The sequence below is a fragment of the Ambystoma mexicanum genome, chromosome 3p (assembly GCF_040938575.1).
Source record: "Ambystoma mexicanum isolate Mex_15411 chromosome 3p, UKY_AmexF1_1, whole genome shotgun sequence".
NCBI classification, from domain to species: domain Eukaryota; kingdom Metazoa; phylum Chordata; class Amphibia; order Caudata; family Ambystomatidae; genus Ambystoma; species Ambystoma mexicanum.
The window spans coordinates 756,069,839-756,646,554 of record NC_090925.1 but is presented as its reverse complement, the minus strand read 5'-3'; the positions used below and the strand labels follow the sequence as shown (position 1 = coordinate 756,646,554).

General features: G+C 47.0%; 1 protein-coding gene across 1 annotated transcript; it reads left to right on the top strand.

Moving 5' to 3' along the window:
- The first annotated feature begins 183,420 nt into the window (after window positions 1-183,420).
- LOC138580811 (active breakpoint cluster region-related protein-like) lies at window positions 183,421-576,349 on the top strand. Its single transcript, XM_069651664.1, has 23 exons — window positions 183,421-183,881; window positions 243,394-243,536; window positions 264,395-264,499; window positions 266,630-266,818; window positions 279,688-279,795; window positions 280,311-280,365; window positions 282,233-282,285; window positions 282,625-282,765; window positions 318,071-318,183; window positions 340,464-340,632; window positions 374,032-374,157; window positions 380,595-380,670; window positions 390,974-391,078; window positions 393,289-393,366; window positions 443,740-443,837; window positions 482,216-482,326; window positions 484,515-484,574; window positions 485,032-485,141; window positions 485,827-485,966; window positions 488,947-489,081; window positions 495,117-495,222; window positions 534,478-534,619; window positions 572,269-576,349. The coding sequence occupies exons 1-23, from the start codon at window positions 183,830-183,832 to the stop codon at window positions 572,419-572,421; spliced, it is 2,568 nt and encodes an 855-aa protein (XP_069507765.1). The 5' UTR covers window positions 183,421-183,829; the 3' UTR covers window positions 572,422-576,349.
- Window positions 576,350-576,716: the final 367 nt, after the last annotated feature.

Here is a 576,716-nt window from a genome sequence, read left to right as displayed (position 1 = left end):
TGCTTGGACAATGCAAGAAGAGAAATGAGTGGGCACCACTTGACAATAGATCAGCGAGTATCAATTTTCAAAAATCGTAAACCAAATGGTCGATTAGTTCAAATATTTCTTATCCTATTTTTCAAAAAGGAGCTGGCTGTGATGAATTCGGAGACACCCAAATCCAAAATACATGTGCAGCAGAAGAAGACCAAGTGAGATACGAGGTCACACAGCCGCTCTCACAGGAACCCAATCCGGGTTTATAAGTAGACGAAAATAATTTCAAGTTCAATTAGTTAGTAAAAATGATATATTGTTGATTGAAGAATGACAACGTTCAGGTTCAGTTGTGTTTCAACATCATTTTATCAAAGAAAGGAATCTTTTATGCGAGAAGTCACTAATACACTCTTAGTGAGGAAGAAATTGCCACATCAAGTTTTTCAATCAGACCAAAAAATTGCCAATGCATTTCGGAAATAACATTTCCTTCATCAGGGCAGGTCTATAAATAATGTATACCAAATCATCAAATAAAGTTAACCATCATCATGTGACAAAACACATTAACACATGTTAGTGTCATATATATATATATATATGAGAATGTAAAGAACATACTATTTGGTTGAAGTAACAGTAGTAGATGGTAAAGATGAGGAAGCAAATTTGAGAAAAAGAAAATAGAAAATGATGAGACTCTATACGATATGAGTTAAGGACAGTGAGATAAAGAAAATGTTTTACCTGAAATAGCAAAATGCGTGTGCTGTGTGTGGCGTTGTCAGCTATTTAGAATTCAAAACTGCCTGATGTAAAATCAGCGCAGAAGAACATCCTTCAGCAGTATGTCTGTAATCAGAAAGCATGTGTGTTGGTAAGCGGGTGAAATCCATGTATCGGAAAAAAAATGTAAGCGTTAAGACAAGCTTACCGTGCTGGACACGGGGAACTGTGGTGCTCCCGTTGCCTGCTCGTGAAACACTGCGCTGTAGCATCGAGGCGTCGCTAGGGCAACGCTTCCTTTGAAAGACACGTGACCGCAAGACAGCCCAAATTGGCGCGCGGTCGAAAATGTGAGGCTGCATTCAAACCCATGGGTTTGTTTAGGACAAATATTAATATTTGTCTGGCCTCATGGCTATTAATGAAGAATAGTGGAGTGTTAAAAAATGGAAAACCAAAATTGAAATGATAGAAATAAAAGAAATACTATGCTAAAGTCATGAATGTAAATGTCAGTCTGGCCGTGCCAAGGGCTGATGACCCCTGGTGAGTGGTGTGCAGTAAAAACATTAGTGACATATAGAGGGCAACTCTTGAGTTCACACATAAGCATATATATACTGTGTTATCGGTGGGGAAGTCCAAGGGGGACCCCTTTTGGTCCAAACATGATACAGTGACATTTGTCGTACATAGAAGAAAACCTGATCACATGGTTATATATTGTAATGCTTTCAATTTACATATCTAGACCCCTGCTACAGTTGGTGTCGTCAAAGGCGGCACCTTGGGTCCCAGACAATTTGTCCAGGAAATGCAGCAGGGTAACTTATAGGTCCACATTCATAGGGTACAAAGAACATATCAATCAAAACAGATAAAATTACGGATCATAAGAAGCAGTGGTAATTGATTTCTTCATTAATTCCATTTGGGACCAGACTACCAAGTTTGTCGATCCAAAACGTCTCTCTGCGGTTCAACCGCTGGTTCAAGTCCTCGTGTGGATTGATCCTCGCGATTGCTTCCAAAATCACAAATCTTATTTGGGTCAGATTGTGTCCATTTTCAATCCAATGTCGTGCTACAGCTGAGTTCATGTTTGCATTCCGGATGCAAGACCGGTGTTCGTTGCATCTCGTTTTAGCCATTCTTGTGGATTGGCCCACATAGAACTTTCCGCATGGGCCTTTGATGCTGTAAATAATGTTTGTGCTGTCACAGGTTCCGTATGTTTTTAGGAGAATCTTTCTTCCTGTTCTTGGGTGGTTGATGACATTCCCCTTGATTATTGAGTTACAGTTACTGCAATGAAGACAAGGGAATGTACCAGTTCTCTGAGTTATGGGTTCTTTGAGAGGCGGTCTGGTGTGTACGAGTTCGTCCCTGAGATTCTTGCTGCGCTGGTATGCAAACACCGGTAATTCACTAAATAAATTCTGTACCCTGGTGTCGTTTTTCAAGATCCCCCAGTGTTTGCTGATGGTTTTCTTAATCTTATTGCTTTGGATTGAGAATTTGGAAACATACACAGGTGACTTAAGTTCTCTTTTGGTTTTAGGATTTTGGGTTGATACCAGAGTTTCGCGTGCCATGGCGCTCACCCTGGCAGACGCCAAGTCGAGTTCCTTCTGTTTATAACCACGTGCCAAAAACTTTTCTTTCATCACAAGCTGTTGAGCTGTGCAGTCCTCTGGGTCACTTACAATTTTCTTTACCCGTAACAGTTGGCTATATGTAAGATTTCTGAGCAAACTAGGCTGATGAAAACTCAAACGATGTAGAAGATTATTGCGGTCAGTTGGTTTGCGGAACAGAGAGGTGCTGTAGCCGGTGGTTTGCTTTTTGATGAGGACGTCCAGAAAAGTAATAGTGTCATGTGAGATTTCCCTCGTGAACTGAATACGTTGATCGATGTTATTAAGGTATTCAAAAAAAGAGTCAAAATCAGCCCTCGTGCCTCTCCACACGCCGAAAATGTCATCTATATAACGTGTCCATAAGTGGATGTCTTTATTCCACATCTGTTTGTTGAGTACATTGAACCTGAACGTTGTCATTATACCATATTATGCCATAATACCAAAGAGTCGTCTGAGGTTTAGGGCTGTAGATCGAGTAGGGACAAACCTGTTCTGGTCGGGATGAACTAGGGTTGGGATTGCTGGCAGAAGGCGATTCGCCAGGACCTTTGCAAAGATTTTAGCATCCGTGTTGATGAGTGACAAGGGCCTGTAGGACGAAACGTCCTGTGGTGGTCGCCTGGGCTTATGGAGTACCATTATTAAGGCCTCTCTCTTATTTGAGGGTAACCTGCCGGATTCGAGCGCCTCCTCCCACACTTGTAATAGTATCGGCACGAGTTCCTCACGGAACTCCTTGTAAAATTCAGCGCCCAACCCGTCCGACCCCGGTGCCCTGCCTGTTGACAGATCCTTGATTGCTTCCCCAATCTCTTCCGTCGTTACCGGCTGATCCATCGCCAGGCGCACTTTGTCAGGGAGCCTAGGGAGGGAGAGGGCTTCAAGATAGGTCTTGATTATTGCAGATGTTTTCTTAGCTTGGTTTGAATATATCCTCTTATAAAATTCCATAAATTCCCCCTTAATGTCCTCATCCGCAAGGAGAACTCTTCCCTGTTGCGTGCGTATACTTGTGATCTGTGTGGGTTGTTTATCGTGTTTAATTAGGTGGGAGAGCGCCCTGCCAGCCTTGTTGCCCTCCCCGTATCGGGGCCGCCACATATCGGACCTCCATCAGTGCAAGCTTGTCAAACTCCTGGAGATGTGTGTGTATATCAGCTAGTACTGTCTTGTCTTGCGTATTTGAATATGTTTTCTCAAGTGCATCCAACTTTCCTTCAACAGACGACAGTTCGGACCTCACAGCCTTCAACATACCCGCAGTTCTAGACATCAACAAACCCCTCATCCAAACCTTGAATGATTCCCACACTGTCGAGAGTCTGTCGACCGACCCGATATTATTGGACAGAAACTCCAAAATTTCAGCATGTAGTGACTCCACTACCTCGGAGTCACACAACATTCCACCAGACATCCTCCACCTCCTGAAGGGACGTGGGGTGTTCCGGAATAGTAGTTCCAACAATACTGGGGAATGATCTGAGAGAGTGCGGGGCAGGATTTCACATCGCTCAACCGAGGGCGTCATGGGCGTGGAGACCAACCAGTAATCAATCCTGGACTCGAAATCATGTACTGAGGAATAAAACGTGTATCTTCTACTGCCCGGGTGGACCTCCCTCCATGCATCAACCAGTGAGAGCTGTGCAATGACATGTCTAAAATTCAGTGCTGTCCTGCTTGGGGGTCTTACCACCGTAGAGGATCTATCAAGAACCGGATCAATGGCCAAGTTGAAATCCCCCCTCCCCCCACAAGACACTCAAAACATCCAGTGATATAACCATCTGATATATATCCAAGTAAAAGGCCGGGTCATCGATGTTGGGGCCGTATGTATTGACCAGGAGAAGCTGTTGGTTAGCCACCTCCCCCCAAACCATGACAAATCACCCCCAACTTGACGATGTACCCTATCAAACTTATGGAACATTCCACGGGTAGTCATGTTGCTTCACATGGCCGCCAATCAGGTCCAACAATTCCACCAACCAAAGTGCCTGGTGTGCCTTAATCAGTTACCCATCTAGGCCCCAAGTGTTTCTCATTCCACTTGTCTGGGCCTGTTGTTTTGTGCTGGTCTGCCCCCTCTGGGAGGAAAGGGTATGGAAGTTTCAATATAATGCATGGCCTCCGCTGGGGACTCAAAGAAATGGGCCCTGCCCGCATGGTGAAGCCTCATTTTCGCCAGGAACATTAAAGCGTATGGAATCTGGCGCTCTCTTAGGAGCTTCTTAACTGGCTCATAGGACCTTATGCTCACTTGAACTCCAGAGGAGAAATCAGGATAGAAATGTATGCGACTTTCCTCATAATGAAGGGTGCCCGCCTCTCTCGCTTTTCGTAGGATTGTGTCTCTGTCTCTATAGTTGAGGAGCCGAGCAATTATAGTGCGTGGTGGCGCGCCCGGCTTAGGTGCAGGAGCCAGCGTACGATGTGCTCGTTCCACCAGAAATTGTTCAGAGAAAGCCTCCGGTCCGAATAGGGTTTTAAGCAGTGTCTCAAGATGTTTCTCCATTTGGCCCTTTCCAAATGATTCCGCTACGCCCACAAAACGAATGTTATTGCGCCTGGAGCGCGATTCTAGGTCCTCGCACTTGTTCTGTAGCTTCGTCATGCTTTCCTTAATGTGGATATCACGGCTGTGGTGCGAGATAGTGGCCCTCATTACGACCCTGGCGGTAAGTAATCTATATTACCGCCATGGCGTAATCATCGTTTACGCCATGGACCGATGGCGTAAAGAGCGCCATATTCCGACCCATTGCGCACGAGCATTACGCCATGGCGGTAATGTAAACTACGCCATGGCGTAAACAGCCCTTACCGGCATTGAATGCCGCGCTGGGTGACCTACCGCCACCCATCATTGCGCCGACCTTAATCAGAGGGCCCCGTAATCAGCGGGCACTGTAATTAGCGAGCACCGTAATTAGCGGTCACCGCAAATAAGCGGAACCGGAAGTAGCGTCATCGCGGCGGAACAGGAAAGAGCACAGCGGCCATCTTTAAAAACACAATCCATTGCCATCCTACCCAACCACACTACATACGACCCTGAAACCCTGTGAATCCCATTACCCACCCATTTCCTCACCCAACCATGCCAAAAGTTGTCAAAAAAGCCTGCGACAGGCAGCGGCAGGACCGCTTCAGTCGCGAAGAGTTAACCATGCTTGCAGAAACGCTGCAGGAGAAGGCAGACGTCGTCTTCTCATCAGAGATGACGAGACCAGCCATAGCCCGGAAAAAAGCAGCATGGGAACTCGTGGCACAACGCGTCAGTGCCGTAGGTACCACCCCACGCACCACCAGACAGTGCCGCAAAAGGTGGGATGACCTCCGGCTCCGAGTAAGGGGCATACTGTCAGCAAACCGCAACCTGGGACTGGCAACTGGCGGTGGAGCAGACTCCCCACTGAAGATGCAGCCATGGGAGGAGACATGTGCCTCATTGATCGGCATAGAGTGCATTGAGGGCGTCGGCGGAATGGAGAGAGGAGCCCCGACATCAGGAGACACAGGTAGGTGCCTCCAATGCAGCCTTGCAAAACACCCTGAATCACACTTACATGGGAATCACAATGTCGCCCCATATGGCAAACGCAACACATCAGCAGAAGACCCACACCCTGCACACATGCAGCATGTACACTCTACAGCAGGCACACACATTCCTGCATGCTCAACCCACCCAAAAGTGAGACAACATGAATGTCACGGCCTACCATCTATCCATCTGAACCATGGCACTCATCACAATGCCTGCTCAATGTCCGCTGAACCATCAATAACACTTTCCCTCCTCTGCTCCACCACAGGCTCACACTCGGACACCGGCAGAGTGGCACCACCCCAGCCAAGAAGACCAGGACAGAGGGAAGAGGCCACCAACCATCCACCTCTGCTGGACCCATGGCCAACCCACAGCAGGCCAAAATTCCTGTTGCCGAACAGCGCAGGGCAGCAATTCCCCCCGAGGAAAGGGACATGATGGCCCCCACGGCAGACCCACAACCACTGCCGCCCACTGAGGGGATCGTGTCTGCGGGGAGCAGTACAGTCGGGGAGACTGCAGCCATCGCAGCCTGTTCTGACATCGATGTGGCGAATGGGGATGATGACATGGAAGGTCCCCCCAACACCCAACTTACCTCCCCAGTCTGCTGCTAGCATTATTTCACTCAAAGGCACTCCCGCTCTTGCGGCTGACGATGCCATTGCTCCTCTCACTGAATGAGCTCCATACATGTCCACATTCACACCTGCTGCCTGCATGACCTCTTTGACCCGTCTAGCTATGGTAGCTGATGCCACTGCGTGGTAAGGCTTTCTGCGTGCTATTAATAACTGAGAAGTACTCATTGCTCTATTCTCTGCTGTTCTATTCTTGTATTCTTTAATACACCGTGCAACACACCATTTCAAATTGTTCGGAAAATACGGATAATGCACTGTGGAGGTGCCTGTCTTGGTCCTCCTGGCTATGGAGAATGTAACTCCTTCCGGACCGAAGGACCGTCTGTTAATTTCTAGCACTCTAACGTCTGACACTCGTTTGCATGAAATCAGACATAATAACATAGCTAGTTTACCTGATAGCTGTCTAAGAGAAAGGTATTTATCTGATGGCCAATCTGATAATAATCGCAATACCGTCGTCACGTCCCATGTTGTACTATATTTGGGCCCTGGCGGCACTCTGAATCTTGCTCCTCTAATGAGCCTCACTACCGCGGGATGCTCCCCTGCTGGTACCCCTTCTATTGGCATATGCCCTGCTGATATGGCTGATCTGTATACTCCTATTGTCCGGAAAGCTTTCCCGTTCTGCAATAAGTGCGCCAGGAAATTCAGTATTTCCACTACAGGTGCTGAAACGGGATGAACACTTCTGTTCTTGCACCAGCTTGTCCACTTTGCCCAAGCTGCGTCGTAGCTCCTCCTAGTGGATGGAGCCCAGTACTCCGCGATAAGCTGAGCAGCCTGCGCCGAAATTCCTGACAGCGCCCAGCGTCTCCTGACATCCTGCACGCGACTAGCGGGAGTGTCCCTCTCACTCTCAGAGGATGACACGACCCAACTGGGTCCGTGAGCAGTCGCTCTCCTTCGGGGAGGACTCTGGGAACGTCCGCTACTAGTTCCATTAGTGTTGGAAACCACACTTGTGACTTCCACAAAGGTGCTACTAATACCAGTTCCGCTTTCTCCCTCCGACACTTCGCTAGCGCTCTGCTCAATATCGCAAAGGGAGGGAAAGCGTAATGCGGGCCTCCTGCCCATTCCTGCAGGAAAGCATCCGTTCCTTGCACTCCCAGGTCCAGCCTCCAGCTGAAATAGAGGCTTGTCTGTTTATTGAGCCGAGAGGCGAAGAGGTCCATATGTAACGGTCCCCATCTCCTGTCCAGCTTCTGAAACACTGCTGGATCCAGCTTCCTATCGCTGGAGTCCGTCAGTTAACGAGAGTTCCAGTCTGCTACCACATTCAGCGAGCCTGGTAGGTACTCTGCAGTCACTAACGTTTCTGTCCGTAGGCAAAAGTGCCAGAAGTCCTTCGCTAGCTCTGCTAGCATCTTGGACCTTGTACCGCCTAGGTGGTTTATGTAGCTTACTGCTGATATGTTGTCCATCTTCAGCAGTACACAAGATTTCACCCTTCCTCTTGTGAAGGCTTTGATTGCAAATGATCCTGCCAGGAGCTCTAGACAGTTTATGTGGAGACGGAGCTCCTCCTCGCTCCACTTGCCTCCGGTCTGTAGGGTCCCACATCTGGCTCCCCAGCCCTTCCGGCTGGCATCGATTCTATTATCAGATCTGGCTTGTCTCCGAATATGGCTCGCCCATTCCAAGCTTCCATATTCTTTAACCACCACTCTAGTTCTGTAATGGAGTCCTGATCTAGCGGCACCTGTTGGTGATACTTCAGACCCTGTTGTAGATGTTTTATCTTCAACCTCTGTAAAGCCCGGTAGTGCAGGGGCCCTGGGAATATGGCCTGAATAGATGATGCTAACAGCCCAACTATCCTCGCTAATGTCCTGAGGGATATTCATTGTTTCTCTAAACATAACCTGATCTCCCTCTTTATATCTTTGAGCTTTCGAACTGGCAGCTCCAGAGTCACTTTCTTTGTGTCTAGTACGAACCCCAGAAAGTCTAATCTCTGTGCTGGAATGGTATCTGACTTCTCTGTGTTCACCAGAAATCCTAGTGAGACTAGAAGTTCGTGTACCCATCCCGTTTGGTATACTAACACCTCTCGATCTTCTGCCAGGAGTAAGAGGTCGTCCAGATAGATGATAGGTATGACGCCCTTCTCTCTGATTGCCACTGCTACTGGCTTCATCAGCTTCGTGAATGCCCAGGGTGCTGAAGCAAGCCCGAATGGCATTGTCTTGAATTGCCAGAATTGTCCTCGCCAGCGGAATGCTAGGTATGGTCTGTACTCTCTGAGGACCCGGACTGTGAGGTAGGCGTCCTTCAGATCTAAACGCGTTAGCCAGTCTCCTTCTCTTAGAGAGTCCCTGAGCTGATGTATGCCCTCCATTTTGAAGTGGCGGTATACTATCCATCCGTTCAGCTCTTTGAGATTTATGACTGGACGCACCTTTTCCTTCCTGTGCACTAGGAACATATTGCTCACAAATTTGGGGGCCGTCTCGCATCTCTCTATCGCCTGTTTGCAGGCAACCTGCGCTATCTCGCTGTCTAAGCATGCTTTTTCCACCTGCGCTAGCCTCTGACTCTGTGGTTTGCTCCGCTGAACTGGTCTCTCTATGAAATCTAGCTGCAGCCCTCTGACGGTCTGCAATATCCAGGAATCGCTTGAAAGCTTGCGCCAATTTTCTAAAAACATGCGCTTCCCCCCCCCCCTACAGGAGGATACTGAATCGCTCTCACCTGGCGTAAATCCTTGACCTCGTCCTGATCCCCTGGATCTGCAGCCTCTCGGGAATCTCTCTCTGGACGGAAAGAATGTATCCTGGCTCTTGTTCTCCCAGTATTGCGCTCTGGGGTTCTGAGGTCTTCTGCCTCCTTGACTGCGACCAGCTGCACGACCTCTGGAGCGGCCGGTCCCTCCAAAAACTCTACTTGGGAATATTTTCCGAATCGATGCCTGAGCCTTTTCGAGGGAAGCGAATGTCCCGACAAACCGGCCCATCTCCTTCCCAAAGGTCTCTCCGAACAGGAGGCCCTGGGCTCCTTCTCCCGCTTCATATGAGGAGAGGTTGCTAAGTTTCGAATCTATCTTGAGCAAAAGGCCCTTCCTCCTCTCCGAAGCGATGGCGCAATTGGCGTTCCCAAGAGGACATACTGCTCTCTGGGCCCATCCCGCGAGAGCTTCGGGGTCCACTTCTTCTCCTGTGTCCCTAGCTCTCTCTGCGAGGTCCATGATTTTCGCGAGAGGGCCTGCCAAATCTAAAACCTTTTCCTGGCAACTTTTCCAGGACCTATCAATACCCTTACGGGGGTCTTTATTGGTTTTTGACACAAAGGTCAGCATCTTCGGATCGAGCTCTGGGGCTTCCGCTACTTTCCCTGGGAGATCTGGACGCGGGCATTCTGCTCGCAGTCGTTGTCTCACCTCTTTGTCCAAAGGTTTGCGTAGTCTATCTGTCATATACTGTGCCACTCGGGGGGGATGGCTGCCATTCAGTGGACCTCGGGTTCCGGATGCTCTCCGGGTCAAACATATAATCCTGAGGTTCCAGAAGGTGCTTCTCCTTCCGTGCTCTCTTGCCCACACTGGGTTTCGGCCAGTCTTGTTCCTCAACCTCTTCGTCTTCCTGCGAAGTCTGATCGTCAGCCTGCTCATCTTCCGAGCCGGGGTCATCTCCTGTATTTTCATCCCCTGGAGAGGGAGTCATGAGGTTCGGCACCGCCTGCCATTGCAGATAAGCTTCCTTCAGCTTAGCAAACGCGTGAGGCACCTCTGGGGCCCTATTCGCTGCCCCTTCCAAAGCGCCCTGGGGGTCGTCCGAGGCTTTCCTCTTGAAGGCTGTTTTACTCCCCTTGAGTTAACCTTTTAAGGGGTCTGTGGGCATGCGCTTCCAGTCCTTGGTGCTTCTACTAGGCTGCAAAAACATAACCTCAAGTGTCTCCAGCCTCTCATGTAGGGGCCTAACGCCCTCTGCCACTGCATCAACCAGAGAGCTCCCCAGCACTTGCTTAAAGCTGGCAGTGAGGTCCTGCGACTGCTCCCCCTCGCTCCACTCGAACATTTTCATGCCCACTGCTCCCGATTGATAAATCAGAGTCAGTAAAAGTCCTTTTTACTTCTTAACTGTTTTTTTTTTTTTTTAGTGGCTGCACCTATGTCCTTAGCTCTGAGGCTCTAGTAAGCCTTTGTCTCTAAGGCGCCAATCTTCTGTTGAGTAACAGTATAGGGATCTGCAGTGTCTTAGCTCAGCAGCTCTCTCCACATGGACCTGCAGTCTCCTAATATGCTCTCCTGGAGCCACGGCGCTCACGATCGTAAGATCGCTGGTATCAGGGCCTTGATCAAGCCAATGTAAGCTATTCGCTCTTCCGAGCGCTCTGCTGCTGGTGTCTAAGGAAAACTCTCACGTCGCACAAATGCGGCGTCCTGATGCGCACGTAATGCGCCTAACTCCTCCCACCCGCGGGTGGGGGCTAACGCTTCAGAGCGTAGAGCCTACACACGGTTCACGGTAGCCCCGCCCACCCGCGGGCAGGGGCTGCCTGCTCGCGAGCTCTCCGGCCGCGCACTGAGCCTCGCTGGCGCTGGCTCCGCCTCCCCGAGGGTGGGAGCCGGCTCGCGGATGCCAGCGCGGCCGGTGCTGTGTGTCTTCGCGAGGCTGACTAAACCCCTGGAGTGCCGGTCTTACGACACGGGCCGTCAGCCTCGCGAACAAAATCTCTGCCTCACGAAAACTTTGCGGAATCTACTCCGATGCATAGCTGCGATAAAACACTCAATCTCGCAAGAGCACGCGTCCGTGTTACTAGACTACGCGCCTATAACACTCTGGATAAATTATTACAGAAATTATTATATTTCTTTTTTTTAATTTTTTTTTTATATGCTACCCAAACACATCTTCTCTTTCACACACATACTGTGCTAGTCATAATCTTAATCTTCCACTCAAACCCAGTCATTCCAACCTTGACATGCGGAGAGGGAAGAAATGATACTTATCTGCTTGAAGAGCAGTAAAAGAAGAGGAGGAGCCCAAGCACAGGAAGACGGTTGTGACTGGTGGAAAGGGCATGGACTACAGAGACTCATGGATATTGTAGTTTTGAAAAGAGAAAAGTTCTGTTCTACACTTTTCATGGTTTTATGTATGTTTTGTTGAACTGCTGAAGAGTAGAAATAAATGAAGATGGAGCACAATGCTCGCCTCCAGTCTTGTCATAGAATGCGGGTTTCAGTTTCCGTTATGCCTAGGCTTTCCTTCTCCACTCTAGCCTTTAAGGAGCCGATGGTAGATACTATGTCATCCAATTTTGTGTTTATTGAGCGAAACCCATTTTGGACTATAGCAGTTAGGTTGTCCAAATTCTCACTGGATTCAGCAGCAGGGTTCTCGGTGTTGGCCGCGTGGGCATCAGCCGACGCGGCCTGACCCTCCCTGACCACTCGTGTAGGCGTCCATGGGGCCCTTCTTCAGCTTTCCCGGAGTCTTGGAGCCTTTTGCCGGCCTCTGTGGTTCCCCCATGATGAATGGCGTTCCAGGTGGTGCAGTATACTGTATCCCAAACGTTCTACAGTTTTCCAGGAGGGGTCCCGAGCCACCGCCAGCACCGGGGCCTACACCCAGCCCAGTGACCCGCCCAGGGTGTGCTCCGCCGGCCCGGCGACCCACCCTTCGGGTACTGGAGCCTACCGCCTCAACAAGGGTGATTGCGGGTCCGATTTAGCCGCTACCCCGGCCGACCATGTGGAACCCCGCGGGGTCCCCCTCTCCGCCCAGCCTCGCCTCCTTACCGGCCGACAGCGTGGGTATTACCGCCACAGAGTTCCTCAGGCCGCGTACTGCGACTTCCACCGGATGCCTCGCCCCGCACCGCACTGTAGGGTTCGTAAGGAGTTCTCTGGGTCTCATCAACTGCAACAACCACTACCGGGGCTGGGTCGGGCCGCGGGCAGGTACGGACCGGAGAGTCGTCCGCGCCACGGTAGTCCAGAGGCCGTAACATGTCACCAGAAGAGTGTCGGGGCCGAGCCGGCACCAAGCTCCTCCCACCTTACGCCCAGCCGTTTCAGCCGCGCCGCGGCTCTGTAGTAGACTGCTCTGGAGCTCGCCTCCGGATTTCTGTCCCTCCGTGCACCGGTCAATCTGAATCGCGCCGTATCTCTGGCATCCCTGGACCTCGAGCCTCAGGATTTCGTCTGGTCAGCCACGGGCGGCCGGGCTAGCCCCCCAGATCGTCCGAGCTGAAACAGGCAGTGCTGGACAGATAAACTAGCTCAGGATTTCTCGGTGGAGCAGGAGCTCTTAGATCAGGCGGCCATTTCCAACGGGTGCAACAGCGCCCCCCAAAATGTCCTTATTTTTTAGTAGCTTCTTTTGCCCGGATATGCAGATCATTTTGTCATTCAAAATGTCATTCCTTCTTGAAAAGGCCTGCGCTTAGATTGAAGCCAGTGATCAATAGGTGCCTCTAACGAATGAGCAGGAAGCAATATTTTAGGGGGGGTGAGAGGACAAGATGGAGGGGTCTGCAGAAACCATGCCTCCCACATCGAACCCTGATAAAAACTGCAATTTGGATTACTGCTCGAGTGGCTCTCTGCCTGCAAATTTTGTTCTATGTGATATTTCTGCATTTTAAAGGCCGAACACAAAAAAATACTTTTTATTCGGCCATCTTTGTGTGCCCCTCGAAATTCTAAAATATTGCATCCTGATCCCTGCCACCCCCCTTAAAGTCGTATCTGCACGACCAACACCCTCTCCGGTTGGATTTATAGAAAATTGGCAGGTTTTATCCTGAAACTCCCTCTTTCATCACCCACCACCCACCTCAGCCCTACACATTCCCCCTCGTATCCCACACAGTCATGTAAACACACATTTACCCCCGCCCTCTCTCGTCCCCACCACAAACATTGCCCCACCTCTCCCACACAGAAATGCAAGCACTCACTCACCAACACACCCATACTAACAACACTGACAATACACATACCTCACTCCCGCAACTCCCCTCGTCTGGCCGTGCCTGTGAGCCCCTGCGCGCACTCGTGTGCAGCAGGGGCATGAACTTTTTATTTAGAAAGACCACTAGGAGCGGTCTACAAACAGCCTTTCTAAAAAAGGTATTTTTTTCGTTTCAAAAAATGGAAAGTCACTCCATATGCACATTTCCTCCAGTAATGGGGTGAAAGAATAGTGAACCTCCACATATTAAATTCAAGTCACTGCAATAAAGCTTTAATGGCATGGCTTGCAGTTTTACATTCAGATGACCTCGGTTAGCATTCCAAATTATGTGGTCAATGACAAAGTTATACAATTACAACCTACTGACCATCCTACCACTAACCTGCACCCATCGCTACTGAAGGCTAGTCTTATTTTAGTGGTGACAGCTGCTGTGAAATGGTAGTCTGTGACCACAAAAGTGAAGGGTGGAAGGTTTTGATGAATCTGTATCACTGGCGTTGCTCTGGGCAACCTTCCACACCACCATTTTTTAGCCCGTCTGCTCCATTGCAAAAGGGGTCCAGCCATATGCAAATCAGTCTGGCACTGCCACCAATGGTAGCAGCCCAGCCCGAACTGCTAGGCCAGGTCCCCTCTGCCCGAAAACACAAGCAACCCCAGACATGTTTCGGTCTTGTTGGGCCTCCTCAGTGAGGTGCAGCTTGGTCCCCTATGGCGCAGCGAGCAAGGGACCCACGTCTGGGCATACCCTCTCTCACATAGTTAGTGAGACAAACTGTGACCACAAAAGTGATGGGTGGAAGGTTTTGAATGAATCTGTACCACTGGTGTTGCTCTGTGAAATGGTAGTCCTACATTTATGTTGTTGGCCTGTCCCAATTTCTGTTTTTGAAAATCAGTCTCCCCTTTAAAGCCCGCTATTCCAAATGTCAACAAGGTTCCTTATCTCCCCTCCCACACCACAAATGATCACTAAAACACAGCAAGTCTCTCTGGACAGCTACATCCCCACTCATCCCCTTCTTCCCTCACATTCCAGGATGCCTTCAGGGAGAGGTTGGGAGGGTATGAGGTCAGCAGGGCTCTCAAATTAAGGCAAAGACATAGGAATAGGAACACATGAGGAGAGTGAGAGGGAATGAACTAGAGAGAGAGAGCAGAGCGAGAGAGAGAGAATGCTAGATGGTGCATACAATACATTGGGCACAGCTAGCTTAAAATGTATTTTTACTTTGATTTGAAGAATATATAATGCACATAACCCATGGGGAACCGGGCAAGAGAACTTGCATCTAGGTGTAGTTCACATTAAATTTGGAAAGTAAGGATGTCAGTGAGAAATGGCTACTGATAGAGAAAGGCTTTTATTTTTTAATGAAAGACCCAGAGGGATCCAATTTGTCAAAGTTCTATGGGGTAATGGTTCGAGAGTAGAGGACCCACAACTGAGAACCTTCTGTCACTTACCGTTTTGCAGTGTGTATTGAGAATGATCAATGGATGTTTTTTCCCAGATCAATGGACTCTTGTAGGCTGGTTAAGTGAATCTTGGAGTTGAGGTAATGTCCAACATCAAAGGAAATACACCTCCCCCCCTAGGTTATTTTACAGGTGTTCAAATGTATCTCCTGAAATGTAAATATTTATTTATGGGGGCTTAGAAAAATCTCCCACGTTCACCAATTCCCCCCATGCCCTTAAATGGTGGGATCGCATAGTTAAGAATTTCCATTTCCAGGATTGTTTGCAAGCAGGGTGCTTGAGCAAACAGCAGTATGCTACACCAGGTGTAAATGGCCCCCAATGCCACCACTAATGACAGGCTTTGTCTGCTCCAGGAATAAAATCAATGATTGTCCAAAGCAAAAGTAATAATCACCTTACTGCTGGTTGCTAAGAGTGCAGCCATCACCACACAATTCATGTCTTTGGGTTTGGCGTTGAGGGATTCGTTCAGAAAAGGCATTGACACAGAAAACAGTCTGCCTGACCCAAGCAAGCTATAGCAAAACTAATAATAGGAAATGACTGACCCTAAAAGGGCTGCTCAGCAAGACATTTGCCAGTGCAGCCAAACTACACTCAGTATCAACATCTTCCTCCCACATGCCAACCCTCATCAGTTCCGTTTAGCAATGATTTTATCCACATATACATGGCACTTTCCATCACCAAAGTGAGCCAAAACTAAAAATGAATGAGGCACTATCCCAATTCATGGGGCACCTTTAAACTATGAGGGAAAAGCCGCTCATAGATTAGGATTGAAATGAAAGAGACAGTTCTTCACCCACATTCAAGCAAGATATTGGCAAGTGCCCAAAACCCACGGGAGCCCATGTCACACCTTTCTCGACAGAACTCACACAGCTGAGAGACAAAAAATACCATCACAGTTGAGCAGCCCCATGTTCACCTTGACAAAGCGTGTGCTGCACCTCAATGGATTATAGGAAAGCCCCTCAAGGCTCACACCAGAAAAAATACAACCCACTAGGGAATAAGGCCCATGACACCTCTTGCAAGGATAATCAATATTTTATTCCCATAAAATAGGAGTGCACCAGCAAAGAACTCTGCTGCTGGTGCCAGATCTGCACCCTGGGCAACGCGCGGCTTATGTGTGCTGTGGGAATGACAGGTGACCACAATGTTTAAGGTTTACAGAAAGACTGCTTTAGTTTCAGTGCACGCCATCGTGTCACCTGATATGGTGTACGAACAACGCTACACCTCCCCCAAAATAATCTAGTCCTACCCCATCTCTTCAATCCATCGTCTCGGTCTTAGGATGGTCCGGCATGATCTGCCTTCGGCACAGGGATGTCTTAGTTCATCGTTCTGTCCAAACCTGTGTACCACTTGCTCGCAGTCATCAGATTTGCCTTTGTCCCCTGTAAATCAAACTCCTCTCAGACCCGGGCTTCCTTTTCACTTCAGTCCTGATCCACTTGGGGCTGGTTATTGTGTGCTTTCCTGAGGAATTAGCTGTTTCTGACCAGTGTCCTACCAGCTCTGTCTGCTGTGACCATGGATCTGTTCATGTCGATGATAGTTAAGGGCTGCAGACAAAAAGGTGGTGTGTCCTCGTGAGACTGCGTTTGTTGAGGGCATGGTCTTCGACCTTCAAATTGTTCTCCCGAATTCGGCGCCTCTGTTCAGCATAGTCTTTCATTTTGTCTTTTGCCTCGCTATCCCTTTTTCTCATCTCTGGGTGGATCCGCTTTATTGAGCAGGTCCATGTGGAGTATTCTGGGGCGACCAAACATCTGTTCTGCCGGGCATACACCTGTGGAGTCATGTGGAGTGTTTGGTAATCCCTCAGGAGTTGGAATAGGGATTGTTCTATAGGCATATACACGATGTTGGCTGTCCTGACAGCCCTCTTGACATTTGCCATGAATCGCTCTACAGCCCTTTTTGCCTGCAGCCACAGCAGGGTTATCTTCCTGTGATGGAACCCCATGTGTTTGGCAAAATTGTGGAAGTCACTGCTGGTGAAAGGAGGGCCATTATCAGATTTCACTACCTTCGGGATGCCATAGGCAAAGAATATTTGGTCCAATGCGGGGACCTGTTAGGACACTCACCTGGCCTTCTCGTCGCATCCGTTCCCGGACGTGGCGCTTATACCCTTGTTACCGGCTTGGGAAGCGTGTCTGTGGGCAGCGGGCCGGCGCTCGCTTGCGTGCGCGAGCCCCGCGGGTAACCAGGAACGGGCAGGCAAGCTTGTGTTCCAAGCCTCGTTCTGGTGCCCGCTCGGCCGTCGCGCATGCGCAGTCCCGCTAGCGTTCCACGCCTCGCTTTCGTGCTGGACGCTGTAAATAGCGTCCAGCCCTCCACTGATCGCGTCTTAACGCGGTTTGTCCCCACTTACCGTCGCTTGGTGCCTCGCATCAGGTCCCTGCTCCTTGGTTCCTGTTTCCTTGTCCCTTCCTACGGGCTGCCTTTTCTCTTATTGCTCTCCAGTTCCTCTCCCCTTCCCGGGTCCAATTCTATTGGGATTAGCTCCCTTGGCTCTGTGGTTCTTAGGGGGGTTGGGGGGTTCCCATCTTGGCCTTCTCCCTCTCCTTGGGCCTCCTTGTTCCCTGGGTCCATTCTCTCCTCCTGACCTCCTTGTTTGCCTGGAACTTCTTGTCCCATTGGCTCTGGGTACCAGCCCTCCGGATCATCAACTGCCTTAGTGGATCGTGCCTGGACATCTTCGAAGACCTCCTGTCCTCCGGTTGTGGCTCTCTACCGGACCGCACCAGCTCAACACCTAGTCACCTCCCTGTCAGTGCTTGCACTGTCCCGACGTCACTTTAATCCGCAGGGAGGTGAGCCAGTGGCGTTGGGAGGTGATTCCAATCCATCCCTGTCCCATTACGGTTGGGTCGGGGTCGCTTCCTAGCGTTGCGATATCTACATTCGGTTTGGAGTTTACCAGTCTGGCGTCACCAGCGAGACCAGCAACTGAAACCCCAGGTACGCAGCGCTCCAGAGACGCACAGCTTAACAGATTAAGACGCCTAAAAACCAGTTCCGGTTCTGTAATGGAAGATTCCGAAGAATTGAGGAATGAGATCAGGGCCCTACGCGCCGAGATGACCGTATTGCATCAGGAGAATGTGGCCTTACGTCAGCTGGTAGCTCAAGGGACTAACCCCAGTACCTCCGCAGAGTCTGTGATGGCTCAGACCACCCCAATAAAGTTTGACGGAGACCCCAGACGGGTGGCTGAATTCTGCAATCATTGTAGAATACATTTTTTGTGCCGTCCTACGCATTTCAACCAGGATAAGGCTAAGATTGGGTATATTTTGGGAAATCTCACCGGAAACGCATTGGCCTGGGCCACTCCTTTGGTGGCTGCCAAGAGTCCAGTCCTGGAAGATTTTGTGGCCTTTGAGAAGGCTTTTCTGGAAGTATTCCGATCTCCCAACCTTGCCGCTGCTGCACAAAACCAGCTCATGGACCTGAAGCAAGGATCCAGTGATATAATCGCCTACATCAGCCGTTTTCGTCAGCTGGCCACCGATTCACTATGGCCTGAGATTACTCAAAAGACCCTTTTTCGTAGGGGGTTGAGAGATGAATATAAGGATGAACTCCTTCATATACCAGAACCTGAAACCCTGCAAGCATTACAAGAACAGGTGATGCGGATTGATCACAGGTTGTCGGAGAGAAGGGGTGAGAGGCGCCGTTTAGAAAGGTCGGTATCAAGATTCGTCCCAGTACCAGCCAAAGCTTCTACCTCGTCTGAACCTACTCCCGAACCGATGCAACTAGGAGCGGTTAGAGGCCCCCTATCTGATGCCGAGAAGAAACGTAGGCGTGACCTACGGTTGTGCCTGTACTGTGGGGCCTCCGGTCATTATCTCAGTACTTGTCCATCAAGACCGCTTCGAAGGTCGGAAAACTGAATGGCCTATCGTCTAGGGGTAAGGCGACGATGGGCCCCTCTTCTTCTACAGTCCTTCCCGATTCGGTACAGGTCCGGCAACCCATGCAATCAGTCGTGCTTATGGTCTTAACGCTCAGGGTCTCTTGGTCAGGAAGAGAACCCATAAGGGTGCTAGGATTATTGGATTGTGGAGCCTCTGGAAATTATATGGACGCAGATTTTGCCATCAGGAATGGTATTACTTTGATCGAAAAGAACTGTGCTTCCGTGGTGGAAGTTATTGACGGTACCCCGTTGTCTTCGGGTCCGGTCCATCAACATTCCGAGGCACTAAGTTTGTGGATTGAAGAACATCATGAACAGATCTCTTTGGATATTATCAAGACTCCTTCTTATCCGATCATTTTAGGGTTGCCGTGGTTGTTACATCATAACCCCAACATCAACTGGCAGACTCGGACCTTGGTTTTCAGCTCTGAGCGTTGTGTGCAGGACTGTTGCCATGTCGGTTCTTCTCCAACGCAATCATCAGTTGCCACCCAGACCGAAGGGGTTGGGGTGCCACGCTTACTCTCTGTTTCTTCAGTTCCCTCTGTATATGCTGAATTTCATGAGGTCTTTTCTGACCCCAAGGACATACCCTTACCTCCTCACAGATCTTTCGATTGTGCCATCGACCAGTTGCCCGACGCTGTGATTCCACACGGCAAGGTGTACTCCTTGACCGCTCAAGAAAAGGAGGTTTTGCAGGAGTATCTTGATGAATGTCTTCAGAAAGGGTATGTTGCCCCTTCTAATTCACCGGCAGGATTCCCGCTGTTTTTTGTAAAGAAAAAGGAGGGCACCCTGCGCCCGTGTGTTGATTATCGCCAACTAAATGACATTACCCGAAAGGACAGATATCCGCTTCCCTTGATCCGATCCATCTTGGAATCTTTACGTGAGTCAAGGATGTTTTCCAAGTTTGACCTCCGTGGAGCCTACCATTTGGTACGAATAAAGGGCGGGGACGAATGGAAGACGGCCTTCAAGACCCCAAGCGGGCACTACGAATACAGAGTTATGCCTTTCGGGCTATGTAATGCCCCTGCCGTCTTTCAGCGTTTAATGGATCATATATTCTCCGACTTAATCGGGACCTCAGTCTGGGTATACTTGGATGACATATTGGTGTTTTCAAGGAATCTCGAAGAGCACATTGTCCAAGTAAGGGAGGTACTCCGGCGACTACATGTGAATAACCTTTACGCTAAGCTCGAGAAATGTCATTTCCATCAGGACCATATCGAATTTCTTGGGTATGTGATCAGTGCATCGGGTATACACATGGATCCAGCCAAGGTCCGTGCTATCCTAGAATGGAAGGTTCCCAGCGACAGACGTTCTCTTCAACGATTTCTTGGATTCATTAATTTCTATCGGAGATTCATTCCGTCCTTCTCGCTACTATCTGCACCTTTAACCTGTTTGACCAGCAGTAAGAGAACCTTTGTTTGGGGGCACGATGCTGCCGCCTCTTTTGAGCAATTAAGGAAGGCCTTTAGCTCCGCGCCTATCTTACACCATCCTCAAGAAGACCAGCCATTCATCGTGGAAGCCGACTCTTCGGATTTTGCCGTGGGAGCCGTTCTGCTTCAGATGGATCCGAGCGTTGGAATGGAGTTTCCTGTGGCCTACTATTCCAGAAAACTCACGGCTAGTGAACGGAACTATCCTATTATTGAAAAGGAACTACTGGCCATCAAGACCGCCTTTGAGGAATGGCGCCATCATCTTCTCGGAGGACGCTTTCCAGTGGAGGTACGCACTGACCATCGTAACCTGCAATTTCTACGCTCCCTGCAGTGTCGGACCTCCCGCCAAGCTCGATGGGCCTTTTTCTTCTCACAGTATGATTTCCGTGTCACCTATGTACCCAGTAACTGTAATGTGAAGGCGGATGCTCTTTCCCGTTCTTTGGCTGCTGACGTGCTACATGAGGGACGGGACCTGCCTGTGATCGCCCCCAAGCATTTCCTACTGGCCTTGCCATCGTTCTTACAGAGGGTGGTACAAGCTACTTTGTCTGACTCTTCTCGGGATACGTTGGTGAGGCGTCGCCAGTTTAGGGAGAAGGACGGATTGCTTTTTTTCCAGAACAAGTTGTACCTACCCACGGATGAGCTTCGCAAGACAATCCTACAGAGTTTTCACGATTCCAAGATAGGGGGTCACCGTGGTATTCGGTCTACGCAAGAACTCATTTCTCGACATTTCTGGTGGCCTAAATGGACCTTGCAAGTCAGACGATATGTGGAATGCTGTCCCATCTGTGCCCAGGTCAAGGTTCCGTTCATGAAGGCTGTGGGTCTTTTACATCCCGTGGAAACACCGCCTTTTCCTTGGCATACAATTGCCACTGATTTCATTGTCGATCTTCCGCCCTCCGAAGGTCATACCTGCATCATGGTTGTTGTTGACTGTTTCACCAAGATGGCCCACTTCATTCCCTTCCCTGGACTTCCCACGGCTGCCCTAGTGGCGCGTGCCTTTTTACACTGTGTATATCGCCTGCACGGACTGCCTGTTAAGATTATATCCGACCGTGGTTCCCAGTTCGTCTCTTTCTTTTGGGGTCGGTTGTGCCAGCATTTGGGCATCAGGAGGGCTCTCAGTTCTGGATACCATCCCCAGACCAACGGACAGACAGAAAGGACGAACCAAACATTAGAGCAGTACCTCCGTTGTTTTGCCAATGCCTCCCAGACTAATTGGATGTCGCATCTCGATATGGCCGAAGTTGCGTACAACAATGCAGCTCATTCTGCAACCGGACTAAGTCCTTTTTTTTGTACTTTTGGCCTTCATCCCAGACTGCTGCCTTTCACTCCAGTACAACCAAGTAATGTTCCTTCGGCGGATCACCTTTTTACCGAGATCCAGGATCTGCAGCGTCGAGCGGCTGGTACCCTGGCCAAGGCACGTGAGGCCATGAAGAGACAGGCCGATAAACACCGGAGCCCTGAGCCACCGTTCCGGGTGGGTGATCTTGTGTGGTTATCTTCCAGACATCTGCCCGCACGGAACGTACCCTTGAAACTAGCCCCCAAGTTTTTGGGTCCCTTTCCGATTGTCAGGAGGCTTTCTTCAGTGGCTTTTGAACTTAAGTTGCCAGATTCCTGGAGGGTCCACCCTGTTTTTCATGTGTCTCTTTTGAAAGCTTGTCTTTCGGATCCCTTCCATCGTGCCTGCCCCCGACCCGCTGCTATTGATGTGGGTGGTCTCCCTGAATTTGAGGTGCGGGAGATATGTGATTCCCGTCTCTTTAGGGGTAAATTGCAGTATTTGATTGACTGGAAGGGCTATCCTGCCAGTGATCGCACTTGGGAACCTGTTGAGAGCGTTCATGCCCCTCGTTTGGTTAGGGAGTTCTATGCCCGTTTTCCATGGAAGCCGGGTTCTTCCGGTCTTTCCGGAGGGGGGTATGGTGTTAGGACACTCACCTGGCCTTCTCGTCGCATCCGTTCCCGGACGTGGCGGTTATACCCTTGTTACCGGCTTGGGAAGCGTGTCTGTGGGCAGCGGGCCGGCGCTCGCTTGCGTGCGCGAGCCCCGCGGGTAACCAGGAACGGGCAGGCAAGCTTGTGTTCCAAGCCTCGTTCTGGTGCCCGCTCGGCCGTCGCGCATGCGCAGTCCCGCTAGCGTTCCACGCCTCGCTTTCGTGCTGGACGCTGTAAATAGCGTCCAGCCCTCCACTGATCGCGTCTTAACGCGGTTTGTCCCCACTTACCGTCGCTTGGTGCCTCGCATCAGGTCCCTGCTCCTTGGTTCCTGTTTCCTTGTCCCTTCCTACGGGCTGCCTTTTCTCTTGTTGCTCTCCAGTTCCTCTCCCCTTCCCGGGTCCAATTCTATTGGGATTAGCTCCCTTGGCTCTGTGGTTCTTAGGGGGGTTGGGGGGTTCCCATCTTGGCCTTCTCCCTCTCCTTGGGCCTCCTTGTTCCCTGGGTCCATTCTCTCCTCCTGACCTCCTTGTTTGCCTGGAACTTCTTGTCCCATTGGCTCTGGGTACCAGCCCTCCGGATCATCAACTGCCTTAGTGGATCGTGCCTGGACATCTTCGAAGACCTCCTGTCCTCCGGTTGTGGCTCTCTACCGGACCGCACCAGCTCAACACCTAGTCACCTCCCTGTCAGTGCTTGCACTGTCCCGACGTCACTTTAATCCGCAGGGAGGTGAGCCAGTGGCGTTGGGAGGTGATTCCAATCCATCCCTGTCCCATTAGGGTTGGGTCGGGGTCGCTTCCTAGCGTTGCGATATCTACATTCGGTTTGGAGTTTACCAGTCTGGCGTCACCAGCGAGACCAGCAACTGAAACCCCAGGTACGCAGCGCTCCAGAGACGCACAGCTTAACAGGACCTTGGTGGTGGCAGCTGTGGATGGTAGTATTTCGATCTCAGGGTATTGTGGGGTGCAATTAAAGGCCCCAACAGAAGTCCCTTTCACATGAACAGCAGCCATTTAAACACTGCAACCAAAAATGGCCTGGCTTTTGCTTTTATTTTCACATGAGTGGCAAGAATTTAAACACTGTAACAGAAATGGCATGGCTTTTTCTTTGTTGTTCATGTAAAATTAATGAACCATGGGGAAAGGGGCCTACCTGTCATTATCAATGGACCAGCAGCAATGTAATTCACCCGAGAAGGAGGAATCAAAGAATCCTGTCACATGGAAAACTGGATTTTTTTAACGTTAAAAGCAAAAACGGCCTGCACATGTATTTGCAAATAAAAACGGTTTTAAAAAGCCACGATGGAAAAAGATTTCACTACTCACAGAAAAATGGCAGGAAAGCAAAACCTGATGTGGGGGGCAGGGGCGACCAAAGCCAATGTATAGGATGTTTCACCCACAGAACTGCAGTGACAGTTGGAGAGACACTTACTTCAGGAAAAACCTGTTCTGGCTGGGGGAGATAATGCATAATGAAAAATCCCACTCCAGCTGGATGTTGCACTTCCCAGCTAACAACCTCGCAATAAATTTGATGCTGCTGGAGGCGTCAAACTTTCCTATTCTGCATACTGGCTGCCATGAAAGCAGGGATTTCAAAGAAGGCAATCCTTGGCTAAAGCATGACAAAAAGGTGTGAGCCCTTGTTGCACACACTTCAAAAGAACCCACACTGACTTCAAAGGGACTCATAAAAAAACTCTAGTCACAGGCGAGCCCAGGCAGACAGATGGCTGTGGGGATGATGCAGCCCTCCCATATATTGAACAGACACTTCCAATTAATATTAAAAGACTATTTACGGGGTTGTGGCCAAGTAGCAACAAAGATGGCTGCATAGGTGAGGAGCTGCGAGAGACGAGATGTGACTATATAAGCATGAATGCATAATTGCCAATATATGCACTTAACCTCTTCATATTTCAACTTTACCTGATGTGAAGCGATACTAGTGATGTCGACGAACAGATTTCTTCGACTAAAGAATATGTCCACCTCCTGTCAGCTTACACGGCCGCAACGTTCGATGGTAAACGCATCTTTGGAAAATATTCGCCGCTCATATATGTGGCTCCGTTTTATCACGGGTATGCTGCGAGAATAGCGGAAGTGCTTTTTGGGTGCCTACTTCTCCTGTCCATTTGGGATTTTAAGTGACTCTTATGGTGAAACTTGTGCTGCCTGCTCAGCAGATGTAGGGGCCGAGGCCTGGAGCACCGGCATCAAGTGACAGGCTTCGCCGAAAGTCTAGACAGCTGATGCAGTTTTCACGTCCGTGTTATCCTGCTCGCCTAAGGACACCTGAATTCAGCACAACAAAGGTTGTAAATTAATAATAGACAATCATACTGGAATCCTGAATTTTCTACACATGCGGGCAACATAATGAATGTAATGCCATCATGCTAAACACTTTATGATACTAATTCTGGAACTCCCCTACATGGTCAAACTGCCAACACCTTTTTGGATACTGAGTTATGTTATATTAATATACAAAGTCTCTTTAAAGTGAAAAACTTTGTTTGTGTTCGAACATTCACTCTGAGATCAAAAGAAATATTGCTATATATGGCTTTTGCTAGTCTAACTAATATAACTCTCATAGAGAAACATTTGGGAAGGTCTCATATAGTACTGCTTGTATGCAATATATTATTATTGCTTAATGGTACGAATGGAATTCCTGATACCATGCTACAATTTGTGTAGGCTTCCTTAAACCTGCTTTCATTTACTGTCTGACTGTATCATCTAAAGCCTTCTATCACTGTGCACCATTTGCACCATGATGTATCAGTATTTTTGGTACATTACTGCAGCCAAAAATCACCTAATTTCATTACTTGGTTTTGATAGATGCTGCAAAGATGTCCATGTCTTCTGATAATACTCCTCTCAATGCGTGCATGGAAAGAATTCTTGAAGAATTAGGTAATATTCGTTCATCTATTTCCTCACTTGATTCTCGCTCATCCTACATACAAGAAGAGATGAAAGGTTCCAAGAATTATATTAAAACATTCTCAAGTAGACTTGACAAAGTGGAAGAAAGAATAGGTTTTGTGGAGGATAGAGTAGAAGACTTGGAGAGCACGCAAGTAAAACTAGTGCAATTATAAAATTAAGTTACAGAGTTGGAAGATAGAAACAGAAGAGACAATCTCTGCTTCTACGGAATTCCAGAAAAGATAGAAGGTGATGACCCGGTCAACTTTCTTACAAATTGTATCCCCTCTGTTGTAGGAATAACCTTTATACCTCCTCTGGAACTGCAACGCGCACATAGGATCCGTCCACATTCATCTAACAGCAACAATTTGCCAAGACCTTTTATTGCATGCCTTCTTCGTCATCAACAAGCTTGCCAAATTCTAAACTTTGCCAAGAAGAACTCCCCCATAATCTTCCAGAACAACAGAATTTTCATATCACTGGACTTTTCCAAGAATACCCCAATAAAAAGGAAGAGATTCTTAGATATGAGACCCCTTTTAAAATCAATGAACATAAGATATGGCTTGTGTGACCCAGCAAGGATGATTATTACCATCACAGATGGACCAACTGAAGAATTTACAGAATCAATCGAGCTTCAAAATCTACTCCAAGAGCTTCTATCTTCTCCGATGGATGGGTCTACTCCGAGTCAGCCTTCTGGTCAGCAATCCAAAACCTGATATTCCATGCCATTCGTTATCCTACAAATTACCCAGAAACCAGCATATCAAATATACTCTCAAACGCAGCAGATCAACTTCATCCATTCCACTTAAAATTCTGTCCACCTCAACCCATCTAAGAGACAAATCTAAATCTCCTATCAAAGCATTTGGATCTCGCTCTTTCAAACATGCAAACTTGACTAAAACCTTTAGATTTTATAGCTACATAACCTTTTCTTCAGATAAACAAATTCCTCTTTCTTACTTAAAATTCAACTCCTCATTAATACCCGTAATGATTATCTACTTACATCATGATGCTTTAAACTTAATTGTTACTTAATTTTCCAGCTCCTGTCCTTCTTCTCCTGTGCTCGTTACATCTCTGTACTTTGGTATCCCTCATGTCTTTCTTGCTTGTTTGCTTTCTAACCTTCCTCATAGGTACCTCTTTTTTATCACTTGCTTCTCCTTATTCTTCTAAATCCTATGTTTTTATATCTCTTTAACATTTTCTAATTTGTTGTCTTCCCTCCCTGATGTTATTCCCCCAGTTTTCCGAGATTACTGTTAGATTTAGCAATTGTTACTCCTTTGATGTTGTTATATTATTAAAAATGTACATATGGCGACATGTTCATGTTTTCTCACGCCTTGCTACATACCTTTCTGTTGTTAGTATTTTTTCTCTAATACTCTAATGGCAATAAAACTTCTCACTTGGAATATTAGAGGTGGTGGCCACCCCATCAAATGTTCTAAGGTTATTACGCAACTTGCCAAACAAAAACCTGACATAATTTGCCTCCAGGAAACTCATTTAAGTACTGACAATGAAAATTGCACAATTAGAGCTCCCTGGATAAGCCACATACTTTATTCCAATGTGCTTGACAAGAAAGGAGGAGTTTCCATTCTAATAAGTAAAAGATTGAATTTCACTCTAGTTAATGAAGAAAAGGACCCAGAAGGCTGGTGAATTATCATAGACGCTATTATAAATAATCTAGCAGCCTCCATTATCAATGTCTATGGGCCAAATGCCCCTTTTCCAATGTTTTGGTCCAACTTATTAATTAAACTATCTCACAAGAATCCTGATAAGTTTAGCTTCTGTGGAGATATGGACCAGATTCATGACTTTGCTCTTGATCGAAAATCCTCATCAAATTTCAATAATTCCTTATCTCGAAATAATTTCCGAAATTTGATACAAAACCTTAACTTAATTGATTCTTTCACTTTTGTCACCATGAGACTAAAGATTGCACATTTTATTCCTCACCCCATCAATCCTTCTCTAGATTAGATTATATTTTTATTAATTCTTCTATCTTAAACTCTGAAATCGGCCCAATAACCATATCAGATCATTCACACATGTCCAGCACTATTGAATCGACCCCCTCCTCTAATCTCTCCCCTAGATGGAAATTTGATTTGTACTTTCTTAAAGATCAATCCTTTATTGATAAAAACCAATTTGTTTATCAAAGAATTTTTCTTTAATAGTCGTCCCAAACATACCTCCTTACATAATAACTGGGATGCCTTCAAAGCATCCCTTTGGGGTTTTATTATTCAATTTGTTGCTATAAAAAAGACAATTAGAATCCATACACAATACCCTATTAACTTCTATCAAAAGCCTTGAACAATCATATTACACAAATCCACATGTGGTGTCCCCCAGGGATCTATCCTCTCGCCCTGGCTTTTCAACCAATACCTAGCAACTCTTGCTTACTGCCTCTCAATGTTCTGCTCAACTTTCCAGTGCTATGCTGATGACACCCAACTCATTTTCAGGCTTCCTTCAGCCTTCTCATCTCTGATTGTCTAATCGCCATTCAAAATTGGTTTGCCGCAAATGATCTATGTCTAAATGCCAACAAGACTGAGATCCTCCTTATTGGTGCACCATCTCCATCCTTTCCTCTCACTCTCTGGCCGGCCTCCCTTGACCCTCCTCCCACCCCCGCCTGCACAGCTAAGAACCATGGGGTTCTCTTTGACTCTACACTTTCCTTCTCCTCACACATCTCTGATGTCTCCAAAAAATAAAACTTTTTACTTCACCTCCTTAGGGGTACTCTGCCTTTCCTCTTGTTCCCTCAAAAGCTCACTGTCTCTCAAGCTCTGGTTCTTTCCAGACTGGATTACTGTAACAGCCTCTTTCTAAATTTACCTGCCTCCACTCTCGCCCTCTACAACTAATCCAGAACAGGACTGCAAGGCTTGTCCTTGGCTTCAAGCCCCGGGGTCGTATCTCTCCAGCCTTGAAATCCCTTCATTGGCTCACAGTGGATGCAAGGATTCAATTTAAAACCCTCTGCATTGTCCACAAGGCCTTCTTGGGCCTGGGTCCAAAATACCTTCAACTATCCCTCCCTAAATACCTCCCCTCTCTGGCCCTTCGCTCCTCTACTTTTAACTCCCTCAGGGTTAGTCGTTTTGCAAAGAAACAAGCTGGGAGTAGATCTCTGTCTTCTGCTGGTGCTTCCCTTTGGAACAGCCTCCCGGCCACCTTAAAACTTGAGGAAAAACATCTTTGGTTCCAGAAGCATCTCAAGAGCTACCTCTTTGCCTCTGCCTTTGCCCCTTCCCCCCTGTTCCTCTGTTTCTTGTCTTGGCATTGTGCACCTGCCACCCTCTGTTCATTCGGTCCCAGGTAACTGCTCACCCTGCCACCCTCCTCCACTGCCTCCAGGCCACCATCTGCACTAGGGTTCTGTATCTGTACCCATACAGTCCCCCTCCCACTTTTCTTCTGCACTTATCAGATATACCTTACTGACTAACTTTCACCTGGCACTTGCTTGCTGCACTCCCATGGTTTATCGCCCTTATTTATTTTTTATTCTATTTACTATTTATTATGTTTAATCTCCTCTGCCTCGCACTTTCCACTCCCCCCTTCCATGCACTTTTCCCCCGTTTTCCTTTTCCATGCATTTGCGCTTTCTTAGATGTCACTTGGCCTAATAAGATCGCTGTTTTTCTGTTTTTTCTCCCTTGTTCCCCTCCTTTTTGCCTCACTTGTGTATGAGCGTGATATAAATAAAATATCATTTAATTTCATCCCATTATCATGAAAGAGCTATTAATTAAACGTATTGAATTTAATAAAATATACACTGACAAAGCAGCTAACTCCATTCTTAGGTCCAGAACTAAACTACATTATGAATCCAACAAAGCAGGCAAAAATGTTAGCTTCTTATTTGAAAAAGAAGAAAGAAAAATCATCCCTCATAACTCATATAATTTCCCCCGAAGGTAACAGATTACACCGAAAGACATCAATGACGCTTTTCTTGATTCTACTCTAAACTATATTCCTCTGATCCCTCCCTCAATTCCGAAGAAATCAATTCCTTTTTCAAATCTAATTCTAAGAAAAATCCAGTTACTCAGTCAGATTTATCTTATCTTAACAATCCCATCACTCTTGATGAAATTAAACAAGCCAATTCAGACCTCAAACCCAATAAAGCTCCTGGCCCGATGGATTTACTTCTGATTTCTATAAAACTTTTATGGACTCCATAGCATTGACATTTTTATAACTGTATGCTTATTTTAATGAAATTGGACAAAGCCCCGGCTCATTTAGTAAAGCTTTCTTAATTCTATTCCCCAAGCCTGATAAAGATCCTTCCATAATTAAAACTTACAGACCCATTTTCCTCATTCATTCACATTCTAAGATCCTAGCTAAAATACTTGCTAAACGTTTAGAGTTACTCCTCCCTAAACTTATACACCCTGATCAATCTGTATTTATCAAAGGTCGCTTTGCCTCGTCCAAGTCTAGACTTCTATTTAATTCTCTAGCTTATTCTCAAAACTCACATGAACCCCTCACCCTTCTTGCCCTGGATGCTGAAAAAGCTTTTGATTGGGTGTCGTGGTTGTTTATGTTTCACTCTAACTTGGCATGGCATTCCCCCATACTTTATTGATTTAAAAATTCTCTACTCTTCATCTAATACTCGTATCCTCATCAATAACTCTCTCTCCTCTTCTTTTCTTATAGTAAGAGGTACTCGACAAGGAAGTCCTCTGTCTCCCTTACTATTCAATCTAGCTGTAGAGCCCCTTAAAATTAATGTTGATAAAGGTATTTTATAAATTATATTGAAATTTAGCTATCAGCATATGTGGATGATTTCTGATATATCTTTCTGAACTGACCCTATCAATTCACCACTTACTTAACATGATAAATCATTTCTCTACTGTTTCCGGTTACAAATTAAATCTCGATAAATCAGAAATCATGCCTCTAACCAATTTTTGTAATCTTAGCAATACCCCTCTTTCCGGCCTTTCTTGGCAACCCTCCTACATTAAATATCTCAGGCTTTTCATAGGTAACACACCCATACCACTATCAACCTCTACACTAATTATCTTATTGAGAAAGTTACAGAAATTACTGAAAGATGGTCACCTCTTTTTCTTTCCAGTTGGGGATGGCTGGACACTATCAAAATGATGATCAGTCCCAATATTTTATACTCACTTTCCATGATTCCCACCGTAATTCATACCTCTTTCAATAAAAAAAACTTGACTCCCTCCTTGTTAAATTTCTTTGGAACCAAAAAGTCCCACGCATAGCCGTCAACAAATGAAGACTTGGCAAATCCTTAGGAGGTGTAAAATTCCCTAACTTCCAACTACATCACAAAGCCTTTTTCCTAAAACAATTAGTCTTATTAAAACAGTATGAGCTCCACCCTGATAATGCCCCATATAGATAAAAGTTGAAATTGGTCATATTTTTCCCCTCTCCCTTTCTCACTTCTTAATTACCTCCTCCTGGTCTAACATCTCCTATTTTCCCTCATTACATTTCTTTAAAATTATATAGAACAAACTTCCTGATAACTATTTTTCTAAAACTGATCCTGAGGACATCTTTCTTTGGTTCAATAAGCAAAACGCTACCAAACCCAATCGTACTGTTATACATAGATGGTACTCTTCAGGCATTGAATTTGTCAAACAGTTAGGCCACAACTCAACTTTTGTTCCTTTTTTGGATATCACAGTGTAATATTCCCACATCTGACCTCTCCTTCTACATATCTTTAATCAAAATAATCTCTAAATCTGTATGTACCTTTCATCAAAAATGTCCCAGTCCTCTCTTTAATATAATAATTAACATTTCTTCCACTAAGGCTGACAAATTGTATTTGATTTTAAACGAATACCCATCGTCCAAACCTCCAAACCTCAATATTATGAGATAATGGCCCTCATTACGATAGCGGTGCTAAACCATGGCGCTATTAGCAAAGTGGTTGGTACAGGTATCGTAACGTTTCCGCCATGGTGAAATGGGGAAATACCGCCCCATTCCAAGGTTGGAGGGACGGTATTTCCCCATTTCCCCATGGCCCTTTCCCATTCCCATTTTTGCCCCATAAGGCATAATGGGAATGGCGAAGGCGCTAAGTACGGTACCGCAAATTGGGGTACCGTACTTACCATGATGGTCCCTTTGCAGGTCCCTACTTTAACGGCCGGTCTAGACCAGCCATTAAGGTCGGGTCGCGCAAAGGGACCTTGTAATTAGGCGCTAATGGGTTAACGGCGCCACAGCCTTTTACGGAGCCGTTAACCCATTAGCGCCAGGGTCCTAATGAGGCCCAATGTGAAATAGATTGGGATTTGCAGATTTCCTCCGATCAATGGACCAAAATCTTGAAGATTTGTCAGTCCACATCTCCTGCTGCCAACCTTACACAAACTTACCTTTTCATACATCACCGGCCCTTCCTAACTCCCATGCGCATCACCAAAAATATGGATAGTTATTCTAATAAATGCTGGTCTTGTTATGAACCTAACGCAGATTTTGTTCACTTAATATATAATTGTAAATGTGTTCATGTTTTTTGGTCAAAGGTCTGGTCATGCTTGCAATTAATTTTTCATTTAACAGAACCATTAACTTTGGCCAACTTTATGACTGGCATTGTTGCCAATTCAGCTATAAGACAAATAGATTTGCCAAGTTTGTTTAACCTGTTGATTAATATTGCATTTCAAAACATTACTTTCAATTGGAAGAATACTACCAATTTATCATTTAATATTTGGTGGAGTTCTATTTGTTCAATACATCGTATAGAAAAATGTCATGCTGTTACTTTTGATTGTTTACATAAATTTGACAAAAAATTGAATGTATACTTGGAATATCTCAATTCTTATGTGTAACTGGCCATATCCCTTGCCCTTTCCCCCTCCTTCCCTATTGTTCTGTGTCCTGTATTTTTGTCTTTACACCCCTAATGTCTTATTGATATTTTGTTTCATTTGATTAATTATCAACATTGTCTTGATGGATTATATATTTAGCTTTTCAACACATTCTAAGTTTGTTATATAAGTTTTGGTACACCAAACCTTTACAGTTTAAAATGATTAACAGTTTTTTCTACATTATCTGCCTCTTCAATACTCTAATAAAAATCTTTAGGCATTTTGCGCAGCCATCAGACTGAGGATTGATTTCAATTTTATGCAATTTTTCATGTAATTTCCAGGCGGTTTTACCGGCATAAAATGCATCTACTTGTGACTTTGGGAACTGTAATGGCCAGTTAGATTAGGTTTCTGGCTGATCTGTGACAAGTATGAAAGTTGATGAAAAGGTGGAAAATGAAATTAGGAACTTGCTTGATAACTTACATATTCATAGCTGTTGTACATTTTAGGAAAACGACAAAAATGTGACACATGACCATGCTACATCGTACAGATTTAGCGATTGTCTTATCTAATTCCCCATGATCAGCTCAAACAGAATATATGTTGTATATGGAAGTGGCTAGTACAATTGTGAATTATGATACATAACTCGTTTTTACCAAAAAGTTGTAAGGAGAACAAGAGGATGATGACAAATGGAAAAAGACAGATGGTGCTCTACTCCCCTGAACTAATCCTGACTGGGGGTGGAGAGAGGGATGGTAACTGTCCAATCCGATTGGCAAGGATAATTACAGGGTACTCCCCCTAGATTGTAAAATTAGTGATGTCATTTCTGCTATATAAGGGGGACTGTACTAGGACTCAGGACACACAACAACCGGGGATCAGGGTTGGTTAAATTCAAAACCAACGATCTTGCTCTTAGTGTTTTTATTTAATTGTTATAGTCCTTAAAGTGTTGCACCAAAAGAATTATTCCCATTGTGAGCTGAAAACCGAATTTGTATGTGTATTGTGTGCATTACCAAACAAAGCCCTATTTGAATCTGTCAGTTTAAAACCCAACTGGTTTCATTAGTGCGAGAAATCCATTTTGCCTAGACGTCTACCTGTTATGTGCCTCTGTCATTGTCACTTAAAGCTGATTTTCCTATTGTAAGCTAAACCCCTTCCCTAGGCTGCCTGTCATTATAAGCCTCTGTGCAAAGGAATTTCCATTTGCCACCGTACTTTCCCTTTGCATTTGCCTTCTCCCAAAAAACGATTTTCCTACTTCATTTCTATTTTGCCCTGGTGTGATAATTAGTATTCTCTAAACATTTGCCTATCTTCTAAGTGTAAGCAATAGGAAGTTTCTTCTATTCTGTCCCCTAGCAGTTGGGAGAAATAATCAAAACCCAATTCTTCCATTTTGGTCCAAAAACAGGTTTTTCCTTTCTTTGCTGTGTTCGCATTTTGTGGTGGTGGGCTTCACCCCACATCCGATTTCCCCCCTATAGTCCTACTCCTTGCCACTGCCTTCCATTCAAAGGAATCAAGTCCAATTGATGTTTGGGGGTAAGTGTGCAGGGGGAGTGCTTAACTGTCAGTGCTATCACTTTGTGGTAAATTGTTCTTTTCTGTTCTGCCATTGAAAAAACGGAATTAACTGTAATAGTATATCTTAACCTGTTTGTTTTGTAGAGATTATTGTATTTTGTGTTGCCACAACATTGGTGTCTGTGTAATTGGTTGATTTTCCATTTTCATTAAATAATAAATTAATAAATATCTTATTGATACACACCAGCCTGGTTCCTGGTCTTTTGGGACAAAGGGTGCTGGTGGAGGTTGGGTGTGGGACGGGTTGGAGGCATCCTTAAAAGAATTTGTTTGTAATACTAAAAAGCTTTATCTTGTGCGCCACCTTCATTTACAAGGGGAGAGATCCTTGACTTGCTGGTGCTGCATAATATACCGCGACAATATCTGGAAAGTACCACCAGTATATATTCCCCTGATCTTAATGGACCATAAAAGTCATTTGCAATTTCTTCGCACACGCCCTTCTGGAGGCTTGTCATGGGCAATGGATCCGGGAACAAAGGTAGTTGCAGGCTGATGCATATGTGTCATGTGTTCAGTTTGTTCTCAATTAGTTTGTCCATGCCTGGGAACCACACTTTTCTTTGGAGCATGCGTTTCGTAGACGCCATGCCTCTGTGGCTTTCATGTGCAATATTGATTGCCCTTTGATGCAGGGAGGCTGGTAGCACGATTCAATCCCCTTTGAGTATCAGGGACGAGGGGGACAGAGACAGTTCATCCTTTGATAGTGCTAGGGCTCACAAGAGCTGTGTGTGTCATGTGCCTGGTTGTTTTGAATTGAGGCTTCAGTGGACTTCCATCGCCCGTTTTGGATGCAGGAGGCGGCAAGAGTCAGGGTGGCATTCTCTGTAGTGTGGCTGATCAATTGTGCCACGTAGATGGCTTGTGGCACACCATGGTGGATGATGTAATTGAAGTACCCATTGACACGGTTTTCTGATGCATGGGCACCAGGCAGCGGGTGATGGTATAGGAAGTCTGACAGGTTCTCATCTTTTCCGGGTTTGTGCACTCCTGCAGGTGGAGTCTCCACCTTGGTATGCAGGGGGCATTTTGGCAGTCGGTTGCCCATATATGGTAACAAGGGTCTGGTGTTCCGTGATGATGGTGAATGGCTTTCCGTATAAAAACAAATGGAAATGTTCACATGCCCAGACCACTTCCAGGGCTTTCTTTTCGACCTGTAATTACCGCTGCTCCTCTTTCGTGAGACTTTTGCTGGCGTCTGACACCATCTTCCTGTTTGCATGTTCACTGCCAGTGTTGGGCTGGGCCCATGCCCAATCCCACAGGGCTTGCATCTACCGTCACTTCAGTGTGTAGGTTTGGGTCAAAGTATGACATGCAGATGGCTGCTGTGATGTCCTTACGAATCCAGTTAAAAGCCGTCTGTTGGGTGGTTCCCCATACAAAACGGTGGTCCTCTTTGGTCAAGGTACAAAGTGTGGTGCTTCTGGAGGCAAAATCAGGCAGGTATCATGTGCACTAGCTCGCCAGCCAGAGGAACAACCTCACCTGTGTGACATTTGTCAGGCGAGAGGTTTCTGTCATGGGCCGGATCTTGTCGGGATCCGGTTGGATGCATTTTTCTGAGAAAATGCGTCCATAAAAATGTGTGCGTTGTCTTGTTGAATGCGCACTTGTCCTGATTCAGTTTCAGGTTAGCATTGTTGAGGGTGGCGCAAACCTTCAGTAGTGTCGCGTCTTGGGTTTCCTGTGACTGGCCAAAGATGAGACTATTGTCGCTGTAATTAATAAAGTGTGGTATGTGGCAGATGATCTTGTGTATTTCCTCCAGGAATAGCTCTGCTGCCGAAGATATTCGAAAGTTCAGCTGTTTATAATGGAAAAGCCCTAGGTGGGTGGTGAAGGCTGTGATGGTCACTTAACTCTATCAGATGGTGCCCCTTGTTCAGGTCCAAGCAAGAAAAGACTTTGGATCCATTGAGTAGGTGCAAAATATCTGTGATATGCGGAGACTGGTGTTGTTCACGCAGTATGGCTTGGATCGGTGCGCGCATGTCCACGCATAGCCTTATGTGCCCTTCTGGACCCTTTTTTTGGCACTGGTAAGACTGGGGAGACCCGCAGGGTTGGGCCTGATGCCGGTTCTGTAATATCAGCTTCAACCAGTGAAGTAGTTCCCTGTCCACTTGGTGTTGGATGCTAAATTGTATTCCCCGATAATGTTGTGCTATTGACTTCAACATCTTGTCAATGTGCAAGTGAATTCTGCGTCCTTTCGATTTTCCAATTCCCTTGAAGAGGTTGCAGAAGCTTGTTGCAATTTTTGTGGCTGTTGAGACGTATTTGTCTGCCATGATTTGGTATAATATGTGGATGAGCCTCATCTGGATTGCTGACTTGAAGCTCAGTACCCATCTGCTTGAGACTTTGGTGGCGAGGACATGTATGAGTGTACAGTCTTGTTTATTTTTGTTTCGACATGTAGTCATGAAGGCTCCTAGGCACAGGAGTGGCTGCTTCTCTCGATATGTATAGATGTTCATGCAGGCTTTCTTCAGTCTCAGGGCTCATGCAAGTTTGCGGTACTCACACTCCAGCATTGCATTGATCGTGACATAGAGTCAATGAGGAATTCTAATTCTTTACCCAGGATGGTTAATGATAATGTGGGGTTGTGTTCTGAGGTGGTCGGATTTCCTGGGGCATACAGATACCCCACCTTCCTCCGTTCTGTGCTTGATTGGGATTCTGATTCACTCATGGATGGCGTGCTCGTGAGCAGCTGATGAATTTGTCTCCTCCGTACTCAACAACACTCCGGAGAAGGGGAGTCTTTCGTTCTGGCATGGCGCCTTTCTTTGTTGTGTCTCTTTTCTAAGTACCTGGGTCTCTCTTTGTGGTGTTGCCGAGGAGGAGTTTTGTGACGATAAGTTCTCTGCTCTGCTTGGCTTGGTCTGGAGACTTTGGGGTTGCGACACATCACACAGTAGTGGTGCTCTCACCCACAGGCGGAGCATATCTGGCCAATAGCCGGAAACGGCTCGTCGTGTGAGAGGTCGTAACTGCAGCAGAAGCACTGTCGTTTTTCCATCCTAGTGTCTTGCGCTGAGGGTGGTTGATTCACAAGTTTATTTATGGTTTCCTATTTTACTGAGACTGCTGGTGAGATGTGGCTCTTACTGAGGGTGGATATTTGGAGATCTAGCGCTGAGTTTGTCCACGCCAGGATGAGGATCCCGGCCAGGGCGTAGAGGAGCAGCCGAATGCCACTACAGGAAGTCCCGCCCCTATTTTGCTATATGTTGGAAACCGGAAATTGCGACATGTGCAACCCCAGTAAGGATACCTATACCAGGAAGAGTCTTTGAGACAAGGTATCCGTGGAGAAGACCCTACATGAAGTATCCCTGAAAGACTGGTGGTCTTCTGAGGGAAGTGCCTGAAGAAGTGTGAAGATGTGAAAAGAAAAAGCTGTTGATGTCACAAGGAATGTGTGACGCACTGAAAAGGATGAGCAGAGAAGATAATGCATCGACGATACAGAATTTGATGGCGAAGTAGAGAATCAAGAAGACTTTTATGTGCGGAATGAAGATTGCATGTGTGAAGAACACTGCAGAAAACACAAGCCATTTTATAAACTGTACAGATGCTGCAACACAAGTAGACTAAGTATTCATAAGCCTAGCTATACATAGCATATAGGCTGCAAGCAGTGCCGCCAAAAGATATATATATAGAATTCTGGACAGTCGATGATACAATTCTTAGTAAGCAAGTCCCCATGAAGGAAGATGGATTGAGAGCTATGCATGTGTCGCAGCAAGGAATAGGCTCGAATTTACAGCAAGACCAAAGAGGCTGTCTGGCTTGATGTCAAAGACTGGAAGGAGCCAAGAACTGGTTATCAGCCTGCGAAGAACAGTATACTTGAGAAGCCAAGGCATCCCTTGTTAAGCTGCAAAGAGAGAACGCCATGAGTGCCAAGTTTCCTTATTAAAGACAATTAAATGCTATAACACAGGCCGATTCACGGTCTCTGATCACGTGAACTGAGGGTGAAAATAGATGAAGAGCATGGTGCACCAGATTGAAGATAGCGAGTACACGCACTCCCTTATATTCCCAGAGACGAGAAGCTACTACAAGGCCGAGTTCAAAGACAATATGAATGCCAGATGACATGAGTGATGAGAGATGATGGGCTAATTGGGTGGGAAGACAGGGTCAAGTTCACCCACCAGCACCTGGGGACCAGCTCACGTGCTGCTACAGAATTGAATGTTCCAGAAGGGTACAAGCATGCCAAACAATTGTAGAAAACCGTATAACGAAGGACCTTATAGTTCAAGAACCAATAGTATTCTGTGTACTTCATAAGTGTTGAGGATGACTTGCACTAAAGGCAGGCTTAAGTTGTCCACCAGACCGAAGTGACCCAATCACAATCCTATCCCATATAAAAAGTATACTTAGGTAGTACCCTTAGTCGAACCACAATCTCCTGTAGGTTTAGCTTAGTTTGCCTCGTAGTATAATGTTACATATGACACATTATTTGTATATAAATGTGATTTTTTTATGAAATGTGTTGAGATTATGCTGTGCAATGTTCATTGATGTCCGTTGTACTCCCTGTTTTAGACAATTGCAAATAAAACAGTGTTATTTGCCAACTTCATGAGTCAGTCTTATTGCTTAATTTGAGAAGATATTCTCCATCCCATCCATAGTATGATGTGTTACCTTGATTAAAAGGGCCTCTAGGGTTCATGGGTGTGTGGCATTTGTAGCAATTTCTTTTTCAGGGGCATTGATTCACATCCTGTGATGACTTGTGACTTGATTGCTTCCTTGTCTTGTAGAGGTGGAAGTCACAGAGTTTCACTTTGGATCTGAGGCACTTCACAAATGTGTCCATGCTTTCACTTGGGAGTTGCATCGTGGTGTGGAACACATGTCTCTCGTAGTCCACGCTTTTGTGTATTGCGAAGTGTGGCAGGGCTCTGATCATCAGGGTCCAGGTCACTGGTGAGACCCGAATAATCCACAATATGGATTTAATCCTTCATAAAAGAGAGTTACTTTCTCCGATACATCGTCAGATGTAGCGGATCATACCCCATCAAGAACCATCGAGGAAATAGGGGCCGGAATTGGAACAGAGGCTATAATATGGGCAAGGCAGGCCATATTGGCAGTACCAAAATTATACTCGGCAGGCAAATTTTGCCCCGCAAGGGCCGCATATTCTTTTTCCCCCACTGAATGTCCCTTTTCCTCCTCCAGAACAAGTGGTTCCTCCGTTACCAAGCTATTTCGAAACCAGGAGATGGGCATACCGCAGGTAGTTCAACCTTCGGCAGTATATAACATCTCAAAACGACATTTAAATGAACAAGAGACTCGAGTCTTGGAAAAGGGGTTCTCTTTTGAACCCTTGAAAAACCCCTCTAAAATGGAGGTAGAGATAGAGTTACACAGTTTATTCCGGAAAACACGTCTGCAAGATTATTTTGGGAAACATGCACCGGACAATAACGATGACGACTTCCATACACCCCTGAAATGCAAATTTACATTTACACCCACTCTCCAAATGGTCTCAGACGAGACAGCGGCCTTTGAAAAGGCAGTCCTCAGGGACTTTAATTTTATTTACAGTACATCTAAAGAAAATAGCCGGTGTCCTTGCTTTAATTTTAGCAAACAAGATTGGGCCAGCCTCCAAGAACTTAAGTCTGACATGGCTATTATAATCAAACAAGCAGACAAGGGAGGCGGGGTTGTTGTCATGGATTCTGATCAATATGACAACGAAGTCTTGCGCCAGTTGGACAATCCAGCATTGTACCGGAAACTGCAGGGCAACCCCACTGATAGTATCAGAGCCCAAATTCTGGCAGTTGCGCAAAGAGCGCAAGATGAGGGAGCAATTAATGATAAGGAGTTCTCGTTCCTTATCATCAAGGGGACTAGGACTCCCCTCATTTATATACTCACCAAAATACACAAAGACTTACTGAATCTGCTGGGACACCCTATTGTGTCCCTGTGTGGTTCTATACTAGACCCATTGGGCAATTTTTGGATTATTTTCTCAAACCTTTGGCAGCTTCCACAGTAACATATCTCTCTGACACCACTGATGCTATTAAGCATCTAGCGGGTTTTCGTTTTGATTCTAATACAATGACCCTAGATGTAGAATCATTATATTCCAATATACCTCGAATGGAATCTTTACAGGTCATGAAAGATTTCCTGGTATTACGTCCAGGGGTCCAACTTGTTCACAGTGAAATTTTAATAGACCTGTTGGAAATAGACCTATCATGAAACTACTTCCGTTTCAAGTCCACCTACTATCTGCAAGTGAAAGGCAAGGCGATGGGGGTAGCTTTTGCCCCCAATTACGCCACTCTGTTTATGTGGAACTTAGAGAAAGTGTACTTTGTCAGACACTAATCCCTTTAAACCCGCTATTAAAATCTATAAGCACTACATCGATGATATTATCATCATATGGGATAAAACCAAAGTGGGTCACTTGTTGTTTCTCCCCTGGATTAATACCAGGGATGCTAACCTTAAATTCACCATGTCAGGCAACAGTTTGTCCCTGCCATTTTTGGACTTGTTAATCAAAGATGGTGGAGGACAGATTATTGTGGATCTGTACCGTAAGGAAACCGATTGTAATACCATCTTGAGATTCGACAGTTTTCATCCTGAATCATTACATAAGAGTATACCTTATGGCTAGTTCCTCAGGGCCAGGCGGAATTGTTCAAAAGTTGAGGATTACAAAACACAGGCTAATATCATCCAAGATAGACTCCAGCAAAGAGGCTATCCTACTCACTTGCTTAGACAGTCCCGCAAAAGGCCCAGATTTCAACATCGTGAGATCCTATTGGATAATCCCGTCCGCAAAAACATCACCAAAGAACGGATAGTTTGTGCCATGACATTTAATACACACCATCACAAGATTAAACAAAGTATTACAAAACACTGGCACCTCCTTCAATTGAATAATCCAGATCTTGCAAGCCCTATATATGCCTTTAAGAAAGGGAAAAATGTGAAAAGTTGGCTGACTAAAGCTGACAGGTCTTACATTGAAATAAAACAGAATACACTGTTGAGTCTGTGGGGCGCCAAACCGATTCGAGGTCATTTTCCTTGTGGCTTTTGTAGCCAGTGCGCATCCTCTATGACAGTTACAACAGTTATGATTAATGGGAAAAGTTGATTCCTTAATCATCACACTACATGCAATACCAAAAATGCCATCTATGTAATATTCTGTCCATGCGCCAAATCATACATTGGAAAAACATCTAGGCCCATGAAAATGAGAATCAGCCAACACAAATCCAAAATACGTAATAAAACTATTACTGCTCTGTTGGTCTCTCATTTCTTGGAAAATAACCACAATTGCAATGACCTTAAATGGTGCATCCTGGAAAAAGTCCTGGGCACCGATTCCAACAATATAGCAGCCCGTTTGTCACAAAGAGAACAATGGTGGATGTACAACACCACTAGTTACAAGACAGGCCTTAACCGTCAAGAAGAATGGCTCCATTGCGTGCCCTAATTCTTATTTTGAGGGTTTGGTTCAGTATATCTTTTTTCACCACTTTATCATTCTCTATTTAATTTGTTTACAGTTTGACATTTCTATATTTGTTATAGTTTGTTTCTTCTCTTTACTTTTTAGGTTGCCATTGTGTATGGGTTAAAACCTATGGATTTATATACATCCCTGGCATCACCATATCTTATGTATACTGGCTTTGTTCCGGTAAGTGAAATTGCACTCAGTGGGACAGCCTGTAGTCCTTTTTCAGTGTTGGTGGGACGTGAGGTCCCGCGCATGATTTCTTTCCACTTTTTGTGCTTGCGCGGTTTTGCCAGCATTGCCCGGTCTAGGCCTGCTGCTGTTTACGTTTTCGCTCTGCCACTCCATATTTCAATATAGTGATAGGCTTATTTATAGTCCTCTTTTTAGTTCCTATGGGTCAAGACGCCTTACGCGCAGTCCGTTTCTCTTTCTAACCTTGCGTGGTTTATAAACAACTGGCTGGCTCTTCTTGATTCAGTTTGCATCCGCGATTTCTGAATGCAGACGACCCGACGCGATAAGAGACTTTGTGTGGTAAGTACATCAGGGCTTATGTATGTTGGGACCACTTCGTTTGGATTTAACTTTGGGAACTAAATTCCCCTTGATTGATGGGCTACGCTTTATTACCAGGCATCCTGATAAATCATCTCGGCTGTTACTCACGGCTTTACACAAACATGTTAACTCTGTCTTAAAACCTATTGCCTGGCATTTTAATGACGTATCAGCTTTAAAACTTGTTGGGAAGTCCGAATCCCGGCCAGCAATATGGCCAACTACATTGATCCAGAATCCGTATTGAGTTCTGCTAAATGCAACATCATTTTGGGGCAAATACGGGCCCTTTTTGATATGAACATGCACTATCTTTGATGCCCTTGTGCTGCGCACATTTTATAATGTTTACGTCGTTATTTCTTGGCACATTCGATGCAGACTTTGGGGCAACAGCATGCTCGCTTCATTTCATTGGTTTAAATAGGGTTCTGTGCTTAATGCTTCACGCTGTGGCTATTCGCATCCATTTGATACACACATTTTTTTTATTTTCTTGTTTCTTTACATCAGGCTACCTAAACAAAGGATCAGCCATGTATTACTTACCTTCATTGAAAGGTTCCCACATCTTGGACTCTACCCAGTTCCACTTCTCTCCAGTTGACCATCTGCCTTTAAAGTTTGGATATACTCGAAAATTAGAGGTCAGTGCGATTGCAGTAATTTAGTGGTGTATTTTCCTTGGGCTAGGTTTTGCTGTGCGTTAGTGTAGAAGTTTGAGATAATCTATCGATATCTCCAACTCCACTTTCTTCTTCTTTTTTGCCTCCTCAGATGTAAATTGGTTTTCATCTTTTTCTCTGTTGGGCTGCGTCTACAAAATAAGGATTTTCCGTGCCACATGCGGACCAGTCTAGGTGAACATGCTTTATATTGATAGGCTGTTTTTCATGGTTTAGATGTGTTAATTTGTTGGAGGTTCGGTCAGTGTTTTTATTTTAATCTTTGTCATGTTTCTTTTTTCCTCTTTTTCTTCATTTCATTTGTTGTTTTAATATATGGTTTTATCATGGGCTGATGCTTCCATTAGATTTGACACCTACAATCAAGTTGGAACCCACTCAACATTTCATCTATGAGAGTTACTGTGTTAGCTATTAACTATGTGTACATTTTTGTACCAGTATGCTTCCAATGTGATTTGTACTTCACAGTGCTCCCTGATGAAAGCGACTACCAGTTCATGTGTATGAACTAGATAGAATCTTGTCGCCGAAACTGTAATTTGTATGATACTACAACAAGTATCTAGAGCTTGTATTTACAGTTGGCATTTAGCACTTTGGCACTTGACACTTTATTTGCCTATAGTACTGTTTGCAATAGCATCTCCATCACCTAATGAAATGTATTAATATTGAGATAGACTTGCATGATTTTCATTAGCACTGGTCTAGAAATGTATTACCTTATAAACTTTTTATCAATGTTTTTGATACAAATATTTTGTAGTATTATTAAATCAAATGATTCTTAATGTTGATATTTTGTGAATGTATTATGTGCATTTTTATAATGTTTAGATTAATAATAATATATGAAGTGATCATTGTTTACCTGACTGAACCTCTTCTCTTCTCACCTCTATTCTATGATATGAGTACTTAAATAATTCCAGTGCTTATCCATCTGACTTCTTTTCTTTGGTTCTTAGGGTTCTGATCTTATGCTGGTGCACTCAAGTTGCTGGGCGGTTTCAGTCTCCCCTGGATGGCCCTTATGGAATGCGCACTATGGATACTGTGAGCCTGTTGGGGTTCTGGGTCCAGACGACCCCCTTTGTGGTATCACTATGCTGGCTGTTGTGCATAGCGGGCCCCCCCATTATCTGGGTGAGGCAGGCTGTCCTGGTCATGGTACTTACTTCTGGTGCAAGTTTGCTGGTCATCAGGAGGCAGCTGTATAGGTCCAGAAGTGCCCATGGACACTTTCAGCTGTCTCCGGTGAGCAGGCCGCCCCTTTTGAGCTCCCTCAGGAAGCAGCTGGGGACAGTCCAGCACGGATGGTCCTTGTGCGCAGCTAGCGCACACTGTAGTACTGGCGTGCTGGCGTGAGGGCGGGCAGTGGCAGTGGGCTCTACCGACTCGTCGCCATTGTCGGATCTGCACCCAGGGTAACGCGCGGCCTACGGGCGCAGTGGGAACGACAGGCGACCACACTGTTTAAGGTTTACAGTAAGACTGCTTTATTCCCGTGCCTCGCACTCTCACATTAACTGCGGTCAGGTTACCGTTTCAGTGCACGCCGTCATGTCACCTGATATGATGGCACATACGATGCTGCAAGCAGCACTTTAAGTAGGTACATTGCATCATCAGTGGCATCATTAGATATAGTAGAACCCTGCATGGCTGGTTGGTGAGACCCTATACATAGGTTGCCTGCTCCATAAGGGATGCCAAGCCATTGGTCCCAGCCTTCCGTTCATCTTCTTCCACGTGGGTGATGCTGCAGTGGTCATCGGCCATGAGGTGGCGGCTAATTGGAAATTTTGTGGAAAATAAACAATGCATCTCTATCTATGAAGCAGTGCACCTAGTATAAGCAGACAGGGGCCGTAGGAAAAAGCTGAGGTCATACTAGCTCACAAACTTCACTCGATCCCAGACAGGCCGGCATCTCTCCCAACCTCGTTCTGGGCTATAATGTTCTCCCTCCCTGCACCTTGTAACACAAATCACATGACCCAGAAGTGAAGGCAAGAAAGCCCTGCTTTTTGATCTTTCTTGATTGATTGAGGGTCTAATAGTTTTATGATCAGTGGTCTGAGGATGCCTGGTACCTTGGAATTCAGGCGTCTTAAGGCTATGGCATTTGGGTACTGTAACTTAGAAATCTGACTGGTGGGGGTCAGAGGCCTGTGCCCTCCTTCTAGTGGGATTGTATTGTACAGAGACGCTGAGCCCTCTTCCCGTGGCCTTGCGGAGCACATTCTTCCCAGAGCATGAAGGCTGGCAACTTTTAGAACAATGAAGTGTTTATGGATCGCTGTGGCTCTCGTCTTTCCCATCAGTGCCCGGTATACAACCTATTACTTTCCCCACGTTTGCGGCATAGACCTGTCATACTGCCTGCTGCGCCACATTTATACCTTGTGTTCCAATATTTATGCTAATATCTAAGATGCTGTTTGTTCGCACATGTGCACTATGTCTACGAAGCATGCAATAATATGGTTGTGTAAGGGACTTTAAGAGCACCCGCCTCCCTCTGGTGTCTTATATTACATCTCACTGCCGTTGCCTTATTCTAAGCTGCCTGGGGGTGTGGGATGATTGTCTCCCCTTGCCAACCGGATCCCCCCAGAGACCCCAACCACCTCCCGTCCTGTGAAGGAAAGGAAGGAGAAATGGAAGAAAGCTGTCAGACTGTCTGAGGGCGGAATTGCCTCGCTGTGAAACCACAGATATGAAAATGTTCCATCAGTCTGCCATGATAGCAGACATGGGTATTTCTGGCCTATCGTTTCGCCCGCCAGTAACGGTTAAGTTGGGCGTCGATAATGACTTAAGATTTTCTTAGACATGGAAGTGGTTGTTGCGGACACGCAGTAGCAATGCCGTGGTGTGACATGCGTGATCATAGAAGCTGCATTCCTACACACATTATTCAAACACAGCAAAAACCCCAAAACCTAAGAATGAAGTTACCACGCACCACCCAAACTAAATGGTAGAAGTAAAAACCGTGTCCACGCACTGCTTAATTTGTGGGGTCGGGGGGTTGCCAGGGCTCAGTCCTAGCACTCATTTCTGAGCCCCATCACTTATTGTCTCAGACTCAGTTTGATTAGGATGCAGTGTTTTGGCAACTTTATTATTTTAACTGCCAGACACATAATAAACAGCTATAGAGTCAGAGCAAAATGTAAATGATGATTGTGTTTAAATACACAATTTAACATGTGTCTCATGTGAAGACACAACGAGTACCTTATTTATTGTGCATGTTGATTGGCATTTGTAAATCACACATCTGCCGTAGTGAGTACACCCATCAACCACACTAAGCCGGTGGGAGTTGCAGCTTTAACCCTATATATGTTGGCAGCATGGGGAGCAGCTGTGGGTGGTGGCAACAGTGGGCAGGAAGCTGCCAATTCTGACGTGTCATGGACGTGTTCGAAAATATGTGAGCCCCCAGCACTTCATTTTTTACAAATTAAGCACTGCATCCACGTCACCAGCTGAAGGTAGTAATCTAAAAATGAGCAGGGGGTTGCTTCCCTAAAGTTCTATCACACTTCTGAAAAAGGAAGCCAGCACCTTTTAATTCTAAAAGCACCAAGGCAAGTGAGAAATGACCTTGGGGGTCATTACAACCCTGGCGGTAGGGGGTTAACAGGCCGGTATAGCTGCCTGCCCCGTTTACCCCCTACAGCCTCTTTATGAGGTCTGCTCGCGGGACCCGCTAAGGACGCCGGGTAAACCAGGCGTCCTTAGCGGGTCCTGCTAGCGGTCCAGCATGCTAACAACGGGCCACTCATTGACAGGCCCGTTGTTAGCATGCTCCCCATTCCCATTGAGCCCTATGGGGGCTCTAATGGGAATGGGGATGCACAGGGTCTGGGTTCCCTGAATGGGGAAATATGGGGCCCTCCAAGGTCGGAATGGCACGGTATTTCCCCATTCAGGGATCCCAGATTCGGTACCCGGTATGGGGGTAGCCCTGCCGCTAAAAGCAGCATGACTACCTCCATACTCAGAATGACCTCTTTTATTCAAAGCATCTATTTTGGCAGCCACTGAGATGTGTGCAAAACAAGTGCTCATTTTGCCCAGCTCATTCATTCTCATATTAACCACCTCTGCTGGAATCCACCTGATTCAAATGAAAGTTATGAACAGATTTCTGCAGCAGGTGCATTATCCTTTCAAGCCAAACTGAAGTGTTCGAGCATGCAACTGAGGGCTCTATTATGGGTAGTTGGCCGCTGCCCAAGTAAGTGGTTCCAAGACAAAAGCGAGGGCCTTTAATGAGGAGGTTGGTCACGTGGCACTCAATAGAGCCGATGGTAATGGCTCTAACGCTATCAGAGCGTTGGCAGAGGAACAAACAGGGAAGCCTCACCTTGGGCTTCCTGTAACAGAGCTTCTTCATGTCTCTTGCCTAATGCCCAGTGTGATCGCCTCCATTCCAAGCTGATTGGGTAGAATGCAGGCTTCTACTGGTGCAGAGAGCCAGGATGCCACACTTTCTGATTGCCTACAGCAGAGGTGTTGCTGGGAGGGGAGGGGGCTTTAGTTTTGTTTGTAGCACTGGATAGAAGCTCAGGGGAGGGACCACAAGGCTAGCTAGCCCCAAGCCCCGACAGTCCCGACATTAGCGTAGCCCTGGATCTTTTACAGACCTAGCAACACCACTGGCCTACAGCGGAGAAGAAACCAACCTGCAGCTAAAGCACATATCTCTACAGCTAGAGCTGTCTTGCTGGCAATCAACCTCTACTCGAGGCTCTTCCATTTGACTAGCCATGCCCTCTCGACAAAAACTCTCCCGACATCTTCAGATGAGCTGCTAGGGGGAACTTGCCATGCAGGTCCCAGCTGACCAGAGCGAGCCATTCCTGGGGCTGCTGGAGACTTGGCTCGTGCTCCATGGGAGAATCGACCAATGGTGAGCAAAGTAAAGACATTTTTAACTACAGTCTCATTTCCCCGCGTGAACACTCTGGGCTAGTGCTGCAGGGAAATGAGCGTGCCATCTGCTTCTGAAGCGGATGCCCATGGAATTTGTATGGGCAAGTGCTTTATGGCCCTGATGTCTGGGTAGACTTGCTTTGCAAGTGGGGTGATAAAAGGTTATATGCAGGTGATGTGTAAGCAGGGTTTGATACCGGTGCCCAGGGAATTTAATTCATTCTCAACAAGGTTTCTTTTGATTGCAGAGTTTAATTCTCTTAGGGTTGTCCAACTCCAGGCCTCAAGGGCCGGGATCCTGACGGGTTTTCGCGATGTCCCTCATTAATATGCATGAGTAAAAATGTGCATGCGTTTAGAATCATTGTATTTAAATGTATCTCATGAATATTAAGGGATATCCTGAAAACCCGACATGGATCCAGCCCTCGAAGCATTGGGCGACCCTATCTTAAGGGAACCGTGTTCACAAATTCCTCTGCTTTGGGAATACCTAAAGTACTTCTCTCTGGGATTGGGGAGAGCACGGTATTACTGATTCCTCAATGTGTCAGCTCCCCAGGTGTAGGCGCTGTCTTACTTAAGAGGACAGCTCCCTTAAATGGCCTGACGTGAAGGTCGTCTGCCTAATGTGAGGGTGGACCAGGGATCTTCCCTAGACCACCCAGGGCAGGTCCTTTGCTATCCCGTCGGGTATGCTCCCAGCCACCTTCGTTACCCACCTACATGACCGCAGAAATGGGCCCGGGGAGTTGTAAAGTTCTGATCCCTAAACCCAGATGGCTAGGCAGGGCTAGGGACCAAGCACGGTGATGCCCAAAGGGAATATTGCATATCATCCACGTATTGGAGAAATAAAATCAATATCAAGCATTTTGCTGACTCTGAAAACCCCAAATACCATCCACTGCTTACATTGTCCATGTGGCATTTAATATGTAAACTCAGGTGGAAGGAACACCAGTACAATTCATGAACATATAACTTAACTTAATCTGTTACTAGGCATTTGATCGAACAAGGTCATTTACGCAGATAAGAGTTCATCTTTTGAAAGGGGTGCAATCTACTCTGCGCATCCCTATTTGGGTCGCTAGGTGGCACTCTGTTGGGCATCACTGGCAGAATGGTGCAGACAGCTTGCAACTGCGTGGCGCTGTTCAACTATTTCTGGACACCCTTCTGATTTGTGGACCAAACATTGGCTTTGGACAAGGAATGCTAGCGCCCCATTTTTCAATATATAAATGATTATGAAATTCACATAGCCTCTTATAAAATTGAAAACGTCAATTTTGTTGTTCTTTGTTGTTTTTGGACGTTGGACCTTATTGACACTTTGCAAGATCAATCCCTGCTCAGGTGTATATGATTTGTGCAGGTTTCATCTTTCTGAAACTGAAGCATGGAGTATATAAAGTCTCGGGAGGATAGCTCAGCGGCAACGTGTTCGCGTTAGAAACAAGATGACACAAACATCACTGGTTCGATCACCGGGTCTGCACTTAGAAACTTCATATCAAATAATGCCAAACAATTGCACATAGATTTGTGTCTTATTTTGTTATTTATATGAATGTTTTCGATATCACGTCTGAACGGTCCCACTGACTTCCATCTTATAATAATTACTTTTTGAAAGAAGGTAAACCTTTTTGAAGCAAGACAGCGGTTGACTCCCATCTCCCTGATGAAGGATGCCTTAGCAGAAATGCTCTTGATGTTCTAGTTGGCTGTTCTTTTGAAAATTGAATGAAGGAATATGACATCCTCATGTTCCAGGAGACCTGGGCACACCAATCACCTTCTATTGATGGTGTGACCACATGTGAAGTCGTGGCTCTCGCCAACATCCATGGCCGTCCTTCAGGAGGGATAAGTGGCCTATGTTACTACAGCCATAGGAAAGGGCAGAGCGAAAATAATCGTCCCAACCAAAGATATTTTGTCGTATACATGCCATTGTGGAGGGTCTCCTTGTGCTAATTAAATGTTATAATGCCCATGAGAGGTTAAATAAATGGTTACCCATCAGACCTTCTGAAAATTATGTAGCCAGCATTTTAGATCAGAACCCACCTGCCATACTGATTAGAGGGGGGATTGTAATGCTAAAATGGGGAAGGGATACATCAGGGATGACCCTGAGGAAGATAGCGTTTGCGGCATAGCACCCTTTGTTATGGCCATACGGCTGTCCTAGTGGGAGAAACTTGAATCTATTCTTGAATGAATATGGGTTGCGGGTAGTGGATTGGGGGGTGCCTTAGGATTCTCCAGCGAGGGTGCCCTTTAATGGCCATCAGGTACCTCGCTTATCTACTACTTCATAAGCACTAACCATCATTGGTATATGGAGGTGCTGGTCCGTGAGGATAGCGCTCGTCATCCCGTGTTACTAGTGTATCACCTCGTAGCTAAAGGAAGCCTAGGCACCTCCGACTATGTAGATCTGTCATCGAGCCGCAAAAGGATCCTTTGGGACAATGTGAATATTCATCACTTCTATGACTCAGATCTGAGGGAATCCTCCGCAGTATTGTTGCGGTGCCTAGATGATAAAATGCACGCAAATCACTTTGAGTCAGCATACAAGGAGTTAACTGGTGTTGTTTCCCAAAAATGTACATAAAAGGTCTCACGCCAAAGGGTTAATAGGTGCATAGCTTGGTTTGATGAGACGGGTAAGGAGTCAAAGAAACAATTATGGGAGGCCCTTCATGTCAAATCAAGAGTTAATCTGTCGATCATAGATAAAAGGAGGAAGTATGAAAGCATGGGATCATTAAGGATCCTATTAATGGCTATGGCATCCTGGGACGAACTAGCCGAGATGGTGAGAAACAAGACTTTTGGAAGGTGGTGGCCAAGGTGGTGTCAAACGCATCTAGGAACCATTCGATTGGCATTAATGTCAATGTAGCCAATTGGGTATCCCAGTATAGTTCAAAAGTTCAGGACCAAGACTTTTTACCCCAAACCCCTGGCCCAACAAAGTAATCGGGTGACCAGGTGCTCTTTTGTTCCTATGCTGATGTTATCAAAGCCATCACAACCCAAAGCCCAAACAGGTCCCCATGGCCAGATGTTGTCCCATCTAACCTTTATAGATCAAATATGGCCGAAGGGCAATACTTCCGATTTTTGAAAAGGGAGATACATCAGAGCTTAAATCCTGCCAATTTCTCTTTTGGGTGGACCTTGAAAGGTATTAGGCTTGGTGCTGATAGCACACCTGGTGGATTGGCCGACCTCCTTTAATATTATGGGGATGCCCAACTTTGGTTCAGGGAAGGGCTGCGAACGGCTAATCAGTCCTTACATTTTATGCTGATAGCCTTCAAATATACCGCAAACAATGAGGGCATTATGTACTTATGATCTGTCAGCAGGGTTGGACCTGGCAGACAAGGAAAAGCTGTGATGTGGAGACTCCAAGAGGGCTACTAAAGCTGATCATATTATTGCACACTGACACGGAATGCATTGTGTTCAATGATTCCGGAGGAAGATGTACATCTCCACCTGAGACACAAGGGGCCTACGTCAGGGGTGTGCGTTAGCACCAATTTTAGTTCATCTTTACACTAACGTGCTTCAATTTGTTTTGAGAACTGCAACCCCTCAGGTACCGCAAATAGGTACAAAGAGACTGGCCCTACTATCATATGCAGATGTGGTAGTTCTCCTTGCACGGACACCTAAGGTCCTACAAATGTTGTTGAATTCATATGTTAATATTATGGCCATCAGGAAATTGAAAAACAATGTTGAAAATTCATAACTTATGCTGATAGGAAAGGCTTGTAAGGCATCTAGAGCCTCCCTGGTAAATGGGTGTCCCCTGGAAATAGTTCATTATTTCGATTATCCAGCTGTATGCTTTTCTGGCTATGGCCTAGGTGAGACAAATATAGAGAAACAAACCACCAGGATGACCCATGGACTAGACGGCACACTCTGTTTTGCTAAAGGTATAGGAACCCCGTTGGTGAATGTAACGAAGCAAGTCTACAATGCCAAAGCTGAAGCCACTAGCCTCAATGATGAGGATATTAGGTGGACGGAGTCTGCCATTGCCTTGCAATGCATAGCTAATCGCTTCTGTCGAACCGTATTATTGCTTCCACAGGGGGCCCCAACTTTTGTCCCTCATTGAGAATTAGAGGGCTGCTCTACATTGAGGATAGTCACTGCATGATATGATATGATTGGTCGCTTAATACCAAGGGGTTTCTAAGCACGGAACCGGAGATCGAACCTGTGCTGCTCTGTGTTGTCTTGCTTCCAAGGCGAGCACCTTGCCCCTGAGACATATGTGAAAAAAACCTGTTGTTACCAACAGGTAACCCAATTGCACTCAATTCAGACAATGGAGGTCATTACGACCCAGGCGGTAAGTACACCAACTTTACCACCATGGTGTAAACTACATTTACACCATGGTGGATGGCGGATTTACCGCCCCATTCCAAGGTGAGTGGGGCGGTAAATCCCCATTTCCCATTTACCCTTCCCCATTCCCATTTTTGCCCCATAGGGCATAATGGGAGTGGGGAAGGCGCTAATTACGGCACCGTAAATTACGGTGCCGTAATTAGCACCAAGGCGGTTTAGCGCCATGGATTTTAACGCCTGCTAAAAGCAGCCGTTAAAATTGGAATCAGGCGTTAAGGGTTAACGATGGCGTTAACCCTTACCGCCTGGGTCGTAATGACCTCCAATGTCCCTTTATGTCATTCATGCAGGTAATATATTAAGCAGATATTAACATTTTACATAGCTGCGTCCGTGATGTGGTTATCCACGTGGGCAAATCCGAACACCAGACTGTTGAGGCACATAATTAGGGATGGAATGGGCCACGACTCTGTGAAAAAACATTAGATGGTTATAACATCTCAGTAGTATACTATGATACCTTTCCGCGTCAAACTAGCCTTGACAGCTTTCCACGCCCTTTTAGGGAGGGATATCCGGTCCCTATGATGTCATATCCTGGACGTGACCCCTTCGGGTTTCCCCCGGAAGTTCTGTCTGGGCAAAATCCCACCCCGGAAGTGATGTAGGTGTGTTTAATAGGCCCTAGGTCCTTAGCGGGGGTGTCCCACCGGATGTGACATCATGGGGGCTATCAGGAAGGACCCCCCAAGGGGTCTTCCCCCGGATGCCCCCACAAAGAACCGGAAGTGTGGAGCGGATGTTTGAGCGGTGGCCATCTTTAGGGGGTGGAGTGTGTAGGGTGTATATATACGGCCATGTTTTTGGCTGTAGGTACAAGCCAATCCTGAGGACCAGGGTGAAACTCTGATTAAACAGCATCAGCGCGAACGGGCAGGTGCGGTAAGGTATACATAAGATTGAAACTTTGGATGTTGACCAGGGGTGGTTGTGTTAAAGAATGAGTGCACTATTAGCATGAGCATCCCAACACAAACACCCCCAAGGCCTGATAGTCTTTTAAATGTAAATTATGGGGGGCTGCTCTTATGCAGCCTTTTATTTTGTTTTTTTTATGGGCCTTTGAATGTGCGGGCATTATGGGCACTAATGCCTCTCTGGTGGGATTTATTACCCGCCTATTAAATGTTCAGCAGGCCCTCTGGCCCTAATTTACATTTTAAAAGAGTAGCAGGCCAGGGGGGTTGTGTGCCCCCTGGCCTGCTACTCTTTTAACTGTAAATTAGGGCAAGGGAGTCTACTGACCATTTAATAAGCGTGTAATGAGCTCCCCGGCTGATGGCGTCTGGGAGCGCATTAACAGGCCAAACACCCTGAGGTCCCCAGGGTGTCTTAAGCATCTCACTGTCTTTTAAATGGCTATTACAACACTGGAAGCGTTCGTGTTGTAATAGTCATTTTAAATCCAAACCGTGTGCATTTGTAATAAGGATTGGCTTTTAAATGACTATTCCAACATGAACGATTCCAGTGTTGTAATAGCCATTTAAAAGACAGTCGGATGCAAAGTATTACAAAAGCTGCCCGCACTTTCAGCTAGTGCGGGCAGCTTTTGTAATACTTTGCATCCGGCTGGCTTTTAAATGACTATTACAACACTGTAAGCGTTTGGGTTGTAAAATGCATTTTAAAGCCAAACAGTGTGCATTTGTAATACGGCTTGACTTTTAAATGCATTTTGCAGCCCGAGCATCTCCCGGGTTGTTAAGGGCCACGCCCATGAGCTCACAGGCTGTAGTCTGTGAACTCATCAGCATAGCCATTAACAGAGCCTCGCATGCAGGGCTGAGCTGCCAGACAGAGGGACAGACCATAGCAATTAAATAGACACAGCCTGTCCCTCTGGTTTCGGGTTGCTCAGCCTTTGCTCAGAGTGCTGGGCCCTGCAGGGGGGAGCATCTGCCCATCCCTGCATGGGCCATTAAAAAAATAAAAATTAAAAATTAAATTAAGAAAAGGTCTTCCGTGTGGAGACCCCCAGGGGAATGCACCCCCAACCCCTCACCCTCTTCTAAGGGGTGGCCCTGTGTGCCACAAGGGCTCCGGTAAGGGTGACCAGATTTCCAAAGTGAAAATCCGGGACGACCAACAACATAAAAGAGGGACTACTGCATTGCATCCCCCCAATTACCACCCGACCCCACAACCAGCACCCAATCATATTTCCAGCACTTCTCTTTTCTATAAACTGTATATGATCTCATTTGTGCAGTTTTGTCTATGAATCTTGGCCTGTCAATTCAAAACAAGAGTTTGCTCTAATTGAGATTACATGGTTTGTTGTACAATGATTTCCAAGCCAGCCTCTGTGTCACAGACAGTTAGTAAGTGTTGTGACTTGTACCTGAAAGGTTGAGGGTTCGAGCCAATCCTCCAACTTCATAAGTCTGAAAGTGTAGTGTCCCCATATGTATATGGTATTTTATGCCTTTTGTGACACTGCTTGAATAGTATCCCTGGGGGTGGGGATTATGATAAAATGTGATGGTGTGCATTTTAAAAACAATATTTAACAATGATGGTCAAAACTACTAGCCCCAGTCCCCAAGGGGTCCCAAGTTAATAAGGACAGGGTTGGGCATTTGCAGTATGGCCGGACAGAAGCTTATTTATCTACGTCTTGTTTTTAATAGAAGAATATGCGGCCTGGGATGACATGTTGGAGGACGCTTGCATTAATTCCGAAGCACTTATCGACCTCTTGGCAGAATATGGAATTACTACTACAAATACAGCGGGTGGGTACTTAATACATCGGATACTAGTAACTGTTATCAAGCTCTATAATAGTTTAATTTTCGGGCATTATCAGGAGCTGTTAATCTTTAATAATGTAACCTTGGGTATTACTAGCTCTTTTATTATTTGGGATTAATACATGGTATTGATAAGGCTTTATTAATATTTAAGATGTGTAACTATATTATGATTTCTAGGTATGTTTTTACAATAGCATATGTTGTTTCTTTAAATTTTTTAGCGGTAATCCATGACTGCACCGATATTTATGCAGGATCTGCGGATACTGTTTCTGCAGAAGGGCGAGAGGTAGCCGGCATTTCAGCAGGTAATTGTTGCTGTCACTTTAGATATGTTCATTAAAGGTCGAACCCTGTAAAGCATGTATGTTTTAATAGGAAACCTGCTGCTTTCCACAAACTGAGTCTTTAGTGTAAAATATGATTATGTATTTTTAGCATATGTCTGACATGCAACGCTTTGATGTAGAACCTAGTGGTAACTATTTTCTTATTATTTATCGCAGATACATCCATTGTAGGACCGACGTCATCACAACCCTCCTCAGATCCCCAGACCGCTGGACCATCAACATCTGATACCACCCCCAGGACCCACGCCAGATACCCAACACCTTCGGCAAACCCGTCATTAAAAAGGAAGCACCCTGACTGGGGTACAGAATGTAAGTATGCTTAAAGCATCACTGAGAACCCCTCTTTTTTTTCCATAGCAGGTGTTGTTAATATTTCAGCATGTCTTTGTAAAACCCCATAACGGACCGATCATGTTATTCTAGAGTGCTGCGCAGGACTAATTTTCTACCAACCAGTTTCTTTTAATATTTTAATGGGGGTTCGTAAACCTTGAGGTTTACCCGAACAATGTACCGTAAAGTATTACTTGGTCTTTAATATAAAACTAAAACTGTTTTTTATTTTATTTTAGGGGCATGCTTTGCTTCTGAGAAAGAAGTTATAGAGTAGGCGTCCTCTGTGACCCCGACAGCTCGAACCCCGGCAGTTGCAGGTCAACCGCCTACACCGCTGTTGTATAATGCCGCTATTTGTAACAATGTGTTAAATGGGGCAGTAAAGTTCCTTTTAAATAAAAAGAAGGGCTTATCGCTTAACAGTGGGTGGGTGTCTCAAGGGTTTGCAAACATTGTAGTACCCATTAACCCCCAATGTATTATTGTTCCCAACAATCATATACCCCAGCCTATTGAATCACTCATACCTGTGGCACATTTGAATGCTGGATCTCCCCAGGAGACACAGACAGGGGGTGTGCTTACACCTGGCCCAGGGCTCCCGGTAGTGGGCTCCGAAAACCTTTTAGACAGAGGGGCGATTAGCCCGCGTCTGTGGACACCCAGCTGTGGTGAGATCACACCCCCTCATTTGTACTCCCCAACGATCCCCAACCGCACAGTCTCTGATAGTTCGCCACAGGGGTCCCCCGTTTGGGGTGAGATCACCCCGTCTCCTGTGTACTCTCCAACAATCCCCACCCGCATAGGCTCTGGTCATCAGCTCCTGTGGCCCCCCGGCTGTGTAGATATAACATCACCTCAGGCATACACACCTACGGTCCCCAAAACTGAGAGATCTATTAGTACTTCTGAAGCTATAGAACGTGTGGGGGTTCAACCTAGCAGCAGGGTTGTCCTAGAGGCGGCGCCTATTATAAGAATTTCAGATTCCCCCATAAAAATAGAGTCTCAAAACTGCGTATATGCATCTGTCATCCGTGAAACAGGCTGTCCCCCAAAACCCTTTGATCTGTCCTACAGCCATCCTTCAAGCTGATAACTCGGGGTGCAAAGTTGAAACTCCTCACTGTGCCAGACCTTAAAATCCACTTTATCGACAGTTTGAATTTTCTACCCATGAAATTCAGCAAACTGCCTAAGGCTTTTGGTATCCCAGGGTCCAAAGGGTCTTTCCCACATTTCGTTAATACGGTCCAGAATCAGAATTATGTGGGAGCCATCCCCCCTATGGAGTATTATGGGTCAGAATACATGATGCCTGATGACAAGGAGGCGTTTCTTAAATGGTATACGGAGGCCCGAACACAGGTTTTTGATTTTAAGAGAGAGCTAAAAACCTATTGTCGTGAAGACATCAATATTTTGAGAACAGCCTGCAAAAGTTTTCGAGACGGCATCATAGACATGACCCGACAGGTGCACACTATGGATGATCCTGAAAACCCAGAGATGAAGATACATTTTGTTACATATGTAGATCCCTTTATATTCATCACCCTGGCTAGCATGTGTATCGATATATACAAGAAATTGTTTCTAAAGTCTGAAACAATAGCCCTCATACCCCCAGACATGTATCATGGACCCAGAAACGATTTTCCACACCCTTCATCCAGTGGCTAATGTATATATCTGAACAGATCAAGACACCTATACAGCATGCCCTGCGGGGAGGAGAGAAAAAGATCGGCCCCTATTTTCTAGACGGCTATGCTTCTTTAAACGGCGTGCAGATGGCCTATGCGTTTAACGGGTGTTTTTATCACGGGTGACCACAATGTTATAAGAAAGATCACTATAACACCCTGACTGCATGTACGTATGAACATCTTTACAGGAGAACTCTTTTAAAAAAGAATTTTCTTGAGACCAGGGGTCTGCGCGTTATTACGCTTTGGGAGCATGAGTGGACCAAAATGTTGAAAAAAGATTCTGATTTAAAGATTTTTCTCAAGCGTAAGAATTTGCCAGAACCCCTAGAACCGCGTGACGCTCTTTTTGGAGGTAGGACTAATGCCATCAAGCTCTACCACGAAACAGCCCCTGGTGAGAAGATACACTATTTAGACTTCACCAGCCTCTACCCCTTTGTCAATTATTTAAAACCCTATCCTTTAGGCCACCCCTGTATCATCTATGAAAATTTTGGGGATATTAAGCAGTATTTTGGACTGATCAAATGCCAAGTGTACCCCCCTAAGAAGCTTTATTTTCCGGTCCTCCCTCAGAGGATTTCTGGTAAACTCATGTTCCCATTGTCTATGGCTTGTGCAGAGTCAAAACAGACTGAAAAATGCACACATAGCAATGAGGAATGCTCGATCACGGGTACCTGGTGTACCGTCGAGTTAGAAGTGGCCTTGCAGAAAGGGTACCGTCTGGGGAAGATTCATGAAATATGGCACTTTGAGAACATCACGGTAGAACTCTTTTGCGAGTACATTCGTAGGTTCCTGCGGATCAAACAAGAAACTTCAGGTTACCCCGAGGGATGCGATGACCCCGCAGCCCGCCAGAAGTACATAGATGACTATTACACACATCAGGGTATCCGTTTAAGACCAGAATTCATCGAGAATAACCCTTCCAGACGGCAGCTAGCCAAGGTGTGCTTAAATTCCTTATGGGGTAAATTTTCTCAGAGAACAAATTTACCGAACACAGCTATTATAACCGACCCTGACAAGTTGACAGCCTATCTTTTTGATGCAGGTTTTGACATTTCAAGCCTGCAGTTAATAGATGAGGAAACGGCATGCCTCTGTTGGAAATACGCTGAGGAGTACCCTACGTGTTCCAACAATATAAACATATTCATTGCCTGTTTCACAACCGCTCATGCCCGTCTGGAACTTTATACAGTCATGGATGCTCTCCAGGAGAGGTGTCTGTACCATGACACCGATTCAGTCATTTTTGTTAGCGCCCCCGGGCAGGAGAATCCCCCACTGGGTGATTATCTGGGTAATCTAACAAGTGAATTAGCTCCTGGTGAGCACATTATAGAGTTTGTTTCTGCAGGGCCCAAAACATATTCCTATTGCATATCCTCTGGGGCGGTCTGTATGAAAGTAAAAGGCATCACTTTGAATGTCAGCAACAGCATGAAGATCAATGTTGACAGTTTGAAAGAGCTGGTGTGTGAGTACACTTTAAAAAACACCATCAAATCTATTGTGGTGCAGCAGCCATCCATAGTGCGGGAGAAGAAACACTGGGAGATCAGCACCCAGACATTGCAGAAGACTTTGAGGGTAGTGTTTGATAAAAGGGTGCTCACAAACGACTACAAAACATTACCCTATGGTTACTGAAAAGGAAGCATTGCGCATGATGGACACGCACCTTCAACACCCTTTTTCATACGTGCTAGCGGGTCCTTCCAGCTGCGGTAAAAGTTATTTTATTGAACAGCTCCTAGAAAATGCCCGCACCACTATGTCGGCCCCATCTGATAATGTCATCTGGTTTTATTTGTGCTGGCAGAACTTGTATAACGAACTGACCTCTAAAATACTGCATCTGAAGTTTGTGGAGGGGTTACCAGATACTCTGGATGAAGACCGGTTGCTACCACCAAACCTTGTTAATATGATTATCGTAGATGATCTCAGGATGGAGGGCAGTAAGAGCTCCGAGTTGGAAAAGGCTTTTACTCAATACTCACATCGTAGGAACCTTAGTATCTGCTACATTGTATAGAATTTATTCTACAAGGGCAAGGGCAACCGTTCGATAACGCTAAACGCCAGTTATATCATTCTGTTTAAGAACCCCAGAGATAAACAACAACTCTCTGGGCTAGCACGCCAGATGTAGCCGGGTAACAGCCGATTTTTCATGGAGGCCTTTGAAGATGCTACCCGTAAACCTTATGGCTACCTATTGGTGGATTTAAAGACAAACACCTTAGAGGACTACCGAATGCGCACAGGTATTTTCCATCCGGATTTACCGGTCGTCTACATACAGAAGCCCTCTAGAAAAACCCGATGAGGGGAAAAGCAGACCTCATTAGTACCAGCGACCGACCATCATGACGGCACGTATACGTCGGAACTACGCTCTCCTTAAAATGCTATTAATGGCACCGCCCCAGCAACGTAAGGCCATTCTGTGCTCGGCTTCTGATGATTTAGTATCAGCCTTCCTTCAATGCCGTCAGGGGGAACGTACCGCTATGTAACGCTCACCTGGTATCCACGGGGACATCACTCAGCCGGTCCTGGCCTCTTACGACCTCGAACCCTTCCCTGGAGGCTATTTGACTGGCAACTCGGCAGGAAAGACAGGATTGGTGGAGTTTAACTCCCTATTGTCTCTGCGTGCTTGAACACCTTCCTCCCCGGGGTCCAACCCTTCCCTTTGATCCACAGCTCACCTTGTTTTCTTGGATGGTGTGCTCTCCGTCCTGCTTTCAGCGCAGGGGCGTGTTGATTGATGCGGGCTCGGTGGTGCCTAGTTACTTCACTGGCGAGAGTCCAACTGGTAAGTATAAAGTGTCTTTGAACAGTTCTCTAACTTCATTCCTTTCCTTCTTAGATGATGGCCGGCGTCCGGGGATGGTGGCGTGCTGCTGAAATGAGTGGTACTGAAGGTGAGTGAGAGCGCGATGCGTGATGCACCCTTTTCGTATTTGTATTGAAGTTCTTTTTCTGTGTCTTTTAGGTGCCGCAACGTTGTCAGCGTGGATGCCGATTATGAAGAACAAATGCGGTGAGTAAGCGCGGTATGCGGCGCCTCTGGATATTTCCACGCTAACCTGGAGTGTCTTTTCCCCCTCGCAGATGGATGAGAAGTTCCGGAGACACAGTTCCCCCAGAGTGGCTGGGATTCAGGTAAGCGTTTGAAGGTCGTACTGTATTTGAAAAAAAATAAGCGAAGAGCTGTAAAATGCTTACTAATGCCTTTTCTCTGTTCTTTTCCTCTTCATTGGGAAGCGGCGTGCCGGGATGGGAATGACACAGCCGAAGATGCCCGCAGAACAGAAGGAGCGTTGAATGATGGGCAGAAGGGCTGCAAGGTAAGGCTGTTCCTAACAGTGTTCTTGTTCTTGCAGGAGCTGAGCGCAGAAGAAAGATGCAGGCCCACTGGAGACCGATCCGAACACGGTGAGTGTCACGCTGCAGGTGCAGAAAACGCAAAGCATGCTTCTCAGCCTGGGTGTGGCTTAAAGAGTCTCTGGGTATCCCAGGTGCCTCTGGGCTGAACCACACTCAAAAGACTAGACCGCACATGCAGTTCTGGGAACCGAAATATGTGGGGGCATCCATCTTCAATGCATTACAAGTTCAATCCCCAATGTTATCCTATGGGAGTGAGTGAGTCTGGTGCCACAAGCGCCAAGTCTGACTCCAAGTGAGTCTTTGGAGGGATGGAGAGGCCCTTGAGGGCCAGGTAGGTGATCGTGGCCTGGCTCTAGACTGACATCTTGGAGGGCTGGGGACAAGAGGGGCAGGAATTATGTAACGCTATCCGGCTGTCAACTTGGTGTCTTAAAAAAGAAGAAGCTAATCCTCAAGAAACTGGGTAACAAGAGGGCTTCCATAAAAGTTAAAAGAAAACTTTTAAAACAATCCAGAGGTTTCATAGGAGCGCTCCCAGGCCTTGCATTGCCGCTGATCACCAGGCTTCTAGGGGGCGGTTATTGGAGCACAGTCAGAAGATGTATCTGGTTGACAAGCGTCAGCTGGATGGCCTGAGCACCCATAACCGGGAAGAGCCTGATATTCGAAAATCAGCAACCCTCCAGATCGATTCTGAAATATAAGATGTCCTACGCAGGCATGATTTATCAGACTACGACAAGGTTACCCTCTATTCCTCTATTCTCCAGAAATACTTAACACATTCTAGACAAGCCGACAATGAGAAGAACAAACTAACATTGTACATAGCCCCTGAAGAGCCCGCAAGTCTCGGCAACACAAGCCCCGGACACCCCGTTTCTGACCCCCTGGTCGGTGAAATCCTGAACGCCATTAACCCCCGTTATCGTAAGAATGTGGAATTATTGTTGAACAAGATGACCAGTGAGCAGGGACTGGTACCCTGGAACTCAAAGGGGGAGTTTGTATATAAAGGCATGACTGTCAAAGGTCAAATGTCCATGATTTAGTTTGCATCATTACCAACCCGCAGGCCTTTGGAAGACACAAAAAACCTATAGGCTGGGATCTGTTCATGCAATCTACTGTGGACTTAAACATTCCTGCCACTTTAGTGGGAAACATGGGGCATTGCGAACTGCTCGAGACATTGAAAGACACTGGTGTTAAAACCCCATCCGAGGATGTTGAGTCGCTAGATATTTCCGTAAAGAGAAGAAAAAAGAAAAAGAAACCCAAACACGAAGCCTGGTTTAGTGTGTAACTGTGTTTTCTCTTAATTTTAAGAACAGTTTTTAACCACTGTAGTGTGTATATGTATATGGATTATGCATCTGTTTTTATAAGTATACGCACACCTGGTGATTAAACAAATGTGCTGTTTGTAATAAAATACATGTTTATGTAAATGTCTTTATATCTACACCCCCTACAACCTGTATAAACAAAGGTTCTGTTTGTAATAAAATAACATTATTATTTACACCAACCACATGTTTTGCGTCTAATTATTTCAAGCATGTCTAGCACAGTATTTTGTTTGTTTTAAAAACAAAAAATATTACACAGGACACAAGTAAGAAGGAGACGGTTGTTTAAAAGTACAAGATGTTTTTATTTAGCCCTGTACACCTATCTACTAGTTATTAACACACTTACGTTTCTGGCAAAAACTATATACATTTACAGGTGGCCGATGACATTTGCATTTGTTCACAAAATCCATCACCATCCGATCATTTTGCCTGAGATCAAGAGAATAGGTTTGCCTAACAGACTGCAGTGACTGTTTCTCAGACATTTTAGATACAAAGTAGCAAGCATGATGCCCACATGTCACGGCTTCAGAATGCTGCACCTGGGCTCTATTATAATGTACTATGGGTGCTATATGTTTAACATAGTCCAATAGATCGCCGTCATCTATAGGGTGGCTTGGGAAACACCCCAGACCTCGAAAACAGTTATTGCAACAGTGTCTATAAACATAGCTATCCAATGTGTGCCTTCTTGATGATGGGGATCGGTGTTCACAACAAAGCTGATGGGCAGCTCACCCAGTATATCCCTTGGAATGTTATCACACGAATACACGCCTCGAAATATTTTCACAGCATGTTTGTCGTTACGAGGGAAACGCATGATCTGTTAGGTATCCATTACATATTGTACAGCACCTGTCGCTGGTTGTTCAGTTCTATGACCACGTCAAATAGGGCCGTAATAATGAGATTCACAGTACTTGGTATATTTGCAGCAAACCGGACCTCAAGGCGTAAATGACCATTTCTAGTCAAATTATAATGTCCTGATGATGCATTATCGGGTCTCAAGTCAAGAGCCAGCAAGGTGTAGCCACCATCGTAGTCGTCACGTGGTATCACAAATCCTTTAACGCGCATGTGCTTGCCGCTGATGGAGACTAGCCCCAGATACTCCCTAATTGTATTTTTCCGTTGAAAACTAGGGTTGTAGGCTTTGGCGGGGATGACGACCCCATCCTTAAAAAGGGCAGCGTAGTTAATGTTGTAATGTTTAAAATTAAAAGGGTTGCTTGCGTAATCCCCTGAAAAAGCGGTGTTATCCACAAAGCCAATGACGATTATTTTAGGTAGCTGTCCCAAGAATAAGTTATCTTGACTGGCGACACGGCTGCCCACGGGTACACTGAAGATTTTCAAGGAGGTCCTCTCCACCGGATATTTCAAGTTAGATACTTGTATAGTGCAGCAAGAGCAAGTCTGACCGTCGGTGACACATTGACCCTTTTAATGAATAAACTCACTGATACTATTACCAGTTTGTAGGATTCTGCATCACCACTGTTCAGACAGAAAGCATCTTTATTTCGAGAGAGTTTAATTTTCAGATCAACAACATTCACCATCAGCTTCTCCTGGAAAAACAGATCCGAGTGTAGACGCCCTAGTAAATTAAAGTTTCTGCTACCTGTTGCATACGCTGATCTCTTTATGAAGCCCTTGTTGTCTCCATCTAGAGCCTAAGCCTCCATATGCCCCGCCGTGTCCTTATAAAAAAGCCCTGCATTGAGCTGGGTGTCCAAAGTGCCATTGCTGTAGTTCAGAATGCTTTCTATATACGCTCTATAGGCATACATATTCTCTCTCTGTGTAATCATGCGATCACCTAGAGTGATGTTCACCTGGTTGAAAAGGGTGGCCACCGGATAGGCAATCGTGGCCACCTTCACCACTACACCGATAGCCGTCCCATACTCTTTTGTTATTCTGCAGGTTAGGTAGAGTAAGGTGTCATTCAAATCCAGGTACGTCTCTGTTGAGCCCGATATGTAAAACTTAATGGGGGCTAATGGTGATAGTGCCGCTAGGGGCGCAACTTCCATGAAAAAACTGTTTTCGATGCTCGTCTGTGTCGGGGGCACGACAAACAGATCTAGTTCTGATTTCACACATTCCCCCGAGGCGCAGTGGATAAAGGCCATCTTTTAGAAAATAGTGATGCCGGGTGTGTTTTTATTTCGCTTGACCCATCTGTTCTTTGACAGGTCTTTTCTCATCTGAGCGGCTTTGGTTGTTGTTCTTCATTTTTTATCCGACTTTGCAGGACGCCGCCTGCGCGAAGCGCGCCTTTTTCTTTTTGCAGGGCTTTTACCCATGTAAACCAGACCAGAGCCCTCTTGTGCTGGTTGGTTGAAACGATTTGCGATGGAGGTTGTTGCAGTAGACACCACATCCTTAGCAATGTTTGTAGCAGCTGTTTTCATATGCGGCTTGGCTAATTCAAACCCTTTGCGTAGGAAGGACATGACTCTCCGAAAAAGACTTCTGAAAATACTTCCTAGACCCTCACCATACATCAAAGGCGCGCCTTGGAAGTAGGGTTGATTTCCATAACCGGCCTTTCTGCAGTAATAATCCCTATAAGCGTGCGGCTCCCCGTAATTCTTCATGATGACCATGTTCTAATTGTCTCTCTCGCGTCTAGGGCACACGGGTAGTTTCACCAGGACCTTCCCATATTTAAATGAGACCAGATCACTCTGATCGTCCCTTATCTGGATGTTTATGGTGTCAAAATGACACTTAGAAATAGGAATATAATCAGGCTTCATGTATTGTATATTAACAATGCCGTCATTTTCACCCTTGACTTGTGTGGTCCGCATCAGGGGAGCGTATGAGTCACCAACCCTTTGGTATTCTACTATATAGCTGTAGATCATGAGGCTGTAAAATCCACCATCAATATCTGTGTTTTGTCCGTATTTTTAGTATTATTTTTTATATGCTGAACGTTCCCAAACACCGTTGAAAGTTTCCTGCTACATATAAACTCCACGGTAAGATCGGGTGATCTTACAAATACTTTCCGGCGTGAGTTATTTAGAAACAGGTGTATATCTGCATACCGCTCGAGACTCGCAATTGATTTGTTGATAGTATCTAGCAGCGCCTGTATTGAGGGATAGAGCCCGCGAGGAAAACCCACATTTATCAATTCAGCAGGTTCTCCACGTCTGATGGTATACCAGGAATCTCTTTTGTCCAGGATGTCCCACATATGGGGGTACTGAATTTCCATCCACCCCGCTTCCCACTGACCTTGTAAATTAACGGGTTTAGCCAGTTTAACAGAATAATCCGATATTTCGTTTTTGGGGAATATATCTAAAGAGGCATTACTGGGCAAGGTGATATAAAAGCTGGTGTTTACCATCTTCTTCTTCTTCTCAGGGAGCTTCTCTGTTTTTTAGATCCTCTAGAGAGGACGCGTTGACCCAACTGTTGAATTTCTCAGGCCATCCCTGCCATTTTATCAGATGCTGTTTCTTAGACCCCCTTACCTTTACTCTGAATAATTTTCTCAACTCTATAAAGACGTTGGGGATCGTCGATCACCTTTTGTAACTCCTCTGTGTAGAAATTACCGCTTACAACTTCACCCACATAATCATTCAGCTGATATATGTATACCCCCTCTTTCACGAATGCTTTTGCCACTATGAAAATTTCGTCAGTAAAGGACTGTTGGTAGCCTTTTGTAAAGACACATTTTAACTTGGATAGTCGGACGTGGTCCCCTACGTGGAAGGCTGTTTTCTTGATCTTCTCTGATATCCATCCAGCATACAGGTTTCGCCACGCTGGTAATGAGTTTTCAGAGGTAACAGACCTGGGAGGCATTTTAATAGACCGGTGGTAGCTGTCTTTATACACATCGATAAAAGTCTGAGCTATATCCACATAGCGGTGTGTATTATAGGCTGTGAAATATCTCCAGAGTTTAGATTCAGGGTTCTATTAAAACGCTCAACAACCGCCGCTTTAACGTCTGTGTGTGTTATAAAATGATGCACGCCGTGTTGCTTTAGAAGGTTTTGCAGAGGCCTATTCAGAAATTCCTTACCAGCATCAGTTTGCAATTTTACAGGTACGCAGCCCTTGCTGAAGATATGCTTGAAGGCCGCAGCCACTCTTGCACCAGTCTTATCCCTCAAGGCCTCTGCAAACGTGTATTTTGATAAAACATCTATCACCGTCAGAATGTACCGCGCACCATCGTTCTGCTTTTCAAAGGTTGAAACATCCGCCAGGTCCGCATGCCACTGCGTATCCTCCGCTGCGACAATGGTCATTGTTCTTTTAAAACGTTTTCTAGCATTTTTATGGAGGGTATACGTCTCCTGGCCGGATAGCCATGTCTTAACAGCTCCTCGTGTGATGGGGTGTTTATCACGCTGTAATTTTCAATAAAGCGCATCAACACCCCATAACTCCCAACACCACATTTATCATAATAGCTTCCAAGCAATCTTGAACGCGTGTTGTTAGCCATTGATGCACTACAAAAAAGAACCAGACACAGGGTTGGTGTATGACGTTTTATTTTATTTTTCTTTATACTGGTTGGTATACATGTACAGGGTGTCGAACAGTTACCACCCCTGATATTTTATTGGACCCATCATATAACAAGCTATACACATCAATGTGGTTACCCTCCTGTAACTCTGTAGACACCATATACTCATAGCATTTAACAGTTCGGATAGTTCCGAGGCTTGTAAAATACGGCCTTTAAGGCGTAGGAATCTTGCATACATTTCAGCCACGTGGTGCTTCAAAACTGTTCTAGGACCCAGGTATAAAGAACCCAAGCTGTATCGGAATACAGAACCGTATTCTTCACACACCGGCATCTTGATGGTGCTACAGATGTCACTTATACAGCTTACACTTTCACAAATCCGCGCATATCGAAGTCTCGGTACATAAAAATGCCACAGCCGGTGTGGGCTGTTTACCGCTAGTCTCGCATTCCACATAGCATATAAAAGTTTTTCTCCACACATACATCCAGGTGTCAGATAGCGCTCCACACGTCCGGTTTGTCCTCCAGAAACGTTACCCTAGAAACAACGGTACACATATAAGGAGCAGGATTATTGTATTTTCAGCTTTTTAAAAAACAAGCTTTTGCGGCACCGGACACCTCTGCAGGTTACTCCTAAGCCTGTACAGGTGAGAAAAGTCTCTCTGCATTAAATGGGTTATATGGTTTCTAAAAATCTCGGGTCCTGCTAGGCGTAAAGATTTCATTTTTTTCTCAGGCTTGCGGCACGTTTGAATTTCCAAAATTGGTTTTGTTAGCAGGCCCCCACATTCGCATGTACACGCATACCCATGGTTTTATAAACACTTTTAAGCATCTGATAAATGTTAAATGACTTCAACATCTGACATATCGCACGTATTGCTAACGATTGATAATTCGGTAGTAAACAATCATGAGTATCCTGTTGCAGGTATCCGTATTTATGCCCTTCACACCAACTGTAATAGTTACGCTTCAAACATGTTTTTACAACCGACGCCACAAAAGCTTGAGCCGTTACAGTCTCCAAAAGGGTTATATTATCATGTTCTTCCTCATCAGAACTTTCAAAGCGTTTCAAAGTATTGCATTTCTTACACGTATCACCATCTGGGAATGCTGAACTTTCTATCCTTTTTGAACAGCACACGCAATAATAATTGACGGCATTGAATGAGTTATTCAGGCCCACAGCGCTGTTACGGTTATCTGGTGTTTTCTGCAATTCAAAGAAGAAAGAAGTTTAGCTCTTGAGCATGTGTTTTCACAGGTTTTCCACACACACACACAAACACACACACACACACACCCCCGTCATACTTCATTACTTTCCATAGCACACGTTTCAGCATCTTCCAGCATAGAGGAGCTAGTAACATCCATAAGCAACTTGTCTTCATTGGATGCTGTGTCTAACGAAGGGGTCATTGCGGCCTCTGGAAACAGTTGCTCTAAAACATTCAGATCCTCATATGGGGCCTCCTTAAGAGCCTTAACAGCCTCATCCATATCTACGTAGTCTGCATAGTTGTAGGAGTCATCTACACCGGAGTCTACGACCCCCGGCGGTTTCCCGCTCCCAAGATTCAAAATATCAAAATGCTCACACATTGTATCCATAGCCGCTGCGTCATCAAGGCCCCCATCGACGGATAACGCCGGTGCCGACGGACTTTCAGGGCTGTAGTATTTTTGAAGGGTTTGCAAATCCTCGGCCGCTGTATTGGCCTTGGAGTAGTAGCTGTAGCACTTCATAACTCCTGGTATTGAGGTCTTTGGAGCTTTCGTTTTTTCCAAGGCTTCAGGACCGGCTTGTACATCCCCCAATACCCATCTGAATATATACACCTTACAAACCACACCCCCTAAAGATGGCCGCCGCTCAAACATCAGCTCCACACTTCTGATTCTTTGTGGGGGCACCCGGGGAAGACCCCTTGGGGCCCCTAGGGACTCCAACCCTTGGGGGGGCCTTCCTGCTAGCCCCCATGATGTCACACCCGGTGGTACACCCCCGCTAAGGACCTAGGGCCTATTAAACACACCTACATCACTTCCGGGGTGGGATTTTACCCAGACAGAACTTCCGGGGGAAACCCTAAGGGGCCACGCCCAGGATATGATGTCATAGGGACCAGATATCCCGCCCTAAAGGGGCGTGGAAAGCTGTCAAGGCTAGTTTGATGAGGAAAGGTATCATAGTATACTACTCATCTAACTTCTACTCTGTCCTCCATAAAAGCAAGCCATTGGTTTCATCTACCTGAATTTGGAGCTAGATTCTGTAGGTTGAAGGTCAAGGAACTACTAGTGAAGTTTTACACAGAACGGAGAGAGGACGCCAAGGGTAAGGAATCTTCTAACAGAGCCCACATGGCAATCTCACTCCCACGGTCGCCAGAGCCCTGTCTGGAATGGTGTCCGACTACTGGCCAGCGTTTTTATCTAACGATGACGCGTCTCAGGTTCTGTTTTCTCCCACTGAATTACGGTGGTGGGTAATTGATCTATACTGGAGCCTGAGTCACATATGGGCCCTTTTTGTAGGAGTGCTATGGAAGCTATTGGGCATTTTTTGTTTTTCTACCATGTCTTCAATTTAGTCCGGCAGAGAACATTAGAACCACTCTTAATAAGCAGAGGTTTTTATCAATTTATTTAAGCCGGCCCCTTTTCCCTTGTCTGACGCCACAAGAAAAAGCAACTGCTTGGCCTTTAGGCTAATCTATCAAGGAGGGACTCTATATAAGATAGGTTTCCCTGCGCCCACCTATCAAGTAGATGTTTTTAGATGGTGAGAGGGTGGAGCAGGGGTCCATTATCTTAAGTATTTTAATGATCTGTTTTGATTTTTTATTGATGCAGATATATATATTTTAAGAGGTTTTGGTTGTTAATGACGGTTTCATGCCATGGATTTTTAGATGATTGGTTTTGTGAATTAATTACTATTCATATGCATTGTTTTATAACTGTGTAAACCATCAAATAAATGTTATTGATGGGTTGATTTGAAATGTCAAAATCTTGGATTTCACCTTGTAATATTAAAAATGTATTTCAAGAACTGGAGACTATTACTTGTACTCAAAGCTTGTTTCCTTGATTGCAGTGGTCTTCACCAACTGAGCTAACCCAATACCTGGGAAGTATTTCCTCAGGTTGGTCTTGGGTCACCCTCAGTGCGAAATTCGGGTATTGCTGTGAATCAAATACATGGCTGAATAATACCCACTGCCGATATCCTGTACACATTATAAAGGGCTGCCTGTTTCATCTGGTTTCACATGTCATTTACTTTGCAAATCACTGGGTCAATAACCCACTTTGCAATGCTGGAACGGTGACCATGCGTGTGCTCTTTGCAGACTAGAGTAACAGAGAAATTAATAAATGTGGATGCAGTTCACACTGATGCGCTATCCAGATTTGTAGCCCTCGCCCAATTCTGGTCTTTGCACCAGCACCAGCACTAAGGCAGCAAATATGTTGTCATTGCACCTGCATTGCTAATTGTAGCCCAGACACTATTTCATCATGTCATGATGTATCATATCATAAAATGTTGTGTGTGGCATTAGGTCATGATGTCAAAATGTCATGTCATATTTCAAGATATGCTATATCATGATATATCATATTGTATTGTGGTATTGTATGTCAGTAGTGTTATATGATGTGTCTTGTTTCATAATGTTCTGCTATGTTATGAGTCATGACATATGACATGTTCACATGCTATGACTTGATATGTCATGTGATATGTCATGTTATGATATATATATATATATATATATATACACATTGTAACTTATTTAGGTGTTTAGGGCCAGGTTGTATGCTTCAGGTTAGTCTATAAGACTAAATTAAATAACTCAGCAGATGTCATTATTTTATTCTTAACATATTTCTTATCCACTCAGCAATCTCAATATATGTTGATTACATTTAGTTCTAACAGAGTTTTGAATAAATTTCTAATGTATTTTTTTTTTAAATTGTCAGAATATATAATTTCCAGTATACAACTTTTATTATATGCACATAAATCACCTCAAATATTTTTCAGACACATCATCATTAATTCTCTTCTACACCACTCACTCTACAGATACCTGGTATTATCTGATTCTGGGAATACACTTAAGGTATCTGCCACGGCTTTCGTCTCAGGTTACCCAAAGTGGAGAGGGACAACCCTTGAATCTTAAGCATCTCCCCTTTAGAGTCACGCTACTGGCCAAACCTCATTTCAGCACCACACAGTGTTTCGGCAAAGTACAATGATCTGCCTTCTTCAGGATGACTGAAACGTTTAGACACTTCCCAGTTTGTAGGTTCAAGAAGTGTAAAGCATTGACTGGATCTGTAATCTCTCAGCTCTGTAGGAACAATCCTTCCCTTATCATCTAAGAAAATCTTGTTTCAAACCTCAACCAGAACTAAAGCACCTATGAACACAAGTATTTCTTCTAGGTTGACTGTTAATATCAGCAGCTTATGTTTAACCTGCTTCTAGCTTCACCGCTACAGAGCATACATTATTAACATGATCAATCTAATCTCAGTAGATTCTGCATCCTTTAACACGTCCACCATTTTCCATTATGTAAATGAAGTTCATAACCATTTTCTGGTCTTCATCTGTAAGTCTGAATGGGTCCAAGTCGCTACTCTTGTGTCATCCCAACATACTGCAATCTTTGTGCTACTCTGAAGCTCACAATCAGTCACATATTATTTTTGGCAATCAGCCTTTCTGTTGTGTTTGCTTACTTTCAAGTTAGACTTTTTCTCATCTCTCTTTGAATATCTTTCTTTTTGAACAGTAGCTCAGCAAGCTACGGGTCCAATCCTGTATCAACAGTACAATTTTGAATAATTGTTTATTTGGGGATTATGTAGAGAATCCTACGGATCCCCCACTTATTGCCATTTTAATACATCTCAGCCTCCTACTAAGGGTATAAAGGTAAATTCTAGAGAAGTACTTCCACCTAGAGTTGAATCTAAAGAACCTATGCCCCTAAAAATCTATATCCTCCACAATGTCAACAGGAGCAGTGAGCCTGTGACTTTCTCTGCCCAAATGTCTCTAAAAAGGTTAAACATGTTCACTCCAATTATAATAACATCAAGGGAGAGAAATCTTTATTTAATCATTTTAAAAATGTAGGGAAATTGAAATGTCTACAATGGACTGCATGTCCCATAATCCCTCAGATACTGTGAAGAAGAAGAGGGCTGAAGAGACATGCAGGAGCCCAGGTCAGGCAGCCAAGCCTAATAGCTTATCGCAGGGACAGGCAATTATTTCTAAGGGCCTTTATTTAAAACCATTAGACCCACGTGAGGGGCATAAAAGGCTGCTGCAGGGAAGAGCAGTAGGAAGAAGCTGGAGTGGGAGCTGGAGATCGGCAATAGCAGAAGTAGAAGGAGCAGAGCACGAGGCTGGAAGTTTACAAGGAAGCGTGACCACAGAAGGGACACCAAAGCAGAGAAAGGTCAGATTTCATCTGCAGGCTCTAAGTTGGTCCTGTGATCACAAACGCTGTTTGATTTGGGCAGCATTGGAGGAGACTAGAGGAAACAGGCAGTCTGTCAAGGTGCGCCTAATTGCTGTGAATGCAGAGCTGAAGTCCCTCATCCACCCAAGGCCCATGTTCTAAAGCAAGCAGAGGGGAACTGGAGTGGGCAAGTCTCTCCTTTTATGAGGCCGGATCGGAGACACCTGTGCAGCAAATGGGTGTGGGTACCAAGAGTGCTTGCCGCAGTAGTAGTTGAAGAAACCAAGCAGGCAAGCAGAAGCCGCCCACAGTTGCAGTGATAGTGGAGTCGGGGAAGTGAGGCGCTGTACTCCAAATCAACTTAAATACATTGCTGGTAACAGTCGCCATCTGTCTTTTTACTTGTGTGCATAACTGAGCGAGATGAACTTGTTCATTCAAGTGGGAAGTCATATTAACACGGGAAATGTAACACGCAATGAAATTATCAAAGTTGAAACACCAGTGTGTTGTAAAAGCCTTTTCTTTGCCTATTGTTAAGCATAACTCGATGTCGAGCAGTTGCGTGGCTCTTGTTAACTCAGAGAATGCTGCTGGTAAAGCTATTGAATCTTAATTGATTCACCTCAAATGCTGCAAGCACAGTTTTCACATCTTAAGAAGTTGGGCGTGAGACATTGTTTCCACGGTACCGTGGAGGCTAGAAGCTGATGGAAAGGTGGGAATGCGTAACTTTGAAGTGGCAGTTCAAAGATAAAATGTAATTGTGGGTGCTTATTTTTGTTTCTATTGGAAAACTGGTCTCTTGTAACATCCTGAACAATGAACCAGAAGTTGAAGCTGTGTTACCTCAGAGACTTCCAACAACTAGGGATGACAAACGTTAACCTGGGCTGCATAGAGTGGCACTACCACCTTGGAATAACAACGGAAGAACAGTGCCTTTGAAGCTGGGGAAAGGGACTGGATACTTGTTCAACATATCTGTAAGTGGTAACTACAAGGCGGAAGGAAAGGCAAAGAGAAGGCCCATCTTGTGAGACAAGAGAGAAGAGTGCCGTGCCAACCCAGAGATCAAAGAAGATCTTGAAGAAGTTGCCTAACCTTATACATTGCAGTAAGAGAAGAGCAGCAGAACTGTGGTTGCAAATACAATTGTCAGAACTGTAGTGGTGGAATGTAGCAGAAGCCAAAGGTTTACTGTGTAGCAAGGGAGTCTGCTCTCACAGTTTCATCAAGGGAGTTACTGGAGAGAGAGTAAGTGCTAAGCAGAAGCATCCTGGAAAAGCTTTGTATAGCAGATGATGCAGAAGTTGCAAACAGAAGAGTTGTTATGCAGAAGTGGTACTTTTGTCTTGCACTTTGTTCATCTTTTCCTGGAGAAAGGCTATCCAGAAATCCCATTGGTGCTGTTGTTTCTTTCTGGAATTTTAAAAGGGGAATCTGTTCATCAAGTGAAGAAGAACTGCTACCAGTGGATGTTTATTTGTGTGAACATTTGTTTCTTTGGAACCTTTTAAGACTTTTCTTTTCCTTGGAAGAATTAACTTTGGAGAATTTCTGGGGGAGCAAGATCTGCACAGAACAAGTAGAAGTCATCCATGATTCTGGTTGTTTGGTAACTTTTCATGTATGTTGTTTTTGTGTTTATTTAAATGTTGATGTTGTTTAGTGTGAAGGTTAGTATTGTGAATGCTAGGAGGTTTTCCTTTAGATCCTAAACTAGGTATGGAATCCCCTGGTAGAGTAGGTTTAGTTAGGGTTTATTGTTTGTTTTGGTTTAAAATAAAATGTTGAACCGTGAGAATTCTAAATAAAGTCTTGAGTCTCGCATTGCTGACCCCTCACAATTAGCTCTTATTTTATTTAGCAGATAGTCTGCAGAAAACTCTCCAAATGTACCTCTCATTGGATGATCAGGACATCTCAATCGGAGAGACAGCTGAATACTTGCCCTCAATGTATTAGCAATTTCTACATATATTTTTCAGTCAGTCTTCTATTTAAATTATAGTAGTATTCTGAAGGTTTCCTGGTTACTGCCTTGCTCTGCCCAGGTTGGTACAATAATATCAAAAAATGAATGAGCAAGGTCAGGTCAATCTCTGCTGAAGAGTAACCACTGCTACACCCTGAGTGGGTGACCCCGTGTGTGGGTGGTCACAGAATTCTCATGAAACTGTTCTTCTGCACAAAAGGGTTTTATTTTGAAGTGCAGTGGTGTAGTAATACACTGATATTTTAAAAAAAACATAGGACATTCACATTTGAGGACATACAAAGTGTAGTACCTAAGTACGAATGATCAAGTAGTCAATATTTGAGACATCTACTTGTACAGTTTGTTCATTCTCTATAGGTTCCTTGGGAAGGAAGCTTAGAGAATTCAGTGGAATCATAAACAGGTGGGGGGGGGCCATAGAGTGTGGGCACAATCAAGAGTTGAACAACAACATATAATACATGTCACCACGACAGTGTTTCGGCCATTTTGCGTGGAGCTAGGTGAGCTCTAATGGTGTAGGCCTTCATCAGGACAGGAGTGTCTTTACGAGTGGAGGGTCCTATGTGGTCGAATCCGAGGAGCTTAGTGCCTCAGATTAAGAGGTGGAAGGATCCACTTCTTTAGAATGCAGTCATGTGTAGGCGTACGGGATGGGGTCTCGCGGGTCTGCGCGCCGGTCTCTGGGCTCGCTGGGTAGTGTGAGTTTGGGGTGTTGTGACTGTTGGTGTGGATTGGTGGGGTGTGGTTGTTTGCGGCAGGGTGGCTGGTGGTGTTGAATTGGGGGTAGTGGTTGTTTGTGGTTTGGTGGCTGGTGGTTTGTGTGGAAGTGTGGGTGTCGCTTGGGTTGGTCACGGTGGGTGGGTGGCGGCGTGCGGTGCCTCGCCTGAAGCGCATGTGTAGGCGTACGGGCCGGGGTCTCGTGGGTCTGTGCGCCGGTCTCTGGGGCTCGCTGGGTGGTGTTTTGAGTGGTGGGGTGTGTGTGTTTGCAGTGGGGTGGCTGGTGGTGTTGGATTGGGGGTGTGGTTGTTTGTGGTTGGGTAGCTGGTGGTTTGTGTGGAAGTGTGGCCTGTGTGTTGATTGGTGGGGTATGTGCACATCATCCTTTAGGATGGGTCCGCCCACGCATTCGATAATTAAGAAGAAGAAGAAGAAGAACTATTGGATTTGCTCTATTCAACATCCCATGCCATTATTGTTCATCCTGCCAGACCATTAAAGACGGGGAAAGACCATATGCAAATCAGGGAGGGACGTCATTTGGGGTCACCAGAGGTCGCAAGTTGCGACCTCTGCCGACCTCCTGCGACCTCTGGGTTTAGGCAGCTGGTATTTTTTTAAGCGCGCTGGTATTTTCTTTTTTTAAGCGCATTGGTTTCTGTTCTTTTTTTATTTAAGAAACTGTTTGTTGTTTTCAACAGGAGGCAACCCCTGTTGAAAACATCAAAACTGCTAGATAAAAAAAAGCACAGCGTGCAAGCTCGGCAGTGGGTGCCACTGTGTCTGCAGACTAGGACTGCAATGGATGTTCTCGAGCTCGTGGTTGTTAGTTTGATACCCGGGGCGGTTGTGGTGGATGTGCCAATGAATACTAGTAAGCAGCAGTCCTGAAGCAAATCGCAAGCTCCAAAGCCTGCGTGGGCGGCGGGCGAGAGCGAGCACAGGCACCAATGTGTCTCCTCGAGTCAAGCCTTGCAAGGGTTGCTTAGCAACCATTAGCTTAACAGAGCTACGATTGCGCCTTTTTATTAGAGCCCAGGGCCTGACGCTGAGATGAAGAATAAAAATAACTGAACGCTGCGCACCCATGGGGGGAGGTTAATCCTAATTTGATGCCCAGGGTGCCCTCAGCATCCAATTCCAGCTAGCCTGGACTTGGTGTGTCTCTGTGCAGAGGCTGGGTATGGGCACCACGAGAGGAGACCGACACTGTCACCCTCTCGCCCCTTCCACCTGCTCAGAGGGCAGGTTCTGGCCCCTACCAAAGGGCTGAATGGTGTCTGCGGCCATGCGGCAGGCTACAACAACATTGTGGGTGAGTGTCGGGGCGATTGTGGGCATTCTACACTTTTGTATGCATTTGTACGTGTGTGTCCATTTTGTTTAAAAAATGCACACACTGTACAAACTCTGCTGGTGCAATTAAACTGTCTTCTGCAGGCTGGAACAATTTCATATGCGCAAAGTAGGGTAGGCGCTGCTGCCGTGTTGGCCTGAGTCAAGGTAAAGCACGTGCATTTCGTATTGTGTATGCATTGTCTATGCATCTGGTCAGGTCTGCAGCACCCTGGAGCACCCTGGACCTCCAAACAAGACACCAAGACATCAACATATTCGTACAATATCTCTCCTTTTCCAAAGTTCTGAAATGTGTTAAGTGCTCTGCTCTGACTGACAATTCTACGCAGCCATTTACAAAAACCCCAGCCAAATAATAATAATGAATAAAGAATACACCTTATTCAAGTCAAAGATGGGTTTCTCTGTATCGTCGGGTGCTACACCCTACATTCTTCCACCCTTTCAGTTCACAGAAGGGCTCACTACCAGCTCTCCTGTCTTTTCTGTGGAACTTTTGCGAGTACCATTCACACTAACTCAAGTAGCTTCCAGCACGAATGGGAAGCGATGTAACAACTCCATGCAGTGTCAAAATATGTATTGCATTATTATAGGGAATAAGTAGCAAAGTATATTTGAAGATCACTTAATGAGTCAACTGAATTAATATATTTTTGTTGTTGCATATCCCGACAGGGGATGCCTGTAGATTTGCTTGGCTCTGGCTCAGTGTCTAAGGATTGAATTTGTTAATGCACCTTCTTTTATTTCATGCAACAGCCACATGTATTTTCTTTACATTACATGGCATCATTTGGCCGTAGAGGTTACTTCACAGCAATTCGGACATATGGGCATATACACACCGCTATTAATGCTACATGTGTTCATCCATTCTTGTATGAAATGTATATCATAATACTGTAATATCGTAACTATATTGTTCTTAGTGTACCGAGGAACAATGCTATGTGATGCCACTTCATGTTTTGTCAAGGGGTGAAAGGTCGTGCGACATCACTTCATGTAGTGTCACTTGGGGGCGGGGTCAAATGGCCACTTCCTGTGATGTAATCAGAGGTCAAGGGTCATGTGATGTCACTTCCGCGACCCCTGGCATTTTGGTGAAATAACGTCCCTGAAATCAGGCTCAGTTTCACTCTAAAAAGGCAAGTCCAGCACAAACTGCTAGGTCACATCACTAGAAGGCAAGTGGTAAGAATGCTTAAGATGGCTTTTGTGTTTTTGTACAGTCGGTAACACCTGTTTTACTTCATGCACCCCTCATGTAGAACACTTAATGTATTTCATTATTGGCTCCTGCAGATGTGGCATGCCAATTTAACGTGCCCATTTATACGATCCTACCCCTCAATTCCGGGCAAGGAACAGACATTGTGGTAATCAAAAATCGAAATGTATTTAAAAGAATAATGCAACTTCAACTAAGCTTTTCACTGTGGAGATCAACAAAGGGTATAACAAAACCAATACTCAACCAAAAAAAGAATTACCTGCCAATATTTATCTCACTATTGTGAGTCCACAAAGGCATACACTCTCAATTCAAACAATCTTCCTATAAATGTATTGTATTGTAAAAGATACCAGACATTTTAAACAGTTATTGTCATGACCACTGCCTCCAAGGTGTCAGACCTAGCCCAACATCCTTGGAAGCAGGGTCATGACCCTTATTCCAGGCACAAGCCGGCCCCCGTAGGGGCCTTTTGGACCTTGTCCTGGCGCCAGCGGCGCCAGGCTCATGCTCATAAAGGGACCCAGTCCCGGCACTGGAAGCGCCGGGCTCATATAAAAAGGATTGGTGCTTGGGTGGACTTACCTCCTGCAGACCATGCTGCTTTCCTACCTGCAGGATGAACTCTTCATCCAATCCTGCTGGGACTACTTTAACTGCTGGGTGGGGCCAGCACCACTCCCAAGAATTACATACTGGAACTCTTTTCTTATCTCTGAAAGCTGTGGAAGAAGACGCCTAAGCACTACTGAAGGCTATTTAAACCACACCCGATTGGTTGCACGTGCTTCGCGTTATTCTGCAATAGCAGCAGGACGCTCACTGTGTCGGCTCCAGCTGATCTTCTTCTTCTGCACCTGAAAACAGGAAAATCTTCAACTTACCTTCCTGAATCCAGCTCCAGCCTTCCGCGACATCTAAAAAGGAAAACGAGAACATTAGAGTAGCACGAGAAAGTACCAGAGCTGCTCTTACCACCTTCCGGCGCCTTCCAATGCCTCGTGCCGCGATTCTTCGTTCTCCAGCCATCTGCAACTACAAAGAATACAGGTTAGCGATAACTCTGTGATATCTGCTTACCTGTGCCACGGTCTCCGCGAGCTCCGTTCAGCGCCATTTGTCCGCACCTGTAAAATACAAGAAGGACATTATTAGAGCTCAGGACTCCATTTCTACTCACGTGCCTTAAGTGGTGATACCTGTCCATCCTCCGGCACGATCCTTCGGCATCAGTCTTCATCGCCGATTGCACCGCGACCTGAAAGAAAGGGGAAAAAGACTTTTAAAAGTGCATTTAACTTCAGATGAACTTTTTGCTTGCCTGCAAAAACTCCGGACTTCTCCACTTACCGGATCAGCATACCGGACCTGCAAAGAGGCAAGATTCTGAAAGGACAATAAAAAGACTCATATAAGGCACTCACCGTTCGTGCAGCTAACGACGGTCTTGCCTTCTGGACTCTACCTCCGCAATAAAAGGCTGAACTATCGTCCAGTGAAGTAACTGGCTACAGCGCCCCTGCACAGACGCAGGATGGAGAGCGCCGCTTTTACCTACCTAAGACATCTCATCCCCAGATTAAGATCACAGTAAGGAGGGGGCCCTTCCAGGGTGGTGCCAAAGACCTGCGAGTGACTTTGGAAGGTTCGGAGAACGCCCAGACCAGACCCGCGCCTCCGAGGGATTCAGGTGAGCGTTACAGAACGCGAAGACAACCACAAATATCCCACCCAGGCGCAATGGAAACCTTGGATACAGACCAATTGGCCCAATTGCTTGGGGAGCTGAGGGCCGAGGTACATGCATCTCGTCAAGAAACAAATGCCTCACGAAGGGAATTGATCGGTTCCAAAGAGCGAGCGGACGACCTGGCCAGGAAATTGCTACAAATTCAAGCTGGGCAAGCACCTTTGCCTACCTCGGGAGGGAATTATCCACTTACAACCTCAAGCAATCCGGTGCAGATTAATCTGCCAGGGAATGTGCCCCTGGCTCCACCAGAACGTTTCTCAGGTGATCCTAAACGCTACGCAGTATTCATCAACCAATGCCGCTTGCACTTTTTGTGTAGACCCGCTGCATTCCCAACTGACCAAGCTAAAGTAGCGTTTGTACTTTCCTATCTTAGTGGCAATGCGGCTGATTGGACCATTCCTTTAGTGACACAGGATGATCCGGTCCTCCAAAACTTCCAAGACTTTCAGGCCAGTATGGAAAAGTTGTTCGCACGACACTCACAAGGGCAGGCCTTGGACAATGAACTCCTATCGCTAAGACAAGGTAACCAAGATCTCCTGGCGTACATAGCATCTTTTAACAGACTGGTGGTTGAAACCAGGTGGCCAGAAGACAAGAGGATCACGCTTTTCCACAGGGGGCTACGTGGAGAACTTAAAGATGTCTTAGCACAGGTGGTAAATCCTCCGCAAGAGTGCTCCGATTATATCGACCTAGTAGTTCAATTAGATCATCAACTACAGAACAGAAAGGCCGATCGCTCCAGATTTGAAACCGGACGTTCTCAAAGACTCAAAACCCTGCTAAAGGAAATGATTCCGTGGAACCCATGCAGATAGGCATCGTGAAAGGACCTTTAACTCAAAAGGAACGAGAAAGGCGAAGACAGTTACAGCTGTGCCTCTACTGTGGGAAGTCTGGACACTTCCTTCGAGATTGTTCAGTGAAACCGGTCAAGAAAGCCTTGGGAGCTTCCGATAAGGATGCAAAACAACAAGAATCGGGAAACGACCTCGCCCGGCAAGCGTAGAGGTCCACTTGCCGAGCGTAAAAACCAGTTCCTTGACCTCGCATTTCGTACTGCCCATGGTCCTCATAAGCCCCGACCAACCAAATCGTATGCATGCTATTAAGGCATTCATTGATAGCGGATCAATCGGTAACTACGGGGATCTAGATATGGCAGCTAGGATGAATCTTCCTTTATGTCCTAAATTGGTAAAAGATGTAATCACTACAGTGGATGGTACAGAAATAGTTTCCGGACCAGTCTCTCACACCACCGTGGAAGTGACGCTGCTCTGCCAGGACGGACATCGGGAAGGAATCGTGTTTGATGTAATCAAGGCCCCGCAGTTTCAAGTAATTCTAGGAGTTTCTTGGTTGGAAAAACACAATCCTCAGATCGACTGGCGAGCCAAGGTAATCCGGTTTCCAGAGTGCGCCCAAACTTGTTATTCTCGGCCCGACATCAGGCTGGCAGCCATCGCTTCCGAGAACCTCCAATTGCCTCCTGAATACCAAGAGTTTAGTGATGGCTTCCAGAAAGATCAGGCCAACACCTTGCCCCCGCACAGATCATACGACTGCCAGATAGACCTGATACCCGGATCCACTCCACCGTGCAGTAGAATATATGCTCTTACTGAGCCAGAAAATCTTCACCTCAGACAATACTTAGACCAGTACCTGGCTAACGGATTTATTCGTCCCTCAAAATCTCCAGCTTCTTCAGCTTTTTTCTTCGTCCCGAAAAAGGAAGGTGACCTGAGAACGTGTATAGATTACCGTGCCCTGAACCAGATTACAGTCAAAAACAGGTACCCGCTGCCTCTGATTCCCGAACTATTGGACCAAGTAAAAGGCGCCTGCATTTACACAAAACTAGATCTCAGAGGAGCTTACCACTTGGTAAGAATCAGGGAGGGTGACGAATGGAAGACGGCCTTTCGCACAAAATACGGATTATTCGAGTATCAAGTAATGCCTTTTGGACTATGTAATGCACCGGCCGCCTTCCAGTTCTTTATGAATGACGTTCTCCGAGAGCTTATTGATGTTTGTGTAGTCGTCTACATTGATGACATCCTGGTATACTCCTCCTCAGAAGCTGAACACCGATGACATGTCACCGCAGTTTTGCAGAGGCTTCGCCACCATCGTTTATTTGCTAAGTTGGAAAAGTGTACCTTTCATGTAAAGGAAGTCAAATTTTTGGGGTTCATTTTGTCACCCAACGGTGTTCACATGGACACAAGAAAAGTGGATACTATCACCAAATGGCCGTCTCCGACTTCGGTAAAAGGAGTACAGAGCATGTTGGGCTTCGCTAATTTTTATCGAAGGTTTATCCCCGAATTCTCTCGAATAGTCCAACCTATCACGGCTCTCCTAAAAAAGAACAAAAAATTCGAGTGGACTCCAGAGGCCGAACAAGCCTTCCAAGATTTGAAAGCCAAATTTATTTCTGCTCCAGTCCTGAAACATCCTCGTCCAGAACTTCCTTATATCGTCGAGACCGACGCATCTAGCCTTGCAATGGGGGCAGTTTTGTCACAAAGAGATCCTGAAACACACCAATTACACCCTGTGGCATTTTGGTCCCGCAAATATTCGGCCCCGGAAATCAACTACACAATCACGGACAAGGAACTTCTGGCAATCAAGTTCGCCTTTAAGGCCTAGCGGCATTATCTCCTAGGAGCCCGGCACACTGTCACTGTAATTACTGATCATCGTAACCTCCAATATTTGAAGTCAGCCAAGGCCCAATCTTCAAGACAACTCCGTTGGGCTTTATTTTTCGCGGAATTTGATTTTGTGATTACGTTTCGGCCGGGCGTCAAAAACGGAAAAGCTGATGCCCTTTCACGAATAGGCGTTAACGAACTCGCAGCTAATCCAGAACCAGTACCCATAATCCCCGAACAAAAGATTTTGGGAGTCATCAACACAATGTCTCTTGAGGACATAAAAAGGAAGATCAAGCAAATAATAACTCCCGAAGATTCCTTGACTTGGCTGCAGAAAGGAAAGGATTTTACGATAGATCAAGATCTATTATACTTCCAAGGCAGACTTTATTTACTGTGTGATGACTTACAGAAACATGTCATCACCTGCTATCATGATTCCTTAATAGAGGGACATCCGGGTGTAGCCAAAACCTCCGAAAAAATTAAAAGACATTTCTGGTGGCCGTCCTGGAGAAAGGATATCAAAGACTTTGTGGCCTCATGCGGCATCTGTGCACAAAACAAGAGCCAGAGAGAAAAACCAGCCGGGCTACTGCATCCGATAGACATTCCACCGTGCCCTTGGCACACCCTCTCAATGGATTTTATCACGGATTTACCCCCTTGTTCCGGATATAATACAATTCTAGTAATTGTTGATCTTTTTTCAAAGATGGGTCATTTTGTTCCACTGAAAGGATTACCCACAGCTTCCATTCTAGCCCGAGAATTCCTTGAAAACATCGTTCGCTTGCACGGGTTCCCTTCAGTCCTAATCTCTGATCGAGGGAGCCAATTCATTTCCCATTTCTGGAGAAGTTGTTGTCGTTTTGCACAAATTGGCGTGCGACTCTCTACCAGCCACCACCCTCAAACTGACGGGCAGACTGAGAGGACTAACCAAACTCTGGAACAGTATCTTCGTTGCATGTTACAACAATCAGAGGGTACTTGGAGGGACATTCTTTGGATTGCTGAATATGCGTACAACAACTCAATACATACCGGAACAGGTAAAACCCCTTTCTTCCTGTTGTATGGGGTTCACCCTCGGACCTCTAATTTAGATCCGCCTCAAGATCTCGGAACACCCGCTGTGGACCATCTTCATGCGACCATAACTCAAACATTTAAGGAAGCCGTCGCACACCTTCAACGAGCCAAAGAATCTTATAAGAAAGGTGCTGATCAACATCGGAAAGAGGCCCCTCAGTACCAAGTAGGAGACCAAGTCTGGCTGTCTACTAAACATCTGTCTCTAAAAGGACCACGCACCTTCAATCCAAAGTACTTAGGACCCTACACGATCATGGCTGTGATAAATCCTGTGGCGGTTAAATTAGAATTGCCCACTCGAATGAAAATACATCCTGTTTTCCATGTTTCACTCCTGAAACCTATGCAACCCGGAACCCGTCTGACTAAACCTCCAGAGCCAATCCAAGTAGACGGAGAAAACGAATACGAGGTTCGAAACATCTTGGATTTTAAGTTTTTCAAATCAAAACTGTATTACCTGATTGATTGTAAAGGGTATGGCCCCCAGGAGAGATCTTGGGAACCTTCAGAAAATGTCCATGCTTCTCGTCTAATCAGAAAATTTCATCGGACCTTCCCCAACAAACCAAAGCCTCCGGGGAAGACCAATTTGGGAGGGGCCTTGAGGGGGGGTGCTGTCATGACCACTGCCTCCAAGGTGTCAGACCTAGCCCAACATCCTTGGAAGCAGGGTCATGACCCTTATTCCAGGCACAAGCCGGCCCCCGTAGGGGCCTTTTGGACCTTGTCCTGGCGCCAGCGGCGCCAGGCTCATGCTCATAAAGGGACCCAGTCCCGGCACTGGAAGCGCCGGGCTCATATAAAAAGGATTGGTGCTTGGGTGGACTTACCTCCTGCAGACCATGCTGCTTTCCTACCTGCAGGATGAACTCTTCATCCAATCCTGCTGGGACTACTTTAACTGCTGGGTGGGGCCAGCACCACTCCCAAGAATTACATACTGGAACTCTTTTCTTATCTCTGAAAGCTGTGGAAGAAGACGTCTAAGCACTACTGAAGGCTATTTAAACCACACCCGATTGGTTTCACGTGCTTCGCGTTACTCTGCAATAGCAGCAGGACGCTCACCGTGTCGGCTCCAGTTGATCTTCTTCTTCTGCACCTGAAAACAGGAAAATCTTCAACTTACCTTCCTGAATCCAGCTCCAGCCTTCCGCGACATCTAAAAAGGAAAACGAGAACATTAGAGTAGCACGAGAAAGTACCAGAGCTGCTCTTACCACCTTCCGGCACCTTCCAAGGCCTCGTGCCGCGTGTTATTCGTTCTCCAGCCATCTGCAACTACAAAGAATACAGGTTAGCGATAACTCTGTGATATCTGCTTACCTGTGCCACGGTCTCCGCGAGCTCCGTTCAGCGCCATTTGTCCGCACCTGTAAAATACAAGAAGGACATTATTAGAGCTCAGGACTCCATTTCTACTCACGTGCCTTAAGTGGTGATACCTGTCCATCCTCCGGCACGATCCTTCGGCATCAGTCTTCATCGCCGATTGCACCGCGACCTGAAAGAAAGGGGAAAAAGACTTTTAAAAGTGCATTTAACTTCAGATGAACTTTTTGCTTGCCTGCAAAAACTCCGGACTTCTCCACTTACCGGATCAGCATACCGGACCTGCAAAGAGGCAAGATTCTGAAAGGACAATAAAAAGACTCATATAAGGCACTCACCTTTCGTGCAGCTAACGACGGTCTCGCCTTCTGGACTCTACCTCCGCAATAAAAGGCTGAACTATCGTCCAGTGAAGTAACTGGCTACAGCGCCCCTGCACAGACGCAGGATGGAGAGCGCCGCTTTTACCTACCTAAGACATCTCACTCTCCAGATTAAGATCACAGTAAGGAGGGGGCCCTTCCAGGGTGGTGCCAAAGACCTGCGAGTGACTTTGGAAGGTTCGGAGAACGCCCAGACCAGACCCGCGCCTCCGAGGGATTCAGGTGAGCGTTACAGTTATATTATACATTGGCGTATCCATTAACATCACTCGTTTCTTAATGGTGATATTTCAACATGATGATAATGTCTTTCAAATATTCGATTTTTCTCCAGTATCTAGACAAGTACATTATTGGAGAAAAGTTAGTGAAACTATAAAGAAGGTAGCCCGATTTATACTGACAAGACCCTAAAGGGCTAAACACAACCATATATGAACAGAAAGGTCTTGTCAGTGATAAGGTGGAGAGGAAAAGTAAAGAAAATAAGCAATAAATTGTATTATGTAGTTGGTGATTTAACAAAAGTTCTTTTATTGATTCCAAGAGAAATGGTAGATACCCAAAAGGTTATATGGAATCAAACATGAATCGTCCTCAATTGTGCAAAAAATCAATAAGTGTGATTAGATTATGAAAAAACATATTTCGATGTGTACATACGTTTACACAAAATACATGTCAAAATATCACACATGTATCAATCAATGACATAAATGAGTGCAAACAATACAAATATGGTAGGGGACAGTTAGGTATGTCCCTATTCTTTTAATTAGAGGATGGAACCATGCTCGCCTGAAATGTGGAATCTTTCTCAAGGGATCTATCAAGAGTGAGAAAATGTCTTTTGTTGCCATAGTTTTGGGAGAACAATGTTGATCTTGGTACTAGTTAGGGTAAGGTGAAATAGAACATAGCTTCTACAGGTGTGGTGTGCAGTGCGATGAGGTACTCCCCACAGTTCTGTGATTGTGCTCATTCTGGGAGCTTGTAATGACATGAGATCTGTGAGGTGTCATTTCCCAGGCTCATGTTTAAATATTCTGATAGATATTACTTCTATCTACAAACTGTCAACATTTCATGTTTATCTAAGCTTCCATGATGACGCATTGGTCATTTTAGTGATTAGACATTTTACCTATGATGTTCCGTCCTTTTAATAAATAAGGTTTTCTATCGTGAAATTACTGATGTTTTTCTACTGGTGGCAGGGGTGGTACATCACCTACATACTCCCTTTTGTATGCTATCTATGTGTATTGTGACAAATTCCAGGTATTCATCCCTTGGTTAGCTGCTCAGCAAGACCCTCCGCAGGGGTTGAGGCAAGTGGGACCTTACCGGGAGAGACTCTCACTTTGGAGACAAAGACTCTCATTCCTGTGAGAAACTCCCTAAATCAACACCATAGCTGCATATATGGGACTATCTTCTATGTAGAGTAGTGTGTCAACTTCATGTTTGACTGAAGACAATGAGAATAGAAAAATATCTGGAAGAAAAAGGGAAGATGTCTCTTTAACCAGAGACGTGTATTTAACTGCGACGAGTCTGAGCAAAAGGAGAGAAGGAGAGTGCTATGTGCATGGGAAGCCCTGTGATATCATCACGCTGTGTGAAGGTGGAGTCAAGCCAGGTCACCGAGCTTGTGATTTTCGAAGAGCGAGAGAAACACAGTGGGAGATGCCAGAGGCCCAGCCTATGCAAACACAAAGGAAGCGGTATGAGAAGGAACATAAGGGAGAAGTACCTGGTAGTGGCGTGACCACGCTTGCAGACTGGTGGGTAGGACGCCCAAGTAACAGCGCTGAGATGGGAAGCCTGAACGGCATCCAATTGACAGCATCTGTGGAAGGCAGGCACCCGACGAGGAACCGAGAGCAGGAACCCGAACAGTGAGAAGAGAGAGAAGTAGTACCCGAGTGTAAGCCGGGCCCTGCAACCCTACCCGCACAATGAAAGATACCAGGGGAATTGGGAATAGTGGGGGGCTGCCGAGGAATCATTATATGCATAAAGAAACTCATACCAGTCGCAAGGACGAGAATGAAAGTATAAAATTGGATGATTGGAACTATAAAAACGCGAGAAAGCAAATAACAAACCACCTGGTCGGGGAAGACTGCTGTCAGTTTAAGAGAGAGACTCGTCCCAGTCCTGATGACAAGATAACATCGAAGAAAATAGTTTACAAAGGATGTGATCCATACATAAGAGAGAAACTTAGTCAATCCAAATGGAGAACCAACAGAGACTCAGGACTAAAACCTTGGGAGGAAGGGCAAGAAGCCTATATCTACACAGTTGAAGGCTGGAGAAAGTATAAACCAGAAATAAACAACCAGAAAGATCAAATAAAGCTTGCCAGTGAACAAGATAAATTAGCAGACAGCCTTAGAGAGAGAAACCTTGGCAAAGAAAGCCTAAAAGGTAATTGTATTGTATGGTAGTAATCATTTATAGAGCGCCTTTTCCCATTTGTATGGCCTCAAAGCGCTTTGTGGTGGGAATCAAGGCAAACATACTTTAGGAAAGTCTGAACAAAGAGATTGGGAAGAGCATATATATGATAACAAGAGTGTGAGGAACTACTTGAAGGAAAGGTACACAAAGCTAGGGCCACAGATAGCACGAGAGCCAAGAGTCATTTTGAGGAACTACAAGAGTTGATTAAAAGTATTATCCAATTGTATTACGCTAAGAAGTATATGAGCCAAATGTAACACTGTATATATAAAGACTATCCATGGAGACGAGAAGACCAGGGGAAGAAGAGACCTTCTCTTGGCCTATTTACTTTAGTTATATTTAGTGGTAGGGTCATATAGAGACGAAGGACATATTTACTTTGGCCTTCCTGACATCTGATGAGCCACCTAAGTTCCTTTAGATAGGCATGCTATTCCCTTTAGCAAATAAAGAGAGAACAGAATGTCCTTAATGTGTCTGACTCCTTCTTCCGACCCAACACAGTTTCCAGAGCAGACATGTTTTGCTTGTCATGAACTCCATAAGCTTCACTTTAAGTCTTTGTTGCCGATGCCTATTTGCCATGCATAGTTCAGTGTCCTTTCCCTTTGCCTGGGCAAGTGGAGTTTTTATGATATGCCTGGACCCTGAAACATGATGGAAAGGCCTTTACAATTCAGGGCTTGACTTCATTCCTGAATTCTGGCCTTGAATTTTATATCATCTTTAAATCCAGCGCAAACAGGCTGCACATGGCCCTTTCTGTGTTCTCTTCGAGTGCATTCTTTGGTTGAGCCAGGCCTTTATGTGTTAAGCCTGAGGGGTGAACCTTGGAATGTTTGATTTCCCCATTTTGAGACTTTCCAACTCCCATTCCACATGTATGGCTGAACAGAAATGAAACTTAAATGCTGTTTCAGTTCTGTTCTTCCATTTCAGATCCTCTCAGTGAAAAGGAAACCTATGCAATCTTAATCAGTGAAATTATACAATGATTTTTCATATAATGCTGCAATAGGTCTTACACATTTTACAAATTCCTTTTACACCCTAGAGTACATAATAAAGACAGTCACTGAATGTAATCGCATTTATACAACAGATGCACTTTCTTCTATACAGGGCATGTTCACAATTAAGATGACATGTGAAAATACAGTACTTTTAAACTGCAAAATTGTGAGACTCACTGTTCTGCAGATAACATACTCCAGGTTTCGCAGGCCTTAGAACATGGATTCTGATAATTTCAAGGCATTCTGCGGCCTGCTGTATTCCTTGGGAAATAAATACATTCAGAAGTTTTCCGTCTTTCGTTTAGATGGAGCACAGTACTTGATTGGTTCTCAGCCTTGAAAGAAAATATGTAATCTACATCCATGGCTTTACATATGAAACCCAGCCTAAAAAATAACAGCAATCCAAAAGATAATCTCAGCATATTTACAACTAATTGTGCGTGCACAGACTTCTTTGTACTTTGCAATGACATTCTGTTTGAACTTGATAGCGTGCAAAACAAACTCCTTAATTCAATGCCTCTTTCACTCTGTAGGGAAGCAACCATGGAGCTCTTACTTTATTCCATGGAAAATAACATTTGGTTACATAATTGCTGACATTCCATTACCATCTATAAACTTTCCTCTTAGCCCAATTCATGGGGCAGCAAAAGGAAATAACCCCATCCGAGTTTCTGCAAGTGGTACTCGAATGATGTGACCCCTCGAATCAATATGAGGTTTATTTGCGACGGATAACAGCACTAAAGTGAGCTTTTCCGAAATCACTTCACATTCCTTCATGATTCTTTATTTACACAATTTTCACATTTCACCTGATATAATTTTGCTTTGGGGCAGCACTGTGGAACTTTATCATTGTTCCCATTTTCCATTTGCAGCCATGAAGCCAATGAATGGAAAAGTGATGCTTTATTTCCCTGCATTTGGCTGCATATCACAGATGGCCTTGATTCCAAATTTGGCTACCTGTCATTTTATAAAAAAATCTGATTGTTGTCATTTTCCACAAAAAAGAACAGTAACAATGCAATCGTAGAGCACTCTGCCAAGGACACAGAATTAAGCCCAAAACAGTGTTTGTGAAAGATAGGCGTGGTTGGTTGATAGACCTTTTACCCGCGCTGATTCTGTCCTAGTAATTGCATTTGTGGGGGTACTTGATGCTGCAGATTGCAGGGATGGGAAACACTCAACCATGTGTTACTGTAATTATAGTTGGAGTTGTGGGAGGGTCTATCCCTATGCAAGCGCTCCAAGATAAAGGTACATAAGGTTTGTGTACAAATAAGTGTCCATTTTATTGAGACAGCATAAACTGAACCATTTTTATGTGATTAACGAAACAACATATATCATATCTTGTGAAATTTGTGTTAGTAAGTGACAAGTACAAACTTCTGTTTCAACATGAGGTTGTTGACTCCAGCTTGTGGAAATATAGCGAGAAGAGCAATTGCCAACTGCGTGGCCAACAGTTTCGCCCATCCGGGCTTTGTCAAGGCAGTTTTATTCAAATATAATTTGTACAATGTTTTGGAGTCATACATTTGTAAACATTTCTGTAGTGTTGCATGATTTCTAACCATAGTATTACATTTCATTTAGTCAGTGAATACATCCAAATTTGTATAGCATAGCCTACATAGTTGCATGTATGGGTCACATGGGTGGTGAATGTGGATGCTTATGCAGAACTTGGTTAGGCCTGTGGGTCTGGTCACTCCAGAGCTCCGAGGTGTGACCAGACCCACAGGTCACACCTAACAGCATGAGGGACGTGCATCACCTTCCAACCAGAATTGACAACCCCTTACGCCAGACCAATGGCAGTGTCTAGTTTATTACTTTCTATGACCAACCAGCAGAAAGGTTTACAAATGTATGACTCCAAAACATTGTACAAATTATAAAATTTAAGTTTATGCTGTCTCAGTAAACTGAACACTTATTTGTACACGTAGCTTATATACCTTTTTCTTGGAGCCTTGCATAGGGATGTACCCACCCACAAATCCTACTCCGAAACAGTGTACCTCACTAAGCATTTCTGCTGTAACCCCCACCGTGAATACTTAATGTAATCAAAGCTCTAAATTACCCAAAGGTAAACATCTCTGTGCAAGGAGTGGATGGGAATATTTTAAATGTCCTAAATACACATGAAACTCTATGCATCCAAGTAGGTCTTTCAGAGGGAATAGGAAGGTGGTGGGCGTAACACGTCCTACCGGCTAGGCGAACTAACACAGTTATACTTATACGTGAAGTTCCATCAGAGAGGGCTTTCAATATGAGCACTTTAACAGCATTTGTTGGATGAATCTGTACACCTTCTCTGGATATTGAATCCACAATCTCGTTGGATGTGACACCAATGTCTTAACCCCCATATCCAGCAACTACTTCCCGAGGGCCTGAAGCCCATGCCAACTCATAACTGTCTCTAAGCAAATATTGTGGAAGAAAAGGATACGCCTCCAAACAAGTATTACTTCCTCCCTCACAACTGCTTGTTTCAGGATCTCATACCCTTGGCGGGGACCAGTATCATCCCATCCCCTATTGCCGGCTTCAATCTTCCTCTAGTGTGGCACATGATTTCTCTCCTCCTTTTAGGGACTAGCATCCCATCACCTCCTGGGCGGACATGAGTTGTAAAAACATAGGGCCTCATTCCGAGATTGGAGGCAGTCATGGCGCTATTTGCGCCATGACTGCCTCCAATAACGGGTCCGGCACCAGTGTAGTTCAATGGGGACTTACCGGTGTAGTCCGACCCTGGCGGGACCAGTAAATCCCCATTAAACAAACCATTCCCCATTCCCATTTGAGCCCCCATAGGGCTCAATGGGAATGGGGAGGGTGCTACTAACAGGCTCGCGAATGGTAAGCCCATGATTAGCGCCCTGGTCCCTTAGCGGGACCGGTAAGGGATGTGTGGTCGGACGACGCGTTCCTTACGGTTCCCTCCAAGGGACCTCGGGATAGGGCAGTAGGGGATTACCGGCACCGGTCTCCTTACCGGTGCCCGGTATCCCTTACCGCCCTACTCTTAATGAGGCCCATAGTCTTTCAGATCTTTCCCATCTGATGGTTTCAGTACTCCAAACAGCCTCAGATTTGCAATTCTTGCAGAAGTGACCAGCTCCTCCATGGTACCAGCTTAAGAATTGATCATATTCTGACCATCTTCCACTTTTTTCAATTTACCATCTGCTCTGCTGACTATTCTTTCAAGCGCAGAATAAGGATCCCTGGAGTAACAGTCCTTCAGCTTGAATTGTAGAGCTGTTGGTTTTGTGTCCAGCTTGTCCTTTTTTTTAGGTCTGACTATAGCAAGATGTACTCACTGTCAGAGGTAATGAATATATATAGTAGAGAACGGCCCTGTTGTCAGTAAGCTGCACCCTCATATGTATCCAGTACATCCTGTTGAACGCTCTTTTACAGCAGCAGCCATTTTGAATGAGCAGGTGGCACTGTCTATGTTAGGGAGATATTTTCTTTGCGCTTCTTAAGAGCGTGTTTTGTTTACATTCTGCTTGGTAAATTACAATGATGCATTTTCTTATTTTGTGGCGCACTTCATTGTGTTTTTATTTTTGGTCCCGATTAGTGTTTTCACACACAGCATCACTAACAGGCATAATAATCCACGGACAGCCATTTATGATGTTTATTGTGCATTGGCCTTTTTTCTTCAGGTCTAGCAACACAAACAGAACTCCTGGGAGGTGTCATACAATAGAATCACAATGTATGAAGGTGGTTGCCATAGTGGAAGAGAACGCTGCACGTTTGTACCCCCAGCTGCTGCTTCTTCTATTAGTCCAGAAACTTCGCAGCTTCCCAAGTAGGCTCATTATGCCATTGGCTGATGATGAACAATGGCGAGCAGAAGAGAACGTGAAGAGTGAGAACAAAGTAGGACTACGCAAATGTTTTATGGTCCGTTTTTCAAAACAGGACTTTGGTTTTTGAATATTCTGACCCTAAAATGGAGGGTAGGGATTGTTGAAATCCAGCATTTATTTCTTGGCTTGGGCCGCTGGGCTGCTATTTAACTTTTTGGTGTACCAGTGCCCGCATACACCTTAGTTCTGCATTCAATTAGACAAGAGAAACAAAGCAAACGACTCCAATGGATAATCCAGAGAAAGCAGCAGTCACTGTCTGTGGTGGTGGAACAGCCGAGGAGAATTACAGTCAACATCCGTCACTTCCAGACCCAGCAGCACCAAGTGATCCTTCTGCCAGCCATATAGCAGGCAACACGAAACCCCGCTGCGTAGGAAGAAGCAGAAACAAACAGGAAACATATCAATCCCAGCCACAATAGCTTGGATATCTGAAGAAGGGATACAGGCAGGGTCAGCTGTGTGAGGCTCTCCAGCCCGAGGGGCAGCAATACCAGAGGAGCTAGAGTTGCCCAGCCCAGTTCATAGTGAAGGTAAATCTTACATACACTGGCAGTTCCATTATGTATATATCTCTCACCTCTTCCCGTGTCAGTCCCTTTTCTTTCCCTTCCCAACCTCTGCCTCCTCACTCTTCCCTCTGCCAGTGCATAGGCCCATATCTGAGATTATCTAGGTGGGCCGGGGAGAAAATGAGAGATTCCTAATTTCTATGGAGTGTGAAGCTCACAGGTGGTACATCACATAGGCTTCCAAACATGCTTCAGATTCTGTTTCCTTGTAGACACCGACAGTTACTCAAACAGTATTGGTTTACGAGGATAGGCAGTTACCTGTCCCAATGATGACAACTTCACAAAGGCCCTGTATTCCACACAGACAGCGATGCATTCTAGCTAGGTTGGAAACCCTCAGGAAGTACGCATAACATGAAGAGCTAAAGGCCGTCCAAGCTCACCATCCTATCCCTGACCTTTTCAGGGTGGCCTTGGACATATTCAGTGAGGTGCAGCTTGATTCCCCAGGCCTAGCGAGCAAGGCACCTGCTACATCTGGGAATACACTCTTTCCACTTAGGGAGACAAACTACAACCAAAAAGAGATGGATGGAATGCTTTATCATAATGAGTTACTTTGTTCTGGGCAGCATTCCCTTTCATCATGTGCAAAACAGTCCTCGTCCTCACACCAATGCGAGCAGTGCTGTATAGACTACAAGCGTTTAGCTGCACTAAAACGTGGTGTGATGAATAGAATATGCGCTTGCCTCGCTGCTGACTGAAATGATTAAGCAGCGATGCAGACAATATTGAGTAGTGTAGTAAAGCCTTATGTTAGACATTCAGTGTGCACTACTGAATCACAGACCAGCTGCTGAGTCTAAGTTAGTTCCAGGCAAGGCTTTATTCACATATGTACAAATCTGTACATTACTCCAGTTACTCTTATTATAGTTACAGCACGCGTAGACATTGAGAGGGACATGGGAAGGTATAAACATCACTAACAAAGGAGCTGACCCACCGGCCATCCATTCAACCCAGCTCAGGCCCCCAACTGACACTCACAGAACATTCACACACAGATCCACCCAACATTCTCCTGAGCTGCATTCATGCACCAACATTCTACAGCAAGCATCCAGGTCAGTGGCAATACAAGACTACATTACAACATCTCCCTTTCATACCAGACTCACCACACACAACATCTCCCTTCCATAACAGACTCACCACAGACTCATCACAACATCTCCCCATCACCAAAACATCTAACCAACAATCACCTTCCATTTGGACCTGCCACATCCAAACACAGAGCCTGCCACACTCTGGCACCAACCATACACAGCCAAGGGAACCAATCATACATTCGGGTGAGGAAAAGCAGGGGGGGATCACGCATTTGCCCCACCACGGACCCGGTGTCACCACAAACATGACACCCTGGGGAAACATGGTCCAAGTCCAACCAACTAACACACAACAAGAGGTGTTGCCATGACAGGTCAACAATTGCAGAGGGCTACTTAGATCACTCCTCTTCCTCTTAACACCATCACATCACATCCGAATACAAATCGCTCCCACTTATCTCCCTCATACATCCCACAGAATCACCAACACGCAGAAAAGCAACTACCACCTAAACCAACAAACAACTACAACCATTCAAGGAGAACATCCGTACATGTCACATATCACCAATATCATTCAAACCAGACACTACCAGACCCATGCCAAGACACCGCAAAACAAATGAAATGCTCCTGGTAGCATTAACTTTTTGTTTAACATTGCTCTAATAATTAAAACTATAACAACTTAAAATAAATCTGGGTACCCTTCCAACCTATACATTGTTTATTTTCCTTAGTGCACTGTATATACATTTCAAATTCACATTAAGCGTAAATTTTAAGGCCTTTCTTCTTTTACTCAATATTCTTAGCTCAAAACACTACACTTTAAAAGAATTTGCATAACCTTTATAGACTTCAAACCTCCTGTAACTTTTACTCATGCGCATCTAAAAAACATTTCCTCACCATCCATACTTTTATGGATGTCCCCATAGACTTTGCATTTTAAATTTTGCATAAACTTCACCTTTTGATATAAGTGCGCAATTATTGAAAAATTTCCGCACCATCCAACCAACAAAAAAACTTGGAGGATGTCCCCAACAACATGACCTCAGCCACACCTGCAAAACCAAGCGGTGTGGCCTACAGAAAATTATAAATGTTCCTTTTAATGTGACTTTACCTTCCTGTAACAACAGGACCTCAACCACACCTGCAAACCAAGCGGTGTGGCCTACAGAAAATTTAAATTTTCCTTTTACTGTGTCATGCAATAAAACATATGAATTCGACTTTTCCTTCCTTTGCTTATTTTTCCAATATTCACCAATATAAAATTATTGGGCCACAACACAAAACAACATTCCACAGGACAACGGCCCATACATAGCTTAGGATGTCACCATAATTACTAGTATCCCCATACTTCAAAAATTGTAATTAGTTTCACAATACTTCAAAAATTGAAATTCGATTCTTAGATCAATTCCCCAGCATTGTTGAATCAACATTAAAAACATTTAACAAAAAATGATTCACAGTCCCACAATCATACTGTACGAAAATGATTTCCACTGATAAAATATTAGAAGTCACTGTTCAATTGTTGAAGCTAAACAAAACATGCTGCATTATATATTCCAGCATTATATAATCCAGTCTCATATGCAGCTTCACATGAAATCATTTCCATATATCCTGTAAATAAATAATGTTATGCAATTAACTTCAGTACATTACTCATTCCTACTGCAATCAACAGCATGTTACCATGTACCATACTCATTCCCTAAATGATCGATCTGCAAAACATTAAGTATAAAATATAAGCAAATCTCTTTCCTTTCAAATCCGATGGCGAAATGACAATGCTCCCTTCAATAGTCTACCATATAAACACAGCTGCTCAAATCTAATTCAAATGTGCAGCTTTAAAATCAAATAAAATGCTTCCTCCAATCCTTGTACTGGAAGCACACTCCTTCTTTAAATGTGCACACAGATAACATCCAATCACACGGAAGGCAGTCCACATTCCTTCCGTGTGCGTCCCCACGCTGATAGACATACGCACGCCCTTTCCTTTAATGTTGTTTCCTTAATGTGCCTGAATGAAAGGACGTAAACGTCAGGCTGTCAACTGCCAAAGAATTACGAGCGGATTCACAAATAATGTTCACAGCTCCGCTTCAGCTTCGCCAATACCCCAAGGATTCCAATCTACGTCATCATTCTGCCTGACAGCACCGAGCAGAGCGGACCTCGCAGGAGTTACATTATCAACTGTCACTTCACACACAGCATTGTTCAAAGGGCAAGTTCCATGCTGCCCACCTGTTTACCAAAAACATCCCACTCATAAGGCTTCATGGGAAACTAATCACCACTCGATCTCCGTATACAAATTGAAGATATCACTGGTAAAAGTTGATTTTACTCAAACACACGGCACTTTTCTTTCATGGCAATATTCATTAGGTTTCTAAATTTCCTAGGTAGTTGAATGGAGCACAGGCGCCATCTCCTGGACTTTTGTGGGATCTAAATTAAAAGTCACTCAAAGTCTATTTGTATTTCCAACAGAGAAGTGGATTTCTGCTATCCTGTGATGCTGTTAGACTACAAGCAGGTCCTTTTCAACCTTGCAGGGATCTCTGGGGCATTATAATTGTTGGGGACCTCCCTCCCAGAGTCCAGTCCAAAGTCATTTTTAAATCCATTTTGCTGGGCAGGATGGTTATATACAGGGCTTTGGGGGAACGGTGGGTCTCTTAAACGCTGCTTCCCCCCCACAGCACTCCTTACTGTACTTTTATGTTGCTGCAGCTCCTCAAGTCAGCACATTTAGAGTCAGCTTCATCTTCTTCCACATGTTCTCCATAGTTTCTGGTTTTCCTCGTCGCCATTTGTAGTAAAGCCTTATGTTAGACATTCAGTGTGCACTACTGAATCACAGACCAGCTGCTGAGTCTAAGTTAGTTCCAGGCAAGGCTTTATTCACATATGTACAAATCTGTACATTACTCCAGTTACTCTTATTATAGTTACAGCACGCGTAGACATTGAGAGGGACATGGGAAGGTATAAACATCACTAACAAAGGAGCTGACCCACCGGCCATCCATTCAACCCAGCTCAGGCCCCCAACTGACACTCGCAGAACATTCACACACAGATCCACCCAACATTCTCCTGTGCTGCATTCATGCACCAACATTCTACAGCAAGCATCCAGGTCAGTGGCAATACAAGACTACATTACAACATCTCCCTTTCATACCAGACTCACCACACATAACAAGTAGCTTGCTCAAAATGTAACACCTGCGCTACCAGATGCCTCCTAATTATAACCGGGAAGTTCCCCCCACGCCTTTATTCTAAATGTTAATACCTGAAGATCATACATCCGTTGAATATTTGGACTAATTATGTAGCAACAACGTGGGGGTACTTAGGTTCTATTTGTCTCTAGGTGGTCTAAAACGCTGACTGCAGACCATTTAATGCATTCATGAACAAAAACCAGCATGCGAAGTATGTGGCTTAGTAATCGTTCGCCGGTTGTTAAAGTAGTTTATATCTATTGTGTATGATATAATGTTGATTGACACAATTACTATGCTAATTAAAAGTAAAGGTGTGTGAATTAAGGTACTGTATATACGTGCCCTAAGCCATTAAACGGAATGTGAAGGTACTTGATGCAAACAATAATCATTGAACCATATTCACAAGGAATGGAGCGTCCTGATGAAGATCCCTGTTACTAATATTAATAGGGGCTGTAACATGCATGTAGAACCATTTTTGATGTAGCTTCTTTACTGACAATTGTGTGTTAGCTGTACTCTATTTATTTCCGTCCTCAATGTCTTTGTTCCATTCTTCACAACATTCCCCCTTGATGGTAGTGGTAAGCTGGACCTCACAGGGAGAGACTCCCCGCTTGGGGGTAAGGACTCCCATTCCAGCAAGGAACTCCCTAAAATCCTCTCTTTTGAACCATCAATAACATCTATGCTTCAGAGAAGTCCATCAGAGCAAGCCACTGTTTGTTATGGTAATATTAGGGCTAACATTCATCTTGAAGAAATGTGTGCCAAAATCACTGGTACAAAGAAGAGAAATTAGCAAGTAATACAGATCGCTCCATGGTCCAAAGTCAACCAAACTGTGAAGAAGAAACCTAGATAAGTAAGAGCGAATACTCATCAAATAGAGAGAAAGGACTTTGATACGCTGAGGAGGTCCCAGAACTTGGATTTCAAAGTGGAAGATGGACTTAAGGTGGAGTGTGAAGCCCAGGAAGTTTGAACTTCAGAAGAGCTAGGAGCTGCCGAGTAACAAGAGATCCTCAGTTGTGAGGTCCTGGCCAGGCGGCGTACCGAAGAGGCACACAGAAAGCAGAGAGCCATGTCGTGCAGGGGACGAGAACCCCAAAGAAAGGAAAACCGAGTGAGCAGTGGCGTGACCTGGGAAAGGTGGACTGTCCAGTCCAGAAACAGCGCTGAACCTGCTGCAGCCATGGCTACGCAGGAACACACCGAAGAACCAAGTAGAGTCAGTGTGACTGCACAAGCCCTTCTGACACCGAGAGCTAACCCGTGAACAAGAAGGTAAAGGGAGAGGTGGGAGGCCCGAAAAGGGGAACAGAGAAAAGGGACAAATGCAGTCCTCTTGTCCCAGTGAAACCACAAGTGTTTATAAGAGTGGGCATAACTACGGGACACATTCTACTCGTCCCAGTGAGACAAGTGTGTATAGGAGTAAGAATAACTACGGGATTCAGCCTATTCATCCTACTGAAACAACCAGTGTTTATAGCCATAAGAATAATTACGGGACCTAGCCTATTTGGCCTAATCACACAACAAGTGTTTATGAGGGTGAGAATAACTACGGGGACTCATTCTACTCATCGCAGTGAAGGCAAAAGTGTCATTAAGAAATAGAATAACCCTTAGAAAGAGAGTTATATTGGAACCTGTCTCACTAAGCATTATAAGACAAAACATTGAGGAAGAGTGGTTTGGAACACCTGATTCACCCCAAAGCACAAGTCACTTTAGCAGGCCAAGAGAATATTTCTGTAAAACATGTTGTTTTTGAGGAGATAAAGAACCAAAGAAATACAGAGAGTCAAGACCAGAGAAGGGACATTTGAGTTCCTTAAAAGTATTGGGGAAAAGAAACCTTACAGAGACACTTCAAGACGACGTAATCCAAAGGGGTGAACACCCAAATAAAGCAAGGAGAAAGAGTTCAGCTCCAAAAGGAAAGGGGACGCCAGGAGGGTAGAAAAGTCCCAGAGAAGAACTATAGGAATTAATCAAAAAAATAGCCAAGAACTAGTTGAAAATCACCAATTAGGGCTGACCAGCCTATCCAAGAGATGGGAGTCATTCTCCTGGACTTTTGTTGTTTTTCCTTCGGGATAGGGCCAGAATACATAAGCTTTGAGACGGAAGGCAAACTGTTTACTTTTTAGGTAGGGAACCACATAGAATGGGGATAAACCGGGGATAAACCAGGCATTTTCGTATTATTTTAATAAACTACTTGGTGCATCCAGCAAAATCTAGTCTGTCTCCTTCTTCTGACCTACCACAAACAGTGTCAGCAGTTGGATTTTGCCCAACCGACAAATGTTGGGGGGACCTGAAATTTAGCAAATGAAGTCCAAAGGCCTCTGCCCCGATGGTTGCTACCACTGAATCTATAGGCTTTGGTTTACATAGCAGTGCTGAAGTAACTATAGATGTAGGCGAGCGCCAACGAGTTTAGTTTTATCTCCACCACCAGGAACTTGTGTTAGACTCACTTCTGAGTCTGGATTGGCTGGGAGATATGGGTTAGATACATGGCAAAACCTTATCATAAATTAGCTCCCACGGGAACTTTAGGAATAATACTGGGCCTGAAAAAGCTTATTTTAACTGTACAGACCCCAACACCTTTAATCACAACTAATCTGATTATTCTATGGCTATAAAAACAGCTAAATACTGAACAAAACCTAACCAATTTGGAAATAAATCCCATCAAAACTCTGTCAGGGCGCTTAACAGATCATCAAATTCAAGCGGAACAAAGATTCCAAGAAGGGTTACAACAATTAAGAGCTAACCAACAATGCCTTATATTACCACACAGTATATTACAACCTTATAAAGATGGTGAAGAACTTGGAGTCTTTTTTCTAAACTTTCCAAGACTCTCTAGCCAGTTTAATTGGAATGAAGATCTTACGACATGTTAACAAGCCCCCCCCCCCACAACCCCTGCTAAGAGGGGAGCTACAGGCATTTTATCAAACTCTCAATCTCCAGGTGAACATCTCTTTTGATTAGATAAAATAGTTATTTTAGAGAGATTAGGGCAAACAGCGAACTTTTACAGTAGGAAGTTCAGGAAAATTCACCTAAACCCTAGCGAAACACTGTTTGAACTGCAAGCTCGTGTCCAGAACACCCTCTCGCAGTGGTTGGTAAAGAAATGTCTTACAGAAGTTTTCGAGGTCTTAGCCCTGGAACAGTTTATTAATGCATTGCCACACTTTATACAAAGGGAGGTGTTACAACAGTGTAAACCCACTTTTAATACCACCAATGAAATAACACCAGTCCACGCTGAAGCCGCAAGAGAGCTAAGGTTCTTGCATAAAGCTGACGGAAGAAAAGAGAATAAATCTCTTAATGTGAACATTAACATAGAAAAACCTATTAGCGAAGAAAGATTATTCACTAGTGATCTGGGGAGAAAAGAAGAGGCCAGAAAACATTTTCTTCCTAGGGGGAGTGCCATGATTAAAGAAATGGAAAAGAAAAATAAATCACCCCCTTTTGTTCTGATATGTTTCTCCTGCGGGAAAAAAGGGACATCTTGCACAACACTGTCCCAAAAACAAAAAAGAGGAACCTATGGAAATAGTTTGGTGTCCGCTGAACCCTGGCAGGAAGAAGACACGGAGGAAGATATAGAAGTTACAGAGAGCTATTATTGTACCACCAGTTCCTTTAAAACACACAACGCGGTATCAGTGAATGGGTTGAAGTCCCTTGCCTTAATTGACTCTGGGAGTAAACAGACTGCAGTCCGTTCCGACTTAATATATGAACAAAACTTAGAGGCAGGAACAACAATTAAAATCACCTGTGTACATGGGGATAAGGAAACATATACCAAGAGACCCGTCACCCTCAACGTAAGAATCCAATTGGTACGTATTATCTCCACAGTAGTACCAGGACTTAAAGAAGAACTTATCGGTACTGATTTCCAAAATGTTAACAACATATTGGGAAATTCTGACACCTCCCCTAGTAAGTAATCGACCTTAAATACATGGAAACAAGATTTGTGTGGTTTGGAATAACCTATAAAGGACAGGGGAAGAAATAGGGTGGTCCCATCCCACCAGGGGGTTTACTGTAAAGCCTATGAAAAAGTAAGCCACGTACCACCAGTTTGTGAAGAAGGGGAAGTCAGACTGAAAAGGGAAAAGGTGTGTGACGAAGTGCAGGGGTTTGGCACTTTCCTTGTGAGGCTAGGGAGGTGAGCCCACTATGCAGCATTCCCCCTATGGGTGGCGTTAAGCAAGACCTAACAGGCAGAGACTCTTCTCTTGGGGATAAGGACTAACATTCTGGCAAGGAACTCCCTGAAATCCTCTCTTTGAACCAACAATAACATCTGTGCTTCAGAGAAGTCCATCAGAGCAAGCCACTGTTTGTTATTGTAATATTAGCCCTAACATTCATCTTGAAGAAATGTCTGCCAAAACCACTGAGACAAAGAAGACAAATGAGATCGCGCCATGGTCTACAGTCAGCCAAACTGTGATGAAGAAACGTAGACGCGTAAGAGAGAATTCTCATCAAAGAGAGAGAAAGGACACTGATGTTATGCTGGGCAGGACAATAACCTGGATATAAAAACGGAAGAGGAACTTAAGTTGCAGTGCGAAACCAGAGTAGTTCAAACCTGGGAAGATCTGGCAGCTGCCAGGTACAGAGAGATCCTCAGTCGTGAGGACCTGGCCTGTGTGCATACCAAAGAGGCACAGAGAAAACAGAGAACTGTGTCGTGCAAGGGAAAGAACCCCAAGGAAAAGAGAACCATGTGAGTGGTGGCGTGACCTGGGAAAGATGGACAGTCCAGTCCACAAACAGCGCCGAGACCGCTGCAGCCGTGGCTGTGCAGGGGCACACCAAAGAACCAAGAAGAGTCGGTGTGACTGCAGAGGCCGTTCCGACGCCGAGAGCTGTCCCAATCTCGAAGGGAGATCCGGTGAAGCTAGCCTCTGAACAAGAAGGTAACGGGAGAGGCAGGAGACCCGGAAAGGGGTCCGGGGAGAAGGGACACACGCAGTCCACTTGTCCCAGTGAAACCCCAAGTATTTATAAGGGAAACGTCCAAAAGCCCACCAAAAAAAAGCCAGTATGGGAGATCTGGCCAAATTTCGGCCGTTCGAAAATTCCAAACGGCTGAAAAGTTTGACCAAATCCCCCATTCGGTAATAAGGGCTGTAGGGACTGAGGGGGTGTCCCTCGCACCCTTGTTCACTATATTGTGAGCGGAGGTTACAGGGGTGTCCCTCGCAGCCAATCCAAAAGGTAAAAATAAAAGGAAAGGCCCCTGCGCCGTCGGTTCCCGATCACGAAAGTGAAAGGGAACAGGCGTCTCAGGGACACAGCAAGTCGGCAGCACACAGCGAATTAGGGGTGGGGGTGGCGGTGGGGGCGGTGGCCAAGTCGGAAATGTTCAGGGGAGAAAAGACTGAAAGTTATTTTTGGAAAAATAATCTTCGAACATTTCCGTCACAGGATTATATCCCCGATGCATTTATAAGAGTGACAATAACTACGGTACTCCCTCTACTCTGCCCAGTGAGACAACAAATGTTTATAGGAGTAAGAATAACTACTGGACTCAGTCTACACATCCCAGTGTAACCACAATTGTTTATAATAGTGAGAATAACTATGGACTCCCTCTACTCGTCTCAGTGAGACAACTCCCAAGGAGTAAGAATATCTACAAGACTCAACCTACTCATCCCAGTGAAACAACAGGTGTTTATGAGAGAAGATATAACTACGAAACACAGCATACTCATCCTAGTCAGTGTTCCCTCTAAGCTGTGCGCATGTGCGCTTGCCCAGCTTCCTTCTGGGTGCCGCTCAGACGATTTCTAGCAGCGCACACAGACAATTCTCACCCATTTAAAAATATTTAATAAGGCACAAGCCACAGCAATTAATTGAAATTAGCTTTCTCTTAAAATAAGCAACTAGTTTTGATATTTTGATAATTTGCGTTACACTACTATGCAAGGGTGACCGTAAACACCTAAAATTCCTAACAGCAAAATTCACACATGAGGTTAAAAACTAATATGAAAAACTGGCTCCATGAACAGAAGATTCTAACCAAGATCTGCCTGCACACATCAACCAAATTATGTTCCCTCCCTAGCCATGACTCCTAAGCTTGATTCTACCACACTTTTACCTTATGACTCTAACTTCTGTTGCCCCAGAACACATTAAGATAGTACCGGACAACCTTGACTCTTCCCCTCTTGGCTCTGCGAAACGTTAGCAGACGTGTACCTACATCCACTTGTTTTATGTTTGTTGTAATATGAATAATACGAATAATATGAATAATTTTCACGTGCCAGAATTTCTGTTACTCATTGTGCCTTACCAAAACCGTCACCCAGACGATACAATCAAACTACCACCTAAAATATTGAATACAGACTGTAAGTAAGCAGGCTACATGGATGTGTTGTAACCTTATCCCATACTTCCTCTTCGTTGTACATATGTCATGCAAGTGCTTTGAATTGGCCCCCTTGTAAGTTAACGCATTATAAAACTCAAATATTAATTTGCCTTGTAAGGAGTTTGAGAAGAAAAATGTGATGCTCAGTATCTACTACTTTAGCATTGCTAACATTACCGTATAAGTGGAGAGCAACATTGCAATATCATTTACTTTGCCTACAAGGGATAATGGGTATGGACTAAGCCTGGGATTACTCGTCCAGAGCACTGGATATTCAGACAGGAGAATGCTTTTTACACTATCTACCTCGTGTCCAAGTGTTCAGAGGTCTTTCGGGCATAGACCTTCACACATTATTTGGTAGCTCGCTGCTATGAAAAAACTGTTTCACTGAGCACTGTGGAATCCTACACAATGATATAAGGATGGGGTCGGTTGCAAACAATCTTGTATGCACTACAAAGGAATTGAGTACATGCAGAGTCATGACATTCTTAAAATGCACATATGTTGAGGCATCAAATATGCCTTGCTTGCACAAAGTATTGTGGGTCTGCAAATATCCCAGTGAGTGTTTACTGCTACAATCCCTCACTTTTCACAGTGCTCGATCAACTAGTATTGGAGGCTAGCATAGGGGAGCCCGGGTAGGGTATGGGTGGAAGAGTACATGTCATCACTCCTTGCGGGTTATGAACAAAGCAGCACATTTCAAAGACTGAAGGAAATGTGTTGCTTGTTTTCTAAAGGATAGGAAATTCTAGTACCTGTCTAGACAACAGCACCTTCTTTTTCTTCCTCTGCTCAGCTGCTGAGGGCTTTTCAATATAACCACGTGTTCTGTGTGTATCGTCTCTAGCATCCCCCTGCATCTTATTTAACTGATAACAAAGAATTACAGAAGAGGGATTCATAGTTACAGAAGGAGGCACTCAATCAGTTGTATCGCTGAAGAATTGATGCTATTAACTTAAAAGGCATATATACATGTGATTTTCTTCATCAGGGCTCCATAATGAACCTCATTAAGGCTCTTATTGTATCTAGGCTGTGGTATGGAAGGGTGGCCAAAACTATAGACTTTATTATGTGCCCTGTCATTTAACTTCCTATGTCAGGGGTGTAGGCAGGACTCTAATCGGATGTTGCTCCCTACTTGGAGCCAAATGATTATTCAGGGAGTAAAAAAGTAATTAGCTTTGCCAATAGGGATACTTTCTGCTTATTAAAAGATGTTCATCCCCTTACAATTTCTGTTGAGATCAGGCATGCATATTATTAGAGTTCACAGGAATATTTGATCATCATATTCTGAGGTGCAGTTATTCTGATGCAATTATCATCCTTACACACATTATTAGAAGGATGTTCTCCTGGCCCTTGAATTGCTTCATTAAAGTGGCACTTGAACTCCTATCAGCATGTTTTTGACACATTGCTTTTAATTGCCATTAATCCATCAGCAAATGTATTCTGTCTGAATTTCTTGACAGCCAGATCACTTTATGACAAGAGATATTTGTGTTTTGTAGTACATATGAGTGATTTTCCAGTGGCATAAAATGTTTGCAAGGAACTATGGCAGATGTGGAAGTCTTGGACTGGTTAATGAGTGTTCTGTTTAATCACATATGACATATTCTATTTTAGCCTATGTGTTTTGAAAAAAGTGTTGTAAGATTTGTCAAGAATTGCTGTGGCTGGGCAGAGGAAATTCCTTTCCAAACTCTCTTCTGCGACGGTAGTTCACTAAAAACACATGCTCACAAAGTTGCTTAACTCATTAATCAGTTGCCCACATGGAAAATAATGTGCGCACAATAGCAAACCAGTTCCGCACATAGAGAAAAATAATTAGAGGGAACATTGATCCTATTGAGACAAAATGTGTTTTTAAGAGTGATACTAACTACAGGACTCAGTCTACTTATCCCACTGAGGGGACAAGTATCATTAAGAAACAGAATAACCCTAGGCAAGTGAGTTATACTGGAGCCTCTCTCACCAAGCAATGAAAGACAGAAATTGAGAATCAAAACCCTCACAGTGGTTTGGAATACCTGATTCAGTCCAAAGCAAAAGGCAGCTTGGCAGGCCAAGAGAAGATTTGTGTAAAACAGTTTGTTTATGAGGAGATAAAGAACCAAAGGAATACTGAGAGTCAAGACCCAGAGAAGGGACATTTGGGTTCCTCAAACGTACTGGAGAAAAGGAACCTTACAGAGACACTTCAAGAATATGCAATTCAAAGGGGTGAACACCGAAATACAGTGATGAGAAAAGGTTCCTCTCCAAAAGGAAATGGGACGCCAGGAGGGTTTAAAAGTCCCTGAGAAGAACCAAAGGAAGTAATCCAAGAAATAGCCAAGAATTATTTGAAAATCACCTTTTAGGGATGCACATCAATGCATTCTCTTGGACTTTTGTTGTTTTTCCTTAGGGGTAGGGCCAGAATATATACACTTTGAGACAGAGGACAGACTGTTTACTGTTTGGACTTCACTACTGATGATGAGCACACTAGTTAGTATTGTTAGGTAAGGAAAGCCATAGAATAGGGATACACCGGCCAGTTTCTTATTATTTTAATAAACTACTTGGTGCAGCAGACAAAAAGAAGTCTGTCTCCTTCTTCTGACCTACCACAGCACGTTGGTAAGTCTTCTTTAGGCAGGCCACTTCACTTTCTGGCATCCCCACCCATGAATATGTATCTCTGGGCTGTAATAATGATGTTTTTGATGTTTTTTCATACATTGAGACCAAGTAGTGGATACAAGAATACATTTCTAAGACGTGGTTTGCCTGCACACATTATTTTTGAATACTAGGACACAGGGTCAAAGCACGACTGGTGGTGCATTGTGTTCCTGCCTAGAAGGGATGTGGCTAGACTATTCGGATTGGACCACCCCATTTGGTGGAAAGGCCAAGACATATTTGCATACAGCTGGTTTCTTCCTATAACAGAAAAAACATGCTCAAAATGATGACATGGAAGACTGCCCAAGGCAACGGTAGCGGGAATGATTATTTCAAAGCCATGCTTCCATCACGTTTTTATATAACTCGCTTTCACCTCCAGAATCCTATTTCTCATACACCAGACATATTTGTTCACCTGTCCTCCAGCAGGTAAACACACAGAAGAGATGCTCTGTGTGAGATTACCCAATCAGCGGGTGCACCTGCTGCAGAGATCTGTTTGTATGTTGGACCAATCACCAGCAGCACATTTCATCCTCCCGCTGCAAACCGAGCTGCTAGTGGGCTTAATCTGTAGTAGGAACTGCAAGCAAAGGTGGGAGCAGCAGCGTGTATCCAGGAAAGGGGAAGAGAGGGTAGAAACATGTGTGGCAGGCGGCAATAACCTCTCATGGCCAACACAAGTATGTCCCCTCCCCCACCACCCATATCGAATGAGATAGTTCAAAATCCCATCAAGGCCTCCATCGCCTGCTACCCGGACTACCAGGCTGAAATTCATCTTTCTACACCATAACGCGCATACCAACTGAGCTACCCACACACATTAAAACACCCCTCCCAACACACAAGAAACGATTGCCACTAGACCTCTGCCACCAACTTATATAACACAATTCCAAGCAATGCACCCTCGCAATGCACCTCGCACTGTCATCGTGCAGGGACCCTCCCTGGATGCAGATGCCCAATGTCCTCTTGACACAAACTACGCAGGAACACAGCCTCATATAGAGTCAAGGGACGTCCCACCTCTATGCACCAACATGCCTGCAAAGCCATCTTACATTTCCCCCCTGAAGAAGAAAACACAAGTGAACGCCTGGTGCTACCTGACATTATCTTTTTTTATTTTTTTATTTATTTACATTTTATATACATAACATTCACAATTCTGAAAACAAGAACATAGAATCAAGTTACAGAAATAATGTACATGAAAGCGGGAAAAATCAAATAGATATAAAACAGCACCCAGCCTACCCCTCAAAATGAAAATAAATAAATAATAATATTAAGAATAATAATTAATATACCTTGAAATTAATCAAAATCAATACATTTCCCCCATATCTTGTCATAAGAGGTCAGCCTGTTTTTCAGCTTATAGCTCAGCCTTTCCACCTTTGGAAGTTTCTGTATCTCCTCTACCCATTCGACCAGAGATGAAGCTATCTTAGTTTTCCATCCTCGAAGATCCAGACGCTTGCCCACGATAGCGCCCCTGAACAGCCATTTCTTTTTAGCAGAGCTCAGTTCATTTAATTCAATATCAGAGCCTAGTATCAGTGTCTTGAAATCCAGATCCAGACTCACACCCAGAATTCTTATACAAGCCTCACACACCTCTGCCCAAAATCCAATTAAGAGACTGCTAGGGAAGTCCTTGGGAGTGTTGTGTAGATTGTATTTTTTCGGAACCATAGGACAGGTCTAGCCCATTTGGGCGCTGTAACAGAGAATGTGTTGCGCTCTGAGGAAAGCATACACTGGCGATGTTGGCATTGCCCTGTGTAGTCTTTCCACTAGAGCTGTCTAGTGAAATGCAACCATTCCAGCTCTATTTATCCACACTTGCTTCATCCACAATCGCCAACAAACCGGATTTCAAAATGCTTCTTGCTTGCCGATGTCTGTCTGGCTATTGTGAAAACAGCCTAGTACTCAATGGGCCTGATTCATGGAACGTTTTCCTTTGGGATTGCACCATTATAAAACACTTCCATGAATCAGGCAAGGAGCCTTAGAGGGTGCCACGGAGCCTACAAGCAGAGACATGAACTTGAGTAAAGAAAATGATGTCTTTTGGAACAAAGAACTGAAAATTGCAGGGACATTGGACGATTGAACGCAAGGAGATTGAGGTTGTGGCAAAGTATATACTTGGGTGCTTTTCTCTCCAAGTAGGAGGTCTGGAGAGTAGTAATTTGAGTGTATACAATAAAAAATGTCATAAGAACATACACCATTTCTTTGCTCTTTGTTGTATTCTTGTGATTCCCATCCCCCTTCCCTCCTTCCCCTCCTGTGGAGACACTTGTGTATAGCCGCCTTACAAATGTCCAAGGAATAAAATAAAATAAATGGTTATCGCTTGAAAGGTTTGAGATTGGTATATAAACAAGGTATGGCACCTTCTATTATATAGGGCCTTGAATGTACGGAGCATGTCAATCCAAAATGGTTAGCATGGCAAGAAGGGAACACCGTGAGACGTATTCTGGGAGTGCCTGGCTGCGTTCCTTTTTGTCTACTGAGACCACAGCTAGGTCTGATGGCGCTACACACTTTGCTAAATATAAGAAGCTGTCTGCTCTCGATGAAACGGCTGTTCTGCACTTAGTCGTTCTAGAGATGGATTTGTCTCATTTCTAGAACAAAAAGAGATGAAGATCAATTGGGATATTGGCTTTAAAAGTTTCATGAAATTACTGCGAGATAAGGCACAGACATGGGATTATTGTAAAAGCACTGCTTTATTGAAAACATTTGAAACTAGGCAAGAACTTACAGGGCATACTTATATGATAGGAAGAGCACAGCCGTATTTGCTCAAATTCCCAAACTCATGGCTAAGAAGACAGTTCATGTACTTACGCTTCAATGTATCACCTTGCCTCGTGTACACATGATTACACGATTCAAGAGGATCGTTTCTGTTGAGTTTGTAATGACAAACGACCCATAGAAACAACCATTCACCCTCCTTACAAACTGTCTTGACCTTAAAGACAAACGTAATAAGTTTCTAAGCTGATTTGTGTACTCGACTAATATATTGGAAGCTGAAATATTTTCGGTGAGTTGTCTCATAGGAAATCAATAGTTACTAATGATTGCATTAATGGTGCTTTGGGAAAAGATAAAGCAATGAATAACTTAGTCTAATTCTCAATCCAGTGATTGTAGGGTTTGGTGCAATGTACATGACATAAATTGTATATTGTTATGATAGTTTAATACACTATGATATTTCCATGTGCACTTTTAATTCTATGAACTTTATTGTTTATGCAAAGGTGTGAAAAGTACATTTTTAACTATGACACTCCGAATGAATAAAATAAATTAACCAGCTCCCTGTAAACTATCATCATCTCTTTCTTGAATGCCTCTTCCACCTTACGCTCCATACATGAACCAAATAAGACAAACCCGGCAGTGACTTACAGGCCGATTCATGGAATGAATGTGTGCTGAAAATTTCCGCGCAACGTGTGAAAGAATGCGAATCGCAGCGCAAGTGCGAAAATCGCAGCGAAACCCGCGCACAGCGATTCATGGAAGTCCGTGCACGTGTAAATCCATGGATGTGCGCTAAAATCCTGCTTGGCGCACGCTAGCGCACACGTCTTCAAACAGCGTGCGCCACGTGCACAGCAAAAGTGCACATAGCGCAGTGCACACAACAAAAGTAGGCGTAACATGGGGCGTAACACGCGGAATGGGGAACAACGCGTGAAAATGTGGGCGTCATGGGGGAAGTACAGGAGGCAAATGCGTGGAACGCCCACACGCGCACCTACAACACGTATTCATGGAATCGAACGGGGCTAACGCGTGCGCCAAAAAAGACATGCATAATCCGGAAACACGTACGCCAGCAGGAAGCAGGCACACGTGGACCCGCGCTGCATAAAGGTGCGCGCAAACAACAAACAAGCTCAGATGCTAAGATGAATATACCGTTCCTCGCAGCAGTGGTCGTGGGATACCGCAGGAGGAGGAGGAGGATAGTCAGGGCCAGAAAATGTACACCCAGAACCATCCTTTTTGGGATGCCTGATGACAGGTGTATGGGTGGTACAGGCTTCCACCTCACATAATACTCGACCTGGTGAGTGAGTGGGAGGATGACGTCACATCACCCACCCTGTGCTCCCAAGCACTGAGCCCCTTGGAAAAGGTGCTCAATGTACTGCACTTCTTGGCCACTAGTTCATTTCAGCGGACAAGTGCCATAGTGGGGGGGTGTCACAGGCCACGCAGTCATGCTACTTGCACCAGGTGTTGGCCATCATGACTGCATGCCCATCAGTCCGCAGGCACATATACCTGCCCAGAACACCTGCAGAAAGGCAGGCTGTCGTCCAGGATTTTTACGGGGTGGCACACTTCCCCAAAGTGCTAGGTGCCATTGACTGCACCCATGTGACTCTACGTCCTCCCAGGGCAACTGAGCACATCTACAGAAACCGTAAGCACTGGCATTCCATCAACGTGCAGGTAGTATGTGATGCCAAGGGAATCATCACCTCAGTATATGCCAACTATCCAGGGTCCACCCATGACAGTTTCATTTACAGAATGTCAACCCTAAACCGGGACCTAGAAGCTGGGCGGCATGGCGATACATGGCTGCTTGGTGAGTATAAATGCCCCTGCACATGCATGCATGTCAGATACTGAGTAATGTCACAACCCCACTAATGATACCCATCATCACCTCCTCAGGGGACAGTGCCTACCCTCTGAGCACCCACATGATGACGCCGATTCGGAACCCCACCACACCACCCGAGGTAAGATACAACAAAGCCCATATTGCAACCCGGGGCATAGTGGAGTTCACATTCGGAGTGCTCAAGTCACGCTTTCACTTCCTTGACCGCTCTGGTGGGCAGCTGCTATAAGCGCCCCCAGTAGTGTGCAGGATCATAGTGGCAGCATGTGTCCTGCACAACGTTGCAACACAGCGGGGCCTGCCGGTGGACATGGTGGTGCCCCCACATCCCCAACCACATGGACGCCCGCTCCGCATGGGAGGGGAAAGGGCATGTGGTGAGGCAGCCCATACACAGCTGGTGGCTAATTACTTCACCTAAAATCACACCCTGTGGAGTGCACACAGCCCTGGCACATACCAGCTGACAATCAATGATGATGACATGAGGGACAGTCAACTGTCACAACCATACCAGCCTGAGATTGGTCATCTGGAAGTGTTACATTGTGTGCATCCCTACCTACCCAAAGACAACCAATGCTGTGTCACAAAAAGACACACATTTATGCTGCATGAATGACTACCCACTTGCAAAATACAACATGAAAATAGCGCCATGTCACCCAAACCCTCCCCATCTCTGCCACCCAACACACCATGGCATGTCCTGGAATGTGAAAGCAAACAAAGGAATGCACAACACATGACACAAGTGTCACAAAGTGCACTGTCCCAAATGGAAACAGGCCACAGACAATATTCTCCCAGTAATCAATAACAAACAGCACACATGACCAAATACTTACCAGCAACACAAAACAGCAACACAGCATGAAACATTGCCAAAATATGACAGTACAAACTCAAAGTAATGTAAGTCATACAACCTCAAATAGCCAGCACATCTACCCCTTCCAACTCCAGAGTGTTGCTGTCAGGCAAATGTGTCAGTGTACTGCATACAACATGAACTGCATCTGCAAAAGAGACGGCCTTGTGAAGACATGAAGAAGGTACCTGCGGATAAGGAGGAAGACATGGATGCACAAGCACATATCAATACACCATGCAGTGTTCAATACAAAAACAAACCCCACTAGGGATGTTCACACAGTTATGACTACAGACTGCCCACACAGCTCATGGGAACCCAATGTCACTGTGTAAGTCACTGTCACTTGGTCACACCCTTTGCAAGCCCATGGAAACGGGAAGCAGGAGGGATGTATGTGTCAGGAACCCAAGCATCTAACCCAAACACAGGACAAGCCTGCATGTGCCCAGCCGGAATACACAGATACACAGTGGATGCCCACGGGAGCCACACAAGGCAACACACTGTAAAAAAAATAATAAAATAAACAATCAAAAATGCCAATGTGGGGGCCGGGGGGGAGGCCACCCAGGAGGTCTGAGGACAGGGTGCACACCAACACCCACCTGTGTGGATGTTGCAAAAGAAAACACCTCCATGGGCTTATGGCCTGCACGGCTACGCTACTGTGGGAGAAGTGCTGCTGTCGCTCTCATCACCCTCTGCTGCTCCATCAGGAGGTGGTGATGCTATGGGAGGCAGCCTACGCAAAGCCCTGGTATGGTCCTCCATGGCAGCAAGCATGGGGGTGTGGAAGTTCTCGTTCTGCAGGATGATAGTACGGAGATCCCCATGCAGCACCTGACGGGTTGCCTGCATTTCTGCACGCATGGCCTCCCGTGATGCCCGGATCTCCTCCCGAGTTGCCTGCAGCTCAGCTGAGAGCGAACGTGTGAGCTGCTCCAGCTGCTGTTCTGTCCTCAAATTTGTGGAAGCCTCAAGTTCAACAAGAGTCTCCCTGAGGTTATGGAGTTCTACCCTCAGGGCTTCCCTGTGGCCCTGTGACTCTATAGAAATGGCTTCCTGCAGAGTCTCCAGTGCCGCCCGTCGGTCCCTGTTGGACGCCAACATGTCTTCCCTGTGTGATTGGCAAATGGAGTCTGTTGCCTGCTGTTGTTGCTCCATCTGCCTTTCAGGGGGGATAATGGAAGTGGCCACCCTCGCCATTGCCTGAGCCATCATTTCAACTGATGCTGCCTATTGGGTTGCCATACCGTACATGGAGTTTTCCCATACAATATTGCCTGGTGGCGTACGGCCACCGCGTCGGCGGGCACCACACCTGTTCGGGGCAAGGCTATCTGCACCTTGCTGTGCTGGCACTGCCTGAGGCTGCAGGACTGCATTCCCTCTCTGATCTGCTGGCCCAGGAACAGGATCAGATGTTGTGGAGTGTGACCCTGCATCCGTAACCGCCAAAGGTGGACTTACCAACACTGACATCCCCGTAGAGGGTTCTACCCCTGGTGCAGGTGGGTTGGACAGAACAGAATCCCTGCCAGTAACACTCACCTGCGACGGCACATAAGTCTCATCACCCGATTCAGCACCTGAATAGAGGTCTGGGGAGGTGCACCCAGAGACACCCCTGGACAGTATGGTCTGCAGTAAGATTGGGTTTTCACCCACCACCACACCACATCCCCCACTGGTGCCCGGTCGTGCCTGAGATTCCTCCTGGGTCTGCACCATCTCCTCAACCTCAACAGCATCAAGTGCGTCATCACCTGCAAAAACATGAAAGGCAAAAAATGGAAATAGGCATTAGCACCATAGCACACACATAGGCCTGATAAGCCAGAGATCCAGTACATGATTTACACATGTCCCACATGACTTTAATCCTGGCATGCATGCACTGTCATTGAGTTGGAAGGGGAGGCAAAAAGCAGACACTGATGACACCAAGATGGAAAAGCAACACATTTGCTGCATGCTGGGTAGCACTGGCATCACACATTAGCCTGTGAGTGGCATGTCCAATACACATACATGACACATGCCAGCACACAGATGACATGTAGCATAGCCATGGTACATTTGACAAGTACAGCCATATGTCAGTGAATGAGTACTGTCAGCCATCCATGTGAGATGGACATGATGAGATGAAAAATGCTACATAGTGTGACAAAATACGCATGTGCCACTCACTGCAACACATCCAGTGTACAAGAATACAGTGATTGCAGGCAGATGTATACATTAATGGTTGGTCACGTAAACTTGACAGGAAACAACTATCATGTACCACATACAAACAGGCACCAAAAATCAATGTGAGCAGGCCAATACTCAATCAGCCTGAATGGTCTAATCATTCACATAACAAGGTAACAATAGTGGGCCAATGTGGGGTGTAATCAATGACAGAATCATGTCACATATGTGACAATAGCAATGAAAAATGTGTTGCAAAAGTGGGAGAATTGAAATAATCAGCCTGAATGAACACTGAAAAATTCTGAACAATGTTGTTGCAAGATGACAGTTCAAGGGCAACTGCAGTAATGTGGCGCTAAATGGCTACTGTGGGCAGAAGGGATACTGTCATACCCAAATCCAAGGCCGGTGAATGTTTTGGAGGAAGGACATGGGTGACCCATACCACTCAGGTGCACACACCCTCACCTGGCACTCAATCAGAACCCGTCGCCCACACAACATACACATGGATTACACACACATGCATGGGCACTCACCGGACAATGCATCGTAATCTGGTAGGTCTCCCACGCCTTGGATCTGTTCCTCTGTGATGAAGGTTCCAGCAACAGACTCATGTTCAGTGAGTTGGTTGTCCTCTTGTGGAGACCCACCGCCAGTTACCAGAGTAGAAGCATGATTTGAGGCCATCTTGTTCTTTGCTCTGCGTTTCAGGTCATTCCACCGCTTGTAGCAATCATCAGCTGAGCGCCTCACAAATCCAAGGGCACTAATGATGTGGTCTGCCAGTGTGCCTTACGTTGACCAGGTGTGGTCTTGCACCCTGCAGTCACCACCATTTTGTGGCTATGTGCCGAAACATAGGCCACTAGTGCATCAAGTTCGGCGTCATTAAAGCTAGGTTTCCTTGACGTGCCGGAGTGTGTACCCATGTCTGGGGTCTCAGCCTGTAGTGCCAGAGCACCCTTCTTCCTCTTTTTCAAAGGTGGTGTCCCTGATTGCTCCTCCACACATGGGGGTCTAGGGGCACCCTGCAAATCCTGGCCATGTCCCCTACCGTGCCCACCACGCCCACCTTTTGGAGGTTGGCCACCTTTGCCTCCCTTACTGCTTGGTCGCCTCCCAACCATGGCACTGATGTTGTTGTGCATATGGGAGTAGAAGTAAACAATTGTCTTGGGCAATTGGGGGTGAAAGGGGTAGGGTACTAGATGGAATTTGTACCCTAGTGCTCTAGCAAGGCTGTCTGTGACCCCTGGGGGAAGATGACGGGTCACGCAATGCACAGGCACCCCAAAAACAAAAAATAATGTGCATGCAACCCATCGTAGACCACGTGCGGGGAAAAATGAACCCGCACTACGCTGTGGCACCCAGAAACACAAAAATAAGCGTATGCGTGTTACACGCAGCCTACAATGACCTCTGAAGGGGTACGCGACACACGGCGCAAGCACAGTTGGTAAATACGTGCGCGACTCACCATCTGCCTGGAAAAAGAACGTGAAAAAGATGGGCGTGTGCACGTTGGCAACACCCCTGCCAAAAGAAGAATTGTACGCTGTCTGAGGAGACAGGACAAAAGAAGAAGTGAACGCTGTTTGAGGAAACAGGCCCAACAAAAAAAATGAACGCTGTCAGAGGTAACAGGGAGTATGAACTTGAAACGCTGTGAAGTAATCGCGTGTAAACCGACAAGAAGTACAGAATTCACCCACTCGCTCTCCATGAAAAGCACGTATAAGGAAATGGCGTCCCACATGTACCTTTTAAACTAGCCCACACGTACAACCTCACTCACGCGTGTACGCGGTAAGGCCTTTCCTCCAATTACACAAGCTGACACTCGGACGTGCAGTTTTTGTACGTGTACGATGAACATGCACCCATGTTGAGGAAAACGACCTTGCGTGTCACGTCACAGACGCGTAGGCCCTTTCCTCGGATTACACGCATTCACACGCGGACGTGCAGTTTTTTCATGCGCCCTGAACCACTATGCCCACGTCACGAGGGAAACGCCACGTGCGTAACGTCACAGACGCGCTTGAGCGCTAAGGGCCTTTCCTCGTATTACACGCAGACGTGCAAGATTTTCACGTGCCAAATCACTCCGTATCAAGCTGGCCACACAACAACACACGGAAGACCACACTCCTGCGCAGAAGGCCGAATTACTGCCCCCCAGAGCCCCGAGCACGCTCCCACCTGCCATCTGCTGCTGCCTGCCTGCTGCCCACGTGCCCTGCTATTTGCTGCCTGCACATCATCGTTCGGCAGGGGTGCAGTTGTTGTGACCTCCCCTGCTGGAACTGAAGACTCCCGACTGTGATACCATCGCTCCACAGCCCAGCCCCAGGACCCAGTTGCCCACTCACACCTGCCTCTGGGGTTCCATGTCAGGCACACCACCATCTGGCACCACTGGTAACCCCCAGCCAGAGAGGCAGAGAGCCACTAGCTTCAGTGCCAGGGAAGTTGGTGTCCTGGTGGAGCAAGTCCTGGGGCAGTATGATGCCCTCTTTGGAAGTTCTCGTGCCGTCAATGAAAGACAGACCAGGATCTGGATGGACATTGTGACTGCCATCAACGAGGAGGGGGTGGCAGTCTGCGACATCAAACATGTCAAGAAGCGCTGGTAGGACTTCAGGTCCAGGACCTTGGACAAGTCCCGGCGCCTCTTGAAGGCAGCAGATGCCAAGGGGCGCCGGGGCCACCTGTCCGACCACCAAATGAGGGTCCTGGAACGCATATGCCCAGCGCTCCACGTCCAGGTCCTTGAGAGGCAGACCCGTCTGCAGTCGAGCGGTAAGTGTGCATGCATACTGATTGGACTCTGTGCGTGTCGTGGTGTGCCAGTAGTGTGCAGGTTGCACATGTGTTTTTGTAGGGCCATGTATGGATGTGTATTTGCAGGGGTGTGAGGCAAACACATGCGAGTCCTCTCATGTGTGAGACACATGGATGGTGTATGTGTGGGTAAGCATGCAGGCCAAATGCAGATGTGGGAGCACACATGTTTGAATTACTGTGTATGTACGTTGGCATGGTTGTGGTGTCACACATGGATGGTGGTTCCAGCTGCATGTATCTGCACTGTGTACATGTGCATGTGTGTGTATTTGACAAGTGTGCAACTGTGATGTAACATGGATGCATGTGACACTGATATGTAGAAGGCTGAATGCCAGATGTGACATGGATGGCGATCTCATTACTGCAACAGTTGGTGGAGATGTACACATGCATGTAAGTGTGGTGGCGTGTGTGCATGTCTTGTGCACTCCCTGTGTTTCATGTGATGTCAGGCTCACCTTCGGCTGTTCATGCTGTTGTATGTGTATGGATGGTGCTGCCTGGTGCGATATTGCTGTGGAATTGCTCATGTGTGTGAGTTGAAATGACATGTGTGTTGGGGATTGTGATGCATGGCCGAAGTTTGACACTGCCACTCATGTGCAACTGTCATGTGTGTATCAGTCCATTGTACAGTGCCCTGATGCCTGTGTCCTATCTCTCCCTGTCTGCAGCGTCAAGTGATGAAGAGAGATGGAGAGGGTGCTGTGGAGCAAGGCGGCAGGGATCGCACCGCCAGCCGGAGACGCAAGGCCCGGCTCCCCTCCCAGGTTGTCATCTCGTCAGGGAGTGAGGAGTTCAGTGCCGTGTCCCAGGCCTCAGCTGCCGAGGGCAGGTCCAAGAGGCGGAGATCGGAGTTGGACTCCTCGGCAGCAGAAGGGGCAGCTGAGACCCCACAGGGTCCGACGGAGGAAGATGGCACGGAGTCATCCAGGTTGGTGGGGGGTTTGGTGGAGGAGGAGGCCGTGGAAGGGAAGGACACGGGGTCTGGAAGTGGGGATTCCACTGGTGCTAGTGGTGCAGTGCAGGGGCAGGGACAGGAGGCAGCACAGGCCGCCACGGAGGTGCCTGTGTGTAATCCTGTCCCCGATCCTGTGACTGCATCATCCTGCACTAGCAGGGATGCCTACGTCCATACCGGTTTTCAGGGAGGGGATCCGCTTACAACAACTGGCCTTCCTCTCCCTGCAGACGTGGCTATCCGGGACCGGGTTGAGCCTGTCCTGAGTGGGATGGCGTTGCGTCAACGGGGCATGCGAGGTGACCTGCAGTGTTTTTGTGAGGATACTGCACGTCATCTCGAATGCCTCGTTGACCGCGTTGACCTACTGGGACGGGTCACCAGGGCCGGATTCCTCCGTTTGCTGGACCTTGTTCCGACCCCCTCCTCACCTGAACCCCCTATGCACCAGTCGTCCTCCATGCCATCTTCCCACACATGTATCACCTGGGTACCCTGTGGAGCTGCCTCTGACCCTGCGGCCAGGCTGGTGGAGGACACATCCATGCCACAGTCAGGAGTCGGACGTCCAGCATGGGTGGCCACCTCAACAACTGCACCCCAGCCAGAGGAGGACGTGCAGGCAGCAAAAGCCAGGGCACAGGCACAGCAGCAGCAGCAACAAGGTGGGAGCCATGATGGCTCAGGGCCTTCAACATCAGAGGGGCAGGCATCGGCCAGAGGGCAGGAGGACCCAGGATTGGAAGTGTCTTCCGTGTGGCAGCGGTTGGGCCAGGCCATAGATGCGGAGCGGCAGCAGGCAGAAGAGGCACGGCTCACAATGGTCAGGGCAGAGAACTCCATGCGGAGGGCTCTGAGGCGGGCCGAGTGCCTCGAGGCAATTCGCAGGGAGTTGGAGGTCCATATGTCATCGTCCCTGCGAACCCTCGGGGCCATGGAAGAGGACCGCCTCCGGGACATCGAGCAGGAGTTCGATGATGCCCTGGCCCAGGAAATCGGGAAGTGAGCCGTCGGACTAGCCCACTGCCATTATAAATAGTTTTTAGAGTTAGGTTTCCTTTTCCTTTTCCTTTGATTTGTGGTGAATGGACTATGCCACACACATTTGTATATAGTTTTTTTATTGGGTAGTTTCTTAGGTAGGTTTCATTTCTTTCGTTGGGCTCATGGACCCTTGACAATGGATTGTACATAGTTGGACAATGGATTTATTTGAACTTTTTATTTGATTTTGAACATGGATTAATGGATTTTTCTTTTGGACAATGGATTGTACATAGTTGGACAATGGATTATTTTGAACTTTTTCTTTTGATTTCACCATGGATCAATGGATTTTTCTTTTTACGTTTCCTTTGGATTTGCGTTGGTGGAGGGAGAGTTTGGACTATTTTTCTTTCGGATTTGATTTACTCATCTTTTGCACATGCTTTTCATTTCATGGTTGCTATTTTGTTATGCTTTCATTTCATTGCTTTATTTTTGTACATAATACATTTTCATATTTTAGTTCCATGTGTGGGATTCGCTCATTGGGTTAATGCATGTGAAAATGTGGGTTTACACAATCAATGCAAACCAGTGTGTGTGTGTGTGTGTGTGTGTGACGGACATGTGTTGATGTACATAGTTGACTTTTGGTTTGTGTCTTGAGATAGACATGTCAGTGTGGGGTGGATTGGGAAATCATTGTGTCTCAAGAATGGGGTGGCGTGCTATGGTATTTTGGTGTAGAAGTGGGCCGTGATTGTGCATCTTTATTTCATGTAGGGGGGGACATGAGTGGGGGCCTGCTGGCAGGTGCCCCTCACTGCTGGGTAGTGGGGGTGCTGGGGGACATGAGTGGGGGCCTGCTGGCAGGTGCCCCTCACTGCTGGGGGGTGGGGGTGCTGGGGGACATGAGTGGGACATGAGTGGGGGCCTGCTGGCAGGTGCCCCTCACTGTTGGGGGGTGGGGGTGCTGGGGGACATGATTAGGACATGAGTGCGGGCCTGCTGGCAGGTGCCCCTCACTGCTCGGGGGTGGGGGTGCTGGGGGACATGAGTAGGGGCCTGCTGGCAGGTGCCCCTCACTGCTGGGGGTGGGGGTGCTGGGGGACATGAGTGGGGGCCTGCTGGCAGGTGCCCCTCACTGCTGGGGGGTGGGGGTGCTGGGGGACATGAGTGGGGGCCTGCTGGCATGTGCTCCTCACTGCTGGGGGGTGGGGGTGCTGGGGGACATGAGTGGGGGCCTGCTGGCAGGTACCTCTCACTGCTAGGGGGTGGGGGTGCTGGGGGACATGAGTGGGGGCCTGCTGGCAGGTGCCCCTCACTGCTGGGGGGTGGGGGTGCTGGGAGACATGAGTGGGACATGAGTGGGGGCCTGCTGGCAGGTGCCCCTCACTGCTGGGGGGTGGGGGTGCTGGGAGACATGAGTGGGGGCCTGCTGGCAGGTGCCCCTCACTGCTGGGGGGTGGGGGTGCTGGGGGACATGATTGGGGGCCTGCTGGCAGGTGCCCCTCACTGCTGGGGGGTGGGGGTGCTGGGGGACATGAGTGGGGGCCTGCTGGCAGGTGCCCCTCACTGCAGGGGGGTGGGGGTACTGGGGGACATGAGTGGGACATGAGTGGGGGCCTGCTGGCAGGTGCCCCTCACTGCTGGTGGGTGGGGGTGCTGGGGGACATGGGTGGGGGCCTGCTGGCAGGTGCCCCTCACTGCTGGGGGTGGGGGTGCTGGGGGACATGAGTGGGACATGAGCGGGGGCCTTCTGGAAGGTGCCCCTCACTGCTGGGGGGTGGAGGTGCTGGGGGACATGAGTGGGACATGAGTAGGGGCCTGCTGGCAGGTGCCCCTCACTGCTGGGGGGTGGGGGTGCTGGGAGACATGAGTTGGTGATCATATTGCAACGTGACATGTGGCTTGGCTGGGGGGCATGCCCATGGTGGATGGGCTGCCTGCGGGATATGACCAGGGGTGCAGGGTAGTCCCCTGTGGTGTGGGCTGCCTGCAGGGGCCGCGGAGGGGGTAGAGGGGACACCTGGTAGGACCCACACTGCCAATTCACGTGTTGGACTTCTCCGCGCACCACACTGGATACACGTACCCCGCTCTGACAGCAAAATCGCATGTGAATCTTCCCGCGAACCCCAGTAATACACGTACCCCGCTCGCACAGGGCCAATCGCGTGTGAAACTTCCGGGGAACCCCAGTAATACACGTACCCCGCTCGCACAGGGCCATTCGCGTGTGAAACTTCCCGCGAACCCCAGTTATACACGTACCCTGCTCGCACAGGGCCAATCGTGTGTGAAACTTCCCGCGAACCCCAGTTATACACGTACCCCGCTCGCACAGGGCCAATCGCGTGTGAAACTTCCCGCGAACCCCAGTAATACACGTACCCCACTCGCACAGGGCCAATCGCATGTGAAACTTCCCGCGAACCCCAGTAATACACGTACCCCGCTCGCACAGGGCCAATCGCGTGTGAAACTTCCTGCGAACCCCAGTAATACACCTACCCCGCTCTGACAGCAAAATTGCGTGTGAAACTTCCCACGAACCCCAGTAATACACGTACCCCGCTAGCACAGGGCCAATCACGTGTGAAACTTCCCGCGAACCCCAGTAATACACATACCCCTCTCGCACAGGGCCAATCGCGTGTGAAACTTCCTGCAAATCCCAGTTATACACGTACCCAGCTCGCACAGGGCCAATCGTGTGCGAAACTTCCCGCGAACCCCAGTTAGACATGTAACCCGCTCGCACACGGCCAGTCGCGTGTGAAACTTCCCGCAAACCCCAGTAATACACTTACCCCGCTCGCACAGGGCCAATCGCGTGTGAAACTTCCCGCGAACCCCAGTAACACAAGTACCCCGCTCGCACAGGGCCAATCACGTGTGAAACTTCCCGCGAACCCCAGTAATACACATACCCCACTCGCGCAGGGCCAATCGCGTGTGAAACTCCCCGCGCCGGGGTGTACATGTATTCAGAGGGGTGCGCGGGGAGGCTTACAGGCGTTTTCGTGGTTGGGGACCTGTGCGTCATGTACGGGATTTGTGCGCTGTGCATGGCGCACAGGGAGGTGTTGGGGCGTAACTGGCGCTGCTGCAGGGTCGATGCGCCACTCTGCGCCACGGCTGGTTTTGGATGTTAAAATACATGAATACGCTGTGCGCGGAAATGGATTTTAGCGCACGCGGCTGGCACAGACTGTTGCACGCGCTCACTGTGGGCCAGCCGCGTGCGCCACTTGTGCGCTGGATTCTATGAATTACCCCCTTAGTCTCTCATTACTCACAAAACAGACTTTCCACTCTAATCTATTCCATCCTCCCATCACTTCCAAATCTGCACTCAGGAACACATTAGGATTCATACCTCGCTTCTGCCTCTGCTCCCTAAAAACGTCCACTCTTCCCTCCCAATACCTATGCAATCTCCTTAGATGCTGAAAACATAGAGAGTCAACCTCAAATATAAAAATGACTTGGAAGTGGTCCATTGCAAGATGGCCGACCTACCTACATGTCTACTTACATGTTCAGTCTAGACAAAGTGTTTTAGTCCTTCTTCTGTTTCACTGGAGCGTGCCTTCAAATATGGGGTCGGGGGTTATGTCAGCAGTGACCGCTTGTAAAATTGGAAACTGGAGTGAGGAAATGATTTTGGTATGTGTTTACGAACAGATGAGCAAGAATATTGTAGGAATGATGAATACAATTACCTACTAAAAGAGTATGGCCCTCATTACGACCCTGGCGGAAAGGGGAAAACGATGGCGGAAATGCAATACCGCCATCGAATAGCGCTCGGTGCGACTATGACCCGTCACCGCAAAGTACGAAGCCATTAGCGACACCGTAGTGAACGCCAACGCTAACTGCACTAAGCACGCGCGCGCGCGCCATGCCAAACCGCAAACACCACCATGGTGCAACGGTACGCCAATTCCGACCCCAGCGGACATGTACCTAACGCCATCAGGCATGGCGGAATGGACCATTCCGCCATGGCGAGAAGTACGGCATCGCGAATCAACCGTAAACAGCCCCACTGAGTGCCTGTACACCGCTCCCTGCCCACAAAGTACAACTCCCTGTAGGTGCAATGAAGTCACAATGCAACCAGTGAAATGTACAAAGCACCCATGCATGCCAACGAACAAAAGCAACACAAGAGGGGCCAATGGGAGCTGCAGGTCACAGATGGCACGAATACAGAAGCCATCCCAATGGACATGACCACAGTCCCCCACCAAGAAACGCACGCAAACACAGGCACCTGTGACCAGCAACATTCCGAAAATCACATCATTCCACCAGTCCACCTGGCTGACCGCCATCTGTCACACAAAACCCAATCCCCCGCCCCTGAGCATGACAACATCCAAACTGTCATATAGGCAGCCCCCATCCCTGACCTCACGGGCTCAGTAGGCAAACGCGCCCAGCACAGTACCACGCAACCAAACCCCGAAGCAGGAACCCAATGCAGATCTCCTCACAATACATCGCCCCACATATAGGCACATGCCACATCACTTGCAAAGAAAAACGCTACACGGGCCAAATCAGAATAGAAATTTAATGCACAACAAAATCACCAAGCCCATACAGCCATCAGGCCATGAACTCCAAAACACATTTCACCATTGTGGGCTGCATCCGCAAGAAATGACCAGCCACTACTTGTGTGACGCCCTGTCCCATCATGGTACACAGAGCCACAATCACGTACGAAAAGGCAAAAAGGAAGCGCACACAACCGCAGGGCCGTCCCAATGGGGAGGCACTAGTCCAGCTGAAAGGCCGAAATGTTGCTCCGAGCCACCAGTACTGCGTAAGGGCATGTGGGCCACTGGCGATCGTCCCATAAGATCGTAATGCTGCTCCACCGATTAACACGAAGCAGCAGGTGTCGGGAGTAAAATCCATCTGCAGGAGTGGCATACAGATGGCAGTGGCAAAAGGGGAGGAGATACCTGTCAACCAAAAGAAAAGAACAAGAACAGAATGGCCATCAGAACTACATTCGAACAACTCACATCAATGAGCACACGAAATCCACAGCCATATGCATGCTAGCCCACTCCAAAGGATCATCACCACCCCAAAGCCACTTGCGACTCATAACCATCTATACCTAGGTGTAAACACCATCACGAACGAGTGTACCTGTGCATGCGTCTGCCAAAACAGAATCCATCAGATGGGAATGTTAACGTGCATGGACACAAGTGTCTGAGGGCGCGTCGAGACAGGGAGGGCTCAACAAGGCCAGATAGACGATGGTCCCACTATGGCAGCCCTGCATCACATAGCGTAGGGGAGGCGGATAGATCCCAAGAAGCCCTGTACATGGCAAACTCTGCATCAAATCACCTGCCCATGCATCCATTCATCATTCCCTCATCCCGGGATCAAAACGCCTGAATAATTACTCACATGACATTAGAAACGTCCATTGAGTCTGTGCGTAATGCAGCCTGCTAAATCCACAGTGCCCCAGCCCGTAAATCCAGTGTTGTGAAGTAACATGTATTTGGGAATGGCCGGCCTCATCGCCCACGTAGCTATTGCGCATCCCAAACTATTCATATCAATCATTGCTCCCTCGCCATGGGCCCTGTCTCAAGGACATAGAACAATAGAACGTTATATTTGCAGTCAGACCTGTGGGCATCTCCTCGCCGCTAGCTGGAAACCGAAAGCGCCACCCTTCGAATTCCTCATTTGCAACATCACGTCGAAAAGGCATCTGTGGCCGTTTGAAATCACTAATTATTCCATCGAGTGCGGCTGTGTGTGAAAATGGCAACTGCCTTCACCCACAAATGGGACGCCCCGCCCGTCGTTGCAACTCGGTACAGTGATGCACGAGGGCCCACCGTTACTCGAGTACTACGTTCCACTGACCCTTCACAAGTCCGTTCGCGACTGCACAGATAGTATGGGAAACAATGGGACCACAGCAGAATGAACATATCAACCAATCTTACACGCCCATCGGGTACAAATACATGATTGCAATAGCAAGATACCATTCCCCGAATTGCAGCGTAGTGCGCGGGACGTGCTCGGCCAAAGGGGAGAGCAGTTTGCACAGGTGGAATCAATCACCACAGGTGGAGGCCATACAGCCTGGAAACACATGAATTGCACACCCAGTCTCCTCCCACAACCACAGCGAAATGCTACCGGCAGGACTCGCGATGTTGGCCCTGGGGGACCTGATAGCACTGCAAGTGCTCCGACTCCAAGAAGAAGACGAACAACAACTACAACCGGCCGCACGGAGGGGACGCAGGAGGAGGAGGAGGCCAAGGCAGGGCCAGCAAGGGCCGCCAGCACAGCCACTACCACCACGCAGGCAGCCCGCAATTCCACGCCTCCGAGCACATCCGTTCAACCTCACTGATGAGCAGATCCACACCCTCTACCGTCTGGACCGGGACACCATAGCCGCCATTGTGGACATGACACAGGCTGACCTAGTCAGCATGATAGACAGCCCAACCGCCATCCCACCCCTACTGAAGGTGGTGTCTGTACTCCACTTCCTGGCCACAGGCACCTACCAGCACACAGTCGGACAGTTGCATGGCATTTCTCAGCCACTGTTCTCACGGACACTATTCCAAGTGCTCGATGCCCTCCTGCAGCACGCAGACGACTACATCTCCCTACCACGCTCGGAGCAGGAAATAACCAACACATAAGTGGGATTCCATGCACTTGCCGGCATACCGGGTTGCATTGGTGCCATCGACTGCACCCATGTTGAATTGGTCGTGCCACATGCCATGGAGGCCCAGTACCGCAACCGAAAACAATTTCATTCCCTGAATGTACAAATGGTGTGTGACTCCAACAGGATCTTTACGCATTGTTGTGCCCGATTCCCTGGATCAACCCATGATTCCATGGTCTTGAGGAACTCTACCATACCACGCTACATGGAGCGACACGCAGGGAACAGATCCTGGCTACTCGGTGAGTCTCATTGCATGCATGATGATGTGGGGTATGTGATTTGGCAATGTACTGGCAAGAAGGGGGGGGGTGTGCGTACGTATCAATGTCATCCCACATCCTACGTTTCTCGTCCACATACAGGTGATGCTGGATATCCACTGAAGAGATGGCTCCTCACACCAGTCCGGAACCCACGGGACCAGCATGAGGAGGACTACAACCATGCCCACTCACGTACCCGTGTAGTCATTGAGCAGGCATTCGGCCTACTGAAGGGCCGTTTCCGCTGCCTCAGCAGGTCTGGCGGGGCACTCCTGTACCGCCATGAGAAGGTTGCAAAGATGGTGATGGCATGTGTCATGCTCCGCAACATGTGCGTACGTAGAAATGTGCCCATGCCCCCTGACGCAGAACTGCAAGCACCGGATGATGGTCATGATGAGGGTGGGGATGTGGCAGCACCTCAAGGAGTCTGCGAGGCACCGGAGGCCCGTGACATTCGTCAGCATCTCATTGATGTATGCTTCTAGCACTCATGCCTGGTGGCTGATACATGGACACGGGACACGTGGCACTGTGTGTGTCTGGAACATGCACGAAATGGACTGTACGCCTATGATGGCCTAGTACACAAAGATCAATGTCCACACATCTCATTGGTTGATCGTGCACTGTTTATGGCATATGTGATATCATGTTGTACACCCTATCGACCCGCCACCCAAGTGAGCCCAACACACCCCCTCCACCCTCCTACCTCCCCCCGAACACCAGTGTTCAAAGATGCTCATTGTCAGTGGGCTGTCGCTATTGCATGCCCCCTCTGCGGGTATCAGGGGCACCCCTGCCTGTGGAGCGCCGGGTCCTCCCAGATCTACATTGGGGGCTGCCCTGGACGGAACTTGCAACGGATGATGTGTCTGCCTGCTCACGTCCATGCATGTCCCTAAGGGTTTGCGAGAGCTCAGTGAGCACACGGCGCACTGCGGCAAGTTCGGCACATACGTCTTTGGGCGTCGCATGCAGTTCCCCCCTCAGGCTCTCGGTGCTTCTCTCAATTTGTGACCTTAGCGTCTCTGTGCCTCTCTCCATTTCTGCCCTAAGTGTCTCAGTTGATGTTTCTATGTCTGCCTTGGTGCCCCCACATTCATCGGCATGGTCCTTGAGGAGTTTGGCCAGTTGCTGCTGTTGTTCGATCAACTGGTCGAGGGACTGTTGCCTCTGCTGGGCCATGGCCATTTGCGGGGGTGTCGCAGAGGGGCTGTTGACCTCATGTTGCCTTCCCACAGGGCTTGGGGGGGATGGCCAGTCGTCGTCTTGTGGGTGCCCCTGCGTGGTATCCTCATGTTGTACGGGATGGGACAGACAGGGGGATTGGGACAGGTCATGGATGGATCTGACTTCGGCATCCCCGTTTTCTGTGTCCGAGCATGCTGCCATCAATGGGGTGTCACCTATGGTGCTGCTGCCACCAGAGGCAGTGCCTTCTGTGGCATCCATTGGGGGGACCTGTGGTGGTGGTGTTGTGGGCATGCTGGCTGCTGGGGTGCCTGTTGATGTTCCCTCCTCTGTGCTGCCACCTGATTTGTGCTGCTGCCGTGTCTTGATGCGTGCAGCTGAGGTGGAGGGTCTCTGGCCGTTGGTCTTGGCCCTCTTTGCAGGTGTGCTGGTAGGGGTGTCCTGTTGCTCGTCGTTTGGATCGGACCCTGTGGTGGAGTGAAGGAGAGCGAGGGTCATTGATGGGTCTGTGGGAATTGGAATGGCATAGTATCACATGCTTTGGGGTGGTACCTGAGGGTGATTTGGGTCGGGGCCTTGGAGGTGCTTTCATTTGTGTGTGGAGTGAGGGTGCAGTTGTTTGGCAGCCTGCAGTTAGGGTGTGCCTGCTGCACGTGTAGTGCGTGTTTTAGGGGTTTTTAATTATTTATGTATTTATTGTGGTTTTTAACGTGCGCTATCAGGCCGATGTGTGTGGACGTTCTCCTGGACATGTGTTTCTGTTGCACTATGTGGACGCATGGTACTTCACATGGATGGACTGTGTGGATTGTTTTATCTGGCCCACCTACCTGAATCTTCGGATGTCTGCACTCCTTTCTCCATCCCTCCGACTCCCTCAATGCTCTCCATTCCGATGGTGGAGGCACAGATTTCTTCCCAGGGGGTCAACTTGATGGGTGTTTCTGGACCTCCCCCGGTGGCTGTGGCAATTTTGCGGTTGGCAGAGAGTATGCTGCGGACGCGTATCCGCAGGTCGTCCCATCGCTTGCGGAATTGCTGTGGGGTGCGGGGTGCGGTCCCCACCGCACTTACCCGCTGTGCAACCAGAGCCCATATGGCCTTCTTGTTTGCAAGTGCCGTCCTGGTCATTTGCGTGGAGAAGACCACGGCAGCATTCTCCTGGAGGGTCTCTGTTTGCACGGTGAGTTCCTCACGGGAGAAGTGGACCTGCCGCTTGCGGTCGCACGCTTTCTTCGCTGCTTTTCCCATTTTTCTTGGTTTCGCTAGGGTGGTTGACGGGGTGGGGTGTGTCTCAGGGTAGTGTTTTTAGTGGTTGTGTGGTTTTAGTGTATTTATAGGTGTACGCCGGGATGTTTCCCGTTCCGGGCCCGTGTTTTAACTTCCGTTTCCGTATATTTCCGGCCACCGTACTTTCCGGTAGGCGCACACTGCGGTGACCGCTAAGAGGGGTGGCGGTATTGCACCTGGGGCGCCGTACGGCGGCGGTGTGGGCCGTTTTGGGGTCTTTTCCGCCATCGCGGACTTTGCACTTCCGCCATGCCGTGGTGCTCGTGCCCGATGGGTCGGAATGGGCCGCACTTTGCTCCTTCGTGCAATGGCGGAAACGCTATTTACGCTGTGGCGCTCCGGTCAGTCGATTTCCGCAAGGGTCGTAATGAGGGCCTATGTGTTTTTTATGTTTTCTGAATTTTTGATTGAAAAGAGGCTATATTTTCTGAATTGATTGAAACGTTTTAAAGAGATTCTTTCTTAATTAGAGTGACCAGGTATATGCCCCATAGGTTTAGTGTGGCATAAAGTTGTATTAGTATTACGAACAATGAACAGCCTCATTAATTTCAATGCTGGAACCGGAAGATAATGTACTATGAAGACTCAGGGTTCGATTGGGAGGTGCATGCACAAATAGAAACGTGTTTCTCTATGGAGGAAGAACATTTCTCTTAAAAGCACAATATTTTGTTAAAGTACGAATGTGGTGGCATGGCATGAAAGCATGGCTTTTGCATGTGCCTGATTTGCGTCATGGCAACATCCCTAGCAACCATGATTAATGCAGAGCAGGCTCTCCACTTAAGCCCTTGTTTTGTGTGTCTAAAAATGAGTGAAACTATGGCACCAATATGCTCAACACATTTTTCCTTTGTAAGAAAGGCATTTCCCAGAAAGTAGTAGCACTTTTCTAATTTACAGAAAGCTCTAGGAGACAATCGGAAAAGTGGCAGTCTTTTCAGAAATGCTTGCAGTGACACTGTTGTATATGTTGCTCCCACAACGATAGTGCAGAGCCGCTTTTGATGCTGGAAGGCAGGGGAGCTCCCTCCAATCCTCTCACCCACTTCAGAGTGGGTGATGCTGGAAACTGGAGGAGAGAACATGGCTTTTCCACACCACTGTTCTCACAAGATCAGAATCGGACCCTCAGAAGTGGATACCCGTGGAACACTGCAAATGAAAAATGAGTGATGTGATGTTTTAAATCAGGATATTCTTTTTTCATAAGACATCACTTTTACATCTATTTTGCTTGTTTCCTGGAAAAATTTGCAAAATCAATGTCAGTGCAGTACATGCAAATGCATGGAGATGTAAACGCAGAAGAGGTAAAGGCATTTCACCATGGAAGGAGCAAACCACAGAAGATGTTAACTACCTCCACCTCAAAAGCTGTAAAGATATCAAGGTGTATAGAAAGACACCAGCATACCCAAGTTCTCCATGAGGAATTAAATATCTTCTGTGCGCCTATGGAGAAAGCGAGAGGAGTAGAAATGGGAACAAAGCGCAAAGGCCAAAGTCTGTAATGACACAGAAGTGAGGAGTATGAAGCCCATCATTCAAAGCAAAGCAAGTCCAGTGACCGCTAAGTGTTGGCTGTGAACAACTACATTAGATGGACCCAGGGCAACACCAAGACAAGAAAAACAAGTAAAAAATATGTCAGGAAGAGAAATATCCACAAATGTGGCATGTGTAGTTGGAAGAAGCATGATGACAAAGACCCCCCGAAACTCAGACAGAAATATCTCAAATGTGGCCTGAAAAGGATTTTATTCCACGATGTGCAGGCACTGGAACCAACAAAGATGAGTAAGGATGATTCAGGATATCAGAAAGTGGGAGAACTGAATTTCCCAAGTGGATTGTGTTATGATGTGACTTATAGAGGGAGCTGGAACAGGGAATGTGGGTGATGGAGTGTTTACTGTAGATTGTGTCTCACGGTTCTGATCTGATCAGCTAAAGGGCCTGTAATGAAGAGAAAAGGCGGTGCTGGGGGTTGTTACCAAAAAAACTTGAATAATACCATTATAAAGCACATTGGATGTCCGGCTCATGCTTTATATCAATCGGTGACAAGCTAAAAGAAAACAATACCACCCTCAGCGTGAGAGGTTTACTTGCCTGAACCTCCTGTAGTACCCGCTTGCCGCTTGATGGAGGAAGATTGCTGTTCTGTACAGAAAATGGCCAGAGAAGTGTTCTGTACCCAGGGTACGAAATTCAGATTGGATAGCAGGTTTAACAAGTGGTTCCTGGTTACCCCTTATTAACCAGTGACTAGGAGCTACCACTGGGGAATGAGGAGCCAGTACATAGCATTCCCCAAACCTAACTTCCACAAAAGATGCAAATATATAATACTGTCCATTATTTAGTACCCTTAAAGCTTTAAAAGGTGACTAGAGGTGTCCTAATGTTTATTTATAGATTGTCCCAAACACACAGAGGTAAATGCTTATAGTTGTGTTTGTTCAGCTTCAAAAGTAGCTACTAGTTTCTCTTGGTGTCAAGCTAACCAGACTCTACTAGGATACAACCAGGAGCTAAATAGCTTCCAGCTCCCTTCAATTTCAAACCCTGTGTGCCATATATGCTGTGCCCAACTTTGGGTGAAATCGAAAAGCAGTGTGCCCACCAGGACCCAAAGCACCTCCAGCGGACCGGAAAGGAGCTGTGATCCTATCCTGTGGAGTGCTTCATTGTGAAGGTGGGAGGCACGATCACAAGAGCGATTATATGCCACTGCCAGCATTTCCACGCATTTGACGCTATATAGATAAGTGCGGCTCCAAGGACCATTGCAATATTGAAATTGGGCTTGAGCTAGTTGCTAAACGCACGAGCGAAGGCTAAGGAGTGCGTGCTTCACAGACTGATGCTGTACACATTAGCACGAGCACCCGCTTCAAAGAAAATGGCCCAACTACGTCCAACAATTTGCGGCCGCCATATTTGTTATGCAGCGTTACCGTGACAGTGCATACTATATTAAGAGGCTGAGCATTATCATTACGCAAGAGCAATAAACAGATTGTGGGCAGGTGCAATCAACGGACTGCATTTTGAAGCATAGGATACAGCGGATAACATTAAAAGGATTATCTATACACAGTATCTATTTACTTCAAAGAATTTCAGCATTCGCATGTATAAAATGTCAGCCAATTAAAGTCAGTACTTTATAGATCAACTTATATATTAACACAGCGGTATAATTGTGGCTCAAGATCAGAAGATTGTATAGTTTCATCACAGCGGTTAGGTGTGTGTATTGATTAGGGTACCTGCACCATCTTTAATGCTGCAACATGGCCATCCTAGGTGTGCCAGGACCAGCAACTTTCATGACCTCACCTGGACCAGTAAAGGTGAAGTGGAACCAATGGAAGAAGGGATTGTTGCATTACATTAAGGCGACATGTGGTAACTCTTATTGCCAATGATGGAAAAATGTAATTATTGATGCATTTCCTAGGCTATGAGGGGCAGCGCATATTCGACACATACTGCCCCGGAGTGAGATAGGAGATAGAGATGCACCCAATGACTTTGAAGTGGCGTTGTTGAAGTTAGACAGACACTTCAACCCCAAGTGCGAGTACAGCAACATAGAGAGCGTGTGGAAGAATATGTTACAGCATTGCGCCACTTGGCGCTCTCCTGCAAATTTGGAGAGAAATGTGATGAATATATTAGAGACCAGTTTATGATTCATTGCAACTGTAATAAAATAAGGGAGGAACTGTGGCTGAAGGATGAGGCAACCCTAGATGAGGTTTCATACGTAGCTGAGCATGTTGAATGCTCCCTAGCATACATAACAAAGTTGACAGAAGCAGAGAAAAAAGATACAAAAGTCAAAGTTTTAAAAGTGTCTGCGGGTAAACAGAAGAAGAAAAGCACGGAAAAGTTGAATAAGAAATGTGGTGTGGAGAACAGGGGGGTGAAAGAAAAGCACCAAAAAGGAAACGAGCGATTATGTTTCCTTTGCGCTAGTGGGTCTCATTTTGCTGCTTCTCCAAATTGCCCTGGTCCGAAGACTGTGTGTGCCAAGTGCAACAAAGAGTGCATTTTAAAAGATGATGTAAGAATGTTATATTTTCACAAAGCAAAGTTTTCTATGAAGCCAAAGAACAAGGTGGATCCTCAGATGATGAGGAGGACTATTCAAAAGAAAATATTACAGTAAACGTAATACAGTGTTGAGGAAAAAGAATGTGAGAGTCCTTATGCCGTGATATGTGTGAATGGGAGAGAGCTAAGGATGATGGCTGATTCGGGGGAAAAAAACATTGCTGATGTTCAAAGATGTATTTGAACAATGTGTAGGAGGGGATGTCAAAAAATTGAGCATGGCAGATATGACTCCCGGAGGATATCATTTTGACAAAATAGCGCTATTAGGGTATTCTAATGCTGAGTTAAACTTTAAAGGTAAAAGGGCACATGGAAAGGTGTATGTAACAAAGAAAGGTGCAACCTTATAAGGATGGCAAGATTAAAAGAATTTACGGATTATGCTTGATCCCCATATGTCAGAACAAGTACTGCAAATTGGTGATGTTGCTGTATGCAAGAAGTTCAAAAGTGTGTTTGAAAAGGGTGTAGGAAAAATTAAAAGAACGAGACATCAGATCATTTTTTTTTTAAAGGCAGTACCCCTGTGGCTGGAAAGTTAGGATCCGTACCATTAGTAGTGAGAGAAGGTGTTAAAAAGGAACTGGAGAAACTACTGAAGCAAGGCATATTATTGAAAGAGCAGGTGGTGCACAGTGGATTTCACTTCTAGTGGTGGTAAATAAACCCACTGGTGAGTTGAGGTTGTGTGTCGACTTATGTGAGTTAAACAAATGTCTTGTAGTGGATAGGCACCCACTACCAAATATGAACAAAATGTTACCAATGATAGGAAAGGGGAGGGTGTTTTCCAAGTTAAATATGGCTTCTGCCTATCATCAAGTTTAGCTAGAAGAAGGGAGCAGGAAATGAACAGCTTTTATAACTCATGGAGTTGTTTTTCAATTTAGGAGGATGCCGTTTGGCCTAGTATCTGCATCTTAAGTGTTTCTTTAGGTGAATGTCAGGTTGTTCAGAGAGATGAAAGGTGTGTTTCGCTTTCAAGATGATGTTTTGGTGTGCAGTGAGAGTGAGGAGGAACATGACTTAATTTTAGAACAAGCTCTAGCGATTCAGGAGAAATAGAGAGTGTTATTGAGAAAGGAAAAATGTGTATTTAAGAAGAAGTGTGTCAAGTATCTGGGACATGAAATATCTGATTCTGGTTTGAGGCCCAAGGATGAAATTGTGTATGCCATTAAGAGGATTGCGAAACTGGAAAAGAAAGGGGAACTCAGATCACTTTTAGGTATGATTGATTTCTACCAGAAATGTGCAAGAAATTTTGCAGATAAAGTGATGGAAATGAGGAAGCTTCTACCAAAAAAAGAATAATTTGTATGGAACAATGCATAAGAAAAAGAATTTTGTAGGATCAAGGAGGAAATAGACTTGGCAAAGGCATTGAAGTGTTTTGATACAAGGAGAAAAGGTGTTGTTACTGTGGATGCCAGTGATAGCGGCGTGGGGCTCAGATAAGGAGTGATGGAAAGGATGAGAGTATTGCTCATGCCTCTTGTGTACTAAAAGGGCCCGAAATAAATTATTTGGCACTAGAAAAGGAAGCATTGGCTTGCCATTGGTCTGTAGAAAAATTCCCGAACTTCTTGTGGGGTATGGAGTTTTTGATTTGGACTGAACATAATACTCTTAAAAGCATAAAAGATCCCAGCAAAGTGTCTAGAAGGGTAGCGAGTTGGGTAACCAGACTACAATGTCATATGTTTAACATGGAAGTGATACCAGGAAGTGATAACGTTTTAGCAGATCATTTGTCACGTTTGGAAGGAATCTGGCCAAAAAGAAGTGTCAGAAATTATTTATGTGAATTATGATGGCATTGTGAATAAAGGGGAGTTGTTGGAAGCTATGGACAAGGATGAAGCTGTGAAGAATGTTAAACATTATGTTGAGGTGGGGTGGCCACCTAAGGGTCTGTTAAACCAGAGAGAGAAGTCATTTTGGGAGGTGCGAGATGAGTTATTTGTGGTGGAAGGTTTATTGTACCGATGGGAGTGTGTTGTTGTGCCTCTGGATATTCGTGAGAAGATTATTGGCCTTGCACCTAAAGGACATGTTGTCATCACTCGCACTAAAGCCATACTGAGAGGGGAATATTGGGGGCCGGGCTTTGACCGTGAAGTGGAATGGAGACTAAACGGTTGTGTAGAATGTGCAAAATCAGGGAAGGGTGAAGTTGCAAAATCTCAACCTGTTATAGAGACAGATGTGCATGGCAAGGTGTGGGATGACTTGGCCATGGATATATTAGGCCCAGTTGAGATGGGAAGTGGTCTAGAAAAGTATATAGTTGTTCTCATTGATCTTCTGTCCAGGTGGGTTGAATATAAAATAGTGAGACAGACTCATGGTGAAAGGATTGTTGAATTTTTGCAGGAAGCGAGGGAGGGATTGCCAAGTAGCATTCTCACCGACAATGGTATGCAATTTGTCAGAGGTTATTTTAATGAGTATGTAAAAAGATGTGGAATAAAGCATAAAAAGTTGGCATTGTACCATGCAGAAGGAAATGCACTCCTGCACTGCCCTCCTGCCCTCCTGGCAACCCCGCTCTTGGGGACTGTTTTCGGTATCCATACAGTCCGACTACCAGCACTTGACACCTGATGTCTGCACTTACCCTTGCACTTGCCACCTGATGGCCGTACTTTACTTATTGTTATTTATTTTATTATCCCATGTACTGCACTGTCCTTTTCCCCTTACCCCCCTCACTTCTCCTCCCTCCCCTTCCCATGCACTTGTGCGATCTGAATGACAACTGGCCTAGTAGGATCGTTGTCTGTCTTTCCTCTGTTCCCCTCTCTCTCGTCGCGCCTTGAAACACCTGTGTAGAGGCGCGTTATAAATGCCATATCATATCGCTACTGCCATATGACATTTGGGCTGGCCTCAACCACACACATCTTTCAAAGACTTTTGCAGGGGCAATTTAGTGGAATGAAAGGAGTCTATTTTGTTCAAGATTATTTATTGCTCACAGGAGATGATAAATAAGAGCATGATGCATGGTTGGAGGGGGTCCTGAGCTACATCGGGTGCCAAGGTCTTGTGTTGAAGTACTAAAAGTACAAAGTTTCAGTAAAATAATTATTGTACCTGGGCCGCATCATCTGCACAGCTGGTATCAAGCCAAATAAGGATTTGGTAAGTACTATGCTGACTGTTGCTCCACCTGAAGCCAAGGATAAGCTATGATTATTCTCTGGATTTGTGGAACACCACCCCAATTTACTAGTGAGGTTTGTCTGGACAAAAAAAGCCCAAGAGGAATTTAAGTTGCTCGAGATAAGGTGCTCCAGAGTGATAGCAACAATGTGTCCATTGATTGTCGATCTAGACTGCCAAACCATGTGGTACACAAAGACCTAGAAACAGTCAATGATATGGAACAGATGATGGAAGAATACCTGGTGGTGATAATAAACCCTACCATCCCAAGGAAGGATTTGCTGTGGAACATTGAAGAAGAAGCAGATTTTATTCCGAAGGGAATAAAGAATGTGTAGAAAGTAATGGATGCCGAACTTCCTGGTTACGGATAGGTTCTCAATGAGCTATCGGAAAGGACCTGGGGGTATCATGAAGGGGGAAAGATTGGTTCTCCCATGCCTCTTTGCTGTAAAGTCATGGCCCTCACCAGTGAGGGACACATGGGGCAAGACATGATAAAACGAAGAGTCAGAGAGACAAACTGGTGGCTAGGGGTGTATGTGGACATAAAGGTGTTGGTCTTGGACTGCACAGCACGTGGGCTTAGTGATAAGACCAAACAAATGAGATAACATCAACTAATCCCAGGGAGGTGCCGGAAAAGCTATGGTCAAATGTGGCTATGGATATAATAGGCCTATTTGAATTGATGGGATAAGGTGCATGTGTTGGTTTGATGGATCACACCCCCAAGTCAGTTGAATAAAAATATGTGGTGGATGGTGTAACAATAACCAGTGTGGACATGTTCCAGGCTGCAATTTTTGACCAAGAAGGTGTCTTGGAAGTCCTGGTGACAGATAACAGAGTTGAATTTGCATCGCAAAAGATGTGCTCTCTCCAAAGAGAACCCAATATTTGTCACAAATATGCCATGCTGGATCACCCATCATTAAATTTGATGGTGGAAAACGTGAATCATTTTGTCATGGGAACAATCAACTGGCACTGGCAATCTCTCAATTCGTGGGAAGTCCTCAGGGAAGTTTTATGTGCCTACAGGCTCACATCGCATTGTAGCACTGGGATGGAACCATTAACTTGGATTAGGACATGGAGGTCCGCATATCTGCTAAATCCAGCATGGGTTGTTAAAGGTGATGTAGCCAAGGTGAAAATGAAGAAGATCACGCACAGGATTAAAAGCAACCAGGTTTGGTATAAAGGCGATCATGCCCCCATAGCATGCTGCCAAGAAACTAGTGATATCAATAGGAGATGGCGGTGAATGGCAGTGGCAGTCCTGCAGTAACCCCTTGCTGCGTTTGTCTGTCTTCCCTGCCATTCTACTTGGAGGAGGAGCTTCTGTTCACCTACAATGATGATTCAACCCCCGGACGCAGAGTGGCAGCGAGTGGCAGCCCTGCAGTCCTGGACTGTTTCACTCAAGTCACCCCACAAGGAAGAGGAAGGTCAAAGACTGCAAAGCTCTCGACCGCGTTTAGAATCCGAGAGACTGATGACAGCTGACGCAGCACAGACACATTTTGAGCTGCATGCTTTCCCGCCTAAACAGGGGAAACCTGTTACGGTCAAACACGATAAGAGGACTTTGCCCCAGCATCGGCTACCAGAGACTTCAAACCACCTCCAACCTTCCCCAGTCTGTGTTACAGACCACCACAAAGATCTTCAACCCTGCGCAACAAATCTAGACATCTCAACACTGCCTAGTTCAGAACGCTCGGTCCCCGTGGACCAACTACATCCGCGCATCCCACCCCCCTCACCCACTTACTGGTTGCCTCCGGAGGGGGGACCCAGACGGTGGAGTCTGAGGGTGGTTGTCCTGCGGAGGAGCGCTCTGGCGGCGATCGGCTGGATGAGTCCGTGAAGGGCAGATCAGAGTGTTCCGTGAACCGCCTGCAGGGCCGCAGTGTGGACAAGTCTCTCCTTGCTGGTGTGGGGGAGCCCGACGCCCGCTCCCAGGTGATACAGTGTTCCAGGAGGTCGCCTCTCCGGGCCATGAAATCTTGACAGTACAGGTCCACAGCAAACCAAAGGCAAAACCTTCGACTCGGTCACTGGACAAACTTCCAGAATCACCTGCGGCGCTCGCCCCCTTATGGGGCCAGGAAGCATATTCTAGTAGCCAAAACCCAGGAGAGGCTTCTGCTCGTAGCTGCTCAGCTCAAACTTCGCTGGAAATGGCAACCCCAGCATCAGACATCGAAAATCCGACTCAACTAATTAATTTGAAGAAGTGCCCTCAAATCCACCTAAATGCACTTAGACAAAAATCCACCAGAGGGCTGAGAGCCGTAGGGAAAAACAATGTTTGAGCAAACGGTACCTCCACGAGATTTCTGACAATTAACAGAAACTGTTCTGTTAACAATGGTTTATCCAGTACAAGAAAAACAGAAACGAAAATCAGCACTCCATACACTATTTTGTCCAACTTCTTCAATTGTCAGCCTAAGCAACGTGCTGGTAGTAAATCTGAATTGACAGACTTAGAGATACTGGAAGGCAGCCACTTTATAAAAGCCGAAGACTTGAGGATTCGGCCCTTCTACAGGAAAACAATCCCATTAGTCCACCAACTGAGATGGCACCTGCCCCTCAGGCTCTACAAAAAGACCGGAGAAGACTATGTCACCGGTTTCTATGAGCTACGAGACGCCAAAGTCGAACGCAGAAAATGAGCCCCCTTTCTCGGCTACCGTCAGTGGGGAAAAATATCCACATGGAAACACGGACTAGAAACTGACACCTGCCAGCACCTTTGAAGAAAACCTGGTCAGCCCAGAAGATCCCAGTCCCTTTAGTGGCAAACCAGACTCAAGACAGCCCTGCTGTGCCATTATCCCAAAAAACTCTAACAGAAAACAAAGACGTTTCTTTTCCTCAAAGCCCAAAAGCTTCTAAACATCCAACGGTCAACTTGGCAAAGTGCTTGGCTAGTACTGCGGGCTCTCATAAGAACCACTTAAGCAAAGAACGCTATGCGACCGACTCGGAAGCGCGGGCTCAAGTGAAAGAAGCTGTAGCCCACTGAATATGGCGGCATTACAGCATGAAACATCTCTGAACCAAGAAAGCCTGCCGTCTACTGAACCAAACCGTTTCAAATCTAATAGGTTGGGCATTGACATACACCGAAGACTGTCCTTGGACTTACCAGAAAGAAGGAGCCACCGAAGACCCCCTTTAGGGTCCCAGCCACAAACATCTTCTCCAAGCAAATACTACATTCAGTGACACCCTTAACCAAAGACACTCAGACGAAGAAGCCTGATATCTTTTGAATTATGTCAGCCATTACCATCGCGTTGGCTCCATTTACAAAGCTTTATGAGTCCATCCACGAGACACTGAAGGACCACACAACAATTCAGGCAATGACACATACCAAATTAATTTACTTAGAGGGCTATGTAACAGCGTTAGATGAGAGATCTAACCTTTCTGAGGATAACCCACACCAGTTTTGCCAAAGTTCACAAGTGGCGAAAAAAGGTCCAGCCTTGCTTCAAAGTTGGCCTGAACACTCAAACGGGCCCTCAGGTAAAGGATGGAACCGTTTCCAAAGCCATAGAGCAAACCTCAACTGACCAAATTATTCCTACTAACCCACATTGGGCGAACATAGACACTGAAGTTGGTAGTGTAAAACAACCAAGTTTGGAAACAGGCATTGAGCGAAATACTAGCGAAGTTTTGCTGGTTATTGACGAGCGACCAAACGACCAAGTGGTTAATTCCGCTTCAGGATCAAGCTCCAACCAAACATATCTGATGTTTGCAAACTCTCAACCCAACAGTGTCAAAACTGCAAACAGTGTGCAAACCACAGGATCAACTAAAATGCCCAAGACGGTTCTAACAAGAAAGTGGTCAGGGGGAAACGTCACACTGAATCTGACAGTAACATTTAGACCACAAAACAACATCAAACCCGAAAGTAAGTCTCCCAAAAAAATGGCAGAGCTAGGAAAATTATCAGCATTACCTAAAACCACGGCTGACTTTCTAAAAGACGAGACCTTAATGAACTTGAGTCAACACTTAAATGAAGTCTCCCCTCTCGCAGAACTACCCAACCAAAGTACATCTCCTCAGCACGGCAAATAAAATGTATGCCCACATTGCCTAATACCATTATCAGCATAACAGATGATGGAAATGAAGCACCAATACAATTCTACACACTGGAAGAACGACGCAACAAAATAGTTGGGAAAAAAGCCAGCAGCCAGGGAGTACCCGACGCTCTCCTAAAAATCTGAAATCGACAAGATCCACTGGCGCTCCATCGAGATCTTCACCTTTTAGACAAGCCCCACAAACAATGGACGTACCCATACAGCTGTATAGTCACAGGCCAAACGAGCCTCATCTACCGACATAGAACAAGAAGGAATCGAGAAAAACATCTTACCGTGAGGCTAGTCGAGAAAAAAGACTAACAAAAACTCATTATAGATCAAAGACTGAGAAATATCAGAGGTCCCCAGTAATAAGAGTCAAATCCAAATGGCTTTTTAAACTGGAGCAGATATTTGAAAACAACGATGAAGTGATCCTTAATAGGCGGTCAGTGTTGGCCTTGTTTCAGCTTGCCTCGAGATTACATAAAATCAAAACTGAGGATTTAAAAATCGTGGATCCCAGTCATAGACACGGTAAAGCTATTTGTTACCTTCACATAATCTTGCCATCGGTCAAAGACCTTCTAAGACAGCAAATGAAATCCTTGCTAAAATTGGGTTATGACTTGTCAGAAGCAAGTGAAAAGGACCCAACCCAACGCCTTTGTAAACAAGGGTCTATTGCCCATGGAAGCAAGTCACCTGATCGAACTCAAGTCGAGTGCAGACACCAGGAAAACAAACAACTTGGTCGATCGACAAAAATCCTGCATAAAGACCCAATGGTCTTAACCAGTGTACCTTTAATCAGACCAGAGATCTCAGACTGCGGTTCCACACAAAGTTATACGACTGTGCCCCAATTGAAGAAAAAAAACAAAGACCATGGCCTTATAACCACTGGACTAGACTCCGATAAGGCCTATCAACAGCCACCCAGTGGGAGGTTATCAAATTTTGAAACAAAAAGAACTATCACGCAAGATGTAAAAATCTCTAGGAGCAAGTTACCAGCAAATACCCAGAAGTTGGTGACTCAAGGCTTGTGGTCATGGCTGCCAAAAGCCTTATCGACAAATTGGAACAAATAGCAATCCAAGCAGGGAGAACAGAACTTCCAGAAGATCTTCGAGAACGACGTGGGCGACCCTGTTCTGAGTCTGTGTTCATGGAACACAAGGGGATTCCTTCATCTAACATCCCCCGGAGACGGGAAGTTAGGATCTTACGACATTTTATGCCTACAAGAAACGTGGCTTATAAACAAACCCACCTTAGATGGATATGAAATTATTCTAGCCCATGCAAAAAAGGGAAGTAGGGGCCGTCCCTCATCTGGCCTTCTTATGGCATGCCGAAGTGATCTGGTCTCTCAGTGGACAAAGTGTTGGTTTCAAATCAGTCAGTGCTGGCAGCGCTAATTCTTTGGAACCACACGAAAAGTACTGGTAGCGACCAAACATCAACGCGGTTAGCAGTGCTGAACACCTACTGGAACCCGGCAAAAATCAATACCATCCGATATCTAACAGAAGTGGAAACGATAATCGACGAGATCTTGGCTGTGCACTTAGTGTCTAACATCTTAGAATGTGGGGACCTCAGTGCCATTTGCCATACTCAAAAAGACAAACATACACTATCCCCGGTAGAACAAAGAGGGATCCTATGGCAAAAGCTGATGAAATCAAGAAATTTCAAAGTCTTGACACAGTTTTAGTGAAACAAGACCGCTTGCCAACCTGGAGCAATGGCGTAGTTCATTCTACAACAGACTACATTTTCCTCACCAGACCTTTGCTCCACCTGATAATGTCCTTCGATGACGTTCAAACAAAGGCTAGTGACCACAATCTTCTCTTTGCAACCTGGAAACATGCTCCATTAACAACAGAAAGGCTGCTTCTCCAGCTAGAAGTCAACAATCAAGGAAATAGACTCAAGCTGACTGAAAACTCCATTAAAGAACTGATCAGCAAGTACAACGGAAAACAAGAAAAAAACATAGAAAATCTGGTAGATTATGGCCCTTTGTTAACGGCCTACAAGATCCAAGGAAGCAGAAAACCACCTTCTGCAACCCAGAAGCACAGTTATGACAAAATCCTTGTTTCTAAGAGGCGAGAGTACTGTAAACAGAAAAGGAGAACAAACCACCTAGAGCCATACCTTGCCAAAGAAAAACTTCAAGGATTAACTAAAATGTACCAGTCATGGGTAAGACTACATCATGAGAAACTTTACCAACAGGATGCAGAAATAATGTTAAAAGCGATATGTGCAAACAACACAAGAGAATTTTGGTCACTCTTGAACTCTACGACCCCCCCAATGTAGCGACGACTTGATACAAAACGGAGTAGGAGAACTGGTATGGGTATCCCATTTCAAAAATCTTTTGCACTTCCGACTGAATCAAAAGTAACAAGATCTGAGACCTGTAGGACTAATTGGGCAAACCTTGACGGCATAGAAGACATAGTAGAACTTCTAAAGAAATTGAAAAACTCGAGAGCTCCGGGCCCAGAGGGCATTACAAGCCTAGACCTAAAATCACATCCAGAAGAATGGGCAAGTTTTCTAAGTGTCGTATTCAAGCGATGTGTGGAATTTAAATCCATCCCGCCATTGTGGACTTCAGCTATAGTAGTGGCCATTTTCAAGAAAGGCAACAGCAGCGATCCGTCAAACTATCGTCCGATCACGCTATTGGACTCCATCGGTAAGGTCTTTGGTTCCTTGCTTCTTAAGAAGTTCCAACAATGGGCAATGGATGCCCTTTGTAACAATCACTTCCAGGCTGGCTTTAAAAAGAGCATGGGAACTACAGTCAAAATCCTTATATTAAGTATCTTGAAAAGCAAGGTGTTGGAAGGAGGTTGAAAACGGTATGCTGCCTTTATAGACCTAACAAAGGCATTTGATCGGGTGGATAGGGCCCGCCTCTGGAACAAACATAACAACTGGGAGTGCCCAAATGAAATCCTTGAGCCCATAAAAGCCCTCTATTCGAATACAGAAATGAAAGTCTGTCTAAACCAACAAGGCTCCATATCTGGATCCATTCCGACACTCAGAGGAGTGAAACAAGGATGCCCACTGGCTCCTGCACATTTTTTGGCCTACCTTGGTGACTACCAGTTGACGGAAGTTCTAATACGATCTTTTCCCCCAAAGCTGGCCCAGCAGAAGATCAGTCGGCTCCTCTATGCAGATGACCTGATATATTCTCGACCAAACGCCTATTGGATTACAACGACAACTGGATAACGTATTCCAGTACATGGCACTAAACAATCTAGAAATCAATCAGGAAAAAACAGAAATCATGGTGATAGAAAAATCCACCAAAAGTGCTCATCCATTTAAATGGCGTTTTCAAACAACTGAAATAGAGAAAGTTAAAACCATCAAATATCTCGGCATTACCTTGAACAGCTTAAAACAGGAAACCGCCACACAAGATGCACTTAAACAAAAAATGAGGAAACTGGCTACCCAGGGAAAGGTGATCGACAGAAAATATGGTCGCTTTTGCACTATTCCTGCCATAAATCTTTACAAAATGAAAGTGGTGCCATCTATTATTTATGGAGCAGAAGCGATGCCAAATTTACCAAGGGCAATCTGGCCAAAGCTGGATGCCTACTTTTGGAGGACAGTCGTAGGCTTGCCGAAATCTACTCCGGTTACATCTTCTTTTACTTGAAGGCTCCCTAAAGTGTAATTCGTTGATGCTATTTAGGAAATGCTTGCTAACTAACAGTCCCTTGTTGTATCAACTGATAAATAGTGAAATGCAGAACTCAAGTTGTGTAATGCTCCAAGCTTGGAAAGAAAAAAACTCCTCTACCTTTTAGAAAGCGACGAAGAGGAACTGACAAAAATCCTGTAAAAGTTCTAAAAAAAACTAAAGGAGCAAGATTGAATTGAGACTCTGACAAAGGCCTCAGGAAATAAAATGACAGCACATCTACCCCCAAACATTAAAACATTGAATGAACTGCAGAATTTCATTTAAAAACTTCCTAGTAGACCAGCGCGAAATGTTCTTTTAAGAGCACGCCTCAACCTTTTTTCTAGAAACGAAATTCGTGCAATAAGAGGACTCTCGTTGACTAACAACTGCAGGCTCTGTTTGAGAGAAAACAAAGAGGAGTCCATTCGTCATATTCTCTTAAACTGTCCAGGCACAACGAAAATCAGGTTGCAGTACATGAAAAAAATTCTCAAACCCCCTACTAGCCAACGAACAAACTTGGTGGTCTCGGATGATGAACGGCGACAAATCCACCTGGCAATTGGCAACGTTTAAAATTCTACAACAAACAATGGCCATGTTCACGAACTTACAAGAACCGACTACTTAGGCTCCTATCTCTTCCTTTAGCAACACAAAACATTTGAATTTGACGCCTCCATTGTAAAAATCATTTTATTGATTAACAACATTTAAAAAAAATCAAAAATAGGAGATTTGGGGATGGTGAACAAACCCTCTTGTGTGCCTAATAGTCTGTCCCAATTCAGTCCACCAGCCAAAGTTGTTTCCAATGGGAGGAGCACTGTCGATCTGAGCAATGGAGAGTATTGGCTTTGCAGCGAAGCCGCCACGATGCAACAACTTCATAATGGTCATGGTGAGGCTGATGGGGTCTTGGAGTGCCTCCAACGGAGGCTCAGCATGTTACCACGACTGGCACAGCCAAGGAAGGCAGCTGGGCATACTGGATGATCCCTGTTTAATCGGAGGAGTCCAGGAATGTGTTTTTTTATTGCTGTACCTTCTTTCTTCTTCCCTTCCCAATGTCCCTCGCCAGCCTTACGATCTCGTTGCATCCGTTGTATGATGTATTGGAGAAAATGTTGTTTTAGCAGCAGGGGGCGGGGGGGGGGGGAACGCACACCAATCAGGACTGGAGGCTGGGAACACAGGCGTGAATCCACGATCACCACCCGGGTTCTCTCGTGAACTCCAGCTCCTCTCACCCTGGGCTGCCATTTATTTACATGCCGCCCTTCCTGGCCCTTCTCGTTGTCCAGGGACCCTACCACCCGTCCCACAGCCCGCACCCCTCCACTCCCAACTTGCCTTTGCCTCCTCCTGCTCTGGGCTGCCTCCTCAGGCTCCCTCACTGCCATAAAAAAGAATGGGGAGTTACTCCCTTTTCTATTTCCCATGGCAACCATCTTTGTATCTGTTGTTTCTGTTTTTGAAAAGAAAATATGCACAGTACAGTACACGTGGAGCCCGTTTCCCTTTAAATAAATATGCTAAACGCAGTTGGAACCCAGAGGCAGCCACAGGAGGCTATTAGCGACCACCTCTGTGTTCAGGGGAGGGCTGCGGGGCCACTGTTACGTCGGAGGCCACGAGCCCTCACAGAGGATCCTGATTCACTGTGGCCTACTTAGGTTTGGGCTGATGGGCCGTTCCTGGCCATGTCCACCCCCGAATGCGGAGAAGGTGGGTGCGGGGGAGAGGGACAGGGGGTGTTCGGTATATTCTCTGCCTGCTGTACTTGTGGAACTCCTGAAAGCATCTGTAGGAATGGGATGACATCTGGGGCTCCAGATGTCACCCCATCACAATAGTTGAGTAAGTTGGGTGTGGATGGGAGCAGGCGTGCAGCACTGCAGGGTGCCTACCAATAAAGCCACCTTCGTCTTTATTTGTAACAGAAGACTTTAACTTCTTTTATTTATTTATTTAATAATACACTTACAGCTTGGAATAGCTTTGTGTATACAATCGCTTGACATAGGTGCTAAAATAGGACACTGGATCCACACATTAAAATATCCCATTGGATAAAATTCTTAAAATTTCCAAGCAGTCTTCATAAAATGTCATCATATAAAAAATCAAATTCATGTCATTGCCCACAAGCAACCTGTTCCAGCTTGTAATCGCATCTTCATCCCAATACTCAATACAGTATGGTTTCATATGCTGCGTTCTAAGTGTGTCTAAACTGATGCAGTGGCACATGATATGTTCACCTGATTTAAGCACAATCTCACCTCACAATCTACATAACCTGACTGCTCGCGGAATGCCAAATTTGGCACCCTTGATCTCCAGCACATCACTAGTGTTAAACTAAAACAGAAGATATGCTCTTATGGTATTCTATTTGGGAAGGCACCAATATAGCGTGGAGACACTATGCCAGACATTTTGGTTTGGATGAATATGCCACTGTTAACATTGGTAGCCAGACATACAACACCATTTTCCATACTATGACCATGTATGTTCTTTTTCAGCCACCTTTTCAGGGTATCAGCAGAGGGGTGTATCTTAGCTGCATCATACCCTTTCATCCATCGATTATGTTTTAGCCACAGATAACCAAGTCTACCAAATAAGTCAAGGTTTCTTGTATTTCTATAGGCCTGTATCACACCTACCATAATTGTGTCATTAGCTAGTTTCATCATGTTCTCGTAACTCCTTACTAACTTATATTGAACTCTTGCAGCAATTCTCATTACATTGAATTCCAACACTAGGTATTCAACCGATAAAGATTGGGGCATTCTGACTAGTGTGCGCAAGATTTTGGCCTCCAATAGGGCTAGATCTCTACCGAATATAGACCCTCATACTTCTATCCCACATGTCATACAAGGGTCAATCTTAGCCGTGTGCAATAGTAAGATGGTCTTTATGGAGCACCCCCACTGAGTGCCAATAAAATAACGTATCGCATGACACATCTTCAAGCACTTAGCTTTCGTTTCTTTCCATTGTATAGTCCACTTGAGCTTATTGTTGAGATGTACGCCCAGTAATTTATAGCAGGCCACAACCTCAACTGTTTTCTGGTCTAACGTCCAAATCTTTCGATTAGATTTTTTTATCTTAGTTTTGCCTAGGAAAGCGACGATTTTAGTTTTGGCTATATTAATTCGTAGCCCATTATCTTTTGCAAAAAGGCCCAAAATGTCCAATTTTGCCGGGAAACCCGCTGTTGTATAATCAAGCAATAACAAGTCATCCGCATAACCGAGCCAATCAATTTTTAGCCCTTCAATTTTAACCGGACAAGAACTTATAGATTCAAACGCCCTTGCCAGATCAGCCAGGCACAGATTAAACAAGGTAGCAGCTAAGATGCAACCCTGTTTAACCCCCAGGGCAGTGGGAAATGGCTCACTTACTCGCCCCTCCCCATCTAGTCTGACTCGCAGAGAGGTTTCAGAGCATAGCAGCTTCATCATAGACAACAGGCCGGGAGGTATCTTCCATGCACCAAGTTTTTTACACAGTCGATTCCTCATAATCGTGTTGAACGCGGCACTGAAGTCTATGAAAGCACCATAAACTGGACATTGCTGACAATCCCAAGCATATTCAATGGCATAAACCAGAATCAAAAGGTTATGGGAGGTACTAGATCTTGCTCTGAACCCTGTCTGGTTTGGGTGAAGGATCTTATAATCACAGATCAACTGTATCAATTCTTTGAGTAGCACTTTCGCAAATATTTTCGCAGGGATGCCTAGCATGGCTAGCATGCGGTAATTCAAAGGATCATTCCAGCATCCCTTTTTATGAATTGGGAGTATAATGCTTTCTTTCAATGAATTGGGAACATTCCCGCAGTTGCCAATACATGTAAAGAGAGTATGTAAAGCGACAGCCCACGTCCTGGGAGTAAATCGTAATAGCCCATTGCACGTGCCATCCGGGCCACCGGCCCGCAAGCTAGGAAGCAGCATGATCAGGTTGGTGATTTCAGCCACCGTAGAGTTGCATGTCCATGTCTGAGTATCCATAGTATGCTGTTCACCTATAGGGATGGCAGCACCCAAGGTGTTTCGAATGTGGAGCTCCCAACTTTCATCACTAACACTACCAATAGGCAGATTTGTTTTAGCAGCACCTTTCAATACAGACCAAATGCCCTTGTTATTATTTGATCGCGCATGATTAGGCAGGCGCATCCACAGCTCGTTTTTACTTTTAGCCTCATGACTTCTTAACCATTTGCTATAGGTGGACTTAAGATATCTGATCCGAGAGGGAGCTCATCGGCCAGCAGACAAACTTCGTTGGCTTTTAATACGTCCGCAATGTCTAGCCTCAATTTCTACCTGGCAGCTTGAATTCGATGACCATACTTGGATCTATGGCAATTCCCCTGGTTTCATCGTTCACTTACACTCTTAACTTCTTTTTAACAAATGTTATGAGCGTTTCCCATAACATACTAAGAAAAACGCATATACTGTAGGCACACACTCCAGCCCCCCGCCCCCTTTCTCGCTTTCCCTTTAGCACTTTGCAGAGGAGTTTGGGTCACCATAGGTGCACATTAGCAAACTAAGACTGAAGCTGCCTGCTCCCCTGCGCCTCTTATGCCTCTCTCAGTCAGCACACCCCTGTTCTTCCCTCTCTCCTCGCCCCACACACCCCTTTGGAGTAATACATAGCTAATGCAACGGTCATAAAACGTTTTTCCTAACAAATAGTTATTTATATGTGATACCACGTTTGATCATTCATTATATATGGGCAAATGTGCTCTGCAATTCACCATTTGGACCTCATTTGTACAAGTGTTCCTGTGGGGAGAACCCCCACAAACCCCACAGAGAGGTTGGTCTTGGTTGCTGCATTCCCTCGCAATGTGTGATGTGGGTCCAGTTTGAAATACACTTCCAGTGCCGGTTACATTACCCTTGCCTGTGCTGAAAAGGGGCATGTCAAACAAGCACTGGTAAAGCCAATAATTCAGGGGTGTTAATGTATGGAGGAGGATGCTTATGTCCTCTGGCTGCTTAACCTAAACAAAGTGTTACCCTCTATATTTTGAAAGTCTGACCTACTGGCTTTGCCAGTGCTTGTTTTAATAAAGCACACCCTGTGAGGACATCCAAGTGCACTCCCCTTTAGTGACCCATATCTCCTATTTCTGCATATCTGCCTTCCCCTGAGGTTCTGGTGCCAGGGTTCCAGAGGCAAAACATTATTTCCCTGCTTTTAACATCACTTAATTGCGGAAAAGTGGGTGGAGCCTACAATTAATTAATAAAAGGCCAGATGTTTGTTTGTCCCTGTATGTTTGTCCAATGCAGTAGCTTCGCCTGGTGTCACCGCTAGAGCGAGTTGTTGCCTTAGGATACATAGAGACAATGCCAATTCGCAAAGATTTGACTGTTGTCACCACTACAGGGAGCAGTTAGCTTAGGATATATTGTGCTCCTACAGTGTCCTGTACACTAGTCTTTTATAATGCACTTGATATTAGTTCATCTTTTATAATGCACTTAATACTGTAGACTGGTGTCACTAATTGCGGGCGGGACTGGGGTTCAAACCTGTGTTGCTCTGCTTCGACTTGCTGCCAAGAAACAACTTGTTGCCCCTGAGCTATCCTCCAATCCCCTACAATGATTCCTTATGGGAATTCGGGACGAACATACATGCCTCTAGCAAGCACTTAGAACCATTTCACAAGGGTTTGCCCAAAGCCCCTACTATAAAGAATTGTGTGTTACAACGCAAACATGCACAATAAAAGAATGTAGTTTCTGTAACCCGCTAATCCGTATTCACTGTGCGTGCCACCTGTGTAGGCCCACCAGGACCCCACTGTAAATGGCAATTTATCTGTCAAAGATCAGCTGTAAGTTTCCATGTAGGAAATACACTCTAAATATGGCAGCAACCCTTACCTTAAACCCTGTTAGGCCAGTGACATAATTATAAATATTCACTGACAAAAAAACGTTGTTAAAGGGACATTATGGTTAAGTTGCACTACTAAAAACCTATAAAATTCAATGGTAAAACATTGTTACGGGGACATTATGGCTACAGATAAAACCAAAAAACCTCAGAAATTCACCAGTTATGGTAAGCTAAAAAACCATAACTCACGCCACCACTGTGCACTGCAAGGACTAACACCCATGACATCAAAGATGACATCGCAAATGTCATTGATGACATCACTGATGTCATGACATGTCTGGCACCCTCTTTTTTTGGTCACTGACATATGTAGGGCAGGTGGTTTTCTTCACTGGCAGTCAGGAAGTAAACATTCAAAAGGTACTATGTTTATAGACCTTACCCTTCTCATATGTTCTTACACTACTTTCCTAAGGGTTCAGTCACAGCATATGATACATATACATAAGGAAAGAAGCGGGCCTCAAACACAGCAATCATGTGTGGACATGAAGATAACCAGTTAGGTTATGAATACTTTCTGATAATACTGCAGCTTTTTTGTCTACTTTACTTTCCCTGTATATGGGCTTATTTGTGTGCATTGTGGTCTCTTTATGTTTTGTGTTTATTTATTTATTTAGCGCCGACCGCCCGCAGGCATCGGGGCGCTTACATATAGACAAGGACAGATGCAAAGACGTACAGTGGTGGGACAGGACAGTTTACATGAGATTAGTCGTTAACTGGACCGAAGGTCGGAGGGTGGTTTACTTGAAGAGCTCAGTTTTGAGTATGTATGTATGAAGTAAGTGAGGCGCTATGAGCTACTTATTACACGTTTCACAGTACACAAAACTCTGACACTAAAGCATTCATCATTTTACTATCCAACATGGCAAACATTTGATTATTGCACCTCTATTGTGCATGCTGCTGACAATGACTACATTTCGGCATGACTTGTTTCCTATACTGGAAAGAACTCTGGACTGCAATGGTGTTTATAGCAACACATTGTGTAATGAATTATGTATCTCATGAGAGTTCTCCCAATGACCTCTGATAGTTTCCTGCCAACATTTTATTGACAATCCCTTGTGGAAGCTCTTCATGAAATGTAAATGACCTTGTGATGTCATCAGTGATGTCATGAATCGCATTTGTGATGTCATCTTTGATGTTATGGGTTTTAGTCTTAGCAGTGCACAGTGGTGGCACGAGTTATGGTTGCTTAGCTTACCATAACTGGCGAATCTCTGAGGTTTTTCGGTTTTACCTGTAACCATTATGTCCCTGTAACAACGTTTTTCCATTGAATTTTATAGGTTTTTACTAGTGCAACTTAACCATAACGTCCCTTTAACAACGTTTTTTGTCAGTTCGAATTTCATTGTTTTTTAGTAGGATACCCTTAGTGTGTAAAAAAGAACTGTGCAACATAGTTCAACTGCTGGCACCATGTTAATGCGGACAGCAGTCGCAGACTATGGGTCTGTTTGCGGAGATCGTGTGGCATCCAACTGGTTGAGTAAGGCAGGTGCTCTCTTACATAGTGGTACCAATCACCAAACGCAAATAACATAGACAAACAGCACCATGGACAAAATTCGACACGGAAAAAAGAGTAGATTTGCAAATTGTGCACTTATGAAGCAAACAGGACAAAGGCATAGGGAGTACACCATAACAGAATGCATCAACAACAGAAGGGACGTCTGCCTTCACAAATCTTACTGCACTGCTATTTAAAGGGGAAGAAAGAACGAACTGCCAGAGTAACTACTGGAAAATGCAAAGACCTCAACGTCAGTACAATGTAGTAAGGACCCTAAACTTTGTAAAATAATTGCACCGGAGCTGCAGTATGCAATAGTACGGAAGCATAACGTGTCTTGGTGTAATGCAGCAATGACAAACGCCTTACAGTGGCAGGAAGAAAATGTCCCTCATGACCAGTTTTCCCTCTAAGCTGTGCGCATGTGCGCTTGCCCAGCTTCCATCTGGGTGCCGCTGAGAAGATTTTTAGCAGCGCACACAGACAATTCTCACCCATTCAAAAATATTTAATAAGGTACAAGCCACAGCAATTAATTGAAATTAGCTTTATCTTAAAATAAGCAACTAGTTTTGATATTTGCATTACACTACTATGCAAGGGTGAACGTAAACACCTAAAATTCCGAACAGCAAAATTCACACATGAGGTTAAAAACGAATATGAAAAACTGGCTCCGTGAACAGAAGAATCTAACCAAGATATGCGTGCACACATTAACCAAATTATTTTCTCTCCCCTGCCACGACTCCTAAACTTGATTCTACCACACGTTTACCTTATGACTATAACTTTTGTTGCCCCAGAACACATTAAGATAGTAGCGGACAACCTTGACTCTTCCTCTCTTGGCTCTGCGAAAGGTTAGCAGACGTGTACCTACATCCACTTGTTTTATGTTTGTTGTAATATGAATAATACGAATAATATGAATAACATACACGTGCCAGAATTTCTGTTACTCATTGTGCCTTACCAAAACCGTCACCCAGTACAATCAAACTACCAGCTAAAATATCGGATACTGACTGTAAGTAAGCAGGCTACCTGGATGTGTTGTAACCTTATCCCATACTTCCTCTTCGTTGTACATATGTCACGCAAGTGCTTTGAATTGGCCCCCTTGCAAGTTAACGCATTATAAAACTCAAATATTAATTTGCCCTGTAAGGAGTTTGAGAAGACAAATGTGATGCTCAGTATCTACTACTTTAGCATTGCTAACATTACCGTATAAGTGGAGAGCAACATTGCAATATCATTTACTTTGCCTACAAGGGATAATGGGTATGGACTAAGCCTGGGATTACTCATCCATAGCATCAGAGCACTGGATATTCAGACAAGAGAATGCTTTTCACACTATCTACCTCATTTCCAAGTGTTCAGAGGTCTTTTGGGCATAGACCTTCACACATTATTTGGTAGCTCGCTGCTATGAAAAAACAGTTTCACTGAGCACTGTGTAATCCTACACAATGATATAAGGATGGGGTTGGTTGCAAGCAATCTTGTATGCACTACAAAAGAATTGTGTACATGCAGAGTCATGACATTCTTAAAATGCACATATGTTGAGGCATTAAATATGCCTTGCTTGCACAAAGTATTGTGGGTCTGCAAATATCCCAGTGAGTGTTTATTGCTACAATCCCTCACTTTTTACAGTGATCTATCAACTAGTATTGGAGGCTAGCATAGGGGAGCCCAGGTAGGGTATGGGTGGAAGATTACATTTCATCACTCCTTGCGGGTGATGAACAAAGCAGCACATTTCAAAAACCAAGTCAGACGTTTCAGCAGTACACTGAAGGAAATGTGTTGCTTGTTTTCTAAAGGATAGGAAATTCTAGTACCTGTGTAGACAACAGCACCTTCTTTTTCTTCCTATGCTCAGCTGCTGAGGGCTTTTCAATATAGCCATGTGTTCTGTGGGTATCGTCTCTAGCATCCCCCTGCATCTTATTTAACTGATAACAAAGAATTACAGAAGAGGGATTCATAGTTACAGAAGGAGGCACTCAATCAGTTGTATCGCTGTAAATTTGATGCTATTAACTTAAAAGCCATATTACATGGCCACGGTAGTGGTCATGTAGTTATGGATAAGTTGCTGTTTCCATAGGAAGAGCACTTTTTGGGCGGCTTATAACTTCGCTCCCCCTGGACGAATCCTCACCAAACTTTGCAAAAAAAAGTATATGGCCCACTCTGAATTTTGTTGCAAAGTTTGGTGAGGATTCGTCCAGGGGGGGAAAAGTTATAGGGGGGGTCCCAAAATGTCTTTTTTTCCCATAGACTGAAAGGGAAAAAATGTGTGCTCGCGCCAACAGCCCAAACCGCTGGACGTATTTTCACCAAATTTGGACCAGGAGCAGCGGATTGGTCCCGAAAGCGTGCTTTTGCAAATTTGGTGAAAATCCGTCCAGTAGTTTTTTAAAAAATGAACAAAAAGTAGGTCAAAAAAAATTACTGATATCTAAGTTCGCTTCGTGGACACACTTCCCTGTTCGCTCCGCGGACAGGACAGGGATTGGGCAAGCGGGTTGCGTCGTGTCCGCGGACATGTTATGTGCTTTCCCAGTGTGTCGTATTTTCAAGACGCCCGCCATCTTTGTTTGTGGTTTGCGGTGAGAGCCCGGCTAGTAAGTGTCTTCCTTCCATTCCCCCACCCCCGCTCATGCCCGTGTCTTCCTCCCGTTCCCCCCACCCCCGCTCATACCCGTGTCTTCCTCCCGTTCCCTCCACCCCCCGCTCATGTCCGTGTCTCCTTCCTGCCCCCCCACCCCGTGCCTCCCCTGTTCCTCCAGCCCCCGCTCACGCCATCGGCACAGGGTGGCCTGCGGAGGGCCGAGGAGAGGGATATGCCGCCTGCACAGTTAGCTCAGGCCCCGTGTCTTCCTCCCGTTCCCCCCAACCCCCGCTCATCCCCCGTGTCTCCCCTGTTCCCCCCACCCCCGCTCATGTCTCCGCTCATCCCAGTGTCTCCTCTGTCCCCCCCCACCCTCCGCTCATCCCCCGTGTCTCTCTCATGATCCCCCCACCCCCGCTCATGCCCCGTGTCTCCCCTGTCCCCCCCACCCCCCGCTCATGCCCCGTGTGTCTCTCCCCTTCCCCCCCACCCCCCGCTCATGCCCCGTGTGTGCCTCCCCTCCCCCACCCCCTGCTCATGCCCTGTGTGTCTCTCCCCTCCCCCACCCCTCGCTCATGCCCCGTGTCTCTCTCCCCTTCCCCCCCACTCCCCGCTCATGCCCCGTGTGTCTCTCCCCTCCCCCCTGCTCATGGCCCGTGTGTCTCTCCCCTTCCCCCCACCCCCCGCTCATGCCCCGTGTGTCTCTCCCCTTCCCCCCCACCCCCCGCTCATGCCCCGTGTGTCTCTCCTTCCCCCCACCCCCGCTCATGCCCCGCGTGTCTCTCCCCTCCACCCCCGCTCATAGCCCGTGTGTCTCTCCCCTTCCCCCCCACTCCCCGCTCATGCCCCGTGTGTCTCTCCCCTCCACCCCCCGCTCATGCCCCGTGTGTCTCTCCACTTCCCCCCACCCCCCGCTCATGCCCCGTGTGTCTCTCCTTTCCCCCCACACCCCGCTTATGCCCAGTGTGTCTCTCCCCTCCACCCCCCGCTCATGCCCCGTGTGTCTCTCCCCTCCCCCCACCCCCCGCTCATGACCTGTCTCCGTTACCCCCCACCCCCCGCTCATGCTCCGTGTGTCTCTCCCCTTCCCCCCACCCCCCGCTCATGCCCCGTGTGTCTGTCCCCCCACCCCCCGCTCCTGCCCCGTGTGTCTCTCCCCTCTCCCCCACCCCCGCTCTTGCCCCATGTGTCTCTCCCCTCCCCCACCCCCCGCTCATGCCCCGTGTGTCTCACCCCCTCCCCCCACCCCCCGCTCATGCCCCGTGTGTTTCTCCCCTCCCCCTCACCCCCCGCTCATGCCCCGTGTATCTCTCCCCTGTTCCCCCACCCCCTGCTCATGACCTGTCTCCCCTGTTACCCCCCACCCCCCGCTCATGCCCCGTGTGTCTCTCCCCTTCCCCCACCCCCCGCTCATGCCCCGTGTGTCTCTCCCCTTAACCCCCACCCCCCGCTCATGCCCCGTGTCTCCCCTTCCCCCCCACCCCCGCTCATGCCCCGTGTGTCTCCCCTTCCCCCCCACCCCCGCTCATGCCCCGTGTGTCTCTCCCCTTCCCCCACCCCCCGCTCATGCCCTGTGTGTGTCTCTCCCCTCCCCCCCACCACCTGATCATGCCCGTGTGTCTCTCCCCTCCTCCCCACCCCCCACTCATGCCCCGTGTGTCTCTCCCCTTCCCTCCAACCCCCGCTCATGCCCCGTGTCTCCCTACTGTTCCCCCACCCCCCGCTCATGCCCCGTGTGTCTCTCCTGTCCCTCCCACCCCCGCTCATCTCCCCTGTTACCCCCCGCTCATGCCCCCTGTGTCTCTCCCCTTCCCCCCACCCCCCGCTCATGCCCCGTGTCTCTCTCCCCTTCCCCCTCACCCCCGCTCATTCCCCGTGTGTCTCTCCCCCTCCCCCCACCCCCGCTCATGCCCCGTGTGTCTCTCCCCTCCCCCCACCCCTGCTCATGCCCTGTGTGTCTCTCCCCTCCCCCCCACCCCTGCTCATGCCCCGTGTGTCTCTCCCCCTACCCCCGCTCATGCCCCGTGTGTCTCTCCCCCTCCCCCCCACCCCCCGCTCATGCCCCGTGTGTCTCTCCCCTTCCCCCACCCCCGCTCATGCCCTGTGTCTCCTCTGTTCCCCCCACCCCCGCTCATGCCCCGTGTGTGCCCTGTTTCCCTCCACCCCCTGCTCATGCCCTGTGTCTCCCCTGTTCCCCCCCACCCCCCGCTGATGCTCCGTGTGTTCCTCCCGTTCCCCCACTCCCCGCTCATGCCCCATGTGTGCCCTGTTCCCCCCCACCCCCCGCTCATGCCCCGTGTGTTTCTCCCCTTCCCCCACCCCCGCTCATGCCCTGTGTCTCCTCTGTTCCCCCCCACCCCCGCTCATGCCCTGTGTCTCCCTCCTTTCCCCCCACCCCGCTCTCATGTCCCGTGTCTCCCTCCTTTCCCACCCCCACCCCACGCTCATGCCCCGTGTGTGCCCTGTTCCCCCCCCACCCCCCTCATGCCCCGTGTGTGCCCTGTTTCCCCCCACCCCCTGCTCATGCCCTGTTTCTCCCCTGTTCCCGCCCACCCCCCGCTGATGCTCTGTGTGTTCCTCCCGTTCCCCCACTCCCCGCTCATGCCCCATGTGTGCCCTGTTCCCCCCCACCCCCCGCTCATGCCCCATGTGTGCCCTGTTCCCCCCCACCCCCGCTCATGCCCCGTGTTTGCCCTGTTTCCCCCCACCCCCCGCTCATGCCCTGTGTCTCCCTTGTGTTCCCCCCACCCCCCACTCATGCCCCGTGTCTCCCTCCTTTCCCCCCCACCTCCAGCTCATGCCCCATGTCTCCCATCTTCCCCCCACCCCCCGCTCATGCCCCGTGTCTCCCTTCTTCCACCCCACCCCCCGCTCATGCCCTGTGTCTCCCTTCTTCCCCCCCACCCCCCGCTTATGCCCCGTGTCTCCCTTCTTCCCCCCCACCACCCGCTCATGCCCCGTGTCTTCCCCTTCCCCCACCACCCCCCGCACATGCCCTGTGTCTCCCTTCTTTCCCCCCACCCCCGCTCATGCCCCGTGTCTTCCCCTTCCCCCACCACCCCCCGCTCATGCCCCGTGTCTCCCTTCTTTCCCCCCCACCCCCCGCTCATGCCCCGTGTCTCCTTTCTTCCCCCCCACCCCCCGCTCATGCCCCGTGTCTGTCCTGTTGGAACAGGGCAGACACGGGGCAATGGCGCCCCCCGCTCATGCCCCATGTCTCCCTTCTTCCCCCCACCACCTGTTCATGCCCCGTGTCTCCCTTCTTCCCCAGACCCCCTGCTCATGCCCCGTGTCTCCCTTCTTTCCCCCCCACCGCCCGCTCATGCCCGTGTCTCCCTTCTTCCCCCCCACCCCTTGCTCATGCCCCGTGTCTCCCTTCTTCCCCCCCATCCCCCGCTCATGCCGCATGTCTCCCTTCTCCGCCCCACCCCCGTTCATGCCCCGTGTCTCCCTTCTTTCCCCCCAGCCCCCCGCTCATGCTCCTTGTCTCACATCTTTAGCCCCCCACCCCCCGCTCATGCCCCATGTCTCCCTTCTTTCCCCCCCACCCCCCGCTCATGCCCCATGTCTCCCTTCTTTCCCCCCCACCCCCCGCTCATGCCCCGTGTCTCCTTTCTTCCCCCCACCCCCCGCTCATGCCCCGTGTCTGTCCTGTTAGAACAGGGCAGACACGGGGCATGGGCGCCCCCCGCTCATGCCCCATGTCTCCCTTCTTCCCCCCCACCACCTGTTCATGCCCCGTGTCTCCCTTCTTCCCCAGACCCCCTGCTCATGCCCCGTGTCTCCCTTCTTTCCCCCCCACCGCCCGCTCATGCCCGTGTCTCCCTTCTTCCCCCCCACCCCTTGCTCATGCCCCGTGTCTCCCTTCTTCCCCCCCACCCCCCGCTCATGCCGCATGTCTCCCTTCTCCGCCCCACCCCCGTTCATGCCCTGTGTCTCCCTTCTTTCCCCCAGCCCCCCGCTCATGCTCCTTGTCTCACATCTTTAGCCCCCCACCCCCCGCTCATGCCCCATGTCTCCCTTCTTTCCCCCCCACCCCCCGCTCATGCCCCATGTCTCCCTTCTTTCCACCCCCACCCCCTGCTCATGCCCCGTGTCTCCCTCCTGTACCCCCCACCCCCCGCTCATGCCCCGTGTCTTCCTTCTTTCCCCCCCGCTCATGCCCCGTGTCTCCCTTCTCCCCCCCGCCCTGTCCTGCCGTTTACAAGGAGATCTCCCTGGCGACTTGATAATCAATGGAAATTGCACCGCCATTAAACCGTTCCGTTCTTTTTCCCCTTCTCTGTCTGTCACGCTCTAGTCTTTTTCCACATTCATTTCCTGGTCTGCGTCTCTTAACCACGCCTTCCAGCGCCGTTCGGCGCGTTGCAACCTCTTGCATTCACGCTCCGTACTCCGCTCTGTGTTTACCTTCTCTCCGTTCCTTTTTACAGCATTTTGTCTCCCTGTGCTCGCCCCGCCGTTCACGGGAGCCCTTTCTGGCACTTCATTCTTTGTCTAGTTCTAGCCGGCTCTTCGGCTCCTCCTTTCTTTCCTTCTTACCTGCTTTCTGTTCTATCCTCCGGTTTCTCCGCCTCCTTGAGCCTTTGCTATTTGCTTTCCTTAGCCATCCTGGTCGCTGCTCCTGTCCGGAAGCCCATCACATCGCCGTACCTTGCCCAACCTGGTCGCTGCTCTTGTCTGGAAGCCTGTAACATCGCTACAAGAACCTGTATTTAAGAGAGGTTTTTTAAGCATCCGCTTTTTTCCTCTCTTCTTGGCCTCTCCGGCAGGGGGTCCCTTGTAACCCTGTACCTTCAGGGTGACAGGGTGGCTTCCAACCGTAGAAGGCCATACCTCTTCACAAAAAGAAGATCTACGAGAAGAAAGGGGCGAAACCAAGATATTTCCTCAGAGGAATCAGGTGAGGAGGAGTGGGTTCAGAGAAGAGACATTACTGGGTCTGAGGGGGGTCAAGATATTACTGATACAGCTGGCAGTCTTGATACGCCCCCCGCTCATGCCCCGTGTCTCCCTTCTTCCCCTCCACCCCCCGCTCATGCCCGTGTCTGCCCTGTTCCCCCACCCCCCACTCATGCCCCGTGTCTCCCTCCTGTACCCCCCACCCCCTGCTCTTGCCCCATGTCTCCCTCCTGTACTCCCCCACCCCCCACTCATGCCCCGTGTCTCCCTCCTGTACTCCCCACACCCCGCTCATGCCCCGTGTCTCCCTTCTTCCCCCCCACCCCCTGCTCATGCCCAGGTCTCCCTTCTTCCCCCCACCCCCTGCTCATGCCCTGTGTCTTCCTTCTTTCCCCCGCCCACCTCCCGCTCATGCCCCGTGTCTCTCCCTTCTTCCCCCCCACCCCCCGCTCATGCCCCGTGTCTCCCTTCTTTCCACCCCCACCCCCATCTCATGCCCCGTGTCTTCCTTCTTCCCCCCACCCCCTGCTCATGCCCCATGTCTCCCTATTTCCCCCCCACCCCCCGCTCATGCACCATGTCTCCCTTCTTTCCCCCCGCTCATGCCCCGTGTCTCCCTTCTTCCCCCCACCCCCCGCTCATGCCCCGTGTCTTCCCTCTTCCCCCCCACCCCCCGCTCATGCCCGTGTCTCCCTTCTTCCCCCCCATCCCCCCGCTCATGCCCCGTGTCTCCCTTCTTCCCCCCGCTCATGGCCCGTGCCTCACTTCTTTCCTCCCAACCCCCGCTCATGCCCCGTGTCTCCCTTCTTACCCCCCACCCCCCGCTCATGCCCCGTGTCTCCCTTCTTCCCCCCCAGCCCCCATGTCTCCCTTCTTTCCCCCACCCCCCGCTCATGCCCCGTGTCTCCCTTCTTCCCACTCCACCCCCCGCCCATGCCCTGTGTCTCCCTTCTTTCCCACCCCACCCCCCGCTCATGCCCTGTGTCTCCCTTCTTCCCCACCACCCCTCGCTCATGCCCCGTGTCTCCCTTCTTCTCCCCCACCCCCCGCTCATGCCCCGTGTCTCCCTTTTTACCCCCGACCCCCTGCTCATGCCCCGTGTCTCCCTTCTTTCCACCCCCACCCCCTGCTCATGCCCCGTGTCTTCCTTCTTCCCCCCACCCCCCGCTCATGCCCCATGTCTCCCTTCTTCCCCCCACCCCCAGCTCATGCCCCGTGTCTTCCCTCTTTCCCCCCACCCCCGCTCATGCCCGTGTCTCCCTTTTTCCCCCATCCCCCCGCTCATGCCCCGTGTCTCCCTTTTTCCCATCCCACTCCCCGCTCATGCCCCGTGTCTCTCTTCTTTCCCCCTCCACCCCCCGCTCATGCCCCGTGTCTCACTTCTTTCCCCCCCACCCCCCGCTCATGGCCCGTGTCTCCCTTCTTCCCCCCCCTCATGGCCCATGTCTCACTTCTTTCCTCCCACCCCCCGCTCATGCCCCGTGTCTCCCTTCTTCCCCCCCCTCATGGCCCATGTCTCACTTCTTTCCTCCCCCCCCGCTCATGCCCCGTGTCTCCCTTCTTCCCCCCCCTCATGGCCCATGTCTCACTTCTTTCCCCCCCACCCCCGCTCATGCCCCGTGTCTCCCTTCTCCCCCCCCCCTCATGGCCCATGTCTCACTTCTTTCCTCCCACCCCCCGCTCATGCCCCGTGTCTCCCTTCTTCCCCCCCCTCATGGCCCATGTCTCACTTCTTTCCTCCCACCCCCCGCTCATGCCCCGTGTCTCCCTTCTTCCCCCCACCCCCAGCTCATGCCCCGTGTCTTCCCTCTTTCCCCCCACCCCCCGCTCATGCCCGTGTCTCCCTTCTTCCCCCCATCCCCCCGCTCATGCCCCGTGTCTCCCTTCTTCCCCCCAGCCCCCATGTCTCCCTTCTTTCCCCCCCCGCTCATGCCCCGTGTCTCCCTTCTTTCCCCCTCCACCCCCCGCTCATGCCCCGTGTCTCACTTCTTTCCCCCCCAGCCCCCGCTCATGCCCTGTGTCTCCCTTCTTCCCCCCCACCCCCCGCTCATGCCCCGTGTCTCCCTTCTTCCCCCGCCCCCCGCTCATGCCCCATGTCTCCCTTCTTCCCCCCACCCCCTGCTCATGCCCCGTGTCTCCCTTCTTCCCCCCCCACCCTTCGCTCATGCCCCGTGTCTCCCTTCTTTCCCCCCACCCCCTGCTCATGCCCCGTGTCTCCCTTCTTTCCCCCCCACCCCCCGTTCATGCCCCGTGTCTCCCTTCTTTCCCCCCACCCCCCGCTCATGCTCCATATCTCCCATCTTTCCCCCCCACCCCTGCTCATGCCCTGTGTCTCCCTTTCCCCCCCCCACCCCCCGCTCATGCCCCATGTCTCCCTTCTTTCCACCCCCACCCCCGCTCATGCCTGTGTCTCCCTTCTTCCCCCCACGCCCCCCGCTCATGCCCCGTGTCTCCCTTCTCCCCCCCCCCCCTCATGGCCCATGTCTCACTTCTTTCCTCCCAATCCCCGCTCATGCCCCGTGTGTCCCTTCTTCCCCCCATCCCCCGTGTCTCCCTTCTTTCCCCCACCCCTCCTCATGCCCCGTGTCTCCCTTCTTCCCACCCCACTCCCCGCTCATGCCCCGTGTCTCCCTTCTTCCCACCCCACCCTCCGCTCATGCCCCGTGCCTCCCTTCTTTCCCCCCGCCCATGCCTGTGTCACCCTTCTTTCCCACCCCTTCCCCCGCTCATGCCCTGTGTCTCCCTTCTTCCCCCGCCACCCCTCCCTCATGCCCCGTGTCTCCCTTCTTTCCCCCCCACCCCCCGCTCTTGCCCCATGTCTCCCTTCTTTCCACCCCCATCCCCCGCTCATGCCTGTGTCTCCCTTCTTCCCCCAACTACCCGCTCATGCCCCTTGTCTCCCTTCTTCCCCCCTGCTCATGGCCCGTGTCTCACTTCTTTCCTCCCAACCCCCGCTCATGCCCCGTGTCTCCCTTCTTACCCCCCCAGCCCCACTCATGCCCCGTGTCTCCCTTCTTCCCCCCCAGACCCATGTCTCCCTTCTTTCCCCCCACCCCCCGCTCATGCCCCGTGTCTCCCTTCTTCCCACCCCACCCCCGCTCATTCCCCGTGCCTCCCTTCTTTCCCCCCCGCCCATGCCCTGTGTCTCCCTTCTTTCCCACCCCACCCCCCGCTCATGCCCTGTGTCTCCCTTCTTCCTCCCCACCCCTCGCTCATGCCCCGTGTCTCCCTTCTTTCCCCCTCCACCCCCCGCTCATGCACTGTGTCTTCCTTTTCCCCCCCACCCCCGTTCATGCCCCGTGTCTCCCTTCTTTCCACTCCCCGCTCATGCCTTGTGTCTCCCTTCTTCCCCACCCCTGCTGATGCCCCGTGTCTCCCTTCTTCCCCCCCACCCCCCGCTCATGCCCCGTGTCTCCCTTCTTTCCTGCTCATGCCCCGTGTCCCCCTTCTTTCCACCCCCCGCTCATGCCCCATGTCTCCCTTCTTTCCCCCCCACCCGCTGCTCATGCCCCGTGTCTCCCTACTTTCCACCCCCCGCTCATGCCCTGTGTCTCCCTTCTTCCCCCCCACCCCCTGCTGATGCCCTGTGTCTCCCTTCTTCCCCCCACCCCCCGCACATGCCCCGTGTCTCCCTTCTTTCCCCCCCACCCCCCGCTCATGCCCTGTGTCTTCCTTTTCCCCTGCCCCGCTCATGCCCCGTGTCTTCCTTCTTTCCCCCCACCCCCTGCTCATGCCCCGTGTCTCCCTTCTTCCCCCACCACCCGCTCATGCCCTGTGTCTCCCTTCTTCCCCCCACCCCCGCTCATGCCCCGTGTCTCCCTTCTTTCCCCCCACCCCCGCTCATGCCCCATGTCTCCCTTCTTCCCCCCCACTCCCCGCTCATGCCCCATGTCTCCCTCCTGTACCCCTCACCCCCCGCTTATGCCCCGTGTCTCCATTCTTTCCCCCCACCCCCGGTCATGCCCAGTGTCTCCCTTCTTTCCCCCCCACCCCTCGCTCATGCCCCGTGTCTCCCTTGTTCCCCCCCACCCCCGCTCATGCCCCGTGTCTCCCTTCTTCCTCCCCCACCCCCTGCTCATGCCCCGTATCTGCCCTGTTCCCCCCACTCCCCGCTCATGCCCCGTATCTCCCTCCTGTTCCTCCCGACCCCCTGCTCATGCCCCGTATCTGCCCTGTACCCCCCACCCCCGCTCATGCCCCGTGTTTCCCTTCTTCCCCCCCACCCCCACTCATGCCCCGTGTCTCCCTTCTCCCCCCCGACCCCCCGCTCATGCCCCGTGTCTTCCTTCTTCCCCCCCACCCCCGCTCATGCCCTGTGTCTCCCTCGTGTTACCCCCCACCCCCGCTCATGCCCCGTGTCTCCCTCGTGTTACCCCCACTCATGCCCCGTGTCTCTCTCCTGGTCTTCCAGACCCCCCGCGGATGCCCTGTTGTGTTCTCTTTATACACCCCGCCTTCGCTTTCCCTGGTGTCCATCTTGGTAAAAGATTTTCCTTCCTACACCGGGACGCCTGCCTGTGGCGTCCCGGTTTGGGAAGAAAAATCTTTTTTTTATCACCCCGGGTTCCCACTTTGAGAACCTAGGATGCTAGTGGTCTTCCTCCATTGAAAAGGACATTATGGTTACGTTGCACTAATAAAAAACTATGAAATTCAGTAAAAAAATGTGTTAAAGTGACTTTATGGTTAAGTTGCACTAAAAAAAACTTTGTTAAAGGGACATTATGGTTAAGTTGCGCTACTAAAAACCTATGAAATTCAGTAAAAAAAACTTTCTTAAAGGGACGTTATGGTTAAGTTGCGCTATTAAAAACCTATGAAATTCAGTGAAAAAACGTTGTTAAAGGGACGTTATGGTTAAGTTGCACTACTAAAAACCTATGAAATTCAGTGAAAAAACTTTGTTAAAGGGACGTTATGGTTAAGTTGCGCTACTAAAAACCTATGAAATTCAGTAAAAAAACTTTGTTAAAGGGACGTTATGGTTAAGTTGCGCTACTAAAAACCTATGAAATTCAGTAAAAAAACTTTGTTAAAGGGACGTTATGGTTAAGTTGCGCTACTAAAAACCTATGAAATTCAGTGAAAAAACTTTGTTAAAAGGACGTTATGGTTCCAAGTAAAACCGAAAAACCCTTGAAATTCGCCAGTTATGGTAAGCTAAGCAACCATAACTCGCGCCACCACCGTGCACTGCTAAGCCTAACACCCAGGACATCAAAGATGACATCACAAATGTCATTGATGACATCACTGATGACATCACATGTCTGACTCCCCCTTTTTTCCTTTCCTGACATATCTAGGCTACATGATTTTCTTCAGTAACAGTCAGGAACAAAAAATTGTAAATGTACTACATTCGTAAACTAATCCTTCAAGTATGTTCTTACAATAATTCCCTTAGGGTCCAGTCATATCATATGAAACATATACATAGGGGAAGACAGAACCTTGAAAGACAGCAATCCTTTTTGTGCATTAAAATTATCAGTAGATTTAGCAGCACTTTCTGATACTTTTGATGTTTTTTTTATTACTGTACTTTCCCTGTATATGCTCATATTTTTATATGTTGTACTCGCCCTATTTTCCTTAGGGTCCAGACACATCATGTGATAAATATAGATAGGGTAAGTAACAACTTTGAAACAGAGCAATCATTTCTCTGCATAAAGGTAATCAGTTAGGTTATGAACACTTTCTGCTACTATTGCTGTTTTTTTCTTACTTCAATTCCCTTGTATATATTCATATTTGTATGTGGTGTTGTCTCTTTGTGATTTGTCTATAATAATGTAATTATGTAGTAAGTGGGTTTTATTACCTACTTATCACAAGTTTTACTGTACGCAAAACTCTAATATGAAAACAGTTATCATTTCACTATTCAACATGGCAAGCTTATGAATATTGCACCTCCATCATGTATGCTGCACACAATGCCTATGTTTCTACATGAGTACCTTAGTATACTGGATTGAAGTTAATAATAGAATGCTATTTATATCAATGCATAGCGTAATGCACTGATTAGCACTTGATATTTATTCCAATAATCTTTGACACTTTTTTTATTAACATTACAGTAAGAATCCCTTGTACAGACTTTTCATGAAAGGTAAATGCACATGTGATGTCATCAGTGATGTCATCAATGACATTTGTGATGTCATCTTTGATGTCCTGGGAGTTAGGCTTAGCAGTGCACGGTGGTGACGCGAGTTATGGTTGCTTCGCTTACCATAACTGGTGAATTTCAAGGGTTTTTCGGTTTTACTTGGAACCATAACGTCCCTTTAACAAAGTTTTTTCACTGAATTTCCTAGGTTTTTAGTAGCGCAACTTAACCATAACGTCCCTTTAACAAAGTTTTTTTACTGAATATATATATATATGCGATTTTCTTTAGTAGGGAATAAAACTCAGTAAGGCTCTTATTTAATTTTATCTAGGCTGTGGTACGGAAGGGTGGGCAAAACTATAGACTTTATTATGTGCCCTGTCATTTAACTTCCTATGCCAGAGGTATAAGCAGGACTCTAATCAGATTTTGCTCCCTACTTGGAGTCAAACGATTTTTCAGGGAGTAAAAAAGTAATTATCTTTGCCAATAGGGATACTTTCTGCTTATTAAAAGATGTTAGTCCCCTTACAATTCCTGTTGAGATCAGGCATTAATGTTATTCAAGTTCCTTCCAATGCCACTGCTCTACTGGTCTATTTTAACCTATATGTTTTGAAAAAGTGTTGTAAGATTTGTCAAGAATTGCTGTGCATGGGAAGAGGAAATTCCTTTCCAAAATCTCTGCTGTGATGGTAGTTCACTAAATACGCATGCTCACAAGGTGGCTTAACTCATTAATCAGTTGCGCACATGGAAAATAATGTGCGCACAATAGCAAACCAGTTCCGCACATAGAGAAAAATAATTAGAGGGAACATTGCAGTCATAACGCAAGTACTTTCTATAGTAACCCCATTAGTATGCAGAGTGCTGTGAACCGTAAAATATGTAATATATATATGTAATATATATTGCTGCATGTACATCAAAAACATTTTCTTTTTGGTAAAACAACATATTGGAAAGGAAACCAAGGCAGTACAAGCGACAACCCTTCCACAGCAGCATACGGGCATAGGAAAAGAAAGAAACTCTGTGCATAGGGACAGCGTGGAAGTCAAAGTAGAGAAATTGGTGAACAATTCTGCTGCTTTAAAGGTTGCGTACAAGGATATCATTTGGACAAAAGAACACAGCACTGGCACACCTTCCCCATGTCGGAGCCCCCCATTCCCTTAAAAACTGTTTCATGGGAGACGTTATGGTAAAACATCAATCTCTTCCTCCCCTCACAACCAAATTGTGCAAATCCCCATTTCCCCACAATAAGTACTTCTGCTACCCCTTCCTTTCCAAATGGGGTATACGCATGTGTACAAGGCAACAATAATAATGAGAATGTTGCTGACTGTTTGAGTGGTCATATTTATTGTACCTGAAATGGGGTTCTGACTCAGCGGCACACAGTCCTCGTTGCAATGACCGCAAGTAAGAAAAAGGTAGGTGTCCTACGTACACTGCAGCTGTCCGGCCTATCCGCAATTACAATGGAGGTATCTGTACGCCGCCAGAATGCTCTGCACGTCTGCATGTTGTCCACCACCAATCAATGCTTGTACGCCCGGACGTTTATGCATAGTGCAAGTACACGCATGTGTGTCTGCTCCTCTGTGTCCTGCTGATATCGCCTCTCTGCAGCATATCCAAAGGAACGTTAATTAGGTCAGGGCGTCCACCCACGACCTACAGGTAGCCATGCAAATAAACATCCCACCTGATGTACCTTATAAATACCCACCGTCTCCCTAAATTGTTGCTGCACGTGTGGCACAGTTTTAGTCAGTAGAGAAAAGGCAATGGTGTGCATAGGACACCCATGCATATGCGCACAACTTATTCTGCCCAAAACATGTACAGCAGACAGCCTTCCCTATGGAGAACAGTGGCGACGTCACCGTGTGACCGCAGCCACGCTGCATGTGAGCCCTTTTTTCAGGGACAGGAGCCGGACCCTCAAACAGCAGGAAAGTGCAGAGTTGAGCAAACTATGGAGTGTTTTTCAGAAATCACACACTTACAGACACACCGCAATGTGCCGTTGCACATGTATGTATGGTTCTGAACAATGTAGGCGTCCTTTCCGGGTGAAAGTTTTCCACAACAACCCTAAAAAAGGGCACACCCCAGAGGTGCTGAACAATCAGTTTGCAGCTTTGCTGAACAAAGTAGCAGGCCACATAAGTTTGCCCTGTAAGTAATGCTGCACCAAATCTCATTTGCGAAAGTGCGTCTGCAACTAATAGCAACCATGTTATTCCGGCTGAGTACGCACAGTAATGGACAAAATTATGAACTGACCTTGCTATGCCACACGCAACCGCAGGTGCAATATTCCCCATGGTCCCAATCGCATGGGTAGCTAGCGGCAAAGGGGAGTAAGCGCATGTGCGTTTCCCCAAGGACAGTGAGGGCTGTGTCCCAATAAAACAGAAACATTCCTTTTTCCCTTTCCAGTTTCTTCTTTGCAGCACGTTGTCATTGCATACTGTTAAAAAGTTCCACACACTTCCACCAATGACATTGAAGAGCTCTCCATGTAACAGTATCAGTTCTGTATAACCCTCCTCTGCGTACAAACCCCGCCCAGAAACATTATTGCGCAATGCCTGTTGCTCCACAGTGCCATTTCCATCGCCGCCATCCAGAAAATCCCCGAATGTGGCTTTTGTGCTGCGTGCGAGCGTGCGGGCACAACGTGCAACCTGGATCGGGGAAGTTTGTTGTAAGGGGCGGCTCTTAAAAGAGCTTGATTGTGGGTTTTTTTGTAGATGCTTCTAGAGGAATACCTTATTCCAATTTTTTTTTTATTTTGTGTTTTCTTGTGCGGACATTGTTAAAACTCTTCACCGCATCTTGTAGACAGGCAAACAAAACAGCATTATCAATGGGTGACAAAGAAATTCCACCTGGTTGGAAAAATTCCAAATTTCCGCAACTAATGAGGTCCTTGTTGCAGAAAAACATCCCAGCAGCGGACAAAAAAGTATTCATGCTTCTGTTGATGAGACACCTTCCTGCGTCTGGCTCGGAACAACATCCATGAGCAATGGCCCACACTCTTCCTGGTGTTATTGATGGGAGCAGCACCTTGGCAGTGGGGAAAAGCCTCTTCACTAGCTTTAGCAACCTCTTTAGTCTGTGGAACAAGCTTAAACAAGACATGTAACCCATATGCATATCGCTGTAGTGGATAACGATAACATAGCTTCTACTTAAACTGGGCAAGTCTTTGCAAAGTGCATCCATGTCGGCGAAATGATGCTCATAGACACCGTTCCGCAATGTGACCACTCCTTCGAACCCGAAATTGCGATCAAAGTTTCTTTCCAGGGCATACTTGTGCAGATCGAGTAGAAAGGCATCACCTATAGGAAACACAATGGGTTTTGCCATGTCAGCCAGCCTCACTGCGCAGAGTATAATGTACAGCAGTTTGAACGCCCCTTCCTGTGAACCACACCCACAGTACCTGATTGGATAATCCTGAAAGTCCCATGTGCATTGGACAGCAACGTAGAAAGCATAGATTGTAGCACGTGCGGTGCCCAAAGTACCGTGAGGACCGCACCCCAGTAAAGCAGGAGCAGTCCTTCTTCCCTTTCCACTACCTTTTGTCCAGCAGCATCTGATTGGGTACGGGTAAATGAGCACACACGATTCCACCAATGCCATCCAAGACGTTACCATCTAACACTGTCTGTGCTGCATAACACTTCATAGGTACCGTTAGAAAATCACCCTGCTAGTGTACTATCCCTTGCCAGCACGTCCACTATAAATTACAGTAATAGATTGCAAAATGTATGCATCCACATTCATCCACTTCCACACCCACTACCACAAATTTAAGTGCCTCTGCGTACGGTATCTACCACTGAGCCGCCATTACGTTCTTTAAAAGTATACTGTTTTTTTTCCCATTCCCTACCAAGTGGCACGTTAGTGATATGTGCTTGCAACGTTCTCATTTACCCATATCATACAGTTTAATATCAACATAGGAACTCCCTGCTTTCCTTCCGACAATGCTACAAAATGTTTTCCCCACTAACCCACCTCCTACATAAATCATTTAAAAATTTGCATCACTAGAACCATTGAATGTATTGTACCAAAGTAAACCAACTTTCCAAAAGATCATTCTTTGCACAGCTCTACTTCTGTGTTTGCTGCACTATTACAGCAGGCTCTTTTTAAATCTGGCCCTTCTACTCTCTGCCCTCTGCAACGCATCCACAAGAGGAGTGCGCAACTTGGGATGGTATCTCGCCTGCACTGAAATGTCGCCAATAGCTCCCAGTGGCTGCGAGGAATAAAGTAAGAAGACTCTGCATTATGCACAAGGCCTTCTGGCCCCTGGGACCACAATACCTTAAAATCTAACTCCATATATATATGCATACGCGAGCTCTTCCCTAATCCGTCTCCAACTCCCTCAGGGTCACGTGCTTCTGCAAAAAAACAATTGTTGATAGATGTGCTTTTTCGCCTGGGGCCTCGCTCTGCAACAGGCTCCCTGCCTTCCTGACATTTGAGGGGAATCATTGTCTGTTCCGGAAGCACCTCAAAGTCTTTCTCTTCACGTCTGCTGTTTCTGCTCATCTCCCCGGCTAACTGCATGACGTAAACTCAATCTGCATTACTTACCTGACGACTCTGTGATGTTGGACCCATGTCACCACCCCCCTGCCAGGCGAACCCCTACACTGGCTTTCTAGCAAACCCCGCACTTGAGGACTGTTTCCTGTATGCCTAACAGTGCATCCACCACCTCGTGTGTACACTTATCCGTGCACTTGGCACAATTGGCCCATATTTTTACTTATTGTCATTTGTTCTTCTTCGCATGTACAGTACCTTCGCCTCCCTCCACCCATGCACTTGGGCGATCTAAGTCACACCTGTCCTACTAGGTTCTTTGTCTCTGTCTCCCCTCTGTTTGCCCTCTTTTGCCTCGTTGTGCTTTGCTAGACATGTGTGTAGGTGCATCACGAATGCCGAGCATACAATTGCACATCATATGATATCATACACACAATGCATGCACAACAGCAGGATGCCTGCCACTTACCGTGTACACTCCAAAGTTGTTTTATGTTTTCCGCACTACCCCACTTACTGCACACTTTTCAAAAAATATTGGGCACACCCAGCACACCTTGTATGTTACTAACTGCAAAGAAATACATACCGTTGATGCATACTCCCAGGGTGCCTGCTCCTTACATTGCTCACTTCTACCATAGCCTTCTGCACTTCTTTGTGCAAATAGACCTTCTGGCACACTGTTTGAGTACACACCTGACCCACCAACCTTATAAAGAGTGTTTTTTGCTCCACAGTTTCCTTTCCATGGCTCCCATCCAGAAAATGGCTGGATGTGGCACGTGGAAGCGTGAAAGTACAGCGTAAAGAGCTGAGTTTTCATGGTAGGGAGGGTTGGGAGGTGGGGGGGGTTTGGGGAGGCGGGGGGTAAATGTAAAACAGGATAAGTAGTTGGGTCTGTAGTACTGTCTCAGAAAATAAAAGGTTTTGGGTTTTTTTTGTCCTGTTTCTGTTATGTACATGCTTGCTTACACATTCTTTTGTTTTTTTATGTCTTTCGATGTGTTTCTATTCCCTTCTCCTCCATTTGTACGGACAGAACGTCAACGATTCTCTTACAGTTCTACAGGATTGCATTCAATGCTGCGTGCAGAGTGGCAAACAAAACAGCATTGCCAATGGTGGTCAAACAAATTCCATTTCCTTGGACCCACTGCAAATCTTGCTCCTTAATGCTGTCATAGCCGGTGCTGAACATTGCAGCATTGCACATAAAGGCACACATGCTTCTGTTTATAAAACACCTCCCGACCTCTGGCTGTGGGCAAATTACACCCTAATGTGCAACACGTGCAATTAACTACACCATGTGCTCACAAACGCATAGCACCTCACTTTGGTTGTTCCACCTAGTGTAAAATGCTCTCTGCACCTGTTAGGCAAAGTTGGTATGCAGTACCCTTTGGGACCACTACACACAACTAGGATTACATGTGTAAGCAAAACCAACCTTTGGTATAAGTCTGTACTACACAGTTTTGGTAGCGGAGCTGAGCAGCCATGCTTATCTCAAGAGGGGAATGTGAGCAGTAATGATGTTACACAAAGGTCTACAATCACAAGTATTCAAGTAAACTCTTACACTCACGGTTTCTTTGATAAATACTTATTAATTTATTTTTCTGTCAGTTATAAAACATTCATAAAACGGAGGCAATATAATCACACACAAATATACTTCAATACTATTTCAGAATACTTTTCAAGACGAGTAAAAGGCAAAGATTATTAGAGCATTAAAGGTTACATTGCCCTTGGCCATGTACCCAATACTGTAGGCCTTACCTACACCCAGCACAACATAATAGCCTCATGAATGGGAACATTTCCCACATACCACAATCCACAAACGTAACATATGATGGGTGGTGCAAAGGGCAACTCATGGCAACCGCAAATAGCGCCATGTGGCTCTCTGATTTCCAAGGTGGTGGCATAATGGGTACCATATGGTACCGGACGCATATCAGGTCACTTGTGCTGTTCAACCATATCTACAGGGTCCTGCATCACCATTTTTTCAACGTCACCACAATCGGAGACATGCATACTTAAAAGTGCATGGGCCTCATTATAAGTATTGCAGAATGGGTTAATGGGTGCCGATAATGGTATCGGACCCGTTAAACCCATTCTGCAGTATTATGAGGTTCCCTCGCGGGACCCGATGTCGACGTCTGGTTTTACCAGACGTCCTTACCGAGTCCCGCAAGGCGACCAGGGAGCTAACAACGGGCTGGTCGTAATCGGCCCGTTGTTAGCTCCTGTGCCCATTCCTATTGAGCCCTATCTGGGCTCAATGGGAATGGGGAAGGTCTGGGCCCGGGTTCCCTGAGGGAGGAATTACCGATCCCTCCAAACTCAGAATGGCCCGGTAATTCCTCATTCAGGGAACCCAAACCCGGACACGGTTTTGGAGGCAGCCATGCCCTTTTTAAGAGCATGGCTGCCTCCAAAGTCGTAATGAGGCCCCATGTCTTCGTTATGGTGGCGTGCTATGGAGCAGGCCTAGCCTTTCAGTGAATGGCCCACGGGCTACAGGCTTTTGCCATACAACCAACAGTGTAGCTCTTGGCCACACCCAGCTCAACATAACAGAGTTATGCAGGTGAACAAGTGGCCAGGTACATGCAGGTCACCCCTAGCCACTTCTAAGCATCCTCTACTTCACCACTTCTCCTGCAGGACACTCTGAAGAAATCGTTGCTCCATCAGGTCCAGGCATATACTACACAGTGTAAGAATAGCAACCAATCCCCACAACCATAAAAGCAACATTTTAGCACACGCAACGCACCGTACTGCAGTGTACGTTGCAGGTTTCTTGTGTTCTCCATTGTTCTCCCATTCTGCCATTACTCTACTATCACTGACCGCTGGGCCTCAGCACACACTGCTCACCCTAGTACAACCTATGTTTTACTTCTCATGTCATATGTAATGCAGGCTCCACCTGCAAATGTGCCTCCCAACTTTCACCCTGGCCACATCTTTACATACATGGCTCAATTACATTGCGTTGCCTGTGCAGAATGGAATGTGAGTGGCTGTGTACATTGTCCATATTGAAACTTTCTGATGCTGATAACTTCCTTTCATAGCGCAATGTGGTAAAACACTTCCTCAACCAAGGGTCTTATAAGGGCCTACCCATAGCAAACGCGCATGGTGACATGTGGCTCCCTATTGTGCAACAAGGGAAATGATGTACACCATATGGTAATGTACGCATAGCAGCTCACTTCTGCTGTTCCACCAATTGCACAATGTCCTCCGCAACCATTGTGTGCTACTCACCAACTCCAAATGCATGCACAGTAACAACTGCATTGCTGCATTATATTGTGGAGGCTGTGATGAAGGCCTAGGCTGTTGGGTCCATGCCCTTCGGCCATGCACCCAACACTCTATACATAGGCCACACTCACCACAACATAACAGAGCCATGCAGGCGACCAGGTACGCATGTGCCAGAAATCACAAAGGCAACATACGCACCAGCACTTCCAGTGTACATTGCAAGTTTCATGTGGTCTCCATTGTACTCCCCTTCTGCCATTGCTCTACTATCACTGACCGCTGGGACTCACCACACACGGCACAATCTAGTACAACCCATGTTTTACTTCTCATGTCATGTGTAATGCAGGCCCCATCTGCAAGTTCTGCTGTCAACTTTCACCCTGGCTACATCTTTGCAAACAAGGCTCAACGACTTTGCGTTGCCTGTGCTGAATGGTATATGAGTGGCTGTGAACATTGACAATATTGCAACTTTCTGATGCTGATCACTTCCTTTCATGGTGCAATATGGTAAAAGACTTCCTCAAGCAAGGGTCTTATAAGGGCCAAACCATAGCAAACGCAAATGGTGACTTGTAGCTACCTATTGTGCAACAGGGGCAATTATGTGCACCATGTCGTAATGAACGCATAGGAGCTCACTTCTGCTGTTCCAGCAAGTGCACAAAGTCTTCCGCAACCACTGTGTGCTACTCACCAACTCCAAATGCATGCACAGTAAAAACTGCATTATATTGTGGAGGCTATGATGAAGGCAAAGGCTGTTGGGTGCATAGCCTATGGCCTATGGCCTTCGGCCATGCATACAACAGTCTAGGCCCAGTGCACACTCACCACAACATAACAGCGCATGCAGGCGACCAGGTACGCATGTGCCATTAATCACAAAGGCAACATACGCACCAGCCCTTCCACCCAACCGCCACACCATAAAGCAGGGATGCAAGAACACATGTTCCACTTACCGTAATGCAAAAACATCTCACTGTGTTTGGCATCACTACCCACTTCCAATCACAAAGCATTATAAGCATGCCAACCAAACAAGACAATCTTCACAACATTGCTCCCACCACTCTAGTACGTGCATAGAACCAATGGTGCGTACTGCACTGCAACACTAACAAATCTGCGCAATGGACACTACGCAAGCACATAGAAGAAACATTTCCACTGGAACCTCTTCCATATGTACACTATTCCGTTAATAGATGCATTGGACACACTGCGTGACTTGTCACTGCATCATCTTCCCCCAATACACCGACAACTGTAGGTTGTTCTACCAATCACCACACACATGCAACCACCATTGTGTGCACTGCAGCCAAATCGTACACAATAAGCAACAATGTTGCTCCTACTTTCAACCATTGGACATACCTTTTCAACCAGTGCACATAATGATCTGTGCTAGGGCTTCAGCCATGCATCCAAGGGGCTACAGACTTACCTCACACAGCACAACATAGTACACGCTATGTTTAAATCCTCATGGGTCGTGGAATGCCCTCCCCTTCTACAAATGTGCCTGCCACCACTCATGACAGAAAGACATTGCCGCTGTAGCGTGCATGCCATAACGCAGGCTGCCCCCTTCTTATCCTTTCCTCTTTTCTCCCCCGATGAGGTCGCTAGACAAGTCCGATCTATGAAAGCCCTGTCAAAACAGGTTCATCCCTGTTCCTTTAAAACCATCAAGGACCACATTTACACCCTCTCTCCAACCCTTGCTGATTTTTGCAACCACTCCTTCCCCTCCACTTTGAAGCACTCCCTTGGGCATCCTCTTCTCAAGAAACCCACAGTCATCCTTCATGTCCGGCTAACTATCGCCCAATTTCCATTACTCCATTTCTGGGCAAACTCCTGGAAAAGCTGGCCATATCCCAGCTTAACCTTCATTCTGATGATTCTGTTGGCTGTCTCCATGACCGCCAGTCTGGCTTCAGAGCTGCCTGAAGCACAGAAACTGCTCTGCTGAACACCTGTGAAGATCTGCTCTCAAACCTTGACTCTAACATTCCCTCTGTCCTCATCCTACTCGATCTCTCTTCTGCCTTTGACACGGTCAACCATATCATCCTGCTCAACCGTCTCCATTATAACCTGTGTATCACTGATCAGGCTGACCTCTTTCCTCTTTGATTGACCCTCCCAGGTCATACTGGGGTCCTTCCTATCATCTATCTCCCTCTCCACCTGTGGTGTTCCCCAGGGGTCTAACCTCTCACACTGGCTATTCAACCAATACCTGCAACTCTCACCCACTGCATTGCCATTTTCTGCTCAAATTTCCAGTGCTACGCTGATGACACTCAACTCATTTGCAGGCTGCCCTCGGCCACCTCCCCTCCCTCTCTCATCTCTGATTGCCTTACTGCCATTCAAGATTGGTGTTCCGCCAATTATCTAATTATCATTATCAGCAGGACTGAGATCCTCCTCATTGGAACACCTTCTCCATCCTTTCCCCTCACTCTCTGGCCAGCCTCCCTTGGCCCACCTCCTACCCCCACCTGCGAGGCTAAGAGCCTTGGGGTCACCTTTGATTCCACACTTTCCTTCTCCGCCCACATCTCTGATGTCTCTAAAAAGTCAAACTTCCTACTGCACCTGCTCAGAGGTACTCTACCCTTCCTCTCCTTCCCCCAGAAGCTCACTGTCTCCCAAGCTCTGGTTCTCTCTAGGTTGGACTATTGCAACAGCCTCTTTCTAAACCTACCTGCCTCTACTCTCCGCCCTATGCAACTAATCCCTCAAGACCTGGGATTGTATCTCTTCAGCTCTGAAATCTCTCCATTGGCTCCCAGTGGATGGAAGGATTAAATTCAAAACCCTCTGCATTGTCCGCAAGGCTTTCTGCGGCCTGGATCCAAAACACCTTGAGCTATCCCTCCGCAAATACTTCCCCTCTCGAGCTCTTCGCTCCTCTATCTCTAACTCCCTCAGGGTCAGTCGTTTCTCAAAGAAATGAGCTGCGGGTCGATCTCTGTCTTCGGCTGGGGGCTCCCTCAGGAACAGCCTCCCTGCCACTCTAAAACTTGAGGAGAACCATCTCCGGTTCTGGAAGCACCTCAAGACCTTCCTCTTTGTTTCTGCCTTCGCCCTCCCTCTCCCCTACTGATCTGTTCTCTCCTGGCACCGTGCTCCTGGCCACCCTCTGTCCTCTGGGCCCAGGTTCCTGCTCACCCTGCCACCTTCCCATACTGCCTCTGGGCCACCCCTTGCACTTGGGTCTGTATCTGTACCCATAGAGGCCCCCCCCTTTTTCTTCCTGCACTTATCTGACATACCCTGTCTGCTGCCTTGTACTCAGCACTTGCCACTTGCTGGCTGCACTACCACTCTTGTTGCTTTTATTATTTATTTATTTATTTATTTAGTATTATTTATTCTGTTCTTCTTTTGCCCCGCACTCTCCACTTCTCCCCCCTTTCTTGCACTTTTCCCCTCCCCTTTGCACTTGCAAGTTTTCAATGTCACTGGGCCTAGTAAGATTGTTGTTTTTGTTCTCCCCTGTTCCCCTCCCTTTCCTTGTCGCGCTCTGAAACACGTGTATGAGCGTGATAGAAATAAAATATCAATTCAATTCAATACAATGATCACACAAGATTGTTGCCTGTTGAGGTATCTGCACATTGGCGGAGCATGCACGAATAGCGCTGGCAGACCTCCGTCTTCTTGTACAATGATATATATCACGTGAAGCTCTTCTCACTCCAGCACCCTTTCCATCCCTTCTTCCCACCACCAGATACCTAACACTATGTTTTTCAGATCCTTTTGCCATCGCATTGTCCTCCGATACAACATACTGCCGTCATGGAACACTTTTCACACATCCCGTCACTGCACACTGCAGTTCAAAGTTTTGACCGCGTTGTGAACAGGGAAATGGGACGCCGGAGCAGAGCCAGATATGACTAATTTTAGTATGCACACTGCTACGTACAAGAGGCCCGGCCATGCACATAATAGCTTAGAAGCTTGCCAAACACAATGCAACACTATCCTCCGATACACCATGGCAGCGTTTCCCAAAACCTTTGACGCACAGCACGCTTCCCTCCAGCCAACCACCGGCTGCGTCCACTGTTCGCCGACAGCACGGCGTACCGCAGGCCAATGAGACTTCGGTCCACAGAGCGAACAGGGAAATGTGTCCGCAGAGCGGACCCAGGTATCATTCATTTTTTGGGACGTACATTTCAGTATTTTGCAAAACAATTACTGGTTGGATTACCACCAAACACACAAAAGCACGCTTTCTGACCCAAGCTTTTGCTCCTGCAGCAAATTTGGTGAAAATCCGTCCAGCCGTTCGGCTGTAACCGTGCGCAAAGTTTTTCCCCATTCAGTCTATGGAAAAAAAAAAAAAATTGGGTCCCCCTTATAACTTTGCCTCCGCCCGCACAAAACCTCAACCAACCTGGTGAAAAAATTCAGAGCCAGCAACATACTTTTTTTGCAAAGTTTGATGAGGATTCCTCCAGGGGGAGCGAAGTTATAACCCTCTGAAAAAGTGCTCTTCCTATGAGTCTAGCAACTTAACCATAACTACACGGACGCTACCGCGGGCCGTGTAATATAAACCTAGATGCTGAAACCTGTAAATCCTCCATACCTCATAGCTGTTGGCGGTCTCCGGATGCCGCCGTCTGTGAGCCCCCCACCCCCTGTGACACAGAGACACGGAGACAGCGGTGTTGCAAGTGTGGGCTCCCCGGTGACTGTGTCGTCACGGGGAACGCCCCGTTTATTTAACTGCGCATGCGACAGAGTGAACGTCACCCCGTCGCGTGCGTGCCCTTAAAGGGCCAACGCCACACTCCTCCTTTTCCATAACAACAAATTGGAAACAGGAGGGACTAACTATCACACATTTATAAAGCACACAACTCTGTCAACTCCAAAAACCCCCATTTATTCACAGCCACCCTGGATCCCCCGCGGGTTCCTGTCACGGCCTGACCATTACCCCCGGTCAGCCTCCTCAGCTTAGTCCGTCACATAGTCTGTGAGACGGGCAGGTTTCCCACGCCCTGTTCTCAGGGGGTACCTCCTGCCAACGTCCCTGGCCGGTGTCTCTTGACCTGGTCTGCCTCGAGCCGGAGAGTCCACGGCCGGGCTTTCACCCCCACCTTCATCCAAGGCACCCTCACCCTCTCGGTTGTCCGGGCTGTCCACTCTCGGGTCGCCGATCCTCCTGAAGAATGAAGCATTCCTTGTTACAGACGACGTCCCGTCAGAGGCTGTCACCATAGAGCCCTTGACCGCCACGACATCTAGAGGAGCGGGTTCATACGTGAGGGACAACTTTCCTTGTGGGTGGCGATTTCTCACCAAAACCTCATCTCCCGGCGCGATGTGCGGGGGTCTCAGGCCCCTCCGGATGTTTTCCATTTGCGTCCTGATTCGTCTGTCCTCTTCGACCTGTTCATTGTCAATGACGGCAGGGTCCCTGTCCCCCACCTCCGGTATGACGTCTCTCGGGCATCTCTGGAAGAGAGCCTCCGCCGGGGCCACCCCGGTTGAGGAGTGAGGTGTGGTCCGATATCCCCGCAGGAAGACGTACAGGGCCCTCTGCAAGCACTCGCCCTTTCCATGGGCGATCCTGAACACTTTGTTGAGGGTGCGCATCATGCGCTCCGCCTCCCCGTTGGCCCGGGGCCACAGTAGGGTTACCCGCCGGTGTTGAATGCCATACTCCCTCATGAGCTCGGCAAAACTCTCGCCTTGGAATGGTGCCCCGTTGTCAGAGCACAGCACAGAGGGCAGGCCATGGGTGGCGAAAATCTTCTCCAGCGCCACCACCACGTTCTCAAATGCGACGGACTCTATGAACTCGACCTCCGGGTATCGAGACCACTCGTCCACCACAACTAGGAAGTGAGTGCCTCTCGACGTGGACCCGGAGTCTGCGTGCACCACTTCCCATGGTCTGGTCCCTCTGGGCATTGCTTCAATGGATGGTTCCCGCTGGGCCGGTGCCGCAGCCTGGCACCATACGCACGACGCCACAAATGCTTCCACCTTCCGCTCGAGTTCCGGGAACCACACCTTCTGGCAGAGGCGAGCTTTGGTTTTGGGCGCCCCTTGATGACCCTGGTGCGCCAGGGTGATGACCTGTGCAATTTTGGCCTGGGGCACCACGATCCTCTCACCCCTCAGTAGCAGCCCCGACTCCGAGAATGTCAGTTCTTCTCTCACTCTCCATAACTGCTCGAGGGCCACTCTGGCTTCACATGTCCTGCGTTCCACGGCCTCCAGTACCGTCTTCCAGGTACCCCTCTGCATGGCTTCCTTCAGGATGGCGAAACATTTGTCGCCTTTTGATGCAACCTCGAGCTCTTCCACCTGCATGGAGTTTGGGGTGGCCGTCTCCACAACCAGGCAGACATGTTCGTCGGCCTCCTCCGCTGATGCAGACTCCTGCGAGTCCCCTCGTGGGTGTCGAGAGAGGTAGTCTGCCGCATTGTTAGCCCCTGGACGATAGGTCAACGACACTCCATACTCGAGCAGGGCAAACATCCAGCGCTCTATTCTCACTGGTGGACGGGATGATGAGCCCGCCATGGTCGGCAACAACGGCTTGTGGTCCGTGACCACAGTCACGGGGCGCCCCAGAATGTAGAGGCGAAAGTGTCTGCAACCCCACAGCACCGCCAGGGCTTCCCTCTCAATCTGGGAGTACCTTTGCTCGGTGTCGGAGAGCGCCTTACTGGCGTATGCTATGGGTCGAATCTCCTGGTCATTCCACACTTGTGTAAGTACTGCCCCCAGTCCATATGGGCTGGCGTCCACAACGATCTCTGTCTGCAGACTCGGATCGAAGAACGCCATCGTGTCGTCCGCCGCCAAGGCACCTCTGATGTCATCGAATGCCGCCTGCTCAAGGGGGCCCCACTGCCAGGTGGTGTCCTTCTTTGTGAGCGATCTCAACGGCTCTGAACGGGACGCCAGATTCCTGATGAAACGGCCACAGTAAGTAACCATCCCCAAGAAGCTCCTCACCTCCGCAACATTCTCTGGTGGACGCGCCTCCTTTATGTCCCTCACTTTGCGGGGATCCGGCGACACCCCATCCGCCTTGGACACGAAGCCAAAGAATTCGATCGTTGTTTTCAGAAATTCACACTTGTCCTTGTGCAGGGTGAGTCCCAGCGAGCGCAGGCGTTCAAAGGTCTTGGCCAGGCGTGCCAGATGCTCCGTCTCCGACCTGGCATACACCAAAATGTCGTCGCTAATATTAAGGACTCCATCCAAATCCGCTAGTGCCCCTCTTATGATGTTTTGGAAGACCTCCGCCGCGGAAGACACCCCAAAACTCAACCTCTTGTATCGGTAAAGACCTCGATGAGTGGTAAAGGTTGTGATGTAGCGGGACTCGGGGTGCAGGACCACCTGATGATAGCCTGCTCTCAGGTCCAGTTTGGAAAAGAACCTCGCCCCTTGCAGTTCTGCTATGATGTCATCGATGGTAGGGGTCAAGTGTTGCTCCCTCTTTATGGCCTTATTGGGGAGTCGCATGTCCACACAGATCCTCACCGCATCCGGCTGTTTGGGCTTGCACGCGATGACAATGGGAGACACCCACGGGGTGGGGCCCTCAACTTTTTCAACCATGTCCAGCCCCACCAGATTGTCCAGTTCTCGATCCACCAGATCCCTGAGATGAAACAGAACTCGCCGGTGCTTCAACGCCACTGGTTGGATTGACTCATCGATGTGGAGCCGGACCGGCTCACCCACCAGCTGTCCGATGCCTTCAAACAGGGAGCTGTGTTTGGCCAGGAGTACCTGAATGTCGTCTAAGTACACTGAATATGCAAATGTGACAATTCCCAGCGCCTCAGCCGCAGCACAGCAAAGCAAGGTGTTGTCGCTCACCGGGGTGACATAGAATCTGGCCCGGATGTGTGAGTCCCCATATTGAACATCAGCCACGAATACGCCGTCCAGAGGGAGGGGCTGATCGCCGCCGAAGGCGAATATGCGTGCTCTCGGTGCGGTCAGCGTGGGCGGGGCCTGCATGGTATCATAGTGCTTTCTGACCATCACATTCACGGACGCACTGGTGTCCACTAGCATTGGTACAGAGTCACCATTGACGAGCACGTTGTACCTGGGCTGTCTCTTGGAGCGGGATTTCAGCATGCTCACACTGGACACGAAGAAAACGTTTTCCTCGTCCTCTTCCTCCTCCTCCTCTTCCTGAGGCGCCCCTTCGTCACCCTGGTCCACCTGAGCGACGTTGGACGTCCTTTGGGGTCGGAAGAAACCAGCTCGAACAGGCCCCCTAGGCACTATCTTGGGAGCTGCAGATCTGCACATCCTGCCGAAGTGGTCCGCACCTCCGCACCTACCACACTTAACCCCAGTCGCAGGGCATTCAGCTGGTGCGGGAGATCGTACCCACACTTTGGGCACGAGGAAGTGGTCCCAAGCGGGCACGGGCTCTGAGTGTTCATGGGGCGCCTCGCTCCACGACCTCTTCCGACCGCGCAGACCTCCTCCACCTTGCCTGGGCGGGCACCAGCTTCCATTCTGGTCGCCCGCAATTCCGACACCTCGTGGCACCTTCCCAGTTCTAGGATGCGAGGAAGGGTGATTCCAGGCTCGCGCAATATCTGGCGCCTCAGTTTCCCAGAGACACACCCCTGAATGAGTTGGTTGCGAATCATGACTTCAGGGTCGTTCCACGCACATGGCGCGGCCAGTCTCCGCAGCCGCCCATAGAACACATCCAGAGTCTCGTCATCCTTCTGTCGAGCCGTTCCCATGAGAAAACGTTCATAATCTGCGTTGGCCATTGGCAGAAAATGATTATGGAGTGCATCCTTTGCCGCCACAAACGACCCATCCGCCGGCTGCAGGGACAGAAATATCTCATGCACTGCTGGGCCAGCAGAGTACAGGAGAGTGGCCAGCTTGCTGTCGTCGCTTGTCTCCATCGTGGCCCTGAAGTACATCTCAAGCCTATCCATCCACATCTTCCACCTCTGTCCCAGGCTTGATGGAGCACCCGAGGTATCAAACTCAGGCATTGGCTGTAGGGACCCAGATGGTTTCAGCGGGGGAGCAGGCGGAGGCGCAGCAGCAGCGGCAGCAGCAGCAGCTTGGCTCATGGTGGATAGCGCACAGGCACCCCAGAAGATATAATTGATGGGGCCGCAACTCACCACCAGCAGTCAGCCTCCAGAGATGGATTGAATTCTGCCTCTCACCAGGCGCGCTCCTCGCAGATGTATCACTCAAGCCAGCAGGCAGACAATGAAGTGTCCAAAAATTGAGCAGGGGGGAAAGACCCCTAGTGCATTCAGCAGGCTTCCCATAGAGTCTCACCCATCTACTCGGTGAAAAACAGTGAAAATGTCAATGAATCATTCTGAAATTGACACGTGCTGTTTCCAGCGACTGTCCGCCGCTGAAATATCCAAAAATTATGTCCGGATGGCTCACCGACGCTTCGCTATGAAGCCGTGAGTCTCCGAGGCCTATTTATCAAAATGGCCGCCGGCCGCGTGTGTCGCTTTCTTCTCCGCGGTCAGAATTCGCTGGAGCGTTCACGTAGGATCATCTACGCTCCCAGCAAATGTCTCCGCCTGTTCCAGGAAGTGATCCCGGCACTCGTCGCCACTGTTGGCGGTCTCCGGATGCCGCCGTCCGTGAGCCCCCCACCCCCCGTGACACAGAGACACGGAGACAGCGGTGTTGCAAGTGTGGGCTCCCCGGTGACTGTGTCGTCACGGGGAACGCCCCGTTTATTTAACTGCACAGGCGACGGAGTGAATGTCACCCCGTCGCGTGCGTGCCCTTAAAGGGCCAACGCCACAATAGCTACAGCCTGGGCATATGCACCTGATAGGGTGCCAATGTGGACATATACCCGCAAGGAGATGCTTCTGATATATGTCTGCAAGCGTGTCTAAGGTTTGCTGCAAAATGCTATTGGAGAGTTGGCCAACTTAAGTCATTGAGACCCTCCTCCAGGTCCTGGGGGAAGGCTGCAGTTGTAGTGAACATGCATGCCCCACGGCCAATCCTCACCTACCACCCAACAAAATTAAGGGAGCAGGGACCAGCCTACATCCTCTCGTAGTGTTTAAAGAGACATGCTACTGGCTCTGGCCACCCATTGCAAGCAGTACCTACACACCATGGGTTTTTTTGTCGATTCTATCGTTCTTGCTGTTGGCACATGAAAATAAAAATGTTAACTTCTGGCATTGCCAGCCAAAGCCTGGTATGCTGGAAAAAGTAGTAGTCATTCTGGCCCAGAGTATTATATGGAATAGGGAAGTGGCAATGTGTGTCAACGGGCATTATAAAAAAAATGATGCACTGTATTAGTGCGTAGCTCAAATCAAATGACTCATTTGTGGTCTCCAGTTTCTGTGCGAATCTACTTTGGTTAAAAAAAATATTCGCTGATCGCTCTGTAGCCCTCTTCAATGGTCATCCATTGCAGTGCAGTGACTGTGAGTAATGCATTATGAGGTTATTATCTCTGCTTTTACTACACACAAGAGGTGATGGGACAGGGGTGTTCACACATGCATCCACAGGCGCAAAGTCGCACAACACAACATGTGTGCGTCTTGAGTAGCTGGCACTGCATCACATTTCCACAGCTGGGCTTCTGTGTGCGGCCTCATTCTTTGCAGAATGACCTGGGAGGTGGGCCTTAAGCCTTGCAGACTGAGTCGGCACAGATGGAGGGAGGAGCCCTTACCTCTACTCGGGATGTGAGGTCACCTGTGCAGGCTGTGGGATACCAGGGGAAGCCCTTGCCTGCCTTTAGCATTGGGTGGGATGTGGTGGAGAACCCCCGCTTCCGCTCGACGTGTGCGTTCCCTCTCTCTTCCCCTCGGTGACGGAGAGATCAGTAGACAGAGGAAGGAACTGATGTGGGGCTTGTGGTGAGCACGGCTGATGGGAAGCGAAGCCCTGGTGCCCGCCCTGGTGTATCAGACGACAAGACACACCCGGCGCCTATACTTGCTCAGAGTCCAGCGCCTTAACGGTCAGCAGGTCAAGGAGCTGGCCCCGCTGGGTGCCTCGCTAGATAGAACCTCAGGTGCAGTGACTTCCCTGGACTCGCCCTTTTGGGGTCTCAAGATGCTGACTGTGTAAGCGTGGTCCACCACGGGTTTAGACATCGTGGGACATTTGGATCTCGCGATGTTTGCGACCTCGAGGAGCTGAGTCGGTCCTCTGAGAGCCCTGCCAGTGGACACAACCAGGCCCTGTGAGGCCTCAGGCTGGTAGAGAGGCGCCCCTGGATCGCCCTGAAGGGCCTCGCGCCGCGTTATGGATCTCTTCTACGAGGCCGTGGGGTACCTTCACGAGAACAACGTTAATGGTGAGTGGTTCCGAGCGTGTGCTGAGCAGGGGCGTTTCGCCTCTTCTGGGGTTATACTTCAGGATGAAAAAGAGCTCTCTGTGTGACAGGGAGTCTCCCCTCTGCTCGGTATTGGGGCGGGGGATACAAATCAACAAGCCTTTGCCACATGGGGAATATGCGTCTATGAGGCAGAATTGTGGCGGGGGTCTCTGCGGCGCTACGGGAAGCCCATGAGCCCAGTCAGTCTGACCACGACGCAGAATGTATTTCTATGTGGAAAAAAAGAAACAAAAACCGAAATGTTGCAAAACTCATTGCATTTGGTTTATAAAACAAAAAAAATCACCCAAAAAACGAGGCGACTAAATTGGTAAATGTGGGTTGGACGTATATTAAGTGGGAACCCCTCGAGGGCAAGAGGCACCCTCGCCCCATAAAACAAACAGAACAATTATATAAATTTTGACATTGGAAGTTACGTAATTGCTTAGGAATAGCTAACTGTTCTTGTACCATTTGCCTTTATTCTACTCTAATAAAAAGGTTTAAACACAAAACAAACAGAAATGGTTAATACAATGAAACTGATTTTTGTTTTATTTTCTGTTCTACGTATGCCTACAAGTCACTAAGGTCTTAATGTTCAGCCTCTTTGTGTGCGGCATGACAGAGATGTTCTCATGTCGCTCTGATGCTTGTGATGCCGTTGTTTATTTACTAAGTTTCAATACCGGTTGGCTGGGGCAGATGTTGAATAATGGCTGGGGCAGATGTTGAATAATGGCAGAGGGCAGATGTTGAATAATGGCTGGGGCAGATGTTGAATAATGGCAGAGGGCAGATGTTGTATGATGACTAGGGGCTGCGCACACTTTAGCCGAGATACCGCCACATTCTTATGCCGTGATTTACAGCCATAAGCTATGAAAAGGCCTCCTTCAAGTACCTTAAGCTCACCTATGGTAGACAAACTGAGCTTTAGGCTTGAAATCTACCAACACTCCTGGGTAGGGGAGAGGGAGTACAGGTGCAGAATTCACAAGGTAGAACTATGGTAGAGGTAAACAAGTAGTGAAACAGCAGTACTCATAGTACACATCTATTAACTAAGTTCCAGGAGAAAGTGGAGAAAACATATCAAGAAAATGTCATAATCTAAATAGTTCTCAAGCAAAGACCATGGGTCCTTAGCTACAGTGAATCTCTAAGCAATTTGTAGTTATGATGGATGTCTCCTGCCTCCCACTACTGTCTATGTGAAGTCTACGTGTGGGGGCGAAAGCCTATAGTTTCCCTTGCTACTAAGCCTGCCACAGACCAGGTGGCGGGCCACACCGGGAGAATACTAAACTAGCCTCGATACAAACTGGTGGACACTCATGCACCCCTAAAAACCAGCCGGGCTAAGACCAAACCATCCACCCATTGCTACGCCCCTTAGTGAGCTGCCAACAAACGCTCAGAGCCCTAGAGAAACAGTGGCACAAAAACCATAACCCGGGAGACCTCACCAACCTCAAATCTCTCCATGCCAACAGTCGGATTCTGATTACGCATACCAACGCTGCTTACTACTCCACCACCATTGCGGCAGCCTCCAACGAGAGCGAGGCCCTCTTTGAAGTAGTATAGCATTATACCAAACCCCCATCCGATAAAAAATGGTAAAATGTGGCTGAATGAACACATGTTTTATCGAAAAAATAGACAAAATTTGAGAGACCATCATATCAACCACTCACAGCATTATCGCCCTTTGCGCCCCAGAATGAACACTGCCCCTCTGGGCCACATTCTCTCCCCTGGATCTCCGAAAAATGATTGCCTCTCTCAAACCCACTTCTTACTCTGGCAATATAATCCCAGTCTCCATCATTAAACAATTGACAGGCCGGCACTCAATGCGCCCCTCTGCATCATTAATGCCCCCTCACAGAAGGGTAATTCTCGGACACCCACAAGACTGGTCTCATAGGACCTCTTTTGAAAAAAACAACCATGGATCCAGAAAACCTGGCCAACTACCGGTCCATTACAAACCTCCTGTTTATTGGCAACATCTTTTAAAGAGTAATTGCTACACAACTTCTTGCAAGAATTTGACAACTCTACCTCCCAAATGACTATCAGTCAAGGTTCCATTCCAAGTGTAGCATTGAGACAGCCACCATGCAGGTGGTTGATGATGCCCTCCAAATCATGGATAGAGGTGACTCATGCCTTCTTGACCTCTCGGCCGCATTCAACACCGTTGACCACTGCATCTTTCTCTCCCTCCTTGCTGGCAGGATAGGATTCTCTCTTTCACTGCCCGGAATTGGTTTACCTCCTATCTCTCATGCAGACACCAGGATGTCCAGATGAACTCATTGCGTTCTAATCGACTCCAGGTCTCCTGCAGAGTCCTCCAAAGCTCCATCCTCTCATTGTTAGGTATAATTCTCAGAAATGTGTTAATTCCTCTCTACCTTAGAGACCCTCAGATCTTTTTGCTGGACTTTAGGACTTTTAATTTCTAACCTGGAGAGAGTGATACCTTTTCCCACTCTCTCATGTATTTTTTCTGTGATTTGGACTCTGTGTTTCTTTTCACTTTGGAGTCTGACAAACTCCATAGGCATCATCTTTACAATGTGACACACACCACCTTCAGTGCAGTGGCACAGGAAGTCTCTTAGATTTCCCAAAGGTTTAAATACCTTCTCTTGGTAAAACTACTGTTTCCAAGAGCAGTGAAGTGAAATTTACTTTACTTACATTTTGTAACTTTCTAGACCCAGCACACACTATCTTACTATAGGGTGCTGGAGGGGTTACTTAGTATCCCCTTTGTCTAGTTTCTCATGTAATGTTTTTATGTTACCCTTTCTACAGTTAATGGCTGGTGGCAGTGGTTCGTCTTTTACTACCGTTGTGTGTTTTTACTGCAGGCTGCAATTGCAGTTGCAGTAAGACATCCATGGGTGTCCATTCTGTCAAAATGGCCTGGTCTTTTTTTTTCGCCATTTCTTGTTCGAAAGGTCCTTCTGGAGATTTGCTCTGCGCGCCAAACCAGGTTTGGTCCCTTTGTTAATTTTATCTTTGGTGGGATTCACGAGTGAAGCCCGCCTCTGGCTACAGTGTGCCTGGCAGGGGTTTAAGTGAGGAAGGTGCCTGAAACTCCCTGTGCTTAATCCCCTTGGTTACAGGAATGCACCCAAAGGTGATTGGCTGGCTGGCTCTCCTTGAAAGACAGCCACCCTGCTGTGCGATTGACAGCTAGGCTGGAATGAGTGGGAGAAACCTGCATAAAAGGCAAGGCTTTTTGGCTTGGAAGGCAGAGTTGACCACTGGATGAAGGAATGAAGGATGAAGGAATCTGAAGAAGAACATGGAAGAGACGCTTGCTGCAACTCCTGGATCCTTGGTTTGCCCGGTGAAGCCCTGCTGCTGTGCTGTGGCTCCGAATTCGTTTCGACTAGAGAAACCCTGCAAGGACGACTTCTCCCCTTGGGTTGGTTGGACCAATCAACCCCAAAGTGAACTCGTTTGGACATCCTCTCGGAGCTGGCTGTACTTCCATTGCTGCTGCTGGAACCGAACTCCCAGGGAGAGGAACACCAAACTGAGTGCATCGCTTTTAAGTCAGCCCTGTGTTTCTGTAAGATTCCCCGGAATCCCTTGAAGCAGGACTGACCAAGCCTGAGCCACCTCAACAGAGTGCTGGACCCCAGATGCGAGGAAGGTCCAGAGTGGTATCGCTGAGACTGCAGTGGTGCTATTTGCTATAGACGCGAGGAGCTGAAACCGCGAAGTGACGCTGAATTGAAGTTTGCCCATTGCTGCTGCTGACCTTCAAGTTGTAGTGCATAAGTCCCCAGACGTCCTTCCTCCTGTCCCCACGACTGAGGCCCAGGAACAACAGGATCTGCAGAGCTACACAGGAACAGAAGCCTGCTGGAACCATTTCTTCTAACCAAAGGTACTGTAAAGTTAAGAGGACATACCTCTTGTGGTGTAGTCCTAGTTGAGCATTGTCTTAGTTGCCCTTGCAGATTTTCGTGCAGCTTGCTTTGCCCCTCACAAGCCTCCCAGCGTGTGGCCCTTCAAGTGATTTTATTCCTACAAACTTTTCTAAAAACATTGTGCAAGATTTTTACTTACCTGTAAAGAAGGTCTTCAGCTCCCCTAGACTTTGCTCAACTAACATTGGCTGTCCTGGCTCCCTGAGAGACTCTTCTTACCTCTGACTTTGTGTCTTTACCTTTCCTCCAGGAAAGTGTTAATTTACTTTGCATTGGAGGGTTCAAAAAGTACTTACCAGTTTATTCATTATTTGGTAACCTTTGTTTTATTCCCCTATCGAACCTTTGCACCAAACTTGGTATTGCTCTAAATGTACCAGTGATAAATCAATATCTACAGTGTCCTAGCTAATTAAGTCACCTGAGGGTGTAGGGGGTTTCTGTGTGCCATCCCCAATGGGTATCATCTGATTAGAGAAACTAAGAGTGTGATTTGAAGTATATTTTTTAAATGTTACATGTTTTGCTCCCTTCTTAAGGCTTATATAACTGACTGTTAAATAAATTAATAATTGTTTAATCAAGAAAACTGGTGTGTAAGAGTTAATTTGAATAATTGTCATTGTGAACCTCTGTGTAAAAGCCCTACTGCTTACATTGACCCCTCATGAGATAAGCCTGGCTGCTCAGCCACACTACCAACCTGTGTAGTAGAGACTTATACCAAAGTTTGGGTTACTTATTGCCAGGAGGACAAGGTTGCTCTAGCCTCCCAAAGGGTACTGCACACAATCTTGCCTAACACTAAACAATCCTTTTTAACCTTTACATGGACCCTCTTGGTACTCTCCTCAAAGATCCCAATATAGCCATCCACCAATACACGGACGATACTCATTTGTACATGAGAGTAAGTAGCGTGCAGGACATCATTCGCCACAGCGACAATCTAGCCATCATCCAGTCCTGGATGTCGACTGCCTACCTCAAACCAAACCCATCCAAGACTGACGTTGTCCCCTTCAGTCCGCCTGCTAAAAAAGAACTTGGCCAACAATGGCTCAGTAATATGCGTCTAGATTAGAAGGATTTGATCCACAACTCTCTGACTCAGCAAAATCCTTCGGTTGCACCTTTGACAGCAGCCTGTCCTTCCAGAAACACATAGCCAAGAACACCCACACAGACTGGCTCTGCATCTCTGACCTTTGAAAATGAAACCCTTCATCCCACCGCAAGACTTTTGAACCGTAGCCCAGGCTCTTGCTGTCCTGCACATTGATGGGGGAAATGCTCTTCTGACAGGGCTCCCAGCTGCTCATTTGGCTCCCCTAAAAGCAGTCCACCACACTGCAGCAAGCCTTATTACAGCTGCATGGAAATCTGACCAAATCACCCCCATCCAATGCGAACTACATTGACTTCCTCTGGAGGCCAGAACACTGTTCAAGACTGCATGTATCATCTATAATGGCGTTTAAGCTCCATATATCTGGTGGCACATGCTCCTTGTGCAGCAAATCGACCAAACGGCTTGAATCACAACTTGTCAGCAAAGAGAGGACCTGCAAACATTCCTTCTCTTGTCATGCACTCACCCTGTGGAACCCGATCCCAGTGTCGGCTCGGAATGCCCCAATAATTCTTCATTTTCAAAAATCTCTCAAAACATGGCTTTTACAACAGCACCTTGCCGAGAACTAAATCCAGTGGACGCACATACCGAAGCACAGGCCTCATCTCACAGTACTACGCTACTGTCACAGCGCTCATCTGCTCTCCAACTAGGTCTGCACTTTAAGCAATAAAATACAATCAATAAATAATTGCCTGAAAGGAAAGGTAAGGCCCAGTCAGGAAAGTTACTTTTGGTCATAGAAAAGAATCAGGAAGTCTGAGAACGGGGCATCAGGCGAAGCCAAGGCAGACTTCACCACCTTGGGGAAGGCTCAAGGTGGACCAGGGTGTCAGGAGACATTGCAGACGGAAAGGGTGCTGCTGGCAGGGAAAGGCATCCCCCGGGATGGATGCTAAAAAGGCGTCCAGAAGGCCCACAGTGTGTGTACTTAAAATGTGTTCGCTTGATGCAGAGTTTAAGAATTAGGGGACTTTTAGTGTACGCGTATGCAGAAGTAATGTAGGACTAGGTACCATGTACAGTATCCATTTTGTGTCAAAGGTAGCCGTGGTAAAACCAGTGGGGCATCTCACCGAAATCACAGGATTTGCTGAAGTCATATGATGTGACCATCTCAACGATGAAATCACAGGAAGTGGCGTCACATCTTCTTTTAACCCTATCGGGAGGATAGCTCAACAGCAATGTGCTCGCCTTGGAAGCAAAACGACACAAAGCACCACAGGTTCGATCCCCAGGTCCGTGCTTAGAAACCTCTGGGTATTAAGAACGTTATAAATAACCTATCATATCATATGCCTGCAAACAGTCCTTATTGAAAACTCGAGGCAGCAGCATCTTTGTGTAAATAAAACGTGAATGAAAACAGGCCGAACCAAGCAGCGGATAATTGTGGCATAAGTTGAAGGCAGGTGCATTTTTAGTAGATCAGGGTGGGTGGCGAGTGAGCAGCGCTGTATTCGCGTGTGGCTGTGCCCTATACTAATGCGACCCAGCCCTGGTCGAAAAGCATGTCCATTCACCAAAATGGCGTCACATGGCCGTTGACGCTAATTATATCACAGGAAGTGTCATCACATCACCTTAGATCCTCATGAGATCATTGAATGTGGCATTACTGAAGTGAAAAACAAAATGACAGAACTTGAAATAGTCATGAAATAAGAACACAGTACTAAAAGATGAAAAGCTACTCAGGTGGGCCAGGTGCTGAATTCCTTTCATACATTCTTCAGTTGTATTTCTTTATTTTCCGTCACTCTTGCGTGCAGAATTGTGGTGGGAAAGGAAAGGTGCACCCTCCCAAGCTATTTTTCATGTGCCGCATTGCAGATGGTGATTAGGTGGTCATTGACCACATGCCGCATGTGGTATATGCCAGTTGTTATATCACGATGTCCTGGCTGTCCAGGGATGACAGAAGACAATAGTAGAGGTTAGTGTCCTTTATTGGTGAGACCAGAATCTTCAGGAGCACATGAGCAAGGTGAGACAGAAACACCGAGCATCCACACTCTGGGGAAAGACAGCTCACTCTCACCTACTGGCAAACCTGGATTTCCCAGCTCAGGACACAACACTCAGCGGACATTCCAATAGTCCATGCAGTGGGCGGGCACCCAAGGTTCCATTCACTCACACGTGGAACTCTCAGGACACAACACTCAGGAACATTCCAATAGGCCATACAGTAGGCAGGCACCCAAGGTTCCATTCACTGACACGTGGAGGTCTCAGGACAGAACACTCAGGAACATTCCAATAGTCCATGCAGTAGGCAGGCACCCAAGGTTCCATTCACTCACACGTGGAACTCTCAGGACACAACACTCAAGAGCCATTCCAAATGGCAGGCACCCAAGGTTCCGTTGACTCACAAGTGGAACTCTCAGGACAGAACACTCAGGAACATTCCAATAGGCCATGCAGTAGACAGGCACCCAAGGTTCCATTCACTGACACGTGGAGTTCTCAGGACAGAACACTCAGGAACATTCCAATAGGCCATGCAGTAGGCAGGCACCCAAGGTTCCATTGACTCACTATGGAACTCTAAGGACAGAACACTCAGGTTCCATTCTATTCATTCCATTCACTCACACGTGGAACTCTCAGGACACAACACTCAAGAGCCATTCCAAATGGGCAGGCACCCAAGGTTCCGTTGACTCACAAGTGGAACTCTCAGAACAGAATACTCCGGGAACATTCCAACAGGCCATACAGTAGGCAGGCACCCAAGGTTCCATTCACTGACACGTGGAGTTCTCAGGACAGAACACTCAGGAACATTCCAATAGGCCATGCAGTAGGCAGGCACCCAAGGTTCCATTGACTCACTATGGAACTCTAAGGACAGAACACTCAGGTTCCATTCTAATAGGCCATACACTAGGTAGGCACAGAAGGCTCAGTTCACTCACTCATAAAACTCCATTCACTCGCACACGGCACTCTAAGGACAAAACACTCAGTGAGCATTCCAACAGGCCTGTTGATAGGCAGGCACCCAGGGTTCCATTTGCCCACCCGTAGAACTCTCAGGACAGACCACTCAGGGAACCTTCTAATAGGCCATACAGTAGGCAGGCACCCAAGGTTTCATTCAGTCACACATGGAACTCTCAGGGAAGAACACGCAGGGGAACATTTCAATACGCCATAAAGTAGGCAGGCACCCAAGGTTACATTCACACACATGTGGTACTCTCATGACAGAACATTCAGGGAACATTACAACAGGCCATACAGTAAGCAGGTACCCAAGTTTCCTATAATTCACTCGTGGAACTCTCAGGACAGACCACTCAAAGAACATCCTAATACGTCATACAGTAGGCAGGCACAGAAGGCTCCATTCACTCACTCATGGAACTCCATTCACTCACACACGGAACTCTAAGGGCATAACACTCAGGGAACATTCCAATAGGCCATTCAGTAGACAGGCACCCAGAGCTCCATCAAATCACACATGGAACTTTAAGGACACAACACTCAGTGAACATTCTAAAAGGCCATAAAGTAAGCAGACACCCAAGGTTCCATTCACTAACACATGGAACTCTCAGGAAAGAACACTCAGTGAACATTCCAACAGGCCATTCAGTAGGCAAGCACCCATGGTTCAATTTACTCACATGTAGAGCTCTCAGGACAGAACATTATGGGAACATTCCAACAGTCCATGCTTTATGAAGGTACCCAAGGTTCCTATCACTCAAACGTGGAACTCTCAGGACAGACCACTCAGGGAACATTCTAATAGGTCATACAGTAGGCAGGCACAGAAGCCTCCATTCACTCACTCATGGAACACCATTCACTCACACACGGAACTCTAAGGACATAACACTCAGGGAACATTCCAATAGACCATTCAGTAGACAGGCACCCAAAGTTCCATCAAATCACACATGGAACTTTCAGGACAGAACACTCAGTGAACATTCCAAAAGGCCATCAAGTAGGCAGGCATCCAAGGTTCCATTCACTCACACATGGAACTCTCAGGATAGAACACTAAGGAACATTCCAATAGGCCATTCAGTAGGAAGGCACCCGAGGTTCCATTCACTCACACATGGAACTCTCAAGACAGTACACATTGGGAACATTCCACAGGCCATACAGTAGGCAGGAACCCAAGGTTCCATTGACTAACACTTGTAACTCTCAGGACAGAACACTCAGTGGACATTCCAACAGGTCATAGGGTCGGCAGGCACCCAAACGTTCCATTGACTCACACATGGAACACTCAGGACAGAATAAACAGGGAACATTCTAATAGGCCATTCAGTAGGCAGGCACAGAAGGCTCCATTCACTCACACACAGAACTCTAAGGACAAACCACTCAGGGAACACTCCAACAGGCCATTCAATAGGCAGGCACCCATGGTTCCATCCACTCACACATGGAACTCTCAGGACAGAACACCCAGGAACATTCCAATAAGCCATACAGTAGGCATGCACCCAAGATTCCATTCACTCACACGTGTAACTCTCCGGACAGAACACTCTGGGAACATTCCAGTAGGCCATACAGTAGGCAGGAACCCAAGGTTCCACTCACTCATGCAACTCTCAGATCAGATCGCTCGGGGATCATTCCACTAGGCCATATGGTAGGCAGGCACCCACGGTTCTGTTGACTCACACATGGAACCCTCACGACAGAATACTCATGGAACATTCTAATAGGCTTTACAGTAGGCAGGCTCCGAAGGCTCAGTTCACTCACTCATGAAATTCCATTCACTCACACACGGAACTCTAAGGACAAAACATTCAGTGAACATTTCAACAGGCCATTCGATAGGCAGGCACCCAAGGTTCCATTCACTCACACGTGGAACTCTCAGGACAGAACACTCTGGGAACATTCCAGCATGCCATACAGTGGGCAGGAACCCAAGGTTCCATTGACTAACACCTGGAACTCTCAGAAGAGAACAATCAGGGAACATTCCAGTAGGCCATACAGTAGGCAGGCCCCCAAGGTTCCATTCACTCACACGTGGAACTCTCATGACAGAACACTCTGGGAACATTCCAACAGGCCATACAGTAGGTAGGCAGGAACCCAGCGTTCCATTGACTAACACTTGGAACTCTTGGGACAGAACACTCAGGGAACATTCCAACAAGCCATACAGTAGGCAGGCACCCATGGTTTCACTCACTCATGCAACTCTCAGGACAAAACACTTGGGGATCATTCCAACAGGCCATAGGGTAGGTAGGCACCCAAAGCTAGGTTGACTCACACATGGAACTCTCAGGAAAGAATACTCAGGGAACATTCTAATAGGCCATACAGTAGGCAGGCACATAATTCACTCACTCATGGAATTCCATTCACTCACACACAGAATTCTAAGGAGAAAACACTCAGGGAACGTTACGACAGGCCATACAGTAGGCAGGCACCCAAGGTTCCTATCACTCACGCATGAGCTCTCAGGACAGACAACTCAGGTATCCATTTAATAGGCCATACAGTAGGCAGGCACCCAAGTTTCAATTCACGCACATGTGGCACTCTCATGACAGAACATTCAGGGAACATTCCAACAGGGCATACAGTAGGCAGGCACCCAAGTTTCAATTCACGCACATGTGGCACTCTCATGACAGAACATTCAGGGAACATTCCAACAGGGCATACAGTAGGCAGGCACCCAAGTTTCCTATCGCTCACTTGTGGAACTCGCAGGACAGACCATTCAGGGAACATTCTAAAAGGCCATGCAGTGGGCAGGCACAGAATACTCCACTCACTCATGGAACTCCATTCACTCACAAATGGAACTCTAAGGGCATAACACTCCGGGAACATTCTAATAGGCCATACAGTAGGCAGGCACAGAAGACTCCATTCACTCACTCATGGAACTCCATTCACTCACAAATGGACCTCTAAGGGCATAACACTCAGGGAAAATGCCAATAGGCCATTCCAAAGACAGGCACCCAAAGGTCCATCCACTCACACATGGAACTTTCAGGACAGAACTCTCAGTGAACATTCCAAAAGGCCATAATGTAGGCAGGCACCCAAGGTTCCATTCACTCACACATGGAACTCTCAGGACAGAACACTCAGTGAACATTCCAGCAAGCCATTCAATAGGCAGGTAACCATGGTTCCATTTACTCGCATGTAGAGTTCTTTCAGTACAGAACATTATGGGAACATTCCAACAGGCCATGCAGTTGGCAGTCACCCAAGATTCCTTTCACTCACACGTGGAACACTCTGAACAAAACATGCAGGGAACATTCTAATAGCCCATATGGTAGGCAGGCACAGAAAGCACCATTCACTCACTCATGGGACTCAATTAATTCACACATGGAACTCTCAGGACAAAACACTCAGTGAACATTCCAAGAGGCCATACAGTGTTCAGGCACCCAAGGTTAAATTCACTCACACATGGAACGCTCATGACAGAACATTCTGATAGGCCATACAGTAGGCAGCACCCAAGGTTACATTCACTCACCAGTGGAACTCTCAGGACAGAACACTCAGGGAATATTCCAACAGGCCTTACAGATGGCAGACACCCAGGATTCCATTCACTCACTCATCGAACTCTCAGGACAGAATTATCTGGGAACATTCCAACAGGCCATACAGTAACAAGGCACCCAAAGTTCCTTTCAGTCACGCATGGAACTCTCAGGACAGAACGCGCAGGGAACATTTCAATAGGTCATACAATAGGCAAGCAACCGAGGTTCCATTCACTGACATATAGAACTCTCAGGACAGAACATTCGGGCAACATTCCAACAGGCCATAAAGTAGGTAGGTGCCCAAGCATCCTTTCACTCCCACATAGAAGTCTCAGGACAGAACACTCAGGGAACATTGCGTTAGACTATACAGTAGGCAGGCACCCAAGGTTCCATTGAGTCATCTGTGGAACTCTCAAGATAGAACACGCTGGGAACATTTTAATGAGCCATTACAGTGGGAAGGCACCAAAGGTTCCCTTCACTCAAATCTGGACCTCTCAGGACAGGGCACTCAGAACATTCCAATAGGCCATAGAGAAGGCAGGCACTCAAGGTTCCATTCACTCACACATGGAACTCTCAGGACAGAATTATCTGGGAACATTCCAACAGGCCATACAGTAACCAGGCACCCAAAGTTCCTTTCAGTCACGCATGGAACTCTCAGGACAGAACGCGCAGGGAACATTTCAATAGGTCATACAGTAGGCAAGCAACCGAGGTTCCGTTCACTGACATGTAGAACTCTCAGGACAGAACATTCGGGCAACATTCCAACAGGCCATAAAGTAGGTAGGTGCCCAAGCATCCTTTCACTCCCACATGGAAGTCTCAGGACAGAACACTCAGAGAACATTGCGTTAGACCATACAGTAAGCAGGCACCCAAGGTTCCATTGAGTCATCTGTGGAACTCTCAAGATAGAACACGCTGGGAACATTTCAATGAGCCATTACAGTGGGAAGGCACCAAAGGTTCCCTTCACTCAAATCTGGACCTCTCAGGACAGGGCACTCTGAACATTCCAATAGGCCATAGAGAAGGCAGGCACTCAAGGTTCAATTCACTCACACATGGAACTCCCAGGACAGAACATGCAGGAAACATTCTAATAGGTCATGCAGTAGGCAGGTACAGACGGCTCCATTCACTCACTCATGGAACTCCATTCACTCACACATGTAACTCTCAGGACAGAACACTCAGTGAACATTCCAATAAACCATACAGTAGGCAGGCACCCATGGTTCCATTCAGTCACGAGTGGAACTCTCAGGACAGAACACTTGGGGAACATTTCAACAGCCCATACAGTAGGCAGACACCCGCATTTCCATTCACTCACACCTGGAAATCTTAGGACAGAACATTCGTGAAGCATTCCAACAGGCCATACAGTAGGCAGGCACCCAAAGTTTCATTCACTCACACATGGAACTTTCAGGACAGATAAACCCAGTGAAAATTCCAAAAGGCCATAAAATAGGCAAGCCCCCATTGTTCCATTTACTCACACGTGGAACTCTCAGGGCAGAACACCTGGGGAACATTCCAATAGGCCATACAGTATGCAGGCACCCAAGGTTCCATTCACTCACATGTGGAACTCTCAGGACAGAACATTCGAGCAACATTCCAACAGGCCATACAGTGGGTAGACGCCCAAAGTTCCTTTCACTCACACATGGAACTCTCAGGACAGAACACCTGAGGAACATTCCAACCTGCCATACAGTAGGCAGGCACCCAAGGTTCCTTTCACTCACATGTGGAACGCTCAGGACTGAACACTCAGGGAACATTCTAATAGTCCATATAGTAGGCAGGCACAGAAAGCTACATTAACTCACTCATGGAACTCCATTCACGCACACATGGAACTCTCAGGACAGAACACTATGGAAACATTTAAATTAGCCATACAGTGGGAAGGCACCCATGGTTCCATTCACTCAAATCTGGACCTCTCCGGACAGGGCAATCAGGGACCATTTGAATAGGCCATACAGAAGGCAGGCACCCAATGTTCCATTCACTCACGCGTGGAACTCTCCTGACAGAACACTCAGTGAAAATTCCAACAGGCCATTTGATAGGCAGGCATCCAAGGTTCCATTCACTTAAAAGTGGAACTCTCAGGACAGAACCTTCAGGGCACTTTCCAACAGGATATACAGTAGGCAGGCACTCATGCTTCCATTTAGTCACTCATGGAACTCTCAGGACAGAACACTCAGGGCACATTCCAACAGGATATACAGTAGGCAGGCATCCATGGTTCCATTCAGTCACTCATGGAACTCTCAGGACAGACCACTCAGGGGACATTCCAACAGGCCATACAGTGGGCAGGCACCCAAGGTTCCGTTCAGTTATCCATGCAACTCTCAGGACAGAACACTCTGGGGGGCTTTCAATAAGCCATAAAAATATTTGGTTACATACTAGAGTAACTCAGCTTAGACCAGTGGTCTTCAACCCTTTCTATCCCAAGCGCCCCATAAGGGAAAATATTTAAGTCTGTCCCCTCTGTGTTTTTGAGGTCGCTGGAGGGGAGGCGGACAAGTCTATCCAGAGACCACATACTCATGGTTACAGGTGGAGCTCTGAGCGTATCAAGAGACTAAGTGCCTACGCTTACCTCTCAAGCTCTGTATTCTCCATTGGGAGTGAAATGTAGGTGGTCCCATGAGTTCAATATCAGGCTCTTGGTTTATTGAGTGACGCTACCCAAAAGAGGGCGAGTTGAGAGGTTTGCAGATGTGTTGAGAGGTTTGAGGCACCCTCAACTCTCAGGGTATTTGATTTCATTACAGAAGCATGGGGGTGAGAATACAACCCAGGAAGACAGCATAAACATGTTAGCTATAATGGGTGGGATTTACACAGTAACACTCAGCAGCAGACTCCCTCACAACTTCCTTACTTTTTTTACATTCCTTGTCACACGGACTCCTTGTCAGTGAATCCCTTCCGTATCACACTTCTTCCCAGCAGTCTCTCCCACCCTTCACTCTCTCCTGTGCTCTCTTCCTTCTGTACTGCACCTGTTCTGTCTTCCTTCCTGGGCTAGACTACCATTTTTTTGTTCTCTCACCTTGCCACTTGCAATATATGTTTCCTTCTGAACCCCTCAAATTCAGTCTTGTATCTCTTCTCCTTATACAGCGCCCACTCCACATTATCCCTCTCTTCATCCTTCACATTCTGTCTTTCCACTTCCTCTAGTTCTGCCTCTTATTTCTCTAGTCCCAGCAACCATTTGGTCTGTTGCCTCTCCAAACCTCTCCTATTACTCTCCCTCCTGCGGTTTCTGCTCCCTCTGCTCCCTCTGCTGCCTACCAAGAATTTCTCTTTTCTCTTCTGTTCTGTCTCTTAGCCCCTCCCCTATCCTGCCTGGATCTTTTCCTGTTGTTTCTCATATGTTACTTTTCTGACTGTAGCGTCTTATTTTCTCATTCCCATATTCTATCACCTTTCAATCGTCTGCCCTCTATCACCCCTTTAAGCTCTCTCTCCACTCTCTCTCACTCTGACTCTGCCTCCCTCCTCTTCTGTTTTTGCCTCCTAATCTATCTGCCTCCTCCTCTGTCTCTGCCTCCTAGGCGTTTTCTGCCTCCAATTCTGCTTCTCACACCTATTCTGTCTACCCCCTATTCTGTTTCTGCCTCCTATACTGTTTCTGCCCCCTCTTCTGTTTCTGCCTCCTATCCTGCCCATCACATTCTGTCTCTTCCTCCTTTCCTGCTTCAGTTTCCATTCTCGCCCCTTTCTCTCTCTCTCTACTGTTCTATCCCATTCTGTGTGTGTGTGTCTCTTCCTGTCCTGTACAATGTGCAAGGAATAGTAAGAAACAATGCTAGTCATTATAAAGTCACATAAGTTGCACATTATGACACCTTTTATTGGACTAACTGAACAATCTATGCAGAGATGGAACAAAACATTAACATATGATGAGCCACAAACCTCTTCTGTACAAGAAAGTAAACAGTGCTTGGACTCTGAGCCCGATCCAGAGATCCGTGTAAAAACAGAAATGTGTTGTTCCACGAAAGAACAACACATTTCTTAATCACACCTTATTCTCACAAAGCAGGAAGGTGGTGTAGGGACATGAAAGTCTCGGCTTTTGCGTGTGCCTGATTTACAGCCTGCCGACGGCCCTGGTAACCATCAGGAATGCAAGGCAAGGACTGTGAGGGGATTCTCTGGGCAGAGTCCTGCTTTTGCATGTCAAAAAGAGGAGTGAGCATACGTTCACCTCTCCTGCACCTGCTTTCCCTTCATGAAAATAGCATTTCCCAGAATACAGCTCAACTTTTCTAATATAATGAACGCTTAAGTATACTTTTGTAAATTAGAAAAGTGGCAGTCTTTTAAGAAATGCCTGCAGTGATAATGCTGCACACGCTGCCCCCACAAAGAGGGATTTTCGCAGCTTGTGCAGCTCAAAAGCACGACATCCCCGCCGGTTTTTCCACCCACATCAGAATGGTGGTGCTGAAACTGGAGGGAACAATGGGCCTTGTTCCGAGTATGCCGGTATCCTGCCGGTAGAGCTGCCGGGATGCCGGCATTTGGTACTTACCTTTACCGGCTCTCAGTCCAGCGGCATAGCTTCCGGATTACGAATACCAGCGGGGCGGTGTGAATCCCCATTCATGGAGTCCCAGGACTTTAGCTGGAGGTAAACAGGTGCCCCACCAGAAAACCTGTAGTCATGGCGCTCCGGCAAATTGCCAGTATCCGCGGATACCGGGACTTGTTTACCGACCGCCCGACTCGGAATGAGGGCCAATTTCAGCTTTCTACACTGCTTTTAACCCAAGCTCAGAATCGAAAGGCAGAATGCAAAGGCAGTGCAACTGATCAGTGTTTATCAGCTGTTTTGCAACAAGCGCTGCCTTTGCATTTAGTCTTTCAGTCGCGGGCTCCTTTCAAGAAGCACCCGAAAAGGCATTGCTTGCTGGGACACAATCGATTAGCAACCGATCGTGTTTATCAGTGGAGTTGCAGCAAGCCCTGCCTTTGCATTTTGTCTTTCATTCGCAGGCTTCCGTTCTAGAAGTTGAAAGGAGCATCCGACTAAAAGGCAGTGCTTTCCACAACACCGCCGATAATCACTGATCGGCTGTTAATTGTTCTTCAAGCTGTGGGATTCGGACCCCTTCTCTCCCAGGCATACTGGCACGTCCGACCAGACTAGTTGAATAATAAAAAAGGGTAGGTGTTCTTTTCGGCATTCGTAGTAGTTTTTATTTAAGGCAAACATAAGAAAAAGAACATGAATGCCAGCAATGGTAGATTAGATTATATTGTTTCGCCTGATGGCTTCTTCAGGGCAGATTGGATAACACGACCAAATGGGTTGGTTGAGAAAGGTGGAGCGTGTCCATTATGTGTAAAAGCGAGGAAAGTGGGAATGAGATCTGTTTATTGGGTGGTAACGGCAGCCAGTGGATCTGATGTGACCAGAGACCCGCTCTGTGTACCTAGTCTCCGTCCACCACAACTGACTGCTTATTGCCCCATTCCTGTGATCACTGCCTAATACAAAGGATCCCATTCTTCCCACTTTCCCAACTACTCGAGATCACAGACCCAATACACTTTTCACAGCAGGCCCATTCGATCGTGTTTTTGCATCAGTCCTGAAGAAGCTGTCAAGCAAAACACGTATTGGAAATGCAATTTATGGCACGATTACTGCCGTCCACGTTCTATTGTTTTATGGTCACCTTGAACAAAATCTGCTAAAGAACAGCAGAGAGAATTACTAGCTCTCATTTGTTACTCAACTAGAGCTAAGAGCCTAAGATCACCGACTCCATTACTATATTAAAGTATGTGACAGTCTTTGCTAAGAGGCATAAATAAAGTGGCTTAAAACAAGATGTCTGCCATAAGTGATTGCTTACAAACTATTTAGTATACTTTCTTCTTTTTATTTTTTTTTAAGTGAATTCATGGTTAAAATAAACGTTATACACTCGTCAACATAATAAAATAACAGTATTGACGTGTATATATATTTAAAAAAAATGCAATATACACTTTTCATACAATACAGGTGTCCTGAAAATACACTTAACACAGTCTCTTTCCATGAAAAGTTTTAAATAAAATCAACCCTATAATTTTTATCTAGATTGAATGAAAATCTCAAATTGTACCACAACAATGTTATGTCCGGGCCTGGGTTTACCCAGGCCAGGCCGACCAAGACTGGGGGCACCTAGCAGACAGAGAGACTGCGATCACTCAGTCAGATCCCAGGCAGGAATCACCCTGTTTATGTCGGGATCACCTGACATGACACCGATAACGGGGGCACCCAGTGGACATCTCCGGATTGGGGGCACACAGGCTCCTCCATGGACTGGGGGCACCCAGGCCTACACTAGCAGACAGCGCCGCGTTGCCCAGCAAAGGCACTGGCTTCCATGGGCAGAGTTACCCAGCAGGGGCTCTACAGGCATGGTGGACAGTCCAATAAAAGGTATCAAAATTTGCAACTTGTGTGATTTTATAATGACTAGCATTGTTTCTTACTATTCTTTGCACATTGTACAGGACAGGAAGAGACACACACACACAGAATGGGATAGAACAGTAGAGAGGGAGAGAATGGTGAATCAGCGTAGGTGAAGAAAAAAATGGAAGTGGTGAGAATGGAAACTGAAGCAGGAAAGGAGGAAGAGACAGAATGTGATGGGCAGGATAGGAGGCAGAAACAGAAGAGGGGGCAGAAACAGTATAGGAGGCAGAAACAGAATAGGGGGCAGACAGAATAGGTGTGAGAAGCAGAATTGGAGGCAGAAAACGCCCAGGCGGCAGAGACAGAGGAGGAGGCAGATAGATTAGGAGGCAAAAACAGAAGAGGAGGGAGGCAGAGTCAGACGAAGTGGCAGACAGAATAGGAGACAGAGACAGCGTTGCCCGGCAGGAGCACTGTCCTGGTGGAGGGCCCTGCATGGCAGGCCCTCAGCCAGCTACACAACGCCAGCATGGTGCGTTACTTCCAAGACTAATGAGCGGGAGGCCGCTCATCCTTTTTATTCAATTAAGTCACATGGTCACTGCCACGAGATGTGAGCACGAGCCCTGGGAGATACCATTCTCCCAGGAGGGGTGACACACTACACTCCTCCTTTTCCATAAGGAACAACAAAAGACAAGCATCACTGGACATCAGACCAAATTAAATCACTAACAGCAACACTTGTGATTATGGGTGCAAATAACACTCACATACATTTATGCTCTAACAGTTACAAACATAAAACATGCATTCAGTGATTAATTATGACACCACACATAGTGTTCAGTTACTTCCAAGACTAATGAGCCGGAGGCCGCTCATCCTTTTTATTCAACCAAGTCACGTAGTCACTGCCAGAGACGTGAGCGTGAGAGCCCATGCTCCCAGGAGGGGTGACACACTACAAACAAGAATCAGGCACATTTGTTTCCCATGCATGCGGTGAAACCAAAACGTCTGGGCCCCAGAAAATCTGTGTCTTGTATTTGCTTATTTGTTGGCGTCCTTCCCAGAGTGTGCACTTCAATGTTTGTTGTACAGCACTCTGCTGGGGTGGGGAAGAGGGAGTCTCTTGCCGTGGATGGGGCATCAAGCCTTGGGCCGGAAGTGGGAGACTGGAGTGTGCTCATCACTGACAACATCCTGTACGGATGGAATTCCACTTGACCAGTTGCGAAGGGCTGCTACTAAATCAGCTTGCTTTTTGGATGATGATTTATTTTGGGTTTATTAAAACCTTTTAAGTACAAAACAATACGGAAAATACGAAATAATGAATACAATTCATCAAACAGTCAAAAAGGGGAACAGTACATCAACAAGTCTATATGCCCGGCGAATTGGGATTTGCCAAATAATAATAAACAATGACAGCGTTGGACATGGTTAACAACCGTCGAGGGGCAACTGCAATCAACTGAAATATTCTGCCCCATCAAGGGTTAGAGGTCAAACAATCCATAAACCAGAAAGTGGAACCAGTAGAATCACGTTAAGTAGGGAACTCGTTTACACCAGGGCTTGCAAACGCAAACAAACATGTATGTCAGGTCACCTCTTTCTTGTCCATGCCAATTGCTGTGCTCAAGTTTTCTTTAACACATGCCCAGCCCGGGCCAGCCTTCACAGGGCCTCATCTTCGGATAGGCAGAGCAGTCACGTGTCACGTAGGCTAGAATTGCCTCCTCGTGGGGCAGGCCGGATCTGCAATGACGTGAACTACACATACCCTAAACAAGTGGCAGAGATTAAAGTTGTTCTTCTATTTAGTAGACGTTGATGATAGTCTGCTCATTGTTACATCGCTGGTGCTACTACTTAAGAGAAGGTACTATAGCTTTATAAAGTTCCGAAGTATGAAAGTCTGAGTGCCCTGGGAAACACATTGCTCCGCATCAGGCACGTGAACCCACTGAGCTACATTTTTTAGGCCGCGCCGGGTGGTTTGGGAGGACTCGCAAGGGGCATTCCTCTCACGCCCGGGCGCGCGCACTCTCTGGAGTAGAGTGTGTGATTTCTGATAAGCGCTGCGGTCATTCTCGTGTCTTGACTCTTTCCGGCCTTGCGGCCAGCTCCCCTTCCGTTTCTAACGACGCCGAACATTAACAGAACTTTTGGACTTAACTGTGAATAACGGCCGGCCAACCGTGATCTCGCCACGCCTCCTCCCCGCCCGAACCGTTTTGGCCGGGCTTACGGTGCCCATAAATTCGAGCGTTATTCAGTTTTGAAATCACTCTTCCGCCTGCCGTGCCATCCGTAGCCTCAAACATAAAGGAACAAAAAATACAAAAAAGGCGGATTGTAGATGTCGAAAATCAATAGCAGTATCTAAACCAGTTTAATATTTCGGAGCAACAGTAGGGCCTTTAATAAGGGGCAAGGGGCGGCCGTGAATACCACATAAAGGCCAGAGGAGGGGGGAGCTATTACTTCTAGCACCCCAGGATGCTAAGGAACGCAGAAATGTAAACAGAAAATGTAGGTTATTAATACAGCAGTCATCTGATGACTATCTGTGCATGCCACACACTTTGGTATATATGGGATATCAGTGGGTTGGTGGGGGGTGGAGCATGACACAGTCAGACATGTAGGGTCCAGGCATGCATACAATGTAATAATTGGTTCTGTATGGCAGGGCAGTTTCAAGCCAACTTGGTGCCCATGGCAAAACACTAGAATGCTCCACCCCACGCCCGGAACACGTCGCTCCCAAATTACAGCTCCGTGTCACGACATAACTGTCATGTTCCTCCCTGCCGGTGCTGCCGGCTGGGAGAAGAAGCAGTAGGGCCTGCATCGGTGGCCCAGCTGGTGGAGTGCGGAAACCAACAAAGGATATGACACGGCGTGTTCGTTCGTTCATGCCCGGAACTGCCTGCTTTCCGGCAAAAAGGAGGAATGTTAGATCCTCCTCATGTCCCGCATGCGCAGTGATGTGAGGCGCACTATAAATAAAGGGCCCGCCTCACGTCACTGTGCATGCGGGACGTGAGGCGGATCTAACATTCCTCCTTTTTTCCAACAAACGCAACTAAACACAAATATATATAACCATGTCAAACAACAACACTAACTCTGCTGTGAAAATCTAGTCTGGCACAGCTACACGCTCTCCACCTTGTCATTTCACCACTCATAGTCTCTCTGGGGCCCTCGGGGTTGCCCTTAGGTTATATCTGCTGGGCCTCTGCCGGGAAACTGCCCCAGGGCTATGCCCCCCCTCTGGCTCACCTCCATCTTCTGGATACGTCACCTCAGATCCTTCTGGTTGCTCCTCGGGCTCTCCACTCGGTACCGCTTCTCCATTGCCTCAGTGACTCGAGTCGTGTGGTGACAACTCTACATCTGCCTGGGACTGTCTGTCTCCATCAGTCCACATTCGCTGGGGCACCCTCTTGAACCAAGAAGTATTCCTGGCAATAATCTGTTGTCCTCGTGCTGCTGTCACCATCATCCCTTCCATTCGGGTCACTGTCCAGGGTACGTAGTCATAACGTGTTTTCAGCTTGGACTTTGTAGGGTTTCGCAGCACCAATACGTGATCGCCCATTTTTTTGTCTCGATCTTCTTGCAGGTATCCTGTCGCTCATGTGGTCGTTTGCTGCGACTCTCCTTCGTTGGGTGCGGTTGCTGTCAAAAGGGTCTACTCCCCTGCTCGGGTGGTGTGGTATAGTTGAGTTCACCAAAGTCCTGTACATGAGGTCCGCCAGGGGGATGTTGGGAGAGCTGTAGGGCGTCACCCGGTAGTTCCATACTCTCCAGTGGCTGTTTTGAGCCCTGGATATGCATAACACTTTGTTGATTGTTCGCATGAATCTTTCCACATCGCCATTTGCCTGTGGCCACCGGGGAGTGATGTGGTGATGTTTGATGTGCAAATCATCCACTTGTTTCCTGAGCTCTGTCCCCTGGAATGGTAGCCCATTGTCGCTCCCGATGCTTCTTGGGAGGCCATGTGTTGCAAACATCTTCTCGAGTGCAGGTATTACGGTCTATGCAGCTGTCGAGGATATGATCTCCACTCATGGGTATCGTGAGTGGTCATCAATAGCCAACAGCAGATATGTTCCTTCTTTTACCGTGCAAAAGTCGATGCTGATGGAGTCCCACCTTGATGACCCACGCTCTGCTCACTGTATTGGCTCAGGTTTTGGAGGTGATCTTGTGAATTGGCAAGGGTGGCAGGATGTAATGACCCTCTCTACCTTGGTGTCAATGTGAGGAATCCACACCCAGTGTCGTATTCTGGCCTTTGTCTTGCCCATTCCCTGATGGCCTTTGTGTGCCAGCACCACGATTCTGTCCTGTAGGCTGCTGGGGATCACTATGCGGGTTCCTCTCAGGATCAGTCCTTTTCTGGTGACAGACAATTCCTGTTGTACCGGGAATAGTCCGGTGAGGAAGTCTCTGGCCGCTGGTGTGCGGTTATTTACATGGCGGAAGAATGATTTCCAATTACCAGATATGATAGTGTTCTTCACTATGTCACAGCAAGGTTCGTTGAGTGTGGCCTCCACGATGTCTTCGATGCCCACTGCCTTGGGCTTCGTGGTGTGTGTGATCTGACATATGTGGTCCTCTGTTTCCTCTGCTTCACTCACTTCCCCCAGGGTCGCGGCCCTCGGATGCCTGGATAAGAAATCTGCCTGATTTTCTATGCCCGCTTGGTAGGCCTGCTCAAACTCATACTGCTGAAGGTGGAGCAGCCACTTCCCAATTCTGGCTGGAGGGTGTGCTGTTGACCCTGTGAAGATCGGGATGAGTGGCTTGTGATCCGTATATGCCCGAAAATCCACCCATAGAGATAGATGTGGAAGTGGCGGCAGCCCCAGAGCACCGCTAAAGCTTCCTTTTTGATGTGCGAGTATAGCTGTTTGGTGGGCGTAATGGTTCGGGAGGCATATGCAATGGGCTTTATTTCACCTGTCTGTGATTGTTGGACCAGGATGGCCCCAAGGCCAACCGGGCTCACATCGACATATAGTTCAGTCGTCAACGTTGGGTCGTAATAGGCCATTGTTGTTTCTGATGAGAGAGACGTCTTGATATGCTCAAATGCCTCCTGGCATTCAGCGCTCCTGTGCCATTTGGCGTCCAACCTGGTGAGCTCCCTGAGCAGCTTGGACATAGTTGCCAGGTTGGGAATGAACCTGCCGCAATAAGTTGACATCCCCAAGTAACTGTGTACTTCCATGGGTGTTGCCGGGGGGGACACCTTTATGTCTGCCACCTTTTGTGGGTCGGCTGATACTCCCTCAATGTGGAAAACGTACCCGAAGAATATTATCTCTTCTTTCAGGAACTCGCATTTGTCCCAGTGGATGGTTAGGCCTGCGGTCTCCAGCCTGCTAATCACCATCTCCAGAAAGAGCATGTGCTCGTGCCTGGCGTGAATGAGAATGTCGATCACTTCCTGACTGGCTTGCTAGAACACCTCCGCTGCTGAGGAGATGCCGAAACTCAGTCTCTCGTACCGCCACAGACCCAGGTGGGTGGAAAAGGTTGTGAAATACCTTGAGTCGCGGTGTAGTTTCAACTGGTGGTATCCAGCGTTGAGGTCAACTTTTGTCCCCATGAGGTCTGTAATTATCTCATCTAAAGTGGGGGGCTGATGTGTCTCTGCCTTTTGATTGCTGCATTCGGTAAGCGCATGTCAATGCAAATCCTTACTTTCCATGGTTGCTTTCGTTTCTTCGTCACCACCATAGGCGAAACCCAGGGGGCATTAGTCCTGTGACTTGTTCAATAATGCCAGACTTATCAAGTTCCTGTAACTCCTTTGCGACCAGGTCTCTCATGTGAAATGGAGTTCTCATATGGCGTACCGCCGGTGGCTGTACTGTCTGGTCGATATGAAGTTTTATGAGTTTGCCTTTCAAACATTCAATGCCATTGAGGATGCCCGGGTGCCTCTCTAGGAGGTCGGTGACGTCTGTTGAGTCTGTGACGTCGCAGATGAACCATATTAGTCCCTGGTCTTCAGCTGCATCTCCGATGACTAGGCATTTGATTCCAGCATTGACGACATATATCTTTGATTTGATGACCATCTCGCCTCTCCTTAGTTCCGTTCTGAAATGTCCTTCCACCGGGAGTGGCGTAATCCTTCCATAGGCGAAGAGGAGTGTTTCTGTTGACTTGAGGTCAGGTCGAGGACGCAGTGTCCGGGACATTGTCGATGGCATCATGTTCATCGATGCTCCAGTGTCTATCGTCATGAGTGTCTCTTGGCCCTGTATGGACACAAGGCATTTGTGTCTTCTCTGTTTCATTCTTGGCTATGTGCTTCTGTGATCAAATGCTGAGATCAGATGGACCTTGCCCCTCCTCCTCGTTTTCCCAGTCCCCACATCCGTCACTGTGTCACCATTGTCATCTCCAGACTCATCTGTCGACGAGTTGTCGTCGGCTGCTATGCGACGCGTGTCCACTTGTTTCTTGGAGAAGGATTTAGCTTGTTGCGGTTGTGGGCATTGAGGCTGCCCTGAGGGTCTGCATACACGTGCGTAGTGGTCCTTCAGTCCGCATGCCTCACACGTGGTTCCCTGCGCTGGGCAGTTTCTCCTTCTGTGGCGTGCTCCACCTCACCATCCTCACTCGGTGGGTCCCGGGATTCTCGGTTGCCACTGCAGTGAGTTGTTCACCTCATTGTAGTCTTCCCTTGGTGCTTGGCGGTTGGAGATCTGTGCTATCGCCACTGTCATTGGTGCCAGTTGGAGCTTCTGTAGTGGGGTGCCCATGTGTGCTGCCCTTGCGTTCGACAGCTCTCTTTGGCGTCCATATTCGAGACTCCTAGCTAGGGTGATGCATTTTTCCCCCAATATCATTCTGCACAGTTTCTCCGAGTACATGCTGTTGATGACCTGGCCCCTTATTTCCTTTTAGACGTTGTCAAATTCACACGAAAGTGCTGGTTTCCTGAGCTTTGTGTGGTAAGTGTCCAGTGTTTTATCCTCCATCTGTACTGTGGTGCAGAACCTAAAGGTTTTGTAGCCGGATTCAACTATGGCATGAAATATGGCATATGTCTGCACCATCGTCCATGACCAGGGTGTTGAAAATGTGCTGGATGTCGTCACCCACGTTGAGCAGAAGCTGTGACCTCATCTTCCTGGGTGTTGTAATGTCCTTGCAGTCCATTGCCATCTCGAACTTTTGAATGCACAACATCCAGCAGGGCCCCACTGATGACGGATCGGTATAGGGGTCGAAAGGCCCTAATGCAGCCGTGGCACCTCCATGAGGTCTAGGGGACGGCGCTGGCAGCGTCAGTGATGCAGCTATCCTTGCCAGTGTGTCGGGTCTGGGCGTGGAAAGACTTTGATAGAACATTATCATTCCAAGATGGACAGTTTGCTACACTCCTGTTGTACTCTTTCGAAACACCCCTATGAGATATGGAAATGGGACAAATAGCACCAATGAGTGTTCCTGTCTAGTTTGCATTAAATCACAGAGCATTTTGGGAATGTAAGAATGATCAGAGATCTTTATATTTGATTAAAAAGTCTGTGATGAAAGGGTTGTATGTGTGAATCACTAAATACTTAACAGACACATGGCTTGGTGCTCACATCACTGTTCACAACACTCACCCTAACATTAAAATGTGTGTTACCATGAACCATACATATTCGTTCGGACATCTTAATTATTTGGATGTGAGGATAAAATGTCTGCAACATCAACTACTCAAACGGGGTAAAGGGCCCTCTTGCTACTTGTTTCTAGAGAACTTTAGATGAGGAGGAGCTTGGTCCCAATGTGAGCATGCCCAGTCTCCAATACAGAAAATTCTTTAGGGAATTAAAACTATACACACCGGGTGCCCCACCATTTGGGCTGGCACAAAGGGACAACATGATGCGTCACACTGCCACATGGCGCCTTTGTGTCAGATAACCATCAATAGAAGGCAGCTGAACCTTAAGGCAGTTGTGGGTGCCCTAATGGGGAACATTATCGTGCACCATCCTACTCTCTTCTAGGTGACTGTTTGGGCATTGGTCAAGAAGGCCGGAAAAAGGTCAGGGGGTGTGAATTCTCTGAGCTGACAGGATAGCCCAAAAATATTGCAACAGTGGTTTTCAGGTATGCGAGAAGGTCACACTGAGTTGCAGAAGCCACTTAGTTGCTGAGTTGGCAAAGGAATGAAAATGTGCAGAAAGAAGTTAATTAGAGTGAAAGGAACAAATCTGGGCCAGTATGAAATGTCAGCCTGTGGGCTTAAGATACAGATACACAGAGACACTGCCACAAAATGCCCAGATGGCAGAAATCCAATGAATCCTGTTCCACCTGTGCTCACTGTACATAATTTCATCTTTTATCCACAGGATGCAAAATGCTGCAATCTAGGAATGAGTCCCTTACATCCCTTTAATCCTCTGTCATTGATGGAGCAAAGCACAATGTGGGATGGCACGGTGGCTGTGCATTGGTAATGCATCTAGCCACCACTGAATTCAATGCCAATGTTACCTGGGCAGAATAATGTAGAAGCCAAACATTTAAGATTATAAAGAGGATGTCTGGTAATAGTACACAAGACACCAGTAAGGCAAGCCAGTATTTCAACATCAAATTTGACTATTTCTGTGAATTCGACATCTCACTGTCTTTGTTTGCCTAGGACTGGTGAAATGTGTTGTAATGCAAATGTTCCGATTTGTACACATTTGGGAAAGCACAGGAAATCAACTAATGTTGTAGAACCTTAGTTGCACTTTCACGTTCTGAATGTTCAGCCGGCCCAGTAGACCGCCTCTATCTTTCATTGTTATATTTGCATTTCATTCCCATGTTCCCTCGCTACACTTGATGAATAGGCATGTTACAAACGCACAGTAAATTAAATAAATAAATAAACATGAACATGAACCACAGCACATTTTTGCAGTTGAAAAGTGTAGGTTTCTCAATGTTCAGCTCTATTTGACAGAGACTGAGCTTAGGCCAAAATGTTAATTATTTCAGCCCTGCTTTCACAAGCAGAACTGAAAAAGTGGCCAATGCCACTACTCTGGGCTCAGTGGACAGGTTGACGTTGAAGGACCTAAGAGCAAAACTGTAGGAGCACAAGAACTAATGTCATCTATAAGTAATCAGCCCCTAGTGGCACAAATGCTGCAGCATGTCCTTGGGTGGCAGTGCGGTCTGGGGATGGCATGGTGGCTGACTGTTAGTGAGAGAGTTTCAGTAGAGGTCCTCAGTTCCTCGCAATCTTGTGGATGATGTTGCGTCATATGACACAGCAAAGATGTCGCACCCAACTTGGTGCCATACTTTACATAGTTTTATTATACAGAGTGCCGGTGGAGAGATGCTATAATCATTGTTCCATTGAATGAAGAATTCGACACTTTAAAAAAAAAAATCTGGGGCAAGAAGACACTCTTTTGGCTGCATAGATGCTGGTGGTGGTGGTGGCGTTGGTGTTGTGTTTGCCAGACATTGATGTTTTGCACTTTCAGATCTGGCTGTCTTTGAAAAACCCTGTAAAAAGGTAAGGCAGTTGATTATCTTTTCATCCCATCTCTGTAATGCACACTACCCTACTCTTTCTCCTTTGCATCATTGTTTTCCAAAAATCCTACGTTATAGGAGCCTCGACTGATGGATCAACACACTTTTCTTTGTTGTCATCGTCATCATTCGTGGATGTGGGTGGTGATGAATGTTTTAATCCAATAATTTAAGAAAAAGCCTCACCCATCAAAATTAAACTCACAATGGAAGAGCCCCTTCTCCACAGTGCAAGATGTGATTACTTTGCACTAAAAAACCAGGACCCTGGTTCTTTCACTTTATGGTGGCATTACAGAGCCTGATCACATTCACTGGAAAGAACTGTAGCTAAAGGCCCCCTTAAATGAAAACAATCTGGCACTGTATGGTGCCTACCCCATGACTTTATGGACAGTATTGATTCCTGAGGCCATATATATATATATATATATATATATATATATATATATATATATATTAATAGTTTTTATGAAAGTGTTTGTATAGAGCTGTGCATGGGTCTTCGGATTCCAGCGTGCTTCGTTCAGACTGTCGGGGATGGAACCAGGAAGAAACAATGTCCGCGCACGGAGGCACGGTAGCCGTGACTCGAGCGCGGTGAAAATCCAGGAAGTTGGGTAAGTTAGAGGATGTAAGGAAAGGAGGAAGAATCAAGGAACCGGGAAAGGGGAAATTCAAGAGGATAGCCCCGAACGAACTTCAGCAGCACACGTCTAGCTACAGCGAACAGCAGCGTTGAGACGCCAAGCGCCGCGGGGGGGTGTCAGCTTAATAGTGTGTGAAGCGCAGAACGTAAAGGCTGGAAAGCTATGTTTCGTAAACGGTGGCCATGTTGGGAGGGTTACTGTATTCAGAGCTCTATGGGTCAGGGACCAGGAGGTCCAAAACGGACGCAGGTGACGGTTCATGACAGCATGCCTCCTCTGAAGCCCAGCTCCTACAGGTTTGCCTGGATGGATAAGGTGGTATCTTCGAATCAACCTGGGGGCATTCATGTTTGAAAGGGGATCCCAGGTTCGCTCACTAGGTGGATAACCTTTCCATTCGACCAAGTACTGCAGCTGACCACGTCGGTACCGGGAATCACATATTCTGGAAACCTCATACTCGAGTTGGTCATTGACAATCACTGGCGTAGCTCTTGGAGCAGTTCGAGAGGGTTGGACATATGGCTTTAACAGAGAAGTATGGAAAACTGGGTGGATCCTTTTCCACGATTCAGGTAGTTGGAGTTGAAAGGCCAATGGATTGATGATTTCTTTTATAAGAAAGGGACCGTAATACCTGGTTGCCAATTTATTTGGACGTAAGTGATGTGGAAGGAGTTTTGAGGATAACCAGACTTTATCGCCTATTGAATATGAAGGACCTGGTCTTCCTTTGGAGTCAGCATAAAGTTTCACGTCTCTTCAAGCCTTTTCCAGGTTTTCTTTAGCTTCCTTATGTACATTGATTAATGTTTCAATCCAAGAATCAACCGTAGGAACTGGGGTTGGATGTGGAAGAATGGACGGTAGGACTGAAGGATGAAATCCTTGACTACAGAAAAAAGGACTGGTTTTGATAGCTGAATGATCCGAATTATTGTATGCGAATTCAGCCACAGGTATTAAGAGTGACCAATCATCCTGGACCTTGGTGGTGAAGTAACAAAGATATTGTTCTAAAGTTTGGTTAACACGCTCAGTAGCTCCATTGGTCTGTGGGTGATATCCCGAAGACAAGGCACGCTGGATTCGCAGTATTCGACATAACTGTTTCCAGAACTGGGATATGTATTGGGGCCCTCTATCAGAAATGATCTTGGAAGGTAGCCCATGAAGCCGGAATATGTGTTCCAGGAAAATTCCAGCAAGCTCAGATGAGGATGGCAGTTTGGATAAAGGTGTAAATTGAGCCATATGAGTGAACAAATCAATGGTAACCATTATAGTTGGGTAGCCCCTGGAAGAGGGTAGTTCCACTATGAAATCTGTGGCAACGATTTCCCAGGGTCTGGTTGGTATCGCCGGTTGAAGCAGGAGACCTGCTGGTTTTTTGTTATCGTGTTTGTTCTGATTGCAAATTGCACACATCTGGATATGGATCTTGATATCATCCTTCATCTTTGGCCACCAAAACTGTCTTTGTATTAGATGGAGAGTGTTCCTGAATGGAAAGTATCATGACATAGGCTTGTGATTCTTTGTCTCAATCCAGGAGTGGGAATGACCAAGCAATTGTCCTTGAAAAGGTATCCGTCCCTTGTTTTGAGATTCCATCGATTGTTTCTTTTAAACTCCTACCATAGTTCAGAGGACTGGGTTTGAATTCGAATATCCTCCAAGAGGGTGATTGCTTGGCCAACAAATATTGTGTGGGGAAACATCTTAGGAAAGGTCCGATCCTCAAGGGTCTCATAGTCGGGACGCCTGGATAAAGCATTGGCTATGACGTTATGTGTTCCAGGGAAATGATGGATTTTGAATTGGTATTGGGCAAAAAAGAAGGCCCAGCGAACTTGGCGACTGTTTCTGCATTCTAGGGATTGTAATACTTGGAGATTCCGATGGTGTGTGCGAACTTGACCTGGGTGTTTTGCTCCCAGAAGGAGATGACGCCAATCAGTGAAGGCCTGACGGATTGCTAACAATTCCTTCTCCAGGACGGAATAATGGGTTTCACTGGGAGTCAAGGTGCGGGAGAGATAGGCAATGGGATGTTCAAGATTGTCTCCAAGTTCCTGTTTCAAGACTGCCCCAATGGCGTAGTTGGAAGCATCAGTTTCGACAAGGAAGGGTTTGTTTGTGTCAGATTGAGCAAGGATGGGGGCTTGTGTAAACTCCGATTTTAATCGCTGAAGCGTTGAATCTTGGACTGAGGTCCAATGAAAGGGGGTGTCCTTTTTTAACAACGGGACAATTGGATGAACAATTTCCGAAAATGCTGGAATATACTTTCTGTAGAAGTTAGCAAGCCCCAGGAAGGATTGATTTGATTAACGTTTGTGGGAACAGATCAAGATAGAATGCAGTCAACCTTCAAAGAATCCATTCCAATCCCTTTTTGGCTAAGAACAAATCCGAGATAGTGAACGGTGGACAGGTGAAAGAGACATTTCTCAAGTTTGGCCAGGAGTTTATGTTCCCGTAAACGTTGTAAGACTGCCTTTACGTGTTCTTCATGTTTTTGATGGTACTTTGAGTAGATCAGTGTGTCGTCTAGATATACAATGACGAAGAGGAACAGCATATCAGAAAATACCTGATCCATGAACCATTGGATAACTGCTGGGGCATTAGCATCCCAAAGGGCATAACTAAATACTCAAAATGGCCGAAGGATGTTCTAAAGGATGTCTTCTATTCGTCACCTTCCTTTATACGAATAAGATGGTAGGCGCCCCTGAGGTCTAGTTTTGTGAAGATGACAGCACCTCTGACGGCTTCCAGGATATCTGAGATGAGAGGCAATGGATAATGGTCCTTAAGAGTGCATTGATTAAGGCCACGGTAATCGAGACATGGTCTAAGCTCCTTGGAATCCTTCGTGGGAACGAAAAACAGGGAGGCGCCCGCTGGGGACTTGGATGGACGAATAGTTCCGTGTTCCAGATTGGTATCCAGGTATTCCCGGAGGGCCCTCTTTTCAGGTTCTGACAAGATAAACATTCTACCAAACGGAATTACAGCTGAAGGTTCAGTATCGATGGCACAATCTTCAGGTCTGTGGGGTGGTAGAGCTTGAACTATGGCAGTTGAAAACACATCTGAGTAAGCCTGATAGGCCTTGGGGATCTGGATGACATTAGAGACGGTGACTGGTATTTGTTGATTCTTTGGGAAGTCTTCAGAGGCTTTTGGTAAGGTGTTCAGTGACAAACAATGGGACATACAATGTTCCGAACCAAGAAACAAGGAGCCTGCTGCCCAATTGATGTAGGGGTTATGCTTCTGTAACCAAGGCATACCTAAAAGCATTGGATAGTGGGCGGTTCTTATAACATCAAATTTAACCTTTTCTTGATGGTGGTTTATGGAGAGAAGAAGCTCCTTGGTTTGAAGGGTTATGGGTCCTGAAGACAGGGGTCTTCCATCGATTGCTTCGACAAGTTGCATAATCTCTCGTGTTTCACATGGGATACGATGAGTTGTGACCCAATCCTGATCTATGAATATGCCCATGGCTCTGCAATCCACTAATGCCAGGATGGGGTAGGATTCTTTCTTGGAAGGCAATAGAAAGGCCTGTAGAATCACAAGGTTATTTTGTCCAGGAGAGTTCAAGGAAGGAATTGATATGGAGCAAACATCATTCTCCCGAAACTGTGCCCCATCTAGGATCGGGAGCTGGCGTTTCCCGAACGCCGTGGAGGAGCAATTGGGCACTCTCTCACAAGGTGTTTATCGGAGGCGCAATACATGCAGAGACCAGTGTGAATACGGCGCATCCTTTCTTGTGGGGTAATGGGCCCATGGAACGCCCCCAGTTGAATATGTTCTGGGACAGAGGTCGGAGAAACTGCGGATTCAGGACTAGAAGGATGATCGATGGCAGTCTTTGGGAATGATGATTTTGACTTCTTTTTCTCCGCCTTTCTTTCCTGGATTCGAAAATCAATTTGCAAGGAAAGATCCAAGAGGCCCTGGAAAGAATTAGGGCGAGCTACCCTTGCTAGCTCGTCCTTTTATCTTCATTCAACCCTCTGCAAAAGAGGGTGAAGCTAGCCTCTTGGGACCAATCGGCTTCCTTCATAAGTTGTTTGAAACGGGTGACATAAGTAAGCATATCCTGGGATCCTTGTCTAAAATCAAGTAGACGTTCTTGAGCGCAATAGACCTGCTCAGGACGATCAAACATGGCCTTTAGGGCTTCCATAAATCCATTGTAGTTATCCAGGAGGGCGTCGCCCGAATTGACTAGGGGAGTAGCCCAGGTTAATGCGTTGCCAGTGAGGTGTGATATCATAAACCCTACTTTTTCACTATGGGTGGAAAAGTAGTAGGGCTTGAAGGTGAAATGCACTAGGCATGAATCCAGGAAGGCACGAAGGGTCTTTGGCGAGCCGTCATATTTGTCCACCACTCCTCCTAATAACACAATTTCCTTGGTAGCAGAATCCCGAGACAATACCAGCTGTTTTAAGACAGCGTTCTCAGCTTTAAGGTTTTGAACTTCGGTGGTAAGTTCCTGCATGCCTTGCATGAGGTCTTGAACTGCGGCTTCCATCCCTGTATCTGTATTGACTTTTTGGCGTCTCAATATGTTGCAAGTCTCTCCCCTTCTCACCTGTCTTTCCTGTTGGCTTGCGACCTTCTTCTGTGACTTCTTCTGCACAGTCCTTGATTTGTATAGAGCTGTGCGCGGGTCTTTGGATTCCAGCGTGCTTCGTTCAGACTGCCCGGGATGGAACCAGGAAGAAACAATGTCCGCACACGGAGGCACGGTAGCCGTGACTCGAGCGCTGTGAAAATCCAGGAAGTTGGGTAAGTTAGAGGATGTAAGGAAAGGAGGAAGGATCAAGGAACCGGGAAAGGGGAAATTCAAGAGGATAGCCCCAAGCGAACTCTGGCAGCACACGTCCAGCTACGGCGAACAGCAGCATTGAGACGCGAAGCGCCGCGGGGGTGTGTCTGCTTAATAATCTGTGAAGCACGGAACGTAAAGGCTGGCAAGCTACGTTTCGTAAACGGAGGCCATGTTGGCAGGGTTACTGCATTCAGAGCTCTATGAGTCAGGTACCAGGAGGTCCAAAAGGGACACAGGTGACGGTTCATGACACAATCTGAGCAATAAAACATTGTGTTTCTATATCATAGAGCGCCAGGGGACCACTCTGGTGGTGATAGTGCGCGGTACAAATGTCCTTTAACATTAACATTAACATTAACATCATATAAAACCCTTATCAAACATTTTCCTATTTCATCTTTCTTTACAATGTTTTGTTATTCGATTTTCTTAATAATCTCCATCCAAATATAATACATATTAAAATTCACAATAGTGCTATCACCAGAGAATAACAGCCTCCACATCTGATCTGATTTCCAATATTCAAAAGCTTATCTAAGTGTGGTATCGCCTTTTATGTATACATTTTCTAGTTTCTGGCAGCTAGTCATAAGTGTCTTGGCGTTTCTATCATTTTGTTGTACATTCTGCACATTCTCTCTTCGTAGGGTATCTTATTCCAAGCTCCTGTTTATAATAAAATCGGAAGCAGACCCAAACGGTGCTGCACAACAAATCTTCTGACCATCCAGTTCTGCATTTTCGTTGGGTATCTAATTGGAGCATTTATGGGTAAGCTCTGGTGTGTACACAAACTAAGCGACGGTTTCCTAGCCAAGTTCTCCATTCTTTTGTTTCGCTCCCATATATAGACTTTTATTTTAACTTCTCTATATGCAAATGCCACATTAAGAGGTTCTCTTATATCAAGTCAAATATCCACAAAGAATCTTAGGACCTCAGTCGTTGACTCTTTATGGGCTCTTGGTGTAGCCTCTGGATCCAGTAAACTCACAAAGCTTGACAGCATCAACTCAGGCTTTTCTTTTGACAGCACAATTTCTAGATACAGATTCCCACTCCTGATCTTTTAATGTTTCCAGAGATATTAGACCCAGTTCTGAGTTGATAACCTCCACTGTAGTAGATTTTGGAAGGCCTAATGCAAGTCTTCAGAGCTCCCCTTCCAGTTGTTTGAGCCAACTGGTTTCTCATTCGGTGAAGCTCCCCAGACCATGTAATATGGTGGGAACAATGCTTTCTTTATATATCTTTACCAGACCCTCTACTGACTGCCCCCCTTGTATTTTACAAAGATTCTTACCTCATTGAATATTCTCGTTGCTCGTGTAGTGATGCTTTTTCCCACATCACACTGTTGATGTTATCGTAAATAGGCAATCCCAAGTATGTGTAGACTTTCACTACTTCCAAGGGTTCTCCCTCAATGATGCATGACCAGTTTTTCTGTTTACATTTCTTTGGCTGCATTATCATCACTTTGTTTTGAGTTGATGATGAAGGTGTTGTCCAGTGAGTATTTGTAGAGAGTATCTAAACTTTGTTGCAGCCCTGGTGGTGTTTGATCAATGACCACATTATCGTCAGCATAAAATAGCCACGCCACGTGCTGGGGTCCCACACGTGGTGGGAAGCTGCATGCTTTTTCCATTGCACCATCCAGATCTGAGACGTACAGATTGTACAGTGTGGGTGCAAGGGGGCAGCCTTGTTTTAGTCTATGGTTGTTTTTTATGTTCTTACTCAATAAACCCTCCTGGTTCATTCCTAATTGGGCTCTAGTGTTGGAATACCATTATTTTAGGAAATCCAAGGTCATACTGTCCAGGCCAGAGTTTTTAAATTTTTTCCATAACCTATCCTGATCGACAGTACGAAAGGCTGCTTGAATCCAATATGGAAGTCAGTTAGCCTCCCTAAACAGGCCTCAGAAATTCAAAACAAAATCCCACTAGACCTGCAAGTCAAGCTCCCTTGTTTGCATACTCAAGTTATGAGAAAAGCACTTGCCCCCTGGTAATGGTAACCTGGTAACAAAATATCAGTTGTATGTTCTTTTGCGGGTAGGTTTTTTTACTGAAAATGTTTCAATGAAAAAACTAATTGATTTTGTTTTTATATATATATTTGGGGGTTTCCCCCTAAACTCCCTCTTCCCTATTATTTAATTCATAGCCTTTTTACCCCTTCACCGCAAGCCCCCTTTATTTTTCGATTTGTTTTTTGATGAATATTTTTCAGAAATAAATGAATCGAAAAAAAAAAAAACCTAGCGACAAAACAACTGTATACCAAAATATATATTAGTGCTTTCTGTAAAATTGTACGTATCACCATAAGCAGATTTCATATTTCGTTCAGTGCTGCCACCCAAAGGCCTACCACACACAGTGAACCTTATATTTGTTATTTACTGCAAAGTTTGTTTGCAGTAAAGGTAAAAAGTTTCAAACATCCCCATACACAGCAGCAAGTTCGATTACCAGGCATCTTCTCTCTTCAATTGAATAATGTTGCACTTTTGGTCATGGAGAGGCTTACTCGGCCAGGTAATGGTCTTTTAGCCTGAGGTGATAGTCCCAAGCAAAGTGATGACCTTCATCTAAGGCTCTAAACCATGGACAGTTTCTTTTTGGCTCTGTTCAGGTCTAATGGGTGTAGGCCCACCATTTTGTTCCATTCCTCGCCACCCTGCTGACCCCATTGCTTCCTGCAGTCAACACACTGCTTGATCCCCCTTTCGATCCCTCGAACCTTCCCACTTTAGCTAAACCAATGTATTTTGGATGCCATTTTCAGTTTGGACCCAATTTGTACTTTAAAAAAGGTATTTTGGCCATTATTAGTCTATGCAACATGCTTTCTACACCACTACTGCACTCTCTCAGGGCTAGCTATCCGCCAGATTCTCACCAATCCTCGTCACACGACCTCCCACCATTTAATTCTCTTCTGCCCCAGCTCATTCTCCTTCTGCCTTTCTCCTCACACCCCTCCTAAAATGCATGTCCCATTCCCCTTCCTGCTACTACTCTCTCTCCCTCCAACTTGGTTGCCTAAACTTTCATCTCCTTCGGCCCACCAACAAAAGATCACCTGGTCAACCTACTTTCCCTAGTCCGATCTATGCTCTTTACCTTCCCTCTCTTTTCACCCACCTTCTTCCCCTACTCTTATGCTGGTACTCTGTATCGACCAATCTGTCCCTAATAAAACGTCTTTCATCCACTGATCTCTTTAATTCGCACAACCCTCCATTGCCAGTCATCGTTATCAATGAGATCTGGATCTCCCTCTTTGACACTACCACCCATGCTCCCCTCTTGTCTGCTTCTCTGCCTTGCTCCCAACTTCCAATCTCACTATCAACCCCTACCCTTCTGATCACCATATTCTCCTTTTCAGTACTGCTGTGCCCCGTTCCTGCTAACTCCAAATGCAAATTCAAAGCTAACTGTCAAGCCCCTTACCCAGCTTAAGTCATGTCCTCCTTACTTTCCTTTGCTCCTCCCCATCCTCAACTATAGAACTCACATGCTCTGATTTTTAGTTGGTGCTCCACTCGCCCTTTGACCTCCATTTTTTCTCTCATACCTTCACCCCTCCTACCACTCAGCCCCAGCCCTGGATCATCCCTCAGATCAGCCTCCTAAAAACCGATATGCAACACCACCTCTGCAAGTGGTACAAAAGCCACACCTCTCCTACTCACCTCACCTACACAAATGGCTTCCTCTCCTTTACAACTGAAACTCTCCTCTGCACTTCCTGGCATGCTGCTTCCTCCTTATCTCAAGGCTATCTTTGAACTCTTTCCGCCAATGAATGTGCACACAGCTTCTCTTGCAAAATTATAAAAATTCACAACATCCTCAATACTCACCTCTCCCTCCACCTACCCCCCCCACACCACAGCTAATCCCCCCTGTGACTTAAGTGACCTGCTTGCCCAGGAGATGGTCAAGCGGCTTGCACCTCTCACCTGCTTCTATCTCTCCTCTCTCTTCATTCAACTACCATTCCTAAAGAAGCCCTCAGTTAACCCTGACAATCCTGTCATCTTTCGCCTTGTGTCTCTCCTTCACAAGTTCTTCCAAAATCCTTGAGCGGCTTGAGTTTAATGGGATCTCCTCCTAACTAAAATCGAATGATCTCCCGGATACTCTCCAGTTTGGATTATATAGTCTGGATTATGTAGCCATCATTCCAGTGCATAGGCACTTAATCACATCTCTAACTTTCTAACATCTGAGCACAACTGAAAGCTATCCTCCATCCTAATCCTAAGTGAGTTCTCGGCCGCCTTTGACATCGTGGACAATTTCGGCCTACTTCAGACAATTGCAGACCTTGGATACCGGGGAACCAGTCTTGAATAGATTGGCTGACATCTCTCACATCAGTCCTTTTCTATCTCATGGAACCATGGCACTTCTGATAAAACCCAGACGTGTTGGTGTCTCAGTTCTGTGCTTGATCCTATAGACGCATCCTTTATACCTCATTCCTTGGTCAACTCCTCTCCTCCGTTGAGTTCACCAATCACCCCATTGCTGATGACATGCACATCGTCTACTCCTTCCCTATGTTTACTCCTGACTTTCCTGCCCTCATATCTGACTGTCTGTATGCAATTCACCCCTGGATGGTACTTTGTTGTTTTATGCTGACCTTCTCTAAAACCAACATAATCTATCTTCCTTCGTCAAAGGAACCAGCTCTCCTTTCTTCACCAATCTCATTCCCATCTGAATTACTCTCCTACTGCCCCAAGGCGTGCCACAGGGGGTAGTGGGTTCCTTTTTGACAGTGGCTGTGATTAAATGACTACTGTTCTGCAGAAGTGCAGGAATGAGTAGTGGATAAACCTCGTACCCAGCCCCACATTACTACTAATCTGGCAGTGATCCTAGGTGAAACAGGAAGAGCCCAAGCGGTATACCTCCTTCATCTCTTTTTGTAATGTGGGCAGAGGCCAGGCTATACTCTTCAGGAGAGATGTAAGTTAACACAGAAGCAGTACAAAAAACAATAGTACTGAAGTACCAAAATAAAAGAATGTCTAACCAAGGATCTGTACAAATACAAGTCCTTAATTAAAGTAAAAAGCACACAATGAATAAAAACACTATTAGCCCCCTATAACAGAAGCCACAGAATATAGAGTGTGGCGGGTCGGAAGAAGGAGTCGGACATATTACATACATTTTAAAGTGCTTTTATATTTAAATAATAGAAGAGGCGTAGCATGCCCTATTGCTATAGGGAAATTCCCTACCTAACTAATGTTAGGTACCAGAAGTACGGCTCGGACACAAGGGTGGCATGTTTTTGGGTACAGACCTTTATTGATCAAGTAAGGTTGGGAAACAGGCCTCTCTATCCCTAAATCTTAGAGGGGATTCCCTGCCTCAAAAGAACTAGGGAAATAGTCAGGAAGTCCAAAAGTAAAAGTCTGTCCCTAGTCACGTCCCCAAAACGCGTTTCCGTCCCTCACTCTGTAAGCTATCAAAATGGTGCAAGGTTGAGCTCACGCTAAAGGAAATATAGGGGCTCATTACGATGGCTGCCTCCAAACTCGGGTCCGGGTTCCCTGAATGGGGAAATACCGGGCCATTCCGACCTTGGAGGGCCCGGTATTTCCCCATTCAGGGAACCCGGACCCGGACCATCCTCATTCCCATTTGAGCCCCCATAGGGCTCAATGGGAATGGGGAGCATGCTAACAATGGGCCCGTTAATGACGGGCCCGTTGTTAGCATGCTGGCCCACTCGCGGGACCCGCTAAGGACGCCTGGTAAAACCAGACGTCCAGAGCGGGTCCCGCAAGGGGACCTCGTAATAGTGCGGTATGGGTTTAACGTCGCCGGCAGCTCTACTGGCGCAGTTAAACCCATACTGCCAAGGTCGTTATGAGGCCGTATTGTTTTTCAAGCCAACATAAATGATGGCCGCCATACTTGTTTCCAAAAGGCTTCAAAAATATAATGTTCAAGAAATAATGTTCCAAAAGGTGGTTGCTCCTTTCCCCTCGACTTCAAAAGTGATAAATGTCTTTACAGTCTCTTCTCAGATAACACAAAAACAAATTCACAGTTCTTTTTTTTTCCAGTTCCAGGGTTCTCAGACCATTTATGTCCAAACTCTCATATGGGTGCGGGTCCCAGACTACTCGCAATGTGCTGTAGTGGTTGATTTACTCTCCTGCCAAGCAATGGCCCCTTCACAGGCTGTTTCTCTTTGTCTCATGGGATGCCAGACCCTCTTATTCTGGATCACTTTAGGCTCTTGGCTTTCGTATGATATGATATGATATGATATGATATGATATGATATGATATGATATGGCATTTATAACGCGCCTATACACAGGTGTTTCAAGGTGCGACAAGGCAAGGGAGGGAGAACAGAGGGATGACAGACAACAATCCTACTTGGCCAGGTGTCATTCAGATCGCACAAGTGCATGGGAAGGTCAAAGGAGGAAAGTGTGGGGGGCAAGGGGGAGGGGACAGTGTGAGACATGGGATAATAGAATAAATAGACAATGGGCCTCATTACAAGTATTGTGGAATGGGTTAGCGGGCGCTGCTAATGGTGGCGGCGCCGGTAAACCCATTCCGCAATATTACGAGGTCCCCTTGCGGGACCCGCTCTGGACGTCTGGTTTTACCAGACGTCCAGAGCGGGTCCCGCAAGGGGACCAGGGAGCTAACAACGGGCCGGTCGTAATCGGCCCGTTGTTAGCTCCCGCACCCATTCCCATTGAGCCCTATGGGGGCTCAAATGGGAATGGGAAAGGTCCGGGCCTGGGTTCCCCGAAGGAGGAATTACCGGGCCCTCCAAACTTGGAATGGCCCGGTAATTCCCCATTCAGGGAACCCGGACCCGGACACAGTTCTGGAGGCAAACATGCCCTTACTAAGGGTATGGCTACCTCCAAAGTCGTAATGAGGCCCAATAAGTAAGTCGGCCAGCAGGTGGCAAGTGCAAGGGTTAGAACAGACATCAGGTGTCAAGTGCTGATAGTGGGACTGTAGGGAACAGAAAACAGTCCCCAGTGCGGGGGTTGCCAGGAAGGCAGTGCAGGTGTGCGACTGGCAGGAGAAAGGACCAGGGCCAGAGATCAGAAGGTGGCCAGATAACTAGTGCAGTTTCAGTATCAGCCAGGAAGTCTGCAGGGGAGAGGAGGAGAAAAAGCAGAAGCAAAGAGAAAGGTTTTGAGGTGCTTCCGGAACCAGAGATAATTCTCCTCAAGTTTCAGGGAGGCAGGGAGGCTGTTCCAGAGGGAGGCCCCAGCTGAAGAAAGAGATCTACCACCAACTCGTTGCTTGGAGAAGCGACTGACCCTGAGGGAGTTGGAGGTGGATGAGCGAAGAGCTCGAGAAGGAAGATATTTAGGCAGAGCGAGTTGAAGGTATTGAGGCCCTAGGCCCCAGAAGGCCTTGTGAACAAAGCAGAGGGTTTTGAACTTAATCCTCGCAGCCACTCGGAGCAGAGATTTCAGTCCTGTAGAGATACGATCCCTGGGCTTCAGGCCAAGGACAAGGTTCACAGTCCTGTTCTGGATGAGTTGCAGAGGGCGGAGAGTAGAAGCAGGCAGATTTAGAAAGAGGCTGTTGCAGTAGTCCAGCCTAGAGAGAACCAGAGCCCTGGAGACAGTGAGCTTCTGGGGCAAGGGGGAGGAAAGGAAGAATACCTCTGAGGAGGTGAAGCTGGTAGTGTGACTTCTTAGAGACGTCAGAGATGTGAGGATAGAAGGAGAGTGTGAAGTTGAAGATGACCCTGAGGTTTTTAGCCTCACAGGTTGGAGCAGGAAGAGGGCCAAGAGAGGCCGGCCAGAGAGTGACAGGAAAGGAGGGAACAGGAGTACTGATGAGGAGAATCTCGATTTTACTGGCATTAAGGTAGAGATCATTGGCGGTATACCATTCCTGGATGGTGGACAGACAGTCCGAGATGAGGGAGGGAGAAGAGGTGGCTAAGGATAGCTGAGTGTCATCCGCATAGCACTGGGGCAGAGCATGGCAATGCAGTGGGCAAGAAGTGCCAGGTATCGGTTGAACAGCTAGGGAGAGAGGTTAGACCCCTGGGGAACACCACAGGTAGAGATAGAGATGGGTGCGGGTCCCAGACTTGCAGCAATGTCCCTTGATCATTTGGTTCACTTCTCTGCCAAATGTACCACCTTTTGCTTCTATAATTCCCACGGTCCCAGACCCTTTTATCATGCACTTTATTTAAACTTTCTAGTTCATCCCAAACCACCAGCACCCCGTGAGCCGCCTGCGTACCTGACCACCTGGTTCACGTCTTCCGACTGGCATGGCTCTGGTGCGAGGCTCCGGTGCTATTCAGCTGCTTTCCTCATTTGGCGGCGCCCCTGCCAATCGCTCCATATTGCTCTGGGTTCTGCCGGCCCCGGCATTGTTTCTCCCGGCGGCAGCTCTGCCAACAACACAGGGCCTCTCGTGCTGCAGTCCTAGTGGTAAGCAGCTCCCAAGACCTTGTGACGCCTAGAGCGTTCCCCGGACAGCACGAAAGGTAGTCCTTCTTCCCCAGACTGCTGCCTTGCTTCTGTCCTCCTCTGTGCCCAGTGTCCCGCAGTTTGCCAGGTTGCTGTCTCTGCGCCTCAGCTCTCCAGCTGACAGGTTCCAGTCTCCGGTCACACCTACCCAGAGAGTTTCTCTCCAGCCTCTCAGTTGTAGATTTGAACTCCCTCTTTGGAGAAGGAGTCCTCCTAGACCAATCAGGTTCACTGTAGAACTAGACCGCTCACTTCGGTTTGCCGGAGTGATCGTTATGCTTGTAGTGCTCTTTTTCGTCCCAGTACATTGTTTTAAAAATAATTTGTCAATACTAGTTTGCCCTTTTCGCTGAATGAATTAATTAACTTGTTGGCTTAGCTCTACAATAACACTTATCAATTGCATCAGGGCAGGTGGGAGGGGAATTTAACTCCATAAAGGGGGTAAAAGGCCTTTCAGTGGATTTATACTGTGTCTCCTGAAGATGATTGTCCCAATCCCATATGGGGCTTCCCTTCTCAGGTGATCCTCCCACTGTGCACTGCCCCCAGGGGATTATTGTACTATTGACGCACTGCCCTGGCCCCCTGGGAAAGGTCTCCCCCTAAAGGTTAAGGGACGATATGCTCAGATTTGTCCCACTAAATTAAACAAAGGTGCTTGTCTGTCATCAGGAAGTCAAAAATCTAAAATGCCCTTACTCCAAACCTAAAGCTACCTGACCCTACCACTAATAACACTAACTAAAAAGGGCCCAAAAGAATCTCTCTCTTCTGGTGGCCCTCCCTTTGCCTTTTTGTCATGTGGCTAAACAGGGCCCAAAACAAACTCTCGCTTCTGGTGGCCTCCCCTTGTCTCTTGTATCCCAAAACCGCTCCTCAGCATGATCTACTCTCTTAATATACTGTCTCTTTCATGAGCTTCTGCAGCTCTTCCCAACTATTGGTGGGCGTTGTTTTCCTGATCCAGTAATCCTTAATATTGCTCTTTTGAGTATAGTCTCTCAAACATTTTCCTTTCGCTCTGAAGTTCCTCTGACTTATTCGTTTTGAACGTTCCCCATCCCTGAGATGGTTTTTATCAAGTTCCTTCTTTCTTGGAGTCCTTCACTGTATAATCTCAACTCCCAATACGTTTCATAACTTTTCTTGATGGTGTCTCCCTACTCATTAACAATTGTTTCTCTTGAAATCATTTCGTGGGGGTTTCTCTCTTTCCTCAACTCTTTTAATGATTAACAACCCTTTCCTTACTTTAGGCTTTTGAATATCTCCTTAGATATCAGTTTCTGCTCATTCGTTATTCTGCTCCTCCCCCGAAATAAAAAAATTATAAAAATGCATTTGATGCTAACATTTTCGATACAAAATTTTTGATGCAAAAAACCTTTGTTTGAAAGTTTTCGATGCAATGACCATAAACCACGCTTGATGCAATGACCATAAACCACGCTCGAGTAGGTTTATTTTTTCTCTTCGGTTTCATCTGTTCGTTTCTCTGTTGCTCGGGCCTTGGCTTCTCTGCAACTCGCTGTGTTTCCTAAACTGCAGCTAGTGGAAACTTTCCTCGCTTCCTACCATCCAGGTTTCGGCAAAGTTAGGAGGGCCCCATGTCCACCACGGCACCTCTGTGAAAATGCCACCTCTTCGGAGGGTCCTTCTGCTTCCGTCCTGGCAACGGTTCTCCCGATGTCTGCTACGCCGGTCCTCTGGCATCTTCGACTTGCCTTCCTTCCTTCTCGGAGGGACTCGGGCTCTGCGGCTGCACTCAGCTCCACCTCTCCTTGGCATTGTTCTCCATTCTCTCTCCTCTGTTTGGGCCTCCTTGTCCTGTTTTCATACTAATTTCTTCTTTAAGGGATATCTCCTTTATTTTCAGATAACATGCAGGTTCCCACATTACCTACAGCCAAACAGAAGGAGAACAACGTGTTTTGGATTCAAGGCAGTCAGATAAAGTGCCCTGCATAGGGAGTTCCCTTTGGGAATAGGCGTCCTTGTCCCCGAAGGGGGAGTCAATGCCAGTGAGGTCCCACTTGCCCAGACCCCAAGGGAGGGTTTTGTGGAGCGGGTTCACCTCTCTAGCCTCAGAGGGGGTGGCTCCCCCTTGGGTAGAAGGGACACATGCTCCTGATTCGTCGCAGCAGACTTTGTAATGAAAGGGGGCACTCTGGGTCTGAAGACAGGTGTGCACTGGCAGTATTCTCAGCAGCAAACTCAAGTTCAATGAAGAGGGTCCTTAAAAAGTTGAGTATGGTCTTAAAATGTCAATAGGGTCCTTTAAGGCAGAGAAGGGGGCAGAACCACTTCAGATACCTCTTAGGCTTGTTCTTGGATGTCAATGATTTCGAGACAGACTTCTAGGTGCTTTTCCGCTGACCGATGTGGGGTCAAGTTGATGGCTTCCAGGTCGAGTCCACGTGCTGACGGATCCAGATGATTTCTCCCATGGGCAAAGCCAGTTTGGAGAATGGTGTGAGTGCCTGGGCATATGTTGGCAGTGCCTATCTAATGTCTACTATAAAAGATCCAAATGCATGTTTTTCACAGGAATTCAATGCAAGGTAGAAATGCTATGACAAGCATTTTTCTTAAACATCAAGGAACTGAAGGCACGCTGGGTTCAGAAATGTGTATACACTGGGAGCTGAGGTACAATTGCAATAAAGCCATTATCTTTGAGAAGAAGACTGCTTAGAACTTTAAAAAAAATGGCAGCCCGATGAAAGCCCACAGCTCGATATTACTGCATGATAGAGCTATCTCAAAGAGATCCCACGTTGGTGTCTTTTTGGCAAACCGGAGCCAATCATGAATGGGAAAGGCCATAGAGGTTAGTATGGCCATCGATGATCAATGGATGGGAAAAACCAAACAACACCCGCAGGCAGTGTGTCCTTCCTCACATTCGATTTCTCATACCTATACTACAAGTTTAAAAAGCCTCAGCCAAAATTCCTGCTATTGCGCTCACCTCCAGTTCCCCAATGCTGCAGAAATTCCCATCGAACTTATCTGCGCAAATGCACTGCCGTGTTGACCCCAGCACCACCCGACTGTGTGCAATGCTGTAGAACCTCCTGCAGAGGACTGCCTCGTAGTACAAAGAGCGATGCAGATCAGTGTGGGCTAGTTTGCTTGGCTAATGTGGGCCTCTTTGAAGATTACGAGTTTGCTGGTATCTGGGCGGTAAATCCACCCAGATACCCCCATACTGAATTACCGTTACCATCACTTGGTCTGGCAGAATTTCCGCTGGATTACAAGTGGTGGTGGCGGTGTAATTCCCCATTTAATTTGAGTCCATTGAACTCAATGGGGCTCTTGTGGGTGGAATTACCGCATCAGAATTACCCCCGCGGTAATTCCGCTGATTCTGCCAATTTTTCGCAGTCAGTTGGAGGATTTACCTCCAGGATTTTCCTGGTGGCAAATCCTCCACTCCAGGCCAAACCTGGTAAAGTTGGCAGTAACAGAGTTACCGTCAACTTTACCACTTACCGCCAAACTCGTAATGAGGCTCTTTTTTCACTGTGCACCTGGTAGTTTTCAACAGTAACTAAACACATTGGGCCTCATTACACGGAAGGCGGTGATCCAGGGTGCTATTAGCACCCTGGACCATGCCGGTAAATTACCGGCACCGCCTTGGCGGAAAGGGGATTTACCACCCCATTCCAAGGTTGGTGGGGCGGTAATTCCCCCTTCCACCACTGCCCTTCCCCATTCCCATTTTTGCCCCATAGGGCATAATGGGAATGGGGAAGGTGCTAATTACGGCACCGCAATTTTGCGGTGCCGTAATTAGCACCAAGGTCCCTTTGCGGGTTGGTTTTTAACGCCTGCAAAAAGCAGGCGTTAAAGCACCAACCCGCTAAGGGACCTCGTAGTAAGGCGGTAATGGTTAACGGTCACCGTTACCATTAACGGTGGCCGTTAACCATTACCGCCTTCCGTGTAATGAGGCCCATTGTGTATAGGCGCTATATAAATAAACATATATCATATCAGTATGGACACCTGTCTTTTTGAATGTACCTTTTGCAGACATTGCCAAACCAATGCACCCCCTGGTACCAGTTTGTCAACCTTGCAATGGACCGGTAATTACTCCATTCACCAGGTCGGATTTGGAACAATTTTGGAGGCAGTCATGCCGCAAATAGCGGCGTGGTTACCTCCAAAGTCGGAATGAGGCCCACTGCCTGATAAGAGTACCTGCTTATAGTCATTGTTTGGCACAAACATGCAGCTTTCTGCTGTGTGTGATGTGCTGAAAAATGTGAATTGCACAAAAAAACGAAAGTGAGTTACTTTGTGATTCAATTTGTTGTTTTGGAAGATTAGATTGCCAAATGGGCATCTGGGGCTTTGTGACTACTGAAGTGTGACTGATTCAAAAATGTACACTTACCATAAAGGATTGTCACAGGAACATTGGTACAATTCACTGCTCGACTGTAAGTACCAGTAGTTTCACAGCATTTCAAAGAATACATTTTAATATTACACAATGAAGTGGTATTCATTTTATCGACTGGATAAAGATGAAGGCATGTCTTGGCCCTGGCAGAATTCATATGCATGTTCTTTACTTCTTGTTAAAACAGGAAAGTGCATGCACTGCTGAATATGAACATGCATGAGCCTGCCAAAGGTGGAAATGCAGAAAAGTACAATCCACATTTCTCACCTAGCAGCATTCCTTCATGCACACTTCCATTTATTAAACATATGTTATCTTATGTTAAAGGATATTCATACCGTGCACAATCACCACCTGAGTGGTCCCCTGGCACTCTGGCAGTTCTTAAAAGCAAGAGGGTATGGTGTGGGGGGTGGAGGGAGTTAGTAGAACGGAGCAGGAAAAGAGCTGTGATGTGTTGTTGGCAGCTTCAATTCGGTTTACACCGTTCGCTGAGCGTAGGTGTGAATTTTCGATCGGTAGTTGTCATGTACTGTTGTGCAAGGCTATGTGTGGTTTGTTTCATTGTTGCGTGTAGTGAAGTGCGTGCGGTTTGTTGGGCTGTAGAGTTATGGTTGTGTTTAGTTTAGAGTTTGAGAGGTGTATGCAGAGGGATGAGTTTTTTAGTATGGTTGTTTAGTGGCAATACTTTATCTTTGTCCCTCAGTTTCTAACTAGTAAATATGTAACTAGTAAATATGTATATGTGTTTAAAATCTAAAATCTAAATGAAAATTATCACAACAATCAAGGTGTGATACCAGATGTTATTTACGCTACCTGGGTACCGAAAATGAGCTACAAGGGGACGTGCTTGTTCGACTGACCCTTTCAATTGTATCTGATGATAGACTACACATAGTGACACTGAGCTTGTGGAAGGGAACCCTAAATTTTGGTTCCTTGGTACTGTGTTGGCCTGGAACTGTGTTGAATTTGGGGAAGGGCAATGGAACAGTATTTCTTTTGATGCTTGATGAAAGAGAAATTGAACTTTGTAATGAACATATGAACACTTGCAAAAGGAGGCTGAAGAAATAAGCTTGAGCTGGAAGCATCTCAGAACCTTATGTTGGAACCACTATTTAGGTTATGGTTGATATCCCTACACGTTGTTTGTATTAGTTGTGGGGGCAAGTATAGAATTTTGACACAGACAGATCTTTAAGTTGAACATACTGACACAGACATTTCCTTAGTTTCTTTAGGTAGGTAGATTCCTCCATAGTGTAGGGCAAGTTAGACCTTAATCCTGAGCTTTTCTTTTATAAAATATTGCTCAACTTTGAATCCGTTGTATGTGTCTCCTTCAATGATGCCAACCTCATATGATATGATACGATATGATTGTTTATTTATATAGCGCCTATACACAATGTGTTTCAAAGCGCTTCAAGGCAAGGGAGGGAACAAGGGAAAATACAACCACATTCTTACAGGCCATGAACAGTAAGGATGTGAAATTAACTATCGTACTCGGCCTGATGACATTTCAGATAGTGCAAGAGCTAAGACATAGATAAGGAAGGGAGGGGGAGAGTGGGAAGAAAATGGAAACAGACAGGCGACTACCGTACTAGGCCTGACGACATTTCTGGTACAGCCAGAGAAAAACAGAAGGTGAGGGAGAGGGGTGCAGAAAGGGAGGGGAGGAACAAAACAAGCGACTATCATACTAGGCCTGACAACATTTCAGATAGTGCTGGAGGGGTGGTGCGGAGGAAAAAAAACAGTAATGGGAGGGTGGAGGAAACAGACAAGGTTTCTATCGTATTAGGTCCAAGGCCAATTCTGATAGAGCAAGTGCATAGAAGAAAGTAAGGGGAGGAGATAGGAAAAGGGAGAAGGGAAAGGAGAGAAAAGAGAGTAAGAAGTCAAAAAGAGTAACACATAATGTTGCAAGCCAGGATACAAGATGAAGATGGGAACAGCATGATTCAGGGACACCATGAGTACAAGATGCAAAGGAAGTCCAGCATGAGAGTTGTTAAAGAGTGACGCACCATGAATGAATGAAGTCCATAAAAGTCAAATCCAGCATTGGCCACAAGACGTGGTGTCAGCCATGGATGCGGCTCAACCGATACACTTTGGGGAATCCTTGAACATAAGAAGTTGAGTGATAGAATGTCTGATTCCAAGGTAGCCCCAAAGACACCATCGGATTCGATATCTACAGTAGTAGGAAGGAACCTGACCCAACATATAAGTATGAAACTACAGAAGGCAAATTACCTCTCACCCTTTGGCCTCATAGGCTATTCCTCCTGAAAGGAAAGTGGTGGTAGGAAATATCTATCACCTTCTGGGTCCCACGACTATCTAGTACCGGGAGAAACAAGATCATGATCTCTTTGGATTTAGAAATATGTTTTTCTATCAGCTCAGCCCGCTATGTGATACCCCGCAGACAGAAAGAATAAAAAATACTACCTCTTCTCTCTTGTGGAGATGAACTAAGATTTGTTCTGCTCAATTTCTCTTCCACTTCCATAAAGATCAATGGGGGTGAGGTAGTGGGAAACCTTGCGTATGAAAGTATGTGGGAACCCCGATCCAAGAAGACCATTAACACCCCACATATCCTTGTCTACGCCCAGAATGATCATCCTAATTTGTTTAAAGGAGCAGGGGAAGAATTGTCTTACCCTGATAGGGATAGGTCTTTAACGTTAACATCCTTTACAGACAAAAAGGTACCACCTGACTATCCGCTCCTTTCTTTCGATGACACAGATCCCTCATGGCAAGAGCTGAGGTTCTCTCTGAGAGATTGCCCTTTTGAGCAGAAAGGGCAGGAACCATCGGCCCCAGAAATATCTTTCACTGGATCGCACAAAATAGAAGAGCTAGTTAAGTGTGAGAGTAGTGAATGAAACCTAAACCTTATGAAGATCAACAAAGACGACAAGTTAGGAAATCTTAAAGGGGAGATGCCATGGGAGCCAACGACTGGGGAGGCTCAGGGGAAGCCAGGGAATGACAACAATACAGGACATTTTTCTGAACACTAGACAAGCAAAGAGGAAAAACCAGTCCAGGGAAAAACACTTCTAGGGGGCTGCAATAAAGTACCATCTGAGTTGCCTCCCTGTCCAGAATCCAATCCCAGAATATCACAAATAGAACAAGTGGTTTTACAGGACAGTCCCATTTCTGATGTTTTATTGAAGCAAGGAAGGGGAAAGTCGTTATGAGAGGTTTCTATTGTCTCCCGAGATGACTTAGAATCCTCCTACCTCGAGTGTTTTTATTTTTGTGGGGACTGGAACCATAATACAGAATATTGTCCCAAAAGCCTAGAGGAGGAGCTAATGGAGGCACAAGAGAAGGGAAGAAGGGAGACCTCAACCCTATGGAGGCTTCCTTTTGAACCTCCAATCCCAGGGATACCATATTTAGGGTCCCGGTTTCCTACTGATAGCAAATCCAACCCTTTAAAGAAGAATCAGAACCCTCTTTGGGAGATGTTTCATTAGACCAAGAAGAAAAGAATATAGCCTACCTCGGCAAACTCTTCTATCTCCCAGAAAGAGAGATACCTGTGGATAGGACAGGTGCAAGAATAGGAGAGGATGAGTATATCGCAGACTTTCCCAGATAATATGGGGGTGAGGACTCTATAGGAGAGAGGACCTGTGCTTCTTACCAGCTAGAAGTATGACTTGAAGATGGAACAATTTCATATCCCCCAACTACTACTGTAATGCCCAAAGGGTACCCTGAGTGGGAACGAAACTAAAATGGAAAATAATCTCCATCCCTGTTACGACCTCCCTGGGATGCCCAAGTCCTAGAGAACCCCAAGAAACTAGAACCAGAAGTGATAGGTACCAATATTTTGTTTACCCATTCTAAGGAAGTCCCATTTTCCTGGTAAACCAAAGAGGGACACATACCTTTTACCTCAGACCGTCCATGCTATGTGTGTAGAAAAGTTGGTCATTCAACATGACATTGCCCTCTAAACAAACTTGATCTTACCATTGATCAAGAAAAGGAAAAACTCACTTGGCATAGATCTAATTGGAAGGAAGATGAGGGTCCAGCAGAGATGTTGTTATTTACAGGAGATAAGACTTCTTATCAAATCCCTGTCATTCTAGAAGGGAAAACCATTTGGGCTCGATTAGACAGTGGGAGAAAGAGGTGTGCACTGCGAGCAGAGTTTCTTCCGCAGAAATGGAGGGAAAATAATAAAGAGAGGGTGGCCTGTGTGCATGGCCATTTTGAAACCTACCCACAATTTGAAATACCCTTTCCATTCTAGGTAAAGAGACCCATCTGGTAGTGGCCATAATTCCCAACTTGCCAATTCCACCGGTTTTAGGAACAAAATTATCTCAGTTCGATCAGTGGGTTACCTGGATAGCACAAATAAGACTAAAGCTAATACAATTGAAGTTCTCGTCAGGAAAAATACTATCCCCCAGACCCAAAGAGAAGGTGAATGGAAAGGAAACCCTCATGCCTCCGGCAGAGAAAACTAGCTTAAGGGGCATGCAGAATGCCTTTCACTGTGTTTCCGTCTCCTCCACTGTGGGCACCAGGAAAAGACAAGAGCAAGGCAGTGAAGACCTTTTCTGTTGGTTTCCTTGTGAAGCAGAATGGTCCAACGCGCATTGAGGAAGGTTATGTGAGAAACCTGAAGGTATTCTCATGCCTACTCCCCTTAGATCCTCTTTGCTGGTGGCCAGAGGAAGGCCATCGCTATTTGATCCTGACTCTGCGGGTGGACAAGAGAGGGAGGATCACCTGGGTGGAGGTTCCTTGGGGATTGGGAGTGAGGTACCTTTGGGCGAGACATGGTATCCTCTTCTCCTCAAGATAGTCAAACTAATCGTTCCCTGACCTTTGTGGGCCATTGCAAAAGTGTTCCATTTTCCTCTCCCTTTGAAAGGCAAAGTAATACTGGGATGAGGAAGAGACCACTAGGATCTAGGAAGATTACCTCCATTTACCATTCAAGTACTGACATGAAGAAGAGGCCTGATGGTCAGGCATGTCCCATGAACTGACTTAGTTGGAGTCCAACAAGGCAAACCCTCAGCTTACACCTGCAACTTATTAATCACACACATGTATATAAAAGCTGGAGCTGCAGGAGTAGAAGAGAGTTTGAGGGGGAGTTTGAGAGAGAGCAAGCTGGAAGTAGAACAGAATTACCTGAGTTGCCCAGGACCAGCTGGGGGAGGAAAGCGTGCCGAGATGATGAGGGTCTACAAGCTGAAGCAGCCAGTGGAAGCATGGCGAGGGAGCCATGCCTCCAAGCAGCCAAAGGAGTTTGGGAAAGGGAGCCAGTAGGCATGTCATTCCATTTTGCAGCAGTGTTCAGAAAATGCCTGCTCCCCTGGGATAAGAAAGGAGCCCAGGAGGGTCTGAGGGGCAGGTGGTGAGACCCTGACATCAGAAGAAGAAGACGATTGTTGGGGAAGTCAAGAAAACACAACTGGTGAGTGAAATGCAAGCAGCAACCCGGTATGTGTCTTACGCGAGCAAATACATATGAACTGAGCAAACACGTAACGAAGAAAGACGTGTTTATTTGAACTCTTGAATATCGTCAGCATATCAATGAGGTGATACTTAGTTTCTGACTGATCAAGTGCATGAAAACCCATCAGTGAAAGCTTCTAAATATAACTGTAAGCCTCCATCAGAAGAGGGGAGCTGTGCACAGAAACGAAGTGGGAGCAAAATTAGAAACCCGGAAGTATCCCCAAGAAAAGATTTTTAACAGTGAAATCGAATGAGTAAAATCAAATAAAGGAAACCGAATTGGTTGCTCCCTTAACCTGAATAAAACAACCCACCTTATCAAATTAAAAGAAGAAAGTGAAAGTAATTCACTGCTATGATGCAAACAGAACAGATGGCACGCAATGAACACTGCAATTGACGAACAAGTGAAAAGAACTTATTCTGAATACCAGATTGAATGTATATTGTAAAAGCCATCCTTATTGGACACTGCTTTAACAGACCACTTGATAGGTGTGAATTAAGAACTATATAGCAAAGTACTGAATTAAATGAAGGATTTAAATGTGATAAAAGTGTGAATCTGCATTCTACAAACTGTTTACTACATGATATCGGGAACGTTGAAGGAAACCTTAGAGTTCCTGGTTGCGTGACCTGTAATGGGTGGACCTGTGGTCTAAAACTGCGCCTTGACCAGAGATCTGCTACTTGTGAAGCAAAGGAAAAGTGAATGTTAAGTTCCTGGTTGCATGACCTGTAAGGGGTGGGTGGACCTGTGGTCTAAAACAGTGCCTAGACCAGAGAGCTTCTTGATATTAACAAGGAAGTTGGCTGTGGTGACAGGAGACCGAATGCCATCAGGCTTGGGTAAGGGCGCCCCAAGTTGTCAAAGACCAGTTGAAAGAGCAAAGTTGCAAGATACTTCTATTTGAACGCCTAAATTGCAGACACAATAGCAAATGCAAAACACCTAGTTCGAGATTTCTGGATAGAGGAAAAAACACCTAAATTTCAAACACAACAGCAAATGAAAAACACCTAGATTCGAGATTCCTGGATAAAGGGAAAAACGCCTAAATTGCAGACACAACAGCAAATGCAAAACACCTAAATTCGCCATTCTTGTATAGAGGGACAAATGCCTACATTTCAAGCGCAACAGCAAAGGCAACACTTAGATTGGCGATTCCTGGATAGATGGAGACACGCCTATATTTCAAACACAACAGCAAAATGCTAAACACCTACCACTTAAGTATTGCTGTACAGTAGTGATGTGAAATAATAGTAGGTGGGTTTCTCATTTAGGTGTGCTATGTGCTGTAGGTAAGCAGAGTGGTAGGGCTTCTAGAAACCAGCGATTGCTGTACTCCAGACCACGCTTACCTTAGTCGTTGCTGGTTGACAGCTGGCTCCATTGGCGAACACGGGCAACCACGGACTGGAGCTGCTTCTTCGGGAGCTGTGATTTGCCTTGGGGCCGTTAGGCAAATGGGCTGCCCGGGCAGGGGCTACCCAGGGAGTATATGTCTTATATGGGCCTTTTGGCCAATGGCACATCAGTGGCCGGGAAGGGAGGAGGAGAATGGGGGTAGCAGGAAGTGGGGAACAGGGACACTGTTTTGGGTGCGCTACTGCACACAAAATGCCCAAATTAACTTTAATAATGCTACGTGGCTAAGGCCACAAGGGAAAACACTTAGCCCAGGCAACCAGCATATGCCAAAACAGTGCTCTCAAATCATGTTTTATAAGTCCTGCCATGTGTATTGCATGCCAATTTCTATACCTGTACATATTATAAATGAAAACCACATGTACCAGAATGCATATGAAGTGAACATGAAAGGCTGGAACAGGTTTATTATTTCACACTTGACATAGCACAACTTAAGATCTCCGCAAACTACATATTATATTATTATTATATATAGATTGATTACAGGCGGTATTTTTGTGATTATTTAGAGAACAGGGATGTCAATTTCTATAACTATCGTACAATAGCATATTTGCAGATGGAAGAAAGGGTGCTTGTTCAATAGCAAAAAGGTAACAAGTGGTGAGCCATTTTATGAGGGTGAAACAAAGCATGACATAGATCAGGGACAAAACAAAAAAACTGCTAACTTACAAAGGTAACATTAATGTGCGGGGAATAGTACAGAAAACTAAATAGGAGAACTGTGCAATTATACAAAATTACACTGTGCAATTATACAAAATTACATTATTACGCTGCACTGGAGTGAGTGGTGGAGCCAGGTAGGGAGGGTAAGGAAGGAGAAGGGGTAGTCCCTCTTCAGCCAGTAGGTAGTTTAAGCCAAGCTCTGTAGCGTAGCACAGTCAGAGTAGCTTTGATTGTGATCCACAGTGAGTTCCAATAGAGCGGGGTGAGTTGGTAGAAGCAGTGGAAGCACTGAAGGGCATGGGGCAGTGAGGTTGAGGAGCAGAGGAAATGGGACGGTAAGTATGAAAAGATACAGACAGCGAGGTACTGAGGATCATCACTGTTGATAGATTCCTAGACTAGGAGAAGACAATTGAAAAGGGAGTAGTTTTGCGTAGAGAGCCATTCAGCCTGGTGTCAGCATTAGAAATGGGGGTGGTCTCTATAGGTCATAGACGGTGCTAATAGCAAAGTTGAGGACTTTGTCTGGAAGAAGGAAGGAGTAGAGAGGAAGGCTATCGTGTAGAGAAGAGTAGTTGCACAGTTTTCTGAAGATGAGGTTGGAGATTAGAGTTTTGATAGTGATGAATTGTTGCAGTAGGAGTTTGCTTTCAATGAGGACCTCAAGGTGTCAAGCCTTGGCAAGGAAACAGGTGGTTCAGGTGGGAAAGAGATAGGAGAGGGAAAGGTAGCAGGGGCGGCTCTTCCATAATGGGTGGAGGAGCCAAGCCAGCACAGTGAAAAAACCCTGAACGCTATCGCAGCTACAGCAAGTAACTGACTAGGTGCTCCAAGGTTTGCTTCAGTACTCCTGCATGCAATGGGCCACGCAAGGCCATGGCCATTTTGCTTGCCAAACCTTGCATAACCCAGTCGGGATATAGGCTGGGGTGTGCTACAGGGCTGCATGTGCATAGGGGGCACTCCTGCATGTCACTGCATGTTCAGAGGCAAAGGGGTGCTGAGATGGTGGTCCTCCATGTCCACCACAGATGTGCAGGAGCCAGGTAGTTCTCCCTGTTTCCTGGTTCCTGCTGCTTGCTGCATGGGAGGCAGAGGGCCTTCCTGACAGGTGTTTTAAGACAGTGTTTGGAGTCCCGATCAGCACTGCAAATCAGAAAAATAAAACAAGTTATGTATGTATGCGTGTATGCGTGCATGCAAGGATTTAGGTGTGTGTGAATGAGACAACGGGCCTCATTACGAGGTGGGCGGTAAGGGATTACCGGCACCGGTAAATGCACCGGTGCTGGTAATCCCTTACCGCCCTACTACGAGTTCCCTTTGCGGTTCCTTCCTTAACGCCTAGTTTTTTCAGGCGTTAAGGACGGGACTCGCAAAGGGACTCTAGAGCTAATAACGGTACCGCAAATTGCGGCACCGTTATTAGCGCCTTCCCCATTCCCATTGAGCCCTATGGGAGCTCAAATGGGAATGGGGAATGGTCCTGGTGAATGGGGAATTACCGGTCCCGCCAACCTTGGAATGTACGGGTAATTGCTCCATTCACCAGGGCGGAGTCGGAAGGAGTTTGGAGGCAGCCATGGCGCTAACAGCGCCATGGCTGCCTCCAACCTCGTAATGAGGCCCAATGTGTTGTTTGATGCATGTGTGAATGGGAGAATATTTTGTTTGGGTGCGCATGTGAATGAGAGAGAGCGTATAATAATAATAATAATAATAATAATAATATTAATAATAGTATGTTGAATGGGCACGCATGTGAATGTGAGTGTATGTGCTATCTGAATGTGTGCGATTGCATTTGTGTCAGGCATGGAGCAGGCCTCTGTATGGGGGACTAGAGGATGGCCTACATTTTTGCAGCTGCATTTTTTAGTGTCATGAAGGATAAAGTCAACATTTTGACTTACATTGGCGCAGCAAGTCTGGACATGTTTTCATACTGTAGCATGACATTTTCTACTGCCATCATGGATCAAGCCAACTTGATGAGTATTCTTAAGTGGCCATACTGCCCTACATTGGTGCAGCCAATCTGGACATGTGTTAAACACTTTCATACTGTGGCATGGCATTTTCTACCAGCAGCAAGGGTAAATTCAACATGATGAGTGTTCCTAGATGGCAAAACTGGCCTACCTTTGTGCAGCCAGTCTAGCAGTGTTTTAAAAATGTACAGAATGACTGAACCAATGTAGGTTAGTATGGTCACGTAATAACACTGTCTTACTGTGGCATAGCCTTTTTTACTGACATCAAGGGAAAAGCCAACATGATGAGTGTTATTTTGTGGCCATACTGGCCTACATGGGTGCAGATAGTCAGGGCAGGTTTTCTTACTATGGCATGCCATTATTACTGGCATTAATGGTAAAGTTAACATGGTGAGTGTTCCTTTGTGGCCATACTGGCCTACATTGAAGCAGCCAGTTGTGACAGGCTTTCATGCCATGGTGGCATGCCATTTTAAAAGTCCCCATGATGAGTGTTTTTATATGGCTGTTCTGGACCTACATTTGTGCAGCCAGTTGGATATGTTTTCTTACTGTGGCATGGCATTTTTACTGGCATCAAGAGTAAAGCTAACATGATTAGTCCTCCTATGTGGCCTTACTGGCCTACATTGATTGGTGCAGCCAGTTGGGACATGTTTTCTTTTAGTGACATGGCATTTTTTACCTGAAAAGCCACAGGGGTATGTTCTTACTTGGGGGTACTGGCATATATTGACAGAGCTAGCATGGACATGTTTCCTTATAGTACCATTACTGGCATGATGGGCAAAGCAAACATTAGTATGTTCATATATGGGAATACTTGCATATTGGTTCAGCCAGGATGCTCATGTATAGGCACAGCAAGTCTGACAATGTTTTTTATCCTGGCATATATTGAGGTTAGGGGCATCATGAAAATGCTTTGAAAAATGCTTCTGTGCACTGTTGAGGGTTTGGCATCGATTGTTTGTTTGTCGTGTTACCCTACAAAAGTGGGACACTAACAGATTTGAAGAAAGCAGGGAAGAGTCCAGTGGAGAGAGAGGTTAAAGATATCAAAGAGAAATGGGCATATGATTGGGACAACGCCTTTTAATTTTGAGGAGCAAATGGGTTGATTGGAGTGCAAGATGGGTTGGTGCTGCGGAGAATGGGTGCTAAATAGGCAGGAGAGCAAGAAGGGAGTAATCAAGAGTAGACGTGATAGGGATAGAGGTAGTAGAGAGAAATAGGTTGAGAGAGGAAGAGAGGGGAGGTTTGTGAGAGTGTCATACATTTTAGAGTTTCAAGAGCAAAGTCATTAGCAGAAAAGGAGGAAGCAACAGGTATTGACTTGGAAGGAGGTGTGAGCAAAGCATGTCAGGTAGATGAGGATTTTCAAGTTGATGATGTAGGGAGGAGATTTGTTAAGTAGGAAGACTTTGCAGAGTCCAGAGCAGAGAGAAGTGAGGGAATTTGTGTACGCTAGGAGCAAGGTGGGGGTCTGCGATCAGCGCTACCATCGCAGTTCCAGGAGAATGTTTGTTTTGTGGGTCTAAAGATCAGAGTTTTTTATGACTGAGGACGGGGGCCCGAATGTGTGAATGTACGTGCAGGATAGTGTTGGTCAAATGGTGCCTTAAGTGCATAGCGAAAGTCTGGAAAAGCACACTGAATGGAAGGGACATGAATAGGGGAGAGAGACAGGAGAGAGGTACGTACATCATCAAGGTAAGGGGCAAGAGTATCCGGTTGTAAATCCTCTCGAAAATGTAAACCATTTAGGGTATTCCTGTAGAGTTCTGGATCAGGACTATTAATATAATAAAAGTCACCCAGAAGATATATTCATTGTTATATTTCTAAAACCTGTCACATTAATATAACCATCAGACTCCACTTCCTCAAAATTATATAATATCCAAAGAATAAGCCGTGAAATATTATATTCCTTAATTTGTATTCAGCAATACATTCATTTTACAATATGAGTCAGTCAGTTATGGATCCAACCCTCGGATTCAGTGGGGCCTTCTCATATTAGGGGCACGCTCACTTGTATGTCCTCTATGTTTTGTGAGCTTAAGGTGCATTTTTCAATAACCTTATAATTTTCATGATAATGTTCTTAATCTATTTGAGAGTGAACGTGCTCAGCTGACCCAACTCACTGAGTATGCGGTGACTGGAAAATGAAAAAGGCAGGAGATTCCAGAAAGTCAAAGCATGATTGTGTAGGTGTAATGGGGTTTAGCGGGTAACCTTATTCTCTAGGGGGTGCGACGAACATTGAAGCATTTCCTCATGGATTACATTAAAAGGAGGGCACTAGGACCTCCTTTTGTTGTATTCCCAGAATCAGGTAAGAGCAAGTATTTACACACTGTGACGTATAGAAGAGATTGAGTGTTATGATGGTTACATATTGTTTAAGGTCTTTTATGTGAATATATGATTGATATTGGTATATAAAAACGAGTTTTATATATATTTTAGCATGAACGAAAAAGAAATATAATAGTTCATTACTTGATCTGTTTGGATATAATACAATTGTGACGAAGTTGATTCTGACGGTTGTACAACTGTGTCAGGTGTTAGAAATATAAAAATGAATATATCTTCGAGGTGATGGATATTATATTGAATTTCCTCTTGGTCATGGATGAGGGGAAAGGAGGGTCAGAAGTCCTTTAAATTAAATATTAAACATTATAGTTAACAATGGAATGATCAGGGGGAGAGGGGTCGAAGGGTTTGAGTGAAAGTTGAGAGACAGACAACTTCAAGAGACTTCCCAGCAGACTGGGTAGGAAGGTTATGGAAGGAGTAGTGAGAATGGTCAGATAGGAGGGATTTAAATTCAAGGTGAGTGGCTGGAGAGGTCTTGGGAAGGTTAAAGTTCCTGAACATACTGATGGGGATGGAACAAGGGGCAAGTGACTCAAAGAGAAGGTTTGGGTCAGGAAGAAGAAGCTAAGAGGGTTAGAGGGCGACCAAGAGCCATCACAGTAAGAGGAGTAGGAGGGAGGGGCGGAATAGTAGCATGATCAAAGAGGGGAAGGTGACATCAGAGGGCGCACGAGGCAGTGTTAAGGGCCTTAATCATAACAAACCCCCTCCACTGCCCTTCCCAAAAGGTGGAGGAGAGTGAAAGAAGGCAGCGGAGTCAGTGTGGAGAGCAGCTAGCCACACAGCGTCAGGCGGGGGGATACAGGTTTCTCTAATAGCAAGATGTGAAGACTGAGGATAATGAGAGTCAAAGTGGTCAGTGATGTGGGAGGGCTTGCTGCAGAGGGATTGTAAATTCCAGAGGCCCTGGCGAAAGAGTGATAGGAGGGGTGGGGAAGAGGAGCAGATGTTCTGTTGGTTGTGTGGGCAATGAAGATTTGACTGTGGAGTCTTTAACAGTAGAGCGGGAGGTAATGGTGGATTCTGAATAAGAGGTGGTGACCTTGATGGATTTAGACCAAGCAGAATAGATTGCTTAATGTGAATGAGAATGTTTTTGTAGCTCAATCTTATTTGGTGCTGCGTTTCCCTACTACTCATATGCTGTATTTGAAGAACTGTATTGGCCTACATGTGTAGGCCTATAAGTTAAAGAAAAGCTGTTTAAAAATAAATCACTGGCTCTGAGACATGGCTTGTCTTTCTTTCTCCCTTCTTCCTAGTTGTAGAATCGGATTTGGAAGATGACGAGGATTGCGAGGCTGTGTTTGAACAGTGCACCATTGGCTCCCTTACCTTTATGGACAGCCCCCTGTGCCTTCTACGGGGGTCTGATGACAGCGGCCCGACCTCACCTAATGATCCAGTAAGTGACCTGTCTCAGAAGGACCTTTGGATCAGTCTTCACCCAACATTCAACAGTGTGGGTCTGTGGTGAGGTTTGGTTAGCAGGAATGGGGATTTTCTGTAAGAGAAGCTGGACGCAGTTGGGTTTGAGTGAGCAGGGCTCAGTCTCAATGAGTAAGGCTTAGGTTCAGTGAGCAAGCATTGAATTCGATGAGTATGCCTCATATTAATTAAGCAATATAACACATGTAATGCCCTGGGACTCACGTTAAAGCCCTTGCCTTTGCTCAGGTTTCTAACCGAGCAAAGTGAGGGCTTTAACATGAGCCTGGGGCTTTACCAAACCAGTAATGCCCCCCTCCTCCAGTTATATTGCTATTAGTACCCCAGTATGTTGTACAAGGGTACTAATAGTGTTTTTATCACAAGCTGAGAAACAGCGTGTTTGCCGTTGCTCAGTTCGTGATAAAACTACAAAAAAAGATGGCCACCATGAATCGTGACAAAGGGAACTACTCGGAGTCCCTTTTCCCTTTCAATGGGGGACATTCGGGAGTGGGAGATGCGCCGGGAACACTACTGTTGCTGGCGCCAGTGAGGAACAACGCAGTGCAAGGTAAGTGGGGAGGGGGGCTTAAATATGTGGAAAAGGACAATGGGGCACAATTACCTGATTCCCGGTGAGGGAAGGTGTCAGCCTCCCGCTCTGAGGAGACTCGGAGCAGGGTCTTTACTGGTGTGGTAACGACCCCATTCTGAGCCTCCTTATTGGCTGGGAGGCTGCTACGCCTACCCTTCTTGCTGGATACTACTTAGACTGGAGATCAATGAGCAAGGCTGGTTTCATGAGTGAGTCTGGGATTTAGTAAGCAAAACTCTGATTCAGAAAGTAAGGCTGGGATTTATTTTGTACAGCTACGATTCAGGGAATGAGACTAGGGTGAAGTGAGCCTGACTCCAATAGATGAAGTGAGGCTGGGATTCGTGGGGGTGAGGCCAGGATTGTATGACTGAGGCAGGGTTCATGGAGTAAGGCTATAGGTCTGTTAACAAGGAGGGGTTCAGTGATTGAGGATTAATTCAGCCACCCTCAAATTAAATTCCTCACCAACTACAAACAGTCATTGTCTTCAGTAAAATATATATCTGAACATTCAAGGTTTTTCGGTTTTAGTTTTATAAAACATGTCACAGCCAAGGGATCAACATATGACTCAAAACCAAGTTCTATTATTGAAATATTTGCATTACAACAATAGAAAACTAAGGGGTTGTGGTCATTCAATGGGAATTCAATAGAACATAAACAAATCAGGCTTCTTTCTAAACTCCTGAGCCACAGTGCTTCCCTCACTCCAATCGACTCTGCCTCCCTGGTGTTAAATGAAAATAGTCACTCACAGTCTTTGGAGGTACAGTGTCTTGCACTTCTTTCTTGGCAGCTGTGCTTGCTGGCTTGGGTTTCATACAATTGGTCAGGATGTCGCACTTTTTCTCAGGCAAAACAGGAACTATTACCCAAAGTGCCCTGGATTTGTCAGACACTTTAAGATCTTTTGCAAGATGTCATAGGACCCTGGCTTAATGCCCTTTTGTAGCTTGTCAGGATCCTCTTTGGGTACTGCCGCTCCACCTTGGTAGGAGTCTGCCCCGGGGCTCATAGAGGCCTCTCTCTTCCTGACCTTCTTCTTGGACACTTTCACCTTCATGTTTCATGTTCCCTAGCCTTCATCTTCCCCCTCTCCTTCGTTCTCTTTCTCCTCCTTGATGATCCTCCGCTATCTAATCAGCTCCCCATTCACCTCCACATTTCCTTCCCTTATCATTTCCTTGTTCCCTCTAGTGCTCCAGTGTTTCTCCTCTCTCCCCTCCATAATGGCCCCCATCTCCCTCCATGGACTTGTTTACCCCTCCTCCTTCTTTCCTATATACACCCACGCACTCTCGCTCCTTGCTAGTCTCTCTGTCGCTCTGTCTCTGATGTTTTCCCTTCCTGCATACGTGTAGGTCCCCCTTACTAGCTTTATCTTCTCTCCTCCTCTCTCTGATATTCTTCTCTCCTCCTCCTTACTGCTCCTCTTCACACCCTCTCCCTCTCTCTCATCTCCTTCCCTCCTCCATTGAACCCCTCTCCTTCTACATCACCTCCGCTCTCACATCTGCACCTTTCCTCCTTGCTGCATTGCCATGCATGGTCCTTCACAACACATCCCCATCATCTGACTCCCACACCTCACTCTGTCACACTATCCTCTTTTTACGCTAGAAGGATTACCAACAGGGTTCCTAATTGCTTGAATGACTCCACATGTGACTACATGGGAAGCGACTGCTCTGGTTGATGTACTTGCGAGGGAACTACAAATTCCCCAGCTGCAGCTGTTTGGTGGACAGTTCCATGTGTGGTCACTGATCCCTGTTTACTTCTATGCAGACGATCATCTTGGATTCAAATTCTTTGTTGTAGCTGTGGCAGTTACTCTAAAAGCTCTGAACATTCTAGATATTTGTAGTGGGTACACAAGCTATTTCCTTCCTTGCGTAGGCTCCCGAAAACAATTGCAGTCTGGATTCATGTGGGTGTGTGCAATAACGACCTCCGCTATATGTCTCCATTGAACCTAGTTCTTCATAACAAGGTGCCGGTCTCCACGGACACCCACGGTGAGGATCCATGGCCCACCAGACCAAGTCACCAAATCTCGGCTGTTACGCGTGTTGTTTTCTGTGATAATGTCAAAGCCTTTATGCATTGAGGCCTTTCTCCCAGTAAGTTCTCCTTGTCCAGGATTCTGGACATCTTGGTTAAGGCAAGCAGGGAACCCTCAAAGACCTACAAAAGGATCTACTAACTGAGGGCCAAGGGAGTTCCCATGGTTGCTAAAGGGATGAAAGGGGATGAAGTTTCTCCTTGCTGGGGTTTTATGTTTCAGAGGTTACTTTGCGATGGCCTGGGAGCAGGCCCTTTTGCCGCCAGACTATGAAGGGAAACACTAAATACCAAGCCCCTCCTCAAACCAACTGGAAGGGGAGCTAGTTCATCCAGCAGCCTGCAATGAAAGAGGATGTTAACAGGAGCTGGGCTACAGGCCTGAGTTACCTTACAGCACCATGGGGGCGTATGCAGCAAGCATTCTCCAATGACAAAATAACACGCCATGCTAAAGGAACCCTTTGGCACCAAAAGGGGATCTTTGTTGCCATTAAAACCAGTGATAATATCCCCAAAACTGCGTGAAATAACCATATACAACATTTGACATTCTTAATCCTTATCCAACAAACTGTGCGCTCCCCACCGCAGCCCAGGTCTGTTAAACGGCTCTCAGAGAGTGCTCTGAGAATAGAGCTGGGTGAGGCACACTCCCTACAAAGTTCCCATAGCCTAGGCCACAACAGCAACACCACAGCACCCCACCTCATTTAACATAGAAGCCTTAGGATACATACGTTCACATGGTGAGTATGTGACAAACACATCCCCACCCACAAGACCTCCTGCCTGCGGGAATCCCCTTGTGTGATAGCTAAGATGGTAGCTCCTGGGAGTCCCTCATGGGCAAAAAGAACAGTTATGCCCCAAACCATTGCATCAGCAAACATCAATGAATGTACAATGCTTTAATTTGAGTCAGCAGTCACACTCCACTTGTCTATTGGCAGCTGCAGACTGCCAATATTACTGATTCTCTAGCACTTAGCTGGCATGCCCCCCACTCTCTTTAAAGGCCAGTTTACCCAGGTGGTTCATCCATGCGGGCATGACATAGGGCCCCCCCGCTGAGCGATTCCTCACTCCAGGCTGCAACACACACATCCTCATGGAAGAGTCCATCGATTATGGTAAGCCAGGCTATATGTGTTTGTGCGCTGCGATCCAGATAAGTTGCTTCCTCAGTTACCTGGCATGTCGCCTCCTTTCTGCAACCTCACCTCCTCCCCCACACCCCCTTGTGACTCCTTGGTGGCTAGCTCTGTCCAGCCACCACACCACAGCAGAGCAGGCCTCGACTTCCTCCCATGCTGCTGGGCAATGCAGTGCATCCAGGCCATAACTCTTCTTGTATGAGCACATAATCCAAACTCAGGTTGCACCACTCGCGTGATCTGCTGTCCCCAGGCACTCAGCCCACCACGCCACCTCAGCTGTCCACGGATCAGGAGCACCCATGCCTACTGCCTCCTTGCTTCCAGGTGTAGTACTTCTCGGGTAATGTTCTTGTAGAGCGGCACCTCATACTCAGAGGGGTGCCAGCTTCACGGGAGTCACTGTTCGCCTTGCTCTTCCCTCTCTCTCTCTCCCTCCACTCCGCGGAGAGGAACCCGCGAGGCTGGCCTGATGAGCCAAGGTCCCAGAGTGGACGCATGAGGCAGCTGCCCCATAGGGGTTATCGCTGTCTCCCCGCTCCCTCCCACTCTTGAAAATAACACCATCAGAATCATGTTTTTCCACTCCTCATCATAATATCTTCTTTCTTCCATTGATTAGGCAAGGCCCACTACCCTGGACACCCGAGGGATGATCTGCCTTTTGTCCTTGGAGGTCAACATTCTATCAGGCCCCTCTGAAAGGCTTCCGTCTGCCTCAAAGAAGTTCAAGTCACATGACGTGGAGTAAAGAACTTTATTAATAACCGAGCACTATTTGCACATATATGTTGCATCAAATGAGCCACACTTGAAGAGACCTGTGGTGTGTATGTGTTCCTGGTTTCTGATACAGGTGATAAATAAGCATCATTAACCCCAATCTATGTGGCCGTGTTCAGGCCAGGGTTTACACTTGTGATCTACTCTCATACCTCCAGTGGTATTGAAGGGAGTCATCAAATGCTCCTGAGGCTTCCTGAGGATCCAGACTGATGACTTTGGGGGTCATTATAAATTGGCTGGTGCGGTAATAACGGGCCAGCATTAATGTATACCAACACATTACCACAACAGCCAATTACGAGTTTGGCGGTGCAGTGGCGGAATGACGTCCAGCTAAGAGTTGGAGGTCATCCCGATACTTTACCAGCAAAAATCACCGGTATTGCAGGCGCCGCAAATACAGGCAAAATCCCCCATGTAGTCCAGTGGGACTCCATGAGATGGGGTTTTACACCGACTAACGCCATTTGTAATCTGGCGGTAGTACCGCCGGACCAAGTTGCGGTAATAGTAGTTCCGTTTGCCAGTATTCTGGCAGATTTACCGCCACAATAACCGCTAACATGTAACGAGGCCCATTCTCTCTTCCTTGTAGCCTGACTACATGACATCCTGTCTCATGACAATTTAGCAAGTTATTTCTCTCGGAACTATTCTCCTGATTTATCACCTAATACCCTTGACGGCCAGTGGTCAACGATGGACTAGGGAGCTTGGGTGATTCTGTGTGGGCCGGCTCTGGCACCTAGATCAGCCAGCGGGTGGAAGCTCTCGGCCTCCAAGGTCGCACCAATCCCACAACTCAGCCTCCAATATGAGGCTTCATCACAGACATACAATATCAATTCTATGCAGCATCTAATACAAGGGCTAGCCAATATCTAAGCACTCTGTTTTGACAGATAGGCAAACTGAGCCACTGCGAAATACACTGATTTACCAAAGATCACACAATGTTTGGGTAATGGAGGAAGCTGAGATTGGAGCTCGAGTGTCCGATCTCCACAGTCAGCTGTTCACCTGCTAGGCTACATTTACTCTTAATTTATTTTTATTTATTCATTTTTACATTTATTATACGCCCAGACCCTGAGGTATCATGGCGTAGTTACAGACAGTTCAGGTATTACAATTAGTACAAATAAACAGTGGGTAGTCAAAACAGTAGTTTCATAAGGGGTACATAGTCATTTCAGGGACACATACTAGGCAGGTTAGCAAGGTTGAGGACTGGTTGGGATAGGCTTCGTCTCTCAAAATAGGTTGAATAGTCAGGTTTTTATTGATTTTTTAAAACGCTGGAAGGATTCTTCATTCTTGATATTTGTCGGGGGAGCATTCCAGTGTCTGGGGGCCAGGACTTTGAAACTGCTGACCTCCCCACCCCCCCCACCCCCACCCCCCGCTCTCGAGCTTTTTTAACGTGGGATTTCAAGGGGTGCATTTTTGTTAGATCTGAGGATTCTGGTGGAGTATTTTTGTCATGACTATCGTCATGGTCTTATAACTACTGGTATATAAGGAACTGAGGGAGCTACCAGATTTTCCAGTGACTCAGAGAACTCCACTCTTTGAACTCTACTCAACCTTGTCCTACAAACGTTTTTTCTAAACGAAGACCTTGCATCAATCAAAGTTATGTAACAAAAGGTTTGGCAACAGGAACAGCGTTTCAGGACAACTTCCCTTTTTCCATTTTCTGCCAGAAAAGGAAATCATTATTGTGTGAAATCGTTCAGCCAATGTGTGCTCAAAGGAAACAGCTACTTGTTATAAACATTTTCAATGGATGTGAAGTCCACCAGTGAGTGAGTTTGTTTGTGACTACATTTATGAGGCAAACCCTAACTTATCCAACACTCTTAAGAACTGAGCCTCCTTCTTCTTGTCACTAGGACATATTTCAAGGAAAAGATAGCTGGAAAGGTAAAAGACTGAATTAAGCTCTAGGAAAAAGTTTATGTTTCAGTTTTTCCCTAAAGATTAGATCGCTCTGCTAAAATTTGAGCTCAATAGGCAGTACAGTGGCGGTTCATCTAAAATGGGCACAGGGCCACCCTGAATGAACCAAGCCAGCACAGTGAAAACACTGAGTGCTCCCTCCGCTACAGCAAGCAAAGTGGCTGGCTGTAACTGTGAAAGAGAAGCATTATTTCCCTTTGACAGTTTCTGTTCCCCAGCGGGTGTGTCCAATGAGCCATGCAAAGCTGGGGGCATCTTGCGTCCTCATCCTTGCATTGCCCATTGGGGATGAAGGCTGCATTTCCAGGCACCCCTTTGATATAGAGCTGTACATGGCACTTAGAAACAATGCATTTATTTTGTCACAACAAATCCAGTGTGAGATACTCAGCCCGCTTTTTGTAGTCTGAGTCTTGTGGCCTTGTGTATCCATTATGAAAGCGGGGCTTAAGTGACCAAAATGCGCAGTGAGGTCACACCTGACAGGGCCACCGGTACTTGCTTCACTGGGGATACTTGCTTTACTAAGAGTGAGTGCAGGAGAGGTCAATGTTGCTTCACTTTTCATGGGCTTGATGTCATGCAGGTGAATCCACGCCCTACTTCTTTTCAGCTTCACTGCAGTAGGGCTTATTTCCTCCACTTCATATGGGCCTTTAAATCGAGAGGTACTCCATGTACGCACAAACTTGCGTACTAGCACCTGGACCCCTTTAGATACTGGCAGTGCCTTTAATGCATTTTCCAAATTGATGGGCAAATTGTCTTCTTTATTTACATTTGACCCCTCTGCGACGCTTGATCTGCTGAGAAATAAAAGAAATACTTTGAGTCATCGTTTTTAAATAATCATGCATTTCATCGCCTAGTCCCCTCGCTACAGTGTGCGCATCTGTATTTGCCCTTGTTGGGGGTGGGGGTGAGAGGAATTCTCATTTGGCGTCCAGTCACCAGCTCATGCGGAGTTAAGTGGTGATCTGAACCAGGTTGTTTCTTACTGCATATAATGCAAGGGGTAGGCAATGGAGCCATCCTTTCTTTAATGTCAATTTAAGCTTTGATATCCTTTCTTTCAGAAGTCAATTCAATCTGTCACATATCGCGTTGGCTTGCCCGTGATAGGCCAAAACAAACTTATGCTTAATGCCTAAAAGTGAGACTATATTTTCAAAGAGTTCATTCACAAAATACGGTCCATAATCGGTTGGCAAAACTTTGCACACCCCCCATCTTGCAAATACCTTGTGGACTAAAAACATTGCAGCGCATGCAGCATCAGGATGCGTGCATGGACCTGCTTCAATCCATATGGAAAAGGGACAGACTACAATTATCTTGTATCGATAGCCATTACATGTTTGCAACATATCCTCTTAATCTATGTGAAAATGTTGGAAGAGGCCATTAGGTCTGGGAATTACTCCTCTCACCATTTGCAGGGTGTGCTCTGTTGTAAATTTCTGGCATGCAATACAGTTTACAATGAACTGTGCCACATGCTCACTGAAACAGCAAACAAGTCAACATTCAAGAAAGTATATTGCTTACAAGCCCCAAAAGACTCATGTGTACTTAATGCCAAGATTATATATAAACAAGCTGCTGTGACTGCACCATATTACTACGCCAGAAGAAAATAAGGCTGAACCCAGGTAGGGTTATGTGATAGGAAGGTTTAATTAAATTGCCCTATAGATATTTTATCTATTAATTAAACCTTCCTATCACATTGTATCTATAGGGCAATTTAATTAAACCTTCCTATCACATAACCCTACCTGGATTCAGCCTTATTTTCTTCTGGCGCAGTAATATGGTGCAGTCACAGCAGCTTGTTTTTTTAGTTTAACAAACGGAGTCGAGGAACTCAAAGTCTCCGTTCTATGACACACCCATGCGACAGCGCACATTTTTGCAATTAACCAGGTCGCGGAGACATATAGTGATATCGACCCAAAAGTTCCTTCGCATTAGTAAGATTATATATAAAGTCGTGTTACAGGTAAAGTTTGGAGTACAGTCTGTTTGTTTATATAGACTCTAAGTTTGTTTTGGTATTTCCTTGCAGTTTGATTCACTCTTGAAGAAGGGGTGTTGACCCCGAAATGCGTTGTGCCTAAGTCAGATTGTCTGATCCCCAGAATACATTGAAATCAATAAATATCTTCAGCATTGTTTTACTCTTTTGTTCTATTGTTTGTCTAAAAGTGTTTACACAACAGATTGATTCTTTTCATAAATATTCGGCTGTTCTTTAGCATTGAAAGTGTACAGGGGACGGGAGGTTCCATAAATTGGACCTCTTTCCTTAATTTCGCCTGAATTATCTTGCCCTGAGAGATCTGGTGATCAACACACACATGGAAAGAGTACTTCAGAGCTACTTTAGAGAGAACGAAGTAGAGGGAATGGACTGTTGGACCATATGGGATGCTAGTAAGGCAGTGGTGAGGGGAGAATTTATTGGACAGAAGTTACCCATATTGAATTAGAGCAAGTGGTAAGGGAGGCTGAAGGGTTACATAAATGGAAAGGATTGGTTAAGGCATTGAGGTGCACAGTCAACAGGAAGCTAACTTGGTGGCTAGTTCTGCCAAAAAGATGTTGCAGACGAAGTAAACTTATTACACAAGGGGAAATAAAGCCAATAGATTATTGGCGGCAAAACAGCACAAACATAATCTGCGGAATTGTATAGTTGAGTTGAGGGATAAGTGGTGAGTCCTATGTAGGGTGGAATTGGAGAAACGAGGGATTGTGGACAGGTGTTACAGGGAGATATTTGGCAAGGAACAAATAGATCCAGAGGAGCAAAGGGATATAATAGAAGAATCGAATGTGCCTACCATTGCTCCGGTGGACAAAGGACTCTTGGAGAGCCTGATAACTCAGGAGGAGGTAGAAAGGAGAGTAAACTCCCTACCCCCAGCAAGACCTCTGGTTGTATGGTTTGGGTAACACCTCTTTTAAAGTTATGCCACTCATACTCTTATTTGACACCATTGGGGAAAAGGTCCCGTTTCCCTGCATATGGCTCAATCAACAGCTATTTTGGTGCTTAAACCAGGAAAGGATCCAAGTTGCTGCCTGACTTATCACCCCATCTCATTCCTCAATGGCAATGCGAAAATGTATGCCAAGAAAGAGGCATGTAGGCATGAGAGGCACCTGGCAGGGCTGTCTGCTATCTCCCTTGGTTCTTGCAATGTCCATGGAACCCTTGGCTTGTTTGCTACGAAAGGAGGAGGGCATCCGTGGTATATTAAAATTGTTGTCCCATTATGGACAGCAGCATAAGTTAACGTTATATGCAGCCTATATCCTCCTGTTTCTGCAAAATATGGATCAGACTCTACCCCTGGTAATGGGGAGCTTGAAGTGGTTTGCGAGGGTCTCAGGCTTCATAATTAACAATGGGAAATCTAAAGGCCTTAATGTTACTGAGAACCCTTACAAGGTCAGCTGATTGGAGAGTAAGTTCTCGCTCTGATGGGCTAAAGGCATGATGGACTATTTGGGAGTGAAATTGATGTTAAATTATAGAGACCTGTATAATGCTAACCTACCAGATATCTGGAAGATGACAATTTAGGGAGATGGGATCTTCAAGACTACTCATGGTTATCCCAGAAAGCGGCAGTGAAAATTATCTTATTCCCAAGAGTTCTGTATGTGTTCCATGCCCCTCCTATACCGATCCCGTGGCAATGGTTAAACAACTACTGGGGGAAATATTTGTGTTCATTTGGAATAGGATATGTCCTACAATTGCCAGAACAATTTTGACTAGGGCTCTGCTGTTGGGAGGGCCGGGTATCCTGGACATAAGTCGATACTTATTAGCTGCTGAGATTGCCCATATGCTGTAATGGTCCAGTGAGCAGGAAATCAAGTGCTGGAGAGATGTGGAGCAGGGTGCTACATCTTTATCTTTGAGCAAGCTCCCCTTCCTTGACGGGACAGGGAGACATAGTGGGGGTTGCATATGAGGACCGCAAAAAAATAACTACGGTCCAAACATTAAACACCACACACCACAAATCCCTCATCATATACATATCCGCTAACCTCAAAACGAATATGTGTGTACTCATCTACAGGCCACCAACCTATGACCCTACATTCGTAGACACCTTCGTAGAAGCAGTCACCAACATGGCCATTAAGCATGATCACCTGATCATCCTTGGAGACTTCAAAATCTAGTTTGAAGAAGAGAACATCAACTTAGCCAAAACATTAACCAATCAACTAACGACAATACATCTAAGACAAATGATGAAAGGAGCAATGCACAGAGCAGACCGCACAATAGATACAATCTTTGGAAACAACAACCTGGTCACAACTGCACCCCCATTGCAAATCCTCTGGAGTGACCACCTCACTGTATCCTTTGTGATCCAAACACCATCAATGATACCTGACCTTTGCCCTAAAAACCAACCAACCCAGAAATTAAACTGTAGAACCATCAACAGTGCAGACCTAAACTCAACACTGGAAACCCCAAAACCATCACTCACTGACCTAAATGCAACCAGTATAGAACCAAGGACAGATGGAATCGTAAAATGGATCACAAAGACAGTAGATGACATTGCACCTGGCTGAGATGGGGGGGAGAGATGCATACTACACCTGGCTGAGATGGGGGGGGAGGGGATGTATACTTCACCTGGCTGAGATGGGGGGGGGATTTATACTTCACCTGGCTGTGAGTGCCTGAGAGAATGGACCATGCTCATACCCCAAAGCAGCCCAGACTGGACCTGACACCTGACCACATAATGAAAGATGAAATCTGCCCTAACATGTAAATGATGCAGTGTCACAACCATTCCATAGCCATCTACATGTGCACTGTACCTAATCAGACCGTATCCCCCTCAACACAATGCAGTTACAAGCAATTACAATGGCCAATACACAGCACCAAATACCATCAACTGAAAGGACAGTCCCCAGTACTGCATACATAGGAGTCACATGAGGGCCAAATACATTAATGCACCACTACACTGACACAGAGGTCCAACAAAAGTGCATTTCACCATTTGTGTTGCATAGCGACATCATCATGAGGCTGACATCAACGGCGCCAGGATGAAAGCATAAAAAATTACTGGACATCAGCCAGATCATGGAAACAACCGGCGTGGACTAACACAGTGCATGAGCACTCACAAGGAACTGGACCCACCTACGCCCACTAGTCGATGGCACGCACACCAGTCCATAAGAGGAATACACACATAGCAGTCACATCGTGTGTCTCCATTCATGCATGGGAATGTGGTTGCAATCAGGAAATCAATGCATGCTATGGTGTCATTGATCAAGGTCACATATGATGTGATGACTTACACATATACATTGTTGCCCACATGCAGGTGATGCAGGCTATCCCTTGAAGAGGTGGCTCCTTACCCCAGTCCGGAACCCACAGAACAGGCACGAGGAGGACTACAATCGTGCACATACACGTACCCGTGTGGTGATTGAGCAGACATTTGGCCTCTTGAAGGCACGGTTTCGCTGCCTCAGCAGGTCTGGTGGGGCACTCCTATACCGCCATGAGAAGGTGGCCAAGATCTTCATGACATGTGTCATGCTACACAATATGTGCATCAGACGGAATGTTCCCCTGCCCCCTGATGCAGAACTGCAACCACCTGACGATGAGGATGAGGAAGGTGGGGATGGGGCAGCACCTCAGGGAGGCAGCGATGCACAGGAGGGACGTGCCATGCGTCAGACTCTCATCAACCAATGTTTCTATTACACATGGACGTGGGGTGTGACATGGATGTGGCACTCGGGGCACTGGGTGTGTCAGGGACATGGACACTGTAGACTGTTCACCAATAAAGCACATGTACGCAATAAGCAATGTCCACACATGTGATTCATGAGTCACCAAAATGTGTATTAAAGAACCATAACAAAGTGAACAAGCCCTCCACCCCACACACCCTCTCCCCGTCCCCCCTCAACACCCCCACACACCCTCTCCCCACCCCTCAACTCCCCCACACACCCTCTTCCCCCTCCCCCCTCAACTCCCTCACACACCCTCTCCCCTCTCCCCCCCTCAACTCCCCCACACACCCTCTCCCCCCTCCCCCCTCAACTCCCCCACACACCCTCCCCCTCCCCCCCTTGACTTCCCAACACATGGTGTGCAGTAGCGTGCACCAGTAGTCCACATGGCACCCGTATGCATGGCTGTGCCTACTGCCCTCCCCCTCTTCCAGCACCAGGTGCCCCCCTGTCCGATCTGCGCAGGTTCCTGCCAGACTGACGCACAGGGCTGGTCCTAGTAGAGCTGGCATTTGATGATGGTCCAGATTGTCCTGGCAACTGTGGTGGATGCATGTCCCGCATTGCTGCCACCATTTCCGAAAGGACATGGCACACTGCTGCAAGTTTTGTGCAAATGTCCTTTGAGGTGGACTCGATGGCTGTTTTTAGCACAATCCCTAATGTCATCCCTTGCACGGGTACATTCTGTAATATGCTGTGTCAACAGCCCTGTGAGTTTCTCCTGGCGCCTCTGTATAGCCATGATCCCCTCTTGGATGGTTGTCACTGGGTTGGAAGTGTGAGGCGTTTCCACCATGATTTGGTCATCAGGCACAGTTGGTGTGGGGCTGAAACTTGCCAGCCATGAATCTCCAGGTGACAGCCCGTGCATGCTGCCGTCCACCACGCTGCATGGGGATAGGTGTGGTGAGTGGAGGGGGCCTGTGGCGGGTGTTGGTCCATGCAGCTGTACGTCGCCCTCGTCGTCTGATATGGCTGCTGTGGCAGCTGTCTCACCGACTGTGCTGCTGGCAGCCGATGGTGTGCCCTCTGCCAATGCCTCCTGGGTGATTGTGGCTGGTGTGGGTGTTTTTGTGGGGGCCGTGGTGCACATTGGTGCTGTGGCCTCTGTGGTTTTCATGGCCTTCAAGGTGGTGCAGGTTGGCCTCTGCCCCTTGAGGTTGAGGGGCGGTGTTCTCCCTCCTCAACCCTGGCCTTCTTCTGTGGTGTGGCATCTTTCTCCCTGGTGTCCTCATCACCGCTGTCAGAATGTGTGCCTGTGGGGGACCAAAGGAGGGAGAGGGTTAGTGATGGGTCTACGGACATCGGGCATGCATTGGGGTGGCTGCATTGATATGGAATGGTAGATGATTAACATTGGGGGGAGTGACATATGGGTTACCTCACTCTTGGGTGGGTGATGCATGGAGGCGTCTGGTTTGCAACACATATGGGGTGCATTATGCATGTGGACAAGGTGATGCTGCGCACTGCCTGTAGGCAGTCTTGTACTTATGTGTCTGGTGGACCCTGCTCTACATCATTTCACTGTCAGTTCATGTGGACATCATCGTGGTGGTATTAGCATTGTTTCATTTGAGACACCTACCTGCATTGGCTGATGACGGGGCTCCTCGCTCCATGTCCCCGACTCCCTCTATTGCCTCAGTGCCTATGGTGGTTGCACATATCTCCTCCCATGGTTGCAGTTTTATGGGGGACTCTGCACCTCCGCCTGTCGCCATCCCAAGGTTGCGATTGGCGGAGAGTATGCTCCGCACACGTAGACGCAGGTCATCCCAGCGCTAACGGCATTGTTTGGGTGTGTGTGGTGTGGTGCCAACGGCACTGACTCTCTGGGCGACCTCTGCCCAAATCTGCTTTTTGCACTGCAGTGCTGGACGGGACATGTCGTTTGAGAACACCACATATGCATGTTCCTGCAGTGTCTCCGCTAACATGGTGAGCTCCTCTCTGGAGAGGCACTCCTTGCGCAGGCGATCTCCCATTTGTTTCACTGCTTTTGGCATTGTAAATTGCAACAGGTGGTGGTAGAGGTGTGTTGGAGATCTGGGGGTCAGATGGCTCCTGGTTGTGGTGGATGTCAATGGATTGTGTTTTTAAAGATGGCCCCCGTGCTCTTTCCCGTTCCTGTGCGATGACGCTACTTCCGGTTCTGCGTATTTACAGTCACCGCTAATAGCGGTTACCGCTATTAGAGGTGACCGTTATTAGTGGTCACCGCTAATGCCGATAGCTTGGATGCCGGAGGAGCTATTTCCACTACAGACGGTGCCGGAAAGGGGGATTTTTCGGACTTTTACGGCATGGCGGTGAGGTCATTACTGGCATGGCGCAAAGCTTGTGCCTGCAAACTCGTAATGGGCCGATTTTAGCGGTCTATTACCAGCACGGACACGGTAATTGCGCCATGCCGGTAATGACCGGTACTTACCGCCCGGGTCGTAATGAGGCCCAATGTTTTTAAGGTTCTGCACATTCTACCTAACACCTTCTAATCTTCTCCAATCTGCTGATGTTATCCCACTTTCTACTTCTCATATATTCTAACCTTCTGATTCCCTGTTCCAATCTTCGGACCCTCTACATCCACCTTGTCTCTGTCACCAGCATCCTCCGTACAATTGCCAGTATTCTCTATACTGTCATCATCATTCCTCCAGTCACCAGCCTTCTCAATATTATCATCCTCCCTATGATCACCAATCTTCTCTAAACTCCCCTCCTGTCTTCTTCCTATTTCTCTTTCTGCTTGCAATCTTGGCATACACTTAGATTCTGCCCTTTCCTCCTCTCTTCATATTTCTTCACTTTCTCGTACCTGCAGGACCCTTCTAACATTTAAAAGACAAGGCCCTTTCTTACTTCCCAGGCATCTAAGTTACAAATTTCTTGTTTTTTATATTTGTTTCTGACCTTTCTTTACTGCTCCTGCCTCCATGTGCCCTCCCTGCCTCTTGTCTTAGTCCTGTTATGTCTATCTTTAACTCCTCTGTTAATCTCCTCTGTTCCCTCTCTCCTCGAGATGCTATCATTCCTGCTCTATCTTCTCTTCAATGGCTCGCCTTTCACTCCTGTCTTAAATTGAACTTTCTCTGTACAGGCTTCAAATACTTTCGTAATCTTGCTCCCCCTTATCTTACTTCCTTTGTGTCATTTCATTCTCCCTCTTGCACACTTCGCGCTCACTCTCTTTTTCTCCTAATGGTTCCTCGACCACCCTCTGATCAGTCCCGCTTTCACTTGTTTTCTCTTCGGGCCCCACTTCATTGGAATGCACTATAGCTCTGCTCTACTTATTCATATCGGTTCCATGTGATAATATCCCCGCAAAAATATCGCCATACAAAAATGTTGCCATATTTTTGCAGCGATATTACCTCATGGAACCTGCGGGGGACACCCCCAGCAACTCCCACATATTTTTAAAAGGGAGTGGGGGACACCCCCGCAAACCCCCCACATATTTACCCCATAAATTATCCCCACCAAAAATATTGCATATGGCCGTTCCCGACGACCATATGTACGGCGATATTTTTGGGTGGGGATAATATTACCTGATACCTTCATATCCTCTTTTCCGATCTGCCCTTAAAACTCATCTACACTAATTACATTTTGTTTTTTGATGTAATTCTTTTTTTAATATGTACTTTGTTTCTATAATATGTACAGTGCTTTGGCGTATAGCGCTTAAAAAATGCAAATAAAATAAAAATACAAAAATACTTTGGTCAACTTCCTCCTTGCTGTCACCAACCTTCGCCTTACTATGAACCAGCTCTAAATGTCTTCTCCAGCTTCTTATGTCTCTATAGACAATGGTTTTCTGCTTGTATGGCCCCTGGGTGTCCCTTCCAGCTTCATGGGTCTTATCCACTGACAGATTTCCCTAGGCTGGTCTCACCAAGCCTCCTGGACCTCTTCTCCATGTACTCTATATATTCACCAATCTCTGACAAACATCTCTTCCCAACTCCAGATCCTTCTTCAAACTTTGATCTCTCACAAAAGACACACAATACCAGACTGAGCTTGTGGACTTTTATAGCCCTGTGCAACGTCCCCTTGGGACAAGCTCTTAGTGAGGATCTGCAGCTGTGTTCTGGAAAAATTGGTAACAGGTGTTGATTGACTGACCCTTATATGCTCGCCTGAACTTACTCTTGGTTTTAGGGCCTGCAGCAAGCCTTTATCTGGCCTGTCTGCCATCTTTGATTCCTGGGAAAGACAGAGCTTCTTCCTCAGCATATGAAACTTATATTGGTAAATTCTTTAACAGTCGCTGAGTGTGAAAGGGATGTTTGTCTTCGGTAAAATGTGAACTTTGTATGATATGATATGATATGATATGATATGATATGGAATTTATAACGTGCCTGTACACAAGTGTTTCTAGGCACGAGAAGACAAGGAGGGGCAAACAAAGGGAGGACAAAACAACAATCATACTAGGCCATGTGTCATTCAAATCATGCAAGTGCAGGGAAGAGGGAATGGGGGAAGTGCCACAGGGGAGTGGAAGGGGAAGTGCAGTTAACTCACACATGCAGCCAGCGGGTGGCTCATAAGTGCAGAGAGAAGGGACTGTAGGGTTGCAGATACAGACCCTTAAGTGCTGGGGAGCCAGAGGCAGTGCAATGGCAACTTGACATGCAGGAGCCTGGGCCCGAGTTCAGAGGGTGACCAGGTGACTAGTGCGCAGGGCAGTCAGATGCATCAGCAGGGGAGAGTTAGAGAGGAAGTGGAAGCAAAAACAAATGTCTTGAGTTGCATGTGGAACCGGAGGTGGTTCTGCTCAAGTTTGAGAGAGGCGGGGAGGCTGTTCCAGAAGGAGGCCCCAGCCAAGAAGATAGATTTGCCCCCAATTCTCTGCTTGGACAAGCGTCTGACCCTCAGAGAGTTGGAGGTGGATGAGCAGAGAACTCAAGAAGGAAGATGTTTTGGAAGAGAAAGTTGGAGGTAGAACGGTCCCAGGCCCCAGAAAGCCTTGTGGGTGATGCAGAGGGTCATGAACTTGATCCTTGCAGCCATAGGGAGCCAGTGAAGAGATTGCAGAGCTGGAGAGCTGTGATCCCTGTGCTTGAGGCTAAGGGCAAGACTTGCAGTCCTGTTCTGGATAAGTTGTAAAGGTCGAAGAGTAGGGGCATAAAGATTTAGAAAGACGGCTGTTGCAATAGTCCAGCCTAGTGGGGTCCAGAGCTCTGCAGACAGTGAACCTCTGTGGGAAATTGAGAAAAGGAAGAATGCCTCTGAGGAGGTGCAGCTGATAGTTTGAATTCTTAGAGGTGTCAGAGATGTGAGGAGAGAAGGAGAGGTGGAGTAGAAGATGACCTCACAGGAAGAAGCACGAAGAGGGCTCAGAGTGGGCGGCCAGAGAGAGAGAGGAAAGGTGGGAGCGGTTGTCCCAATGAGGAGGATCTCAGTTGTACTGGCATTAAGGCAGATATCATTGGTGGCACACCATTCCTGAATTGCGGCCAGACAGTCTGGTATGAGAGAAGAAGCAGAGGTGGCTGAGGGGAGCCTGAAAGGGAGCTGAGTGTCATCCAAATAACATTAAAAATTGGAATAGAAAGTAGCGATGCAGTGGGCAAGAGGTGCCAGGTAGTGGTTGAAGAGCCAGGGAGAGAGGTTAGCCCACTGGGAACACCACAAGTAGAGGGAGATAGAAGAGAGGAAAGACCCCAGTTGGACCTGAGAGTGTCGGTCAGTGAGAAAGGAGGTCAACCAGGCCAGGGCCTGATCAGTAATACCAAGGTTGTTGCTGAAGCGATTGAGCAGGAAGACATGGTTGACCATGTCAAAAGCAGTGGATAGATCAAGGAGAATGAGGACAGAAGGGAGATTAGAGTCATGTTTGGAAAGCAAGTCTTCACAGGTCTGTAGGAGAGCAGTTTCCATGTTTCTGGTAGCTCTGAAGACAGACTGGTGGTCATGAAGGCAAACAAAAGATTCAGTATGTAGATTAAGCTGGGAGACGGCCAGCTTTTCCAAGAGTTTGCCCAGGAAAGGAGTGATGGAGATCGGGTGATAATTAGCCAGAGAGGAAGGATTGGCCAAGGGGGTGCATAAGAGAGTGCTTAAGAGGGAAGGGAAAGTTCCTGTGGCAAAGGTGTGGTTGCAGAAATAGCCCAAGGCTGGAACAAGGGTTTCAAGGTGGTCCTTGATGGTTCTGGATGAGCAAAGGAGAACCTGCTTTGACTAGACTTTCATAGATCAGCCTTGTCTAGAAACATTATCAGGGGTCAAAGGGGAAAGGAGGAGGAGAGACAGCCTCAGACAGGCCAGAGGAGGTAGAGGAAGAGAGGGTGGATAGAATGTCCTGAGTTTTAGTAGTGAAATCAGAGGCAACAGGAGAGGTAGAGACTGCAGCAGGATTGGCCAGCTCCTTGCAGATTTTGAAAAGTTTGGCGAGTTGTTAGATGCTGCAGAGATGCAGACTTGGATGTAGGCTCTCTTCTTAGAGAGGACAGACTGTCTGTACTGCCTTTGGAGCAGGCGGCAGACCAGTTTGTCAGGGGGTGCGCCCTGCACTTCCTCTCTGCCGACCTACACTTGTGGTTAAGGGTGGCAATGTCAGAATAGTAGCAAGAGTTGCACTTGGATTTGGGCTTCAAGCGGATCCTCATGACAAGGGCAAGGACATCCAGTGTGTTAGAGATAGAGAGATGAAGGTTAGAGAGGTCTGTGTCAGGGTGTGAGTCAGCCAAAGGTGCAGGAGGAGGAGAGAAAGTAGCAGCGAAAGCCTCAACTGACACACCCTTCATGGGTTGAATGACCAAGAAGGTAGGTGGCAGTGCTGGAGTCGACTTGACCGGCGGGGAAGAGAGAGAGAAGTGGGAAGAAAGGAGAAAGTGATCACTACAAGAGAGAGAAGTGGTGAGACGGTTAAGGAAGGGGACTTCTGAGGAGATCAGAACATCCAGGTACAGACAGGGAGCGAGGAGGAAAGGGTCAGGCCACTCAGAGAGGAAGAGGGCAACCTGGCCAGGTGGCCTGTAGATACTGGCCACAGTGAGAGAGAGGCCAGGAGATATAGAGAGCGTGCAGACCAGGCATGCAAAGGAGGAGTAGTGCTGCATTGGAATGATAGAACCAGGGATCCACTCCAGGAAAATCAAGGCTAAACCCCCACTGGGATGGTTGGTTCTGGGTTCATAGAGGATCTTGTTGCCATCAGGAAGGAGAGTGTCAAAACTTGTTGCAGAGCTGGCCATGAACCAAGTCTTGGTGAGACCGAGTACATCGAAATCACGCTCTTCCAGGAGATGGCAGATGTCAGAGAAGTATTTGATATCTAAACAAGAGTTAAGAGTAGTGATGTGGAGCAGGTTGCCACATTTCAAGGACTTCCGGAGAGGGATACAGGCCAGAGGTACAACCTGCGGCAGTGTTGGGGGTGCCCGAGCATGTGCAGAGAGATGGAAGGAAGGGAAGGCAGGGTAGTCAGAGGGGGAGAAGAGGGTGCCAGAGGGGTGGCATAGGAGGGAGGCAACAGGGTGGCCAGAGAAGCAGCAGGGGGTGCCGAAGAGGTGGCAGAAAAAGGAGGCAGCAGAGGAGCCAGCGAGGGGTAAGAAGGGATAGCAGAAGAGGAAAGGAAGTTGATAAGGCATGGGAAGCATCTATCAAAAAGGAGGAGATTGGCCTGAGCTCCCTGGACCAAGACAGTGCCATTTAAGTAGACATTAATGATGGTCTTAGAGGAGTGGAAGGGGGCCAGGAAGGCCACACAGCGGGTGCCACCATTAATGGGTGAAGAGGAAAAAGGAGAGAGAATAGAGACCGTATGGAGGGTCCATAGGCCTGGAGAGGGAATGACAATAACACATGAGTATGTTGGTAAGGGTCTGTCTGGAGGAAGCACTGGTATAGGTATAGAGGGATAGAGTAGTCGCTAGAAAAGCAGTTAGAAAAGATAGGTGAGACAGAGAGCACCATAGGGGATGCAGAGAGGAAAGAGGGGTAGGGGTAGGGTGAGGGGAGTCCAGCCAGGGGAGGCGAGAGGGGAGGCTGCACGGGAGGAGGCAAAAAGGAGGGAGGCACAGGGAGGGACACGAAAGGGAGGGGGGCACAGCAAAGAACAAGAACAATGGACCTACAAATCAGATGCAGTACAGAACCATCAGCAAAGTAAAGAGCACAACAGGGAACCTGGGAGTAAAGAATGCAGATACGAAACAGGACCAAAGCAAAACACAGAGGTCAGCAGGTGCAAGTGAGAACTATGCTGGTAGACAATGGATTGGTAAAATTATATAATTAGTCTGTGGAAATACTGCCAAGAAACAGTAACCTAGCAACATCGTATCACATGTGGGAACTAGCAATTCTGAGAGCATTTCTCTTCGCGTTTGATGTAAATAAACTGCATAATAGCCCTGAGTAGGGCTTTTCTTTTCTCTCTCTCACTTTCCTTCTCTTTTTCCACAGATTGTGTCATGCGAGGAAACATTGCTGGAGAAGCGCACCTCGGCCCTGCGGAAGATGGCAGAGTGTGAGGGGGAATATCTCAGTGGACTAGAAGCTCTGGTGCTGGTGGGTATTGTGAGAATATGACTGTCTGAATATTCTAAGAAGGGCATCAGTAGATCACAGTACATTGAGAGATACAGGGTCGGAAATGTGACAAACACAGGCTTACTCCTCACCACCCAACTAGTTATGTAAGTCCTTAATCACACAGTAAGTGTTATCCTAGAATGGGAGACCTGAAGAAGCACTGGATTTGCATGAAACAAGTGTTGGCTTTTCATGATCAAATTACAGATTTTCATCATCAAGTCTAAAAACAGTCAAATGTTATAAGTACCAACTTTGAAAAACTGTACATGAAGCCCTTTAGAATTGATACAAAAGGATGCCATTTAAAGTACCACCTTTAGGACAACTAAACATTGCTATCATGTTATGTAGGTGGCAATACAGAGAGTACTCTCTAAATTATATGTGATAGTATGGGTGCTTGGCCACAGTATTTTAGTTGAGTAACCTGTGGTACCTTAGTTGGGTGCTCCGTGGTACACTAGTTGGGTGGCCCATTATAGGCTAGCTAGATGATCAGCTGTATTCCGGTTGAGAGCACTTCAGTACTACAATTGCTTTATATATGCTTCACACTTAGGATGATATATGGAACACTAGGTGATACGTGCGACCCTAGCTTTGTGTACTTCATTACCCAAGCAGCTTCTTCTGTGGCACCCTAGATACACGTTGGCTGGCACCCTAATAACATGCTCTGCGGTACCATAGTTCTGAACTCTTTGGTACTTTTGTCTCATGACCTGCACAACATTAGTGTGGTGGTCTGTGGTGCCCGACGCTGTGTTTTCCTCGACACCGTACATTAGCTGTGTAATTATGGTACACTATGCCTTATACGTGAAATCGAAATCCCTGATTGGAGCTATGTAGATGGTGGATTTATCGCTGACGTCCATCATATCCTGGATAAGCTTTTCACCAAGTAAGTGTCACCCCAGCTGTCAGCCACGTGTCCTGTTAAGATGTGTCTCATTTTATTTGGGATATAAGTGTTCCATTAGAGGAAGGGGCAGGATAGATCTTACCACCCTTGTTTTGGTCGTTTGAATTATCCTAAGGCCATCTGTGTTCTCTATCAGGAGGGGGCACTGCCAGCGGAGGCAGCTATGTATGGGTCAGTTAAATCGTCTTTGCATTATGCGTTTTCCAAGCAATTACGTGGAAGTATTCTCTAACCTGCCAGTCAAGTTAGGGTCAGTTATCTGGTAACCGTGTAGGAGTAGCACACATTGTCCTTAATGTAACAACGTTCTATGACAGGAGTGACTGAGGCCAAGTGCTATGACCATTTAATAATCAGTCAAAATATAATCATCACTATTGGGATATCAGTCTTGTATGGCAGAAGGGGTCAAGCAAGCTTTGGTTCCAATGTGCCGGCCTGGCACAAGGACACTAATTTGGCATTGTGTATGGCAGATGGGGACTGGCCTTGCTTTATGTGCCCACACTCCCAAAGGAAATTGACACGTTGATGATCTTTTGTCCATGTGAAGGTTCAACTTCTCCAAGAAGCACATCTTGGGGAAATTAGAATGGCATTGAAACCTATTTCTTCACTCACACCTCTAGAAGTCCAAATAAAGTTGCAAGTGCAGATACAAAGAGACTTTCAGTGGGCCTCATTACGAGTGAGGCGGAATGGGTTAACGGGCTCCGCTAAAGGAGGCGGACCCGTTAAACCCATTCCGCCTCATTACAAGCTCCCCTCGCGGGACCCGGTAAGTAACGTCTGGTCAAAGCAGGCTTCCTTACCGGGTCCCGCGAGGGGAAGAGGGAGCAAACAACTGGCCGCTCATAATCGGCCCGTTGTTTGCACCCTCTCCCATTCCCATTGAGCCCTATGGGGGCTCAGATGGGAATGGGGAAGGTCCGGGCCTGGGTTCCTGGAGGGAGGAATTACCGGGCCCTCCAAACTCAGAATGGCCCGGTAAACCCGGACCCGATTTTGGCAGCATATATAATAGCGCCAGGGCTACCGCCGAAGTCGTAATGAGGCCCAGTGACTTGAAATTGCTCCATTAGACCCCATGTGCATTTCTGATTGGATGAGGAATGTTTTATTTAGCTGCCATCCTAATTGGTTGTCTCTGGCCTGAATTCTCCTCCTTTCCACTTCAGCTCAAGAAAGCCCTGAAGATGACAGCAAACACATCCCAGCCAGTGTTGAGCATCCAGCAGATCCAAGCCATCTTTTTCCAGGTGCCGGAACTTTTGCAGCTGCACCAGGGATTTTACCGCAGTCTCAGGCATCGGCTGGAGCAGGGGGAGAGTCAGCATCCAGTGGTGGGAGACCTCTTCCAGAGCCTGGTATGTGTGATGGGAGAGTGTTGTAAGGCTACAGGGGAGAGGGAGAGACAGTAAGCTGTGAGACAAGACCTCTGTTATAAACGGTCACAGAAGAGATGAGAGTAAATCAGGAACAATGAGCCAGGTGGAGAGGAGTCTTAACTACCAACCAGTGGCACAAGGCTGCAGTGACAGACCTCCCCCTCCTACCCTCCGACATTCCTTTAAACCCCTCTGGATAGTTTGCTTCAGAATTCAATTTACCTTTCCAACTATAAGCTAATGATATACCGCTGATTCTCGGCCTTGGAAAAGATGATGGAAACCTAAGAAACTAGGTAGCTGTCATGCAACCATGCAGGAGTGGATTTTGGACAGTGAATTTTGGAAGAAAAGCAACAAAATTGGTAAATTATTATGTGGTCCAGCCAACGTATCCCATGTTTACTCTTCTTGTCCCTCCTTTTAGGGTGCACACTGTCTCTGGTCGAAGGGTGAAGGAGGTTAGCTATGATTTTTCACTCAAATATTTCCTTCATTTCTCAAATCGACAACCTGACTACATAATTCCATTTCCAACTACATATATTAATGAAAGTTCTTATCTTTCTTGACTTAGCCCGGACAATATAGCTGGTCCATGCCTCACTGTTATCAAAATCTGATTACTGTGGTAGCCACTTTGCAGCACTATCAAAATGTTCCATCCATGACCTCAGTCTAGACAGAACGAACCACCATTGTCCGTTTGTTTCACAAGAAATCCTCTCAGGTCTTTTCAACCGACTCCCTTTATAAGGTATTTGTCCCTTCTGGTGAAAGTGATTAGTAGAACCAGCAGTGTAACCTTTGATCTGTCATTACCCTCAAGAATTTGATTTGGCATAATGCTATATATCTCTGGAATCTAAAACGGCCAAACCCTTTTGGATGTCAAGTATGACCTATGTCCTAAAAAAATAATCCAGGGATAATCTTATTTATAGAGTTCCGAGACATGCATACTGTAAATGGAAAAGATACAATTTGCTTTTGTGTCATCAAAGCATATAAAATTCAAAGTAAAATACTTTCTTAAATCAAATCTAAAGGCCTAACTTTCCGTATGCTTAGGTGGGAATTCTCTACCTGAACAAACCTAAGGAAAGTCTGAGTCCAAGAGTCCAACTTAAAAGTCTGTCCGTGTCCAAAACCTATACTTGCCCTCATAACCAAAGCTAACCAATGTGTAGGGATGTCAAAACCAACAGAAACAGTGTTCAACTCAAAGTTCTGAGCCTCTTCCTGCTCCAGGCTTTCTCTCAGCTCCCCTTCCCCAAGTATAACCAAGTTCCAAGATAACCTTTCTTCAGTTCACAGTAATATAGTTCATTATTTCCCTGGCCACCTGCACAGACGATCCAAGCAGAGTAGGAGTGAGAATACCTTCAGGCTTCTCACAATACACATTTAGCTTTGTTTAACAATCTCTTAACATTCATCCTCTGTTCAAAACTAATTTCTGAACCTCTGAGCCTCAAGGCTTGTTATGCTGATTATGTCTCTTTAAAGTAACGTTTTTTAAAATTCGAAAGAAGCATATTTCTGTATGCAATGCCACAAAATATTGTCACCCTAACACCACATTTCTATTGTCTAAGAAAGGTATGCGTATATGCTTAGTTCAGTTTACCAAAAATGCACATGAGATAATTTTGTTAGAAGCTAGTTGATGTTGGGCCCAAGGTCAGCATGGGGAGGATCCCTGAGCCACCCCATCTGAGTACCTGTCACATGGCAGGGGACAATCACAATAAAAATCAGCCTTAGGGGGTCTAGAATGCCCCCATCCAACTAGCTCAGTAGGGCAGACCAGGTCTGAAAGCTTTGACACTGATCAAATGTCTAGTAAGGCCCTGCAGTGCAATGCTTCCCATATGAGAGAGAAGCTCTCCTGCAGCGGACCCAAAACTACAACAAAGAAAATGAAGATGTTCTCTTTAAGGGAAATTATTTCTCTTTGCTTGACAGTGATAGCAAGTATTTGACTAGAGTTACAGTTCCACCCGGTACATCAAAGAACTTGCCTCATTGGGTTTACAGGATCCACAGGCGCAAGAAGACAGGGTTCAGTTGCATTATTCCCTGGCATTTCTCTACGCACCCAGTAAAACAAAGGCTTATCCAGTGTGTTTCACATCACAGGCTGAAAACCTTGAAGAATTCAGCACAGCATAGGTAGCACCCTGGAGTGTCAGAGAAAATGGATTAAGGACCAAGATGGCGGACAGGCCAACTATAGTCTTGTTCAAGTGCCCTGAGCCCAAACCAGCCTCGACAGCATTCAGGCAAAGCAAATAGTCTCGGCCCTTGCCCAATTACAAGCACAGGTGCAAACCCTGACTGAAGATTCACCTAGAGGAAGGAGAGACCACACTATAAAAGCACCCAGCTCGAGTCAGGCAGTGTTGCAGGAATAGAAGGATGGAGGCTGGAAAGCAGTGTAAGGAGCAGAGGCTGGAAAGATAGACGAGAGCAGAGAGGTGCCAGCTGGGGAGAGCAGGAGAGGTGTTGAGAGCTAAGTGGGTCAAGGAGAAGGTGGTGACATCAGAGTGTCAGAGTAAACAGGGGGACATGGCAACAACTGAGAAGATGGTAATATCTGAGGCAGAGGTGGGGGATAGCCAAAGAAGGAGGGATAGCAACAGAGGGTTAGCGGGAGCAAGGAGTTGTGGTTGAGAGTACACAGAACAGTAGAGGCGATAATAACATCGGGAGAAAGACTGTGGCAGGAGGTAAGGATGACATCAAGGCATGAGAGCAGAAAACAAGAAGTGGTGGTGAAAACCAAGATGCCGGATGAGGTGCTGAAACCCAAAGTGATGAAGGAGCTGGCAACATGAGGGAGTGGAAGGACTATGTGTGACAAATGGGCTGAGTAATCCACAAAGTCTTCAGAAGGTTTCAAAGGTTTTATTAACAAAATCACAGAGGTATGGACAGTTCTTGGAGAAAGGGTTAGAATAGGCAAATAAAAAGAGGCTCTGGCTGGAAAAGGGGTGTGGCACTGCTGCCCTCCCTCTCTCACTCACCTCCCGTGGGATTCCCACCCTAGACCAGGCATCCGTAGCCCCAGGTTGGTGCTATGGTTCGGGAGCCCCTACTGCCTCTAAAATTCAGATGGCTTCCCTAAGTGCAGGCTATCTAACTCCCTCAGGGATCTTCTCCCTAACACTACACTAGCGATAGTTAGTGCTAGTGGGTGGGGTATGTGTGCGGTCTGATTTTAAGGCCCTGTCTTGTTGTTACTCTGCTTCCCCCCTAACATCCTCCTCTCTCCAACTCCACCCAATTGTTCTCCTCTCAAGTCATTCTCCTCTAGGTCTCCGACGTTTTTCTCTCCTCCATCTGCCTCCACCCTTTGATGTTAACTCTCCTCCTACTGTACTGCAGGATTGGCAGATTACTGCGCTGGGTGCTGTTGGGATATGGTGCCAGTTCAAAGTCTGCATGAATGGCTGCATTTCAGGTTTTGAGGTTGTTTGGCTCCAGCCCAGGTTTTCCGGGTTGCCTGCAAGGGGACCCTGGGAGTTGTGATTCTGAAACAGAAAAGAAAGAACGGTGGCCGGCAACTGTTTGGGGAGGCTTTTTGACACAAAGAGTGGTATCAGGGTTGACGTTTCCAGCACATGGGGGAGAATGTTCAGGAACTAGGGACCCCTCAATTTTACCTTCATCGTTCTGGGCAACGGCTACCTCTGACATTTGCTTTAATAAGCTTCCTGCCCCAGGCTGAGAAGGGTTTTTCCCACCCCCCATTTTACAGGGTCATGACACTGACCCTGTCACAGCAGATGAGGCAACATCATGGGGATATAACAGAGGGGAAATGAAGAACATCCTGAGGGGGTGGTAGTAAAAGTGGTACTAAGGAGGCTGGCGGGGTAACATAAGGTAACATCAGGAGGAGAGATAAGTTGAGATTAGAACATCAGGTGGTGAGGAAAGGACCCAGGACTGTAGACCGAATCAACATCTATTTAGCAAGAGCAGGTAGGCCGTGGTTGTCCCGGTTGGCCCTATGCAGGACCAGAAGGTAGATAGGGCAAAGGTCAGAAAGATTACTGTGAGTACAGAGAGGGTGGGAAAGAGAACCCAGCAGGCAACCCAGTGATAAACCCAGCTTTAGCTGTCCCTGCTGGATGCATCCACTACCCCACATGCTAACAAGACTTTACAGCAGTGCCCTTGTTGGGGTGCGGAATTCTGGGAAAGCCTTCAACTACTAGTCCGAACCGAGAAGAAGGATTTAGATCACCCAAAATCCCGCATTGCCAGGGAAGGGGATGAGTTAAACCCTTTTGAACTGTACAAACTGGGACGTTTCCTTCTGATTCTGAAGGCATAGATACCCACATCCCTTGTAAGAGACATTTGGCAGGGGGAGGTTTTCTGAGAAGGAAGGGACCCACCCCCACTGAGGGAGGAGAAAACCATCCAGACCTTTGTTTTATTTAGGAAGATCCCATTTGCATTTGAATTGCCCAATTGGTCATTTGAGTTTTAAGCAATACCCTAAGAGAGGGCCCTCTGACACGCAGACTTGGTGCACTGCTTGGTCCCAGGTCGAACCCTGTAATGCTCCACAGAGGTTCATAACCCCCTCATTCATTTAATTATTTAAAACATGCTTGGTAAAATGTATTTATGACGCCCAGTGATCCGAATGCAGTGTGAATTCATAAACCAAGTGTTTGTTCTACGTCTGTTAGTAGCAATCAAAAGACAAAGCCAGTCAAGTTAGCTTGAAAAAATGATATATACATATTTAAAGACAAATATTTTCCCATTAGCAAAAAAAGAAATCTGCGTGATAATATTAAAAGAAAAAGAAATGAACAGACTCCCAGTATAACACAAATCTCTCCCATAAGCTGCACCTGATAATGAACAGCTCATTCCAGCAGGCAGCCATCTTGTAAACCCGTACCACCGTCGGGAGCAGATGACACGGCTTGCATCTTTGAACTACACGTGTTATAATGGCTGTGAGGTCAATGTAACAGTGGCTGATGCTAATGAACAGACCTCACCTCACATTCCCCTTCAGGGCTACGAAACAGGATACCGTATTTCTGTCCTGTGAATTGGACGGGTTCATCACGCGAACGCATCCACTGCTATTTAGCTGCCACCCTCATTTGTAGTTAATGGCAGGAAAGTGAATATTTTACTACACGTTCTTGTCGGGTTTCACAACTATCTTATTGCACTGGGGAGTAGGCCAGACCAGAGTCAAGGGCAGGGAAGTATAGAGGCACATGAATGGGAGGGAGACCCAGGTCTAGCTGTCTACATAGAGGGTCAAATCGGAAACAGGGGAGAGAGATGGGTCCAACTTAGACCACAGATACACGGCCGAGAGGAAAAAGATAAGAGAGAGGTGTCCAGAACTCGGAACCGATGGACACGGGGTACAGGGAGCATGTTGCCCCCATGGGCTGTGGGGAGGAGGGGCCTGTGGGGGGGGGCGTTGCTGCACACCAAGGTGTGCTAGGGAGGGAGGGATGTGGGCAACAATTGGTCAGAACACTGTGGGTGGAGAGAGTGCTGCCACTGAATAGCATGGTTGAGGAACCACACCTCTGCACACAACATAAAAGTGGTAAGTGTAGCACACCAGAATGTACGAAAGGAGAAGAGATATGTGCCCAGGCAGCCTAAAAGCAGGGGGCAGTATGGGGTACTGCCACTTACCACTCTACTAAAAAACTCATCCTTCTACATACACCTCTCAAACTCTGAACCAAACACAACCCCAACAAACCGCACGCCCTTCCCTACACCACAACAACAAAACAAATCGCACATAGCCTCGCCCAACAGCACATGGCGGCTACCAACCGAAAATCACACCCAAGCTCAGCGAACGGTCTAAACCGAACTGAAGCTGCCAACAGCACATCACAGCCCCCTTGCTCTTTTCGCCCACTCAATCCTACTAACTTTCCCCACCCTCATCCCCATTGTTTTACAGATCCGTCCGAGCGCCAAAAAACCATGCAGGTGGCAGCACTGCGAGGTACAAGAACCTTTAACATAAGATGACACTGAAGTAGTCTTCTACTGTTTTTGGAGGTTTAAAATAAAGTCAATCTGCACTGTTATGTAAACAGCAAAGAAAGGAAGAGCTCGTATTTTTATAAACACTAAGAGGTATATGAGCAAGTTATCCACAACAAATGTACAATCCTGTCAAAGAAGAGAATAGGTGTCTTCTAAAAGTACATGCATTTTTTTGAGAGCACCATCATTCAAACATATTCAGCATAGTTTGATAAATAGCCTAGAAGATGTAGACCTATTGGATGCAGCACTATATTTTGGTATACTGCTTTGTAAGCACAAATTATGTAGGTGCTATGTTTTATGCCCTGCGTGGATGCATATCCGCTTGCGTGAATACATGATTATATCTCAGGGTGTAGAGTCTAGAGTGTCCTATCACCTTTTGCTAGGAGCTATAGGTCCACAACCGTATGGAATTCAGAACATCTTCAATTGAACCTATGGAGCCAGAAAAACTCTTCACCAGCTCCAGACTATGTTAAGAACTGTCTAACACCATGCATAGGCGTGTCCAGGGAGTGGCCTGGGGTAGCACGTGCTACCCCTGGAATCCGATTGGCCACCCCAGGTGCCACCTCATTATCCTAAACTATGATCTTTATGTGTGGGTGCACTCTACTTCATGCCACCCCGGCATAAGTCTGTAGCCCACTTGGGCCACCCCAGTCAAAAGAGTCCGGACGCACCACTGAGACCATGCATAACCACAAGGACTCCCCATTACACATGGAAGAGTGTTCCCCTTCAAAGTCACCCAAAGAATCAACGTCTGAGAGGCAGAAATCTTGCAAGGAGTGGCAGTGAGCTTGGGAACAGCCTCCCTAAATTCTGGAGAGATGGAAAGAAGCTCTTGAAATTCTGGAAAATGTAAATAACTTCCCTGCATGGTCGGGTGTTTGGATTTGGACATTGAAAATTGAAAAAATAAGAGATCTTCTATATAGCATATGCTATGGTTGTTGAGATAATTACAATACAACTCTTTAATGCAGTTGAATGGTGTCAACCCTTCGCTTCCCCTTCTCTCTCCTTTCTCTATACACATCCACCATGTTTTTCTTTACACAGTACACCCCTCTTTCACAAGCACCCTCAGCGGTCAGAAGCGAATGACCTACATGTAGCACTATGGAAAATATATATATATATACAATTCAAAGAGGCATCCAATATGTAGCTGGCTCCCTTGGGGGTGACTCTATCTGGACCCCACTCTGCAGAAGCGAAGGGAAAAAAATGAAGTCTTGCTGGATGGGGCGGGGGGGGGGGTGGGACAGACGATGTCTGACTGCCTTCTGGAGTCACACCGGTCGTTTAGAGTTTAGCAAAGAGAGTGTTTCGTGAGGGCTCTTTCGCCGGAGCTTTCCAAGAGAGACTACACCAACCATTTTACAGACCTCTTCAAAGGACCTTTCACTGGCTAATGATTTTTCCGGAAGTGGAACCTGCATTCCCAGACCCCTGGGGCATTATCCCAGCTCTCTAAGGCACCAGAGCTTCCCCAAAGGGCATCTACCACCAACCCTCCCTCAGGTGAGGATTCGGGCTGCCCTAACCAATGTAAATCTGGATATTGGGATTCATTGTACAAGGTCATGGGTCGTATTCACCCCATATGACTTTCCTTATGCACGTGTGTATTGAAATGGCGGCTGCCCTAAACCTGATTGCTTTGAATGGAAAGATGGGCAATGGTACATGGCTTTCAGACTCAACTAGTTTCAGAGCAGTCGCCCCACTTTCTGTGCTGCAGGCCAAGTTCCCAATGTTGAACAGAGGCTGGGCAGTGCCCATGTGTGCAATGCCCCCCATTCCCACACACAGAAGCGTAGATTTGCCGCTGCTCACAGAGCGGTTAGATTGACACAGCGGGCCGCTCCCTTCCTGTGGATGGCCTAACCCTCCCCTCAGTCTCCCCTCATTAGTAGGGTGCTAAACGACAGCCAGTTCATCATCAGCCCGGGCCATGCCTTGGAGCTGCCTTTAAGGGTTCAGGGGGAGTTCTACTAAGGGAACGCTAACAGAGAATTGAAAGTCAAACATTTAGGGGCGCAATTCATTGATAACCACATCTCCTGTGACACATGGGCTGTGACAGCTGCACAAGGCCTGGGACCAACTTGCCTGCTCGTCAGACAAATTGCTACTAGTGATCCCTCCCTCACCTATCCCAGGGGGGGGGGCAGACGTCCCGCAGTGTGTGGACCTAGCTTAGGGAACACTCTGCCTTGGGAGTTGATTCAGTTCAGAAAATCCTAGAGACTTTCTTGTCAAAATAAACCATAGAAACAGGTCTATATGTAGGACTCCATCAAGTTTCTCATTGGAAAGTGGAGTTTGGGAACATCTGCACTCAGGTGCAGGTGAGTCAGCTCGGTTTGCGCATCATACGTACATCTACATTCAATTTCAAGATTGCCTGTTGCCTCCACATGAGTCTAATGTAACGTGAAGCAATGCCTTCACCCGTGCAGATATGGGATATCCCAGTCCATGAGGGCATATGAGATACTCATGTTAAGATTGTACACAGTATAAGCCGCTTTCCCAGGCTGGGACGTAACTACACAGCTTTATTTATTTATTTATTCAATTGTTCATTAGGAAATACAGTGTATTTTAGATCAGGAGTCTTCAATCATTTGTCTAATTTTCACTCAGGCATATTTCTTTCTTTCTTTCTTTATACATTAGCAAATTAGAAGTATATTTTTCATTACATTTGTATTGTATTCATTTGCTTTGGTTAGGGGATAGCACACAACTGTGATTGCTCTTTTCTGGACCCAGCGACACTTTGCTTTAAGATGCAGCCCACCCGAGGCTTCACACCTCAGCTGGCCACCTGCGTCAAGTCCCATGGGTTCTAGATCAACATACGCCTCTCCTTCAAGAAGCACATAGCAAGGAAAGCCCCGCCTCCCACAAACATCTTCAGATCCCCTGTCCAAGTCTTGGTCCTCTAGTACCTGGATGGTGGCAATGCCGTTCTGAAAGGCCTTCGGGGAACTGCTCTGGCACCCCTGAGATGTGTCCTGCTTGCTAAAGCATGTCTCATCAAAGGACTTCAGAAATTCCAGCACATCACCCTCACCGTTTTCGAACTGCACTGGCTCTCTCTGAAAGCACGCATCATCTACAAATCCTGCGGCATTATCTGCAAGGCCATTGCTCTCACGCGTCTCCAAGTTGCCTCATTGAGAAGCTCAGCATCTCCTGAGGAGAACAATCCACCAGACGTAAGGACATGTGCAGACTTCACCTCCACTGGTGCTGAAAGGAAAGAACCAGAAGACGTTGTGAAGTGCTTTGTGATGGGTGCGTCTGGTAAGGGAACTTGGGTGAATTGTCCGTATCCGAAACGACCGAGGAAGAAATGACCGAATGTTATTTGTTCAAAAATAACATTTTATATTTCCTCCTGCAGCCATTTCGGATAACCGATCCCACCCACCCCTTTACTTACCTGTCGGTGGCACACTCCGCTGTGTGCCACCGACTCGCGGTGTCCCTGCGAATGCCTGTTCCCATTCACTTCAGTGATCGGGATCCGGCGAAGCAGGGTCCCTTTGGTTTTTTAACTTTATGCGAACAGGTGCAGGGTCACCCCTGCAACCCTCGCTGACATTATACTGAACAGGAGTGTGGGGGACGCCCCCTCTCCCATTGTTCACTATAATGCCACTGAATGGGGCATTTGGATTAATTTTTCGGCCGTTCAATTTTTCGTTTGGCCGAATTCAACCAAATGTCCCATTAAGCCTTTTATATTCAGTCTTTTTGGGTCTTTCCTGGTAGGGAAGGGAGGTGTGTTGTACTATGTGAGGGTAGCACCGGATACATGTGTGCTATGTGAATAGTGCCAGACATTGAAGTAGTACTATGCGGGTAGTACTGGATGTTTGGATGGAGAGTGTAAAGTTGTTGATGAACCGATTTGGTACCGGATGTATGGATGAGTGGCATGTTTGTTCATGAGTACAGAGCAGCCGAAGTGCTCTCGGAGAGAGAAGGTTGACTATTTTATTTATTTATTGAACCTTTGTATGGCGCCCATACAGCAAAAGGTGTTTTCTACACATGGACGTGGGTCAAGATGAGAGGGGACTATATGTGGAGGTGGGTCCAGAGGCATTTTAATATGCCAGGCATTTACAGAGCGAGCTTTACTGATCTTTAAAAAGTGTGAGTGTGTGTTGTATAAGTATGTTCTAGGTTTGCATGATGGGCGTGTCTGGAAATGAAGGGAGGTGTGTTGTGAAGTGTGTTGTGATGGGTGTGTCTGGTAAGGAAGGGAGGTGTCTTGTGATGGGTGTGTCTGGAAACGAAGGGGGGGCTGTAGTGAAGTGTGTTGTGATGGGTGTGTCTGGTAAGGAAGGGAGGTGTGTTGTAATGGGTGTGTCTGGTAAGGAAGGGAGGTGTGTTGTGAAGTGCTTTGCTGGATGGATGGATGGATGGATGGATGGATGGATGGATGGATGGATGGATGGATGGATGGATGGATGGATGGATGGATGGATGGATGGATGGCACGATGGATGGATGGATGGATGGATGGATGGATGGATGGATGGATGGATGGAAGCTGATCTGGAATGCATGAGGTCAGAGAGAATGTTGGTAGGTGAGAGTGTTGATGTATGAGTGAGGGAGTATTTCTGTGCTGATGTTCCAACCCAGGGAGTTGGAGATATGTATCCCGGGTGGTGGGAGCCAGTGGATTCCTCTCCTGTAACTTAAGGACTTCAGAGTAACCGGGATAAAGGGCCTTTTTTGTCTACACCCCCAGACTTTGGAACCTCCTCCATGTAAATATGATTTGCTCCCTCGCTTCAGGAAGGAGCTGTAGACCCTCTTCAAGGAATGGCTCCTCCCTACCACCTTCATCCACACACCCTCCTCTCCACACCCTACCTGAGACTAGGCGTTCTGCTCCCCCTGTTTCGTCCCCATGCACCTTGTAGATTTCTTGCTACCTAATGTCTGCACTCCCCCATTGTTAGCTCCCCACTCCCTTGTATCTTTGCTTCCCTCACTGTGTCCTTCTCCTTGTGACTTGTAAAGGGTACCATAGCCTCCCAAAGTTACATCTTTGCCCAATAAATACCCTAATAGTAATAACTCCTACCACCTGAGCGAACTGTAGAAAGACTGATCTACTGCCGCGCTCCCTTTATCGAAAGCTACTTTGACCCATTGCACTGTTCCTTGGACCCATCTGGAGCCCCTGCGTAGACAATGAGTTGCAGCCCACCCTTGGTTAGCATCAGTGAGCCCGAACCTGTGCTGAATTAAGCTAAATGCCCATTATAACCCCTTCCTGGGTCAGTAGTGTTTGCTTATATGTTGAACACAGGACCGGATCAGATTGTTCTTCAGACCCAAGTGATGTTCTAGTGAACAACCTACGCTACACCGTCCTGTTTTCATAGTGGGTACAACAGATGCACCTTTACCTGTAAAGTGTTGTCAGTCCTCTAGGCTTGTCACTCTCTTGGTGGAGCCCAGTACTGTGATGTATTACGTTTGTAGCAGGCCGAAAAACCTGGATGCCAGGCAATCAGTCTCAGACCTAGGCAGGCCCAGAACTTGAGCCTCTTGGCTGGGGCCAGCTATGCAAGCCCTTTCTGCACCAAGACCCCATGTGCTAGCTTTGGATGTTTCTCGTCCTTTACCCATCCTTTCAGCTCTTCTTCGCCTGGTCTTTTATACTCTCTCAAGCCAGACTCACCCTTTTTCCAGAACAAATGTGCCTCTCACACACATGACACCTATCTCTTGCTAACTTGTTATGAACCCTCAAATCCAATGTCTCTTAGTAGTTCAAAGTCATGGGTGCTGCACTGATAGCACAAGCACCTTTGTACACACTTTGGGGAAACGCTGATGCACACTGTTGACCAGAGAGCCATCTGGGAAACTAAGGTCTGACGCACCCCTTCTTAGGTCTCACTCTTCCGTAATTGCATGTGTAGGAACACGCATTCTCCATCTACACCCACTTTCCATGGAGGACATGGAGGCAGACAGACAGAACTTATTCCCAGTGGAGCTGATATTTAGGAATTTGTGGCTGGAGTTACTGGAGCTAAGTCATGCGTGGGAATATAGCATACCTGGAGATACTGGCAAGTTATCTGCGTTCTTGGCATCTGAAGGGTCTAAGTACTGATATGGGGGCAGCTTCCCCTCGGAATTTCCCCATTGTGCTAGCTAGGCAACGGGTTAAGCTAGGCTTGGAAATTGCCAGGTGATGTCTCACAACATGGCAGCACATCCAGTGACCTCATGCAGGAACATCACAATATTGGGTTGCACATTGCGGCACGCGTTTTCACTCCCAGCCCAAGAGGTGCATCTTAAGATGGCTGACTTAATGTATAGAAAAGCCAGAGATGATGCACTCTCCATAAGCTGTGGCACAAACACAGAAGATACATTCCGAGTAGGAGCCTTACATGGAAACAGGCGCCTTATGTCTAGCTCTACTCCATCCTCTTCCGCAGCTGCCTGGTACATCGAAGAGGAGGAAGAATGGAGGAGGGGCATCACAAACCATTCGATGGGGTGCTTTACCAAGGCTTGGTACCTGTGAGGCAAGAGTCGGCAGTGGAAAGGTTCCTCAGAGCTTGGAACAGGAAAGGGGAGGCACGAAGCAATGTCAGGAAGAGAGGGAAGAGTGGCGTATAACCAAGATTTTAGAGGGCATGTCCTGATTTTCACCAGCCTGTAATCACCCCCTCTTCATCACACCTTTCCCATCCTTTGCTGTTTCTCTTCAGGTGACCCAGCTCGGTGTGTACCGCTCCTACATTGGAAACCACCAGCTAGCCTTTCAGACGGTGAAGAAATGCAGCAGCTCAGACGCTCGCTTCAAGAAGGTGGCCGAGGTATGGACATAACCAAGACACGCACACCCACATGCTTGGTAAATGAGCAGGGTTTGCCCTGTGCTTATGCAGTCCCATGTTGACATCTTCCTCCGCACACCACAGCAGTCCAACCATCCTCAAAACATGTGGCAGGTGAATCATTTATCCCTGGAGATGCTGACAGACCTATCTGGTGATACATTGGGTGTTCAGGGCCATTCCAAAAAGAAGTTACTAAATGTATCTCTGAGTAACTCCAGGAGGGGACAATTCGATTCACAACATCACTCCTGAGTATCCCACTAGTAAGTCAAAATTACCCATAACAGCTTAAGAGTTACTCATAGTAACTTCTTTGTGTTTGTGAATGGAAAAGTCCTCTCCAGGGGTGAGTTAAGGTTACGTCTGAGTTACTCATGGTAACCTCTTTGTGAATGGACTCTTTTAACCACTTTTGTTGTTATTAACTAACAGAGCCATTCATATTTGCAGCGGCTTCAGGTCCTTAATGCTGTCTTGTCTCCCTTTTGCAGGAAATAAAATTGCCAACAGCTGCGAAGGATGCTAAGTCAACCTACACCTTAGAAGGTAAGATTAAATGCCAGATACCTGAAGGCCTTATCTCAAGTACCATGTGGGATTCCTTCCAGGGTCTGTAATGTTAAGTGGTCTTATACAGCGCCCTTCTGCCATTAATGTTGGCCTTGCTCCGCATGGATCTGTAAGAAAGGTGGTATGGTATGTTAGTTGGATAGCGGGAAGGCAGATGCAGAAACCTGTGGTGTTGGTGGATGCAGGTCAGAAGTACTCATTAACTGTCTGCCGATATGAAAATCTCTGTTGTTTGTGGTTGCTACAAACAGGAACAGGCTAGCCATATGCGCGTGCCCCGTGATTGTAGAGTGTGGAAAAGACAGTACAGTTTTGATAGAAGATGGGTAGAGCTGCATTATGTTAAGTACACTAGACCTGGTTGGTTATTGAAGGGATGTTGGACATGTAAGGTTGCAAGGTTTTAGTAGCAAGGAGTTAGTTGAGGGTGTTGTTGCTTCATGGGTCTTGGTTGTTGTTACACTGAGATTTGGGTGCAGACCAGTGTAATGTAACAGTGGATCCATAAATAAAATTGATTTCCCACAGATTGTAGTGCAAAGTTTTACAATTGCTTGTCCTAAATTGGTTGGCTGAAGAGTCAAGTCTTGAGTTGTTTTTTGAATGTCAGGTGGTTCACTTCCAGATGGAGGGGTCTGGGAAGGGTGCTCCTCAGTTTGGTGCCAGAACTGAAAAAGAGGATCCTGCTTGCCATTTCCTATTGAAGTTAGGAACTAGTGCCAGTTCAGCATTGCTGGGCCTAAGTGTTCTGGAAGGAGTGTAGTGTTGAAACATACTTCTGAAGAAGCAAGAGCCCCCTCCATGTTATGAACGATGACCGAAGAACAAGGTTTTGAAATGAACCCTGTTTTAGATGATTAGCTAGTGCAGAATACGTAATACTGCTGTGATATATTCAAATCGCTTCATTCTGAGAGGTAGGCTTGCCACTGCATTTTGAACTTTTTGAAATTTCTTCATTAGGTATTCTGGTAGTCCGAGATAGTGACTGCATGTTCAGACTAGTTTGTATAATATTTGAGAAATTATGGCTGTAGGCGCTAGATCGTCTGGGGAAAAAGTGGGGCACCAGTTCTATTCTATTTCCTGTTTGCATCTTTGATGGTACACATACGCTCTACACTTTAGAAAGTGATGCCACACTGGTCTGTGTTCCTTCTTTTAAACATCTAATTTGAGAGCTTAAAAACTACCAATACCCAAGACAGTGGAGACTCAAAGGTGTTTGGGCCTTCAATGAAAAATCTCTAGAAGGTTTGATGGCTGAAAGGGCATCTGGGCTATGTATGGAGAGAATTGTGGGTTTTAAACCTTACATTGGACCTCATTATGAGTCTGGCGGTAACCCTGCCGGTGCTACCGGCGGGTTGCCGTCAGACTCATAAAGTTTTACCAGTGCCTGACTTCCTGGTGCCACTGGAACAGTCCCGGCTGCGTTGAAAGTCAAGCTCCAGATTTCGTAACTCCCCATTCCCATCTATGGGAGTGGGGAGATGGAAGCACCGGCAACGTTGCTAACAGTGCCGGCACTTCTGTGAAGAATCTGCCTACCAGGGGCGACTGCGCCCGGCAGGGTCAGACCTGTCGGGTGCAGCGGCCCGGGCAGGAAAAGTCGAAATGAGACCCATTGAGTTGTTTTAATGTTGAAGAGATCTTTGTCCACACCTTTGTCTTATTTAGTGAATGCCTCTCCAGTGGTACGGGGCATACAGGCTATCACAAAAGGAGTTTGGTTTGTTATTGAACGGCTCTATCTAGAGCTTAAAGATGGCATGTGTTGTAGAAGGGACAGGTCCATAGGTTTAGGGGTGAAATTCTAAAGTCTTTTTGTTTTTGCTTCTAGAGCTGCTCCTGACCCCAATCGACCGTGTCACCAGAAACACTCTAGCACTCCATGTAAGTGTTCCATGGGGTTTGAGTGCCCTTGTGTGTCCTGCCCAAATTAGATCCTATGGGGTTGGTTGTTCACACAACTGTCTTACCAGCAGCTCTGCCAGAAGTGTGATGGTTCCCAGAGATCTCTCTGTATATGTGTGAATGCTAAAGAGGGTAATAGTGTCACTCTCCATTGGAAAGCAGGTGTGATTGATAACCTCACAGCTCCAGGTCAATGACTTCCTCTTTTCTGTTTTCATCCCTCCTTCACTCTTCCACATTTTCCATCTGTCTCAGGTGGTCTTTTTGTTCAAACCCACTGGCTCAGGTTCCATCCATCCTCTGAACCTCTTTTTGCAGGACCTGTTGAAGTACACCCCTAAGGACCACCAGGATTATACCCTGCTGCAGGATGCCCTCTCCACCTGCAATTATTTTCTTTCAGGGGTAAACGAGGAGATCTCCCCCCGCAAGAGCAGTGAGAGCACAACCACGTCTAAGGTGGGTCATTGCATGCAGCAGGCCCCTTGTTTGTCTTCCCACAATGGGAATCACGCCCAACGCTTGTCTGTCTGTACCTGAAATGATTTCTGTCTATACCAGCATACAAGCTCTGTCTGTTAAATAGTTCTCTCAAGCACAATATGTTAAAGGAAACAAGATATATCAAAGTACAAGCAGTTCAAAGCACTAGAAAGGGTTGATACACAATAAAGAAAGTACAACGCACAGCATACCACAATGCTTTTTACATCATAGAATCTATCAGAATACTCTATTGATGCACAATGTGAGCCTCCAAACGCAAACTGCTACAGTGAAAAGTAATGCGCTCTTACAAGCACCAGTAGTAAGGTGGAATAACATTCATCAAGCGTTTCAGTTGACAGGTGCCCTGCCTCTTTTCCACACCGCACACTCCTATTAATTTGACAGAACCCCAAAAATGTAATTGACCCCCTACATTTTAAATATGAATTTTATATACAACTGATAATATCCCTGATGTAGGGCATAGATAAAGATATAGTTGAACCCCTATAAATGTAATTGAACCCCAGAAAATTAAAATATAACAATCAGCTATAGCCTAATGGTGTACGGTAGCCATACCTTGCTTTTAGCCCATTTGTGTTAGTCAGCCACATCTTGCAGTTAGCCTAACTTGAGTAGGGTAGCCTCAGCTTGCATTTAGCCTAATCTTGTAAGGTAGCCATATTTTGCATTTTGCCTAATGGTGTAAGGTAGCCAGCCATACCTTGCTTTGAGCCGATTTGTGTTAGTCAGCCATATCTTGCATGTTGCCTATGTGTGAAAGGTAGCCATATTTGCATTTAGCCAAATTGTCTAAGATAGCCATATCTTATATATGATTGTACACATGTAACCGATGCCTTTTCTCCTTTCTGTATTAAATGTTTTTTAACAATTAGTAAAACAGACTCATTGTTTATTACTTTGTCATATTTGTGTACAATAACACACAACAGTTGTTGATACTTAAAAATATATTGAATTCATACAAGATAACACTAGATTGAACAGACACATCTGCATTTCTGGCACAGGGTAAAAAGTCAGCGAGATCTATACACGCTGTGAAATGTTTTATTGTAAACAAATGTCACCATTTGATCATTTTGCTTGCGATTGCTCAAGTACATTTTCAAAAGAGCCAACACTGATCTCCATTTTGACATTTGACTGGTGAAGAATATACAGTGTTGTACACATGTAATGGCTTTTGAGTCTTGGACCGGTATGGTGGTATAACATAAATACTTTGCAATGCATTTCCCATAATCCATTAAAATACCAGCACATATGGGGTGTTGCAGAAAGTGTACCAAGCTGTCAAACACTGTTAGCGGATGCCCCCCAGCCACAGAGCTATCCAATGCGTTCCACCCTGGGCCTGCGGATCAGTGTTCACCATCAGGCTAACCGGACAGGTGCGGGATAGTTACGTGGGGAATGTATCAATGGAATACACATCGTGAAACGTTTTCATGGTGTGTCTATGGTTATGCAGGAATCGTTTTATCTGTAGTCTATGCATTAAATATCAAAGAGTATGTTTTATTGCACGTTGATCTCAAGAACGCTATCGAAAACGCTCCACACTAGAAGCGAGTGCATAGCTGCTAGGTTTCCATCAAACTTTATATCAGCTTGTAGGTTCCCACTCTTCAATAGGGTCAATTGGCCAGATGATGCGTTGTCGGGTCTCAGATTGAAGGCCAGTAGCGTGTAGCCGCAGGGATAGTCACTGTGTGGGAAGGCAACCGCTGCATCACACATGTGCTTCCCCATAATAGACAGAAGCCCCATGTACTCCTTGATTATGTACGGAATTCCAAAGTTAGTTGCGTATACTTTAGCTGAGATCAAGACACCAGTCTTATGCAACACTGCATAGTTCATGTTGCAGTGTTTGAAGTTGAAGGGGTTTTGAGCATCTGTACCTGACGGCGACGCTGCTTCAACAATCCCCATGACGATTAATTTGGGGAGCTGCCCCAGGAAGAGGTTGTCTTGGCTAGTACCCCGGCTAGTACCCCGACTTTAAGGGCCACCCTCTCAACAGGATACTTCAAGTTAGATATTTGCAACACCTCTGCATGTAGTCTAATAGTTGGGGAGACGCTCACAAGTTTAACTAACAAACTAGCTGATATGATGACTAGTTTGTACAGTTTGGCATCCCTGCTGATGAGACAAAAAGCATCAGTTTTATCGGGATAGTTTCCTTCTAAGGTCAAGGCTGTTAATTAATAGTTTGTCCTAGAACAAAAGCTCTGAATGTAGATGTCCTAGTAAATTGAATGGTCTACTGAGCCTGACATAGCAGGCTCTCTTCACAAACCCTGCATTCTCACCATACAGAACAGTGGTGTCGAACTGTCCCACAGTGTCTCAGTAAAGGAGACCGGCTGAGAGCTGGTTTTCCAAAGCACCGGCCCATCATTGAATATGTTCTCTATATAGGCCCTGCAGGCGTACATATTATCACTCTGTGTTATCATTTGATTGCCCAGTATTACCTCCATCACCTGGTTGAACATTGTGGCTATGGTATATGCGATCGTAGCCACTTGTGCACCATCTGCGATGTTGGTGCCGTCGGAATTTGTTATTTTACAAGTTAGATGCAGCAATGTGTCGTTCATATCCAGATACATGTCAGTTGATCCCGATACAAAGAATTCTATGGGGGATAGCAGTGATAGCACCACCAGAGGCGACACCTCCATGAATAAACTGTTCTCGATGTTGGTTTGGGTCGGTTGTACACTGAAGAGATCAACTTCTGATTGTGCAAAAAGGCCATTGTTCTTTTAAGAAGATATCACCGCTCTTGTGTCTTTTAGGACTAACACACTTCTTCTTCATCTGATATCTGCGTCGGGCCCTCAAGCTTCTTTTCTTAATCGGGTTCAGTAGTCCACGTAGATGGGATGTGGCCTCTTTCTCTTAACACTCCTACAATGTCCGAAAATGAAGCCTGATCCATCCTGTCCTTCATTTTTCTTTTTGGCGAGACGATTGGGAACTGCTGTTGTCACACTCCCCTTAACGGCTTTTGCAATATTGGTCTTTAAAGGCTCCATGGCCTTTACTAGTTATAACTTGTTTTATTCTATGAACTCAGTGTTGGTCTTTGCTGACTTTCTAAATCTCCCTCCTTTAAAAAAACACCTTGAACAGCTTCCCCCAGTTAATTGATTAGTTTGTATATATAAAGTCTTTCCCGGAGAGCCACTCCATCTATGATAAAGATCTCATTGCTGTTGTTCTGCTCATACCCGTTTATAAAGACGGCTTTGAGTTTCGAAATACGGACATGGTCCCCCTTTGTAAGGGGAGTTTGTGTCTCCTTTTCAAAAATCTTTTGGCATACAGGTCTTTCCAGACCCACAAGGAATTCTGGGCCGTTACAGCTACAGGGGTGGTTTTAATAGATCTATACTGTGTGTTGTTATACACATTTATAAATACGGGTAACACGTCCACATATCTACAGGCGTATTGAACTTTGTAGAAAAGCGGGATCCATGTATTAAAAGTTTGTATTACACGTTCTACAATAGCGACTATAACTTGAGAGTATGTTATGAAACGATGCACCCGTTGTTATTATAGAAGGGTCTGTAGTGGTTTATTTAGCAACTCCTTGCCGGTGTCTGTCTGTAGTTTAGCAGGTACTCACCTGCTGTTAAATATGTGTTTAAAAGCCATCGCTACATTGGTACCCCACTTGTCTTTCAAGACCTCAACATAAGCATATTTTGATAGGACATCGATTATGGCTAGTATATATCGGAAGCCATCATTGTCCCCCTGCAACTGACTTATATCAATAAGATCCGCCTGCTATTGTTGATCAATATCAGATACCGCTGTCATTCATCCTTAAAAAGAAATTCGGACCAGCTTGTGTAGGACTCCTGATCCGAAAGCCACGTCTTGACAGCACTCCTTGACATATTCTCACCATCAGTTCTCAGTTTACAATACAACCCTTTAACACCTTCATAACTACCAAAACCTCCTTCATCGTCATATATTTTGGACAGCTTAACATGGGACATCTTTACACCATAGCCGTTGGACATAAAGACACAACTACGTTTTATAAGAAACAGATTTTTATTAACATTTACACAATCAGATTTGTATTCACATTGAATAGCTGGCGTTGTCAGCTGCTGTACAATTATCAATCGGGCTACAAATTCTGCAGTATGAGCCATTACTTGATATACACACTGTCATTCATTGCATCGATAAGCAAACATGTAGAGCATCGCAGTGGCTAATAAAAATTCATGAAGCTCCCTATCAAACAACCAATGTCCTTTAATGATTAGGAATTTCTTGTGCATACCGTACTTGTTCAGTGTCAATGAAAGTCCCACAGGCGGCCTCAAATCAGCAAAACCCCTTTTTTCCCAGTAGGGGTCCATTGTAGCATGTCATCTGGTGGATACTTAGAACATTGTTACATTCACGTCTGTATACATGCTGTGTTGTTTCCAGATAACACTACATCCATGGAGATATACTGCCTAGATGCTCTTTAGGTAAAGCCAACAATAATTGCTGTACACATTCACTAGTGGGTTTCACATTAAATTGACATTTTTCCAGGTGTTCATTTTTCATTTCCTGCAAATAAGCGTAAATACATGTAAATCACCTACATTCTCAATCTTCATAGGTCAGTTTACCGGGCACCATGCACATTGCTCTTCTGTATTGGCTTAGATATACTTTATCCCCCCACTTGTGAACCGTTTTTTCAATTATAGTTCTACCACACATCGGAGATCCCCGTCTAAAATGCTTAATTTTCAAGAGAGAATTATACGCCACTTGTATAGCCCACAATGTTTTAGACACACATTGTTCTGCCCCTTTCCCACGCCCCTCAACCCCTATACATTTAATTGAACCCCAAAAAATGTAATTGACCCCCAAAATGTTTTATATACATTTTACATAAAACTGAGAAGAACCCAGATGTATGGCACAGATAAAGATTTAGTTGAACCCATATACATTTGATTTCACACCAACTTTTTTACATCACAGCACATTGAGACTATAATAATGACGCTATACAAATGACAAGTACAATATACATTTCATATTAAGTTTATATACATTTAATATTCATTTTATAAAAGTTTGATAAGAATACCAATGCATTTGATATAAATAGGTATATAACTATGGGCAGTTCTACGGCTAAGACGCTGTTAGGGGAGGGTCTAACAGTACGGATATATAACTGTTATAGTAGGCCTTGAAAACACTAGCGCTCTTCAGACTTTTCGGGGCTATTCAGCATGGTATGATGGTAACTAATTCTGAACAGCTACAGTTATGACGAGGAGAAAATAGAAAAAGGAGGGACAGGACGGATCAGGCTTCATTTAAAGACATCGAGTGTTAAGAGGAAGAGGTCGACATCCCATCTAGGTGGACCACCGAAGCCTGTTAAGAAAAGAAGCTTGAGGGCCCGATGCAGACATCAGAGTAAGAAGGGCAGTGATATCTTCTAAAGAACAATGGCCTTTTTACACAGGTCATCCGTGGAGTGTGTGAAATCGGAGCTTGATTTCTTCAGTGTACTGCCGATCCAAACCCGCATTTAGAACCGTTTTTTCATGGAGTTGTCGCCTCTGTTGGTGCTATCGCCATTAGCCCCCATAGAATTCTTTGTATCGGGATCAACCGACATGTTTCTGGATTTGAACGACAAATTGCTGCATCTAGCTTGTAAAATAACACAGAGTGATAATATGTACTCATATAGGCCCTGTATAGAGAGCATATTCAATTATAGCCCAAAACCAGCTATCAGCTGGTCTCTTTTACCGAGACCCTGCGGGATAATTGGACACACTGTTCTGGATGGTGAGAACGCAGGGTTTGTGAAGAGTACCTGCTGCGCCTGGCTCAGTAGAACACTCGATTTACTAGGACGTCTACATTCAGACTTTTTCTGCCAGGACTATTGATTAACGGCGTTGACCTTACAGTGAAACTATCCCGAAACACAGATGCTTTTTGTCTCATCAGCAGATATGCCAAACTATAAAAGCTAGTCATCATATCGACTAGTTTGTTAGTTAAACATGTTCGCTTCTCCCCAACCACTAGACTAGCACATGCACATTCGCCGTTAATTGCAAATATCTAACATGAGGTATCCTGTTGAGAGGATGGCCTTTAAAGTCTTCAGCATTCCTACCTGTAGTCGAAGTACCAGTCAAGACAACCTCTTCCTGGGGCAGCTCCCCAAAATAATCATCATGGGGATTGTTGAAACAGTGTCGCACACATGTACATTAGCTTGAAACCCCTTTGAATTCAAACACTGCAACATGACCTATGCAGCATTGCATAAGGATGGTGTCTTGATCCCAGCCAAAGCATATGCACCTAACTTTGGAATTCCGAACATAATCATTGAGTACATGGGGCTGGTGTGTATTATGGGGAAGCACCTGCGTGATGCGGCAGGTGCATTCCCACACAGTGACTATCCCCGTAGCTGCACGCTACTGGCCTTCAATCTAAGACGCAACAATGCATCTGGCCTTTGTAACCTATTGAGAAGTGGGAACCAACGAGCTGATATAAAGTTTGATGGAAACCTGGCAGCTATGCACTCGCTTATAGTGTGGAGCGTTTTTTATAGCGTTTTTAAGATCAACACACACCTAAACATACTCTTTGATATTTAATAGTCTTCAGATAAAAGGATTCCTGCGTCGCCTTCGACACACCGGGAAAACATTTCACGGTGTGTATGCAAGCGATACATGCCCCACGTAACTACCATGCATCTGTCCGGTTAGCCTTGTGGAGAAAACCGATCTGCAGGCCTAGGGTGGGATACATTTGATAGCTCTGGGGTTGGATGGGGATTCACTAACAGTTTCTGACAGCTTGGCACACTTTCCACAACACCCCATATACCCCAGTGTTTTGATGGGTTATGTGAAAAGCATTGCAAAGTATTTACGTGAAACCTCTGTACCAGTCCAAGATTCTAAAGCCATTACATACAGACAACACTTTATATTCTTTATCACTCAAATGTCAGAATTGAGATCGCTGTCAGCTGTTTTGAAAATGTACTCGAGCAATCGCAAGCAAAATGATCAAATGGTGACATTCGTTAAAATCAATAAGACATTACACAGCGTGCATAGATCCTGCAGACATTTTACCCAGTGTCATAAATGCAGATGTGTGTGTGTTCTAACTAGTGTTATCTTGTATGGATAAAATTAGTTTTTAAGAATCAATAACTGCTGTGTGTTATAATAAATAAACATGACGACATAATAACCAGTCCGTTTTATTAACTGTAAACAATATTTTTTTTATAAAAAGACATATTTGATACAGAAAGGAGAAAAGGCATTGGTTATACGAGTATAATCATTATAAATGAGAAAGGAAAAAGGATATTGGTTACACTACAGTCATTTTAAAATACACACAGACAATGGTTTGTTTGCATTAATCAGACAACCAAATTGGGTGTACATGTCTTTTGGGGGGACTAGGCGCTTCAGAGGTATTGATGGGAGGGTCATCATAGTATCGTGATGCCATGAGTAAAGCGTCTTTAAAGCCCCGGGTAGGCCACCTCGCTTCAGGGCTGGTCGATCGGGATCCCCACAACGTAGGGATCTGACAAGCCTCTGCGACACATGTTGGCCAGGCTGCAGGCCTGACATTCACTAGACAAGTCTTGCCTCATCGTCCTGTTAATTGGTGTATTATATCCAAATGTGCTCGGCTGGGGTCCTAGCCTGCTCTACGCTCGGCCAAGGTGTTGGGCTTTAAAATTATCTAGCCCTGTGTTATCCCAATGACACCGCTGCTGGCCTCTGACAGTCTGGCTCCCCGGGCCCCAACCCCTCTTTTAAAACTCAGGCTACCTCCCTGCCAAAAGTTTTATCAGCTTGTGTCCACATGTCTTGGGAGGGATCTGTAATCCTGCTTTCTCATGCTGACCCTTCACTGCCCCTCCACCCCAGCTGTTTTTTAAAAGTGCACACCCAAACCCCGAAAAACTCACATACATAATTGGCACCAGCATTAAAGTGCAAATAAAAATGAACACCTGCTTTTCTGCATCAGTTGCATTAACACATTAAGCTACTCGTTACATACCTGCATGTGCTTCGCATTACATTGCCAGTCCCATTATTTAAGCACGCAGTTCACAACAGAGCAAAATATAGCAAATTGGCACTAGAGTCTCCCCAGACTCTTGAGGGGCCAAATAACCACCTGTCTAGTATTTTTTACATGTGCTTTCTTCGCCATAGTTTCCTTTGCGAAGCACAAGGGCTGGCATTTTTCTCACCTGCAAACCATTATTTAGGAGTTGGAAGGTTCTGCGCATTGGCTACGGACGGAAGCAGGAATTCAGTACCCCAGTTCACGGACTACAAAATATCACCCTCAGGCAGTTTTTCATCAGCTTTTTTATTTCTGGTGTGTTTTAAAGCATCGGTTTTCACCACTAGACGCCTCAGGGCGCAGATCAGAGACTGCCACATCTCCTTAGGATGTGATGGGGTGTGCATTGTGCGTTTTTTTACTTGTCGCAAAGATTTCCCAAACTTGGCCTAACAGCTGCTGGGTGTTTTCTCGCACAGGGCGAAAAGGCATATTTTCTTCAAAATGTTTGAATCTCATTACCTACACGTCCCTTCTTCCTCGTCCTAGTACTTACCTCATGAGGCCCCGCCTCCGATACAGGACCATCTTTATTTCTTTTCTTCATATAACTCCCCACACCCAGTACTCCAGTCAAATTTGTCTTGCCTCTGGCAAGGTTCTTTACTCTCTTCTGGTTACGGGGCACCGGGGAGCTCTGTGTGCTGGCACCCTGGCAGTCCCATTTGTGGGGCTTCAGTGACCTGCAGGGGGTGGCATGCTCGCGGCTTTCCCGTGGGGCATGGGTGCCGTTGGAGTGGGAGCCATCTCACCTGGGCTGATGCGGGGCATTGAGGCCCGACAAGGACGTAGTCGCTGCCCTGGGTCTAACGAGACCGGTACACGGGACTGCTGCCGTCACCATTACTCTTGTTGGTGGCGGTCGGCAGCCTTTTCGCTTCTGCATTTATTGAAGTTGATTCTTGTGCATGTTGGCTCCCAGGGGCGAGTTGGGGCTGCCTCAAGGTGCCTTGGAGTGCACAGGGATGCAGGTTGCCGGGGGGATAAATTGGTTGTTCTCCCCTATTGATCCAGGTCCTCTGGTCCCCCCCCACCCTTCCCCCTCTAGAAGGGGTATTTCAGGTGGGGCATCTGGTTCAGTGTCTTTTTCTGTACTTTGTGGCTGTACTATGGGGAAGCACGTCAGAAAGCTAAGGCACCTTGTGGTGTCCCCGTCTTCGTCTTCATCTTCCTCTGATTATTCCGGTCATCATCATTGTAAGAAAAGGAAGAAGTCCAGGCTTGTTTCCTTGGCTACAAAAGACTTTAAGAAATTGCTCCTTCATTCCAAGTTTGGACGTAAGCACCGGCACTTGTCATCTTCTTCATCCTCCTCCTCTGAGGCCGAGGTTTCCTCCAAAGAGTAGCCGTCCTCATCGGCTGAAGCTGAAGGAAAATACTTGGACAGGCATGAGGTGGAAGAAGTGCTTACTCAAGTCTGGGAAAAAATGGGTTTTTCTGAGCCCTTGACCCTGGGTGAAGGGGCGGACCACACCACTCGGCAGCACAAACACACCCCTCGTATGGGGTTGCCTTTGGTTTTGGATATCCGTTCTAAATTTCTGCAAGGATGGCGTGATCCAGAAAGGATTGCCATTCCCTGTTTTATGGCGAAACTCTACCCTTTGAAAGGGAGTCAGAAGTGGCTTTTGGACATGGTTGAGGTGGATGATATCCTTTCCAGTCTAGTGGGTCGCTCCTCTATGTCAGCTGAGGGGGGCAGCAGTGCGAGACTCGGTGGATTGTAAGGTAAACTCCAGTCTGAAGAAGGTTCATGCAGGTGCTCATTTGGCCCTCAGGGCAAATGTCTACAGTTCCTACACTGCGTAAACAGTGTTGAGTGGGTTTAAGAAGTTGAGATGTGCAGTGAAGTGGGTTCTGACTGTGCTCCTCTTTTGGCAGATATGCAGCGGCAGGTGGAACTCTTGTCTGGTCTGGCATATGATGGGGTCGGTGGATCGGCCATGGCTATGGTTGATGGCTTGTCGGCATGGATGCATGTTCATTTGGGGAACTTGACAGAAATCTCTCAGAAGGTGGCTGTCCCTAAACTTCCGAACTCTTTGGTGACTCCCTTGAGGATAAGGTGCATAAGGTATTTCGAGCCGATAAACATGCAGATAAACTGAGGCGGAAAACATTGTTGGCCAAGACGTTCTCTTCTGGAGCAAGAGTCAAGGCCAGACAGTCTTTCTCTGGTTCCTTTTCGCAGGGGGCCATGGTCATCCTGCTTTTTCTCAGCCTGGCCCGATTCAGAAGTCCTGATGGTATGGTAGAGCCGGTGGGTGGTCGTCTCCGGAGGTTTTTTCCAGTATGGGCCCAGTGGTGCTCATATTCTTGAGCTCTGGTCACTATTCGAGAGGGTTATCGTGTTGATTTTCTGTCGACCCCTGTCTAGACTTGTTTGGTACGGACTGCTGTTCCTCGCTCCCGGGAAAGAAATTGGCGATGGCATCTGCTCTGTCAGAATTGTTGCTCAAGTGGGCTGTCATTCCTGTTCCTCTTCACCAGCAGGGCCAGAGTTTTTATGCAAGGGTGTTTCTGCTGCCCAAACCTTCAAGGAAGTTTCATCTCATCCTGGATCTCAAGGCTTTGAACTGTTTTGTCCGGAAGGAGTGGTTCAAAATGGAGATTTTGTTGAACAGTCTTTCTATGTTGCACTCAGGTGACTGGATGGCGCCCATGGATCTCTGGGATGCCTATTACCATGTGTCTCTCCTGTCTTGCCATATGATGTTATTCCGGTTTGCTGTGGGTGCTCAGAATTTTCAGTTCAGAGTGCTCCTGTTTGGGTAGCAATCTGCCTCCAGGGTATTCCCCAAGCTGGTGGCTTCCCTGGTGGCGCACCTCCACCTGAGGGGCATCCAGATTTTTCCCTACCTGGACGATTGGTTAATCAAGGCGAAACCTCCGGCGAACGGTCCTGGCACATCTCCAGTTGGTTTGCCAGGCATTGTGAGACAGGGGATTTCTGGTAAATTGGCATTAGTCCCACCTAGAGCCCTCCCAGGATATGGTGTTCATCGGGGCACTTATCTGTACCAGGTTGGGGCAAGTGTTTCTGTCTCCGGAGAGGGTCCTGCACCTGCTGTCTGTCCTGGACAGGGTTCTCCAGCGGCAGAGGGCCTCGGCTTGCATGTTGCTCATGCTGCAGGGACACATGGCCTCTTGCGTGTTTCTAGTCCCTTGGGCTCTTCTTCATTTGCGTCCTCTGGTGTCTTACCTACCGGCCCACTGGGTTCACAGGATCTGAGCGCCGGCTTGCTGTGGTGGTTGCAGGTTCCGAATCTCCGGGTGGGGGTGGCCCTGGTTTGGCCCATACGGACCATTCTTAATACAGCTGCCAGTGGACGGGGATGAGGTGCCACGATGGGTGCCCTCTCTGGGTTTGTGGGCTCCAGAGGATCTTCATCAGTCCTCCAATTGGAAAGAGTTGTGTTCCATTCTCAGGGCCCTGTTGTTTTTTTAGAAGTTCCTAAAGGATCAATCGGTGGTGGTTCCGGACAGACAATTCCATGCCATTGGCCTATGTCAACCAGCAGGGTGGGTCTGACTACTCCTTGAATGCTCTGGCTGTCCAGATTGGAGGTTGGGGGAAGGCACACCTGCTATCCGTGAGGGCTGCTCATGTCAGAGGGGTGGACAATCTGCGGGCGGACCGGCTCAGGTGTCATTTCCCCTCCTCAGTGGTTCTTTTGGACCAGGTCTCTGCCGAGATCTGCAACAGGTTCGGGCACCCAGTGCTGGATTTCTTTGCTTCTCAGGTCTTGGCAAAAGTCCCTCTCTTCTGCTCCCGATTTCTGACCTGGGGGGCATTGGGTAATGGGGTAAGGATGCCCTGAATATTGCCTGGCCTCGGGTCTCCTTTATGCTTTTCCTCCTCTTCCCCTCCTTGCCCGGGTGGTTCAGCACTTCAGGGACAACGGGGCAATGGTACTGTTGGTCGCTCCCTATTGGCCTCGGCGCAGCTGGTTTCCCTCCCTTCTGGAACTTCGCTCCCAGGCTCCTTGGTTGATTCCGAGGTGACCTTGTCCCCTGCATGCGGGTTTGAAGTTAAAGGTGAGGCAGATTCAGTGGCCAGTTTGGCAATTACACGGTCCCGGTTGGTAGCCCAAGGTTTCTCTGGTCCTGTAGTGGACTCGATCCTTAAGGCTTGGAGGCCTTAGACTCTGAAAGTCTATGGGAGACATTGGGATCATTTTAAGGCTTGGTGTGGTCGCTTTGGGACCCGCCCCAGCCCCAGTGTGGGTTGCCGGCAGTTCTCCAGTTTCTCCAGCAGGTTTTTGAGAAAGGCTTGGCTGTCTCCACTCTTCGCTCCCAATGGGCCTCCATCAAATACCTCTTGGGGGGTTCTGATGGCCTATTGGAAGGGGAGGTCTTGGTGGGAAAGTTTCTACTGGGTTTCTCTATCTCCTGTCCATGTGCCAATAAGGGTCTGCCCCCCCCTCGGATCTTCCTCTAGTCTTACGAGCCCTTCAACGGTCACCCTTTGAACCCCTGTCATAAGGTAAGTACTGGGACGAGGAAGAGTGGATTTAGAGGTAATGCTCTGATTACTTACCAGTAATCTTCATTACTCCTAGTCCTACTCTTCCTCGTCACATTACTGGACGCCCCCTCCTTTGCCTCCCTGCGGGTAGAGTCCCATGCTCTGGCTTGGTTATAATGAACTGGAGTACTGGTTGCGAGGAGGAGTTATATGAAGAAAAGAAATTAAGACGGTCCTGTATCGGAGATGGGGCCGCATAAGGTAAGTACTGTGACGAGGAAGAGTCGGACTGGGAGTAATGAAGATTACCGCTAAGTAATCAGAACCTTCCTGAACCTAATAAAAGGCATTTGAGAATGTGTGTCATTTCTAAAAGCCATGCAGGGGGGGGGATGCCTCCGTGCTGCGGGAAGGGGGCTTCCAAGACATTCTTGGCTTCGAGCAGAAGCAAGAAAAGGAAAGGAGGCTGGATCTCCTACGTACACGTGCGGTATGTGTAGTGGGCTGGTTTCATTATCAATCAAATGTACTTGTTCTTTCATTATTCTGAACAAACAGGCAAGTTTACCGTTATGTGGATAAAAGTCCTGTTATGCAAAAAAAAAAAGCGTGCTTTTAGCTCCTCAAACAAGTAGGCAGCTTTGTAATTTTTTTAAAGTATGTACTGAACGTTTTCTTGCACAAAGTAAATTATGAACTCCCGTGAGCTGCGGTGGGATCTTGGCTTTAAAATGCAGACGCCCCATTAGACTTAAAACACAACATTAGGCCTTTTTCTGAAGAACTGTAAGTTTGCATGTGAAAGGGTCACAGAAGATACCACGTCCCCCCATGACCCATTCACCATTAATGCTTCCCTGCTATGCAGTCCTTATCTGACACTAAGTCTGTAAAGCATAGCTTTCGGGAATGAAACTGCAATTGATAGCCAGACAGGAAGCTCTGCCCTGAAAGCTCTGCCCCCCCTCTCCCCCACACCTTCAGAACTGATTGGACTCTAGGACACATGGTTAAACATGAGAGGGGTGAAATACCCTATACATCACAATGCAGCTCAGTAGCAAACACTAGAAACACTTGTGTACAGGCGCGTTATAAATTACTTACCATATATCATACGGTACACGCTACAAATTATACAGTGCAACACACCACATTATAATCTAATAGGATACATTGCAGGGTTAAGATGCATGGTGATAGTACGGACTATACTATAGTAGCAAGGTCAGCACAACATAACGCAATGCAAACCACACGTTGCAGTGCGGTTTATTGCAATACAGTGCAATGCTCACTGACTGGAAACCTTCAAAAGCAGAGCATCTGACCACCTGTGCCCACCGACACAGCGGCTGCGAAAGGGCACAACCACGGTAGGACAGTCTGCGTTATCCCAGGGTCGGTACTGCTGAGAGAACAGAAAATTGATTAGTACTAGTTTGCTAATTACATTTTGCTTGATTAGCAAACACCCCCATTTGGTTAGCAATGTTGTACTCATATTTTTAATTTCACTAGAAGTGATTTGCATCCAAAACCTAAAATGAACATCAATACAGCATTTGCATGTACCGCTGAAGAGCGATATTAGTGAGACGAATCAGGTCTTGCAAATTCTTTAAATTTCCACTAGACCTGCAGCTTAAGTAATTCAGTTTAACTATTTGATCTAAAAGAAATGCAGTTGACGCATAGCAAGGGGTGACAATAATACATGTAAATGCGCTTTCTGTAAAATCGTGCATGCCACCACAAACCCACCTTGTTTGACACACTCCTGCCAGCTATGTGCAGTGAAACTTATTTGACATTTACTGCAAAAACATAAATGTTACATAAAGGTTTCAAACATTGCGTGCACATGGTACTCACCCTTTATAAAAATCTACTTGACTATGTGAGCAGACGAGTGCAATTTGCAAGCTTTGGCTGAGTGTCTTTACAATGTAAAAGGTTAGCCGCATGAGTGGAAACAAATAAATAAATATACATGGTTAAAAAAGGCTCTGAAACGTTTGGCCAGCTCTCTCCCACAGGTGCCAATATATAATGCAATCATAATCATAGAGCAAAGTGAGCTCTGGAGGCTAACTACAGTGTGTGGTATTGCAGTAGAAGTGTCGATGCACAGTCCGGATGGAGCTATTGATCATTCTTTTGCGTAAACATCTAGTTAGCCTTATGCATTCATTATGTAAGAGGAAAGAAAGTAAGCAACTAAGCACAGTAGATGGCATAGCAGGAAGAGACCTGGTCATACTATGTGGAATATTGTAGTTTGCAGCCGTCTCACTTTCAGGGTAACTGGTATAAAGCTGCTCATGCGTTGAGCACCAGTTGCACAGATACATGCAACAGATAAATGTAACCAGCAGGTCACGGAACTGGATTTGCCATTAAAAGCAGTTGGCTGTGTGCTCATGCCCATTTTCAAAAGTATTCCCTCATCAATGTGATGCATCTTCACGTCTTCCCCAACAAAAAAACATATCTAGTTGACACTATGAGATTTAGAGACACTAACCTAAACTTTACTATACCCTATGGAGACAATGCAGTGTTAAATTGTTAGGAATGGAATTGCATGGCTGCTTTTAATAACTTTACACATACTGGTCTTTGCAAAGAGGATATGGTTAGCTTAACCTTTTAACTGCCATGGGTTCCCCCAGTGCCAAGGCCTATTTTGGTGATTTCAGTATTTCACCATTCAGTGCCTTATAACATTTTCTCCTTCATTAACCCCTTAAGTGCCAAGGACGAGCTATCTCGTCCTTGGCACCAGGGAGGTAATCCCAAGGACGAGATACCTCGTCCTTGGCACTTATTAATACAAGGATCAACCAGATTACTTCTGGTTTTCATTTGTTTGAAAAGGAAATAAAATTGAGCCTAGCACTCCCACACTGACCTTTGGTGGGAACTTGAGAGTGAAGGAGATGATTAGTATTGCACTCTCTCTCCATTAGCACCTTTGAACTTGGCAGTGGACAGAGAAGAGGGTGGCGAGAGCCTTGAGAGCCAGAGAGGAATTCAGGGTGAGCAGTGCTTTCATGGAACAGGGTAACTAACTTTGCTACACAAGTGTCAATTTAATTTGCAAACCTACAGAATTGCATAGCAAATTGCTAGGCGACACTGCTTATTTTATGCCTTGGGTCTAACAGTGGTTAAAAAACTGAGCCCAGGGACTAGAATTTCATCCAGCGAAGCTTTTTGGATGAGGTACTGCAGCCATGGAGCTGATAGGTTGTATGTGCATCTATTTTTTTGAGGGGGTCATTAAATATATAGGTTTGGATAGATCTTTATACCCTACATAGGGGTTCTTATCAGTTTTAAATCAAATATAAACCAGACCCTTAATAATGTACAGATACTTTCCCCCTACCTCCATTGCTTTATTTATGATATTTTTTTCTTACAGTCCAAATAAATGTTTAGGGGGTGAGATACTTCTCTATCTATACTCTACATTGGGGTTCATATCAATTGTATATAAACTATCATCCACACCCTTAATAATCTGCAGCTACTTACCCCCTTCTCCATTGCTTTATCTATGATTTATATAGTTATGTATTTATTTATTAATTTGGAGGTTTCATTAAATGTATAGGGGCTTAGCTACATCTTTATCTATGCCATACATCGGGTTTCTTATCAGTTTTATATAAAATGTATATAAAAAATATTGGGGGTGAATTACATTTTTTGGGGTTCAATTAAATTTATAGGAGTTCAGGGGCATGGGAAAGGGGCGGAACCCCTATGAACTGAAATGCTTGATGAAAGGTACCCCACCTTACTACTGGCACCTAACAAAGACATACAGCACCAATACATAAACATATCTGCGTTGTTTGGGCGTGGCAGAATTGTTCACGGCGGAATTGGCCATAGCCAATTTCACTGTGAATACAATTTTACTGCGGTCAGATTCACCCAATCTATGTCCCCCCAATACTCCCCAAGACATCCCCCCAAAATCCCTTACCTTTTCCACATCCGCTGCCTCTCCTGACCCTGCGGCATCAGTATCGTCCCTCTGACGGTGAAGGGTCCCCTTTTCTTGTTTTCTTTTTGTCCCCCGCCTCCAATCTTCAGGAAGTGAGGGACAACCCTGCAAGCCCCAAAGCCAAAAATACCGAACATGGGGAGCAGGGGACACCCCCGCAACCCCTGCTCCCCATGTTCGATATTTATTACTCAATTTGATCAAATCAAATTGATCGAATGGTACTGGCCGAATTCGGTCAGATGTACTATTCGATCAATAATATTCGATCAAATTGTCTAATACCAAATAAGCACATTACATTCATTAATCACCAGGGCCTCTAGCAGCATGTTTTACTGTTTACAGTTGCAACTTGGCTTGAAACATGCAAGGGTTAACACTGGAGTCTTCAAGAGGAGTCCCACTGCACTGTTCCACGGAGGAGGGACTGCAGCTCCAAGTCACAGAGAAAGGGACAGATCTGCAAAAGGATATACACACACTAACAGTTCCATATGATAAGATCAGGGTCATGCAGGTGGACTGAGTCCAGTCCAAAAGGTCAGACATGTTATGCTACTCAATCAGACAGGTTCGGGCTGTTTATATACAATGCATGAAAGATCACTGCACAGGCCAATTTCAGCTGCCTGATAAACCGGCATTGACAAAGGCAACTATTGTGGCGTTTGAAGTTCTTTACTGCATATTACATTTACTAGTATGAATGCATTAAATATGTGTGTTAGCAATGACTTCTAATTTTAATCAATTATGCAAGGGTAATATGAATTGGTTCCTAGATGTTCAAGGGGAAGACCCACAGAAAATGTTGCTGTCCAATAGTAAACCTGTCAGGTGCTCATTGGAAGTGACTTGTCTTGCACTAGGAGCAGAGGACCAACTCCGTCCAAAGTCATGCATTCAGTATAGCACTATTATCTGACTCAAAGTCTGCCTCTGCCCGAGGTGGCCGTTATGACGTCTGTGTACCGAAGGTTAGGTTCTCACAAGCAAAGTATCATGAAAATCAAGACAGTATGGCAGAGAGACTGTGAGAAAAAGAGAGTGTAGTCCAGAGAGAGGGGTATTGCAGAGAGAGGGAGTGTGGTTAAAGTGAGGCAGTGTAGTATAGAGAGGTAGGGCTTGTGCTACAGAGGGAGGCATGGAGTGTATTAGTGAGTGTGCGGGAGTGTGGGAGAGAGGAGGAGAGTCAGGTAGAGAGGGCATTTGGGTAGGAGGAGAGGAGGAAAATGGCAGAAAAAAACAGAGGAGGAACGAGGGGGGAGTACAGTAGAGAGTGGAGTAGCCAGAGAGGGGGAGTGTCGTAAAGTAGGGGTATGGTGGAGAGAGGGGAAAGTGTGGTAGAGAGATGAAAGTGGTACAGTGAGACTGGGTAATGTAATAGAGGTGGACAGAAAGGGGGAGCGTGTTGGAGAGAGAGATGTGGTTGAGAGAGATGGGTTGGTGTGGTACAGGAATGGGGTGTGCTAGAGGAAGAGAGAAAATGTGGTCGAGGGATGGGGAGTGTGGTAGGGAGAGAGAGGGTGTGTTGAAGTTGAGAGGGTCTGCTTGTGATAGAGGGAGGTGACAGAAGTGTGGTAGAGTGAGGTGGAGTGTATTAAAGAGAGGGGGAGTGTGGTAGTGTGATAAGTGGGGTGGAGTAGAGAGGGGAGCAGGTGGAGAGCGGGGGTGTGGTAGAGAGAGGGAGAGTGTTAGAGCGATGGATTTTGGTACAGAGAGAGTTGTGTGGAGAAGGAGTCTAACAGAGATAGGTGTGATTTGGATGGGGATAATGTAGAGTAATAGTGTGGTTGAGAAAGAGGGGTGAGTGTGACAGAAAGATAATGTGAGTGGTATAGAGTGAGAGGGAGAAGGGTAGAGAGTGAGAGAGGAAATATTTTTCTGAGAGTGAGATTTAGTACAGATAGAGAGAATGTGGTAGCCACAGATGAGAGTGTGGTAGATAGGGGTGTGCTAGAGAGTGAAGAGCAGTGTGTAAGAGAGATAGGGGTGTGGGTGGTAGAGAGGGGTTGTCTGGTAGAGAGAGGTGCAATGTGGTATATAGAGAGAGGGAGGGAGCTCAGTAGAAGGGGTGGTAGAGAGAGGGCGAGTGTTGTAGAGAGAAGTGGAGAATGTGGCAGAGAGCAAGATGTGGCTCTGGTGGGCAGTGTGGTAGTGGAGGAAGTTGGGACTGTGGTAGAGAGAGAAGGAGGAATGTGGTATCTAGAGGATTATTGCAGTAGAGAGGGAGAAGGGGAGTGTGGTAAAGTGAGAGATAGGTGCAATGAGGTAGAGAAGTGGAGGTGTCAGAGAAGGGAGTGCAGTAGAGGGGGTTGGTAGAGAGGGAGTGTTTGGTGCTGAGATGAAGTGCAGTAGAGAGAGGAATGTAGTACAGCGAGATGGAGGAATGTAATAGAGAGGAACAGAAGGGGAGAGCTTGGTAGAAAGTAAGATGTGAATGTGAGAGATGGGTTGGTGTGGTACAGAGATGGGGTGTGCTGGAGGGGGAAAGGAAATGTGGTAGTGGGATAGGGATTGTGGTAGATTGAGAAAGGGTGTGTGTGACAGTGGGAGAAGGTGGGGGTGTGACAGGGGGAGTATAGGAGTATGCCAGGGAGGGTGAGTGTATTTGGGAGGGTGAGTGTGGTAGTGTGGAAGTGGTTGTGGTGGAGCGGGCAGTTTGGTGGAGAGAGGGACTGTGGTAGGAAGAGGGGGGAGTGTTGTAGGGAGGGGCCTGGTAGACAGAGGGTTGGATCGTGGTAAAGAAAGAGTGATGGTAGAGAGAGAGAGAGGGAGTGTGGTAGATATAGCTGTGATATAGTAGGCAATATGGTAGGGTAAGAGTGTGGTAGAGAAAGAAGGATGAGTGTGTTAGAAAGTAAAAAAGGAAGGGTAGAGAGTGAGAGAGGAAATATGGTTCAAAGAGAGAGAGAAGGTGGTACAGAGAGAGACTGGGATTGTGGTAGACACAGATGGGAGTGGTAGAGAGAGGGACATTCTAGAGAGTGAGGGGAAGTGTGCTAATGAGGTAAAGGTGTGAGGGTGTAGAGAGGGGAGGTGTGATAGAGAGAGGTGGAATGTATATATAGAGGGATAGCGTGCTGGAGCGAGACAGGGAGTGTGGTAGAGAGAAAAGGGAGCTCAGCAGAGGGGCTGTGTGGTAGAGAGTGAGTGTGATTGTGAGAGAGGGGAGAGTGGTAGAGGGAGAGGTAGAGTGGTAGAGAGTGAGCATGGTAGAGGGAGGGGAGTGTGACAGAGAGAAGTGGGGAGTATGGTAGAGAGCAAGTGGTCATTTTTGGGGCTGTGTGGTAGTGGAGAAAGTTGGGGAGTGTGATAGAAAGAGAAAGGAAAATGTGGTATATAGAGGGTGAGTGTAGTGGAGAGAGAGAAGAGGAGCGTGGTAGAGAGAGAGGGAGGGGGAATGTGGTAGAGATGGGGAAGTCACATAGAAGAGGTGAAGTAGAGGGGGTTGGTAGATAGGGTGTGTATGGTGGTGAGAGAAAGTGTTTTAGAGAGAAAAAGGAGCGTAATGAAGAGAAAGGAGAATGTGATCAATAGACTGGGGAGTGTGATTGAGAGAACGGGAGTGTGGTAGAGAGAGGGAAGTTGCATGATAGAGGGAGAAGGAGAGTGTGTTAGAGAGGGGGTAGTATTGAACAGACGTGTCGTAGTAGAGAACGTTGGAGAATGTGGTAGAGAGAGAAAGGGGAATTTGGTAGATAGAGGGTCAGTGGGGTAAAGAGTGAGAAGGGGGTGTGGTAGAGAGAAAGAGAGAGAAAGAGAGAGAAAGAGAGAGAGAGAGAGAGAGAGGGGGAGGTGGAATATGTGTGAATCCTCAAGAGCCATGACGTAGTGTCAACCAAGGCTACTACCTTAACCAGTGACCTCCTGTGGTTATCATAAATGAGAGCACGAGTTAAGATTAGTCAGGGGTGACTTGTCAGCCGTCCACCCCATTCTATCTTTCCAGATGTACCGGCTCGTGAGCTGGAGTGGGGAATAGGAGAAAGATGAACCCAAGGTTGTCCTTCCCTTCCTTTGGAATTGACAGATAATATTGGACTGGACCCATAGGGTCCTTACCTTTTTCCTGAATTGCCAGGCTTGAACTAACCGAAAAGGAGTTTTTCCTTGTTGAGTCACAGGAATTATTGCCCACATTGCAGTGATTAGTCTTCTCAATTAACAACAAAAAAGAGGAGGATTGAGGGACTGTCTCACTGCCAAAAAAGGAGGATTGGTCAACCAACTGTAAGGGTGCAGAAGTAAGGCTCAGGCGCAATGGTGAAATTTCTTGGGGTACAGACTTTTATTAATCAAGTATGGTTGGAAAAATGCCTCTCTTTCTTTAACGCTAATAGGGACTTCCCTGCCTCAAAGAAAACTAGTGAAATTGTCAGGATGTCCAAACCCCAAAAGTCTGTCACTATCATGTCTCTGTCCCTAACACTTATAACGTAAACCAACCTGTGCAAGGATGACCTGTTCCCAAAGTAAAGTGTTCATGATGGTTCCAACCAACAGAAACGTTCCCAGTCTCTTGGGTAATCAATACTGGTGAAATGATCAATGTTCACAATTATAAGATTCCAAGGCTAGGGTTGTGCTCTTTTTCCCTAGAATCCTTCTTATTCTACTTTCCTTCCTTTTGGACTTCTGAGCCTGTATCCTTTTTAGGTAAATGTCACTTGGCATTTCACAAGAATAGACTTCCCAGATTCACAGTTCTTTATCCCGCTAACTTGGCACAATTCCAAACCAATCGTGGGATTAAATCCTTCTAATTAGTCCTTTTCAGTTACAGGGTACTTGACTCATTTGTTCCCAAACTCTCATATGGGTGCGGATCTGACACTGGCAATATTCTGAACGACTTGGCTTACTCTCCTGCCAAGCAATTGTTCTCTCATGGACTGTCTCTCTTTCTCTCACAGGGTCCCAGACCCTCTTATTCCTCGTTACTTTAGGCATTTGTCTTTCACGTGGTTGCGCCTCCCAGACTCGCAATGTAGCATTATATCTGCTTGGTTTACTCCCCTGTCAAGCATACAGCCCTTGCTTGTTTTCTTCTTTTACATTTAGGTTCCCGGACCCTCTTATTCTTGGTTTATCATATAGGTGCAGGTCCTAGACTCAAAATAGTAATCTTATCTGTTTGGTTCACTCTCCTGCCAAACATATGATTCCTCTTTCTCTATTTGGCTGTTCCCAGGGTCCCAGACACTCTTATACTTTGTCTTTCATATGGGTGTAGGTCCCAGACTCGCAATCACATCTCAGGGTCCCAGACCTTCTTGTTCCAGCTTCTGCTTTCACCACCTTGCTTGCCCAGACCTCTAACGCCTCTCGGGTAACCTGCGTACCTGTGTGTTTCTTTCTTGCTAGTACCGGCATTTCCCAAGCAGCTGCATTGCTTCTTGATGCTCCGGTAACGTTCGGGTTGTCAGGGGGGTCTGCAGCTGCTCTGCAGATATCTGACTCTGCCCGGCTGCGCTTCCTCTTGCTCAGACACTTTGCCAGGCCCTGGGGCACCCAGAGGTTTGTCTCGGTAGCGGCCCAAGTAGTCCTTCCATCTTGGACCACGTTCGGGTTCTCCTTCTCGTCGGCTCACAGTTTCCTTTTAGGCTCTCGTCTGCTTGCCCGGAACACGGCTCTGATAGTTCCTAATCGGAGGACAGTTCTCTTCTAGTGTCTCACCTGAGTTCCTTATGAACTCCTGCGCTGTATTGTTGTATTCGTTTGGGCCAACCAGCTCCTGTGAGAAGCTAGACCACTCACTCTTGTTCACTAGAATGAGCCTCGAACTCTGTCATCTTCTTCACAGTACTTATTTTAAAACCAGATACAACATACTTGGTATTTATTGGTAATTTAGTCTTTTGAAGTATATTAGGTTCACTGACTTGACAACTCACATATTGGCTCTATATATAGAGAGGGGGAAGGAGGATTTGTTATTGGAGAAGGGGTTGGGTGTATTGAAGCGGGGCATAGCGCGTTCTCTGAGAATAGTCATCCCCAATCCCATAGGCGGCTTCCTTCCCCATGCGATCCTCTCTCGGTGCACCACCCGCAGGGGTATTTCTGTTCTGTGGATGACCTGCCCTGGCAACATGGGAAAGGTCTCTCCATAGGGGAGAAGGGTTGGCATCCTCAGATTTGTCACACAATTTACATACCATAAAGAAAAAATACTAAAAGGAACCTACGCTGGATCTACTGAACAATGCTTCCATAGCGAAATATACTTTAAGATGCATACAACATAAATCCTAAGATTATCTGACTAAATACCTAGGCTGAAGTCTTCCGATACGTAGTCTCACAAACTGAAACAGTTGATAGGCAGTGAGGTCATGTTTACTGTTGTTTTTATGCTGTACTTCCGTCTCATGTAATAACGTATACATGGCGGCTATTTTGGATGCAGTCTTAGCTCACCCTGTCCTATTTTGGCGGCCATCTTGGTGGGGAGCTACATATTCAAGACATCCGATCACCAAACGGAATACCAATGCCCAGCGGGATGCTCGCCTTCAGATGACCAAGTAAGTACATGAGGGGAAAGGAGTGGTATCCTTACAAAGGCACTCTGGCACCTATAGATGGCCAGAGCATACCTGGGAGCAAAGGTGCCAATTTGACACGGTTCCTAACAATGCGGTAGAGAAGGGAAGTGTGGTAGAAAGAGGGGGTGCAGTAATGGGGGATGATAGAGGGAGTCTGTTAGAGAGGCAGTAGTTTTGAAGGCAATTGTGGTAGTAGAGAAAGTTGGAAAATGTGGGAGAGGGAGAAAGGGGAATGTGGTACATAGAGGGTGAGTGTGGTAGAGAGTGAGTGGGAGTGTGGCATAGAGGGGTAGTTTGGTAGAGAGAGGGGAATGTAGTAGAGAGTGATTGGGGGGGGTTGGGAGAGAGAGAGAGAGAAGTGTGATGGGGAGGATTATGAAACCAGGGAAGTGTTCAGAGATGGAAGATGTGGTAGACAAATGTAGTGTGCTGGATAGGGAGTTGTGTGTTAGAGTGACTGGCAGGTGGCAGAGAGGGGGCAATGTGGTAGCAACAGGCAGTGTGGAAGTGAGAGCGGGGAGACAGGTAGAGAGAGAGGTGGGTGTGGCAGAGAACAAGTGTGGTAGAGAGGGGGTGGCAGAGAGAGAGGGAGTGTGGTGGAGGGAGAAAGTTAGTAGAGAGAGGAGGAGTATGGTAGAATAAGAGTGTGGTAGAGAAAGAGGGGTGAGTGTGGTACAGAAAGAACGGGGGTGTAGAATAGAGTGAGGGTGACAGGATAGAGAGTGAGAGGGAAATATGGTACAGAAAGAAGGTGGGTGTGATACAGAGAGAGACTGGGCAAATGGGAGACAGGGAGTGAGGTAGCGAGATCGGTGTGCTAGACAGTGAGTGGGAGTGTGGTAGAGTGAGAGGGATAGTGCTAGAGAGAGGGGAGAAGTGTGATAAAGAAGAGACTGTGGTAAAGGAGTAGAATTGAGGGAAAGTGTGCTAGTTGGGGAATGTGGTAAAGAGAGAAAGGGGAATATGGTAGATAGAAGGTGAGTGTTGTAAGGGGAATGTGGTAGAGAGAGATAGGTCAAATGTGGTCAGAAGTATGGTAGAGAAGAGTGAGTTTGGAAAAGAGGGAAGTGCTGTTGAGGGGATGCTAGAGAGAGGGATGGGTGTGTGATAGTGGAGGGTAGTGAGAGGAGGGGCGTGTTGAAGGGAGGATGTGGTAGAGAAATGTAGTGTGATAGAGAGGGAGTTGTGTGGTTGAGAGATAGGTGTGTGGTAGAGAGGGCACAGTGTGGCAGAGGGATGGGATTGTGGTAGAGAGAGAGGTTGTTGTGGTAGTGAGAGGGGGTATGGTAGAGATAGAAGGGGTAGTAGAGAGAGTTGGGAGTGGGATAGAGAGAGGGTGGAGTGTTTAAGAGAGTGAGGGTGGTAAAGAGAGAGGATGGACCTTCATACAGCAGGAGAAGTGTGGCAGAGAGGGTGAAGTATGGTAGAGAGGGTGAAGTGGGGCGCAGAGGGTGTGGAGTGTGGTGGAGCGGGGAGTTTGATAGGGGCAAGGGATTAGAGGGAATGGGAAATGTGGTAGATCAAGGGTCAAGTTGGTGGTCGGATACCGAACCTGCTACACGGCGTCTAATTTCCTACCTCCTTTTCCAGGGTGTGTTGGGTGGGAAAACAAAAAGCCCCCTTCCTCTCCTTCTAGCAAGCTTACCCGAACGGGGTGTGCTTGCTTTCTGTCATGTCTACCACCTTCCTGTGAGCCCTATTTATTCCCCCTCCTTGCCTTTGTTATGCTTCTGGGGGCAGGACACTCCCATGGCCCCCTGCTGTTATTTTCGCATCTTTTCTTTTCTCCCCCTTCTTGGCCACCTTTCTATTGCCATGTTGTCATGGCAATCTTCTGGTGACGACGCCTGACGGCTGCCCTCTCCCTTTGAGAGCCCCACTGCCTACCCCCTATGCCTAAAACCCAGGCCCTCTATCTTCCCATCCCTATGGGACGGTCAGGGGCCTGTGGCCTAGGCTAAGTGGTGCAGGCACCCATGCTCTCTTTCTTACCCCTAATGAGTTACAAAAACTACATACCATTCTGTGTGGAATAAAACATTGTTCATAGGCTTTTATTACTATTTACAGCAGGTGTGCTTTTGGACACCCTGGGCCTCATTACAAGTCAGGCGGAATGGGTTAACGGGGTCCGCTAATGGATGCGGACCTGTTATTCCCATTCTGCCTGATTACGAGGTCCCCTCGCGGGACCCGGTAAGGACGCCTGGTAAAACCAGACACTGTCTGTCTGGTAAAACCAGGCGTCCTTACCGGGTCCCGCGAGGGGACCAGGGAGCTAACAACGGGCCGGTCGTAATCGCCCCGTTGTTAGCTCCCGCTCCCATTCACATTGAGCCCTATGGGGGCTCAAATGGGAATGGGGAAGGTCCGGGCCTGGGAGGGAGGAATTACCGGGCCCCCCGAACTCAGAATGGCCCGGTAATTCCCCATTCGGGGAATCCAGACCCGGTTTTGGTGGCAGCCATGCCGCCAATAGGGGCATGGCTGCCACCAAAGCCGTAATGAGGTCCCCTGTGTCCGAGGTGAGTGATGGATTGTTCTCCAGAGCTCGTTCATGCCTGGTGGTGAGGATGTGTCTGGCAGAGAAGGGTGGTGGTAGAGAGATGGAGCAGTGTGGTAGAGAGGGTGTCTGCTAGAGAGTGGGGGGTGTAGTAGAAAGGGGTGTTTGTAGTAGAGAGGGGGTGCTAGAGAGAAGGATGTGCAGTTGAGAGAGGGGACTGTGGTAGAAAGAAGCAGTGTGGTAGAGGGGTGTTAGAGAGAATTGGTTTCGAATGTTAGAGAGGCAGGGTGCAGATACTAAATGCAAAAGTAACAGTTGCCCCAATAGGCGAACAACAGCATTCGTAAAGTCCGTGTCTGGGTCGTTCAGCTAGCTTTGTGCCTCTCTAGCCTGTGCTTTTGCATGCCAGTGACCACCACGTGACCACGATCACATCTATGCGTGGGGTAACTGTTCAGCACAGTGTGAAAAAAACACATTTATCATCTCGGCACACAAGTCTTTATCTGCTTTCCTGTGCTACAGCGTGAGATCTGTGATAAGTTATTTTCCTTGGCTCTGTGGTAAGGGGTGCTGTTTTGTCTGAGCTGGGCACAGTGGTGTACGGAGTGGGCGGGCCAGCATCACCCCCTCAGGCTCTTTTGAGAGCATGAACAGGACTTTTGTCACTGGGACACCTCTCCCTTTCAGCACCTCTATGAGGGTGCCCAACGGGAAAGCTGTTGCGCTGGGAGGACAATGTGTGCTGAAAAATTCCTTCTCAGCATGGTCATTGTCCTGGCAGCAGCATGCCTTACCCTTTCTGAATGGGAGAGGTGTCTGGCTGCCAAGACAATGTCCCAAAGAGCTCTGTGAGCTAATGTGAGCTATTAGGGACTGATGGGAGGGGAGGGGGCTATCAGCAGGGACTTTTGTCCCTTTAGAAATGTGCATGGGAGGGATTTATCAGCAGTGAGAAGGGAGCATAATGCTGCAGTCTTTATGAAATAATGACTATGGGCCTCATCACGACCTCGGCGGTAGCCATGCCGCTATTTATTGGCGACATGGCTGCTGCCGAAATCGCGTCCGGGTCCGGGTCCACAGAATGAGGAATTACCGGGCCATTCCGAGTTCGGAAGGCCCAGTAATTCCTCCCTCCAAGGACCTGGACCCGGTCCTTCCCTATTCCCATTTCAGCCCCCATAGGGCTGAATGGGAATGTGAGAGGGAGCAAACAACGGGCCATTACGAGTTGGCCTGTTGTTTGCTCCCTCTTCCCCTCGCGGGACCCGGTAAGCACGCCTGGTTTGACCAGGCGTTACTTCCTGGGTCCCGCGAGGGGACCTCTTAATGAGGCGGTACGGGGTAAACGGCACCGGCACCTTTTACGGCGCTGTTAATCCCGTACCGCCAGAGTCTTAATGAGGCCCTATGGCTTTACCCAAGGGGTATTTGATATGCTCACATTAATCTGCATGATGCTATTGTGACTGGGCATGCAGGATGGGGAGAATCAAACTAAAGCCATCCTCTTATTGCTCAATATATTTCTATATGGATGTATCTAGTGTAAAGTGAATTATGAAAGGGTAGTTTCTTATGTAATGTGCTTTGCTTCCAAGGAATTGCTTAAAGTATTATTTAAGCACATGAAATGCAAAGGGAAACTTTAATAAATATCTATATCAACTAAACATGTGAAGATGTGTTCAGTTGCTTAAATTGTTTACATCCCGGGTTTCACCATTTAACCAAAGTGTGTGAACCTGGGCAGATCATTCAATCTCACTGGGCCTCATTACGAGTTTGGAGGTAGCCATGCCCTTAATAAGGGCATGGCTACCTCCAAACTCGGGTTCGGGTCTGTGTTCCCTGAATGGGGAAATACCGGGCCATTCCGACCTTGGAGGGCCCGTAGTTCCCCTTTCAGGGGACCCGGACCTTCCCCATTCCCATTCGAGCCCCCGTAGGTCTCAATGGGAATGGGGAGGGAGCTAACAACGGGCCCCTTTGTTGTTAGCTCCCTGGTTCCAGAGCGGGTCCCGCAAGGGAACCTCGTAATAGGGCGGAATGGGTTTAACGGCACCGGCACCTTTACCAGCGCCGCCCACTGTGTTTTATCTGCAGCTCTGTGATTCACTTCAGAACGTATGCTAATATATCATGCTGTTATTTAAAAAAGCCTGCATGTAGAGTTGCTCCATAGACAACAATAGTGCATTTAGGGATTTTGCACCACAAAATGATTTGCCACTTGGCTTACTTATGGCAACTTATTCTAAAGTCACTTCCATGGTGTCTCCAAGTATCAAAGACTGATGATGAGCCTTGCAATGTCCTTTTCTGTGAAGTAATTTCTGTTGGTGCAATCCGTATGCAAATTAGAAAGTTTGCATGTGTTTTTCCCCAGAGTGCCTGGACAAAGCTCTAATAGATGGGTTTCTTGCATCTGTAATGATTCTGCAGTTTTATTTATTTTTGTTATGTGTTAAAATGCCATTTACCACTAATGTTACCAAAAACAGTGCAGTGTTTGAAGTGTCCTTTATTGTACAGCACTAACGATATTGGTGCACGAGCTAAGTGCCATTTCTCAAGAACTTTGAGCACTTCAAACATGGTTGAGTGGGACTGTCCTATTACTTAAAGGTCATCTTCATATTCCAACCACAACAAGTGAGTCCCAGTATAACAGTAAAACACAAGCTAAAATATTTTTTTTCCAACCCTTCTGTCTGTGTCCTTCTTTATTTCTCAAGCAGTCAATCAATCGTCAAGTATATTTAGAATAATTGTATCCACAAAAGACACATAACAACAATGATTAAACGGTCATAATATTCATACACTTTATCCAACAACTTCATCCTAAAACCCTTCAAAATCTCAAAATGGCGCCACCCTGAAACAACTATTACTGGGCTGAGAGCCCTCGGGATAGAGATCTGGTGGAGGAACTAACGGGAGAATCGGGGTAAGTGCTCTTGCCCAATGTCTGGGAGTGACAAGGATCACGTTAGCTCTGCTGTAGCTGATCCTCTGAATCACTCAGGGAATTAAGGGGATTCGAGGAAAGCCATAAGTAAAATCTTCCAGCCACGTAAAGAGAGAGCATCCGTTCCCCAAGAATCTTCCACCCTGGTCCAAGAACAGGAGGGAGTTCTCCCATGATGCAAACATGGCTGCCATGGGCAAGCCCCAGGCCTGGATAATGAGGCTGAAGGTCTCTGATGATGCTCTTCGATCAGCTGAGGATGAAAACGTAGGACTCAGCCTGTCCACTAGAGAGTTCTCTGTCCCCACCATGTGAACTGCCCTGAATGAGAGAAGATTGGTTTCTCCCCAAAGGCCCATTCCTCAGGTGATCAGTTCCAACTGCCTAGATATTGTGCCCATGGTTCACATAGGCCATGGCTGTTGGGCTATCTGTATGAACCAGGACCACCTTGTTGGAACATGCACAGAGTCTGAAAAATGACCTCTAGCTCCATGTACTTAGAGGACACTTTGCTTTCCTGAGGTGACAAACGACACAAGTATTGGAACCCAAAGCTGCCCCCCCCACCCCGATGCGCTGCCATTTATGGTCATGGCAGTGGAAGATCGAACGGTGGGCACATCAGCAGGGCCTCCTTGACCAGCAACCATTGAAGCAGAACTTTGAGCACATCTGATACTGGGAGCATGTTCTGGAAGTCTTGGGAACAGGACTGCCACATCGAATGCAGATCGGACACCAAAAGGCACAGGTGGCAGAGAGCCGTTGCAGCGCTGAACACTGTTGCAGTCATGAGGTCCTGGATCCTCAGACAAGTCCTGTCTAAAGTGTCAGTGAGCTGACACAGGTTGAGAATAGTCCTCCTGAAGGGGGCAGCTCTGTCTTCTAATAGCTGAACATCTCCTGTCTGTGCAGAAGACAGCACCTATGGCAGCCTCTGTGTCGGACACAGGTGTGACTTCATAATATTTATCTGGAGGCCATGTGCTTTAGGAGGTTTGCATGTCTGGTTAACATACTCCCCCACCTTGTCCTGGATAACCCCTGTATGCATAAATCACCCGGGTAGGGGTAGATCCTCTCCCCACCTCGTGCAACAGTCCTACAAATTAGAGCCAAGGTCTTGGTGAAAACGCCAGCGGTCTATTTGAGGCCAAAGGGAAGACCCACAAAAGGATACTGCTTGAGACCTACTGAAAACCATAGAAAGCGATGATGGGGGGGAGTGGACTGTGGTGTGGAGTTGTGCATCAATCAAATGCAGGGATGCTAGCCAGTTCCTTTTTTAGAGAAGGGGCAATTATCCACTGCAATGTCTACAATTTGGAGGGAGTTTTCTCCACAAAGTCAATCACCTCCTTCAGGTTGATGAGCAGTTCTTGGGGATGAAAATCACGATTGAGTAACACCCACTCCACCTCCCCAGCGATGGAACATCCCGAATGACTCACTTCCGATGAAGAACCTTCAGTTCTTCTTGCTGTTTTATCTTCTTCACATTGTCCAGAGGCTCTGCAGAGATATGAGGGCTTATATCTGGAAGGGTCTGGGAAGTCTGAGTCAGCCCTTCTTGATGATTGAGAGCACCGAGGGGACTGAGACGTTCGTGGCACTTGTCTTGCTCTGAAGGGAGGGCAGCATGCATCTGCCCTTGAGGATGGGTCGTCTTGCCCTGCCGTGGATCGGTAGTGGGGTTTAGCACTGCGCTATTCCATTTGAGGTTGTCAGCAAGCTTGTCTTGTTTGTAGAACTTGCCCACTTTCTCCTCCTAAAGGTTCCCAAATACCTTAGTCCCAAGGAAGGATTCTTCTGGGTATTGTCTGTCTTCCAGTCTCTTACATGGATATGTCTTCTGGCTGTGATGTAGGACTCCATGGTAATGGCAGGTGCTGAACCCATCAAAGGTGAGATCTGATGAATAAGGTGATTGCAGATTAATAGTTTTTATCTGCCCTGAACTGTCCTCCTTTGCTTCCATCATACTGGAAATCCTCGAGCAGAGATTTTGCAGTTTATGCCAGATACCGGTGAGTCTGCCCAGAGATGTTGGGGACACCGGGGCATACCAACAGGCATGTGAGCAATTAAGAACTTGTTTTAAATACTGACCAGTGAAATACAAGGGCAGAATTTGCACAGATCCCCATGTATGAGATGCCAGTATGGGGAAAGTTGGAGAAAGTGTTATCACAAGCAGATGAATGTTAATGAAGGAGTTGAAATACAGAACTTGAACAAGTCTCCATATATGGGATGTCAACGCGGGGAAAGTTGGAACAAGTTGTGCCTCAAGCCAAAGAAGTATAGACAGTGAAGAAATACAACTGTGCTATACTGAAAGACAGTGAGAACATTAAAAGAAGTCCTGATGAAAGAAGCATATCAGGCAGTGAGCCTCTGGGTGAAAGATACCTGGCAAAGCAGCTTAGTAGGGGATCTGCAAGACCCCAGAGGGGAATTCCTAGCAAGGGAATACACCAGGTAATCCATTTGAAATACATGGAAGAATAAGACATTGTAAAAAGATACCTGGTAGGAGAGTATACTAGGGGATCTAAGAACTTGATGCAAGGAAGCCCTGGCAGTCAGAACACCAGGCAAGGTGAAGTTGAATAAGCACATTTACATTGTAGGAAGATACCTGGCAGGAGAGTATACCAGGGGATATGATGAACCTACTAAAGGATTCCTGGCAGAGGAGTATACCAGGAAGTCCACTAAAGTTATAGAAAGAAACTTACTTTTGCAAATAGCTATGGGAAAACAAGCATACCAGAGACTCTAAGGAACAGGTAAGTGGAAGTTGGCAAACTAAACGAAGACCTTTTTCCTGTGGAAATCAAAATACTTGGTGGAAGGGTATAAGCAAAGACCAAAAGAGTTCACAGGAGGATTTCTGATGGACAAGTATATTAGATATTCTGCTGAAACATCAAAGAAGTTGAAGAGAATCCTATGTGAAACATTTCACTGCGAATAAGACCCCTTTGGTTTGTGAACTCAGTGGAAATAAACCTAGAAAGAGCTGAATGGTGTGGGACTTATTGGTTGCACAGAAACTTCATGAACTAGGTTTAAGGAACCAAAGAGGCTGTTGTGTGAAAGAGACACTTTTGCCATTTTTAAGAAGCTGCTGTTTAAGAGAGACACTTATGTCATCCTAAGGAAGCTGTTGTGTGAAAGAGACAGTTTTGCAATCCTTAAGAAGTTATTGTGTGAAAGAGACATTTTTGCCATGCTTAAGGAGTCAGTGGGCCTCATTACAAGTTTTCCGGTTCGGAAACAAGCGTGCCGGTAAGCTCACCAGCACCCTTGTTTCCGGACCGGCAAACTACGAGTTTGCCTACCGGAGCCACTGCGCCCGCCAGGTCTGACCCTGCCGGGCGCAGTAGCCACGGTAGGCAGACTCTTCACAGAAGCGGCAGCACCGTTAGGAACGGTGGCGGCACTTCCGTGAACCCATTCCCATGGAGTCCTACTGGACTCCATGGGAATGGGGACTAACATTTTACTAGCACCTAGCTCCCGGTCCTCCGGGACTTGTAATGGCCCTGTGGCACCGGGAAGCTAGGTGCCAATAAAATGTTACGAGTCCGGCGTCAACCCACATGTAGCACCGGCAGGGTTACCGCCGGACGACACTTTCGCCATCGTGAGATAATCCAGGGGAAGGGAACCACCCTCTGGATCCAAGGACTTCTCCTTGCAAGCGACTATTTTCGTTGGATGTATCTACTTGCTTTAATTTTGAACACTTTTTGGTCAAGCTTAAATCAAAGACACTTTCCTTACACTTCTAATTGTTCATTTCTAGTGTAATGGTCAGATTAGTATGTTTTGGATACAAGGACAGTGCATATAATTTTGACGATGAGACACAGACTGATCTTTAGTTTTAGTTTCCGAGGTAGGGAATCTCTCTTTAGGATAGGGTTAGAGAGGCCGTTATCCAACTATTTTATTTTTAATAAATATGTCTGATGTTGAAAACACTGCCACTTTGTGTCCGCTTCACATTTCTGACCACTCACATGTGGTGTCACGAGTTGAATCGGATTCAGTTGACAAAAACTGAGGATGCCACAAAAGTATAATAGATAATAGCCCAACATATGTTATATCTGGCAAAGAATAGAATAGTAATACTCAGTGCTCCAGATAAGATTTCGACGTGGGAATATTTTACTCCCTATTTTTGACAGTTGGGAGTAAAATGATCTTTTAGGGAGTAAAAACATAAATCCCATTCCCAATGGGAATATTTTATAAATGAGTAAAAATATGTTCAACTGTAAAACAGAAATGTTTTTGTGAGAAATACTTCTTTGGACCAAGTTATTCATGCACAATAAAAGATACATTTGACCCATTCCCTAATTTTAGTTGTTTTCTGAAGGCCTGTAAAACGGTTCCAAATGCAGGGAAAGTGGCAGTGAGTTCCATTGTGAGGCCACAGTGACTGATAAGCTGAAGCTTCCTGCTCTGCTGTGCTTGAATCTTGGCATCACCAGGTGGTGGCTGTAGGCTAAGCATGTTGGTCTGGCGGAGAAGGATTTTGTAATTCTGTGCGACAAGTATGAAGGGGCTGTAATGGAGAGGCAGCAGTGAGTGATGCCGAGAACTTTAAATTTGATGCATTCATGAATCAGGAGCCAATGATCTTATTTCCTGGCTGCTGTGATGTGGTCACGTTTGGAGAGGTCAAGGGCAGCACAGCGGACGTCATAGACCACCTGTAATTTGGTACGGTTCCTTTCTGTAGTCACCGATAATAGGGCATTACAATAGTCTAGTCTTGAGCCGATAATGGCGCGGGAGATAGTGAGGCGGTTGTGTGTGGAAAGAAAAGGTTTTCTGCTGTTAATGAGTTTGACAGTGTGGGCAGCGGAAGATGCGATGGAGGGAACTTGACATGTGATGTTAAGGGTGATGGCGAAGTAAACAGCCAAAGCTTTAACTCCAGGTGAGACATGGTTAGAGAATCCATCTATCGTAAAGGCTTGATAGGCAGGGTTGAGTTTAGAGAGAAGGGTTTGGGTGCTAATGATGAGGATTGCAGTCTTGTCGTCGTTGAGGCAGAGCTGATGGATGCCTTCCAGACTTAGATGGTCTGATAGACGGAGTTGAAGTAATGGAGTCTTGAAGATAGTTGCCAGTGAGGGGGAGGAGGATTTGTGCGTCATCTGCGCAGTTCATGCTGGTGATGCTGTGCAAGTCCAGGTTGTTAGAGAGGGGTCGGGTGTTTATGTTGTAGAGAGTAGGTAAGACACAGGAGCCTTCTGGGATGTCACACAAGACTGGAGAAGGCTGAGAGACAGAGTTTCCAGCGAAGACTCGGGCAGACCTGTTAGCGAGAAACGAGTTGATCTAGTTGGTGGCTTTGGGAGAGAAGTTGGCAGCAAAGGTAAGGTGATGGCAGAGGGTTTGGTGGTTGAAGAGATCGAAGGAAGTGGAGAGGTCTAGTAAGAGAAGAAGGGCGGATTTCACAGAGTCTCTTATGTCGTCTAGCTGATTCTTCAGGTCTAGCAGGGTGGATTCAGTTCTGTAACCTGGGTGGAAGCCGGACCGGCGTAAGCTGAGGATTTTGTGTTGCTCCAGATAGTCTTGTATCTGGAGATAGGCTGCACAGTCTAGGATATTTTGGAGGATGATGATGAGACGGTAGTTGGAAGGAATGGATGGATCAAGTGAGGGCTTTTTAAGGAGGGTTAGATCCAGGCTTCTTTGAGAATGGTGGGTACGGAAACAAGATGTAAAGGATGAGTTGATAATGGCACTGGTGATGGGTGATAGGGCTTCTGCAGTCTTTGATGGCTGTAGCAGGTCAAAGGTCTCCTTTGCAGCGTGACGGTTTGAGGCCTTTGATAAGCTTAGTTGTTTCAGGTAGGTGATAGGGCAAATGTTGAAAGGGGGAGGAGGATGGGGGTGAGGCCAAAGAATTTTATTCAGGAGGGTGTCTTGGATATTGCCACACCAAGTGTCATCTTTGATGAGGTCAGTAGGAGGGGAGGCAGGTGTTCCTTTTCCTCTCCAAATTCCTGGGTTGCAGGTCAAAATCTTTTAACATTCTTAAAGGTCACCATCATTTTAAAGCTCAAACTAAAGTGTGTCTAAGTATTGAAATCCTACTTCATGCAAAGCATATGTATTGCTCTAATAATCTTTTATTTGAAAACAAATGTAGAATAGCACCCCATGCATGAAAATGGCCCCAAATGTTTTTAGAACACCATTAACCGCTCAGAATTTAATTTATAGAAGTAGAACATTGTGTTTCTTAGGTAGAACAAAATGGAAAATAAATAAACATAATGCAGTCTTTAGGACAAGAACCAAAGGAGGAAAACAATGGGATAATGAAGTGTTACTGCAAGGAGACCCATCACACTAGAGCCCCTCAAATTCACCTGCATTCTGCATTCTGTAATTTGAAATCTTTGTATGTGTTATTTTGAACTCGAAATCTTGGCTGCTGATGATTCCATTTCTCCCTCTGGTTTTCCTCCAGAAACGCTGCCTGGTGAAGGACGGATTCCTCACTGATGTTTCAGACGGAAACCGCAGGTTGCGCCATCTTTTCCTCTTCAGTGACCTACTGCTTTGCACAAAACTCAAGCCAGGGTGAGTGGGATCTGGCCTTGTGCTAGCAAAAGTGAGCAAGGCATGTCCTAAGTCAAGCTAGTGTGAGAGAGATCTGCTCTTGGAGCAGCCAAGGTGAGTGAGATCAGGCATGGTGCCAACAGGCTGAGGGATTATTATCCAAGTGCCTCAAGGAAGAGTGAGGTCTACCTCGATCCCAGTCAGCTGGGACATGCACTGGTGGCAACATAGTGAGTGGTGGCTTTCTCTGGCTGTCAGAGTGAGTAAAATCTACATCAGCAAAGTAGAGTGGTAACTGCCTGGTTCAAGCTATGGAGTCACGTGTTTACCCTAGTGGCTGCCAGTGTTAGTGTAAGGCCTTGCCAAGTGCCATCCAGAAGGTGAATGAGACTTGCCCAAAGCTAGCAAGAACAAGTGTGGTCTACCTGGGTCCCACCATTGTGGATGTGCCTCTCGGCAGCCAGGGTGCAGGGTGAGGGTGACTTTCCCTGATCCCAGCCAGGCTCTGTGTCACTCTCCTGTTGCCATCCAAGTTGACTGAGACCTGGCTTCTATCACTGATTGGATGATGGAGACGTTCCATGGTACTGGCTAAGGTGAGAGTGGTAGAAGCAGGTATGCTGAGTGAGAGTGTTCACGCCGGAGTGAGATTGTCCTGCCATGTTGCCAGCCAGAGTGAGCAAGACTTGGTCAGTGATAACAAGTATCAAGCCATCTCCCATCAAATGGGGGTCGGGCGTGTTAAGTGAAGCAAGAGCCATCAATGCCTTATGGAAGGGTTGACATAGTTAAACCCATCAGTGTCCTTTGGGAAATGGGGAAGGACAAATTAGGCTTGAGAAAACTCATCAGTGGCCATTGGGTGAAGGAGTGGACCTAATTGGGATTGGATAACCTAGCAATGTCCCAGTGGAAGGAGGGGATAATTTTGCAATACTGTATATGTGGTCAAAACCATATATGTCAAAACGTCACATAGAGCAGGAGCCAACTATGTGGAATCTGGTGAAACCCATCAACGTATGTATCTTTCTTGTATAGAGTGTTAATTGGCTTTCTGGCTGCTTCAAAGCATTATAGGGGAGAGAAAAAAAAGAAAGAAGGAGGTGGGAATAGGATGGAGCAAAGGGGAGAGAAGGACTGTGGTTGGAAGAGAAATCAGGGGATGATAGGGAAACCGAAACAGAATCAGACAGTGAGTTGGAAGTTAGAGAGAAGGGGTCTAGGACATAGATCCCAGGCATGCAGTTCTGTCCCTCATTCGTCTGCAATGTTGGCTGACAGACTTTTGCAGTTCCTTTGGTCTGACCTTGATTAATGCATTTGCATTGAGAGTCCAGAGATGCTAAAGTAGGTTTCCTATGTTAAGAGGGGGCTGCCGCCATACTTGTAGGTAACTTTCATCAATACTCCATAGAGAAGAGGATTGAATGTTAGATCTAGGAAAACTAATCTGTGTCTCACAGAAATTGGGAGAGGTCATATTGGGGCTAGGTAAATTCATACATTTCTCTTTGAATGATGTGACCATGGTACCCGTGCTTATGTTTATCACTGTTCTAGGGGTCTGGGGAGGCTATGTTATTTGTGGATCCATTTATGCCACATAGAGAAGAGGCAGCATCTGTGTTAGATGTTTCTAATCTCCATTGTATTTATTTATGTTATTTATTGTGCATTTGTAAGGCGCTTATACATAAGTATATTGTGTATCAAAGCCCCCACAGAGCAACAGGGAGGGAACATGGGAGCGAAAGGCAAATATAACAACAATGAAGAATGAAGGCAAATATAACAACAATGAAGAATGAAGGCAAATATAACAACAACGAAGAATGAAGGCAAATATAACAACAATGAAGAATGAAGAAAGGCCATATGAGCATTCAGAGCGTGTAAGTGCAGAGCCAAAGAAGGGAGGAGGGAAGTGGGGTGAGTTCTAGGAGGTCACTTGGTGAGAATGGTCAACTGCCACTGCTATAAGTGCAGACCTGTGAGATAGCACAGGCACTGGGCGCCCAAAGGCAAGTGCTGGGAGTGGTCAGAGGCTGAAGACGGGTGGGGGAGCGGTGGAAGACCAGGACCAGAAGGATACATAAGGTCACCAATCTCAGCTACTGTGGCGTTTAGCAAGGGAGTGGGAGGGGAAGGAGGTAGAGAAAAAGAAAGTCTTGAGAAGCTTCCGGAATTTGAGGAGATCCGGCTCAAGGCAGAGAGAAAGGGGGAGGCTGTTCCAGAGGAGGGAGCCAGCTGAGGATAGAGATAAGCCACTAGCTCGTTGTTTGGAGAAGCGATTAACACACAAGGAGGAGCGTAAAGATGTGGAGAGAGAGTATTTGATGAGAGCAAAATGTAAATAGCATGGTCCCCGGCCCCAGACAGCCTTATGGATGATGCAGAGGGATTTGAATTCGATCCTTGCTCAAATCGGGAGAAAATGGAGAGATTTTAGGGCTGGAGAGATACAGTCTCTGGGCTTGAGGCCAAGGATAAGACTCGCCGCCCTATTCTAGATAAGCTGGAGGAGACATAGAGAGTAGGAGGGTAGATTAAGGAAGACGCTGTTGCAGTAGTCCAGTCTGGAGCGTACCAGAGCTCTAGAGACATAGAGCTTCTGGGGGGAAGTGAGGAAAGGAAGGATTCCTTTGAGGAAGTGGAGTTAAAAGTGGGCCTTCTTGGCAAGGTGTTAGGAAAGATTTCCATTTTATGTGTAATTTTTCCTCCAGTTGTGTACCCCCCCCCCCAACTTGTTGCTGCTGTTATACACCATAGTCTGACTTTGCTAGTGGAGCACAGCCTTCAGCTCCACTCCCCTGGGTTTTTCGCTCACTTTATTATGGGGAAACTGACATGCCCTTAAGGACAGTCAGTACTGGGAGACTTTGTTTCCCTTAGTCCTTGTCAATGTTGCAACTTTTTTTCAACATTTTGCAAGTGCACAATGTACCTTACAGTATAGTTCACTTGAGTCTTCCTGTCATTTCTAAAGGCCCTAGATGCTCTCAAAGGATTATTTGGGAGAAGTGCAGATGTGCTTTGGACAGGGCTGGTGGCAGCTTCTCTTTTCATCAATATTTAACCCTTTCCTGCCGGTAAACCGCACTTACCACGTTTGGTACGAATAGGTGGCCTGGCTACAAAATGGCCATGCCACAAGGTTCTTTGTCCTGTCCTTTGGCCATCTTGCCCCTTCACCTTCCCCAGGTCAAGCCAACCCGGGTCAGTCCTTATTTGGGCATGCATTCCTCCACGAAACGCCAAGCTTTCGCTGGCTTCTGCATACCTTGTGTGTGTGCTTCCAGGATGTGTGTTGGAATGTGTGGTTACAAAACACATCCTGGGTGCCGCAGAGTCTGATGTGCTGTGAATGCCTGGGACCACTGTGGTCCATGTTTGGTCCATGTATGGTGTGCCTGTATGTGAGCAGATCTCCCATTGGTTGCTCTTCGTTTTGGCGCAAAGGAAATTCTGGATAAGAGAAGGCTTACACCCATACCATGCCGATCTCTTGAGTTCTCACTGAACGAAGGATAGAATCCAAGTAGCCAGAAACTATGAAGCCCAGTCGAGGGACTGCTGGTGACCCACTGGAAGGTTTGACACCCTGAGCAAGCTGTTGTCCCTGTGGACCCCTCTGCATCTGATCAAACTAGAAGGTCTGCGAAGGCACTTCGACCCATTAGAATAGTGGGACTAACTATTCTCGGCACCTTCATCAAACCATGCAAGTAAGCCTTCTCGGAAGTGTCCCTGGGCCAACCAGTGGGCTCACCAGCTTGCGCATGACCTTTGCTCTTATACTGCTGCCGTTTTGAGGAGATACTTGAAACTTGGCCCATTGCAATCTCTGTGTTCATGGCACTCTCAAGCCGGATTTCTTACACTTGGCATTCCCAGGTCTGGAGTAAAGAGAGCACGCCCGAACCGGAGTACACGCGGTTACTGTGTCGCCCAGCCGTGGTGACAAACTTTGCAGGTGCCTTGCAGCTGTTCCCCTCTGTGCCCTGAAGCCTGCTACAGTGGAACTGGTCTGACCCATCCACCAGGAGCAGAGAAATCGCCACTGTCCCATTGGGGAATCAGCACTGTAACTTCGCTGCTGAAAGCTGCACAGCAGCAGTATTGCCGCATTTGAACCTGCAACCGAAGTGGACTCGACTGCCGAAGTTTGGTCCGAAGTGCGCCAGGGGTCGGTGAGTAATTGCAACCCTAGCGCATCCATGAATCAAAGGGTTGTCCTAGGGGATGAAAAACAATGGGGGAGAACCCTCTTTTTTGTGAGGGGGCCTGGCTCTAGAGGGTTAGATAAGAGTAGAAAAAGAAGGGTTAGAGTCAAAGGCTACCCTAGTCATGGGCGTGGGTGGGGAGGTAACCTAACTAGTAGCAGTTGAGCTAGATACTTGCTAGCTCAGATAGAGATCAGCAAGAGCTAAAAAGTATGGTTCAGTTTATCAACAGGAACAAGTTTAATTCGACATAACATGAGAGACATGAATACATAAATAGGCAAGTGCCTTTAGGTAGCACGTTTAGTATGCATATCAAAATACATCGTGGTATACATGGGAGTGGGTTAGTAGCAAAAGTGACAATTATTTCTTGTATTGCTGAAAACAAATCATGTAGCAATACGCTAACATTGTCGACACATTAATTGATGGTGTTTCTGGTTCGGTGCGTGGTAGACAGGAGCAGTGGCTGTTAAGATTGAGTAGCGCTGCTCTGGGGCACCAAACTGTCTTCAGGACAAAGATTTATGGTCTAGACGCTGTTGCAGAGGAAGAACTTGTTCCTAAGGGTTAAAAACTGGAATTAGTTAAAATGGTGATCTACTGGTGCCAGTGAATGGAAACTGCAAAAGATGGTGACCTACCAGGGTTATTTCGTACACGACATGGCAAAAGGTTTAGTGTAGTCCAGCTGCTGGTAGTTAGTACGGCTGGGGGCGGTCTGCAACGTCAGACAGCAGAATCTGATAAAGGAAGCATTGTCCGTTGGATACTGTTTGGTGCGTGACAATTCAGATAATAATGGTAGAGATGCCTGGTTATTTAAGCTGGTGGAGTATCAATCATAGATGGCGGTTGGTCCATGACAATTCCGATAATAATGGTAGTGATGCCTGATTATTTAGGCTGGTGGAGTGTCAATCCTAGATGGTGGTAGGTCAGTGACCATTAACGGATGGTGGAGGACATTACCATTCAAAAAATGAATCCGTGAAATTGCGTGAAAAATGCCAGGTGGATCACTGCAATACTTGCAGTGGAGGGACAGCGGTCCGCGGTGAATCAAGGAGGTAATTATGAGCCCTTTGCTGTGCCTTGTAGTGGTGTACTCAAGGTGTCTAAAAGGTGACTATGGAGAAAGTGCGCGATCACATGCAGCTTGGCCTGGCAACTACTGGAGAGGCCTATGGTGGTCACGGTGGATAAAGTCACAGTGCGCATAACGGGGTTGGAAAAGGATTTAACCCGAGCGTGTGGATACGGCAAAACGCTTACCTCTTAGACGGAGTTGTGTCAATGGGAAGGATCTCAGTCTTGCTGGCATTGAGGCAGAGATCATTGGAGGCACACCAGGACTGGATGGCAGATAGGCAGTCAGGAATGATGGAAGAAGTAAGGAGAGTATCAGAGGGAAGTTTGAATAAGAGTTGTGTGTCATCTGAATAACACTGAAAGTGAGTGGAGAAAGTGGAAATTAGGTTTGCAAGCAGAGCAAGATAGACATTAAAAAGCCAAGGAGAAGGTCTGGAGCCCTGGATGATGCTGCAGGTGGAGATAGAGGTGGGGGAGGAGAAGGAGCCAAGAATAACCTAGAAGGACGGTCATGAAGGAAGGAAGTCAGCAAGTCCGGTGCCCGCCTCGAGATACCTAGGGTATTGTGGAGTCGTTTTATGAGGATGCAGTGGCTGACCTTGTCAAATGCAGAGAAGAGATCAAGTAGAATGAGAACAACTGGAGGATTAGAGTCAAGCGATGCAAGCAGTTATTCACGAGTGTTCAGGAGAGCAGTTTCCGAGACTCTGGATGCTCAAAATCCAGACTGATGGTCGTGTAAGCAACCGACAAGCTCAGTGTGCTGGGTCAGTTGGGGGAAGACCAACTTCTCCAAGAGGTTCCCAAGGAAGGTGGTGATAGAGATGGGGCGGTAGTTAGCCAGACAGGAGGAGTCGGTGGAAGGCGTTTTTGGGAGGGGGCGCACAAGAGAGTGCTTGAGGGAAGAGGGGAAAGACCCAGAAGTAAGAGTGTGATTGCAGAAATCAGCAAGTGCAGGGGCAAGGAAAGCAATATTGTACTTAAAAGTTCTAGTGGAACAGAGGGAGATCTGTTTAGAGGAGACCTTCATAGAGCGGACAACTCTAGTGACCTCATCCGATGTGATAGGAGAGAAGGAGAAGAGAGTGGATGAGGGAGGATGGGAGGCCATAGGTGGCAGGGGGCTGGGAGGAGCAGAGGGGGAATAGGAAGAGAGAGTGCTCAGGATGTCCTGAGTTTTTGCAATGAAGTGTGTGGCCAATGCATTGCAGAGGGCCTGAGCGGGAAGAGGCGAGGTGCAGACTGTGGAAGGATTGTCTAGTTCCTTGCAGATTTGAAAGATTTCAGCTGTGTTATTGGAAGCACCAGAGATGCTAGCGTGGATGTGGGCCCTTTTCTTGGAGCGAATGGAGAATCGTCACTGGAGAAGGCGGCAGGCCAGTTTGTCAGAGAGTGAGCCTGAAGTCTGCCACTTTCGTTCTGCAGCACTGCACTTGAGTTTCAAGGCTGCAAGTTCAGAATCGTACAAGGTGTTACACTTGGTGGCATGTTTCAGGCGGATCCTCATGACTGGGGCAAGAATGTCGAGTGTGTTAGTGATGGCAAGATGGAGGTTGCTGAGAGCACAGTCCGAGGTAGAGTCTGTCGTGGGAGGGGAGTGAAGGATGAAGGTAGATGCGAAGGCAGCAGCTGACACTCGTTTCATCGGGCGGATGTCCATGAACAAGGATGGCAGAGCAGGGGGAGGTGCGGTCAGATGGCAAAGAGGACCCAGGTGAGAGGAGAGGAGGGAGCGATCTGACCAGGAGAGTGGGGTGGTGAGTGGGGTGGAGAGCAGATGGAGAGGGAGAGCGAGGTGCAGAGGTCACAGAAGACAGTGGACGCTGTGATAGAGGAGTCAAGGTGGATATTGAAGTCACACAGCAGAAGGAGTTTAGAGGTAGATGTGAGTGTAGAGGAGGAGAACGCAGCCCATTCTGAGAGTAACAGGGTGGCAGAGCCAGCTGGCCTGTATATAGTGGCAATGGTCAGGGAGGAAGTGGGAGAGATGGCCAGCTTGCAGACCAGGCTCTGGAAGGAGGAGTATGGCTGGGTGGGTATGAGGGGGACCGCACTGTGATTTCAGGGGTCGTAGTCCCCCACTCAGGGAAGATCAGGGCAACCTCACTGCCAGCACGGTTAGGGCAGGGCTTGGAGATGATCTTGTAGCCATCAGGGAGAAGGGTGTCAAAAGCAGTGTCTGGATTTTCACAACATTCCAAGTCGGTGGCAGGGAAGTGATGACAGAGCAAACCAAGCTCTGTCCCTGACAAGGCCTACAAGCACTGGAAAGGCTACATAAATGCAGCAAATACTTATTGGAAAGCACTCAGAGACAAGTACGGTATGCTGAGACAGGGTACTGACCGGTAAAATGCAGGCAAAATCGAGAAGGATGGTGAACCGGGGCGGCTGTGCAGGCTGGCCGGACTGAAACACGGCGTAGTGGGAATAGATGCCGGATACAGGGAAGCACAGCTCCGCTGCGTGATCGCCGAGAAACAGAGGTGAGCACCCCATCCGGTGGGGTGGACAGAAGCTGGGCTGTGCCCTGGGGCTCAGAAGCCGGGACCAGAGGGATCAGGGCTGGCCGGGTCAGGTCAGGGCGCAGAGGCCTGCTAGCACAGGGACACCCGCAATTGGAGGGAGGTGGCTATGGCAGGCCTCACCACGGTCGGTCGGCCCAGAGGAAGCAGCCTGAACAAGCAGAGGCACACAAACCAGGAGTCCCACCTGGGATTGTGCCATCGGGGCCCCTCGGGTGGGTTCCCGCCAACTTGCCCCGGTTCAGAGCCCATAATCCGGCAGCACAGAGAGGACCGAAGAGATCCTGGACGTGAGGTGGCAAATCCAGATTCCATACCTAGACCCCGCCAGGAGGCCCTGCAATTAATACCTTTCAGCGGGATCCCCCCATCCGAAATATACACTGTACACCACTAACTGGAGGAATAATTGGCCGTAACACTCAACACGTGGAGAGGGAGGAGGGGCTCGGGGGTACACTGGCTACAAACCTGCTTCAAAGCACAGGAGACACGCAATCAGCAGCAGTCCTAACCTGAAGAGGGAACCATGGGCAAACTATACAAATTTCGGTGGAAGAAAAACAGGGCGTCTTTTGCACAGTTAACAGGAGGCTCCTGCATAACAAAAGTAACAGCTCAGCCGCAACTCCACCAAAACCCTGAAGGCCCCTGGGGCAAACATAACACCCATTCAGTCATGCACAGTGTGATAAATGTGACCAATGCCGGGGGGCAAGGGGAAAGGAACCCCCAATAAGCGGGCCAAGACAACACCCCTTCGAAATAGCACAATTCAATGCTGCTGGTCTAAACATTTGGATACCCACTACCACCCCCAGCAGCCCCCATCCTGGGAGCCACAGGAGTATATGGAGGACAGGGCTGACCTATCATGGCAGTTTCCAAAGTAGACCTGGAGGCCTGCTTCAACTAATTCCAAGACAGACTCACCACTACCTTTCAGACACTGTTTACAAACTTCACCACAGAGGTGAAGCAAGCCCTTAATGAGATGAAAAAAAGATTGTAACACAAGAACGCATGAAGACCACAGAAAGGGCACTCCAGGAGGTGGTGGAGGATAGCAGGAGAACAGATGAAGCCTTGGAAGACCTAGCGAGGGTCTCCCGTAATGTAGCGCAGCAGTGCGAGGTCCTGGAAAATAGATCCCACAGATCGAAGATACGCCTTCGGAACCTGCCAGAAACAGTGGGAGACATGAGACATGAGCTCAAAAACGTCATATGGTCAATCTCCCCCTGACCGGTACTCAAGGGAAAAATGTGGCTTTTGGCCATGAACGATGCGTGGGCATCGCTACGTGGGGAGGAATCAGGCTTCACATTTTATTCACACGTACACAAGTCCTTCTCCAAGATCAACTCTATTTGATAATCTGTTACACTAATGGGGAATATCACAGAAATAGAACTCAGATCACGCCCCCATAACAGTGACAATATAAATCAGGCAAAAAAAAACTGTCCCTGGAGATGGGGTTTTCAAAACGGGGTACTCGTGGACCCAGTGTTGCAGGATGAACTGGAACTTAAAATAAAAGAATACTTCACTTTGAACATCTGTCCTGATATGGAGGAAAGCACGGTATGGGACGCCTTCAAGGCAGCATGTAGGGGTAACCTGATAGCAATGGCGGCCCGCCAGCGAAAGCAGAGGAGAGTCCTAGAGGTAGAAATAGAACAAGAACTATAGGCAGTACTGTTGAAAATGGATACTAACTCAGGGGTTAAGCTCTGAAAACAATACAGGAGTATCAAAGGAAAACTTGATCTCCTCCAAACAAGGAGAGCTGTGAAAAGCCTGCGATGGACGTGCCAAAAGTACTGCATAAATGCTAATAAGGCTGACCGTCTCGTAGATAGGCAACTTAAACTAAAGGCGGCATCGGAATCGATTCAAGCGATCGTAGATCCCTACGGGATCAGGGGGACTACGACCCCTGAAATCACAGCGCAGTTCACCAGCTTTTATTCCACGCTATATCAATCGGGCTGCCTGGCCCCTACAAAGGGCATATCTGCAGTCGGTGCCACTGTCCAGGATCACTCCTGAGGAGCTGGATGCACTAGAGGCATACATCACAAAAGAAAGAAGTGATACACGTGATCAGAAACCTCCCCCAAAATAAATCCCCAGGCCTGGACAGCTTCCTAGGCGTATTCTATAAAACATTCTAATCGGTCTTGGCCCCCCAGTTGACCCAATTATACAATTCCTCCAGTAAGAGAGGCCATATTACCCCAACAGTGTAGGAGGCAAAACTGGTCCTTTTTCCTAAACCAGCGAAGGAATAAAACACCCTGCGGGTCCTACCACCCAATCACCCTCATAAACACTGACGCTAAAATCTACACAGAAATATTGGCCAATAGGCTGGATACAATTCTGCCAAAATGAATATATCCAGAACAGGCAGGATTTATCACGCAACGACACACACATGAGAACATCCCGAGAGCATGTCACCTCATAGAAAAAGTTGCATTGAAAAAGGTCCTGGCTGTCCTCCTCTAATTAGATGCGGAAAAAACGCTTGACAGAGTCAAATGGTCCTTTTTATTTGAGACCATGGATAAGATGGGGTTTGGACCCACTTTCCTGAGCAAAGTCCATGCGAATTATAAAAATCCACTGATCAGACGTTCCATCAACAATCATCTATCCCAAACAGTCCCGCTGAGCAGAGGCACCAAACAGCGATGGCCCCTTTCACCACTGCTATATGCCATACACCTGGAACCCTTTCTAGCTAGAATAAGATCCACCGGGCCCATCCAAGGTATATCATCCTTTTTTCAGGGAGGGTAGACCATAAAATAATGGTCTATGCGGACGACATGCTCCTCACACTGACGGATCGTGAGGATTCGCTTCCAGCAGTAACGCAGGAACTTGCTGCTTTTGGCGTGGTAGCAGGGTTAAAAATGTATATCAATAAATCCAAAATCTTAAACTTGTCATTTGAAGGAGAAGGCTTAAGGTGCGCTAAAGCAGCCACGAGTTTCAGGTGGGTCATGGGGGGCATAGAACTGTTGGGGATTACCTTAACATGGAACCTGACGGAACAATATAGCGCAAACTATACATCATTGCTGGCAACAACTAAACAGCAACTCCGTACTTGGGGTCCGATTTCAGTCTCATGGCTGAGTCGAGTCAACACAATTAAGATGGTCATACTCCAGAAAATTCCTTTATTACTTTCAGACACTCCCAATCCATGTTCTGCACTCCTTTTTCTGGACACTCAATAGAATGATCGCTTCCTTCATCTGGAACAATAAGCCCCCAAGAATAGCTCTAAAGACACTGATGCCCCCCACATGCAAGGGGGGCTGGGCCTCCTGAACTTTCTATGATATTACTAAGAAGCCCAACTCCGGGTCACTAAAGACTGGTTTTCCCAAACATTGGGCAAAAGGTGGATCCAAATGGACCCCGTTCGCTGAAATCCTATGGCTACCCAAAGAAGAGCGACCACAAAATATGCACAAAAGCACAATCACAAAATTAGTCGAGGACAATGGGATAAGGCAGTCCTACTCCACTGAATTACCTCCTTCCGGTCCCCCTTCTCCCTGATATTCCATAATCCGCAATTCACTACAGGTCTTGACAAAGGCTCCTTCCCTCGCTGGAAATTGACAGGTTGTGAAAAATTGAGGGACATGTTTCAAGGGCACAAAATAAAATCGTTTGATCAATGTAAACATGAACTAGCCCTAAAGGAAGACCATAGATGGCAATATTCTCATGTACAGCATTAGTTAATGGCGCCTCCCAATAAGTAAGCAGCAACGTGATCCCTCAAAGCATTTGAAAACTTTCTGGTTTCAGACCCCGGGGACAAAAACCTAATATCCACCCTATACTAAGAGATAACTCCTCTTCCAATGTCCACACATACAAACGCGAATGGGAAACCACACTGGGAGATCCAGTCTCAGATGATGAATGGGAACAACTTTGGGCCGACATTCCAAAACGTACACAATCGATACAAATTCGGGAATGCTGGTATATGCAAATGACACAATGGCACTATACTCCTGAACACCTACATTAAATGAATCATAACATCTCCCCGAAATGTTGGAGCGATTGTGGGCGTATGGGGAATCGGCTGCACATATGGTGGAAATGCCCAAAATTGGGAACATACTAGAAACTAATCAATAATAATATTCAATGCATATTCGGAACTCAAACCAAAAGGGGCGCTAAAAAAAGTTTGCTATGTTTAAGGGAACATACTGGCCCCTCGTGGCCGGAATCCAAAAGTAAAGCATATACGATCCTAAGCTTAGCAGCGCTACTGGTCATCGCTCAGAATTGGAAGTCTCCCGTAACCCACAAGAGAATGACTGGATTATCAAGGTCTGGAACTTTGTCTCACTGGAGAGGGTCATATATCTGATACAAGGAGACCAAAATAAATCCAAGCTGGAATGGCAGATGGTATTGTCTTTTCTACACAATGACTACAGAGAGTCCTACTGTCCACAGCAGCTATGCATCTTGGGGATGAATTGAACAATTTAAATATAAGTAATCTTTCCAGGTCAGCACGGTTATAGGTCAAAGTTTCGAATGAAAAGGATCGAATTACAAAAGAGTCGAATCAAAAGGACCGAAAACAAAAGGGTTGATTTAAAAAAAATATATATATATTTTTTTTTTAGGTAAACCCCCCTTTTTTGAGGTAAAAACCACTTTTTTTTCCTATACGGAAACCCCAAAAAATATATATATTTAAAAAAAAAATCGACACTTTTGTTTTAGGTCCTATTGATTCGACCCTATGGCATTTGATCCTTTTGGATTCGAACCTTTGACTGGACACCGGTCAGCACACAAGATAGAGTGTGGGAGGGGACTGGGGTGAATTTCATTTAGGGGTGTATTTTTGGTTTTACTGTTTTTTGTTATATCAACATGCCAATAAAAAGATGTTAAAAAAAAGAAAAAGCAGTGACTGAGCTGGCATTGAACCACGTCTCGGTAAGAGCGAGGATATCGAGGTCAAGGTCTTCAAGAAGGAGGAAGATGTCAGCTGAGTGCTTGATAGCAGAGCAAGCATTACGTGTGGCTAAATGCAGCAGGTTACTGCCTTTCAAGGTTTTCTGAGGAGTATAGGGGCGTGGTACACCACTCAGAGGAGGGGAGGGCAGAGAGAGAGGAAGAAGGAGTAGCAGGTGTAGCAAGGAAGTTGATGAGGGATGGCAAGCGTCGGTCGAAAAGGAGGAAGTTGGGTTGAGGACCTTGAGCCACAATAGTGCCATTGCGATAGACATTAATGATGCACCTGGATGATGAGAAGCCCGCCAAGAGTACTTCCCATCTAGCGCCACCATTAATGGGAGAAGAGGTGAGAGGAGAAAGAGGAGAGATAAGATGAGGGGTCAAAAGTTCTAAGGAGAGGACAGGAAAAAGTATATCAGTGACAAACTGTCTGTAGGTTGCGGTGACATAGGTGTCTGCAATGGGTAGACCCGGGTTAGCAGTCAGGATGTCTTTTTTTACCTTTTTTCTTCCAAACTTCGTGAGGGAGAGAGGACAGGTAATAGAATAGCAGTTGGAGTAAATAGGGGCGATAGTGAGTGCATAGATGTGGCAGAGAGATCAGATGGAAGATATAGGCAGACTGCACAGGCACAAACTGACCAGGTGGCCCAGTAGTCAAGAAAATAGAGAACAGATGCAATAGAAACAAAATACACCAGGATTCAAGTTTACCAAAAGGTACACAATGCAATGCAAATGGGGTGAAAGATGTTGAAAACATACCAGGATTCCATTTTACAAAAGGTATAAAATGCAATGCAAAATGGGGCGAAGAGATGTTGAAAACACACCAGGATTCTAATTTACAAAAGGTACAAAATGCAATGCAAAATGGTATGAAGAGATGTTGAAAACTTTCCAGGATTTGAATTTACAAAAAGGTACAGAAATGCATTAATAATAAAGGATATAGTAGGGCATAGTAAGGCAGAATGGCATAGGCACACGTAGGCTCAATCATTGTGTGAGTTAGTAAAAAGGCCTAACAGTGTCCAGGAAATGATTCACAGGTAGTCTTGGTGGGAGACCACAACTCCAAAGACACAGGTTTGTGGAATTGCTGGCTGCTGGTTGGGTGTTCCATGATGCCGAGTGGTGGTGCAGTGTGACGTGCTGAGGGGGAGATGGAGGGGCCCTCTCGGTCCTCCCAAGCCCGGACAGGCTCAGACAGCAGCCTTACTGAGGAACCTTGTTGAAAGGGGCCGGCTTTTTGCCTGCTGGCACTCAGACTTTGTGCTTTAGGAGTGATGCTGCCCAATCAGAGAGCCGGCTTGCAAGGACATGCATCAACCCTTCTACACGAGGAGGCACACATCTTGTAGGGAATTTTGCAATATTCAATCAGAGAGCTCACTGGCTACAACAATGGTTCAAAAGCATCACTAACACTGCCCAACACACGCCTCCCACTGATCAAGGTGAAGCACTTCCCATAAAATACAGATGGTGCGGAGCGCTCATTACACGGATTCCGATTTCAACCCAAATTGGTATACTAAAGCCCTTCTGGGTTTACCTTGCAAGACAGCACTCATGCATGTCTCCAACTTTCTCTCTAATGCTCACGACTGTGTTGGCCTCAGACGACTTTTACTATGGACTTGGTAGAAGTAGGTTCGGTCAGCCTGAAAACCCACAACCTGAAGTCAAAGGCCTAGGTATTCCGCTGGACTCTGATGTGGGATCTGGACATGCCTAAACCAAGAACATTTTAAGAGACTTCATGATTTCTTATTGAAGGAACCATCTACTGACTGTTTTGCAGTATTGTCATTGCTATTATTATATAACTTTATAGTGCAAACTTAGATCGCAGTGGAGCCATGTACAGATCATAGAGCAAAACATTGGTAGCGAGAACTTAACAAGTCATTGTGACAGAATGGCCATCTGTCAAGAACGGGAGATCCCTAGCATTTTTGATTTTATTAATATACAATGATGAGGGTAGTTCTGTTTCCAAAAGGGGGCTCTGCTAATCAGACCACCTTTCAAAAATGCTCCATGGCAAAATTATACTGCGCCCATGTCCCTTTGTTGGGACAGCCTTCTAGAGCCCTTATTACCAGCCCTGTAGAGCATTTTCAAAGGTCATATGCATTCCTGACAGCTGCTGGAACACAAAAGTACTGCAGGCAAAGCTGGCTTTTAAAACATCTACACGTCTGCTTCAAAATGTAATAACTGTGTACAGTTGTCAGTCTGGTTGCACTTAAATCTTTAAATATAAGCCAAGCCGTGTTGGGGCATGGTGACTACTAAGAGCAGACAACTATACATCCATAGAAATTTGAAATTACTCTAGTGACTTCTCTGAACAGGACTGCAACTGTGATAGCACAGATGTGTATCAGAGACTTCCCTGGGTCCCACCACAACTACCATGTGGAACAATGGCCAGGATGCTGTCTTTCAGACCTCCTACAGTAACACCTCCCTCAAAGGGCCCCGCAACTCTTCCCAGGCGATCTCCTGAGAATGGGATCCTCATAGGCAGCACTAGCATAGCAAAACACACTCACCCCAGGGTGCAGATTACTGTTGTTCTCTTGGAGTCAGCAGCCATGGCAAGGGGACGGAGTTAGAGTAGCCAGATGGGAGAAGTGGGCCAAGAGTGGAGTTGCATCATCTTGGTTTCTGTTAGAGCTCTCTACCACTTCCTGTCCTCCCATTTCATGCTGTATAAGGCACCCTGGGTACGATGACAGAAGGCAACTGTCATTTATTACAACGTTGGACCCCTTACAGCAGGCTTGCTTTCGACACACCCTTGTTCTTTGATTCATCTTTGGACTCTGAAAGAAGGATTCATTGGGTACTCTGTTGGGAGTACAGTCTATTTAAAAGTCCTCTGCCACAGAGGTAAAGACAGAAGCGTCCAAGAGAGAGGAGAGCTCTGCCTCCTTACCATCCCTACGGACGTTAGAGTGACAATGCTGTTGGACCAAGCCCTCTCTGCTGGCTGCGCACTGGAACCAGTATCCTGCTTCCTGTAGGTGAATGTTAGGAAAGATTTCCCAATTGTGGGTAATTTTCCTTCCATGTGGCAACCCCTAAACTTTTTGCTGTTGTTTTCACCATGATCTAGACTTTGCCAGAGAAGTGCAGCCTTCAGTCGCACTCCTCTGGGCTTTCGCTCCATTCTTACGGGGAAACTGACATGCCCTTAAGACAGTCAGTACCGGGAAACGCTGTTTTCCGTAGTTTCTTTATCATGTTGCAGCTTTCATGCAACATGACACAAGAGGGCACTTTAAGCTAAGTTACTGCTCTCTTGGGTCTCTAGACTTCTACAGGCCCTAGATACTCTGCTTGGATTGTAAATGATCGGTGCAAGTGAATCACGGACGGGACTGGTGGCAGTTATCATTTCTTGTGTTTTTGAGCTCCTTTTGGCATTGTAAGCGCGTTTCGTGCGCTTAGCCCAAAATGGTGGCCTGGCTCCCAAAATGGCCAGGCCACGAGGCTCTTTGTCCTGTCCGCTGACGGTCTTGCCCCCTTCACCTCCCCCAGGTCGAGCCGACCCGGGGCCTTCCTTATTTGGGCATGTACTTTCCAGCGAAACACATATGCTTTTGCGGGCTTCTACAGGCCTTGTGTGGGCCTCCAGGATGTGGGCTGGGATGTCTGGTCCCTATACACATCCTGGGTGCCAGAGAGTCTAATGTGGTATGAATGCCTGGGACCACCGTGGTCCGTGATAGGTCCACGTATGGTGTGAGTGTTTGATGAGCGGATCTCCCATTGGGTTCCCTCCGTTTTGGCGCGAAGTGAACCGTGGATAAGAGGGGGCTGGAAACGCCACTACCATGTCGATCTCCTGAGTTCTCATGAACAAAGGAATACAGGAGCCAAGTATCCTGCAACCACGAGGCTGAACCGAGGAATTGCTGGTGACCCGCTGAAGGACTGCTCCTCTGCACTGCTGTCAACTTGTGAAACCCTTTCTACCTCTGATCGAACCAGAAGGCCTGTACTGGTACTTTGACCCTTGGAATAGCGGGGACAGCTATTCTCGGCATCTTCACCATCTCCTGCACATAAGCCTTCAGAAGTGTCTCTGGGCCATCCAGCAGACTGACCAGCCTACCCAGGAGTCTTGCTCTGTAACCGCCGTCAGGTTGTGTTGTATTTCAAGTCCTTGTCACTCTCACACGATTCGTACACTTGGCATTCCCAGGTCTGAAGTGAGTAGTGTACATTTGGCTGAGATACACACAGCCACTCCGTTGCCCTGCTGTGGTAACAAACTGTGCGGGTTCACTGCGTTTGGGACGCCCTCAACTCAACTCTGCTGTTGCAGAATCTACACGACAACGAGGCATCCCCTGCTCCCCTGAACCTGCCAGCACTGAAACTGGCGCGGAGAAGCCTGGGTCTGCTTGCATCGGGGACCGGTGAGTAGCATAGCTAGGAACTGGTCGCCCTCCTGCAGGAGCCCATAGCTTTTCCCCGCTGTGTTAAACAGCACGCCTTTCCGTACTCGCGCTCTGCTTCTGCCCAGAGTGGAGGCTGCGCTTGAGTCGCGGAACTCTGTTCATCTTCTTTTGTGCACCGAACTGAACTGCCTGATTCCCTCGAAGAGTCTCCCCTTTTTGCCCGTTGGCACCAGCGTGTGCAGGTACTTTTGAGCACAAGGCTCCACTCTTCGTAGGGCTTGGACTTCCTTTTAGTTAGGTGCCTCTGAAGGCGGACTGGGTCTAATTATTATTTCGCACTGCCTGTTTTCCTCCCCTTCTAGGTGGACTACACATTTCGTGCATCTAACGCTTTAGACTCGTTTGTATTTGTATATATATTGTATTGGTTTGGTATATGATGGTTTACTACAGTTTTATTGTGATTTCTCGCTACGGTCATTATTGCAAAGGCCTTGGAATAAATGTGTGTATATTTTTAATATAACACCTGTTTGGAGTAATTTGTAAGTGTCCTTGCTTTGTGTGCTCATTGCGGGCTTTCAGTCACCCTCACCCCTCTTGAGACCTAGTCTTGACCGCCGCGATCGCTACCCTGATTGGTCTGGCTTGTCCAGAGGTTACCCTGTTCCAAGTAATTAGGTTGGTCTTCTGAACCTCTGCGCCTCCAGGACAGAGTTCAGAAATCCGTCTTAACAGTGAAGTAGCCCCTTTAAGTGTCAGACAATCTCCTGGAATGAATGTGCAAAATTAAGGACTCGCCTTGTCCCTGGAGACACTGGATTGGGACTCTTAGCAACCCAGAAGTCATAAAACAGCTTGGGCCCTGAGTCTCGCATTGAATCTCTTGTGAGATACATCATCTGCATGTCCCAACCATTTCTGTGCCATGTGCCATTGCTGCCTAGATCACACAGCGTGTTGAATCCCGTCAGCCAGCTCACCAACCTGAAGCTGAATCGCCCCCTCAGAAATCTCCTAAAAGCTTGGCTCAATGCTGTTGCACCCAAAAAGACAAGGAACTATACTGTGAAAAGGTCTTGGACGCCTGGTGCACTTTCTAGCGGCAAAGTGTACTATCAAGCTCCCTTCTCTACCTTTATTCTACAAAGACATATCCTTGAACTATTGGCCTTTTTGCCAAGTCTCAGGCCTGTACACCCCTGCAGATCAACCCAGAGTTCCCTTTCACACCAAGTTATACATTGGCCCTCATTACGACCCTGGCGGATTTTTTCCGCCATCGGCGGACTTTTCCGCCATGGCGCAAAGTCCCTTTACGCCATGGCGGATGGCGGACTTACCGCCCCATTCCGAGGTCGGCGGGGCGGTAAGTCCCCATTGACCCATTTACCCTTCCCCATTCCCATTTCGGCCCCATAGGGCTCAATGGGAGTGGGGAAGGTGTTAATTACGCCACCGTACACTACGGTGGCGTAATTAACACCGAGGTCCCATAGCGCCATGGATTTTTACGCCCGCAAAAAGCGGGCGGAAAAATGACCATGGCGCTATGGGAACTCGTAGTTGGCGGTAAGGGGTCGGCGCAGCTAACGCTGGCGCAAACCCCTTACCGCCAGGGTCCTAATGAGGGCCATTCTCTGCTTCTTTTACAGAGGTGGGTTTGTACTGTTTTTACATAGTTTGTCGTATTCATTATTTTATTATTTTTTATTGAACTTGATGAAACATTTATTTATTTTGAAACAGTTGTATTAAAGCCGTTTGGTGGCTATCGTTATCAACTGAAACCTCTCCTGAAAATATAACCTGCCCTTGGCCTTTGCTTCCAAGAGGCAGAGGAGTTATGCCTGCAGGGCTTTGCTGGTTTCACCTTATGATTTGAATCCCTGATGGTTTAGTAGTTGTGCAGGGCTAAGCAGGCTCTTTAACCACTGCTCAGACCTGTACTCCTACAGAGCATCAGTCATGTCGGACTCATCAGGTAAACATTAGTAATAATTATCACAGGACAATATACAGATGGGGGTGTGCACAAGATTGACACAATCTATGTTTCACCAAGGTGTTACTGAAAGTTCCAGGTCTTCAGTTCTTACCTAAACTAAAGGACACTTTGAGCAGTCTCGATTACCTTCGGGATATAATTCCAGAGGACCAGAGAGTAACATGAGAAGGACTGTTTCCTGCCTTTCTCCTTGTGAGTGAGTCTTGCTTCCAGTCTAGTATTAAACTTAAAGCGAGATGACCATATGCCAATATTTTTAATTTGCCCATCAGGTAGGTCATTGCACAAGCAATGGCTGCCTTGTAGGTGAGGCAGACAGTTTCTAACAAGAACATATTCAAGATGGTGATTCAGTGTAAGTTGTGCAATGTGGGGTTGATGTGGTCAACTGTACTGGAGCTGGTGATGAGGCGAGCCATGGAATGGTGAGCTGCTTTGAGGGGGACATGTGAGCATCTAGGAGTTCTGCAAGGAGGACGTTAACCCATCGAAATACAAGATCACTAGTGCCTGCACCATCATTTGGAAGTCCTAGGTTAGAAGAAAAGGCTTGATCTTGTGGAGTAGAGAGGTCTGATACTAAGCTGTTTCAACCTTTTTTCGATGTGTTGTTGGAAGAATGGATTGCTATTCAAAAGACTCAGGATTTTGCTGTGTGTGAGGTGGCATTTGAATCTGTCCAGGCATATTGCTTGTCCAGCCACCTTTGAGTGGTCACCTGCTTGGAGGGGTGGTCCAGGAGTAAAAATTCAGTGTTGGTGAGGTTACATTTTGAAGATGCACTTTTTATCCACGTATGAATGGTTGCAAGGTAGGAATGGGGGTGAGCAACTTCCTGTGGGCCCTTGACATTAATTGTGTATCATCTGCATACTGGTGTATCACTATGTTGGGGTTATGTAGGAGTGACCGCAGCAGTTCCATATGGAGGTGGAAGATGACTGGAGAGCGACTCAAACCCTCAGAGACCCCACAGGTGACTGAGCAGCGTTGTAGACATTGGGGGTCATTCCGAGGTTGGAGGTAAGGGATTACCGCCGCCTGTAAGGGCACCGATGGCGGTAATCCCTTACCTCCGTATTCCGAGTTCCCTTTGCGGGCCCCTCTTTACCTCCTGCTTTTAGCAGGAGTAAATTACGGGGCCCGCAAAGTGACCTTGGAGTAAATTACGGCACCGTAATTTACGGTGCTGTAATTACCTCCTTCCCCATTCCCATTGAGCCCTATGGGGGCAGAAATGGAGATGGGGAAGGGCTATGGTGAATGGGGAATTACCGGTCCATCCAACCTTGGAATGGACCGGTAATTACTCCATTCACCATGCCAGTATTCCATGGAGTAAATAGCTCCATGGTTGCCAACCATGGAGCTATTTACTCCATGCTGTAGGCCTAACTCGGAATGAGGGCCATTAACTTTAATTTCTTGAGAACTGTTATCCTTGTCTCAGCCTCTGCTGCCCGTGACTGTCGTTTTGCAGGGAGACTACCAATCCCCCAGGTGTGTTGACTTGAGGTGCACACAGCACTGCAGGTCTGCATCAAAGGCTTTAACTCATTAACCAACCATCTTGGTTTCATCATGTGAGGCCCTGGCTTCTGTACATTTGGGGTTAGCTGTTTGTTAACATTAATATTTTAGGCTATGCTTCACGAGACCTCACAGAGCAGACTTGCAATTCTCTGTGCAGGAGAGTGTGGCTCATGAGCCGTGTCTCTGATTAAACTAAGCTGTCACATTTCCACTATTCAAGTTGCGGACACCCGTGGTAGGCTTCCCAAGAGGAGATGCAGAAAAAGACTCACAGTGTCCATCAAACACATTCCTGGTTGGTGAAACAAGTTCTACTTGGTGGTTATTGACAAGTAACACTGGCTGCCATCATGATTGCAAGGTCTGTTCAAGTCCTACCAGGACCTTGCCCTTTAGCAGGTCTGACACAAACCTCCAGTCTAAGGATTGGGGGTTTCCATCCAGGCTGGCTTAGGGCTCCTCAAGGATGTAAGGATATTGTGGCACAGAAGCCTTGGGATGGACTGGGTAACACCCTTTTAACACCTTCAGACTAAACATACTGTGAGGTTAGGAGTCCCCAGCCATCATGATCTTCTCAGTTACATCCCCTGGCTTGAGGCATGGGACTTTGTCACAGAACCCATATAGATGTTGAAACGTAAGAGCTATAGAAGGGATTAAAGGAGCATGCCGTAGAAAGCAATTTCGTGGTCGATTGACTGATTCTAATTGCATTCTGTGGTTATGGAGTATGACAATCAATTTTCAGATGAAGTTAATTGCCCAGATCCTCTCTCTCAATTGCTTAACCAAAATGTCATCATCTACCTTGTTGATGTACGCAGGTCGAGAGGTTTTGTAGCTGCTTTGTGGTCTTCATCCACAGAGCAGAGTAAATCCTCATGGATTTTCACAATTGCAGACTATACACCTTTGGCTGATCTTTAGCCTGATTGGTGGGTGTGAAGTAGGACTTTGTGTTCCACATTTCCTTGAGGTTTCCTTGTCACTTGGCTGTGTAGGATTTGGTCAAATTGATACAAGGTACCGTGATTTTTGCATGTTCGTTGTCGGTGGACCTGTCAATGAGCTGTGTCAGAGGCTGGTAGTGATGAAAGGTATGAAAAAATTGACCAGTGGCCAATGGAGATGGCAGCCATTTTAATTGCATAATAAGGCCATCAATATCCTCTGGAAGGGAATGATAGGGGGCCCTGTTAAGTGGGGGGTAAATACATCAGTGTCTTATAGGAGAGGGAGTTGGCCATGGTAGGTGTGAGTAAATCCACTAGTTCCCTATGTGCTGGCCATGTTAGGTTTAGTAAATCCATCCTTGCCCTATGATGGTGGGGGCCATGATAGGTGTTTGCAGACATACTGATGTGCTTTGGAAGCTGGCAGCAAGTATATTATGGGTGGGAGGTGGTTTAACTCCATCATCTCCAAGATGAGTACTTCTGACTGATCTGTCCCCACCTTTCTTCAGGAAGCAGGAAGGCTACAAGTGTGAGTGGTTTGTGCCTCTCACTGACGTGACCCTGCAGTCCCCCTTGGAGAGTGAAGTGCCACTGTCATTCCCAAGTGAGTCCCTGGAGCTTCTTGATGACGTACGGCTGAGGATCTACCAGGCCAAACTTGAGCTGCAAGAAGAGAAGGTGAGGACACCGGGGTGGGATCCCTGCTGTATGGTTGCTCAGGCTGATGATTAGTGCTTTGCGTGCCTTTTCTGTAGAATGGCCTGCTTTGAATTCTGAGTGCTTATCTTCTTCAGGATGTGAACCTGGCATTCATTTCAGTGTCCCCTGAAATGGAATTTCATAACTCCAGAGGGGAAAACCTTGCACACAGATTGGATTTGTATACTCTGGCTTACTGGTCACTGTGCACAGCCAGAACTAGAATTCTGTGCCTTCTTGAATGATCCTTGGGAGGAGAGTAGAGACATGAATCATTTTCACCTTGGGATAGCAATGACATGTGTATTGCTTTTCTTTGTCTAATGGAATAGGATGCTGGTGGAGAGCACAGAAGGATGCAAATTCCTAAACAATGTTCCTGCCCTTGCCAATAAATTGGACTTTCACATTGTAGTTAGGTCTGCTGTCTGACATTGCTGTTGTGTTGATCCCTTGCCTGGCATTGATGCTGCGTCAGTATCTCTCATCACTAACATTGGTGCGATATTGCTTCTTTGTCTTGTATTAATAGCCAGTGGTTCCTTGTTCACAGACACTGACAATGATTTGGAATGTTCACTTGTATTAGTGGTGGCTTTGGTCCCTCATCTACCACCGAAGATCCTTTGTCTGGAATAGAAAGTAGGAGGGTCCCTTTTCTGGTGTTGATTGCGGATTCCTCCCATTTTAGGCGTTCATGGTGGTTTATGTCTTGTATGGTGCCCGGCGGTATGTTGTACCTTGACTTATACTGTTGGGCTGTTTGTACCTTCTGGTAGATGATTGGGAGGGAGGGGATGGTAGACATTAGCAAGATATCCCTTTTTGGTGCTAATGGTAATTTGGTTCCTAGTCTGATATTATTCACATTGGTCATTTTGATTGGAGCTGATTGCGAGCATTTTCCTTATCTTTTGTTAATAGTGCATTAGTCCTTTGTTGGATAATAACGGTGGCTGAGCACTTATTTGTTGTTGCTAGTGGGTTGGTCCGTTTTCAGGTGATGCTGATAAATTGGTGACTTGCATGTTGTTGATGATGTCTGGTGTTAATAGTAGGTTTGTCTCAAATCTGTTTTTAATGGTAGTTAAGCCCTGGTTTGGTATTGCTTGTATTTTGGTCCCTTAGGCTGACATTGGTGAGGACCAGGCCCATTTCTGGTATTAAAATAGTAGGCTATGTCCTTGGTTTAATGGGATGGTGTTTTAATTCCTTGTCTTGTACTGATATTTGAATTGTTGATTTGTGCTCTGTTGGTATGTTGTCTGATATTGCGAGTGAGATGGACTTTCAGCTGGCGTTCACAGTGGCCCGATCTCTGTTAGGCTGTTGACAACAGGGTGTTTCACTGTCTTGTGTTGACTGTCCATTTTCTGATGCTGAAAGTGGATTTGTCCTTTGTCCAGTACTCATAGAGGATTGAACCTTTGTTTGGTATTGATTTCCTCTGGTGTCAGGCTTTCAATGGCCATAGATAGAGGTGTGGGGGCTAGGTTGTTGAAGGGTGCTGCCTCCCACAAAATGCATTCTTGTATCTATCAATGATTAGGCAAACCTCAGACTCTTTGAGCATCCCCAGTTCATCTTCGGTTGTGCAGTGGAACAAGAGTCGACGACTAATCCGCAGTTGGTGGAGAGCATGTGTCAAATAGACTATATTACAATAGCAATAGCAAATAAAGTAGGGACATCAAGAAAGGGGTATAGTTAGGGAAGATTTTTCATTTTATGCCAAATCTGCTTCACCTGCGAGCCCCCCAGGACTTTTTGCTATACTTGTGGATATCTTTTCTATGTTCCTGGGTTAGTGGTAACTTTTCCCCCCACTCACCCATCCTTTAACTCTCACTATGGGAGTCATTTTTGTGTCCCTCCATACTATATTTTTGGATTCATACTTTCCTCCAACTTTTGGACATATTACACTGTTGCAGCACACAGCACTTTCTGTGCAGTGTTGCTGGGGAGCCCCTTGGGCTTCCCTATTTATTTTCTCTTATTTTCCTTGTGAGAACTAATGTTTCCACGGTTAGACTAGTACTTTTTATCCCTTCTACATTTTACATTGTAAAATCAGCACACCCCACCTTACGTGGATTGCACTCCATCCCCTTTCTAACTGCCCCTGTAATATTTCTGTTACAGTGACAGGCATACTTGAATGGCTGGTGACAGTGGACATGTTCTACCGACTTTTGTGTAACTTTTACCCACAGGCTGTGTTCGTAGACACAATAATGCACAGAAGGGTTACCATTGACCCAAAATGGTGGCTGCATTCTTTTTTAGCCATTTCTTGTGTGCTTGTTTTTTCTTGGTCATTCTTCTGACATGCTGGGTGGGGGAGTTCCTGGTTTGATTTTGTGTTCTGCAGGACTCCCATTGTGAAGCCCGCCGAAGCGCCAGAGTGTCTGTGAACACATGAAATGAGTGAGGAGTCTGAAGCCCTGCAGTCCTTTGTCTTGTGGAATCCCTGCCTGGAACCAGTTCCAACCTAAGTTTGAATGTAGCATGAGTGCTGATTGGCTGGGTTCCAGGATAAATACCTTGGATCTTTAGGCTGAAAACAAGTCAACCGCTGGAGTTGAATCGGATGAGGAAGAAGAAGAGAAGACGCCTGTAGCTACTTCCGGTGACAAGAGATACCTGGTGAGTGACCACTGCTATTCTGATCCTTTCTTCCATGCAACAGAGAAGCCCCAAAGAGGACGGCTCCAACCCTTGGACTGGTTGGATCATTCAGTATTAAGAAGATCTGCATTTTGAGCCATCCCACAATGAGTGGTAGCCTTTCTGGGCTGCACACCGCCAGTATCCTGGGACCTCGAGGCTGAGTGCTGTGCATCATCTTCTGAAGAACAAATATCTTTGAAACTTTGGTGGACTCCTTCCAGACCTCCAGAAGCAATATTCCACTCCTTGAAGTCCCCTCACCAGAGTGCTAGATTGAGAAAGTGAGGTGAATTGTTCAGACAACAACCGTTCTTCATCTGGTGTCCTGGGAAAGCCTATGAAACTACAAAGCCATGAGAGGCAATGAAGATTTCCTTTGCTGGGAGCGTTTCCACTCAACTGCTGCTGCAAAATACCATCCAGTGTCCTTTCTCAAGAATCCAAGACCGATTCCTGTAGCTGCTGCATGATAGGATATGATATGGCATTTATAACACGTCCATACACAAGTGTTTCAAGGCGCATTGTGAGGGTGTCCGCCTGCATCATCTTTTTCACCTCTAAGGTACTGTGGGACTTGAGGTAATACTTACCCAAAGTCATTGGGCCTCATTACAAGTATGGCGGTAAGGCAACAACGGCACCGGTATCAGTACCGGCACTGTTGCTACCGTACCGCAATACTAGGAGTTCTGCTCGCGGGTGCCCTTGCAGCTACCAGGTCTGACCTGGTGGCCGTACCGGCACCCGCGAGCAGAACATGATGGTAGCACCAGTACCGTTATTAACAGTAACGGTGCTACCACCCTCCCCATTCCCATTGGGCCCTATGGGGCTCAATGGGGATGTACCATGTCCGGCACCCGCGAAAGGGCAATTACTGGTACTGGTAATTGCCCATAAGTGGGTGCCGGACCCGGATGCGAGTTTGGAGGTAGCCTTGCTGGTAAAACCGGCAAGGCTACCTCCAACCTCGTAATGAGGCCCATTGTGTCACTCCTGTGTGGCTAGGGTGAGGATTCGTACGTTTGGGAGTTCACCCATACAGGTTCGCCCAGGCCTAACGCTGGTGCGCATTCAGAGAGCCTTCTATGAAGGTCCTGAACCCTTTTACCCACTTTTAAGTACTGTACCTACTTGTTATAGAAGATATCCTCTAGAACTCGGAATTTCCTACAGTTGTGCCTGATCTTATTTTGCCTTCTGCTGGCCACTGGACCACCAGTGTCCCCTTCTGCCTCTGAGAACACTCATATCTAGATTAGGGAAGGACATCTAAAGCATACGGCCTCTGTGGAGGAACTCTTACAGGTGTTCTTACTTGCTATTGTTGGCATTGTAACTATAATATTCCTGAAACAGAGTAAGTTACACATGTTGCAAGATACTTACTTGCTGCTGTTGGTAGGGTAACTGTATTATTCGTGAAACAGAATAAGTGACATAGTTTAATACAAAGTGGCTTTTGCTTACCTTGAATTGCATACTACTATTCTAAAAGTGTTTTAAACAGTGCTTTACTTACCAGAGGTACTGTATTGGTTTGTATACTGCGTTTATTGTTTCTGATAGTACATACCTTTCTAAAGAATTCTCTTTACCTGTGTATGTATAAAATAAACCATTATTTTTACACACACACACATATATATATATATTTCTGATGTTTGTTAATCTGCTTAGAATCACATGCTGTGCATAGGTCCGACATCCAGTGGTCACTGCGGAGTATTGCATTTTGTTTTTTGTAGTCGAAAAGGGGACGTCGACAAGGCGTGTCTGTAACACTATCCCTATAGTGACGTGCGTTGTACCCATAATCCCTCACGCGTCGAGGTCCCTCAGATTGTTTTTTTCCGCCCAGCTTCTGGTCGCCTTACGCGGAGCTCCTAGAGAGACATTGCAAATACTTACTACGGACCTCGGTCCTTAATTATACTTATTATATTATTAAAGATCCCTCCCCTCGACGTTAGCTGTGAAGCTGTTTCTCCGCCGAGCAAGTTTTCGACGGAGGGGAAGAGACGGAGGAGATCCTTCGGCGCTGCCGAACACGTGGCCTGGCCTCGCCAGCCAACATACAGTAGGGAGAGTGGGGGTTCGAACTTTTATCTTCTCTTTGAGAATGTCTTTCTTTCTCCCCTATCTTTCCCTTGGGGTTGTTATCACCAGTTATTATTGCCTCAGCTATGGAGAGGACACCTTTTAAGTTTTGCCCACGCTGTAGGGGCAAATACACTTGGAAGGACAAACACAAGCTCTGTAATCGTTGCTTGCCCCTCGATCATAAGGAGGACAGCTGCGCGGCCTGTAAGCTCTTGAAACCAAGAACTCTTAAAGAACGCAAAGTTAAGAGGTGGGCGGACTACGCTATGTCGAAGTCAGTTTCCTCACCCGCCGCCGCTGTTACAGAAAGTGACGAGGAGGGTGATAACTCGACGTCCTTTACGGAAGTCATTAAGCCCCAGAAGGAGCGCTCGCGCTCCTCGACGTCCGTCCCCAGCCCCGACGGGCTCGGCTCACGCCCTGCTCATGGGGATGAACACCCCGGCGACAAGGACGCACACAGACCCCATAGGCCTAAGCACACAACCCACGGCTCTTCTTCGTCGAAGGATCCATCAGCGCCGAAGGGGACGCAGGGCACTCCGGCGTCTACCTCAGACCGTAAGGGTCTCAAGCCCCACCCGCAAACGCAGTCGCGATTGGGCTTTCATCAAACACGGGCGCTACCCCAAAATAATCCGACGTAACGCTCCATAGAGCGGCTGTCGAGGAACAACGTGTAACACAGGCAACGTCGACACCAGAGTCCTCTACTGACAACCTCGTTGTCGAGAGCCTGGCGAGAATTGTTTCCGAAGACAAACGTAAGCGGACGACGAAACAAATGTCGAATACCGCACAAAAAGCTATGGAAACGCCGAAAAAGCACAAGAGTAGCCAGGAACTGCCCCCTTCATCTAAGGGCACGTCAGAACTATCGGAGGGCTTTTCAGAGGGCGACGGTAACCTTTCTTCGACGTTGTGGGAGCGTTCTAAGCATTTTGAAGGTGAAAACACTGATTTCCCCCCTCTAGACTATTCAAGGGTCCCCCATGAGACCCTTGAAAGACTCCATTCTTGTATGGAGAAAAAGGAAAGGTTTTTGGGAAACCAAAACCCACCCACACCCAAAAGACCAAGAGAATGGCCCCAGGATGACCCTAGGGTCAAAATTCCTAGGCTGTTTCCCCCTTCTACAGACGTATATGACCTCACTGAAGAGGAGCAATACCTCCAGGAAGATGATGAGTGTTTGGGTGGAGAGGAAGAACATGAGGAAGAGGGGTTTGAAGAAGATCCTTACACTAGTGCAGGAGCTTTCGAAGAAGATACAGCTACCTCGCAGCCCTGGCAATCCCCATCAGTGCAGCCTTGGCAATCCCCATCAGTGCACTCAGACCCTGATGTCTTTCACCCTTCTCCTCCGAAGGATTCACCTATTGGAAACACCTCTCCCATAGATGACCAACCTTCACTCAATGCACTATTGCGCAAGGCAGCAGCGCATTTTGAAATAGACACAGGGGAGACTCTTCCTGACATAGACTTTGTAGAGAAAGTTATTAAAGAAAAAGCCCCCGTTAGTCAGTCTATTCCACTCCTGGCTTCTATAAAGAGAAGAATAACTCCTTCCCTTTCCAATCCTGCCTTAGTCAGAGGGGTCAACCCTCGGATAGAAAAGCTCTTCAGCCCTTCGCCCTCTGACCCTTTGTACATCAGAGGCCATTCTATTCCGGACTCCCTCGTAGTTACTAATACAAGGAAAAGAGCAGGTGTACCAGTATCCACTAGTGAGGCACCACCTGACAAAGAGGACAAAAAGCTCTATGCACTTGGGAAGAGAATCACGACATCCGCCGCCTTTTCAACTAGGATTGCAAATAACAATTCCCTACTAGCTAGCTACGCAGATGCGCAGTGGAGCAAGCTGCGCAGCGAAACAGAGGACGCACCAGAACCCCTGCGTTCACGCCTGTTAGCTACAATCTCAGAGGGAACTCTTGTAAACCAGGGCATCGTAAAGAACTCCTTAGATGCCGCAGAGACGGCTGGCCGTTCCCTGGTTCAGGGAATACTTCTCAAACGCCATGTCTGGCTGCGCAATTCGGGATTTAAGCCGGAAACCCAGGCTTCCCTGATAAATAAACCCATAGAACAAACACATCTGTTTGGGAAAGCAGTTGATGAGGCCCTAGAACATGCGAAGAAAGAGTTTGATACCATCAAGACTCTTGACCAAATTTCTAGGCCCCCTAACAGACGCGGCTATGGCAATAGACGCTCCTTTCGTGGCCAACGCCAGCAGCAAAACCAACAGCAATTTTACTCTGCTACCAACTGGCCCTCTAACCAGGGTAACAACACCCAGTTCAGTCAAAGAGGCCAACGCCGTTGCAGAGGAAGAGGTCGCGGCTCCAGCCCCAAAGGTTCCACGCCCAATACCAACAAATGACCCGAAGATTCGGGTCCCCTCCCATGCATCACCGGTCGGGGGCCCGCTAACATCGTTCCTTTTAGCATGGGAGGGAATATCGTCAGACCGCTGGGTATTATCCACCATAGCCCACGGATACTGCATTGAATTCAACGGTTCTCCGAAGTACAGACCCCCACGGAACCGACGCATGACGCCGGAACACCTCACCATTCTTCTTCAAGAAGTAGAAGAGCTACTGAAAAAAGAAGCTGTAGAGGCTGTCCCCCTATCTCAGGTAACAGAAGGTATTTATTCAGTGTACTTCCTTGTACCCAAAAAGGACTTAACCATGCGCCCTGTATTAGATCTGCGCCCAGCGAACAAGTTTGTCAAACCCCAAAAGTTTCGTATGGTGACCTTGCAGGAAGTAATCCCACTGTTATCACAAGGGGATTACATGACAACACTGGACATGAAAGATGCATACTTTCATATTTTAATGTTGCCAGCGCACAGAAAATAAATCAGGTTCAAGATAGAGAACAAACACTACCAGTTCAGAGTACTACCCTTCGGGATAGCATCTGCACCAAGGGTATTCACGAAAGTACTGGCAGTGGCAGCGGCCCACCTGCGCAGGTTATCCATCCCGGTATACCCTTACCTCTACGACTGGCTCATAACAGGGGATTTTTACGAAACATGCTTCTCCAATACCCAAAAGACTGTAGACCTGTAGCCGCGTCTGTTAGGGGGCCTAGAAATTTGGTCAAGAGTCTTGATGGTATCAAACTCTTTCTTCGCATGTTCTAGGGCCTCAGCAACTGCTTTCCCAAACAGATGTGTTTGTTCTGCGCTTGCTAGGGATGATGGCGTCATGTATTTATTTGGTACCTCACGCGCGCCTGCGCATGCGCCCAATGCAAGAGTGGCTCAACAGCCAGTGGTGTCAGGCCAGCGGACAATGGGACGATCTAGTGGTAGTCTCGCAGGCCTTGGTTCTCTCGCTACGGTGGTGGACAAAAGAAAACCTGTTATTAGGGAAAACTTTTGCCACACCCGCAGTGGAAGCCACTCTAACCACAGACGCATCCCTTACAGGATGGGGGGCTCACCTATCCCATCAGACTGCTCACGGAGCGTGGACTCCGAGCTTAGCATCCAAACATATAAACCTGCTGGAACTACTAGCGATGTTCAAAGCACTGAAAGCCTTTCAGGAACACCTACAAGGAAAGACAGTGATGGTCCTCACAGACAGCACCACAGCCATGTACTACCTCAACAAGCAAGGGGGCACTCACTCTCCAGGACTGTCCAAGCTGTCCCAGAACATCTGGAAGTGGGCTCTCAAACACAACATGTTCCTACTATCACAACATGTACCAGGGGAACTCAATCTGCTAGCAGACAAACTCAGCAGAGACTTCCTCCTGCCCGTAGAGTACGAATGGCGGTTACAAGAAGACATCCTCTTCGACGTCTTCATACAGTGGGGTTTCCCATAAATAGACCTGATCGCAACTCTGGGGAAAACTCTCAATGCCAAGATTACGCCTCCAGGTACCCCCAGAACCGGTCCAAGGGGAACGGTCTATCGATTCCATGGTCAGGGAAATTTGTTTACGCTTTTCCCCCGACTCCCCTTCTCAACAAGATAGTGCACAAGATGCACCAGGAACAAATTACCATGATCCTGGTGGCCCCTATGTGGGCCCGACAGCCATGGTTCGCTCACTTGTTGAAGATGTCTCTATCTCCTCCAGTGAAACTGCCCTGCCCGTACAACATGCTGTCACAAGACAGGGGCAGGACACTGCACCCATGCCCTCAGACCATGAACTTCACAGCCTGGCTCCTGAGGTCATAGAATTTGGACATTTACAACTTCCACAGAGGTGCATGGACATCCTCAGAGAGGCCAGAAAGCCTAACACTCGTCACTGCTATTCTAGCAAATGGAAAAGATTTGTCATCTGGTGTAGAGGGAAGAGTATCAACCCCGTTGACTGCTCTCCCACACAAATTATTCTGTACCTGACCCATTTACTGGACTCGGGTTTAGTATTCAATTCTATTAAAGTACACCTGGCAGCATTTTCGGCTTACACCACTTCACAACTCAAAGTATCGTGGTGCAATATCCCAGTAATCAAAGCCTTCATGGAAGGGGTTAAGAGAATACACCCTCCAATAGCAAACCCAGCTCCCGGCTGGGATTTAAATGTGGTACTCACCAGGCTCATGGGGTCACCCTTTGAACCCATGCACAAGGCAACTCTTAAAGATCTCACTCTTAAGACTGCTTTCCTAATAGCTATTACCTCCATTAGGAGAGTAAGTGAACTACAGGCCCTTTCGGTTTTAGACCCCTTTGTAACAGTTCACAAGGATAAAGTGGTTCTACGCACACACCCAAGGTTCGCACCGAAATTCATCTCCAAATTTCATGTCAACCAGTCTATAGAACTACCAACGTTCTTTCAAAATCCTTCAAATCTAGGAGAGAAAAGCCTGCATACACTTGATGTGCGCAGAGCTGTCATGTTTTACATGGAAAGAACTAGTCCACTGAGAAAGACTAATCAGTTCTTTGTCTCGGTGGCAGCAGGAAGAGAAAGAGATGCAGTTTCAAAATCCACTATATCTAGATGGATTGTACAATGCATCACTCTCTGTTACACTCTTGCTAAGAGAGAACTACCCTTCAAGCCAAGAGCACACTCTACTCGAGGCACTGGGGCATCCATAGCATTCATTGCAAATGTTCCCCTTGAGTCCATCTGCAAAGCGGCAACCTGGAGTTCTGTACACACCTTTACAAAACACTACTGTCTAGATGCTCACTCTAGATCTGATTCCCAGGTGGGACAAGCAGTATTAAGACATCTTTTCTCTACTGTTCCTTCTCACAACCCACCTCCAACTCCGGGTACTGCTCGCTAGTCTATGCACAGCATGTGATTCTAAGCAGATTAACAAACATCAGAAGACAATGCATTACTTATCGTAAAAGCATTTCTGATGGTTGTATCTGCTTAGATTCACATGCGCCCACCCTTCCTCCCCGCTCGGATGGAAGGAACATAGACATCCTTTTCTATATCTCTCTTTTCTGTAATCACTCACGTCTAGAAGGCTCCCTCAGGGCAGAAAAATACAAACAGAGGGACCTCGACGCATGAGGGATTATGGGTACAACGCACGTCACTATAGGGATAGTGTTACAGACACGCCTTGTCGACGTCCCCTTTTCGACTACGAAAAACAAAAAGCAATACTCTGCAGTGACCACTGCATGTCGGACCTATGCACAGCATGTGAATCTAAGCAGATACAACCATCAGAAATGCTTTTACGGTAAGTAATGCATTGTCATATATATTCAGTGAAAAAACTTTGTTAAAGGGACGTTATGGTTAAGTTGCACTACGAAAAACCTATGAAATTCAGTAAAAAAACGTTGTTAAAGGGACGTTATGGTTCAAAGTAAAACCGAAACACCCCTGAAATTCGACAGTTATGGTAAGATAAGCAATCATAACTCGTGCCACCATGCACTGCTAACACTAACACCCAGTGTTAGCCATAGACTTGTTTCTAGTTAACTTAAAGGTAGGTGTCTGGGCAGCAAGAGACATTGGCCCTCATTACGACCCTGGCGGAAAGCAACTGACCTGACCGCCATAGCGTAAATAGCGTTTCCGCCATTGCACGACGGAGTAAAGTGCGGCTAATTCTGACCCATCGGGCACGAGCAGTACGCCATGGCGGAAGTGCAAAGTCCGCGATGGCGGAAATGTCCCCAAAACGCCCCTGACCGCCGTCGTACGGCGACCTAGGTGCAATTCCGCCACCGATCATAGCGGTCACCGTAATGAGCGGCAATCGGAAAATACGGTGACCGTAAATATACGGAAACGGAAGCAAAAACATGGTCCCGGAACGGGAAACAGCACGCCGTACACCTATAAAATCAGAATTTCCACACAACCATTAAAAATACTACCCTGAGACACATCCCAACCCGTCATCCACCCTAGTGAAACCAAAAACAATGGGAAAAGTAGCGAAAAAAGCGTGCGACCGCAAGCGGCAGGTCCACTTCTCCCATGAGGAACTCACGGTGCTCACAGAGACGATCCAGGAGAATGCTGCCGTCGTCTTCTCGACGCAAATGACCAGGACGGCACTTGCAAACAAGAAGGCCATATGGGCCCTGGTGGCACAGCGGGTAAGTGCGGTGGGGACCACACCCCGCAACCCACAGCAATGCCGAAAGCGATGGGACGACTTGCGGATACGCGTACGGAGCATACTATCCGCCAACCGTAACATTGCCACAGCTACCGGGGGAGGATCGGAATCACCCATCAAGTTGACCCCCTGGGAAGAAATCTGTGCCTCCACCATTGGAATGGAGACCATAGAGGGAGTCAGAGGGATGGAGAAAGGAGTGCAGACATCCGAAGAATCAGGTAGGTGTCCAAAATAAAACAATGCTAAAACCACAATGTCCAATCATGTGAAGTACCATGTGTCCACATAGTGCAACAGAAACACATGTCCAGGAGAACGTCCACATACATTGGCCTGATAGCGCACATTAAAAGTCACATTAAATAAATAAATAATTAAAATTCCTAAAAACACCCTCTACACGTGCAGCAGGCACCCCCTAACTGCAGGCTGCAAAACAACTGCATCCTCAATCCACACAAAAATGAAAACACCTCCAAGGCCCTGACCCAAATCACCCTCAGGTACCACCCCAATGCATGTGATACATTGCCATTCCAATTTCCACAGACCCATTAATAACGCTCGCCCTCCTTTACTCCACCACAGGGTCCGATTCAAACGACGAGCTCCAGGACACCCCTACCAGCACACCTGCAAAGAGGGCCAAGACCAACGGCCAAAGACCCTCCACCTCAGCTGCACGGATCAAGACACGGCAGCAGCACAAATCAAGTGGCAGCACACAGGAGGGGACTTCAACAGGCACCCCAGCACCCAGCATGGCCACAACAGCACCACCACAGGCCCCCCCAATGGATGCCACAGAAGGCACTGCTTCTGGTGGCAGCAGCACCATAGGTGACACTGCATTAATGGCAGCATGCTCCGACACAGAAAACGGTGATGTCGATGTAGGATCCATCCATGACCTGTCTCAATCCCCCTGTTTGTTTCATCCCGTACACCATGAGGATACCACGCAGGGGCACCCACAAGACGACGACTGGCCATCCCCCACAAGCCCTGTGTCAAGGCAACATGAGGTGATCAGCCCCTCTGTGACACCACCGCAAATGTCCATGGCCCAGCAGAGGCAACAGTCCCTCGACCAGGTGATCGTGCAGCAGCAGCAACTGGCCACGCTCCTCAAGGACCATGCTGATGAATGTGGGGGTACTAAGGCAGCCATAGAAACATGTACAGAGACACCGAGAGCCTGAGAGTACAAATGGAGAGAAGCACCGAGAGCCTGAGGGGGGAACTGCATGCGACGTCCAAAGACGTATGTGCTGAACTTGCCGCTGTGCGCCGTGTGCTCACTGAGCTCTCACAAACCCTTAGGGACATGCATGGACGTGAGCAGGCAGAGACATCATCCGTTGCAAGTTCCGTCCAGGGCAGCCCCCAACGTAGATCTGGGAGGAACCTGCGCTCCACAGGCAGGGGTGCCCCTGATACCCAGAGAGGGGGCTTGCAATAGCGTCTGCCCACTGACAATGAGCATCTTTGGACACTGGTGTTCGGGGGGGAGGTAGGAGGGTGGAGGGGGTGTGTTGGGCTTACTTGGGTGGCGGGTCGATGGGGTGTGTAACATAATTTCACATATGCGATAAACATTTCACTATCATCCAATGAGATGTGTGGACATTGATCTTTGTGTACGAGGCCATTATAGGCGTACAGTCCATATTGTGCATGTTCCAGACACACACAGTGCCACAAGTCCCGTGTCCATGTATCAGCCACCAGGCGTGAGTGCTAGAAGCATGAATCTATGATAATCTGACGAATTTCACGGCCCTCCTGTGCCTCGCGGACTCCTTGACGTGCTGCCACATCCCCACCCTCATCATGACCATATTCAGGTGCTTGCAGTTCTGCGTCAGGGGGCATGGGCACATTTCTACGTACGCACATGTTGTGTAGCATGACACATGCCATGACCATCTTTGCAACCTTCTCATGGCGGTACAGGAGTGCCCCGCCAGACCTGCTGAGGCAGCGGAAACGACCCTTCAGTAGGCCGAATGCCTGTTCTATGACTACACGGGTACGTGAGTGGGCATGGTTGTAGTCCTCCTCATGCTGGTTCTGTGGGTTCCGGAGTGGTGTAAGGAGCCATCTCTTCAGTGGATACCTGGCATCACCTGTATGTGGACAATAAAGGATGTTTGAGGAATGCCATTGCTACGTAAGCACCCCCACCCTTCCTGCCAGGTCATTGCCGCATCACATACCCCACATTATCATGCATGAAATGAGACTCACCGAGTAGCCAGGATCTGTTCCCTGCGTGTCGCTCCATGTAGCGTGGTATTGTAGAGTTCCGTAAGACCATGGAATCATGGGTTGATCCAGGAAATCGGGCACAACAATGTGTAATGATCCTGTTGGAGTCACACACCATTTGTACATTAAGAGAATGATATTGTTTTCGGTTGCGGTACTGGGCCTCCATGGCATGTGGGACAACCAATTCCACATGGGTGCAGTCGATGGCACCAATGCAACCCGGTATGCCGCCAAGTGCATGGAATCCCACTTTTGTGTTTGTAATCTCCTGCTCCGAGCGTGGTAAAGAGATGTAGTCGTCTGCGTGCTTCAGGAGGGCATCGAGCACTTGCAAAGTGTCCGTGACAACAGTGGCTGTGAAATGCCATGCAACTGTCCGACTGTGTGCTGGTAGGTGCCTGTGGCCAGGAAGTGGAGTACAGACACCACCTTCAGTAGGGGTGGGATGGCGGTTGGGCTATCTATCATGCTGACAAGGTCAGCGTGTGTCATGTCCACAATGGCGGTTATGGTGTCCCGGTCCAAACGGTAGAGGGTGTGGATCTGCTCATCAGTGAGGTTGAACGGATGTGCTCGGAGGTGTGGGATTGCGGGCTGCCTGCGTGGTGGTAGTGGCTGTGCTGGTGGCCCTTGCTGGCCCTGCCTTGCCCTCCTCCTCCTCCTGCGTCTCCTCTGTGCGGCCGGTTGTTGTAGTAGTTGGTGTTCGTCTTCTTCTTGAAGTTGGAGTACTTGCAGTGCTATCAGGTCCCCCAGGGCCAACATCGCTAGTCCTGCCGGTAGCATTTTGGAGTGGGTGTGGTTGTGGGAGGGGGTTGGGTGTGCAATTTATGTGTTTTCAAGCTGTATAGCCTCCACCTGTGGTGATTCATTCCACCTGTGCAAGCTGCAATCCCCTTTGGCCGAGCATGTGCCGCACACAACGCTGCAATTCGACGCATGGCATCTTGCTATTACAATCATGTATTTCATCCCGATGGAAGTGAGATATTGGTTCATATGTTCATTATGCTATGGTCCCATTGTTTCACATACTATTTTTGCAGTCGCGAACAAACTTGTGAAGGGTCAGTGGAATGTAGTACTCGATTAACGGTGGACCCTCATGCAGCACTGTACCGCGGTTCACCGACGGGCGGGGCGTCCCATTTGTGAGTGAAGCCAGTTCCCATTTTCACACACTGCCGCACTACATGGATGAATTTGTGATTTCATGCGGTCACAGATGCATTTTCGACGTGATGTTGCAAATGAGGAATTCGAAGGACAGCGCTTTCGGTTTCCAGCTAGCGGCGAGGAGACGCCCACAGGTCTGACTGCAGATATAAAGTTCTATTGTTTAATGTCCTTGGGACAGGGGCCATGGCGAGAATGCAATGATTGATATGAATAGTATGGGATGCGCAATAGCGTAGTGGAGGATAAGGCAGGACGTTCCCAAATACATGTTACTTCACAACACTAGAATTCCGGCCTGGAGCACAGAGGATTTTGCAGACTGCATTACGCACAGACTCAATGGAAGTTTCACATGTTATGTGAGTAAATAATCAGGCGTTTTCATACAGGGATGAGGGAATGATGTATGGATGCATGGACAGATGATTTAATAGAGAGTCTGCCATGCACATGGCTTTTTGGAATCTATCCACTTCCCCTGCGCTATGTGATGCAGGGCTGCCATAGTGGGACCATCGTCTATCTGCCCTTGTTGAACCCTCCCTGTCTCGACGCGCCTTCGGACACTTGTGTCTATGCACGTTACTAATCCCATCTAATGGATTCTGTTTTAACAGACGCATGCACACAAACACTCGTTTGTAATAGTGTTTTCACCTCGATTTATATAGTTATGATTCGCAAGTGATTTTTGGGTGCGATTGATCCTTTTGAGTGGGCTAGCATGCATATGGCTGTGGATTTAGTGTGATCATTGAAGTGAGTAATTCAAATGGAGTTATGATGCCCATACTATTCTTTTTCATTTCATTTGGGTGACAGGTATCTCCTCCCCTTTTGCCGCTGCCATCTGTATGCCACTCCTGCAGATGGCTTTTACTCCCGACACCTGCTGCTTCGTTTTAATCAGTGGAGCAGCATTACGATCTTGTGGGACGATCGCCAATGGCCCACATGCCCTTACGCAGTACTAGTGGCTAGGAGCAACATTTCGACCTTTCAGCTGGACTAGTGCCTACCTAATGGGACGGCCCTGCGGTTCTAGGCGCTTCCATGTTGCCTTTTTGAACGTGAATGTAGCCCCTGTGTACCATGAAGGAACAGGGCGTCACACAAGAAGAAGCTGGTCATTTATTGCGGATGCAGCCCACAATAATGAAATATATTTTGGAGTTCATGACCTAATGGCTGTATGGGCCTGGTGATTTTGTTGTGCATTAAATTTTGATTGTGATATTGACCGTGTAGCGTTATTCTTTGCAAGTAATGTAGCATATTCCTATTTGTGGAGCGATGTATTGTGAGAGGATCTGCTTTGGGTTCCGGCTTCTGAGTATAGTTGCGTGGTACTGTACTGGGCGCGTTTGCCTACGAAGCCCAGTGAGGTCAGGGATAGGGCCTGCCATTATGACTATTTTAATGATGTCATGCTCATGGGAGGGGGATTAGCTTTTGTGTAACAGATGCCGGTCAGCCAGGTGGATTGGTGGAATGATGTGATTATCAGAATATGGCTGGTCACAGGTGCCTGTGTTTGCGTGCGTTTCTTGGAGGGAGACTGAGGTCATGTCCATTGGAATAGCTTCTGTATTCGTGCCATCTGTGCCCTGCAGCTCCCATTGGCCCCTCTTGAGATGAGCCTGGCTGCTCAGTCACTCTGCCAACTTGTGTGGTACATGCTTATGCTGATGGTTGGTTTGTTTACTGGCAGGAGTACAGGGCTGGTGCAGTCTCACTCAGGATACTGCTTTGAATGTTGCCTTACACTGGTGTCAAGCGATGGGGGGCCTGTTTTTGTTTGTCTCAGTTTTCAGTTCATGTTGCTGTACTTGAAGCTTCACATGCCTGTGCTGCATCAGTACGGCAATGGTGCCATGGCTAATATGGATGGCCACTCACATGCCACTTGGAGCCCCTACATTCATTTGTTCGTTGGCATGCATGGGTGACTTGTACATTTCACTGGTTGCATTGTGTGACTTCATTAAACCTACGAGGAGTTGTGCAATGTGGCCAGGGAGTGGTGTACAGGCACTCTGTAGGGCCTTTTACGGTTGGTTCGCGATGCCGTACTTCTCACCATGGCGGAATGGTACTTTCTGCCATGCTTGATGGCGTTAGGTACATGTCCGCTAGGGTCAGAATTCCCGTACCGTTGCGCCATGGTGGTAATTACGGTTTCGCTTGGCGCGCGTGCGCGTACTTGGTGCAGTTAGCGTTGGCGTTCACTACGGTGTCGCTAATGGCATCGTACTTTACGGTGACGGGTCATAATCGCACCGAGCGCTATTCGATGGCGGTATTGCATTTCCGCCATCGTTTTTCGATTTCCGCCAGGGTCGTAATGAGGGCCATTGCAGTTGTTCACACAGTGCTGTTTATTGTGGGTCAAAGCGCAAAGAAACAGCAATTCAAAAAGGCACATATAACGCAGTTTTAGAATTGTCAGTTTGGTGACCTGTGCATTTCCTTGGTGGCCGTACGCCAGCAGAAATGTGTTAAGTTTGCACGGTTAACAATAATGTATGGCTGACTCCCAACCCCCACTTGAATGTTGGGAGGTATTTCCCAATGACAGGACATTCATTCAGAATCCATCATGGTGACAGGATAAAAAAAAGAAATAAATGCATTTCTGTCTCTGTAAAAGTTATAGGAAAGCAGGAGAGACAGCCACTGTTCATACCGCTGTTCTCCTGTGGAAAAGAGATGCACTGAAGGGTAAGAAAAAGTGTGTATTCACTGCACCTGTTCAAAAAAAGGAATGTGTGACTTTTACTCTCATGGAAAGAGCATCCTGTTGGTAAATATTGTATGTGCTATTTCTATGTGAATCAATGCTCTTCCCAACCTCTGTATCCTTTGTCAAGAGGGGGTGGAACCTACCGGGGAGTAATCCTGTGCTACTACAACCCCTGAGGGGGATGGTGGCAGTAGAGAGCATACCGATACCAGCTCCTCGCACTTCCTGGAAGCATGTCCTCCTGCAGTCAACATCTAAATCAAACAACTCCCCCACTACAAAATGCTTGCCAGTCTTTCTCTTTTTCTTATAGAGAAAAATTCATCTGAGTCGGAAAACCATCAGAGACATCATCAAGAGCCATCACCACACACTTTGGAAACCTGATAAGCATTTAAACCCAACAACCCACCAGAAAATCAACCCTGAAACACAGAAGAAGCTTCAGCACCAACCCAGACCAGTGCCGCCAGCCCCTGCAAGCAGTGGAGAGACGCATACCACAGCGAGCTGCATCAATCTTAGGCAGAAGAACGATGAACTGCACAGTACTGGCAGGGAGCACTGACAGCCCCCAGCAGGGATCGAACAAAGGACAACTCCATTACTCCCCCATAGACTATACCTTGGGAACCGTCACTGGGAACACTAACTCGAATGTGGTCTTCCCCAGGCCCCCATTGTGGTTGCTCTACAGTGAAGGTGAGCAGAAGAAGTGTGTGGGATTTAGTCCTCTTTTTGTAATGTTTTTCCCATTCAAACCATCTCAGTGGGAAAGACAAGGCCAGATTGGTCCGAGAACGAGGGCCAATCCTCAGAAGGGGTGGGATATAAAATGAGAAGCAGGAAGTGTGGGTTATTCAGGTGAAGTCTGAGGAGGTGGAAGTGGAAGACCAACAGGCCATTAGAAGAGAGGAACGAGTAGAGGAAGGAGTGGCAGAGTGTGGAGGCAACCTTTGGAAAAGGTGAATTATTGGTTTGTGAAATTGTTACTGCTGTGTGAGAGTGTGTGCTTGTGTCGCAATTGTGTGTAGAATAGATAGTTTAAGGAGTGAGTGTGAAGTGTATGGTACAGAGTGAAACAGGGTGCTTGAATAGGAGTGTGGAAGAGAGAGTAGTTGTTCTGTAAAGAAGGGAGTATTAGTAGGGTGGAAGAGGTTGTATTAGTATGGAGAATGGGGTAGTAGTGTGGAGGAGGGAGTAGTAGTATGGAGAAGGGAGTAGTGGTAGTGTTGAGAAGCGATTAGGAGTAGTATGGAGGAGGGAGAAGTAGAGTGGATTGGAGGTAGGAGTAATATCTAAGGATGGATGTAGGATCTAAAAAGGTCTAGAAATAATGAGTAACATTGAAGGGATAGAAGCAAAGAAGGGAGCAAACCAAGGGGGTGGAGATTCAGGAGGAATGTAGCAAGAACACAGGAAGGAGAGAGAGAGAGTGAGCATGACCAATTACAACTAGGTGCCTGCAAGGCACACTCACTATCCTTGTAGATAACTAACAAGTGGATAGATTATGGACAGTTAGGATGACCCTGAGGTGGCCCAATCAGATGACCTTTTGGGAGACATCATGAGTATAATGGAGCAGGGGTTTGGTAGCACTAACCTGTCCGTTAACAACATCTGGGTTAGGGAGGATGGTCATAACAAGACAAGAGAGATAGGGTCAGCCCTAGGCCCCAACATAAGTTCAATAAAAACCCTTAAACTGCCTCAGAGTGTTCAATTGGTTCTTGTGTCACCTGTGAAACATTCTTGCGCCACCTGTGAAACATGGTGTAGGAAGTGTGGCCATCCAGCCCTCAATACAGAGGTCATTGCCATCCAAGATGCTGAGAGTGGCGAGATTGACCAGTATGGCCAGACTCCCCACCACAGTCACCCCAGGGGCTACCGGGTGTGACTTATATGCAAATGAAGAAGCAACAAACCTGCCTTGAGGCCAAGCCATGGTTCGAACTAGGCTGAATATGGAGATACAGAGAAGGAACCTACACGAGAGTAGTTCTGAAGTCAGGTTTGTCCCTTCAGCATTCAATGGAGGTTGAGCATGAGTAATTGACAGGGACTACTGTGGAGAGATTAAGATACTGCGGTTGAACTGCAGGAACCCCCATTTATCCTGAAGCAAGGACAACCCATTGCCCAACTCATATGTGAACAAATACTCATTGCGACAATAGAAGAGGTTGAAACATTCAATACTACCCACAAACAGAAGCAGGATTCTGAGAAATGACTAAAAGAAAAGAAGCAGAAACCCTGCCCAGTGGTCTTCCAGGACCAGCTTCAGTATAATTTGCAGAACAAGCCCGGAAGAATCTGCTGAGAGTCAAACCATGAAGAGCCCACCTTTCATTATGAAGGAACCAGTCCTGTACCGGATCAGTGAGAATCCTAGAGCAGACGGGATCAATTACCACCAACTGTTGCTTCCAAGACCTTTCAGGAAAACAGTGCTGGATATCTAGGGCTGGAGAAGTCTCAAAAGACCATGCTTAGTTGATTCTATTCATCAGGGGTATACGCAGAAACCAAACATTTTTGTGCCTGTTGCCCTGTCTGTCAGAAAACCTCACCAGATTATATACCCAGGGCACCACGCAACCGTTACCAATCATAGAGGTTCCCTTCCATTAGACCGTCATGGACATGTTTGGACCACAAAAGGCATCACGATCAGGCAACCGATACATCTTAGTTGTGATCAACTTATCAAACCAATATTCAGAAGTCTTCCCAATGCGGGGTAATACAACCAATGCAATATTGGAGGTACTCATTCCCCAAGGAAATTCTGGCAAAACAGGGGAGCAGCTTCATGTCGAGGCTGATGCATGAAATAAAGGTGCTGATAAAGTTTCAAACTCTGAGAACATCCATTTACCATCCACAAACAAAAGATCTAGTGGGACGTTTTAATAAAACTCTGAAACATATCTTCAGAAAACTGGTCTCAAAAGAAGGCCGGAACTGGGATGATTTAATTCCCGGGGCCCTGTTTGCCATTAGAAAGATCCCACAGGCTGCAACTGGCTTCTTCCCCTTTGAATTGGTGTATGGATGAAACCCCAACTACATCCCAGATATGTTCCGAGAAGTGTGGGAAGGCCACAACAGTCAATAGACTAGTGATCATCCCATGACCAGAAACATCAAAGAATACATGAAGAAGGTGTGGGAATTGAATACATCACATCTAGAGGAAGCCCAAACATGGTGGTCTTGTATAGATTACTGTTGACTGAACGAGATTTCATGATTCAATGCCTATCCCATTCCGAAGATCAATGAATTGATGGAGAGATTGTTGTCGGCTAGGTCCATCTCAAACCTAGACCTAACTAAGGGCTACTGGCAGGTCCCTCAGGACAAGGAAGCCAGAATAACCTTCTCTACTCTAAAGTCCCTGTTTCAGTTCAGAGTCTTGCCATTCGCCCTATATGGAGCCCCCAGCACCTTCCAGAGGCAAATGAATAGTGTGCTGGCCCTCTGCTGAGAATTTGCTGGAGCATATCAGGGCAATATTGAGGTGCATAGCTCAAGTTGGAAGGAACATATTTCCAGTGTACTCAACCAATAAGGAAAATTAAACCTGGGGCCAAACTGCTATACAGCGCACCGCTGGCCAGTGTTAAAACGGGAGCAATAATATCAGAGAGGTGGCAATTTAGTAGGGGCACTAGGCAGGGATGCCCATGGTCCACTATGTTGTATATCTTGGCACTGGAACCCCTGGAGATATACCTAAGGCAACAGTATGACATAATAGGAATTAAAATAAAAGGGGAGCAGCACTTAATCTCCCTGTACACTGATGATATGCTGCTGTACTTGCGTTACCCAGAAGAAAACCTTCAATATATTCTGGAATTGTTGGAGCGATTTGCGTCGCTATCTGGTATAACAGTGAACCCCAAAAAATCATGCATGTTTCAGCTGGGTAGGTACGTAGGGGCCCCGCAGGACCAATTGCCAGTCCTACAAATACCATAGGAGGTCACCACGTTCAGATATCTCGGGATAGACATCTGCCACACGGTGGAGGCAGAGCACCAACATAATACTGAAAAAGCGGTCAAGGGTATTGAAAATAGCATGACATTCTGGGTAAAGCTCCCCTTAGCGATGATGGGAAGCGGGGCAATGCTGAAAATGGTAGTGCTCCCGAGATTATTACATTATTTTGGGAACATCCCGTACCTGATACCAAGGCGATTTTTTGTTAAAATACATAGCATATGCAGGGAATTTCTCTAGCACGGGACGAGGAACAGGATTGCCCTTTGGAAGTTACAGAATTCGTATGATAAGGGGGGGATACAACAGCCAAACTATGAGATCTACTACTTAGCGAGCCAACTCCAATATGTGGCAAAGTGGCTATCAGAGGATCCAACCACAGAATCTAGGTTGTTCAGACGGGAGTGTGGCCCATTTTTCCTAAAAGAAATGATATGCTTGCCAAAATCGGACGTGAAGGAGCGCTCAGAGATGCTGACACTGGGTTGGCAGGTGTGGCATAGGGCCTGTCAGATAATGGGGTACCCAGGTCTGTGCTCCCCGCAAGTACCACTTGTCGCATTGACGGGAAATGAAGGCCAGTTAAGAAACACGATCAGGAAGCACTGGGAACCAATAGGGGTAGCAACAATGGGAGACATAGGGCAAGCGAGGAGAATGAAAGGATTTGAGACCCTGGTGGAAGAAACGTGGTTGCATATAGGACAATACATCACGAATCACAGGATGGTGCGGCGAATACAAGAGACATGGTCCATAATAATATTAAAAGAGCAACCGGAACCTGTCATAGAAATGATATCTGACGGCAGAAGGAGGGCACGAAATATCCAGGATATACGAGCTGGTGATGTCCAAAGTGGGGAAAGAAGTGGTACAATTAAGACAGGACTGGGAGGAAGAAGTGGGCGCGTCAATGAGTGATGGGATGTGGGAGCGAGCCCAAGGGTATCATAAGAAAGTATCGAGGAATGCCAGACTACAGCAAATACAACTGTATATAACCCATAGGGCTTACATGACACCCCAAAGGATAGCTAAATTTAAAAACGCAGAACGACAAACATGCTCTAAATGCGACAAGGAGAATGCCGGGATGACGCATATGTTCTGGGCAAGTCCAGAAATTGAGAAATTCTGGGGGGAAGTGGCCCACAAACTGGAAGAAAAAAGGATACAGATAAATGTTGAGGTAGCATGGGCATGCTTGATAGGGGGGTTTCCAAGAGCACGTAAACGTAAACACGTAAGCAAATTAAAATATTTGGCATATATACTTGCGAAGCGATGAATTGCCATGGGATGGAAGGCGAGTCAAAGGCCGAGGATAGAGATATGGTGGAAAGACCTTCATAAATGGCCAGAAGCCGAAACCATAGTGTGGCAGGAAGCTAGTAATATTGGAGGGGAAGAAGAAGCAGAAGCCCTGACAGCTTGGAAACATATAATGTTTACTTTGTTTGAGCCCGCACAGAACTGGTCGAGCGTCCAGGACTCAGAAGAGAGTATGGCTGTGAGAACCTTGCTACAAGGTGGAGGAGCACAGCGTGAAGCAGAATAGGGTCAGTTGGGAGGGAGGGAAGGGAAACGCAGTAGACATTGACTAAACTGTTAAAAATGTGTAATATTGTAACATGTACTGCAAGTTTGATTGTTGGTTGTTTGTTTGTAATAAAATTAATAAAATTAGTTTTTAAAAAAAGGAAAATTAAACCTGACTGCCAATCCAGCTAAGGGCCATCTTGCTCTGTCCTCCGTCCAATATCTGGGATTTTAAGTGGGCAGTGGTCAAGTGTTGCCTCAGAAGGCCGAAATTGTAGCCGTATAACAAGTAAAATGACCCATCATGAAGGACACAAGAGACTTCCTACCCTTTGGTGGATACTACCATAGATTCATCCCTTACTTCCCTGAAACGGCAGGAACACTTATAGACAAACTAAACAAGGGATGTTCTAACATCATAGAATGGGATGATCAAGCACATGCATCTTTCGATCAACTAAAACATTCCTTATGTGGCAGTCTGGTGTTAATTATGCCAGACTTTCCCAAAGGATTTATTCTGCAGACTGATGCTTCCATGGTTGGTTTAGGTGCATTCTAATCAAAGGTGGAAAAAGGGGAGGCGAAACATATATTATATGACGGCCAGAAACTCCATCTCTGCAAGATAAACTATCCCATCATAGAACTAGAAGCCCTTGCCATACAGTGGGTGGGTTTATATCCGGCAGTATTATCTGACTGACCAAAACTCTAAAGCTGGACTATGGAAATGCTCTCCTCCCTGGACTGCCCAACAACAACCTTGCCCCATGCAGGCCATACAAAAGGCAGCAGCCAGACTCATCCACCACCTACCCAAACATTCACACATCACCCTAGAGAGTTGTCTTCAAAGGACTCTGCATTGTATTTAAAGCTATCCACCTCAGAACTCTGCCTTACCTTCATGACACACTCAAACCCATCACTGACACAAACACCAGACAAGCCAGCCAACACCTTCTACACATTCCACTCTGCAAACTCAAATGCACACAAAAACAACCATTTACACTGGCCACTCAGGGCATGGAACACCCTACCTCCACATAGGCACTGCATCCTCCATCATCACTTTCAGAAAGAGCCTCAAAACATACCTGTTTCCCCACACATAACCCTGCCCTACTCCACTGCTATCACTTATTTATCCTAATCTCCCCATCCTTTCCTGAAACATCTTTTTTTCAACTCCCACCTTTTCAATATTTTAACCATGTAAGGCGCTCCGAGACCCTCAGAGTAGGGCCAGCGCTAAACAAAAATTCAAATACATAAATAAGCCGTAGGTATGAGGCCTACCGGGGAATAATCCAGTGCCAGTCCTTACCCTGCGGAGGGGGATGATGACGGTTGAGGGGGTCCCAATTACTGTCCCCTCCACCTTTGTGCCAGCATGTCTGTCCACAGTCCACATCTAAATCAAACCATGGCTCCACTACAAAATGCTTGCAGGTCTTTCTCTTTTTCTTATAGAGAAAACTAATCCGACAATGCCAAAAATGCACCAGAAACTCAAGCAACCCAGAAACACAGAAGATGGCATAGCACCAAGACACCAGTGCTGCCAGCCCCTGCAAGAAGCAGAGAGAGCGAACTGCAGTGAGAATTGGCAGTCTTAAGTGGCAGTGAGGAGCTGTACAGTGCGAGCAGGAGGTACTGGTGGCCCTGTGCAAGAACTGACAGTTCTCCTAGACTACCAGGAAGCGAAGGTGAAACAAGCCCATTACTCCCCCATAGATTATACCTTGGGAACATCACCGGGAACACGAACTGGAACATTGCCCTTACCAAGCCGCCATTGTGGTTTTTTTTGTGGTGAAGCCACATGGAAGAAGTGGGCAGGGCTTAGGCACTTTTTTCTAATGTTTTCCCTGTTCAAACATCCTGAGTGGGGAATACAGAGTGAGATTGGCCGGGGAAAGAGGGCCAGTTCTCAGTAGCAGTGGGATATAAAATGGGACCACAGAAAGCAGGAATTGTGGGTTATTTGGGTGAGGTCAGATGAGGTGGAGTTGGAAGATCAGGTGGAAGACCAGCAGGCAGGTCTGGAAAAGAGCCACGGCTACACTAATGTCTGGACCTTCGGGACTATGGGCTAGGTATCCTTTTGGTTGTAGCCCCTGAGCTTCTATCTGGGACTACAACCAAAAGACCCAGGGCTATAGCCCATGCAGCCCCCCGACCCCAGCAACACCTCTGCAAGCAAACCTGCAAGAGTGGTGAAGGAGTGTGGAGGAAACATTTAGAAAAGGTGAGGTATTGGTTATTGAGTGAAAGTGGTACTGCTGTGTGAGTGCGCATGTTTGTGTAGCCAATGTGTGCAGAATAGATTGTTTAAGGAGTGAGTGTGAGGTGTATGGTACTGAGTGAAAGGAGGGTATTTGAGTAGTAGTATTGAGGGAGGGAGTAGAAGTGTGGAGGAGCAAGTCATAGTGTGGGGGAGGGAGTATTAGTAGTGTGGAAGAGGGAGTAGGAGTGGTGTGGGGAAGGAATAGGAGTAGTGTGGGGGAGAGATGTGTAAGGCAGAGTAGAGGGTGGAGTTGTATCTAAAGATACAACCCTCACCTTTGACTATCCTGGTTATGGATCATGGGAGTTGTAGTCTTACACATTTGCAGCGCCAAAGGTTACAAACCACTGGTCTAGAAAGAGTGAGTGACATCCGAGGGATAGAAGTGAAGAAGGGAGAGGTGGGTGGAGATTGTGGAGGAGTGCAGCAAAAACACAGGAAAGGAAAAGGAGAGAGTGAGCGTGACCAATTACAACCGGTTGTTTCCTAGGCACACTCCCTATCCCTGTAGAACGCTAACAAGTGGATAGAGTAGGGACAGTTAGGTAGTCCTTGAGGGTGCTGAGATAGAAGCCTTTTAGGAAGCCATCATGGGTATAAGTCATCTTTTAGGCAGTAGGTGCCAAAACCCTTTGGCACTAACCTGGGATGTAAGGACACCTGAGCTAGGGAGGAGGGGCATAAAAGCTAAGAGGGAGGAGGGATGGCCTTAGGGCCCATCAAAGATTCATTAAAACCCTTGAACCACCTCAGTGTGTTGGAGTAATCCTTGTCCACCTATGACACATTCTTTATTCAAGCAGGCTTGCAAATGACCAAAGGGGATCGGAAGGTGGCCATCAAAGACGTCTGTATTCTACACACCTTTGTAAATTGGCCAAAAGATTTTTTTCCTGCAAGTAAAGGGGACCACATTTTCTAAAGACAGGCTTTCTGGGCCATCTCAATTGACAGCTCTATTTAGCGGTTCCCGAGATATACCCATGGTCTCAGACCTGCTACTTCCTCAAGAAATTAAATGGGAAGGGAGCAGCAAGACAAACGTTTACAGCATGGCGATATCCAACATTCATTGTGCAACCACCCAAAAGCAGGGATCACTGAAGGATTGCATATGGCAGAGTGGATGGAGGGCTTTTCGGGCTTTTCGGGCCGACTCGACAAAATGAAAATGGTTGGCAGATTTAGTGCCAGACAACTTGGGTTATGAGTAGGTTGGACAGCCACATCCTAGCACTACTGGCTAATTATGCAGGCCCACACTGCAACAGGAGCTCCTACTACAATTAAGCCTATACTTATGTAGCAATCACTACTAAAAGAAGTGCTTGAGTGTTAAAGATAATATTTCCCAACACAATGGGACAAACCTCAAGAGGATAAAAGGCTGAGTTTCAAGGATCAACAGCTCACTGACCTATTTAACCAGTATGTCTGGTACTGGTGCTGAGTTGGTCTTTTTGTCTGATGGTATCAGGACTGGCTCTATGGGCTACGGGACTTGCTAGGTGATCAGCTATATCTTCGTCTTCACTCGATTGATAACCCTCCCCAATCTCTTCCTCCTCACCTGAATAGTCCAGTTTCTTCCGGCGGGTAAGTCCAATGTACGGCTTCTTCTTTTTTAGAAGATATGGTCTACCTCGGAAAGAAGCCACCGTGACTCCCAGACAGAGAAAACCCACGGTGACTCCCCTCCGCGACAGCCAGAGGGGAAAAAGCCACTGGAACGGCAAAAAACCCCTAGATCATATGTAGTCGTAAGGTTGTGGAAGTCGTCGGCACTGTAGTAGGTTGAATGGTCCTTCGCCGAAAATCCAGGAAATAGTAAGGTCGGCGTGATTCCGTAAATCAAGGGAAATGAATAGGGCGGATTACAGGAGGGTACCCCTCGGGGTGGAAGACAAGAGTGAACGGAATATCCGGGAGACAGAGAATCCTAGAGCGAAGAAATCTCAGCAGAAAATCAGCATGGGAACAAAACACAGGAGAAGGCACACAGGATCCAAAGAAGGGGGGGGGGCCCATAGGGACCGGGAGGAGGAGAAAAAACAGGAAGAGTAGGGAAGGCGTGATAGCAATGCAGACTATCAGATGGAATACTAGCGCAAGCTACAGGGTGAGGAATGAACACAGTTGCAACGCGCCGAGCCGCCGGCAGCCGAGTGAGATATACAAACGGCGGCGGCCATCTTGAAAACAACTAGACCGAGTCTGGTAGGTGAGGAGGAACGTAATGGAACATTTTAATGGCGTCCTTGTTTCCACCTTCGCCACAAACGCCAGTCGCCGGCGGCAGTGACAGTATGCCCCCTCCGAAGGCTTCTCCCTCCCGGCCTTTCTGGATGTAGTCGGTGGAACTTGTGTAACAGTTGAGGTGAGTGAATATGGAACTGCGGTTCCCAGGTGTCTTCTGAGGAGGGATACCCTTTCCAATGAACGAGATACTCAAGACGTCCCCGATGATAACGGGAGTCCCGTATCTGAGATACTTCATATTCATCAGAAGCTGGAACTGGCAAAGTCCACAGCTTGTGGGATGCTTGTTTCCGAGTATCTGGCACAAAGGGGCGTAAGAGAGATGAGTGAAACACGGGATGAATCCGTCTGAGTCCCTCTGGCAACTTTAGGCGGAAGGCCACAGGATTTATCTTAGAAGTTATCTCGAAAGGTCCGATGTAGCGGGGTGACAGCTTAGAAGGCCGAACCCATCGAGGAAGGAACTTGGTGGACAGCATGACCTTTGAACCCTTGTCCCAGGAAGGAACTTGACTCCGGTGTTTGTTGGTTTGCTCTTTGTAACGACTGCTAGCCTTAGAAAGGCTCTGACGGGCTGTGTCATGGGCCTCCTTGATCTGCACAAGGGTGTTCTCCAAAGAAGGAATGTTAGTTTCCTCCCAGAAACTCGGAACTATGGACTGCGGGTTGTATCCGTAGGTACAAAAGAATGGGCTAATTCCTGTAGCCGTGTGGACAGCGTTATTATATGCAAACTCTGCTGTGGGAAGCAGGTCCACCCAATTGTCCTGCTGTTTATTGATGAAACACCTTAAGTATTGCTCTAAGGTACCGTTTAACCTCTCGGTTTGTCCATTTGTTTGGGGGTGAAAACCCGACGAAAGAGCTCTCTCAACGCCCAATGAATTGCACAATGCTGACCAGAATCTGGAGGTATACTGGCTCCCCCTGTCTGAAATTATCTTTTGAGGAAGCCCATGTAACCTAAATATGTCCTTGAGGAATACGTCAGCCATGATCGAGGCGGACGGGATCTTTGTCAATGGAGAGAAATGTGCAAGTTTCGAGAAGGCGTCTATGGTTACCATAATGCAGGAACAGCCTCGGGAAACCGGTAACTCCACAATAAAATCCGTAGAAATGCATTTCCAGGGACCAGGTGGAACCGGTTCCTGTTGTAGCAGCCCCATAGGTTTCGAGGTGGTATATTTGCTTTGTAGACACACCAAACAGGATTGGACATGGGCTTGAGTGTCGGCCTTCATGTTGGGCCAGATGAAAGCTCTTTGGAGAAGTTCCAGAGTTCCTTGTACTCCTCGATGACCTGCAGTCTTGGAATCGTGGCACCACTGAGTGACTCGTCTTCTGAGATTATTGGAGGGAATAAACAGTCTTCCACGGATAAAGAGAAACCCGTCCTTAGTGGTGACTGGTTGATTTCCCATATTGAGAGTAGGTTCTTGGAGGCAGGCTCCTCGTACTTCTTCCAAGAAGTTAGACACAGTAGATACGATCCGGGTACGAGGAAACATAAACTCCTTTCTGTACGGGAAGCTAACATCGTCTCTGCGGGAGAGAGCATCGGCAACTAGATTTTGAGAGCCAGGGATGAATGTGATGACAAAATCAAACTGGGCGAAAAAATGAGCCCATCTGGCCTGACGGGTGTTATAACACTCTTGCTGCTTGAGTATTTGCAGATTTTTATGGTCTGTTCGTATCTGGAACGGGTGTAGGCTCCCTTGGAGCAAATGCCTCCATTCCGCACAAGCCAACTTCATAGCAAGTAATTCCTTCTCTATGACTGAGTAGTTGCGTTGGCTAGGATTTAAAGTCTTTGAGAAGTAAGCCACCGGATGTTCTAAGTCCTTGACTCTCTGAAGAAGAACAGCACCTACGGCTGCTGCAGAAGCGTCAGTTTCCAGAATAAAGGGTAGTGATTGATCTGGTTGTTTCAAGATAGGAGCTGAACAGAACTTGTGTTTTAAGCTGAGGAAGCTTTCTTCAGCCTCATTTGACCAGATGAACGGACCTGTGGATTTCTTGAGAAGGGATGTAATAGGAAGAGTGAGTAAGGAAAAACTCGGAATGAACTTCCTATAGAAATTCGCCAGCCCCAGAAAACGTTGAATATCCTTAACTGAAGAAGGTGACGGCCATGACAAGATGACATCTACCTTCCTTGGGTCCATAGTAACCCCTTTGTCGGATAGGATGAATCCCAAGTAAGACAATGAGGATTGAGCAAATGCACATTTCTCAGGTTTTACCAGAAGACTGTGATGTTGTAGTCTGTGCAGAACTTCCTTTACATGTCGAGTATGTTCCTCCTGGCTCCGTGAAAAGACTAAAATGTCATCCAGGTAAACCACTGTGTTAAGGTTCAGAAGGTCGGAAAACAATCGGTCCATGAATCTCTGGAAAATGGATGGTGCATTGACTAGGCCAAACGGCATGACTTGGTACTCAAACAACCCATAGGGAGTGCGAAACGCCGTCTTCCACTCATCTCCTGTTCTTATGCGGAGTAGATGATACGCATTCCGTGGATCAAGTTTAGTAAACACAACAGAACCTTGGACAGCCTCTAGAATCTCTGATATGATAGGCATAGGGTATCGATCTTTTATGGTCACTCTGTTTAACCCCCGATAGTCGATACAGGGCCGCAGCTCCTTGGTGTCCCGTTTGGGTATGAAAAACAGAGAGGCCCCAGCGGGGGATTTGGAAGGTCTTATGAGTCCATTTGCTAAATTATCATCAAGGTAACATCGGAGTACGGCCTTCTCCGATACAGAGAGGGAATACATCTTCCCAAAGGGGACCAATGCTTGTGGCACTAGGTCGATACCACAATCCTCTGGGCGATGTGGAGGAAGTTTAATGGGGGTCTGCTCCTGAAAGACTTCATTGTATTCTGAAAGACATTCCGGTATGCAATGGATGGAACTGCTTTCAACAGCAGACATGGTCTTAACAGTTGCGAATGTTGGTTCTGGAAGACATTCTCGTAGGCAAAAAGCGGAATGGAAACTTAGTAGATTCTTAGACCAATCCACCGTTGGGTTGTGTTTCCTGAGCCACCCAATTCCTAAGATGACAGGGAAGTGGGCCGCCCGTATAATGTCGAACTTTATGATTTCAGAATGCTGGTGAATGGACACCTGAATCTCCTCGGTGGTGTGAGTAATGAGTCCTGAACATAGGGGTGTACCGTCCACTCCTTCAACCTTTTGGTCCTCCTTTTTTTCAATCCTTAGCAGACCCACCTTATCAGCCCAAAAGGTGTCAAGGAAGTTTCCAGCCGCCCCACAATCCAGTAGAGCCTGCGTCTCTACCTCTCTCTTCCGGAAGCAGAGCTTTATGGCAATCACCATGAGACGCACATCTTCACTCATCTGAGATGAGGCCACAGAAAGTGTAGTGTAGGAACAAGGTGTAGCCCCTCGATAGTCTGTTCCACTGATTATCGAGGGCGGTCGTTTCCCGATCTCCTTGGGGGCACATCGGGACAGTCTCTCAACAGATGGTTGGCGGCTCCACAATATAAACAAAGGTTCCCTTCACGTCTCCTCTTCTTTTCTTCGGCAGTCAATGGAGATCTGGTGCTTCCGACCTGCATGGGTTCATCTCTGGTGGGACGCGATCCATGTGAGGAGGAGGCGGGGGGTATATCCAAGAAAGAATGTGGACCTCGAACCTTTTTCCTTTCGTTTCTTCGTTCCGTCAGGCGGAAATCTATTCTTAGAACTGCAGTTTGAAGATCTAAAAAGGTTTCTGGGCGCGGGATCCGGGCAAGCTCATCCTTGAGATCTTCTCGCAAGCCCCGGCGGAATATGGCATACTGGGCCTGCTCTTGCCAACCTGCCTCTGCAGCGAGTTTCTTGAAAGTGGAGATATAGGATAGTAAGTCGGTACTCCCTTGACGTACATCCAGCAAGTCTTCGCTAGCCACGTGAGAGCTTTCGGTTCGCAAAAAGGTGTGTCGCAGTAGTTCCTTAAAGGCCGCATAGTCCTGCAACACTGGGTCTGATAGGGATACCAATGGAGTAGCCCATGCCAAGGCGTTTCCCGTCATGTGCGTGATCATGAAACCCACCTTGGAATGATCTGTGGAAAAGGCATTTCTGCGGAAGGTGAAATGAATATTACAGGCTTCCAGGAATTCCTTAACCTTTCTTTCCAAGCCGTCGAATTTACCTGACACCAGGGGTAATGGGGGTAAATCAGTTGTCTGTTGTTCTCTTGCAGCTACTCTTTGTTGGAGCGCCACGTTGTCAGCTTTCAGTGTTTGGACTTCTACGTTGAGGGTTTGGACAGCTGTCACCAGCTCTTGCAGTTGTTGTGGCGTAGCCATGTCTTCTTTCGGGCGTTGCAAACTATCAGGACTGGCTCTATGGGCTACGGGACTTGCTAGGTGATCAGCTATATCTTCGTCTTCACTCGATTGATAACCCTCCCCAATCTCTTCCTCCTCACCTGAATAGTCCAGTTTCTTCCGGCGGGTAAGTCCAATGTACGGCTTCTTCTTTTTTAGAAGATATGGTCTACCTCGGAAAGAAGCCACTGTGACTCCCAGACAGAGAAAACCCACGGTGACTCCCCTCCGCGACAGCCAGAGGGGAAAAAGCCACTGGAACGGCAAAAAACCCCTAGATCATATGTAGTCGTAAGGTTGTGGAAGTCGTCGGCACTGTAGTAGGTTGAATGGTCCTTCGCCGAAAATCCAGGAAATAGTAAGGTCGGCGTGATTCCGTAAATCAAGGGAAATGAATAGGGCGGATTACAGGAGGGTACCCCTCGGGGTGGAAGACAAGAGTGAACGGAATATCCGGGAGACAGAGAATCCTAGAGCGAAGAAATCTCAGCAGAAAATCAGCACGGGAACAAAACACAGGAGAAGGCACACAGGATCCAAAGAAGGGGGGGGGGCCCATAGGGACCGGGAGGAGGAGAAAAAACAGGAAGAGTAGGGAAGGCGTGATAGCAAGGCAGACTATCAGATGGAATACTAGCGCAAGCAACAGGGTGAGGAATGAACACAGTTGCAACGCGCCGAGCCGCCGGCAGCCGAGTGAGATATACAAACGGCGGCGGCCATCTTGAAAACAACTAGACCGAGTCTGGTAGGTGAGGAGGAACGTAATGGAACATTTTAATGGCGTCCTTGTTTCCACCTTCGCCACAAACGCCAGTCGCCGGCGGCAGTGACAGATGGCATTAGGGGGCTGGTCTCATGGTTGGTGTTGATTGTAAGTTGGTCACTTTCCTCTTGATGACAGGGCTGTTAATTTTTTGGTGTAAGGTTGTTTTCTTCCTTGTGCTGATGATTGATTGGTACCTTTTCTCAGGTTGCTGATGGATTGGACCTTGTTTGGCGATGAAGGTGGTTTTGTCCCTTATCATTTGTGCATGGCAGACAGGTTAATCTTTTGGAGTTAATTGTGGATTGTTCCATTGTGTGGTATCGATAGTTGGTCTGCCTCTTGTCTGGTGTTAATGGCTGTTGGTCCGTTGTTTGAGGATGATGCTTGGTCTCCTGTCTGGGGTTGATGCTGGGCTGATCCCTGTCTTGTGTTAATGATGGGAGGAATCATGCATTGATGACTCCTTTGTTTGCCTTTGCAGACTAGTTGGTTGTACATGTGTCTGGAATTTCTAGTCCTGTTGTCCCATTGTCTGTTTCAGAGGCTCAGCAGAGGGATCATCACTCGGGTGATGGAAAAAGCCAAGAGGAAGCTGGTAGATAATGAGCTGTGGCTGCTTCGAAATGCTCCCAACATTCCCCTCAACATCCACAGCAAGAATGGCAAGGTAATTGTGTAAGGTTTGGGGTGGGAGGTTATGGGCATGTGGAGGGGCCCTGTGAGATTTCTAAGTGGTTTCTTCAACCATATTTACCTTGAACACCTTTAGTTCGACTCCAGCTGTTCATACATAAATAAATGTATATACATTGTTTTAAGGAGAGTCCCCCATGCACCTCTCTCCCATCTACATCACCCCTCTCCCACCCAATACCCCCTATAAACTGTGAGGGTTCAGAAGTAGGAGTCTGACACACAGGCGACATGTTGTGGATTGTAGACTTTTATTTCAAACCAAAAGACAAGGAAACCCCTAACTGTCCCTATTTCTAAGAGGGGTTTCCCTGCCTCAAATAAACCAAGGGCTCTGTCAAGAGGTCTTGTCAAAAGTAAAAGGTCCACTGTCGTGTCAGAAACCTATTTCCTTACCTTACATTCTAAATCAACTAAAGAAAAAGGATGATCTTCTTAGTTTGGAATAATGTATATCCCTCTGAAAGATTCCCCCAGCTTCAGTTAAAAGGAAAATTAAGTGTTCTTCGTTAAAGGCAAGGGATTAAAACACAGTCAGCCAGTCATCAAGCTTTATTACAGCGTTAGCCAAAAAGCAGCAAATAAATACAATAGGCAATCACAAAAAATAAACTGACTGCCAATATTTGCAAAAGAAGAGCACATTCAAGAATTAAAATCAATAAAATACAAAATGATCAAACGTACAATTATTCATAAAAATGTGTTCAGCAAATAACAATTGGGGTGAACATGATTCAAGTCAGAACATAATCAAGATCTAATTAAGACACTGTTATGGCATCACCCATTTTAATTTGCTTTAGCCATGCCCTGCGGATCTATTTGGATACAAAGTATACTGTTGGCAGGTTACTAGTATCTTGGCAGTAAGCTAGAGCATCATCAACATGGCGACATTTCAGCCAACCTAAAGAGTGAGAGCAGATATTTCACACATGTAGTACTTGTATCCCACACAAAACAGCAAGAAATGGACACTGGATTCATCACTAGCTCCACAGACCAGGCAAGATTTGCCCCTTGACCCTCACCAGTTCTGCGTAAACGATGCCACTTTTAGGGTGTAAAGGCGAAACTGCATGTATAGCGATAGAGCATTTTGCTGGCTAATCATGTCCAGATAGGGTTCAAAGCCCAAATCAGACTTGTGTAATAAATACGGCAAGCCTGTGCTAAGAGTGGTACATTCCAATTCCAGCCTGCAACGGGAGAGGGCACCGCCCGCACATTTGGTCTTTTGTCTCGATTCTCCAGTCAACATTTAGGGTTTTCTCTATTATTGATTCAGGTTCAATTTAAGAAGTTCTATTTTCACAAACTGGAACCAGGGAAGAGGCTTGGATCCCGCCAGCGTCAAGACATGCACCAATGCATCCTTGTATGCAACTAAATCTGACGAGCTCCAACTCCTCGTCCAGTACAAGAGGGGCTTCAACCTGGCTTGATTTTCAACCGGTTGTAGGTCGCATTCCATGTGTATGCTAGCACTAGGCAAAGAAGCTAGTAACATAGGTCGCGTTTTTAAATCAGCAGTGCTCAAGGATTTTACTCCCACATGTCCCCAAAGCTCAACCCCATATAATGATGAGGCAATTGCCTTCATCCAGTGTAAGAATAGGGCTGACTAATGGCACCACTATGATGAATATGATGGATTCATCCCGTGCCGCCACAGTATTTTTCAAGGGAATTTGTTGCTTTAATTACCTATTGCAACCACATTCCATTGTCTGTGAATCCCACACCCAGGTACTCATTAGATGAGACCTGTTCTAAAGTGGTTCCAAGTGTCAAGCTTCAAGGGTTGCCTGAGCGAGGCCTGAAAACTAATACTTTAGTCTTCTCTTTGTTAAGCCCTAGGCCCAATTCGTTACACTTCCCAGTGAACTAAGTCAGTATGCTCCTGATGCCCATTGGAGATGTGGCCAGAAGCACTGTGTCATCTGCAAATTAAAATGCAGGAAAACTGGTGCTACCAAATGTAAGCGGATCAAGGTGCTTCCAACTCCTCAAAAACCTCATTAATATAGATGTTAAAGATGAAGGGGGTTAGTACACAGCCTTGCCTAATGCCTCTCTGCACCGCTATTGGGCCCGTCAACTCTCTCCCAGGCCCTAGCGTACAAGCGCTTTATTGTCAGAGTACAATTGTTGGATTGGGATCAGAAAAGCTTGAAGGATACTTGTATTGTTGAACACATTCCACAGAGTCTCTGGGCACACTGTCAAAGGCGGTCTCAAAACACACAAAGACTGCATACATCCCGACTTGATCAAGGACTATATATTTTTCCAGGATTATGTGCAGTCGGAAACACTGATCTATTGTACTGCACCCTTTCTGGAAACCGTCTTGTAGATGGCTGATAAATCCTGCTGAATCTACCCAGACCTGTAATCTCTCCAGGGTAACTTAGGCAAAACCTTTCCTTGCCCCATCCCAGAGCAATATGGGGCAGTAATTCCCAAGGCCCTGACCCCTTCTTGAAAATCAGGACTATTTCCGCATTGCTCCATGATCTTGGTGTTGCACTACTCTCCATCGCTGCGTTAAAATCACAACACAGCAGAGGGGCCCATATCAGGGGTTCATCTTTAAGCAGGTCCACAAGGATCTTGTCAAGGACTGGTGCCTTGCCCCCAGGTTGTGCTTGGATCATGCTTTCTACCTCCCTCTCTGTGAACGCCAAGGTGTTTACAACCGAGGAGGAAACATACTCTGGTTGTTGGTGTTCCTCACACTGGTTCGCCCTGGTTTGGTACAGCTCCGCAAAGTGCTTGTGCAGATGATATACTGCATTGAAAGGCATAAAGAATATTAGAATCCTTCCCTGCAACCATTTTTCAAGACAACTGGGAGTCACCATTTATGCATGCCAGATGCAAGTCGTCCATCTGTCCTGATGAAGGCTATCCTTTTCTTCGAAGTCAGGGATTTATAGGCAGCTCTAAGGTTACGTAGCCTTACTTTGTCAACTGCTGTACCCTCCCTGAGGCAGCACAATAAATTGCATTTAGCCATTCTACATTCCTTGTCAAACCACCAATCCTTCACTAGCTCCTTGTCCTTGATCTGTCTAGCAGGCTTGATAAATGCTGTCTAAAGGCTTTTCACATGGTTTTATAACGATCCAGGACTAGTTTGACACCAAGTGAAGGGGTGCAAATTGCTTCAATATCGCCCAAGATAGTTAAATACATCTTGGGTCTGGAGTTATTTCTTAGCACATTCCCCCATTTTACCCTTTGTGTTGCAATGCCAAAAACCTATATCTCTACAGATCTGGAGGGATTAGATGAATGTTCTGCCGCCCAAGAATCTAATTTTATGGAGCTTGTAAGGGGCGTGTGGCTTGTGGTCATTCTCAATACAGTCCAAGAGAGAGAAGCTTACCATCGAGGGCCACACTTCAACATTTATCCAGATAAAATCTATTCGCAAGAAGCCATTTGGCCAAATGGATGTAAGCCCCGGAGGCTGGTCCATTCTATATCGGCCATTACAGGCTCTCAAGTCCATATTATTCAGAATACATGCAGCATTGATTGCCTGTGGGTGGGTTCTTCAGGGGTAGTCGGCTATCAGTGTAGGGATTCCCCATGCAGAGTCCTGGTCAACCCACAAGCTCTCTCAGTGGTTCAATTTGCAGATTTAGGTCACCCATAGCCAGAACAAGGGAATTTCTTCTGGCTTGGGCATCTGAAAAATCAAATATCTCCTCCATCAATACAATCAATTTATTTGCGGAAAACCCTGTTCTTCTATTATAAATATTGAATAAGTGGGCGGTCTTGTTGTTTCTAGTTGTTATTATAAGGTGTAAGTGCAGACAGACTGTGAGAATGTCCACAATTGACCAATCAAGGCCAGAGGCTACCCATATTAACAGCTTCCTCTGGGGCCGTTGACAGCAGGTATAGAATAGGCACTGTATCCCTGAATTACCACCACTTCCCTGGCCCAATTTTCCTGAAAGTAAACACTTTTGAATCCACGGATGAACTTAAGTCAGCTTGGGACATCTAAATGTTTGTTGATGCCAGCTATATTCCAGGACAAAATCCTCCCTGTTGAATGTAAGTGAGCAGGGGCAAAGACTCAAAAGACTTGTTTGATTAACTCTCCAAGAAAATAAAATATTTTATCTCCACAATATCACTTAGCGTGCCAAGAGAATGTTTTCCTTCTCTTGGCTGTCACGGAATGTTCACAACACACTAGAGGGTATGACTCCCTTCCAAAGTTTAAGACCTCTTGTGGCATCAAGAGATTGAGTCCTCTCCTGGCTTTTGCAAAATGTTCATAAAAGCACCGTGGGGTATGCTCCCTTCCGCTGGTTTCAAATATCTTATAGTGCCAAAAGATTGAGTATCTTCTCTTGGCTATTTGCAAAGTGTTCATAAAGCACCAATGAGTATGACTCCCTTCCCCTGGTCTTGCTACCATCTTTGTTTCACAGTTGGCCAAATATTTGCTTTTACTGTGTTCATGAAGCTGTGTCAAAGGTAATGCTTCCTTTCTCTTGCTTTACTTTAGTACTTCCCGTCAACCTGACTCCCTTCCCTGTCAGGCACTGTGATTCTTAATATTGGTGAAGTTACTTCAATGGGTGCGTGTCCCAGACAAGTGTGCGCAATTCACCTGGTATACTCTCCTTCCAGGTACTGTTGTTATGAGGATCAACAAAGATGCTTTATGGGTGCGAGTCCCAGACTCACAGATACAGTCCACCTGGAATACTCTCCTGCCAGGCACTGTGACTACGTTGGTAAACTTGGAGGCCTTGGTCGCCTTTATGTGGGTGGGTGCCAGACTCGCACATTGTTCTCTTCATATTCAGTCTCCCTGGTATACACCCCTGCCAGATACTGAGACTATAATGATTAACTTTGATGCTCTCACATCATTTTGTATTCTCAGGGTTGGGGTCCCAGAACCATGATTCTTGTTTCGCTCCAGGCTCCCAGCTTCTACACCATTGCGTTGGGCCCCTTTTGCCTCTTCTCACACTTACATACCTTTCTCTGTGGTCCGATATGCTCTCAGGGCTTCCATAATGCTTCTGGCCACCTCAGTGTTTCCTCACTGGTCAGCAGTCCACCTTCTGCTTGTGGCGGCTCCACAAGAGAAATGTCCTTCCAGCGACCATGATTCCTGCTCCGCATGTTCATTGTGCCAACGGGGCACCAGGAGCTGCTTCCTCCTTCTTCGTGGAGCAGTCCCTTGACTCTGGACCCTCCTTGTGGCAGCATGCTCTCTTCGTTCGTGGTGTCTCGGTCTGCCTTCTCTCCAGCGCTTCCTTCTCTGGACTCCTGGTTCCGCCAGGGAGGACTCAATGTCATTCTGAGGACTTCCTCACTTTTCATACATCGATCAAGTCATATTGATTAGACTGTTCATTTTAGTGCTGCGAGTTACTTGTTAGTACTCTGTGCCTCTTCCTCATCTCAGTCCTTCCTATAGTGGAAGTATAATAGAAACACATGGGAACAGTGCGAATGGTACTGGTATGGGTTTGTGAGGAAGGTGAGCTAGGGTAAGGTGGGTTATGGGGATACCATGTTCCCAGGTCATCACTAGTCCCATAGGTGGCTCCCCTCCCCATGAGATCCACCTGCCGAGTAACACCCCCAGGGGGGCTGTTGGGTAGCAGCCTCACCTCTCTGGCTTCATGGGAAGGGGCTCACCCTAGGGGAAAGTGACGACATCCAGAGATTCGTCACAAAACATACATAAGTATGTATGTTGGTTGTAAAACCAACAAGTTGAACTAAAGGTGTTCTCAGAAATCGCACATGACCACTGTGAGGACTGGGAGATCAAGAAGTGCAGTGAGTGTAGGGCACCAATAATGGTCTTACGGAGTGTATGCCAAGGATCTCGAGGGACGAATACTGTAGTTTAGTGTGTGTAGGGCAAGAGGGCAATGAGGGCAGAGTAACATAACTGATGGGCAATGAACAGGCTCTAAGAGGACAGGGTAGTGAGGTGGAAATCATGCATTCTTTTGCTTGGCAATGAAGTAAAGAGATGGTGCTGTTCACCTTAGCATGTCATTTTTTCACTCTCAACCTCACCACATCTTTTTGCTTTTACTTGGGGGTCTTCTACAGGGAGAGACAGAAAAGAAGAGACAGGGCAGTCTGCAGGTAGGGGGCAGAAAGGATAGCATGCACAGGAATACACTGTGAAAAGAATGCTCAAGTAAGGTGACCATGGTCCAGGGACACACCCTCTCACTCCTGTCAAGAGGTGCTCTCCCAGCGAGGAGGTCACTTATTTGAAAACTGACAAACTCTGATCCACCTCCTATGAAACATTGAAGAGTAATGCCCCAGCCACCCCTCCTCTGTTTCCTATTCCATGCAAGGGGGGAAGTTTCAAGTCCTCTTTTTTTCTCTCCTCAGATGTTCACTGTCCTTCTGTCTTCGGAATATGAGCTGCTGGAGTGGAAAGAGCAGATTGATCAAACCAGAAACAGAAGTAAGATGTCAAAACGCAAACACTGCCCGCCTTCCAGCTGTTTACTCTCCCTCCTTCATACCCTTCTCTTGAAATGTCTTTTTCTTCATTCTGTATCACTAGAAAGTATAATTTGTCACACCCATAGAACTTCTACAACACTTTTAAGATTTGCAGGAGACGTCAATCAGGTTTATGCTGGCTATGTGACTGTACACTCATTGAGGAGTCATGGGGCCTTATACAAATGAGTGGCTTTGATCCCAAGCAATTGTGCCGTGAAAGATTGGTTACATCATCATTCATTGGACACCTTTGACATAATTTGTATTTGAAGTGAATGTTGTATCCCCAAAAGAGTATATAGACTAGTTATTTATCTTCGTAATGTTATGATAGGATATGATAAGGCATTTATAACACGCCTATACACAAGTGTTTCAAAGACAACGATCTTACTAGACCAAGTGACATTGAGATTGCACAAGTGCAGGGGACGGGGGAAAGTGCGGGGGGCAGGGGGCAGTGGAATACATAGGATCAACAGTAAAGAATAAATAAAATAAATGTTCATTCTGATGGACTGTGCATTAATCTCAGATTCCTCATCTGTGAAATGTCAACACGCGTATAGGTCTGGACAGGGGTGTTGCTAGGTCTGGAAAAGACCCGGGGCTACGCTGATGTCAGAACTGTTGGGACTGGGGGTAGCTAGCCTTTTGGCTGTAGCTCCTGAGATTCTATCCGGGGCTACAACCAAAAGATCAGGGGCTATAGCCCCCTTAGCCCCCCCTAGCAACGCCCCTGGGTCTGGATATTTTCCCCAGAGTTACTGGGTGGCATCCTGTGGCACTGCTTCATGCTTCCAGGGCATCAGGGGCCCCTCTTGTGCCAGAAGTGTCACCCTTGATAAATATATAGAGCCATGTGCATCCTCTGACATCATTTCCACCCTGTCCACAGTTCCAGACACTGAGGAACAAAAATAAATTGCCACGTCAAAAAGATGAAAAACAAGTTGCAAACAATATTTGGAGGTGTAGTTGAGCAGGTCGATGAGGAATCTGTTGGTGGAATTCTGTATCCATCAGAAAGATTATTACCTCAGGAAAGTCACTTGATCTTCTAATGGATACATTCCTCTCCCAGGCTTGTCATCTTTGAAAGACTCCCAAAGCCATAGCTAGAGGCTGGAGCGGAAAGTACAAGGAGGTACGTCTATACCAGAATGTTTCAAAGCTGAGCGCGCAAATGGATCACCCTCAGCAGCCTTGTTAAGCAATGCCCATGTTGCCCCATGCCAAATGTCCAGAAATGGAACCCCTGTGCAATGCAGATGTTGATGCTGGACCTCTGTTAGAATGGGCCCTCTGCCCTTCATGACATGAATGCCTCTGTGAAGTATCCTACAGCAGATCATGGAACATACAACCACCCATCTCGAAATAGTTTGTTTTGCAATAGCTTTCACCTTCACAGGACCAGCAAAGCACATAAAGAAATGATCCTTCATCTGGTACTCCTTTCTTCTGAACACATGAACGGTTCCCTCCATTTAGATAAATGGAGGAGGAGGAAAGAACAAAGATGATGAATTGCCTGCTACAAATAAAATTCGGAAACTACATGGGGGAAAAATGAGGGATTAACCCTCAAGGTAACCTCTTCTTTGAAAAACACCATAAAAGGCAGTGAACACACACGGATCCTTCAGCTCAGAGACCCTCCTAGCAGAAGTAATATCTACCAGAAAGGCTACATAAAGAGTAACGAACCTCAAGGGGCATAAATGCACAGTGCTGAATGGAGTGGCCATCATGAATGTCAACACTAGATCTCAAGAGGATTACTTAGACTAGAACTTTCAGAAAGTGGACCACAATTGGAATGGAAAAATGTGACAACTATTCGGGAGTTCTCTTCAAAACAGAAAGGGACGCAGGATAGCCCTTCACAGTGCCAATATTAAGGCCTGCTTTGATCAAGAACAACAACGTTACCAATGGGACATAACCACGGATCTTTGTTCCCCTCATGGCACCAACTGGAAAACTGTTGAGATTGATTAAGTAGATTCGTACCGAGAAGATAGTATCATGCCAAGAACCTCCTCAGATAGGTCCCAATTTTGGTACATTAACCTCTCAACATGCCAGACATGAAAGTTCAGCTGCTGGCATCCCGGGGGGAATTATTCTGCCACATGCCTTCATAAGAAAATCCTCTCCCCATTGCATTCCCCAAGGAGCAGACAAAAACATACTCAGCAGGGCTAGGTACTAAGTTCTCTGTGCCCAGTCCAGGGTGATTAAAATCATAGTCAGACAGAGTTGCTTGTTTCAAATTTCCTTAACACCGGAGGAATCCGCGGGAATAGGAGTAGTGCATACATCACTCACAACTCCCACTGATCACTAATGCAAGCCTCAAGAGCGCCCCCTGCAGGGAACACCCTGGAGGAAAAGGTCTTGCACTTCTTCTTATTGCTGGATACAAGCAGGTCAATCTATCTGAGGAAAACCTCATAGGGGAACATATCCTTCACAATTTCCCCGTTCAGCTTCCACCCAGGCGATACCCCCGTAAGCTTGCTGAGTGCATCCCATGGACATTCTGCCTGACAGGTGGCCTTCTGTCCTGGACACCTTGTTTTCTATTGGCCAAGGAGCGTAGCCTCTGTACACATTCCTGGTGACCCAACACTGCCTTTATTGTTGATCTAATGCATAGTGGTGATACTATCCATCAGCACCTGGACATCATATCCCTAGTTAATGGAAAATTAGAATAATGTATCACTGTCAGCACCAAAACCTTGATGTGAAATCGTTTTTTGTGACATTCCCACAGACCAAAAGACCACTCACTGAACAGTCTTGAAGATGAGCTCCACAGCCCCTCAGGGATGGATATGTCTCCAGAGTGATGGAGGACTATGATTAGTTAAACAGATTCCCACGGAAATGGTTGGCTGGGGAACCCACCACTGAATGTCCTGGCAAATTTGAGGGGCAGCTCAGAGAATATTCTTCATCTCTTTGTGACTTGGGAACTCCACAAGAACCACTCCAATAACCACACATGCACCCCAAATTCTAAAAACAAGAAGATGCAATAAACCATGAGGGTTTACGGTTTCAAGAAGGCCTCAGCTGGAACTGTGCTGTCGTGGTTTGTATGCCTGTCAAATTCTGCGGGAAGAAATGCCATGCTTTAGGTTATGTCCAGATTCTCCCCTATGAGCTGGAGGCTCCTGTAAGGGCTAAAGAAGGGATTGTTCTCATTCAGAGAAAATCCTAGGGAATTGATAACGGAGCACTTCGTCCTGAGGTCTTTAACCTCTCGGCCTTCTGATCTATCATAGCAGTGGGATCAACTGACAACTCAAGACTCAGAAGGTGTACAAGAAAGAGGTTTATTTCACAACAAGAGTGAGCCAAGGCCTTAGAGTGGACTGAACATAAACACTGTGATTTACCAAAGAAACAAAGGAATAGCAATTCCAGATTGCTTTAGGATCATAGTCTGTTATTGTGTCCCTCTCTTCCCTTGGGTTCAACCTCCTGGCTGTCAAGTAAAACTTAGCTACGAATCTGAGGGGTTTCATCTGTCCCCTTCATTTCTTTCTTGGCTTGGCTGAGTGTTAGCTCTTTCTTTGCTTGGTATGGATGTTATTCTCCTGGGTGGTCATTTCTACCTGTCAAGGTTCGTGGGGCTCTTGAGTCATCGATCAGGGCTCCTTGTTTGAATGATTCTATGCCAGATGTTCCTAGGACTGGGAATGCAAGGACACAGGCACCAAAGCATTGAGGTGGAAGGTGACCAAGCAGGTGTGGGGTTCCTTCTCCTGACCTCCCTTGCTCTTCCATATCCCATCCACTGTTGTGCTTCCACCTACCACCTCCATAAAGAATTGCAACAATTGGGTCCTCTTCGCCCCTTTTCTTGGCTTGCGATCATCATTTCCTACTTCCTCCTTCTTCCTTAACCTCATTCCTCCTTTTGACATAATTCACTAGGGACTCTGTACAAACCATATCTGCTTTCAAAGCTTCTCTTCTCTTTCTCTTTTCCTCCTCCCATCCTTACTCTTCTCTCCAGACTTCCTCCTCCTCAGGTATTATTAATTATTCACCCTCCTTGGCTCCTTCAATACAGCCGTCCTCTTTGTCCTCTTCATGACAGAATGCTATCATGTGAGGGCAGGATAGCTTGTGTTTTTTGGATTTTTATCAAATAAAATTATGTGGGAATTCTGTTTTTGAAAGGGGTGTCATACAACCAGAACCACCTTTCATAAATGCTCCATGCTAAAATAATAGCCTTTGCTGACACCCTGTGGCACAAGGACAGCTCAAAGGTTGCATGTGCATTCCTGACAGCTGCTGGAACACAAAGTCACAGCAGCCAGAAGTGCCGTTTTAATAGTCTGCACCACTGATTCAAATTAAGTAATTTTGTAAGTGTACCCTAGTCAGCCTTGTGACACAAGTTGAACTAAAGGTGTTCTCAGAAATCGCACATGACCACTGTGAGGACTGGGAGATCAAGAAGTGCAGTGAGTGTAGGGCACCAATAATGGTTTTATGGAGTGTATGCCAAGGATCTCGAGGGACGAATACTGTAGTTTAGTGTGTGTAGGGCAATGAGGGCAGAGTAACATAACTGATGGGCAATGAACAGGCTCTGAGAGGACAGAGTAGTGAGGTGGAAATCATGCATTCTCCAAATATATGCCATGCCTGGTAGTGGCATGGTGGCTGCTAGAGACACACAATTATACAGCCACAGCAATTTGATATCATACCAGTGTGAGCTTGGTGAGCATGGCTCAACTATGACATGGCAGTATTTCTATACCACTGCCACGTGGGACAGTTGTCAGGAAGCTGCCTCTTTGATCCACCAGGAGACGACCAACGCATTCCTCCCAGGACACAGGATCTCCTTGAAATCAGTGCTTTACGGGCAGCACTGACATAAAGCCTCGCTCACACTAAGGTACTGACCACTGGAGTCCCTTTTGAAGTCAGCAGACATGAGAAGGGTGTGGAATGTGATCAGCCAGAGAAGAGAGAGAGGCTGAGAGGGAGGTTCCACCAGATTGTTTTTTTCTAGGGCTCTCTACAATTTCTGCAGATGATGCACACTAGTTACGATGTAAGAAGCCAAAGGGCACATGTTACAACAGTCTGCATTGAACCCCTTACAGCAGACCTGCATTGGACCAATCCCATGTGAGTTTTTCCTCTATTAGGAGGGGAGTCCCCCTCCTTATGTGATTCATCTTTGGACTCTCAAGCCAAGAAAAGGGGTTCAATGGACCTTTGTTGCGAATACAATCTCTTCCAAAGTCATTTCCAAAGGAGGTGAAAACAGAAGGCATCCACGGCAAAGGTAAGTACTTCTCCCTATCCATCCCCAGGTAACCGTGTGGTGGCTTGCTGTGGACCAAGGCTTATTGGCTGTCTGTGCACTGAATCAAGGATCCTGCTCACTGGAGGTGAATAGTTCACTTTAGGTGCCAGAAAACGTCCCAGAGTGGAAGTGCAGTACTAAAAGACTCCCTTGTCCTGAGGACCCTGGATTGGGCCTCCCAGCAAACTAGAAGTTCAGAAGCTGGTTGGTTTTATTACCTCAAAACACCTGGAGGCTGGCTTGACCATGCTGAATGCTTTTTAAGCTGCTATATGACCTGCTGTTCTGCTTACGGCATTCTACAAATCTTCAAATCCCTTGCTGAACTTCCAGCCATCCAGATTCCAGCTCATCCCATTGAAGCGGATGGCCTTGTCTCGACCAGATCGCTGATTCAACTCATGGAAGCAACGGACCTGACTGGTGTCCCGAGCCACTAGAAGCTATCAACTCAACCGTTTTGAATGCTGACACAATTCATCAGGGGCATGCAGTTGGAACGGACTCCATGCAGACTCACGAGTGTTTCCGCACAACTCAAATGTCTCAACATCTGCCTGATGCTGTCGAGCACTCAACAAAAGAACTAATGTATTTTGAAGAGGCCTTGTCCCTCTAGTCCATTTTAAAGGACTATAGTTACTTTTAAGCACTGCTTTCTTTACCTTCAAAAGACATATTTGTGAACAATTGACATTGCTGAAAAATTATTTGACTGAAAACACCTACTCATCAACGCTGAGTGCTCTTTCGCATCTAAGTCTGCATTCTCTGTGTTTATCTTGCAGGGGTGGAATTTTAGTGTTTTTAAATTAGTGTTTTATTAAAGCCCCTATTTTTATAGAACCCTGATTGGACATACTTTTATTTTGGAACCATTGTACTAATGCTGTTTGAGTTGCTAATGGTATCAGCTCACACCCCTCCAGAAGATATTGCCGGCCCACTGCCGATGTTTCCAAAAGAGGTGAAGGAGATATACATGTCGAGCTTTGCCTGTTTCACCATTATGATGGTATCACTGCTGGTTTAGTACTAGTGAGGGGCTGACGAGGCATCTTCCCTGTACTCCTGCAGAGCAGTAGCTATTTCATCACACTCCTTCCATGCCAATGCTTCTCTCCCACCGTCGCCTCACCTGATATCAAGCATTTGTTGCCCTCCTCTGCTCCTTCTGTCTCTCTATCTGACCCTTCCTTCCAATCCACTGCTACTCTCCCAATCTCCTCTCCAAATGTCAAACTGTTCTTGCCCAACCTTGCTTCTTCTATTGCTCTTTTGCTTCCTCCCTCTATCTTCCTCCTTCTTTCTGCTCTGTGCCTCCCTCCCCACAGCTGTCAAATCTCATCCTCGTTTTTGCGCTACTTTTACTTTTCTGCAACCTCTACTTTTTGACCGCCTCCTTCTCAGTTTCTTTCTCCTTCCCCGCTGCTACCACCTTCCTACCTGTCCCCAACCACTGACAATTTTCACACAGCATAGAGTGATGAGCTCCTTATGCCTGTAAGGGACCATCCCTGGGGCCCAGAAAGACTGACCCCTGCTCAGCTTTGCAGCTTGGTGGGGCATGGGGATCAGTGCTCAAAATTCAAACTCTCCTTCTCAGCTCTTCTTGGTTGATCCACACGGCTATGTGCAGGTCTGAGGACCAAACCATTAGAAAGCCTGTCCACCATCTTGCCTGTCATATTTTTACAGTTGTCGCTACAGCGGGTGCACCCGGCAACAGCCAGCCATTAGATCTCAGTTGTCTCTTTCACGCCCAAAAGTGTCCTCTGGCCAAGCTCCCGGGTGTGTGCTGGACACTCAGTAACTGTCGGCCATCCATTTTGTAAAGTCCATTATTGAATACCTTGGGCTGTGGGAACCACGTTCTATTCTCAGGTGTGTCCCATCACCATTGTCTGCCAGCTTCAGGGCCCGATTCTGAGCTCCATATAAAATAAGAAAAGTGCAATTCTGTGCTGGAAGAACACTTTTCTTATTTGCTATGTTCCGCAAATAAAGAAAGTGGTGTTCCAGCGCAGAATTACATATTTCTTTATATGGTGCTCAGAATCAGGCCCTGAGTCTTGGACACCAGGCTATCCTTTGTACAAGGTCCTCCAAATGATATGCCATTTCTGCTGGTAATTGCCATTGTCTAGGTGTAGCCTTATGATATACACGCCTGTTAAGGAGAATGGGAGGATGTAGGGGACATGGAGGTTTGCTGTACATGTTATCAGGAGCATGGGTTTAACTGTGAATAACAGGCTTATTGGCATACTTTCTCATACTCACCCACTCAAGATGGACATACCTTATGTTGAATGTCCGGTCCCTCACTCTGGCTTCAGATCCCCTGGAAGCCCCTGACCTCCAAATCATGGGATCCCTTAGGAATTAGGGGTGGGGTCTTTTCTTAGGCTGGTGATCAACTGGGAAAGCTGGGGAATCATCTCTCTACCTCCTCCGGGCCCTACATCAGTGAATGTGGGGTGGCAGCCTGTCTCCATGGTCCTACCAGTCCCATCACTGATGTGGGACTTGGTCACAGATCTCACCTGCAAGAGCCAGTCATCTAGGTAGGGAAAAACATGAAACATGGACCCCCGCCCTGCAAGCATGGGCCATCCTCCATCAGTTCCAGATGTAGCCTGGCACATGGTGGGGTTGGGCATGGCGTACGCAGGAACAGGAGAGAGTAGCTCTGGGAAAAGATATGGATGACGCTGTGGTGTGAGGTTATCTGCTCCCATTTCTCCTGGTATCTACAGGAGATGTGTTCAAAGGAAAGGCACATTCAAAGGGCTTTTGTGGCCGAGGTCCTTGGAGGACTGCAAAGGATGACTTTCCCCAACTGGTTCCTCTACTTCTGCCAGGGTGAAAGCAATGATTGTGCTGCTGAGGCATCTGAGGTCCCTGTCCTTAGCCTCCACGTTTTAAGGGAAAGGAATACAGTTGATGTTGGTCCTTACTGGGAGAGGCAGAGGTAGAGGGGCTAGCAGCCAATGAGATGTAGCTCTTTTTCCCTGGAGGCTTTAAATTGTTATCAGACTCACCAGTCCACCCACCTAACAGAGTGAGCATCAAACGGCATATCCAGATGTTAGATCAGCATGTCCCGGGACGCCATCTGTGGTGCCTACTCCTGATTTAAGGGTCTCGTGGGCAGTTACCCTGTGCAATTCCTTGGGTGAAAGAGACGGGGACACGCCCATGGCCTTCCTGTTCCTTTCTTGATTGGACGGGAAGGACAATCGTTTTCAATCTTGATGAGCAAATCCGGAAGTCTTGCATGGCTTTCTGGGCTTTTTATTTACCTCTCAATTCAATGTTTTCATAGATCCTAATGTTATGGCTCATCCTGAGCCATATATTCACCACTTATTGTGGGGTGCACACCCTAAAAACAAAAGAGGATTGGTAGCCTGTCATCTTTGAGGACCCTTTACCCGAGACTCTCTCCCATGCAGTTGATGATATTTCCACTTGGGGGTTGGCAACTAGCGCCATCACAAACATATCACGTGGGTGAAGATTGCTGGGCTGCTCGTCCGTCACATTACTGAGCTATGGTCAGTGTCCTACATGGGGACAGTAGCTTGCGCAATGTATAATACCAGGTGGGTGGCTCTTGGTCGTCACCTTCTGATACCCCAGACCTGCCCCATATTTGAAAAGTGGGCACAGCAGAACTCAACAGGGCAAACCAAATAAGTTGGTGCTGCGCTATAAGTCATGGGGTAGTGACGACGCATCATATTTCGCAAAAGGATCCACACTGGCTCTTCCGGTGTAAAATATTCCCATTGCTGCTACCAGAGTTGGGCTTCATCCAGAGGAACACGTCACGCACAGGGAGAATTAGTGCAGGTGGTCTTTGCCTGCTGTGACACATCTGTGGCCTGTCAACGCATTGTTTTCTGGAACCCTTCATCGTCCTTTCTCTCTGCCACTGAGCATGCGCGGTTGAGTCCTGCGCAATCTGCCGTCCAGCCTGACAAAATGGAACAGCGCCACTCCTGAGCTGCAGTTGTCATCTAATTAGTATGCTTGTAGATTTGTTTTTAAATCGGAAATCCGATCAAATCCACGTGTTGCCCATCACCGTTTTGTTTCATTTATCACACCTTGCGTATTGTCTGCAGGTTCTTAAAGCAAATAAGGTTTGAGGTGGTGCAAATAGATAATATGTTCACATTGCCATCAATTACTTTCTGCCTGTCGCGTTATTTCATATTTTATGGTGTGCCTTGAGAAGAAGGTACTCGTTCATTTCCTCTGCAACCAGTTGGTTCGAGGCCCATTTGTTCTGAAATTTTGTTACCACATTTCACCGCAAATGCAGATGGGGGGTTGGGTTTGGATATTTAGAAAGGTGGGGAGGATTGCCAGGTGTCTCCCACTGCATTTTGTGCAGTGAAATGTGGTATAAAAAAAAAGCAACTCGTACAAAAGGACCGCAAGCAAATTCCTGCGAGGAAACATCACATATCCGAAAAGAAGGAGGCAGTCCAAAAATAGCAACTAAGACTTTGATGGTTAAAAGGACATCATGAGTGTATGTGGGGAGGGGCTTCAGGCATCAGACATACCCCCTTACCCGGCTGACATCTACACCCGTTAGTAGACACTAGACTGCTATGATAATGTAAGATACACTTCCCATCTTCAGTCATATCCCTCCTTTGCTAATTCCATCAGCCCTCACCTCCCACATGTACACATTCCTCCTGTAATAATTCTAATATCCCCCCCTAGTAAATACCAATCTCCAGGGTCCTACTTTATTTGTATCTCTGAACTTTGTGCCTCCTTAGAGGAGTGATGCACCCCTCCAGGGGTTCAAAGGGTTTTCTATCCGGTGAGACCCTGTTTTAATAGGTGGACATTTTGGCTTACTCTCATATCTTTTTCACAGATCTGGACTCGGAGCAGTTGGTATTTTCCGGCATCACAAAACTAACCAGTCGATTAGTGGAACTGCGCAGGACCGAGACACTCCCGCTACAGAGTGAAAGCAATGGTAAATGTTTTTGAAGGGGTCCTTCCAGCCTTTGTGTTCTTGGGTGGAGCAAATTGCTAAGTGGTACCTCCACTCCTGGGCTGGATCCCAGGGGTGGAGCGGCGTGTGAGGGTGGTCTATACTGGCTTTGATACGTGGATAGAGCTGTCAGAGAATTGGTCTCTATGGGGCAGGTACAGCCTTTTCAGGTGAAACAGGGTGTGAAGTTTTCCACCAATGGCTGCCTCCCATGGGTGGATCAGTTAGTAAGGTGATCACTTTAGAGTTTGTTCACAATGGCGGAATTGTGTGGACCTGGGTGTGACTGCCCGCTAATGTATATAAAGGACTGACTGCCCTTGGGTATGTGATGTTTGCTCTTCCTGTTTGAATTCTGAGCCGAATTCCATTCCCTGTTCTTCACTTCTCTATATACCCTTACTCAGGCTATTAGTGTTTATAGCCTTTTTACCTGTGAATAACCTTTCTCAGCACAGTATGGCTGGGACAGAGTTGGGATGGATTCCCTAGGAAGCCAGTTCTTTAACTCACAGAGAGGCCGAAGCGTCTACCTTGTGCTTGCAACATTACTTCTGCACAATGGCAGATAGAGTGCTATTGGCTGTGTGTGTTGGACAGCTTTGTCCGGGCTGCAGTATCTGTAATCCTGCAGGGATCATTTCTGCTGGACTTGTTCATGATATCGAGCCCTTCACTCTTCCTCCAATTCCCTCTCTTGGTGAAAGCAAGTGGTCGCTGCCACTAAAGGACCTGGGCTATTATGAAATCGGCATGCAGTCATTTGGGGCATCACACCCTGGAGAACCTGTGGTTTGACACATAGCTTCTTGAGGTGTAGCAGTGCTTCCTGCCTGGGAATAAGGAACTTCTGAGATACCCCTCTGTAGACATGCCTGGTCTGGGCACATGCACTGGTGGAAGCAAACTCTAATTGACTTTTCTTGGCACCAAATCTTTATGGATTGCATTTCAGATTTCTATTGGTCTATCGTGGTTAACAATGTGTGCATAAGAACAGATATTTTCAGATAAATCATCTTCCGTAGTGTGTATTTGTTGCCTTGGCCTGATAATGCAGTTTGGAGCCTATTTGACAGATTTCATCTGAGTTTGTGTCTGTTTAGGGTTCTTCAGAACCCTCCGCCAGTATGGCCGAGGTTTCCAAATTCATAGCTGTGGCAGACAAGGGATTCAATAATTAAGCTATTACACATATAGCATGACAATGCTGTCATTTGCAGTATTCACAAGTCCATTTGACTGTAAGGAAATCACTAAGTCTGTTGGTGCCATATTGATACAGTATAAGGGCTTTCGACTAACTCTGACTTGGTAGGCAATCTCAGAATGAGCGGGGTCCAACTTGAAAAAAATATCTGCGATAATAATCCTAGAAGCTGTACGGGAAGACATCTTGCATTCCTGTGGGAGGGTGACTTGATTTCAGTCAGCGTGTGCTTTTTGGAATAAGCCTTCAGGTTCTATATGGGACAGAGACTTAAGTTGTCATGTTGTTACTGTTTTAACCTGCAGGTGCCATCTTGGAACTAATCTTCCGAGGCCATCCTGGAATAAATATGCTACTGGTTTACAGGGGAATATTTCATTTCACTAAAATGAACACCCAGACATTTTACTGGGTGAAATCAAACCATCAAAAATGTACAGTCATATAAATCAAATATGGTAATCCACAATAAGAACAACTAAAACATCATTTTAGGATTCTGGGGGTTCGGGACAGATGACAATGGGAGATAGCAGTGGTACCCATACACCTGTATTTTTCCCTCCTCCTGTGTGAAACTGAAAATAAATCTTGTACTTTGTATCAAGAATTGATGTCCACATTGGCTTGCATGTCACCTTACAATGAGTCTGTTGGTGGTTGCTATCTTGAAATTAGTCTCTACACAATCTTGAGTATGTAGGTGTAATTTTGAATAACCATGTGGGTGCCATCTTGGAAAGAATGTGCATGTGCCATCTTGGACTAGATCAGTCAGTGTCATCTAGGAGTGCTGGCACATCTGAAAATCTGCAAATCTCAAACTATAAACTGTGACAGCTAACTCATTCAACTATTGACTGGGTGCAAGGAAACCATAACAGGCCGGTTCTGGTGTATGGGTCTGTTAATGGAGGGAGGGGGCTTCATTCCATTTCTTGGATGTTCACCTCTCCTCTGACTTCCTGTTTCCTTCTATCAGGTAGCAATCCTGGCTCCATGCTGTGTGGGACATTGACCATCGCCCTTCACTCCATAAAAAACCTCCCCACCTCAGCTGGTAAGATTATCACTTCTTGGCAGGTATTCTATTTCCATAGTTGGTTTTTCCTCTGGAGATGTTGAACAAAATCAGCAATACCCATTCTTACTTGTAAGGGTGCTGTAAGTGTGGGAATTGTAAATAGAAATGGAAGGCTGTGAATGAATAATTGACTTTAATGCCTCAGGAACAAGACTTGTGCCTTTGTGATGACTCTTATGGTAGCCTATGATGTCTAGAGGAACCTCCCTTGGTGAGGAACTGAGGAAATCCTATAAGAACTTGAGACTCCTTCACTGTGGAGCTGTACATTCAGCCTACCCCTTCCAAAGACCCCTACATGCAAAGAGCTGTGTAATAACTTATATGGCTCGAAGACGCCTCTCCTGATGAGGCAGAGTATGACAATCCATGGGATCTAGAGATTGGCACATCTGCTCTCAGAACCTCTTTCCATTTGCCAGCCTTCTCCAAATGGCATGATGGGTTTACTACCAGGGAGCCATGCCTTGGAGTGACAACAACATCCACTTGGCTGCAATCAATTCCTTTGCCCCTTTCAGCCCTCCACAGCACTCTTTCTTTCAAATTCACACAACCACAGTCTTCCTCATAGGGGGACAGCTTCAGCTTTTTCCACCTTATATTAGAAAGTTAAACACCTCTGGGGTTTGCCCATTACGGCCAGTGTGACGAATCAAGGGAATTCATCCCTTCTCCCCAAGGGGGCGTTCTTCCTGTGAGGCTAGGGGGGTGAGCCCCAGTTCCGCAGGTCCCTGTCTAGGAGAAGGGGCAAGTGGGACCTCACTGAGAGAGACTACCCATTAGAGGACAAGGGGGGTCATTACGAGTTTGGAGGCAGCCATGGTGCTATTAGCACCATGGCTGCCTCCAAACCCGGGTCCGGATCCGGTGTCTCTGAATGGGGAGTTACCGGGTCATTCCAACCTTGGGGGAACCGGTAAGTCCCCATTCAGAAAACCATTCCCCATAGGGCTCAATGGGAATGGGGAAGGAGCTAATAACGGGCCCGAAAATTGCAGGCCCGTTATTAGCTCCATGGTCCCTTAACGGGTCCCGCTAAGAACGGCTGGTTAGACCAGCCTTTCCTGGTGGGACCCGCTAAGGGACCTCGGAATATGGCGGTAGGGGGTTAACGGCACCGGCATCCTTACCGGTGCCGTTAACCCCCTACCACCATACTCGGAATGAGGCCCAAGGACTCCCATTAGCATGAGGTACTCCCTACAGTGGCACACACTATGGCATACATGAGATATTCTCAAACTCCAGAAATCTCTTTACAGCCATACTGGGACAAAGAAACTCTACAGAGATGCCATTATTTTGAAGAAAAGGATTATGTCCCTTTAAATAGAATTAACCAATCCACTGAGACAAGTACTTCTTGTAACGTAACTTTGAGGAATCGAAAGAGAGAGGAAATCAGACGTCAACATGCAAAGACCCTGAGAGACGTAACATCTGCAGGAAGCAGGAATCAGAGAGCCCACAAGTTTCAAACTCGCTCCACCAGATCGAGTGGAACGCCAATGCTGTGACAAGGCCGTGACGAGAGAATCCAGCCAGGCAGGAGCCCAAACATAAATGCATAAATGGTGGCAGGACCAAGGGGAAACAGCTGTGGTGGACCGATGGTCCAGACAACTCCATCGAGTACATTGTAAACGGGAAGCCAGAAGGAACTAAGTCCCAATACCAGAACACCAAAGCAAGACGAGAAACCAAGAAGGAAGGGAAACCATGAGAAACCCTATGCCAGAGAAGGAGAAAACGCTGGCAGTCGACAACCGGCAAGAAAGTTCCAGATGAGCCTGACTCCAGAACATGCCCTGCATTGAAGAAGAAGGTAACCGGGTCGCAGGCAATGTCGGAGGCAGTTGTATCAGGCAGTGTGGTCTGACGTGGCTCAGTGAATGTTGAGTGCTTTCCTCTGATCTTCACAGAGGAAGAACAGAGAGTGGAGAGCTACGGCAGTGAGGACCGCGGGTGTGTCTGCTTCTGTGTTTCTTGCTCCCTTGTTGCACCTAGATCTAGTCACAGCTCACAGATTGTTAATCCACTAGGACCCCAGTTTCCCGCAGTCTTTTGCCGTTACCGCTTGCACACGGAGGTCTGGGTCATGGCGAGTACGTTTGAGTACACTTGAGCTCCTTCCCAGCTACCTGCAGAGGGCCCTATCCGGCACTGAGCCACACTTGCATGTAAACAGCGATTGCCTTTATTTGCTTCTTTTGGATGTCTTATTGTGGTTTGGTCCCGGTTTGGTCACGGTGCATGGTAATTAGTAGCTCCTGCAACCTCCTTCCTGCGCCATGCCAGTTACAAGGATGCTTTCAGTGTCAGGCAGGAATAAGGGCACAGACCTGACTCCTGAAACGGAAAATGCTCCCACTCAAGGGCCGGGTCCTCTCAGTATGCCAGCCATCGTCATGAGTAGAGAGAAATCCCCCCCCCCCCCAACCATTTCCTCTGACTCCTTATAAGAATAGCAACCGCTTATCGGATGGTTTAGCCTTGAGTCCTAAAAGAAGATTGAAGCTCCAGCAAGAACAGCTTTTCTGCTCCAAACTTCTGCTTATTAGCAAAGATCTTCAAACTGGCTTTAATTCTGAAGACAAATCTGTTGGCTCTTTGCCACCAACTGTTATGCCCTTGCAGCCAAAGGTAACTAACTCCCAAGACGATCAAGGAGGGATTAATGCGCGTTTCGCCAAGAATAAGGAATTGGATAATTCTGAATTGGTTAATTTCGAACGCCACACATCGAGGGGTGTCCAGTCCATGTTAAGTCAGCCGAAATCAAAAGGGAGCCAGTCAGGACAAAATTCAGTAGTAAATACTGTTAGGGTGGTGGCTGACCCCAAGATACCAGAGCCCTGCCGATCTCTGCAGGATCAGTTGTTGCGGGACCATGAGGCCTGTGCGAATATCGAGGACTTTCAGGAATGGGTAGTGTCTGTAGGCTCCAACATGTTCATCCTACCTCTGCTAAACCCAAAGAACCCCACTCGTACAGAACCTTGGAAAATGGAAAACTCCTCACAAACTTCCCCTTTCAAGAATGGTCCCCATTAAAGCTGCCAAACAGACCTTATAGAATCCCCCCATGGAGGTCAACCTTTTCAGGCAAGGGTTGTTACTCCTGTTTCCGGTAAGGAGGGTATTCCACCTCATGGGGCAACTACGTTGCCCACAAAGTCAGCTCCTTTGGTAGCCTTGCCATCTCATAAGGACTTTCGACAAAGAAAGCTCAAAATGGCTTATATTGTGGACCCCAGTCTAAGGAGATTTGTCTTGGACCCCAGAAATGTCATCATTACCAATGTTGATAAGCCAAGCCAATTCGAATCAAGGGAGGCCCTGAAGAATAAAATCTTGGTTTGGCTTAATTGTAAACTGGGGCCTCACTGTGTAAGAACTCAAGACCTAAGGGTACTCCGTAGAACTCAGATTGACAATTGGTGCCATACTGTCAATACCGACTGCATCATTGTGGGTTGCGGTTCCAGCAGTTTACCCTCGTATCTGAACAGAATTCTAATTCTGCAGCACATGTCAGCTGTTACTAACCTCAGCATTGTACTGAATTGATTTGCCAATGTGGTAGACTTCATATAACAGTTTCATTATTTTCTGGCTCTGACGCCGCTTAATCTATTTTACTTTGCAACCTTCCGGCCTTACTTAATCTGTTTGTCGTTGTTATTCTAATCTGCTTGTTTTTTGGTCTTTATTGTGCTCAGCTTCTGGGCGTGTGTTTTATGTATGTCTTTTTTGTTACCTGTATGATTTATGTACAGCGCCCGGATGCCTGCGGGCCTTAGGCGCTTTATAAGCATACAAATAAATAAATAAATAAACCAGGAGTCGCAGGTGGCCTTGAATAGGGGATCATTATATTGTAGATCCAACTAGTCTCTTTACCAGGTCGAAAACACAATACATATTGCAGCAAGTCGAGAGAAAGAGTGATAGCCCAAGAAGGGAAACTATTGAGAAACTCTATACTAATAGAGAAGATATAGTGATTTTCATACTCTAGGAAAAGGGGAAATACTCTAAAGTGAATACAACGCGTGATACCTTGAAAGCACAAGCCATAGCTGGGAAACAGGAGCAAATAGTGCAACAGATACATCGTTAGGCAGGCCAAACTGAAGTGAACTATGATAAAGGAAGGGGGGAAAAAACCACCAGCCAGGAGTATAACCAAGTGTATATTGAGAGCTACAGTAAAGAAAGTGACACCTGTAATAAACCCACAAAGGAGAACCCTAAAGAGAAAAGAAAGTTCCCAAGCCCATTGGAAGAGTTGCAGAGAGTGATCAAAGAAGTAACAAGAAGAACTTTAATAATCATATACTAATTGTCAGGCTGATACTACAAGAATCCAAGGAGAAGAGAGTCATTATCCAAGTCTAAGTTAGTTTACATAGTAGTAGGATCAGTTAGGGTAGTTTTAGACAGCAGACGTCTTTATTTGGAATTCCATGACTGACTGACGAGAATATTAGTTTGCATGTTAGGCAGGAAATTCCCATAGTGATAGGGAAATGTTGGCATTAACATTCTTAAATCATCTTGATAATGTCACCTGAAAGTCCATGTCTTCCTTCTGACTTGCCACAAATGGTGTCAGGGGTGTGATTTACACCAGCTGATAGATGCTGGAGACCCATACAATTTACAAAACTCAAAGCCAAGGCCAAAAGTTCAACTGTTGCCACAGCTGAATCCATAGGGTTCAAACTACAAAGTACAGACAAGATTGAAATACCTCCGGGCAAAAGACACCTCATTCCCACAGGATTGATGTTAACTCCTCCCAAAGGAACTTTTAGGCAACAAACCTCCAAGTCGGGTCTGGCCTGGCGATATGAATTAAATGTTATTGCAGGGGTTATCAATCCTGCTTTCTAAGAGGATGTTAAAATCCTCCTACAGAATCATGGGAAAACCCTGAATGCTGTGATAGAAGGTGAAAAAGGTGCTCAAGGTATATTAGAAAAAAACATATTTCCAGTTTCCCAAAAAGAGACAGAATGAGGCACCAAAGTTTTCAGAGAACCAGACCTACCTATACAAAAAAATTCCCTATGAAGATCTTGAAGAGGTTGCTCCTTTGTGCACCCCAGAATTTGCTCAGAGGAATGACCACATCCTAACTGAAGTCTTTAATAAAGTGATTACGGAAGAAGCTGGCTGAGTTCAGGCGAGTCTCTTCTTTTTAAAAAGTGGACTACTCTGTAGGCGAAATATAACACCTGAAGGGGTACACCAAACACAAATGGTGGTACCACGAAGTCCTAGGCGGACAGTATTAGAGTTAGCCCACTTTCACCTAACCGCTGCACACCAAGAAATAGGAAAAACTCAGAGCCAAATAATACCTAGGTTCTATTGGACTGGTGTCTTTGCCAAAGTCAACAATGTCATATCTACTTGTGACATATGTCAGAAGACTGCTAGCACTCCGTTACCACCTGCCCTATTGCAACCCTTACCCATAATTGAAGTTCCATTTTCACAAATGGCTATGGATATAGTGATATAGTGGGCCTTTTAGAAACCTGCAAACTGGTAAATCGATCATCTTAATAATAGTTGACTATGCCACCCGCTATCCAGAAGGCTTTCCTCTGCACAGTAAACATCTCCTATCACTCCTTTCCAGAGTAGGGTTTCCAAAAGAATTCCTTATGGACCAGGTACTACTTTAATGTCTCACTTAATGATGGAGGTTAAGGAAATCTTGAATATTCAAACCTTAAGGACCTTGGAATCTCATCCACAGACACAATATTACAGAAGCAAGAAGAAACCGACGGGAAGAACTTGGATGTGATGATACCTTGGGCACTCTTTGCCATCAGGAAAACACCTCAAGCTTCTCTGGGATATTCTCCCTTTGAGCTTCTGTATGGAAGGGAACCTGCGATGTCCTTGACATGTTGAAAGAGACATATGAGAAAAAGGGAAGAAGCCTTGTTGCCAATTTCTCAAACTGCACAAACATTAAAATCACACACGAATATAGTGTGAGAAATTGTCAAGAAACATCTTGGACAGGCCAAGGAACAACAACATGTGGTCAATAATAGACGGGCAGTCACCCAAATCTTTTTGGTTGTACAGTCAGTGTTGATACTCTTACCTCCCTCCAAAAATGTAATGATTTCCCATTGGCATGGCCCTTATAAACTCTTGGAATGGAAGGGTCCATTAAATTAACTAATAGCATAACCGGATAGACGCTAGAAAGCCCAGATCTATCACATAAATCTGCTTATAGAATGGAAAGTCAATCTGACTGAAAATACCACCCTTATAATGGTGTCCCTACTAATCAATCCTCCTCAGGAAGATACCCTAATTTCCCGAGGGTTATCACCCTCCCAGTAGGCTGATATTCAGGAGTTCCTAGATCAATTTCCTGAGGTGTTCTCGGAACAACCGGGGAGAATGACTAGTTTATTTCATCTTATCAGGACCCCAGCTGGAAAAACTGTAAACCTCAAGCCCTATAGTATCCCTAGAGCTCGTTTCTGAGCTAGAAATGGAAGAGATGCTTAGGGCATTGTGAAGGCATCATGAAGCAAGACACAGACAACAGATTCAAAGTTCAAACAGAATTTGTTTATCAACTTAAATGTCAGGATGGTTGAAGGCCTAACATGTCCTATAAGGTGGGATTTCCCTACCTAAAGAAACTAAGGAATGTCTGAGTCAGAAAGTTCAACTTAAAAGTCTGTCTGTGTCCAAAACCTATACTTGCCCTCACAACTAAAGGTAAACAATGTGTAGGGATGTAAGCAATACAAGAAACAGTGTTCCAAATACATTTCTGAGCTTCTTCCATCTCCTGGTTTACTTTTCAGTTCCCTTGCCCCAAGTTAAAGACAATCTTACAAAACCTTGGGGTTCCCTTCCCCAAGTTTAAGACAGTTCCACACATCCTCTGGGTTCCCTTCCCCAAGTTCAAGACAGTTTCACAAAACCTCTGGGTTTCTTTCCCCAAGATCAAGACATTTCCACATATCCCCGGTGTTCCCTTCCCAAGTTTATGACATTCAACTTGTATTGGTTCTCAATCTTCCAATGTTCAAATACAGCTCCAAATCAACTTTACACTCCTTCTGGTGTCTTAACAGTTCAATCTGATTGCTTTATCTTGTTTCACTTCAGCAACCTCTTTGGCTTTCACAAGTGGGGTTTCCACGGTCTAGGTGCAGTTGACAGACCACACGGTCCACCCATTACTGGTCATATAACCAGGAACCCTAGGCTCTCTAGCCCACACTGGTTCTTCTGTATCTGTATCTGTGTGATGGTTCACATTCACTCGGCTTCTCCTTATCAGCCTCTTTGCATTGCCACAATGTGTTCTTCCTTTGCCAGTCTTTGGCCTTCCCACAATGTGTTCCTTCATTTGCCAGTGTTTGTCCTTGAAACAATATTGGGCCTGAACATGAGTTAGGCGGTAGCCCTTAAATGCAGCAGTAATGCTAATACAGCCGCATTTAAGGGCTGGCCTGATCACGAGTTGGGTGTTAAATGGGCTGAGTTACCTCCAGCTTTTTGCTCGACATGAAAATCCCATTTAGTGCCCTGTTTTCGGTGCAATTACCGCCAGCGGTATTAGTGCACTATAACAGCGCCAACATTTTGCCCCATCGGGTCCAATACACCGGGAATCAGGATTTCCTGTTATCTCACAACTCGTGATCCGGCACTAATAGCGCCAGACCAGGTGGTGCTAACGCAATTAATGTTGGGCGGTATCCTGGCAGTATTTCCGCCTGCATAGTGCCCAAGTCATGAACAGGCCCATTTATTTTCACATATAATTCACTTCGTGGTGGTTTTATTCCTTCACCACTTTGCTTTCATGCTCTCTTGCAATCTTTCATACCTGCTTCCTTCTACGTTTCATACTATTCATGCTTACTTTTCAAATAGGCAGCATATGAATTTTGGGCACAATTGTCATAATTTTGTCAAAAGGTTCGATTCAGTTCGGTATTCAATATCTGTGATCTGTTAATCTGTCACTTGCACGTTATATTGTCCTTATTTGTCTCTCAACCCGTTGCTTTGGGTTTATTTCACCTTGCCCTTCCTTTTTTCATGAATTCTGCAGATCATTTCGGTTTCCCCACAGCCCCATGGAACGCCCCGGTTCGAGTGATCTTCCCTCTCTCCTCACTGATCTCTGGCATCTCCTCCAGGCAGCTGTGCTTTCTGTTTCGGCTCTGGCAACATGTCTTCCTTCTACTGCAAGCCTTGCTTGCACCTCAGCCTCTCGCGGGCAGCTCGGGTCTCTCTCCACCGACGCTATCGTCCAGTTTGCTTCTTTCTTCTGTGTCCTCAGCTCCGGCTGCGAATCTCCGACCAATGAGGCTCCCCACCTGTGGCCTTCTCGCGGCCTGCCTGGCCTTTGGCTCCACAGCTTTCTGGGGTCGTCTGCTGGAATCCTGGCTCTCCTGCAGGACCCACCTCGGCTGCCTCCTCCCATAATAGCAATCCCTGAGGGCCCCTTTGCTGATGGTCCACTTCCTTTTTATACACCTGCAACCACTTGACAGGTTGCAGGTGTGAGTCCCAAATTGTAATTGCCTGGCTGCAATTAGTGGAACATTTGAGACATGCTTGACCTTTAAAACACTCTGCAGGCATCTCAGTACTAGAGTGGTGAAATGTCTTACTAGTGTTCACTACTCCTAGTCACCACTTCCTCATCCTAGTACTATAGTGGGTTGGATGAGGGGAAATAAAGGGAGATGTTTTGCAATAGCCCATAAAGGCCGGGGGAGGTGGGTTCTCAATAGGGATAGGGAGATAGCATGTCTCGCTGTGGATATGTTCTCCCCAATCCCCAAGGACCCTCCACCCAGGGCATCCTACCTCACTTCTCAACTCCCAGGGTCAGGATCCAAAAGCGATTTCCTTTCCCTGGCCACCCGAGAAGAGGATCCAAGGGGAGCAGGTGTGAGGATACCCTCAGGTTTCTCACAGCATACATAATCTTGGTGCTTTTGCATTGACTTCAGGAAACTGAATTCCATGGCCCTCATTACGACCCTGGCGGAGAACTATGGTGCAATTTGCACCATGGTCCATGGCGCTAAGCTGCCAACTCCGCCATGGTGGTTGGCGGACTTACCGCCCCATTCCGACCTTGGCGGGGCGGTAAGTCCCCAATCCCCATTTACCCTTCCCCATTCCCATTTTTGCCCCATAGGGTATAATGGGAGTGGGGAAGGCGTTAATTACGCCACCGTAAATTACGGTGGCGTAATTAACAACAAGTCCCGTAGCGCCATGGATTTTTCCGCCTGCAAAAAGCAGGCGTAAAAATCACCATGGCGCTACGGGAACTCGTAGTCAGGCGGAAAGGTACGCCATGCTTTACGCCGGCGTAAACCCCTTTCCGCCAGGGTCGTAATGAGGGCCCATATCTCTATTTGATAATTACCTGTTACCTCGCAGTGATGATTTGATAGATTTTTTGGGGAAAGCAAAGTCTATACCCACATTAGATTGAACTAAAGCATATTGGAAGGTCCCTCTGAATCCAGCTGATCGAGAAAAAACTACTTTCTCGACACCAGAGGGCCTGTTTCAATTAAAGGTCTTACCTTTCGGCCTCCATGGAGCCCAGTTTCATTTCAAGGCTTGATGGATCGAATATTAAAACCATAGTGATACTTGGCCGGACCATATTCACCATCTGTATAAGACCACCTAAGAAAAGCTGGACTCAGAGCTAATCCACTAAAATTGTTAGCAGGGTATAGAGGTGCACTCAATTTCTACAATATTGGATGTCTAATCAGAATAACTTCCAGGTGCTCCTTGTTTAATCCGTGCTACTGTATCGGGTAAGTGAGAAAAGGGTTGGTGCCTCGAAATGAAACGGGGAACAAACAAGGGCACACACTTCAACCAAACAGTTGTTATAATCCTTAGGTAATCTCATCAAATTTAAGGATATTCTCTCCGACAAATTGTTTTATAAAAAAGATTTCAAATTTAATACGAATTTAGTCTGATTTCTCATACATCAATTATTAATACACAGCAATTATTGCCATTACTCTCTGTATAGTACCAAATGTATTCCGTTGGCTACATTAACACAAGTCAGATAGGTCAATTAAAGTTCTTCGCTATACATACAACATACATACACATTTCAAAACAAATGTGAAACTATACAAATGCTTGAGGTATTGGTAATCCTGATATCTTGATAGGAGTTATTTTGGTTTGAATGGGTGCTTGTCCCCCTATCTGCTACTACGCGTTTCTGGCTCGCTGGCCCTTCTTCAGGTATAGAAATCTGAAGGGATGCTATTTTGTAAATATAATTAGAAACAAGTACTGTTTTAGTATATATGATCTGAGTTCATTTTAGTATTACTTTGGTGAAAAGGATTGTTCAGAACTGCTGCACTGACCTGGAGTAATGGGCTTATCCGATGTCGGTGCCCTTCTCTCTTCTAACTGAACTGAATTGCCAGTTCTGTGGGTAAAAGCATTTAATTACTACACTGTAGTTATTAGCAGCAAAAGTGGTCTCCAGTGGGACAAGTCGCTGCTAAGAGTGCTGTGTCCCAGTAGGAAACCAACTACATTCAGATAATAGCTATTTAACTGCATATTTTAACTCGTATTGACTCACCCAGATTTCACTTAGCACGTTGTGCTCGGACAGTTTTCTGTTTCCCGGTTGCATTGGATAGTTCATTTCCGTCAGAGTACATGCAAATCGGGTTACTGAAAACCTATATACACACTGTGTATAATTGTTATGTATTTGATGCCCATATCGCACTAATTGTCAACTGAATACGTAATATGACATACCTCTTTGTGCGGAGTAGTTCGGATGCAAAATCTAGATGTTAGTTGGCATGACATCTCTCCATGTAATTATTATGGTCCTTATTGTTACGGCTGGTCCTTTAACGGACTGCATTCCTTTGTATATAGGTTTTGAGGCTTCGATTAGTTATCTACATTACGTGGGATATGTCTAATGTTTTTATGGTATTAACATTGTCTCAATATGCCAGTATATAGACTGTGCACTCTCAATCTTTCCTGTAACAGTATGGATTCGTTGATGCTCATATGCCTAACAGGTTACAGCTGATGTTTTCTTAATTTCACAGCATTATGATGCTTTCACAAGTGCTGTGTCGGGTTACCACTCAATGAGCGTACAGTGACCAACTCTTTGTATCCAAAATTTTAATTGTTTTTCGTATTATTAGGAATCACCAAGTAGCTTGCTGGTTTTCAAAGTGGTAATGATTATCCCTGGGTTCTAATGTCTACTTACATGAACTTTTTTACAGTTTGCGTCTATCCTCTCAGCACTGCTGCAGGACGCACACATTCCTTGCATTGGCACGCTGCTTAGCAACCATGTCGTATTGCATCTAGTTATAAAATCAGTGTGTCAGTCGTGGCATTAATAGCTGCCATCTTGGATGTGTTTTAGTTGTCATGTATATTATTCGTAGTCCTTCTGTTTAATCTAAATGAGATTTCAATAATTTATTGTGCAACACTTCATCGCTTGTGATATTTGTTAGCATTCCGTGTATTGTTTGAACAATACTCGCTACGTTCATGTTACAGATTATAGTGTTGCATGTTTTTTATGGCGACGTCTGGGTATTAATTTGCTACAAACCCCATACTGTTTTGCAGAAAAATATTGATGTGACCTCTCATATATCCGTCCAAGGCGTGTTGATGGAAATATGTTACAGGCCAATAAGGGTAAATGTACACTCTTTGTACCAGTGAATTCCAGCAATACATATTACATCGACATGAGGAAAAGGAAACATAATACGTCTCAAACATTCAGTCGTACACCTCTATGCCTGTTGGCTGAAATTACAAATAATTTTTTTCACTTGACATAAATTCAACTACCTACACAGATAGGAACTTATAATTTCAGTCAAAAACCATGACATTTCAAGTCTGTTGTATGTAAGTTTTGTGTGATATCTAGGTTTATCTATTCATCTGTCAATACTTCAATTTACAAATAGCAATTAAGGTTCATCTCTCATGGATACATAGAGTCAAGCTTATTGATCCAATATATTTCCCTTTGTTGGAGAAGCTTTGTAAGGTTGCCTCCTCACCTAGGCAAGGTTACATGTTCCAGGATTATGAATTGAATTTCAGCAATTGTGTGTTTCTGTTCTTTGAAATGTTGTGATTTAGGTGATGCCTGACGAATGTTCAATTTTTGCTCACCCCATCGGGTTTTAGCTTTCCTGCCTGTGAGTCCCACATGATATAGCCCACATGGGCATTTCATGTCATAAATCACGTTCTTGGTATCACAAGACGATGTGTGTCTCAATGAGATTCAATAACCTTTGTGTGGATGGTTGTGCTGCGTGAATGTGCTCCGCGTGGACCGCTCCTTCGCTGTGCATACCTGTCACCAGGATCCAGCCTCTGTTACTTGTTGTTCGTCCTAGGGGGCGAGTCGCCGGGCTTCTCTGGAGTGCGACCGTTAGGATCTCCCATGCTTGATTCTATTGTGTCAGTGTTCCGTCACCGCACTTTGCCCCGCACGGCTGCAGGTCGTCCCCTAGCCTGCACTGCTTGTCCTCTATATCATCCTTCAGGGCAAGGAGATTTTGGAGCAAGAAGTCTGCATCTTTGTCAATCTTTTGTGCGACGGCCCGGAGGGAGAGACGGAGCGATGCTCAGGCACGTCTTCCCCTGGTGGCAGCCAAATTTGGTGTTTCTCAAAGAACTCCACATATAAATTGGCTAGACTAGGGGCCATTGTTGCCCCCATTGCTGTTCCTTCTACTTGTTGGTAGAACACGCCTTCGAATTCGAAGTAGTTGTTGGTCAGAGCGAATTCGAAGGCGTGTTCTACCAACAAGTAGAACAAACAGCAATGGGGGCACCAATGGCCCCTAGACTAGCAAATTTATATGTGGAGTTCTTTGAGAAACAACAAATTTACACAGACACCAACCCCCACAAAGAAAAGATTCTAAAGTGGACCAGGTACATGGACGATATCCTGATCATATGGGAAGGCTCCAAAGAATAAACCAAGGATTTCTTGAACTGGATAAATGCACTCAACCCTCACCTCCAGTTCACTAGGACAGTAAACAATACTACAACAAACTTCTTGGATTTAACAATCTTTCAACAATCAGGACAACTACTAGTCAAACCTTTTCACAAACCTACAGATAAAAACTCCTTACTGGACTATGCTAGCCACCATGTAAAACACCTTCGAGATAATTTACCATTCAGACAGTACCTCAAACTGAAGAGGAACAGTTACCAGATTGACACCTATGAGGAAGAGGCCAAAACCCAAAGCTGAAAACTATGCCAGTGAGGGTACCCAAAGAAAGCAATCAAAAAAGCGGACAAAAGAGCTAGAAATAACAACAGAGAAGCACTGCTTGAAACCAAACAAGTTAAAGCCAAGAGGAGAGACTCGTCTGTGTAAGCACATTCACAGAATGGAGTCTGAAAATCTGCAATGTGATTCAAAAACATTGGAAAATAGTCGACATTTCCAAGACACCACTTACATGTCCAATGTTTGCTTACAAAAAGAGTACCTCCACTGGCAACAGAGTCAATACCAGCAAACTCAAAAGCAACCAAAAACAGAATTGCAACAACTCTACCCTATGGAATACTGGAATACCAAAGGGTCACCACCCCTGCGGCACATAGGGGGCATGCAAATTGCCAAAAAAGAGCCAGGAAGTAGACATCGGCACTAGTAAAAATTGGACACAACAGAATGTCTCCAACTGAAACACAACCCACGTAGTTTACCTGATAAAATGCCCATGTGGTTTACCATATGTAGGCAAAACCAACCGAAAAATTAAGACAAGAATCATGGAACACCAGAGTTGTCTCAAAAACAAAACAGAGAAGGCCCCTCTAGTTAAACATTTTCAAGAAAAGAACCACCACTTTAAAGACTTCACCTGGACTGTGCTTATAGTATTGAACAACACGATCAGTCTCGAGAACTTACTTTTAAAAACTTAAACAAGAGATGATTTACACTATGAGAAGTGATACATAAGGACTAAACGAAGCAATAGAGTGGCACAAGATCAAACAATAAGGTCGATATTGAGGAGGATACTCCCCCGACCTTTTAACTGAACTGAACCTAGGATAAGCGGGCACCCCCGACATAGGAATCTAAAACACGAGTATCCCACCCAGACCACCTAGAAGCCCGATACATCATAAAATCTATCTATCTACAATTAAGGGACATCCGTGTAATACAGGAAGATAAGAATAGGTCCCCACTTTAAACTAACAAATGAGACTATGCCCCAATATGGCCACTATTGCATACTTATTGAGAATCCCTGCGGGCACCCTTACAGATGTATCCTTTATAACACTCCACCCGCTACTATCATTTTTTGTGCAGGCACGTAGAGCTACTATTCTTTATAATATGCCCAACTGATATACACTAGCAGGGCCCCTTTTTTCGACTCGAGCCCCTTAAGGTCCCAGTATACATAAAAAGAGAGATAATATTAGATAACACTACTCAATCAGCCCCTTAACATCTAAGACGGCTCACTCTAAGGGTAATACCCACGAGGGCTTATGTATACATATTCATTAAACGTATATTTTTTACCTACTTTAAGGTGATCCAAAATCTCTAAGCACCAATGATATCAAATAAAACATACACTCTAGCGCCCTCCACCCCTCCAAGGCTTTTACAATGGCCGGAGCACAGAGGGTTTCAGCAACAGTGTATCCACTCTAAGATGGCGTACAGACACTCTACACCCTAGCTGCACACGGGCAAAATAGAAAATGCCTGCTCGATTATGTTTCTCCATGTCTCCATAGCAGACGTTGCTATCAATTAGAGACGCGTATTACTGGAGGCGTACACAGCTGCGCTGCCACTAGAGACCGTATCTTGCCTCGAAGAGTCCACACGAGGTAAGCGGACATCTAGCGACTCACACACAGTGCGATTCATATGCCAAGACAGAAACAATTAGTTTCACCCCGTTGTGTTTCCTACTGGACACGAAATGGACCTCATAAACAGCTGGCAACACTACTTGTGAAGACACACACACCGCTGTTCTGCACGAACGTGGCAGGTAGGATGACTGGAACCCTGCGCCTAAGTTTTCTTAATATTCTAATAGACAGATATTTACAACCCAGACTATCTGTCTCCAACAGAGATACCCTACACCAAATGGTACCACCAATCCAGTATAGCTTCTAACAGCATAGAATATGGTGCTCCCCTCTTTACCTCAACTACGTCCAGGATAAGCAGCGCGTCTGATAGAGGTGAGTTCCCTTTACCACTTCCAACAGTATGGGGCTACCTTAGCCCCCGACTGACACACGCTCTGTGTAGCACACAGAGAGAGTTTCACTTTTATTTTAGCGATAAGAAAAGCATACCTTATATATACTTTTTCACCCTCTAGGGATTAGGAAGGATGCATTCTGCACCTACCTCCATCAATTAAGATTGATTTGCCCTCTACCTACACCAGTACAGGAATTACCAACCTATCTCAGAGTAGCACTCAATTAAAGAGCCCAAAGGTAATCTGAGTAATTATAGCTCATACCATTTTTTTTCTGATTTTGTCTGATAGGGGAAGGTAATTAAGAAAACCACCCATGGGACTGTAGAGTAATCTATACGCCTGCGCAAAAAACCAGGGCTCCACTCCTGATGAAAGTTCTTGATTCTGTCCTTTGAGAACTGAAACATGTCGAGATATTACTGCATAATGTTAATACAGTGAAAAATAATCAATGCAATGAACTAAAACTGTTTATGCAAAATACCTGTGTTTTCTTAGATTCAGAAAAACTAGGAACCAACAAAGTACGTAATCTTTGTTTGATATTATACCCTGGCCACAGAAGTGGTAGTGTTTGGCAAAGTGATTGACTAATACGTTATCTATCTAAACTGTGATGTTTTATGTGATTTTAGAAAATGAATTGCACAATGAATAATGTTTAAATGTGTGTTGATTAAATTGGTTTTAAACAACTGGAAGTAGTCCCCCTTTCAGTCCTCTTTTTCCTAATCTTCAGACCCGCCTCTATCTCCTTTATCTCATACGTAACACATACCCAGAACTAGATAGGCAGTACTCCAATATTAGTTCAAAGAGTACACACCTGGGGTTCCTCCTCTTTTTTCATCTTGTTGGTAGACCATCTTGAATGATTTTGATCCTCCAGCCCAACAAAGAAGCTGGCGTATTCTGGTGACAATGTCCACTTGACAAACTCCATGGAATTATGGTCATTTTTGATGCCAAATGACGTCATCATCTGGTCATACAGTTCCAGATGCTCCCAGACTGAGTACTTGGTATTTTGTGGTAAAGAGTCATAAAGTTTCTGATGGCTTTTATTTGTCGTAATGGGGTCTTTTACCAGACTCTTTTGTTTGGCAGCCTTCTTTTTCTGCTGCACCTGAGTCCATTAGGCCTCTGACTCAGAGCTGCTGCTATTTCTGTTCCAGTCCTTATCCTCTAGGCGCTCCCTGATTCTTTGAGACTAGGAGTCTCTCCCAGAATGACGGGGTCTAGTCTCTTCTCCCCTGCTGTATTGTGGGATCTGTGAGTCACTTCCCATGGGCTAACTTTTTCGCATAGGGGAGTACTCATCTGACTCTTCCATTCTTCCATGGGTGGTGGAGAAATCCCCCCACTTCCCAGAATGGGTGGAGGTTTTCAAGATGCTCTTTTGAGGTCCCCACTCCCCACAGGTGATCCTCCCACAGAGCACCACTACCAAGGTCAAGATCAGGAAACATCTGCCTTTCCCAGGCCACCGGGGAGGAGTGTTTAGGAAGGGGTTTTGGGAGGGATACGCAGGATTCATCACAGCAATCACCCCTTCCTGGTGCGCTGCCCTTGGTGAGAAGTTCTGTTATAAATTCTACCCACCACCCATGTGGTAATTCTGCTTCTTGACATCCCCAAATATACTATTCAGCACTGTATGATTGGCAGTTCCCCAGGTGCTTGGAAGCCAGAACTACAGCCACCAAAATTCCTCATGCAGGTGCGCCTGGTGTCCATGAACAGCACGCTGGCCTAGTACTCCACTGGAAGCAAGAGATACATCAAAACATGAACAGGGCTGTTTCAGAAGGGACCAGTTATTCTGCAAATGCTCCAGTGAGTCCTCCATACTGTTGCTTTATGCCGTCCTTGTACATCTGACTTCCTCTGTACTGACCTCCCGTTCTGATCTGAGGTTACCTGGATTATTGTATTTGGTTTACTATTTGCCTGCTATGGCTTATGGAGCACGGCTTGATTCATAGGACTGCTTGTTGGACTTCCCTCTGTTTGTGGTTGTTGGGCTTCCCACACCATGTTGACCTTAAGACCTTTCTGCTTACCCTGTTTGTTTCTTCTGTGCAACGTTACCTGCACTTTTCTGGACTACCAATGTAGGATTCTTGTAGATTGCGTGTGCTATTGGAACTATACCAGGAACTGCTAAGGATTCGTCTCTACTTCTGGGAGTTACCCTTGTTTGCTTGTCCCTTTAGTTTTGCGTCTTTGGTGGCCCCTGAGGAGTTTCATGCGTTTTGGTATTATTTCCTTCTTTTTGTTGGATGCATCCTCATGCTATTCAGGGCATGTTTTCTGGTTCCAGGACTTCCTAAGGTCCCTGTCTTGTGTCTGCCACCTACAAGGTAGAAACCCTTAACAACAGAAGGAAGGATTGGGTGTTATTGCAGCACCAGGTCTAACTAATACTCCTTGCCTTCCAGATGTGAAGGGGTACCCCAGAAGCATTTTCCTACATTGTCAATTTGACCCACCTAGCCAATTGGGTAGTCCTCTCTGACCCTATTATTCATCAGAGGAGGCTGTATACATAGAGGGGTCTGTTGATGTTTGCTCCATGTACACATAATGAATGGCTTGTTGTACTGGGAAGGAGGGATGGCGGATGTATAGGCTGCAACCAAAGCGTGAAAAGGACACAGGTCTGCATACAACGCACTTTAATCTCTGACTGACTCTTTCTTGTTCAACCCCTCCCCTTCCTGTTACATCTCACATTTCTTCAGTGAGTCTGATTGGCCTACTGACGATTCTTGATGGTTTTCCATTGTCCTTCCGTTCAACCTGTCCTTGTTCACTGTCTTCTATTCTCACTCATATTTCTACTTCTTCAGTAAGGTCTCCCCTTAACTGTTCCACACTCCTTTCTCCATCTCGTCCATCCTCTGTATCTTTGACAAGATAGTTGAAGAAAGAGGCATTCCTGGTTACCCCTTTTCTGTCGTTCTAGGCCATTATAATCGTCCCTTTTATCTCAGTCACTCACAGGGGAGTTTCTTCATACCAGGAGTCAGTCTTTCAATGCACTTGCTGCTTTTCCAGCACTTCATCCCCTTCATGAAACACTTTTGGTGTCATTCCTTTTCTCCAGTCAGTCTACTCATCGGCCCGTTCTTTTGCTTTGGCTTCACGCTCTCTCAGCTCGAGTTCTCTTGCATCGTGGCTTTCGTCCACTTCCACAGGCGTCGATCTTGGCTTGGTACGCTACAATGAACTCCCCGGGGGTTCTTCCCATTACACTGTGGGGCATGTTCCTGTATTGCCACAGCATCCCACACAATGCCTGTTTATAGGCATCCTTTCTATCATGGCTTTCTGAATTGTCCTCTTAATCGATGCCATGAAGTGCTCAGCCATGCCTCCGCTCACTATACTAGCAGTTCACTATGCTATACAGTATAGTGAGCAGGGTGTGCGGGAGACGCCCCCGCAGCTGTCCTGAAAAAAAAATGAAAAAAAAGGAAAGGACCCTGCAGTGCCAGTTCCCGATCACGGAAGTGAAAGGGAGCAGGTGTTGCAGGGATCAGCGAGTCAGAGGCAAGGTAAGTAGAAGGTTGGGAGTGGGGGGGTGGGCAGGGCTTTGGCCAAGTCAGAAATGTTCAAGGGAGAAAAGACTGAAGGTTATTTTCGAAAAAATTATCTTCCGTCTTTTCACCCTCGAACATTTGTCACTTGGTCTTTCAACCCCAATGCGTGGCCATGGGTGTGTAACCTTTTGTTGAATGTACCCCAAATGGTTTGCAAACTGGTGAAACTCATGTCCATTGAAAGGGGTCCATTGTCTGACTTCATCGTGAGGGGAATGCCCCCACTCACTGAACCCTTCATCGATCACCCCCTCCACCTGTGCAACAGCTGTGGTGTTTGTTCTCTTAGCTATTGGAAATCTGGAGCATTCATCCATCATCACCAGGAAATAGTCACTTGTCTCCATTTGTCCATAGAACTCCATGGCAACTTGGTGCCACACGTTTTCTGGAATCATCGTCTCCTTCAGTGGTAGGGAGGGTCTCCTTTTTCAGTACATTAACGTGGAAAAACATTTTCTCACTGTTCCTCCACTATCTTGTCCATGAACGGTAACCACACACACGTTGCAGTAATTTCTTTGTGGCGTCCACCCCTCTGTGCCCTTCATGAGCCGTCCCCACTACTCTTCTTCTGAGCACCGCTGGGATAAGCAGTCAACACCCCGTAGCAGGATCCGCTGGTCAGACACCCCTAACTCCCCATGAATTTTGCCCAGCCTCTCTATCTCCCTTTTGTTGGCTGTGCTGCGGCTCTGTAGTTGTCATTAGTAGTCCTTCCATCTATTGCTGATGGGCAATTCAAATGCCAGCTTTACTGACGGATCTCCTTGTGACACTTGTGCAAGTTCATCTACCGTCAATGCTGGTGGGAGGGCATCCTCTGTTATATCATATAGATATTCTGCGTCTCCTTCCCTCAGCCCCTGTTGGCTTCGTCCGGGATGTCGTTATATATAGTCAGCCGGTTTGCTCTCACTCCCCAGACCCCTGGCCTGTGCACAATCCTATAGTCATATTCCTGTAAGCGGATGCCCCCCCCCTCTTAATGCGTGGGGGTATCTTTGTCCTTGGGTTGTGTGAAGGCATCATGAAGAAGGACACAGACAACAGACTCAAAGTTTAATCAAAAGATATTTATTAACTGAAATGTCAGGATGGTTGAAGGCATAACTTCCCCTTCTAAGGTCGGATTTCTCTACCTCAATGAAACTAAGGAAAGTCTGAGTCAAAGAGTTCAATTTAAAAGTTTGGCTGTGTCCAAAACCTACCCTTGCCCTCATAACTACAATTAACCAATGTGTAGGGATGTCAACGTCAAAGGAAATAGTGTTCTCTTCCGGCTCACAGCTTACTTTCAGTTCCCCCTTCCCCAAGCACAAGAAAGTTGCATGAAAAAGTCTTAGGTCTTCTTCTTAAGTTTAAGATGTTATGGTTCAAAATCACTCCTCTGGGTTCCCTTTCCCAAGTTTTTAGTAACACAGTTCAAAACATAAGGGGTCTTGAGACTCTAGTCTCAAGACAACAGATATGAAAATGTTCAATATCAGGCTTCCCTTCCCCAAGACTTCACTCATCTGCAGTGGTTTTATTAGGTTGTGGCTCAGTGTCCTTATACGTCACCATGCAGGCCTCTGTGGTCTAGGTGCAGTTGTTAGACAGCACAGTACCCACATTCCAGGTCACGCACCCATGGCCCCAGGACTCCTTATATATATATATATATATATATATATATATATATATATATATATATATATATATATATATATATATATATATAACACACACACACACACACACACACACACACGGCACTTGTTCCTGTGCTCAAACGCACGTTTACTTGGTTCATTTAATCAGCCTCTTGGCTTTGTGGATATTTTCACACTTCTCTGGCTTCTGGTTAGCCTAATGGCCCTGCCACCATGTGTCACAAACCTCCTGCTAGTCTTTGGCCTTGCCGCACTGTATTTATTCATAAAGTTCGCTGTTTGGCTTATAAAGTTAACTTTTTGGCTTTCTTCAGCCTTCAATATATTGGAGTTATAAGTTTGAGTTAAGTTGTTGTGCAACATATATTCGACAAATCTTCACAACGTGGCTTTTATTGGGAAAATCCATTTATATTTCTCTTAAGAGGTTTCCCAACATGTCTTTAATTCATTTAGCAAATGTTCAAACCATTTCTGTGGCTTGTGCAACATTTCTTTTCCCTTTTCAAGTTTATAACACTTTCTGTGTAATGCCTTAATTGAATCACAATGGAAAAGTGCATTTGTGGATATTAGTCCTCTTCTTAAGCCTTCTATTCACTTTAACAATGGTTTGTCAGTCTGTATCAACTCGTGTCTGCAGTTTACCGGCTTGGACAATACGTTTACACTGCTACTGTTGCTTCAAGGTATCTCGCTCGCATGCAGAGCTGCTCAGTGATTCCCATGTCTCTGAAACCCACCGGCTCTTGGATGCACACGCAGCATCGCTGAAGGATTCCACTGCTTCCACTGCTAACACGATCGTTAGGATCTTCAGTCCACCCCTAAGACGCTCTGGCGTGGCTATCACAGCCAGAGTCAGCGAGCACCAGTCTTCAGGATTACGGGATCGCCCCACCCCAGCACTGCTTCCCACTGTGCATATGCATACAGGGTTAGGAGTTTCGAAGCCAGTCCCCGGACACTTCGGCGTGGTCCGCTCCCCAAAGTTCGCCACAGCTCCTGCTGGTCCTCTTGTTCTGTTGCACCATACACAGGTCTCCCTGTTTACCCTTTACTGGCTGGGTTGGTCTCCTTTTATACACCCGCAGTCCCTTGACAGGTGTGGATCACTAATCAGCCTTGCCTGACCACAATTAAAGGAGCATGCCTGACCTTCATTGCTCTTAGCAGGCATCTTCTTCGTCCCAGTATCAGAGTGAAGTGCTTCCCTATTATGAAATGGTGGAAGTATTCACATGCCCAAACGGCAGCAAGGCTCTCCTTGTCTGCTTGAGATTACAGGGCTATGCATGCACATGCTGCGATGTGGCTTGCAGTGGAAAATTCTTCTCTCTGCACCAGGATGGAACCCAACCCTGCGGTGCTGGTGTTAACCACTATCTTGGAGGGCAACGACGGGTTGAAGTTTGCTATATGTCCAGAATTCTAAGATCCTCCTTCATCTGTTCAAAAGTCTCCTGGCACTCCCAAGACCCACGGGATGGTTCCTCTTTTTCTAATAGTTGCCAGAGTGGCTCTGTGATGACAGCATATTTAGGCAGATAGCGGGCACAGTACCCTGCCATTCCTAGAAATAATCTGACTTCCCCCACCTGCATGGGAGCCGACAGCCTTTTGATGGTACGGACTTTATCAGGGACAGGCCGCATACCCTGTCTCAAATAAATGTGACCATAGAACCTGAGCTTACTCTTATTGATGTTGCACTGCACGTAGTTCAGCATAAGACCAGCCTTGCTTAACGTCTAACATCCGGTCTTTAGGGTTGAGTCATGTTCCTCCTGTGAGGTCCCGTAGACCAGTATGTCATCACTATAGTTGAATCCTAACTTGACTGGGAGCAACAGTTGGCAGATAGCCTCTTGAAAAATGTCTGCGGCTGAAGAAATGTCAAAATTAAGGCGTCTGTATCTAAATAGACCCTCATGATCAGCCAAGATGTCGGGTGCAGTTCTAGCTGGTGGTACCCCTAGTTTAAGTCCAGCTTCGAGAATTGTATGGCTTTATTCAGATGTACAATCATGTCCTCCCTCAAAGTCTCACACCTAGTATCAGTGCACTCGCTGAAGATGGAGTGTCTTCTTGCTACCATATCCATATTGGCAGTGACTACACTTACTGTCCTGCTGGTTTATCGCCCCCCTGGGGCCGATGTTACATTTTACACTGATTTCTCCGACTTGGTATTTTAATTTTCCTATTAACTCTACCTCTGCTAGACAGGTTGAACTTTTTCTTTCTTTAATGATGGACTTAAATGTCCCTCAGTTAATCCACAAACCCACTCATCAGCTGGGGAACACACTGGATTTAATCTGTGCTCCTAGGTCACTTATTGCTACTATCGCCTCTTCCCCTGTACTCTGGTCCGACCACTTTTTGATTTCATCTACTGTTGTCATCCGCACAAGCTGGCCACTCTGAAAAGGAATTGGTGCATGGTGGAACCTTCCGTACTATCCGCCTCTCTTCTCTCTCACTATGCTTTTCATAATCCTTGCACTCTGGAGACATTTGGCACCTCCTTTTTAGCCGTGACTGACCAGCTAGCACCAGCCAAGCTCAGTAAGGCAAGAGCCCCTGTGTCCGAACCTTGGTTTTCAGATGAGTTTAGAAAATTAAAGCTAGGTTGTCATCAGGCCGAACGTAAGTGGAGGGTCAGTTAAACGACTGATACTAGAGCCACCTTTCGCGTGGCTCTAACAATTTATCAAAAGGCAATATTAGCAGCTAAAATAACCTTCTTTGGTGGAAAGATTGAGGATGCTGTCAATAAGCCCGAGGCGCTCTTCGAGTTATTGCAGTCCCTCTCAACCCCGACTAAATCAGGCTCCTCCATCGAGCCTTCACAAGCTCTGTGTGAGTCTCTCTCCTCCTTCTTTCATTCTAAAATTGTAACTATATGTGAGGACATTAAAGCCAACTCTGTTGGGATTGTGACTAAGCAATCCTCCTCTGACTTACCCACCCCTAATATGTCATGGGCTTCCTTTCCTGCAGTTTCTGAGCAGGATATTTTGAAAGCTATTCATGGCCTCAAATCGGCCTCTCCTGCAGATGCCATCCCTCTGGATGTGCTCAAAGCCGTCTCAGCTGATATTATCAGTCGTATTACAATGGCAGTTAATCTATTCTTTCAAGAAGGGCTGATCCCAAGGGCCTTTAAGCATGCTCGTGTGCTCCCGCTATTAAAGAAACCCTCATTGGACCTGTCCCGGCTAACCTTCGACCCATCTCCCTTCTCCCATCCCTGATGAAGTTTCTTGAGGCATTGGTTTCCCCCTCCTGTCATCTTTTATGGAATCCTTTGGTTACTTTGATATATTTCAGTCTGGCTTTCGTCCTGGCAGAGGCACTGAATCAGTTCTCAATTCCGTATTTGATGATCTAACCCGCCTACTCGATCAGGGAGGTGTGGGAGCCTTGCTCTTACTTGACCTGTCGGCTGCGTTCGACACGGTTGATCATCCTACTTTGATCTGCCGTTTGTCAAGCGTGGGCTTGGGAGGCCAGGTATTGAGCTGGTTTGCAGATTTTCTGACTGACTGGTCCCAATCTGTCTTCTTGCCTCCTTTCTGCTCGGAGTCTATTGCGCTGTTCTGTGGAGTTCTGCAGGGATCTGCGCTGTGTCCTATCCTTTTCAATATTTATATCCGCCCTCTACTCCTCCTTATTTTGTCACATGGCTTCCGCTTCTATTCATATGCAGATGATACGCAGATCCTGGTACGTCTGGATCTCTCTCGTCCCGAAACTGCAGATTGGCTCAGGAGCTGTCTCGAGGACTTGGGTGCCTGGATGGCAACCAACTCCCTTAAACTTAATGGCAGTAAAACAGAGGTCCTGGTGGTCGGGACAACCAGCCCCCTAAACTACTGGACCCCTGCCTTTTGGCCTATTATTCTCGGCCCGTTTCCCTTGCCTTCCCTTTCAGTGAGAAAACTGGGGGTCAAGTTTTCATCTTCGGGGACGATGACTGAGCAGGTTGGTGCAGTCTGTAAAGCCTGTCACTTCAAACTACGTACTCTAAGGAAGGTTCGTCCCTCCATTCCTGGTCATCTTCATGCCCCTGTAGTAGGAGCGTTGATTCTTAGTACAGTAGATTACTGTAATTCGCTGTTCTACAGCCAACCACGCTATTTGCTTAATTGCATTCAAATGCTCTAAAACGCAGCAGCTCGAGCAGTACTGCGCCCCCCGGCACGCACTCAAATGGCCCCACTCTTGAAACAACTGCACTGGCTTCCGATCGAACAGCAGATTCTGTTTAAATCGATGTGCTTGGTACGCCAAGCCTTCTATAAGGTGGGAGCGGAGTATCTTCAGGAGAAATTCTTTCATTATGTCCCTGCTCGTTCCCTCCGCTCAAAGGCTGCTCTACTACTTTTGGTTCCCCGTTTTAAACAAACGCAGCCGCTAAAGCATGGAACCAATTCCCTTGGGACCTTTGGGCAATCTCCAACCATCTGGCTTTCAGGCGTGCCCTGAAGACTCTTCTTTTTTAATTTGGTCTCCCTTACTTGCTCATCTTAGCGCCAAGATGCCTTTGGGCGTATGTGCGCTTTATAAGATCATATAACATAACATAACATGACATAACAATATTTGGACCTGAGTGTCTTCCCCTCAGTATCGCTGCATTTACCACCTTCATGGCAACGCATAGTCTGATTGTGTTCCCTTCCTTCAGGACCACAACTCATGGTGAGATCTATGGTGTCGGACCTGTGGGCGCACTTTCTCATCAATGTGTAGTTGTATCACTGTCCCTTACAGCTTTTCTAGCCCATGGTAACGTGTTTCTTATCACTTCTTTTGACATGTGCATCCCTGTCATTAGAGAGATGACCCCCATGTTGATGTGGCCATTGCTGCCTCTCACCACTTCATCATCTTGATAGTGGACATCAATGAGCCCCAGCTCCTTTGCAGTCTGGTAACTGAGTAGACTCCTCACACTGACAGGTCTCCTGAGGACATGTATACTGGTTGCCAGTGACTTCTCTCTGTGGAAACGTGTGCTGGAACTGCCCAATTGATGGTAGCGCTGTGTTGCCTCCCCATTGAAATATGTGCACTGTTGGTGGGGATAGGTTGCTTCACGCTCCCGTCTGCAAGTATTCTTGCTCACTGATGATGTTTATGGTGGCGCCCGTGTTGGTCAGGAAACAATGTGTTGCTCTTCCCATCTCGACCATGACATTTTAGGCTTCCACCACCACCTGATCCTTGTGCATCAAATTTACAAACTCATCTGTGTATTCTGGGTATATTTCCAGTACCCCTACATCATTTCCCTGGTATTGGACCCCCAGGTGTTCGTACTGCTCTGGAAAGAACATATACTGCAGTGCCTGATCCTCGTAGTACATTCCACCATATTCTGGGCTCTATTCCATCATCCTCACCATCCTTTGTGGCTTCTGGGCACATGACTGTGAGGGGCTCCATGATGTCTGTGGTGGTTGTCCAGTGGACGTTCTCCAAGATGTTTGACCGAGTGCTCGCCTAGCCGGGAAAGGCCTTCCTTCTCTGCATACAGTATGATAGTGCCCTTCTCTCCCCCACTTGGAACACCTCTGATTGACTGCAGAGCATGTCCCTGCATATGGGATTGCAAGCCCACACCTAAAGCACATTCTCTGAGGTCTGCAACCCAACCTCATTTGTTGGTATCCCTCTCTGGGAGGTCCCCTCACCACGGTCGGGAGGCTCGGCCGTCCTCTCGATGGCTCTCTGGTTGACGTAATGGCTGCCACGTCACGTCTTTTTCTGCCTTTTTCTTTGACATCTCCGTGGAAGTCACTTGAATCTCCACTCTCTCATGCACTCGCGTTAACTCAATCACCTGGTCAATTGGGAGGGGTCTTTTCAACAACTGCTTCCAGAAAGCAGAGGACGTACATCCCTCGATTACATGGAGCTGGATGGCCTTGTTGACTGAAAACCGTGTGAACTAACAGTGCACCAATTTCTGTCTGAGTCTGGTGATTAACTTGTCAATGGTTTTGTGTGGCAGTTGCAAGCACTGGTTGAAGACATACCTTTCATAGTCTCTATTAGGCTGTAGCACCGGTTTCTTGTTCATTGTTTCAACAAGGTCTTCAAACAATGCATTTTCCCCATCCAGAATCATTTTAATGATTCCATTAACTTCCTTTCCTGCCAGGTTGTTAATGTTAATGTTAAAGGACATTTGTATCGCGCACTATCACCACCGAAGTGGCCCCCTGTCGCAATGGCAGATCTGAAAAGGAAAGAAGGGTGGGGAGAGTTAATAGGACTGAGCGGGAAAAGTGCAACAGAGCAGTGATGTGCAGTTGGTAGCTTCAGTTCGGTTAACACTGTTCGCTGAGCTTGTGTGTGCTTTTCGGTTGGTAGCCGCTGCGTTCTGTTCTGCAAGGCTATGTGATTTGTTTTGCTGTTGCAGTGTAGTGAAATGCGTGCAGTTTGGTTTGCTTTACAGGTGTGGTTGTGTTTGGTTAGAGTATGAAAGGTGTATGCAGAAGGGTGAGGTTTTTAGTGGATTGGTTAGTGGCATCGCTATCTAGACGTGATGTATGCTAATTTCCAAATTCTTTCTAGATGTGTTGCAGGCTAATATTCACAGTCCTTTCTAGATGTGATGCATGTTAATATTAACTATCCTGTCCAGATGTGATGCAAGCTAATATTCACAATCCTGTCTAGATGTGACGAAAGCTAGTATCCACATTCCTGTTGAGATGTGATGCAAGCTAATATTCGCAATTCGATCTAGATGTGATGCAAGCTAATATTTACAACCCTGTCTAGATGTGACGCAAACCAATAATCATAATACTGTCTACATGAGACGCAAGCTAATATTCACAATTCTATCTAGAAATGATGCAAGCTAATATTCACAATCCTGTCTAGATGTGACACAGGCTAATATTCATAACTGTATCTAAGTGTGGCACCGGCTAATATTCACAATTCTATCTAGAAATGTTGCAAGCTAATATTCACAATCCTGTCTAGATGTGACACAGGCTAATATTCATAATTATATCTAAGTGTGGCACCGGCTAATATTCACAATTCTATCTAAATGTGGCACTTGCTAATATTCACAATCCTGCCTAGATGTGACGCAAGCTAATATTCACAATCCTGTGTAGATGTGATGCCAACTAATATTCACAATTCTTTCTAAATGTGGCACTGGCTAATATTCACAATCCTGTCTAGATGTGATGCCAACTAATATTCACAATTCTTTCTAAATGTTGCACTGGCTAATATTCACAATTCTGTCTAGATGTGATTCAAGCTAGTATTCACAATCCTGTCTAGGTTGATGAAAATGTCACTTATGGCAGGTGATTTGTCCTCTTCGGCGGCCCGGATGAAATCGTGAAACTTTTCCACCCACTCAACCTACGGGACCCATTTATTGTGCTGGGGTTGCAGTGCAAATGGAGTGGGCCATCTAAGAAATTAGGCTGGCCCTTGAGGCCGCATTCCTCAGCATCTGCTGTTCAGCTGCCTGGTCCACCATGATCCCTGACACCCGCACCAGGAGCGGGTCACCCGCTTGCTCTCTCTGTCCTGGCTTCTTCTGTTGATCGATATGCACAGGTTCTCTGATAGTGAGGGGGACCCTTCAACGATGTAGGCACTGGTAGACGTTGTTGCACTCTGCAGTATTGGGCCTCCGATGGGTGCCGTGGTGCAGGCTACCTTGCACGCTGCAGGCCTCAGGGCAAAGCTATTGCTCTTCTCTCACTAACGGGCCACCAGGGTGTCCTTAACGGGTGGACCATGTAATTATTATTCAATTCAGGCACTCGTGATCGTTCGATGAAGTTTCTTTTTTTTCTCTTTATTTTTTTGTGTGGTGGATTATTCACTTCAAGCTCCTGAGCCGGCCCTCTGGGCCGGCAAGGCGCAGGGAACTGCCTTCTCGGTGCCAGACTGCCTCGCGAACCGTGTGTGTGTAGAGGTGGTCCGCTACACATCCTTGCTCTGAAACGGCGGAACACTGGCAGCAACAATTCAATCCCACTCAGAGTTGCGGGAGCCCCAAATGAAGCTCGTCCATGGCAGTACGCACGTGGCGGCGACGCCACTTACTTGTGGTACAGTGCATAATCGCAGTGCACCGAAAGGACGCTGCGGATGGCAGTCACCTGCACCGTGCAGGGCCTCAGGACGCACAATGCAGACTGCAGCTGTGAGGACGCTACGGAGCCTAGCGGGCGTGGAGGACGCTGCCTCTGGCAGATGACCTGTAAAGCAACGTCTCCCCTTCATCGCCAATTGTTGTACTGGGAAGGAGGGACGGCAGATATATAGGCCACAAGCATAGGACGACAAGGACACAGGTCTGCATACAACACACTTTAATCTCTGACTAACTCTTTCCTGTTCAACCCCACCCTTTCCTGTTACATCGGGCGCCATCCTTACAAGGTTCTCACACACAACAGGGCTAGTCCTGGTTACTGATGTTACACCCTCCTCCTCTCTACCAATGTGGGCTGATGTTACCGCCTTCTGCACTCCAATTTATTACCTCCTCCTTGCTACTAGGACCTGGTTCTGTCACTGACACCTCTCTCCACTCTACCCTCACCAGCTCCTTCACATCTTCCTTTCCACTGCTGCCACCTCTCCAGCTTCCTCTGCTTCTCCAGCCACCAGATTCTCCACCACTCTCCATTCTCCAGCCTTCTCTAGGTGGGAGCCTACTGCTCCTGCAACTCGCACTGACCAAGGAGGCTGAAGGCTTTTTATACTGTCCTCCTTCTTCTGGGTGGGTACTGGTTTGCACCTGTGCCTGCAGATTAGATTAGGCCTTTGGTTGAATGCCAGTTCTTTGAGCTCCTGGGGCTGATTAGGGGTTTGGGGACTGGACTGAGTCTATTATGAGGCTTTTTGCCATTTTAATTTCTAATCTTCTCTTTTTGACCCTCCCTGAAAACCCCTTGGAAGCGCAGAGGCTATGTTCACGGCTGATGTGTACATTTGTGACTGGAAATCCATTGGCAAACCAGGGAAACTCTTTGTTCTGACTTCATCTTCCTGCATGCAGTGACATCTTTGGAGTGTGTTTGTGTGTTTCTCTCACTGAGAAACAACAAATCTGTTTATTGACGTCCTGCGCCACGTGTATGATACTCACGTGTATGACAATCGGGGTGTCACAGATTTGAAACATTGTATCAGTGGAACGCCAATGTTCACTGCAGGTCTAACTTCAATAAAATCACTTCTTTGATGTGATAAGTGCGGCTGAAACAGTAGCTAAACACCTGTTTCTATTTTCGGTTGGCTAAAAGTCCTTGTTTCTGAAGGGAAAGGCACCCTCTGTCAGAACAGAATTGCGGCTGCCTCACGGAGAGATTCAAGCTCTGACATTGGGGTTGTGGGTTGGGTGTTTTCTCATTCCCTGAATGTGCTTTGTCCCTAAAAGGAGTCCGGTTCAGCATGGGTCCCTGTCCGAAAAGGGTTGTGGGGCAGATAGGGATCTGCTGTGTCTCTAGCCCCATTGGGGCTTTGCCGCAGGTCTGGGTGAGCTTGGGCTTTGTCCTTGCTTCAGGCCAGGGGAGGGTCTCCGTGGCTCTGGCTTCCTGCAGGTCTTGCACGTAATTTCCCCCTGCCCAATGAAGAATGGCATGGGAATGCTCCCGGGCCCATCATCCACTGGTTCGACTAGGGCCCCGGGCCCCTGATTCGGCCCCTTAATGGCCCACAGATCTAGTCAAGGAAATTCATCACAATACTTAGGGGGTCCTTTTATAGGCCCTGGAGCTCTACCACTCAGGGATGTTGTCTTTCTTTTTAAAGGTGAAACTGGGACACGAAGTGGAAATAACATTACCGCCTCACCAAAGAGCACACCGTTTAATGGCAGCGTCCATTTTCATGCTGGCATCAAACTAATGAATTCCAAAGAAATATGCCTGAGTTTAGCACTTGCTAAAAGCAGGTGGATTACATAGCAGTCCATTGTAAATGCCACCTGAAAGCAATACTTGCAGGCAGCATTAACATTTTTTTTACCAAATGGAGCTTAAAAGCAAAGAGTAGAGGATATTTTGCCTTTTTTTATTTTGCACTCAGTTTTGCAAAATGGTAACATTTAATATAGAGGTCACCGCAGCACACGTTTGCTAGTGTTGGCGTTTCCCTTTTTAAAAAAAAATGATATCCAGGACCATCTTCACACAGGCTGTTGTCATAGGCAACTTTTAAAGGGTCACACAGGACACAGCGTGCCTATTCACGAACGCAGCCTGTGATATATGGGCTAAAGTTCCACCTACCGTACTTTATAAAGATATTGCAAGCCATTAAGGTGTTCCGTGACCAAAACAAGCAAGGAATCTGAAAAGCTTGTAATGGCTTTAATTCACTTCTGCAGTGACAGCTGGAATTCTGACCTTTGCTGGCTCAAGCAGCAGGGCTTGTGACATCACAACTGAAGCGTAATAACTGAGCAAAGAGCAGTTGTGATGTAATTGTCTTATTACAGGTCAGGTGTAATGTCACAACTAGCCTGTAATAAGACACTTATTTTCAGGTTTTTACATGGATATTGCATGCTGCCAGTATTATAAAGCACTTATACTCCATTTGATTTTTTGTATTAACATTTTATGATTTAACACAGCACTTATATTTATATTACTCAAAATGTGCATTAAACCTGTAACTTCAACAGTCACTATACATTTTACATTAAAATAAAACACGCGCTCAAAATGAAAAAAAAGAGGGGAATATGTGTTAGAGGTCTCAAAAGCTCACAAACAGCGTTCTAAACCAAGCGAGCGATTATGAAGGATTGCAACACAAATTTAGTAGCAATTGGTTAAAAAAACAATTTAGGTGTGTCACGGCACTGAGTCTATGGAGGCCATTTTAGAGCGCGTTCCCACTTGAGTGCACGCGCGGACACACAACTGCTCTTAGCTCATTGCGTTAGCAACGCCTGCCAGGCAAAACCAATGGCATGTGAGATACTGTTACGGAGGATATCCTGTGTGAGGGTGGAGATGCAGCTTGCTGGAGTTGTTTGGCTCTGATCCCACCCAGTCCACACCAATGTGCATGCAAAAGATCTTTTTCTGCCCATTTGCAGCGGGTTTCTTCACAGACCATACCCACAAGGGGCTCCTTTCTCAGCAAACTGTGCTCTAGGGACCTGCCGTTGCGATTTTTAAGCAGTTTTCTGAAAGAAAATACCCTCATTGAAGCGGCAAATCAGCTCTTGGTGTGATACAAATGCCCTAACCCTCAAAAGGTGCACTTGGGGATTGATAATTGACTCTTGGTCGATAAGAAATTGTGTGCTGTGTGTATGTGGATTATTGAGGGGGAGGGGGATGGAGGCCTTGCTAGTAGCTTGCAACTTGAAACTGTATCCCAGCTGTTTTAAAACATTTTATTTATAAGTACATCTCTCAGCTTTCCGTTTTTACTGATTTTTACACATAAACACAGATGGAAATCACTCTGTTTCCTTTCACTATTTATTTGTAAAAAGTGGGAAAAAAGCAGAACATAATTTGTCTTCGGGGTTGTCAACTGTGCGTGACAGGCTGCGCAAAGTAACACCATGCAAAGGCTAAAAGGCAGTTTTATTTCTCTTTGGAAGTGTTTGATCAGCTGCAATAATGGGTAACACATCAGCAGACTGAGCAGCTGTTTGTTTTTAACGTGTAAATGTATCTTGAATTTAAGGGCAAGAGCCAAACACTCCCATTACAGGCATCAAAGCACTATGTTTATAATTTGAATAAATGCAGAAAGGTTACTGCTTATTTTTTTACAGATGCAGAGCTAATATAAATGTGGATCAATACAGATGGAAATGTTGAAAAAATAAATACCATACAATCGGGAGCTTTATTTATAAACAATAGCTGGGGTACCCGGCTTTGCCCATGTCCTGATCAAGTGGTGTCTCATGTGCCCTGGAGGATGTGGCTCTTGTTCTCAGTCTTGCTTCAGTTTGCTCTGGTGTCTCATGTGCCCTGGAGGATGTTGCTCTTGGCCTCATGTCAGCAAGTCTTGCTTCAGTTTACTCTGGCATCTCATTTGTCCTGGAGAAAGTTGCTCTTGTCCTCTGGTCGGCAAGTCATGCTGCTGTTTATTGTTGTGTTTCAGAAGCTCTTGATATTGATTTTCGCTTTGCATCAGATGGAGCTTTTCCAAGTGATGTTTGTTTTTTGTGCGCCATGTTTCAGTCACTCAATGGCTTCAGCACATTTGAGAAAATGTCCAAGAAAGATTGATTGATTGTGCTCTCTTCTTGTGAATCAAGTTAAGGAAATTGTTACCATGCCATTTCCCATATTTGGAGTGACATGATAAATGTATTTTTTATTTTTTTTTGTTGATTCCCTTTACAAATGCTTTAATAAACACTTTGGAACTGTATACAGTTACAGTAGTACTCAATTTCAGAGTAATAACCAACACATTGAACATTATGCTTCAGACACTTTTCCAAATGTTGCCTCCTTCTAGTACCTACTGTAGTGAATCGGAGTGAGTATCAGTAAATGAGGGTGTCTACTGAGTGCATTTATTGCATCCAAACATAGACTACAATCTTGCCCCAAACAAATGAGGAATCCATGGAGTATTTGGTAGACGTGGGTTCAACGGTGTGGATTTGTATAGCCGGACAAACATACACACACACATACATTCAGCTTTAAATATAAAGATGGCTTCCTATAATCCGTTTGACCTCCGAAAGCATCTAATGCCAGTTAATGGCAAATGCGGCTTGCTACTGGTAAATAAATTGTACAGTAACCATCATAAATAGGCATTTGTGTTTTTTCCAGACATTGTTATAAGGGTATTTATTGAGCGTAGACCTGGCTTCGGGAAGCAACAGAGAACTTGCAATCATAAGGGGGAGAAGACAGTGAGGAAAGCAGAGAAAAGGGATCAGAGGCTAACAGGGGAGGGCAAGGGTGGACAATTGGCAGTGAGAGATCTACAAGCAACCAGGGGAGTTACAGTGGGGAGCAGCTCGCTGAGTCTCAGGTAGGGTGGGGCGGCAGTGTGTGTCGGCCTAGGTGTTAGGGAGGAGCCATTCCTTGAAGAGGAAGGTTTTGAGCTCTTTCCTGAGCTGTGGAAGTGATGGGGCAAGTCTGATATTGACAGAGAGGAGGTTCCAGAGTCTTGTAGCGTAGACAGAGAAGAAGTGGATTGTGGTTCTTTCCTTCCTGCACCGTCGTAATTCAGGTCTGCACATTTCCTTACCTCTGGTGGATTGCAGGCCTCCGGAGACATGGTTGTTATTGTCGCAAAACTATTTTCTTTTATTGTTAAGCCTTTTTAATTTAGAATTTGCAATATTTTAAGTAGTAGAGTGATGGTCTTGTTATGTGTAAATAATGTAAAGGTTTTGTATTTGTACACTTCTACTTCACTCTCTTTATTACTATGCTGGTTTGTTTGTAAAGGTTTAATTTAAACCAGCTACAATAAAAAAAAAAGAAATTGTTAAGCCACTTAAAATTCTTAATGGAGCTCAAAAAATGCATTTTTAAAATGCATGCATATACATGTTATGCCTTAATTTCACGCCAAACCATATCTTCGTTCATGTGTATGATGCAGAGGGTGCACAGAACATAATGTACGCTTCTTCCTGGCCCACCCTCTCCACTATACAAAAAATCCAGCATTTATGCCAACATGATATTTTCATGCTGGCATAAATGCTGTGGATTCCTAATTTAATCCACCAGTTTTTTTATGAGAGCAAAAAGCAACAGGATTAAGAGGAATCCATTGTAAACGTTGCACTGTTTGCCCCGCCCTTTTGCACTTCGCAGTGCAAATGCTGAAAACTACTGGGAGAGGATCTATTTGCATTCATATGGAGGTGGTACTCTCTGAGCAACTAACAGGGACTTGTAGCAAGGGCTCCAATGTCTTTAGACCTTTAAGTTCCCCTGCGCCCTGATTGGCTAGTTGAACTTCCAGCTACAACAAGGGTGCAGACCATGGGTACACAACAGACCGCCCGCGGGCCAAGTGCAGCCCGACATGTGGCTATTCCCGGCCCACCAGGATTAAAAACTTTCATATTGGAGGCCGGCCCGCAAGCAGCAACGACCGCCCCTCATTAGGAACGTTTTTGTTTCACCTGCTGGGGCCCGGAAAAATAGTGACCCTCTATTGGTCCCCTTCATTCACTACATGCCACTTGCGAGTCATGTAGTGCGTGTGCTCCACCAATAGAGGGTCAGCCCTGTGGCTGGCGTGGCATTCCAGCCGTGCTGTGCAAGACGCAGCGCAAGTGTAGAAGAGGTCCTTCTGCCACCTCGCCTGCCCCCTTCCAGCTCTACCACCAGGTAGGCAATGCCATGCCCCCAGGCGGGGTACTTACAGACAAGTGAGGCATTCTTTGTGGGGACAGAGTTTCTTATTATTTAATGGGCTGCAAAGGTACGGCAATAGTCACTGTTTGCAGCCCTCGACGGGTTGGATTCCCGAACATGCAGCTGCTGCGGGATGGGTCAGAACATCCTTGAGTAACTACTACAGTCACGGAATGACATAAATGCACTTTGCACGCTGAACTGCAGACAGAGAACACGTTCAAAACTCGGGGCGAGTTTATCACAGCCATGACCAAATCTCTGCCCCCTCCATCCCAGAACATTGGCAGTGGCTTTTTTACTGAAGCAATATGTATTTAAAAGGCTTCTGTAGCCATGCAAACAGCACACTGCCAGGTGAGCCAGAGCACTCTACATGGCAAAAGAGCATAACACAATAATCCGAACATAGCATGAGAAGAAATGAGGCAAACTTGAAGACACCGCAAGCAGGGATCCGGGTAAATGGCATTATTTCACTATTTGTTTCAAGCTGGGATACAGATTATTTTTTTAAGGTTGAAACAGGTAATTCCCCTTCCCCAGCAAGCGATTAACATTAATCTCAAATGCCTGTGTTCTGGTAATCCATACTTTGCACCGTTGCAAATTACCTGCATGTATACCTTCAAGTGCCTTTTCAGATAAGAGGGTAATATCAGAGCCGATTCCTGTGGCTGGTCCCACTGAGCTAAACTGGTATGCAGTGATTTTAACGAATTCAATTACAGAGAATATTTTAATACCGAAAATGTAATAACGAAAAAATATTTTTTTTGTTTAAAATGTATATGGGGTGGGGTCAGGGTTTAAAACGGGTGGGGAGGGGGTTTGGGGTATGTTTAAAAGCATAGGGAAACATGGTTGCGGGGACCCCCCTAAATAAAAATAAATACAAAATTGGATATTTTTCGTTATAACATTTTCGTTATTACAGGATTCTCTTTAATTTAATTCGTTAAAATCACATGTAACCGCTGAATTTATTTGAACAGCTATGTCTTGAAATCAATGAGCAGGCTCCCGTGTCTGTCAGAATTCTTCCTTGGAAGAATTTGTACAGGAACCCGAGCGTTCTATGTGTTTCTTATGAACGCCATAAGGCTCTAGTTTCAAAATGAAAAGGTGCAGAGGATTCGGTTTACCTTGAAAACAATTAAAATATCAATGCAGGTATTTGTATTTAAGCATGGGGTTAATGCTTCTGTCCCTGCCAGGACCCAATTTACTTAGAAGTGTAGGGAGCGACTGGCTTGGGGTGGCAAGCTGCTGGAAAGATGAGCTGCGCGCTGTGCTCCCAGTGTTATGGTGCCCGAAGGGCTGCACTGCAAAGGAGAGTTTGGTGGGGAATGAGGGTGGTTCGGCCCCAGGCCTTTTAGGGAGGTGACTGAGGGGTTTGTTGCCAGAGACGTGTAGCGGGGGCCTCCCTCCTCGGGTAGTAGTGCAAAGCTGTTGGTCTTTGGGAGCGTGCTCCTCCTGCCACTGCCAAGTCGAGGTTAGGGGAGATGTTTTTTCCTCTGGGCTGCAATTCTTTGGGTGCATATCAAGTCATGCGAGCACGGGCAGTGAGGGAGGCACGCTGCATTGATGTATTTCCATGTTTAATTTGATCAATTTCAGGGTCTGTTTCTCTTTTTGAGTGGGCAGACCCTTCTTTCTCAGGGTGGAAATTGCTGTGCATGGCATAGTGGGGTGAGGTTTTCTGGGCCACTTGTGGTTTTTGATTTAGCAGCAAAAGAGAAATTGAATGGTTGAAGGGGCATGTCGGTGGGGTTGTGGACCCTGAGGTTCTCAGAGAAGCCCTGCGGTTCATACGCCAAGCAGGACAGCACATTTGGTGGAGGCAGGCGTGTGGGTGGTACGGCTACAAAGGAGGATTAGACTTGTATGGGGCCCTTGATGCCATGGTGGCATGTAACCCGGGACTGCAGTTCTTTAGGAGGGTCAGCAAAGGCGAGGGGAGAGTGAGTAGGGCTGGCATGCTTCTGAGGGTTCAGAGGGTGATGGGAATGGATCAGTTGGGGCAGGGAACATGGTGCACCGGGCGTGAGGGTTTGGAGCGGGTGGGCATAGAGTTTGGTGGAGGGGGCATGGGGCACAGTGTCACACTCCAAAAGTAAACTCAATCAAAGCTAAAACATGCACAGGTAGGAGATGCACCTCCTGTGTCTTTTTGTGGAAACCTGACGCAACGAAGGCCATACTGCTAAGAGTATGGCCAACGCAAACAGCAAAGTATAGCAGTCCGAAATAATTAAATGTCCAATGAAGGGTCAATAAAAGATGCATACACTTTAATTAAACAGACCATTTGCCAGAAGCTGTGCAAATGGCAGAGCGTGTGCCTTGCAAATCTAAAGCAACATCATTAGTGAAATGTTAGAGTGCAGTGTTTCTCCTAAATGATTTGCCTACTTTGTCTGCCAATGCCCTACTTCTAAGACCGAATGTTACCAATATATCCTTATGAAATGAATGATAAAAATAGAAAACGTGTAGTACAAAATATAAGCTTGAAATACAAATAAAGGCAGGTACATGTTTTGCCAGATGTTCGATAACAATTGGGGGTTTAAAAATCCTCCTACCACGGCCGCCCTTCCCACATTTATTTTTGGGCCCACTACAGGCAGCACATTAGGTACATTCGGCTCTCTGGCAAAATCATTTGTGCAGCCCTGGTCTAGACCCTGCGTACGCTGCCTCACTGCGCATTTTTGGTACCAGACGCAGGTGAGAGGTGCCCTTAGTGCCCATGTCTGCCCATTTTGCTCATTTAGGTTTGATTTTAGGTGTTTAGCAAGCCCCTTGTCCCTGATGCTTCCCCTTTCCCTCCCGACTCGTTTGCTTGTTTTGTCCCGCCTCCCTTCCCTCCCCTGCACCCTGATTGGCTAGTTGAACTTCTGGCTGCAACGAATGTCTAGACCCTCTGCAAGCTCCCTCACCGTGCCATTTTCGGTCCAAGATGCAGGTGAGAGATGCCCCTGGTGCCCAGTTCTGCCCAGTTTGCTCATTTAGGTTTGGTGTTGGATGTTTAGCAAGCCCCTTGTTACCAGTGCTTCCTCTTTCCCTCCCAAATCGTTTGCTTGTTTTTTCCCACCCCCTTCCCTCCCCTGCGCCCTGATTGGCTAGCTGAACTTCCAGCTACAACAAAGGTCTAGACCCTGTGCAAGCTGCCTCACCACGCCATTTTCGGTCCCAAACGCAGATGAGAGGTGCCCAGTTCTGCCCATTTTGTTCATTTAGGTTTGGTTTTGAGTGTTTAGCAAGCCCCTTTTCCCCAGTGCTTCCCATTTCCCGCCCGACTTGTTTGCTTGCTTTGTACCACCTCCCTTCACTCCCCTGCGCCCTGATTGGCGAGTTGAACTTCAAGCTACAATGAGGATCTAGACCCTTTGTAAGCTGCAGCACTATGCTATTTCTGGTCCAGGACATAGGTGAGAGGTGCCCTTGGTGCCAAGTTCTGCCCATTTTGCTCATTTAGGTTTGGTTTGGGGTGTTTAGCAAGCCCCTAGTTCTGGTGCTTCCCCTTTCCCTCCCGGGTCGTTTGCTTGTTTTGTCCCACCTCCCTTCCCTCCCCTGAACCCTGATTAGCCCAAGAAAGTCACTTAAGACTTCTAACCAGGGCAACCCCCCTACCCGGCAGCCCTCAGCGAAGGGCCCCAAGGCAAAGGCCAGCTCCTACAGAAGCAGCTCCAGATCATGTCCACCAGTGTCAGCCAGGGAAGCAGGCAGTCGTCAACCAGCAGCGACTGACAAGGTAGGTGTGGTGCAGGCAGGAGGGAAAGCAATCACTTCACGCCACTAAACTGTCCCACCGCTCTTATTCTTATTCCTACTATCTGATTTCATTGCCCTTAAACAATGTTCTGACACTTGTACCCACACTCATATGCCAACCGCATCTCTGATATAGACCCACGGTGTTAGCTTCCGACAGCCGGGTGAACCGCATTGCTTAGCGATATCTCAAATCTGTGTGAACTGTGATGCTTAGCCTTATCTCAAATCTGGGTGAACTGTGTTGCTTAGCCGTATCTCAAATCGGGGTGCAGTGTGTTGCTTAGCCATATTTCACATCTGGGCGAACCACATTGCCCAGCCATATCTCACATCTAGGTGAACTGTGTTGCTTAGCAATAGCTCAATCTTTGTGAGCTGTGTTGCTTAGCGATATCTCAAATCTTGGTGAACTGTGTTGCCCAGCCATATCTCACATCTGGGTGAACCGCATTGCTCATCCATATCTCATATCTAGGTGAACTTCGTTGCCTAGCGATGTCTCAGATTGAGGAGAACTGTGTTGCTTAGCCATATCTCAAGTCTAGGTGAGCTGTGTTGCTTAGCCTTTTCTCAAATCTAGGTGAAGTGTATTGCTTAGCCGTATCTCAAATCGGGGTGAACTGTGTTGCTTAGCCATGTGATATGATATGATATGATATGATATGGCATTTATAACGCGCCTATACACAAGTGTTTCAAGTCTCAAATCTAGGTGAACTCTGTTGCTTAGCCATATCTCACATCTGGGTGAACCTCATTGCCCAGCCATATCTCACATCTAGGTGAAATGTGTTGCTTAGCCATGTCTCTAATCTAGGTGAACTGTGTTGCTTAGCCATATCTCAAATCTCGTTGAACTGTGTTGCTTAGTCTTTTCTCAAATCTAGGTGAACCACATCATTGCTCAGCCATATCTGACATCTAGGTGAACTGTGTTGCTTAGCCATATCTCAAGTCTAGGTGAGCTGTGTTGCTTAGCCTTTTCTCAAATCTAGGTGAAGTGTATTGCTTAGCCGTATCTCAAATCGGGGTGAACTGTGTTGCTTAGCCATTTCTCAAATCTAGGTGAACTGTGTTGCTTAGCCATATCTCACATCTGGGTGAACCTCATTGCCCAGCCATATCTCACATCTAGGTGAAATGTGTTGCTTAGCCATGTCTCTAATCTAGGTGAACTGTGTTGCTTAGCCATATCTCAAATCTCGTTGAACTGTGTTGCTTAGCCTTTTCTCAAATCTAGGTGAAGCACATCATTGCTCAGCCATATCTGACATCTAGGTGAACTGTGTTGCTTAGCCATATCTCACATCTAGGTGAACTGTGTTGCTTAGCCCTATCGCACATCTAGGTGAACTGTGCTGCTTAGCCACAGCTCACGTCTAGGTGAACTGTGTGGCTTAACCATATCTCAAATCTAGATGAACTATGTTGCTTAGCCTTTTCTCAAATCTCGGTGAACTGCGTTCTCACATTTGGGCGAACTAGCAATACCACCAACATAGTTGGTACTCCCTCAACTCCAACAGAGGTGAACCAGACAGGCCAGGATCCAATTACCCACCACTCACCCACCAGCACACAACTAAAGCGTGCCAATCCTGCTAGCTCAAGTTTGTTCCCAATCTGTCATTAGTGCAAGGAAAGGTTCCAACCTGACAACTGAAAGCAGGCAGGCTCCCCCCAAAGTACGTAAGGCAGTACCCACAAATAGGCTAGCAGACAACTACTCCCAGGAAAGAACCAGGATCTCCCCCACCAGTTTTAGCTCACCAGCAACCACACCCCCTACCCAGCGAACCACCACACCCTGATCACTAATACTGCAACAAATACTGTAGCTGTCTCTAACCGACGGCCGGACAAAGACATGCTCAAGACCCTGCAACCACACCAATAAAAGAAGACCCAAAAGGAAACAACCACTTGAAGGAACCTCACACCAAACCATAATGGAGAACAGCCACTGGTGAAACAGAAACACAAACAATAACACAGGAGGGCAAACTCCCCTGTGTCCCGCCCCCCTCACTCCACCAATCACGGGAAGCCATTCGCAACTGTGAGACAATCGAAAAAAGATACCTGAAGAACAGACAATGCCTCACCAAAGAACCAGCCGGCACAAGAGAAAGCAAGGTGAACGGATAACCACAAGAGAACAACGAGACCCCACACCGCCGAACTACAGAACACCAACATTACGCACACCCATTAACGGCATAGAAACAGGAGCAGCTCCAAAGAAAAGACTTAAAGCACTCTACCTGATCCCCTAGCTTGCAACAGAGAGAACACCAGAACAGATGCCAATAATGCACCAGCAGGATACCAATACCTCAAAGAAAAAAGAATGAAGCAACTAGAAGATGGAACCACTCCCTCACCCCGTACATCACCAAACATCAAAGTAACCTCCACTGCCACCAGCCTGAATCTGACGAAGAACCAGAACGGGCCATCAACCCAATAAGAAACCTAATTGACCTATTCAATGAGGAAACCAGAATAACTAAAGACACTTAAGGCACTCAACAACCCACAGGCGACAGGGAGAACCCGCAACAAAACCACTCAAAAGCTCAAGCCAAAACAAACAAAACAACCATAAAAAGGAAACTCCACTGTAACCTAGATCGATGCCCAAAAACGCAACCGTGATCTACGACCCATTCGATCCTATGACCTATACAAGCCTATTCATCCTATTCATCACAGAAACCTAGCTGAAAACTACAAAGTAATCCTACACAGCTGCCTGCCGGACAATTTCAAATGCAAACAAGTGAGCAAAAAAGGGAAAAGAGGAGGAGGTCTCACGTTGGCCTACAATGAACACCTAACATTAAAAACAGCAGACCAATTAAAAATCCCTTACCGTGAATCATTGGTCCTTCAAATTACCACAGACCCACAATCAAACCTCACATTCGTTCTAATCTATAGGCCACCTGCCTACTACACCACCTTCGCAGATACCTTTGTAGAAGCGGTCACAAACCCAGCGATACGGCGCAAGCATCTGATCATTCTCGGATACTTCAACATATGGTTCGAAGATGAGAACCCCAACTCGCAGAAAACATTAATCAAACATCTCAAGATCATGAATCTCTGACAGATGGTGTAAGGAGCGACTCACACAGCAGTGCACACCCTGGACGCAATCTTTGCCAATAAAAATCTGATCACAACATCACCACCCATCCAAATACTATGGAGCGACCACCTAATTATCCTTTTCGTGATCCAGACACCATCAAACCCACACACAAAAACAGAAAAATGTCCAACTGTTTGGAAAAGAAACTGGAGAACTGTCAAGAGCAGCAATTTAAAAGAGCGACTAGAAATATCAAAGGCAGTGATCACATCATTGGACGCAATGGACATAGATGAAGAAGCAAATCTAATCCAGAAATGAATTACAGAAACAATAAATTACATTTGAACGGAAAAACGCCTTGTCCCCTCAAAAAAGAAAGTGATGGCAAGATGGTTCACACCCCACCTAAAAACAATGAAAAGAATCAACAGAAAACGAGAACAATAATGGAGGAAAAACCCTAAGCAAGACAAAAGAGTAAAATACCTACTACAAATCGCAGCATACAAATACGAAATTCTCAAAGCAAAAAAGAAATACTACAACGACTGCATCGCAAAAACAACCAACACTCAAAAAGAACTATTTAACATCATAAATGAGATGAAAAACCTGCTTGGATGCAACAACTCACTGCCACTACCCCAAAGATTATGCGTTGATCTTGCATACCATTTCAAGAACAAAATCACCAGCATTACACCCAGTCATACAAAGCAGACCAAACAACGGAATAACCCACGTGCTACCACCAACCCCAGGGCCAATTAATAAAATGCACTGCTTCCAACAGATGTTGAAAGAAAAACTACAAAATTTGGTATAAAAAGAAAAACAAAGCAGGTTCCCAATGGACCCCTTCCCTCCAGACAACTACAAATCAATTCTTGCACAGGACACACCTTTCGGAATACCACCTAAACCTCTTCAACCAATCCCTCTCAACAGGAAAAGTAGCAAGAGATATCAAAACGGCCCGCATCAAACCTCTACATAAGGACACAACAAGCAATGTGGACGACCTCTCTAACTATAGACCAATCTCGAACATCCCCTATCCGGCAGAAATGCTAGAGACCTACGTCTACCAACAATTATTGGAGCATGTTGAAAATAACCAACTACTAGGACAGGCACAAGTAGGATTCATACCCTTTAGAGGGACCGAAACAGCACTAGTCTCAGTGTGGGATGACCTAAAGATGAACGCCGACTCCAACACCAAATCAGCACTGTTACTACTAGATCTCTCAGCTGCCTTCGACACTGTCAACCACGAAATCCTGATAAAAAGACTGGAAGAAATAGGGCTCACTGACACAGCACTGCTCTGGATCAAGTCCTTCCTCACAGAAAGGACAGAAACGATCTGGCTTAAGGCTTTCAAATCCTCACCACGGGATTCCACCTGTGGAGTACCCCAAGGCTCCTCACTATCCTTGCTTCTCTTGAACACCTACATGACACCGCTATTCAACCTCATCAAATGACACAGACTAACATGCTCCAACTACGAGGTGATACACAAATCATCTTCAAATTCAGTGACATACAAGAAGAGAACACACCCCCAGGAGAGTGTCTCAAGGCGCTCTACCAATGGATGAACATTAACAAAATCAACCTGGACAAAACTGAAATCATGATCACACCAGACAGAGGAAACAACCAACACATTGCCATGGCCGACAGAACTGGGAAACCCACTGAAACCATCCTAAGCTGCAAAAAACCTTGTACTCATCCTGGACAACGAGCGAAGACATTGCTGAAAACCTGTCTGTTCAACTCCGAATACAACAAAACCAACTGAATGATGTCTGCACACCGCACAACCTAGCAAGCATGGGAGAAAGGAGAAGCAGCCAGGAAAAACAAACTACGGCCAAGACCAAAGAGAAGCACCCCACACCCCTGCCCCAATCCAAACTGAGAACATTTGGGCAAAGAGAAGGTGATAAGCCTTTACTACTGGGATGAGGAAGAGGAGAAAGGAGGTAATGTGGAGCAGAAGAAACACCAAGCTCAATGTGCAGACTAGTTGTTGTAATGCCAATTAGCTGTGCAGCACATTTAAACATGTTGTGCCCTTTGAAGTGAAAGGTGAAGAAGAAGCAGAAGGATAAGAGAGATACAGAGCGGACGCAACGAGAAGCAGATCCGAAGGCAGACACAAATGTGAGAGGACTGTGTGAAAGCAGGCAGGTGCTTCGTACCGGGAAGACAAGAAACCCGGGAAAAGCACAGCAGCTGCTGCAGGTGAGCCACTGAGGAGCCAGCAGTGGTGGTGAAGCTGTCACAGATGCGGTTGCAGCGAATAGCAGCAGTACCACCGGCGAAGGAAGGAGAAGCCAGTGGGAGAACCGCAGGAGGGTCTGCAAAGTGGGAAACACTTTACCGAGGCATGGACTTCGCCGCAGCTATATGCCACAGGTCAAAACACCAGCAAACACTGGTGAGTCTGCCCAGAAGCATTGGTAGACCCGGGGTGCACTGACAGGCATACAAACAATTGGGAACTTATTTTGAATATCAACCCAATGGTATAGAATATACACAATTCCCCATATATGAGATGTCGATATGGGGAAAGCTAGAGTAAATGTTGTCATAAGCAAATGAACTTTAATGGAACAATTGAAAGTCAAGATCTGTCCAAATCTCCATATATGAGAAGTCAATATGGGGAAGATTTGAACAAGTATTGCCACAAACCAATGAATACTAACAATGAAGTTAACAAATAAAACCTGAACAAGTCTCCATATATGAGATGCCAATAGGGGGAAAGTAGGAACAGGTAATACCCGGAGCAAATAAAGTATAAACAGTGAAGGAGTAAACCTATGTTATACCTAAATAGAAAGAGAACTGAAAGATAAAGAAAAGATTGCAAGAAGACATGGTGAAAGAAGTGCATCAGGCATAAAGCCATAGGGGGAAAGATGCCTGGCAGGAGTGTATACCAGGGGATCTACCAAGCCCAGAGGGGGGTTCCTGGCAGGGGAGTACCCCAAGTAATCCCTTTAGCGTATGTGAAAGGAAAAGACATTGTAAAAGGGCTCCTGGCAGGAGGCCATCTTTTATAAGTTGTTTCAAAGAAAGAGACTGTTATCTCAATCTTACTTCAACCTCTATTGTCAAATGACTCCTCTCTCTCAGTGTTGGCAGATAGAGAGTACAAATCTAAATGTAGCTTACCGTGCCTTCAGAACTGCTAGTAGAGATGAGAAGTTCACCTGCCACGTTCTCTTTGCGCTCACAAATGAAGCAACAAGAGACCACGGCAGGGAAAACCTCGAAAGGGAAAAAACCCTGTGTGGCTTGAGTGTGCTAGTCTGGAGGAATAGGGATCGTCGCTAGTGAGCGTTGATTTCCCCCTTGCAAGGGAAGGATGTAGGACTAGGTATTTTCTAATTTTCGAGGATGTAACTAGAATAAGAAAAGAAGAGTTAATGGGTCAATTTCAATGTGCGACGGTAAGAGTGGTAAGAGAAACTAAGGTACCTTTCCGGTATACGGATATGATTGAAAAGAGTGTAGACTGGCAGGAAGTCTTGCTGATTGTAAACACGCTCGATTCCTTTAGGAACAAGAAAAGGGAAAGGATTGGTTTGAAAGAAGGGAGAGCTTGACTCGATAACTAATCTGTTTTGAATTCTGGGTAATGTAGTTTTGTATCCACTGGTCTTCTTTTGAAGAGAAGGAAGCTAACACAAGAGTGAAGAAACTATTGAATGAGGGATACCAGCAAGACACAGCTTAGATACTTGATAAGGAACAGCACCTACGTTTGGAATAGGAGTCCGCGTTCTCTTAGGAACGGCAAGGTTAGTGTCCGAGCTCGGCAGATGCGTGGAAGGGGATTGCCTAGAAGCACAAAAGAAAGGGCAGTAAGGAACAAAAGATGTTGGGAAGAAAGGTAAGGATTCAGTAGAATGTTCGGAAACTATTCTTCGATAACTCACGTAGCGCAACCACAATAAGCAGTAGCAACGCATTGCGGTCCTGGCTTCTGGTTCAGAAATACTGTTTCGGGGTATGAGGGAGGTGCCTCTCGTGTTCCGTCCTGCAGGGCTGGAAGGAGACACTCAGTATGATACGCCATCTTGGGAGTATGGTACGCCATCTTGGGAGTACTCTGATAGACTGATGAAATGTGACGCCAGCAATGCCAAATCGACCAGGTCCATCGGCTCTTCATAACAGAGACATTGTGGAAGGTTCCTGGCAGGAGAGTATACCAGGAGACCCTCTCTAATAAGTTGCTATGTGGAAAAGACACTTTTGCCACCCTTAAAACACATTACTTCAAAAGAAATGTTTTCATCACCCTTAAGAAAGTGTTATGGGAAAGAGACATTTATACTCATAAGAAAGTACTGTGTAAACAGACCTTTCTACTACTCTTAAGGAACCTTTGTTTGGAAAAGACATTCTTCTCATCATCCTTACGAAAGTATTAACACAGCTTTACTTAAGTAACTAAAAGATACTTTTGCCAACTTTTCATCATTTCTAGGACAATACATTTTTCCATCATCTTTAAGAAAGTATTATATGAGAGAGACATTTCTACTACTCTTAAAGAACCACTGTTTGAAAAGAATAATTTCAATATTCTACCTGAAACAGTTCAACAATTGTTTTGTTGGATTTACATACTTAGTTTTTACACGCATTTTGTTGAGTTTAAAGCAGGGAACATTTGCCTTGTACCTTTTGTTGTTCATTTTTAGTGTGAGGATCAGATACATTTTGGACACAAGGACAGTTTGCCTAATTTTGATGACGAGACATTGACAGATCTTTAGTTTTGATCTTGTAGGGAGGGAAACTCTTCAGGATAGGTACAGAAAGGCCTTTATCCAAACCCTTTTATTTGACAAAAATTTCTAATGTTGAAAACATTACAACTTTGTGTCCGTTTCTCATTTCTGACCCCTCACACTACACAAAACCCCCAAAATGTTGCTTTTGCCAATGCTTGACTCTAATTATTAGTGGGACATTGTTACTCAGAGGTGTTGGCAAGGCTTTAAGATGTTCCCGATCAGTAGCCTGAAAGATAGCATTGATATGAATTATTTTAGGAACAGCCCACTTAGATCTGCATTTGTACAATACTAGCTGGACCCCATGCCTCTCCACTTTACTACCCCTCACCTGTGTTATAGCAAGGTTCACGTTCTATTAAAAATGTAAAACAAACATCCCTTATTATGAGTTTGCCGGTATCGTAGCAGTAATTCCACCAGGATACCGGCAAGCGGTAATACCGTTACCGGCACTCAGTCCAGTGGAATGTCCACCGGATCCTGAGTGCCCGTAATCGTGGTAAATCTCCATTCCATGGAGTCCCAGTGGACTCCATGAGGGGATGCCGGTATTAATGGTGCTTGTAATACCGGAGATGTTTGCCGGTACGGTGGAAGAATGACATTCAGCTTTTAGCTGGAGGTCATTCCGGACACCTTTACCAGCAAACTCGTAGTTGGCCGGTGCAGTAACGAGCCGGTATGTGGTAATACCAGAAAGTTAATACTGCACAGGTCAACTTATAATGAGGTCAAATTGATGACCATGAAGTGTTTGAGGGTATTCCGGTGGTAATACCGGCAGATTACAAGTGCCGGTATTCACAGTAAATTCCCATTCCGTGGACAGGACTCCATGGGGAGGATTTTGCCGCAATTACCGGCACAGTACAGGCAGTTTTTTGCCAGTGGGTGTCGGATTTACCTCCAGCTGTAAGCTGGAAATAAATCCTTCACCCCTACTGGAAAACTTGTAGTTGGACGATCCGGTAAAAGTGCCGGTAAACGTTATTACCGGCACCTTTACTGTGTACTGGCCAACTCATAATGAGCCCGTTGTCTGTTAAAAATAACGTTTCGTGGTCTACTGGACTAACAGAGCAACAGCGCCCCCACGTGAAATAACTGGATAATAACACACTTTGTAGCGTTTCAATTCTACTTGTACGAGGCCGGCAAGGCAAAGGAGGGAACAACTCTTTGTGATCACCTTCCTTGCAGTACCACTTTTGTGGACGGCGCGTGGCTGGGAGGGTTGAAACGGCAGGGGAGGGGGTGCTGAAGCCCTTCCACTTTGATGAGGTTGCAGACAGGGAGACGGCAGCACTCTGCCAGTGTGCTCTGCCTGGCACTCCGATGAGAAAAGGCAAGAAAGAGCCCGTTAAATGTCTCACCTGGGAAAGCCGAGCATTTACATTTTAAAATAAATGATTACGTGGCTGCAGCACCAACAAACTACAGAGACACAGAACAAAAGCCTACCCCGTCTATATGAATATACACCCTATGATGAAGCCCAACGCTTTCCGTTGGGCCACGCCTCTGAAGATCAGCACTGCTTTGCAATGGCGTCGCCAGGAATCAAATTTAGGAGGGGCACAGAGGGTGCCAAAGACAAAAGTAGGGGGGGGGTAAAGACAAAAGTGTGGGGGCCCCCTATGGAAGGTAATGTGTGATGTCACAAGCATCCTGCATAGAGGCTTTTGTGCACACCAACTACGCAAAGCCCACTGCACCTCCCATCAGAATGCAGGCACGAAACCATTCAGTGACTAATGGCCCATCATTAGCAGTTTCTTTCTCGACATTCTGATGGGAGGGGCTGCAAGCTGCTTGCACACTATGGAGGTCCCTGTGCAGAAGCCGGGAAGGAACACCTGAGAAGTGGCTCGTGCTCATGTTCATACCAAGATCAGTGCTAGCTTTGAGACAAAGGGAGAGTATTTGCAGTGTGATATGCAGACATTTGCCTCTGTGAGTGTCACAAATAACACCACGAACAGTGAACACAGTCACTGCTCGCCTTAGGTGGGGGGCAGAAGGGGGGGTCCAGGATTTCAGAGGGGGGACCCGGGCCCTCCCAGGCTCCCTGCTAGCGACGCCACTGCTGCTTTGGGAAATTAAACAGTCTCTGAATTGAGTGAAAGCTGCATCTGATGGGCCAAATGAAGGTGTAAAAGCTGTTCAGACTCCTGGGATCAGATTAATGGGGCGGGGCAAGAGGGTGCCAGTAGCACAATGGGTGAATGGCCTCCCTCCCGTCCAGCTTACAAAATTGTCACCAGTCCCCCCACCCCAAATTATGAGGCTAGCTCTTCCCCTAACCATTTTAGAAAGTATAATTTGTTGTGTCCTCCCAACCTATTTGTGCAAGGAGTATTAATTCAGAGAACAACTCCATGTACTGAGCGGCTAGTGTTTGCTTAAAGATATGGTCAACGGTTGACAATATATTTAAGTAAACATACATATCTCAGTGCGCCCGAGGTCCTGCGCCGAAACGGCCTGCGTCAGAATGTCCAGCTTCGCGGAATGAAGCGGGCGTGTAGGACCTTTGGTTTTGGGAATAATAATGCCTGCTTGGAGAGGCGGCATAGAGACACCGATAGAAGGAACGGGGGTGGTGTAGTGTGGGTGAATAATGGAGCAGCGCTTGTTGTCGGGTATGGTGTGGGAGCACTGGCAGGTGTGGTGTGACATAGGGATTCTGTCTGTGGAGCATGCGGTGGAACCGCTGGACTGGTGGGGTGATGTGGAGCCCTTGCCGAGAGTGATGTTGGAGGAGGCGTGCTGCCTGGGTGTGAAGTGTGAAAGTGCTGGATGCTGGTATAGGCAGGTGGGCTGTGGGAGAGAGCATCAGTGTTGGCTATGAGGAATGATGTCCTGGTACCACTTGGGTTTCAGAATAGCTGTGGAGGGCCTGCTGTGGGGGGCGGGGCGGGTGGCGTGTAGGTGCGCTGGCTGCTGGTGTGGGTTGAGGAGTGCTGGCTTTGAGGATGGTGTAAGAGTGTTGGCTTCACGACAGTGGGTTGGTTGTGGAGGATGGTGGGGAAGCTCTGGCGGTGGAGTTTGTTGCCAGGCAACTGGTTTTTAGATGGTGCAGTGGTGCTGGCTGTGGAGAATGTTGTAGTGGAGCTGCCTTAGGGATGCTGTAGCGGTGCTGGCTTTGGCGATGATGCAGGAGCGATGTTTCTGAAGAATGTGGTAAGATGGCTGGTGGTGAGGGGATCATTTTGGTGGTGCTAGCTGCAAACGATAGGATGGGTGCCTTTTCTTTGAAGGATGGCGTAGGTCGCTTGGCTGGGGGTGGGGGGTGGTCTACCGCTGCTGGCTGAGGGGTGGAGGTGGTGGTTTACCAGCACTGGCTCTGGGGAGGGAGGAAGGTTCTGTAGTAGTGTTCGCTGGGTGGGAGGGATGGTGTAGTGCTGCTGGCTGAGGGGGGGTGGTAAAGGAGCCCCGTCTTTGCAGAATGGTGTACCAGTGCTTCTTGCGACTGATGGTGTAGACGCTCCAGAAGCTTTGGCTGTTTACTGTAAGAGCAGTGAATTGCCCACTGCCCGAGTCTCAGCATCTCACCCGCCCTCCTCTGGTTGTATCTTTCCAGCTTATTACATCTCTCTGGAGTCTGACACCTTTGGCTATTTCGAGAAGAAATCGGAGAGCAGCGACTTCTCTTCTGAGACCGCACCTGACTGGGAGGAGGTGAGTGTTGCGGACAGAGTTGGTGCACAGTAAACATGGCCATATTCCCCTTACCCCTCTGACCGCAAAGGGGTCACATATGTTCCAAAACGTCTCCTCTAACTGTGAGATCTGAGTGGGTCCTGAGGTGGGCAATGAAGCTTCCTCTATGCCAGTTGCGTGGCAGAAGGGCCCTGTGGCTCGGTCACTCCACTGGGCGGGGCAGGTTCTGTGGGCGATGCTAAGCCTCGATCTTTGAACCGTGATCATGCACTCCAAAAATCGAATCTCTGGAACGGCGGGAGTGCACCTTCATGGGCTTCTTATTCATGTCCCCTCAGGCAATGGTGTTGTTATGGCCTCGTGACTTGGGGGGTGATGCTGCATTTTGATTGGATGCTAGAGTTGGATCTTCATGGAATGCTAGATGTGTGTCTTGGCGGGATGTTACCTTCGGATCTTCCTGGGATAGTCGAGTTGTAACGTACAGAATGCTAGCGCTGTGCCTTTATGGGTACTATAGGCGGATCTCCATGGCAACCCAACAGAATACTAGAGCGCGGATCAGGCGACGTGAAGTTATAGTTACATCGTATTGAGAGTATCTTCAAGAGAGTGCTAGTGAGACCATTAGATCATGTTAGTTCTTTACATTTTAGGGTTCAACCTTCATTGGGTGTCAGAGTGGTTTGTTCTTTGAATGTTAGGGTTCTCGCTAAGTCTTGTCTCATGGGGCGCTAGAGTTGCATTCCACGGGATGCTAACATTGGATCATAAGAGAATAAAGTCTTTGGATATTCTTGGGATAATAGATCAGGAATATTTTAACAGCATGCACATGTTATATATTTTGTGTTTTACAAATGATGTAAGCATACATTTCATCCTCAAGGGAATCTTTGCACTGCAGAACATGATGATGCGCTACTACAAGTTTGGATTGTCACGAAGAAAATGGAGCAGTGTGTTGGGTATAAAAGAGCAATGTCTCCAGGGCTGTTTGATAAGCCAGGGACCTTGGCCCACGGTTGGGCTGCACAAAAGGTGAAGGACCCTCTGCCCGCTGTAACCTGACTACAGGGACACAAAATGACGCTGCTATTGAACCTGACAACTGGATCCCAAGGTGTGGTGAGAGCAACCAGACCCTAGGGCGGAGCAAGAGGAAACAGACTCCAAGGCGGATGTGATAGAAAGCAAACCACACGGCTGGTTGAGAGCAACCCAGACCCAGGATAGGGTAAGAGCAACCAGACCCCAAGGCGTGGTGACAGAAATACGACCCAAATGCGGCGAGAGTGAGATCCAACCCCAAGGTGGGGTGGAAGAAACCAAATCCCAAGGCCGGGTGTGAGATCTGAGACCCCATGGATGGGTGGTAACCACGAGGTAGCTGGGTGGAGGAAAGAAAACACAATGTTGTCTAATGGAAAACCCAAGGAGAATACCTGGTGTGGACGGCCGGAGACTGAGACATAGTGCCTAGCAATCCAGGGAGAGTGAGAGAGACTAACCAAAGACTTATACGCAACCCGAGGAGGGTAAGGGGGAAGAGACGTTACTTGGCCCCTTTACTTGAACTGTGCCACGGGGCAAGACACCCAGTCCTGACACAAAGACATCGCGGTGCGGTCAGAAACCAGCCTCCATTCCCTTTGTTTGGGCAAAAGGCCATTGTAGCACCTTTGTTTGAGTGAGGTCCATTTTTGTTTGCAGTTGAAGAGATGGGAATCAGGCTAGGAAAGATTTCTGGGGGGGAGACTTGGATTATTCTTGCCGGGCATCCTGACGAGCACTCTTTAGACTCCTTGAAACATACGTACAGCTCAGGTTTTTGATGTTTAAATAAATAACTACTGTACCCAAAATGCTACTATGCCCGTTTTCCCGGATTCTGACATAGCACACCATGCACACAGCCCAATCTACACGAATGCAGGGAACCCATGCTAGGCAAGTGAAAACACCCGAACCGGTAAAACTGTTAGATATGTACCAGTCCTGAGTGCCAAAGAGAGCAGTCCAAAGTTCTGGTCCCGACTGGGCGCCCCAACTCCTGAAAGCCAAGGGCCAAAGTCCTTATTGTAGAGAAGTTGGCAATCACGGGGAGATGCTGGTGAAGATTCTGGTGAATTTCTTAGGTGGGCTGTGAGTCACCCAGAGACGAAGAAGGCGGTGGGCAACAGCCTTACCCCAATACTCTACAAAAACAAATCAAACCTCTGTGACTCGGAGAAGCCCTTCCTTCCCTAAAAGACTGAGTAGCACCGGGAGAGATCTGGAGAGACATACCCCTCCACATTTTCTATTAACTTCATCCCCCCACACACACACACATATATGGTCTAATGGGGCTATCCAAATTCTGTATTTTGGGCCTGGCAGTGATGGGCTGCGGTACTTCTGCAGGATACAGAATACTTGGACCCATTAATGAAGAGCATAGGGCTGAGTGTACTTTCTCCAGCATGGGGTCTGGCATGGATTCACATGCTCATGAATATTCCCCGTCGTCAGGCTGGGAATCCTCGGTAAAGAAAAAACCAGTATCAGTTTCGTTTCTGATCTGTCTTTCGTAGTAATAACCAATCACTGGTCTCTGCGTCATACTGACCACAGCCAATGACTGCCCTCTACCTAAGCACCGCCTCTGGCAGCCATCTTCAGATTTTTACCGCACGTTCATGTGTTGGGATCCTCGTGCTATTGCTCTCGAGCGTTAGTGCTATTTTTTCGCGCTTTTTCATAAAAACTTCGATTCTTTCGGTCAAAAGAGCCTCAAGCTCCACCGATCCTACATCCGATCAACGGGGACCCGTGTCGGATTCATCTGTGCCCCTCAAGGGTGAAGATTTCGTCGAGCTACACTTCGGAGGACTCCAGAAGCTTCTCAGGCCCGGTCTCGGAGATGGCCCAGGAGAAGGGAAGCTCGACGCCCGGAAAGCTGTTCAGGGCCTGCCTTGGATGCCAGCTGCAGAACGTCTTCAAGGAGGACGAACACTCTTTCTGCCTTTACTGCCTTCATGGGGACAAGACGCACGTGGAGAAGGACTGTGCGTTTTGCGGCAACATGTCGGAACGGACCATGAAGGACCGCCATCAACGTCTCGCCAGCTGGCTGGAGGGTAAGAGCCCGTCTGGCGAGAAGAAGAAGAAATCTGAGCGGTCTTCTAAGACCTTTGAGGGCGCCCCGGCGACGGGGGCCCAACATAAGGCCAAGCACCGCGAGTCCGCTGGCACCGGGAGCGCCGAACGGTCGGGCTCTACGGGCGCCAGGCAGGGCGCACCCTCCCCGGCACCATCAACCACGAGCCAACGCTCTGGGTCGGGTAAGAGGAAGGCCGAGCACCCGGCGAAGCTCCTGGAGAGACCCCGGTCGAGCTCTAAGGCAGAGGAGGAGCGTGGCAGTGCCCCCTCCCTCAAGGATAAGGCGGTGAGCGCACCTAAGGTGGTGAAGGCCTTGATCCATTCGACCAAGCCCTCTATCGAAACGGTCGCGGCGGCCCTGGCCCAGCCTGTGGAGGCTGCACCAGTGGTGGCGGCCTCGGGGCCCAGAATCTCCCTGCCTCCTCGGAGGGAGTCTTCTTTCGTGCCCATCGATAGGACCCCCGTGAAACCCTCCGTGGTGAAGAAGGGGGGGCAGGGCGTCGTCGTAGATTCGGCCTCAACCTCAGAAGAGGAACTGATCGAGGTCTTAAGCCACGGCCTAGGCGTGGAACAAGACCAGCCCGTCGGAATGGGCCCCGACGCAGGTGACGACGACGACATCGTCGAGGATACCGACGGGGCCCCTGCTCGCCCGTCGGATTCCCCTCTGCCAGCGCCGCAAGACAACTCAGCGGCCATTTTGTTGGCTATACAGTCCTTATGCTCCGAGATAAGGACGAGACTACCGTTACCGACGGAGGAACCTCTCCCGTCGGGGGATCCAGAACCGGGACCTTCTGGTGTTCCCCCTACCAAGAAAAGAAGGATCCATCCACCGCCTCCTTTTCAACCGTCGCGCCCCGTCCAGCCCTCCTCCCCGTCCACCCGAGGGGATGATACGGGGACTGACACGGCAGCGACGGGTACGGACGACGAGGCATACGACGAGGATTTTCCGTCGTCGCCTCCCACCAGGGCTTCTCCGCCCGACGAGATTGGATCGTTCCACTCAATGATCTCCAGGGCATCCGAGCTTTTCCAACTCTGCCCTGAGGAGAAGAAAAAGGAAGGCTTCCTTTACCAACGGCGCGAGACCAAGAGGAAGACGGTCCTCGCAGTGCCTCTGTTGGACGACATTTGGGATGAGGGCCTTTCCCTCCTCAAGAACCCTTCCACGACGCCAGCGAAAAGAGACCGGTACGAGAAAAAGTACCGGGTCCCGGACTCGGCCCCCCTATGCCTCCGGGCGCAGCCTACCCCGGACTCCGTCGTCTCCGCGGCAGCCAGGAAGAAAGCGGGGGGGGTGCGGCCTCCACGTCGACTTCCCCGCCGGACGGCGAGGGAAAGAAATTGGATGCCATGGGACGCAGAGTCATCTCGTCGGCGGCGACGACGATTAAAGCGCCCAACGCCTTGGCTATCGTGGCCCGCTTCGACAGGGAACTCTGGTACAAGATAGCTCCCCTGCTGGATTTTCTGCCGGACGACAAGAGGGCGGAGGCCCTTGAGATCCTGCAGGAAGGTGAGGTGGCCTCGGACCACGCCATCACCGTGGCGACGGACATCGCCGACACTGGGTTCCGCCAGATGGGCAACGGCGTTTGCCTTCGACGTCGCGGATGGCTCAAGGCTACGGACTTTCGGCAGGACGTCCAGACCAGGGTCCTGGACATGCCCTTCGACGGGAACAACCTGTTTGGGAAGACAGTGGACGATTCCCTTCAGGCCATCAAGGCGGATACTGAGACGGCCCGGGCCCTTGGAGTACTGCAGCAACGGCGGACGCCCTTTCGGAGCGGCGGAGGCAAGGGCGCCTCCAAAGGTTCCGGCGGCGGTTTCGCTTCCTACCGTCAAGCGGCCCGCTCGTCGTCGCAAGAGGCCTACAGAGGACGAGGCAAGTCTGGCGGACCCCGCCGTCGTCGCCAAGGAGGCCAAGGCGGCAAGGCCGCGTCCAAGCAGGATTGAACCGGCCGTGGGGTCGGGCCCCCACCGAAGCACCCCGGTGGGAGGCCGGCTGGCGGGCTTCGTCAGCGTGTGGGAGTCCATCTCCACCGACCGTTGGGTGCTGGACGCCCTGGCCCGGGGCCACGCGCTCGAGTTTCAAAGAAGGTGCCCGCGCGTCCCCCCCGTGGCCAGGAAAGAACTTCACGTCCCTCAACTTCTCCTGGAGGTAAAGGCGATGCTCAGAAAGGGCGCCATCGAACTCGTCCCAAAGAGGCTTCGGGGCTCCGGAGTCTACTCGCGTTACTTCCTCGTGAAGAAGAAGACGGGAGGATGGCGCCCCATCCTGGACCTGCGACGCCTGAACAAGTTCATCAAGGCGCAGAAGTTCCGGATGGTCACCCTCCAGCACGTCCTGGGTCAGCTGGAGGAAGGAGACTTCCTATCGTCGTTGGATTTGGAGGATGCCTACTTCCACATTCCCATCCTAAAGGGGCACCGAAAATTCCTCAGATTCGTGGTCCAAGGGCGTCATTACCAGTTCAAAGCCCTTCCCTTCGGACTGCGGTCGGCACCCAGGGTTTTCACCAAGTGCCTCGCACCGGTGGCGGCGCAGCTGCGCCGCGAGGGGATTCACGTCTACCCCTACCTGGACGACTGGCTCATCCGCGCCAAGACGAGGGAGCTCGCCGTGGTCCACACGGCAAGGACCGTCCAACTCCTCACGGACCTGGGATTCTCCGTGAACTATGCCAAATCCCACCTGGTGCCCGCGCAAGTCGCACTGTTTCTGGGAGCGAGGCTCGACACAGTGTCCCTTCTGGCCTCCCCGTCGGAGGAGAGGACCAGGACCATCTTGGGCAAGGTGCAACGGATGTTGGTGGCCGACGCGGCCAAGGTGAGGTCCATCAAGTCCCTCCTCGGGATGATGTCTTCCTGCATCTACCTCATTCCCATGTGCAGGCTCCGGATGCGCCCGTTGCAAGAGTTCCTGGATGCGCGCTGGATCCAGACGACGGGCAGCTTCGAGGAAAGGATCAAGCTCGACGAGAGTTTCCGACGAGCGATACGGTGGTGGGGCACCCGCGCGCATCTGACGGCGGGCATGGACTTCCAGACCCCAGCCCACCAGGTGACTGTGACCACGGATGCCTCCCTAGAAGGGTGGGGAGCGCACACCGAAAATCTGCACGCAAGGGGACTCTGGCTCCCGACGGAGAAGTCCCTGCATATCAACGTCCTGGAGCTCCGTGCAGTGTTTTGGGCCCTCAGGTCCTTCCTTCCGTCCCTCAAGGGCAAGGTGGTGAGGATCTTCACCGACAACACCACCACCATGTTTTACATCAGGAAACAGGGCGGAACCAGGTCCCCAGCGCTGTCCAAGGAGGCGCAGGACCTGTGGCATTGGGCCGTCGCCCAAGGGATTCTTCTGGTGCCGTTTCATCTGGCAGGGATAAAAAACACCATCGCCGACTCACTCAGCAGGGAGCTGCGCTCGTGCCACGAGTGGGAACTACGGCAGGATCTGGTGGATCGCCTCTTCCGACGGTGGGGCACACCCCAGATCGACCTGTTCGCGACGGCGACGAACACCAAGTGCCGGAGGTTCGCCAGCAGGTTTCCCCAGACGAGGAGCATGGGCGATGCTTTCTCGTTCCCCTGGGAGGGCCTGTTCCTCTACGCGTTCCCTCCCTTGCCTCTGCTAATCCGGCTCGTCAACCAGCTCAAGAGGTCACGGTGCAGGATGATCCTCGTCGCACCTGCGTGGCCGAGGCAGATATGGTTCCCGGACCTTCTGGACTTGTCGGCGTCCCCGCCAATCAAGCTGCCGGCGGACGCGGATCTACTCTCCAGGGAAGGAGGCGCCATCCTCCACCACGACCCGAAGTCGCTGAACTTGCAGGCCTGGCTCCTGCAGCGCTAGAGTTTGGAGGATACGACATACCGGCCGATTGCAGAGAGGTTCTTGCAAAGGCCAGGGCGTCCTCGACTCTTAAATGCTACGGACACAAATGGAAGAGGTTCTCTGTCTGGTGCCACGCACAGAAGATTAACCCTCTACGGATTACGGCTCCCCAAGTGCTGCCGTACCTGCTGACGCTGGCCAAAGCTGGTCTGGCACACGCGTCCATCAAGATTCATCTTGCTGCGATCTCCCGATACACCAGAACCACGGGCCGGACGTCCTTGTGGTCTCATCGTCTGGTGAAAGAGTTCATGAAGGGACTGTTCAGATCGTTCCCGCCGGTGAAGGCTCCGGCCCCGGCGTGGGAGCTCAACGTGGTGCTGACCAAACTCATGGGACCTCCGTTCGAGCCTCTGCACTCGGCCCCGTTGAAGTTTCTATCGTGGAAAACAGCTTTTCTAGTGGCCATCACCTCCGCACGACGAGTGGGAGAGATCCAGGCCCTTTCCTGCAAGGCCCCGTACTTGACTTTCCACGACACGAGGGTAGTGCTCAGGACGCACCCCTCCTTCATGCCCAAGGTACCGTCGGACTTTCATCTCAACGAACCCTTGGTGTTACCTGTGTTCTTCCCGTCGCCTTCGTCGCCGGCTGAGAGGACTTTGCACTCGCTGGATGTAGCTAGAGCGCTGAAGTTCTACGTGGACCGCACGAAAGGTTTTCGGAAGACGTCACAACTCTTTGTGAACTTTGGACCTGTCAATCAGGGGAAGGCTCTCTCGAAGGCTTCCATCTCCAGATGGCTCTCCGGCTGTATCATGTACTGTCACCGGTTGGCAAACCGACCGCTGCCTGGCCGTCCGAGAGCCCATTCCACCAGAGCGATCGCAGCTACCACGGCGTTCCTATCTGGTGTGCCCCTGCTGGACATATGCAGGGCTGCTACGTGGAGGTCGACGCACACCTTCACGAAATTCTACTGCGTCGACCGGGATTCCAGGGAGGAGTCCAGGGTCGGCCAAGCAGTGCTGCGCAACCTGTTCGCCTGAGGTGAGCCTGGTGAGGAGGTAAGATGCTTAATGTTGAGTTGATGTGATGCTTAATGTTGAGCCTTTGCCACCTCCCGTGGTTGTGCATGTGTGTACTGCTATGTATTCTTTATTCATGAGCATGTGAATCCATGCCAGACCCCATGCTGGAGAAGGAACAAGTTACTTACCTGTAACTGTTGTTCTCCAGCATGGGTCTGGCATGGATTCACATGCGAACCCTCCCGCCTACCCCTCTGCGGCTCTTCACTTGGTCATACTGCCACTTCACGTGCTTCCAAATCTGAAGATGGCTGCCAGAGGCGGTGCTTAGGTAGAGGGCAGTCATTGGCTGTGGTCAGTATGACGCAGAGACCAGTGATTGGTTATTACTACGAAAGACAGATCAGAAACGAAACTGATACTGGTTTTTTCTTTACCGAGGATTCCCAGCCTGACGACGGGGAATATTCATGAGCATGTGAATCCATGCCAGACCCATGCTGGAGAACAACAGTTACAGGTAAGTAACTTGTTCCTTACTCATCTTTCACAAGTAAAGACGAAGGCAGGGTGAGAAGAAAGGAAAGGGCAGTTGGAATTGCCTTGTAAAATATATGAATATGCTTTTTAAAGTTAAGCTTCAAGGGTCTTTTATACTGCCACCTTGCATCGTGTCTATATAAGCATTGACTTTTTTCTTGGATATATTTTTGTGATTGAGGAGTGTTAAATCATTTATCCTAGAAAACGACTGCAAATGAATGTATTTACACAGGTGACTGCGGGTGATACTCCTTTTGAGCCGGGTGATTGCAGTCCTAGATGTTCTATTACTCTGGTGACTGTGGAGGGATAAACCCTCTGAGCCATGGTGGTTAAGCGATAGAATTGCTTTTGCCCTGGTGACCGCGGGGTGATAAAACCACTGAGTCGGCTGATTGCACTAGTAGGCTTGCTATTACTCTGATGAGGTGACTGTGGGGTGATTTACCAGAGTATCTGCAGTAACAAGAGTTGCCACACTCTGGTGAGTAAACCCTTAAGCCAGAGTATCTGAAAAAATAGGATGTATGATGTTTCCACTCTAATTACTTGAAGTTTTTGTATTGTACATGGCTCCATATCAGGAGAACTCTGGTGACTAATATTTGGCCCTTTGTTGGTATCCTCATATTTTCCTGTGCACTTTTTATCTGCACATTCTTGCATTTGGCCCTTTTTATTGGCTATGGATTCCGTTTAGGATTAATTGTATTGGTGAGGGGTTTTAATCTGTTCAGCGGGGGCCATTCTATAACCATAACTTTGCTTTGTTTGTCATGATGTTGTTACTTTTGGTATTGGGTATTATCAGGATAGAAATTTGGTGACGCGTGGTTCTATCCTTTTGACTTTCAATATACCATAGTGGTTGCACATTTACATTTTTGCAGTGGAATATCCATTAGGGAAATAGCAACGTTTCCTTGTGTGCTTCGGAATAAGACTGACTACACTTTTTTTTAAGGTGATATGGACAAGTGAGCAGATGGAAAGTGCTCAATATTGTGATTTTTCTGATATTCAAAATAATTACTGATACAACCAATGAATGATTATAAAGGCCATCAAATTCACTCATGCTTGGTTAAGTTTTACGAAATTTCAGTATACACTGTTTAGATCTTGTTATAGGGTCAAACATTTAGAACAGCCTATTGTACCCAATGTGAGAAACCTCACGGTATTCTCCCACCTACTCCCCTGGGATCTTCCATTCAGGTGACCAGAGAAGGGCCATCACTTTTGGATCCCGACCCTCGGCGTGAACAAGCGAGGGAGGATCACCTGAGTGGAGTGTCACATGGGAATGGAAGGAGAATACCCAAGGGCGAGACATGGTATTCCCCTTTCCCAATTATACCCCAACAAACTCTCCTTCAGCCTTTATGGGGTATTTCCAGTCACACCCCATCTCCCCCTCACCATTTCCAACAAACGCTGAGAAGAGGAAGATACAACTAAGAACAATGAGGATTAACCATGGGTAAAGCATTGGGAGCATAGTCAGGCCCTACTACAACCTACCACTAGGTTGTCCCACTAAGAGAGTCAGGCAAGGTTAGGCACTCTACTCCAACTGCTCAAACCTGACTCCAATTGACTCTTTATACCAGTATCAAAGTGTGGTTTTGCCAGAAGCAATGAGCGAGCTGGGGATGGCAACTGGACCAGAGGAGCCAAGGTGCAGGAAGAGACAGGAAGAGAAGCCTGGAGAGTCCGGAGGGGAGCGGCATGCTGAGATGCTGGCCCAGTGTGTTTGAGGATCCGCAGCGTGGCAGAGAGCCGGAGTGAGGCAGACTGCGACCTGCTGGCCGAGTCCAGAAAGATGCTTCTTCCCTTGGGACATTTGCCAGTCCAAAAGGTTTCTGAGGGTCAGGTGGTGAGACCCTTATTTTGACCCAGTGTATCCCGAGGAGACCGCTTGCCAGCGCTGCGCAACCCAGTGCTTTTCGTGACAGTGAAGAGAAACTCTGGCGTGTGCGGGTGGATGGAGCGGGGAGTGAAGACAGAAGAGATTTACAAGCGGCACAAAGGTAAAGAATGCCGAAAGCAAGACAGAAATTAAAGAGAGCGGAAAGCAAGAAAGAAAGCTTGAAGAAAGACGCGCTGGCGGCACACAGATAAAATAGAGATAAAAGGAAAATGAATCTTAAGCAATGTAAGAGAAAAGAGAGGGGGCAAGTGACCCGAAACAAGAAAGAGGGTGCGAGTGACCCGACAGACTGGAAAAATGAAAGTGAAAGCGAGAGAAAGCGAAAGGTGGTATGAGCGACCCGAAGGTTGAAAAAGGAAAGTGTAAGTAGCATGACAACGTGAAAAGAAGGTGCAAGTGTGCACAACCAAAGGAATAGCGGGTGCCAGGGGCACAATAAAGACAAGAGAAGTGTGCAAGAAGCACAGCAAGATGAAAAAAGGGTGGAAGTGTGGATAATAGAAAGGAAGGCGTGCGGGAGGCACAGTGGAGTGGAAAAGAACAGAGTGAAAGAGGCATAGAATGGAAAAGGTGCCAGAAGAAAGGTAAAAAGAATAAGGAAAGGGGTTAGAGGTCAGAGTGGTCACACCTGGGAGGAACACAAAGCCCATCGTTTTCAAAGGTCTCTGATACTACCCCCATGTAAGAACTGTACAGTGAAAGGTACATCCTGACCAGGAGAACTTTAAAGACGAATGTGGCTTAGGTTTGGGGAAGGGATCCCTGAGAGGCCTAACAAGAATTGTGCAAGAGAAATTGTTGACCTTTGTAAAGAGAGGCCTAGATTTGAGGAAAGGAACCCTGAGAGGCCTGACAAGAACTGTCTATTTTTGTTTGGAACCAGCAGTGTCTGAGCTTGGGGAAGGGAACCCCAAGAGACCCAGAGACATTGTGAACTTTGCTGATTTGCTGCAAGAGCCCTGTGTGAAAGGTTCCAAGGGCTACCCTCTAGAATTGCACTAACCTGCACTGGCAGAACTACACCTATTGGTAGAACTACCTGAAACCGGCTGTGGTTTACATTTCCTTTTTCTTGAAGCACTATTTTTTTCTTTAAGAAGACTTCCTATCACATTTTATCTAAGAGTGTGGGCAAACACAAGTTTAAACACAGTCAGATTTTTTTTTGGACTTTCAGACATCGACGTCCCTTAGAACCATCAGTTGAGGGAACAGTCCCTTTAGAGTTAGGGCCAGTTAGGTATTACATCAACCCCTGAACTTTAGGTTTTTTAAACTGTTATCTTTGAGTCTGTGTTTCTGTTGATACCATGCCTGTCTCACACCAGCCACAAGACCAATTGAATACAATCCAAATACAAATGGAATACTGTAACTAGTACTGAATGCCCATCAAGCCACAGCTTATCAGCTGAGAATGACACTAATATTGATAGTACCGCTGGACATCATGATAAAGACGGTGTTGGTATTATTAAGGTGGACAATGTAACCCCTTCTCTTTCCATTTTTCGCCACCAGCAGTTACACTACTTTCCTCTCTTTTTGACCGAAGAAAATAATAAATACAACTCCAATTAAAAATATAGTTTGTCAATTTAATTAAACAATAATAAACAATTGAAGGGGTCACTGATGCCACTTAAACACAGTTAAAAATCTAGTCACTAGAATGATATTAAAGATGAGGACTGAAAAGAGCTGGAAATGATGTAGTCACAACATTTACGGAAAGATCCATTCGAAGCTCCAGCAAGAATGAATAGAAGTGATGCCTATGTTCCAATAGATGTTGAAATTAACCATGAGATTCTGGAATCATCCAACAAATCAGTTGAAATTCAGATACAGCTTTCTGAAAGAAACATCAGACATTGGTTTAATGAAGTGTGGAAAAATATTGAATTGTTACATTTGAATAACAAATTCCTGAAGGATTTGGTTGGGTGCTTCAAGAATTTACTGGAAGCGCTTACACCTCTAATAACACAGGGCATCCAATTAGATGAAGTGAACGTGTGTCCCATCTAGATATATTCCAACAGTGGTGTGGAATACATCTAGATGGGTTCCCAAAAGAAGCTTCCAAGGTACCTGCGGTAGGAAGATTTCTCATGATCGCTTAGAAAGATTGATGCATCCCAATTTCTGAAGAGAATGCAAATGTTGTTGTTGTCATTGTCACTAACCACCACACAAGACATCAGAGTCTAAACCAATCAATCTATGCAATTTCAGCATACAGGCCCACCACCTTCTCCCATCGAGCCTACTAAAACATCACATTCCTGAAAGCTCACCACACTACTACCAAACACAAGACCCAAACATTACTACCACAACAACCGCTCTAGAATCAGACACCAATATGTACACCTCCTCCAAGAACTCACTCAATTCACAACATGCTCAAATATCCACCCTGCACCACCGCCACATAAAACAACATATCCAGACTCACACACCAAAACACCCAACAACACGTACCACCTAGAAACAAACCCAACACGCAGTAATTGTTCTTTCGGAACTGAAACTATGGACATAACGGCAAAATCACTCTTGCGCTGTCCCTCTCCTCCCATTAACAAGCCCCCCTCTTTATTTTCAGATCCACCAGAGTGCCTCCAGACCAGGAAAATGGCAGTGTTGCACGTTACAAATCACATTAACATAACATAACATTGTTGGAGAACCAAATCCTCTAACTACTGCTCTTGCAAAGAACCTGTAAATAATAAGTTGAAGAAAAGATGCTCCACACTTGAGGAACTGCGCCACAACGTTTATTGTGGAAACTGAAATTTATGAATTATAATGCCCTTTTGGATAACACGTGTTTCGACACACCAGTGTCTTTTTCAAATCAGGGCTGGTGATAAAACTATATTCCAAATCAAAAGTCTTCAATTCAGTAGAACAGAAAGTCATGGGCCGACCGACCCAGACGAAAGAAGATTGAGTACAAGCCGGAGGGGGATTTAACCCATGACTTAACCAGGCGCATGGAAACATTTTCGTAGTTGGTACAAAACAAAACCCCACCAGTGTGGCATAACCTGTAAATAATAAGATAGGTGGTTCAGTATGTTCTAAAGGTAACAGGAGATCAACAGGAAGGAAGAATATTCTGCTGGATATTTTGCGTAGCGCCATGCAGTGTACAATTCCATGGGTGCAGTTCATTCAAATGAATTTTGTGAGCTAAATTTGTTATCATGGTTTACCAACCCAGAAACATTGGATAGTAAATAGTATTGAAGTGTGAAAAATAGATTTGCAGAACTTTACTCTTCTGGTATTTTAGGGATCGAATTTGCACAGACTTAAGGGCTGTGAGCTGCAATGCCACGCCAAGACTTTACTATAATGCAGAACACTATTGGATAATGGTCTGACGACCAATAATTCAGAATATACAAGCTTCTAGAAAAGTCTTGTGAGCTGGCCAAGCCCAGCATACGTTCCTTCATCCTGTTGAAAACTGCAGCTGGGCCTGAAGTCTATTTAATGTGGGTTAAGAATGTGTATGCCCAAAGCCTGTTAAGTAAGACACAAAACGAAGTACATACACCAATGCAGCCGCGCATGTTCAAACATACAACAGCACTCATTGTTAGCATAGAAACAGCTGGTACTTTAAATAGATTGTGAAGACAATAATGTTTGCGAAAGCTACAAGGCTTATGCCCAAGCTTGTTGTAGAGACTTGGGGCCTAATTCACAGAAGCATTTTATAATGGCAAAACCCCATTGGAAAACGCTCTGTGAATTAGGCCCTTAATGTTTGCCAGAACTACTAAGCCTATGCCCAAACCAACATGTGTTTCGACCATTCAAGGTCTTTATCATGGCTGTCTAATTGCAATCATATTCCTTAAAAAGCATTAGCCTATTCTTGCATATACAAACCAAAATTGAAAATGTTGCGTAAGCACTTGTTGCATGTACCAATAAACATAAGGGCGTAGTGTGTTTGCAGGAACCTTGGTCCCCAACATCTTTTCTTTTTCAAGATCATATGGGGTTTTACAAAGGACGCTTATTCATCAAAAAAGGGTCCGTTTTGTCAGTTAAAAGTACATTTTTCTGAATTTCTCGCATTGAAGATTGTAGATTGAAGTGTCTTAAACATATTTTTGTGGGTGCATTGTATTATAAATGTGCATTTCCCACTTAAACCTACGTTTAACTTGTATGTATAGTGTCTGAGATTTAAAATTTGCTGTAACAGCAAAATCCTTTTGAACCCGTAGCAATCGCCCCCATTAGATATTGATTGATTTTGGTAAGGAAGTTGATTGCACATGAGGACTTGCTGAATAATTTTTCTTAAAAACCTAAATCTAACTGGAGATGAGAAAAACTACTGATGTTCTTTAAGCAGTTCCAACTTAGTTCCATGAGTGGACGTTTGTCAAAGGGCGTATGTCAAATGATACGCCAGTGCATTTTACTAGAGTAGGTCCAATCCCACGGTCAACTTTGGATTCTAAATTGTTTCGCTCAGAACACTTCCATCTTTGCACTAAATTTTGTAGAGATTTAAAAGAGCCCATTCCCACAGGTAATGAGATTCTTAGAAGTGATTGTATAGTTTGGTGCAAGCAGAGAAATGTGGATACAATTAAATTCACTCGACAGTGTTGAATGTTTACATTTAATTGATGAGGGCCAAAATATTATGGATACCTTGATTAATTATGAGGTTCAGGTAGAATCCCTCAAGAGTAAAGCAGGAGGGGTTAAGAAAATAGCTGGTAGTAGCCTGCCTCATAAAAAAGGCCTTTCTTATGTTGTAATGCAATGTTTGTCATTTGTATAGCACCTTTATCCAACTGGTTTTGCCTCAAAGTGCTGTAGGTGAACGCACTCGAGGCAGCGTAGTCCAAGGTTTGGGAAATTGATCAGAGTAGCTTAGAATGCTTGAGTACATTTTGGTCCAGAGCGGAGTTGGGTTGGGGTGGCCAGGTCCCTACTAGCTACCCATATCGAGCTGGCAAGTGAATGGGTGCTTTGAAGTGGACAAAAGTATGTGTGAGTAGTAGAACTTGTTGTGTGTCCAGCTAGACCAAATTATTGTTGTGGGGGATAGCTGCATTCTAATGGCAGAGGTGTTGTGCGATGTGTCAGTGGGAGTGATGTGTGGTGGGAAATGAGTGCAGGTGGGTGGCCTTGCCTTCGGCTATGTTCCATAAGTCCTGGGAAGATAGTTTAGCTGCAACGTGCTCACCTTGGAAGCAAGATGACACGAAGCAACACAGGTTCGATCCCCGGATCCGCGCTTAGAATCTGGGTATTAAGCGCATTATAAATATCATATCATAAGCATGGAGTGTGATATGTAACCTTGTTCTCTGGCTGGCTTCTTGGTTTCAAAGATGTAGCATGTACTCTCTCTGTGTTCTTCTGGAGATTTTTAGAATTTTCCTACTATCATTCAGTGATTTCATGGAAGTTCTTTGGTGCCCCGGCCTACCTGAAGTGGTTGACTAGCTCAATAGGGTAAGGTTTGTCAGGGTCGTAGGGGGAATAACCATGTCTTGAGGGCCCTTTGAAAGGCCAGGTGGTCCTCTATGTGCCTGATGTTAAGCAGCATTGAATTCCAAACAGTATAGTGGGGGCTTGGACAGAGAAGGAGGATCTTCTTGTTGTAGGTGTAGATCACAAGGAGGAGTGCAGTACCTGAATGCAGGTTTCTGTTGGGTACAGTGATTTTGTGTTGAAGGTAATCTAGGCCTGTCTTGTGAAGGGTTCAGTGAGTGATGCACATGACTTTGAAACTTCGGACCGTCGTCTGACAGGAAGCCAGTAAAGGATACGTAGTGCAGGGTGATGTGCTCTCGGGGTCCAAAGAGTAGCCTACTGGGGATTTATGGACCCTTTGGAACGTTCTGAGTTGATCTGCAGGGGCACCCAGGTAGAGGGAGGTGGCATAGTCTGGGTGGGAGCGGACAACGGTCAAGATTGCAGTGACTCTGTGGGGGTAGGAGAGATGGTGTGAGAGTGTCAGGTGAGTGTCTGTGGTGCATCCCAGGTTTTTACTACATTGGATGCAGCCCTGTGTGGGGAGCATGGGACTAAGGAAGAATGCCAGGACGTGGGTTGGGGAAGAGAGCTATAGTGAAACAATGGCTATATTCAACACGTAGTTAATTCGGGCCAGAGGCAGTAATGTAATGTTCAGCCAGAATCAAGGCAGTGGCTAACTCAAGTATCCAGCTAAATTAAGAACATAAGCTGTATTCTAATTTACATCTAAAATTAAAACCAATGGCTAACTCAAATATCTCGATAAATTGAAAAGCAGTGGCTAGCTCAAATGTCCAGCAGAGATTTAAAGCTGTGTCTAGCTCAGATATCCAGTGGACAGAAGTATCCAGCTGAAATTCAAACACAAGCTATATTCTAATGCATAGCTAAAATTAAAAACAGTGGCTAACTCAAATGGCTCGTTAAATTAAAAGCAGTGGCTATCTCAAGTATCCAGCTAAATTCAAAACAAAGCTATATTCCAAAGCACAGCTAAAATTTAAAACATTGCGGAGGGCACCTGGATTCAACAAGATGCTGAACTTCAGGCAACTTCAGAGATCACCTGGGTTCAACAAAATGGCTAACTTCAGAGCGCAGCAACTTTTAAAGCAGTGGCAAACACAATGGCAACTTGACAGCACAGTGGCTAACTGACGAGATCACCTGGGTTCAACCCAATGGCAGTACAGTTAAATTAAATGGTCATAATAATGACGTGGCATGATTTCCAAAATACGACGCTGGCTGTTCTCCAAGATCCTGCCACCTTACCTGATGGTTGCAGTAGAATGGGTTTTTAGGGTGCTCAGGACGAACAGGATAAACAGGCGAGGGTGCTGCCCAAGGGAGCTGCCCTTTGCATTTGTCCCTTAGCCGGATGCCCTGGAGGGAGCAGTAAAGAGTAAAGTGGTAGACAGGTCAGCTGACCCAGATTTTCATCCTGTCACTGGGGGAGGAGGGCAGGCTGGGGGAGGGAAAATGTACTCACCAATGGTCAAAGGCCCTGTGCCAGAAACCTGCTCAAGCAGGGTGGGGTGAGGGGGTTCAAGCTGGTGTTGTACATTACACGATTAGGAGTCTGAGGATGGACTCCAGGTAAGTGTTGACAAGTCAGCTGTCCCTTCACTTTCATCCAATCACTGGGGGATGAGGGCATGCTGAGGGAGGGAACGAGGGATGGTTTGGGGAAATGAAAGAGAACACTGAAGCATTCACCTGCCTGTGGGCAGGTGAACTGGGAAAAAATTAACTCACCAATGGTCACAGGGCCTTGTGCCAGCGCCCCGCTCGAGCGAAGGGTACGGGTTCAAGCTAATGTTGCACTGGCGGTGAAAGTGGTAAGAGGGAGTCTCCAGCAGGTGGACTTTGGATAAATGTGGACGGGTCAACTGACCCTACACTTTCATCCAATCACTGGGGGAGAAGGGCGGGCTGAGGGAGGCAGCGTGGGAAAGCTTGGGGAAAGGGAAGAGAACACTGAAGCGTTTGTGGGCCTGCAGGTAGGTGGATTGGGGAAAAACTAACTCACCATTGGTCAGAGGGCCTAGTGCCAGCAACGTGCTCAAGCGGGAGGGTAGGGGCTGAAGTGGTGTTGCACTGGCTGTGAAAGTGGCAATTGGGAGTCCCCGGCGGATCGGCTTAGTGTAAATTTGGATGGGTCAGCTGAGCCTACACTTTCATCCAATCACGGGGGAGTAGGGTAGGCTGAGGTAGGGTACGAGGGAGTGCTTGGGGAAAGGGAAGAGAACGCCAAAGTGTTTGCCAGCCTGCAGGCAGGTGGATTGGAGAAAAATGTATTCACCAATGGTCAGAGGGCCTGGTGCCAGCACCCGGCTCAAGCAGAGAGTAGGGGTCTAAGCTGCTGTTGCAATGGCAGTGAAAGCAGCAAGATGGGAGTCTCCGGCGGGTGGGCTCTGGGTAAGTGTGGACGGGTAGCTGACCCTATACTTTCATCCAATCAATGGGGGAAGAGAACGGGCTGAGTGAGCTAACTAGTGAGGCCTTGCGGAAAGCAAAGAGAATGCTCAAGCGTTTGCCGGCCTGCGGGCAGGTGGATTGGGGAAAAATTAACTCACCAATGGTCAGAGGGCCTCGTGCCAGCATCCCGCTCAAGCAGGGGGTAGGGGTTTAAGCTGGTGTTGCACTGGTGGTGAAAACGGAAACAAGAAATTGCATTTGAATATCTTCAGTAAATTACATATGTTTCCAAATACTTTTGCACAGTTTGAGGCCCTTTATCCAAACAGAAATATAGCAATTTTTTAATTTTAAGAAATATCTTAAAAAGAAAGAGAAAACAGACTTCTTAGAATAGATGTTCGATACTATGGAAAGGGAAGGCTTGGTAGCTTTTTGGATATTAATATCAAAGGAATGTAACAAACTATCTCAGGCTTCTCCCAATTCTGTCACTAGAACTTTATAGTTAACATGTATCGTGAAAATCAACCAATCTCAACTGGATATTTAATGAAAACTGAAAAACTTGTGTGTCTACTATCTATTGCAAAACAATTTACAAATATGATCAAAATCTTGAAGTCATAATAATAATGTATTTCTTATATAGTACTACACACCCTTAGGTCTCGGAGCGCTGAAATAACAGAAGACATTATTACCCGACAGAGTGGTACTCAATGTATCGACCTCAGAAGGATGAGTTGACCCTTCCGGGATTCGAACCTGCCGCAGCAGACTGCGCACAGATATCAGGGATGAGCGCTTAGCTCACTGTGCTATCTGACCAGCATAGGTTCTTGTTACTAATGATTTATGGAACGATGTACTTACAAATGATCTACCAAAAAGGGCTAGTATTCTCTGCCCAGTATTGAGGTCAGAGCTGATGCTGATTCTTGGCAGGCAAGCATATTGTGCCCTATTTCTAAAAAAGGCAATTTTAAGCAACTTTTACATTCTCACCTAACAGCACTTTTAGAGGTTATAACAAACCTTTTTTTCAAACTTATTTTAAATTCAATTGGAACAATGGGCGAGGGACAAAAATGTGGTCTTCTTTACCAAACCGTCTTTAGTAAGGGTAGTTTGGTTGTCCTTTATTGGCGTATTTTGCCATATAGACCAATCAAAGGGGGGGAGGGGATACTCTTGTATTGCTGTTTTATTGACTATGAATTAGCAGCATCTGTTACATTTGATCCTGTCATACTGTGGTCTTAACTCCATAATTCAGGTATAGATCCAGGACTGTGCAATATGATCCATCTGCTGTATTCAATTTAATGGTCTAAATTAAGATTTATAAATACAGGCCAATCCAAATAAAAATATATATATAAAAAAATACAGCCAGTTCATTAGACGAATATCCACACATAAAGGCATTGTGTAAGGAAGTATATTGGCAGAGCTTGTATTTAACGTATTTATTGCGATATGCCACTTTCTTTGACTGAAATTGATTTAATACCAACTTAATTAAAATGTGTAAGGATACCACTACTTGCTGTTTGTTGATGGTATGTAGACACATTACCGCAATTTCCACAGGTCCAGATAAAAATTAAGTGGCTGAAGGCACACGTGGTTAAGCATTTTTTAAATTGTGTTTAGGTTTAACAAGTAAAAATCTTTCACAAACAAGAGCTTGTAAAATACATACATATGTATAAAAAGTACAGAATAGTAAAACAAGTACAAAATAGTAAAATACACATAGCAACAGTTAATTAATAAAATATCTACAGTACTTTGGGCCTAAAATAGCAAAAAAGTACTTTAGTGCAGCGATACTTAGAGACATGTAGCTGCTGTGTACAATGCACTTCCAAAGCTTTAACAAGTAAATAGAAGCGTTATTGTGTAAAAATCGAGAAAATTGAACACATGATACTATGGAATTTAGGGCATTCTATGCAAAGATGTTGTAATGTTTCAATTGACTTGTGGTCAAAACAGAATCTACACGTTTGGAAGTTCCGAGGGATATTACCCAAGTAACGACGACTTCTTGAGTAGGAAATAAATTGAGCCTCAATTTAAAAAAATGGGGTCTGCATTTTCTATTTAGAAATGTCTTCAAATAATTTAGAAGTACAATCCAGAAAAATGAAGAATAATGTGTAGCCTACAATTTGACTTAGCGTCTTAATCCAGTCAAATCTTGCTATTTATTTTGTAACAGCAGTCGGATTGGTGACGAGAAGTAAAGCATTCAGATCCAAAGTTTCCAGGATGGTGTGACAATGTGCTAACCAGTTCTCCAGGACTACACAAGAGTGTTCTAGCATTGATTTCTTAAGCATAAAAAACAAAGAAAAGGTCGGAGGGATAGCAATTTTTACATCAAGAAGAAGCATTTTCCAAACCACACGCGATTGAAGAGAGCAGAGGCCCAGTTCATGGTGAATTAAAGGCACATGGATACTGCTCAGAATATTCAAACAGCCTCATGAAAGTTTGTGCTCAATTTTTGGTTCTATGTAATTTTCTCGATTTTTGTAGGTCGCATAACAAAAAGACAGATTTTTGTTGGGCCAATTTTAGGCGGCCTCCAAAAATCGAAAAAACAACATTTCTTCGCCCTCCATACCCCCCTCCCCGCCCCCTCTTGCCCCATTTGTTAAAAATCAGGGGGGTCACGCCCCAAACCCCCCTTCATCAGCACCCACCACCTCCCTCCACTCACAAGACTCCGCCCACCCTTACACACACACAAAAACACAGACAAACACCAACACCCAACACACACAAACTCACACGCACGCATGAAGTTACCCGTTCTCCCTCGTGGCTGCTTCCAGGTCCTGGCAGGCCTGTCAGCTCCTGCATGAACTCGTGTGCTTCACAGTGGCTGGCAGTTTGATTTAGAAAGACCGCTCTGTCTGGTCACAGACCAGTTTTTCTAAATCAGTCTTTTTTCCTTACAGAAAAAAGAAAAAGGTCTTTTGACCTAGTACCCAATTTCTGTCCAATCGATATAAATATGATTAATCTCTGCTCCATAAATTAGATGAGGGACTACTTTCTCATTAAAGAATTTAATTAAGGTTTCATGGAAAAGACCCCTACTTGTGATGCATCTTTTTCAGTTGCACCAAACAGGCAGCAACCATTAAATGCAAACCTTTTAGCTCCTTGCAAGGGTTAGAATATTGTTTCACATTGGCACCTAGATTTTTTCAACTATCTACCATTTTTGGTTTAGTGTTTCCTATGTACTACCTACATTTTGACTGTTTTGACTTTGAATGGTTACAAATCATCGCCTTTGATTTATTGGAATTAATGTCCATGTCTAATTCCATTAAGAAGGAGGACAAGGAATTTAAAAGGCCTTGAAGAACAATTGGAATGCGATCGAGAACCACTAGCGTATACCAAGTGGTGAATGTGAAAGGAACACAGACGGAGCATGGGCGGAGGAATTGCATTTAGCAAGCATAGTCCTAGGATCAGCTATATAGATGTTTAAGAGGACGGGCACCAGGACACAGAAGTTGATACGGGGTCAGACAAATTCCCCTCAGTGTCTAAGCAAATCTGGACGGGCTTATAAGAGTGGAGGTGCCTGATTACGTTAATGAGGGGACTAGGATAGCCCCAATGTTGTCAGGATTGCTCTTGAAAATTACAGTAGTAAGCATGTCAGGACCAGGGGCTCTAGAGGGCTTGACTTTGTTGATAAAATGCTGAATGTCCTCCCTCTCAAAATGAACATGCCATGAGGCTTCAAGTGGAATTAAGTCAGGAAAAAGGGAAAAAGGCAGGTTTGTGTATAACTTAGAAAAGTAATTTGATTCTGCAATAGGATTAACTTGTGAAGTAACTTGTAAGCGTTGCATGTTGTTAATCAAGGCTTAAAAGCTATGATCTCGAATATTCACTGGCATCCGTAAAATATGTTCTGAATCTTTCGGGGACATCAAAACTTTGTGAGCCTCGACTCAATGTTATACCTTTGTTTAAGGTGTCTTTGCACAACAGTGTCCCATGAATATTCATGGTACGAAGAATGCAAATTGTGCAACAGTTCTTTCTTTTCAAGGTGACGCTCCTCATCAAATAGATGAGATCGGAACGTTCTAGGTTTTGAATACGTTCAATAAACCAAATTAATAAGAGGCAGGGTTTAGACTCCTAAGAGAGCCAGGATGACAAAAGAGCACTACTAGACCTGCCGATTCCGCTGTAAATAGGGAGCTCATCCTGATATTGAATTTGTGAATAGTCTTCAGTCGCCACATTAGCGTGAAATGTTGCGTATCACATGGTAAAGGAATACCATAAATATGGCAAAACATTAGGTAGCAAGTTAAGGTGTATTTTCAGTTGCAAGGTGGCATGATCAATCCTCAGATGTAAGAACAACAATCTAAGTGCTAGAAATGAAAATATAATCCAAAATAGATGAGCCCTTGTGCAAAGTGGGACGAGCCGTGATGTCATTGGGAAGAGAACCATTCACCATGGTGAGCCCGCAATAGGACATATGGTCAGTTATAGATTTCCCAAGGGTCAAGGCTTCACAGGGGGCAGGGGGGAAACCTCAGGAGGGGCAAATAAAGAGAACCAAATGGAATTGAAATCCCAAGTAACTAATGTGTCCAGAAGAGTCATTGTACCACTGATGTAAGATATACGATGAACTCTCTGCAAACATAGTTTTATTATATCTTAATGGATTCCATTAGAGATTAAGAATGAGATGGTCACACTGCTTAGAGGAAAATAAGTCAAGCCAGGTTATTTTAATGGCCAAAAATCCATATTCCTGGGTCAACAACTTTACACAGTTAACTCCTAAGGTTGACCCAAACCATGAGTAAACCCCAAAAAGGGTGACGTTTGGTGCCTTTCAGAGCCATGTTAAATTAATTATACCCATCCCAACCAAGAGAGTCATGTCAGTTAAACAAGTTTCTTGCAACAAGACAATATCAATATCAAAAACACCCAAATTAATGTTGCGACTTGCTGGTCTAAAAAGATGGGAGTGGCCCCTGGTATTCCATGACAGCAATGAGATCGGGTCTGTCTCATAAAGCTTTGAAACCAGGTTGCCCTGAATGGTGTAAGGAGGACATAATGCTAGCCCATTTGGAGTCATCACGTGACCAGGATACCCGAGAGACAGATGTCTGCACTTTCGGCATGAAGGGTTATTACTGTTAAGTTGACTTTTTAAGGCAAGGACTAGATGTTGGGGCCTTTCAATGCTTGAGTAAGAGGCCATCGGTCTTCCCTTAACAAAGGAAGAACTCTCCTAATACTTGCAATGTCGTATCCCAATGTGAGAAATAAGGCAGCTTCTTCAAGTAACAAGTCGGCAGTCAAAAAGGATAGCAGATGAGAATGATTTGCAAGTCGGTCCTACTAGCCTGGAAAAATATGACCTGATCAATGTCTTTGGAGGAAATAAACCTAAATCCTGGAATGTCTTGCAGTAGGAGTAACACGTTTTTGACGATTCAAATGGTCTGTTTCTTGCAGGCAGGAAAAAAGGAAGTCTAAAAACACAAACAACACACTAGGTTTACTAGCAGAATAAGAATAGAAAGCAGGGCTTTGTTTGACGTCTTCCTTAGAACGAGTGTGCCATGCTTTTGATCTTTTTTGTTCCATCGTGTAAGAAGGGGAGGTAAGAAGAGGCAAACTGCTGACTTTGATATCAGTAATAGAGTCTTAACTTCATGCGAGAACCTGAAGTGGTTATTCGAGTTGAGTAGTTCAGGGTCCACTTCAATGAGATTCCAGAATTGGTGTCAGATATTGTTTAATTGAATTTTGGGAAATTGTAGAAGACAAGACTATATTTTTTTTAGTGGATCTTTCAGCTGAAAGGTGTTCTCAAATGCCTTCATAGCTGTCTAATTTAGATCAGTTGACTGAGGTGAAACCTCTGGATTATTTTGGTTTGGTTGAGATAAGCAGCGTCCAACCTTACTCACTCAGAAATTGCTGTCATGATGCCTACCCCCGGGCATCTGGATCGAGTCCATCAGCCCCGGGAGGAGGCATCCAGATACTTATTAAAACCCCAACAGCCCCGGCTGGGGGCTTTTGGGATTCAGTCCTGGCACCTTAGGCACCAGGATCATCATAGAAATCAGTCCTGGCGCCATAGGCGCCAGGCTCATAGACTTTACTTACCTTATGCAGACCATGCTGCAAATGAGTCCAAGCCAACATGGGGCCTGAATGGGACTATTTTATTACGGGGACTATTTTTCACTTGTGTGTGGTTCTGGGGAACTTCTTACCTGGGACTACTTTGCAGGCTATTTAAACCACGCCCGAACAGCAGCCCATGCTTCGTGTTATTCTGCATCCAGCAGCGTAACGCTCACCGTGTCTGCAAGTCAGCATCCAGTCTTCTGCCATGCCCGCCTCGAATCCGGAGCTCCTAGACAAAAGGAAAAGAAAGGAGAAGAGGTTAGACCACGGACATTGTTTAATTCCTTACCTGATTCCGGACCCAGCACAGCTCCGAGCCTGGAAAGGACATTATTTCAGCACGCGTCGCTTTGCCAGCAGCAACGCCGCGTTATACTCACCAGTCCACCGCATCTTTCGACTCGGTGCTACCTCCATCATTTTCTTTGTCAAAACCCAGCACCTGGGGGGAAAACAAAAGGAATAACAAGGTGAGCCGAGAAAACCGACAAAGACAATCTCTTGCCACCATAGGCTTACCTGCTTTACCACCAGAGGTATTATCCTTTAATTTACTGCATCTTCCTATGCCGCACCTATAAAGGGAGAGAAAACGGCAAGTTAAACTCATGCAACTTTTACCGGACAGTGTTTGGTAATACAGACACTTACCTGAACGCCATCAGCTGCCTCCAGGCAATATTCTTTTAGACCCAGCTGCAACCTAACGACGGAATGGAACAAGAGTGAACATCGGACATATTGAACTCTTTGAACTTTATAGACACTGGAGTCAATATTCCTCCGGAACTCCTCCAGTACCTTCAAACCAGTGAAGTAACTGGTATCTACGCGCCCCTGCATGCCATGCAGGATGGAGAGCTCATCATTTAAAAACATAAGGTGAGGTTACCAAGAGGGGATATCGGAGATGATTAGTGGGGAGAACGAGAACAGTTGGGGGGCCATCACTAAAGTCCACGGGTGGCTAAATCCCTTTCTCCACTTGCAGGAGAATACTTCTACGAGTCCAGCAGACAAGATTAGGCGGGCCAGTCCAGACAGTCATCTCTGCACTACGCATCACGTTGGTGGAGACCGCAGCTGTCCGGGTCCGATCGACGCCCCTGTGGGAACCAGGTGAGCATAACAATTGCAGTTACACAGTATTTTTGACTGGGGAATGTTCTTTATATTTTGTGTCTCTTTTTGGTTTTTGACACTTTTTCTCACGAGGCACCTTTTGTGAGTGATGAAACGATAACCAATCCTTCATCTGAGAAACAAGAGACTATGTTCGAAAGCATCAGAGAAACGACAGCAGGCACCAGTTCATTGAAAGGAAGCACTGCAGAAGCAAACAGAATCGTTGACAAGCTGGAAGAAGTGTTTTGGTTCATCTGAGAATACAGTTCAAGTCTGTTCAGATACATGGGATGTTCTTGGCACAAACAACCCCCTTTAAGTAATTTATCTTCACGTTGGTTGTGTGTAAAGTTGTTTTGAGGTCCTTGAATTTGTTGTGGATTATTTTGTGTAACTTCACCGACGAATTTAGGAGAAAACTGCAGACAAACATTGAAGAGTCCACAATGTCATTTGGAACAGCAGAAGAGTCAATTAAATGCGGTGAACAAATGGGTGTTAGGCGAGGGCTGGTTGGAAAATCAGAAGGTTCAAAGGACTTAGAGGAAGTGTTCAACAAAAGAGAAGGAGATCTTGACAAAAAGGTATCCGTCACTAAAGATGTGGGAATTGGGTCATCGATCAAGTCGGAAATAGAAGAGCCGGGAAGGTCAGTTAGGTTAACATCTTGAGAATCGATTACGATGGCATGGTTAGTCTCTTCGATATCTCTCTTTTCATCTACTTGGTCCATATTGGGCATGAGCAGTGAGCCGCTGGAAGCAGCGCTGAAATAGAAAGAATAAGAACATTTGAAGAGGTTGAATTAGAAAACTCTGATGTCATTTTGCTCCTCAATGCCAGTGGTCGAAGTGGGCAGGATCGGTTGGGAGCGGTGCTCCTCTGCTATTTTCTTATTAAGTTTTACTATTCCTATATTTTTATTTTCAAAAGAAACCATTTGGGAATGGTTTCGTTTTAACATAAAAGTGTAGGAAGAAGTTGAAACTTGCACATTAGTGCTCTGCACAGAACCTTCCATTAAACAACAGGCACTTTTGTTGGGTTTTTATTGCGCGAGGGAGGAGGCGTGGCAATGGGGTTTGTGAGGAGTGGGGACAGGCCAGCAGGGGACATCGTTCCATTACTTATTTTCGTACAGTTGGACCACTGCGAGTCAACACATTGATTGAGTGCAAGCTTTGACTTCCTCAAACCAAGATAGCTAAATAAGCAGAGGAGAAAGCAAGCCATACAAGGCACAAGGTTGTGGGTTACAGGAAAAGAATAATGCTCCATCTGTGGACAGGGGTTACCTGCCTCAATCATCACATGATCTCATAGTGATTCAACCTAGAGGACTGCCGGGACTGCACTCTCCACAGCACTCCGGCAATTATATTACACTAGTGGTACATTTACAACTCCAATTAAGCTTAACTCTCTGTAGACTGCTTAGAAATAACACAGGACTCCTTCGAAGCGTTAGGTCAACGACATCCCAATAGGATGTGTTTTGGGCAGGGAGGGACATGTAGTGGGTGTGGATGGCCATACGGATTAGCATGGTCCTGGGCAGTCATTGGGTGATTAAATAACCAACCAAATCACCAAACAACACCCATAAAATGTGTGTCCCTCCTCACATGTTGCCTCCCTCCTAGCTGTACCAACTGTCGGTTTGTGGGCACAAAAGAGGCTGCATTGCCCGCTGGCATGGGCAATCACGCTTAAACAATACATGCTAAATATGTTAAGTTTAGGGAATCAATCCAAAGTCCAAATCACATTTGATATTAAGAGGACGGGAATGTTTGAAATTATTGTAATGGTGTTTTTTTCTGAGGTGGAACTTAATAATATCAAAAATGTTGCACTAATGAAGATTACCCCCTGCATACTGCGCAGGGAGTCTTGATTATATTAAAGACAAGGAGGCAAGCATTATGCTTCAAATTCTTTAATACCACTCTTCAGCAGTTTCAACAAAATAACAGAAAAACGTTGAAAATTACTCAACTACTCATTTTCTTTTTTTCTTTCTTTTTAAAAAAAACTACATTTCCCTCTGTTCTCTGCTTATCTGTAGTCCTTGGCAGTACTTGCCCTGTCTACATGTCACTTCCTGTCCATCAACTCCTCCTCTTAGTTGGATGCTCTGAACTGATCCATAACTGTAACATTTAAGTAAATGAAAGTTCCAATAAAATTCCGGCTTCCTACTGCTTTGGGTCCGCTGCCTGTCTGCTGTGTCCTATCGCTTTATCAGCGCCATGTTGTCGCTCACTCCATCTCACTCAGTTAGCCTTCGGATCATCTCCTGTGGAGCATAGAAGGTAATATCGTTAGGGTGGAGGCAATGCACTTTCTCTCAAATCATAATTAACATTCTCAATTTATGCTTTATATAGTGCATGCACATGGGAAAATAATGCTCACCTCCTTGTCTTTAATAGAATCAAGACTCCCTGTGCAGTATGCAGGGATAATCTTCATTCTATGTCAAGACAGGAGGCGAGCATTATGCTTGTTCAAAGCTTCTCATTACTGTTGTTGCCATCCCATGAATCGGCTTAAAGTAAAAGGTCTTAAACGCGCTATCGCTAGCCCAGTCTGCTGCTTCTATAATATCTTGCAGTGTCACCCCTGCTACGAACGCTTTCGAGGCCATTGCTCCTCTTACTGAATGTGCTCCAAATTTCTTCAAGTCAATACCTGCTAACTGCATAACCTCTCACATCCATCTGGTGATGGTGGCTATCGCTATTGTCTGGTAAGGCTTCCTATGCACTATTAAAAGCTGGGTGATGCCCGCTGGCCTTGCCTTTGCTGTCCTATCCTCATACTCTCTGATCCATGCTGCTACACACCATTTCGGGTGTTCTGGTAAGTAGGGGAAATATATTGACGTGGATTTCGTCTTTGTTCTATTAGCTAGCGTAAAAGTCACTCCGGTCCGAAGGTTTTCCTGTTGACCTCTACGGCCCTGACGTCTGCAGCTCGCCTGCAGGACACTAGACATAATAACATGGCTAGTTTGCCTGATAGTTGCTTTAAGGATAGATACTTGTTTGCTGGCCAACTCACCAGAAGGCACAACACTATCGTTACGTCCCACAGCTGTAAATATTTTGGTTCTGTGGGTGCTCTAAAACAGGCTCCTTTTATGAGTCTCACTACCGCTGGGTGCTTTCCTATCGGAACCCCCCCTACTAGTGTGTCCCTCTAATATTGCTGAGCTATGGACCCCAATGATCCTGAGGGCTTTGCCGTCTTGAAACAGGGATGCTAGAAAATTAAGGACTGCTGCTACAGGGACAGAAACAGGATGAGCATTTCTTCCTCTGCACCAAGCCGACCATTTACTCAAAGCTGTGTCGTAGTTCCTCCGTGTGGATGATGCCCATGACTCAGCAATGAGCTTTGCCACCTGTTTCAAAATGCCTGGCCATGCCCAGCGTCTCCTGATATCCTGCACGCTATTAACAGGAGAGTCCCTTTCACTCTCAGAAGATGAAATTACCTAGCTGGGTCCGTGAGCAGGTGTTCTCCGGCCGGAAGAATCCGCAGGAGATCCGCGGTCAACTCCATTAGGGTCGGAAACCATACTTGAGACTTCCACATCGGGGCTACCAGTATCCGCTCTTATCTTTCTCGCCGATATTCTTGCTAGGATGCTGCTCAGCATCATGAAGGGGGGAAAAGCGTAGTGCAGCTCCCGTCTCCAATCCTGTATAAATGCATCCGCTCCTAGGGCCGTCGGCTCTAATCTCCAGCTGAACTAGCTGTCATTCTGTGCTTTCAGCCTTGATGCAAATAGATCTGTGTTTACTGGGCCCCATAACTGGTCCAGCTGTTGGAATATGTCTGTGTTCAGTTTCCAGTTGCTGAAGTCTGTCAGGTATCGGGAGTTCCAGTTCGCTACTACGTTAAGTGTACCTGGCAGGTACTCTGCTGTGACTGAAGTCCCTGACCGGAGGCAAAAATGACAAAAGTAATTTGCCAGCTCCTCTAGGAGCTTGGATGTGGTTCCTCCTAGCTGGATGCATGAATTCACTTTCCTCTTCATAAAGGCTTTGATTGCAAAAGATCCAGCCAGTAGTTCTAAGCAATTTATGTGGAGCTGCAGCTCTTCTGCACTCCATTTCCCCCGTCTCTAGTGAGCCGCATCGTGCTCCCGAGCCTATTCTGCTTGCGTCTGACTCTATAACTAGATCTGGATGGTCTCCGAAGATGGCTCGCCCATTCCAAGCATCCATATTCTTCAACCACCACTCTAGTTCTGTGATGGACTCGCGATCTAGCAGGACCGTCTGTTGATATTTCAGCCCCTGTTGGAGGTGTCTTCTTTTCAGTCTCTGCAGGACTCGATAATGTAAGAGCCCTGGGAATGTGGCCTGGATAGATGACGCTAATAGCCCTACTATCCTTGCAAGGACTCTCAGATATATTACTTGTTTGCTCAGGAATACTTTGATATCTTTCTTGATGTCTCTGATCTTTTTGGCTGGCATCTCTAGTGTCGCTAACTTGGCACAGCACAGAGCCTAGGAAGTCAAATCTTCTTGCTGGGATCATGTCTGATTTCTGTTGATTCCCTAGGAAAGTGAGAAGCTCCTTCACCCATGCTGTCTGCTATATCAGAGCTTCTCTGTTGTCCGCCAGTAATAGCATGTCGTCTAGGTATATGATCATACAGATCCCTTTCTCCCGGATTGCTGCTGCTACTGGTGTCATGAGCTTGGTGAATGCCAATGGTGCAGATGCTAGTACGAATGGCATCATCTTGAACTGCCAGAACTACCCATTCCAGTCGAATGCCAGGAATGGTCGGAATTCTTCCTGGACTGGTAGGGTGGGATTGGCGTCTTTCAAGTCTATTCAGGTCAACCAGTCTCCTTCCCTTAAGGTGTCTCGCCTTCCATCTTGAAGTGTTGGTGTAGCACCCAGCCATTCAACTCATTCAGGTTTATGACTGGCCTCACTTTCCCTTTCCTGTGTACCAGGAACATGTTGCTTATAAACCATGGCGTTGCTGTGAAACGCTCGATGGCCCTTTTCTTCTCGAGCTGTTTAAGCTCGTAGTGTAGGGTTTCCCTTTCTGCCTGTGCCATTTGTATCACTTGCAGGGTGAACATCATGCACCGGCTCTTGCACAAAGCCTAAATGCAACCCTCTGGCTGTTTGCAGTACCTATGCATCGCTCGGAACAACGTGCTAACTCTGCCAAAACTCTTGTATCCTACCCCGTGGGGGTGGGTATGCGCAAACTCTCACCTGTGGCGGGACCTTGACCTCTTCCTGGACCTCTACCTCTGCAACCTCTGGAAAATCGGCCTCTGGCCGTGAAGAAAGAGTCTTGTTGCCTGTTTTCCCATTAGTGGTCTCTGTTCTGAGGCCTCCTCGCACCTTGAAATTGACCAGCTACACGACATCTATAGCGGCCGGTTCAGGCAAAAACGTTGCTTCGAAAGATCTTTCTCATTGTGGCTTGGGCTTTTTCAAGGGAGCATTTTAAGACCCAACTCAGGCGCCTCTGCAACTTTACCTGGAAGGTCTTGGCAGGGGCACTCTGCCCTCATACTCTGCTTTGTGTCTTTGTCTACTGCCTGTTTGAGCCTATGGGTCATGTATTTTGACACCCTGGGTGATGGCTGCCAGTCAGATGACCTGGGGTTCCTGATGTTCTCTGGCTCAAACGTGTCTGACATCGCTTCACCCTCACTTTCTAGGTGTTTCTCTTTCCGGGCTCTCTTGCCCCCTGCAGGCTTTGGCCAATCCTCCTCTGGCTTCTCTCATTCCTCCTGTGCGAATATTGTGGCCTCCGGTGACTCTGCTTCTGAGTCCTCATCTGCATCTCTGATATTATCATCCCCTGGGGATGTGATCATGAGGCTTGGCATCGCTGATTTCTGCAGGAAAGTGTTTCTTAGATTCCCAAAAGTATCAGCAGCCTCTGTGGCCTCATTATTCACCCCATAGGTACGACCCGGGGTCATTAGAGGATTTCCTCTGGCAGATCTCTCTATACCCTCTTCAAGCCTCTTTCTGAGGTCTTAGTGGACGTGCTTTGCTTTGTCTCAGTGTTCTCACGAGGTTGGCTTAACATTGATTCTAATGTACCCAATCTATCTTGCAAAGGCTTCACCCCTTGAGCCACTGATATCCACCAATGAGTTTCCTAGCAGCTCCTTGAAGCTGAAAGCCACGTCTTGTGCCTGCTCCTCTTCGCTCCACTCATATTCAGACATTCCACAATGCCTGGGTGCTCTGTGCTGGTAGCTGAACTTGCAGGTTGAACTGCCCGCCCACTGCTGCATTTTGCTGGATATTGCCCTCTGATATATAAAGGTATCTTTTAGTTCCCTTTAATATTCCTTTTGTTTTTCAAGTTTAGTAGGCGCTATTTGCACCCCTGTGAGGCTTGTCTTCTCACTGACTTGTCGTGCCTCCGTAGGCTGGGTTCACCCACAAGAGCTTCCGTACTCTCGAGCTTTAGCCCTCATGTTACGTAACGCTCTGCACAATTGATTTACTTCTCGCACAACGTTCTGAGCGAAAGTTTATCTTTCACCGCTGCGGCCGTGTTCTTCTTTCACTCTCCGTGAAAAATGCATTCCTTAGAGCTTGTTGCTCTTGCGACGTGCGTTCTTCCTTGAGGCCCCACCTCTGTGAGGGTGTGGGCCTGTGCGCTCTCCTGGCTCTTTGCAGCTTAGGCCCCGCCCCTGTGAGGGAGGGGGCCTTGCTCACTCCCCTCTCCGGAAGGGAAATAGGCCCCAGGCTGTGTTGGAAATGCGACACAGCTCCCGTTTCTGTTCCCTCTCTCAGATCTCAATACTATTTTGGCACCTGCCACGCTCCTCCTGCTAGTGAACGCCCTGCATTCTTACTAATATAAAACCACTTAAAGAGCATTGAGATCTAGATAACGCTGTATGCTCTCCCCCTAGTGTTATAGTTCTGTTAACCCGTTACTAGCAATTCCTGACAGAAATCATTTTGTCCGTGTGAATACCAACTTCACTAGCATTTCATGAAAGAAATCATTACGTTCTGGGTGATACCAACTTCATTAAACACCATGGGACTCATTACGAGAAGCGCAGTAAAAACGGGGTCATTACCGGCATGGAGGAAATAGCGGGTCCGTGCTCGTATGATGCCGCTAATAGCGGGTGATTACGAGAGCGCGAGCACGCGCGAACCCCCATGCCGGTAATGGCCATACCGCCATGGCGCTGAAGGCCCTCCAACCCCCCGATAGCGCCATCACGGGACCCGCTGTAATAACATCATGCTAATACCGGGCTCGTAATACCGGACCCGGAAGTAACGTCATCACGTCGGAACGGGAAATGCGCTGGCGGACATCTTTAAAAACACAATCCATTGCAATCCTCCCAAACCACCACTGCTACAGAGACCAGGGTCTATCTATTGAAAATGTCCAAGGCTACAAGAAAATCGAACCCCCGCCTGCGCAAAAAGCATTTTTCAGACGAAGAACTGAACATGCTGGCGGACACCCTTGCTGCCCATGCTGAGGAGATCAACCAGCACAACCTGAAAAGGGAGGTGCAACAACGTAGAAAGGAGATCTGGGAGGAGGTAGCCCGCAAGGTCTCGGCAGTCGGCACCACCCCACAGACAGTCAAGGTATGTAAATAAAGGTGGGATGACCTCCACCTCAGGGTACGGAACATCCTGGCCATCAATAGGATGGAGGCCATGGCCACAGGCGGGGGGCCCCACTCACCCACAAAACTTTCATGCTGGGAGGAGACGTGCAGTACCTTCATACAGATGGAGTCCATCAAGGGCTTTGGGGAGATGGAGACGGGTGCTGCAACATCTGCAGATGGAGGTGAGTGACCCTGCAGATCCCAGTAGGGTAACCCATGACTTAGCACAAGTGATGTGGAAGAGAGTCTAGGCAGGGCAATACATGTCCCAACACACACATCAACATATCCTTGTCCAGATGGAGGCCCAAACCCTGCCACATTGAAATGCATGCTGAGTGCAAATCCCATTACCAACACACAACCAACACACACGGACCATGCCCTTGTAATACATCACACAAACCCCAATACAACAGCATGCCACCTGCCATGCAGCATCACTGCACTGAGACGTCACGGCACATGCCAAAATGCCCCCTACATACTACCCTTTGTGACACACCTGTAAGATATGAATGTATAATAAATGAAATTCTCCACAGCCCCATACAATGCATCTTGCATGTAACACCATCACTGATGCCCTGCATCTCTTCTACTTCCCCAGGCACCGATGGAGAGGATGCCAGTGAGGAAACAGCCAAAAGGGCATCCACGTCCCGGCACAAGACTACACCCACACGCAAAACCACCTCCGGGGCAGCCTCGCAGGCCACACCGAAACCTAGGGCGAGTGCCCAGGCCATGGCCGCACGTGAGGGTCCTACATCAATGCCTGACACCGGTACCACAGAGCTGGCACTACCAGTGGAAGGCGAGGCCAGTGGCACAATGTCGGCAGCAACAAGTTCGGTGGGCGAGGCAGCAGCCACTGCCCCACTGAGCGACATTGAAACTGCAGTGGAGGAGTATGTGGACGAGGATGGACTAACCCATGTGGCATGTCCACACTCCCCAAGCCCCGTGTCCACCCCCCAACCCCACACTCAGCCCTCACCCACCAGCAGCAGTGTGGATCCTTTACTACACGATTCGGACCTCAGCACCCTCCCCGAGGACAGCACTGCCAATGCAGGCCCGGTCCCAGCACCCTCAACCAATGCTGCTCCCACCACCAACCTTGAGGCACGGCTAGCAAGGGTGGAGGCTAGACAAGACTCAATGTTGGACCTTCTCCGACAATATGATGAAGATGGGGAGGACACGAGGCGTGAGATTGCGCAGGCCATAGCGGCAAACACAGCTGCCGTCAATGCCTCAGCGTTGATGATGCGAGACAGTCTGGGGGCCATCACGCAGGTGCTCACCTCTATCCTGCTGCATATGCAGCAGCCACAACACGCACCAGCCGTGCAAATCACCATGACTTACACCCATCCACCACACCCCCATCCTCCACACACGCTTCCTCTGCACCCGATTCTTCTGCACCCTCCAGCCCTGTGCATCCAACAAGACAGAGTGCGAGGCACTCAGAAATGCTGCCCCCGGACAACAAGAAATCAAGGAAATAGTGTGGGACAACAATGGGAGTGGGTCAGATGGTGTCGGTGGTGTATGGGTGTATTAGGGGGATTTCATTGGGGGGTTTTGGGAGTTCATTGGGGGTTTGGGGAGTTAATTGGGGGGGTTTGGGAGTTCATTGGGGGTATGGGGAGTTTTGGTGTTGTGGGGGGGTAGCACATTTCTGTAGTTGATATTAACACACCCGTTGTGTGAAAAATCATTCAATGCCTGGACATTGTTCATTTCGTGTGTATCCATTTAATTCATGACAGTGCACAGTGCCCAACTCCCCACATTCCCTGTGTGCATGTCCACATGGACCCAGTGTACAATGTGTCACTGACACATATCTATAGATGTCCCGGTGGGTCAGAAGTATTCGTCAATCAGTGATTGGCGTACTGCACGGGAATCTTGTGTATCACGTACTGGCAGGGGTGCTGCTTCTCCTCCGTCTTCATCCTCATCATTCTCACCTGGTGCATGCATGTCAATGTCAGGTGGCAGTGGTACATTTCTCCTGACGAACATGTTGTGCAGTATGACACAGGCCATGGTGATCTTTGCCACCTTCTCAGGCCTATAAAGGAGTGCTCCACCAGACCTGCTTAGGCAGCGGAACCGCGCATTCAACAGGCCAAAGGTCTGCTCAATCACAAAACGGGTATGGGTATGAACCTGATTGTACTCCTCTTCATGGCTGTTCCGCGGGTTCCACACAGGGATAAGTAGTCACAGCTTCAAGGGATATCCTCCATCACCTGCAAGCGAATACAAATAGGTCTATGTGAGTCACTCTGAGCTGCCACCTTCAGAGATTCACAGCCATGGCCGCAGCTATTTGCTGTCGACATGCACATGTCCCTGTACGTATGCACAAATATTATTTAGATGCATTCTATACTGCAATATGGTGTGGTAGTCTGGATGGCGTTGTACAGATGATGCAGGGTGAATTCTTGCATGCTGATGCGGATGTACTGTGGTTGCAGGACGATGTTTTGCCTCACATTTTTGCTGTGTATACTACACTGTGCATGGTCACACTAGCCACATTGGCACAGTTGCAATCATGTTTAGTCATGCATTGCTTGACATACCCATGGTGGCCAGGTTGTGCATCTTACATGTTGTCATTGATATACGGCATTGGTCCAATGTGTGCCAGTGATGTGTCATGTTCGGGTTGGGAGGTTCAGTTCACGAGTGTTTAGCTCTGCGTGCATTCTCCACTCACCGGCCATTCCCACCCAGGTCGTGTATGCATCCCCCCACCATTCCCACCCAGGTGGAGTATGCATCCCCCCCATTCCCACCCAGGTGGAGTATGCACCCCCCATACCCACCCAGGTGGAGTATGTATCCCCCCAACCATTCCCACCCAGGTGGACTATGCATCCCAACACATCACAACCCCGATGCACTGCCATGGGCCAGTCAGGGAACTCACCAACCAGCCAGGCATGTCGTCCAGCATGTCGCTCCATGTGACAGGGTAGCGTGACGTTATGCAGCACCATGGCATCATGTGTCGAACCGGGATATCGGGCACAACAACGTGTGATGATCTTGCTGGAGTCACATACCATCTGCACATTGATGGAGTGGTATTGCTTTCGATTGCGGTACACCGCCTCTACGGCATGGGGGACTACCAATTCTACATGGGTGCAGTCGAGGGAACCAACACAATTGTGCTTGCCTGCCAGTGCATGGAAGCCTACTTTGGTGTCGGCTATCACCTGGGCAGTCCATGGTAGGGATATGTGGGTGCTAGCATGCTTCAGGAGGCCCTCCAGCACTTGGGTCAGCATGCATGAAAATAGTGGTTGTGAAATGCCATGCAGCTGGCCCACTGTGTGCTGGTAGGTGCCTGTGGCCAGGAAATGGAGCACAGACACCACCTTTAGTAGCGGGGGGATGGCAGTGCATATTTCTATGAGGCTGACGATGTCATTGTGTATCATGTCCACTATGGTGGTAATGATGTCCCGGTCCAACCGGTACAGGGTGTGTATCTGCTCAGGGGTTAGATTGAATGGACTGGGTCTGATGCGAGGGATTGGTGGCTGCCTGTGAGGTACTACTGGCTGCACTGGTGGTAATTGCTGGCCCTGTCTCAACCTCTTTCTCCTCCTGCGTCTCCTCTGTGCTGCCTGTTGCTGTGGCTGTAGTTGTTGTTGTAGTTGCTGTTGTTGCTGTAGTTGTAGCAGTATAGGCATGTCCTCCAGCCCCATGATTGCAACAGCTAGTGGTATCATTTTGGTGTAGGAAGGGGTGTGGTGTGTGGGTGTACTCCTTTTATACTGGGACAGGCTCCATTGACTCCACCTGTGGTGATTGTGTGCACCTGTGGCAGTTGCCTTGACTCCAGATTGCTGTTTACGGGTGGTCCGCGATGCCTGTATGGCCACCATTGTGCAGGCCCTAATTACCGCCCTCGGGATGCCGGTAATTGCAAGCCCGCGTGGGTTGTGATGTCCTCCTATTACCGGCATCCCGGTATTTACTCCGTGAAGGGGCGCGTGTACGCGCACGTGCTGGTATGAAGGGGCACGGTACGGACGGTGGCGGTATTGGCGGGTTGTCGGGTCGTAATGCCCCAGACCCGTTAACGATGCCGGTATTACCCTTCCGCCTTCCTTTTTTCAATACTTCCATTCTCGTAATGGGGCACCATGAATAAGTCAACTTGTTCTGAAGTAAGAAAAGTGCACTTACCTTGCTGAAAAGAAGGAAAAGAAGAGGAGGAGTTGATGGACAGGAAGTGACATGTAGACAGGGCAAGGACTGCCAAGGACTACAGATAAGCAGAGCACAGAGTGAAATTTTGTTTTTTTTAAAAGAAAGAAAATGAGTAATTGAGTCATTTTCATCGTTTTTTATGTTATTTTGTTGAAACTGCTGAAGAGTGTTATTAAAGAAGTTGAAGCATAATGCTAATCTCCTGTATTGGCATAGAATGGAAATTGTAATGTTACGGTGTTAAATAAGAGGGGCCCTTTCCTTTTAATCTGGAATTGTGTGGCATCGTACGTAGGTGACGATGCTTGTGGATTGAAGGTCACGGCTGGGGAGCTCGCGAGTGGAACGTGGCGGTGGAGCACGGCGCAAGGCAGGACGGTTGGCAGAGAGAGACTGGAGAGACTACGTGACGGATGCTCATGTCCCCTCCATCCACATTACGTAGTTTAGGTTTACACGAAGAATTCCATGTATATTTAATGATACAAAGTTATCTCTTGATAACAATATGTTTCCCCATTAAATATTACTACTCAGTCCACTTACCCGCTTCTGCCCCTACTTCAGATTGTGATTATAAATAACTATCTGACATTTTTAAATTTCATTTCAATTTTAAGGTTTTGCTCAGTTTTCTTTAGGCCCATGTTTTTGAAATGGAAACTCTCCCCCTTTCCCTGCAGGAAGTGCAGATAGAGCTGGATGGGGCCCGGGCCCTTCGCCTCCTATGCCACGAGCGAGTGACGGAGAAGAACGTGGGCCGAGGCACGGTCATTGGTAGGACGGAGCTGCAGGTAATGTGGGGAACTCAGTCAAACCCAGCTACACATGAGAGTGGTGGGGCAGGAGAAGGGTCTGTGTCATGTCAGACAATTGACGAGTAGAGCAGGTGCAGGGTCAATCATTATCGGCCCATGCCTTGGTAAGAGTGTCAGGGCAAAATCATTGGGATATCAGGGTTGTACCATTAAAACACGGATAACATTGGGCTGTCTCAAAGTTACTCCTTCCCTACAATATGGCTGCACAAATGATAGAGGTACTTGGTCCATCAGCTAGTTTGTGCAAACGCTCTGTAATAGCTCTTCTGCCTTTCAGGTGCAGTGTTTTGACGGTGTACACAATGCATCAGTTTGGCTTACCCCTTGCCTATGAGGCACAACCTGTTGCAGCCGTCAGGCAATACATGCACTGGTTTTCTGTGGAAAACATTTTTTTTACAGACCTGTGTTCAACCACAAATGTCTTAAAAACTGGGCCTTGTGTACCTGGAGCCCAAAGTTATCTGTTACAAACATATTCGATCCCTCAGTTCAGTCACCCTTAAGCTTCTGGTTAAGCCCACTTTATCAAACAAATTAAATGGTAATGGCTGCGTTTCATATCAGGCAGCCTGATTATGGGGAACCCTTCTGGAAGATATCCGCCATCTTGAATAGCACATGAGCTTCCAGAGAGTGCTTATGTCTGCTCACAGTATTCTCATTATCCTTATCCATCTCAGTACCATGCACTTTAGCTGCCCTTGCGTATGGGCCCGGAAGCCATTTTGTTTGTGGTGATGTGCGATAAAGATAAACACTTTTCATTCAATTACCTCTGCAATGCCTATCCAGGAAGAGTCAGGCTCAGTTACAGTTCATGCTCATCCAGCCCTTCAGGAATGCATTCTAACCCTGGGCCATACAGATGAATCAGTCAGATACGACTTCGGGCACCTGCCTAACAGATCTCACATAAGTGCCCCATTTTATAGCCTGTGGTTGGGTGTACAGTTATACAAAAAGTGTACCTTTTCCCCCAGCACTTAAAATGGCAACTAGAGAAACATAAGAAGCAAAAATGCCACCTCTCCCTAAATGGCCACCAAAACAAATCGCCACCCCCCAAGTAGAAGGGGTTAGGGGATGAGAGACATATAAATGTCTCAGGTTTACGACTATACAGGGAAAAGAAATGGAGAAATATGGTGGAACAATTTTCATATGTCAGGATATAAATAAGGTACAGGTTTTTAAAGTTTTTCCACAAACACAGACTTGTTTAAAGGGCATTAGCAAGTGATGTTGGCAACGTGAAAATTGTTACAATTATTTAACACTTTCTATTAGTATAATTTATTTGTTTTTCTTTTAAGTTATAATTGTCATTTTAACAAACGGGCCTAATTTGTTTTTAAAATGTATGTTTGTGAATAATAGTTAATAGTTCAAAGAAAGTAAAAAGAAACACAATGTAAAAGAGAGTTCCCTCTACAAGACATACCTCCTTGTTAATTCTTTGCCTTAATAGTTGTCCTGAGGAAAGCCATCTGATCTGATGTCTAGCTGAAACAGGTTTACATCGTACCTGGTCTTAAGGTATTGGAAAACGAATGTTCCATTAAAGTAGTATGTCATCCATTCTTCACAATACCTTATTCAAAGTCATCCAGCAAATTGTTTTTTTTTAAACATCAACATGCCTTGGGGCTCATTACAAGTTTGCTGATATCCTGGTGGTAAATCCACCAGGATATCAGCAAACTGAAATACCGATACCGGTACTCAGTATTACCACCATATTATGAGTGCCAGTGTCGGATGTAAATCCCCATTCCATGCAGTGCCATTGGAATCCATGGGGGATAGTATTACCAGCAATTTTTGCCGATAAGGTGCCTGAATTACCTCCAGCTCTTAGCTGGAGGTAATTCAGGCACCTCACTGGCAGACTTGTAATTGGCCAGTGCAGAAACGTGCTGGTATTTGTCAATACTGGCACGTTAATTCTGTGCCGGCCAACTTATAATGAGGCCCAATTTGTTTTACCCATGTTTTTCATTGGTTACACCATGAGCATGTACTGCTGATGTGTTTACCAATCAATCTCAAAGAGGCTATGATGCAGTGAGTACATGATGCAGGGGCTTCCATGGGATTGTGAAATTTCCCATCATCGAGGGCTCTCACCCCCTTCTCTCTCCTTCTCTTTTTCCCACAGCTGGACCCTCGAACCCTGCAACCGATGGAGTGGATGGAGATCACTGCAGACCTCCACGGGGTGAGAACTGTGTGTGCCTCCCTGTGACAGAATCCTGAGCCTATCCCGTTCCCTTCTACAGATTGTGCCAGTCCCTTGAAATCACCTGGTGTAAAGGTGAAAACTCTGTATCCATGTACCAATCCCTTGAGCCACCTTGCTCTTGGACTGAGAGTCCCAGCATGGCAGAGGTAACCCCCCTGAGCACATCCAGTCCTAGAGGTGACCGGATTTGTACCTCGGTGCCAACCACCTAAGATTGCCCAACCTTTGGGGTGACGGGTTCTGCGTTCTTCAGGTAATCATTTAGCACTCCACCCTTAGAGATGGTAGGCTCTGTGTCTCTATGGCAATAATGAGAGCCATCCACTGCCAAAGTTGACATTCCAGGCGCACCTGTGCATATCCCATTCCTACAAGCTAGACTCAGCCAGAGAATTCTTTGGCGCCCTTAATCTTTGTGTCCTTATAATCCTAGGTGGAGATAGTCCTTTCGCTGCAGTTCGTTGCACATGATCTGCAACCACCTAGTACCATGTCGGGCACCCAGAAGGAAGTTTTCGGGGCACCCATCGCCACCACCTGCAGGTGAGTCTGGGGTGCTTCCTTGCCCTGATTGCATGCCGGGGCCCTCTGGGACATCTACCCTGCCCTTTGAGGGCAGTGTGTTCCAATATTGGTCCATGGGCAGTGAGATGCCACACTGGCAGCTGCCTCCATTGCCACCTTTCCCAGGGCTGAGAATTGCTCTGCTCAGGCTGCCAAGCTCTTACATTTTAAACCTGGAAAGGATCACGTTTGGTGTTTTGATGGAATTTTCGTGCACATTTGTGAGATTAAAATGTCTGCCATTCACAATAGGGACGGGAGAGGCAGGCTGGATCATCTAATTTATTCTTTTTGAATGTTTATGTGAAGGGAACAAGTGTGAGGATCTAAATATTCTGGTTTGTGTTCTCTTTAGGGTGAATTGGATGTGGCATGAGGGGAGAGATCCAAATGCTTGTATTTATTCACTTTGCACTTGTGTGTGTGTTGGGGGAATGTGTGTTACAAGAAGGGGCAGATATCATCATTTAATCTATTATGGCCGGATGAGTGTTTTTGAGGCAGAAGCAGACCTGGGCCTCAGACTGACAAATACAACCTGGCCAGAGGTGGATCTGTCCATCTGTGACCGAAGCCAACACCCGTGCCAGCTCTGTCCATCCTCTGAAGTGGGAAACCTGTGAGTAAAGCATATCGCTCTCACTCTCTCAATCTTCCTCCCCAGGAGAGATGGCTCTCTAATCCCACACATCATCCTGCGCTGTGCGGAGCAGGTGGAGAAGAGGGGACTCGAGGAACTGGGCATATACCGTATCTCTGGGCTCGCCACCGACGTCCAGACCCTCAGAGTGGCGTTCAACACAGGTAAGGTTGGGGACTGTCCCCAGACAGAGCTTTCTCAGACTTCTCAGGAGCCAGAGATGGGTTCTTATGGGAAGGTGATGGCAGAAAAAGGTTCAGTGTTTCTGCTCACATATCAACCCACTTTGCAATTAGGTCAGCAGCTCTGTCCATCCCCTGGGTTCCGCCCTTGGGCCTTTTGTATGGTGGAGGAAGCTGCAATTGTGCCCTACTAGCTTGGTAAATGCCACCCTGGTGTGTGCCAAAAACATCTAAAGGGGTGCTCTCTTTCATTGACCATGGTGACAACAGCGGTTTTGGATGCTGGTGGGAAATAACGTTGGGTGGCTTTTTGGTGTTTGAAGTTATTCATTGGTCTTTCAGTGTTCAATAATTTTGCTGGTTACCCAAGTATGTTTCTTAGTGTCTGTTAATGTTCTTTGTTCTTTGGGAAACCAGTGCTGCCGGCTAGTCTGTTCGTCTGATGTTTTCCATTGGTGTCTAAATGTCTTGTTGTCTGGTATTGTGTGTTAGAAGTTTGAGGTCTAGTATTGCCTGTCAGTCTTTGGTAGCACCTGCGGCTCACCCAGTGTCTGATAGTGTTCCATAGTGTTTGTTGGTGTTTGGTTGCCTGCCAGATGAAAGTCCAAAGTTCCAGCTCTTCTCGCACTTTTTACTTTTTGAATAACATGGTAATTGACAAGTGTGCGTCATTTTTCATAGTTTGCAAGTGTGTGCAACCTCAGTTGGTTCCTTTAACTACTGTGGACTTCGAGACATAAAGTGTGTCTTAGGTGCTTGTGATGCAGTCCTCCCAGCTCAGCTCCACCTCCCTTTGTATGGTGGTACCCTCTTTGAGTCCCTTTAATCCTACTAAAGGGGTATCCAGTATTGTGAGGGTACTGGAGCAGGGTCCCTATCCATTGAGGGACTTAGGAAACAGCTTCTTCCCCAGCAAGCGCCTCTCATCCCAGCTCTCTTTCTATGTCCCTGTCCCCCACCACCACCTCGGCAGTTCTCCCCTTCCACTTCCCTGTACTTGCGCAATCGAATGCAGGGGTTCCCTCTGTGAGCCATGTTGACGCCCCCCCCCCCCAACTCAGCAACAAATCGCGGGTTGCACAACACTCTGGGCCGGCCTAGATTACTACGCTTGCGCAATACGCACGAACGTGCTGCTGCAGGGGTACGCCGCACACTGCACTAGGCGAAAGATATAAATATGTATTTTAATGCATTATACAGCACCCTTTCAGAGAAAAATTGAATAAAAGGCCAGAGCGTTTGCCATTGGTTTGTAGGCTAACATAAATCCAAAAAATCCAATACATGCAAGTCACCAACAAATCTCGGTCTCACATGAGACAATGACCACGGCCATCAACATGACAATGCAGCACCTCCGGGGCAGTGAGACAGCCAGTTCTGTGTCGGCCATCCCTACTGAGGGATCAGTTGTCCGCACGCCACCAAAGCGCTCCCAGCGCTGCACCACTCATGCTCCCATACCCACACAAAAAGGGGTCAAAAAGGGGTCAAGAGGAAGAGATAGTGTACTCTTACACGGGACAGAGTGGAGACCACAGGGTTGCGGGGTGGGTGCTGGTGTTAGGGGTGAGGGTGTAGGGTAGAGTGGGGATGGGGGTTTGGGGTGGGTGATGGTGTTGGGGATGAAGGTGTTTCAGTATAGATTAAATCACTGTTGCGTCAAGTCAATGTTTGCAGTGTGTATTCAATGGTAGTGATGTATGTGCATTCAGTGAATGATCACAGTAGCATGAGAGGTGCATATATGTGAATCAAAAATAGTTGGCCATGAGGTCCTGGCAAACAATGTGTCCTTCCTGCAACTCCCCAAGTATTTCCTGAGGTGCCCTGTTGTCACCTGAAATGTCTTTGTCATCAGAGCCAGAGAAGAACAGTCCTCATCTGGAGGCATTTGAATGTTCCGTTGTATGCACATGTTGTGGCACATTGCCCATATCATGACGATTTTCCCAACTTTCCCAGAGCTGTACATGAGTGCACCACCTGTCCGGTCTTTCCCAGCAGTTTGTTTCCATCCAGAAAGTGTGTTTTCCAAACCCAGCAGTTTCCCTGGAAACACTCCTTATATAGCTTAGCCAAACACAGAGCTCCTTTATTACTTTGCCCATCATGCATTTGGTCCCACCAAGTCAAGGTATCCAGGACGATCATTGTAAGATGCACTATTTTCTGATTGGAGCATTTAAACATGTGACACTTCCTATACATTGTGCTGGTTCTGGGTCAGTCCACAGAGCTGTGTCCCTGCCCAGCTGCACGTTAGCCCTAGCTACATCAATTATGGTGCGGATCAAGAGGTGCAGCAAAAGAAAACATATGCAGGGTTCAAAGCTACCCCAAAAGAAAAGAATTAACACATGGGAGAGAACCACACAGAGTGTAGGAAGAACTAAATATCACAGAGTCTACATTGTTCATTTATTTACTATTGTACCTATGGAGGTTGATCCAAGGAAGCATAGTAAGTCCCTCTGTTGCCTTCTTAGTGTTAGAGGATGGAGTGCTTTATAGGGGAGGTAGCTTGGGTGGAACCATCTTTGGAACTACATACAGTCGCTCTCTCCTCTCAGTACTGCAGGTAAAAGCCTAGCTTTGTCTATTAGTCTCTGCATTGCTGTTTGTGGGGGGGGGGGGGTGGATGTGTGTGTGTGTGTGTGTGTGTGTGTGTGTGTGTGTGTGTGTGTGTGTGTGTGTGTGTGTGTGTGTGTGTGTGTGTGTGTGCGCGCGTGCGTGCGTACGTACGTGCGTGCGTGCGTGTGTGTGTGTGTGTGTGTGTGTGTGTGAGATGTTTGTTTCTTTGGATGTCTGATGATGTCCTTTGGTCTCTTGGCGTCCAGTAAAGTTGTTGGTCTGTTGGTGTCTGTTACAATCACAGATGTAACATCTTCTGGAATCTCCTCCAATGACTGTCTGTCTTGCTCTCTCTTCCCCCCTCTCCACCATTTTACATCCTCAGACCCTAGGGTGGCCTCAGTGCGGCTACCGGGGATGGATGTCCATGCCATTGCAGGGACCCTGAAGCTTTACCTGCGAGAACTTCCTGAGCCTCTTCTGGGCAGCGAGCTCTTCTCTGACTTCACCCAGTGCTTGGGTATGTTACATTAAGTTTTCTCTCTTCCAAGTTGTACAAATGAGTAACTGTTCATTGGTACTCTCAAGACAACGCTGAAGGATGCTGATGGTGTTCAGGATGCTGGAACTTGTGGGAATGGCTGGAATTCCTGAGGATAGTTGCAGTGCAGAGGGATGCTAGGTTCACTTGGGATGTTTGTCCTGCTGTTGGATTCTCTCACTGTGGTCGTGACATTGTATTTTTATATTTATTTGGCAAACAGTGGTGTCATTGTCGATCAGAAATGACATACCAAAACACGTGTACAGATAGCAGAATCATTCCTCAGAAAGCTGCCTGTAGAATAGCACATGAATTAGAAGAAGTGATCAGCCAGTTTATGTGGTTGTGAACAAAGTGGGACATAGTCCAGGAGCAATAAAGTACAAAGGTAGCCTTAACCTAGGGGGGCTAATGCTAAAACTAAAGAGATGACCAGTACAAATATTCAAAATTACATTATAGAATGGAACTGGTGCGATGAGTGGGGTGAGGTAGGGAAGCTGGGGAAAGGGTGAGGGGAGGGTTGAAGAGATCCACAAGCAGACTGGCTTTGATTGTGATGTGCAGCAGGTTCTACTGGATCACTGCAAGTAGGGAGAAAGAGCAGAAAAGGGAGGAGCGTGGGGGCGCAGGACAGCAAGGTTGAGTGCAGAGGAGGAGCTGAAGGACAGAGATGGTGAGTAGTAGACAGAGCTAAAGCCAGCCATGTACTTGGGAGCAAAACCCTTGATAGGTTTGTAGAGTAGGAGAAGAAACTTGAAAGGGGGATGGTTTTACACAGAGAGCTATGTGGTATTGGTAGGTATAAGTGGGGGAGGATCTGAGAAGGTTGTAGAGAGTGTGGGTAGTGAAGTTGATGAATTTGTCAAGAGGGAGGAAGGAGTAGCGAGATGGCCATGGCGCAGGCACAAGCAGCAGTTGAGTTTGCATAGCATGTGGGTGGAGATTAGAGTTTTCGTACAACAGTGAGTAAGAAATGGATGACTTTTCCAAATGTTGCCAAGGTTCATGCAAACAGCAGATGAAGGGGTAGTGATGTATTAATGCAGTTGAAGGTCACTATCAAAGAGGACACCAAGGTACCGAGCACTGAGCGAGCAAGAAGGTCAGGCGGGAAGGAGATAGGAGAGGGACAGGGTGCCACTAGAAGCCGGGAGAAAGATGACTTCTATTTTTGAAGAGTTCAACATGAGGCATTGGAGAGCAATTCAGTGATGGATTGTAGTGAGACAGTTGCTAATCTGCTCCGAGATTGCTGGGATAAAGCAGGGAAAGGAGAAAAAGGTTTGAGTGTTGACAGCAAAGAGCTGATAGTGAAAGCCAAAGGACGAGATAGGTCTACCTAGCCCAAAGGTATACAGGATGTAGTGCAAAGGTCTAAGGACCTGTCCTTGGCAGATGCTGACAGGGAGAGGGGTGGAGTCAGAGGTTTCCATGTGCCAGGAGTTTTTAAAGGAGGTCTTCCAGATAGGAGGCAATCCAAACTAGTGCAGATTTGTGAAAGCCAAGGTCCTGGAGATTGAGGAGGAGATAAGAAAGGTCCACCGTGTTGAAAGTGGCAAAGAGGTCCCAATGGATGAGCATTGAAGAGAGCTTGGGGTGTGAACATCAGAGAGAAAGTAGGAGACATGAATGAGTGCAGTCTTGGTGGAGTGCTTACTCCAAGCGCTAGATGGAAGTGGATCTCCAAGGCCATTATCCCCAAGGTGGCTAGTGAATCAAATCTTGGCTACCTGCTCAAGGACCTTTGGATCATGGGGTACAAGGGAAACCAAGCGATAGCTGACCCGGACCTTTGAGCCAGCAAAGGGTTTCTTCAAAAGGGGTTGGACAGTTGCACACTGGAAGGAGGCATGAAGGAGCCCAGCAAGGAGACAGTGTTTAAAGAGCTCAGAGGGATGAGGGCAGGTGATTGGAACAAAGTGTCTGACAATTTGAGGAGCGAACGAGTCGATACAAGTACCAGAGGGGTTGTTGGTAAGAAGGATGGTTTCTAATTCAGTAGAAGATTTGGGGGAGAAGTAGCCATGGAGGGCTATAAGAATGTCCTGCATGTTAGAGCAAAAGTAGTGAACAAAGCCATGAGCAGACAGGAACGAGGCAATGGGTCTTGACTTGGGAGGTGTGAGAAAAGCTTTGAGGGTTGATGAACGTTTGCAGTGGTGATTCAGAAGGGATGAAATTGGGTTTGTGAAATAGGAGAATTTGTCAGAATCCAGTGCAGAGGAGAAAGCAGTGAGAGCAGGAGGGGCATTTCTGTCTACTAGGAGTAAGGCGGGGTCCAAGATTTGTGGCAGCACCATAGGTCACGTGCATGTTTATTTTGAGGGTCTGGATCTCAGTGGGAATCCAGGGCAGAGGATGGTGATGGGAAGGTATCAATGTGTGTTCAGGATAGTGTTTGTCAAAGGGAGTCATGAGTGCATGTGATGTTATGTTATGTTAAAGGTTCTTATACCACACACTGTTATCACCATCATGGTTGCTTGGCACTGTGGCGGATCTGCAAAGCAAGGGGAAGAAAGAGGTAAGTTATTAGGACTGAGCGGGGGAAAAGAGCAAGAGAGCTGTGATGTGCTGTTGGCAGCTTTAGTTCAGTTGACACAGTTTGCTGAGCGTAGGTGCGTTTTGCAGTTGGTTGCCGCCATGTGCTGTTGGGCAAGGCTATGTGGGGTTTGTTTAATTGTTGTGAAGTGAAGTGTGTGCGGTTTGTTGTGCTGTAGAGGTATGGATGTGTTTAGTTCAGAGTTTGAGAGGTGTATGCAGAAGGATGAGATTTTTAGTAGGGTTGGGTAGTGGCAGTACCCTATCCTACCCTCTCTGTTTTGATTGGCTGTGGCCCATATCCCTTACCCTGTTGTAAATTCTGGTGAGCTACAATTACCACTCCTATGTTGTGTGCAGAGGAGTGGGTCCTCAATAGGGCTATCCAGTGGCAGTACCTATTTAACCCCAGTGTTCAGTCTAAGTGCCGCCCATATCCCTTCTGCTTTAGTATATTTTGGTGTGCAGCAATTGCCACCCCTATGGGTTCCTCCAGGGGGAGATGTGTTCCCTGTGCCCTATGGTCCATCAGCTCAGAGAAGGGGACACCTCTCTCTACCCTTTTTTCCTCTACGGCCCTGATAGTCCAATTAAGTCCAATTAAGTCAGACCCATCTCTCTCCTCTGTTTCGTGTTTGACCCTCTATACGGAAGGGTACACCTAGGTCTCCCTCCCATTTAGACACCTCTCTTTTTCCCTGCTCTCCACTCCGGTCCAGCCTACTCCTCGTTTGTTTGTTCATTTCATGTTGAGTGGGTGTTGTTTGTTAGTTTTTATCCAGTTCGGAGTTGAAGAGACAGGTTTTTAGAGGTTTTCTGAATTTTAGGTGGTCCTTCATAGTTCGTATTTCTCAGGGGAGGGAGTTCCAAAGTTTTACAGCTAAGCAAGAGAATGCTGATCCACCAAGTTTTTTCACTGTGTACGGATTAGGTTCTAGGCGGATGTCGTCGCTGGATCGGAGTGTTCTAATCAGCTGGTAGATAGTGATTTTCTTTTGTATGAATTCCGCTCATAGGCCGAGCATTGCTCTGTGTGTTATGCACATTGTTTTGAAAGTGGTCTGTTTTTTGATTGGGAGCCAATGTAGCATTCTTAACGCTGGAGTGATTTGGTCCCTTCGTGAGAGTTTGAGGAGAAGTCTTGCAGCTGCCTTCTGTATACTTTGCAGTTTCTTCAGTAACTAGTCCGGAATTCCGATGGTATAAGCTGTTGGCGTAGTCTATCCTGGACATGATGAGGGAAATTATGGCAAGTGTTTTGTGTGCGAAGGAGAGGAATGGGAGAATCTTTTTGATTGTGTGTAGATGGAAGAATCATTTTTTAATTATTGTGTTTACTCGCGGTTCTAGGGCTAGCTTGTTCTATATTAAGATTCCAAGGTTTTCGACAACTTTGGATGGTGTGGGTGCTGTTCCCAGATCTGTTGGGCATGGGATGTACTGATTGCTTCCTTGGTTGTTGGATGTAATCATGATTTCTGTCTTGTCCAGGTTGATTTTGAGGTTGTTAATGTTCATCCATTGGTAGAGTTCTTTGAGACAGCCTATTAGTGTTGTGTCTCCTCTTTTTCATCGCTGATTTTGCAGATGATTTGTGTATCATCTGTTTAGTTGTAGCAAGTGAAGGCGTGTCTTTTGATGAGGTTGATTAGTGGTGTCATATAGATGTTGAAGAGGAGCAGGGATAATGCAGATCCTTGTGGTACTCCACAGGTGGTGTCTTTTATCCATACTGTTTTTGTTCTTTCAGATAAGAAAGATTTAATCCAGAGCAGCGCCTTGTCAGTGATCCCTTTTTCTCCCAGTCTCTCGATGAGGATTTTATGGCTGACTTTGTTGAATGCTGCTGAGAGGTCGGGTAGTATCAGCATCAAATTTGTGTTGGAGTCTGCTTTGGTGTTTAGGTTGTCCCATATAGAGAGGAGTGCCGTCTCCATCACTCACACGAGTCTGAAGCCAACCTGTACCTGGTCCAATAGTTGGTGATTTTCTACGTGTTCCAGTGTTTTTTCTTAGACGTAGTTCTCTGATCGTTTTGCTGCATAGGGGATTTTTGAGATCGGTCTGTAGTAAAAGTCAGAAAGCCTATGGTCAATAGAAGCCATGTGGAAGCTGACACTGCTTGGGACCGCTGACACTGTGAGGGATGCTAGTCGTGGTGTACAATTCTGCTGCCGTGGGCAGGGGTTGAACTACTTTTAGGGCATGATATTGATGGCGGAACTACTTTAGAATGTTAAATGCATGGGATTTGTTTGATCATACCTGTCTTGAAAGGAGTTAGTCACAAAGACATAGCAAAAAGCGGGAAATTGAGGGTTTGGTCAAACACAACATATACGCTAACTAAATAGTTAGTATAAGAATGTCCACATGAATTCCATGTTAGAAGATCCTTCAATGTGGTTTGTTGAATGGAGTTAAATTGCCAGGCTGAGAATGGCTTGGAGAGATGTGAACACTAACATGGAGTGCTGGACCTGCAGGGCATCAACCAGCATCTACTGTTCACAGGAGAGGACCAGATAAAAGTACATTCATTACAATGGTGCCTGGGAAAGCTCAACTGGTCCAAAGCCAGGGAAGAAAGGAGAAAATTTCAAGAGATCCAAATGACATTGAACAAGGACACGTGAGCAGAACAAGAAATCTTACAAATAACCTGTCCATAGCGCGCACATGGAAGAATGCATTTCTTTGATAGTCATGAGATGCAATTGTCTTGGCCTAGTCACAGATCTGCACGCTGCACCTCTTTGTGTCGTTTGGGTAACAACCACATTTGGCATCATAGTCAATATTGAGGGATAGGCCAGATCATATAAAGAACCACAGTTTGCAGGCCCTTTGGTCTAGGAGCACACCTCTAGCTCGAAACATGTGAGGGACTGCCTCTGTTTTCTGATTGCTGCCCCCCTCGTGTGTCTGTATGGATGCTGCATGTGACCCACATGGATAATATCTGTCATGGAATCATGCCTATGGTTGCTGGGTTATTTGGTAACAGTGAATCTCATACCAGACTCCATTTCTGGATTGGATCCTGCAATTTCTTCAGAACCAGATTCAGTGTAATAAAAAAAAAAGCGATGAAATCCTGCAAACTTAAATATGCATCATGATAGACAATATGTGTACAAATTGGTGAATGAGAAATTGGTTGAATGATACATTCCACTGTGAACGTGACATTGTTGGAGGTGATGGAAGCAACGAGGATTGGTGATATGGTTTGATGTGTGGTATGGCTGGGGGATGCTTGCACTAGTGGATGAAGTAGACGCTAATATGGCATTCATGATTCGGTTAAATTAGCATGGCTGTGTGAATGAAGTGGTCATGGTTTGGTGAAGTTGGTAATAATGAGTGAAGAAGTCATGGTTGAGTGAAGTAGCCATGATTGGATGAAGCTGCCATTGTGAATGCACAATCTACAGCAGCATTTTATTTCCTCCCATTTCTTCTAGATATTTCTGACCCCGTCGAGAAGGACAGACGCATGCGCGTCCTGCTCAACTCCATACCAGAATTCAATCTCCACACATTTCTCTTTCTTCTGGAACACCTGAAACGGTAAGGATTGCCTTTTCTAGCTGCACACCTTCATGAAGTCCCCCACAGTACCACCATGCAGTGAAAGTGTGATCTTAATAAAGGGGTCATCAGTTGATCCTCAGCACAAGTCAGAAAAATGTCCTTACTAACTGAGCCATCCTCTGGCAGTAGCCACTGGACTAAGAACCGAGCAGGAGTGAAAGATAGCAAGCAAATCCCACACAGACCACCAGGTATCCATTGTAGCCCCGCCCTTCTGGTGTATGAACAAGTGCTTGCAGCATCGTTACTCTTGCTCCGCATTGAGGTATGTCACTACGTCCATGACGCAAGCTTGGAGGGTCCCCAACATCTTCGGTGGATGGACTGTGGTTGGTCTGGACATGGACTACATTTGCAGGTTCTGCAAAGTCTCTGTCATGGCCAAACATGAGGATGTTTCAATCGTAACGCAGTCTGCTCCGGTTCCCTCTCCACTTGTTTCCAACTGTAGTAAACACTGGGGTACACCTCTCTATCTTGGGTTTCCTGGGTCAACACTGCCCCATGAACCTTCTCAGGAATGCATCTGCGCAATTTCAGGACAACTACGATCGGGGTTACGCATGGCATGGTGGCAAAGAAGGCATCTCTCAGCTAAACCTACAGCGGAAGCCAGCAATCTCTGCAAAGGCCCTGAGGGTGTTGATGGATGGCATCAAACACACCAAAATAGCTACCACGTTTGCTTGCAGTTGTTTAAGCAGTCCACAGCCAGCATGTAACCAAAGGGCTTCTTCTTGCCCAGCAGAATTCATAACCGTAGCATAACCATAATCCAAAAGAATTTATATAGCCAATCAAGGATGGCCTCTCTTGTGCCATTGGGGCCAGTGCCAACTGGCATTAACCTCTGGTCAGGTCCACAATAGAGATGTACTTGGCAGCATCAGTCCTTATTTGGGGCTGCAGTAAATCCCTTCATTGGTCAATACTCCCAGGCTATATTTTAGGATTTGGAAAGGTGAAGTGAGCTGAGCTGAAGTATCTGCTCAGTCTCCAGCATGGCCTCAGCAGAGTCAGGGATCACTTATGGGCTTGAGCAGACATGTGTGTCATCCATTTATGTACACGCTATGAATGCATTGATGCGGCCTTCCTGGAATTCTGTTGAAGAGGCAGCTGAAACACAGTGGTCTCATTAAGTCTTTCACCTGAGCCCCAGGAACATACCCACTAATTCTGATTGTTGTCGGGCATCCCTAAAACAAAAGCACCTGTTGTCTTCATACTGCCATAGGATGGGTGCCCCAATATTCTGGCTATGTCAAGTGTATTATTTGGCTTTGGCTTTCCGAAGGTTCTCCATGACATGTTGCATGTGCCTTTCCGTTGCCCGGGCCCTAGGGCATGGTGGGCACTCAGAGGGTTTACTCTCCATGGTAATGACTTTTGAAGCCCTTTTTGATCTGATAACCCCTCAGATGCCCACCACAGAGGTTCAATGGTGCTGACTTCTGAGATATCCTGGGGAACGTATGTTATTCAAACTGCAAATGTTGGAGTAATCTTTCCCGTTGCCTCCAATCCAAAGATGCAGAGAATTCCCTTCGCTGTGGAGATCCCACCTTCCATGAGGCCCTTGTCCTTTGGAAAGAATTTCAGGATTGGGAAACTAGTGAACCAATAGGCAGGATGGGAGGTTGTTGGGCCATCAAAAGATTTAGTCAGAGACCAACCTAGAGGGGAAGTCCACCCTGCAAAACAGAGCTGCCACAGTTCAGACTACATTGCCCAAACAGATGCAGTTAAGGGATCAAAACTCAGTCCATTTAGACAAGGAGGTATCACCTACGACTTTTTAATATGGTAGTGGAGGCAACTAATCATATTCATCCCTAAAGAATTGCCCACTGACCACCAGGAATGAAACAAAAGGGGTCTTGGTATTTCCTCGCGATCTGTCTGGCAGCTGGCACATCAATTAATAGCAGTTGACATCAGCTCCAGTGGTTTCCCAGTAGAAGTGACCGGGTAGTAGGGACACACCTTGCATTGGGTTGTGGTGCATCATGCGTAGTGCTCTCAGAGAATGAACACAGTGACGGCCGGAGGGCAGTGTAAGTTGGGTCACGTTGCCTAGGGCCTGTGATAAGCACGAAGAAACAATTAAGTTATGCAATGAGTGCTCTACAAATAAACATGATAATGTAATTACAAATAAAAATAATAATACAAAATAATAATAAAAAACTTAAAAAATTCAACATCTGCCAGCGACAGGCCTTACCGGAAGAGGGCAGTGGGTAAGGGTCTTCTAAAGAAATAAGGTTGATGTGCAACAATTGATAATAGGAGACCACTAGAAGATATTTCCAAAATAGAGGAAAACCGCAATAGGATAAAAACCTGTTCCAGTGTGTGGCGGAGCAAGCAAGATTCTCCAGGTGTAGAAGCAGCCTTCCTCCCAGAGGAGCCAGAAGAACCAGCAAGAACAGAGTGAGGGAGCTGTAGGACGAAGGAGCCAGGAGAGGACAAGCTTAGGAATGAGCAAGAGAAGCCCAGGATGAGAAAAGAGGAGGGGAAGAATAGAAGCAAAGAGGCAGGGCAATAAAAGGAGACAAGGAGCAAGCGTCTTGAGAGCGGGCTAGCTCAGGAGTTGCGATGCACCTATGGCGTGGCTGGTGTCCACTATATCTGCATCTCTCTCTGGCTTGCTTGAAGACGGTGGCCAGTGCTAGGTTGGAAAGAGAATAGACCGTTTAAGGAGGCTCTCCGTAGACTTGGTGTCAGAGCCTTCATCGCCCCGTCAACCGCCAGCTTTTACATAAATGCCGGGAATCCTGGTATCCGGAACACATGACAATATCAGAGAAGACATATTTGAGAAATAGAACTAGTACAATAAGTTCAAACATGTCATCAGAATTTCCCCCCTGCTGTCTCTTGAGGCATAGCTCAAAATTGTACTTTTGCGGTTGAGCAACTCATCATGGGAGCCCACACTGAAACCAATCACTAGGGTTTTGCAACAGCTGAGCTGTGAGGCATCAGGGTTATTGTTGTATATCTCGCGCAATGCTCCCTTAAGAGCCGAAATAGCTGATACCCAAAAAATAATTGTGTGATCTCAGCACAGAGGTCGGGCTGATCTTTTTTCCACTAAGTGCCAGGCAAGGCATCTGGGCAATCACTGACCAGCAGAGCCTGGTCTATTCTTAGCAACATGTGTGGGGCTATGCATAGTCGTAAATTCTATGTCATGTCCAGTGCATGCACCAGGGCTACTTTCCTAGCGCAAACTCTGCGGTGCTGCCTTAACACTCACCTGAACTCAAAGCCCTTGCAGTAAGAGCTTTAGCTTCCCTCATTGGATGCCCACGTGTTTTTGTCCTCAACCATCTTCCTTCAGATCCAGCGCGTGATCTTGGTCTGCCGGCCTATTTGTCCCCCACCCTCACTCATCTTGATGCTTCTACTTCTCTGTAGGTGATAGAAGGGTTTTGCCCGATGAAACTTATTGCAGATTCCACCATTTGATTGGCAGCTGTTTTGTCATTTAGAGGGCCCTACATCCCTTGTTGTGCAGAAAATGGTAAATTCTATGAAAAGGGAGGGTTGCAGAGAAAAGAACAGAATAATGGCAGTTTTTTGGCACATGAAACTTCCCGTGCACTGGAGCTCAAACATGGTGCCAAAAAAGAAGTAGCAGCCATCTTGGCTGAGAAATCAAGTGTTCTAACTTGATGGGTCCGACTTGATGGTCGTGCAGTTATAAAATGCCTCCGTCCCCAAGTACCGCTCGAGCAGAATATAAACACTGCCCTAGCAATCTTTGAGGCCACAGGAAGGAGTGTTGTCGTCAGCCTGGTATTGAGAACGCCGGAAGGACCCCTGAGTGCTGTAAGGCAAAGGGTTATAATCATACACAGTGGCAATGGGCGATTGACAGGAAGAGTTAAACAAGATGCAGTGACACCAGCTTACCTAATAGGGGTGGAATGTAGGTGGAAAACCTACGCAAAGAAATCCACGGCAGGCTGGAATGATGTAATAGGCACTCCTTCCTAGTACCTCGTGGAGTGAAACAAGATCTGAAGCAAAGCTTGAAGCAATCCGAAGGTTGCAAAACAGAAGGGCAATCCAAGAGCAAGTCCAAAGTACAATGGGAGTCAGATGTCCGGAAAATCAGAGAGCACGCCAAAGTCCAAGGGTAATCCAATAACAATTCCGAAAAGAGTTCCAAGGTCGAAGCAAACAAGAGCAAGAGTAATGCGTGACAGTCCTCCGTAGACGTTGAAGTAGCTGTGAAGCAAGGAGTCTTGTTTGCCGGCTTCTTTTGAAGAGGCGAGTGGTATCACGTGACGCATCACGTGACTGCTCGCGTACGTTGCGTGGAGTGCAACGTGGCCAGTGATTGGAGCTGCCGGCACTTCTTGGTATCCTGACGTTGCCGGCTGTGCAAGAGGCGCCATGGCAGTCGCCAACGTGGACAAGGGCGAAACGAAGCAGGTCCGCCCAACATGGTATTCCGCCTGCCGTGTTTTCCCTGCTGGTGGTGAAAATGGGAAATACGACGGCGAGAAGCGCCTGATGAGGAGGAGAGGTGTGAAGAGGGAAGGGTCGTGTGAGAGGGCGTGACATCAAGGCTGAATGTTGAGGCCATCTTGGGGGCTCACCAGTGCGGTGGAGCAACTTGTTTTAGCGTTCAAATAATGCAAAGCATGCAAATAGGTTGATCTTAGGGGGGGGGCCTAGTCCACTGCCATTCGGTGCTGGGATGCTGTGTTTGTCATGGTGCGTGGTGCACAGCACCAGGACAATTCTTACATACTCCTGCGCTGCTGCTAGGTGCTCTCAAAGGTCTTGTCCCAGCTCTTCTCCTCAGGTTATAAACACTCAGTCATCACTGCCCCCACTGGCACCGTCCATTATTCCCATGTGATTGAGTGTTCCAGCTCCCCTCAGGTCCAAACCGCTTTTTCTGTTTAACTCTGATAATTGGTTTTGCATCAGTAGCTTTCTGGAGGGTTCACCAGCCCCTTTGACCACGCGTACTGTCTGCTTTCCTTCTTTGTCTGTGACAAAGCAAGCTCCTTAGCTAGAGGATGCAGCTGCACCTCTACAGCTGCCCTGGCTTACTGCACCCATCAAGCAGTCACAGGATGTCTTGAGAGCGAATGCTACTCAGTAATAATGCACAGATGGGTTCTGGGAAAACTTCACATTTTACATGCTTTCACACATCGAGTAAATAAGTAGCAAAACAGTCAAAACCAGAAAAGCTCTACACAGCAAGTACATTTCACCAACAAATGCTTGTCGCTTGGATTTGTTCAGGAGTTTGGCTCATCACTGTACAAATGTTTGGAATCAAAAGGTGAGTACACCAGTGGTGCGCTGGGGAGGCATTGCATAGGGCTGACGGGAAACATGATGTTGGCACTGCGGATCCCATTCGACCCCTATAGAGGAATGGTCAAAAAACCCAACCCTCCACCATTCTGCCTATGGTGCAGAACTTGTGGTTTCTCGGACAGGGCCCAATTGAACCCAATCCAAAAGGTCAAACACGCTGGCAAATAAGGCTGCCTGAATATTCTGACTAAGCAGAGGACCAGAACATTCTGTGTGCCGCGATTAGCCAGAATGCCCCACATTCTGACCAATCATGTAGCCAGCATGCTTTGGCCTCTCTGATTGGATGGAATGCTGGGAATTCCAGCCAATTGCAGAGCAGCCCAGCTTGTGCCTTTGCTCCCTGCCTACATAAATTGGAGGGAAATTGCCTTCTAGGAAAAGGTGCCTACCCTTAGTTGTAAGACAGTGACTATGTGGCTATATCCAGCACATGCTCTTGTGACTCTGATTGGCTGACCTATCTCCTATTCTAACCCTTTCACTATTCTCCTGGTCCGACCATGCTCTCCTTTCCTCCCATCTGGAGCTCCTGTGCTCCCCGGCTAAACCTCGGCCTGTACTGCCAGCCTCCTTCTCTGTCATTCGACCAATGAAGCGTGTGTCAGCTGCTTTTGCCGCCTCCTTCACTCCCCCCACTCCTGCTATTGACTCTCACACTGACTCACCCCTTGCTAACCTTCACCTCTCCACCTCCAAAACCCTTGATATCCTTGCCTCTGCCATGAGAATCTGCATGAAGCCTGCTTCCAAATGAAATAGTTGGGATGTTTCTGACCTAGCCTCGCCGAAACACAAGTGCAAAGTTGCAGAACGGAAGTGGCTGGCTTCTAGCACATCCTCTGACAATCTGGCCTGTTGTCTGCTCCAAAGACAATACAGACTCTCCATTTGCTCTAAGAAATGGGCCCATATCCAAGCCTGCATCTCTGCGGACACAAACAACACAGCAGAACTTTTCAAAGTCTGCAAGGAACTCGCCAATCCTACTGCAGTCTTCACTTCTTCTCTCCTTTCCCAGGCCCTCTGCACAGCTTTGGGCTCCCATTTCACAACCAAAATTCAGGACATCTGTCCTCTCTTTCCTCCACTCCACTCCTCTCCTCTGCCTCCTCTGCCTGCATGCAAACCTCCATTGGCCCCCCTTTCTCCTTCCTCCCTACTCTCCTTCTTCTCAGTGATTGTACCTGGTAAGGTCACCAAGACTGTCTGCTCTATGAAAGTCTCCTCCAAACAGGTGCTTACCTTCTCCTCTAGAACTATCAAGGACGACATTGCCTCTCTCGCACCCTCCTTGTCTGAATTTCTGTAACCACTCTTTTGCCACTGGCTACCTTCACCCCATAAGCACTCCCTTGTGCACCCCCTCCTATAAAAGCCATTTGCTGATCCTTCCTGCCCAGCCTACTACCACCCTATCTCCACTACCCACTTCTTGGGCAAACTCCTGGAAAAGTTGGTCATTTCCCAACTAATCCATCACACTGAAACTGTTGGTATCAGCGACTGGCCTTACCTGTGATGTCTGCTTAGCTGAGGTATTGAAGCGATAAGGCCTGTCTTCCTGCGAAGCCACTGTGTCTCCCTGATAGGAAACAGGGAGTAGAATCAGCCTCCCTGAAAGAGCAATCCTGAATTGAGGAAGAAACACGATTAGGGAGAAAAACCTTCTCTGCTGCTCTGTAATAGTTGGGTTGATGATAGAAGATGTAAGGCGAATAGCCACATAGATATGGGGAACTTCTCAGGGCTCTGGATTATGAGCAGAGCTCAACGGACTGTCCGGTAATATACTGTGATAGGCGGAAGGCAGTGAGAATCCCAAAGAGAGGAGGCAAGCAAAAGGAATCCAAGAGTAAGTAGTTTGCCAAGAGTAAGCACTGTAAACACAGAAGAGAGAAAGAGAAGGAAACCTTGCGGTACAGAGGAATAGAGAGGAACGAGGAAGCACATGAGTGCTGGCAATACAGGAATATAGTTGTGATGCACCAAATACCTGAACTGTGCTTGTTTTATGCCCACAGCATTCTCCAAGTCCTCACTGCTGGTGGCGGCCATCTTGGACGGCTGATATCATCGGCCGCGTGATGTAAGTTCTGTAATCGTCGCCATCTTGTTATAGGACGGTTACTATGGAAATGCCATTGCTTCCATAATAATGTGGTTAGAAAGAGTCTCCACATTGCCCCGTATGTAGGTGGATGCCTAACAGTATGCCCCTTCCCTACTGAAGCACCCGCAGGTTTGCCAGGGCATTTCCTGTGACCAGTCGTACAGCATTAACATCCCTGGCCGCCTCCTATGACCTGTCAGCCACTCCGTAACCCTTACAATGTATAAAGTATTACAGAGAGTTCCGATAGCATTGAGAATCACAGATGGAATCCACTTTGTATTCTTGATGACCAGTCCCTCAATACCAGAGGGGTACAGGTTTACCTGTAGTGCTCAAATAGGGCTTCAACAAAGACAAATGGAAAACTGGATGTATCCGATGCTATGCATCAGGTAGCTTCAATCGAAAGGCTACTGGGTTGATTCTTTTGGTGATAACGAGGGGTCCAAAGTACTTAGGTAAAAATTTGGAGAGCGTGAGGTGACCGTGCAGGTATTTTGCTGATAACCAGACTTTCTCCCCAGCCTGATAATCCGGAGTGGGAAGTCGTCTAAGATCCTCATATTGTTTGGTCCTTTCCTGAGGGGATTTTAAGGACTCCAAGGCATCTTGGTATACTTGATGTAGGTCCTGAATCAGGTCTCTAAATGCAGGCGCTAAAGATCCTTTAGTAGCCATAGAAGGAATCCATTGTGGATGATACCCAAAAGTACAGTAAAACGGACTCATTTGAATGGTGGTATGTAGGGAGTTATTATATGATTCAACCTCTCCGTCAGTCAGCTGGTTTCGGGGCGAAAACCAGAGGAGAGAGCACGCCTGATGCCAACTTCATTACACAAGGCCATCCAAAATTTCAATGTATACTGGGTGCCTCAATCAGATACCCTCAATTTGGGAAATCCGTGTAAACGGAAGACATCTCTCAGGAATACTTGACTCATCTGTTGAGCAGTAGGCAGCTTAGATAAGGGAGAAAAGTGAGCAGTCTTGGTGAAGGTGTCGATTGTCACCATGATGGTGGTTTAACCATGCAATCTGGGGAGATCTGTAATGAAATACATAGAAACTCTTTGCCATGGTCTGGTAGGGAGTGGTGCCTGAGTTAGCTGTCCCAGCTGAAGCATGCAGGGAGTTTTGTTCTGGGCACATATCAGACACTGACGTACATATTACAAAATCATTTTTGGAAACTCTGGCCACCCATATTACCTGGCAATGAGTTCCTGTGTGACTCGAACTCCTCGATGTCCCGCAATGGGTGAATCATGGGACAACCGTATCTCCTCCACCCTCAGCTCAGTTGTAGGGATGTACATCTGGTGGTCATGTTTCAGCACACAGTTCTGTAGATCTAGCGATCTTCTTATGGTAGGGTCCAGAGGATGGAGGGAGGTAGCCTGGACAATGCGTTGTAGAAAGATATCAATCATATCAATCATCATACCCAAAAAAGTGTCATTGGGTGACATGCATTCCATGAGCAGAGGTTCCTTCATTTCCTGCCAACCATTCCAAGACAATGCATTTCCGATCACATTTTTTGATCTTGGAATGTACCTAATAACAAGGTTATATTGTGAAAAACAGTGGGCCCATCTGGCCTGTCGACTATTCTGACATTCAAAGGTTTCCAGTTACAGGAGGTTGCGGTGGTCAGTATGTGAATGGTAACAGGCCAAGTGGCAGCCAATAACAGATGTCTCGATTGCTTCCAGGTGTGTCGTGTAGCCAAATGTTCTTTCTCTAGCACAGAGTAGTTGCGTTCAGCACTGGTGAGAGTGTGTGAGTAATAGGCTATAGGGTGTTCCATTCCTTCTTCCTATTATTGGAGCAGTTCTGCCCCAATTTCAAAATCAGACGTGTCAGTCTTGACACAAAAACAGTGTTCACGGGAAGGTTATTTTAGGATTGGTGCAGTGGTGAAGCATCTCTTTCATGTCTGAAATGGGTTTTCGGCTTCTGACGACCAATAAAAGGGGAAATCTTTCTTTAGGAGTCCTGTGATCGGGAGAACCGTTGGGAGAAGTTCTTTATGAATTTACGGTAGAAATTTGCAGCACCCAGGAACCGTTGGATTTCTTTCACTGTACTGGGGGCTTTCCATTGCATGAGAGAGTGAGTCTTTCTTGGATCCATAGATACACCCCTATCGGAAAGGATGAAGCCTAAATTAGGTACTGATATCGCGTCAAAAAGCCACTTCTCTGGCTTGGCTCTCAGTTGATGAAGCTTCACACAGCAAAGGACTTCTTGCACATGTTAAATGTGGTTCTCTGGATCTTTCAAAAAATCAATACATCATCAAGATAAACCACCACTGTATGTAGCAGTAGGTCTGAAAATATGTGGTCTATCAGCCTTTGGAAAATGTCAGGTGCATTGGCAGGACCAAAGGACATAACCCTATATTGGAAATGCCCAAATGGTGTGCGAAAGGTTGTTTTCCATTCATCCCCTTCCCTTATTCGCACTAAATGATCGGCTCCCCTGAGATCTAGTTTGGTAAATATATGGGCCATTTTGACGGCTTCCAGGATATCTGATATTAAGGGAAAAGGAATAGTTGTCCTTTACTGTGATCCGATTTAAACCCTGATAGTCGATACATGGCCGTAATTCATGGGTATCATTCTTCGGGATGAAAAACAGTGAAGAACCTCCTCCTGGGGAACAGGATTCAGTGATCAACCCATTGAGCAGATTCTCATCCATGTTTTCTCATAATGCTTGCTTTTCCGCTGTGGATAGTGTTAGGGAGAATTCTCATTTTATGGCTAATTTCCCTTAACTATAGAGAATCCCCCAGCAGCTTTGCTGGATTTGAAGGGTTTGTTTCTTTTCATCTGCTAAGAGTGAGACACTCTTTCCCACTCTTAGGCATTTTTGCTATGTGTGTTCTAGGCTATTTATTGTGTTTAATGCCTATGGGATCTTTCTCAACCCCATAGGAACCATCTTTATTCACATGTGTTACACAGCACCCTCAGTACAGTGACACAGGGGCGTTGTAGCGACCCCCAAACATAGACTCCATACCCTGGGACTGACCACTGTCTCCCAGGGCATGTAAAGTCCCCATCGACTTTACTAGTCAAATCCTATGAACTAAACTAGTACAACCCATCTTACTATGGAGGTACTGGAAGGGGTTAATAGTTTTTCCCCTATGTTCATTTTCGAGAGTGTACCCTACAGTACCTCTCTCAAAAGTTTCTGGCTGGTGGCAGTGGTTACTACCATAAATATTCAACCGCAAATATTTTCCCATGGGATTTCCCCATTGTTCGAGGCTACCACTTTTTCTTACAGCCATCTAATGGATTTTAATATTACCTTTGCTCCGGTAGGTTTTATTTGCCAGAACTTTAATATAAGTTCTTTCTCTTGTCTTTCTCTAAACTCCTAACCCAGGTCGGGGATCCTTTGTTCGTCCGTTTGGTGGGCTTCCATCAAGAAACCCTCCTTTCAGTGCCACTGAGTCTGGGGTGGGTCCATTGTGTGGGAGGGGGAGTAGGACCCCTGGACAGGGTTGCCTCAGCAACCCATGTCGCACTCTATCCTGATAGGCTGGAGGGTCTCCCGCCAAGATGACCACTCCACTTTGTGAGTGACAGCTATGCTGTATGAATGGGGATCTTTTTGCAAAAAAGCAGGGTCCTGAGGACTGGAAGCGCAAGACGTTGCCACTGGAACTAAGAAGCCGAAGAGGAGAGAAGCCAAAGACACCTGCAACGACTGAACCACCGGTGAAGCCCTGCTGCAGCGTCTCACCACTTTTCTAAACACGACGAGAGAAGATCTTCATTTGCAAGTGCCTTCTTCCCTTGAGCTGGTGGGGCCAACCAGTTTGCCAATCGCCTTCCCGGACCGGCCTTGGTCGAATCTCCTGTATCCTGTACTCGGAGGCCGGATAGCCAGGCACCATTCCACCCGGACCGCGATTTAAAGGAGCGTACCTTTTATTCGTCGGGCAGCACCACGGCTGGTTTCATCCCTGGGTAGTGCAGTACCTCGAACCTTCCTCCACGACGAGAGCATCTCTTCCTCTGCTGGATCACCCGAACTGCAGGAACTACCAGGAACAACCGCCACCACAGGAGCCACTTCTTCATTTTAAGGTACCTTGTTCCGCCAGGCCGCCCTTTCTTCGCGGTAGTGCTAAAGGTGTTTTAAATCCTTTACCTACCTGTTGGGTTAGCCGCCCCCTCTCTTAACATTGTCTTTTCAACTTCTGCAACCACCTTTTCAAATTCGTTAACCAAAGACTTGACTACAGCTACAAGAACATTTTGCTCCTGGGCCCTTGGCCTGTACCACTGACTCTGGCACAGGCCTACTGACTCTGGTCACATTTGTTAGATCTGCTTTCTCTAGATTGATTCTCACTGAGAACTGTGTTGGTGCACCTATTTCTTTTAACTACCCTTTCCTTCCCATTCTTAAACCTTGTGAAATGCCATTTTGCTCAGTTTTTCTTTTAAGTATTCCTATACTGATGCACTGTCTTGCTGAACTGGTTCACAAACTGATGGGAAGTGTTGCTAGGGTGTATAGGAAACTATTTCTAGATAACTTGTGTTTTCCCTCCCTTGTGAGGAATTGTTAGAGTATCCCTTGTGTGTAGTTTTCACTGTGCGGTTTTGCTCAGTTTTCACTCTGGTTCACTTGGTCTACAATTCAACTTGGGAGTGTGTATATTTTATCTTTGACTTAATTTAACTTGCTTGATGACTGTGATACATGTGTTTTATTAGAAGTGTATAAAATAAATATATATCTACTTTTTTAAATACAAAGCTTTGGTCAGTGTTTCCTTGTACCATAGTACAGTAGACCTATTGTGTAAACCTTGAATACTGATCATCTCCCTCTTGTGATAAGTCAGAATGCTCAGCCACAGCTACTAACTAAATCTTTGTGGTACAGACTGATACCAAAGGGGATTTATTGCTCTCACCGGTAGTCCTAATATGGTGTAGTGCTCCCTAAGGGAACAGCACTGGATTCTAGCTAACAGATAGGGTATACATGCGGCTGAATGGAGGAACTGTACCAGGTAGAAGTCTTTTCGGCAGTCATCAGACCGATGAGGGAACAAGACTTTTCTTTCTTCTTTCCAAAAAATGTCCTCAAATTCGGCATACATCCCCGGAACTAACTGATAGATCTGTAAATGAGCGATCACCTCTTCCGTTCTTTTCACAGGACCTGTGTTGGTCTGTGGTATATTTAAACAATGTTGCATGCAGGTTTCAGAGCCCAAGAACAATGTGTGTGTCGCCCAATTGTTATAAGGGTTGTGAAACGACAGCCAAGGGAGCCCTATGATAATAGGGAAATGAGCTGCTGCAATTAGGTCAAAAGAAATCGTTTCCTGGTGTTTCTGTATCCTCATTATTACAGGAGCTGTGTTTTCTGTGATCAAACCACTGGAAAGCAGTTGGCCATCAATGCCTTCCACCGATAGGGCTTCTGTCTTCTTCAAGGTGGGTATACCCATCTTATGTGCCCACTCCATGTCCATTAATATTCCAGCAGCTCTGGAATCAATCAACGCAGTAGTTTCCACAGACATGGTGGGGTTAACATTCAGCTGCACTGTTGAAACCAACAAAAAGGTAGTTCTCGGCTTTGTGTTTAGTTCTACAGGCTTCATGGTATAGGGACTGGTAGTGACCCCCACTCAGATGCCCCAACTAAGAGCGGGAGCTGACGTTTGCCCCTCCCTGAAGGTGCAATGGGACAAGCTCGCACCAGGTGTTTTTCTGACCCACAGTACATGCACAGGCCTTGTGACTTTCATCTAGCGCGTTCATCTTCAGACAGAGGGCCTCGGGTGGCACCGATTTGCATTGGCTCTATCCCTTTTTCTTCTGACGGAGCAGGGCTTGATGGGGTAACCAATGGTCATTGGGAAGCAGCCCAATTTTTCTAATTTTCTCTCCGGTAGATGGTAATCGATCTGAAGGACCAGACGAATCAGTTCAGCTAAATTGGCAGGACGTGCTACTCAAGCTAATTAATCTTTTAGGTCATCACAAAGTCCTCTTTGATAGAGGCTGAAGCAGGCTTCTTCAGGCCAAGCTGCCTGCTGAGCCAATTGCTGGAACTTGGTGGTATATGAAAGTACATCCAGAGAGCCTTGTAAAAAATGCAACAATTTGTCCTGTTTGCTAAAGGTACGTTCTGGCTGATCAAATATGCTGGAAAAGGCAACTAGAAATCCACTATAGTCATCCAGAAGGGCACCTTCTATTATAGCTAAGGGGGTAGCCCACGACAAGGCACTCCCAGCCAGATGAGAAACCAAAAATCTCACTCTAGACCTGTCCGTGGGGAAGGCGGTTGGCTGAAATGTAAATGTAAAGGTGGAAGCATCTATGAATTCTTTACATTTCTTGGGATCTCCCTTGTATTTATAAATAGATGCTCCCTTGGGCTGGACGACTTCTAGCAGCAAATCCTTGTTCATCATAGACTGTTGCAAAACAGCATTCTCCAGTTTCAAGTTTTGTACTTCTTGTGTTAGGGATTGGACGGCTGCGGTTAGTTCTTGTTTTTGGGACATTTTTTCTTTTTGGCATCGCAATCTATTAGCGACTGGCCTTACCTCTGATGTCTGCTTAGCCGAGGTATTGAATGGCTGTCTTCCCAAGAAGTCACCTTGTCTCCCTGATAGGGAACAGAAAGAAGAAGCAGCCTCCCTGGAAGTGCAATCCAGAATTGAGGAGGAAACCCGATCCGAGAGAAAAACCTCTTCTGCTGCTCTGTATTAGTTGGGTTAATGATGGTAGATATAAGGCGAATAGTCACATAGAAATAGGAAACTTCTCAGGGTTTCGGATTATGAGCAGAGCTCAACAGACTGCCTGGTAATATGCTTTGGTAGGCAGAAGTCAGTGAGAATCTCCAAGAGAGGAGGCGAGCAAAAGGAATCCAAGGAAAAGCAAGTAGTTTGCCCAGAGTAAGCACTGTAAGCAAAGAAGAAAGAAAGAGAAGGAAACCTTTTTGTATGGAGCAACAGAGAGGAACGAGGAAGAACAGGAGCACTGGCAAAATAGGAATATAGTTGCGACGCACCAAATACCTGAACTTTGCTTGTTTTATGTCTGCAGCGTTCTCCCAGTCCTCACTGCTGGTGGCGTCCATCTTGCACGTCTGAAATCATCGGCCACGTGACGTACGTTCCATAATCGTTGCCATCTTGTGATGGACGCTTACCATGGAAATGCCATTGCTTCCATAACGATGTGGTCGGAAAGAGTCTCCACTTTGCCCCGTATGTAGGAAGATGCCTAACAGTATGCCTATTTCCTACTGCAGAACCCCCAGGTTTGCAAGGGTATTTCCTGTGACCAGTCGTGCAGCATGAACATCTCTGGCAGCCTTCCATGACCTGTCAGCCACTCTGTAACCCTTCCACTGTACAACGTATTACAGATAGTTCCAATGGTATTGAGAATCACAGATGGAATCCACTTTGTATTCTTGATGACCAGTCCCTCAATACCTAGTATGGGCTAGGAGGGGAATTGACAGAGGACTTTGATGTTACAAGGGGGGGTGTCAGGGTTGCCCTATGGCACCCATTTTATTTAATCTATATATCCAGGAAACTATAGATTTTCTGCTCACAGAATGTCAGGATTGTCCCAAACTATATAAGGACACAATACCTGCCCTATTTTACGCCGACGATGCAGTAATCCTGGCAACAACCCTGCAAGGGTTGGCCAAATCACTGACATTGTTTGTACAAAGGGGAGGAGTTGGAGCTGCAGCTGAACACCGATATGACAAAATCCATGGTGTTCAGGCCTAGGTTTGAGAAAAGTAGATCTTTAAATTTGGGGGTGAAAGGAAGTCAAATAGAACAGGTAAACGATTTCGATTACCTAGGGATCTGGTTCTAAAAGACAGAGGGGTGGGTGGCACAAGTGAATTGTTCTGCAATCACACTCAATAAGTATGGGGGGGCCTATAGTTGCATTCCATGCAAGACCTAGTCGTAGCGTAATTTCCCCAGTGCTAAATTTGCATAGAAAACAGGCAGTGCCTGCTGCCCTGTATGGAGCCGAATTGTGGGGGCACAGTAATCAGGAAAAAATTGTCCTTAGTTGAGGCAAAATTCCTCAAAAAACGTGTTCTCCTAGCCTAAAGTACCCCAAATGCATTGTTCTTTCTGGAGTTGGGGGTTAATCCAGTGGCCTCTCTGGCATCACTAGGCCCAGCTTTAATATGGCTGAGACTTTGAAATGAGGAGGGTCTGGCGATATACAGAGAAGCATTGAGCCATGTAATGTCCTTGGAGGGAGGAAAATCCCTAGAGTGGGTTCGCCATGTAAAGAAAACGCTCTGGGATCTAGATGGTACTAATCTATGGGAAAACCCCCAAAACCAGTCACAAGGCATAAGAAAGGAGTTAAGGTCACATGCTATAGAAAAAGCGAGGGACCAAGTGGTGGCCAATGTGAGTAAGTTAAAATTGGGCCCGGCATATCTCAAACTTTGGTCGCCGGGTAGGAAATACTATCCAGACTATATCTCACCCCGCTTCGAGAAATCTCTCCATGTCCAAGTGAGATTGGGGACCCTCTAAGTGGCAAGCTTTACGACTAACTGGAAAGAATCAATTTCTGATAAGCGTTCAATGTGCGGGGGGGGAATAAAAAGTATGACTCATTTCTTGTTGCTATGTGAGAAAACAAAATACCTGAGGAAAGCTTACTTAAAGCCTGTGCTGAGAGAAGCAGGAATAAGAGACACTAAATCAGCATTGAGATATTTGAGACAAAGCACCCAGCAAGCTGCAGTTTTTGCAGGAGCCGTATACACTTATAGATCATGGCTGCTAAAGAGGAAGCTAATCAAATTGCGCCCGTAATACAATTGAATTATTTGGAACCATTTTGGCAAGGATTTCTTGGACTGGCTGAGCGGCTTGGACGAAGTGCTGACAGCCAGGAGAGAGGACGTCTTTCACGGCGACACGGATGTTGCCTGACCCAAAAACCCTTCTTGATTGGAGCTGACTCCCCGGCCCCTCCCCCTGCTTCCTAGCCAACAGTTATTTACACCCAGAGTGCAGCGCACCTGCGCGGGCACCTGGAAGTAACTGCAACTAACTGTTAACTGGAGAGAACGTCGCTGGAAAACGTTTGCATTTTGGCAAGGATTTCTTGGACTGGCTGAGCGGCTTGGACGAAGTGCTGACAGCCAGGAGAGAGGACGTCTTTCACGGCGACACGGATGTTGCCTGACCCAAAAACCCTTATTGATTGGAGCTCACTCCCCAGCCCGTTCCCCTGCTTCCTAGCCAACAGTTACTGATAGGGATCACAGAGAAGAAGCAGCCTTGCTGGAAGTGCAAGCCAGAATTGAGGAGGAAACCCGATCCGGGAGAAAAACCTCTTCTGCTGCTCTGTATTAGTTGGGTTAATGATGGTAGATATAAGACGAATAGTCACATAGAAATAGGAAACTTCTCAGGGCTTCGGATTATGAGCAGAGCTCAACGGACTGCCTGGTAATATGCTTTGGTAGGCAGAAGTCAGTGAGAATCTCAAAGAGAAGAGGCGAGCAAAAGGAATCCAAGGAAAAGCAAGTAGTTTGCCCAAAGTAAGCACTGTAAGCAAAGAAGAAAGAAAGAGAACAAAACCTTTTTCTATGGAGCAATAGAGAGGAACGAGGAAGAACAGGAGCGCTGGCAAAATAGGAATATAGTTGTGACGCACCAAATACCTGAACTTTGCTTGTTTTATGTCTGCAGCGTTCTCCCAGTCCTCACTGCTGGTGGCGTCCATCTTGCACGTCTGAAATCATCGGCCACGTGACGTACGTTCCATAATCGTTGCCATCTTGTGATGGACGCTTACCATGGAAATGCCATTGCTTCCATAACGATGTGGTCGGAAAGAGTCTCCACTTTGCCCTGTATGCAGGAAGATGCCTAACAGTATGCCTCCTTCCTACTGCAGAACCCCCAGGTTTGCAAGGGTATTTCCTGTGACCAGTCATGCAGCATGAACATCTCTGGCAGCCTTCCATGACCTGTCAGCCACTCTGTAACCCTTCCACTGTATAACGTATTACAGAGAGTTCCAATGGTATTGAGAATCACAGATGGAATCCACTTTGTATTCTTGATGACCAGTCCCTCAATACCTAGTATAGGCTAGTAGGGGAATTGACAGAGGATTTTGATGTTACAAGGGGGGTGTCAGGGTTGCCCTATGGCACCCATTTTATTTAATCTATATATCCAGGAAACTATAGATTTTCTGCTCACAGAATGTCAGGATTGTCCCAAACTAGATAAGGACAAAATACCTGCCCTATTTTACGCCGACGATGCAGTAATCCTGGCAACAACCCTGCAAGGGTTGGCCAAATCACTGACATTGTTTGTACAAAGGGGAGGAGTTGGAGCTGCAGCTGAACACCGATATGACAAAATCCATGGGGTTCAGGCCTAGGTTTGAGAAAAGTAGATCTTTAAATTTGGGGGTGAAAGGAAATCAAATAGAACAGGTAAACGTTTTCAATTACCTAGGGATCTGGTTCTAAAAGACAGAGGGGTGGGTGGCACAAGTGAATTGTTCTGCAATCACACTCAATAAGTATGGGGGGCCTATAGTTGCATTCCATGCAAGACCTAGTCGTAGCGCAATTTCCCCAGTGCTAAATTTGCATAGAAAACAGGCAGTGCCTGCTGCCCTGTATGGAGCCGAATTGTGGGGGCACGGTAATCAGGAAAAATTGTCCTTAGTTGAGGCAAAATTCCTCAAAAAACGTGTTCTCCTAGCCAAACGTACCCCAAATGCATTGTTCTTTCTGGAGTTGGGGGTTACTCCAGTGGCCTCTCTGGCATCACTAGGCCCAGCTTTAATATGGCTGAGACTTTGAAATAGGAGTGTCTGGCAATATACAGAGAAGCATTGAGCCATGTAATGTCCTTGGAGGGAGGAAAATCCCTAGAGTGGGTTTGCCATGTAAAGAAAACGCTCTTGGATCTAGATGGTACTAATCTATGGGAAAACCCCCAAAACCAGTCACAAGGCATTAGAAAGGAGTTAAGGTCATATGCTATAGAAAAAGCGAGGGACCAAGTGGTGGCCAATGTGACTAAGTTAAAATTGGGCCCGGCATATCTCAAACTTTGGTCGCCGGGTAGGAAATACTATCCAGACTATATCTCACCCCGCTTAGAGAAATCTCTCCATGTCCAAGTGAGATTGGGAACCCTCTAAGTGGCAAGCTTTACGACTAACTGGAAAGAATCAATTTCTGATAAGCGTTCAATGTGCGGGGGGGGGAATAAAAAGTATGACTCATTTCTTGTTGCTATGTGAGAAAACAAAATACCTGAGGAAAGCTTACTTAAAGCCTGTGCAGGAATAAGAGACACTAAATCAGCATTGAGATATTTGAGACAAAGCACCCAGCAAGCTGCAGTTTTTGCAGTAGCGGTATACACTCATAGATCATGGCTGCTAAAGAGGAAGCTAATCAAATTGCACCCGTAATACAATTGAATTATTTGGAACCATTTTGGCAAGGATTTCTTGGACTGGCTGAGCGGCTTGGACGAGTTGCTGACAGTCAGGAGAGAGGACGTCTTTCACGGCGACACGGATGTTGCCTGACCCAAAAACCCTTCTTGATTGGAGCTGACTCCCCGGCCCCTCCCCTAGCTTCCTAGCCAACAGTTACTTATACCCAGAGTGCAGCGCACCTGCGCGCGCACCTGGAAGTAACTGCAAGTAACTGTTAACTGGAGAGAACGTCGCTGGAAAACGTTTGCATTTTGGCAAGGATTTCTTGGACTGGCTGATCGGCTTGGGCGAAGTGCTGACAGCCAGGAGGGAGGACCTCTTTCACGGCGACACAGATGTTGCCTGACCCAAAAACCCTTCTTGATTGGAGCTGACTCCCGGCCCCTTCCCCTGCTTCCTAGCCAACAGTTACTTATACCCAGAGTGCAGCGCACCTACGCGCGCACCTGGAAGTAACTTCAAGTAACTGTTAACTGGAGAGAACGTCGCGGGAAAATGTTTGCATTTTGGCAAGGATTTCTTGGACTGGCTGAGCGGCTTGGACGAAGTGCTGACAGCCAGGAGAGAGGACGTCTTTCACGGCGACACGGATGTTGCCTGACCCAAAAACCCTTCTTGATTGGAGCTGACTCCCCGGCCTCTCCCCCTGCTTCCTAGCCAACAGTTACTTATACCCAGAGTGCAGCGCACCTGCGCGTGCACCCGAAGTAACTGCAAGTAACTGTTAACTGTTTACTGGGTACGGTGTACGGTATTAGGTGGGTAAGATAGCACACATTTTTTGAAATTGTTTCATATTTGATAGTTTCCCCATTTTTAACGAGTCAAATAAGTATCTTCTTCCTGTCTAGCATGTTTTAAGTAGCAAGAAGTAATGGAACTACGTTCCACAAAAAATGACTCAATTTACCACAAAATGAAGCATGCAAACATTGGTCTACATAGTAACATGCTAGAACCTAGAACCAATCGTGCATGTAAAAGGAAGATCATTTCCCAAGCTGGCCTGTTGACCGAATGTAAATTAGCCTAAATGACAACGTTCTTTAACAAAATTGAGCAACCAAAGGTGATAGAAGCTCCTATATCATTGTTAACTACACAAGAAATCGAATGTAGTACAGTGGAAATTATGAATGAGCTAGCAGCTGCATTTCCCTGTATTAGTAGCAAATTATTATCACAAGTGATAAGCTCTACTCCATCTAATTTAGAGCTAAACACTAAATCTCCTGACATGTTACGTTTACCTGAGAGCGTATAACCCTCCACTCAACCTGAGTCCATGAGTGACTATATTGACTGCGAAAATACAGAGGTTTTAAATCCTGGAGAACGGTTTGAAATAGACCCAGACTCTGGCCTAATTGTTATTGGCCAAACACGTTTGGCGATCGACAATATAATAACAGAAAAACAACAGGAAAGCCCTGGAGACGGAGAAACTAATGATAGTAAAATTGAGATCCTTGATGAGACAAGCCTCACGAATACGAATATAGAAGAACTATTTCAAGCACTTGAAAATGTATTTGCCACGTTAGTTGAAAAATGTGATTCCATTGAAAGTAAATTAGCGATGCACTCCCTGTTATTGCTTGATATTAATACTAGAAAGCAATATAAGGTTTGTGAGCAAAGCACGAACACTAACGCTGAAAATATAGAAACAGGAGTGAATGTTGATATTGACAACCAAAAGTTGACTAAAAAGAACATGTCAGTTGAATCTTACAATGAGTACAATGTCATTGAATATAGTGCCTCTAAAAAGAAAAGAAGAGGAAGAAGGAAGAAATGTAAATATCAAGGCTCCAAATGACAAAGTAAAACGAAATCTAAATGTAAGAAAAGAAGCTATGGTCAACAGCCATGTATGGTACCTCCAAGACTAAGAAAGTCAACAATGGCTGTATAGTCGTGATAGATGAAAGTACAAAAATTAATCTATGTGAACCAGAAGAATCTGTGAATATACAAAAAAATACAAAAAGCGTACTGAAAGCAAGTTCAATATATAAAGAAGCTAACTTTGTTGGAGAACATAAAGTAGCCATACACCAACAAAATGGGAAGTCTACCTCTAAAGATAAAATAATGAAACCTACCAAAGCGAATGATAGTGATATCAGAGAATTTTTCATTAATCCTCCAAAGAAACAACAGAATAAGGTAGAAACAGAGATAGTAGGTGTTCCAAAAAAAGTGAGATCTAAGATGAATAAAAAATCAAAACAAAAACAAAAAGATGTAGAATTAATAGATGAAATCATCACAGATGTCCATAAGCTATATGAAAATGTTATATGTGCTCATGGAGAAGATGGAAGAACGGAAAAAACAAATTCTGGTAAAAAAGAACAGCAAATAAGGATAAAACACAGCAACCTAAAGAAGTGGCTGAGGAACGAGATGAGTCTAGTGAAATGATGCGTGTACTGCAAATAGAAAAAATTGACACAGCTGAGTTTGTTGTTCTTAATAGACGACAAATATTGGCATTATGTTCTTCCATTGTCCCCCTGCGGATGATAGTGTCGGATGATTTTAAGATAGTTTTTTTTTTTTTAAACGGTTTTTATTATTTTTTAAAACAAACAAACAATACAAACCAAACTGGCAGCGGTTTTTGCAACAAACACATGAACATCAATTAGTCAAGACCACTGCTCCCCCAATCCCTCCCCCCTCAAGAGCTTGTTTGTCCTTCTCATTCCGTATATGCTGCGTGTGGCAGGGTATCACCTCCTTCTGAGACTGCAGAATCCGTTATTGTTCCAAACAGTCCTGCTATTAATACTCTCCATGCCAGCAGGGTACTCACTTCTTCTTCCCCACACTTGCTACATGCCTCCTGCCATACCACCATTTCAGCCTCCGCCCATTTCTGCAAATCCCGCCACCATACCTCCACCCGTGGCTTATGGCACTGCTTCCATCCCATGGCAATCCTTCGTTTTGCGAGCACATATGCCAAGTCCTTCAATTTCCCAACATGTTTAAGTTTCCGTGGTCTGGGAAACCCTCCCAACAGGCAGGCCCAGGCTGTATCTATAGTGAGCGGGACCCCTTTGTCCGCTAGTTTTTGCGCCACATCTCCCCAGAAACTCTCAATCACTGGGCAAGACCAAAACATGTGTGTCATATCAGCATCTTCCGTATCGCATTTTGGGCACGCTTGTCGTCCCGCATTTACAAACTTCGATATTCTCATCGGGTCATGTAAGCTCTGTGCGTTATATACAACTGTATTTGTTGACATCTGGTATTTCTTGACACCTTCTTGTGGTATCCCATAGCACGCTCCCACATCCCATCTTCCATCTGTGCTCCCACCTCTGTTTCCCAATCCAACCTCAAATGCGTCAATTCCTTCCCAACCCGGGTCATCACCATCTCATACAATCTAGAGATCTCATGCCCCCCTTCTGATATGTCATATATTGTCCCCATAGTGGCGTCTGGTTCCTCCGCCAATACAGTCTCAGGCCAGATTTTACGAATATTCTGCACCAGCCTTAGATACGTGACATACTGGCCCCTATGCAAGCCTACCTCTTCCCCTAGTCCTTCAAAATCCTTAATGGCCCCCTCTTGCCAGACATCCCCCAATGTAACCAGCCCGATCGACTCCCAGTAGGTCCTGATTATCATCCTTAGTTGTTTGTCTTCCCCTGCCAAAGCAACCAACGGCACCTGCGGGGAACACGGGTACGGGTCCTCCATCATTCGACATACTCTACGCCACATCTTCCACCCCAGCAACATCATTCCCGGGCGCTCCTTCATTTCTGACCTAGGCAACCAAATAATTTCCTTCAGGTAAAACAGAGTGCAGTCCTGTCCAAACAGCCTAAATTCGGGAGTTACCTCATTAGAGAGCCATTTTACCACATATTGCAACTGACCAGCTACATAATAGGCCTCAAAATTAGGCAGCTTAATACCCCCCCTTTTCATAGAAATTCTGCAACTTCCATAGCGCCACTCTATTCCGAGTGCCATGTCATAGGAAGTCTCTGCACATACTATTCAGCTTGGCAAAAAACTTCTTAGGTATCATGTACGGAATATTGCTGAAAAAATGTAAGAGCCTGGGTAGGACCACCATTTTGAGCATCGCCCCCCGTCCCATCATCGCCAACGGCAACTTCTCCCAAAACTTCATGCTTATACTGATTTTTCCCACAGCCACCTCGGTGTTATGCAAATGTTCCTCCTCCACCGTGTGATACACATCTATTCCGAGGTAGCGGAAGGAACCAACCGCCCATGGTATCAGGAACACTGGCAACCGCTCCGGAAGGGTTCCTCTGTAGCTACCCAATGGGAACATGCTCGATTTTTGGGGGTTCACCGCTATGCCAGACAGTTCTGCATACCTTTCCATTACCTCCAGAATATATTGAAGATTTTCCTCCGGATATTTCAAATATAATAACAAATCGTCAGCATACAGGGATATTAGGTGTTTCTCTCCCCCTACCTCAATGCCTATCATGTCATATTGTTGCCGAAGGTACACTGCCAGGGGCTCCAGGGCCAGAATATATAACATCGGGGACCATGGGCACCCTTGTCTTGTGCCTCTGCTAAATTGCCACCTCTCGGATATCACCGCTCCTGTACGTACCCTAGCCAGCGGCTCACTGTACAGCAACTTCGCCCACCTAACATAGCCCGGCCCCATCCCGTATTCCTTCAGGGCCTCCAGCAACCACGACCACCTGACTGAGTCCAAAGCTTTGACTGCATCTAGGGACACAACCGCCATTTCACCCTCGCTCTCGCTCCCCCATTCAATCACCCGGTGGAGTCGCCTATGGTTGTGGGTTATATTTCTGTTGGGGACATAACCTGTTTGGTCCGGATGTATCAATTTACTAATAACGCTCCGCAATCTATTGGCCAGGACTGCCGTCAATATCTTGCCGTCCTGGTTCAGCATTGACAAGGGCCTATAGGAGCCGCAGCAATGCCCTGATTTCTTGGGCTTAGGGAGCGGTATTATCATCGCTTCTCTAAGCGATTCCGGCAGCCGGCCCACCTCAAACAATTCATTAAGCATTTCTAGCATGGGGGGGAGTACCTCCTCTCTATATGCTGTATAAAATTTGCTAGGGAGTCCGTCCGCACCCGGGGTCTTACTGGTGGGCAGCTGCCTCACCACCTCTTCCAATTCCTCCAAAGTAATCGGTGCATCCAGCTCCTCTCTTTCTTCGGCACTAATCTTAGGTAATCCCATATCTCTTAAAGTTTCCCTTATCTCCTCTCTGCTGCCCCCCCCTTTGTCCTCATATAGTGCCCTGTAATAATCTAAGAATGCTTCATTGACTCCTTCTTGGGTGTTCGCTACGTCTCCATCCTCTCTGGTTATCGTCCTAATCGGGGGCCTAGGGGTTTCACTCTTGTATAACCACACCAAGAGACGGCCCGTTTTATCCCCACCTGCATGCTGTCTCTCAACAAACTTCTTATAGTTGACGTTGCAGAGCCTTTCCCAAAGTTCCGCACACCGCTGCTGTAGTTTAAGTACTGGCTCCGCATCCCCCCCTCCCCTATTGAGTTCCCGTTCCAGTTCATCCTCAGCTTCCCCTAACTCCGTTAGGACCCCACCCTGCAGGCCCTTTTATTTAGCAATGGCAGCACCCCGCAATACCACCTTAAAGGCTTCCCAGAGCGTGCCCGCCGAATCCACACTGCCAGCGTTCTCTTCGAAATAATGTGTGATCTCGTCCCTGATATCCTCTCTGAAGACCAGATCCTTGAGCGCCTCAGCCCGGAGGCGCCACGTCGGTATCCGCGCTCTGGAGCGGCAGTACTGCCATCCCAGGACCAGAGGCGAGTGGTCCGACAGGACCCTCGCTTTGTATTCTATTTGGGTGGTCTCTACCACCATATCTGGCGTGGCAAAAAATAATCAAGTCTTGTATGCAGTTGTTGCGGGGCTGAGTAATGTGAATACTGTTCCTCATTAGGATGTTTCAGCCTCCAAACATCTGCCAGCCCGAAGTCGTCGAGCAGTGTCTGCAATGCCCTGGCCTCTGGGGTGGGCCTATCAATCTTATCATCAGATCTGTCTACCCTGGGGTTCAGCACACAATTAAAATCCCCTCCCCAAATAACCGCCCTCCCAACACACGCACCCAGGTTGGTACACAGAGTCCTAAATATGCCGCCGTGTTTTGATTGGGGGCATACGTGTTTACAATGCACACCTCCTTATTCTCCACCAGTGCCTTCAATATGACCATCCCCCCATCCGTATCCACCACCTCTTGTGTAAGTTGGAGCGGAACGTGCAGTGCCACCCAGACCAACACTCCCCTAGCGTAAGCAGAATACGGAGAGCCCACTACAGTACCTCTCCACTTCTTCCCCACCAGTTCCAACTTTTCCTGAGTCAGATGCGTCTCTTGCAACAGTGCAATATCAATCTTCTGTCTTTTCAAATACATCATGACCTTGTTCCTCTTTAAGTAACTATTGAGTCCCCTGACATTCCACGTTACGATCTTAAGATCCCCCATAGCTCATAAGTATCCTCCCCACTTCCGTGCAGCAAATCCCACCTGCCCACGCGATACAGATACAGCCCTCTGGCTTTTTCTTGTAGCCTCATGTACAAACACAAACGCCCCATAACTATACACCCCCCAAACTCCCCACTTCCCTCCGCACCCTCTACCCATCCCTTCTCCAACACCACACTCCCCAACTGATGCCCAGCTCCATCCATGGAACTCAGGTACCCCCACATCTAGCCCTGCAAGCACCAACCAATGCCCAGAGCTCAGTAGGGTGAAGTCGCCCTAATGGCCACTTAACTAAAGTTACTAAGTGGGGTAAGGAGATCCGCTCTGCAAGGCTCCCCTAAATATAGCAATAGTCACAGTGCTCATAATATATTGTGCAACAGTCTGACCTTCTCTGTTTAAGGCCGCTCAAATGACTATAATCAAGTCCCAGAGACCTATTCCGCGCCATCTTGTAGCACCCTCCTCGTGCACTACTTATCTCCTCCATCTCCTCTTCCCGTCCGAACATCAGGCTCCTGGGGACATCCCTGCTCTTTGAGCCATCCCATGGCGTCCTCCGGAGTCTCAAAAAACAAGGTTTTGTGTTTATGAAAAACTTTCAATTTCGCCGGATACAGCAACATGTATTTATGGCCCGCCTCTCTCAATCTCCGCTTTACCGTCCCAAAGTTCATGAGGCTACGCTGCACAGTCAGGGTATAGTCCGGGTAGGCCGTTATGTTTGCCGCTCCTCGTGTAATCGTTCCTCCCTTGCGGAAGTGTTCCAGTATCCTCTCCCGGTCCCGGGAAGTAAGGATTTTGGCAATTACTGGCCTAGGCGGGTTTCCCGGCGGTGGCCTCCTTGTTAGAGCTCTATGCGCACGTTCCACCGTGAATCCTTGAGATAAGGCTCCTCCGGGTATCTCCTGCAACAGCATAGATTTGATGAACTCCGTGGGATCGTGGCCCTCCGATCCTTCTGGCAGGCCCACGATGCGAATGTTATTCCGTCGGGCGCGTCCTTCCGCCTCCTCCGCCCTGTTCTCCAAGTTGCCCACTCTCTGCACCAGGGCATGCAATTCGGCCTTATGGGAGGCACAATCCGCGGTGTTCGGGCTCACCTCTTTCACAAGGGTCTCAGTTTGCTCCGCCAAGGAGCGGACATGCTGCCTGAGTAAATTCACCTCCTCCTGCACCTCACCGACCTTAAAGTCCAATGCCGTTTTCAGCTCAGTTACGGCCAGTTCAAGCTTAGCTTCCTATGCTGCCTTCAAGTCCACAATCACAGCCAGGACTTCTTGGTTAGTACCCATCGCAGGCATGCCGCCCGTAGGCGACTTATCCTTGCTCTTGGAACTTTCCGGACCAGGGAACGTCTTGGCGAAGTCGTCCAACGTGGGCTGCTTCGCCTTCGGTCTCACTGTTCTATTAGACATGACCCAGAAGAACTGCGTTCCGCGCAAGTTACAAATGCGCACACAGTTCACTCCTATCGCCCGACCACTGTGCAGCCTGCTCCTTCCTTTGTTCCGGTCGTTGATCGGCCATTTTGTTTCGTCTTCAGTCTCCGGCGCTCCTTATCTTTTTCACACAAAACTCCACCACCGTTCCTCCCATGCCTTCGAAAAGTTCACCAAGCGCAGTCAGACCGTTCACACATCGACATGTGTGTTTTCAGCAGTCATAGGCACATTGTTATGCACTATTTCGCCAGGATCATTTCAGGATCTTGGGAGCTCCTCCAGATCGCGTCCTCCTACATGGCCCTCGTAGCCACGCCACCCCTGATTTTAAGATAGTTGACCAGTTGGTGAGCTCCAATAGAATTGTGACTAATGTGAGGTGTGGCGAATGGTCAATTCATGAATTTATTTTGAGCCAAAGTAATTTGTTTGAGAAATTGGGCTATACCTGTATTGAAAGTAGTATGTAAAAGGTAAAATATGAAGCAACGACTAATAAACAGAAACATGCACGAGATACCAACGAGAATAATGGAAATTATGCAAATACTATAACGCAGAAAATAACCAATGAAGAACTAACCACTAGACAGATTGATAAAACTATATCTGATGGATATTGGCAGTGGCTCCCTGTAGCATTTAAATGTCACTTTGATGTGTGTCCCTGATGAAAAAGATAAAATAATTATACTTTCTTGGAATACTCGAGGAAATGCACACTATACAGACGATGATGGACTCTTAGATAATATAAATATGTTTAGCATTATCGCATTACAAGAGACATGGATTGTCAAAGAATGCAAATTAGATGGACGTAGTAATTTTACATGCAATGCAACGCAAGGCCCCAGAGGACGACCTAAGGGAGGTCTTATGATCTCGATTAAACAGCCATGGAGTGGAACAAAACATAAAGAATCCACAAGCATGGTGCTAATAGTAACAGTATTTTGTTCCTCCTTGGTCAATCATACTATGGTAATAGTTAACATATATAACCCACCTGGGGGGGAAATATAATAAAGAGAATATAACTACAATCTCTAAAATCCTAGATGAACTCAGTAATAAAATCCCAATTGTAATAGTAGGTGATTTAAACATAAAACCTAATTGGGAAACTGAGATTACCTCTGAACAAAATAAATCTGAGCCTGTTGCTAAACAAAATAAATCCAGTGAAAGTAAAGCCTGGATATCTTTGTTTAATAAATACCATTTAACTGTGCTAAACGGGAAAACCCCTGGAGATGCCATGAAAAATGTTACTCGGATTTGTGGGAAAAGTATGAGTACTCTTGACTATATGATTGTGAATGGTAGGGCCCAGGAGTTGGTATGTGACATGGCTGTCAGTTGTAGAGACGAAAATGATCATCTCCCTCTATTCCTGCTAGTAAGAGAGAAAGTACAAAACAGAAATAGATATCAGTTAAATTGAGATATTGGAACAAATATAGCAGGAACTCGTATAAAATGGAATCCAACTAATATTCAAAAAGGCAGCATTGTGGCCACCCAACTCCTGGACATTTTTATACTAAAGCATGAACACGTATCTATGGATTCAGAGGGTGATATTGTAAGTGACTTTGAGAATATTACCGAAAGAAATCAAAACTAAAGTCATGGCTAAGCGTAAACATAGATCACTAAACGAAAAATGGAATTTGACCCATCATAAGAGATTTGATAATGATATTCATTTAAGAAAAAAATTACTAAGATCAAATATTCGAATATGTTGCAAGAAGAATGAAATAGGCGGAATTGAAAAGATAGGCGACCTAAAAAGCCAGTATAGGAGGTGGCAAAGATCCCATCGTAAAAAAATGCAAGAGGAGATCTGGCTCAGCCTGGCAAATGCAGCAAAAAACAAAAATGATCAAGAAATGTGGGATATTATTAATGATAAAAAAGAAAAAAAACCTTTCGGTTAACTGTATTGATGAGAGTGGTTGGATTGCACATGTCAAAAAAACGTTGGTTAATGAATCAGATGAGACATTTAGTTATAACAAAGATGCCATGAGTTGGAAGGGAACCTACCCCATAGCTTCTCTGACACTATTGATAAAATCCTTACCTAACTCTAGGGCCGCTGGGCCTGACAGTACATGTAATGCTCTTCTTAAGCATTCACCAGAACGTTGGGCCAAAGTCCTATACATCCTGTATCAATGGGTTGGAAAATCTGGAAAGGTCCCAGAGTCCTGGAAAAAGAGCATCATCCTTCCAATCTATAAAAAGGGCGCATATAAAGATCCGGCAAATGCTGGCCATGCTAGACATTCCAGATAAAATGTTTGCAAAAATATTATTAATTGAGTTTAATCAATGGATTTCTAACTGTGCAATTCTACCACCGAATCAATCTGGATTTAGAGCTAAATCCTCTACATTACATAATCTAACTATATTAGTTAGCGCAGTAGAATATTCATGGAAGACACGTAGACTGCCTGTGTACGTTGCATATATAGATTTCTCAGCGGCCTTTGATACGGTTTCTCAAGCAAAATTATGGGCCAAATTAGAACAATGGGGAATTCCGTGTGCCCTGCTTGGTATGATTAAACTATTATACCAAGGTACTTCTGTAAGAGTGCATCTGGACCTTGAAGTGAAGTTGTCAGCTGATATGACGACAACACGAGGTGTTAAGCAAGGTTGCACACTAGCAGCAACGCTTTTCAATTTATATCTGGCTGATTTCCTAAAAGAAGAAATACAAGGCCAAATAAATGACATCAAATTGGGATTAGTGAAGCTTGGATGGCTGGGCTATGCTGATGATCTCCTGCTGTTGGACTACACCCCAAAAGGACTACAAGTAAAATTAAATGAACTTGAAAAATTTGCTAAAGCAAATGATTTAGTTATTAATACTGACAAAACCAAAATTATGAAGTTCACATGCAACAGTGAGACGACTAATAATAATCCTATATGGCAGATAGATAAGAGAAGGATTGAAGTTGTAAGTGAGTATAAATACCTTGGTGTAATCATTGATAATAAACTCAAATGGAAAAAACACTGGCTTGAAACCAAAAGAAAGTGCATGATCGCCACGATGGCTCTAAGCAAATTTATTGGCTGTCAAGGAAATGTATCCATAGGTACTGTGCTGAAACTTTACTCTGCAAAAATTGTGTCTATCGTGGTCTATGGTGCAGAAATATGGGGATGCTATTTTATAAATGAACTAGAGAAATTTGAAGCAAAGGTTTTAAAATGTTTATTGAGGATTCCAAAAAATGTGTCATATGAATATATACTTTTAGAATGTGAAATTAACAGTGTCCATAGTCGTATTCAAGTAATGTCTGCCATGCTATATACTAAATTGTCAAGACTTAATAATGATACTTTTGTTGTGAAGTTAATGGCGCAATTCAGAGATGGAGAATATAATTTTAACTATTTAACATTATACAAATGGAGAGAGGTATACTTGAAATGGATAGAGTATGATACTGTCAGGAATGGCACTCTATTAAGAGTGGCACAGGACACCCAGAAAGGGTTTGGGTTGTTGTGCCAGATAAAGTGGACAGACAAGAACACACACAGCGGAAAGGAAAGAGAACGAAGAGTAGGCAAGAGTAGCAAGGGAAAAGATACAGAATGAATACCCTCTTTGGGTGTATGCAGATATAAGAAAAGAGTATTCCACGAACCTTGGAAATACTCTAGCCTTCTGCACAGTTTGCTATAACAGAGGCCCACGCTGATTGCTCATGACTTGGAACAGCAGCTCTGGGTGTCTGTAATGTAGAAACAGGACAAGGGAAGGGGCAGAGGTTGACTGATGGGAACCAACAGACAAGCTCTGTACAAAAGGGTCTACAAACAGTACAAGAGAAGATACTACAGACAAATCCAGTAAATGAGGTGATAGCAAACTAGCAGAAGGAAATGAAAGGAAAGTCGTGTAACGGGATAGGATAGCAGAGGACAGTAAGGAACAAGGTTGAGAGCTCAGAGGAGCGGGAAAGCAATGAGTAAGCCCACAGGGGTAGGACTGTAAGGTAGAACGCCCAGAGGAAAAGGGCTTAGGGCAGCAGAGTAAAGCAGACTGCACGGCAAGGATCCCGTAAGGGCCGGGCAGTAAGGAGTGAACCCTGAGGGACAGGGCCGATGAACGTAGAAGGTAGCAGAGGACTGTAGAGAGCTGCTAGGCCGAGAACCCAGCGGAAAAGGTAGGTAGTAGGGAGCGAAGCGGGATAAGCTGCAAAGTAGGAAGGCCCAGAGGACAAGGGCTGTAGGTTGCCAGAGAGAGGTAGGCTGCAGAGCAGGGAGCCCCAGAGGACAAGGGCTGAAGGCAGCCGGAGTGAGGCAGGCTGCAGGGCAGGGAGCCCAGAGGACAAGGGCTGAGGCAGGAAAGCAGCAGAGCGTGATCAGCTGCAATGTAGAGGGTACGCAGGGCAAGGGCGGAGACTGGAAGGCAGCAGAGCGTGATCGGCTGCAATGTGGAGAGCCCGGCAGGGCAAGGGCGGAGACTGGAAGGCAGCAGAGCGTGATCGGCTGCAATGTGGAGAGCCCGGCAGGGCAAGGGCGAAGGCTGGAAGGCAGCAGAGCGTGATCCGCTGTAATGTGGAGAGCCCGGCAGGGCAAGGGCGGAGACTGGAAGACAGCAGAGCGTGATCCGCTGTAATGTGGAGAGCCCGTCAGGGCAAGGGCGAAGGCTGGAAGGCAGCAGAGCGTGATCCGCTGTAATGTGGAGAGCCCGGCAGGGCAAGGGCAGACACTGGAAGACAGCAGAGCGTGATCCGCTGTAATGTGGAGAGCCCGGCAGGGCAAGGGCGGAGACTGGAAGACAGCAGAGCGTGATCCGCTGTAATGTGGAGAGCCCGGCAGGGCAAGGGCGAAGGCTGGAAGGCAGCAGAGCGTGATCCGCTGCAGTGTGGAGAGCCCGGCAGGGCAAGGGCGAAGACTGAAAGGCAGCAGAGCGTGATCAGCTGCAGTGTGGAGAGCCCAGAGGAGCAGGGCTGTGAGGCAGGGAGCCTGGAAGGCTATGGCTGGAGGCAGCAGGGTGGAGCAAGCAACATGGCAGGGTCCAAGCAGGAGTGAAGGTAAGCAGCATACAAGATCCCTAGAAAGAAGCAAAAGGTGGAGGAAGAACTCTCAGATGCAAGAGGCTGAGCCACTGCAGGCAGCAGCCTTTATACTGCCTAGCCCAGCACAGAGGCAGGCTAATTGGTTGCACCTGGCTAAACACACCTGCAGGCAATCGGCCACCTCCCTTTCTGTTCCTGGGCTGGTGGAAGCAGGGCAAGTCTCTAGGGCTTCTGGGGGGTGTAGTTCCATTGATAACCAATAGGAACAGCCAGGAATCAATGCTTGTAGCCAGGTGCATTATGGTATGCGTAGTTTGTTGGAAATAATAATTAAGCAGCAAAGTCTCGCAAATGGGAAATAAAGTTTCCAAAGTAAATATAGATAGATCCAAGAGTCTGTTGTAAATAAATGATAAACATATAGTCCAAATTGAGCGTAAATGGATGCGCCCATGGCGCAGGCATGACAGTATGCCCCTCTCCAGGCCCCTCTCCAGGTTCCCTGAAGACCGACCTATAGGAAGAATCTCTGTCACACCGTACAAGAGTCTTACTCCAAAAAGGCAAAACATGAAGCACCAGAAACGGGTTGCAAGGTGAGAGTCTTGAATGGCTGTAGAGAGTATCAAGGCGGTAGCAACTGGGTGTGTGGGTGTCATGAGAGAGCCAGCGGGCTGGAACGCACCTGAGACTGGTAGAGTAGAGTCTGGCAGTCTTAGTGCTATAGATACACCAGCAGAAACAACTGGAGCAGTAGTCTTAACAGGAAAACCCTTCGCTGACCCTGCAACAGTTAGCATGGCGGATGTAGGATCAGGAAGAGAAGGTGCTGAGGGATCTGGTTGTGTAGCAGAGGATTCAGCTGCAGTGAGCACAGCTGCGAAGGAAGTAGAAATCTGGGCATCGGGAGCATCAGAATTAGCAGTAGCTTCAGGAATCACAGTAGCTATAGCAACCTCAAGATTTGCAGCAGAGACTTGAGGAGTCTCAAATGTGGCAGGGAGTTTAGGAACCACAGCAGCAGGAAGATCATGGATTGCAGTTGGAAGTCCGGGTGCTGTAGCAGCTACAGATAGTTCAGGTGTTGCAACTACTGGTAGATCGGGTACCACAACCACTGGCGATTCAGGGGGTATCGAAGAAACTGAAGATGTTGATTGCTCAAGAGTGTTGTCTGATAGCACAGCCACACTTTGGCAAGCCCCGCTTGCCAACTCAGCATGCTCGGTGTGAACTGCGCCAGTCTCTTCAGCTGCCATTGTCATTTCAGAAGAGGTTGTAAGTGTGAGTACTGGACAATAGGCAAGGGTGAGGGCGGAACCATCCTTTGACTCAGAGGGATTTCCAATCAGAAGACCACCCTTGTTTTGTGGTGTAATGGCTGTGTGCGTGATTTGACCCACCGGAGGAGTTAATTCTTTTCTGTCAGTACAACAACCTGAGTTTCTGTGGCTGGAAGGTGAAAGAGCTGTGTCAGTCTTTAGAAGGGATACATATGCTATATTTAGGTCTTCCATCTGCTTGGTATATGTCTGTATACTTTTCTGTATGGCAATTCCAGGCCTTATCATGTCGATCTCTAAAGATAAGATGTCAGGTGTTGGACATAGTGTCAGATGGTCTGGTGACTTGTGTCCCTTCATAAGATTCTTATAATGCAAATAAACAAAGTCATCATAGAGGTCTTCGGTCTTTCTTTTAAGGCGTAGGTGTTGTTCGTGTAGCAGGTAAGTATCATTAGTTTGATCTAAAGCTTCAGAAGCTGGTGTGGCAGAAAATTCGGTTGTAGCAATGGGAAGACTGACCTTAGGGTTATTGTGGTTAGTAGATAGTGTGGAAGCATTAAGACAACCGATGGTTAGTATAGGTCTTTTGTACCCAGGACCAGATGCACAAACCTCAGGATAATGACTGCCTTGTCCTGTCAAATAAGGGTTTCCAGCATTCTGGGGAGCTTGCCAAGCTGATCTTGCGCATATCACTCTGGCAACAGCGTATTCTGGTTTAGAGTCTCCCACAATGAGTGCTATATCCTTGGCTGTTGCGGTGTTAGAAGGCTTGTCAGAAGACGCAGGAGTGTTTTTCACTGTTTGGTTTAACAAGATCTGTAAGAATTCATTATCTTGCTGTAGCTCTGCAACAGATAAGGACTGCGGGTCATAGTCGCAGATGTCATAATAATTGTACATGGAAGAAGGGTCAGCTAGCCAGTGAGTATAGTACCGCGTTTGTAAATCTTTGTTTACTGAGGCGAGACTGTCCTTTAGACTAAGGTTCTTGTTTGCTGTCTTTAGGGAAACCATAGGTTTATGCAAAGGTTTCTTTACCCGAAAGGAAGGCATCTTTGTTCTGTGTGTGCCTTTCCGGCCTATGGAACAAGAAATTTTTGGCTCCGCATTCTGTCAGGAATGGCACTCTATTAAGAGTGGCACAGGACACCCAGAAAGGGTTTGGGTTGTTGTGCCAAATAAAGTGGACAGACAAGAACACACACAGCGGAAAGGAAAGAGAACGAAGAGTAGGCAAGAGTAGCAAGGGAAAAGATACAGAATGAATACCCTCTTTGGGTGTATGCAGATATAGGAAAAGAGTATTCCACGAACCTTGGAAATACTCTAGCCTTCTGCACAGTTTGCTATAACAGAGGCCCACTCTGATTGCTCATGACTTGGAACAGCAGCTCTGGGTGTCTGTAATGTAGAAACAGGACAAGGGAAGGGGCAGAGGTTGACTGATGGGAACCAACAGACAAGCTCTGTACAAAAGGGTCTACAAACAGTACAAGAGAAGATACTACAGACAAATCCAGTAAATGAGGTGATAGCAAACTAGCAGAAGGAAATGAAAGGAAAGTCGTGTAACGGGATAGGATAGCAGAGGACAGTAAGGAACAAGGTTGAGAGCTCAGAGGAGCAGGAAAGCAATGAGTAAGCCCACAGGGGTAGGACTGTAAGGTAGAACGCCCAGAGGAAAAGGGCTTAGGGCAGCAGAGTAAAGCAGACTGCACGGCAAGGATCTCGTAAGGGCCGGGCAGTAAGGAGTGAACCCTGAGGGACAGGGCCGATGAACGTAGAAGGTAGCAGAGGACTGTAGAGAGCTGCTAGGCCGAGAACCCAGCGGAAAAGGTAGGTAGTAGGGAGCGAAGCGGGATAAGCTGCAAAGTAGGAAGGCCCAGAGGACAAGGGCTGTAGGTTGCCAGAGAGAGGTAGGCTGCAGAGCAGGGAGCCCCAGAGGACAGGGGCTGAAGGCAGCCGGAGTGAGGCAGGCTGCAGGGCAGGGAGCCCAGAGGACAAGGGCTGAGGCAGGAAAGCAGCAGAGCGTGATCAGCTGCAATGTAGAGGGTACACAGGGCAAGGGTGGAGGCTGGGAGGCAGCAGAGCGTGATCGGCTGCAATGTGGAGAGCCCGGCAGGGCAAGGGCGAAGGCTGGAAGGCAGCAGAGCGTGATCCGCTGTAATGTGGAGAGCCTGGCAGGGCAAGGGCGGAGACTGGAAGACAGCAGAGCGTGATCCGCTGTAATGTGGAGAGCCCGGCATGGCAAGGGCGAAGGCTGGAAGGCAGCAGAGCGTGATCCGCTGCAGTGTGGAGAGCCCGGCAGGGCAAGGGCGAAGACTGAAAGGCAGCAGAGCGTGATCAGCTGCAGTGTGGAGAGCCCAGAGGAGCAGGGCTGTGAGGCAGGGAGCCTGGAAGGCTATGGCTGGAGGCAGCAGGGTGGAGCAAGCAACATGGCAGGGTCCAAGCAGGAGTGAAGGTAAGCAGCATACAAGATCCGTAGAAAGAAGCAAAAGGTGGAGGAAGAACTCTCAGATGCAAGAGGCTGAGCCACTGCAGGCAGCAGCCTTTATACTGCCTAGCCCAGCACAGAGGCAGGCTAATTGGTTGCACCTGGCTAAACACACCTGCAGGCAATCGGCCACCTCCCTTTCTGTTCCTGGGCTGGTGGAAGCAGGGCAAGTCTCTAGGGCTTCTGGGGGGTGTAGTTCCATTGATAACCAATAGGAACAGCCAGGAATCAATGCTAGTAGCCAGGTGCATTATGGTATGCGTAGTTTGTTGGAAATAATAATTAAGCAGCAAAGTCTCGCAAATGGGAAATAAAGTTTCCAAAGTAAATATAGATAGATCCAAGAGTCTGTTGTAAATAAATGATAAACATATAGTCCAAATTGAGCGTAAATGGATGCGCCCATGGCGCAGGCATGACAGATACTTTTAGTTGGGTATTATTGAGTACTCCACAGATAAAAAATAAATTGAAAAAAAAGATATACGAACTTGATCATGAACAAAAGGTGGTCAATCTGGCGACTAAAGGAAATAGTGGGTATTTTCTTGAGTATGTAACAAAATGAGAGTTTAAACCTACTTACCTAAATGCATACCCTGATAGTAATATGATTAGATGGTATCTGAAGTTTAAGTTCAATGTATGCAATGTAATGTCTATACTTGGAGCTAAAATTGGCATCCCTAAAAATCTTAGGTACTGTAGACTGTGTGGGATTAATACATTAGAAACACCCTACCACATAGTATGTGAATGTGAAAGTTTGACCTGGTTGTGTCATCTTCATCTGATGAAATATAACAATAAATATGAATGTTATGGTATAGATATGTGGCAAAGACTACTTAGTGGTCATGACACAAATTTAATATTTTACTTGATGACATTTTATGTAATGATTTTAGATATTTTAACCGAGTTATCTAATGGAATTTATATGTTTTAGAATGTAATGTATGAATACTATGATGTGATGATTTTATTTGGCTATATGCAAAACATGTTTTGTTATAAGCATATTAAATAAATAAATAAATAAATAAATAAAATATTTGGAACCATAAAGAGGCTGCAAGCAGGGCTCTCCTCTATGGGATGCATCATAAAGCTGTGTATCTTATATGTTTTTTATCTTATCGCCACAACTGATCTGCTCAAGTACTCCTGCCGATCGTGTTGTTTTTATGATGGTGTATTTTATAGTGTCTGATTCATTTTTTATGTAATGACTTGAAGATGTTTATATGTCGAATAAAAGTATGTTGGATGGATTGGTTGTCCTCATTCCATTCAAATCGGCCCTCACAAATGCAACTGGGCCCTTTTCTCTCCTCTAGCTCACTCTCTACTTGCAGTGTCCCTCGGGGCTCTATCCTGCCGTCGTGGCTCTTTAACAATTACCTTGCCCACCTGATCTCACCGTTTCCAGTGTTATGCTGATGACACACAGCTCTCCTTTAAACTTCCCTCCTCTTCCTCCTCTCCTTCCTCTCTCATTCCTGACTGTCTGACTGCTGTTCAGGCATGGTGTGCTGCTAATGATCTCTGCCTTAATGCCAGTAAAACTGAGATCTTTCTCATTAGGACTCTGGCCCCCTCCTTACCTCCTACTCTCTGGATGCCCTCCTTTGGCCCCTTCCCCTCAGCCTCATGTGAAGCTAAAAACATGGGTGTCATCCTTGACTCCTCTCTCTCCTACTCATCTCACATTACTGACCTTATCAAGAAATCTCACTTTCAGCTTCACCTCATCAGAGGCATTCTCCCTTTCCTCACCTTACCCCAGAAACTCAATGTCTCCAGAGCTCTGGTTCTCTGCAGGCTGGATTACTGCAACATCCTCTTCCTTAACCTGCCTCTTTCCTCCCTTTGCCCTCTTCAACTAATCCAGAATAGGACCTGTGAGACTTATCCTTGTCCTCAAGCCCAGGGACCGCATCTCTCCAGCCCTAAAATCTCTCCACTGGCTCCCAGTGGTTGCAAGAATCAAAAGCAAGACCCTCTGCATCATCCACGTGGCTTTCTGAAGCCTGGGACCCCGCTACCTCCAACTCTCTCTCTCCCTAAATACTAGAGTCCTTTGGTCCTCTAGTTCCAACTCTCTGCAGATCAGACGGTTCTCCAAGCAGAGAGTGGGGGGTAGATCCCTTTCTTTGGCAGAAGCCTCCCTCAGGAACGGCCTCCCAGCCCCTCTCTGATTTGAAACAGAACTCCTCAAGTTCCGGATGCTTCCCAAGACCTTCCTTTTCTCCTCCTCCTTCCCTCTCCCCCTCCCTTGCTAGTCTCCCATTGCCGCTGTGACTGGTTGCCTGTGTTACCTTATGAGTCTTACTAGGGCCAGGCCCCCCTTCGACCAGTCTTCCCCCCACACCCCTCTACCGGCACTTGCCCTCGGGCACCCTTCCCTGACTAGCCTACTGAGTCTGGTCCACCCCTGGCCTCACAATAGTTGACCCCCACCCCTTCCTTCCCGTGCACTTGCCCTCCTGGGCTCCCCTTAGCACTTTGCCAGCCCCTGGGGCCCCCTTCCTCCTGCACTTCTTTCTCTTCCCATCTCCCTATCCCATCCCTTTGCCCTGATCAGCACTCTCCAGCACACTTTTTGTTGCTTCACTTGCACGATCCGAATGACACAAGGCCTAGTGGGACCAATATCGCTGTTTTCTCCCTTGTCCCCCTCCCTCTTTTTTTTTCTTGTGGTGCCTAGAAACACTTTTTACTGTATAGGCACCATACTTTTTTTCAATAAATAAATGAGTCCTTTGCAGAGCTCCCCTGATGAGTCCCAATTGATGAAGTCTTAGAGCCTCTTTGCAAGTAGTGTGGTCATAATAAAATATGCCCAAAACCTTCCTGGCAAACTTTTTAATTGCCTCAGTTCGATATAAGTTCAACGATAAGGTAACACATGATTCATATATGTACGCATCATTTAATCACAGACACAGGCATGATTGTCTTTGCAATGCATTTCGGATAAAACTATCCATCTTCCGGAACATTTCTCAATTGTCTCTTAAACTAAAAGAATCTTTAAAAAAAACGTTTGAAGTCTCTTTACTTCCAGGTCAAGACAACTCAAAATATTTTTAAAACAACATACTTCCGGTTTGAGAAGGTACATACCTTAAGAATTCACAGTGGTGTCAACCCAAACACAATTTGGGATAGTTTTATCTGAAATGCATTGGACAAACAATTATGTTTGTGTCTGTGATTAAATGATATTTGCTGCTTGTGGTATTGCTAATCGAGTTTGCAGGTATTACCAGAGGTAATGCAGCCAAACTCGCAATGAGGCCTTTAGTTGAGTGCATGATCTCTCGCTCACTCTCACCCTCTTACTTGCGCTCTCCTCCTATCCAGTGTGGCCTGCAAAGAGGCTGTGAACAAGATGACCCTCTACAACCTGGCCACGGTGTTCGGACCCACGCTTCTACGCCCCCCGCAGAAGGAGCCCTCGGATGCTTGGTTCCCGGCCCACATCTCACAGGAGGTGGTGGTACAGGTATGTGGCCTGAGGATTCTGGAGAAGTATGAGGAGAGGAGCTGGCTGGGCAAAGTGATGGAGCAAAGGAAGAAAAAGATGAAGGCAGGCAGAGAAGAAGGCAATGAGGAGAGAAGGGAAGGAGAATGAGAGGGATGTAGGACAGGCAAAGAAAGCAGTGAGTGCAGTGCTTTTCCAGGATCCAGCAGGAAACCACTTCCGGGATCTCAGATCTGGAAAGATTCATTTGCAGCCTTCAATTGGTTAAGTGGCTTAGGACCCGATTCATGGAATTTTTAGCGCCGTGCAAAGTGGCTTTGCACTGCCAACAAACACCCTGATTCACAGAGCGGGGCTAAGTGTATTTTTGCAGTGCAAAGGGACTTTGCTTCACTTTTGCACCAGTGCAAAGTCTGGTGCAAAAGTGGTGCAAAGTCACCACTTTTGCACCAGGGGGGTTGTTGTAGGCAAAGTCACTTTGCACCACGAAAAAAAGTCCATGAATCGGGACCTTGGTGTGCTTCTTCTTTAAATTGTGCTGAAGCCAAGATTCAACTGCAGGTCATTACGACCACGAGTGAGAGACTTAGACACAAGACTTTTTGAACGCCTGATCAGGATGCCTGTGAAATCACTTTTTAGAACTGTACTCTGCAGCAAATATGGGTTAAAAAGGAGTGCACCTTTTTATACTGTGTCAGCAACATTATAGGAAACACTTCTCTCTAGAGTTCTTATCCAGGTGTTCATGATTCACTTTCAGAGAGGCCAATGTATATTTATACAACAATGGTGTTTCAAGGCGCCAAATGTTTATGGGGCGCTGAGAACATCCCACCCTGTTGCTTGTGGGATCCAAGAGTAAATAATGTACATTTCCAGCACTGACTGGGATGAGAAAGCAATGGGAAGAGGGAAGGGGGATAGAGTGAGAGACAGTAGGGGAAATAAGCAGAGCGCAGCCAAAATTAGAGAGGCGTGTTCAAAGGGAGACATTCAGGATAGAACAATGAAGACAGAAAGCGGACAGCAGAGAGGTAGAGGAAGAGATAGAGTTATAGCGGAAATAAGAAATGATGTGGGAGGGAAGAGATGGGATCAGTAGCAGGATAGGAGAGGGAGAGGTGATGGAGAGGGGAAGCAGTGATAGACTATAATATGGAAGGATGCAGGAGGAGAGGCGTGAAATCGAAGCCAGGGGAGGAGTGGGGAAGTCGGAAAGCAGAGAGAGGATAAGACCAAGTGCTTTTCAGACAACACGCACATTATGTGCTCTGGGGGTACCGATACCCAGCTATAAAGAGCTTCTGATGATGCCTAACGTAAGTTACAGAAACATGAGAGAAAGATTCAAAGAGCCGCACTGTCCCCGTCAGGGCAACTTGAGAGAGACCCATCACAGAACTGACCATCTGCCAGCCTCGGAAACATGACACTCTCAACTCTCTCTTTGCAAATAAGTGTCCATTTCCCTAATCAGTATGTCACTTCTTTCATTGTGTCCCAAGTTCTCTGCAGACATTAGGCAAGTCTCCCCGTTGCCCGCTAGGTGGCAGTGTTGGCATTATGCTCATTTGATATTTACTAGGACATCCCTAGACGGACAACTTCCTGTCTCATTATTAGTCTCTGGAGCCCTGCGCCTGACCTCCATTAGAGTTAGCAGAGCTCCCGTGTGGTTCACAGGAAACCCACCCAGGATTATCCATAGCCGAGAATTCTGCGGGATGAGTGAGCCGCAGCCCTGCATGCTTCCTTGCACACACAGTCTTGCCCCCTTGCCACGTAGATTATAGCTCTGGGAAAATGCTGGGGTGCTCAGCTCTGTCTGAATCTACCAGGCTGCATCAATTTACCAAACGTGAGAAAAACAGTTCACGGTACAGATATCATTTAAAATGTATTTGTATACAAAAATATTGTGTATAGAAGTGGGTAGGACAAACATATCAAGTATGTACATGACAAACAAGCCAGTAGCATCCTGCGTATGAACCCTCATTCTCAAATCCTGTGGGAAACCAGGTCAGGGATAACTATGGCGTCACACTCACCCATTGGGCACAAACCAGACACAATTGAGAGAAAGTCAAAAGGCCGGACAGGTATCATTCCTACAACTATAGCTATATGAAGCCTGAGAGCGTCCCGCGAGGAGAATCGGCGCCCTTTACTAAGTGCAAAAGAGACATAACTGCTCAAAAGAAGACATGACCTTGCAGCGAACTACTGAAGGGAGTTTTCCCAACTCCTGCTGCACACAGGCTGCTCTCCCAATGATGTAACTCATCTTCTTTGCCAGTTTACAACATCTGCCTGCTGATTGCCCCCTTGAGGGAGACCCACCACAGGATCGAACAATCCCCACCCCTTTTTAAGTAACAGGCTCCTTAACGGCTGTTATAGACTAGACTCTTTGGAGCTGATTGCGAGTTTGGTGGCATCTCAGCGGTAAATCCGCTGACATACGACTAAACATTAATGCTGTTACCGCAACTTGGTCTGGTGGTATTACCTCCGGATTACAAATGGTGGCGGTGTTAGTCCCCATTTAATTGGACTCCATGGGGGATTTCAGCAGAATTACCGCCTGAAGTAATTCTGCCTAAATTTGACAGAAAGGTGGCTGATTTACCTGCAGCTCATAGCTGGAGGTGAATCCTCCAACTTGCCTCCAAACTCATAGTTGGGCTGTGCAGTAATATGGCAGTATTACTGCCGCATTGTACTGCACTGCCCAACTTATAATTAGGCTCTTTGAACCACACAATGGGGTTTTCCGTGGGGTCCCTCTTCAAGCCCAAGATCTTAGATGTCAATAAGGAAACAAGAGTCGTCTTCGGCCGGTCGATCCCTACCTCTTTTGTGTCATGAAATATTTCTCAGGCATTAAATTGAGATTCATTAACTCCTCATCAACGCCGGTCCCTCCACAAGTCCCCACTTGGCTACAGTTTGGAAGCAGAGTTTTGGTCAGTCTACAACATCCTCTTCCTGCAATAAGAGGGACCCTCTGTAGCCCCAACTCTGCATCACTGCTAAGCATCTAACATTCGAAGAGACTGGCAACCCGGCCCAACCAGGTTCGGGTTAACCTTCTTCCCATGACTGAACGAGCTAACCCAGCTCTGCTTGCATCTCTGGACATCTCAGGACATCTGCTCAGCCTTCGATTGACTGCATGGACTATCGTGCCCCGGTAGATGAGGTTACTGGGCCTCACCTGACAGAGCATTTGCAGTTTTGATCTTTCTAAGAGACTGTACCTCCCATGTTTTAAATCAGGGGTCTACAACCCTTGGCTCACCAGGTGTTTTGGACTACAACTACCACCAGCCCTAGACAGCAAATTCAATAGTGAGTGGTCATGGGCGTCATAGTAAACGCATCTGGCGAGCCACAGGTTGCAGACCCCTATTTTAAATGATAATATCCCCCTACAGAGCCTGCACAGATTTTGGCATACTTGTTCTCCATGATGGTCTTTATTATTAAACTTAAGCACATGAACACCTGAGAAGGCCACGGGCATGACGGGGTCCGCAGGCTTCCTTTGGTTCACCTATTGGTAGCATTGGTGGAGCCATCATTTTTATTTTTATTTATAACACGCTTAATACCCAGAGGTTTCTAAGCGCGGGCCCGGGGATCGAACCTGTGTTGCTCCGTCTCGTCTTGCTTCCAAGACGAGCACATTGCCCCTGAGCTATCCTCCTGAGACATCAAGGCCAAGCTTTGGGGCGTAGGCAATGCGGATGCGAGCACAGGGTAACACCAAAATACTTTGAATAAAGTAATGTCCACATAAAAGTATATCTCAAATACTTTCTGCCAAAGGTAAGTACATCTTTATATACAGTAAAGCGCAAGGTAAAAGGTAGAGTGTTCAAGTCGCAGCATAGAAGAATCTGCTAGTTACTAACCAATAGATTTAGTTTCAGAGGTGGGTTCACAGTCACAAAAAGTCTGACCAGGCATCAGTGCAGTCAATATGCAAAAGGGGAGCCCCCAGCAGGCAGGGAGTAGGGACTGCTTATCCACTTACTGCTCAACTGTAGTTCAAACCTTTTGTAGGAAATGGTGGGAGAGATGCATGGGTTTCTGGTCAGTACTTTTGGGGGAATAGCCCTTTGAGGTTGGAACTATTCAGGCCGCGTCAGAAGAACTGTTCCTATGCAGTCAGGAGCTCCCCGGGTTCCGCCGGAGGAGTTGTCAGATCCTTGAGTCTGCAGCAGTTCACATTCTGTTGGTGTTTCTGCCTGGATCTGGCAGATGTTCCCCTGTTGCCGTGGCATCATGGAGCAGATGTAGATGGATCTCTGGGTCAAAGGAGCAGCTGGGATCCACAGAAGTCACAGTGCAGAGGCTAGAGTGCCGTGCAAGCAAGTCTGGTCAAAGGAACCTAAAGCTCTGACGATGAAAGACTGTAGACTGACTCCAGTGACAGGTAATGAGTCAGCCTTCAAAGAGCAGGCAATTTGGGTGGGTAGCTTCTTTTGTAATTCAGATTGTTAGTCAGATGCAAGACACTAGTCGTTGCCAGCTGCTGGTGTATCTCTGCACCAGTTCTCAAACCTTTTTGTGGTTGAGGCATGGCGACCAGGTCCAGAAAGTCTCCCAAAAGGCGCAGCTGTCACAGCTTGGGACAAGGCTGGTCCTGCCATTTCAACGGTGTGAGCACTATCTTGGTCTCACCCTGTTCGCTGGGCATGTGGTTTCTGTATGGATCAGACATTTTCTGTTAGGTGGGCAGTGGAAGGCTGCAGGTTTCAGCATAGCTTCCTCGCATCCAGTCTCCAGGTTTGTATGTCCTTATGAACACAGTTCCTCTACAGAGTAATTAGGAGATCCTCATTGATTAATGGAATAAGGGGTACAATGGGTGCCCCAAACCCCAATCAGAGGGTTACATTGATTTTACATACGTACTGGGGATGTTTCCCTGGAAAATTCTCCAGATGTCGATTGATCCTTGAATCCATACACCCCACAGTCAAACTGGTCTTTTCCTGGTCTTGCCAACCAGGGCCTTGGAACGCCTGGACTGGCAGAGGCATGACCAAAAATGTTCACATATGGTCACATTGGGCATGAGGGGATTGTGGGTGCAAGGAGGTAGGCGGTTAGAGGGAGTTTGGGGGAAGTGTTCTGGAAACCCATGCCGGGATACCCAGGGATTTTCCAGCAAGCAGAGACACATGCTGATTTGATCTGCCACAGCCTAACATCCAGCAGGGGGAAGGTAGGATACATAGTTCTATCTTTTCATTCCAGCTGCTTGTTTACATCTTAAATGCAGTGCCCTGTGATTACACGCTTAGATGTGTGTCTTTCTTAACCACTCTATTTGCTAGCCCGGGACCCTAATCGCTTTGTATGGGTGGGTTTGAGTGGCAGCGTCAGGTGGTAGGGATTCATGGCAGAGATGATGATTTATACATCAAATCATCCCTAAAGATTTGATTAAATTCAGTAGTTTCACGGGAAATTCTCTGACAGCGATAAACAGCAATTCTTTCCGAACCGGGTCATTGATTCCTCAGAGTGCAGCCGACACTCAGCTCAGGAAGGAAACGAGACTAGAATGTATCATGCTGAGGGTTCCATGTTCTCATGTGACCCCTTCAGATCCATGGCACCAGGCTTTCCCCAGCAGAAATTATGAAAAGCAATGGCTTTGCTTCTCATTCTCTCCATTCCAAGCATTACAGTGTTACACACAGGGATGAGACCGGTCTTTCTCTCGTCTTCAGGGCCGGCATTTTCAGAAATCAGATTCTGCAACTAACCCTCTGGAGCATTTCATACAAATCCAGGGGAACTGGACTTTCTTACATACAAAGTCTGCGTGAGCACATTCCGGGGCCCACACACACGCCTAGTGCACCATGTTTACTCAGAGGATTGAAAATATCATCTGGCTTCATACTTACTGGTGACACTAAAAACACATCACTTTTATTTCACTGTAACATTTACCTAGGGCCTGGATGGACCAAAATGCTTTTTCAAACATTATCCACTCGGACGCCTTCTCCCTACCTGCCTCCTTCCTGCCCCCCCCCCAGCTCTCCCTCTAGATCACCTCTTTCTCTCACAAATCGGACCTCGAAACAGAAGCGGGGACACAATATTCCAGTTGTCCAACCCCACGCCTCGAGGGCCGGATCCATGCTGGGTTTTCAGGAGATCCCTCATTAATATTCATGAGATACATTTACATATAATGATTCTAAATGTATGCACATATTTCCTCATGAATATTAATGAGGGATATCCCGAAAACCCATCAGGATTCCAGCTCTCGAGACCTGAAGTTGGACAACCCTGTGAGTTTGAGACCACTGCATTGGTGATTTTCCACAGAATAAAAGTTCAGTAACATGACATAACATTCACTACCTTGCAGGAATGATGTCTCGATGCAGGGACCTGCAGCAGATTTTACATAGCGATAGCTGCTAGGCGCATTGCCAAATTACAACCAGTGACCTTCCTGGATTGCACTGGATGACCTCCCTGAAATTGATAAAAGACTGCCATAAACCAGTGGCTTCTGCACTGCCAGCTATGCATGGTTACTTGTATAGGAAAAACAGGGGACATGTAGTACCCTCATCCTTAGGAACTCCAAGTCCCTCATGGGGGCGAATGGAATTCACATATTTTGGTGGCTGTGGATCTACAAAGAGGCCTTCTTTCCCACTCCCATCAGGGAAAGTTACCAAAAATTACTGTTCTCGATCATCAGCAGAGGGCATTACCAAGACTACGAACTCTCCTTTGGTCTAAAATCAGCTTCATGAGTGGTCGCCAAGTTCATGGGGGTGGCCTTTTCTTCGCAAGAAGAAACTCTATATAACCACTCTTGTACTATTGGCAGATAAATGCAACAAGAAAGCTTCATTAATCTATGCAAATAACTGATCTCCTCTGGGTTATGTGCAGAATATTCGGTGCTTGGGACGGCTGGCTCGTGGAGATCATTATAAATAGAGAGGAAGTGCCAAAGGCTCAAGAACATGCCTGCCCCACATCCGGACAGAAGTCATCCATTCCGGAGTTAATTGCCTCATGCGTAATTGTAATTGTTTATTTATACAGCGCTTATACACAGGTGGAGTGCTTCAAAGCACTTTTACGCGGGAAGGGAACAAGGGTATACAGTGATAATTCTTAGGCCTTGAAGTTTCTGAATTATCTGACAGGCATTTCTCCTAGTGCAAGTGCATGAGATGTTACAGTTGCGACCAAGCTCGGGTGGGGGAACAAAAAAGGGGTTTGGGGAGACAGGACAGACAAACTTACTAGTCCTGGTACATTTAGGTCATGCATGCATACAGACAGAGGTGCGAGGAAGAGTGGGTGGGGGAGGAGCAAACACGTCCAGTCCAGCAGGGCCCTGGGTTAAGTGCAGAGAGGTTGCCCCACTCATGGAGCGTAAGATGAAAGTGCAGTAATGCTGAACATAGTGCAACGGCTGGAGGCAAGTGCAAAAGACTGGCGGGGGAGCCTGGGACCTGTAGGCTCTGGAGGTGAACCAGGCAAACAGTCAGAAAGAACTGAACAGAGTTAGGGAGGAGAAGGAAAAAGGAGGGCGGAGAGAAAGAGAACTGAGGTTAGCAGGGGAAAGGGAGAGAGAAGGAGGAGGAGAAGAGGAAGGTCTTGAGGGGTTTCCGGAACTTAAGGTGATTCGGCTCAAGACGGAGAGAGGCAGGGAGGCTGTTCCAGAGGGAGGCCCCTGCAGTGGATAAAGATCTACCCCCAAATCTCTGTTTGTGAAAATGGCTCAGCTGCAGAGAGCTGGAGGAGGACGAGTGGAGGGCTCTACAGGGAGAGTATTTAGGAAGGGAGCGTTGTAGATAGTACAGGCCCCAGCCCCAGAAAGCCTTGTGGATTATGCAGAGGGTCTTGAACTTGATGGTTGCAGCCATGGGGAGGCAGTGGAGGGATTTCAGTGCCGGAGAGATGCGGTCCCTGGGCTTGAGGCCAAGGATAAGTCTTGCGGTTCTGTTCTGGATGAGTTGTAGAGGACGGAGAGTAGAAGTAGGAAGATTGAGAAAGAGACTGTTGCAATACTCCAGCCTAGAGAGAACCAGGGCCCTCGAGCTGGTGAGCCTCTGGGGGAAAGTGAGAAATGGTAGAATGCCTCTGAGTAGGTGCAGTTGGTAGTGGGACTTTGTGGAGATGCCTGAGATGTACATCTTCATAGTTCCACATACTAGTCTTGAGTAGTTGCTGTTACACACATTATTGTGGTGACAACAAACTGGGTGCCGAGAGGGCAAAATACCTCTCTTGAAGCAGGCTCTTCAGTGTCTCGATGGTAGAGAAAAACAGCCCATCTGCTGACAGACGTGTGATTCCAACTTCCCCCCCATGAGGCCTTTGATTGTAATGAAGGATTTGCTCAAAGGGTTGGTAGTCCAATTGACTCACTTGTCTATGCAAGGATGTTGTTCACACCGGGGTGTATCTTCTCACCACATCTGGCATTCTGGAGCTTTCTGCAGTACAGTTGGCCTGGAGAACTCCTTATCGTTGAATCGGGACAAGAATAGTGCAGGTGCAGAAAGGCACCTTTACAATAAAGTATTGCTTAATAAGTAACAGAGCGCCAAATGTCAACATGCATTGTCCTGAGGATGGTCCTGCTGTGAGGTGTTGAAAATGTGAGAACAGACACATTAAGCAAAGTGCTATCAGAAAAACACAAATTCCCTTTATCACATGTTTGGCCGTCTTGTCTGGGAGCACAATCTACCCCCATGGAATCAGCCAGGAACTTGGGTATTTTATTTGAAAGTAATTTGGCCTTCTCTAAACAAGTGGATGCAGTAGCCAATAGTGCACATTTCTATTTATACTCCATTGGTAGGTGCAATAGCTCACTTCCGCAGGAGCCTCTGAAAGCATTAGTTCAAGGTGTAGTTCTAGCTAGGGTACCATAGTGTCTAGCGGGTGATCTAGGTTTATCCAAGAAGCTTTTGCTTAGACTTGAGGCTGTGCAAAACCACGCATTTCAGGAGATCTTCAATTTGATAATTTCTCTGGTGCATCTAAGTCACTGAACTGGCTACCGATTGAGAAATAAATTCAAATACGGCCATCACCCTAATTTAGAAAATTCTCAGCTGACTACCACCAATGTGCCTTTCCTTCATGCTCAGTGTTATGTTCCTGCCCACACACTGAGATCCAGTATGAAGGAACTATCAGTGGTGCGCAGGTACAACACAGCTCATTATGGAGGCAGGATGCTGGGCTCCCTTGGATGTAAACTATGGAACAAACTACCAGCATACATCGAAACAGTGTGTCGCTACTGGCTTTTAAACATAGCATGAAACAATATTTCCTTGCCACTGACGTCCGCTAAGTTTAAATATAGCCCTGTATTATATATTTTAGCGCTGTGGTGATATGTTTTATATTGAGGTGATATTACACGAGGCGGCAGGCTGGCCCTGTCGGTAACGGTCTGCTGCCCAAGTTAAGGGGCTGAGCAATGTGAAGGTCCCTTATCATGGGTGGCGGTGCCGTTACCGACACTGTCAGCCCGCCGCCTCGTGTAATATCGTCATGAGCACCATGTACTTACCTACACGGGTGCTAAGGCTGTTTAAAAAAAGAAATAAACATACGTTTATCCCACACCCTATAGCCTGCACAGTGCTGTCATCCAGCAAGTCTTTCAAGAGAACATTGAAAGGTACAAATCAACTGGAGGGGGCATGCCCTCTGTAAATGCTTCCAACCCTGGATTTTTCATTTGTACTTTTTCCCGCCCCCCCTCCCAACCCCACCCCCTCACATTCCCACCCACCAATCTTCCAACAAACAACTACATTTATATGTGAATTTTCAGGCTCAAAACAAACAACTCAAACGTAAAGTGGTCGAGAATACTTCTTCAAGAACTCAGATTCTGTCCTGTGGCTGCTCCTGACTCTGCTGGGGTCGAGCCGAAATGTCATGGTTATATACTTGTCTCCTTTTCCCCACCCAAAGCATTTACCAAATTGCTGCCATTCCTCCTCCACATCTGCACTTCCGCCATGCATTTGCTCCCATGATCTTTGCCATGAGATAGATGTCCTTTGCCGTGTCAGACCATTCCTTTAAACTCGGAAGTTCCCTTCTCTTCCAATATCTGGCGTGGCAGGCTCTTGCTGCTAGTAAAAGAAAATGAACCATGGAGGGCAGGGTGTGCCATTCTTCCTCTTGTTTGTTCAAACCAAACAGTAGTAACATAGGTTCTGGCACACACTCCTTCCCTCTCACATCTTTGATCCACCCGAGGACCTCCGCCCAATACACCTGGACCTTTGGGCAACTCCACCACATGTGCCAGTAGTCGTCTCTGTCCCCGCAACCATGCCAGCATAGGGGGTTCACAATAGGGAACACCTGAGATAGCCGCACCGGGTCATATTGCCATCGGTGTAGTAACTTCAAGCCATGGAGTTTGTTCTGACAAGATATTGATGTTTTGAAGGCTCTCCTACACATAAGCTGCCAAAGGTGTTTGTTCACTTCCAGGCCTATATCCCGTTCCCACCTCTGCCGAAGACCCTCCACTGCGTTCCTTGATGTTTCCAATAGGGCTCTATAAAGTAGTGAGATGACACCCCTCATCTCCGTGTGTCCATCAAGAACCTTCTCCACAGGGCTGAGGTCTCTTTGTATCCTTTCCCTCCATTTTTCCTTCAGTGAAAACTCCTTTCAACCGTAGGTATAGGAGCACCGGTAACCTTCCAATGCCCTGACTAGTTTCCAGCTCCTGCATCCCTATTGATTTACCCCACTCCCACAATTGACCAACTCTGGGGAGTCCTGTCTCGAACCATTTTTTATACCTTTCCAGCTCGGGTATCTCATCCCGTACAGGGGGGCCCAGATGTGACTCATCTGGGTGGACCATGAGGTGATTCTTTGCGCCCTGGCACCCTTACTCAACATGTCCCAATAAACTCCCAAAAATGGGTGTTCCCTAATTCTCCTTGGCAGCTGCCCCCTTGGGATCCAGAACCATCCCTCCACCGTTGCAGGGCGCATATGCTAATTGTAAAAATAAAACACTGTTTTTATGGGGTCTTCCCTTAGGTGTGGGACCATTGATCTGAGCTGTGCTGCCGTATAATACAGCATGAAGTCTGTGAGCCCCACACGTCCTCAGTCTTTTGGCAATATCAATGTATCGTAACCCACCCTGGGTTTCTGGTTCTGCCACAAGAACCGCATCATTCGGGCTGTGGCTTCTCTCAGGAGAATCTCTTGCGCCCTGACAGGCAACATCTGAAACAGGTATAGAACCTCGGTAGATGGTTAATTTTTAGGACTTTGAGCCTCCCCATCCATGAGATTTGTTCAACAATGTATTAAAGAGAGGGGGGTTGTTGGCCTCGCCCAGGTCTTCCCCTGGCCTGACTATGGGGATTCCCAGATATTGTATACTTTCCAATTGGATTTCCAACCCCAGGGGCCGGAACGCCTCAACATCCCTTTGGTCATCTCCTGCGAAAGGGAACATAGCTGACTTTTCCTTATTCACCTTGAAGCCCAAGAATAACCCGTATTCCTCAATTATTTCTAGGGCTGCCGGGGTTGAACACAATGGGTTCACCAGGTGCAGCAAGATGTCGTGCGCATATAGCCCCACTTTGAATTCCCTCTTTCCAACCCTATTCCCGTCTGCTTGGAGGGCCCTTCTGAGCCCTTCCGCAAGCACCTCCATCATGATCGCAAATATGAGTGGTGAGAGTGGGCAGCCCTGCCTTGTGCCCCTCATCAAGTTGATGGGCCTTGACAGTCTCCCAATGACCGTCACTCGGGCTACCAGGGATGCATGCAAGGTCCGTATCCCCTTCAAGAACCGGTCTCCCAACCCATATTTCTCCAGAACCCCAAAAAGGAAAAATCAGTCCACATGGTTGAACGCTTCCTCAGCATCTAAGGTGATCAGCACTGGGTTGCCCTCCCTTTTCACTGCAGCCTCCGTTAGGTGCAGCATTTTGCGCACTCAGTCAGCATCCTGTCTTCCCTGGATAAACCACACCTGGTCGGAATGGACCAATTTTGCATGAGCCCCTCCATTCTCATGGCCAGAACCCTGGTGAAGATCTTGGCATCGACATTTAAAAGGGAAATGGGGTGATATGACTTACAGCTCTTGGGGTCCCTTCCCGTCTTGGGTCTAACTGTTATTAGTGCTCTGCCAAATGAGGGGGGAGAGCCTTCCCTGAGGCCAAGATGTTATTGAACAGTTTAGCCATGTGCTGGGCCAGGCATCCCACAAATGCCTTATAAAATCCTGCCGTATAACCCATCGTCGCTGGGGGCCTTTCCCACCTTCAATCCACTAATGGCTCTCAATACCTCTTCCTGTGTGATCCGCTTTTCTAGGTCTGAGACCTCACTTTCCTGGAGAGTTGGGAGGGACACATTCCTCAGGTATCTATCAAGCTCCTGTGCCTCCACCACCCTCTCTTCTCCATACAATTGCTCATAGTATGTGGTCAATTCCTGTGTAAATTCACCCGTTGTGGAGTGTAGTTGCCCCTCCGAGTCTACAATTTTGGACACCCACCTGTTCCCCTTCTGCCCCTGAGGCTCGATGCCAACAAAGCATGCGCCTTGTCTCGCTTCTAATAATATCTCTATTTAAGAAACTGTAGGCCAGAGATCACCGTCCCCACCTCCAATTCCCTCAACACATGTTGTTTCTCTCTTGCCGTTCTCAGTTTGTCGTCATCCTTCTCCCCCACTCCAATTCCCTGGCTTCCAGCCCGCAGACCTCCCCCTCAACTTCTCCATCTGGTAGGTCCTAACCCTCTTCTTGGCAGCGCCCTCCCTTATCAGGAGGCCTCTCCAGGTGGCTTTAGCTACCTCCCAGACGATTCTCAGGTCAACCTCTCCAGTGTCATTGAATCTAAAGCATTCCTCTATTGCCTCTCTCATTTCTTTGGTGAAGGCCAGGTCCTTTAGTAACATATCATTGCAGCGCCATAGGGATTCTTTAGGTCAGCGGCCTGTCAGCAATATACCCATGTCGACCATGTCATGGTCTGACCAACTGATGGGAATACGTTCACTGGTGGTTACCCTCTGGATGTGCTGATGATGCACAAACCAGTAATCGATCCTCATTGGGGACCTGTGGACTGGGGAGAAGAAAGTAAATTCTCTTGTGGCTGGGTGGCATTCCTCCAGACAGCAATGAAGCCCTGATCGGTCATATACCCGAGGAGGACCCCTTCCTCTTGTATATCGCCATCTCCTGATTGGCCCTGACCACCGCTGTGATCCAAGGGCCAACCTGCCCACATGTTAAAATCCCCCCCAGTCCCCCCAGCAAGAGGAGTCCCACCGTTCGGGTAAGTATCTCTCCCATGACTCCAGATAGAACTGGGACTGACCCGTGTTCGGGCAATATACTGTGGCAAGGATCACCTGAACTCCCTCCATGGTCCCGGAAACCACAAGGGCCCTCCCGTCTGCCCTCTTCAAACCCGAGGTTCACCTCTGTGGATTCCACGATTAATGAGGATGCCCACTCCACCCTTCTTGGTAGACCCTGATGCCTAAAATATCTGTCCAATTTGAGCTCCCGGGATGTGCCTTTCCTCCCCTCGAATCGGCCTTGTTTCCTGCATCATCAGTACATCCAAACCCCTGTTACAAAATTTCCTTCCCAGCAATGATCGCTTAGTGGGTGAGTTCAAGCCCTTGACATTTAAAGTCCCCATCTTAAGTGCATTGGCCCAGTCCTCTGTGTGAATTCGTGCCATTCTGAGCATTAATCAAATGTCCTGACCACTCTATTCCTAGTAACAGCCTGAAATTCAACTGCTCCAAGACTGTCCCCCCAACCCCAATGCCCACCTCCATCCCCACCTCTTGGTCCCCTGGGGCTCCCACGGGGCTCATGAATCCTCCCATACGGGCACAGATACCCCACCCTTCTGCCAGAAACCTTCACGCCACTGTTCCCTTCCCCTCTTTACCGCTCCCCCCCTTTCCCCCTGGCACCCCCTCCTTCCCTGTGAGATGCACACCTTGTGATGGGCCATCAGGGGGTGACCAATGCTTCGCCCACTGTCTCACCAATAATCTCCCTTCCTCCCGTCTACACATAAACGTTGCAGGCCACCTGGGGCCTGAGTTTACATCTATCTGCATTTCCCCACTGGGGCCTCAGTCTTATTTCGCCGTCGGAGCAGTGTTAAGCTTATTGTATTTTCCTGGCTCAGTTCCATTGCTGCCAGCATCTCCTCTGGGCCTTCGTTCCAGGTCTCCTCCTTTAAGTCATGTAAAACCTGTTGCGCCTCCTGGCCACTTGTGATTCCTCTTTCAAAGGTTAGCTCAAAAGGGAAGGACCAGCGATATCTGATGTCCTTCTCCATGAGCCATTGGGTCAGATGGCAGCAGTCTCTACGCCGGGACAGGGTAAAACCCGTTAGGTCCTATACCTTGACTGTGTCTCCCTCAAATTGGATATTGCCCAGGTGCTTGGCTTTCTCAAGCACTTCCATCTTTTCCCTGTACCTCAGGAAGCGGACCACTATCGACATAACTGAACTTATCCCAAGATGGCCGCGTAGAGACGGAATTCCCCCACACACTGTCTGTTAAGAGGGTTATTGGCTTCCCCCGGGCGGCAAGAGAAGCATCCCCTCATGTTGCTGAAGCAGCAGAGTGCAGTAGCATTCACCCTGTGCGGAGCAGCAGTGAATAACGCACCTCCCAGCGGCAGTGGAGGCAGGTAGGCCAGGCCTAGTGAGCAGTGAGGCAGGAGCCTCGGGTTTGCCGGAGAAACCGGTGTGAAGCAGCTGCCACACCCGAACCACGACGTGATGAAGCAGAGTGCCGGCTCTGGACTAGGATAGCAAGGACTGAACTGCAGACTGGTAACAAAGAACTGGAACTATGGACTGGAATAACAAGGGCAGGACTGCAGACAGATAACAAGGAAACTCAGGACTGGAATCTAGGAAGCTAAAGCCAGGTAACACAGACTATGGGCACAGAACAAGGAACTGCTTACAGGCAACAAGATAATTTGTGGTATAGAGCAAAGAGCTGCAGACAGAGAACAGAGGACACTATTGGGATGCATGCACAGCGTGCGGCACCCCTGCTCCTCGTTCCCTCAAGTACCGTCTTTCCTGCTGGAGGGATATTTTCAACACTTCGCTGCCTGGACTTCTGAAGGACTTTGTCTCCAAAGCATCGCAGCAGGACAAGGTTAGTCACCTATTTAACAAGGCACACCAGCACAGCGATTCCTTCCCAGGGGCGCCATCTGGGACGGGCTTTTCAGGCTCTTCTACCAGAGGTAGGCCCGTGGCCCTGAAGGCTACCGGTGCATGTGCTGAGGGCCCCAGGGGCCTTATGGGGTCTGCCTCCGAGGGGATCCCTAGTTCTGAGACCACACCGGAGTGCGAGAGTCTTTTGGCCTTTAGCTCGAAAAAAGAGGACAGGCGTCTTCTCAGAGCTCATCGACTACTGGTGATTGAATCAAGGGCGGGGGCCTACCAGAGCCATCTCCAAGGTCGAGGGGCAGTGCCAGTGGACTACTAGTCATTCGACTGAGGATGTTACACCTCCCATAGTCCAATCCAAGGTCCCTGAGGCACGGTCAGGCCCAGTCCGTGTTGAGGCCCCAAGCATTCCCCAACTTCCTGCGCCAGACCCCAAGATGGCGGCCAAGCACGTGACACCACCTTCCAGGCCGGACTCTGCTCATGAGGACAGGGCCCAGCGCAGTCTCCAGCAAGAGGTGCCTTCGAAGCCCAGTTCTTCCTCCAACACCGTCGCAGAACCAGCACGGCTGGAGTTGGGTCCTGATGAGTGGGCCCGGGTGCCACAGTCTCCCTCTTCAGAATGGGCTGTGCAGGGTAGCTTCAGCGCCTCCCTGATGGGGGTAGGCACGCCTTGGTCGATTGGTCACCATAGGGTTACCATATCCCACTCAACCAAAGGGCTACCCGCTACAGGCCCCCAGAGGAGCCAAAGCTTTCAGGCCGTCTAGTGCCCCGGAGGTTCTTGATCAACCAAGTGGTCCCAGTGAGTCGGAGGGCCGGGCTCCATGCCCGAGCAAGGCGGCGTGTGTGGTTCCTAATGCTCATGAGGTCACAACAGATGGCAGGTTACCTTAAGCATCTTATCCAGGATGTGGTGCCTCTGATGCTGCTTCCCAGGCCTCCTCCTCTGGGGCCTGCACCACAACCATCAGCTTCCTTGGTTCTGGTCCCTGAGGCTCAGCCTGTGCCTCCTCCACAGTCCCCCCTTCCTCCACCACCCCCTCAGCCCCCGCCTCCTCCTCCGACTTCATTGCCCAAGGCCCCACCCGTACAGGGCCGACCCATCCAGGGCTCAAGTCCTCAGAGCATTTGCCAAGGGGATCAGCGGGACACCGTTTCCCCCCAGGCTCAAGACGACACTAATGACGATACAGAAGAGTCTGAGGCCTCTTCCTCAGTCAAGGCTGTCCATGATCGTGGGGCATGGCCAACTGCTGAACGATGTGCATGTGAACCTTCAGAGCTCCCATGCCACAGCATGAATCCTGGCAAAATCCTGTATGAAAACCCCCAAGAACGGAGACTGGGTTGGAGGGGAAGGAAGCCGAAGTGCAGGAGAAGAAGATATCTCACTCCGGAAAGTGAGCCGGACGGGGAACCGTCCCTAAGGCTTGCTGAAAACCCTGGCGTTCCATGGGAAGAAGCGTCCAAGATGGCCCCTGCAGGGAAGTGAAGAGGGGTGGCGTGGCTCATTCGGTGCCCGGACAGGGAGGAGGCAAAGCAGAAGTGGGACAGTGGAGCGGCCCCGGTGGGGAAGGAGAGCCGGGATCCGCCGGGTCGAGAGCTGCAGTGAGTGACTGGGAAGCAGCCCCCCGGCGGGAGATTGCGGGGTTGGAGGTGGAGAAAGGGCTGGTGGGGAGGAGCGCCACCTGGGAACTGTGAGGCAGGTGGGGCCCTCCCTTCCCCCGGGGTGGAGGCACTCGGACCCCCGGGAGGTTAGGGAGTCGGAGGAGGAGCAGAGACTGAGTGGAGTGCGGCGGCGCAGGAGATAGCTGGAAAAGGCACTCCCGGGATCGGGCGCGCATGGGTGACACGGCGCAGAAGCCCCGGAGGCTATGAAGGGGCCGGGGGGAGCGGCCATGGTAGAAGTGAGGTAGGGGGCACATTTTACTGAGTCCCCCACTGGAGCTACCCTGCGATTCAGGCTGGACAGGGGGGAAAAGGAGCCGCCCCCCTAAGACACCCGGGCAGTCAGTGGTGCAGCTGTAAGCAGTGGACACAGACCCTGGGAGCCAGGGGCGGTGTTGCGTGAGTCTGAAGCGGGTCACCCCTCCGGTGTACAGAGGAGGTGAAAAGAGGTGATTGCAGAAGGGACACTGGTGGTGGAAGCAGTGGAAATCCCCAGGGGCTGAAGTGAACAGCAGAAGGAGAGGAGAAGAAAGGGAAGGGAAGCGCCCCCATCCGGGTCGGTGGAGATAAGGGATCCAGCTGGGGGATACCTGGGTGACCCTGCGTCAGGGACTGTGGCGGTGAATCATACAGGAACTGCAAGTGGTGGCTGTGGCTCCTTGGGCTGGGGGCCCCTCTGGGATCAGTGGACTTGGTGAACAGGGGAGGTACTGTGGAGAGTGGATCTCTGAGAACGGAAGAGGCCTGGTGGGGGACCTTCCGGGGCCTGCGGCAGTGGGCTGAGACACCGGCGGGGAGTCACACACTTCGGGGTGGTTCTTCGCTGGAGGATACAGGTGAGGCAGGCAACACTGGACATTGGGGCACCAGCTGTGTACGAAGTTACAGAACTTGAGTCTGGGGGACGGGATACATAGGACTCGTCCAACATGGGCAAAAACCAGCAACAAATAGAAAAATATACAGAGGCAAAGGACAGAGCGCATGGACAGGAGGGACCAGATCGACAGGCAGGGGAGAGACCTTCAGGAGGCGAAGGATGTTCTGTGATTCTGGACTCGCTAATGGAGGCGATATAGGTCTCCAGAGACACCCTCCCGGAAAGCATCAAAGAGGTGGGAGTAGATGTCTTCCTGGTGAGGGCTGACCTTCGCAAAGTGTGCGAGAGGGTAACAGAAGTGGAGCAGAGGGTCAGTACGGTGGAGGATGACGTCCAGAAGGTAAAAAACCAGGTGGCGGGGCTGATGGGGGCAGCCCAAGTACTGGAAGCTAGAGCAGAGGATGCAGAGGGCTGCTCTAGATGTTGTAACATCCGTCTGGTCGGGGTCCCAGAGAGGGAGGAAGGGCCCAGTGCAAAGATCTTTGTGGAAAATCTGATCCTAAAGATACTAGGGATTAAGGGCTTGTCCAACCTCTTCACTGTGGAGAGGGCCCATAGGGTCCCGGGGAGGCCTCCGCCGGGTGCCCTGCCCTTAGTGATGGTGGGCAAAAATTATGAACTTCCGGGACTGGGACGCCATCCTACAGGACACCCGTCATAGGGAGGGCCACTATGAGATTGGTAATGCAAAGCTGAGGATTTTCCCGGACTTTACGTTGAAGGTGCAACATCAGAGGAGGTCCTACGATGCAGTGAAAAGCTGTCTACGGGAACTCAATTTAAAGTATATGATGTTTTTCCCGGTGAAGTTGAAGGTGTTGTTGGGGGGGAAGTTGTGGTTCTTTGCATCCCCAAGAGAGGTATGGGATTGGTTGGACATGAGATCACATAAAACAGATCCCCAGCCGGAGGGACCTAAGGAGGCGGTGGACCAAGGCACGGAAGAGCGTGGGTAATGTTGAGCGGGTAGTGAATAGGGGATAGTTTTTCAGGAACAGGCTTTCTGGTAGTGAGAAGGTAGTGGAAGAGGAGGATAAGATATTGGATGGGTGGTATGGGGAAGGTGGTGGAACCCCCAGTCCAAGCTACGCTATTGGCTACTAACCCTGTGGGAGGAGAGGATGGGGGGTTGAGTAGGTCAATGGGTCTACAGTTACGGAGAAGGAGGGAGTGGTGGATTGGAGCTCAGGGGGGTGGGTCTACTTATGGTAGTAGGGGGAATCGGGGGGCGAAGGGAGGGGGAGGGAAGGGACAGTGGAGGGGGGAGGGGGGAGAAGAAGAGGGGTGGTGGGCAGGGAGGGCATGTGGGGAAGGGTTGGGGATTAGAGCCCCAAGTTGGGGACAGGTGCAAGAAGGGGGGGTGGGTACAAGGAGGGGAAGAAAGGTTCGGCACAGCAGCAATAAGGTGTGTGGGGGAGGTGGGGGGGAGTTGGCTGCAGGTAATAGGGATGTTGAGAGGGGTGAGGGGATAACTTGAGTGAAGGCACCAACATCTTAGATGGGTAAGCTAGGAAGTTTGAAAATCTGGACATGGAATGTCTGAGGATTGGGGAACTACCAGAAGAAGCCGAGAGTGGGGGAGTTTTTGAAAAGGCAGTGGATACAAGTGGCCTTGATACAGGAGACGCATGCGGGTACAGAGGTTTTGGGGAAACGGAGGAAAATGTGGTGGGGGCAGGTAATTGGCACCACGTATTCAACCCAGGCTAGGGGTGTGCTCATTTGGGTGGCGAGGGGGACACCATTGAAGGTGGAGGCGGTAACAAAGGATGGGATTGGTAGAACGGTGCTTGCACAGTGCTCATGGGAGGGTAGGACAATCTGTTTGGTTAACTCGTATGCGCCAAATGTGGATGACAAGGAATATTTTCCCTCGGTGCTTCGCATTATGATGGGGGCGTATAGGGGGGACAATGATAATATGAGGGGGGATTTTAATTGTCATTTAATGAGCGGTTAGACGGGTTGAGGAGTAGAGGGGCACCTAAGAAGCATATGGCGGGGTCTCTTCATGGGGTAATGCAGAAACTTAATCTGGTGGAGGTGTGGAGGGAGAAGCATGGGGAGGAAAGGGGCTATTCCTATTATTCGTGTGCGCACGGCTCATATTCGTGTCTGGACTACATTGTAACGGGAAGGGAACACTGCCAGCATTTTGGGGGAGACGATGTACCTGGGACGCACTTTTTTTCAGATCACTCCCCCTTAGTAGCTATGTTATTTGGGTCCAATGAGAGGCCCACACGGCGGGTGTGGCGTTTGCAGAGGGAGGCGCTGCAAGATGGGGCATTTGTGGCTGAATTCAGAGAAGGGATCAGATCGTACTTCGAGTTGAATGAGGGCTCGGTGGAAACTAAGGGAGTGCCATGGGATCCCGTTAAGGCGACGGTGAGAGGGAAATGCCTATCCATGACAGTAGGGATGCATAAACGCCTCCTAGACACGCTACAATGAACGGAGGCTCAGGTGGCGGAATTAGATAGGGAGGCGGCAGGGGGTGCAGAGGTGGGGAAGGCCTTGGCGCAAAAGTTGGAACTCTATCAGGGAACCCTGGCAGAGCTGTCGCACTTCGATAGCAGTAGGCGGGATGTTAGATTGCATGAGGAAGGGGACAAGGCGGGCAAGCTGCTGGCTTTGTTGATTAGTAGGGAAAATCCGAGTCAGGTCATACCCCAGCTAAGGTCAAGTACGGGGGAGATAGTTGGGACCCAGAAGGAGATTAATGACACCTTTGCAGCATTCTACAAGGAACTATACACAATTGCGTGTGGATATGTAGATGTTGAGGTAGAGGACCTCATGGAATTGTTGCAGTTACCTAAATTGGGGGAGGACCTGCGGGAGGAACTGGAGGCCCCGATTGAGGGGGACATTCGCTGGGCGATCCGCACAATGAGGAGAGGTACAGTGCCGGGTAGTGATGGGCTCACGGTGGAGTTTTACTCAGTGTTTGCTGACCTCCTGGTGCCACAACTCCAGAGGGTTTACGAGGAGGCTTTCCAGAGAGGTTGTCTCCCGGAATCGATGAGCGAAGCTGTGATCACGGTGATCTTAAAAGAGGGGAAGGACCCGAAGGATTGTGCGGCGCATTGACCCATCTCTCTATTGAATTTAGATGGGAAAATCTTACGGCAGATCCTAGCTGCTAGGCTGGCAGCAGTTGTGCCGAGCTTGGTCCACCCGGACCAATGCGGGTTCATCGGGGGAAGGAGCACATTGGGCAATATCTCTCGTTTGCACCACATTATGGACCTAGTGAAATCGCAGAGATGTGACATGGCGATAGCTTCGTTTGACGCTATGAAGGCGTTCGATTCCCTAGAGTGGAAATGGTTGTTTCGGGTGTTGCGGGAATGCGGGAATTTGGGGTTGGGGAGAATATCTGTAGATGGTTGGCCCTATTGTATACAAAACCGCTGGTGATGGTGAGGACTAATAATTGGGTGTCTGGGATGTCGGAGTTGGGAAGGGGGACACGGCAGGGGTGTGTGGCCTCCCCAATTCTGTTTGCCCTGGAACCTTTGGCGGCGTTCCTGCGGCAGGAAAAGATGGATGTCGGAATTGAAGCAGGAGGTCAAAAACACATAGGGCCTCATCACGACTTTGGCGGTAACCCTTAAATCTGGCGGTAGCGTTATTACCGCCGGATTTAAGGGTCCGCCAAATCAGGACTTTGGCAGATTTTGCCCCAGCTCTGAGCTGGGGGGAAATCCACTGAAAATTTGCGCTCATACCGCCGGCGGGAAATCCGCCGGCGGTATGAGCGTGAAATTTCCCCATTGAGCTCAATGGGGAATGGGGATTAACATTACCGCCGAACTCGTGATCCGGCGCTATTAGCGCCGGCGTTACCGCCCAAGTTGTGATGAGGCCCATAGTGTCCCTCTGTGCGGACGATTTGTTGTTGTATGTGGTAGACCCCCAGGTGTATCTCCCAGAGCTGTTAGAGATATTGGCCCTCATTACGATACTGGCGCTAAACCATGGCGCTATTAGCACCATGGTTGGTGTCGGTATCCTAACGAGTCCGCCAATGTTCAATGGGGAATTACCACCCCATTCCAAGGTTGGCGGGGCGGTAATTCCCCATTGAACATTGGCCCTTCCCCATTCCCATTGTTGCCCCATAGGACTCAATGGGACTGGGGAAGGCGCTAAGTACGGTACCGCAAATTGCGGTACCGTACTTAGCACCAAGGTCCCTTTGCGGGTCCCTACTTTAACGGCTGGTCTAGACTAGCCATTCAGGTCGGGTCCCGCAAAGGGACCTCGTAGTAAGGCGCTAATGGGTTAACGGCGCTGCAGCCTTTTACGGCGCCGTTAACCCATTAGCGGCAGGGTCGTAATGAGGCCCACTGTCGGGCTTCCGCATCAATCCGGGGAAATCGGTTCTGTTCCCGTTAGGGGCGTTACGGGATCGCCCGCTGGAGGAGCTGCCAGAGCTGGGGATAAAATGGGAGACGGAGTCATTTTGATATTTGGGGATACGGGTGTTCCATGATATGGAGGACATGTTCGTACACAACACAGGGAGGGCATTATCCAAAATAGGAGACTCTGTCCAATTCTGGAAGGTATTACCCCTTTCTCTGATGGGCAGGGTGGCGTTTATGCAAAATGGTGATCCTGCCGCGGTTGCTTTATTTCTTTACTAACATACCGTATGTGGTAAAGAAAGTATTTTTTAGAATGTTTGATGTCAGGAGTATGGAGCTATTGTGGGTTATTGGGAGGAGGAGGGTGTCCTTAGCAATATTGCGGAGAACTAGAGTGGAAGGGGGACTGGGCCTCCCAAACTATGAACAATACTTTGTGGCAGCACAATTGCAGTCGGTGCTGGAGTGGGATCAACCGGGGGGGGGCCTTAGGCATTGATAGGGAATCTGCCATTGAATCACACGCCGGTGGAGCTACTTTGGTACCCGTTAGGTGATAAGGGGAGAACCGTAGTGTTTGAGGCGGTGAGGGAGACGTGGAGGAAGTATGTCGGTGCCAGAGGGGTTGGGGGGCGGTATGAGGGTAGTCTCCCATGGGGTGCTGATCAGAAGCTCCTTCAGGCGATTGGTAGGGTAGGGATTCAGAGGCTTAGGGAGAAGAGATGTGAAACGGTGGGAGATCTTTTTGAAGGCGGGAAACTACTCACCTGCAAGGACTTATGTTGGATGTTTGACTTACCACAGGGTTTTTTTCTAGCGTATGGGGCAGTGTTTCGTAGGTTGGTGGAGATATGGGAAGGAATTCTCCAGAGGAGCCGGAGCCGTGTCCCGTGCTCCAAGTATTGCTAGACCAGACGGGGGGCAGGTCGCGCACTTCACGGATCTATAGGGCCTTCGGGAGGGGAAGGCAGAGGGGGAGCTGAAGGTCAAGGAGAAGTGGGAGGCGGACATGGGGTGCCCAATATCAGGAAAAGAGTGGGCGCAGATCTGGGATTTGGTCCGGAAGACATCAAGGAACGCCCGTTTTCAGTTGGTTCAATTTAATATTTTACATAGGGTATATGTTACCCCGGTGGTGCTCTGGGCAATGAACAGGGATCTATCAGATGAATATCCTAGATGTGGTACGACGCAGGCAGGGTTTTGGCATATGGCATGAGAGTGCGGGATAATAGCTGAGTATTGGGACGAGGTTCTTAAAGGAGTGAATGGGGTGCTGGGAACCAGATTGGAACGTTGTCCGGAAACTTGTCTATGGGGTAGCTTCCAGGGGGAAAAAGACACAGAATACGGAATAGAATGGGCCGATTTCTGCTTATACTGGCTAAGCGCCGAATGGCGATAGCATGGAAATGCCCGCAGGCCCCAGCGATCAACCTATGGCGGAACGATGTGCAGAGGTGGGGTTTGGTGGAACTAATGGTTCTGCACAATGTAAACTCAGAGACGGAAAGGGAGGATGTAACGATTCACTGGACCCAATTGCTAAATTACCTATCAAAGGACAACGATTTACGACCACGGTGAAGAAACATAGGTAGGGGTGGAAAGGTGAGGGGGTAAGGAGGAAGGGGGAAGATATGAACTTGCGAACTGGCGGTGGACCCGCCCAATCCTCAAGGAAACCATGGACACTGAAGGACTGCATGCTGTGACCGATGGAGGGAGTGGGAGCCCGGAGGAGGGGTAGAGGGGGGGGGTTGGGAATTTGTTGAAACTGTTCAATTAAAGTTCTTCAATGTGTCTAGGGGAAGGGTATTAGGGGTGTTGGGGGCCTGGGCAATGGAGGGAGGAGGAGGAGAGGAGTTGGAAGTTCTGGGGTTGTTATTACAAAATGCCAATAAAGAGTGTTTAAAAATAAAAGGCTCTCCATGATCGGCTTCAGGAGCTGGCAGAATATTTGGGGATCCCCCAGCCAGAGCAGGCCCGACAGGAGCCGGGAGTGCTGTCCAAGGTCTTGGCTTTCAAACCAGCTGGCAGGTCCGGCATTCCTTTACAAAAAGGATGTCCTTTTGGTCACCTCGAAGGCTTGGGAAAAGCTGGGTCCAATTCCCAATTGAATAAAGCTCGACAGTCGTTTTGGTCAGATGGAGAAGGATCAGGTGCTGCTCTCTGCACACCCCCAGCCGCATTTGTCGGTGGTGGCGGTTCCCTCGTTATACTCTAAGCTTCCTGGATCCTCGTCTTCTGTGACCAGTTGTCTCTCCAAGGAGGACAAGTTACTCAAGTCCTTCGTCAGGAAAGCAAACGTGTACGCCCTTCTGTTCGGCCACTAATCAGAAGCTATGGAGGAAGATTGGGAATTTTCCTCCTGACCTTCCACTAGAGAGACAAGCCACTTTCAAGGCTGGCCTCACAGAGGCCGGGACTGTTGTGCACGACCTTATGGAGTGTGCTGTCGTCCATATAGACACGGCCAGAAGGAGTAATGGCGTTGAGGTGCAAATGCGGAGGACTGCGTGGATGCATGCCACCAGGTTTTCCACCAACGTGCAGGGGTGAATGCTTGACCCCCCTTTGAGGGCTTGGAACTGTTCCACTCCATGACAGATGATGAGCTGACAAAAAAAGAAGACTTCTACCCAAACTAGAAAGTCATTGGCTGTTTTGATCAAATTGGGGCCAAAATCCTTCCCCCAGAACCATAAGCCTCGGCCATAAGCCTCGTTCATTCAGTGGTTTTCAGTGGTTTTTGTGGCTTCAAGGAGCGGAAAACTCATCAGCCAACTGGTCACTCAGTAAACACAGATGGAAGCAACAACGCACCACAAATGGCTTGTTTCTCTCCCACTTCTCCACCTCAGTCTCTGATGGGAAGAAGTAATGAAGTTACAGTTGGTAACCACGGTTCTCCTGTTGGGGGTCGGATGTTCATTGAGGCATGGAAGACCAAGTTCCCAAAACCTTGGATCCTCTCGATTGTCTCATCAGGGTTGAGTTGCTGCAGATAGGCTCCCCTGCATTACTGCAGGAGATCCTGAAACTGTTGAACATACAGGCGGTGGAGCCAGTGCCCCCCAGGCTTTGGTTTCTATTCTAGGATTTCTTCAGTACCCAAAAACAACCAGGCAGGCTTAAGGGTAGTCCTGGACCTCTCTTTCCTGAACCTGTCTCTACCCTTTGAATGCTTCAAGATGATCATGCCTGCCCAAATTGCAGAGTCACTATGCGCAGGAGACTGGATGTGTTCCCTAAACTTAAAGGATGCATATCTTCACGTCCCCATCTTTCCACTGGACAGACAATTTCTGTTGATGATATTGCACCACTTTCAGTACAAGGTGCTACCATTTGGCCTCGATTCCAGCCCACCGACGTCTTCACCAAGTTCATGACCGCAGTGGTGAGCCTCCTCTGGCTAGAGGGCCATGACCTGTATCCTTACTTGGATGACTGGTTGGTGAGGGTCAGTTCCATTTGTGCCAGAAGCTGGCAGATGTGCTCTTCCAGTTAGTTTCTTTTCCTCGCTCAACCGGAAGACATCCAGGCTCACCCCCTCTCAGTCCCTACAGTTCCTGTTTGTCAGGTGGGATACTGTTGCTTAGAGGGTCTTCCCTACTCCTGAATGGTTGCCGTCGATCTGCAAGGCAGTGCTTCATTTTCTTTACAACTCCTCCACATCAGTGTGGTGGATCCAGCACTTGCTGGGGCTTCTTGTCTTGTGTGTCCTTACGATTCCACACGCCAGGCTCAAGAACAACAGCACTTGGCAGCCTTGTGGGACCAGAAAGCGGATGCAAAGTCAGACAGACTATTAGTTCCATCTACTCGTCATCCAGACCTACACTCGGAGGTCCTTGGCAATAATTTGGCGGTGGTGTCCTGTTTGCTCCTCAGAAGTCCTCTTTGGTGACGACCACACATTTTCCATACAAGGCTGGGGGGGAGACATTGGGGGCATATTACATTCCCGACTCGTGGTCCAGCGAAAAGTCCAGCTCCCACATCAATCTGCTGGAGCTCAAAGCAGTGGGCTTTGCGCTCCTGGCTTTTTTTCCTCTAATTGGAGGCAGGTTGGTGCTTGTCAGGACTGACAATTCAACAACTATGTTTCATCTGAACAAGCAGGGGGGACCCAGGTCAAGGGCCCTCTGCATTGAGGAGGTCTTGATCTGGGAATTAGCTCTGTCTCAGGGCATCTGGATCAGAGCAGTCCATCTTCCGGGGGACAGCAATGCGGAAGCAGACAGGTTGAGCAGGTTGGGCTCCTAAACGTACAAATAGGAATTGAGCAACATCCTGGACCCTCCCTTTCTCCAGTGGGGAGGGCCATGTGCTGACCTCTGCATCGCAGGACAACTAAAAAAGTGTCCGCTGTTCGATTTGTGAGCAGGTGAGGGCATGGGGTCCCTGGGGGATACGTTCCAGCTCTCTTGGGACAGCCTCACAGGTTATGCCTTCCCCCCTCCTCGGTCTTCTCCAAAAGTTCAGGGAGGCTGTGGGCTGCAGACTTCTCCTCATAGCCCTGCATTGGCCCTTGAGGCCCTGGGGGGCACAATACAACACCTGCTCCTAACGAGGTGAAGCTTGCGCCAGCTCCTTGGTTAGCTGACAACTCGAACATAATTCAGGATGCTAGAAAGCCGTCTACCCATGCACAGTATAAAAGCAAGTGGTCATGATTCTGTCATTGGGTGCGGGAGCAAGGGTTAGACCCCGTCTCCTGCTCCATAGACGATACAGGTTGACATCTGCTGCACCTACTTACATCGCCCCCCACTCGCCTCCCCCTCTCATCTCACCAACAAGGAACCATCACGCAACGAGCCCCCACACTCACTGCTGAGCTACGAGCACATGGGCTACACTGGAAACAAGTGGCACCATAATTACCACACCAGGGTAGCGCACATACATCCATTTTTAAGAATCGACGCTCACCCCCCCTTTTCTGCGCATGATGTGCACAGCCACCATTGTATGTCGAAGATACTGCAGCACTCTTCGATATTGCGTGTACATACAAAAATGTCTGCAAGCTGATATATAACAACTAATGCCGAGCCTAACTTTGCTCCACAGATCACTAATCAATGTAACTTTTAAAGAATGTCTTCTGGCATCAGGCCTCACCTGCTCCCTCCTTTCCTTTCACTCTCTGGCCGGCCTCTTCCTTCTCCCACCTGTGAGGCTAAAAACCTCTGGGTCATTTTCTAGTCCACATGCTCCTTCTCTCCTCACATCTCTGATGTCTCTAAGAAGTCATACTACCAGCTGCACCTCTTCAGAGGTATTCTTCCTTTCCTCTCCTTCCCCCAGAAGCTCACTGTCTCCAGAGCTCTGGTTCTCTCCAGGCTGGACTACTGCAACAGCCCTTTTCCATATCTGCCTGCTTCTACTCTCTGCCCTCTGCAACTCATCCAGAACAGGACTGCAAGACTTGTCCTTGGCCTCAAGCCCAGGGATCGTATCTCTCGAGGACTGAAATCTGTGCACTGGATCCTAGTAGCTGCAAGGTTTCATTTCTAAACCCTCTGCATTGTTCACAATGCCTTCTGAGGCCTGGGGCCTCAATACCTTCAGCTCTCTCTTCTTAAATATCTTTCTTCTTGAGCTCTTCGCTCATCCGCCTCCAACTCCCTCAGGGTCAGTCGCTTCTCCAAGCAACGAGTTGGTGGTAGATCTCTTTCCTCGGCTGGGGCCTCCCCCTGGAACTGCCTCCCTGAAACTTGAGGAGAACCATCTCCGGTTCTGGAAGCAACTCAAAACCTTTCTCTTTGCTTCTGCCTTTTCTCCTCCTCTCCCCCGCTGACTTCCTGGCTAAAACTGAAACTGCACTGGTAACCTGGCCACCCTCTGATCTCGGGCCCAGGTCCTCTCCCCCGCTAGTCGCATACCTGCACTGCCTTCCTGGCAACCCCCGCACTTAGGGACTGTTTTCTGTATCCCTACAGTTCCACTACCAGCACTTGACACCTGATGTCTGCACTTACTCTTGCACTTGCCACAAGCTGGCCATACTTCACTTATTGTTTATTATCCTTTACCCAATGTACTGCACTTCCCCCCTTCCCCCTTGCCCCTTCCCATGCACTTGCGCGAGCTGATTGACACCTGGCCTAGTAGGATCATTGTATGTCTTCCCCCTGTTCCCCTTCCTTGCCTCCTCACGCCTTGAAACACTTGTTTATAGGAGAGTTATAAATGCCATATCATATCATATCAGGCCATTTAGAACCATAAAGCTTAGTAAGCTTTATCCTGAGTTACCAGATATGATGCAATTTAGCAATAGCTTTACAAACTATGACTCCGACACTAACTCAAATTCGCTGTTCTCTTTTCTCCCTTGGTGCACCGTCATATCCTACAAATGTTTGGTATTTCCCTAACATGATGTAAATGTCAACAATGATATGCAATTATGAATGTATATGTCGAATGGTTCAAACAAAATGTGTACACATGTAAACCTCGCCTCACCGATCTCGTTTCATAAATATGTGCATGCCACCTCACTCACCGGTCACCAAACACTGTCACCCTGCAAAACTACACATTCCATGCACAAATTGGGCTGTCTTATATGTGTCCCCAAATTAACCTGACACTGATTACCAATCTGCTCAAAATGTGGTATGATTTATAAATACTACAGCCTTGATAAAGACCATTGTGGGGTTGAAACATGTGTTGGCACCTAGAGCAACAATAAAGAGCCAATGGCAAAAAAGTAGAGCAAGAGTTCTCTTTAGTCCTTCATTTATTGTGACACAGTATTCTCCAGTACCTAGGAATACTCATAAACCTGATACGCAGCGCCGATATCGCAGGATTCGCGCAACAATTCCTTGCTCCCTTACTTGGGGCACGTGAGCACTGTCCCATGGGAATCTTACACCTGGCAGCTCAACGTATCATCACTAATCGGGCCAGTTCAGTGCAGTTTTCCTATGTTCCTTGTGCTCTCACCACTTTTTTGTTACACTTACTATGGGCGATTTGGTTCGCTCAAGACCCATTTTCCATCACTCGTAGGGCCAAGTAATCAGAATGATTGACCTACCTAACTATTTCTTCATTGTACTTTAAGGATGGCTTTATTGACTTATTAAGGTGGCAGGCCATCACAACAGTCTCTGACATATTAACTTTAAGACTGCGATCTCTACAGAAATTAGACAACACATCAAGTTGTTTATTGATTCTATAGATGAAAGAACAAAACCACATAATCATCACAGAGTGATATACCCACCTTGGCCCCTCCAATTTTTGGGGTGTTACAGTCTACATCTTAGACTAATAGACAGTTGTGTACAAGCGCGTTATACATGACTTATCATATCAATAACACCAAATCATTCATATACAATAGAAAAATAGCAAGGGGGCAGGACACATTCCTGTTTGACAACCCTTGCCATTGTAAACACCTGGAAAATTCTCCTTCTGGACCATATCGCACCTTGGTTATATTATTCCTATACAAAAATGGGATCATAGTAAGCAAAGAATGAGGAAGAGATTTAGCCTTTAATATTTGCCATTACATAACCCTATAAAAGTTGTCAAACGCCATTTCGAAATTGACAAAAACCAGCTGGAGGAACATTTTAAAAGAGCATAAAGAACATACCTCTTCTGCTGTCGAGAAAGTGCTATACATCTTTCGGCAGCCAGTGGAATTCAATCCTGCACTCTCATGTGCAGCATGTTCCTGCTATAGTGACCAGGTGCTGCCTTGTGTACCTCACCCATGCCCAGATTAGGGTAGACAGCTGTGTCTAAAGGCACAAGTTTAATAATGTCATTAGTATGGTTGTGCCCGTAACATGTGAGTGACAGAAACACCACAGTGATCTTAGGGCACGGGATTGTGACCCTATCTGTCACCCCCTGCCTCCGTAAGAAAAGGCTCCTTCCCCATGAGTGCCACTTGTCCGTATTATCCAGCACAATCTCTCAGCACCTCCACTATCAAACTGTGTAATGTGATGTCATGGAAAGTGGTCTTAGAAAGCACTACTTCTGACACTTCAATATTGACAACAATCTCATCAAGGTAATGCCTGCCTTAGGATTCTACCTTGACTCCTCTCTTACCTTTAAGAAGCAAGTTAATTCTCTCGCATCCACAACAGCCTACACTTGTAAGCTCATACGAGCCTGCAGACCATTCCTCTCTGCCGCTAGCTGCATTACCCTGGCTAATGCTCTCATGATGTCCAGAATATACTATTGTAATGCCCTGTATTCAGATGACAACAAATATGTCACGGATAAAATTCAAAGACTGCAAAACAATGCCTTAAGAGCAGCTTTGGATATACCCAACAGAGAGCACATTTATAAGTTGAGACGAGAAGCCCACTGGCTAAAGATTAACCACAGGATCCTCCTTAAAACAGTCTCACTCACATCCAAATGCCTGAACAACTTAGCACCCCCATACCTTGCTGAAAGAATAAATAGAGGAATTCCCACCCGCCCAATGAGATCTGCTAATGCCTACACTTTAGAGACTCCCAGATTTAAATGAACCACAGCTGGTGGAACTAGTTTCCTAGTCAAAGCAGCACAATCCTGGAACGCACGCCCATCAGATCTCAGAATGGAACAACTCTACCCTAAATTCAGATCTAATGTACTCAAATGGCTATGATCAAATGACTCTTACCCCCATGTTCAGTCTGTTCCTAGCTCAACCAAGTTCATTGTTTCTGCCACTGACTGTACCTACTACCTGCAATATGTAATACATACTATGTGAGCTCATGCCTCCACCTCCTTACTGTAACCAAAGGTACCACTATCCATATATTTCTTGTATGTATGTGTCATATCTAACATGTTCTGTAACTAAGCTTTAAGTTATCTTGTCCTGTTGCACCCAAGGGTTTGGCACGCATTATTAAATAAACAAACAAACAAACGTTGGCAGCATTTTGACATATGGAGGGGTGAGGGGACAGAGATGCAGGTAGAACATCTAAATTGTTGATGAGTGCAAGCTACAAGTACAGTATTCCTGTGTGCTGGTATGTCTTTAGGATGTCTGTGGTGCTGACACATGGTTATATGTCCGTCTATGCAGATTGGAGAGCCCACGGTTTATTAGTTATCTACTTTGGTGTAATGGGGAGCTGCTGGTCTGGAAGATGGTGCTGTATGTTTGATATTGTTTAGTAGTGTTGCAGTGCCATGCAGAGTGGGCTTTCCAAGGCTCTGCAGTGGTTAGCATGGTGTTGGGGTTTCTACAGTGATGGCTGATCTATGATGGGCGACAGGCTTCCGACCTACCGCCCAATATGAGGAGGCAAATCCGTCCCAGTGCAAACCTGAGCAATCCCTAAGCTGCAGAGAGTCTTCCTGGGCTGGTTGCACTGTGGGCAGAACTACGTTCCCCCTGGATTGGAGTAGCCTAGCTGTACGCACCTAATGAGCCATTCAAGGCCAGAGGCATTTTGCTTACCCAGCTTTTAATGGGCCATTGGATATTCTGGTTCGGGTACTGCAGGCCCAAAACAGCTTGCAGGAGGGGCTTAGAGCCCCTGGTGTTCTGCGCACACCAAAAAGCAGGACTCAGGGAGTGGCTTTTGATTGAAACTTCCCCCTGCTTCTGGCCTGCAGGGTGCGCAGGACTGGCCATCTGGAAAAGCATCTTGAGACAAACCAGACTTGCAGCAAGCTGAAGCCCCAGCGACAAGTAAGTAAGCAAAGGGAAACAAACAGGAAGAACACTGTGTGTGTGCATGTGAATATGTGTGCCTGTGTGTGGAAGGAGAGTGTATGTGCATGCATTTGTGTGAGTTGAGTGTGTATATGTAGAGTGTGTGGGTGAAAAATGGCTGGTGTATAAGGTGAGGCCTGGGAGATCAGATGATCTGCTAAGAGAGGGCCTCAGCCCTCTTTTAAAGCCAAATGGGCCCCAGTGATTGCTGCAAGCTAACCCGACCTTAATGAACCAATCTTGGGTCCCCACCAACAATCTTCTGTTATGCGTGAGGTCATAACCAGAGTGCTTTGCAACAGTAAATCTAAGGGTTGACAATATTTACTAGTTAGTCCAACCCATAGTCCTGTTTGTTGTGGATCAAAGTGTCTCCCTGGTTAATTGAGCTCTCTGTGGCTCCTGATCAAAGTTCAGGTCTCCCTTGAAGTTTTTGTCAAGAACAGACTTTCGGTCTCCATCAAATCATATACTTCTTCCCTCTGAAAGGGGATCCCCATGCAGGGGTTGCCCACTGTAAACAGTTGTCCCAGACATGCCATTCACTGCCCTTCATAGAGTGGGGTGGGAGCTAGCTTCAAGTTGAAACATTGCATATCAAAGAGGTGGTGGTTTCCTGTCCCCTTTTGTCACTTGCCCGATCAGGGCTCCCACAGGCCTGCTTCACTTAACTCTCATCAGTATGCACCGCCACCAGCAGGCTGACAATGGGCAGGGTAGATCCATGGAGCCTTTGATATTTAATTAGGCTGGCCATGGCAGGAGGAAGGTGTTGCCCTCCTCATGTTGATGCTCTCATGTACTCGTCCCTGTCACATTCCAGCTAAATGTGACAGGGAGGACTGTGCCTGTAGGCTGTGTCTCCACAGAAATCATCTAAAGGAAACCGCCAGCACATTACAATAAAAGCACCGAAAACATCAACAATCCTGCTGGGCTAAACAGGGCCACCCAAAGAAATAAAGCATCCTATTGCAAATGACCACAGAATAATATTAACTCGACGGATCAACATAACCTTGCACAAAAGGACTCAGATGACTCACCACTTACCCTATTTAAAACACTGTAATACTCTGCATACTCATGTTCAAACACTGAGCATTCACACACATACCTCTGCAGCAGAGAAAAAACTAAAAATCGCTGAAAACTACAGACACTCCACAACACCCAACAGGAAACTAAACCAATCACACACAGATCACCCCATGCACCAAACACCATATAATATCTAACAACTAAAAACCAACCAGCACACAGGGCCTCATTACGAGGTGGGAGGTAGCCATGGTGCTATTATCACCATGGCTACCCCCTTACTGCATACCGGGTCTGGGTTCTCGGAAGGGGTACTTACGGGGTCATTCAAACCTTGGAGGACCCGGTAAATCCCCATTCTGAGAACCATTCCCCGTTCCCATTTGAGCCCCCATAGGGCTCAATGGGAATGGGGAAGTAGCTAATAACAGTACCGCAATTTGCGGTACCGTTATTAGCTGTGAAGTCCCGTAACGGGTCCCGTCCTTAACACCTGGTCAGGACAGGCGTTAAGGAAGGGACCCGCTAAGGGACCTCGGAATAGGGCGCAAAGGGATTACCGGCACCGGTGTCCTTAACGGTGCCCAGTATCCCTTTGCGCCCACCTCGTAATGAGGCCCACAGTGTCCGGTTTTTCCAAACTGAACCCACCAACAGCACATCAAAGCTCTCTTGTGCTTTTCCCTATCAATCCCACTAACTAAGCCCTTCCAAACCCTTCCTTTTCAGATCCCCCAGAGCACCTAGAGACCATGAAAATGGCAGCAGTGTGCAGTATAAATCACAATAACATAACATATGCATGAAGTGCTTTAGCCTCCATGAATGGGATTTAAAGTGACCATTAGTGGCATAGATAGGTTATCCCATCTATGTGAGTAATGTTGACTTTAAATCATATACATGAAGTGTTTCATGCATGTGATTTAAAGTGACTCTTACTGGCATAGATAGGTTGTTTTAGCAGCCTCATGGAAATAATAAAACATGTTCCTATGTAGTGGACTGTAAATAGCTCCCATTCTCAGACACACCCCAAAATACATTCAAAACAATTCGACAGGCAAATGGACATCTTTGCAGGAAACAAAGGATATATTAACCTCCCATCACAGCTGGGAGAGCAGTTTGGAAACAGTCCTTCTGGGGGCTGACTGAAAAGTTCTCAACTCCGCCTCCACTAAAAATAAGCTTTATTGATAAAAACCACAGAATTAGAATAACATTTCTCAGTAACATTGTGGGCAGGTGAAACACGTCGATTGGTCCAAACATCCATAGTGTCTATACATTGGTGTAACTTCTTTGGATAATATATTCTCTGGCACTAGAACTCATACCACCCCTTTCTGGCACCGCCCCTGAAAACTCCCTCCCTCTTACTGACATTCCTATGTGCTGATCAGCAGAATTAGCTGGAAAAATACTGGTTTCAACTAGATATTGTTTGCATGGAAACTAAACAAGACAGTGCACTGTACTTCAAGGTCGACTTGAACTAGAAAATCATCCCTCCGCTCTGTGATTGGTCCCCCAATTCTCCATTATCGGTCCCCTTGCTTCATGCCAAGTTTCCTTATAAAAATGCGTCCACTAGACACTGCTGAGACTGTATTTCTACCATTTGTATTCTGTTTTACACTATATTTCAATAACAGCCTGTGCACCTGGCTTCTTCTGGGCAAACCCCTCCCTACGGTCTTAGTAACCTTCGCCGAGGCCTTCAATCTGTTATTTAATTCGACATGTTGTGCTCTCTGAGAGTCTTTTAAGGATTTTATGTATTACAGAGGCTAACTGTAGTTTCCATTTTAAACAATGTGGCTGCTTATTAGTGTTGCATTTCTATGTTAGTGAGCTATACCCATGTGCCATTAGTGTTGCATTCAGCTGTATGTTGCTTATGTTATGTTCTTCATGCATGAATGGTCTGCAACTGTAATTTCTTCATGTCTAAAGGAATTTTTTGACCTATTGCCTCTGTTCCTTCATGGTGAGTGAATATGTCATTCTCGCCGTCTTCAGTTCACATCACGTTGCAGCTTAGAATATGGGTGATATGGCTGGACTGGGTGAGGGGCAAGAACTATAGGTGACATGTTCATCTGTCCATCACCAGGGGGAGGGGCAATACTTCTGTCTCTGCAGAGTACTGTTTTTGACATGGCATTTCCAGGATTTTGTTAATGTGAACCTATTGTAAGTTGTATAGCTTTTTACCTCTTTTGTCAAAATGTGTGCTGCAAAATACATTATTTCAGCACATCACTTTAAAAAAAGGTCCCCACTTAATGATTCTGTGCTCCATTGTTATGCTTGGCCGCTCGTACTAATCTGAATAAATAGTTGTGTCATTCCACTCAAAATATTCACTGGGCATGACTGTCCAGGAATCATGGAATTTATTAGATATTCCACAACCCCAACCCCCGCCACCGCACTGCAGCTAACATTTTCACAGAGATGGTGTTCAGTGGCAGATTTGCTGTGGGTTTTCTCTCCTCTACCTGCTTTCCTTCAAGTAATTCTCATAAGGGACATCTCTTTCTGGGACACACTAGGTCTCTGCATGTGCAAAGTTCCATAGGGGCCTGAGTGACGACTGGGGGATCCTCCCATACCACCTGCATGTCTCGCATCATGCAGCTAATGGCTTCCCCTGGCCCCCAGATTCCCCAGTCCCCCCAAAGGGTGCTTTGTCCCATCCTCCACTTAAAACATTTATCGGCCCCACTGATCCATGCTGGCCTTTGGGAGAACAGTTTCATTAGGCAAATTGTTGTATTTTCAAGGATGCCGTGACTGACCTACATCTTTCCATCTGCAACCCCTGAACGTCAAGTCCATCCGGCGCAGGTAGGCTTCCTAGACAGGAAGCACACCTGTATGCATTTCCAGCTACAGATAACCCCATGTAAGTCCTGAGGAGTGGAACTCTTTCTCAGTGGGCGGAAGCATCTGTTTAAGACCCCTAGAGGTAGCCAGGCCGCACTCAGGAGACGGACATGTCACCACAGATCTCCTGGCAGCAAGAGTACAGTTAGGTGTGACAAGAATGCATTAAACAGTGAAAAGGGGAGAACATTTTACATGACAGCTCAGTGGGTTAAGCACCTATTGAAGAGATCTGCGCTGTCTAATGATCACAGGATCAGTTTACAGTGATCCTGTGATCACTGTGATTGCTTAGCATCTACGTTCAGCCTCTAGCCAGACTCGCCTCCTGTCACGGCTTCCTATCTATGCCACCTATACGCTAATGATACTCAAATCATTGTGCATCTGGGCCTCTACTCGCCTGACACTGCGTCCAGATTTAGAGCTTGTCTTACAGCTGTGGGGGAATGGATGAGGAGTAACTGGCTGATGCTGAACGGGGACAAAACCAAGGTGTTGGTGGTAGGCCCTCCAGCAGTGGCCGTTCTCTGGACCCCTCAGTTATGTCCCCCTGCCTTTGGTCCTTTTCCCACCCCTGTTGTGATGGTAAAGTACCTTGGAGTCAAGATCACTGCCACTCTGTGGAGCCTCACGGTAGTGCAGAGTGTCAGCAAGGTCATTATCGACTTAAAATTCGCAGAAAGTTTCTTCCTTTCTGCCTCTTCAACTCAGGGCTCCTGTGGTAGCCTCTTTGGGTCCATCTGTTCTTGACTATTGTAATGCACTTTATCTTGGTCAGCCATTTTACCTCATTCATCAGCCGCAGGTTCTTCAGAACTCTGCAGCCAGGGCCGCCATTCTGGCCCCTCGCTATACCCATGCTACCCCCATTCTCTGGTGTTTGCACTGGCTTCCAGTTGCCAAGCGGATTTCTTTTAAGTCCATCTGTTTGGACCACTGCGCCTTGTAAGGGAATGGCGAGGAATACCTCCAGCAAAAATGTTGTCCTTACCTCCCTATTCGGGTCCTGCGCTCCTCCCACGCTTGTCTGGTGGTTGTCCCTCTGACTAATTTTGGTCGCAGAGGCGGCCGTGCCTTATAGTGGCAGCTAAAATGCGGAATTCGCTCCCCTTGTCATTGCGGAAAAAGAAGGACTATAGGGCCTCATTACGAGGTAGGAGGTAGCCATGGTGCTACTAGCACCCTTACCGCATTCCGGGTCTGGGTTCCCGAAATAGAGACTTACCGGGTCATTCCAACCTTGGAGGACCCGGTAAGTCCCCATTCTGGGAACCATTCCCCATTCCCATTCGAGCCCCCATAGGGGGCAGTGGGAATGGGGATGGAGCTAATAACGGTACCGCAATTCTGAAGTCCCTTAACCGGTCCCTTCCGTTAACGGACCTCGGAATAGGGTGGTAAGGGATTACCGGCACCGATGTCCTTACCGGTGCCCCGTATCCCTTTGCGCCCAGATCGTAATGACCCCCACGTGTCATTTAGGCGAGAGCTGAAAAACTTTCTATCTAACTTCTTTCACATGGTGGTTTCCTCCAAGCAGTGCTGAGCGCCAAGATGCCTTCTGGCGTACGTTGTGCTATATAAGTTAAATAAATAAATAAATAAATAAATAAATAAGATGGCTAAGAGGAATGGTGTCCTGCCTAAACAGATGTGTGTGCCACCTGCAGGTGACAGCGTGTAATCCTGATGGGACAGCCTCTGTCTTTGTTTTTCTGTGATTGAAGTATTCAGGTGTTGCAGCATGGTGTAATTGGTATGGTGGTAACAATAAAATGCGGAATTACCTTTGCCCTTTGTCCTTTCAGGTACAGGTGCTACTGCACTACTTGCAGTGTGAGAACCTTGTCGCCCCTCAGGACCGAAGACGAACCCGCTCTGTGTCTGCAGTGAAACCCCCTTCCGAGGTGGTGCCCGTGTTAGGGGACGTCGCCTCAGACCCTCTGGAGCCAAGGCGGTGACATCACACAACACAACCACACAACCGAAGAGCCGTGGCCTTTAGTCTGCGAGGTCAATAGGGAGACATTCTGGATTTGGGGATTCGCCTGTGATCACACGCACTGCCAGGGGCTGTGCCAGGGTTAGAATGAGGTCTCAAAGGTCACAAAGCAGATTAGCCGGCAGAAACAGAGCATACCTAAGGAACAGGGACGCCGCGTCTGCGTCAGAGTTGGGGAGAGACCACGGCACACGAAAGGGAAGAGTCTATTTGTCTTGTAACTGTGATTGGGCACAGGGTGATTATGGGACTAGCTTTAGGTCACATGAGAGTCAGTGGCAGAGCTGTCCCTGCATTAAAGGAGGCAGCAGGTGATAAAGGGACGGTCGCGCAGAGATCCCGTGAAGATATGTGGTTAGTGTGGGGCTGAGAGGGGTGGTTGCCTAAGGTCACACGGAGAGTCAGTTAGACGCGAGGCACAGATAGGAATGAACGAGAGCCTCTGCTCCAGCATTATCGGGAAGAAGGAGGTGAATGGACTCGACAGAAGTCACCTAGAGGCAGGGATGTTCTAATGGGGCCGGGAGTTGTGGGTTAGGGAAGACCTTCGTAGCTGGCTTTCTGCAGTAAGAGGAGGTTCGGGGCTAAACAGTAGAAGCCCACTTCCACACGGACTCACTAGAGAGTGTCAGTGTTAGGCATGTGCACTTAGGGAGAAATATGTTTGACACTGCGCAGGGTTCACGTATATAGTTGCCAGTGAGGCCACCAGAGACTGCAGAAGGAACAGGTGGCAGAAATCAAGCAGTTGGCAACAGGTGCCCGCAGAGTTGGCGGTGTGTGTGCCCCATGGAAGGTAGAGGCTGTCTTGCTGAACAAAGTGATAGGCTGGCTGTGACACTAGTGACTGATTGTGTAAGGAAGTGCTTGCAGTTCTAGTGTTTAGTTCAATGGAAGAAATATGTGGCAATTCCCCCTACAGTCAAATTGCGGTGGTATAGTAAAACCACGAGCTAGCATTTCCTTTGGTATCCTGACACTAAGTGGCGCACCCTGCACCCTGAGACACAGTTCAGTGACTGGATTCACCTGTTTGCAACGCAGGCCCTATAGCAGGTTTATTGGGGCTTACCGTGTGGAACCCCACTACTGTACGGTTACCTTTGTTGTGAGCGCCCCTGCTAGAATTGCATTTGATACAACAAGAAGATTGAAGGTACCTTAAATTCCTCAGATACAGCTCAGAGGCTTTTGTTTGGGTGGTGGCTGCCTGTCACTGAGATCAGACAATCACATAGACACAAGGCTGAAGCAGGATTGCACTGGGAGGTAAAATCGGCCCAGCCACTAATGAAAAAGTCAGCCACAATCACAATCACGCATTACAATGTATTTGTTACTTTTCACAATAGACCCATTGAGTACTACCCACATTTTTTTGGGCAAAAATATTTTGCAAATAATGCATTTGAAATTGCATAGTAACATTGGTTAAACCGAGTGTAGTAACCTATAATACTGGCCCACTCTGGACACAAAGCGTCCCATTGTGGCCCAACCCCCCCCTCCCCCATACTAGAATCAACGGCTGGCTGGTCAGGCATTGCCCTATGGCCTTACACCTTCCTAGCCCCACAATCTACTTAGGGACGTCATTTGGGGACGTCATTTGGGGGTTGTTGCTACCCCCGGATCTAGACCTGTCCTTGCAACCCCTGGGCCACTGGACAAAGAGGCAGTGCCAAGAGCAGATATCTGTGTTGCACCTGCAAAAGGCGGTTGTAAATGCAGCTTAATGGGTCACAGCCTTTTTCACCTGGATTCTCGATCTCATTAGCTGCAGAAATAACAGGGATGCAGGAAAAACCCTGAAGCAGGGTTGGTAGTCCATTAGTAAAGAATGCCTGAATGGTTGGGTCGAGAGGCGGGGTTGTCTGTCCAGCTCACACCCAGTACTGTAGCAACAGGAAGGATATGGTGGCTAGGCCTAGCTGGCCGGAAATGGGTAAGAGCAGCCTGCAGTACTCAGTGACAGCACAGCATGAACGCAAATCTCAGTGTTTCTCGCCTGCTTTGCACATCATGAGCCACTGGGCCTGTAATGAGAGGGGTGTGCCCCAGTGTCTTCTGACACCCACCCTGCCTGGGCACTGTGTGACCTGACCCAGATCTGCTGGACCTTCAACACAGGCAAGCTGTAAATAGACGCAAGGTGAGATAATGAATTTACCTGAAGTTGCCCTCCAACTTTGAAGTAAATCATCTGTAGCTTCGTCAAGGAAACAAAATATATATATTTGGAAGGATAGCTCAGGGGCAATGCACTTGCTTTGGGAACAAGAGGATGCAGTGCAACATGGGTTCAGTTCTGTTCCTGTGCTTAGAAGTTGGAGGAGGCTGGCATTAGCAAGATATAAATCACCAGAGAAAATAATAAAATTGGCTTTTTGTAGGGGTGATGTCATGGAGCTGCTGCTGCTGTTTACATTTAAAAATTAAAAAAAACTGCAATTACTGTAACCTGCAACACAGCCTTCCCCTCTATCTCCCATCTAACCAAAAAACGGTGGGTTACACACCAAATAAGTAAAACAGAAAGGTGATAGCGGCAAGGTGTCTAATCATTCATAACCACTGGCACAATTCTGGGCATCCCGCGAGACATCTTTTTTCTGGTTGGACTTGTGTTGGTCAGTTGCTGTTTCTAGTCTGTGGCCAGACACTTGGCAGGCACTGGATGTCTGCACTTTGGGGTTTAGGCCTATTCGAGATGCTCTGTCAGTTTATAGTGTAGCCCGAGTGATGTACAATAGTTCAGGTTGTTGTGTTGGACGGCTGCTTGCATTCACAGTAATTTGGTAATATGGCCCTATACACACTGATATTAACGCTACATATGGTGATCCATTCTTGTATGAAATGTATAGCATATTACAGGGATATTCGTAACCATATTTTTCTTAGTGTACTGAGGAACAATGCTATGTGATGCCACTTTTGTTTTGCCAAGGGGTGAAAGGTCGTGTGCTGTCACTTCCTGTGATGTCACTTGGGGTGGGGTCAAATGATATCACTTCCTGTGATGTCATCATAGGTTAAGGGTTGTGTGATGTCACTTTAGCCACCCCTGGTATTTTGGTGAAATGACGTCCCTGAATGTACCCTATTTGGTCAATGTTTGATTTGTGGTTGAATGATCATTCCTCAAAGGTATGTGTTCTATTTTGCCAGGAGAGCCTTGGGATGCACCTGTCACAACCTTTAAGGAAGCCCTTCAGCTTCTTTAGGTGCACATCGAAACAGAGGCGTGTTAACAACTTCAAGGAGGTTACATTGCTGCCTGTACTACTAGGCAACTACAGACAGCTACGTGGGACGCCACCCGCAGAAAGCCATTAGAGGGGTCGTGTTGGCCACAAAAACATCAAACCTGCACCCAATCTAAGGGACAGAGGTGCACAACAGACATGTTGGGGCAGTATGAAACCTTGCATTGGATCTTGGTCACACACAAGGTCAGTGGCCAGAGCTGGGGATAGACATCGGCACAGGGAATAGAAGGACATTCTTTGAGATCCCACAGAGTGTCATTGGGCCTCATTCTGACCCTGCCGGGCACAGCGACCACAGTAGGCAGACCCGTCACGGTTACCGCCGGACCCGTAATGAGTCCCATTGTGAGAGCTGTGGGTGAGAGGCACGGAAAGGGATAGCAACAGAGATCTCACACACACAGGCGGAATCCGAGCTCTAGGCACCTGGAGGTGAAGGGACTCAGAGACAGAGCCAGAGTTAAAGGTGCAGGAAGGGGGCTTTCCTGAGCCCACAAAGACTGAGTTGTGTCCATGTTGCTCTGCAGTCAGTTTTGTTGTTGTGCTCAAATCTTTCTGGACATCTGCTATCTGTAAATACCGAAGAGCAATGTAAATAAAAGACATTTATTGTAACTTGGTCTTGGCTCTTGCAATTGCATGTACAATAAACAGGAATTAAAGGCAGGGCAGAGTGCCACGCACATCGGAATTGGGAGGAACCACTTCCGTAAAGAGTTTCAGAGTCACCGAGCACTTCACCAGCACATGGAATGGAGGTTTGATGTTCTGAGGACACTCAACTGAAGAGTGAGATCCGAGGGAGTTGCTGTCCTGTAGACACAAGTTCTTCAGCCCTCTCCACCTGACTCTCTTCAGGAAGGGAGATGACTGTGGTGCCTCCCTGTCGTCATGGGACATGTCCACCTAACACTCTCTGTGGGCCCTCCCCTGCTCCCTCCACCCGGATTGAACCAGCTGGCCGCAGAGTCATGGTCATGTG

What these genes read in the sequence shown, in the direction of transcription:
- LOC138580811 (XM_069651664.1), top strand. Translation starts at nt 183,830, where the DNA reads ATGGATCTCTTCTACGAGGCCGTGGGGTACCTTCACGAGAACAACGTT. An exon ending in AAACCTCCCCACCTCAGCTG is followed by an intron (nt 393,367 to 443,739) that starts GTAAGATTATCA and finishes GTATCTTTCCAG; the next exon opens with CTTATTACATCTCTCTGGAG. An exon ending in CAGAGTGGCGTTCAACACAG is followed by an intron (nt 485,967 to 488,946) that starts GTAAGGTTGGGG and finishes TTACATCCTCAG; the next exon opens with ACCCTAGGGTGGCCTCAGTG.